Here is a 472,986-nt window from a genome sequence, read left to right as displayed (position 1 = left end):
CCCTGCATTCGTGCAGTGTGGGATGGACCCAGGATGGATTTTCCCCAGTGCTGCACATATCCCTTCCCTGGAGAGAAGTTCTTCCTTTTTGGTTCCTCAAGCTATTATAGATCCCTCTTTTTATTCTGTCTTACTAAGGCAGCTGTTTTATGATGCCATTTGCTGTCAGACCTTCCATACTGAGATGCAGAATTAACCCCCTCTCACAGGTGCCAGAGCCCCTTTCCTTACCAGCCCCCTGCACTGCTTTGCCCAGAACAAGGGTCTGTGATGCTGTGCTGGCTGCAGACTGTCCCACAAGTCTCCAGCAAAGCCAGTTTACTAATGCTTCTGGTTTATAAATTGTTTTCCTCTCCAACACAAACCAGGTGCTCCACACACCACAGTCTATTACCTGCTCCATCCAGACCTCGTGGAATCCCAGCAGTGCATCTCCCCACCTGAACCTCATGGTATTTGCTGAGAAGCTGTAAAACAATTAATTGAATTTAATTATTGAGAGGATTTTCATGTTTCCTGCGCACTTACATACCACGTTATCTCAATCACACCAGGGCTGGTCTCTAATTCTCTTATAATGAGTTCCCAAAATATTCCCATAAGCAATATCCTCAAACCAGCTCCTCTATCTAGACACTGAGAGAGGCTGAAACTCCCCCAATGGTCCCTGGGGAGGGAGAAGGATTTCTTGCTGTGCTGGGTGCATTGTGTATTGGCACCAGGCAATTCCTGCTCTCCACAGCAGCAGGATTTAGGGGAGCCAAGATTTTCTCCTCCTCCTGGTGTGACTGCTGTGCTCCTTCAGTCTCCTGCAGGGCTATTGCAGAGCCCCAGCTGGGACCTGTGGGTCTAAAAGCAGACAAAGGAATTTCCTCATCGAAGTGAAGCTTCTACCCCTCTGACACCAAGCCAGAGTGGACTCAGCAGCCAGTTTGCCCTTTAAGAAACCAGAGCATGGAAAAATTCAGTACCTTCATTTTACTAACAGCATCTTTGAGGGAAAAGTAAAAAGATGTTGCCTCTGTGGTAAGGGCCTGGCTTATGGAGTAAGAGGTTTTCAATTAAAGACCTCTTCAGCAGAATCCAAAACACTGGGATGAGTTATGGGACAACTTTTTTGAGCTGGCAGTCTCCAGATAAGCCACAGAGAGCAGGAATCCCAGGTTTTCAAATCCCACACAGGTCTTAACAGGACAGAAAGGAATCCCACCCAGAGCCACAATGATCTCAGGAAATTACCCCCAAAGCAGCTCTGAAAGAGATATAGGCAAATGTTAAATTGTTACAAATAATTACTAAAAAAACTTTGATACTTTGAGACATTTCCCTGCTACAGTACATTTCTTAATGATGACCATGGGAAGTCACTCACAGAAAAGGAAGAGTGCCTGACTCTTCCTTGTCCCAGCAGCCAGGTCAGGCTCTCAGGACTCTGCAGCTGTGAGCTGTGCCTCTCATCACCTCAGGGCTGGTAGGAATCAACCCCATCACCTTGTGAATGACAAGCAACTCTGCTGCCTTACATAATCCTTCACCACAGCCCTTTTCTACTTGGTAAAGCTTAAAATGAGAAGCCAAGTTGGCTTTTCTCTTCCTCGAGGTCCACAAAGCCATGGACCTTTAGAAGGAGGCATCACACCTACCTCCCACCTGTGGCAGCCCCCCCTCAGCTCTCACAGGAGAACTGCAAAGCTGGCCATACCTCCATGTGTCAGCACAGCTGAGACCTTCATCCTCCTTGAAGGACAGCTGTGACTTCCCACCAGGAAAGGCACTGGAGTGGGGTTTAAAGAACAGCTTTATCCTCCTGGAAAAGGCAGGGACTGGGCTCTGGTAGATGCCTCCTCCCAGGTGTGGGGCAGGACACCTGGCTGGGCCACAGAAGGACAGGGCAAGGCTGCAATACTTGAAAGATGGCTTCAAACACTCATCCTGTTATCCCTCACTCCATGAAATCATACTGAGTGATCATCTTATATCTCCTCTAAACAGGTTTTGCCACCACTGCCAGTTGCTGTGGTGAGATGAGATGCCTTGGCTGTTCTCATGTTTGCACAGTGAGGAGTTTAGAAGTTACAAGCTATAAATTCTTCTGGACCAAAGCTCCCACATTCTCCAGGCCAGGCTGAGAAGTATCTGTGTAAATAGGTTTGTTTACAGTCAACCAAGTGTTTTCATCCCAGGGACCCAAGCAGAGTCCTGTCCTGATGATGTGACTGCCAAACAGCATCAGCAGCAGCTCCACCAGCGCTGGGCAGAGCAGCAGGTGCCCTGCTTGGATCTGTGGGATCCATGCCCCACAGGGCCCAGCCTGATGGAGAAAGATCAACCTCAAGGGACACATCACCTGTCCCAGACAGAGCAAGACCAAGCACAGGGCCAGTGTGGAACTCAGAGCCACCCCAGGAACAGCTTTGAAGGGGACGATTCCTGTCTCCTGGATTTGCACAGCAGCTCACACCCTCCTTGGAGAGCATGGACCTGCTCCCAGGGCAAATCCCTGCTCAGCCTCAGCACCAAGGCAGCTCTGCAAAGCACGGGGGATGAAACACTTCAAAACAAGCTTGGACCAGGGCCATGCCTGGCCATGAGCCAGAGAGGGGCCAAGAGCACTGTGAGCAGAAAAGGTGTTTATAAACACCTCTCCAAGCCTCCTGCACAGCAAAACAAGCTGTGGAAATGCCTTTGGCTCCTTCCTGCTCAACTCTGGCTGGGCTCCACAAGAGCTTCCAGAGCATGTTTTTGTCCATTTATCTTAGAATTGGGAGGAAGGGGAATTGGAAGAGTTTAAATTAAGTTCCAGTGTCTCTGCTCTCCTCCAGGTAGGTATTACTCTATTCCTGGGTTTATGCAGCAACCTTGAAATTACTGCTTTAGGTATCAGCTGTGCCTGCAGGGCTGCATTCACTCACACACACACATTTGCCCCCAGGAGCCAAAAGGCAGCTCCTGAGCTTCTGCAATGAGCTTAACACTGCTAGAACAAGTCCTGAATACAGCCATTAGCCTTGTGGCTGCTGCTTACCACCACAGGAGAAGAGGATTCAAAACCAGAGGCACTAAAATCGCTAGTTGGGTGCAGGGTCCAGGGGGACAATTATCTGGATGCAGCAAGAAGTTCCACCACAGGAACATCAGCTACTTGCAATCCAGAAATGGATCTGAGCCCTTCTCTGTACTGCACAGCTCGAGTTTGCTCTTCCTTGTGTGGGTTTTGGGAGAGTTTTCCTTTCAGAGTCATGTAAACCAAACATCACAGAGGATGAGGGGCTGGGATTCCATGTGCTGGTTTTGGATGGGGTAGAGTTAATTTTCTTCCCAGTAGCTGCTATGGGGCTGTGCTTTGGATTTGTGCTGAAAACATGTCTGATAACATAAGAGATGTTTTTGTTATTGCTGAGCATGGCTTACACAGAGCCAAGGCCTTTTCTGCTTCTCATATCACCCCACCAGTGAGCAGCTGGGGGTGCACAAGGAGCTGGAAGGGGACACAGCCAGGACAGCTGACCCCCACTGACCCAAGGGATATCCCAGCTCTGCAGTGCTGGGGGTGCCTGAGCACCTGCCTGTGATGGCAGGTGGGGAACAGATTGCTTGCTTTGCTTTGCTGGTGCATGTAGTTTTGCTTTCCCTAACTGTCTTTATCTCAGCTGCCAGTTTTTCTCACTTTCCTCCTTCTCATTCTCTCTCCCACCCCATCAGAGGGGAGTGAGTGAGTGGATGATGGTGCTGAGCTGCCATTTGGGGTCAAACTACAGCTCTGTGTCATGCTGGCAGCAGCCAGCTCATCTGAGAGCTGAGGATTCGATGCATCCTGTCCCAGTGGCAACAGTCAGGTCAGCATCTTCAGAGAAAAACTTCTGGGGAAAAGAAAAAGTCAAAGCATCGTTTTCTTGAGTGCAAAACTGGTAAACTGTGTTTTGTTCTAAATCTCATTTCAGAACTGATTTGTTCTGTATCTTCCTTCTCATCCTTGCAGATGTTTGGGGTTTCTTTGGCCCCACTTGGAAGCAGTCAGCCCATTTCATCCCAGCATCCTCACATATTTTTTAAGGAAAGGGGGTTTAAAGTAATCTGAGAAAGAATCACAGCCTGCAAAAAGCTGCACTGGGGAGGGGCTGGAGTATTAACCTCAAAACCAGAAGTTACAAATAGCCAGAAATCTCCCCTGGCTGGAGGAGGAGGTGTGGAGATCCGAGTCACACTCATACCTGGGAGTCTCTGGAACCAAGGCTTCTCTCTGCCTTCTCCCACCCTTTTCTTCTCTGGGACTCTGCACCAGCTGGACTGCTCCTGGACACATTAGGGACCCCACCTGGTGTGATCCAACAGCTTTAGAGGCTGCAAATTAGTGGCAGGAGGGGGACACGGCTCTATCAGGCAAAGCTGGAAAACCCAGAACACTGCAGACAATGCCAGCCAGTGCTTTCTAAAGCACACTTCCCAAAAACGTGCCTTGAGGGCATGGATTCACAACCCCCAGCATGTCCATAAGCCCATGAGAAAAAGCAAGAGCAGAGAGGGTGTCAGCTGCCTTGCTGCATGGCTGTGCAAGTCCAGAACTAGCAGTCATGGCTGGAGGAACAACGGGACCATCTGGGCACAGCTCTGGAGACAGCAGCAAGGCAGCAGAAAAACAAGAGGAATAAAACAGCAAAAACACAGGAGGTGCTGACATCTTAATAAAAGGATGAACCAACTGGTCACAGGAGCCAGAGCAGCTGTGCCCACCTTCCTGGACATCCCTGTGGACAGAGCACCTTCCCAGCCAATGCCATGGGCATGGGAAGAGGGAAGGGAAGGAGGAGGCCCACCCAGGTATCATTCCAGTTCAACTGAAGGCAAAAAAGCCACCTGGATCTTGGGAAACAGGCAGTCACATACACAGGTGACACAGCCTTTGCTAACTGCTGCACATAATGCTGGGCTCCAATCCTTACTCCTCCTTAGGAGACAAAGAGCAGAGAGCCCTGGGTTTATAAATTATTCTCACTGAAACGAGCAAGATGGGAATTTGGTGGCCATTCATTGCTAGCTTTCAACAGAAGAGCAGCCAGCACTTCCTGGATTATGTGGGGAGCTGGAGAACCATGCTTCCCTCTTAGGGGCTCTGAGAACCAAGAATGGGGGAGGCTCCTCACCTTCTGCAGGTGATGGCACCTCCATGGTCAGAAAGAGAAAATGAGGGGGAAACCAGCTGAGAAAAAGGCAGTGTCAGACTTGCAGGCCAGTGAAAGAAGAGAAAGCACACTGGAGTTGGAGCAAGCCATCATGAAAACAATCCCAAACTTAATTCACTTGGATAGGACATCACAGAGTGCTTAGAAGAATTAGCCCTTTATCTTTGCAGACACAAGAAACAAGAACTTGTTCTGCCATTGTGCAGTCATTGATTCCTTATTTCTTTCTTTCTTTTTTGTTTGTTTTTTGCTTCTGAAGAGTGAGCAGAAGAGGCGTCGTTAGAGTTCACCATGGAAACTGCCACTGTGGACAAGGAATGGCTGGCATGTCCTTGGGATGTCACCCTCTAGCAGGTGGCCAAAAAGACACAAACCCTGTACCCAGGGCCAGTCTGGATCCAGCTGTGCCCCGCTCTGGAACAGCTGGAAGCCAGGCTCCTTGGCAGGGTTACCCCTGGGACAGTGACCCTCCAGTACCCCCATGGAGGAATCCTTGCCTCGGTGCTCCCCAAAACAGCATCAAAGGAAGTGGAGCTGCTTTCTTGGAGAGAAGCGGTTCCAACTGGAGGGCTGCAGTTGGCCGTGGCCAAGCTTTCCCATTGTTATTTTACAGTCGCTTGATGTTCTGAAAGATATTTAGAAAAATGACTTTAACTGTCCTGTGCCAAACTTGGTGAGGGTGAAAAAAAAATGAAATTTGGCAGGGATGTTATTCATTCAGCATGCAGCTTGGATGATGTCCAGTGACTAACACAGGAGTTTTAACTGATCTGGGAGACTAAAAACCATTCACAAATACTTTGATTTAGGGTCACTGTGATTTCTTTTTATAAATAATTTTCATTGAGAAGTATTTTTTTAATTAGGATCGACAGATCCTAATAGCAACGCTATTGTGTGCACCGCTCATCATTCCCATCTTCCTAAATGACTTTCATATGTTGTGTGCTGGTTTCTTGTTTGCTGCACACGATGGGGCTTGTTCACAGGGTAACCAACGCCTCTCAGCAGTGGACGAGCCACGCTGAACTCCTCTCTCCAAAGGCACGCTCCAAGGAGGATCCAGATGGAGAGCAAAGGGAGCTTTCACCATCCTGTTACACCTTCCTGTTCAGGGGCTGGTCTGAGCCTTCAGCCAGCCTCAGAGATCCCCCCGTGGCTGTAAAAGTCTTCTGAGTGCTCTGCATCTGAGAGATGGCAACAGCTTCGGTTGCTTCAGTGCTCCAACTCCCATCATGGCACAGGAAGTTCTCTGAACTTCCCTTTTCCCCTTTTCCACGGTAGGAGTGCTGGACAAGAACGGGACCAACCTGGAAAAAAGTCTAAACTCAGCCACCTCCTAACCCAGCAGCCTGAGTAGGTCTGGGAAGACTGCAGGAGAATTCAGACAGCGGATGAGAGAAGAATGACTCGGCGGCTCAAATGAATCTTGCTTGGCAATATCCTCCATGTGTGACAGCCTTTTCTTTGACTTGCACAATAACAATTGCAGCCCAGCCACTTCAGCTACTAATCTTATCTCTTGTTTGAATGGCTCTTAGCTTGCCTCCTGTTGATTATAAATGTTTGTACAAGTTCTTGGAGTCAGCAGCGTTGTTTTGTAGCTGGGGCTCCAAACTTTGCGATGCTCACAGTCATGATCAGATATGTTCTTAAAAGCCCACTGAATTGGATTTCAAAACAAAAGGTCCATTGATCTTAAGCCTGAAATCCCAGCCACAACTCTGAAAACCTTTTCCCTTGTCTTTCCAAGGAACTGAAACTGGTGTGAAAAATGACTACAACAGTCAAAGAAAGGAGGATTATCTTATGAGAGGAAGCTACCTAAATTTGGTCTCATTTAAGCTATCAGAACAGGGCTGAAGGGGGTATAATTGCTACTAAGAGACACATGGAAGGAGAGAAGCCGTTAGAAAATCTTGTGAAATCTCTAAACTGAGAGTTGTGGGGCTGGAGATGAAAAGATTTCTGATTTTCAGAGCAAAGAGGTCTGGGATGGGTTTCAGCAGAAGCCACAGAGGCAGTGCAGTGTGCAGCCTGATAACCATATGGGAGCCACTGATAGCACTGCAACAGCCAGGACGGGCAGCATGGGACCAGGAGCTCCCTGCAAGATCCCAATCCACTCTTTGGCCTGGACAAGGCCAAACTTGGACAATGTGTGGGGAGACTCCCCTGGCTCCTGCACTTATCCATCACCCTGGTCCATCCTACTTTGCATCTTGCCTCATTCAGCAGCCATCCCAAGCTTGCCTCGGCCACATGATCTTGTTTTAGCATTGGGCAGACCAATTTAAGTTCCTGTGGGTCCCCAGGATGGGCTGCTGTGGTAGAGCTCCCATTTGAAAATGTTATCTTTTGGGAAGAAAAGATAACTTTTGGGAAAAGATAACTATCTTTGGGAAGAAAAGACTTTTTTTTCCTTTGTTTTGTTTACTTCAATAAGAAAGTGCCTTATTCAAGCCAAATTCAGGCACAAAATCAGAGCATTAGGTAATGGCTGTGATTTCCAACACTGAAAGGTGCTGGGCAAGCAGAACCCCACAAAACATCATCCCACCAAAGCACCGACACTGGCAGGTTGTTCACAGGATTGTTGGCGTGCACTTGGAGTGCACCCACTCCTGAAAAGGTACCACTGGCATGTGCTGGGAGGGAAAAATAACCTCTGCTTCTGGCCAGCATCCTCAGCACCAGCAATTTTCACTGCACCCCAGTCAGAGGCAGAGGGCCACGGGCCTCCAGGGCACAAACACAACTCCTCCTGCACTTCCCAGTTCTACCACGTGGATAAAGCATGGCTCATCCATCAGGACACCTGCTGGTGACAGCAACAGGCCGCAGGTTAGGTTGTTTCATGTCATTTGACTTGAGCATAAAGAGAGAAATCAAGAGAGAGGGGTTGCCAAAGCAGCAGCCTGCCATGGGGCAGCGTGGTGATGCCAACCTGGACACACAGCTCCCATGCCAGGAAACACCCAGGGCAGTTCAGGTAGGCTGAAAATCAAACCCAGCAGCCACGGAGAGCGCTGCACATCCTCAGCGCTCAGGGCTTTCTGACAGCCAGTGCTGAAATATTGTTTCTGTGGTGAAAGGAAACTGTTTCTCTGTGTATTTTTTTTTATTACCCACGGAGTCACCATCACCACAGCCATGGGGCAGGCTGAGGGCTCCTCCTGGGATATCTGAGCATCCTCTAACTCAACAAGATGTCTCAGCAGTTCCCTCCCTGTCTCATCGAGAAAGCCATTCGTGTGCCAAGCACATTCCACAGGCCACCCCAAAATTCACCTCATAGCACCACTCTTTGCGCAACACTTGCAGGGGTTTTGGGATGCTAGAGGTACATCCATGCCTTCCACAGAAGTCAGCAGTCCTGGAAGCAGCAGGCAGGGAAGCGACTTCTACCCAGAGCAATCCTACCGGTTTGCTTCCTGACCTGCAGCATCAGGAGAAAACATTCTTACTTGGGCTGGAGATGGCTTCAAATTGAGGGTTCAGAAACAAGGACTAGAAGCTAAAGCATCTCCTCCAAAACCCACCCCCAAACCTCCAAGACCCACCCCCAAACCTTTAAAATCCACCTCCAAGCCTCCAAAATCCACCTCCAAGCCCCACCTCCAAGCCCCCGCTGCGGGGGGACGCCCGATCCCCCCGGTGCCCACTCCTGCTGCGCTCCCGAGCCTCCAGGCCCGGCGCCACGCCATAGGCCCATTAATTAACTTCATCATCAACCCCGAATAAACGCATATCCCACCCCGGGCATCCCGGGCATCCCACCCGGGAGGAGGGCCCGCTGCTGAGCGTTCTCCCGTACGGTTCGCTGCGGGGAGCACGAAGCCGGCGGCTCTTGCGGGGCCGGCCAGCTGCCCCCGGGGTGCGGGAGCGCGGGTGCAGCGGGGCGGGCGGCGGGGCCGGTGCCGCCGGTGCCGCCGGGAGCGGGGCTCGGACGCGGCGCCGGTGCGCGGGGGGAGCGCGCAGCTGCAGTACCCGCGGCGGCCGCTCGGCGGCGCGGCACTGCCGCCGTGCTCGCCGGGGCGGCCGGCGGCGGGGGCCGCTCTCTGCCGCCTTCCCGCGCCCTCTCCTCGCTCCGGCAGATCTCGCGAGAGCGCGGCCGGCTGGTGGCCGCGGGGGCTGTTGCAGCAGCGGCGGCGGCGGCGGCGGCGGCGGGAGGAGGCGGCGGCGGCGGCGGCGGCCGGGGGCGGCCGAGGAGGCGGCGGCGGCGGCGGAGGAGGCGGCGGCGGCGCGGGGGCGGCCGCGCCGGGGCGAGCAGCGGCGGGCGAGGCCCGAGCGGCGGCGGCGGCGGAGCGGCGGCGGCATCATGGCGGACAGAGACAGCGGCAGCGAGCAGGGCGGCGGCGGTGGGGGCGCGGCGGGCGCCGGGGGGCCGGGCGCGGGCGGCGGCGGCCCGGGCGGCGGCGGCGGCGGCGGCGGGGGCCCAGGCGGCGGGCTGCAGCACGAGACGCAGGAGCTGGCCTCCAAGCGGGTGGACATCCAGAACAAGCGCTTCTACCTGGACGTGAAGCAGAACGCCAAGGGCCGCTTCCTCAAGATCGCCGAGGTGGGCGCGGGCGGCAACAAGAGCCGCCTGACCCTCTCCATGTCGGTGGCCGTCGAGTTCCGCGACTACCTGGGCGACTTCATCGAGCACTACGCGCAGCTGGGGCCCAGCCAGCCCCCCGAGCTGGCGCAGGCGGCCGACGAGCCCCGGCGGGCGCTGAAGAGCGAGTTCCTGGTGCGGGAGAACCGCAAGTACTACATGGATCTGAAGGAGAACCAGCGCGGGCGCTTCCTGCGCGTCCGCCAGACCGTGAACCGCGGCCCGGGGCTGGGCTCCACGCAGGGCCAGACCATCGCGCTGCCCGCACAGGGCCTCATCGAGTTCCGCGACGCCCTGGCCAAGCTCATCGACGACTACGGCGTGGAGGAGGAGCCGGCCGAGCTGCCCGAGGGCACCTCCTTGACTGTGGACAACAAGCGTTTCTTCTTCGACGTGGGTTCCAACAAGTACGGCGTGTTCATGCGGGTGAGCGAGGTGAAGCCCACCTACCGCAACTCCATCACCGTCCCCTACAAGGTCTGGGCCAAGTTCGGCCACACCTTCTGCAAGTACTCGGACGAGATGAAGAAGATCCAGGAGAAGCAGCGGGACAAGCGCGCCGCCGCCGCCGCCGCCCCCGCCGTGGGCGCCGAGCCGCCCCCCGAGGCCGAGGCGGCCGCCGCCGGGCCGCCCGGCGCGCTGCTGCAGGCCGAGGAGCCCGAGGAGGACTGACCGCCCGCCCGCCGGGACGCGGACTGGCCCCGCCGCCGGCGGGAGGGCGGGCGGGCGGCGGGGCGCGGGGGCGGCGGCCCGGAGCCCCCCCTCCGCCCGGAGCCCCCCCGGCCGCGCCGCCCGCCCGGCGCCCCCCCCGCCGCCCGGCAGCAGCAGCGCCTCAGACCCGCCACCCATCGCTGGATGTTCCTCCACTTTACCCACCGTATCAAACAGTAAGCAGCTGCTAAAACAAAAACAAAACAAAACAGAAAAAAAAAAAAAACCAAAAAAAAAAAAACCACACAAAAAAAAAGAGTCAAAAAAAAAAAAGTAATAACATTATATATGAACTGTGTTTCCTACTTGATTAAAAATATAAAGAACTGAGTGTTTATTTCCCTAATTAACCGAGAACTTTTGTACACGTTTAAGCTATTATTATTAAAAGTGTTTGCAAAAATGGTCAAGATTATAATATTGCTGAATTATATAAAAAAAAAAGTCCTTTTCATGTTGAGCTAACATTTGACTTTAGCACAAAAAAAAAAGAGATATTTTAGAACACGTAAAAATAATATTTTTAGTTTTTTCTTCTCATTTTGTTACCAAATTTCGAACCTTACATGGAGGTTACTATAGTATATTTGACACCCTATATACCTGTGATTAGAGATGTGTATATATATATGAGGGCTAGGCATGCTGTGTGTCTGAGCTTTGTCTAAATGTTATGCAGAAGTTTGTAGAGTTAAAAGGTACGTAGGTTTAATTCATGCAAGGTAAACAATAAGTGCTCTCTTTTATACAATATGCATTGCATCTGGACCTTAAACATATAAAAATGGTCAGTGAAACTTCTGTGAACATGAAGAAAAATTATTAAAAAAGGCATTTAAATGAAATTTGCTAACTTGTGATTTTTACGTTTGAACCAAAGTTATTCAAATAGTAAAAAAAAAAAAAAAAGAAAAGAGGAAAAGAAAAAAAAAAAGAGAGAGAGAGAAAAAAAAAAAACGAAAAGTAAAGAATTTCCTCCCATAATATTTTTTTTCTGCACCTGTTTGGTTTACAACTGAGTAGGCATATTGTCATTATTGTGTATATGAGATGTACTTGTATTGTTCATAATATATTTTTTTTATTCTGTGTACTTAAAGTACTTAACCTGACATGCAGCGGTTTCCAGTCCACCTGTTTTTGGACAGCAGGTAGCGAGTCTTTCCGTGTGGCCACTGGCACTAGCACTATCTCCTGAAGTCGGAGCGATGCTTTGATCCCCGTTCACTCCCGTAGGCCTGGTAGAAGCAGTGCAGCGAGGGCAGCGTGATCCCACTGAGCCATGGGGGTCGGAGTTTGGTTGGACAGTGAAAGCCAAGCCGGTGTGTGTCCGTAATGGATTTCCATGTAGCTGTGGTGCTAGTTCTCATTACTGGCTACATACCTGGCGAGCCTGGCCGTGCCCTGCCCTCCCCGTCCCAGCTCCCGCCGGGCGCGGGCTCTGCTCGAAGCCTAGGCTAGGGAAACACAGATTTGTCAGAACACTAATCTGTCCAGGTGTGTTCTCCAAATTGAAATTGTTTGTAATAATAATAAGAATAATAATAGACTTTTACAGGTTGTCTTCGTTGTTTTTCAGTTATGTTTTTCTTTTTTTCTTTTAAAAAAAAAAAAGTTGGTGTGCTTTTAATTGACTAACTTCTTGCTGCTGTATAGTAAAATATTAATATATTTTTATCATTAAACTGCTGCATGACTATCATCATTGTGAGTGAAGAGAAAATGTTATAAAAAAAAAAGATGCCTTAAACAGTGAAAACAAAACTTTATTTTTTGTTTTTTCTTTTCTTTTCTTTTCTTGGCTGGAATTCAGTAGAGAGCATTTCAGAGAAACTAGAATCTCGTTCCACTCGGAAGTTTTTTGGGAATGCAATCATTTTGCTGAATGGTCTTGGCTGAGTTAGGGGTCAGGTAGACCTGAGCTGCTCCTGTGTGAGCAGGAGCTGCCAGCACTTCTTTACCGAGGGGCAAGGATGGAGTTTCGGAAGGGTGGGGAGAAAACAAAAAAAAAGCTTGTTTTAAAGAATTTGATTTCCTGCTGTCATTTTATTCCCAGTTGAAATTATAATTCCCTTTTTCTTCTTGGGGTTTTGGGGTTTTCTTGGTGTTTTTTTGTTTGGTTTTTTTTTTTTTTTTGAGATGTACTGTAAGTGTCAAAACAAGCTGTTTCCATTGTACCATGCATTATTGCCCTTGAAAGAAGTTTGCTGTTAGTGTTCACAGAAAGTTAAACACGAGCCGTCGGTAGCGAGGTGTTTCTGTTTCTTTTTAAACAATCACTGGAAATGTTTAAAATTGCTTTAATGTGCACTTTTCCTATTTCCCAGTAGTGAAATAAGCTTTTCAGAGTGCGTAATGTGACATTTGAAATGGTTCTCAATTGCATGTAAACATGTGTCTGATAACCTGCTTCTGATTCGGAGGCTCTGGATGGGCAGTTCCAGCGATTATTGTACTTCAACTGTGATGTGTCGGGACTGCACTCTCCATGCTGCTAGACGTAGTTAGGAATTTAATTGCTTTGGTTTTGCTACTTGATTGATTGTCTCGGTCCTGCTGTTCACTGCCCTCCCCAAAGTTGTGGCGCTGCCGACGGACGCGCTCCGGCGCCCGTAGTTCCACGCCGCCGCGGTGCGTTCCCAGCAATAAGTAGCGGGGAGGCGAGGAGAGCACGGCGGAGTGTCCTTCCGTCCCTCCCGGCTCCTGGGAGCATCGCTAACGAGGCAGGCTCCTCCCGTGGTCTTCCTCGCCCGCGCCGCCCGGATCCTGCCCAGGATCCGGCTGACTCGAGGAGCGCGCACGGGTCCAGTCAAACCAGTACAGCCTGGAACAGCCCGCGGGCAGTTCTGTGAACAGTGGCCGAGAACTCGTGGTCAGTTTTTGTCTCGTTTTGGGTTTCTTCTGCGTGTTTCCTCGAGTTTTTTTTTTTTTGTTTCGTTTTGGTTTATTCTTTTAACGCACGTTCTGGATGTTCAAGGACTTGATGAATGATGATAACGAAAGACTAAAATGACTGTAAAGATTCGTGAGATTTTGCTCCTGGTTGTTTTAGTTTCCTTTGGATTTGTTTTTTTGCTTTTTTTGTTTTAATTTTTGTTTTCCCGGAGGTGCTCGGTACTTTACCAAGGCTCTAATATCTCAGTATTTAAAACAAAGTACAGAAAACCCTGTTTAATGTTAGAAGAAGAAAGGTATATTTGACCATATGTGTTGTTTTAAAAAAAGACAGTATGCTCAAATGTGCCAAGATACCTAATTCCTGAGAAGTATGCCTTATATTTTCCTTGATGATATGCTTTTAAATGTCTTGTAGAATAGGTCCAAGAGCATGATAAAAGCTACTTTATAATGACTACGTGCAAGAAAACTTGAAATTCATTGCAATACTGACATTATTTTATTTTTAAGTTAAAGGGACACTGTCAAGTAATTTACCATTGAAATACAACCACCTTTTAAGTGGTTTTATGCTAACGGGGAAATGTCCTCCGAATTAAAATTCTATTTTTTTTGTTAAAATGAAAACAAAAAAGTGAAATTGCTCTGTCTTTGAGAATTTAAATAAAAAAGAAAAAAAGAAACAGCACGAGCCGCTGTTGATTCCTGCCTCTTCTTTGCGGTCCCGCTTCCGATGCTGCGGCGGGAGGCAGCCAGCAGCTTCCCGGGAGCCGGGGGGGCCTGGCCGGACCCTCCGGGGTACCCCCGCGCCCCGGTACCGGGAGCCCCGGGTTGGGCTCGGCGGCAGAGCGGGAGCCCGGCCGCGGGTGCCGGGAGCGCGCCGAGCTCCCCGCCAGGCGCGCCCGCAGGCGGAGGGCTTTTCGCTTTTTCGAAAATTCAATTGGGAAAAAAAAACGGAGAGAAATACTTGACAGTGTCACTTTGTGCGCATCCCTCGCACGGGTTGAAATGCGCGAGGCGCAGCGCTGCCGGGAGAGCGGTTCCCGAGCTGTCCCGGGACTGGGGGAAGCGCGGAGGGGCTGCCCCGGGGGCAGCGGGCGGGCGCAGAGCCCACCCCGTGAGCCAGGCAGAGCTGCTGCCGGGGATTTAACCCCTGCTCAGAGCCGACCGGTAACTTCTTTTTTTTGTTTCGTTTTGGGTTGGGTTCTTTTTGGGAGCAATTACTTTGTTGCCTTTAAAAATAGCACTGTAACCACCTTTTTTTATGATTAGCTGTAGTGTAACCTTTGTCCCTTCAAACTATGCAAGCTATGAAATGTAAATTAGGGATCAGTTAAAGATAGTTGATTATATTCAATCAGATGACATTCATGCACTAACTGGAGTATATACAGATAAAGCTATTAGAGTGACTTGTATGCTAACAGCAAGATATAACATACCTACCTATTCTAAAAAAATGACTATTAATATTGTATAACAGGACTGTGGGGGTTGGGAGGGAATGTTATCTCTTATCTTCTTAAAAGGGGATTTAAGATTTTTATAACTGTTTTTTCCATCAAACTTTAATATTTTTGTCAAATTTTTAGGTATTTAATTTGTAAAATAGATTTTACTTTGTACTGGCGTACAGAAAATAGGGGTTGATTTAAACTTTTTTGAAGCCAAGTGATCAAGTACATTTGTAATAAAAAGTCAATGGATCTATATCAGTCGTACTCACTGTTTTCATTTCTTGTACGTTCTAATGCAGTGGCGCTCTATGTCTCCCAAGGAAAGAAAAAATTGGGGAGGGGGGTGGAAGGAGAAGGCAAAAATGTCAGCACTGATGCTGCCAATTGATGCAACTTTGCGTGCACAAGTGGCCCTGGTCAGTGGAGATTTGGTAGATATGCATTTTTCCTAAAACACGGTGCACTTTTTCCAGAAGGGTTTATGCAAACCTGACATTTTTGGCATGTCTTCACTTCACGCTTCCACCTTGGCGCCCGTAAACTCTAAAGTCGCCCTTTGGGAAGCGCCTTTCCCTGGCACTTCAGGAAAAGCAAAACCAACCAAAGCAAAACTCTGATTTCTTCTAAAGTGGTGAACTACAGCACATGATGTTTTTGCACCCTCACACGCTGTCTCCCTTCCTCCAAGGTCTGCCACTTGCTTTTCTCTAAGTTCAACAGGTCAAAGTATTTTTTGTTTCATTTTTTTAAAGTAAAATTGCCAAGTGTTTTGGATCGAAGACTTCAGCAGATCCACCGAGCTTGGATCCAGCACCTTGCAGAGCACTGACATAATTATTTTTTGGTTTCTTGTTTGCTTTAAACCTAGCCCTCCCCTTCCCTGTCCCAGGGCATATACCAAATCTGATTGACTTGTCTGTGGCAGAAGTTGTGGGAGTCAGCAAGGAGAACGACGACATTAATGTACAAGAATGCTAAAACAGGTTTACATTTCAGGGGCTCTCTTCAAGCATGAAAACCTCAGAAGTATAACTAGAACCAACCAATTTCCTCGGTTTTACTAGTCCTCCAGGTAGACATTGAGTCTGTCTTAGCTGAGTTGGAAAGAAGGCAGTAAAGGCAAATTCTTCCACAGCTGTGCAATTTGCTCCTTCAAAAACCTGCTGCTTCCTACTGGATTTGGGTGGCTTTTGGAGAGGTAGAGCTCTGCCTGAAGCACTGTGAGTTTCTCTTTTAAAAAGACACTGTCAAGAATTCTTTTTTAGAAACCCAGTTTGCAGATTTTTTTTTTCCCCTGGCGTTTTTTTACTTCTTTTTTCTTTTGATTTTTGTCAGGCTTACCCAAACTTTCCCTTTATTGTCTTACTCTCCTCCTTCGTTGGCTGCCTGCTCCTTGTTAACTCAGCTTGTGCAGCTGGAGGGTCACTGTTCCTGGTGGTGTTTGGACTATCTGGAAGAGGAGCCCAGTAGTTTGAAATTCTCATGCTGGGCTTTTTTATATCTTTTGCACAGTCATTTCTCTCCCTAAAAGTTTTACTCTTCTTGGCTTTCTCTTGTAATGTGTGAAGAAAGGTGAAGGGCTCTGAATTTTTGGTGGCAGAACAGAGAAACTGGCTGCATGCAAAGCGTTGTCACAATGTTTTGACAAAACCGACAAGGTAAACAAGCGAGTTCCATTTTTATTCCCGATTCCTTCTGCTGTTGCCATCTCCTTTGCTGCTTGCAACAATGAAAGAGTTTCTGCCCAGAGCTTTTTTTTTTTTTTATGGTTTCTTTTACTCTGCTCACTTGCACATGATTTAGCTCACTGGCACTGCAAAATGTGCGTGGGTTGTGAGCGTGGCAAGGAGATACGTATATAGAGTTTAAAGCTAGTTAAGGTTAATTTAAATGGACTTCCAAAATTATAACCTTTTTTAAAAGCTCGCATTCCCCAGAGCCTAATCTTTGGGCCTGAAGTTGATGGCATTTTTCTTCTCCTCTGAAGAGGAGTGTGTTGTGTTGGGATGGCTGAGGGTGATGGCACAGGAAGGATGCTCCTCTCTGTGGCAGCTCTCCGGAAGCTCCGCAGCTGGAGCCGGGCTGCCTGCTCTGCTCTGCTCCCAGCACAGGCTCCCGTTGGTGCCAGATGGTCCTGGGTCTGCTCTGGGAGTTTCTCTTAGCCTGCCTATCCTCCTTTGCTTGTTGTCTTTGCAAAGCATTTCAGTTCCTGATGGGCTGTGTGTGTTAGCAGCAGTCTGGGAGAAAGGCAGCTCACATCAGGGTCCGCAGCAATCCCACTTCTTGTGAATGACAAGTGGGCCACGAGGCTGTACTGGGCTGTGTGCTGCTTGTTAGTGCAGAGCAGCTGCAGATAGCAGAGAGAAGTAAAGGCCAAGTCATCCATTTGCAGGGGTTTCACAGTGTTACTTCTTCAATGGCATTCTGGATATTTTACTGCAATTTGGTTGCATAGAAGTTGCTGCTGGAGGAGTACATTGGAAGGGAAAGGATAAGCAGGTTGATGATGAGGCTGGCATGGTGTTGTCACTAACAAAGGCATTTCCTGAGCCAGCAGCCTCAGGCTGAGTGAAAAAAGTTTGTCCAGAGGAGGAGTTCCCAGCAGCCACAGCAAAGGTGTTGTCTGTCTGGAGGGTGGGAAAAGGCTTTCAGAGCAAGGTGGGAGATGGGATGTGGCAGACATGGATGGCCAAGGTACACCTGGGCTGCCATGCAAGCCCTTCAGCATCAGCACAGCTCTTAGAGAAGCCCATGAGAGCCTGATGACAGTGGCTCTTTGCCACAAGCAGCTGAGGGGTGTCAGGCAGCTGCTCCCAAGGGATCATGGAGCAGTGGACACTGAGCTCCCCAGCTGGGGTAAGCTCTGCTGGTCCCCATTGTTGCAGTTTGGTGGCTGAAGCCAGATGAGCATTTTGTATCTTGGAAGAGTCAAAGCATGCCACTCCCACCTCTATAAAAGTAGTAAAGGGTTGTGTAGCCTGTTTGAGACAAAATATCACGGGAGAGGGAGAGTTGAAGTCATACAGCAAGAAACGAGGCGTGTTTTCACTGAAAATGTCAGCTGGAGATTAAGTGAAAAAAGATAAAGATAGAGGACTTTTGGCCTCACTATCTGTCTTTTGAATGTTGACTGATTAAAATAAGACAGAGTGAATGGCTGGATATCCCCAAACAATGCTTCACTGTCCCACTGCAGATTGATACTGCTGGTGCTCCTTCACCCAGAGATGGGATCTGGTCCTGAGCTTTCTGCTCTGGAAGGCACCGTGGCCAGCCAAGATGGAGCCTGCTCAGGCTGGCCATAGATTTTGCCTGCATGTGGGTGTTGTCTTGTTTTGGGTGACCAGACATCACCTGGGCTGTGGCAGTACCTCTGCAGCTCAAGTTGGGTGTGTGGTTTGGTAGGGAAATTCTACTGTCCCTGTGTGAGGTACCTTGGAGCAGTCTAGGAGCACAAAACCTGGTACAGTTTGGGTTTAACTAAGACAAGTTTTACCAGCTAGTGGGCATTAAGTTTATCAGGCCAAGCTAGAGCTTGTAGGAGAGTAAAATATCCAAAACACAGGTAACATAGCTGTCAGATCCTGAGCAGGGTCTACTTTGCTGTTGAACTTGGTGACCCTGGCCATTTCTACACCTCCTCTTGAGTCTTGAGTTCATGAAATGTGGTGAATCTCTGCTCCTTTCTAGACCAGCCATCAGCTGGAAGGGTTTTTGGTTTGAATGGGAATCTGCTGGATCTCCCCAGCAGGAACTCAGTCTTAACTCAGACAGTTCCTTGGCTTTGTTGGTGATCAGTCGGTTTGCTGTCCATCCTGACATTAGCTTTTCAAAAATACACACACCTTAACCCTTTCTGAATCTTGGGCCATGTAGCAGACTGAAGTGCAAAGAGGATTGGCTGCAAAACTGGCAGTGGGAGTTTCTGCTGAGTCTCCCTGGCTGTGGCATAGAGGCATTTTTTTTTCTTGAAACACTATCTTGAAATATGCAGGAAGCAAGAAAAACCAGCTTCATTCTTTCTGTTCGAGACTGGAGAGGTGAGAGGTGTGGATTTACATCTGCAGCACAAAAGGATGTGCCCCTCTTGGCTGGGGAGACCTTGGAGGGAGGTGGCTGTCGGAGCCGATCCAGTGCACGCCTCTGGGACGGCAAGTGCATGACTTGGAGAGATTTAGACAGCTTTTTGGGAAAAAACCTCCTTGTGTTGAAATGTCATCCCAGTCATGATGTTGTTTTCAATGGAGAATTGCTTGTGGAAGTGGCTTGCAAGCTGTATCTGAAGCCCCGCGACCGTGCTGACCCCGGTGGGTTTGGCTCTCTTACTGAACACGGAGCAGGGACCGTGCAGCAGCCCCATGGGTGTGGCCTTGGTGCAGGAGATCCCGTCCTGCTGACACATGGCAGCGCTGTGGGCTGGGGGGTCTTACTGCCATGCTTGCAGGAAGGTCTGGGAGCCAAGCCTGGGCTCTCAGACATCATCACCACCGTGCTCTGGATTGATGGCACGGGGAGTTTTGGGGGGACTGTGGGGGCTCTGCTGCGGGGCTGACCCCCAGTGTGGTTTGTGCTGATGTGGCTGGTGTTGAGATGAGGCTGGAGGAGGCTGTGTCCATATCATGGACCTGGATAGTTTCTGGTGCTGGGAATTGAGTCAGTAAATGAGCAGTGGTCGTTTTTTCTGTTACTGGTGAACGTCTTGATGTGTGACTCGGGGCTCAAATTGCTGTGTGCCCATCGAGGTTGGACCATTGGAAGTTTGGGGGATTTTGTTCTCACTCTGGGTAGAAAGGCAGCTGTCAGAGGGCTGGACAGTGGTTGTGCATCAGGCAGGACCTGTCTGTTGGGATGTCTGGGAGCAGCATTGTCATTTGAAGGGCAGCCACCTTTGTTTGGCTGTCTCTGCCCCCCAGCTTGCACTTGCTCTAGTGTCTCCCTAGGGAATGCATTTTATTTCTTCCTGTTCCATCCTGGTTGCACAATAGTGAGCACAATGTAGGCTGCTGGCTTTGTTGCCTGCAGTCTTCTGAGGTTTGGAACTTGCCTGGGCTCACCTTTTGCCCAGGCATCTCACATGGGCAGGGGAGCTCAGACCAGCAGCTCCTGGGGAGTGAGTCTGCATCGGCACATCGATGTCAGCCGGTCCAGGCTCCTCAAAACTCACCATGGGGTCGAGAGGTGAGTGCTGGGATTTCAGGGACCAGCTCTTCTCTCTGCATCAGTCCAGCAGAAGCAGGTCCAGCTGGCTCACTTTTGGGCGAGCTGGGAAGGCTTGCCGATCTGTCAATACTTCAAGAAATGCCAGGGCTAGGAATCATGGAGAAAGGGTTTTGTGAAATCTGGTATTTAAACCTCCCACTTGAGTGATGCTGAGGAGAGCTGGCAATGTAGCATTGGCTTATCAGAAGCTGTGTGGGCAGGTCAGCTTAAAAAAATGTTGCATGAGCAGCACCAGAGGTGAAGGAAAGAAGCTGGTGTCTTGTCAGGTACAGAGTTTAAATGGGGTGAGACTTCCTTTTTATTAAAAAGATTGTTTTATTTAAATAATAAATGACAGTGTGTTCACCGTTGCCAGGGGCTGCTGAAGGGCAACCAGGCAGGTCTGAGCGAAGTAGGGACTAAAGGCTTTGAATTATTTTCTGTCATTAATAACTCTGAACTGAGCACTGCAAATTCATGTAAAAGCCATCTCTGCTTTCATGCATGCGAACAGTTTGGTTTGTGGATAGATCTGCTGTGATCAGAGGCTCATTCTATCTTAAAAAAAAAGAAGTTGGCTTCTGAGCTTCACCTCTCAATAAAAGTCCTGGAAAATGAGTCCTTGCAGGTTTCTGCAAGGCCATATGTAACTTATCTTGTCCAATGCACGTCTCTAATTGGCAGTTTAAAGTAATTTTAAAAAAAAGAATCTGTTAACGGTCAGTCTATTTTTGGTTTAAAGATGGACTTTATATGGTCATAAAGTAAAATTCCTAGCTTAATTATGGGAATCAAAGTACATTGGCTTAATTGCACAAAGAACTGCACACAAGAGTGCAGAGAGGACACGCTTTATGAGTGATTATCTGCTGATGAAATACTATATGGAGCAACAAGTGGGTGCATTCCAGGCTCCAGAAAGCATCCTGAGGCCAGAACTGCTGGAGGAGAGATGGCACCAAATCCTTGTTCAATCCAAGAGAATTGGACATTTCTCTTGTCCAGTGTGGACCAACTCTATTTCTGGAAATAAATGAGCATGGTCAGGGTTTATTCCCACCACAGCCCTGACTGTCCTGCCTTTTGGAGACTTGAAGCTGGACAGGATTGAAGGGGTGGTTTATAACCAAAGCCTTGGTTGAGGAGTTAATTTGTGTTCTGGATATGCTTCCAGAATCTGGAAAAACAGCTGTAGGAGGTTTGAATGCCAGAGGATTTGGTGATGGGAAATACAAGTTCCCAATTATTAGGAGATCTATCAAATTATCTCCCTGTTGATTGGACATGTAGACTTTGAAAGGTGTCAGCGTGCTTGGGGCAAGCCTGCATTCTTGAAGCTGAGGTACCTGGGAAGCTTCCTGGTGTCCAGGAAGGAGACAGAATTTAGGACATGGCAGTGCCTCTTCCCAAAGTCTGTGTGTGTGCCTGGGAAAAGGCTGTGACAGGGAAGTGAACTGAAGAGCTGTGACTTCACAGCATTTCCACTTCAGCCCAGGCGTCCCCAGCCTGGTGGCACGGCAGGTGGGCAGGGTTTGGGGAGGACAGAGCTGGTGGGAGGCTGAGGCTGCTGGGGCTGGAGATCGAGAGCAGAATTGTGTGCACGGGAGGGATTGGGCTGGAGTAAGGAATGGGCACATCTGCACAACAGGGTGGAAACAAGAGACAAAAATAGTTATTGTAGATTGCTCAGTGGTGAAAAAAGACTTTGGCACAGCTGCTCTGATTGAAACATGGTGGGGGTGATAGAAATCAATAAGATACTGCATTACCTGCCATTGTAGCAGGTATGTTAGGTCATAAAGGAGGAACACTACAGCTAAAAGGTTGCTGTAAAATCTGAGGAAATTGGAGTGCTGATGACCAAACAGCCACATTTATGTTGGATATAAATTCTGTATTTTAATGACATGGAGGTATTAGGAAGTTTTCTGTTCCAAACAAAAGGAAAGTTGAGGATTTCATGAGCCTTGGGAAAAAAACAGGCTTACGCATCTTCATAAACCTGTTAGAAAAAGTGAGTTCTATTATGACCATGCTATCTGGCCAGATTGTTTGGGAGGGAACTGGCTAACATTTTGGTGTGCAAACATATTGATTTACTTAAAGAATAATTCATTGTAACAGCCTGGTCTAGAGTTCGCCTTTGTTTAGGACTAAGACGTAAGACCTGATTCAAAATACAATTATTATTGAGTTGTTAAGTAACGGTGACCACCTGGGGTCACTGAATTGCATGTGCAGAGTTCTCAGGGGTAGAAGTGGACTAAAAGTGAGTCTTCTTTTTTCCAAAATATTGCAGGGGAGTCCTTAGACATACCATAGATACCTGGGAAGGTTACTGACATCCAGGTGAGGCAGAAATCTGTCACAAAAGAACGAACAACCCTAAAACTGTTGTTAAAAATAGTTCTAAAGGAAGGGACTTGTGGAGTTCAGGAAGATTCCACCCAAGGACAGCAGTCCAGCTCTTAAGGAGCAGACTGGAAGAGCCACGTAGTAGTGCAGGTAACCATGATTGGGAAATGAAGCAGTTTAGGAGGGGCTTTGCAGAGCTGGAGGCTTTGGGGAGCCAATGCTGTCTGAGGGACATGAGAGACAAGGCTGGGGAGAAAATCTGGCTGTGCAGGACTGAAGGTAGAATTCATTTCCTGCACTTCTTCATGCCACTGAAGTGACTCCCCCATGTCCTTCTGGAGCACAGGGCATGTTTGAGAGCCTGCTGTCCTTTTGGGTGGAATAAGGAGCCTTCTTCTGAAACTCAAGTGAGGCAGAGATGCTGGAGCAAAGTAGGAAATTCAAGTGGAGGAACAACAGATGCATCAAGGGGTTTTAAAAAAGCTTGGGACTGAAACTTTTAAAGGTACTAACAGAAACAGGGCTGTCAAAAAACAGCTTAGTATTCTCCATGACTAGATAACGTCCTAATGTCAGGTTATTCTTTTTTTTTTTTTTTTTTAATTAAAGTATTAATCGGGACACTGGGGATTGCAGATCGGAAACCCTGAACTCCAGTTTAAGAAGGAGAATCTGAAGTGCTGTAGCTCTTCAGTGTGTGAGACATGGAAAGCAACATATTTTCTGCAGAGAAAAGGGGTTGGATCAGGTGATCCTTTCCAGCCCAGTCCATTCTTTGATTCTATGATCAGTCTGGTTTGCTGGGGCACCTACCAGAATGACTGAAAAACAGCAGGATAAAAATAGGCTTGTTATGAGAAGAGAAGAGTCTTCTTTGGTTGCAGTTGATATTTGTCACTTGGGGAGCAAAAGGTAGACTAAAGTCTAGTTAGAGAAAGTGATTAAAGGCTTCCAAGTCTGCATCTTCAGCCTTTGAGCAAATGAGTTCCATTCAATGGTTTCATTAAACCCAAAGTTGCTGGGTGGAGAAAGGTTGATTTTCATGAAACTTTTGTGGTGGACACCACTAGATCCAGGTTGCAAAGTCTGGTCTGACAGGAGAAACAAGCCCAGAATATTGGGTAATATGGCATCTAGATGTCTCCTGCAAAGCAACACCCCCAGTTCAAATTCCTGCCTTGAGCTGGACTTGCAGGTCTGCCAGATCCCAGAGTGTGCCTCAGCAGCTGATATTGTGGGTATGTTCTGTTTTCTTCTTACTAAGAAAAAACTCAAAGGTCTTGACTTTTAAAATGGGTAGAAAGGGAAGGAGTAGGAACAGCGGTCTGGGCAGCATCTTCCAGTGTTTGCCTAGGTCTGTCCTTGAGGGAGATTATTGGTGTGTGTACATGCAGACCTGTGTTACCTCTCTTCCCAGGAGACCCAGAAGAACCCACAGGTAACTGGTGTCAGCCAGAGCAACCTTTTGCTGCTCTGGCTTAGTTTTAGGCTTCTTAAAAGTCTAGGAGTCATGGCAAATACCCTGGCTTCCCCCACCTTCCTTGTCTTCAGTAGATGATGGTACCAAAGAGTGAGTGCTTTGATAAGTCGTTGGAGTTTGCAATAGAAACAGGATAACTGCAAGCACCATGAGGCTTTCAGTCAGAGTTTATGTTTAAAGACAAAAGCAGAGTGGTTGGGTTATACCAGGGAAGTGACCCGAGCCTGGCTGTGGCTGGAAAATTGAGAAGAGCATAAGGTTTGGTGCAGTGAGCATGGGGCTGACCCTGGGACAAGTGAGGCAACAAGCAACAGGGGGGAAAAAAAAGCAATTTTTAATGCTCCGTCAGTATGCCAGGCTGTAAGTGAATTGTTCATTCAGGAGGAAGAACTTTGATTCTGGTAGCAGAGCAAATGAAGGGAAGATGTGTGCTCTGCCACAGGAATCCTGCACATTTCAGGTGTAGGTGCAGGTCTGTGAGGCTGTTGAGCAGAAGCTCCTCTGTACTACAGCTCCTTAGAGCCCCACAGTGTCCCTGTGCTGCTCTCCCTAGTGATCAGGTGGTTGTCACTGGCACAACCTTTGTCCCTACCCCTAGAAATCCATTAGATTGCTCACTTCTAGTTAAATTATACCAGCTGACTTTGAAGTTACTCAATATAAAACTGTCGTGGTATTGCTTGCATGATAGTTATTTGATGTAAGACAACAGTTTCTTGTGCTCTCTCTTTAGGAATTTGGGCTTTGAGTTTCACTGGGGTGCGTTGTACATACCCAACTGCACAGGATCAGGCCCATCTCTGTTTTAAAATGTATTTCACATCTGCAATTAGAGATGTTCTAGGTAACAAATTAGAAGATCGAGTTGTCTGTCACAGGCTCAGATGATCATAGCGACTTGTGCTAAAGGCTCTGTCCTCGTAGAGACCTGCACGGCTGCTTTGTGTAACTGCTGTCAGAGCTCTGGCGTTCTGGTAATAGTGTTTTTTAATAAGTGTACTGAGTATACTCGCCTTTAAATCCTGTTAGGTACCAATAATTATTGCTGGTATTCTGTACATTAGCTCTGTACTAGCATTCACATTGGACTAGGCTTAATAGCGTGAGTGTCAAAGATGACTTGAAAAAGGAAAATTAGTTTATACCCTTTCCATGTGGTTCTACTCCATGTAGTGAGTGGTTTGTAGAAGTACCATAAGTGCTACAACTGTCTTCCCCCTTTTACTTGCTGTGATTTTCTGCAGCAGAACATACAAATTTAAGTCTGTTGTTCCATCCTTTGGCAACACTGAGATATTATCATGGTGAGGTCCATGGAAATACCCAGAGAGCTGGACCCTCACACAGAGATAAGGCATCTTTTCCATTTGTTTGTTTTTTTTTTTTTCTTCTGCTGTCCATCCTCCAGGTTTTTGTTTGTTTTTTATTTTTCAATGTAAAAAAAGTTATACCCTCATCTGTCAGTGCAACATCCTCTAGGATATTTGTGATCTTCCAGGAAAGGTAGACAGGACTAGAATAACTAATGCCAAAAATTGCCCATGGCAAGGGAGGGAAATCCTTGTTTTCAAGGCAAACCCCATCCAAACTTTTTTCAGCACACCACAAGGGTATAAATCCCAACTTTTTCTTTTCCAGGTGATCTTTAAGGCCAAGTAGCAGAGGGCAGTGTTTGCCCTCCAGTGGGGTTCGGTGCCACGTGGCGTCCGCGCTGTCCCGCAGGTCTGAGCCCCTGGCACCCCGGCATTTAGGGAGCTCCGTGGGGTTGGCTTTCACCGTGTCCTCAATTTGGATCCCCAGGGCGGAAAAATTAGGACTCTGTCAGTTAAAGAAAAAAACCAAAAGTGAAGGAAAATCTCTGGAGAGTTGTGTTTCCCCACAGCAGTGACAGCCCCTCAGCACCCACTTCTGTTCAGCCAGGACGCCCGGGTCAGTCCTGCTGGGTTTTTAGCCATCTTGACCTCATGTTTGCAAATATTATTGGTAATATAATGCTCTATGTACAAATGTCTGTGTGGCTCATGTGTATGTTTCTGTGGTTCCAGTCAGCCACAGAGTTCTGGAATTTCATTGTACTTTGGTTAAATGTTGGACTTTTAACTCTTCTACTGTATGGCTTCTTGATTTCTCTTGTCCAATGTGGACCAACTCTATTTTTGGAAATAAATAAGCATGTAAATAAAATGAATGGGTTTATGCCACTTACAAGAAAATGCTTTATTTAAAATATACACTCAGCCTTGTATATTTTATGGTATCTCAGGGAGCAGCCTAGGCTCAGGCCCCAGCAGCCTTGTGCTGAGATACCATATTATGTACAAACTCATTTCCCAGTGCTTTTGGAAGCAGACTTCCCATCTCCTGAGCCAAACCCCCGTAGGACCAGCCTTGCAGAGGAGGGAGGGGGGAATCCAGAAACACATAGTTTAAGGGGAGTAAAGGAAACAAACACGACTTTCCTCTCAACACAAGGCTTCTGGTTTGAGGTGTCCAGGTGCCAGAGACACTACTGGGTGCAGGGATGCCATGGGTCGGTTCTCAGCTCCCACTTGGGAGCACATGGAGATCAGGAGCACAATGACATCTCTTTTTTTTTTTTTCTTTTTTTTTTTTAAATTCTCCATATAAACCAATATTTACCAGTAATCCTGTGTTTCTGTTTTTGTTTTTTGGCAGACTTTTACCAGTAAATATCGGTTTATTCCTGAAACCAGAAGCCCTAAACATACCTTTGTTTATAAGGTCAGTTGGCATTTTGTCTCTCTCATTCCCCACTCCCTCCCAGTACAACCCAGCAGGTGGTTGAAAGGTACCGAGTTCTCTTTCTAGTTTTCCTGCTCTGCATCTCTGGGAACTGGAGCCCGCAGGACCTAGAGCCTTCTGTTGGTAATGTAGATCCGAGTTTACAAATTATTCTTTTGCCATTTTAAATCCTGCTTTTAAGGACAGAGGTGTTCCCACCTGCCCACCATGGGAACTGGTAGAAACCCCTAAATTTCTCCTTCTCTCTGAAGCCTGCGGGTAGGTCTCTCACTAGCATCTTCAGGCTTGGGACTGAGAAAATAATTTATCCCAAAATATACACTAAAAACTGCCATTTCTGGTTTGCTGTGAGCAGGACCGGGGGAGGGAAGGGCGGGAAAGGAATTTGTAACTTACTTTTCTCCCCCTTTTTTCCTAGAAAGCAAATGTGACATGGGGAGGAGGGAGAGAACATGAACGTGGCCCTTCCTAAACTCATTGTAAACTCATCCTCCGAGGCTGGGAAAAAGGGCAGGTGAAAGATCTGATCCTTAAAAGGACATCACTGGGTGTCTGAGACCCCAAAAGCAGCTGGCAATTTCTAAGGACTCAAATTGCTTTTGGTTTATCCCAAGACAAATTGACTTGGGAATGTTGAAGCCTCCTTTTTCCTCATAAGTATTTGCCACCCAAACACTTCACGTTTTGGTAATACCCCAGAAGCAGAGAACCTGATGAGGGATAGAAAATGAGTTTACTGCATGGTCCCGGCCAATTTTTTTTTCCCAAGCAAACAAAACACAAAAAAAATAATTAAAAAAAAAAAATCCCAAACCAAAACCCATCCCTGTACCTCCCCAGAAAAAACATCCTAAAAAAGCAAGTCCAAGAGGATCTCAAATGGCCAGATGCCCAGTCTGGTTTTGTTCTGCAGGGTTGACAAGGGTGTTTTTGGCATAGCTGGAGCCCAACCATGTCCCTTTAAGGAGCACCGTGGCTCGTTTCCTCCTCAGGAACCCTGAGCTGAGGGCTTTGCTGTTCCTGAGAGCTGATCCAAGCTCCTGCAGCCTTAGTTGGAGTCCAGAATGAGGGGAGCCCTTCCAGCTGTGCACTTTGAGCTGAAAACTACCTTTCCTCCCCTTTTGCAGCCTGGGTGGTTCTGATTGCTGGCAGTTCTGTAATACAACCTTAATCTGAGCAGTTGAGGCTGGTCCTACCTTATCTTCAGACGTCTTGCGGAGGACTCCTGTTACCAGTTTGGTACTCAAAAGCTACACCCCACCACCAGAAGTCACTTTTTGTTTTTTCCAAAGGCAGTGATAGCTCACCCTCTCTAGCTCTAATGGAAAACCTGATAATTGCAATGCAACTTTCTAATAAATTGTTCATATATTCATAATTCCGTTGCAATCCCAAATTGAAGAAGAGATCTGTTAAAGGTATATATTAGTCTAGATTTTTCTTATTGTAAATACTGTAATTTTATAATACTGTCAATATTTTATTAACTTAGAAATATTTAACAGAGTTTAATCTATGGTAGTTGATTCATTTATAGGTTTATGTTGCAGCCAATTACATTCTAATGTAAGATTAACTTTCAGCATGTAAACTTTGAGTGAATATATCTTTGGAAGGATTAAGAGAGAAAACTCTCACTCTTAATCTGTAGTATTTATCCCCGATTCCCAGTTGGGAATTATTTAATGAAATATTAGGAGATTTTGAGAGCTCATGAGTCTGATAACTGCAATGGGATTTGAAAACTTGAATTTTGAGATGTACCTGTCTCTTTGACCCTGTGAAAAAGTTTGAAAAAGTTTGTTTCATTATCTGACCTCTCTAGCACGGAAGTCTTTATTTTGAGCAAAGGGACACTGTCAGATCAATTTTAGTTTCTTGCTTTTGGGGGGAAAAAGAAACCACAAACTGCAGCCCTGTGGCATGCGTGTTAATTCTTTTTGGATCGCAGGGGGAACAGCTCCTCTGCCGGGGCTCTGTGTCCCTGGCCAGAGCAGCTCAGCCCTCCGGGGGTCTGGGCAGCACCGCTGCTCCGCAGCCGAGCTCGGGGCCGCGGCCAAACGCTCACCAAATCCCAAACGTGACGATTTTTGACCAAAGTGTTTGCTTTTTACAAATTGAAATCTCTCTCTCTCTTTTCACCTGATGGTGTCCCTTTAGCATCATAAAGATGTTCATGTTCTGTGAGAACCACGAGAAGTGATTTTCTTTTCCAAGCAGGGGAGAATTGGTCTGTCATGTGTTTGCAACGCAACTTGCATAAAAAAATACCAAAAATATTTTGTGGGTTTTCACAGGCGTTGGTATTTTTTGAGTGTAAAAGTTAATCTTGATTAGAGATGTTAATCTTGATTAGAGATGTGCCAATCTTTACTGCTTTCCTGTAGTGTTGTTACACTTAGGCATTTCAGTTCACTTACAAATATATACTGTAACAGTATACTTTGTACAGATTTATTTAAAATTTATTTGAAAACTGAAATAAAGTAGGCAGAAAATAAAGATATTTATTTTTCATTTGACTATGTAAGAAGGTATCATTCTTTTGGTTTTAGTGCACTGGTGTACCAAGCCTCAGAACCACTGCTTTCTCCAGCTCATAGGATGCTTTTCCAGACTGTGGATACGTGTATGTGTACTGCTGTGTTGATAAGTAAATGCCAACGATGGAGTTCGTTGCTTTTATACATCCCAAAGAGAAGTTCTCCACCGTTCACTGTCTGTTTTCTGACCGAAAAGGCGTGTGTTTGTGAACAGTGCTCACGCCAGCTCTGCCATCCCACCCTCACATCAGCTCACACCAATGCCAGGATGGGAGGAGTTGCCTGCGTACCTTCCCCAAAACACCCCGGGCCGCAGTGGCATCGTCAGGGAGCAGTTCAAACCTGTGTCCTTTGGGCTTTGTGTAAAGCAAATGCAGAGCAAGAAAAATTGAGATGTTAAATCCATTAGAAAACCAATTCCTTATTGTACAGTAGTATGGAGATCTCTAGTCAACCTGCCATTAATAATAGATTCTTATTTTTTGAATGATCTATTTAAAAGAACAGCAAGCATTGTATTTGCTAGTAAATCTGAAGTGTTTACATGGAATTACTAAATAAATTATTTGATCTAATATGGCTCTTATCAGTGCTGATTTTTAATAATAGAAATTCAGTTTGGCAGCTGCTTTTTTAGTTCGTGCTGTTCTTTAAAAATCTTCCAAAGCTTTTTTTTTTTTTTTTTCCACTGCATCCTTGTGGTTCAAATTAGGTTCTGAGGAAGAGGCAAACCACGCCTCTCCCTGCAAGGCCTGACAGGAATGCTAGCTCACGTTTTCCAATGTTTTCCAGCCATGAGGCTTTCCCTTCACATCCCAAGCAGCTGAGATGAGCAGGATGCTCTGAGCCCAAAGCCCTGCAGCATTCACTGCTGCTCACCGGGCTGAGGCCTGGGGCCTGGAGACACAGGATGGGTTTTTTACAGCAGAAGGCTTTGGGATAGAAGTAGAACATCCTCCTGTGAGGGAATGAGTTGTCCCACTCAGTGCCAGCAGTGGTCCTGTTCCTGCTGTTCCAAGGCTGCTGGAACACCCTGTGCTCCCAGCTCTGCCCCTGCCGTGGGTCTGTGGGCAGTCCCCAGAAACAGATGAAGGCTTTGGATCATCAGCAAAGCCAAAGGCAAATTCAGGGGCTCTCACCCCTTCCAAGCCCCAGAGGAGCCGGCTGTGAGCCCCCAAAGCTCCCCGGAGCTCCGGGGCTGGAGGATGGGGCAGGCGCTGCCCCGCCTTGGGTGGAGGGGCTGCAGGTGGAGAGCGGCGGAGGGAGAGGCTGGATGCAGGAATCCCTGCTCCAGGAGCAGCAGAGGAGCCGGCAGGCGTTGCAAATGCCGACTCTGGCCACAGCGTGTCCCCCTCCAAGCGCCGCAGACGCTGCTTCTCTCCCGGGCGCTCAAACCTGGGGAGAAGGAACCCATCAATAATGCACCCGCCTGAGCGCTGCGTCACCCCGTGCTTCATTCAGCGCCCCAGCGCCTCAGCCCTGCCTACAAACCCATCCGGTGCTTGCGTTAGGCACGGCCTGAAATTCTTGTTGGACATGGATTTCACGCCTCATGTTCAGGGCAGCATTCCTGCCCCACCCCACACTCGCTCTGGTGCTGCGGAGGGACGAGCCCGGACCCTGCTCCGTGTACACGGACAGTGTCTCTCCCAGCCTTCCCCTGCCCCTTCCCTCTCCTCTCTCCCTCGCTGGCTTGGAAAGGTTTGAGATATCCATTTCTTTGGCCTTGCAGCACCGCCCCAGCTCTCCCTGGGCTTTGCACTGCAGCAGCTCACCCATCAGGCCACACTGTTTCCATCAGAAATTAATCTGCTGTCTCTTACTCCTCTGAATAGCATATTTACACACATCTCTGTCTCCTTTGTGAGCTAGCCCATGGTTATGAGCAGTATATTCCTAGAAATTTGCTTTCTAGTTTGGGGGAAATAGAGCACACTGATGAAATGGCTCCATTTGTCTGAGTAACATCAGGAAACTTACCTGGGCCAGATGCTCCTCCAAGCTGGTACCCATTGGCCAGTGGTGGGTGCTTGAGAAGAAGCAGGAAACAGCTCCCCTACACCTTGCCAAGCCATGAAAGGCCCTTATTTTGGAAGAAAATACTTCCTCTTTAGCTTAATTTCCCACTCCAAACCCAACTCTCTCTTTACAGCACATGGGAACAACCCTCAGCATTGATCCTGCTGCCTCTCATGTCTCCACTGCTCATTTTAATGTGTAAAGCAAAAACCAAACTGAAATGTCAGACAAAAACTTCAGTCACAAAGTTTTGGGGTTAGTAATTGCTCAAATTTGTTTTCAGTGGATGGGGAAATGCTCCAGTAACTCAGATATGGAGCATCCTGAGCTGGTCTTGCCTCACAGGATGGCTCCCAACCAAAGCAATTCCTTCCATGCCGGTTTGGTTGGCATTGCAGAGAACCTGTGACTTTTCTGGGAATTGGCTGAAGTAGGTTATTCAAGATAAAAAGAAATGCCCCAGGGTGGCATTCCTGACCTAGGGAAGCAGAGAAGGTATTTTTGCTGTTTCCACCACTGCTGCTCACATGGAGAAGTGACTCAAAAGCCAACTGGTAGCTCCCAATTCTTCCCAGTCCTGCCATGCAGGTTTTGGGAATAGAGACTGCCCTGAATTTCCAGGAATGCATATTTGCAATCAAGAGGCACAGACATGAACTTGATCCACCTCCTATGAGTTTCCCTTTCAACCCAGCAGAGCATGGGAACTGCGAAAGGAATACTTGAATTATTTTGTCCTGGATTTGTTTCTCCAAGTCCAAAATACAGAGATGCTGAAAGTGGGGAATTTTATAAAATACCCAATATTCAAGTTGGCCTGGGAATCAAAAGCCAGGGCAAGGGCAGAGGGTGATTTCTGCTGCCAGGCAAGGAGGAAGGCAGTGTGACTCTTGGGGAGCCATTGTTCTGCACCCCCTGGGCAAGCTGGGACACAGATGGGGCCAGCTGCTCCAGAGCCTTTGGGGGCAGCTGCCTGTCCCAGGCTGCCATCAGGCAGGGACTGCTGGGGAAACTGTGTCCATGAGGCAGCCAAAGCTCAGTGCCAAGGGATGCCTGGAAGAGCCTGACCTGACAAGGATGCCCTGGGAGAGCCACAAACACGGGGGGAAAGAGGAGGGGACTGGTTTTGAGCAGCAGAACCCAGCTCAGCCTGACTGACCCTACAACAGACATTGCTCCTCTGCTCTTCCTCCCAGAAGGGTCTCCCTGAGCCAGGCTGCATCCATCACAGCCAGAGCAAACTTTGCCAGGACTGACCAGAAGGACTGAACTGTGCTAAAACTGGAAGCAGGAGATGCCCAAAGTGCCTCTCCCTGCCGTGTGAGACAGTAACAACAGCTGTAGTGTCCAGCACAGCTCACAGCCCACAAGGATTCCCAGCTGAGGCTGCTACTCTTGGTCATGGATTGAACCTGCAGTGTGTCTGCCAGGAATGTAATGGAAAAGCACCTTGCCACACCCTGCATGCTGCACTGGCTGAGGGCTGGAATGACATCCCGGCCATCCCAAGGGCAGTCCAGTGTAGTGCTGGGCTCCCCTAAGCACAGGAGGAGCTGCTCCACCCCACAGCAGGCAATTCCTGCTCTTAGAGGGTCCCTAAAGCTTTTCTCAGTGAGGGAAGTCAGATTTGCCCCCACCAGCTGGTAATGCTCCCTCTCACTTTGCCAGTCAGGGAATCTATCCCAAGATAATCCAATGCAGCTGAAGGATCCTGTTACTCCTCCAAAAAAAATGATCTCTAGCAGCAATAGAGCAGTTGGGCTGCCCCACACCTGCTGGGAGTGTTCCAGGCCAGGTTGGATGGGGCTTGGAGCAGCCTGGGCTAGAGGAAGATGTTCCTGCCCATGGCAGGGAGGAGGAGCAAGATGAGTTAAGGTCTTTTCCAAACCCAAACCATCTCATGAACAGCAACAGCTTTCCCTCCAGTTGGTGTTTCCCCTTGACCTGTGAGGGTTTGCCCTGGCTCACAGCAAACACTGAGGTCCTCACAGACTTTGTGACCAGCACAGTGCTTTGACCAGAGGCTGCAAGAAAGGAGTGTGCACCCAAAAGCCCAGCCCAGACCTGTGGTGGAGGCACAGCACAAAGGGGCTGCAGGCAGCTCTCCACTGTGCCAAGCACTCTGAAGTAACATCATGTGCAGGATGAGCTGAGTCCCCTGTGGGGAGCAGCAGGGATGAAGGCAATCTCTGTGCCCAGCTTTGATGTCCCCTGGCCCTGCTTCTCCTTCCAATAGCCCATGGCACTAAGTGCTCCTAATCTTGCATTTTCTGTGTTGAATTTCCCTTCATTTTCAGCCTGCAGCTCAAGGATTTCTCAGCAAGCTGCTGCTTCTCTGTGATGGAATTAGTGACAGTGGGGACAGCAATAGTAATTATTCAGTGACCTAGAAATGACCTTTCGCTTTTAAAAATCCATGGCTCTACTAAGGGCTAAACATTCATGAACCTAAAGAAGCTCCTGAAACCCCAATATTTGGGCAACAGCAAAACACCTGGGAATGGTGATCAAGGAGGGAGAAGCCCCAGGAAGTGTCAGAGTGAGTGAAGGATCCTGTTTGGAACCAGGACACGTACCCTTGAGCCCTGCTGGTGTCACAGCCTGTGTGCCTCGGTGGGCTGTGGTGGCCCTATCCCAGTGCTGGGACACAAGGATCCCTGACTGCAGGAGCAGCCCTTCCAAAGCTTTTTGGGAAGCAGGAGGGATTACCCAGCCCATCCCCCAGAACAGCTGTGGGCACGTGTCCACTGGATGTGGAACTGCTGGTGGCACCCACTGCCCCATTTGTCAGTCCTACAGCCCCCAGGCCTTCCTGCCCGTGTGCTGGCACAAAGCTGGCACCAGCCTTGGCCCTGGGAGGAGATGCCATGGGGAGCAGGCAGGAAAGAGACCTTCTCACCTCCCATGGTCTCCTGGCCTGCTTCCAGACCACCAGCTCCCCGTGCCACTGAGCTGGGCACATGCTGGGCAGGGTGTCCCCAGCTCTGCTGGCTTCACGCAGACTCACTCCCTACAACGTGGGCTTCTGCCCTGGTTTTGGCCATGATGGGTAGTGGGATGCCTGATGAGCTTCTTAGGAGATCTCACCTGCTACCTGAGCCCTCTGGGGAGGTGGAGATGAGCCTTGGATTAGGGAACTGGTGTCCTGTGTGTCTCCCAGCTGCTCAGCCCCTGCTCAAAGGGAAATCTCAGTCTCCCAGGGATGAGTCAAGAAGCCAGATGAAGGATAAATTTTTAGCATTCTTTTTCACTTCATACCACAATAGTGCCCACTGAGGCTTCTTGTGGGCTCCTGGGCCAGCACCCCAGCTCACCTGTAAGCCTCAGCCCAGTCCTGCCAGGAACATGTGCAGGTCAGGTCCTGCCACGTGAGCAGAGCTCCCAAACTCCCTCGCAGGTGGTTGGAAAGGTGCAGCCTGAGCCCGTGGGCAGACACACAGACACACAGGGACTGCTGGACCTGAGTGAGGGCACCCAGATCAGCACTGCTGGGTGAAGCTGGATGCACTCTCAGCCTCTCCAGAAAGTTGTGCCTGAGGAAGAGGAGGATGAGGAAGGTACTGGACTGCTGGACCCCTCTGGTGTAAAGCCCCACTTCAGTCAGCACAAAACTGGCTTTTTTCACCTTCCAGTTGTGCCCCTTGAGGTCTTTCTGCCTAGACAGATCCTTGACACAAAATGGGAATCAGTGATTCAGAAAAATACAAACCATCTGTGGAGCAACGTCACGGCAGCAACCACTTCACACGTGTGAGCCCTTAACAGACCTGCTCCCTGGGGAAAAGCAGAGTTAGCTGCAATTTTTTTAATGCCACTGCTATTTTGAAAGGAATAACTCATATAATAATAATAATAATTGCTTCCTGTGCATGCTCAGCACGTGTGCTTTGAGCTCAAGTAGAATATTAATAGTAATTAATTACAGCCCCTCTGACAGCAGCCAGTGTCAGGAGGGGACACCCACTGGTGTCAGCTCAGGGACAGGCTCTGCCACTGCCTTGTCTCTCCATGCCTGTATTTCACCAGCCAAGCCTTTGCTCGGCACCTTTCCTTCACCTCAGAGGTCTCCAGGGCGATCCTGGGGCTCAGGGATCCCCAGGATCCCTCCACAAGGCTGCAGGAAGCAGCCCAGGGTGGAGCCAAGTCCCAGTGTCTGATAAAGCAGCTTGGCTACAAAATGCTTTTCTGTCTATTCTAGAAAAGCTGATTTCCTGCTCAAAAAAATGTGGTGGTTCTCACCTAATGTCCCCACAGGAACACTTGGCTTAAACAGCTTTGAAATTAGTTTAAAAGCTGGTTTTCCACTCACTTTAGCAGGCAATCCTGAGCAAACCCAACACTCCTAAGCTCAGCTCAGGGTGCCCCAGGAAGATGTGGAAACAAAAGGCAAGGTTTGGGTTGGGGGGTAAGAGGAGATGGAGGCCACCCAGGGCTTTGGCTCCCCCAAAGATCAGAGACCAGCAGGTATTGCCCTCCAACCCCTGACAGCCTGCAGGGCTCCCTGCCTTCACCTCCTGACCTTTGGCAGCTGGATCTGACTCTCCTAAGGTGCCTGTGTCTTTTCTGACTCTGCCTCCTTTCAGCTTTTTTTAAATCCTTTTCTTTTTTCTGCCTTTTAAATCTTTTTCTCCAGTTTCAGCATCTCTAAAGGATGAGTGAAGCCAACTGCTGTGAGTTCTGCTGTCAAACAGCTATTTACTAAGCACCAAACCACACTGTTGTGAGTATTGAAAAAAATACATATCAAAGCTTTCCAGGTCTCTAATCCAGCCAAGCACAAAGGATTTGGGGATTTCAGGAGTTCCTGGGCAGTCCTGAGCTCTTCTTCCAACCAGAAATACAAAAACACGAGCACAAAGATCCACCAAGGTTGTGTCCAAACCCAACAACACCCAAATAAAACCATCACCTGTGCCTGGTTTCCCAACACCTCCTGACAGGAATGGGGCTTTCCTTTTGTTTCCCAACTGATTTTAGCTGGCACAGAGGTTTCTCATCAGTGCACAAAGACCACACATGCTGCCATCAAAATGACCCCAGCCCAAATGCAATGCACTTTAATTCTGTCCAGAGCTTCCACCTCTCCCTGACACATTGAACTGTTGTGAAATTAAATAAAATGCTCATTTTTAAAATTAAATCCCAGAGAAAAGTACAAATCCATTTACAAGATTTATGTTTGATTCAATCAGGCTCCAAGCCTGGGGAGGTGATAACACTTCCCTGTGCAGCCTATTTGATTAATCAGCTATAAAATATTGTGGGTTTAGTGGACATTTCTCTAGGGTTTGCACTGGCATTCACAAAACCCAGGTTCTTCTCCCAGAGGGTGGTGGGCACTGAACAGGCTCCCCAGGGCAGTGGTCACAACCCCAAGCCTGACAGAGCTCCAGGAGCTCTGGGATAATGCTCGAGGCACAGGGTGGCATTGTTGGTGTGTCCTGTGCAAGGCCAGGAGTTGGATTTGATGATCCTTGTGGGTCCCTTCCAGCTCAGCATGTTCTCTGATTCTATGATCCTTTGATGTATGATTTTCTCAATGTTTTTTACATCCTTCCTGGCTGAGGGTTCCTCTGTCTCTCCTGAGCTTGCTTCCAGGGAAGCAGGCATCTCCCTGTCCCTCTCACTGCCACCCCAGCTCGCTCCTCCACGGGGTGGGACAGCTGTAAATGTTTCTGTCTGCTGAGACCTCTCTTGTACCAATTCCCAGCAGGGTTTAACACCCTGAGGACCAGCAGGGGCAGGCAGTGCCAGCCACTCTGTGCCCACCAGCCTCAGCCCCCTGACATGGTTTGGGATGGCTCTGGGGGGCTGGGAAGGGCCCAGCAGTGCCCCCACAGTCTCATTCTGTCAGCAGTGGTCAAAGACACCCCATAATATCACTCTCAGCGTCTGGTTCTGGGGAACAACCACAACAGCCTGGGCAGCACACCTGGAGCAAAGCAGGGAGCCCCCAGGACAGCACCAGACACCTCCTACATGAAGCTCCTACGGGCAGGTCCTCCAGGACAGCAGCTTGGGCCCCAAATTCAGCCCCTGACTTCTCTGCCCAGACCAGTGCCAGGAGGTGCCTCAGCAGGAAATGGGCCCAGCAGGCAGCATGCTGGGGCAGGGACAAGGCAGGGGAAAGCAGAGACAAGGCACTGTCAAAAGAGACACTAATTAGTGCTAATTGCAAATAATCAGCTGAACCTAAGAGTGTGAGGGAACCCAGTCCTGGCAAAGGCAGTAGCCCTGGCTGGAGTGAGGAGGGCACATGCCAGGCAGGTCACGATGGGAGAATCCCATGGATGGGGACCCCATTGCCTCCCACACCATCACTGCTCTTCCCTACCCAACCCAGGCAGAAGTTCCCACGTGCTGCAGCACACAGGGCTCCTCTAACTGGCAGCAATTCCCAAGGACAGAGCCTTCATGTTACTCATCCTGGGAGACCCTGCTCAAAGCCCAGGATGGGCCTCTGGCTGCTCCAAGGGCAGGAGAATTAGTGGGAAGATGATCCCAGGAGATGCTGGGAGATGCCACATCATAAAGCAAGCCTTGTCCCTCTCCTCCCACCACCCTGGGCTCACCCAGGTGAGATTCTCAAGGTACAGGGATCCTCCTGTGAGGCTTTGGGGCCCCTTTTCTCCCTGCAGGGTTAAACCCATTTCCTCTGGGTATGTGCAGGTGTCACTAACATTACCAACACAGCACAAGCTTTCTGTCATCTGCAGTCAATTTTTCCTCCCTAGAGGCCATCCTCCTTCAGTCCTCCATCACCTACACCTGCAGCACTCCCAGCTCTCATTGCTTTGGCCCAGGATCCTCATGAAGCTCTGTGCCCAGAGCAGATTTCCAAGCAGGGCATCAAGACCTGCAGCTGCACCGTGGCCCTGGATCAGCCCCCACCTCCCACCCCCTCTGAGACATCCTGGGCCGTGCACAGAGTGCTGTGGCTCGCTCTCAGCACCAGGATGGAAGTTGTTCTCCTTCATCCTCGTCAAGTGGCTCTCCATCTTCATTACCTGGCTGTCCTCACCCCTGCAGTCCATGGCTGTCTTCACTCCTTCAGGCTTTATTTGGCACCCACCCAAATCCTACTCGCTTCCTTCCTTACCCATTCCCTGTGAATTTTCCCAGAAGACAAGTAATATTTCCATCTCTGCCCAGCTCTGGAATACAAAGCAGGGCACAGATGCTCCAGGTGAGCAGCACAGCAGGGGCTGAGCCCAGGTCCTGCCAGGGCTGTAAGTCTTGTCTCAGCACTTGCACTGAGCAGCAGCCAGGACACTCCTGCAGCGAGCAGGGCAGAGTGAGCAGTGTCCACTGCCCGGTGCCAGGCCCTGCGGGTACCACACGGGTCAGGCTCTGGTGATGCACTGCTCACCTCGCTGGACCCAGCAGGGTGGAGACCCCTTGGCAGACCCCTCTGAAAAGTGTCTGAAAGAAAAGTTCAATCCTCTGTGCCCTGCTAGTAAACTCCCATTCATGCATGACTTCTCAAATGCCTTTTGAGAGCTTTCCTTTGCTTTCTGTGCCAGCAATGACTCAGGCTTAGATGTGCATTGTCAGGCAATCCGGAGCTGGCTTCTAGCTAGGAAACACCATTTGCTCAGCAAGAGCAATATTTAAGTGCCCTCTGGTGGTAACTCCCTGTGCCGATGTTGGGATTTCCTCCTCTCCCTCCTGCCCGACTTCCCCCTGGGATCTTCCCTGGGGCATCCGTGCGGGTGGCAGGACAGTCGGCGCTCGCTCAGGGTTTCCCATCCCGCTTCAGCGGCACGTTGTGCGGCGTGTCCCCGCTTCCATCCCTGCGGCACGCCCGGAGCGCAGCGCCTGGCCCACTTCTCTGCCCACGCGTCAGCTCATCCTGCGGGCCCGCAGCCGCCTGCCGAGGATGCTCTGCGCATACAGCCCCCTCCCCGGCAGCGTTTGTATTTCGGCCAAGCCGAGTAAAAATGTGTGTGTGTGAGATCTCAGCGAGGTTCAGCTCCCCTGAGCTGCAGGAGAAGGAGCCCTAAAGCTGCTCCCCCAGCACGGGAAGGCTGCAGTGACAGTTCAGCCGAGGTACGAGCCCCAGAGGCGCTGCAGAAAAATGGTTTTGTAACACTGCTTTTCCTGAAACTCCTTCTGCAACTCACTGCTCTATTTAATTGCTACAAAATACCTTACAGTGCCATTATATTTTCCTTTTAAAAAAAGCATCTTAGAGATTCCTGTAGCTTCAGCTGCTGGGGGCGGGGAGAAGGGGAATATGACAGAAAATATCTGCCATGTCCACAGCTGGATCAAAATCCAGGCTGGACATTTCTTTAAGCATGAAACAGTCATTTTAATGATGAGGTCGTGCTACTCAGCTCCCCTGGCACATCTACAGTGACTCTTCCTGCTCTGCTCCACAAGAGGAAATGCAAAGCAAAAGCGAGGCTAAGGGGGAACATGCCCCGGTCTGGGATCCTGCAGACCCTGGGCAGATGTGGGAGGTGTGCTGGTGGGATGGAGCATCCTGGGAGCTCCTGCTGCCCCAGGGCAGAGGGGCACAGAGGGGCTGCAGCCAGGCACACTGACCCACCAGCCTCTTCATCCACCCCCACGCGTGGGCTGCACAGTCCAAGCCCCTGTGCACATCCCTCCTGTCTCACACCCATCCCTACGGGAATGTTCTCACCTCCCCAGCTCAGCCCCCCAGCTGGCAGTGGCCACCACTCAGGAAGGTGCAGAGCTGTCACCTGTGGGTCACACATGACTGTGGGTTGGTTTGACAGCAAAAGGAGGAGTGACCCTTCCTATCCACCTTTGCTCTGCCAGGAAGGAATTGGCTGCTGAAAGCCTCATAAACTAGGGGCAAGGCTGGCAATGTTCCATTTCTGTGTGTGCTGCTGCTGGCACTCAGATGCTCACATGAAATATGTGTGTGTGTGAAGCACCAGCCCAGGACTGCGAAATAAAGTTGCCTGAAGCTGACCTCTAATTTGTCTTTCAGCCAGCTCAACAAACTCCCTGGGTCCCACAGGAGTAGCTCATCTCACAGCAGTTCTGAAAATTCAAAGGAGCTGTGTAGCTGTTTAAATATAGGCTAAAGCAGTTATTTAAATACTTAGCATTTCTTCTGGCCCATACCATAAATCAGCTTATTCTGCAAACTGTGCTGTTCTTACCTTGCTCTTCACTGGCTGGGCTCAGTCCTGGTGTTCACTGTCCAAGTGTCAGGCAGGAGACAGGACACCCTTGGTGCCCACATGCTCATAGTGTGACAGGAGAAATGCACATGTGTGTCCTGGCTCAACACCAAAACCAGCAAATTGAGCAGCTCTGTGACTGTGCCACCTCCAGGGACAGCTGGGAACCTCTGTAGGTTTTCTGTCCTTTACATGGACACCCAGCAGCACCTGCTCCAGCCCACCTTGTCCCACCTGCCCCAAAGCTCACCCTGGCATTTCTGTGCCCTGAGACAGCATCACACACCTGCAGACTGGCTGGGTTGGCAGGGACCCTTTGAGGCCACCTGCTCTGACCCCACTCAACCATGGGAGCCCCCTGACCATGACCTTGTCCAGGTGGCTTTGAATACCTCCAAGGATGGAGACTCCATAACTCCCGGGCACTTAGAGGGATCCTCCAGTGTTTCCATTTGTGCCATTGTCCCTTCTCCTGTCACTGGGCACCACTGATAACAGCTGGATCCTTCCTCTTTCCACTCTTCAGGTATTTATACACACAGGTAAGGTTCCCCTAAGCCTTCCCTTCTCCAAGCTGGACAGTTCCAGCTCTCTCATGAGACGTGATGCAGTCCCTCCACCCACTCTGTGGGTCTCTCCACTGGACTTTCTCCAATCTCCGAGAAGACCAGCACTGGACACACACTCTAGGCATGCCATTCCACATGGGGAATCAAACAGTGATGATTTTCTTGTTCTTCATATGCCTGGAAATGATATTCAGGGTTAGCTGCTCCTATTCCAGGAATGGGGTGAGGCAGACCAGCCTGTAGTTCCCTGAACCCTCCTTCTTGCCCTTATCAAAAACAGGAGTGACGTTTGCTTTCCTGTGGGCTTTGGGTACTTCTCTACCTTATCCAATGGGATTTTTACAAGCAGACCTATGAAGAGGCTGAAGTCTACTCTCACAAAATTCAGGGCTGTGCTCTTGCTTTTCACCCTCCTTCCCTACAGGATTCTGAAGTCTACAGTCCCTGTCTCACTCATGACCTTCAGGATGAGGCACTTGACACTCTCAGACAGGGGTTTCTAGCCCAAACCTGTCTAACCACCTGTGGACCCTCCATGTTTTCACCTCCCAAATCCAAAACTGGCAGCTGTTTCCCGAATGTCACCCCGTGCTGACCAGGACTGAGTCTTCCCTCGTGTCAGTGAAGCTGAGGAGACCAAGCATCTCTGCCTTGCTCCCCAAGAACCCGGCTGCCACAAGGGATCAGGTCCTGCACTCCTGGGAGTCCTGGGACAGACAGGACTGAGGACATCTTGGACTGACCGTATGGCTGCTCAGGAGCATTGGGCACAGTAAAGTGGCACATGCGCTCTTGGCTCCCTCTCGGTGTTGTGTCCTGTGACTTTGGGGACAGTGACAGGGCAGGAGAGTGTCACAGCGAGCAGGCAGGGTTCTGCTTCCCAACAGCAGCAGCAGTATCTGTCTGGTGTCCACCTTGGAACACCTCTGTGTTTAATTAAAAGCATTAAAAACATGGCAATCCAAGCAGATGAGGGCTGTTCAGAGCCCACCGGTGAGAGCAGGCTGATGCCTGCTGCTGGCCTGGAGGGGCTGAGAGCAGCTCTCCTCTGCCCTGCTCCTGGGCTGGGTGGCACAGCTGTGTCTGCACGGGGCTGGAGGTGATGGTCAGGATCCTCAAGGCCCTGGTTTTGCAGAGTTTCTTGTGCAGCTGCTGACCTTGGAGTGGAGCCAAGGCCGATGGATGCACACGGAGTCCCTGTGCCCGAGCCAGGCTGAGCCCCTGGGAGCTGCTGCCTCTGCTGGAGCTGGGGTGCCCGGAAAAGAGGGAACAGAAGTCAGAAATGCTGCTGGCACCATGTGGACTGGAGGGCTGTGGTCAGCCTCTCCCCAGGACTTGCTGACACCTGATGCTGGTGCAAGGCCACAAAGATTATATCTGTGCCCATTCCCAATGGAGCTTCTGTGCTCAGTGCTTTGCCCTCCTGCTCACTGCAAAGCAGTCTGTACCTTTCAGACAAAAGACTAAATAAAGCTCTTGGGAGACAAACAAAAGATTGACTTTTGCTTTCCGTGACTCCAGCAATCCAAGGGTGATGCATCTTCCTTGTTTGCTGCACTCTGCTGAGAGGTTCTCTCCAGCAAGGGTCTGCAAGCTGAGGAGGGGACACCTGTGGGACCCCTGTCACTCCCAGGGCCTCCTTCCCCGTGTGCCCTTTCTGCCCAGACTACTGCATCACCTTGGGCTCCATGTGGGCACAACTCCATTGTCCCACATCCCTGGGGTTTGCTGTGGTTTCCTCTGCTCACCCCACAGCCCCTCCCAAAGCACCTATGCTGTCACTGTAAAAATGAATGCTATTTTTCCTCCCTCCCTTCACTGTTAAACTGTTTTACATCAGCTACCACTTCCTCCAGTTCCATGTATTTTTTTGGTGTGGAGCAGTGTCTCATAAACCACTCTAAGGGGCCATTGTCATTCCAGAGAAATGCAATGCTCCTGGAAAGGAGCTTGTAAACCCACTGTTATTTTCTTTCCTAATTGCAATTTCAGTGACTCATCCCTGGTGCCACACTGCAGTGCACAGCCATTGTGTGGATTTTTACCCAATCTTGAGTAGTCACAATTCACTGCTCAAGTTTTCAGGCCACCCAAGCCATTAGGAAAATAAATGTAAAATAAAAACCTGCTGGTACAGTTGGCTGGCAGAGCAGCACAGCCCCTTGGGACAGCAGCAGAAGAGAAAGGCATTCAGTGCTCTCCAAAGCTGCTGTGGCCAATGTGGCTGAGCTGGTGTGAGCTGCTGCCTGAGCGTGTGCTCTCTGAACAAGAGCTGATTCTTTCTTTCCCCCTTTCCATTCCATTCTTCACCCCAGCTCCATCACAGCTCCATTCCTCAGCCCTGTCTATAAGTTCTATCTCAATCCTATTCCTTGTCTTCCTCACCTCTATCCCACCCCCTTCCCCTTTTCCTCCCCATCCTGATCCCACTCCCCATCTTTATCTCATCCCTTTCCCTACCCCATCTCACCCACCCCATTCCCATCCCACTCCCCTCTTTTCACATCCTCCTCCCTATCCCTCACCCCATCCCATACCCCTTCTGTTCCTATCTCGTCCCCATTCCCATCCCATCCTACCCCTCTGCTCCTGTTTGTAGAGTCCCCAGAGCCTCGCCCAGCCTCCCCACAACCACCCACTCTCGAGGGGGGAGGTTTCTGGGCACATCTCCTGGGAGGATGATAGCACTGGGCAGCTCCTGCAGGAGAGGAGGGATGGCCTGGCACGTGGACCAGAGCTCAGTCCTCACATCTGCCAGAGGAGACAAAGCTTCCCTGGGAGCTCTTGGCCCTGGCCCTTCCCAGCCTGTTGATTCCCTGTTCAGGATCACTTTGGCCTGTTTGTACAAGATCCACAACCCTGGTTTTGCCAGGCCTGTTCCCCACCTTTTTCCCTTTCTCCCAGCCGAGGTTGAAAGATGCTGACGTTGGCCACGAGTTTGGCAGGAGAGCACTGGGGCTGCCCTGCTGCTCCCAAAGGCCAACCTCAGTTCCAGGGCACCAAAGCCTTTTGTCAACCAACACAACCTCCAAGGAAGAGCTGGCTGTGTTTGCCCTCTCCATGCTGAGAGAGCTGCTGCCTGCCATCGTGGCAGGTCCTGCACGATGGCTGAGCATGGCCAAAGTGTCCTTGCAGAGCAAACTGAGCTGCACTGGGCTCCCAGAGTCAGGCAGCAGGGTCTAGGTGGGGCTGGGGAGGCTGGAGAGGAGCTTCCCCTCCCTTGGGCTTCCCTGCCCTGCTGTGCTGAAGCCTGAAACCCAGGCTGGACACCCAGACTGTTGGCCATGGCACGATGTCACCAAGACAATTCTGCAGCTCGGGTTCTCACCAGGTTCAGCATCATTTGGGATGAAGCTGAGCTGAGGCCTCATTGTCACCTTCCAGTACATAAGGGAGCTTCTAAAAAAGGAGAGTGATATTTTATAGAGGCACAGAGTGATGGGACATGGGGGAATGGTTTTAAACTAAGAGAGGAGAGATTTAGATTAGATATTGGGGAAAAATTCTCCCCAGTGAGGGTAGTGAGGCCCAGAGAAGCTGTGGCTGCCCCATCCCTGGAAGTGTTCAAGGTCCCATTGGACAGGGCTTGAAGCAACCTGCTCTAGTGGAAGGTGTTCTTGCCATGGCAGGAGAGTGGAACAAGATCAGCTTTAATGCTTCTTTCAATCCAAACCATTCCATGATTCTGTGATCCCATTTCAGAGACGCATTCCCTGGCTTTGCCCCAGAGTGGGCTGGAGAGATTGGAGCTTTGTGACCAAGCTGGCAAAATGTGCCTTGTCCCTGAGGCAGCACAAGTGGGAATAAAGGGGCTTCCTGAGGGAGCCTGGGCAGTGTGGCCAAATCTGGGTTTACAGGAGCCAGCCACAGGCTCACCAACCCTCCTGGTGCAGTGGTGCAGGGGCAGTCACAGCTGGCTTTGCTGCTGGGGCCAAGGGAGCGGAACAGAGAACTCACTGGCAGATCCCCTGGCAGAGCAATGCACAGCCACTGTGAGAACCCAGGCTTGGTCAGGGGTCTCGTGTGGGGGTAAAGTCTCTCCTCCAACCCGAGCTTCCAAAGAAAACTCAGCAGTCTCTGTTGTTCAGTCTCAAGGCAGTTTATTGCAAGTTATTTAAAAGATTTTCTCCTTTGGCTGCTGTGGTTTGCTCACAGCTCAGGCAGAGGCACACACACACCCTGACATCCTCTCTGACCCCGACTGCTTCTTCTCTCCCCGCCCAGGGCTGCTGCTGTCTTTTATATGGTACATTACGTGTTACATGGTTACAGTTTTTCCCCAATACCTACTACCTATGTTACAAGGTGCTTTTCTACTCTAAACCAATCCATAAGTGCCAACATCACCAAGAACATGGAGGCAAGGAAGAAGAAGGAGGAAGGACAGGATCAGCCCACTTTCCTCCATCTTAGAACTTCTGACCCCCATGTACAAAGTAAACCCCCCCCCCCCGTACAAGTGCTAAAACCCCCCTGTACAATACTAAAAAATTTTCCCCTCTACTTTGTAACTACTTCTACTATAATATCTAACCCTTTGTGACTGCTTGTTCCACCTTCAAAGTTGGTAACTCATTCCATGGTTCAAACTCAAAGTCACAGCTGTTTCCAGCTGCCTGCCAGGGTCTAAAATGCTCCTGACCAGGGCCTGGAACCTCCATAAATGTCTGAGGGATATTCTGAGTTCCAACAAGCCACAAACCCTCCCTGCTGCCTCCCGAAGTGTGCACCAAACTGCAGCACCAAAGGGGAGCTGAGCTGTGGGTTTGGAGCAGAGCAGGTGGAGAAGAGGCAGCCCTGCCCCACCAAAGGCTCCAGAAGAGCTGTGAGCAGAGCTCCGGGCAGCTCCAGCACGGCAGGATGGGCTGCAGGAGCCATCCAGCTCCCCGAATATTCATAACTGTGTCATTAGAGGGTGCCAGTGCACTGCTGCAGAACTGGCCTGTCCCCTTACCTGTCCCAGCACGGCACAGGGGCTCCTGTGGCTGTGGGATGCTGCCAGGATTGCACATCCAAATCTCTTCTTGGGAAGTTTAAATTCCAGATCCTGCCCAGCTGTGGAGCCACAGGACTGGAGCAGCAGATGCAAAGCTCAGCTGCTACTTAGAATACATCCCAGAGTGATTTCAGCCTTCACCTCCCTCCATCACCTTTCTGTGCCTGTCTTAGCAGCAGGTTTTTCCAGAGCTGTGAGACAGCAGCAATGCTGTTCCCACCAGAAAAGGGGAATTCAAGCACAGAAGCTGCTGAGTCAAATCCCTCCAGCACAGCCAAGGCTGAAATTACCTGGTTGCTGCTGCTGGGAGGAGGAAAGCCAGAGCTGGAAACAAACCTGAACACCTACAAAGACAGAGGTGGGCTTTTCCTGTGCCCTCAAGCTACTAAATTGCTGCTGAGGCATCGGGAAAAAGGTCAGTGTGCAGCAGTGGGGGGCTGGCTGGGAAAGGACTGGCACAGCCCTTGATGACACGGAGAGATGCCCACATGCTGTGCCATGGGATTTACAGCACAGGAATGGGATTCACAGGTCCAAGGGAAGGGCCCTGCCAGTGGCCAGGGTACAATTCCACAAGGGTCTGATTTCAGCAGGTCCCGTGGGGCAGGGCTGGGGCAGCAGTAGGGCTGTAGGCAGATCATGTGGGTGTCCTATGGGATTGCTTGAGTCCACATCCCTTGGCTAATGTCACAGGGAGCCTTCAACATCAGTCACAGGGCTTGAGGCAGCTCACTCATGCAGTTTAGAGCCCTTGGACAGAGGAGGATTGCTCTCCAGGTGTGGGCCATGCCCAGCTCTTTCAGGACTGAGGCCAAACCCCAGGATCATTACAGCAAAACCCTGAACAAAATTAAGGTCTGAAGAGAACTGCTGTTGAAGAGCCTCATATCCCTCCTGCAGAACTGTGGGTGTCCCAGGGAAACCCTAGCTCAGGATTTGCTCTGAGCATGTTGAGCAGTGGGGCTTCAGGTAATCCTTTCCTTTCCTTTCCTTTCCTTTCCTTTCCTTTCCTTTCCTTTCCTTTCCTTTCCTTTCCTTTCCTTTCCTTTCCTTTCCTTTCCTTTCCTTTCCTTTCCTTTCCTTTCCTTTCCTTTCCTTTCCTTTCCTTTCCTTCCCTTTCCTTCCCTTTCCTTCCCTTTCCCCTTTCCCCTTTTCCCCCCTCCCCTTTCCCTTCCCCTTCCCTTGGTTCCCAGTTGGGCCATCCCAGACAGATGAATTTGAGGTGGAAGGGAGATATTTCTGTCTTGCATGGCACTGATCTAAGGCTTAATTATTTAAGATCTTGCAAAACACTTGGCATTCCTGCGATAAAATGCTTTATAGGAGGCACAAGGCACTACTATGAGAGAATTAATGTTTTTGCCTTCTCTCCAGTTCTCTTCAATCTGCTTTGTGGGAGCCAAGGGCCCATGGGTGCAACAGGACACCTGCAGCTGTCTGCTCTAAAGGGTCATAGAATCACAGAATGGTTTGGGTTGGAAGGGGACCTTGGAGGGCATCCAGCTCCAACCCCCTGCCATGGGCAGGGACACCTTCCACTATCCCAGGTTGCTCCAAGCCCTGTCCAACCTGGCCTTGGGCACTGCCAGGGATCCAGGGGCAGTCACAGCTTCTCTGTGCCAGGGCCTCCTCACCCTCACAGCAAAGAATATTTTCCTAATATCTAATCTAAACCTAATCTCTTTGAATCTGAACCCACTCCCCCTTTTCTTGTCACTACATGCTCTTGTAAATAGTCTTGCCTCATCTTTCCTGTAAGTTCCCATAAAGCTGGTGATTTGCCTACTGGCAGCAGAAAACTGCAAACACTACTGTACAATTCCCTCTGTCTCATCTGTCCCCCTTCCCAGCCATCATGCAGGTAAAACCTCTGCTGAAGCCTCATCCTGCAGCTCTCCCCTCCCCTGACCTGCCTGTGGAGCATCCACAGGGACATGTGCCATCCTCCACACACACCCCCTCTGCAGTGGCCACTCCGAGCACAGATGCTATGGAATATCCCTTTGGTCAGCTGGGATCACCTGTCCTGCCCGTGCCTCCTCCCCAGCTCCACCACACACCCACTTCCTTGGCAGCAAGGCAGGATGAGAAACAGAAAAGGCCTTGGCTCTGTGCAAGCTCTGCTCAGCAATAACAAAAACATCTCCATGTTATCAACCCTGTGTTCAGCACAAATACAAAATACAGCACACTGGGAAGAAAATAACTCTATTCCAGCCAAACCCAGCACACTTCACCTCATATTCCATACCCTTTACACCATTCCAGGTCCCACACTATTCAGTACAACTTCAGTAGCCACCACCCCTCTTCTCATTCTTTGATATAACACACAGGTATCAGTCCCTTAGTCTATGGACCACTCTGGGAAATGTTTATATAGCATCAACAAAATGCCTGTTAATTCATTTAGTCCATGGCTTTGAGCTCCATCTGTCCTGGTGGTCACTCAGGACAGCAGAGGTGCTGGGTGAGGAGAGTTATTGGGCACCAAAGGCAGCTCTGGTCAGGACACTGCTGCTTTGCCACTGCTTCTGGGGAGGCTTCTCCTGCTTTGGGTTGAATGGTGCCTGTTTTAGTAATTCCTGAAACACACAACTCAAATTGTGGCTTACAACAATTTACAGATCCATTGCAATCTCCATCGCTGGTCCTTTTGAGACAGGTTACCTGATTTAACTTTGCACTGAACTCCTGCCTTTTTCCCCAGCCTGGCTTCACCAAGGGGCTCCTGCCAGAATCCCCCTTGGTGTGGTCACATCCCAGTCCCCCACAGGCAGCAGGACACAGCTGCCCCTGCTCCAGCTGGGGTCTGACCCACAGGAGACAGCCCTCCCTGAATTTCTCCAGCATGGGTCCTTCCCACGGGCTGCAGTTCCTCACCAGCTGCTCCAGCTTGGATCTCCCAAGGGCTCACAGGTCCTGCAGCAAACCTGCTCCAGCACAGACCCAGCAGCACTGCCCTGGCCACCTGCCAGCCCAGGACCATCGTGGCTGTTATCAGTGTTCCCAGGCATGATCCAGCGAGGTGATAAGCACCAGAGCAGCAGCAAAAGCAAAAAGCAGCCACTAACGAGCACTAGACTCTAATATACAGTCAGGGAAATGACCCCCATGGCAAGCACAGGAGTCAGCTAAACATTGTAAGTTCAATGGAGCACATCCCAATTCTACCAGCCACACTGGAGTGCAGGGAGCATCCATGGATTTGAGGTATATCCCAAGCCTCTCTCAGCCTGGTGTAGCAGGAGGAGAGCGACGGCTCCAGCTTCCCCTGCACAGGCACCTTTGTAAGGGGGTCCTTGAGCCTTGGACCTTGCCAGGTGATCTGTTCTCCTTCCACTCATGGTCAGCCTGGCTCTTGACAATGTTTTATTTTCCCATACCCAAATATAACAGCCTTCCTATCTTATCTACCAGCATAAATCTCACTTTACTGAGTGGGACAGAGAGATAAGCATGAAGCAGGCAAAGATCAAAGGACACTGAGTGTAAGGAAGAGCAGAAACCTGAGCCTTCAGAATGACCAAAGCCCTGGGACCTCTGAGCAGAAGAGCAGATCAGCTGCAGGACCGTCCTGCCCAGGGTGGGGGCACAGGGAGCTGTGTGACAGCTTTATGCACTGCTCCACTGGGAGGCACAGCAGAGCCCATCCTGAGTAAGGAGGGAAGAACAACCACCACTTCTCTCTCACAGAGCCAGTTTTCAGAGTGCAGGGCTTAGGTCCACCCAGATGAGCTTGGACAGATGTGAAGGGACATTGAATCTGTTCAACAGATCTGTGCCACAGATCACTGTGGATCTGAACTTTCAAACCATGCATTTCGATGAAGCAAGTCAGGAAAATTTCCCAATACTGAAGGTGGTGGGTAAGAAAGACCTTTGTCCCAGGCAGGGCTTGGAATTTCAGGACAGAGAGTGCAGCTCCAGGAATTTTATCCTCTGAGGCAGCATTTTCCTTTTGAGCTGTTACATTGATCCTGGATCTGCTCACAAGGTTCTAAATGTGTTTTTGTGGAGGCTCTGGCATGCAGTAGGAAGGAAGGCACAGGCTGGTGGGAGGCTGGGCATGCAGCAGGATCTCTTCAGCTGGCACTGTCACAGAGACATGGACAGGGACATTCCTCCCTGATCCCTTCTGCCCTGTAGGCACCTCCACCAAAACCAATCACCAACAAGGCCCTGCCTGCAACCTGTAGTCTCTTGCAAAGACAGTGGGGTGTTTCACAAGGCTTTTGCAACGGGCTTTACCAAATTACTGTGTGGAAAGAGGTGTGAAGCCAGCAGGAATGGGGGCAAGCAGCCCCTGCAGTGGCCTTGTACTCTGCTGCTCCTGCTCACCTGCTCTCCACAGCCTGCTCTGCTGTCCAGGTCCAGCTCCTGCCCTCGTCCTTGGCAAGGTCATCTCCTTCCCTCTGGCTGGTGTTGTTCAGGCAATCGGAAAGAAAAAAAGTAAACAATGAAGACAAAAGCTTTGATTGTGGAGCCGCTGAGTTTGCCAGGCACGGGGAGGGCTTGGGGGGAGATAAATGTTGCTAAACCAGAGTTTCCAGGCAGCACAGGCATCCCAGTAAACAGGATTCACACCTCCCTTCCCACATTTGCTAATAACCGTGGGTCATGTCAGGGAACAGGAGAAAGGAAGGGAAAAGAACACTAGTAGAAATGCAACGGGTGCAAAACCTGGTCTGTGTTCCAAAATCTCAGGCACCATTTTCAAGCCACTCCATTGCTGTGTCTGAGGAGTTCCCCGCCCTCAGCTGCAGGCACACCACAGGGAAGCCTGCCTGGGAGCTCATGTGAACCCATCACCTCGGCATGTATAACACCTCCAGGGCTGTCCAACACCTCTCAGGTGGCTTCTGGGGATGTGCTAACACACCTGATGGAAATTGGGTCAATGTGCCTTCCACATGACCTTGCTGTGTGTCCTGCCTCTTCTTTTTCCAGAGGAGAGCTGGCTTGTCTTCTCCCTGTAGGAGCTAAGTCCTAATTTGTTGTATGGCATTCCCTACCAGCCTTGTTCCCAGGGTAAAGACAGCTGCACCTAGAAATTAGTGTGTAATTTCTGCTGGAGGGGTCATAGGAGCCATAAACCTGGCCTGCACTAGTATTTAAAGTATGTGCAAACAGCTCATAAGGATATGTAAGTATGAAGTGTCCTTTGAAGATTTTAATGAAGCCAAGCAATGTTTTCCAAGCTGTTTTCCCAGTTAATGGTTAACAGGACAACAATGTGTGCCCCCTGGCACTGGAGTCAAGGACCAGGACAAGTTCAGTGCTGCTCAGCAGAACAATGTATATTGCTTCTTCTGTGAGGTCCTGGCTGGGCAGCTTCATCTCCAAAGGTGTATGGAAATGACATCATAGGGTGAGGAAGCTGAGGGCGATGGAATTGTCTGCAGCTGCAGGGCAGTGGAGCAGCAGCCCCAGCTCGTGTCCATGTGTGCAGTGCCTTCCCCTGGCCCCTCCATGCCAGCCCTCCCCTTCCTCACACCCTTCACATGGACACACTGGTGTGGCACAAAATGCTCCTGAGGATATTTTTGGCTGGTTGGTTGGGTTTTTTCCCACTCTGTGGAGCAAACTGCCTCCTGGGAGGTTCTGCTAGATGTTGGGGTGCTGCAGCATGTCCGGAGAAGGGAATGGAGCTGGAGAAGGGTCTGAAGCACAGGTCTGATGAGGAGCAGCTGAGGGAGTTTGGGGGGCTCAGCCTGAAGAAAAGGAAGCTCAGGGGGGTCCTTCCCCCACTCGAGAGCTCCCTGACAGGAGATTCTAGCAAGGTGGGAGTTGGCCTCTTCCCCCAGGCAACAAATGACAGGATGAAAGGGGAGGTTTAAGCTGGATATTGGGGAAAATATCTTCACCAGAAGGGTGATCAGGCATTGGAACAGGCTGCCCACAACAGTGGTGGGGTCACCATCCTTGGAGGGTTTAACAGGCATGTAGATGTGGCACTTGGAGGACACAGTTTACTGGTGGCCTTGACAGTGCTGGAGGAATGATTGAATTCAATGATCTCAGAGGGCTTTTCCAGCTTAAATGAGTCTGTGATTCCGTGTGAGGAGAGCAGCACACCTGGGGCAGATGAGGCTGGGGTGCTTCACTGCCTGCATCCAGGGAACTGCAGGCTCCTCTTGGTGCCCTGGCAGGGCTCTCGAATGTCTCCTACACCTCCGATCAGCCAGCAGGTTTCATTTGGGATACACTTTGGGTGCTGGCTGAGTTCTTCAGACAGAGCAGGCGTAGCTGTGTATCCTGTTTTTCTCTCGCCCAAGAATATAGCATGTCCTGTAACTAATTTAAATAATTTCTTCCTGGTTGAGCGTCATTAGGGACCCAGCATTAAGCTGGCCTGATTAGATCTACTAATCGATGGTGGGGAAAAAGAAGCTGGTTTCAGCATGCATGGTAGCACAGGAGCAGGATCATGCTGCTCCACTGCCCGGAGATCACCAGGGTCCCCAAGTCCACGGCACACCCCCTGGGCACAGAGTCCCTCCACAGGTGGCCACTGCTGTCCCCTCCCCGCTGGCCACCACGGTGAGTCACGGTCATGTGCCAGGGGCAGGGATGGTGACTGAGCACCCCAACCTGTGTCCTTGACCTGTTTTATCTGGGCAAACCCGTAACTGCGTTCCCAGGCTCTGTGCTCGGACCTTCTCCTACGCACGAGTCCCGTTATCAGCAGAAGGCGACAGCGCCCGTACAAAGGTCCCGCTCGCCAGCCAGGTGTCCCAGGGCAGGGAAGCCGGGGCGGCTGTGGGGCGGCTGTGGGGCGGCTGTGGGGCGCAGCCCAGCCCCTGCCATGCCCGGGGGTCCCTGGTGGGGCCGAGGCTCTCCGGGTGCCACTGCTGCTGGCCCCGGTCCCGAGCAGGCTGAGGCTGCTCCCCGTGCCCACCCTGCCCCGCCGTCCCTCCTCGGCTTCAGCCCGTCCAGCCCCGCTCGGCTGCGCTGCGGGACCGCCCCTGCCCACGGGCACGGCCGGAGCCGCGCGTCCTTCCCAGCGCCAGGCTCCGCTGCCCGGCCGGGCACAGTGACCGAGGCACGGACAGGGACACGGGGAGGAACAGGGACACGGGGAGGAACAGGGGCATGGGGAGGAACAGGGACATGTGGAGAAAAACAGGGCTATGGGGAGGAACAGGGACATGGGGAGGAACAGGAGCATGGGGAAAAACAGGGACATGGAGAGGAACAGGGTCATGGGGAGGAACAGGGGCAGCGGCAGCAGGTGGGGCAGGGACAGGAGCAGGAATGGAGGCACGGACAGGGATGGGGCTGGTGGCAGTAGCTGGGACAGGAGCTGGGCAGGGACGGGGCACGGACAGAGACAAGGGCAGAGACAAGGGCAGAGACAAGGGCCGTAGCTGTGACAGGGACGGGGCACGGAGAGGTGCAGGGACAGAGACAAGGGCAGTAACTGGAACAGGGACAACGAGCGGGGCAGGGACAAGAGCAGGACAGGGGAGGGACAGGGACAGAAACAAGAGCAGAAGCTGAGAGGGACAACGCCAGGGACAGGGGCAGTGACAGGGACAGGCCCGGGGGCCGCCCCGGCCACGCCTCCATATTGGCCACGCCCCTTGGGGCGGGCCCAGTGACGTGACGTGTTGGGGGCGTGGCCTGCTCCGTGACGTCACCGTGCCGCGGGGTGCGCAGCAGGTGCGGGCGGCGGCGCGAGACGCGCAGGGCGCAGGTACCGGGGCTCCGTGAGGGGCCGGGGGGGGCTCGGCTCGGCTCGGCTCGGCTCGGCTCGGCGCTGCGGCGGGTAGGGGGAGCGGGGCCGCGCAGGACTGATGAGGAGGATGAAGGCTCCCCGGGGCGAAGGGCCGAGCCGTGCCGTCCCTGGGAGCCCGCCCTGGGGGCAGCGCTCCGGGCGGTCGGGGCAGGAGGGGCCCGCTGACCCTGCCCAGCCCGGGGTCCCGCCTGCCCGCGGCGCCGGCCGTGCGGGCTCTGCCCGAAGGGGCGCCCAGCCCCTCCGGGCTGGCAGGAGCGGGGCCGCGGCTCCCAGCGCTGCCCGGTCCGCGGGGAGCGCGCTGCTGCCCGGCCGAGGCTGAGCGCGATCCCGGGCGGGTGGGCACGGGTGGCACTGATGCTGAGGCTTACTTCGTGTAGAGCAAGAGGTATGGCAGCACTCGGGGTAAAAATAATAGTGCTGCATCGCGTGTTTTAAAGCCACTGTGGTTGTCCTGGATTTGTGCTGTCTGTTCTATAGCTGAGGACGCCTCATTTGGATAATTAAATGTCATGGTGAAATAGGAGAATGAGGGAAGGAGTGCACTTCTCTCCTGTCTCTGCCGCATGGATGTGCCAGCCCTTCTGACGGCAGTGAGCAGCCCCGCTCTGTCCAGGCTACTGCCAAGACCTGTCCCACTCATCCCAGCTTCGGGTTTAGCTTTATCTGAAAGGGAAAAAAGAGGTGCTTTGTGTGCCTGTACTACGAGACGTGTGTGAACAACCTGACTGTAAATAGGGTAAGTCTGGGTAAGGTAGTGAGTGTGGGTGAGTTATAATGACTGTGCTGAGCAGCTGCCTTCTTGTGCTGTGTAAATACAGTGATAGGATACAAGGTGTGGGAAGTGCTGCTGTGCTAGCAGTGGGGTTTCTCATCAGTTGCTTAAATAATAAGTGACTCTTCCTAGAAGTTTTTGATGATGATAATAATAATATTACTATATCAGGTAGACTGAGGAGGAGGCTGAAAACACTGAGACTTCATAAATTTTTCCAATCGTATTTCAGTGCTTTTTGGGGACAGTCAGGGATTAATGTGCATGTTAGATAATAATCTTCTACTGCGCAGAATAGTGGTTTTACCAAGCACAGGAACTTCTGCAGCACAAAGTCTACTGCACTCTTCCCCTTATCCACATGTTATAAAGGCCATCTTTGTTAAATACTGATTTGTCATTCCCCAAATGGTGTGAGAGCTGTAAGTGATAATCTGCAGAGGCTGGTGGGTGTCCTTGCAGCAGAGGTCGAAGAGGAGACTGTCCTGTAAAGGAGTGGCTCTGACAAGGGTGGGGGCTCTGTGTGTCTGAGCAGACCCTGCGAGGCAGTGCCCTGGTGTCAGTCAGAACAGAGAGCTCAGCTGTTCTGCTGCCCTGTGCCCACCAGGTCCATGCTACATTTAAAACTGGGAGTGGTTTGCTGCTCAGAAAACCAGAGGTGTTCAGTGAGTGTAAGCAGAGATGCTCCTGTAGCATTGTCCTGGGATGACAGAGAAGTACCTGGAGGTCTTTGTGTGCCATAAACAGAAGAGCTGCCTGTTCTGGGGTGCTTCTGTGCAAGATCAGATTAATATGTTACCTGATTTTTTTTTTCCTACGAGGTCAGGGCAAGTTTGTATAACTGGATGTTCAAGAAACAGGTCTGCATTTCTCCTGTCCCCTCTTTGTGATCGCTCTGTGGCACAGCTGGAAGCTTGTCAGGGTTTCCTGAAAATTTCTCGTGGGAGCTGGAGCCTTGAATGGGCAGATTTACTCATTCTCTTCTGTCAGTATTGATATTTTCTACTCTCTGGGCTGCGTATCCTGCCTTTCTCAACTTCCTGCTGCTGACCTCAAACCCCATGGCTCAATGAGTAGAAAATAGCACTGTCATTTCTGGGAAGAGGGGAAGATAGGAAGGAGCACGAGTCATTCAAGCAGACGGTCAGTATTGCCAGGCCTGGCATCCAGCCTGTGAGCCTCCGAGCCTGCTCAGCCCAGCGTGGGAGAGGCTGCCTTCCCCAGAATTCCTGGTGAAGTGCTTGGCTTCACACCCCTGCTGAGGGGCAGGCAAATGCTGGGCTACCCTCACAGCTGTATCCTAGGAGCTCTTTCCAGCTGGGACCACCTTGTGTGGAATTGCCATCACCACCTTGTCCTGGGAGGGAGCAGTGCTGTGCTCCAGTGCTGCCCACAGCTGGTTGGAGTTGCAGGAGCTTTGGGAAATGGACTTCCTTGGAAGCAGCTGGTCTGCTGTATTCCTTGTGCTGAATAAAAACTGCTGTTTCTGTCAGTGAAATATCAGAGAGAGAGATTTCCACGCTAGGATTATAATGTATTCTTGAGGTATTATTTGGTTTTACCAGCTACTGAGGGCAGTCCTCTGATATGTGGAAGTTTTTCAGCTCCTGACAGGGTAAGGCAAAGGCTTCCATGGTTTAGTGACCACTGGGAGAATGTGGGAGCAGCCTGTGACAAGCAGACATTAAAGATGATTTTTGCATAGGCCCTACAGGCAAAGTAAAGCATCATGTTAGAGCCACATGAAAGATGTGGAAAAGCAGAAAAAGTGAGAAAACATTGAGGTGGGTGGAAAAATTTCAGTCTCATTCCATTTTCCAGCTTATCATGGAAATCTCTTTCTGAGTAATGAGATCTCAGCTGTAGAAAATGCATGTATTTCTTTCTGCACACAGCAACACAGCCTGCCTTGGGAGCTGTGTGCTGCTACCACTGTGCTTCTGCCTGAAGTGTTAGAAAATCATCGTGCTCTGGGTGGTATCTCCCACTTAATCCACTAGTGTTTCAGAGCTGGGGAAGTTATCCTGAAAGACTGCTGCTGTTCTATAGCTGGAATGCTGCCAGAACACCATCTGAATAACATACAAATCTGTGCTTACTAATTTTCTTGCCAAACTGTTTGTTTCACGTTCTCTTCTCAGTTAGACCAACAAAGCTGCTTGCTTTAACTGTTATTTGCAGGTCTAGTTTTACCTGGCAATCAGATGTTTTCATTGAGTTTTTTGTTGTTTTGGTATTTGTTGCACCTTAAAACAGTCAGTACACCACTTTAACAGCAAACTATAGTCGTGTATTCCAGGAATTATCTAAGGCAATGCATTATACAAAGACTTGAACAAGAGCAGTGCATGCAAAACCATTCAAAACCTGAAATCAAGATGTTGATGCTTCTCTCTGAAATTATTTATGTAAAGGACTTCACTTTTTGGTGTGTTTTGCCACAGGCACACATGCTGTACATGGGCAGTCTCGCCTGGTGTGTCAGCAACAAGTACCATGGCTGACACCACCTGAGGGGCTGCCAAGTGATGCTTTCCAGCTTTGTAATTGTTAGTTCCTGGTGTTAAAGTATATTTAATCTAAAGATTTTCTACAACCTTTCATCAGATGTCTGAAAAACTGGACAATTTCCTCCCCATAAAGTTGCAGTTCATGTAATAACAGTAGCAGGGTATTTGATATGGATTTTTTTCCCACTAATGTTTTTATTGTAGGAACAATGTCAGCTTCATACTTTCCTTCTGCCATGCAGAACATGTAGGTAGACAGTGGGTGGGCAGTAAGTGATGGGTAGCATCACATCTGAAGAGGTTTGTGTGTTGATAACAATTGATGAGACATTGAAATTTGTCTAAAGAAGGAAAATCCTAGCATGCAATCCTGTGTGGGTGTGAGGGTGCATTGGTAAGAGTTCTGTGGAGATCTATGACTGTGAAGCTTCACAAGGGATGTTGCCTCTGAGGCAAGAATTGTCAGCACAGCAGCCCTTTAGCACTGATCAAACCCTGGTTTCTGAAACCAAAGTCACCTGGAAATGTGCAAATCCATTGTGGTTTTGCCAAGAAGGCAGGGCAGACAATGGGACTGGGGAGCTGGGACAGTTTGTAGAGACACCAGCATCAGCATCAAACATAATTTGCACTTTCTATTTTCACACATGGGCAGACTTCAGCTCTCTGGAGGGCTTGGAGGACACCAGGAGGAGGGAATACCTGGCTCAGAAAGGTTAAATGCTTGTTCATCCAAACCACTGTTCAGTGCACAGAGCTGCCTGATCCAGTGCTCCAGCCACATGAGCAGCAGCAGTTGTTTTGTGCAGGAGATGTCTGACAGCCACTCAACTAAACATAAAAAAATGCCCCTCTTCCTGAGGACTGTGAATGTCCTGGAGTCCAGGACACCTCCTAAGGAAATGGGCTTGAACAGAGAAGTAGGTTTTAGCTTTTCCTTTTACAGAACAAAACTGGGCTTTCTGCTTTTGCCTAGACCTGCATTTTGGAAATTAAAGTGGTTTCAAACAGCATTTGTCAGAAAAGGTGGGGGCAGCTCTTGTTCCCCCTCACCTATTAGTCTAGGCTGATGGAGCTACCTGGTGAAGTGGGAGGGCAAACCAGGGAGGAAGCTTTTCCTGGAAGCAAACTGAGCAAGAATGGAATCTTTTACAATAGCTTTCACAATCACTAAATGGAGCTGACAAATAAGCTGGTAAGAGGGAAACATGGAGCCAATGCCATTTAAAAGCCACTTGTGCTCTTTTTCATTTGGATACTGTTCATATGAAATGTAATTTAAATGCTAGGCTGGTTGCCAGGAGCTGGATTGTTGATGTTAAATGTACTTTCCATTAGACCTCTGTATTGGAAAACTGCTTCCTGGCGCTGCAGGCACTGGAAGGGGTGGGTTATATCAGGATGCCCCAGTTGTCCTTCTCAGGCTCTGGCCTCTCACCATGCCCTCCATCTTCATCTCTGCAAGGACCAGCTGAATCAATAGCTTCCATACCCAAAACATGATTCCTCCTGACCACAGCAGCACGAAGTGCAATGTTTATTCTGCTGTCCTAAAAACAAGCAACTTCTCACCTTTAAATTCCAGAAATCTGCTAATTGCTTTTGGGCTGTTGTGGGGAGTTTTTTTTCTGTGTTCCAGACTGCTAATTTTCTTTGGTTTGTTTGTTTGTTTAATTTAATAATCCCCCATTTGTTTTCATAAGGGTGTTTCTTGCACTGTTCCCTATGCAAGAGAAGGTGTTTCACCCTGTTTCAGCACCCTGGTTAGATTGTTCTCTCACCTCACATGCACAGTTCTGTATTTAATGGATTCACCTGCACTGGAGATTGCATTTGAAGGATCTGACTTGCAGGCAGCTGTCCATAGTGACTGGTGTTTCTTTGCAGGTGGATTAGTAACTGTGAACACCTACTGTATACAAATGCAGATGGTTTTATGTGTGCTTTCCTCAGTTTTGCCAAGGCCACAAGGTGCCAACAGGTTGAAGCAGATTCCTACTGCTCTCTCATCATTTGGGCAATAATTATGGTGGCCATAATTAGTCTGACCTCAAGAGATGTCTGGGAGCGTCAGCCTTGTACATGGCCTTTTGGAGGGGGGAAAAGGATGAAACTGGGTCATCTTGGCAGGCTCTGAGGGGTCTTTGGGCACCCCTTGTGCTAACAGAAAAGCATTCTTCCAAAATGCTTCCCCTTATTCTCTTCATTCTTGGTTGTTTTCGTGCATCATGTTACCTCCTGACCAGAAGTCCTCCCTGTCCAGGCCCCCAGGCTGGGCCATAGGGCTGCACTTATGGAGTGACCTAGCCAAAAGTCATCTAAATTAGGCTTCCTGACATTTTTTTTCCTAGTTTTAGATGTGGCTATTTGTGGATGGTGAGACTTCCCCAGGTTGAAACCAAGGCTGTTTTCAGAAACTGTGTGTTGTCACTTGGGTGAGCTGTACGTGTGCAGTGACAGGCTCTACAGGAGCTATTCCCACTTGGAAGGATCTCGCAGTTGCAATTACATACAGTGCAACTTGAGCTCTGTTTTTAGCTTGATGGATGGCAAGAGCTGCCCTGGGAGTGGGCTGGGAAAGGGGTGGGAAGGAGGAGACAGCTGGGGCACAGTGCAGAGAGAGTCTGCCTGCTTCCTCCTAGACAAATGTGACGCTAAAAGGCACAGCAATGGCTGGAAAGAAAAATCAAGGAATGTTGCAGGCTCTGTTGAAACACAGTCTTCAGCTCAGAAGAGGTGCCTGAAGAAAGAAAAAGATAATAAATTCATGAGTGTGCTGGAAGAGGAGGATCAGGAGCAATGACTAGTTCTGTAGCAGCTGCCTTGGTTTGCTGGCCTTGTACAAGGCAGTAAGTGTGAAGCAATCAGTTTTTTCAAAGCCTAATGGTGAAATTTGTTTCTCTAAGGATTGGTTGCCGAAGTAGACAAGCTGAATATATATATGCATGTAGTGAATGCAAAGTATTATAGTTCTGTACTTGCACCTTTTGCTAAGCCTTAGCTAGGCTACAGCTGTAGAGGGACTGATATTCTCCCATAGGATGGTGGTTCTTGCCTGTTGGTACCTCTCTGTGTACATGCACATCTGGTGTCATGTGCATTTTCTATACAACACCCTACTTCAGTGACTTTTGAGCAATGGTGCAGCCTTCTGGATAGAGTATGATAAGCAGCTTATTTAAAAATGAAACCCTGCTGTTGGGGTAGGGAAAATAATGTTTGCTTAGCAGTGTGGAACAGAGGAGTTTGAATATAACTTAAGGCAACAATGATATACCAGTGAACTTGCACCTTAGCAAAAGAACTGGTGCTGTGGGGAGGAGGAATAGGAATGTGGTTTGCCATTCTCTTCAGATGGATTAGCAATTTCTCTGTTGTTAAGCAGCAACAGACAGGGCAAATGCTTAGTGACAGTCAAGGAAGTCTCTGTTTGCAAGGAAATCTCTTTGTGAAGCTGTCAGGGACCATTGAGCTCTGTAGTGGCTCTTCCTGCCGGATCTCCTGCAGTGCCATGGAAAGCAAAGGGCTTTACTGATGGTTGGCTTCTTTTTTTTGAGCTTTGCCTGTGAGAGGTGCTGACCAGGAAAGCCACAGATACCAGTTCTGATGCAACATCACAGGGGTTGGTCCTGGTTGTAGCTCACACAGAATTACTGGTCGGGGTGAGAACCCACAGCAAAGCTTGGTGATACGTTTGACTAAGAGCTCAGGTATGTCTCTGAAAAGTATCTGCTTCATTATTCAAAGCCCTGCCATGCAAACACATACCCATGTGAGTAAATAGGGCTAGGAAGTGTGTAAAGTCATGTATGAGGTCATGAGGCTGAAGGAAATCTCAGTGCTGTCACATAGCTCAAAAAGGGCAAGTAGGGATGTGTGTACGTGTAGCAATCTGGCAGTGAAACTGGGGGAAAGGAAAGGTTCTTTCCGAGACCTTAGGTTCCACAGCTACCACCTGGGTTTGCTGATTGCTTTGATGAATTCTTCAGGAGTTTCCTCACTCATTACAGACAAATCCCCAGTGGCTGCTGAAAGTGTTCATGCTGGACACTCTCTTTTATCTCTTGCCTAATCTCAGTTATGTTACTTTACCCTCAGTTGTGGAATATGCTCTTCTTAATCTCCATCTTTTCCTCTGTTCTGTTGTTCTGCTGTCTCTGCCCAGGCATCTGTACAGCTGTCAGTAAGCTGTGGCCAGTTTTCCCCTCAGTACCTCTCCTGTATCAGCAGATGGAATCTCAGTTACTGCCTCCACTCCAAACCTGCCTTCTCTTTAAAAACTGTTTTGACATGGCTAACAGGAGCTGGTAAACAAAGAACATGAGTTCTTTCTTGTTCCCTATGCTGCCACTTCCCTGTTTGCTCTAGCCACTGGATTTTTAACTCCTGACCATTTCACAGACATTTCTGCAGAGCTGCTGATGGTGCAGGGTTTTTTTTGTTCACCCCCCATGTCTGTAGGTTTTAACCAGGCTGTCTTATTGCCTCACTCTTTCAGGGGTTTCTGAGCTTTACCAGGTACACCTGATCCCCACCCATGTCAACCCTTTCTGCAGAGCTGCTTTGTTACCTGTGTGGTTCCACTGGCTCCAGAGGGATTCTGGCATGTTCCTGTGCTGGGTGCTTGCACAGAGGCCAGGCAGGCTCCCTGCTTGGCTACCAAAGGGAGTGAATAGCCAGTCCTGATGGAGAAATGTGGCCCCCAGTGGTCCCAGCACGAGTCCCCATGGTAGGGGAGCAGTGGAATGGCTGAGTTGGTTATTTGCTGACTGAATTTGAGTTCACAGCCAGCTGAAGAATCACAGCATCTGTTAAACCTTGCTTCAGCACTAAAATACCACTTATACTGAATGTAGATAAATTAATTTATGCATCTGAAGGGACAGAAGGGAAGACTGACCTTTGCTGGAAAGGGTGGGCTGAGTTGATCATCCTCTTGGGCACAAGGATTTTGAAAGACTGAAGAGATCCATGTGCATCTGCTGGAGCTGTACAGTGCTCATCGAAGCAAGCTAAGCCCAGGGAGTTCTTAAGGTTTATGAGCAAAACATAGTCTGTTGTTTGCTGCCTTTGAATACCGTGTGTGTGTGTATATAAAAACACATGTATTTGTACCTAGGGTGTGAAATTACACCCTTGAACAGAGAAGGGGGACATGGAGGGAGAGGTTGTCCCCTGGCCAAGGAGAGGCTGGAGCTCTTTGATCTGGAACAGGGCATTCCCACATGCCACCTCCCTGGTTTGGTGCATCCCTAAATTCAGGAGGGTGCCCTCCTGCAGTCACCCTGATGGGGCAGGAGGCAGTTTTCCACAAGGCAGGCAGCAGAGGATCCCCCTGTGCCAGGAGCAGGCATGGCAGCTGTACAGTGGGTCAGGGAGGCTGAGCAAAGCAGGGTTGGCTGGGCCATGTCTGGGCACCACATGGTTACTCTGCAACATGCAGTGGTCTCTGGGTACACACACACACTCACTCTGGCCTTGTTCTTCACTGGAAACTTGGTTTTGGATGTTATTTTGGGACGATTTTCTGGGTTAGATGAGCATTAGTGGCCTGGTATGTCCCAGTTTGCTAATTGATTGCATTGAAGTGAGTTGTAGGGATTGCTGCCTGCCTTTCCCTGCCTCCCCAAGGAAGAATTTCCTTGCTGGAGACTTGGTAGGGGCATTGCATTGCAGTGCAGTGGTTAAAGAGTCTTGAGTTAAGTTTATATGTGCTTGTCAGTTTTAAAGTGAGCAGTTAAGTGGTCTGGCTGGCCTAGCAGTGGGGGAAAAAAAATCCAATCAGTAAGTAAAATTCCTGTAATCCCTGGCATTTGGTTAAGCAGTTAAAACTCTTGACAAAGCCATTAAAACACATTGTCTGCAGGGTATAGCACTGCCTTAGAAGTTAGCTGGGACAACTTCTTTTTGAGGGGAAGAGAAGGGACAGACACTGATCTCTTCACTCTGTGACAGGACCCAAGGGAATGGCTGGAGCTGTGTCAGGGCAGGGTTAGGCTGGATATCAGGAAAAGGTTCTTCCCCCAGAAGGTAAAGAGAGCACTGAACAAGGAATGGTCACAGCCCCAAGGCTGCCAGAGCTGCAGGAGCTCTTGGACAATGCTGTCAGGCACAGGCTGGGATTGTTGGGGTGTCTGTGCAGAGCCAGGGGTTGAACTGGATGGTCCTTGTCCAACTCAGCATGTTTGTGATGCTGTGAATGTGCCTGGCACGCCAAGAGGAGCGCTAGGATGAATTCAGGTGAGTGGCAGCTGCAGCCTGTGAGCCTCAAGGGCTTCTCGGTGTCCTCCAGGGCGGGCCGGCAGCCGTGTCCCCTTGGAGCAGCCCCGGATCGCGGGCACTGGGATCGGCCGGGCTGTGCGCGGTGCCCCTTGGCACCGTCGTGCTGGCGACCTCCGGGCAGGAGCAACGTGTAAACAAGCGGGAGCCTTGGGATCCTTCCTCGGGGAGGGACAGCGGGCGCTCCCAGGCGATCAGACAGCAGGCTGTAAACAAGCAGCTCCTTCCAGGCTGCCGGGGACTGCGGCAGCTGAGCACAGCCCCCGCGGCCGGCCCGCCTGCCCGCTGCATCGGGCCGAGGTGAAACCCTGCGGCTGCGGCAGCCCGAGCTCGCTGGACGTGCCCGTGAGTCTGCTGCCCGGCCCCGAGAGTGGGAGCGCGGGGCTGAGCACGCAGCCCAGCCCGGCTTCGTGCCCATCCCAAAGCAACGCCATCCAACGGGGATCCTGGCCCTGCTGGCCAGCCTCTCCCACTGCCAGCCAGCAGCAGCAAGCCTGGCCGAGGCAAATTATGCTCCTGGTATTTGTCCCTGTGGCATGTGGGAGGAGGTGTGTAGCAAAGGGGAACTGGTGATCTGTCTGCACCCTGTAATAGGGGAAGGAAATAGCAGGGTACAGCTGCTTCAGGCAGGAAGGTTCCTGAATTTGTAGGATATTAACATACACTTCTGCTTCTCAGACAGGGAGAAGCTTCAGGAGCCTGATGTAAGAAATGGTTTGCTTAGTCATGCTGCTTAGAGGTTCATTAAAATTGCAGTATTGTGATAGTCTTGTCTTCTGATGGCTGTGCCATGAGTAATACATGACATGGGTTTTATGAGCATCAACTCTCCAAGGTGTTTTTAATGTTGCTTTTTGAATGAGGCTGAGCCCAAGGCCCTAATTTTTTGTGGGTGCTTAATGATTCGGTTTTGTATGGCTGGAAAACTACACAACGTGCTGGGGTACAGTGTTATCAGGAAATTATTCACATACAGCCTTGCTCCACAGTGGTCTGGAGGCTTTAACAATTAGCAGAACTGAAATGGACATTTGAGTTCACTCCTTCTCCTGTCAAAGCTATCAAATATGCCTGGAACAGGCAGCACTTTTCCATCGTTTTCCTTTCAGATATTGACAGAAACATGAAGTAATCACTTCTGGATTACTCTTAAAAGCATTTTAATCGTGAGTGGAAGCAGAGGTTTTTGCTTTGCGGCTGCAAGACAGGTCTTACGGTGAATAGCTGATGCAGGACTGGAAAGCAGCATGTTACTCCTGCTCAGCTAAAGCTGTGTCACTTAGAAAAATCACTTCAACTCCTTCCATGCCCCTGCCCTGTGATAGGGTTAAAATTAAATTTGCTGCTTGACTAGGTATTTTGAAGTCTGTTCCTCACACAGCATAGGGCCTTTGGAGAGCAGTCTGACATGGAACTCGTATGGTCACGGATGAGCAGACAAAAGCAAACCAGTTGTCCTGTTTGTTTCCTTCCTTTGCAGGGCAGATTCTGCATCCCACATGAGCTACGATAATCCTCCACCGTACCCCGGCCCGGGCCCGACTGCCCCGTACCCCCCCTATGCACAGCAGCCAGGGGGCCCCCCCGGCCCCTACCCCGGCTATCCCCCCGGGCCCTACCAGCCAGGCCAGCCAGGCTACCAAGGATATCCCCAGTATGGATGGCAGAACGCACCTCCACCACCGCCAGGACCGGTGTACGCAGATGGGCCGAAAAACACAGGTATGGTGGCAGCTGCAGCACCGTGTCAGGGCACTGGTTTGCCTCACGTGAGTACACACTGACCTTGAAATGAAATGTTCACCAGCACCTGGCCCTCATGACCTTGGAAAAGGCAGAGACTTGTTTGAAGTGGCCATTTTGTTTACAGCTTGTTTTCATGCTTTATTTTGCTGTAGTGTCTCTCACACTTCTCTCTCTGGTTGTTGGAGAATATTGCTGAACATCCTTAGTGCAGATTCCTCAAGGGAATCCTTATGCTGAGGTTGTTGCACAGGCTTTAGATTTGCCACAACTCTCATTCCACCTGTCTCTTGGTTGATGAGTTTCAGCCAAAGGCTGCACAGTTAAAGCTCATAATATTCAAATGTACAATTCTCAAATAATGGGCCTCGGTTTTTTGAAGCCCATCAGTATCTGTCCAAGTGATCTACTCATTCCTGGGCATTTTATTTTTTTCTGAAGTTATTATCATTCTGTGGAAAAACCCAGATTTCTGGGGAAGGGAGGAAGGATTACGTACCTTCCCTCTGGCAGCTGGCTGATCCATCTGTGTGCCACATCCCCACGGAATGGCACATTGGTATGCCCTGGCACCCACACCTCTCCTGGGGCTTGCTGCAGGCTCAGATTGACAGAGCAGAGGCAGAGAAGATGATTAAAGGACCACAGCTTCTCCTTTCTATGAGGGGAAGCTGAGAGAGGTAGGACTGTTTAGTGGGTTTGAACAGTCTGGTGTGGGTCTATCAGGAGAGCCTAAATTTTAGCAGTGAACAATTGGTGTGAGTGAATAAGAACCTGAATTGATGGCAAATCATGAGTTCAACTTCCTCTGTAACAGAGTGAGAGCCCTGCCTTTGAGGAGGAGGCAGCAGCATGGTGATGCTTCCCACCACTTCCACCACATGGACTCAAAGTGTAATCAGGGGTTTCCCTGGGGTTTTGGGGTGGCTAAGAGATGTTTCTTAATGCTAGGCAGGGGACAACTCCTTGTATCCCATGTTGAACATCTTTGGTTGATGCCACTTTTGCCTTTTTGCTATAGCCACACAAAGGGATGTGCTGGCAGAGGCTGAGGGGAGATAGGGGCTGTGGCTTTGAACAGTCTGGTTTTGAGACAGTTCTGCTGCCTTGGAAACTTGAAGGATCTCATATCGAACAGGATCAGGGAGCTGATGACACTGAGTGTCCTCTGCTCACAAACGTGGAGCAGCACAAAGAAATTGGAGGGGACAAGCAGTGACGTGTTTGAGTATCTTTCACTGAGAGCACAGGCTTGTTCTGCAGGAGGTTTGATTTTGTTAAGCCTAAGCTAACACAACTTCAGCTCTGCAGAAGCAGCACTCTAACCCATAAATCAAAAACCTTTGGTAAGTCTTGTCCTTGAACTGCTTTCTTGCAGCTACAGGTGGTCTCTGAACCCACCCTGGGAGCCTCTAATTTGTTCTGCTTTTGCAGAAGTAGATGTAAAAAAGTGATAGAATTACAGAATGGTTTGAGTTGGAAGGACTTAAAGATCAGCCTGTTCCAACCCCCTGCCATGGGCAGGAACAACTCCCACTATCCCAATTTGCTCCAAGCCCCATCCTGTCTGGCCTTGAACAATCCAGAGATGGGACAGCCCACAGCTTCTCTGGGCACCCTGTGCCAGGGCCTGCCCTCCCTCACAGGGAAGAATTTCTTCCCAATATTCATCTAACCAAGTCCTTCCCAGGGCTGCTTTCCATCCATTCTCCACCCAGCCTGTGTCTGTGCTTGGGATTGCCCCCACCCAGGTACAGGAGCTTCTGTTTGGCCCAGCTGAACTTCATGAGGCTCACATGCCCCCACCTCTTCAGCCTGTCCAGGTCCCTCTGGATGGGACATATTTATTTTAAGCATGTTTATTAATATCTGCAAAGTGAAGTCAGGGCTATAACTTTGCATTTGTCTGCAAAAGCTTTCTTTTTCTTCATTCTCCTTCTGTTAAACACCATCCACCCCGCCCCTTGCTCCTTTTTTTGCCAGTCAAAGTGGAACTTGATCTTTGTCCTCTTGCACTGTAAAGGAGCTTTCAAAGGGGCTTTGTTTAAGAGCTCCAGGAGTGTCTAGTTTAGAGTGGATGTCTCTAAAAAAGCTAATTTTTTTCTAAATCTGTTACACTAGTGCTCTGTATCTGTTGGTGTGGCTGAACTGCTAATATAAAAAATTTGCATTTAAATTTAATCAAGACACTGCAGTCAGCCTAGCTGGTCTTCATGTGGCTTGTCAGTTCCTGTGGTGTTTCCAAACAATTATCTGGGAAGAGCTACTGTGTGGATGCTTTCCTTTCAGAGTGGATGTTTTGCTCTCCTATGTGACTTTGCTTAACCTAATGAATTAAGCTACTCCAGGTAGTACCTTAGTATTTCTGAGCAAATGTGTCCACAGTGAAAGCTAGGAAATTTGCTATATTTTAAATTCTGTGCTTTACATTATTTTACTGTGTGGGCAGACTGCAAAGCGGGCTCTTATGTTGTAGATCAAAGCCAATGTGCTAATGCTAAAGTGTGGAAGTAATTATGTATCATATTTTGGTCTTGAGTGGATCACACAGATTGAAATAATTACTGTTGAGCTCTCAGAATCTGATGGTAAAGTAGCATTTTATGGTGATGGTGTTGTTTCATCTTAATTTGTAGCCTCTCAGGAGTAGCAATAGACATAGCCTGTCCACCTGGCCCTTGGAGAAGTAAAGAAACCTCATATGCCTCACGCTCTGTATTAAAGCTGCATCTGAGATGTAACAGGGAAGCAGCTTAACCTGAGTGCTGCTAAGGGTAGGGAAGAGAAAGTTCTTGCTCTTCAGTGAGCAGTGACTCTGCAACAAATAGGTGAGAAAGGGATGTCACCACCTTTTCAGTATGCCATTGAGCAGGGGGACAACTAAAGGCTTGTTGGAGAATTCTGCAGAAGCTGCAGTCCAGAACAGCTCTGAACAAGGAGGACGTGTGTGTTCCCCTCTGGACTGTCTGTGCAGGATTAGCCAACCACGAGGATGTCTGGGGTGCAGAAATCAGCTTGTGGTTATGTGTTACAACAGTGGTGGAGGCCATATGACTGCCGTGTGGCCACCCCCACAGGGCACTGTGGGACAGGGGGACTGCAGCTGATCCCAGAGTTCCATGTCCCCTTCTCCCAGGGGGGATGGAGTACAAGCTTGCACACCCCAGCCACCTCAGGGTGTGAAAGTCCTCAAAGCAAATGTTTTTTCTCCACATAAAGGAGCAGCAAGCTGGCAGAGCCACTGGTGACTGGCTGAGGTGGCACAGAAGCCCTCATGGGTTTGTTTTTTTGGATGGATGCTTTTAGGCTTCACCAGGTTACTGATATCAAAGTCTCCAAAGAAACCCGAGGTCTCACATCTTGCTAGGACTGGCAGCTGACTTGGCTGTTGTTCATTAGAAATAAACAGCTTGCCCTTTGCCTTTAGAGATGATGATGTGTATGCTGAGCCTGAGGGACATTATTCTTAATGGAGTCTGATTCAGCTTCCTAGCTCTGGGAACTGACGTGCTGATCCCTGTCTGCAGCTTCCTGCTGCAGAGGCTGAGGGCTGACTCCGTGTCTGTCCACACAAAGTCCATGTGGGTGAAAAATGAGAGTTCCAGGAACAGGGCAGATGTGCCACACAGTGCTTAGTGTGGGTAGAAGGAACCTGCCTGCCCCAGAACAAAGCTGGGAAACACACAGCTTTAACAATGTGGTTCCTGTGTGCAGCATTGTGCAGGTAGCAAGTTCTTCTTTACAGCAGGGGCTTGCTTAAGAGAAAAAAAAATACCTCATTCCCCCATAAGGTATGAGACAATATCTCATTTCCCCACCAGTATTTTCATTATTTGTTATCAGCTGGTGTAAGGAAACCACAGTAACTGCTGACTGGTCAGGTGGTACTTTCTTGTCTATGTAAATTAGAGGTGAAATGTAACACAGCTGATAAAGGTATACTTTAAAAAGAAGTAGAATGAGCCAAAGTACAAGGTGACATGCTAATTCTAAAAGCAGAAGCTGATGCTAGCAATGTGAGCAGTTTTATTTCTACCCCCCTCCCCACTGATACATGCCAAGGTAATGGATGAGGCTATGCCATGCTGTGCCAGAGGGAACCAGGCTCTGTCAGCAGGCACTGAAGGCAAACAGAGCTCAGGATTGCGTCTGAGCCGTTGTACACACAGGGTGGAAATCTTATTCTGGAAGTTGATTACTTGTAGCAAAGCCGGCTGCGATAAGAGTAATAGTCACAGTGATGCTGTCTGCCTCTTAATGTTTGTCCAGCTGCAGGATAAACAGGTCACCAGGATACAGGCACTGCCTGCTGCTGCAGGGCTGGTGGGCTTTCTTCTTTATCTGTCGCTGTGGGGAAAGGAAGGGACTGGAATCATTCTGGTGAGCCTCTCCAGTGCCTTTCAGTGGATACCCCCTTGTTTCCCAAACCGTGTAGAGCTGAGCCTTCCCCAGCAGGAGTTAATTTGGAGGGACAGGCTTTCTCTCTGTCTGTTGACCCTTTTTCTAAGTAGTCTGTCAGAGTATTTAGTTTAACTGTTCCTGTACCTTCAGGACCTGCAACTCCAGATGCTGGAGTCCTGCCAAAAAAAAAATTAAATCTTACTTGGCAGTTGTCCTCTTATCTGCTTCTTATTCTTTAGCGTGCTTTGAAACCCAGCATTCTCTCCTCCAGGACTGCTGTATCATCCCTCCCTCTGTTCCTGACTGCACAAACAGCAGGTGCTGTTGGCTGGCAAATAGTCCTGGGGCTGCTGTCTAAGCTCACCTTCACTGCTTCTCACCCCCAAGGAGATAGTAATCTGATAAAAAAACTGATGCAAAGAAAATTATTCCCAATTCAGGTCCAGTATCTGAAATCATGCTTCAGACTGGTCTCAGGAGGGCAAGGCTGGCTCCAGTGTGGGCTGATTGAAATGAGACTGCTGTTCCAGTCCTTGTCAGCTGGCACCAGGCTGGGTGAGGAGCAAATCGTGCACAGCCTTTTCCCAGCCCTGCACAGATTGTGGGACTTGGCCCTGTGGGGCTGCACAAGGAGGATCTCACTGGGGCAGTTCTCTTTTGCTTTAAACTGGGTTTTGTCCCTCCTCCTGTTAGTCACCCAGAAGTCAACTGCAAGACCCTTGTGAGATGAAGTTTCTGCTCTGTAAATCCCTCCAAGCCAGGTCTTGTTTAACTCTAGGACTGATGATGATTTTCAGTGTAAGCACTGACACAGGCTGAGGATTGTGCTGTTCTTAGCCCTACAGCTGACTAGGTTAAAAACATCTTGCCTTAACAGGAAACTAAGATTTTACTAATTTAAAAAATGTCAGAGGAAATTCTCAAAATCTGTAGTTTTGGAGATGTCTCTCATCTGTTGTAGTCTAGAAGCAGGCTGGAGGGTCTGAAGCCCTCAATTATTGTACATTTTAGTTGAGGGAGAGTTTATTTCTCGTATGACATGTCTCCTGTGCACTTTCTAACCTGTGTGCTGGGTTTTTTGTGCTTTGGATAGCTGGCTGATGCCTGCTGACATCCTGCCGAGACCCGAGTACTCTACAGAAGGTGTGCTGACTCCTGTAAGGAATGCTTGTGGTTTTTAGAGAGGTTGAACCCTTCCCAGGCACATTGATACACCATAAATGTGACTAGTATCACTTCCATTATCTCCAAGATCTCTTAATCTCATCCCTGTGTGTTCAGGTGAGGAATATCTTTTCCAGCCCTGAGCTCAGCTGCAGGAAAATCTTCTGCCTGGTTCCTGCTGAGCCCGAAGCCGTGCCTGGCTCCCAGGCTGTGTGTGAGAGGGGAACAGCTTTGCCCAGTGCAGCGTTGGCTCTGGAAAATGCTCACTTGGCTCGCCTGCCCAGTGATTTCCCTGAAATGTGTGGCCTGCTCAGCTTCCTGAAAGCTGAAACAGCTCTCTGGGGTGAGCACGAGAGCTGCTCGGAGTTACGGGAACAGAAAGGCAGGAATTTTCCAAACCTGCTGAACCAGGCATGTGGCCGTGGAAGAGGGCAGGTCTGATACCTGGTCAGAGTAGTTGTGGATCAGTTGTTTCTGCTTGAGCCCAGGCTGAAGTCTGGGCTGGATCAGCAGTGACTGACTGGTGGCAGAGGGGATTTGCAGGTGGAAGTGTCTGTACTCTGAGGTATTTTCATTCCATGACACTTGCTTTCTGCTCAGGTGGCTCTGGCAGTAGCCATTTGTGTTTGGAGCTGGGCGTTGTGATTTTTTTTCTGAGCATTTTGCAGCTTTGGAAGTGGGTTGTTGAATTTCCATCTGGCTCTGGTGTCTGTTTCAGGTATTTCCTGAAATCTGAGTGTGGTCTCGGTAGAGACTGTGCACACAGTGAAAACCTCTGGGGCAGGAAGGAGTTGGGGGGCTGGGAAATAACAGGCCTGAAGCTGTTAGGCATGAGCAAATACCCTCAGAGAGGAGAAAGAACAATTAAATGCCTTCCTTGCCAAGGGAGTTAGATCTCATCTGTGCCCAGGCAGTGCCCTGGAGGCCTCATGCAGAGAACAGCCTTGGTGGCAGCTCATATGAAAGTTTAGTCCCTGTTCCCCAGTCTTGCAATCTCTTCTTCTGCACTTGCTGCCTGTGAGGGGTTTATTTCAGAAGTGGATGTCTGGGAGGTCATGGCTGGGTGGTCCTTCCTCCTGCAGCTCAGAGTCTGCAGACCAGAGTGTGCACCTCCAAGAGGGGCTCAGGGACATTTCATTTCCTGTTGCTGTCACTTCTGCATCCCTTGGATGTACTTGTGCTGACTTTCCCTTCTCTGGCCTCCATCCTGAACAGAAAAGCTTTCCAAGGACCTGGGTAAGAATGGTTTGAAGGTAAAAGCAGATGCACAGGCTGACCTGACTTAGCAATCTGCTGCAGACAGCACAAAATCATTCTAAGTGGTGGTGAGCAAGATTTCTTGCTTGCTGAAGAAAAGAAAACAAAGCTCTTGGTGCAGAAATGGACTGTGATAAAACCCACTTAAATGACAAGTGGGAAGAGGCTTATGAGTCCCTTCTCTGCTGTGCACCCCCTCCCAGATGAGACTCTAGAATTAAGTAATACTCCTGCTCTGACCAGCTGTTCCCATGGCAAGCAGCCATTCTGATGCCACAGGAAGGATTTTGGGGCTGCAGAAGCAGTGATTGGTAAATTACCCACTGCTGCTTCCCCTCACGTGCCCCAGGCCTTGCCTCGTAGCCAGGAGTGCAGGTGAGGGGTCTGTGGTGGCACACAGCTGGGCCAAAGGAGAGTGAATGTCAGGACACTGGGATTTGAGCCCTCCCAGAGGGTGGTGGGTGCTGGGCTGTGCCCTCCACCTCCTGCTGCCCAGGCACTGAGCCTGCCCCTTGCTGCCTCTGTGCCTGGATGTCATTCCTGTCATACCTGGGATACCCAGGCAGGGGCCTGGCCCTGTGATTGCACCAGCACTCCTGGGAGAGCTTGTGGAGCTCAGGGGCTCTCAGGCACCATCACAACCCCTGTGTAGGTGAGGTGGTACCTTGGCAGTGGTGTCTGTGTCTGGATCCTGGCAGAGGATGGACTCATTCTGGCATCAAAGCCCTTGTACTGCAATCCTTGTAGACCCTGTAAAGCACTGCAGTCAGGGACATTGCAGTCTTAAGATCACGATTTTAGTTTATGCCAAACTGGGTGAAAAGTACAGCTCATTCCTTTCCTTCATGGAGCTAATGATTAACGTATTAATTAGGTGTGAGAAGAAACAAAATGTATATGCTCAAGATAAAGTAGACTGTACATGAAATAAGAAGGTATTATAGTATTTGTTTTAAAAACAAAGTGGGAGTTATTTGAACAGGTTTGTGCAGGCCACTGCTGTGTGATTACAGGGAGTGATACCATTTTCAGGGTAGGCATGATTCATTGTGCTTTACACTCTTTAAGGCTGATTAGGAGGTGGGAGGGTCTCTTAGTTTATACCTTCTCCCATCCTGTGTTAGGAAAAGCAATGAATCCATCAAAAATGGAGCCTACAACTGAGTGCTGTCTAGTGCCTCCAAGAGAAATCACCCTTGTTTCTCTTCTCTTTGGGACCATCAGGTTTCTGTTTGTAGTGACAAGGACCCTCTGTGCTTTAGGAGGTGGTTGGCATGCCCAACCTTGGCCAAAAGAGAGGCACAAAGCAGCTGATGAGGTCCCCAGTAGGGCTCACCATAGAAAACTGGATGGCTTTAGCTTGAAGGCACTCAGACACTGAAGAATCTCACAAAAGCCACAATTCTCTTCATTGGGGGATTTTAGATTGGGTTTGGATATGGTGTTTGGGGGGGGGGGGGGTGACACTGTGTTTGTACAGCACTACTGCATGGACTGGGAGGAGTGGGTGAAGCTGCTACCACGTGCTCCTGATGTCCTCAGGTACTTGTGTCACTCTGTTAGTGCCCAGAAGCCAATGGTCAGGTGTCCAAAATGAGCAGATTGGTGTAGGGTGTCTCCAGGTAGGTGAGAAGCTGGGCTGGAAGCAGTTCATCCAGCCTGTCTTTGAGCTGGCTTTCAGCTTGCATGCTTTGGTAGCTGTAACTGGACAGCTGACCTCCCTTTGGCTGTCCTGCTCTTCTCGTGTCCTCTGCAAGCCCCACGCCCAGAGCAGAAAAGGTGTTTAATGCTGTATGTCTGTGGTTAAAATCTCTCTGGCAATTTGTGTGGTGACAGCAACAAAGCTGCAACTCCTGAAGCATTGATGTGGCTTCAAAGAAAGCTTCACAAACTGTGAGGAGGGGTGGCTGTCCCTCTTCAGAGCCTTGCCCAGATGCTCTCCAAGTGTGAAAGCTCCAGTGTTGATGGTGTGCACACTCAAGAGTGGCAGAGCTGCCCTCGAGACTTGCTCTCCTAGGAGAGCTCTGCAGTGGAAGGGAGCAGCCTCTCAAATGTGTATTTCAGGTGTTGTCTTTGGGGCATTCATTGGACTTGGAAGGTGAGTGGGTTTGTTGAGGTACCACAGCTGTCTGCCATGGCAGAAAACCACAGCTTCTTTTCAGAGGGTTTCTAAAGAAAGGTGTTTTTACCACAATGTGCTGCTGGTTTAAATGGCTTCCAACTTTTAGCAGAAGAAAGGACACATGAGTGCTGTTTCACTGTTTCTAACAGAAAGGCTCACCCCAAACCCAGGGTGAGTCCTGGAAAGACCTTGACATGGCTGCTGCCCCAGCTGTTAGTGGGCAGCTGTGCGTGTCCTTTGTCCAGCCCCTTCCAGCACAAGCCATGGCAGCAGTGCCAGGGGCTGGCTGACAGGGACAGGGGTGATGCCCATGGACACTGTGACCCCTTGTGCAGAGGGCAGCGTCCAACACGAGCCAGCTGAGAGCCATGGGGAGAGCGCCCAGCTCCCTGTGCACAGGCCCAAGCTTGGGAAAGCCTTTTCCTTCAATATTTCAGCAAGTGTTTCATAACAGCACTTTTTACGTGCCTTGAACATGCTTTGTTGGCTGTCCCTGACACTTGGCTGTAGCTTAAAACTTCTAATGGATTAATCATAAATAATTCAGGCAGACACTTCTCACAGTCTTGGACAGCTGATTCTAACTGGGACAGTTAAAATCACTCCTCCTGCAGTGTGGATCTGGATGTCTCTGGGGCCCTCAGTTTTGGGTATGGCAATGCTCTGGCAGCAGCAATCCAGCTCCCCATGGCTCAGAGGTGGGACAGCTTGAACCTGACAGCTGGTGGGAAGCCAGGGCTGTGTCAGGGCTCCAGCACAGGGATGTCACCATCTTACACAGGACTCTTGGAGCATTTGATTTGTGTTTTGCCTCCACTTGGTTGTAACAGGACCTTCTTAGAGCAAACAAACACACCAAAGAGCTGCTTGTTTAGAGCTCCTGGATCCACAAGGTAAATAAAGCCCAGACCAAGCCCCTGGGTCACCTCTCCATGGAAAACAGGCAGAGGACAAGCTGCTGACACGCTGCTGTGTAAGGTCAGGGCTCCAAGCCTTCATGTTGTCTTTGCAAGTCTTCCAGGCGTAGCTTTGAGTGCAGGGAGGAGAGAGAGGCCTGACCAAAGTCCTGCCTGCCATGTGACATATTCCCCTTGGGATAGGATGGGATGGGTCTGTGGTCCACCCTTTCAGGGGGATGAAAGAGGCAGCCAGGCTCACAAGTCACGGGCCTTGTTCTGCACTCCTTGTGGCCCTGGGCACAGCCCTGCCCTGGGGACAGGAGGCTGTGCAGCCTCCCCCTGGCAGCAGCACAGGGAGCCGGGTTTCCACCAGGTCCTGCTCTGCTCCTGCTGGGAGGTGCCAGCCAGGGCTCTGCAGGGGTGGGCAGGGACAGCAGCTCCTGAGGGAGGAGAGTGCGTGGCACCTCTCCTGCTCCAGCACAGCTTGTGGCAGCACTGGCACCTCCTCCCGGGGCTGAAGGGAGAGACATTCCATCCTGACTTCCTTGAGCAAGGCCTGCAGGCGCTGTGGCTGAATGGTGAGAGGGAAGGGGGACAGCAGTGCTGTGCTGGTGCAGGGGCTCCCCTGGAGCTGGGCTGTGCCTGGGCTGAGGATACCTCTTCTCCTTTATTCCTTTGATGAGAGGGAATCTGCGTGAGGCTCCGGCACAGGCTGTCCCCAAGCACAGACATTTGAGGGGTACTGGATTCCCCCTCTCTGCCTCACTTGGTGTCAGGTTTGTAGCATCATGTGAGCTGGAGCACATCATCCTCTGCCCATGCTCTGCAGAGCTGAAGTAGTGACTGGGGAGGGGTTTCCTGGGCTCAAAGCAAGCTCGTGGGAGAGCCAGGCTGGTGCCATGAGCTGTGTCCTGCCCAGGCTTCTGCCTGCCTGGCTTGGACTCCTGTGTGAGGGCACGTTTCCCACACAGACCACAGCCATCAGAGCCAAGGAAGCTGTCAGGAAGGACAGTCACTTGCCTGCCCTCAGACTGATGCAGTTCCAGGTGTGGCAGCCTGGGCTCAGGGAGCAGGAACCAAAGATAAACTGTTCCCCTGTCCTAATGGGCCTCAGGAGCTGGCACAGAGACTGAGCAGCACGCTGGCCTCAAGTAGGAGACCCTGCCTGGAGAGCTCCACCCGAAGCTGGGGCTCCCCTGTGTGCTCAAGCAGTGTGCAGTGAATCCCAGCAGAGGGCCAGGAGCCCTGCCAGAGATGCTTTCTGTCTGTGAGGTGATATCTGGAGCGTTTGGGCCCCTGCCCCTTGGCCCAGTGGGGTGTCACTGCACTGCCACCTGCTAGCCCGTGCCTCGGGTGCTGAGCTGACAGAGCTGGGAGTCCCCTCATGTGCAGGAGGGACACAGAGCTGGAACAAGGACTGATCCCCGTCAGGACGAGTCCCTGCCCTGTCATCCCAGGGAAGGAGGCAGTTCTGTGTGTAGCTGGAGCAGTGCTGGGGAGCAGCTCCTCCTTCGAGGGGGCTGAGCAGTGCCAGTCTGGGCGGACAGGCTGCAGAGCTGCCCTGGGGCCGGGCCACCCCTGGTTCTTGTCCCAGCCCGTGCCGTGGCTGCGCTGCTCGGTGCCTCACAGCCGCTCTCTGCCCGCAGTGTACGTCGTGGAGGAGCGGCGGAGGGACGACACGGGCGAGAGCGCCTGCCTGACGGCGTGCTGGACCGCGCTCTGCTGCTGCTGCCTCTGGGACATGCTGACCTGATGCCGCCGCCGCCCCGCCGCTCACCGAGCGCTCTGCAGCCTCCCCACTCCTGTCCCGACTTCTTTCTGTTACTGTAATCAACGCTCTGCTTTGCACAGCCAAGAGTTCCCGTCTGTCCGTCCTAGCGCCTTGTCGGGGTGGGGGGTGCACTCCTTTATTTTAGTAAAGGAAAAAAAAAAATCCCTTTTTAACATTTCTAAGACTTTTGTTGTAACTTTGAAGAATGTGCTAATGGTGTATTTCAGCCAAGGGCATTCTGATGAAATGTATATTTACCAGTTGAGATTTTCCTAGCCCTAGAGACGAAGACGTACGCAATAATTAAAGCCAACAGTTGATTTTTCTTCACTAGGTCCCGGCTGTTTCAGTGAATCTGTCTGCAGGGTGGGCATCCCCTCTGGTGCTGTCTTTGGCCTCCTTGGGGCACTGACTCTTTAGGTGGGAGTTCTTGGGCACTTCCAAGCCCCTCACTGCACACAGGGCAGCACAGTTGGGTTTTTATCCTTAAGTTTTTCCCTTCTGGAACCAAGGCCCTCTCCAGCAGCTCCTGGGACAGCAGAGCTGGGAGAAGCACAGGCTGGGCTGCTGCGTGTGCCCCAGCAGCTCCTGATCCCAGGCTGTGATCCATCATCCCACACTGCAGAGCAGAGGCTTGCAGGAGGTAAATTAATGGGTGAGAAGAGAAAAGCCATGGATTAATCTAGTGCTGAGGATTTAGAGCTGAAGCTGTTCCATGGCACGCCTGGCCAGAAAAGGAATACAAAGCTTTTGTTTGCAGAAAAGTGGGGAAAACCTGCTGCTGGTTCCATGGGGGTGTGTCCCACCCTGCTGCTCCCCCAGCCTTGGAGCAAAACCCGCCTGGTGTCCTGACACACACACCAGCTCTGCCTGGCACTGCCTGGAGAGCCCCCAGGGACCTCGCCCTGCTTGCCAAGGACATTGCACTCGCTGTCCCTTGGTCGTGCAGCCTGGGGGCTCGGTGCAGCTCACTCTGGGCCCAGCAGCGCAGTCTGGGGCAGGCTGGTGTGTTTGGGGCTGATGAGAGTCGCTTGCACTTCCCTGTCCCCAGGAGCCTTCCGGGGGCTGCCCCTCTGCCGCCGTGAGCTCCGTCTGGGGCCTGGTTCCCAGAGGTCCCTGCCCTGGGAATGAGCGCTGCCACCTTCCCCGTCACCTCCGTGGCAGCTGTCAGCAATCGGGAGTCCCTGGCTCACCCTCCGTGGTGGGGGGAAGGTGGGGCGGCGATGGGCCAGCCCAGAGTGAGAGAGCGCCCGTGCGCCTGAGTGACAGCGGGGCGGCAACGGCGCCGGGAAACGCCGGGATACCGGGAGCCTCTGGAAGCGCCGGGAGAGCGGCGGGGCCGGGCCCCTGCGCTGCCCACAGCGGCCACACGGCGGCGATGTCGGACCGCGCAGCGCCGGGACAGCGGGAACGGAGCGGGAACGAGGGAATGGAGCGGGACAGCAGGAATGGAGCGGGAATGAGGGAATGGAGCGGGAACGAGGGAACGGAGCGGGAACGAGGGAATGGAGCGGGAATGAGAGAACGGAGCGGGAGTGAGGGAACGGAGCGGGAACGAGGGAATGGAGCGGGAATGAGGGAACGGAGCGGGAACGAGGGAATGGAGCGGGAACGAGGGAATGGAGCGGGAATGAGGGAACGGAGCGGGAACGAGGGAATGGAGCGGGAACGAGGGAATGGAGCGGGAATGAGGGAATGGAGCGGGAACGGAGCGGGAACGAGGGAACGGAGCGGGAATGAGGGAACGGAGCGGGACAGTGGGAACGGAGCGGGAATGAGGGAATGGAGCGGGAACGAGGGAACGGAGCGGGAATGAGGGAATGGAGCGGGAACGAGGGAACGGAGCGGGAACGGAGCGGGAATGAGGGAACGGAACAGGAATGAGGGAACGGAGCGGGAACGGAGCGGGAACGGAGCTGGAATGAGGGAACGGAGCGGGACAGCGGGAACGGAGCGGGACAGTGGGAACAGAGCGGGAATGAGGGAACGGAGCGGGAATGAGGGAACGGGAGTGGGAATGAGGGAACGGGAGTGGGAATGAGGAACGGAAGCGGGAATGAGGGAACGGAGCGGGAATGAGGGAACGGAACGGGACAGCGGGAACGGAGCGGGAATGAGGGAACGGAGCGGGAATGCGGGAATGGAGCGGGAATGAGGGAACGGAGCAGGAATGAGGGAACGGAGCGGGAATGAGGGAACGGAGCGGTCGCGCTCCCGCCCTGCTTCCCTTTTCTCTCAGCCCCGGCTAGCTCTTGTGGGGCGAGGGCGGGCGATGGAGGCACCCTCCACCGCTCCCAGCTGGGGTTTGGAGAGTGCCTTTGTGGGTTCCGGGCAGCGCTAGCACGCCTCGCGGTGGTAAATGAAGAGCGGATCCTGCTGGGGGCTAAGTCCGAGTTTATTGTAGCCCAACGGGGCCAAATATCCTAGAACGGTGCCAGCCAACAGGAACAAGCACAAGGTGCTTGCACTGGCTTATAAACTGTAAGGGAGGGGTATCCAACGACCAATGGGGATAGGGATAGGGGGTGGCTCCGGGATGGGGGGATATGGTGGGGTCCAATGGGGGAAGGATATGGGGGGAGTCCCAGGTCCTCGCCCAATCACCCGGTGCCCTGAGTAGAAGCTTCTGGATGGATGGGAAGGGGCACCGAGTGATAGACAAGGCACCCGGGGGGCGTAAAATGCCTCTTTCAGGGTGATGGATAGATACTGGGAAAGGCGGGAAGGGGGGACAAGGCGGGAAAACTGGGGATAAACCAAGTTGCACACGGGGGTACAAAGGAATAAACCAATACATAATATAGGGATAATAAAACATACAAATAACGCAACTCCACAGAGCGGGAATGAGGGAATTGACCGGGACACAGGGAACGGAGCAGGACAGCAGGAATGGACCGGGACAGCAGGAATGGAGCGGGAACGAGGGAATGGACCAGGACAGAGGGAACAGAGCGGGACAGAGGGAAAGGCCCAGGAGAGAGGAAATGGCCCATGGCAACAAGAATGAGTTGGAGCAGTGGGAATGACCTCCTGGCTCAGGCTGGCAGGGCCTGAGCCAATTCCCATGCCTGTGCCCGTGTCCATGTCTGTGTCCCTGTCCATGCCTGTGCCAGCCCTGCCCACCTCCCTCTTCCCCCACCACCCATCCCCAGCAGGACCCTCCCCAGTGCCCAGACCAGGCAGTGGATATCCACACGATGAGGGTCACCCCAGCTCCTGCCACCACCCCATTTCTCCATCACACCCATGCAGGGAGAGCAGCCACAGAGACACGAGCTGTGTTTTATTAAGGTGGGGTGGGGGTCAGGCAGTGGAGATCAGCCAGGGGTGTCACTACTGTGCCCTGCGGGCCATCAGCATCTCCCGGATATTGTCTTCTGCTTCCTTCACGCTCCGCTCCAGGTACGACTTCTTCTGCTGCAAGGCAGAAACCAGAGGTAAGTCAGGATCCCCCCAGCCCTGCCAGCACAAACCTGGGTACCAGGGCCCAAAGACACCCAGGGAGAGCTGTGGGTGCTGGCTGGGGCACCACCTCTCTGCACGTCCCACGTGGGGACGGCAGTTACGCATTCCCAGAGGCACAGGGGCAGGGCAATGTCTGCACAGACTGAATTTTGTTCCCCCCAAACCTTTTCAGAGCTGCCAGGGCTGTTGCAACAGTGGCACTGCAAAAAGTAGGAGCCATGAACCTCAGCAAGGAAGGAAATCAAATCAGATCCTGTAACTCTTGGAGCCTAGAGAGGGAGTGACATGCCAAGGCCTCCTTATGGAGACACAGCAAAACCCTCTCCTTGGGCACAAAAGGTTCTTTTTCCCAGATGAGCCATTTTCTAACTCTATATCCTCCTTTCTATCAGCAAATCCCTGGCATCATCACCAAATATGTGTTTCTTTAATCATCTGTAATTAGGCTGGGCTTGGCAGGGAAGCAGCCCCAAGCCGTGCATCCCAAGATAGGAATTCAGTGTGCAGCGTTTTTTCCTGTTAGTCTGGGTGCTCCTCTGTGGCTGGAAAAATCAGCACTTGGCTCTTTTGACTATTTTCTCTGGGTTTCCAAACAACAGACACAACAGTCTCCTCCAGCATTGCTCCCATGCTCCCATGCTGCCCATGTAAAACCCTGCCCTGGGCCATGCCAGCTGCCAATAAGGACTGGCAGGATTGGCATTAAACTCCAGGAGTCCAAAGCATCCTGCCAGAGGCTGTGCCAGTCACCAGTGCCGGGAGCCCCTACAGCAGTGCCCACCCAAACCAAGGACAGGAGAAGGGCAAGAACTGCTGCTGCCCTGAGAGCCTGTGAGCTCATGGGACTTGTAATGCTGAAAATCCATCAGCCCGTGGCACAGACCCGCTGCCACCACTGCCCCTCTGTGCCCCTGCTGTGGCACAGCTGCACATTCAGCTGGAACAGCCCTGCCATGAGAACACCTCTCCCAGCCCTGCTTCCAAAGGCTGAAGGGTTTGTATTTAAATCCAAAGGCTGCTTGTGACAGCTAGGGCAGGGTGATGGCCCAGGGTTCCTTGTCGCTCTCTGTGGTCCCCAGGCACGTGGGGTCTCTTTCGCTTACAGGAACTGCTTTTGAGGAAACCACAGGGAGAAGAGCAGCCACAGGTTCCCACTGCCAGTAACTCAGTGACACACGAGCAGGACTCTGTCACCGCCGCGCTGTCCCCACAGACAGCGAGGGATTTCACACATAGGGAACCGAGTCTGAGGGCAGCAAGAGGACACAGGCCCAAAGAACCCTTGTGGCTCCAAGCTTCACCTCGCTCTGCTGCCCAGAGGAGTGGCAGCAGAGAGAGCACAGCTGACTTCTAGGGCATCATTTTTTACTTAACCTTTTTCTTAACACCATTAAATGAGTACATGAAGTGGTCCTGCCCTCCTGTCCTCTCCCCTGCCTCCTGCTCCCACCAGGCAGGAGGAGACAGCTCCAGAGAGCAGCACTCCACAGGCACACTGTCCAGCAGGACTGGGAGAGCCCAGCAGAATTTCAGACATCCCATCAGGAAGCCTTGCTGGTGTCCATGTGGGCCCCACTTCCACGAGGACAAGGGACCCTGACGCAGCAGAGGAGCACCCACATGGCCCACAGGTGGCCCCACACTGCCCATCCCTGCACAGTGACATGCTCTGCCCCCCCCGTGGCAAAAGGCCTGGGTTTAAGGTCATTTCTGCACTTGGGCAGCACCTGCAGTCCCAAGTAGGGCAGGATTCAGGGAATCTTTCTATACCTCAATCACTGTCCTTTGTCACCTAACTTCTGAGGCACAAGAATCTGGGCTGGTCCCAGTACTTTTACTCCCTCCCAGAAGTAGTTTCCAGGGAGTCCCATCTCCGGGCTCCAGGAACATCCTTTGCGCCTCAAGGGGAGCTCTGTACCTGCAGCCAGGGGCTGCAAACGCCCCGAGCTGTCCTGCAGCCAGGCAAGGAGCTGGGGCTGGCTCCCACTCCAGCCCACAGCCCGGACCACAGGCAAGCGAGGAGCAGACGGGCGCCACATTTTCCGAGACACGTGGCGGGAGCGAGGTGTTTCTTCCCCAGGAAGGGGGAACTGCAGCCCGGCTTCTGCTTCGGTCATCACCGGAGAAGGAGCCGGAGGCTGCTGCAAGCCCCTCCTCACCGCGATTACCGGGGTCTAGACAGGAAACTCCGTCTCTCCCGGGGAGCAGCGCCGGGCGAGCGGCTGACACACGCTCTGCCTACTCACGGCAGCACAGCTCTGAAGTCATGCTGGAGGCTGTTCCGGTCCAGCCAGACCTGCCAGGCTGGTGCTATCTGTTCCCTGAACACCACCCTGCATCCCCAACCCCACCTCCAGCTCCCAGCTCACAGCTTTCATTTACACTCGCAACCCGAGTTAACCCTGTGTCCTCTGAGCCCTGGTTTGGGCCAGCCTGTGGCTGCTGGGCTTCACCTGTGCATCAGCTGATGCATTTCCCTGGGAAAATGTGTTTGCTGCTCCAGGAGATCATCCTCTGCTACCTGTGCCATGCCAAGTGCAGCCTGTGGGAATTCCCAGGGCAATGTCAAAACTGCACTGCTGGTTTTGGTCCCTTGTGAAACCAAAGGTGGCTGCTGCTCTCTGAAGCCTCTGGTTTCACTCCTACAGCTGTAGCTCCAGTGCTCACCAGTCAGGAGCCCAAGGGGCCATGGCAGCAGCCCAAGGGGCCATGGCAGCACACTGGCCCTGCACTGCTGGCTTTGGTGCCTGCATGACCTGCAAGCTGCTGACGCAGAGCTCCCACTCACTCACCACACCAGTGCCCTAAACTGCCCCCATGCTCCCCCAGCTCCTGTGGGTAAGGTGGGTGCCCAAACTGGCCCCAGGTGCCACTGCCTAAGCCACAAAGCTCCAGGGAAGAGCAGAGAAAGGAGACTGGCTTTGAGAAAGCAGCAGGGGGAAGTTGCCACATGACACTGAGCTCCCAAAAAAGCCCCAGTTTCTGGCTGCCAAGCAGGGCCAGGCTCCACAGGAGGCTGGGCAGTGACCCTGGTGTGCTGCTGTCCCCTTGAAGTCTCACCAGGAGTGTGGCAAGGCAGTGACAAGGAAACCCGGAGGGCACAACAGGAAACAGCTGGTGTGTCAGCCAAGGGCTCCAACTGCAGCAAGGGGCCGGTTCCTCCTCCTGGTTCACAACTCACACAACCACTTGCCAGAGAATTATTTTACAAAACTCTCTTGTGGGGTGTTACTGAAACTTATTTCAGAGGAACAGCCTCTGACCAACAGTGCCAGGCCCTGGCAGCCCCCCCGCTCCCAGAGAAAGGCCAGTGTGTTCCCATGACCCAGGCACAGCTCACTCACAGGGAGGGATGAGCCAGGGCTGCAGGTCCGTCAGCACTGGGGAATCTTCTCCCCCACACAGCAAGGAAGGGGAGCTGGAAGCTGCATGGGAGAGGGCATGTGGGAACGTGGCAGGATTTGCAGCTACAGGTTTCCAGGTGGAGAGCATACACTCCAAAACTGAGCCAGCTGACCTGATCCAGCCCAGGACATGCTCTTGCATCCTCATTTCTTCCTGCCATAGGCCATCCACCAGTTCTCATCCACTCTCTCCTCTGTGGTGACAGCTCCCTGATCCCCCTTCTGCCCCACACAGAAAGGGCTCTGCCACCTGCACTGGGACACGAGACCAACACACAGCTGCTGCCACAGCCCAGTGAGGTCTGGGCCTCCTGAGAGCCCTGAGAGGGTGCAAACCCACAGAGCGTGCCCCCAAGAGCCAGTGCAGTCAGTGCCTCCCAGCCTGGTTTCCTAATTCCTTTAAGCTAATACCACTCCCAACAACAGTTCCTTCCCCAGGCAGGAAGGGCTGCAGCACTTGGTAACAAGACAAACCACAACCCTGATGATCTGTCTCAAAACCAGCCCCAAAGGAAGTGTTCTCACCTAAATCTGCTTTCTGGAAACAGAACTGCCATGCTAATAGCTGTGTGGCACCAGGATGGAGGGCAAGAAGATCCCTCCTTGGGCAGCAGAACCAATCCCACCAGCTGGGCTTCCCAGCACATCCTAGGGGCTCAGAAACTGGACTTTGCACCTCTCCTACCCCTGAGTATAGATATATCACCAATCTGGCCAATATTCTCCTCTGCCAGCTCTCAGGAGCCTTCTCCACCTCCAAGGCTTCCCGCAGCCTTCCTAAAAAAGTTGTGCAGGGCAAAGGGTGCGCTTGTGTGTGGTTCAGTGCAGCTACATGGACTAAAACCACCATCTCCCACAGCCGGAGGTGCACCCAAAAATGGGACTGACCACTCACGCAGCCCCATCCAACAGGCAATGTACATCCATCTCCCATGAACCCTTCCCAGGAGGAATGGTGGCTGTCCAGCTGACAGCTCCACAGACAGAGCTGCATGCCCTGGCAGGGAAGGCACCATCAGCCCCAGCCCTGCCTGCGAGGAGGAGAGGGAGGGCAGGGCAGTGATATGCAATGGGCCTGGTGGGATGCAATGCCCACTGCCAACACATTCCCAGACACCTGTGGGGGGCTGCAGGCAATGGCTTTTGGGGCTCCATCAGCCCTGGCTGCCCCTGTGTTTGCTGGTGTAGGAAGTGCAGACTCCTGGAAGCACCAGCTCAGCTGGCCCCAGCCTGGGGCTGTGCAGGCAGCGCCACGAGCCTGCGCCTGCTGTGCACGCTCCTGACCAAGGTGTGCTGGCGTGGCCAGCCTGTGCCCTGGCACGGGTGGCTGCAGCCAAACAACATCAGAGGACTCGCCCTGCCACCACCCCATTGCTGGGCTCTCCCCTGCCCTTCATTCCCCATCCCAGCAGTGCCTGCACCCTGACCAGCTCTGTGCTGTTTGCTTTTGGCAGCAGCTGTGGAAAGACTAGATTGAATGCAAATACAATTACAGCTCACACCCCGAAGAAGAAAAGGAGCTGTGGTTAACAGAAGTGGCCCGTGGCCTTCTGACACGGTGGGAAGTCACCTCCTGCTCCAGCAGCTCCCACCTCCACTCCCATTGCATCACGCTGCTGGAGAGGCCGATGCTCCTCAAGATGACGCACCCGGACCCGGCATTCCTGGCAGATTAAAGAGACAGCATCCACAGATTCCACAGCAAGAGAAAACTATTAATCAGCTTTTCTTGGATGGGCTTTTGATGATCAAAGCACTGTCATCCCCCCAGCACTGTGATTCAGACTCCTCTGCCTTCGGGGAGAGCGGCTTGGCCGCCACCAGCCCTGCGTGTGGCAGGGCCTCGGCTGGAGCCGTGGCTCGGTGGGACAGGGCACAGCATTCTCAGCCACCCCAAGAGCCCAAAGAGCCCTGTGCCCCCAGAGGGAGCACACACAGCAGCCCTGCCCATCCATGCTGCCATACCCTCCCCCTCACAGGTGAGTTTCCTGTGTCAAGTCATGGTTTATCATTCAACAGCTTTTGCTCTTCAAATTCCACTCCTCTCACGTCACCTCTGCAAATGAAAGAAAGCTTCAACCTCTGGCCTGCAAACACAGATTTGCTTAAGCCCAAACAAAAATGTTTCCATGGAAATTTTACGATCTAGTATTGGAACATGCCTATTCCTTTCAGCCTGTTCTTTTTTTGCCCCATTTTTTTTTTCTAAAGTGTTTTTCTATTAACTTGTTTTACACCCAACTTGTGAGGACAAAACAAGCTGGCAGGTCCCTTCCTAGAGAATATCTCCTTTCCCATGGCTCTCAGCATGCTTGGCTACCAGCCACCAGATTCTGGCATCCCACTCTCACACTCAGAAGGCTTCTGTTGAGGAACACTGCAGTCTTTAGGCATGATGCAGTGCCTCAAACAGGAGCCCTGAGACAACTCATCTTGTGACATCTCAGCAAACCTGTGGCTAGCCAAGAGCTTCTGTATCCCCCAAAATTAACTCAAACCATTTCTGGCATTCCCTGAGGGCTTTGTGGGAAAGTGATCAGCAGATCCTGAGCTAGAGTTGGGAGCACATGGTTGATTGGAGAAGGAACTTCCCTGGAGGGATGGCAAACTGTTCTGCCTGTGCACTGGGGGCCAGGCAGCAGCAGCCCAAGCTGCCCTCACTCTTGAGGCCACCACTGCTGTTCAGGGGTTGGCAGTGCCCAAACTCCCTGTGGAGAGCAGCACTCCAAGCCCTGGCACACACACCCTGTGGAAGGCAAACATTTTGGTCAGACTAAGCTCATGGAAGAAGATGTGCTGAAGACATGTGATCTGTTTAATGGGATTTCACTTGGAACCCCTGAACAGGAAGGAGGTGAACCTGCTGAACAGCACCCGGCTGCTCCTGCTCCAGGAGAAGCCGAAACAGTGGGCACCAGCAAGGGGGTGGGGTAGGTCTGCAGGCAGCCCTACGCCCTGATGGGTCCACCCAGCACTGGTCCTCACCCAGTTCAACACTGTGGCACATGTACACACTGGGAATTACTACTCTACAGCAACCACCAAATATTTAGATACACTTCAAGACTTTCCAAGCAGTTATTGCCTCAGGAAGTTGCCCAGTTTGCTCAAGAATGAATGACCTGGAATAGGAAGGGAGCCCAGCTGGTTTCTGACGACAGCTGCTGACAGAAGCGTGATGCCATATACCTAAGAGGAGAAATGATGATTCAGACCCTGGTGTTTTTCCTCATCTCTTCCTTCCACAAGGTAACGGGGACCCACTGAACTATCTGGGTTAGAGTGCAGAAGAGAAAACATGTAACTACATTTGCCAACACAAGAGATTCCTTAAAAGCACCTGCCTAAAGAACTGCTGGTGCAAATCCATCATTGTGTACTGAGCCTACCACAGCACAACCAGCTGGGCTTTCCCCATCATCACTGAAGCTCCTCAAGGAACATACTCTACAAAAGCTAAGCTGGAAAAACCCCATTAACTTCCATTCTTGGTGCCTTCAAGAGAAGAAGGGGCAAGGTAAGGGGCAGAAAGCCAGGCTGCCTGCCAGCCCTTCTGCCCAACCCCAGCCTTGTGGCAGTAGCACTTCACTGTCTGAGCCACAGGACAGCGCTGCCAGCAGAGATGGAGACAGCTGCTCTTGGTGAGTGGGAAATGATGGATTATTCCAGTGAACTCCTGCACCCTTGCCTGATGTGAACTACTACAAAAGCAAGTGGATGAGAACCTTTCAGTAGGTGGCAGCAAAAATGTACTATCAACCCAAAGGATTCCTTTAGGGACACCCCTTCTTGGCACAATTCCCCATTTAGAGCAGTTTCCAGGAGTATTTTGCTCCAGGTCAAATACTGCACCCTAACCAGGTTATGACAGCAGAGAGTCAGGTCAAACAGAGAACTTGGGGAGGGAAAACTCACACAGATGCTGAAACCCCCACGTTCTGTTTCGGCGGAAGCATCCCTCACCAAACTGCCTCTTGCAAAATGTGGTAAGTTCCCTACCCCAGTGCCTCAGTTTCTGTGGTCCTGCAGAGCTGGTGTGGCTCATCGGGATCCCTCCTGGCAGTAGGACTTTTGCAAAACCATACCACACCTTTCAGCTCTCACAGTCCTGGCCAAGCAAGGCCACGTTAAAAGAAAAATAATTTCCATACATTTCAAAGACAAATCAGCAACAAAGAGATGGTGTCAACTCCCAGCTAGGCAACATCCTCCCCCCCAGATCAGACAGCCCTGAACTCGGAGCAGCCACATGCCCACCACCAAGGCATCAGGGACGGAGCAGGGGGTGACCCAGCAGCGGGGACAGCAGGAAGCGTGACGGTGAGGGCTGCCCTGCATACCTGGGAGCAAGGTGTGGCTTTGTACAGCTGACTCAGGGCTGGGTCAGGGCTCCAACAGGCAGGAGCACGCTTTCCAAATAATCGTTTCCTGTTCTCCCCAGGCGAGATGAAGGAGGAGATGGAAGCAGGATGGAGGTTTATCGGGCACAGATAATCCCCCTCCCCAGAGCTGCCTGGCACAAAGGCAGCCAGGAGGCACTGCAGGGGCCTGGTGACTAAGGCAAGGACAGCAGTGCTGGGTTTGTGACTAATTATTACTCATGCAAGGAGGAATTTGGAGAGGGACCCGCATCCAGCTCAGCTCGTTGCTTTGGATCCTTCTGTGGCCATAAGCACAAAGGAGAGCTTTGACAATGAATCAGACCCTGCTCCAAAATGAAGACTTATCAACCAACTTGGTGTTAAAATGATTGCAGTATAACAATAAAGGCAGCTTAATGCTAATCAGAGGAAACAAGCGATGTCTTGAGGCTCAGATGACTAAATGTAGGTTCCTGGATCGACAAAACCCTTTCAACACAGCAACAGAAGTGGGTTTTTATTAATGCATAATGTGTTTCACTTTCCTCCGAATTACAAAGGAATGTGAGTGGACTAGCAGGAGTTGCTTGAAAAGTTCTCTCTGTTAGGTTGTTGGGGATTTTTTAATAAAGAGTAATCCCCCCCACCCCAAAAAAACATAAAACAAGTTCTGAGAAGCCTTTATTTTGAAACCATGTCTATAACTAAAGGACTTACGAGGAAGCAAACAACCCCCACATTAATTATCCTCTTGCTTTTAAAATCTACAATTATCCACCCAAAAATAAAGGTAGGAAGAGTGAAAACAAAGTCATCAAATTCCAGTTCTTCCTTCATAAAGCCTTTGCCCTCTCAGCTGGTTTGTGTGCTTACTTTGCAGTCTGCAGTACAGGGAAGACTAACAAAGAATTACTAATTAAACAACTGCTCGCAAAAATCTGGCAGTTTGAAAACCTGTTGCAGTGAATGAATCCTCCAAATGAGAGATCCAACCTTGCCCCTGCATACCCACACATTTGTGATGATATAAATACACATCATTGCACTCAAATCAGCATTACCCACAACCATTCTTCATAAAAATGTGGTGAGACATTAGTTTTTATAAGCCATCCCAGGCCTAGGTGGCAGATGACCGGTCCAGAGAGCTGGGAATCCCCTTTCCCCTTTGAAATATGAGAATTTCTTTTCCCTGAGCCTTTAAGATTCCAACATCATGTTTTGCAACTAGTGACTTGTGCACTATTTAACACATGACAAGCTTCTTACACAATTTTCAAAGCAGAACATACTGTGATTTGATCTTTATCTAACAAATTTAACACAGGACTAAGAGCCAGCTTTTAAACAGATCCACCTCCTTCCCTGCAGATACTGAGGAGCACTTGCTGTCTTTAAAATCTTCCAGGTGCTGGCTGCACACAGCTGATTTCCATTTGTCTGCAATGAAAGGTGACAGTAACACAACAGAGAAACATCCATGAAATTCAGCTGTAAGAATACAATCCTTTTGCCACCCTCATTTTTGACAAACAAGACAGACCTTGAGGCTTTAAAATTAAAAAGCAATTGAAGTGAATGATTCCTCACATCTGTGAAGACCTGTTCTTCATGTAACCATCAGCAGAGTCAGTTTAGGGAACAGAAAGAATTAGAGAAGCATTAGCAATGCTCCAATTCCTCCAGTATTTACCTTAAATTGTGTGGCCCCAGTCCAATGTCAGAGGGCCTCTCCACAAAGCAGGATTTTGTGCTAGTAGCATTAGCTCTGTGTCCATTACAACTCTCAACCTCCTCAATGTTTTGTCATTTTGAAGCCTATTTTTCTCATTGCTTACAGTATCTTTCATTTTGAAAATCAGGAATGAGAACACAGATTCTCCTCCCTGTAAGACAGCCAGACCTATAGGGGGAAAAAATGAGCTTTGGATACTGCCTTCTCCAAAACAAGGCTCTCATGGAGGGCAGAGCACTGGTAACAGCTCTGCCCATGCAGGCTGCACTCTGCTCTCCTATGGGAGTGCCTGTGGATGCTCCACAGCTGACAGGCAGGCAGTTGGACCACCCATGTCCTCAAAAAGCAAGTTAAGCCTGCAGCTTTGCAGCCTGAAACACAGGAGCAACCCTCAGTGAGGGCACAGACTCAGACATGGGATGACAGCAGCCGAGAGAGTCAAGATGAAACACATTTCCCAGGAACGTCACCAAGTCCAAATGTCTGAGTCCAGAAGGACCTGCCCAGACACCCAAAGCCATGCAAGATGCTGCATTTGGCCTGGCCTGGTCCCCAACAAGGGGCTCTGCAGCTCATCTTCACCCTAACATCCATCATTTGTAGAGATCCCAGAGCTTCCTCCTAAATGTCCATGCAAGCCCAAATACTAATCCTACACGGTAAACTCGCTTCCATACTCCACCTGTCCCCACCTTAAGTGTCCTGCCTCTCTCTACAGCAAGCAGAGTGACTGACCTTGCCTATGTACAGACAGGGAAACAAGGGGCAACTTCAGTGACAACGTGTTTCAAATCCTCCTCCCAGTACGTGCTCGCATGCCAGCAACGGAATGAGGGAACAGCACCCTCATCCAAAGTAGAATCTGCTCCAGGCTAATGCACAGAGAGTTATTCTTGAGGCTTCTCCTCTCCAAAGCAAACAGGAGCATTCCTTATTTCCCCCTGTTTAGTTAAAAAGCCCACCACACATTCCTGGGCACTGGCCTACCCCAAGCAAACTATGTGATGAGAACTTCTGTGCTGCAAATCCCTGCAAGAAATTGGTCTAACTTGGGAACAGCCTAACAATTGCTACCTTCTGGTGAGCGCCTCGTGGTCTGCAAAGAGCACCACAAATCTCAAGAGACTTGTTTTCACCTCATTAAAACCACCCACAGAAATGGCCTCCATGCTGAGGGTGGCAGTAAAAAATGAAGGAGAGTAGGAGCACGTTGGAGGCTGGGACCACACCAAGCAGGTCCATCCCAGCCATACCTGCCCCAGGCTCCAGTGCTTCTCCCCAGCCACACCTCACCTGACAAATCTTTGTTTCCACAGGGGAAGAAAACACTGCTGTGGCAACTGTCAGAGAAAACTCATCACCGGGGGGCTCCGCCACTCTGCCTCAGGGCTGCAGCAAAGCCATTTTAAAGCTCCCAGAAAAAGCAGATTAGAGAAGTGGAAGCCACAGTACAAGCAGGACTGTGCTTAGGCAATACTGGAGAAGAAGTCGGCGGTCACCTTCAGGCATTTCAGTGCAGTCACTGTGTAACTTCACCAGCTTTGCAAACATCACCTGAGGCTTTAAACATGGAGCACAGCAGTGTTTGAGAGCACAGTGCTCCTTCCTCCACCAGGAATGAGAGCAAAGATGTTTTCTGCGTGGGAAAGGGAAATTGGACATGGTGTTTTAGGGCTCGCATGAAGGATTTCTGAATTAGAAATCAAGCCTTTAGGTACAGCTTTCTTGACTATATTTTCTACTCTAGGCAAAACCAACCAACCAACCCTTTATCTCAGCAGCAGTAAACTTTCAGTCTCCCACGGGCATGTGAAAGAATTGCCTGGGAAACAAGCACACAGCTATCTTGTGGTCAGAGTTTAAAACCAAAATCCAATTCCCCCAGAAAGCTGCAGGTTGCTTTTGCCCTTTTCCCGAAGGAGCTAAATTCAGTGGCACACAGCAGACGGAGCTGCCCAGCAGAGCCTCCCCCTTATTTGTTATTTTTAGCAATTTAGTCTGACAACGCCTGACAACTAAACAAGCTGAATATAGCAGGAGAGAAGGGGACTATCAGATATTATCAGAGAAAGCACACAGTGATAATCACTTTCTCCACCCCTAATGAAGAATCCATTTTCCATGTCTTTATAACATCATAGAGTTTGTTCTTTTTAAAATGCCACATTTAAAAACAGAATCCATCTAGCCCTACAATGGAAACGGATAACATTTCCTGAAACAAAGCATTGTTCCACCCCTCACATATCATGTTTCCTTAAAAACAAGGGAAGAAAAACATTACTTGGTTTTTCTCCTAATACTGCACAAACATGGCTGAGCTAAAAAGAGTCTGTGCTCATCCCTTTAGAATGCTTTCAAAATAGATTTAACACATACCCCTCGTACCATGAAACACAACAAGAATTTGATAGTATCAGGACTGGAAAAATCCAATCCTGCTAAGCAGGACGTGTCCCATGCCGGTGTGTGAGGGAGCCAATGGCACCAAACTCTGGAGGTTTGGGTAAGCCCTGTTGGCACAGCCTGCCAGCAGGCACAGCTACTGTGCCAGCAAGCCTGGGCAGTGTGCTTGGATTCCAAAGGATTAGATACAAGTTGTGAAGTTCAGAAAGCCACACAGGTGCATGTGGAGTTGGCAGGCTGAGAACATTGGGGCTGTTCAGGCTGCAGATGAGAAGGTTGTGTGGAAACATCATAGCACCTTCCAGGACCTGAAGGGGCCTACAGGGAAGCCAGAGAGATACTCTCCATCAAGAACTGGAGTGACAGGACAAGGAACAACAGGTTCAAACTGAAAGAGAGGAAATTAGATAGAAATTCTTCACTAACTGAGGGTGGTGAAGCCCTGGCACAGGTAGCCCAGAGAAGCTGTGGTTACCCCATACCTGGAGAGACCTGGTCTAGTGGAAGGTGTCCCTGCCCATGGCAGAGGGGTAGAGTGAGATGATCTTTAAAGTCATACAAACCTTTCCAACCAAAACCATGATTTTTACATATATATATATATTTATATATATATACACTCTTAGATATATTCACATCCACATACAGCTTTAACAAGCAGGGTAAAGCTACCTTTGATTTTCTTCCAACAACTTCTGCAGAATAACCAACTGCCCCCTCATCCACACCCAGACCCCTTGGTACTTTCAGAACACAATTCCTCTCACCAAGCAAAATGTGTGTCCCAGCCAAGCCTTATTTTCTCAGCCCTTTACAAGGACAGGTCTGGCTGTCATACTGCAAGAAGGCCCAAACCAGAAGCATCCCATCAATTTTGTGATGCTGCCTTGAAAAACACAATGCACTGCTTCAACAGTGGAGAAACCCACACGAGAGAAGTGAGGGAAAGGGAATGACTGCAATCATGTACTGCAGTGGAGAGTGCCAGAGGAAGAAGAGAGACAAAACTCCTCATAGTTTTCAAAGTTCACTGGCAGCTGTGAATGTCAGCAAAACCAGCTCACACCTCTCTGAAGCAAATTAAAGACACATTTTCAGGAACAGGCAGCTGGAGATCTCCTTGCTATGCAGCTGGATGGATTTCCAGAAGAGCTCAGCAGTGAACCCAGCCCTCCTCTGCAAACTCCTCTGCAAACAGCACCAAGGTATTGGGGAGAGCATTTCTTAGATTCAGGAATGTATCAAAAAATACACATTTCACAATCCCCTGGCAATAATGTCATCATAGCAAAGCACAATTGCCTCAAGCTCAGCTATGTGAGTAATGAGATCAGCCACACCATGGGGTACTGGGGGATTACTCTGACCAGCCTGATTCAGCTGTGCAAAGTGAGAAATGTGAGTAAGTCATAAGGTAGTTAACAATGTAAAATATAAACCTAAGCTTTAAAACCCTTCCAGTTTTAATAATGAATGGAGAGATGTTTAACCTTTCTTGGCTGGATATTTATTTTACAACGATGCGGTGGAAGCACAAGGTCACAAAGTTTTACATTCTTTCCTGCTTCAGTCACAACTTGTTTTCAGGACAGCAAAATCCCCTGCTCCTGTGATAAGTGCTCTCTGAGTTGGACTCAGGTATTTCCCCTGAAATCTCAGTTTCAGCCTAAGTGTTTGTCCTCTCCAAGGAGAATCCCAGGCCTAAGGAAAACCCTCTTCACAAAACTGCCACAGCCAGCTGGAAAGAGATCAGTTAAAAGATGAACTTGAATGTTTACTTAACACAAACTTCTCAAAGTGTTGGCATTCTGAGCCCTCCTACTCATGATTAAAAAGAAAAACCAACCCATGTAGCAGCCACCTTTCCACTCCAACCACTTTTTGAGACAGTCTCAGTTTTGAGACTACTGCTGAAACTTCATCTCAACAACCATAACCAGAGACTCAGCAATGAAGCAGAAAAACACATTTGTGAAGCAGCCAGTTCTGAGGCTTTGTGTAAGAACAGCAAGGTTATAATTTGTGGGAAATTCCACCCATTTTGCTAAACTCAGTGATCGGGAAGTTCAAGAGGTAAGATAATTCCCCACCAGGAACAAGAAGAAACCCAGATGGCACAGCTGAAGGGCACAGTAGCCAAGAAGTTGACCACAACCCACTGCAGCTGGCAGCAAGGGACCCCAGGAGCAGTTTATAAACAGTCTGCCAGCCACATTCCACCTGCTCCCAAACCCAGAGGTGCTGCCAGCCACATTCCACCTGCTCCCAAATCCAGAGGTGCTGCCATGAAGTCCTCCAGCTCCAGCTGCAGGGCTGTCTTTGCACAAAGCCACTGGCATCTGGCATGGCTCCAAAGGAGCAAGGATACAGCTGTTTTTACCACATAACCATACAAATGGCTATGCCTTGCCTGCACACCCCCTTAGATACAGAACCTGTCCACAGAGCACTTGTCTTTGACCTGTGCAGAAAGAGTCCTCATGGGAAGAAACACGAACCCCCTTAGAGCTGGGCACAGGCAGCACTCCAAGCAACACAACATCTGGGGATGGGCTTGCTCCACCAGCTCCTCAGGCAGGCTGAGTTTCAAGAAGGGATTAAAAAAAGTACAGACTCAACTTCTGCTCACAGGTCTGAGTGGGTTTAAACACAGACCTCCTATTCCTGATTGTCCCTACTTTTTTGGTCTCCACTTTCTCCAAAACAATAACAGATGGGAAAAGCAGCTTGACATAAACTTGGTCTTTGCTTTCTCTGTCATTCCCCAAAGACCAAGAAACAGGGGTTTGTATTAACAATATTTTAGGAGAATTATAAAAAAACACCCACTAACAGCCTTGGAAAAGTACATTTTGCACTTCTCCTCAGAAGAGCTGTAAGCTGTAGACGCAGCCACAAGAAGATAGTCAAGATTCACTAGATAGCCTGTTTGAACACTGGAACTTGCGCAGACACTACTTTTTATTTCCTAGATATCCTTCTATGCCTTGAATACTCCAACCAGATAAACACAAGAACACAGAAGTGTTCTGACCATGCTGTCAAAACAAAGTTCCATCACCCCACAGATCTGCTCTTCAACAGCAGTCCCAAGCACATGTTTAAGGGCAGAGAGTAAGGACAGGGCAGGCCTGCATGGTGCTTCCTCCTCATACTTTCCCACCCTCCAGACATTTTTAGCTCAGGGACTTCCTGAGCAGGATGCCATTTCTACATATTTGGTTATTCTCAATGGATTTCTCTTCCATGAATTTGTGCAATTGTTCTTACTGCAATTGCAGTGTAACCTTTAAATACCCACAGCACTGCCAATATTTTACATCACTTATCTGCTGCAAATAACCACATAAACATAATTTTGCTTGTTTTAGACCTTGCTCTTAATAATATCATTTGAATGCCTCGCTCCCAGCTTTCATACCGGGGCACAGAGTGAACAATCAACCCCTTCTAGTTTGTGGATCTAGGAAAGAAACCAAGTGCCTTGAGTTACTTGTAGATTACTTGTAACAGGCTTTCTGTTTGATCTAGTTACAATCCTTCAGCATGAAAAGTAACAGATAAAAACAAGAGATGTAGCAAAGAGCATCTTGTAGACCTTAAATGTTTTACTTTCATCATCACTTGCCAAAAACTTACCTCTAATTCTTTAATTTTCTCTTCAGCTATTCTCTGTTTTTCTAAGAGTTGATTATGAATCACTCCTTTAGGCTGAAGAATAAACCTACAAGTGAAAAAGAAGACAGAAAAAGTTGGGTGTTTTTTACATCAGTGTTCACCAGTTGTGCACCAAGTCAAACTAGAGCCACCTCTGGTAAGTGTTCATCCTCCCTCCCAAGCTCTGGACAGAGACAGGAGAAATTGCTCTGACAGCTGCTAGAGCCCACCAGGCTGGCCCCAAAGGCTCACCAGCCTCACCCGTGCTCTGGGAGGATGAACCTGGACACACAGAGATCTCCCTCTATCATTCAGTGTCCTTGAATGATCTGGAAGCAGTTCTGGCACACAGCCAGCAAGAGGAGTTTGTCAGCACCTTCCCTTCAAAGGGATTTAAATCAGTTGATGGCACAGAGTCAAGAAGACTCTTGACAGGTAAGAGCTGTTTATTAAGGGTTTAGTACTCACAAGGTAAACAAACACACAATAAAACCAAAGCTTTCCACAGAGAAAGGCTGAGGGAGTTGAGGTTGAGCAACCTGGAGAAGAGCAGGCTCCAGAGAGACCTTACTGCAGCTTTTCAATGTATAAAAGGGGCTGACATGAAAGACAGAGAGAGGCTTTTTACCAGGGTCTGTCATGCCAGGCAAGGGGCAATAGTTTTAAACTGCAACAGGGCAGGGTTAGGTTGGACACAGAGGAGAAATGTTTTAGACTGACGATGGTGAGGTGCTGGCACAGGCTGCCCCATCCCTGGAAGTGTCCAACATCAGGCTGGACACAGCTTAGAGCAACCTGGGACAGTGGAAGGTGTCCTGGCCCATGGCATAAAGGTGCCTGCCTCGCTCAGAGAAGCATCTGGAGGAGCACCAACATTCAAAGCAGCTCTCCAGCACGTGGCACTGGCATCCCACAAAAAGGTAAAGGACAACTGAGTTCAAACAAATTTTAGGAACTCTTCAAGGTTGTTTTTCATCCTTCCAGACATAAAGAATGTACAAGCTGCAGATTCACCCCCTTCCCTACTTAGAAAGTCCCCCAGGGGATTTAGAAGGAGCCTCCATGGGTCATACCAATGAGGTCAAGGTCTCCTCTAGCACCAACTAGGGTCAATGTCTTCCTGCCAGGTGACAACAGCTCATGCTCCAACAGTTAAAATGAGCAGCTTTAGACAGGGCAGAATCAGAATGCATTCCCCGTCTGCTACAGAAAAACCTGAAATCAGTTTGCAGAGTCATCTCCCATGACAAATGACATTATTAAAGTGTTTGCTCAGTGCCTGGTAAACACATACACGAATCTGCCACTTGGCTGGAAACCCAGTGCCCCCTGCATCAGTAACCCAGCCAAAAGGAAAACTACCTGCCACACACATTCCTGAAATGCATGGGAGGAAAACCGTGGATAATTATAATAGGTTTCCAATTAAATCTCTCTTTGGGGTTGCTATTAACTGAACACAGAAGTGCCTCCTCCTCCTCCCACTTCTTTCCCTGTTCTGCTTCACCTCCTCTTCTCCACAGGAACTTCCGCTACATCTTTTATGTTGCAATTTACTCAAATACCTCTCATTTTTTCCCAGTCTTGCCTCCTGCTTATTGCTGGCATCATCTTTGCCCTCTTGTCTGCTCCTGTTCTCACCAACACAGCTCACTCAGACTCTCTTTGTCCCTTCAATCTCCCCTTCCCAATGGGAGGTGTCCCCACTATTCACTTGCGCACAGTGATGATGGTTTGGGGTCCTGGCATACAGCAGATTGCTGAAATAACAACACAGGTAATTTGTGAAAATCAAGTTCAAGACCACCCTTCTAGGAAAGAAGTTATTTTCATTGCTGTTAATACAGAGCCTGGATCCAGCCAGAGAAGAGGTACTTTTCAGGAACACCAGCAAACACATCATTCTGATGCTCTTACCTCAGGCATACGATACCAGAATACAAAACATCAGCCTTCACACACACCCCCTGTAAACACAAATTTTGCCTTGTTTCTGCAGTAGTTGCCATTAGTGAAAACCAAAGCTGCAAGACGCCTTCTGTACACAAAGCCATCAGTCCCTTCCCACGTCATTGTTTCCCTGAGCCTGCCCGTGTATGTGAACGTTTCCTGAATTATTTCCTTTTTTTGTGGGGGCAGCAAAGAAGAATACAATCTCTTCTCATTTGCTTCCCCAAACTGTACAGGAAGATTGATCATTTTGGTTTCCCTGACGTCCCTGGTCTAAAAAACAAAGTTCAACAGCAACACAGCTTGAGCAATTTTCCCCATGCTGCATCTGGGAATGTCCCTGCTGGGTGACAGGCACTGGGCGATCCCGGCTGGCTCACAACTGCTACAGGAACCAAAACCTCCAACAAACAACTGCCTGACTTCACTTTTATTCTGCAAATGTCAACAGCAGTCATCAGGGAAAATATCCTCCCTCCCATCCTCCTGCAATGCTCTGGCAGACATGCAACAGCAAATTAAAATTGGATGGCTGAAATTAGCACTGACGAGACTTATGTGGGCAGCTGGGCACAAATACAACCTGCCTGCTATAAAACAGTGGGCTGGAACCTGGGTCTGTTCACACACTTGCTCAGAAGCAGATCAGTTGTCCCTGACCTGGACAGCAGCATCCTGCAGATCTTCACCTGTGCTGCTTAAAGCCACCCAGTTGAGTTCCCTGATGAAGGACTGCGGAACTCTCAGCCTCAAGAGCAGAGGTGCCACCCTGGAAGATGCCAAAGGCCAGGTCTTTGAAAGCTGAATTATAAATCCACACCCACAGTTAACTGTTTAAATCTGTGGCTTCACTTTCCAACACAAGCAGGACTCAAAAAACACATCTAGTTTGGAATACACACATTATGGAGATCTTGGCCAAAGTTTTTACCTTAGAAAATAACGTGGTTTATGGCAGCACTTGGAAAAAGCAGAAGTTTGTTCTGCTCATTAGGTAAGAAGTGCTGCAGGGCACTTGTAATAAACCAGAATTTAAATTTATCTTAATTTCATTTTTCCAATTGTCCTAAGTAATACATTAACTTGATGATTCTTAGATTTTTTTCCTCACCAAACTGAAGAAATAGGGCAGTGTCATTCTGCTACCTGGTTTCAGTTAGATGTAGTTATTTTATGTACAGATTTTCAAGCTCATTAAAGAAGCACAGTACATTCTGACAATTTAATTCTTCCCTCAGTGAGTTTGTGAACAGGCCCTTCAAACCCATGAAACTAATTCTGTGTCTGGAGGTTCACCACCAGCTGAGAGCTGGCCCCATATCAGTCATCGAGCCGAGGAGCCCCTTTCTGCTCAGCGGTGTGGAGCCAGCCCAGCAGGTGACACAGCTAATACTGACCCAAGAGCTGCTTCCACAGCTCTGCTGGGGTTCATGACAGGCTCCAAGCCCCCAGAGTTTGTGTGTTGGAGTGGGATGGAGTTTAAGCACTGCTAATCCACAGAAGACAAGCAGCAAACCAAGTCTTCTCCCAGATACGAGAGTTCATCGTATCCACCCGCTCTCAGTGAAGTGTCACAGCACGCACGCATAGATCTGTCAAACATGACACCTACACTATCAACCATGAAACAGTGATTCAGAAACATGTTCAGCACCACAGTGGCAATTACAAAGCTTAGTAACAATCACCTCTTCACACAGGAACTTTTTCACCGTTGCTAAATGAACATCAGAAATATCTGGGTCAGAATGGACAAGTTCACCCCACCTCACCTGGCCACCCATTTCAAAGAGAATAGCTAATAAAAATAGAATAGGACTTGCTAATAATTTTTCCAGCGTCCATAGATTATGGTAAAAACTCAAAACAAACCAAAGAAAATTATAAATGAAAGGTGCAGAGGAGGGGGGTCCCTGAGGACAGTAGTGTTCAGCCAAACCTGGGCTGCCAACAAGAACAGCTCAATGGAGTAGAGCCAATCAACTGCACCTACATGCTTGGCCTCCCAGTGACTGCTGGTTCTCAAGTGCAATATGGGAACAGAAATAGAGCACAAGGGAACTGAAAGAGAAACCTCACTCTAAATATTCCCACTTGTTTCTATTTTCCTCCCCTTGCTAGCTCCACACCAGGAATTTTGTTTCCCTAAGGCAGAGAAAGTGGTTTATATACACTCTCTGAGGCTCACTGCTAGTTTCTTTCTGAAGAGATCCCTTACCCCTTCAAAATTCTAATTTTCTATTGTAATATTCATCTGATCAGTGTTTATATTGCACTCCCTGATGCTGTGGCCCAAATGGCTTTCAGACTCTTGTCAGGTCAGCAGTGCTGCCTGCTTCATCATCTGTCTGCTCCTTTGTGTCACACATACACACCCACAAACTGATTATGGTCCAGTGTAAGTAATTCCATAACTCAGCCTGTTTGCACCAAAATGTACTGTTTACTTGACTTTGAGACATAATATTGGATTCTGAAAGATTCGCCTCTTAATGAATGAGGTTATGGAGATGTTTGTTCAGCACATGCCACTCTTCATTATGACATAAAAGTCATTAAAGTTATTAAAGGTGGAGTCACAGTGATGCTCATAGTTCAGGTTTTCCATGAAGAATCCCTACTTTCAATAACTTGCAACTGCAACAAACTGCAGCCTTTACAGCTGGAGCTTTCAGTGGCAGGCAGCTGTCTGGGGCATGAGCAGCCTCTCCTCTGCCCTCGGAGTCAGGAAATGTGGTCCCAGTGTTTCTCCTGCCTGCCTTGCCTGTGCAAGAGGCTGTTCATGTTCAAGTATTCCAACCAGCAGGGAAGGAGCCCCACAAGAGGCCACAGGACCCCTGCACAGTCTGCAAAGAAGCTCTTCCAGCTTGGCTCCATGTAGATCAGGGTAGCAGGGGAAGCTACCCTGGATCCCTGCAGGGAAACCTCAGCTCTTCCCCTGCCAAGATGGGTATACAGCTCTCTGCCTAATTCCAGACAGACAATTTTACAGGTACGTATGTCCAGTGTTATTTTGCCAGAATAATGATGAATGGCAGATCTGTAAGTACATTCACCTGGCTCCCAGCTCACACAAAGAGCCACTGTAACTTCAGCTACATGGTTCTCATTCCATTTGGGAAACTCTCTACAAAAACTGAAAAGAAAACAAACAACTTCGTGCAAAGCTGTAACATTATTTTAACACATTTAGTGTATTTCTAAACAACCTAGCATGTTGTGGTATATCACAGCAGTGTTTACAAGGAATGTCCTGCTCCTTGAAACCAAGCACTTGCATTAGACCACTCTGTGAGAAAAGTTTGGCTAAACCTAGTCATGCATTTATCTATTTAAAGATGCTTTTTAATTCTGAACTTGCACTGCTGCTCAAGCTTTGAGCAGACTCAGCAGGGGATTACTGCATTTTAAGTACTGTGCAAAGCCAATGGAAGAAAGGCTTCCAAGGAGCTGATCCCAAGCAATCTAGCTTGATTGAACCAAAACCAGCTGTGCAGAACTGCCAGCACCCAGTAGTCCTCTTCTACTCTCCCTGGAATTGCTGGTGCTTCTGTAAATGATTCTCTGTGCAGTTCATACCAGGCACAGTTTATACCCCTCCAAATTCCAGTTTTAGTCACCACAGACAAATTACCCAGTTCCAAACAAGACAAGGAAGCAATATTAAAAAAAAAAAAAGAAAAATCATCACTAATTATAGCTTGTGCAGCCACCCTTCATGTCTAAGGGTTTCACATTTTTTCAGCCTGATTTTGAATTTCCCATCAACAGATCATATGCCTTAACTAGAGCTGGCTCAGAACAGATGGAGTTTGAGCAGATGAGTTGAAGCTTTTCCTATGTTTGCATTTATTTTAGTGGTCAGTCATTTCACTGGGTCACCTCGATATAGCTGACCCTAACTATTCCCCCCGCATACCTTAAAGCAAAACAAATCCCGCAGCTTATGTCGCGAGGATTATACACGAACGCATTCCAAGGAGCAGCAGTTTATAGTTCACATTTTACTGCTGCCCTCGGAGAGGTGGATGAGCACAGGAGCTGTTTGGGCAGGAGACCTGCCCAGTGGGCAGCACAACCTGTGCAAAGCCAGCCTGACACACCGGAGCACGCGGAGACCGGGATTAGCGGCGCTGGACATCGGCCAAACCGCGTCTTATGTAGGCCCCAAGAAGGGTAACTTTTACTCAGATGAACGTTTGTAAGCCATAAACCTATTTACTCTAAGGAGCTAAAGGATTTGAACAAAGAATTCCACGCCGTTCGCTTCCTCAAAGCTCGGCACGGGCTGGCCTGACACGCCCAGCCCCACGGAGGGGTTTGAGTTGCACTTCAGGCCATGTTTACATTGAGCTTTCACTTTTTTGGGGGGCATCTCTCAATAGCTACAGCATATTACATTACCTCAAGCCAAGATAGTAACACAGCTTGCAAACAGCAGTTTCTGCATTGCCAGACACTTAACTAGATGGTAGATTTATACCATTGTTCATGTTGGGTTCTTTAAAAAAAGACATCAGCAATATACCTCTAAGTGTGTATTAAATATAGCACAGCTCAAAATAAGAAAATAGCACTGTGGTCTGCTTTTAATGAGCATCATAAATTCTTTTGGAAGGCTCAATTGACATAAATGGAATTATAAAAAAAAAAAAAAAAAAAGCAAGCAAATGCCTCCAATGCCTCCTCTCTATCATACAGGAATTCATAACATTTGAGATTAAATCCATGTGGGAAAACACTGCAAGAACAACAGCAGTTCATGCAATTGCAATCCCCTTGAGTGGTTCTTCCTCACTATATTCCTGATTTAGTGGTTTCATCTTGTAATTTTGTTTTCATATAATTTGTTAGTATGTAGCAATGATGAGTTGTGGCTTATTTAAGCCAAGGGAACTCAGATGACTACAACATGCCAACCACACATGCACCTCAAATAGATTATTTGCAGTCTGGGTTGTACCAGAAGCAGAAAGGAGCAAAAAAACAGAAAAAAATCTCCAATAATAGAAAGTCAAGATCCATTTCTAAAATCTGCTCTATTCCCCACAAACTCCTATGGAAGAATGCTTAATAACAAAAAAGTCTACACCACATGGATATGGACCAAGGAAAACAAACAAGCAAATGCTGGTGTAAGCACCCTGGTAAATAATCCTGAAGACATTTTTATCTTAATTTTTTTCCAATTGATAAATATTCTGTGATCAAAAGGTGAACTTTGCAGTAGCAAATGAAGTGACATGAAGATACTGCTATACTCTGACAGACAAACTTACACCCTTCTCTGCAGCAGCCCCTCCCTAAAAACGTGTACAGAAAAACTGGCAAAATCAGGATCCATCTTTTTTGAAAAGCAAATCCAACCACAGTTGCAAGAGGGGAAAAGAAAAAAAGAGAAAAAATATTTCTGCCTTGTCTAGAAGGAAACCTTTGAAATGAAAAGTGAGGAGGAAGACCCAGCTTGTGGATAAATAGCACAGTCTTGGCTTCTGTACATCCCAAATCCCACTACAACAAAGCATCAAAGCGCTACAGAAAACTTCACAGCAGTGGATACAAAGATAACTGAGCCAAAAGCATTCAAGCATAACATTAATAGACAGATATTTCTGGACTCTGGAGTTAAATTAGCTAGCACTAAAACAACCACACTGCTGTTTCCTAATCAGCAAGAACAAACTTCTTTTTTTTTTTATTTTGCTAAATTGGCCAAAACACTCCGTTAATTCAGCAAATAGTTTTCAAGAAAACAAAGTAAGAATTCAAGACAGAAGTTGTCATGCATTTGGTTTAAGATTTGATGCAAGACTTTGGTTCTTGCAGCTCCAAATTAAACTTGTATAAAATGGAGTTCTCATGCCACGGGATTGGTTTCTTGATATTTAATTCAGTGTTCTAATGCAGGGGTCATGAATGAACCTGCCCTTCTTTCAGGCTTTGAACAGGTGACAAGACCAGCATGTTCATACTTAGATTTGTCATTTGTTTTAAGGCTGTTCCATCTAAAATTTCTATCTTATGCTGACATTCACATCCCAGCTCAGAGACTGACTGGGCACTTCCATCTGACAGCTGTGGGCCCTCAGTACCTTGTCACACCCTGTCCTGCTGGCTGAATATCCACTGACTCCACACCTGGAAGGGCACCTCCAAGCAAGACAGAAATACAGCAGGGACCCTTTCTTTGGGCCAGTGATGTGGCCATTCTTCTCTGCTGCAGGAAAGCCACATCCTCTGTGCTAAACCAAACAGACCTGTGTTCTGAAAGAAGTGCTCTAGAATTCAGTATTTCTCTAGACACTCTCACCCTTGATTCCAAAATTTTCTTCAGGAAATGGAGAAGAAGTTTCAAAATACAGTACTTTAAATCCACTAAATATTAAAATAAATGGAAGTTCCTTGCTGTTTCAGAATACCAGAGTGACATTTTAAGTGCTTGGAGAACTTCAGAAATCAGTCAGTCATGTTCCATAATGGTTTTGCAAAGTCATTTGGCACAGCAAGTCACAAAAGCAGGAGCAGTGTCAGCTCCACAGAATATTACTTGTCTAGCCTATATCCAAACAGAATTCTGAGCCACTGAAGCAAGAGATGGGCTGTATTTGCAAGAGAGCTCATCTTTCCTCTCTAGAGGCAGGGACAAAGCCAAGGTGCCTTACTACAGCCCTCAATGCACAGGAGCCCAACCTGCAAATGCTGCCCTGAGTCTGCAGGCTCCCTGAAGGCTCTGGCATTTCCATGACAGCACATTGCCTCAGGCTCACAGCACATCAAACTCCCTCTGCTAGCAACAAGGGCAGCCTGCAGGAGCACTCAGTCTCCCTTCTGACCCTTTTTCTTTGCAGTTAAGATATCATCTCAGGTAGCTCCTTCCTCTGTGTTGTCTAGGTAACAGGTGGAGAAAAAGTTAGGGATAAAGGAAAGAATGCAACAAACTTGTGTGAATGTCATAGTCCTAGTCCCAACATAAAAATGTTCCTAAAGAGTTAAATGTCACCAGGCAAGGGAGACAAGCAAGAGGAAAAGCTGTATTGCTAATCTCCTATCAGACACCCACGCAGTAGGTGGGGGACTATAACCAACAGATTTATTTCCAGTAGGGATAAGTAAAATACTTATTTGCATTTTAAATTTGCTATTATTTTTATTTTAAGACCCGTGTTTCTGCTGCTTATGTATTTCACAAACACTGACTTATAAGACATGTCCAAGTTCTCTGCCTAAAGCTAATTCTTTAAAGAAATGCAGCTATTTCCTAGAACGGGGCAGATAGACATCTTGCACACAAGCCATGGAAATCTTTTCTTCTCTGACGTTTTAGTATTGCATGGAGAAATTATGTAGAGCAGCAGGGCAGAAGAGCTATAACTGGACCAAGATATCCAGGAGATTACAAATGAGCAGCCCTGGGCAGCAGGAATAAGATCAAGAACTAAGCGGGGGCAGGGCAGTGGGGAAGGAATGTGTTTGGAAATGTGATGTCAGTTGGAAAAGGAGCCTGTGCCCAAGAGAACAAGCTCCCTTTCTGAGCTGGAACCAAATCCAGGAGTCCAGATTCCAGTATCTCACTATTGCTGGCAGTAACCAAGAAGTGCATGGACCAGCTCAGCTCCTCTCACCCTCCTAATTAACCAGGAAGGGGATGATAACCAACTCCTGCCCCTTACTTCAGAGACCAAGTCACAGGCAGCAGCACAGAAAACTACAGCATCACCCCTGTGTGCATCGTTCTCATTTTTGCTTTCTATGACAGCTCTCTAAAAAGATCTTGCAAACTTTTAGGCTCACTCACACCTAACAACACTGTGAAGATCATTGTTCAGGCTGCAACAAAAGTGAGTAGTTCAGAATCAGGAAAAACCTGAAATAAAAATAAACAACTGTGTGATGGAAAACCTCTTGGCTTATGACCATGTAGCCTTCACTTCCTCACGTACCAACTCCCAACAGCTTGTTCAATGTGCAGCAGCAGCAGTGGTCAAGCAGCTGGACACATATTTTGTTTTCTTCACAGCTCAGTGCCCGATTGAATTTCTCCACACGCCGGACTTACTGCGGAAACTAAATCCTCCCTTTTCCAATAGCTACATGGAGGAACTTTAGGTTTATAAACCACAAATTGGCCAGAAAGCAACACGCTGGTGCCCAGGACTGGCGTCAGCACCTGTCAGCTCCTGGGCAGCCCGGCTCCAGCACCCAGCCCGCACCGAGCCTTCCCCGCAGAGCCGGGCCACGGAGAAGCCACTCGGATTTCACACACCAGCCTATAGTTAGTAACTGAACCATCAAGGTTAAGCCTTGGGTGTCCTTCAGCTCTTCGTGAGATTTTTGACATGTGAGCAGGAAGCACAGGACAGCTGCCCGGTTCTGTGCTGGCAGGATTGAACACCTCACACACACACAAACAGTGAAAATGCAGCTCCTGCAGCTTTACCCAGTGATGCACAGCAGGGACTGCTGCCTCTGGGGGTTCAGGAAAGAGCTTACAGTGACCGATCCTGTCTCATTTTCAAACAAACCATGAATCACAGTAAAGGCAAGAATGCATTTAAATCCAAGGAATAATCAAAAACATTTAATTCTCCCTCAGGTTTCACATGCATATCGTTCAGCCAACAAAAATCTGAACCACTCTTTAAAAAAAAATTAAAAATTCAAAATCATGTTATTACAGCTGTCCCATAAAATACTGTAATGGTACAAAGTCATTTTATAGGGACAGCTGTGATAATATATTATGCTTGCAGAAAATCTTGAGCCAAAAGTTGTGCTAAGTATTTGCTTGATTTTTACTTCTATTTTCTCTTTTAAGTGTTCTCCCATTAGCTGTACAAGTAAACTGATGATAAAGCAATATCAAACCAAAACTGACTGTCTATTTTGGCACAGCATGAAAATCTGCAGCACTCTCCTCTTGTGCCCCATACCAAGTGCCAGACATTTTTCTTCTGTAAATAAGGATCTTGTCCAGGTTATGGACTAGAAGAATGTAAAGGGAAAGGTCTGAAATATTCAGACAGAATTCTGAAGCTTAAACTTTCAACATAGCTCTCAAAGCAACACGATGATATCAGTTCACAAATAGCTTAAGCAGAAGTCCAGCACAGTGGTAGCTGTCTCAGGCTACGTAACAGGCCCTTCAAAAGAGTATGAAGTAACAGAACTGAAATGTATTTGGCAAGATGCCACCACCCAGATGAGATCCCAGCCTCAAGGATATGTACAGTACACAGCAATTCATCAGCTCATACTATGTGGTACTGACATTTCTTCTGTCAAACCAAAAATAGTTTTAGAAAAGTAAATTGAGCCCCACATGTGGAGCCCAGTAAGGTCTCGGCATGTTACACAAACTGCAATATTTCCCCCCAAAAAAAAAAAATCAAACCCAAATTGAGGAACAACAAATGAAACTTTCACATTCATCAGCAATGAAGGAAAAGCTTTCTGGGAAGGAAGGAGACTCAGGATAGGGGTTCAGAAAATAAAAACCACACAACTGCTTTCCAAGTACTGCACAAGGAAGTACCAAAGCAGGCAGGCTTCCTCCCAGGATGCAGCACGTCACCACAGTTTCTCAAGCCCTCAAATTCCACGAAGACCTGGAGTATCTTGTCCTACAGAAGGGTACACGCTAGCCCTTTGCATACAGCCCATCCACTCAAGCTGGAGTAAAAACACAGAAACCCTACCAAAGGCCAGATTCTAAGTAGCAATTTAGATGGGTCTGAGGAAAAAAAAAAAGAAATTTGAAAAAAAAAAAAAAAAAAAAAAAAAAAAAAGTTAAGCACAGGAATAGAAGCACAAAACTTACTTCAATAATTTAGTTATTCTTTAAGCAGAAGAGCCCTGATAATCAGAGTTAACAGTGACTCAAACCTCCACCCTTCCTGGATAACTGAAACCCTTTACAGCTCCAGTATTTCCATGCTGGACTACGTAAATGAAATTAAGACATCACAAATATGCCTTTGGTGGCCAAACTCCTGTCCGTGCAGGACATCTGCTAGTCCACTCCACAGAACATGGCTTCTATGTCCAGAAGAGTCACAGTGACCACCTCCTTTGGTCTCCAGTGGAACACAAGATGCCAGACTGCCCTTGGATTTAAACTCCTTCTCAAGGGTTGCTTTAGTCTGTTTTGCCAAAAGCCCAAATTTCAGCAGTAAATTCTTTGCTAGGGCTGGAGTGGGTTTCAGGAAGTTCCTCATGCATTTGGTGCAAGCTCTCTTCACTAGGAAGTGACACAAATCACACCAGTGCATCACTGCCAATTGGCAGGGCAGCTTCAGTCCCACGGCCAGGACAGGTAGAGCTCACAGAAACACCCTGTCAAGCTTAGGCAGGGGAAAAAAAAAAAGGAAAAAAAGAATGAATGAATAACATTCAGAAGAAGAGCACTCCCTTAATCTGTATTTGTATAGCCACTAATACAACAAAGCCCATGAAGAGTTCAGTTTTTAAACAATATCACAATGCAAATATTTTCCAGCTGGCGCCTCTGCCATCCCCGAGGAGCCAGAGCTGCCAGCCGTGCCTCACTCCTGCCTGGTAATGGAAAGGTAAGGAAGAGAGGACTCCCCACAAGACTGGGGCTCCTGCCCACAGCACGGGTAAGTGGTTTAGCACATCAAGAAGGTGTCTTACTCCCAAGGAGGAGGCAGAAGCAGAAAGCAGGACAATGCACTTCAGACCCCGATGAAATAACATCTGCTTCTCACACCTGATTCACAGCCAGGATCATTTAAACATACAGACCAAAACATTCACAATCTTAAAGTACCTTGAGGGACTTCTCCCATCCAAAGGCACTCTGGACTTTCAAATTCTGAAAAAGCTTTAAAGAAACATGTTGACTCGAGAATTATCTTTTATTCTTCATCTGTCTGCTCTGTGAAGAGCCCAAACAGAAAAAAAAAGCCTTTTGAGACATCTCATAACTACTCCAAACACAAGTGTTTGCTGCATCTACAGCCTGCCCAGAGCCAATCAGTCACTTCTTGCATCTTTCTGATGTCATCAGCATCCTCACCAAACCAAACATTTAATGCACCTACTTGGAAAAGTTTATTTAGTGGGAACCCTGCCACTCTGAACAGCTCCATTAGCCTGGGTACAACTCCCCTGATAACCCTCAGCAAAATGCAAAGTACACACCATTCCTGGCTTCCCACTCCTGCCACCTCCCTACAACTTGGTCTGCAGATTGTGTGGGCTGAGGGATGAGGGCACTTGAAGTCTGCCCTGGCTCACTGCTTGGTCCTGTGACAGCCACTTTGATATGAAGAAGGTGGGGTAAACAGGGCGGGGAAGAGGTCGATACAATCACCCCTTTTGGCAGCAGTCTAGCAGATCCAGTATTTCACAAACCACATCCCGAGTTGGGCAGTCATCACTGTTACCCAACTCACATTAGACAAAATCCTAGTTCTTCAAATCAGAAGTGCAGAAATCTAATGTGATATTTGTCAAGCAAGCATGTGTTTCAGATTTGAAACACTTTATATGGTGAAACTTCTCTGTGTAATGACCACTTTATAGGGTCTTCTTTCAGAGGCTGCTGAAAACCCACCAAAGTGCATTGCAGAAATTAATCAGAACACCTCGGTGTGGTTTAAGGTGTTTCTTTTGACAGCCATCCAACACACAAAACCACATCTTTAAGAGTGCACTGGGACTACCCATATGAGCTTTATGTTCACTTCCAAGAGTTTAAAAAAAATCCAAACAATGACATTAGATCCATTCCCTGCCATGATACTGCAAAGGACATTTCTGTAAAACATCTGTGCCAGCAAAGTCCTGAGCACAAGAACTACACACGGGGGGTTTTCAAGGAGTTTGACATAAACTACAGTGGAAATGACTGATGCTAGACAGATCTGTAAAGGTCTTCCCACAAAGTGCCAAATTCCACAATTTGGCTTTAGAGTACTGCTCTGCTAGTTGAAATTACAAACTCCCCAGAGGTGCCAGAGGACAGCATTGAGGCCAGGAGCTGAGCCAGCAAGCTAAACCACACAAAGCCAATACAATTTGTAACAGCTCTTCATCAAGGCAGAGAGTACCTAACCCCAAGAGGTAAAGGAATAAGCCTGCTACATTCACAGGCAAATTGCTGAAATTAAAAATGAAAGACGACTGACAGAAAGCTGACAAGCTCTTTGTGAAGGGGAGAGCCTCCTGCCCAGGGTAGCAGCCTGGAGGCTTCACAGAGCCTCTGGCTGAGGGTCTCAGAATCAATCAGGTTGCAAAACACCTCTGAGGTCACTGAGTGCAACCTATGACCCAACACCACCTTGTCAACTAGATCATGGAATTAAGTGCCATGTCCAGTCTTTCCTTAAACACTTCTAGGGATGGTGACTTCACCACCTGCCTGGGCAGCTCTTCCAATGTTTAATCACCCTTTCTGCAAAGAAATTCTTCCTAATGACCTACCTAAACCTCCCCTGGTGCAGTTTAAGACTATGTCCTCTCATCACTTGTTATCTGGGAGAAAAGCCTGACAACCACTTGGCTCCACTCTCCAGTCAGGAATTTGAAGAAAGCAAGAAAGTTCCCCTCGAGTCTCTTTTTCTCCGGGCTGAGCCATCACAGCTCCTTCAGTCAGTCCTTTTGCTCCAAACCCTTCCCAGGCTGCGTTATCCTTCTCCGGACATGCTCCAGACTCTCACTGTCCTTTCTGAGTCGAGGGACCCCTCTCCCGGCGCTGAGAGCCGGGGTGTCCCCGCTCCGGCCGATACTCACATCCGCCCCACGCCCTCGTACATGCGGGTCTCGTCCACCAGCATCATCACCTCCGTGTCGGTGAGGTGCGCGTGCTTCTTGGTCTTGGTGAGCTGCTCGATCTGCAGGTCGGCCAGCTTCACCTTCTGCTGCGTGTCCATCACCTTGGCCTGCAGCTCCGTGAAGGCCTGGCCAGGGGAGAGCGCCGGGGTGAGGAGCGGCGGGGGCACAAACCGCCCCGGGCTGGGGGAACCAGCCGGCGACGCCCGGACACGGAGGGGGACACACAGTGAGCAGGACACACGGTGGAAGGGTGGGACACAAGGAAGGAGCAGACATGAAAGAGGAACACACGGGAGGGGGTCTCGTACCTTCTTGAGCTCCAGATCCACGGGCGCCGCCATCTTGTCCGCGCACTGCGCATGCGCTGAGGGGCGGGGGCGGTCAGGGCCCCACCCGCGGGGGCGCGCGCTGTGGGACCGGCACCGGCACCGGCTCCGATACCGGCACCGATACCGATACCGATACCGATACCGATACCGGGCGGGCCGGGGCTGCTGTGGCACCGGCACCGGCACCGAGCGGGCCGGGGCTGCTGTGGGACCGGCACCGATACCGGGCGGGCCGGGGCTGCCGTGAGGGCTCCTCACTCCAGGCCGCGGCTACACCGGTGGGCTGCGAGCCCGGGACCCGCTCGTCGGGCCGGCCCTGCCTCGTGTCCCGGCCCGGCCCGGGCCGAGGGCACCGCGCGGGACTGGGAGAAGGCTCGGACCAGCCAGACGGGGAGAACCATCCCTGCCTTAGCTGGGAATCATAGAATAGTTAAGGAGCTGGAAAGGACCTTGAAGATCATCTCATCCCAGGTCCCCCCTGCTCCAGGCAGGGACACCTTCCACTATCCCAGGTTGCTCCAAGCTCCATCCAGCCTTGCCTTGGACATTCCCAGGGATGGGCTGCCACAGTTTCTCTGGGCAGCCTGTTTCCATCACTCACCACCCTCACAATAAAGAACTTTTCCATATAACCTAAAATTTCCTTCCTTCGATTTGTGCCTATTACTCCTTATCCTGTCATTACAGTTCTTGGTGAGGAGTCCCTCTCTGGCTTCCTTGTCCCTTCAGACACTGAAAGGGTGCAATGAGTTTTCTACTCAATCTTTTCTTTGCCAGAGCAGCCCCAGCTCTCTCAGTCTGTCTTCATAGGGAAATCTTCCTCTTACCAACTTTGTGGCTTCCTCTGGACTTGCTCCAGCAGTTCCATATTGTTCTTATGTTGGAGACATGGTAGAGGGAAGGAATCACCTTTGACCTGCTGGCCATGCTCCTTTGGATGCATCCCAAGATCCTGTTGGTTTCTCTCTGCTTCATGGCTCTCTAGCAGAGCCAGCAACTCCCCTGCTCTCCCCTCCCTCCAGGGAAGAGGAAAGAACTGGTTTGGAGGTTATTTTTACTGCAAAGTAAGGAATAATTCCTGATCACTGTATGACTTGGTGTTTGCTGGAATTACCTCAGCACCAGGAACCTGCAGCCATCACAAGAACAGCTGAGATTCCTTTCAGGAGGGGTGTGGGTCCACCTCTGGTTTTTTGGGGTTTTTTTTGGTTTTTTTTGTTTTTTCCTAAAATATAGAACCATCATAATATTATTTAGTCAGAAGGGACCTTTAGGATAATCCAGTCCACCTTCCAGTTGACCAAGTTGCTCAAAGCCACATTCAGCCTGGCCTTAAACACCAACAGGTATGGGGCAGCCACAGCATCTCTGGGCAGCCTGTGCCAGTGTTTAAATGACAAATGCTGGCTTAAAACCAAAGACCATTCCCATTTGAATGGCTCAGTGGCCAGCAGGGCTTTATTCATACTGGAGGCAGCTTTACTTGGTGAGCAGACACACAACATCACACTCTTCCCAAAGCACCAGCTGGCAAAGATGAAGAGAATCTCCAAAATAATTCACACGGGGCCAAGCTGAGACTGATCCTGTCTCCAGTCCCTTACACCACACTGCTCCCAAGGATGGCACAAGATAATCACCAGCCCTGACCACACACTCAGGAGCTCTGCTGCTGTTGGCAGTACCCCATCAGCATAGAACTGGTGCTGAATGCAACCTTCAGAATTCTGACTCCTTTCCACCTCCATGATTCAATTAACGACCCAAGTGTTTGTTACAAAGTGTTATTTATTAGAATATTACATTGCACTTAAAAAATAAGTAAGGTCTGACCCTGTCATCTTGACGTACATGAAGGATGCAAGGCCAGACCTACAATAAATATAAATACTATGTACAGTTTATCTAAAATAAATATATAATTTAAAATGAAAAATATCTTGTTAAATAGCTGTTACCCTCCCCCCCTTTCTGCGGCGAAGGAAGCCCCGAGCTCGGTCTCCTCCCTTTCACAGCTTGTAACTCGGCACATACTGCAGCGGACCGAGAGCCGCCGGAGAGCCCCCGTGCCCCGGTCAGCACCGCTCCCGAGTCCCGGAGGTGGCCGCGGAGCTGCCGCGGAGCTGCCGCAGAGCCGCCGCTGCCCGAGCAGCCCCGCCGGTGCCGTCCTGGTGCTCCAGCGAGCCCCCGGAGCGCCGCAGCCCCGTGCCGCTGGCGCCGCGGTCTCGCCTCTTCCAGGAGGTAGAAGTGCGTTCGTGCCGACCCCTGCAAGAGAGAGGCGGGCGAGCTCACACCGCGATCCTGGGCTGCTCTGCCTCAGAGCACTCCCTGCGTGCTGGGGTAGAGGTACCGACCCCCCCAGCCCGGCGGGAGAACCCTCGTGCCCACCCAAACCCCACTGGCCGCCCCCCGGGGCTGGAGCTGGGAGGATGGGTGCCAAGGTACCCCACCATGCTTCCCTTCCGGGGATCGCAGCACTTTTTCCCTCAGGCACACCCACCCAGCAATCCCCAGGCTAAAGGGGACAGCGAGGAAAGCCTTGTGCCAAGTCGCCTTCCTGAAAATTCAACTCCTATGAACAGCTCATATTCCCACCCCCGACACTGTGATGAACATGACAGAAATTCTCCAAAGGCATTACTTCATCCTCACAAAGAACAATGACTTTTTTTTTTTTTTTTTTTTTTTAAGAAGAGTAGCTGTAATATATCTGACCACATCTAACGTCAGGATTTAGGTCAGATCAGGGAAGTTTGACAAATTTTCAACACCCAGCCCCACAGCCACCCCTGGGGCAGAGCACACACTCCAACCCAGCCAGAAGAACATGGCATGGGCTGGCAGCAAGAACCCCCTGTGCCAAGCTGATAGGCATTGCTTTGGTGCAAGTAATAAGTAGAGTGGGAATGAAAAGGAAAGGGGTTTTTTACACATGTATATAAATAGAGGCAATATCTAAGGAGGGGAAGTGACTCAGAGGGTCAGAGAGAGAGCAGAATGAGTGGGGGGGGAAATCTAAACAAAACAGAAGCAGCTTCCCTACTACCAAACATCCTCAAAACATGGAACACCAGCACAGATCAGGGACTTGGGGTTAGAAAGAAGCACATAGGAATGACAGGGGTGCCTGGGGACAGGATTTCAGCAGAAAGGGGAGTAAAGAAGACTGGGGCCCCCCAGGGCAGCCCAGACTCTCAGCCAGCTGCTTCTCCAGATTAAGGCTGCCTTCAGCTCCTGCCTAGCTCTGGCACAAGATCCACACAGCAGTCCCAGCCACCACAAACAGCAGAGCCCCCAGATGTCCACCAGCCCCACTGCTGCCCTGTGCCCAGCCAGGGGCTCACCTTGCCAGCACCCAGCATCCTCAGTGATTCACAGTGATGCCCAGCTTGATTTTCTCTTCGTTTTCTACATCGTAGCCACCCCTCTTGTGACACCTGCGAGGCCAAGCAAAGGGATGCTCAGAGCACGGAAAAGCCCCTGTCACCCTCCTCTTGCACATGATCTTCCCAGGGACACAAATCAGGGAGCTCAGTCCCATCCCACTCACCTGAGCATCAGCAGGGCTGCGATGATGACGAGACACAGGGAGGACAGGACAACAGCAACGACGGCCAGGGCTGTGGTGTGGTCGTAGGCACTGGGCGGGTGCTCCACCGGCAGCAAGAGACCGTGGCAGCGCTCTCCATGATAGCCCGGCTGGCATCTGGGCAAGAAGGAAACTCATAAAGGTCAGTGGTGAGGAAGGACAGGAGGTCTTCGTGTTCCCCACACCCCATGGGAAGGCAATGCCTCTGTGCCCAGCCTTAACCAGCACCCTGCCTGTTTCTCTCAGGCCCCACACACCTCAGCTGGGATGCCACCACCATCTCTATTGTACTGGTAAATTAAGATTCCCCTGCACCTAGTGAAGGCTCCTAGAAAGGTTGAGCTCTCCCCCAGTGGAAGGCACTGGGGTCTGTGCTCTTCCCAGTCACCCCCAGGCAGGTTGCCCAGACCACCTGTGGAAGTGGGAAGGGAGCAGTGAGGCAGCTAGGCCGGCGTTTCCCATGGAGCAAGATGTCCCTGCACACCCTGCCAGCTCAGAGGTGTCCCATCCCTGGAGACTTGGGAGGTTGCTCATGCAACAGAAATAACGCTTCACACAGGCTGGGAGGCTTCCAGCCCTCCCTGAGCCACATTGCACTGATGCAACCAGATAAATATATCCCTCTATATCCAGCACCACTGACCCTCAGGCTGATCTCCAAGCCGAACTCAGCCCAGCTCCTGGGCTCACAATGTCCCATTGCCAGCATCACCTCCCAGGCACAGCAGCAAGGCTGGGCACACGGCAAAGGTGCAGGACCCAGTCCAGCAGCATCCTCATTCCACCCTGTGCCCCAGGAATCAACACTCAGGAAACCCTGTGACAGGGGCACAGCCAACCATCAAGAGCAGCCACAACCGAGTGACACCAGTCAACACAAAACCTCTTCAGCCAAGGAGATTGGGGCAGTTGGCCACTGTTACTAAAAACTCTGATGGCTCTGAGAGATGCCACTCAGGGACAGACCAACCACGCTGAAGAGACACAGCCAGACCCCAAATCCCTGCTGCCTGTCTGTGTCCCAGTTTCTCTCCAAGCCCCAGGGATGTGGGCAGGGGACACCTGGCTGTCCCAGGCCTAGGCCAGGGTGTTACAGTCCACACTGTGCTAGGTCACCAACCCAAACTGAGCCTGCAAAGATGTCCCCTCACTGACCGCCCTGAGTCCCCTGTGCAAGGGCCCAACTTCATGACAGCTTCAACAGGGAGAAACCAGGGAGTTAGAGGAGCTCTGTGGAGCTTGATCCCTGCAGATTGCAGATCCTGTGGGCACCATAAGCCAAGGAGCTATTATCTTCCCTGGGCTCAAGGCTGGGTGGCTCAGAGGATTGATAGTGAAGAACAAAGCCTCTTACATATCTGCCAGCTCAAGTCCTGCCCACGTCAGTGGGGATCAAATATGCACCCCAGAGTATTTCCTGCAGCAGCAGTGCTGTATTCAGGTGCCCCAGCAGCAGGCAAACACTTTCTCCTTCACTTGCCTCATCTAGTCCCTGCTTGCTCTGCACCCCAGGGAGGGTGGGCAAGGAGGGTACATCAGGCCAAGGGACAGCTTGGGCATGGCTTTGGCAGCCTGTCCCCAAAGGTACTATCTCTACTTTGCTTTGCTGGTGACATGGCAGAGATGCTCCCCACACCTGCACTGATGTGCCCTGATAGATGCAGGAGCCCCGAGGTCTCAGAGTGGGGGATTTACAGTGACAGGATCAGGATGAGCTTTCCCAAATCAGACCTGCAGAAGCCCTCAGCTGCCAGACCCCAGCCCTACACACAATTCTGCAGTTCCCAGCACAGCCAGAGTTCACCATGCTGGCAGGGAACCCTGGCTCTAAGGCCATGACAGGATTTGGGGAAGGGGTGGACACTTTTCAAGAATTACAAGGAAGAGGCTAAGTCAGAGTTGTCCCTGCATGGGTGGGGAACATGCACTAAAAATATCTCTGCTTTTCCTCTGCCCAGCCTGGAGAGTTGAAAGAACCATGACTAAAGCTTCCCCAACACGAGCACATGCCAGCAACTCACATGCAAGAGGGAGCTCCCAGCTCTCGGATGTACTTGCACTCGCCGTGAATACAGAAATCCTTGTACTTCCGCAGGCACGGGTCTCTCTTCTTCCCCAGGCCTTTGCCTTTTCTTCTTTTATTGCCGTTCCCTTTTTTCTTGGGAGTAACGAGGCCTTGAGGCTTTGACAGGAAGGCAACTGAAAAACAATTTGGGAAGGAGAGAACAGCAGTCAGATCAGCTCCACGTGCCAACAGAAGGGAAGGCAAAGGCACATCCCAGGGCTGCCACAACTGCTCAGCCATGGCTCCCACAGCCCTTTGTGCTGGGAGCTGCCCCCGAGCCCGGGGTTGGGGGGAGGGCATTTTTTTCAGCTCCTCACAAATATCATGGCCTTTCCAATTCATAAGAACAATTCTCAAGGAAAGAAGGGAGTTGGGCAGGGGGAACAGAGCTTTATACATCTCAAATGCTGCTATTATATGCACCAGTTTCCACTGAATACAGAACACTGCTAATTGCCCCTTTATCTGGCCTTTATTTCCCTGACAAGCACAGGCTTTTCTAAGACCCTATTCATGGCTCTGATGCACTCTCCTTCCCGTGGGCACAAGGATGCCTTACTCACCCCAGGGCAGGATTAAAAGAGCAAGCCTGCCTTAGGTTTTGGTTTTGCAGAGCCCAAGAGATGGTGAGGGCATCATTCCCATCAATTACAACGGTATATTTTAATTGTGGTCCAGTAACCAGTGGCTTTTGGTGCCAGATCAGTCCCCTGCTGGGTTGGTGGAAACTAGAGCACCAAGCTTCTCACCCAAACATAGCTCAACACTAGCAACGGTACTGGAATGATTATTAAAGCATGCAGATGCCAAAAAAAAAAAAAAAAAAAAAAAAGAGGAAAAAAAAAAAAAGAGAAAAAAAAAAACCAACACCCCGCAGCTTGATCTCACGAGGTGCTGGAGAGCACTCACTGCTCCAAGGAGGATTTTTTAGGGCCCCCCGAGCTATGGTGCTCATTAACCCCGGTGAATTAAGCCTGGGGCTGCTCGAGGAGGAGAGTACAGCAGAGTCCAAGCTGGCAAGTTGTAACCTGCCCAGGTTACAACTCAATCACTGCTTGACGGAACCAGCGCCTCTCGTGCTGGCACACACCAGTTGCACACCTAGCAAAGCTATGTCGACATCCTCCACGCTGCGCCTGGAGAAAACCGATACTCCAGGAAACCTTGCGGCTTGGAGAAGCCCCGGATGAGGCTGACAGCAGAGGCTGCTCCGTTCCCTGCCTCTCCTGCCCTGAGGGTTATCTCCCAACCACAGCCAGCCGACACACACTGCTGCGTTTTCCGAGGGCTAAGTCCCCCCGGCGCGAGTGGCTCAGCCCGGTTTTGCCGGCTTTTTGTTACAGTCTGCTGGCACAGCCAGAAAGCAAAGAAAAACACGGAAAAATGGGAGGGTGAGCTGTACGGAGCAGAGCACGCTCCTGGTGCCAGGTACTGCCCTCGGCACGCCGCGTCTGCGAGGCACAGGTACATGTCACCCCCTCAACCCCCCGTCCAACTCCCATGAGAGACCCCAGAACACTCTCTGGTGCCAGCCCGGGGCAAGGAGCCCGGCGTGGGTGCTCGGGAGCCCCAGAGAGCGGCGGTGCCCCCACCGCCCCCGTGGCGAGGCCGCCGGCTGACGAGCCCTGCCGCGGAATGAGGAGCAGCCGCGCGTGGGCGGCGGTGACTCACGACGGTCCCCGCGCCGCCACCGGGAGGGCAGCGCGGGTCCCCGGACACGGCAACCCCGCCGCGAGGGGCTCCGTCTCCTCCTGGCCAAGCAGCTCAGACCCGGGGCCCCCTGGAACCCGCCCTGCAGGCGACTGCAAGGAACACGGACAGCCCCTGGCAGCAGCGGCACTGCTCCGTGCTGCTGCCCCACAGGCTACTCCCACTCGGGTCTGCTGCCGCCGGGGCTCGGTATCTGGGACCGCTCCCACCCACCACTGCAAGTCCCTCCGAAGCGGAGCCGGTGCTGCTGCCGGAACATCCGCGGGACTGAGCCGAGCTCAGCCCGGCACCTTCGCGACCTCTCCGGCTCCGACTGCCCCCAGCCCAGCCCGTCCCGCCCTGGGACCCCTTATCGCGTCCGTACCTCTCGGCAGCTCGCTGAAGTCGTCCCCCGAGGCCGCTCCGCCTCCGTCCTTCTCCGGGCTGCCGCCGAGCAGCGGCGCCGTGGCCGGGACCGGCACCCCGCCGCCGCCGCCGCCCTTGTGCAGCACCTCGTTGTGCAGCTCGTCCCGGCGCAGCCCGCCCGCCGCCGCCGAGCACACTGCGGAGAGAGCGGTCAGGAGTGGGGGCTGACACTGCCCTGCCCGGGACCCCCCACGCGGGACAGGGACCGATCTTCCCTTCTGCCCACACCCGGGACCAGGACGGCTTTGCCGGCGCCCAGGACCGGCCATGCCCGCCTTGCCCAAGACCATCCCCGCACATGTTCGGGACTCTCCAGTCGAGCACGGCGCTGGGATGCGCTGCCCGCACCCGGGACCGTCCCCACGCGAGCGCGTACCTGCCGCCAGCAGCGCTTGGATCAGCACCGCCCGCCCGTCCATGACCCGCGGGCACACGCGTCCAGCCAGTGCCGCGCTCCGCTCGGTCCCGCAGCGATGCCCGCTCTCCGGCACGGCGGCCCCGCGCCGTATAGAAAGCTGCGGAGGGGCGGAGGGGCGGGGTAGGGAGGGGCTGACCGACCGCCCCGCCCCCGGGAAGGGCTTCCCCACCGTCCCCGGGGGCGTCCCGCTGGCTGGGACCGGGACCTTGGCCCGGGCCCGGTGTGTTCTCCTCGCTCCGGAGGCGGGCCGGGTTGAGTGGAGAGAGCCCGGAGAGCAAAGGGTTTCTGCAGAGCGCGGAGGGCAGATGGCCAGGGGAAAGTGTGGCCCCAGCCAGGGGGAGAGGAGGGGGATCCCGGTGGTCCCCGTGGCCCCAGGCAGGTGGCCGAGGTGGCCCGAGGGTGCTGGGAGAGCGAGTGCACCTCACAAGACGAGCATCATGTGAGACAGGACGTCAGGAGTCAGGACTGCACCTCTTCCTGGCCCTGGGGATGGGATGACCCTCAGAAAGGGGAGAGACTGACACCCATGTGCCACTGCACCAGCGGCAGGTCTCACCAGGGAGGTGGTGGCAATATGAGATGGCAGCAGAGACCCTTTCTGTTCCCAAGACCCCATTTGTGCCCCTGTGCTGCCCAAGTGATTGAGTCACAGCCTTACCTCACAGGCCCCCCCAGCCAGGCACTGTCCTTGTCCCTGTCCCAGCCTGCTGTGTTTGGGCACTGCCAGAGCTTCCCCATGCTCTTCACCATGCTGGCAACCGTGTGCTGTGTTTGGCCGCATCCTCAGCACAGGTGACAATGTAGAAAATGTCACTGACATCAACGCCGGGTGAGTGCAGGGTCCAACAGAGGCCCCTGGTTGGTTCCTCGAGGTCCTGAGCCCATGGCTGGTTTGGGGTCAGCTAGGCATGAGCAAATATTCCTGCTATTGTTGTTGCTGTCTCCAAGGAATACCACCGGATCTGGCACCCCCCCGCTCACACCCTCCTTCTTGCTCAGACTTGACTTTTGCAATTGTTTGCTGGATGTTTTTCCTTCCGCCTCCTCGGGCCATCAGGAGCCCAAAGCCTTTGGTGGCACGGGTGAGGGGCTGTGTCCCTGGGCAGATCGGCACACTAGCTCCTGGGGAGGTCCCCCTGTTGGGATGGAATTTTTTTGCCCCTGCCAGTCCCCCACCATGTCCCCAAGGCTGGGCTGGGTATGTGCGGGCAGTGTAAGTGGGCAGCACTTGCCAGCTGCCCTGACACCTCTGGAGAGGGAGGTACCAGCTCACGTCAGCTGCCAGGGAGGCAGCTGGCACAGAGGACTGGCAGGGTGGGGGGGATGTGTGCAGGCTGCTGATCCTGCCTGCCTCTGTTTCCTGCCTCTGCCTCCTGCTGCCTCTTCCCCTCTGCCTCCCACAGCCTCCCAATGACCCCTTTCCACTTCCTGCAGCCCCTCACAGCCTCCCTGCCCGTGTCTGCTGCCAGTCATGCCCCACCTCATGCTGCTGAGGCAGCCCCCACAGGTGGGGGAAATGAACCCCAGGAAGATTTGGGTGCCTCAGGGCATCCCTGATGCTCCCTATTGATGGGTCCTTCTGCCAAGGATCTCCCCACGGTAAGGGCACACGTCCACATCCCATGGTACCCACTGGTATCACAGAGCAAACAGCCTGGACACCCTGGGCCAGATCTTTGGCCTCAGTTGCTGCGAGGTAGGTACCAGAACCTCAGGAACCCACGCTCCCAGCCGCCCTTCCCCAAAACGTGACTCTGCCGTGGTGGTGCCTGGCCCTGCTCCAGCTGCTCCTGGGGCTGGATCCTGTCGGGTCCAGCGGGCTCCAGCACAGCCAGCCCGTGCCGGAGCCGCGGGTGTTTGCGGTGTCCCCGCCGTGTTTGCAGTGCACACAGCCCCGTGGTTTGTCTGCGGGGAGCCGAGGGGCCAAGCGTGGTGGTGGTGGTGGTGGGCATGGCATGGGCACAGCAAGCACCGTGGCTGCTCTCTGCTGGCAGTGCTGTTCAGGCCCTGTCATGTCCCTGTCCCTGTCCCTGCAGAGTGCTGCTGTTGTGCCCACGTCCTTCCCCCTCCATCCACTCACTGCCTGCAGAAGCCTTCTGAACACCATCACTGCCCCGGAGCCCTCCCAGTCCTTTCCGTCAGCCCTGCCACTGGCAGCCCCTTATTTCCCCACTGTGGATTTGCCCAGCAGTGCCACGTCCTTCCCCAGAGCATGTCCCCATATTCTCTTTTCCCAGAAGGAGCTGCCACGGGCTGTGTCACTCCTCCTGCCATGGGCACAGCATCCTTGCACAGGCACAGATACTGCCACCAGCTCTCCAGGGTTGGCCCTGCCACCCCCTCACCAGCACCTTGCAGGCTGCAGACAGGGCTGGGAACACACGAAGTTCCCTGTCCACCCAGGTCACTTGCAGGAGGCAGGTGGGTTCCCTGGTCCCTGGCCCAGGTGGGCAGCTGGACATGGCAGGACACAACCATACTGGGACCTGTGGGGCTGACCCTGCTGTTTTGGGATGCTTGTTTTGGGCTTGGCTCTGGTGTATTGGTTTGTGGCCAGTTTAAACCTGTTCACAGCTCTTATAAGGTGTGGGATGAGTGGGATCCTGTGAGTGCTGGAGGGGAGCCCACACCTGTAGCTGCCGGTGCCGGTGGCCATGCGAGTCCATATGCCTGGGGCAGGTGACACAGCTCTCCGGGCAGCAGACAGCTGCTCACAGCCTCGACTAGAGAGCAGCAATCCTGGAGCTCCCTCCCAGACTTTCGGCTGCAGCATCTTCCCCTCCAGCATGGCCACAGCGGCTCGGAGAGCTGGTGCCACCCTGCAGTGGGAGGAGAGGGGGGATGTCACCTGCCCGCTGCTCTTCATCCAGCTCAACCAGCTCCTCAGCACCCCGGCGGGGCTGGAGTGGAGGGAGATGGCCAGGTAGGGATACCTGCGAGAGCCAGGCTGGCTGGGCCACGCTTTGGGAAGCCAGGGCATTTCCCGAGGCTGGCTGTTCCCCAGCCTCAGCCCCAAGACAGGGCTCTGCCCCACCAGTGCCCAGCTGGGCTGACTTCATTTCATGGGAGAGGGCAAGATGTCAGGCAGGCACAGCGCCCTTCCTCCTGCTCCTCTCTGGTGCCTCTCCGAGGCTCCAGCGGCTGCGCTGGGGCTGGGTTATCCCCGAGCCCCCTGGCACCCATCCGGCAGGGGCAGGGGACGTGGGCCACAGCAGTCTGGGGACAGCAGTGGGTGTTCACCCGGGGTCGGAGTGTCTGTGGGAGCTCTCCCCACCGCCAGCCCCTTGTGCCCGCACGGCTGCCCCTCGCAGGAGCCCGCAGCGCCGGGCACGCTCTGCCCGTGCAGCACGACCAGCGCCCACCCACCGCGACAAAGGGAAGCTCTGTCTGTGCCCGGCATTAAAATATTTGGCATGGCCCGAGCGTGAAAACAGCTCAAGACACTTCTGTTCTGACTCCAAGCAAGCGTTGCTAATGGCAGGGCCACCCCCAGCCCCAGCGCAGCTGGGGAAATGGATGGGCTGGGAGCAGCCCTGCAGAAAATGACTGGGGGTGCTGCTGGGTGACAGAGGGGACATCAGCCAGCGCTGTGCTCTGGCAGACCAGAAAGGCGAGTGTGTCCTGGGCTGTACCACGGGCCACACGGTGAGGAGGGGCTTCTCCCTCTGTTCTGCTTTGTGTGGGACTGCCCTGGGGCACCACATCCAGCTCCTGTTGAAGCACATCCAAAGGAAACCATGGAAATGATTCAAAGGCTGGAACAGCTCTGTTGGGACAGCTCTGCTATGGAGACAGGATGAGGGAGGTGGGGTGTTGTTTAGCCTGGAGAAGACAAGGCTCAGGGCCTTAGAGCCTCTTCCAGTGCCTAAAGGGGCTGCAAGAGAGCTGGAGAGGTACTTGAGACAAGGGACTGGAGTGACAGGACAAGCAGGAATGGCTTCCCACTGCTAGAGATCAGTGTCAGATGGGATATTGGGAAGAAATTCTTCCTTGTGAGGGTGGCAAGGCACAGATTGACCAGAGAAACTGTGGCTGCCCCATCCCTGTGAGTGTCCAAGGCCAGGCTGGAAGGGGCTTGGAGCAAACTGGGATAGTGGAAGGCACCCCACCCATGGTGGAAGGCTTGGAATAAGGTGAGTTTTAAGGTCCCTTCAAACCTGAACCATTCTTTCCCCTCATTTTGGTTGGAATTCCCCTGATCAGACCTTAGAGAGGTGTGGGTCTGCAGGAATGGGGACATGACCATTTTGTCTGCCCAGCTGCCCCTACACCATGAACCAAGTGCAGGCCCCTCTGAGCCACCCAAACCCCTCCCTGCCAGTGCCAGCCCCATGCTAAGCTCAAAGATGGACCCAGGCTCTAGCTCCCACTGCCTGGCACAGGGCCTCCTACCCTGCCACTGACCCCCACATCTCCCTGGGCAGGTGGATCAAGTTTGAGGAGAAGGTGGAGGATGGTGGGGAGCGCTGGAGCACACCCCATGTCCCAGCTCTGCCCCTGCACAGCCTGTTCCAGCTGAGGACATGCCTGCAGAAGGGGACAATGCTCCTGGATCTGGATGCCACCAGTTTCAAGGAAATAATCGGTACATGAGTAATGCAAAGGTCATCTCCTGGGATGGGCTGGTCCCCAGAGAGGGACAGGCACCAGGAGGTGCCTATAGAACAGCACTGATGAATGCCAACTGGGTACCTGGGGGGGCTCTCTGCTACTCCAGCTAAGGGAGTTTTCCCCTGGGCAACTCCCCAATGGGCAGTGAACCAGGGGCCCTCAGAGTTGCCCCTGTCCCTGATACAGACAAAGCACTTTCTGAGCAGCTCGAGGAAGCAGAGCTGCAGCCTGCACTGAGGGAGCGCCTGGCAGCCCTTCTGCTCCTCCAGCCACAGCACCAGCCTACAAAATCCCTGCTGCAGCTCCTCGCCGAGCTTGGGCTCTCTCCCTGCCGAGGTAGGAAGCCTGGCTGTCCCACCAGGCATGGTCCCGCTGCCTCCAGCCCGGGGCAGCCCATGCTGGCCATTCGCCTGCACCTAGATTTTGCTGCTTCCTCTCTTTCTTTGCAGGGAAGGCCAAAGGCAGGTCTGAACCCAGGACCCAGGTCTCCAAAACTCCTCTTAAGGAGCAGGTATGGCAGCATGGAGCTGGGCTGGGAGCAGCTACTGCACTCTGAATGCTCAGCCACGGCATCCTGAGTACCCAGCTGCTGCATCCCTTTCCTTTCAGCTGAGAAACAGATTTAAGAAGAAGGTCCCACCGGGGGCTGAAGCAGCCCACGTTGCTGTCGGGGAAGTTGAATTCCTGGAAAAGCCCTTCACTGCCTTCATTCGCCTCAGGCATGGGGTGTCCCTTGGCTCACTGGCTGAGGTTTCTCTTCCGAGCAGGTAACAGAGCATGGCTGATGTCCCTGTGCCCTCCCCCGTCCCTGTCTCCCCACTCCCCCCCACACCAGCCAAGGCTTTGCTTGTCCAGAGCAAAGGGAATGGCACCCAGTGCCACATACAGTCCCAGAATCCTGGCTCACTGCTTCCCTCCTGCTTTTCCCAGTTTCTTAGCAGCACAGCAGAATGGGCTGAGTGTGGAGTTGGGCAGGCTGGAAGGGACATCCCCTGGGTCATTCCCACTGGGCTCTGCATTCCCTGTCCCTAGCTGGTCCTGGATGCTCTCCACCTACTGCCGGGAGCTGGCCTGGCGGCGGGATGCAGGTTTTTAGGAGACTCTTGTCCTCCCGCTGTTCTGAGTGATGAGATGGGGTGGGGGGAGAGGAGGGGGGCAGGAGGTCCCCATGGTTTCTCCGTGGCTGAGGAATGCATCCCCTAAAGTGAGGGGAAACGGGCAGTGTGCCTTCAGCGAGGACTTCCTTAGGAAGTGCGCGGAGGAAGCAGGCGGGGATCAGGAGGGACATTGCCACCTCCTGGTCACTCTGCCCAGAGCAGCCGTCCCAAGGAGCCGGGAGCAGCAGGACAGACATCCACCCACCTCTGCTCTCTGCTCCGCAGGAGTTGGGTGGCGAGTCCCCGTGAATGCCCCAGGGTCTCGAGGGTTTCATGATAACCCCTTGCCCTGCATTTTCCTCCCCCAAACTGGGATGCAGACCTTGCCCCTAGCATCCCTTTGGCCAGGGTGCCATCCCCTCTGCTGGCCATGCCAGGCTGTCCCACAGGTGCAGCCACTGCCTCAGGGTTGTCTCTCATCCAGAGCCATCTCTAGGGTCTTAAGGTTTTCCCATCACCTTGGTGCAGATACCTGGCTGAAGGCAATCCCACGTGGCAGCTGTCACCTCTTGTCCCTTTGGAGCAGCTTCCAGAGGCCTCCAGCATCTGGGGGTTCTCTCAAGTCCCACTTACATGGCCAGAGGAGTTTCCCTACCCCCTCTCTGAGGGTTTGCTCAGGGTGCAGTCACTGGAACTGTTTGACTAGCTCAGGATTTCAGGAGTGTAACCATTCCTGCCAGCTTTGGAAAGCAGTGGAGGATTGTCCCTCTGGAGATTTTGCACCATCTTCTCAATTGTGGGATTTTTACCATATTTTATCAAGGGCTTTGAGCTCTCTTTCCAGTCTCCTCCCATGTCCCCAGAGCCCTGTCAAACCTGCTGCCTGTGCTGCTGGCAAGCTCTCCTTCCCTAACACACCAACATCCTGCCTGCGAGCAAAATTCCCAGGAAAATGATGCCAGACACCTCCAGCTGAGGATTTCTCTTCCTCTGTCCCAAAGACCTGTTCCCCCACACCTCCCAGTCTGTATTTCTGCAGACCCTGTGATCCAGCAGAGTTCTGGTGTCCCATGATCTCTGTGAGGTTGCCATGCAATGGCAGCAGACGTGTTTTGTCTTCTGCCCCCAACCCAATTTTTAGGGTGGCAGAAGCCCCCCAGGCCTGCCCAGGCCCCATCCCCATATCTCCATGGTCCCTCCCAGAGAGGCATCCCCTGGAGGGGAGAGGGCTGCTCTGGAGATCTGCTGTCTTGCCACAGGTTCCTCTTCATCCTGCTGGGCCCTCCCAGAGTGAAAGCCTACCACGAGGTTGGCAGGGCCATGGCCACACTGCTGACAGATGAGGTGAGCCTGGCACAGCACCCAGGGATGGGATGGGCCTGGAATGGGGACACCAGGACTCCTCTCCTCTGCAGGCTGCAGTGGAGGACAGAGGATGGGGCAAGCTGGTGGCCTCCCTTGCCCAGGATAAAAAAAGAAAAGCTTGGGTGGGTTTGCAGGATGCAGGGCACCTGTTGTCCTGAAGTGGGTGGGTTTGTTTCCTGGTGATGGCTGCAGGCTGGGAGGAAGGTTCCGAGTGGATGAATGCAGAGAAATGGTGATTAAACCACAGCATCTCTCCACAGCTCTTCCAAAGAGTTGCCCGGCAGGCTGAGCACCGAGAGGACCTCGTGGCAGGGATAGAGGCGTTCCTGGATGAGCTGATTGTGCTTCCTCCTGGGAAATGGGACCCTAGTGCCCGAATTCCTCCGCCAAGCCATCTGCCATGTCCACGCAGAAGGTGGGCTGGAGGGAGGGCACCCCAACCCCTGCCAGCCCCTCTGCAGGGTCCTGCAGGGATATCTCTGTCTGTGACACTGGAACTTCCATCTCCATGGAGATGAAGCTGTCCAGGGGCCAGGGTGTCCTCCCAACCAGGCCCCTCCACAGGTCCCTGCTTTGGTCCCCTCTGCTGTTAGTCCTGCTGTCCCACTTGGCAGTGGATGACAAGTCCCCTCCAAAGGGGAACACTGGGATGCAGCACTTACACGTGAAACTCAACCTCTGAGCAGGACACCCTAGGCTCTGCCCAGTTCCTCCACTAAAACCAGTCCTGCAAGGCCTGGCTCCAGAGCTTGCCAGAGGAAATCATGGCTGAGTTGGAAGAAACCTTAGAAGATCATCATCTGCCATGTCTCCTCTTCCTGATCTTTCTCCTCTCCATTATCAGGGGATGCACAAGCCCTGTTTGCACCTCTGTCCTCTCTCCATTCTCCCTTTCCTGTCCCAGTGTCCCCTGAATGCAGGTCCCAACCTGCAGCCTGTTGTCTCAGGGTCTGCTCTGCCACAGGGCCACTGTGGACCCACTGGACCAGCAGCCACATGGTAATGGGGACATGACAGCAGTTGGGGACAGAGCCAGCCCAGGGCACCCATGCTCTGGGGACGAGCTGGAGAGAACAGGCAGGTCAGTGTCTGGGAGGGCAGTGGGAGGTGCAGCAGGGTGCTGGATTTGGGACAGGTCACTGGTTTCTCATGGGGCCACCATGTCCAAGCCCCTCAGAGTTCCTGTATCCAGGGGAAGGGACAATCCTTGCTGTGGGGTCTGACCTGAGACCTCCCTCCCTCACCCCAGGCTTTTTGGGGGGCTGCTGCGAGACATCCAGAGGAAGGCACCGTGGTATGGCAGCGACTTCTCCGACGCCCTGCACCCTCAGTGCCTGTCAGCAGTGCTCTACATCTACCTGGCGACGGTCACCAATGCCATCACCTTCGGGGGCATGCTGGGGGACGCAACTGCCAACATGCAGGTCAGTGTGGCCATGGGGCACCTGGTACCAACCCTACTCAGCCCAGTCCAGAGGGCCCCTGTGTGCCCACCTCCTACCAGCATCCCCAGAACATCCTGAGCATTCCCTGAATTCTGCCTCCTTCCCCGGTGGTCCCCGGCACTGACCCTCTCTTCTTCCGTGCTGCTGGGGGGACAGGCCCACAACCCTCCTCCTTACCATGTGCCTGGCACCTGGAACTCCTTCCCTGCATTTCAGGGTGTGCTGGAGAGTTTCCTGGGCACAGCTTTTGCTGGCTTCTTCTTCTGCCTCTTTTCGGGCCAACCCCTGACCATCCTGAGCAGCACCGGCCCCGTGCTTGTGTTTGAGCGCCTCCTCTTCTCCTTCAGCCAGTGAGTTCAGTGCCAGGGACAGATCCTCAGCCCACTGTCCCTCGGCTGGAACTTGGGCCACCATCACTCCAGGCACGTGTCACTGGAGAGGCTTTGAGTCACCCTTTCCCCCAGGGATCACAGCCTGGACTACCTGGAGTTCCGCCTCTGGATTGGGCTCTGGGTGGGCTTTTTTGGCGTGGTGCTGGTGGCCACCGAGGCCAGTCACCTGGTGCGGTACTTCACCCGCTTCACCGAGGAAGGCTTCTGTGCACTCATCAGCCTGATATTCATCTACGACTCCCTGAAGAAGATGCTGAGCCTGGCAGATGCCTTCCCTATCAACTGGCAGTACCGGCTGGACAACGTCACCTCCTACAGCTGCACCTGCAACTTGTCCAGCCCCGGTGAGCCCAAGCAGCCGTGGGTGGGTGGGGAGCAGGAAGCTGTTGCCCCAGGATGCCACTGGAAACCTGTTTCCTGGCTGGATGGGGGAAGGCACTGGAGGAGAAGACTGTTTAATCTCATCCTCACCTGCCTGACCACATTGCAGTGTCCTCCTTTTCCCTCCATACAGTCTGTCCATCTATTCCTGCCTCCCAGAACTGCCCAGGAACCAGGCAGGGCAGTACAGGGCAGTACAAGGACAGCCTTGGCCTATCTCCTATGCCTCCAGGATGGGAGATGTCAGAGGCTGGAAACGGGCACATGGATGGGTTTGCTCTATTTCTAGCCCAGTCTGTAAATCAGGGGCTGTTTTCTGGGGTTTGAAGACATGACCCTGGAAGTTATATCACTCACACTGACCCTGGAAATGGGACCTACGCCATGTGCAAAAAACATCAGTGCTGGCCAGCCTGGGATCAATGGTGCCTCTGAGCATCCAGTGCTTTAGCCAAGCCCTGGACAGGGACATCTGACCCTTGGTGCTCCCTGGGCATCAACCAGCACCAGGGTCTCAGAGGTCACATTGGGCCCATCCAGCACCCTGAGCCCTCAGGAAGAGCTTGATGATCCAGCCTGATGGCAGCATCATCCCAGTCATCCTGATGAAAGCAGTACCAATCTGCTCCCTGTCACTTTGCAGCTCACAGCTCAGCAGGGAATGACACATCGCTGCCCTCACCCCTGACGACCTGGCAGGTACAGCCCCTGCTCCCAGGCAGGCAGGTGAGGCCCTAGGGTGAGCTCAAGGTGTCCATGTGTGACCCCTCCTCACCGCCCACCTTGTCCCTGCAGCCTCCTGCCACCCCAGCAGGGCTGAGCAGGACCCAGTGCCTGGATCGAGGTGGACATCTCCTGGGGACCAGCTGTCAGTATGTGCCTGATGTCACCCTCATGTCCTTTCTGCTCTTCGGGGGCACCTTCCTCCTCTGCATCGCACTCAAGCGCTTCAGGAGCAGCCGCTACTTCCCTGTGGGGGTGAGCATTTTTCAGCCACCCCAGTGACATGGCCACCTGTCCCACTGGTGTGGGGATGGCTCTGGGTGCTATACCTCAAGGCTTCTCCTGGAGCAGCCCCCACCCCTGCCAGCCTGGGCCAAGCCATCTCCATCTGCAGGTGCGGAAGCTGGTGAGCGACTTCGCTGTCATCCTGGCCATCCTCGCCTCCTGCGTTGTCGATGCTGTCCTGGGCCTGGAGACCCCCAAGCTCCTTGTCCCCAGCGAGCTGAAGGTGCCAGCAGGGTGGGCACAGCACTGTCAGGGTGTGGGTCTGTGCCCACCACAGTAGCCATCCCACTGTGCTGTCATTGTCCTTCTCATCACTGGCTCCAGCCTTACAAGGGTGCAGGCTGCACCCCAGCAAACAGGAAAGGGTTGAACACAGCTGATCCCATGCACTGTAAATAACCTGGCTCAGACCTGGACTGTACAGATCACGCTGGAGCAAGAGCCAAAAGCTCAGCTCCGGGCTTGGGCTACTCACCCTGGGTGTGAAGTGGGGCCAGCAGCGCACCAGAGCAGCCAGTGCTCACCCACCACCTCCTTGGGCTCACCATCACCACTGCCCAATTCCACCTCTTCCACCTGCTGTCACAGGCACATGCCCAGCTCCTGGCTTGTGGTGTCCAAGAACACCACCCTGGTTGTCCTTGTGGGGGCTGGTGGGTCAGCAGCATGCCCAGGATGAGTGAGGATGCTCTTTCACCCCTGAGGTGGGACATCCCTGGGCACCTGGGGCTGGTCCCATTACCTGACTGCACTGCACACCCCACAAGTGGGTGGCAGCTGCCAGACCCTTCTGCTCTCCACAGCCCACAAACCCAGCACGGGGTTGGATTATTTTCCCCTTTGGAGCCAACCCATGGTGGGTCTGCCTGCTGTCCGCGGTGCCTGCTGTCCTTGTCACCATCCTCATTTTCATGGACCAGCAGATCACAGCTGTCATTCTTAACCGCAGCGAGTACAAGCTGCAGGTGAGCAGGGGGACAGGGAAAAGGCAGCACCAGACAATGGGGGAGAATCCAGCTCCTGACTGGGCCCAGGGAAGCAGCCAGGAGAGAGCAGAACTCCAAACTGGCCAGGAAAGTGGGAAGATGCCCTCAGCCCTGCTGCCTTTTCCGCTGCAGAAAGGAGCAGGCTTCCACCTGGACCTCCTCTGTGTCTCCCTCCTGATGGTTGTCACCTCTGTCACTGGCCTCCCCTGGTATGTCTCGGCCACTGTTATCTCCCTGGCACACATGGAGAGCCTGAGGAAGGAGAGTGCAACCTCAGCCCCCGGCGAGCACCCCGAGTTCTTGGGCATCAGGTAAACAACAATCCTGAGCTGATCCCTTTCCCTGTGGCCATCAAAACTGCAAAGAGCAGAGATCCTGGGGTCAGGAGGACAGGTAGGGGGGTGGGCTCCCAAGGGGACCCAGGCACCTGTGACATCTGTGCTGCCACCCACAGGGAGCAGAGGCTGACAGGCCTGGCTGTCTTCATCCTGATGGGAGTCTCTGTCTTCATGGCCCCCGTGCTCAAGGTAGGAAGAATGGCTGGGGTGGCCTCTTTTCCTAGGCAGGGCTTGGCTGTACCCTGCAAGGCTGGAGGTTCCCCACCTTGACCCACCGAAGCAGCACAGGAAGCCTGTCTGGCAGGCAGGGAGCTGTGCCCTGTGTGGGTATGGACTGCACCAAGGGTTTGTGTCCAGTGCCACTGGAGGGCTGCCACACTGTGGCCCCATGTCACCTGCCCATCCTCCCCATGGTCCCTGTGCTCCCCAGACACACCCCAGCATTACCTCTCCATACTGATACATGGATGACCTGGCTGCTGCTGGCTTTCACCTGCTGCCACTGCCATGCTAGGAAAAAAACCCTCCAGTGGCCCTGGATTACCTGTGGGCAGACAGGAGGTCTCTTTTCCTCCACTTCTTTCCTCACCTCTGAGGCTGGTCTCTTATAGCCTTTGATATGGGGCCCTCCCAGCATCCTCACTCCCACCTGGATTTGATGGAAGAACTGTTAGATGGATCTGGAATTGGCTGGGTGGTCATGTCCAGAGATTTACAGTCAGTAGCCCAATGTCCAAATGGAAACAAGTAACAAGTGGTGTCTTCCAAGTGCCCCTACTGGACAAATACTATCAAAGACACAGCAGGATGGAGCACCTTTGCAGATGGCACTGAGCTGAGGTGCAGTGACACACCTGGGGGATCAGTTGCCATCCAAAGGCACCATGGAGGACGTGGGCTCATGTGAACCTCAAGCAGTACAAGGCCAGGCTGGGCTGTTGGGAATAAAGGAGGCACAGGCTGTGGACACACATGCAGGCTTTTACATGAGAGGGCACCAAGCAGGCACGGACCCCCAGGGACCAGCCCTGCTGATGCCCCACCCCACTGCCTTGCAGCACATCCCGATGCCGGTGCTCTATGGGGTGTTCCTGCACATGGGGGTGACGGCGCTGAACAGCATCCAGGTGAGGAGGGAGGGCTGCACGGGAGGGGGTGCTGGTGGGCAGGAGGGGCTTTACTCAGCAACTGCACAGCACAAGCTGGAGTTTAGCTCTCTGTGGTGTACAGCCTGGCATAGAGCTGTCTCCCACCAGGCCCAGGACAAGGAGCAGAGAGGCCCTTTCTAGGGCAAAGGAAAGGGAGAAGGAGGGCTCTGAGACGCTGAGGAACAGGAGAGACTTGTGCACTGCTGGATCAGGTGGTGTGGGAGAAGTGGGACCAGTGGATAACACAGACTTGCTCTCAAAGCCACAGGGACTTCCTCACCTGGGAGCTGCAGGCAGAGCTGGGACATGAGAATCCTTTGTTTCTGGTCTTGATGCTCATGTGCCAGTTCTCTCCTTCTCCTGAGAAACCAATGGAGAGGAAAAAAAATCCTATTCCAGAATTCTCTACACCACTTTTTCCTCAAAATAGTACAGTTTCCTTGCAATTACCCTGCTCTAGATGACAGGCTGGGAAAATCCCACCCTCCCTCTGCTCGGGAAACCCAGAGCTGTGCTCTGGAGGAGGTTGCAGCAGTTTCCTGTGAAGCTCGGGGGATCAAGGGGTGTCATCTCTCAATTAATCCTTAAGGGCAGCTGGAGTCCTTTCTAGAAGTCTGCCTGGAAAGCGCTCCCCTGTCCTGCAGACAGCCTCCCTAGCCCAGGCATCATCTGGGGGTCAGCACAGAGAACAGGAGGGCTGAAGTGCAGAAATGATGGTGAAACCCCATCCTGCCGGCCCTAACCTCAGCAGGAACGGGGGTGAGAGCTGCCCAGTAGCTGGACAGGTGTGACCCACCTGCCACCCTCTCACTGCAGCTCATGGACCGTGTGCGGCTGCTCCTGATGCCAGCCAAGCACCAGCCAGACCTTGCCTACCTGCGCCACGTGCCCCTGCGCCGGGTGCACCTCTTCACCATCATCCAGCTGCTCTGCCTGGCCCTGCTCTGGCTTCTCAAGTCCACCGTGGCCGCTATTATTTTCCCAGTGATGGTATGACACCCCTCGAATCGGCGGCACTGCTTTGGTGCCGGGCTGGGTGCTGCCCACCCCGGCCCCGAGCATCACCAGGGCCGGCACGATCCTTGGGGAGGGGACGTGAGCGGGTGGTGCATGGGGTGCTTTGCCACCAGCCTTCAGCGCTGGTCTGGCCGTGGGGCTGTCACCAGAGGCTGTGACACTGTTGGGCAAGTATGGTCCCCTAGGGCGGGAGGGGTGACAGGCCAGCACGCTGGCACCTCCGGGGGTGACAGAGGTATGTGACAAAGAGACGCTGCCGGTGCCCCGGCCCCAGCGGCGCTGACCCGTGCCCGGCCCGGCCGCAGCTGCTGGCGCTGGTGGCGATCCGGAAGGGGCTGGAGCGCATCTTCTCCCGGCACGACCTGGGCTGGCTGGACGGGCCCCTGCCCGGGCCGGGGGCGGCGGGGACACAGCGCCGGGAGCGGCCGGAGCGGGGGAGCAGAGCCGAGGAGGTCGGTGCCGTCCCGGGAGCCTCGCTCAGCCGCAGCCGCCCCGGAGCCGAACCGCTGGCCCGGGGTGGGCGCGGGGCCGGCCCCGTAACCTCTGTTCCCCCACAGTGCGAGCCGATGCAGCGCCCGGGACCGCAGATCAACCTCTCCGTGAACTAGGGGCTGGCACCGGGGCCGGGGCCGGGCCGAGACCCCCGGGGCCCCGAACCCCGGGCCACGTGGCCGCGCGGTGACGTCACACTGGGCGTGGCCGCGGCAGCGGAGAGCCAGGGCGCCCAGCCTATGGCGGCCCGCCCCCGGGAGGGGCGGGGCCATGGGGGAGGCGTGCCCTTCTCTTTGATTGACATCTCCATGACCCAATCACCGCTCGGGACAGGCGGGCGTGTGACGGTGTCTCGCGCTGACGGAGTCCTTCAGAGGGTTCGAAGGGGAGGCGGGCCCAAGGCTTGCAGGAGCCAATCGGAGGGCGCCAGACGCCGTGCGTTGTGAGCGACGTACCTTTCGACCAATCAAAACCGTGATTCCTGGATGTGTTTTGATCGACAGCTCGCTCACCCCATCGGCGCCCGCAGCTCCGCCAAGGCACATGATTGATGTCCCGGGCAACCAATCATAGCACGGAAAGTTCAGGAAGCGAGGCCGGGCGAGCGGGGCGGAGCGGCGCGCTCTTACCGCCTCGGCGTGCGCTCTCAGGGCAGCATGCTGGGAGAGCGTGACGCACCCTTGAGTGGCGGGCGCCGCGGCCAATAGCGCGCCTCCCTCGGCCGAGCGCGCCCAATAGGCGTGCGCGGAGCGGCGGGGGGGCGGCGCGGCGGCCGCGGCCGGGTAGGGTGTGAGAAGTTAGTGGCGCTGCCGCGGTGCCGTGAGGGGACGGAGACGGCCGGGCCCGGACCAGCGCGATGCTCACGGACGGCACCGCCGCCGCTGCCGCCGACGAGGAGATCGACTCGGTCGCGCCCCGCGCGCCGCCCGCCGCTGCCGAGCCGCCCGCCGCGGCCGGGCCCTCCCCGCTGGGCCTGCGGGCCGTGCGCCTCTTCGGGGAGGCCGGGCCCGGCGGGCCGGGAGGGCCCGGCGCGCCCGCGGCCGCTGAGGCCGCCCTCGACTTCAAGCTGGCGGCCGCCGTGCTGCGGAGCGGGGGCGGCGGCGGCTCCGGCAGCGACGAGGACGAGGTGTCCGAGGTGAGCGATCCCGGCCCGCCCTCCTTCCCCTCCGCCGCTTCCTGACAGGCCCGGCCGGGGCCCGCCCGCCCTCCCGCTCGCCGCGCCGGCCGCACCGCACCCGCTTGTCCCGGGCCTCCCGCCGCCATGGGCGGGTCCCGGCGGCCCCGCACGGCAGCGCGGCCCGCGGCCGGGGCGGAGGCAGCGAGCGCGGGGGTCTCGCCCCGCCGCGCCTCCCGGCGGCCCCGCGGAACGGCCGGGGGCGGCCGGGCCCTCTGCGCGCCGCGGAGCGGAGCGGGGTGAGGCTGTGTCCTGACCTCACGGAGCCGCTTCCAGCTGGCAGCAGGTTCGGAGCGGGAGGCGAGATCCTGCACCCGACGGAGAACAAAGTGAAGCCGGCAGCCCCACTATTGCTGCCCAGAGCTCGGGGTTCCCTGACACGGATAGATTTCTGTAGATATAGCTATACGCACACGCATTTATGCAATAGAAATATTTCTTACCCAACAAAATGGAAGAGGGTAGTCGAGGTGTCTTCCTTTGATCTTCCAAACCTACGGAAAGGTTTAAAGGGAGGGTGTGGAGGAGGATCGGGGGCCTTATCCCTACCCAAATGGAGCGTTGTTGGACCTGTAAACTGGCATTTAATGCTGCTTTATGTAGCCTAGGGAGAGAAGGTAAATGAGGGCTTTTATCTGTCATTGCCACACCAAAGGGTGAATCTTCTTTCCTTAGTAGTCTCTTAGCAAAAGATGGGATCCCAGCTGGATCACAGCCCTTAGAGAGTTTTAGTGGGAAGCAGGAGAAAGTGGCTACTTACTGCTTGCAGGCTTTTCACAGTTCCTTTGGGCTTCTGCAGGAGGAAGAAAATAGCCAAGGTGATACATACAATTTTTAATTTGGAGGCCGAGCTAGTGTACTTAGGATGTGTCCTTGTTCCTTCTGGAGAGATTAAAGGAGGGAAGCCTGCACTCATCCTCCTGTGGCTAAATTTTTTGCCTTGTATTGATGACCATCTTTTGTCCAGCCCTCCTGAAACCTGAGCCAGGTCTTATTTGAATAAAAAAAGCGATTAAACTGTTGCAGATCTATATTTGCATTTTGCTCATGACCACCTAAGCTACATTGGAAGTGGTGCTGGCAGCAGGACATTTAACTAAACTCAAAATCTAATGGTCAGGCAGATGAGCACTTGTATGTGAACATTCCTTGTGTGGTTGATGTCCTGGATATCCATGTTCAGTCCATATGGAATTAGTTGTTCCAGGACATACCTGTTTGGGGGAGCTGGAATACCTACCATAGATAGAGTAGGACACAGATAATCAATGAGTGTCTGCTCTCTAGGAGGTCTTTTATGTCACATTTTAAAGTATCTTTGAAGATCCAAAGCAGTAGCTGGAAAATGATGGGAAGTGGGCTATATCAGGGTGCTTGTGGCTCTTTACAAGGTGAGCAGAGTCCTACTTTGAAAGCTTATCCCTTTTGAACCCACCCCATTATTTAAGGGATGTAAAGATTGGATAGCTAGGATGTTTACTAAGCACTCTTTTGACTAATAGCAAGTATTAAGAAAGACAGCCTATTATAAATAATGTGTCTGGGAGGTTGCCATCGAGGTCAAAAAAATAAAGGTTCCCAAACAGCTCTTAAAGTTTAATGATTTGTTTGAAAAACCTGGGGAAAAGTTCATTATTTAAAATAAAGAATAGAAGAAATTAATTGGAATTGAAATATTTGAAGATTTTCAGCACACACAGAGAGGAGGTGGGCTAATCTCAAAGCTGCAATTGCCTGGGGAGTTCTCCTGTCTTGTGTTTCTGGTTGTGGAGAATTACCTTGGAAGAATGTGCCTAGGCTGGGCTGCATGGCTGGGAGGACCAAGGGGGAAATTGTTTTTTTCTTCAGGTTTTTTTGGGTTTGTTTTTTTGGGTTTTTTTTTTGAGAGCTAAGGAAGCACCTGTTGTTAGTGGTGGGTGTCTCTCTTTGTTTTGTTTTCTTTTTTGAGCAAAGAAAAGGCAGTTAAGGTGCAGGGATGGAGCAGTGCAATTCTTGAACAGTGCTGCTTTGAGAAGCCAGTCAGTCACTGTTTGGACTGTGGTCTTGTGCCATGAGTCACTGATTTGGGAGTATACCAGTGGGTGGAATTAGTGAGAACTAAAAAGGGAGAATTAAAAATGAAACAAAAATAAAAAATATTAGTTTTTGCCATGTTGCCTTGATCTGTTCTCTTCTCTCTACTTTTGAAGCCATAAAAATTATGGTACAATATTCTGTAGATTCTGTTCTGTGGCTGCAGTGGTATTTAGGTTTTATATCCATGTATTAGTCTGAGTTTAATATGCTAAAATAATTGGACTGGTCAAAATGGTAAATTGGTTAAAAAAGAAAATCATCAGGGAAGTGCAGGACAAGAAGTATAATGAAGCATTTATCTAGAGAATGAAAAGAGGAATATATTTTAACCTAACCTTTTTGAAAATAAATTGCATTTCTTAGCTCTCCAAGTACTTTACAGAGGAGAGTAGTGTTCCCATTTTACAGGTGAAGAGGGTGTGCCCCATTTATCCTGGCTCACAGAAATGGGGGAAAATCAAAGCTTTCTGGTTTCCTAGCTCAGTGACCAGGCTCTTGGTTGAGAAGCCAAGGACTAAAGTGGATCCTGTACAGATGAGTTGTATTAGGTCCACAAGGTAAAATTTGAATGCAGCTGTGAAGAATATTTTCTAGAATTACCAGTTAAAATTATCCCATGCAAATAGAAACAATTGCAAGCTGAAGCACGTCTTTGGGCATGGAGGGATGAGGCCGGGAGGTTTGTGCTACTCCTGTGTGAAGCTGCCTGCTGTGGATCTCCTGGGTGCTCAGAGAAACTTCACCGCTGGCTGCAGCCTGAGAAATGAGGTGGTTTTGACCTCAGTGCAAATAGTTGCTTAGTTGCCTTGTAAGCTTGATCAGGGTGTGAACACAGCCTGCAATTTGTTTAGAGTGAGATTTTTGGTGTGACTTTAAGTGTATTATTACCAGTCCTTGTGAATTTTGCTGGCACTTACAGTGGTGCCAAAGGCACAGGCATTAAACAGCCTCCTCCTCCACCCTGGCTGTGAGTGCTGTAGGTCAAGGTGAAGGTGTGCTGAGAGGGCACTGCTGATTAGTGCATGTCCATGGGGTCTTTGATGGCCACAGAAAGTGCAGGTCCTCATCAAAAACCCTCCCAGCAGCAAAGTGTGGCAGGCAGGAGTGGAGGCAGGTGATAAATGTGGCTGTGTTAGTGCTCGGGGACAGTTTGCTGAGCTGTTGTAAATCAAGGAGCAGAAGCTGGCGGTGCCGACAGAAGTACCAGGGGATCTGGGAGCTTGGTTCAGTAAGTGGCTTTTGGCAGTGAATGTACAAATGTAGCAAATCTGTCCTATTCTGTAATTCAGGGCTTTGGAGGCCTTCAGTGACAACTGGAGCTCACCCAGCCCTTGGCTATGGAGTCAGCTCAGCTCTCTGCTTCCCTCTCCTGAGCTGCCTCCACCAGCTTGCCTTACTTAAGCTTGTACCTATTGCATAAGCCTCTGGGGATATTTACATAAAGCATAATTAAAAATCAGACATAACATACCTCCTACAAGGAGTAGGATGAATAGTTGAATGGCATGCACTCCAGAGCAATTCAGTACCTGGAGATTTTGTCTGGGGCCCCCCCTCCCTGCAATCTGAGATCTCTTAATTTTTGAACTTGGTTTGAAATTCAGAGTAAATACCTAGTTTGTTTCAGATTAGCAATGTTGTCTATTAAAGTCATTGCTGCATTGTTGAACCCTCCTAACATGTATCTGCTTTGTAGATGGTGTGCACAATGCATCTTTTGACTTCTGAGGTTAACACAATGCTTAGACACTTTAATTCTCATTGTATTAGAAACAGTGTAAACAGCAGCATTTTCTTTACTATAAGGGCTAGAAATTCAAAAAGTGGATGCAATTCAGGTAGATAGTATTAAGTAGAAAAGCCTTTTCTCTGAAAAATGTAGATTTCAGTTTAGCAGTTGATGTTTTTCTTTTGTTAAGCTCTTTCAAAGTGGAGGAGGTAAGATATAGGGAAAAAAAAAGTAAAATTTTCTTCCAGGAATTATTCAGTAAACATTTAGGGATAACATGTTCAGGTTTCCAAAAGAGTTGAGGTGACTTTTCAGGATGCAGAGTGCTGGTTAGTAGGGTTTTCCTTTATTCCCAGTCTGATTAGGCATCTAACTTCCAGAAAAATCATGGTAGGTATCTCAGTAACTTTGCAAGTCTGGCCTGTGGTAACCAGGAACAAGCAGTGTTTCTGCATGCATGTATAATAACCATACAAGCAGTATGATTTATCCTATTCAATAACATTTTACAGTGAACTAATTTCTAAGATTTCTTGCAGAACTTGGGTCTCCCTTTAGTGCAGCTTGACCCAATTGAGTACATGACCTAAAATAAATGTCAGCAACTGTTTTCTAATGATAGGTGTAGAAAGTAAAGATGTGAAATACTACTGTATAATTACATAAATATGCAGTGCAACCCCTTGGTAAGGAGAGATTTGCCAAATTTAGCAGAACATCTATATTTAGGTACAAATTTGCACATAGGTTTCACCAGTCAACTAGTTACAGTCTGGTGGGGGGTGGGAAGGGTTTGTTTGAGCATTAATGCTGAATCATGCGTTCTTGTGTTCTGATTTAAATTGGGGCTAGCCAGCTGCTCCCCTGTTGGCTTGATATTGGGGAGGTCTTTTGTCTCCTTTCCTTGGCTTGGAGGATGCTGAAATCCAGCTGTAGGGACAGCTGGATGGTGCCATGAGGACATTGTCCTCTGCTCAGAGCTCAAGCCATCCCTGCAGCATTCACTTGACAGAAGGGTCAGTGTGGAGGGAAGGGGAATACATAGGCACTCCTTTTTCTGTGCACACATGTGGCCTGGCCTTCATAACTGGGAGCAGCTCCAGGACTGAACTGGGCTGTTTGTTGGAGTCCACAGCTGGGGCTCAGACCCTGCAGGTGAGGAGGCTGCAGAGTTTCAATCTTAGTAGGTAATTTTGAGTTCTTGTAACTTATATGAAGATTCCTCTAAGGTATTAAGCTATTATTGGAATAAAAGTGATTCTTGGATTTAAGAGGCAAGTCTTGACTTATATGGGAAAAGGAACCATAGGTTTCTTTCCCACTAAAAGCTTCATGAAGCAAGAAAAATAACTCCTGCATCTTGTTTGAGGACTCTCTGTGGCACTGTTCAAGTGAAGCTCTGAAGCCTCCCCTTCAGCAGGGTGTTTTCATTTGTCTCCTGCAGATGCTTTCTTCCTAGCAGCAGCCCATGTGCCATGCAAACCCCAACCAAAGGCTTCATGTAAACCTTATCTTCCTAGTGGGAATGGCCTTCTGCTGGAATGAGGTACTGTAAACAAACCTCAGAAATCAGTGATTTGTGCAAGTACTTAAATAATTTTAGGAGGTTTTTGAACAGTGCCTGGCCTCAGAGGTTGTCTCAAATAGAAACTTTCTTGCTGGTACCTCAAGTGACCTTGGTCGATGATAAACTGAAATGATACAAATATCTTTTTTGTAACAACAGACTGCAGTAACAAGGTTGCAACCTTTATGCTAGAAACCTATATTGCCTCTGACAAAGTGAGGTGCAGGTGAATGAATATTTGGATTTAGGGGTTAATTTAGTTAGGATGGTATGCTGTAGTTCGTAATATACACAGATATGTATTGTAATAGAATACAGATAATTTGAGGGTTTTTTCCTCAACAAGTAGTTCTCCCTTTTTATTGTGAAAGTGCAGAGGTTTTATTTTGCATATGTTTTTGAGGAATGCTGAGCAAGTGAAATTTATGGAAATGCATTTGACTCTTGCAACTCATTACTTAAGAATTTTTTTCCTTATGTAATGTTGATTGTTTAGAAATTTTATAAAATATAAGAAGATTTTCTCCTTTTTTGCGTTGTTGTTTATCTTCTGCTGAAGTGCAGATAGAAAACACTTACTATGATAAAACATAAATAAAATAATTAGTCCTGTGCTGATCCTGTTACTTCTTTCCTGGTTTTTGTGAGATGAGACCCCTTATTCACTTTGGTCCTTTGCTTTCAAGAGGAGTTGAGATTTTTTTTTTTTTTCAAAATTATTTTCATCTTTAGCTCTTCCAAAGCTCCTGGAATGTGTAAGGAAGAGTGCTGTAGACTGACAGGGGTTACTCCTGGTTGAATTCTGATGAAGTGTTTGTCCAAATGCTGGTGGTAGCCGAGAAGAGACAAGTGTGGCTGGCCCTTCTGGCCAGGAGAGCTTTCCAAAGGTACCTTCCTGCATACCCACCCTGCAGGAAGAAAATACTCCCTAATAAAAGAAAAAGAGGATGTTTTATTGCCTGCTGGACAATGGGCCAACAGAAAGTCATCTCGTGTGTTTTTAACAGTTCGTGTATTAGCATTAGGTTTTAGCTAGGTCCCTAAGTTATTCTCCCTTGCATTCAGTAAAACATAGGGATTACTAATTAACTAAGATTTTCTTTTAGGAAAATCCCTAAACCTGTTGAACTCTCCCCTTCCCAAAATCATGAATTAAACCAATAGTGTCACATGGCAGGTAGGTAGTAAGTCAGTCAAACCAAGGCAGGAGGGGAGATCAGCATTTGGGGCTGAATGATCTGCTCCCAAACTGATCCTTGGTCATGGTGACTTCTGAGCATCAACTCTTTGGAGTATGTGCTCCTGCACAGCCTGAAAAGGAGCCAGGGAGAAAGGGAGTCTCATGTGGATGTTTGGCATTTAGGATTTCTTAGGATAAACCCAACAGCTTAGATAAATGTATCTCTTTTAATTGTTTTTATAAAATAGTTACATTTTTAAGCCCTTGTACTGCTATATCTTGAATTTTCAGTGGAGCATAGCTTAGCCAGGGCTCTTTGATAGTTTCTTTGAAATGACTAAGTGATGTCTCAGGAGTTGCATTGGGGTTTCTGCTACTTTGGCAGTAGGACAGCGTGCACAGACCTGTTTATCCAGGCCTTGAAAAGAATAGCTGCCACTAACTTAGGATCCGAGAGGGTCAGAAAGCCCAGGATTATTTTCAGTTCGCTATAAGCCTCTAGATAACTTAATTAGTCGCTTTAAATGTTGAGATTCCTCTGTCCGAAATGTATAGGTTGGCCTGGAAACAGATTATTGAATTAGTATTGTATTCAAGATCCACTTCTATGATTTCTTTTCTATTTAGGCACTGTCCCCTTGGATTGAAAAGAGATCTTAAAAGGTCATTTCCAAGAAGATGGCTTAGAATGCTTCCTGTCTTGGTTGGGTGTGAGCTTTTACATCGGCAAACAAATGCATCTATTCATCTTCTGCCTTAAAAGTTGCCTTCACTTTGGTTTAATGCCTGGGATTTAATACTTGAGCAAGGAAAGTCATGGCTAAATTCATGCAACAGTTGTGTTTTATATTCTTATAGATCAAATACTGAATTACGCCAGCTGTTTCTTGGCTTGAGGTGAGGAAAGAAGAGGGGCTCTTTCTGTGGGAATATTAGATAAAAAAAACAGTTGAGGAGGGAATCCTAGAGCCCGTGGGGAAGATAGTGCACTGAAAACATGATTTAGAGTGGACTGAGATGGAATACGTGAAAATAAGGAGTGCTTAGTGCAAGTGGTGCTTATTTTAGTCAAGTTTCCTGGTCTCCTTTCAAAGGTTTTCTTTGGTATAAAGTCAAGAATTGGCACTTGATTTACTGGGATTGATGTGAATTTTGAATAAGCTTCAGTTGTCAGTTCCAGTTCTGTACGTGACAGCGCCTTGCTGCAAAAGATTGTTTTGTACATGGGGAAAATATAGTCATAATTATTTTTGTTTATTAGACATTGAATATGTCTGGTTTTAACAGTTCTTTGGATTATTTCAGTAGTTACTGAGATGAGTAAATCTTTGTTTTCTGCTATACAGAGAAACTTTGTAACGTTGCCAGTTTCTTGTACCTAGAGGAGTCAGCCTGTGTGTTCTGTGCCTTAATTCTGTGAGGGTTAAGAGGGTGCAATCATGTTGCTTATTGTTGTGAAACAGAGCTTAAATACAAATAAATTGTAATGTTCTTATTTCTGGAAGAGCCATCGATCGGACAGCTCTTTCCAGAGGCTTGTGATAGGATGTTGTTTGTAGTATTCAGAACTACTTAAATGGCATAGTGTCAGTTGTCTACTTAAGAGAGAATTCAGGTAAGTGGTTAAAGTGACATGAACCATTTGACAGCTGCTTGTCCAGGAATGTTTGCTTATGGTTCAGTGTGAGTGCAAGAAAATTGAAAACCAGGATCAGGAATCTCTGGAAAGGAAGAGTAGCAGTATAAAACATTCATTCTGATTTATTGTTTTATCTGCATGTTTCAGATAACAGTTGTAATTTTGAGAACTGACTGGTGACTTGGGGTGCCAGGCTTGAGACCCTGTGGTGAAATAGCCATAAAGATGTCAGTCCTTGCTCACTGCCTGCTGTCTCTCCCATCATTTTAGGCAGCTGGTGTGCTAACACATCAAGAACATTGCATTGTGTGTAGGGATGTTGGACTCATGGCCTACACTCTGTGTGAGGGCCTTTCATTTCCTGCAGCAGCAAATCACGGGGTTGTGTCCACCTGTATTTACACTGTATCTATAGCAGCATCTGCAACATGAACCTGTGCTCTGAAATGAGCTCGTCACAACCCAGATCCTATAGCTGCTTATTTCACTAGCTGGTAATTGCTTAATATCTATGGGAATAAAGGCTCTTCTTTAGGTAATCCTGCCTCCAGTCAGTCAGCTTCCTACTGCAATCAGAGCTAAACAGATTTGCACCCCTTCTCTCCCCACCCTCCCAATCTAATGCCCTGCCTACAGACCTGCTGCTGCAGGTGCTGAGCAGTGACAGCTCCACTTAAAGGTGGAGCCATGGTCATGTTTATGGCCTCACAGGGAGCTGACATGATCTAATGCCTTTCTGTTCCCAGAAGAATGATTTTCCAGCTTGACAGAGCCCTTTTTAAGTCCATGAAATTCATAAAGTGGTAGAAAATTATTTGTTCCTTCCCCTGAGTTTTCTCCCTTTCTGATGTGTTAAAGTGACCTATGAAAGTGTCTGACCACTGCCTGACCTGTCACAAGGTGAGCAGTGACTGGAAAGGATGCTCCAGGTTCTGTATGCTCCCCATTGAGGTGGTGATGTCCTTGAGCACCCTGTACCCCCAGGCTGGCAGGGTACTGTGTAATCACAGCATCCACAGTGCAGGGTAGTGCTCTCTTGGTGATTCACTGCTCCTGATGGCTTTGTCTTCTTGGGCTGGAACTTTTATTTTTTAATGGAAGAAACTGCCTTCAGAAATTACAGCTCTAGCCAAACAGTAGATACAGTTTTATATCATTAATTATGTCTGAATTGATGTTCCCATTGATTCTATGTTGTTTCTAGGTACTGACTCTAGAGTACTTCCCTGAAGTGTTTATTTTCTTTCTGTAGATTTAAAGTGCCAAGAAAGGACAGTGTCCTGAGACCCCACTGAAAGGTTTTGTGAAAATACCCACACACATTAGTGTGTGGTTTTTTCTCTTCTTGAAACTGAAATGGTTGTGCAGGAAGGTACCTTAAGCAGGTGCAAAAATGTTTGGCTAGGCTGGCAGGGGAAAAGTGTTGAAAAGTTCATCCTCTGGTAAATCAAAACCAGGCTTTTTGGTGTCCACACCAAGGGAGTAGTGGTTTACTTAATTGTTGCAGGGAGCATCTAAGAGTGACATGTCAGGGACAAAGTCCTTTACTTTCTCCTTGGAATTATTATTTTTGATAGTTTTAATAGTTGGCATCCTTTATATGTGGAATTTAGAGGGGTTTGGTGTTAAATTTGAAATACAAACTGATTTCCAGACTTAGTGGTATGTCCTGTCACTATTCCCCAAAAATTTTATGGCAGGATTGCAAGTATTAATCCAATATTGGCATTCAGTTTAATAAAGGACAAGACAACATAAACTGTTAGAGGTTGTTTTTTTTTCTGAAAAATCCACAAGAACTTTCTCTGTTGCATTTCTCCTAATGCAGCATTGCACATGCTACTAATTATGGAGTGAAAATGTCCAAATGGAATTATAGAAGTAATTAGGAATGGCTTCCTAACACAAAAGAGAAATTCAGGCAGTCATTTATTTGAATAAAAAATAGGAGTTTAGGAGTCTCAGTGAAGAGCTTGGGTTCTTATTATTTATAAATACTTCACCAACAGAGCAATGAGTGTTGTTATCCCCAAAGAAGAGCTCATAGCTTAAGGGGTTCCTGGAAAATACAAGTTCAAGGAAATAATTTAACAGCACCTTTCTCTTTCCTATCAGTACTTTTTGTAAAGACAGTCTTTCCAAGAGCACTAGTGTGGCAGAAGTGGAAGGAGAAGGTAGAAGGAGTTGTCTCTGCTGCTGCCCTTGCCTGCCAGGAGGAGATCAGTGCTACCTAGAGCTACCCAGGAAGCTTTTCCATCCTCTGTAGCCTGTGAGGAGCAGGCTATTTGTGAGCAGGTCCAGGCTATTCTGGGAAAAGTACTTTGCAGTAGTGCAACATAAGGAAGATCAGTTTAGATTTAATATTAGAAATGTGTTGTAACCCTGCACATCATGTCCATCTCACCAGGACGACCAGTGTTAGTGGGGACTTTGGTGCCTGCAAAGCCCCTCTGCATCCCCCTGAGCTGCAGTAAGCTCAGTCCTGGTGCTACCACATAAACATTGATGGAGTTAAGGCCACATGGCTGCAATGTAGCTGCTCTGGAGGGAGGCAGCAGGGGTGTAACTGGATCTGCAGAGCTGCAAGGCTGCTGCAGTCCTTGGCAGGACTTCAGGCGAGGTCCATGGTTGCTGTGGAGGAGCAGGGGACGCAGGTGTGGTGCCGCCCTGCCCTCGAGTCCTGTGCAGCTTCTTGGGTTTTGACTGGGAAGGTGAAATTGTTCTGGCAGTTAGAATAATATCTGGAATCCATGTGTTCCTAATGAGCCTTCCCAAGTAAGATGCTTATTAACTGCCCAAAGCAGCTCGCAAAATAATCCAAAAATAGCACAGTGACTGGTTACTCTATCACTTTTGCTGCAGATCTGATTAGGATAGAGCAGAGTGCCTAAATTTTGCCACATGAGCAGTGAATTATGTTTTCCAGGAATGCTAATATGAAATATGCTTGGATTTTTTTACTTGCTTGTTTTGATTTTTAATGGAGTTTATTTTTGTTTAAAAAGCCAGATTTGATATATTTGCAGTAGTTTGTTTTTTCAAAAAAAATTATTATGATATGTGATTATTGTGGGTCACTTCCATTCGCAAGAGACAGCTGATCAATTAGGTAATTTCTCACTCTGCTATTAGAGATAAGATATCTAAGTGTTCGTTCTCTCTAGCTTTGTCTTAGTGTGTGAGAACCTGCATTGATTTACAGAAATGTCAGACATTCTGACTTGAAAATATATTGAAGTTTATTCTGGGAGACTGGCAGTAGTGCAGCTATTTTAAAATTCTGCATATGTATTTTCAGTATTTTCACACTCAAGTTATATTTGTATTGTAGGTATGTTATTAAGCTCTTACTAAAAAGCAAAATAAAACCTAAAAATTAATGCTCAACTTTTGCAGTAATAATGAAAGCATCTGCCTTCCTATGATATAAAATTATGATGAAAGTATTGTATATGATGCAAGAACTTTTGAGAGATTTTAATTGAGCAAGGTCTCTGGAAGTACATTTTTGCTGGTGTAAAGGAGAGCTGAAAGGCAAGAAGAGTTAATAAGAGTGGTGAAAAGAGCAGACGGCACCAGTACTACCGAACTTGTATTCTTAAGTAAAAACTGTGTGTGTAATTTACTCCAATTAGTAGTGTTTGCACAATCATTATTGAAAAGACAGACTTATTTAGAGGATCCTGTAAGCAAAATGCATTCCCTGTTGGGGGGACAGAGGTTCCTTGCAAGCTGAATATTTGTGAATGGTGAATTAACACTGATTTAGGCTTGAGAGGTGGATTGTTGCTTGTAAAATCCAGTAAATATATCCCAGTGAGCTTGTGCTGGCAGCAGTCAGGAAGAAAATGGTCCATATCTTTCCCAAAATGTCAAAACCATGAAGGTTTAGAATTTGCAGCAGGACAGCTTCTGGCAGGTTGCTGCAAGGCTGCTGTGCTTCCCTTGGCTGAGGATTGCCTGGCTCTTCCCAAGGCTGAACCCTAAGGCTTGCCAGGAGCCACTGAGTGTTTCTGCAGTGTTTGTTGTTCTCAAGTGCAGTTGCTTCAGTGGGAGGTAACATTTTTACTCCTTTTGGTATGTCCTCAAAAGGGAGGACTGCTGTTAAATCTAGTGGTATAGTTGACAAAGAAAAATGTCCATAAGAATCTAATACAATTTCTTGTATCTAGTTCTCAGCTGTATATAATGAATGGTCATGTACACAGAGTGGGAATTTCTACCCTTCACCAGATCACACAGACATGTTGCAATAGGAATAATATTTTTGTCATTTTCATGTCTTGTGTAATCTTGTGGGAAAAAATTAAAAACCCTGACGTACTCGGATAGGTAAGGGTGAATCTTCCCAGAAGCCAGTTTTGCATCAGAACTCATGAAAGCCGGGAGTCCTTAAGCTGGCTGTGGACTAACCTGGAATTAGAGTTCTGCTGAGGGGGCTCTTACTGTAGGGTTGCATTTTGCTGTGAGTTGTAAATAGCTCTTCTTTGTAGTAAAAATATGTATCATTGGTTTAGGTTACTACTTTTCTGCTTGTTTAGTGTTCAACTCTTTCTTGCAATGACAGTTTCTTATTTTAGGACTGTTGCTTGGACTAACCTATAAATCTTACTTCTCTGAGCACCAAATCAGAGCCTGCTTCCTTACCTTTAATATTTGTGTCTGGCATACAAGATCTACTATCTGTTAGCTGGCTGGTATCACAGATACCCACTGAGATGTGAGCCTCATGTTTAGTGTTCCTAAAAAGTCATGTCATGCTTGCTCCCTGATTGCCATTATATTCCAATGTTAGCGTTTCCCTGGTGCACGGGGCTGGCTTGGACACCAGGGGATAGTGTTACAGCCATTTACATATCAAAAAGGGGAAGAAGTGAACGAATCCAAGTTGCTTTTGAATAGCAGTGCTCTGTGCTGCTCCCAGATCCTGTTAACGTTGTTCACACAATGGAGCACTTAATGAATCTGCAGATGGCCTGATTTGATTTTTTTAAAATATAAATTTTCCCTTTCCAGGGGAAACAAGATGGTAGTTTTCTGCTGAGGTGAGAAAAATAGGGGGAAGTATTTTGGGGAAAACTGAGAAAGGAAGATGAGACTGGGGTATGAAGTGGGAGAGGGCAGCAGCAGCTGAGTAACAGGAATGTCTCATTTCTGTGACAAATCTAAGGCACCAGTAGTGTTGGTACAGATAACAGACAATATCTAATTATGAAATAGTGTTTTTGTCTTAAAATATTACTGAAAATAGAGGGAATTATATCTGAGCTTGGGAGATTCTGAAATGTAGCTCTGCTCTCTTTAGAGTGTGAGTCAGGTATCCTCCTTGTTTACTCTGGCAAGCTGTCATAAAACTGCAGTGTGTTATGTTGAGTAATTCCATGGGCTTGTGTTTGGAGGTCATGTGGGGCACTGGTGGGACAGCATTATTGCTGCTCGGTTGGAATACCTGCCTGCTTAATCGTTCTGCAGATCTGTTCTTGTCCAGAAAGCAGAGCAGACTGGGGAAATGCCGAGTGCCAGCTTGGAAACAGATGTTTTGGTGTTGAGTTTTGCTCAACTCTTGTGTTCCTGCTCAAAACAAACAAAATCTTTGTGCTACCTCCCTTGAAATTACTTTTAAAGTAAAAATGAAAGGCATCTCAGGAAAACATTCCATCTTTCTCTGGCACTCAATAGGTCCAGATGTACCAAATTCATTACTGGTGGCTTTTATTAATAACATGATAGATGAGCTTCTGGTGACAAAGATGTTACAGCTTCTTGCTTGGGTGGTTAACTGTCTGCTTGGGTGGTTAACTGTGCAAACATGCATAACACTTACTCAGTATTTTATCTGAGTTGACCTTGCTGTATTTAAGGTGTTTTAAATTGTAAATTTTTGAATATTCTTTTTTATGCAAGGTTTTTGTCTTTTGTGATTTTAACTACCTCTTCAGTGAGTTGACCAGATGTTTTTTTGTAGTTTTGTTCTATGTTCTTGGCAGCTAAAACACAATTATGATAGTACAGTTAGATTATTTTTATGGGATTTTTTTGGGGTAATATTTAAGATTTGCTTTAAAGCTTCAAAAATGGTAAAATTGTTTTTTCTAACTTGGCAAACAGGTTGAATCATTTATTTTGGACCAAGAAGATCTTGATAACCCAGTACTTAAAACCACATCGGAGTTATTCTTATCGAGTGCTGCAGAAGGTGCGGACTTGAGAACTGTGGATCCAGAAACACAAGCAAGACTAGAAGCCTTACTGGAGGCAGCAGGTACTTTCCTTGTGTAGTTCTTTTTCTGAACCTGACTTGTACACACATCTGGCAGCAAATAAATTTTGGTGAAATGTTCAGGAGTCTGGAAATTCCCATGATGAGCAGAACATGGAAAAGAAGCTCATAACTCCTACAAGTGTTGCAGCTTGCTTAGTCCATTCTTTCTGTACATACAGAGTTAGAAAAACTAACTTGAATTAAGTGATATTTCATTGACCTGAGATTACATGACTTTTTTTTCTTGCTGCTTTGGTCAATATATAATTATTAATTCATTACTCTAGAAATTTACAGATTTTTTTCTTTGTTTTTTTCTTTGTTTTAACTTTCACAAAAGCAATTTTGCATTCTGTAGTTCTGAGGTATCACTGTTGGAAAAAACATATGAAATATTCCAGTTTCAGGAACAAGGCCTGATAAACATAGTTGCTTCTGCATTTATTAGCTTAAGAGTGAAAGCTTGACTAATTCAAATCCTCTGACAATATGTGATTGGGGTGTTTGTAATGGATTTGGAAATTATTTGTTAGTTTCAAAATTCCAAGGACAAAAAGATATAAAATCCCTGCTTTGAAACAAAGCACATTTGATCATCACAGGTGTATGCTCAGACTTGTGGTGTGCTGAAATTGGAGTTTTCAGACCTTACTTTGGAATACTTAAGGAGCTACATTAAATAACGTTTATTGAAGGTGTATAGATGCTAAGCTGTGTACAGTCTTAAAGGAGAATTTTATTCTAGGGAAGCAAAAGGGGCAGGGATTTGGGTTTTCCTTGCATTTTGGATTTGAAAAAAACCCAGCTTGGAACACAGCACAGGTTTTGTCAGCAGGAAGTTGGAGCAGTCTGTCTGCTGTAACTCTTGAAGACCAAACATCATTTTGTGAGGGAAACAGGCTGTTCCTGGGATACTACATGCACTAAGGGAATTTGAATAATTTACTCCCTTTTTGAGCACTTTTAAAAATGCAGATCAGTTCCTCTCATGTACCTGGCTGCTGTGTCCCAAAGCCTATTTCTGGCTTTATAAATTGCAGGTGGGATCTGGCTGGTGTTACGGGGCAGTGCTGGGGCTGCAGTGCTTACAGGGATCTCACAGTATTTGACATATCCAGGAGGTACCTTTGCTGCTTGTAGCACCTGTGAGAATGCTGTCTTCAGATTTCTAAGCAGTAGTTGGGTATTTGTCCCAAGGATTAGATAATTTGTTTTTTAGCTGAGGTTTCCTTGTGTTGGTTTTCCCAAGTACATGAGCAGAGCAGAAAGAATCTGGAAAGAAGAGCAAATAAAAAAAGGAGTGCCTTTGTTTAGGGATTTCATCTTCCTCTCTAAAAAGACTGGACAAAATTAATGCCACTTAATCAATGTGTGAGATCAAGAGAGTGAAAATACTCTGGGGGAAGTTCTCTAGTTAACTCTACTTGCCCTTCCCACTGTGGACTGGAATACTAAAAACATCAGGCTAACCTAAAGAGGATGCTGTGAATTTGGTAGTTCATTAATAAAAGCCATAATTTGACAGTGATTGAAAAAGAAGTTAGTGGTTTGGGGAGATGTTCAAATATCTTCACTGGACTCATCTGCCTGGTTTGTTTGGAAATACCCTTTATAACCCTAAGTGATCTTCTAGGCTTCCATCATGGTATACTAGTGTTGGGCCTTTGTATTCTTTTGCAGTTTGGGAAAAGCAAGTGATTTCTGTTGTTCTTTTAGTCTCAGTTCAGCCCTCAGCATTAAAAATAGCTTGGAGAAGTAGATGGTAGAACTATGGCTCAAACACATTTAAAGCCTTGTCTATAGTTTCCAGGCATAGCTTGGCCATGGTTGTGATGATCCCCCTGTGTAAGGTTGATTCCACCTTACAACCTGGAAGAAAATCAGTCTTGTGTTCAGTATCTTGGATTTCTTGGGGTTTCTCACGTGCCACGTTTGTGGCTGTGTCATTAGGATCTTAATGAGTATGACTTGCAAAACTAGTTTTGTTCATTCTTCTTGAATCCTTTAATGCTCAGATCTCACATGGACATGTTGTTTATTAGTTCTGGAAGGTAAGTTCTAGCAACTGCAGCCACATGGGATATTGTTCTTCAAAGTACTTGTGTATAAGTGGTTTTCAACTATTGTGTACTGTATGATTTATAAGAGTTGTTTTGTTTGTAAGTAGCTGTCTTGATTTGAGAGCTGCTGCACAGTAGAGTGTAGAAGCCGGAGGTTGTTTGAACTGCTTGAAAATGTTCTATAGGTTGTTTTTACCCACCATGAGAGTGCTGGATATTTTCTCACTTGCTTGTTTGACTTACTTATTCTGTTTCAAGGACTGTGGATGTTGAAGGTGAGAGCCTTAAGCCAAATTTCTAGCAAGAGGGTTGTGTCTCATGCCCCTTTGGCATAATAGCAATTACACACATGTACATACCCATGTGCACACAAACACAGAGGTCTTGTTTTTCTCTAAAAACCTGCCTGATTAGCTTCAGTTTAGACAACTATACTTTATTCTGTGAAAGAACAGGAATTTTATTAATGAACAACTACCTTTAAACAACTGTCAATGTTTGTATTATTTCACAAAAAATAGTTCTACAATTTTTATTCAGTAGTTCTATAGTTCTACAATAGTTCTATGATCAAGACCAGGAGACTGCTGTAAATATCAGTTATTTCCACCTTCAGAAACTAAAGATAAATTAAAACAACTGAATCATGCTGTTTGGCAAGTTTTAACCTAAACAAACCAAGTCTTGTGTATCTTCCTTCAGTTTAACTCCTATTAGCAGAGAAGGGATTTATAGGTAAAATAACCTATGGAATGAGAACCACCCTGCTTGGAGTATGTTTCTATTTTTCAAGCTGTAATTAACAGATTATTAGTATTCTGAGAGTGGAGTCCTGCACTAGAAACTCGCTCCACTGTTAATTAGGGTACTGTTGATTTCTTAAATAATACTTCAGCTCTGAAGAGTCATGATTCTTGTGTGGATCTTCAGAAGGGCAGTCTATTAAATGCCGTTTTAGGGGCAGTAGTTGATAGTGGAGATGAGAGCTCTTTGCTACTGGAAGTGAATGGTTAGAGTGTTGAGAGCTCTTGTTCTTCTTGGTGGGTTTTTTGTGGGTCCTCAATGTGTGCTGGTGAAAGGGCAAAGTGGAAAAATTCCAACAGGTTAAACCCGTTTCATTTTCTGTTCCCAACTTGTATCAGCATCAGGAAGGGGAAATAACTTGTTTGTGTTGTGCAGTCTCTTTCTGCAGGTTCTTTTTGAGGATAGAGAAAGGTGTTGGTTCAGGCACATGGCCAAATAAAAATCCTGGATGCCCATTTGGTGTATTCTGCACTGAAAACACAGATTTCTGCAGAAAGTTGTGAAATGTCAAAATGTTAATCCCTGCAGTTAAAATACCCTGTTGATAGTGTTTCAGCATGGTTTGGCTGAGTTTTCTGGGAAGTGACATAGAGTGTTACTGAACTGCTTTTTGACTTGAGGAAATAGCTTGAGTGCCTGTGTCCCTTCCAGCAGAGATTTTAAGTGTGTTCCTTCTCAGTCTGAATGTTGAAACACTGACAATGAAGCATCCAAAAAAAAAAAAAAAAAGATGCAGAAGAAAGTGGTAAAGAAACTTCAGCTGCCTTTGGAGGACATGATGTTCCTGTATCTACACAGGGAGTAATTCTGTAAGCAGTGAGTTCTTCAGGACTCCCACTATTGTTTGCAAAGAGGCTTGTGAGGAAAATATTTTGAGAGTGAGGATGTTGAGCCAAAGGTTTGTTTAATGAAACATGTGAATAGTCCATTCTTATGTTCAAACAGGGAGCGGAGTTGTCCTTTTCTGATGAAATACAGTATTAAAGCTGGCTGGAGACCCTCTCAAATGTTTTGGTGTTTTTGAGATTTTGAGGGATTAATTGTAGTGTAAATGGTGAAAGAGAAATTGAGTTCTAATAATGTGTCTGTTAATACCTGTGAATTTCAATAGTTCATTCAGGCATGAGGGCCTGATAATGCTCTTTGGAAAAGCTGGTAGGGTGGTGGTGGGGGGAATAGGTTATGTATTTTGGAACTGGGAAAGGCAAAAAGTGGAAGTGATCATCTGCATAGTGGAAATAAAGAACACAAATCATAATATGAATGAGCCCAGATAAAATCTATCTGCTTTAGGATAAACTGAAAGGTTAGAGTAGATTCAGCAATTGTGGAAGTGTGTGTTTTCCTTTGTATATGTACATTTCTATTTAGTCACTTGCCAACCTATTGACCAACCAAACCTGTTTGTTTTTTGTTTTTTTTTTCATGCTATGTGATCTAACCCATTCATTATTCACTAACAACAGGGGTTATCAGAGAGTGAGCTGTGGTCTAGAAGAACAGTGCCAGAGAGGCACAGCTTGCTTTCATCCTGCATCTGAGGGAATCCTCAGAAAGTGTCAAATACTGGGTTAGAGAAATTCTTGGATCATATTCTTTGACTCATATTTATGATGAATAAGATTCATGTGTGAACTTGAGATTTCTTTTCTTAGGGCTGTTGAGTAACTAAGCTGTGATTTAAATAAAGGTGGGCATTAGAAACTTAATGTCTGAAGGGTTGTCCAAGCTCCACTTGAAACTATAGAAGTGGGGGTCTGCAAGGTTCATGGTTGTTTTATTTATTGCCTCTGTGCTTGTGGAATACAGCAAATGCACATCTAGATCTGTATTGGTGTTATGAAATAAAGAGAAGCAGGGTCTTTTTGTGGAGGAATCAAAGAGGATTGCTGGAATTTGAGCAAAGATGTAACTTTATGGTAAAAATGTTGCAATATCAAATTTGAAGTGTGTTTAGCCTCCTTCAACATGGCCAAAATCTTACCTGAGTCAGGTTATTGTAACTAATTGTAAACCAAGAAAGGCTTTTCACCATAATTTGATCTAAAATACTTGGTGTTATATGGGCATGGTATACAGACCATAAATAAGGGAAACAGTTTTCACTAGGACAGTTTGAACAGGCTTCATTGTAGGTGTTTCTTTAGAGATCAAAGCAGCCCTGCCACTGAAATCACCACTGTCTTGTTAACTGGAAAGCTTGTGCCTTTTGAGACATTGGCATATTACAATGACTTATTCATTTTCTTTCTTCACCATCTAAAGATTCAGAGTGGGAAGGAATATATGGTATGTGAAACATACAGATTTGTTGTGCTTTTGAGTAAATTGGATAAACTCAATTGAGTGCATGTAATTGAATTATTAATAATATATGTCTCTGAGATTTTGCATGATTTAAATATTTTTTTCAATTCTAGTAGGCTTTTAGATTAGAAAAAAGTCTAGTCTAATCCTGCTCTTAGTCAAATTAACTTCCATGCTTTGATAGTGTGTTAAATGTATCAGCTTCATATTTTTTAGCTGTTTTCCAGATGGATTTTGCTGTGAAGAATGGTCTTATTGTCATAACACTCAAATTGCTGCCTTTAGGTATCGGATGGCTATGTTACCTTACCAGCTATGAAAGCTCTACTTCTGGAGCTCTTTGGCAAAGATGATTTTAACCTTCCTTCAGAGGGGATGGGGAGTGGGAAGGCTTGAGACAAAAACATACCAGTTTTCTTTTGTGAAGTATTAAAATTGGCCAGGGTTCTCCTCAATCTCTCAAGTTGACTACATATTTATATATATCTGTGTATGTATGTCAGAGGTAGTCATAGGAGTCAGTAAATTCTTCATGATTGTACCATAAACAATTTGTGCAATCCTCCTTTTAAGATTTTTTTCTTCTGGATATAGTTTTTATTGACTCAGCTTCTCCTTTCTATTTTCCTTCTGCTGTATTTTATTTTTCATGCAAGCTGGATTCTTCTGTAAGATAAAACACTCTTTGCTCACTTATTCCAATATGGGAAACATATTATTGCTGGTTAAAAACTTATTTCCATTCAATATGGATTTCAGTACTTCTTGTATTAGTACTTGGAGTAGCCTCAGCCAAAAGGAATGCAGGGAGAGTTTGGGCAGGAGAAAAGCAGCAGTGCTTTATTGCCAGTCCTGTGTAGTGCCTGAATGGAGATGGGATGTACCCGGTGCAGAGTTGCTCTCTTTGGTCTCTGTCCCTGCCTCCTCTCAGCAGAGGGCTGTGGTGTGGTTCTGTCCTTGGGATGCTGGGAGGGAGGGGAGCCGAGATGGGAGCTCTGTGTCCCACAAAGCAGCTACTGCTCTTGGAAGTTTGAGTTCACCAGGATGTGACTCTTTTCCTGAACTGTGTCAGGAGAGAGTGAGGAAGGAGTGAGGAGATAGACAGGCCTCAATCTCTTGCTTGTATCTTCTGCAAGAAGAGTCCTAGTAGTTTACTAAAAAAAACCTCAATTACACTGACTTGAAATCTATGTTGTCTGCATTTGTCAGTCATGTAGTTTCCTTAGCACATGGTGATAAAATCAGAGTTTAGACGTGTTCAAAAGAGAGTTTGAATATTGGCTGGATGCTTTGGGGTGTGCAGATGATCGGATCTGAATCCGTTTTTCAGATTTCCCTCTTTGGGATTTATTTTTTTAATGTTCTCTAGCTTAATATTCAAGTGTGGTGGCAGTAACCAGTGCCAGCCACTTACTCCATACTAGACTAACTGGTAAGTCAGGTTGGTAGTGTGGATGTGGAGCCACACCTCCTGGAGCTGAGGGAAGTGGCCTGTGAGCAGTCATTGCATTGGAGCAGGGCTGTTTGCTGCCAAAACGGTCTGGATCATGTTCTGTGTCTGGGGACACCCTCTTGGGGTGGGCTATGACACATCTGTCTACAACACTTCTGGCAGTTCTATAATCCTAGCAAATATTTGGGGTCTTCTAAAGTGTCAGAAGTAACAGATTTACTGAGTCATCAATATTTTGCAGTGTAACATGTGAATTGGTTGTTTTTTTTCAATTGTTTATTCAACTTTGACAAAATGTTATTGTTGTATATTTAGGAGGTAATTATAAGCAAGTTTCTAAGAAAACAAATGGTAATATAGTATATGCATAGCACAAATAATTAAGTTCTGCTTATTTGTAGAAAGTCAAGCTAGTTTTCACCAGAGTAATGAAAAACAAAATATGTGAAATATGCTGCCACTTATCTTTGGTTCTGCTTATGGAAACAAGTGGCTTTTTTTACAGTGGGATATAAGCATCTTAGTTTCCTGCTATAAATTATTTCATACTGTTTTACAGACCTTACTTTGAAAGCTAAAAACTTAAATCTCTAAAATGAGCTATAATACATTAAACATCCTGCACGAAAAGGCATGTTATATTCGTTGTGAATATGAATTATTTAAATACTTTAAGATTTAATACATGCTAGGATATGATAAAAAAGAATTATTGCATTGCATAAAGTTCTGGTTGTATTCATCAGGAAAGTAGTTGTGATGGGAGCAAAATGCACAGTGCAGGTCTTCAGAGACTTTTTGTCCTGTGTAATAAAACTTACTTCCAAACCAAGAATTGTTAACTTGTCATTTAGGCATCACCTTTCTCTGAAATTCTGTACAGCTTCTTAAAAATATTTCAAAAATTTGGCTGAAAAACGTCTCTAGATTCAGTTTTAGCTTCTTCCCCAGGCAAATTCAGCTGTGCTTGTGCCATTCCTGATGGGTGGCTTTAGGAACGGGTTAGACAGACAATCTCCAGTGCTGGAAGCTCCAGAGCATGCCAAGCCCACTGCAGTCCTTGGGATTAGAAGGTTTTTTGAATGCCAATTCTCAGTGTTATATACTTAAATATGTAACTCAAGGGTGAAGGGAGCACTGAGCTGCTTCCTTTGGAAGAGCTTTGTGAGGGAAGGAAGAAAAATGTAGTAGTTAGTAGTTTTTAGTGGCTTTAACTGCTTGTTTAATGCATCTGATGTTCAATGTTCCCTTCTCCAGTGCAGCTATCCTTAGAGCTGATTTGCAGACTGGTATCACCCTCAGTTTTGTTGTTTTTGTTTTTTTTTTTCCCTTAACTCATGTTCTTCAGACTTTCATCTGTTCTTGTTCTCCTCTGGAGTCTCTGTGCGTGATCTTTGTTCTTCATAACTTTATACCCCAAATGAGTTGTGTTACTGAAGCTGAGTTCTATTGATGCATGGAGAGAGGAGTGTTATTTCATCTGTCCTCCAAGCTGTGTTTTGTTTATACATCTCCATTTGTTGTCTGTCTTTTGCCTTTGGTTTGCAAGTTGAATTTGTCTTTAAATCTACCACTACTTTTCTGAAGAACTGTAACAAATTATTCCCTGTTTGTGCATTTGATTATTGCTGTGTGTGCAGTTGACTATTCTTTTGTATGTGTGTGTATATATATTATTTTTCTGACACCCATGTTTGAATGTGTCCTTTAAAAATACTTCTCAACTCAGAATCATTATAAAGGCTAAATTAGTGTCTTTGCTTTCAAAGACTTAGTTGGCTCTTGAGTAGCAAGAGGATGAACCACAGCAAGCAAGAATGTTCTAACCAACCTGGCCTGACTTCTAGCTGCCTTTGTCTAGTATTGCCAAAACCAAGTAAGCAGCATGTTTTAGAAGTCTCTGGAGGGAAAGTAGGAAGATTTGCTAATGAAAAAAGGATAAACTTGCACTGTGGCTGTGCTTTTGGCTATCAGCCTTCATTTACAGCAAGAGCATCCAGTACCTGTTCCTCCCCAGCAGTAGAGACACAGCAAGATGTAGAACTTTATTGTAGTGTTTACACAGAATAAGAGCAAAGACCTGGAAGAAATGGTGAAAGAAGTTTACTGTGGTAGAACCTTAACTGGCTGGACTTTTCCCATATTCACAATTGGAAGCAGCTCCCTCCATTGGATTTGTGCTTGTTACAGTTTCTCTCTGCACTGTGTTCTGAAGAAGCTCAGTAGAACTTGTTCTGTGTAGTGCCACATGTTGGATTCTGTGACCGCTGATGGATGAAATCTCCCATCTGAAGTACCAGAGCTTCAGAGGCGTGGAGCTGGGCAAAAATGCATCTCTTCCCTTTTGTTTTTAAAACTGCAAGAGAATGCTGCAAAAAATAAAAAGATGGGATGACCTCCCCTGGGATTTTCTTGTAGAGGGGTGTTAGCAGTAGATGGGTGTATTCTTTCTTCAAGCTGGGTCATGGTAAAATAAATTCCATATTTTCTTTCTGAAGACTGTAGTATCCTGATTTTTGGTCGTTTGATACTCTGATTTACTGCAGCATTCTCAAAGATTTTACTTTCAGGGTCTTTTATTTTGCAGCACATATGTAATGATGACATTACACTGAAAGGCTGTGGATCATTTTAGGCAGAGGAGAGGGTTTCATGAAGAGTTTCTCAAATGCTCAGTTTGAAACATGAATTTATACACTGTTCTGTGCTATGCACCATTAGTGTGGTGATTGTTTTTTTAAAAGAAGTGGTGCACTTGATCACTCTCTGAAAATACTCAGTATTTTAGCTTGCTTTGCCATACATAATTAGTATAAACTGGAGGCTAAAACTCTGTGGACTTCTGAGTTAGCTCAGTGATATTACTGGCATTCAGTTTGCTCTTAGTATTTTAAAATATCTTTTTCCCAGATAGTCACTGAGTACTGTACAGAGTCAGGCTTGCTTTGTGATTCAGGAAGGCAATTACAGCCCTTTGGGGCTCAGTTTGCCACTGACTGCCAGAAACTCTGAGAAGAGTTCAAGTGGGCTGTTTGTCTATAAATAGCACTCAAAGTTACTTGAGTTCTTGCCTTCCTGCATCTCTGTTGTGCAGAGGGGTCATATCCTGGAGTCAGTCTCCACAGGGGTGTGATACTTTCCCTTCCTTTAGGTTACTCAAAAAGCAGAAAATAATTCTGGTGTCTTCCCCTTGTCCCACTAAATAGGTGGGAGTGTCTGTAAAGTAACTTGTTTTCAAGGGACACAAGCCCTAAAGAGGATGAGACATGAAATACTAGCATTAGAATGCTAGAAGTCAAGAACAGGAATTCTGTGGACCTTTCTCAGCATGAGTAATTTTTTTTTCTACTCTTGATATTTCTCAGGGATAAGTGAGGTTTTTCTTTACTCCCTACCCTCCCACAGTGGACAGAGCCATTTCCACATTCCTCATTCCCTTGTTTCAATAGCAGTCTTAGCTCTTTGACATGTATCTTTCAGATTCTTGGGGCCAAGCAATTGTCAGACTTGAAATGAGGAAACATTTCTCTCTGATAAGCCATGAAAGGAAGAACCAGGAAATGAAGAATAATTACCAACCACTAGCTGTGATATTTTTGTGTGAAATAATTAAATAAATGGTACATTTTTCCATATTTGATGGCACAAAGTAAAAAATGTGTAGCTTTCTTTACAGAGGTCTTAATTTCTGCTTAATTGATACCTTCTTCTGGATCATTCAGCTAATTGCATCACTTGCAAGTTTGCATCACTTGCATAAATGTGTCCCATGCAAAACCAGGACACCACCTTTGTAGTTGTATGGATAAATATTGTATGCATTAAAAGCTTGAAATAAATTCCCCAAGAGTGATGTAGGGGTTTAAAACTACTTTGTATAAGCACCCAAAAGCAAATCAGATTCCATCTTCTCTTCCTTGACATAGAGGATGATGTCCAAAGCTTGGAATTTGAACAGAGCTCCTTTGATTCTGGCTGGGCACTGGGTGGGTGACAGCAGCTCCCCATGCCCTGTGCTGGGTTGTGCTGGGAAAGGCTGGAATGTACTGGGAAAAGCTGGGGTGCACTGGGATGCTGGGATGTGCTGAGGTGTACTGGATGCTCTGGTATGTGCAGGGGTGCACTGGGATGTGCTGGGGTGTGCTGGAGTGCAATGGGATATACTGGGATTCTCTGGGGTGCACTGGGATGTGCAGGGGTGCACTGGGATGTGATGTGATGTGCAGGGGTGCACTGAGATTCTCTGGGATGCTCTGGGTTGTGCTGGAATGTACTGGGGTGCACTGGAATGTGCCGGACTGTGCTGAGATGTGCAAGGGTGCACTGAGATTCTTTGGGATGTGCAGGGGTGCACTGGGATGTGCTGAGATGTGCAAGGGTGCACTGGGATGTGCAGGGGTGCACTGGGATGCCCTGGGATGTGCAGGGGTGCACTGGGATGTGTGTGCTCACACTGCTGGGCAGGCTGGGAGCAGGTGACTGCCCGGCTCGGGAGATGTGCTGACGCTGCCGTTTAACTGTGTCCAATTCAAAGCCAAACAAAGGCAGGCGAACAATTCCAGCCGTGGCTGAAGTTTTCCCTTAGCTAATCACAGCAAGGCTGGCAAGCGGGGTACAACCAGAAAGGGCATTTGTTTTAAGGCTATAAGTATAAAATGGAGTTGAATGTGCCCTGGTACTGCAGCCCTGGGGAAGGTGTGGAGGGTTTGTGGCAGGAGGAGATCACAAGGAAGGGAGGACTGGCAAGGGAAAAGGCATTGGGCACCCAAGTACTTTGCTGTGGTTTTGCTGCTATGGCAAAGGATTCTGGGTGTGTATTGCTGGCTTTTATCTGTGTTAAGGGTGGGGAAAAAAAAATCCCTGACTTGGTCATTCAGAAAAAAATTTAAAACTAAGTGCTAAACTCCTATTTAACTGTGATATCCAGTGTAACTCCCATTTAATCCCAGGAAAGCACCAAAACAAAATTCAGGTTTTTCAAAGTCACATAGATAAACCACTGTTTAATCCCATTCTTTTCCTTTATAATTTGAATTAAAGTTAGTACTGTGTTTTAAATATTTTTCTCAAATCTTATATTTTCTTGCCATCAAAAGCAAGTTAGAAAGAATGTCTTAGTTGCCAATGGGTACGAGTGCTTTTTCCATGCGAAAAAAAAAAAAAAAAAAACAGAACAAACCCCAACAATTTAGTGAAGCTGGTAGAAATAGTTATTCTCAGAAGTGGCAGTTGTTTTCACTGTAATATTGCTTCTGTCCTGATTGCAGTTGCTGTTTTCAAACACAAGGCAACCCAAGAGTTAAGAGATTGTCACCCACAGTGAGATGGGTGGAAAAGCTGTTTGCTGCTGCTGAAGTACATCTGTAATCATGACACCAGAGTAATTAATGATGCTTCCATATGAACTACATGCAATATGTGTGGGATCAAAGTGCATTTGAGTGATCAGCACAATTCTCTGCACATATGTGATGAGTTTGGCTGGAAGTCGTGGTTCCTGTAATGGATCAGCAGTGTTGAGAGTTGCATCTGGGAACTTGTTGCCTTGGTGTAAGGCAAATGTTTCTTTGATAGAGATTTAATAGGAACAAAATCTTAAAAAATTGAAAGGTTAAATTTCTTTCTAAAATCCTGGATTATGAAACAAACATTTGGAAAAAACATTGAGAATGAGTGACAGGAAGGTGTGTGAGCTGGATAAGATGTTTTAGTGGCTGTTTGCTGTCCTAGTCAGTAATCTGCTGTTCCTGCATGGTTTTCTCTCCTCTTACCAGTTATGGGGGTGCCTAGAAAGACCTTTTGCTGGTCAGACTTACCTTGTGCTGAGAGAAAACTCCCTCCCCTTTTCCCCAGTGTGAGGACAGTGGGGGAAACATGGGGAGAGGAAGAGCACAAAGTCATCCTTCTGAAAGTGGCCAAATGTTAGATTGGCACAAAAAAGCTCATGTTATTTTAGCTTTAGAAAAGGTAACTTAATGTTCATACCTGGGAGAAAATGGATTCCTAATGAAAGCTTGGGAAATATCAAACTGACAGAAAAATTGAGAGTGCTGCTGTAGCAAAGTCTGGTATGGTCAGGATTTTAAATAAGATGAGGAGTTTTGAGGAGGTAGTTATGTGGATAATTTTTCTGGTATTATTCTGTCGTATTTGATCTCTCATATGTTAACAAATCTCTGCTACAAGGTTTAAACCAATCTTTCAGTTCAGTGTTCTAAGCTAAAACATGTCTGGTATTCCATATCTGTCAAACACCTGTATTCTTTCTTGAATTCTGAAAACAAAGGAATGGGGGGGGGGGGTGGGTTGGTGGAGAGCAATTAAATGAAATTTCAGACTATTTGGGAAGATTGGGATTTTTTTCTGGAAACATCTGTAAGTCTATGTAAAGCTGTTTTTCATTGCTGAATTTGCTTACTGGCCTTTCAAGCTTTACTAAAAATGGAAGTTGGTGGCTGAGGTAGTGAATTCCCTGATTAGGTAACTCTTACTGAAGTGACGTGAGACTAAATTGAAATCTAATTTTATAAACTGAAACATAATGAATCTAATTTGTCAAAAGAAATGTTAATGAATATTGACTAGTTAATCAAGGATTTATGTTTATGGGAAATTTAAAATTAGTTTTCAGAGTGTGAGATACTTAAGCACACAAATGTAAAAAGATGTTCTCAAAAAGGAACCCTTGCCATCAAAATGTTACTGAAATAACAGTAAGAACTAACTGTAGCTGGAGAAGTACTTCCTGGCTTTTGATTCTGGAAAAGGAAAATCTCACTGCTCCAGCTGCCCTGCTGGAAAGAGGAGAGAATGTGGTGGAGATTGCTGGCTCCTGTTTCCACAAGTGCATTGAAATAGATATAAATGCAAGTGTAATATTAGGAGTTTGTAGTGTCAAGTAAGTGAAAAGTGGGAGCTAGAATTAGGAGAAGTTTTCTCCCAAGATATGTGTATGTTGAAATGGCCTTTCAGTTGTTTTGTTTGTTTGTTTTTCAGGCATTCCCTTTCACTTGTGAATATTGTGGGTGATTTTCTTTTATGTTTAAGAGAGTGGATTTGCGAAGAAGGGATATTTTGAGATAAGGACCATGAAATCCAGTCAAGGATAATAAATTTCTGCTTTTGCCAGAAATTGCTTAGCAGATGATCTGAATATGATTTTTTCAGATTGCACTGAAAATGTCATTTTTGAGCATCACAGTTTGCTGTCAGGAATATGATTTGTAGCAATTGAGAACTCAGCTGCTCTTGAAGTCTATGGGGAACTGTGATGGTGACACATGAAATATTGTAAAATGCTAATTAATAAAATCTAAAAATCCCTCAAGCTGCAGCTCTTAATTTCATGCTAAATGAATTTTATTTAGCATGTCCAAATATAGTAATTGAGAGGAAGAAAAATAAAAATTGCAGCCAGTGAGGCTGGTTTGTATCATGCACTTGGTAAGATGGGAAAATAGTTTTGTAGTGAAAATTTGTATCACCTTTATATAAAAGAATGTTTTCGTGAGCGAAGTGCAGATACACCAGGGCTGGTGGAAGTACAGGGAGTTTTCATTGCTCTGGAGCTGAGCTGAGATCAGACCATAACTGTGATTTTCAGTAGTAGTGATTCCAAAGGCATGTACTTGGATTGGAAAGACTGAAAGCCTCAATGTAGATTTTTTAGTGTTTTAGAAAACAAAACTAAAATAATTCCTACCATATCAAACTGTTCCATGCCTGGGAATAGTAGTGTTGAAATGACCTATTGAAAAATGGATAAGCATTCTGGATAATGATTTTCTCCAAAAAAACCCCAAAAAATCCCAAATGGCATTACTCAAGCTGTACTCTCATTTAAACAGTTATTTTCCTTATACTATAAGTAGACTTTCCTTGTAATTCTAATGTTATTTAGCTTAGTGTGAGTTATTTTTTTAACAGCACTTCATATGAAACTTTTTAAAAGCATATGAATTTTAGAAGATGACTAGAATGAATTATTAGTATTTTCTAATTTCTTTACCTGAAGGGCACTACTCAATATGTGGCTCTTGCCTTGAGGACTTTAGTTTGAGCAATCAGCATACAATAAGCTACATATAAATATTTAAAATATATTCCAAAAATTGTAAATATATTTATGTCCCTCATTCTGGTGCTGCAAATTAGGTATCTTAATGCAGTGAAACTTGCATATGACTGTTCCTTTGGGTTTGCTTGGCTTTGGACTGCTCTTTACAAGCAAATGGGGCATGCTTTTCTTTGGTTTACTGGCTCTGAAACTGATCTAATATGAAATTTGTGTTTGGGAAGGTATTTAGATATCATCAGAGAGAAGCCAAGTGCGCACTTTTTGTTATTTACACAGGCAGTGTGTAACTTTGCCACCTGAGAGCTTAGAGAAGAGTGTGTGTTCTGTCCTGCTTGTTGCCTTGTCTTCCTGCAGCTCTGGGATGTGCTGGGGTTGATACTGTTCTGGTAGGGTCACTGCTTGTTGGCATGAGGCTGTGGCAGTGGGCTTTGGACAGCCTAGAACTTCTCAATTCCTCTGAATGGAGATGCCAGTAAAGAACCTAAAACAAAGTTCCTCCTGCTTCCTTGAACCCTCTTTACCTTTTTTGAGGTGCTGCTTGTACACCAGGCTGATTAGAGCAGATTCCTGACATACTGGTAAAAAGATAAGCTATACATTTCTGGGCCATGATTCTCATTTTGTACTTCTTTGGGCCTTTTAAAGCTGTCCACATTTCCATCACAAGCTGTCTTTGGGCTTTGTAAGCCCTTAAGGACCCCCAGCTGATTCTGTACGGACTGAAGCTGAGTTAGACTTTGTGATGAGCATGAGGGCATAAATTGGGTGTGTTACAAGTAAATGTCCTCCAGTGTGTTAGAACATGCAGTGTGCTGGAACTGACAGGGGAAGCACACAATCACCACTGAATCTGCTGGGATATGTGAGGATTATTGGACATTATCTCTTGAATATGTTGATCTTTTTGGAGCAGTCTCCTTTGATGTTCAAAGTATATGTTGACATCAGCTGTGTGTCCTATGAGGGACTTAACTGTGTTTTCCAAAGGCACAAACCTGTTGGTGTTTCCTTTTTTTTTTTTTTTTTTTTTTGAGGCATTATATGTATCTCTGACTTGTTAAACTCACATCACACTGAGAAGTTATCAGCTCATTTCAGGTTACCTTAAAACTCTAAGCTTGGTAGTTACAAAGTGGGAATACCCCGATGAGTCTGAAAGTCAACAAGGAAATGGGAGTGTTGGTTGTAGGTGTGTATCTGATGAGCAAACTTTTCCCTTGAAAGGTGAGTTCCTTGTTCTAATACACCTTTGTAATCAACTTCAGGCTGGTTTAAATAGTTCAGTCATATGGCATTAAGGGTTGAACATCTGGCACTATCTGGCCCCAAGTTCAGTCATTGATCTCTTCCATTGTTGGATAGTGCTGCTGGCCTTGTTCCTGTGGGGTTTCTGGACAGCTGGCACGTGGCTCCAGCAGCAGCTGTTCAGATGAAGAGCTGCCCACCACAGAAGATTTGAAGATTTGTCTGCCTCTTCTCTTCTGAACATGTGTGGGATCTGTAGTGGTTCTGCTTTTCCCTGTGGGGGGTAAAGCAGGAACATCACAGTAGAGGTGAAAGTGGAGAGACTGTTCGTCCAGTTATCTATTGTTCAGGAATATCCTTAAAGAGTGACTTTCAGGGCCACTGTTCTTAGGCTGTTAGAAGGCACAGGCACAGTAATTCTGTCCAAACTTCTTTTGAGTTCACCTTTTTGGTCTTTGCATGGCAGCTTATGTTGGATGAAGGCACTTCCTTTTGGCTTGCTTAAGAACAAACTCTTCATAATTTTAGTTTTAAGCTGTAACCTTGCATTAGAAACATCGCCCTCTCCATACAATTAATGTCTGAACTATTCTCAAGAAAAAACAATGGGTTCCACATTTTCTTTTCAGATTTAAACCTGCAACAGTGATCTGTCCATGAAAAGATGGAAAGGATGGCCTGTATAGAGGCATGTGTGTAATATTCCAGGAAGACCAGAATATAAGACCTTGGTTCAGTTCAGATAGTGTCAGATCAGTAATGTATTAGAGAGACTGTAATAATGTGAGAAATTGTGATCACTCTTGTGCAAGAGTGTGTAGAATGGTCCTGAGGATGCTTTCAGTATTTGTTGGATGGGAAGAAGCAAGAAGAATTTTGGCCAAGATCCTGCACGTAAATCAGACTGCTGGAGTCCCTATGTGTATAAGAGTGACACAAGAAAAAGTGGTTTGGGCACAAAATTAAGTAAATTGGAGATTAAAAGACACATGAGCATTACAGCATTGAGATTCTGGCATAGTCATCCTAAATCATAACAAAATAAAAGCTTCAAATTGTTATTAATGTAGTAAATTGTTGAGTATAATGTGCAAAAGGAGGGTGAATGAATGTGCGTCTGCAGTGGTAATTCTTGTAGTCTGTCTCCCTTTGACTGCAGCCAGCCAAACAAATCTGTGGCTGTTGATTAGTTTTGGCATGTGCAATACAAAAATATGAAATTAAGAGCTGGGAATGGCACCTAGGTTAAACTCTAGGTGGTGAGGTAAATAAAAGGCACCTTCCACTTACCCTCTGAAAAGCTTTAGTTTGGTTATAGCTCATTTTTTGGGACAAAGTCAGAAACAGGAGTGAGCTCTAAGTGCACTTTGACTCTCCAGAAGGAAGAGCCAGTGACCCATGGTTGATGAGTCCCGCAGGAGACCACCAGGTAAAATCCATGAAAACAGATACTTGGGAATAGGAGAGCTGTAGTGGGTCATGTTTGTTTGTCTTAACCAGGCACGGAAGATCCTGTGGTGTGACTTCTGCCTTCAGAAATCCCAGGTATAAATGCCACAACAAACTTTTAAAACAGAGAAGGTATCAAGTGTGGGTCCTGCTTCTTTCGACAACTTGTCAGTGCTACTACTTTGGTGAGCTGAAATAATGGAGATATCCAGTGTAGTTGCAGATAGCCAGGTCACATGGGCTTTTGGCATCCATGGGGTTTTGATGGTGGTATTTTGGTAGTTCTTTGGATCGTTTCTTTTGGCTGGACGTTGTATTTTCCCCTTCTTTTGTCACCAGTAGAACTGTTAACAGCTCCTTCAATTAGACCTTTTTAAAGTGGAGGGAAGCTGCAGTTGTGTTGCTCCCTGTAAGCTAAATCTGTGCATTTTTAGCCTTCGCTCAGGGGTCCTGTGGATTTCTCTCGAGTACTTTTCCATGTTGTTTACCACGCTGTTCAGCTTTGGTTGCAGCAGTCCCAGATGAGGCCTCACTGCCGAGTTGTGAAGACTTAATTCTTTGTCTTTCCTTCAGCAGTGCTTTATGTACACTGCAATGCAGCGTAAGCCAGCACTGCCACCAGAAATAGCTCCTGTAAACATCTCAGCAGTTACCCCGTGAGCCATCCTGGGGAAGCAGAGCTGTGGAAAAACTGTCACTTTCTTGGTGTATTTGGAACTAAATTGATGTCCTGACCCAGTTTTGCAGTGGCTGTCCCCCACTGTCCCACCTGCTCCAGCTGCCAAGATGACAGGACTTCCAACCCCTTTACACCACCAGTAAATCCAGTTTACATAAATGCATAAGGCATGAGCTGTGGCATTTGAGGCTTGTTTATTAACTTTGCTATATTTAACAGTGATGGCCACGGGGGTGGTGGCCTCGACAGTTTGGAGGTGGAAGGGGTCATGTGGCCAGTGACCTCCATGACCCCTTCCACTTTTTGCTGTGATGCTCTGGACTAGCCAGGCTTCCAACCCACACAGATCAAGGTGTGATTTCTGATTTCATTGCAGACTGGGCTAGTAGTTATAAATTTATTTTCATAGCCACTGACAATGCTGAAGGGATCCAGATGTGGAATGTTGGAGGCAGGGAGGAGGTGCACAAGTCTCTTAAGCAGCTCACTGAACATCCATTGCTTATTTCCACCAGCCAAGTGCTGCACCCCAGGGGAGGTGTCTGTCTCAATGGCTGGAGAGGGATTCTCCATCATGTCCAGCACCACATTCCAGTGCTGCCAGCCAGCACTTGGAGCACTGCACCAGCTGTGCAGGGCAATGTCACTGGGTGCTGGGTGTGTGCTGGCATAAAGAGATTTAGGGTGGAGAAATTTGCTAAGTATTGATTCTTATGTTATCAAGAAGCAAATTCGATGCTCTCAAACTGGGGACATGCATTCTCTGAAGACAGCATTCAAACTTAAAATACTATTTATTCTGTAAGAATTACAAGCTGGGTTGTGGGAAATCAAGCATTTACATTTACATTGTCGTGTAAATCAGGCCTGCAGTGATATGCACATACCAAATAGCAAATCTTCTGAGGGATAAGGTGCCTTATTTCCAGAGGTTTCTATCTAATTTGACCCTTTTTAACAGCTAAGGAATTGAAGTTACTGATTCATGACTGGTGAAGGTGGCTGATCTGTGAACCAGTAATCATTTGCTTTTTGTAGCACATGACATTGATTAATTTTTGTTTGGGTTTTTTTGTGGGTGGCTGGGAGGTGTTTGTGCTGTTTACGAATTTGTACCTGAAGATACAAGTCCTGCCCACACTGTTTTGTTTGCTTGTGTTAAATAGGCTGTGCTTAAATATGAGGAGTAAAACCTTGTGTAGTGTAAAACTTGAGCAAAGAAAGTGGTATTAAAAAAAGAAACTTTAAAGAAAGTTCCTTGATTCTAAGCATTTTTACTGTGTTGTGTTGTGTCTGTGAAGGAGAGGCATTGATTTCAAGTATACTTAAAATATTTGAAATTTCATTCCCTATCTTTTGTTCCTGTAGCTAGAGGTGGGCAGTTTAGAGCGGTACATTACTGAAATTTAAACTAATAGACGTTTAAGTTTTTCCTACTCTTAAAAAAAATATATATATATTAGAACTCAGTCTGCTTTGTTATGGGTGGGAAAGGGGTAATAATTGTTTTAAGTTGAAAACTTCTTCCCATTCAGAAAAATATTGTATCATGTCTGTTTCCCAAACTTCTGGTTTGAATGCCTGAATTTATCCTTAATACCCCAATATGATGGTTTTTGACTTCTTTTAAGTTCTTCAAAGGTATGACTTGAGACTTCAGGACAAGTAACAAAGCTGTCAGTTGAAAGATGTAGGGTTTTACTGCGATATTGTAGTTAATTAAATATTCAGGTCTTGGGCATATGTTAGCGGATAGTTTTAAGTAGCTAATTAATTATCTGGCATGTTTGCAAATGATTTTTAACTAATAGTGCATGTGGCTGAACTCTAAAATAGTGTCTTTGCATTTCTTTTGTGTGACTTTCATACTAACCCGACTGATGAACGAACGTGCTCTGAAGGAATTGGTAAATTGTCCACTGCCGATGGCAAAGCCTTCGCAGATCCCGAGGTTCTCCGGAGACTGACGTCGTCCGTCAGCTGCGCGCTGGACGAGGCGGCCGCCGCGCTGACGCGGATGAGAGCCGAGAACAATCACAACAACGGACAGGTGGACAAGTACGTACTGGGCACCCCTGCTTCCCCAGCTATGGGGTTTTATTTCAAATTCAGTTAAATATATGTACTGAGCACCCTTGGTTCCCCAACTATGGGGTTTTATTTCAAATTCGGTTAATTGTAGGTACTGACCGCCCCTGCTTCCCCAGCTATGGGGTTTTATTTCAAATTAGGTTACTTGTAGGTACTGACCGCCCCTGCTTCCCCAACTGTGGGGTTTTATTTCAAATTCGGTTAATTGTACATACTGACTGCCCCTGTTTCCCCAGCTATGGGGCTTCATTTCAAATTTAGTTAATTGTACATACTGACCACCCCTGGTTCCCCAACTATGGGGTTTTATTTCAAATTCAGTTAATTATATGTACTGACCACCCCTGGTTCCCCAACTATGGGGTTTTATTTCAAATTCAGTTAATTGTATGTACTGACCACTCCTGGTTCTCCAACTACAGAATGGGATTTTATTTCATATTCAATTAATTGTACTACTGACCACCCCAGGTTCTCCAACTATGAAATGGGATTTTATTTCAAATTCAGTTAGTTGTATATATACTGGCCACTCTTGGTTCCCCAGCTATGGAATGGGATTTTATTTCAAATTCAATTAATTGTACATACTGACCACCCCTAGTTACCCAGCTATGGAATGGGATTTTATTTCCAATTCAGATAATTTTATAGTTAGTACTTAGTAATGGAGCTGTTCTACTGCTAGCAGAAGCAGATTGCATCTGAAGGTGTAACTACTGTCCCATCAGGTTATTGGCTTCACAGGGTAAGAGAAAATTACAAAAAAATGTTACTTTCTAACCTGCTGCTCTTGCTGTGTACCAGAGAGTTGAGTTCTTATTCAAGAAAGTTCAAGTTCTTAGCTGTAGAAGAGTAGGTGATTGCTGAAGTTTGTCTGCTAATTCATATTAGTGGTCTCTGTGATACTTGACTGCTGACTTTTTGGCTTTGTCTGCAGTAGGAATTTGCCTTGGCACATGCAGTCAGCAGTTTGTCATGGTCACAACCTCTGTGTATCTGGCATTCCCTGAAGTGGGAATAGTATTTGTGAGGTTTGCTCCTGTCTTGTGAACACCACAAAAACCAGCTTTGAGCACTCCTCTCTGCATCTGATCTGTATGAGAGCGTATTATGAGTTAGAAACTCATAATGATGAGAACAAGCTAGTTTAGACAATAAGGAAAGAGTCTATCTCCATTTCACCTGTGGAAATATTGGTAAACTGAAATATAGATAAACTTAAAAAAATATATATAAGGTGTATTTTCAAGTAAAGCTTAGCACTGAAGTCTGGAGTCTTTACTTAAAGGCTTCTTCCTTGCCTAGGAAAGCTGCCTAGCTGTTGCAGGTGTGTTTTGAGCTCACTGTGTGCTAACTGGTTTTGCAGTCGCAGTTTGGCAGAAGCATGCTCCGATGGGGATGTAAATGCTGTCCGGAAGCTGCTGGATGAAGGACGGAGCGTAAATGAACATACTGAAGAAGGGGAGAGTCTGCTTTGCTTGGCCTGCTCAGCAGGATATTATGAATTGGCACAAGTAAGTAACAAATACAGTTAGGACTAAACATTTGTGAAACATTGTCTTGAGGGGCTTCTTTGATAGGTAAACAATTTAGCTATTGTGGCTCTTATAATTTTTTATTATTTCAACAGAATATCAGTGAATACAGCTTATTGTGGGTTTTCAGTTGTTGTTTGGGTTTCTTTAATGGAAAATGCAGTCGTAGATGCCTTTAGGTTGAAGGGACTAGTCTGAGGAATGAATCCTATATTTTGTGATGTATCTGCTTTTCTGGCATTATTCTAGATGCAGTCCAGCTGTTCAACCGAGCAGGAATATCTAAAATAGTAGTAAACCCAAATACTACAACTGGTTACCTTCTAAAAGCTCATGTCTCAGTCACACAAGCATTTTTTTTAAATCACATTTTTATCGACAGTACATTAATTTCTGTTAATTTTAAGTTAGATTGTTTCTGTATCTAAGGGCAGCTGCTTTGAAATAGGTGATAGTTCTCAGAAATGCCCAACTTCACATTTTGGTGCCAAAACACAGGACAGGGAGAGAACTCACCTGTGTGCACAGAACACCACTGATCTGTGGGTGTCCTGGTCATTATTGCAGGTGACAGTTTCTGTGCTGTCATTCTGGTCAGTAAATTGCCCTGTAACTTTTGAAAACATCCATATTTCTCTGGAAGTTAGATACAAACAAATGCAGAAACTCAGGATTTTCTGCAGCAGAGCCCAGTGCAGGCAGTAACTGTGAATGGTCCTGGGGGTGGCACTGGGCTGTGAGGGGATGTGGCAGCTGGCTGGGGAACCAGTCTCACAAACCCCACTGAACTAAAAACAAAAGGTTGGTGTTACAATTTGCTCACTGTAGTGAACTTTTCCCCTAGGTGCTTCTAGCCATGCACGCCAACGTTGAAGACCGAGGGAATAAAGGCGACATCACTCCCTTGATGGCAGCTGCCAGTGGAGGCTACGTGGATATCGTTAAACTCCTCCTTGTCCATTGTGCAGATGTCAATGCACAGTCCTCCACAGGTAACTGGGGAGCACGAGCACAATTAGTAAGGCTGGCACATAAGGCACAGTTCTTCTGAACATCTGTGTTTTTGTCTAACACTTTCATTCACAAGAAAACACGACAGGAACTGTAAGGAATAGATCAGCTCTGTAGCGAATGTGTTTGGAGTCTTAACTGGCTGTTATTAAATATGGATTTTAATGTAAATTCTAATGGAAAGCATTGTTCCTGTAAAAACCACTTTGGTGTTAGAGGACAAGAAAAATATATGAAGTTCATCTTTTCTTATTGGTATAATCTCAAATTACCAGTAAGATGACCATGGGATGCATCCCATCAACACCCGTTATTTCTGTCTGTTCCTTTTTACTAAAGAGGAGTTAAAATTTTTGAGCGCATTGAATGTTCTCTGTATTGCTGGTTCTTGACCACAGCTTAACTGACCTCACTAACAGCATTAACCTGCACTTGGATTCTGTTTATTAAGATAGAATTTAAACTTTGTTCAAATTTTCAAACAAGTCATGTGTCCGAACTATATTATTTTATCTTTCTGTTTAGCCATTTGAAGTTGAGTTACCTTAAAATTGACTGTAGCATTTAAAACATGAGCCATATGCGAGTGTCTCTCACTTACAGTACCAGAGTTTTAAATTATAAATTTATTCACAGCCAGCCAGTAGAAGATTTTCAAGGAATTACAGGATACAGTCTTAGGAAAAAAAAAAGAACGACAAAACAAAAAAATCATCCCCCCAGCTCTGCAGTAACAATTACTTATTGATCTTTTTGTGCATGTTTATTTGATCTAATTTTGTGTGCTAAAGTAGGAAACATAATATTCAAACTGAAAAAATCCTGATTTGTAATACTGGTTTGGCGTTAAAACTTCCATGTTAATAGTTATTTGGGGTTTTATATCCCCCCTGGAATGATGGGCTGGAGTAACATTGCTGTGAGGTGAAAGGCTGCTGCTGGTGATGTACATGGGTTTGTTGGAGCTGTTAACACTGATCTCCTTCCCTGTGTTTGGAGTGAGTGATGGAAAGGGCTCTCATGCAGCCTCTCCTTTGCAGGCAACACAGCTCTCACGTACGCCTGTGCCGGGGGCTTTGTGGACGTGGTGAAGGTGCTACTGAAAGCTGGTGCTAACATAGAAGACCACAATGAGAATGGACATACCCCCTTGATGGAAGCAGCCAGTGCAGGGCATGTCGAGGTTGCAAGAGTATTGCTGGAATATGGTGCAGGAATCAACACTCACTCCAACGAGTTCAAAGAAAGTGCACTTACACTCGCATGCTATAAAGGTATTGTCTCTTGCCTTGTTTTGTATTTTTGTTTAAATTGGTTTGCTTGGATTTGTCTGACTAAAACTTTCAGCAATACTTTGACTATCTTCCTAAGAGTTTTGTAAATCTGGGTTTTCGTTTTAAACTCAGTGTCACAAAATGTTCCTCTGTGGTGTAGTGGTATTAAGTCTGTGTTTGTGTCCAGATGTGGTGGACACTTGACATGTTGCATATGAAAACTTGTAACTGGCTATGTCCAAACTTGTGCTTTGACACACCAGCATTCTCTCCTTCTACCCACTACCACATTCCCTGTGTCATTGCCAGTTCCTTCACCAGCTGTCTTTGAATTCTGAAAACATCTCTATTGGTTCTTCAGAAAATGAAAAGGTTGGAATGTGTGTTTCTGTAATATCTGATGGGGAGACAATGTCTCCATTATTATTGGTTTCTTTTCCTTCAGTGTAATTTAGGAGAATGCTATGAATTCTTAAGTGTGATGAACTTCTAGGGACTTTTGACCTAATTTCTTTTGCTATTTAAAGCTTCTTTGTAAAGTAACAGTGTAGTGGTAATCCACTGTGCTTCTATGGCTTGATTTCCAACCATTGCTTTTCTACAAATAGAAAATAAGGATGTGGATTGTTGTCATAGTAACTTTAGGCTTTGCCTCTGTGGTTAGGATTGAGGATGCATATTATGTATAACCTGTCTGAGGACTTGCATCTGGATTTGTTATGGATTTCCTACAACATATGTTAGTTCCTTACAGGCAAATGCCAGTAATGGTACCCCTGAATGTACTACTGGAGGGTCATTCTTGTTTCTTTTGACCCAGAACCTAATTGAGTCATAGAATGTAAAATCTTGAATGACAGAGATGTCCTGTATTATCTTTGACAAGATGGTTGTCAGTTTATGTGAGACTAAGTCTTCCCACAGAGAAGAATGCTCATCAAGAGGCTAAAAACTTAGAAGGGACAATTTCTAAAATGACAAAAACTGTAATAGAGTTTAAATCAAGTTTTGGTAAAGCTCAGTAGAAGCTTCTAAAAATAATGTCAGATACTATGATATAATGTGTGTCTCTTAGTTCTCAGAAATATGTCTGTGAGTGTTATTAAACAGCTTAAAGTTAAGTTCAGATCTACATGGACCCATCCCTAAAAGATAATCCCCCCAGTTGTATTCTGCCTTGGAAGTCTTAAATGATCTGTCACTGTACAGTTCAGTAGGGAATAAGCACAGTTATGTAGCTTGAAGTCACAAGGAAATGTTCTTGTGTTATGTTGAATTAAACAGGTCTGTCTTCATCTCATGGCTGAGCAGTATCTTTGGGAAAGGCTTTTTGAAGGCTGCTGACTTGTTTGCATTGGTATTTTTTAAAGAGCACTTTAAGAAGCCATGTTTGCCAATTGTAGCTTGTGAAGATTCTAATAGCAAACTGTTAAAATCTGAATTATTTCAGTAAGTGTATTGTCTGTACTACTAAAAGTTGATGTGGAATGCTTATTTATTTTGATCTGTTTCATTTGAAGGCCATTTAGATATGGTTCGTTTTTTGCTTGAAGCTGGAGCTGATCAAGAGCACAAAACAGATGAGATGCACACGGCGCTGATGGAGGCCTGCATGGTAAATACCTTTGTTTGTACTGCTCCCTCCTCGGGGAGAGAGGAATGCAGGAGGTGATAAAATAAGAGTGAGTCTTGGGTAACAAGCTGTTTGGGGACTGCAACTGAATTTGTGTTGTTATTGTGAAAAAGTGCTTACAGTAGCTTCCACCAGCTTCTCAGTCTAACTGCTCACAAAGAAAAAAATTCCCTAATTTTTGGGGGGTAATGCTTTGTTTTAAATGCTCCCTGTGTGAAGTTTAGGGGTGACTAATCTGCAGTGCAGTGATGTAGTACAAGTCACTAGTTTGGGGTTTTGTTTTGGTTTTTTTTAGTGTGCTTTCCACCTTTGTTTTTATAAATAAGGTCTCTCAGTGTGTCATGGAATGAGCCTTCCAAAAGTGCACTGAGCTGGATGATTCATGCATTACAATTGTCTGTTCATCACTGCCGGAAGTGTTTTGCATGGAGAGATGACTTGCTCTCTTCTAGGTTTCTGTAAATGAGGTTGTGAGGCTTTTCTTCGGACCTACCATTTTTAAAAATAATGTAGTGCTTAGTTCTCTAGCAACTGTCCACATAATTTCAATGCAGCCATTGAGGAAAAACTTCCCTATCCTAGAGCATCAACTCAATGAAGAGTGTCAAAGCATATGTAACCATTTCTGTACAGACTTTGGATGGCCTTTTTCTCTCTTCTTCAAGCTGGGGAACTTCTCTGAAGAAAGAACAGGAACCTTGTTTCCATAGGAAGCACAGCAAAAAGAGGGAAACTGATTTTTCTCACAGTAGCTTGTAATCCTTGGAAGATAGGATGCAGTGTTCCTCCAGTCTGCTGAGAGCTGGAGGATCAAATGTTCTTTCAGTGCAGTTGTGAGGTGATGATGCAAGTGACCAAGGTCAGGGTGTAACGTGGGGAGTTGTGTCCAAGTCTTCTGATAGTGAGCTGGTAATTGTATCCTTGAATAGCCTTCCCTGTAGGAGAGTCTGGTGCCAGTAAGGAATTCGGGACAGTGGGTGCATACTGTCACCTAAAGGAGATTGCACCATGACTGTAGACTAAAGGTTAATCAACCCCACTGTTCTGTTTAGGTTGGGGTTTTTTGTTTGCTTTTTCTTAGTTTCCTGGTGAAACAATCCAAGGGCTGGCTTAATCTGGAGTCTATGAAGCAGCTCATTTGGGGGAGAGAGTTGTGAGGTTTTCAACTCTTTGGTGTTTCAGACCAGGTGTTCTGACATTACAGAGTGTGTATTGACATTTGAAAGCAGCAGAAAGGAGGATGAGCCTTTGAAGTCCCAACTCTATAACAAAGAATTTGTTTTTTGTTATAATTTGGCTTCACCCTTGCACAAGGGAGCTGTTCCACCAAATTGTTGTGACTTCCCAGTCTTCATCTCTTTCCATCTAAGGAATGCAGCAGGTACAGGTTACTGAGATGTCTGGTCTCTGATCACCTATTCTTTTGTAAGTGCCTTGCAGTTTGTTTTGGTCAGGACAGTGCCACACTTTGGGTAATGCCTCTAATGAGGTGGCTGTTGGCTTTTGGATTTCTCAACCTCTGAGAACAGCAGCCTGTGTTTAATGTGCTCCCCTGATTGCTGTCCATCTCAGGTTACCTACAGCCTGCTTCATGGTCAGCTTAAGCTTTCCCCTTTTGTTGATGTCGTGGCTCTCTACCAAACTACACCTTTGGTCAAATGTGTATTTTAGATACTTAGCCTATTACAAGTAACTGATAGGTTTAACAATACTTTCTTGAGAAGCTGACAGATACATCTATGTGCTTTTGTTAAGGACTCAGACTGCTCTGGCAATCCTAATTCTCTTATTCTATGGCTTCACCCCAAGGCATTCTTCAGGCATCTTTAAGAGTTTTTCCAAATCTTCTCTCCTCCTCTTACCTGCCTTATTGTTACCTACCTCAGTTTCTCTGCAGGTATCTTTCCCAGGGTTTAGAAGTTGCCAATTGGGCTTTTTTGATTTATTGTCTGTAGAAGTAATGAATCAACTACTACTACAAAGAACAAGAAATTATTTTTTTTGTGATGCTTGTTTTGAGGTTTAGTCATGGAGTGAGTTTATTACTTATGGCACTTGTTTGCTATCTCTAGTATGTTGTGTCCCAAAGACTGTGCTGCAAATTAGGTCTTGCACCATGATTCATTTTCCTCAAGAAATGGAAACACCAACATATATCTAGCTCTTTTTTCTTCGTGCATTTAAACCTGACTGACGTGGAGGTGGAAACTTAGGTGTTGGTTAGGTCTGAGTATTACTGTAACTGTCATAATGAAACCATGATAAGTAAAAAGACAGGGATCTTTGTAGGATAATTTTCAGGCCTAGCGTGATAGTGGTTGCAACTAGATCATCGAGTGCCTTCAGTTCTGTCTGACTCCTGGTTGCCCTTTGCTTGCAGGACGGCCACGTGGAGGTGGCACGGCTGCTGTTGGACAGCGGTGCCCAGGTGAACATGCCCGCGGATTCCTTCGAATCCCCGCTCACTCTGGCAGCTTGTGGCGGGCACGTGGAGCTGGCAGCGCTTCTGATCGAGCGAGGAGCCAACCTGGAGGAGGTGAATGATGAAGGTTATACACCTCTGATGGAAGCTGCCCGGGAAGGCCACGAAGAGATGGTGGCCTTGCTGCTGGCACAAGGTGAGATCCCGTGGCGATGGAGCGCTCAGAAGGACACAGTGTGATCCTTGGCCAACAGGTGGCCTGTGTAGATTGCTCTGATGTAGCATGGAGCTGGCACTGCTCACTGCTGCACCCACAAAGCAGAGCTCAAACACCCAAACTGCTGTGGGAGTGATGAGCATTCACCTCCCCAGGCAGTGTGTGGCCAGGTCAGTAATGGCTGTTTTGTTTCCCAGGGGCAAATATTAATGCACAGACAGAAGAAACACAGGAAACAGCCCTGACCCTGGCCTGCTGTGGAGGCTTCTCTGAAGTCGCTGACTTCCTTATTAAGGCAGGAGCTGATATAGAGCTTGGTTGTTCAACACCTTTGATGGAAGCTGCTCAAGAGGGTCATCTTGAACTGGTGAAATACTTGCTGGCAGCAGGTATGTGTTCAGAGCAGGTGATTAAGCCCACAGATACTATAGACTTGATGTATTTTGTATGATTTGGAAGATGCCTGGGTTTTTGATAATGGCAGTGTTGTAACAATAAACAATATCCTCAGACTACTTAGCAAGAAAGAAAAAGCATATGTTGCACCTCAGTATTGTTTGATACTGTTAACAGAGGAAAGAGCCTCCTGGAGCAGGTGATCTTGTTCCGTATCTAGAAAGCATTCACATTCCTTAGAAACGTTGTTTCTATCTGCATCTAGGACAAAACTTTAATACAGATAATGCTTGGTTTTGCTGGCTACTCCAGCTTTGACTGAGCCTGGTTATCTGCATTCAGTCTCCCTGAATAACCAGTTCTTTAGGAATGGTGTGCTGGGAAGTAGTGTGCAAGACGCATTCTGGAATGTGCTGAATTTCTGTGATGAATGAGCTTTACTGCTACATTATACGGTAGTAAAAATTAAATTTTCCTGGAGTTTGGGGTAAAATGATGCTTCAATGTTCATCTTTAAGTTTATAAAGTTGGTAGAGTCTAAAGTGTTCTGCTTAACATAATAAAGAAAAAGGAGCTGTATTTGGGATATCTTCCTTGTTGTGCAAGGTGATTTATTTGTATGCTCTAAGAATAAGCATAAAATTGGCTGGATTTGTAATTTTAGAAAGTAAAGCTCCCTTCTCATCGAGGGACAGTAACAACTGTGCCACTTGGTGCAGTGACATCAGCATGTGACACCTGTCACCAGCTCTCTTGGAACGCTCTCTGCCTGCACTTCACTGCTGATAGTTTAGAAAGTTGATTAAGGAGCCTTGTTTTGGCATCAGGGAGTCTCTAATTATACCTCACACCTTAAAAATAAGAAAATGGCTAATCACATTGGCATTTCTTTTTTTAAGAATAATGTGCTACGTATCAAGAGTCATGTGTAGTTTTCAGAGAGCTGGTGTATATGAAGCTAGACAAATTATTTCAACAAAATGGTTTTAAAGCAAATGATTTTAAAAAGCAGGAAAGAAGGGAAATCTGTGGAAGTGTATGGGTTTGTTGTATTAATACTGATTCAGTGATGTGCATTTTGTCTGATTTCCCTTGGCATACAGCTCTGAGTAAAATGGACAGTCTGCAAAACTGTCTGGATTCCCTTTTACATGATGTAACAACTGAAATCCTTCTTGCTATAGAGGCACTATAGGAATAAGCAAGCATATAGGTTTAACTGCTTAGATTGTCAGTCATGCTTTTTTCAAGCCTTGCCTTACCTCCTCTCCTTGGAGTATTTTCACTATGAGAGCAATTTTTTCCATAAGAGCAATGCTCTTGGACTGTGGAGGCTGTTGGTCAGTAGGATATAGCTGTTGTCAGAGATTTTTATGTTTATCTGATGTGAAATACTTGATATGGACACGTCCAATATGAAAAAAATGTTGCGTTTGTAGGAGCTAATGTTCATGCCACTACAGCAACGGGAGATACAGCTTTGACCTACGCCTGTGAAAATGGACACACAGATGTGGCAGATGTGTTGCTTCAGGCTGGTGCTGATCTGGTAAGGCTTCTGCTGCATCTTGTGGGCAAAGTGCTTTGGTTTCAAACTGTAAGGCCAAGCCTTTGTGCTTAGAGAACAGAGTGATGAGCTTAGGAATAGAGATTCATATATGGCTCTGAAAAGAGGCATGAAAGAAGCTTTTATTAAAGCCTGCATATTCTGTTTGGTCTAGAAAATTAAAGTTCTTATGGGTAATCTGCTCTGAATTTAAAATATTTTAGTAGTAGGAACTCCTGCTTCTATATGTCAGTGTCGGTCTCTGAACACTTTTAGTTTCTTAACTTGTGCAAACTACTACACAAAACCCCAAACAAAGCAATGTCTTTTAAATGATCAGCATAATCTGATCTCTTTTCTTTCTTCTAACTCTTGGGTTTAGCAAATTGCTTTCCCCATGTTCATTTTCTGTAATGTCAACTAAGTTGCTGGGAGACCCAAAAGTGCCTCTTCATCAGCTACAGGGATATAACATTTGACTTATAATTAATTAAAACAATTGATACTTCCAAAGGTGTTTAGGAGCCTTATGTCAAACAAGTCTCAAGCAGGAAAAATGGCTATTTTCATTGCCTAGGAAGAGTATTCTCCTTTTTTTCCCCACTACGTACTCACTACTTTGTGTTTTATTTTGCTTGGGGGGTGTGTTGGGGTTTTGGTTGAATATTCTGAAATTTTTGATCCTTCTAAAAAACCAAGAATGCCAGAAAAATTTCTCATTGAACCTGATAAATCAGCATGCTAATGAAGTTACTTAAATTTCAGTCATTAATGAAGTTTTTGTGGGTTTTATTTAGAAATACAAATAAACTAATGCTGTAATTGGGAATATTATTTACAGTCTTCTTTGAGACTTTTTTTTTTAGGGCTTATTAATTTTTCTCCAGTAATGTCAGTAATGTTCTGCTTAATTTTTTCTTATCAGGGAGGAAAATCATGTTATTGGGGGGGTTATGGGATTTTAGCAGGGATGGGATGGTCTTGGAAAGTTCTGTCCAACCAAGATCATTCTGTGATTGTTTTATGAAAAGTGATTCTAATCCCCATAGAGTTTTGTCTGAATTGAGAGTGACCATCACCACCACATCTCAGCACAAACAGGTCTTGGTCTGGTGAGTGGCAACAGGAACTGATGCTGCTCAGGGACTGATCCTCTGGCCTAGATATCAAATATGTCATTCAGTTCAGGAACCAGTGGAGATCTTGAGAGCTCTGTCACATTTATTAAGCAATGTGGCTTTGTGAGCACTAGGAGAATTAAAAAAAAAAATTATGGCTGGGATGAACTTTCTTCGCTTAGTGGTTAATTTTTCCTTAAAGCTCTGCAGTGACAAGTAGTGCTAGAAATGAGCAGTGTTAGAGTGCTCATCTGTCTGCTGGAGAGCTGCTCAGTCCTCTGTGGATTTGTCTCCTTTCAGTGGATTTGTCTCTTTGTGACTAATTGTTCATGAAGTCTGGCATGTTAACAATTCTTCTGTGCTTTTCCGATGCCCTTCTTTGAGGGATCTTTTCCATGCCCTTACAGAGTTAGCCTGTCAAAATCTGTAGCAAAACTAGCTGGCAGGCCTGCACCTTTTCTTGTTAATGTATGCATTTTGAAATCAGCTCGCTTTTGCCAAATATATGAATGACTGAATCGAGGCACATCTGAAGCCTTCAGCCTGTGATCCCATCTGTGCCATAGTTACATTCGAGTTCCCCCATCCCTTTCAGGAGCAGGGACTTCCAGAGTCTCAGCTTGAGCTGCTACACTGGATCAAATGTAAATTTTACTTGTTTGCAACTTCTATGGGGACAGAAGACCTAGTTTAGATGTTGTGATCTATGTGAGTAAAAATTTGGAGACTGGAACTCTGAAATACAAATTGATAAAAGCATTTTTTAAAAGCAGAAATATGGTTTAGTAACTTCAGGAAAAATATCCAGCACTTCAGTAATACATCTATTTACCAGTGTGGCAAGGATTGTCTAATGTCAAAGGTGAAAGGATAATTTTTCCTAGAGGATTCTTTTTCTTTCCTATTTCTTCTTTGTGTCTTTCCCAGCAGTTACCTTTATCTCAAGGGTTGTGTAAGGTAAGACATGGGAAGTACATAAATGTTCTCATAGGAACCAGGTTAAAGACTGTAAATCTCACAATAAGTATTGGTGGTATTTAATGAGATGTGATACCCTGCTTTTAAGCCACTTACCTTTCAGTAAACTAAAAGGACCATTTTTAATGCTTGTTCCCTCTTGATGTAAAATCACACCTGGATTAAAGGAGATTCTGGTGTCCCTTTTGAAGGCAGCTCTGCTCCTGACAAGGTGGTTGCATCTTTGTCTGTTTCAGTGTAGCTGCAAACAAAAGAGAGATGTTCTTTTTTGGACAGTGAGATCATCTCAGCTTTTCTCAGCTGGGAAATACAAAAAAGATTTTTAAATTGGGATTTTTTTAACCTGGACCCTCTTGCATCTGTACATGAGGCTGTGCTACATAGGAGTTGTCTAGTGATGGAATTTACCTTTCTCCTACAAGATATATGGGAGTTTTTATGCAGAAATTAAGAAATGGAAGAGGACCCATGAAGACAGCTTCATCCTTGTATTTTTTCTCATTTTACACTGTCAGGGTATCCCCAAAACTCTTTAGTTGTTAAGATTCCACATCTTGCTTTGCTTGGAAGACTAAAAGTGGCTACCTGGTATCCACATAATTATAATTGCAAAAAAAACCCAAACATGCCTAATACCCCTTAATTCTTCTATGACACAATGCTTTTGCAGACATGTTTCTGTCATGGCAGGGATCATTGTTTTGCCTTCAGGTGATAGCATCCCTCACACTAACGTGGCTCCTAAATTAAAAACTCCCTTTCCTTGATGTGTGTGACAGACTGTGGGTTTATGCATTGTGTATGAGGCACCATTTCAACATCTACAAAAGCAGCCTGTCTTCTGGAATTTGAATTCAGGAACTCTGGAGGTTGCTCTGTTGCTGTTACAGTGAGGAATCCAAAGCGCTGTTATGTTTTTCCTTACTGATTTTTGAACCATCAGGGAAAAGTCAGGGATTTCTGGCTTTTTTAGACTTGGCCCTTAGTCCTGTGTAGATAAAGCATGGTAGGACAAGTGAATCTCATTTTTGTAGTCAACACTTCTTTGGCCATTGTTAAGTCTGGATGGTGCAGAATGCAATGAAATTCTTTGTTTTGCCAGTAGTGAACAAAAATCCATCTTGTCTGTGACAAAGATGCTGTGTCTGACCTTTGTGCTCTCTTTGTGGATCTGAATGGCTCATGGTAACACTCTGAACTCATGAGAGCTTCATTACTTGGTCTTACCATTGTTCTTGCCTGCCTCATGCCAACAAACCTGTTTTCAGCTGGTGGATCTCATCCAATTTAAGTTCATGTTCCAGGTCTTCATGACCAGAAATATATGTTTGTAGATTAGAAGCTGTGAGTTCTTCTTTCTCCTTCTGCACAACTAGCAGGAGGACTTTAAGAAGACAATTTTGGAGGGCATAGAGCCAGTCAGGCATCAGGTAAGGTTGGCCTTTGATGCTTGTAAGCTGCAGCCTCAGGATACATGCTAAGGACAAGACATCAGTCTCTTCAAAGATCTAGAGACTCACTATGCAGACTAGATGGGGCTTGTTCTTGTTCTGTATTTTCCCTTCTGTTGGGTTTTCTAAAACTGGTTTTAAAAAATAATATCCCAACCTTCCCAAATGCAGCAGGTTATCTCATTCATAGCAGCCCTCTTAAATCTCTCTCCTCTAAGGTCTTCCATTTTTTGGTGTTTACTTTAAGCTAGAGGCCTAATTGAGTTTTCAGGAAGATTATTTGGGGCAGGTAGGTTGGTGACTGCTGGAATAGGAGTTCAGTCTTGAAAATCAGCAGAGTGTTAGGGACTGTATTTTTTTTTGCATCAAAACCTTTCTCTAGATCATTTTGTTCAGAATAATATTTAGATTTCTGTTAAATATTCACTGTTGTCATGGATGAGGGAGGCTTGTTAAAGAACTGAAAAGTTGGAGCTTTACTTTGAAAATATAGATTTTCTTCCTGAATGTTTAAATAATATGCAACATTGAGGAAAAAAATCAAAATAGCTATCCTAGTGGTTAATATATTAATGTCCTAGTGATTAATATATGAATGTTTGTGAACCAAGAAGAATTGTATGTGGGGAAAGCCCTTATGTAGCTGATCTTGCCCAAACCAGAGAACTCAAAAGGAGAACTAAAAAATCCCAATGATTGTTAATAAGACGCTTCTGATGACTCTGCTCTTGGAAGTATTGATTTGTCTATAAAGGAAATTATTATTGCTGGTTGGAATCTCATCTCCTTCTTGAGTCCAAGTAGAAAAGGTGCAGACAATGTAAATAAACTCCTGCCTGAATTGGGTAATGCTCTCACCTTCCCCTCCCTTCCTGTCTTTTACCCAAAGCCACAGAAAATTCTTCTCGGGTGTTCTTTCTATCTCAGCAGAATCAGCAGGAGAGCACAGCACCCAGGGGTTTAGACAATGGCTTTCCCAATGTGGCAGAGCTGTTCTCCTTTCTTCCTCCTCCTGATTGTACTAATTGCCACATTCCTCAGGGCTGGAGCAGTGACAAGAGGGGAGCCCTACAGTGCAGAGCAGCAAGGGGATTGTGTTTGGGGACAATTTACTGGGTTTAGATATTACAAAATAAACATAGGTATGCACTTCATATAAATAAAAGGGAAAAGCTTACTGTAAACGTAATGGGATGTTTTGGGACAACTTTCATTTTCTCTGTCCTGATTTTGATCATCTAATGCAGCTGAAAAAAGAGATAGATATTGATATATATATACATAGATGGAATCTTTGAAATTTATGTTTATTGTAGATAAAAAGACAGGCTGTGAGGAGACAAAGGCACTGCAGTGTCTCAGCCTCTTATTTTGGCTTGTCCTAGATGTCTTCCCACCTGATGCTGTTTGATAGCCATTATTAGGACTATAGAGAGTGCTGAAGTCAGAATTAATTTAATCTTGAAATAAAGCATGCATTTCTATCTTCCAATGTGAAAAATACCATCAAAATGCCATAAGTTTTGAAGATCTACAGCAGGTGGGCACCCAAATGGTTTGGTTTGGCTGGACTGATGGTGTGCATGGTGCTACAAGGATTGGAAGTGTTGTAGTAGCTGAGGATCAAGTTCTGCCTGCTTGAGGAAGTGACAGTTGGTTAAACTGGGCAGAATCACTGCATTGCATTTAAATGAGGAAGCCTCCTGGCGTCCGTGTTTGAGACTTCCAACAGCAAAGTCTGTTAGGAAGGCAGAATGTTGCAAATAATTATTCTTAACTGCCAGTTATCTGCTACATCTCAGTGCAATAAGAGGATGCTTTTCACTACCTTGAATATAGCTAAGGTGACCTAGAATAAAGTTTGCATCTTGCCATCTTTGCATTCAGTAAGGGTTTTAAACTGGGTGTGAAGTAGTTCAGCAGCAGTGTCCAGGTCTGCTCAGAGCAGAGTGGTGGTCAGGAATTCTTTGCACCCACAGCTGCCTTGGGAGTGATGTGCTGGTGGAACCAGAGGTTTGCTGTACTTCAGGCACACAGCACCTTCTGGCTTTTTAGGCTCTTGGCAGTGGCTGAGGAAGGAAAAACTATGCCAAATACCAGGGTAAGCATCAGGACTTAAGGGCATGCCATTAATTCTTACAATCATATGGCCACATGTTAACATAATTAGCTTTACATGTCCTGTAAATGTTTCTGCCATGCAGACAGTCCAGAAGCAGGTATTTATTGAGATCTAAGCAGTCACTGCCCTGCAAAGAAAATCTGTGAAATTAAAAAAAAAAAAAAAAGGTGATTCAGCATTAAGTCTGTAAAGTTTTCTGTTCCTGTGTGTGTTTGTGTGTTTTACTGCTGAATATGCCATGAAATCAGAGCTCTAATGTGGCATTTAGTCATGTGTTAAAGCAGTGGTGGGCAGTAACACAGAGCTCTTGTGAAGGCTGAGGAGCAGAGCAGGAGAGGGGCAATGTAACCTCTTAGAGTGAAGGATGGGCTTGGGTTGGGGGCCAGTCTCCAACAGAAGATCCAGTCAAGAAGTTTCTTCTTCAAGTGTACGAACAGAAAGCTAACTTAACATGCAGCTTGCTGCTAAGGCAAGCCATATGTCAAAGGACATATGCAGAGTTTTCAGGAATACAGAAATTATGAAGGAAGGAATTGAGTTGTTCTGTCAAATCTCTTCTTGTCTGATTGTATTTGTAAGTAGCCATGTCAGCCTGTGTCAGTATTAAATGTTAACTTTCACTATCAGATATATATATGCAATTACAAAGTGAAGAGTGAATTTAGAGCTTTGCTTCCCAAGTGATTAAAAACCAAACATTTCTAGTATATTATTGATCAGACTGAATGTTATTTAAACAGGATAATATTGAATATAGAGAGCACGTACAAACACTCCCAGGAAGATTATGTTCTCTCCCCTTGTTCTTTGGGAGGGTTAATATCATTGCTCAGCATTCTTTGTGGTATTGATCATGTCTACATAGCAGGCACATTGTCTAGCTCTGTAACTGCTCTAATACGGTTGTATTTAACCACATCTTTCCAGTATTCAGAAACTTTTTAAATTAGAAAATTGTTCTTGATGCTCATTTCCTTTTTGTTGGATTGTATCATCCTTTTCTCAGCTTTCACCTTTATTCTCCAATCCTCTTAGAGACTTCTTGTGAGCTGCAGTGATTTGTCTCATTTTTATTTCTGATCCTCTTCAGAATGTTTTATAAACATTGTGTGCACTCAAGGCATTTTTGCAGTTTTGAGGTCTGGCAGCACATGGCCACTCTCTGAACTGTGTCACCACAGTTCGTGGTTATTGTGAACTTCCTGATGTTGGGTGATATTTGTGTTAAATCTTCCACCCTTTCTGAGGAGGAAGCAAAGTCTTGACTGTTCTCGTGTATGTTACTCATTTGAGCACTAAAAATGAAAAGGGGGTTGTAAGTTTGAAGCTTTGTGGTGTGATACTGGTATGGGTGTGTTCCTAATCCTTTGTAACAGTGTGATTTAGTATTTTAGGTTACATGAAAATGGACACCAGTCAGTTTACATTTATTACTGGCTGCTTGTGAGATCTACTCAGATGGGTAATTCTGGTCCCATCAAAACATAGTTCAGAAGCTGAAACAGTGATACAATTTTTGCCCATTTATACATCTCTTATTTCTTCTCTAGGAGCATGAATCTGAAGGTGGGAGAACCCCACTAATGAAGGCTGCACGAGCTGGTCACTTATGCACTGTGCAATTCCTTATTAGCAAAGGTAAATGCTAGTTTACATAACTAATTTAAATAATTGTGATCCATATTTAAAATTATTCTGGATATATGTATATAAGCTATTGTCAAACCCCTAAGGGTTTTTTGAGTTTCATGCAGGTCATGATAGAATTAATTACAAAATATTTTTATAGTTACTCTTCTTACTCTGTTATATAGATTAGATTTGAAGTACAGCAGATATTTCAGTTTCTTAAAGAAAGCACTTCCTCCTTCAGAAAAGCACATCAAGTACTGTCTGAAACAGTAGCAAATGCACCACATAGTGATGCTGCTCAAAGCTCAGAGAGAACATTTGGAATTGTGCTTCGTACACCATGTGTTCCCTCACTTAACACTTACAAGCCCACTGTTGCTGTTGCAACTGCCTTGTCTTTACAAGGTGAGGAGGAGGATGTGTGGAAGCCAATCAGTTAGTCAAAATCCTTTTTGCTCTTTCCCTAGAAGTGTGTAGGAAGTAATTTGACTACAAGAGCAAAGTTTGTTTCTGTTCCACAAAATACTGTACTTGTTGATACTTTCTTTTAGAAAGAATTTCTTTGTGATTAAATATAAGCTCATCTCTTACTCACAGGTGCCAATGTGAACAGGGCTACAGCCAACAATGATCACACAGTGGTGTCCCTGGCCTGTGCTGGAGGTCACCTGGCCGTGGTTGAGCTTCTCCTGGCTCACGGGGCAGATCCTACTCATCGGCTCAAGGTATTCTCTAGCAGCTGTCCTGTTTCATAGGTTCTGAAAGAAGTAGTAAATTTAAGTAAGAAAATTATTACATGGGGATGCTATACTGGGGAGCAAAACTCACCTTCTGGCTTTTTGTTTCCAAAATCTCACTTCAGGATGGCTCAACAATGCTCATTGAAGCTGCCAAGGGAGGACACACAAATGTTGTTTCCTACTTGCTGGATTACCCAAACAATGTTCTGTCAGTTCCTGCAGCAGACTTGTCCCAGCTCACACCTCCATCTCAGGATCAGTCTCAGGTAAGGAGGTTTTTTTTAAACAGTAACATCAGTGTTGAGAAGAAATAGTTGCATAGTAATCAATTTTAAAATGAACATAGGCAGTGGAAGAAATTTTTAAAAATGTGCTCACATGAGAATGATAGAGAGCAAGAGAATTGATTGGTGCTACCTGCAGAGACTTGAAGATCACATAAGCTTTGTTCCCTTTTCTGCTCCCTGGACAGGATAGTCCCAAACCTAGGATTTCAGAATGATGTTGTTTTCTTTCCTGCATTTGCTCAGTATTTTGGTTGAACAGTTCTAAGCCTAGTGGTTGTACCCCTCACATGGTGTTAGTGATTCTGTTTGTTATATAAAGGAAAATACATTGTGTAAATAGAGAATTCTGCAGTCTGAAGAGGCAGCTCCAGGGGAGTTAGCTGATTAAAAATCTAAAGGAATTAACAGTTTTCCAGCCAACACAGCCTGGCATCTTGCACAGAGTAGCACAGTTAACTTTGACAGCAAAAAAGCCATGTTCAGCTCATACCAAGAGGTAGCATAATATACACAACTGGGGAAGAGAGAACAGGAGTAGGTTGTAGTTCTGAACCTGTGCATCAACACTTGAAGAGCTGATCTGCCAGAAGGTGTTTTTTCCTGAGCATGTGTCTGTGCCTTTGTTTCAAGGTCCCCCGTGTCCCGGTGCATACGCTCGCTATGGTTGTACCTCCCCAGGAGCCTGACAGGACCCCTCAAGAGAACTCCCCACCTCTCCTGGGAGTGGTGAAAGGTCAGTATGTAACCACTCAGAGAATATATGTGGTTTGGAAATGGATAGACTGGGGACCATTTTATTAGAGCTTATGCATAGTGTAGTCCATTCCATCAGTTCTTGAACACCTCTAATTAAGTGTAACTTAAAACTATTTTGTATAGTTTGTAGTTTTTCCCTTATTTTCTTGCATTCTACAGTATAGCAACACTGGTTGTTCTAATCTTATTGTGCTTATTCTAATTTATTAGAATTATTCTTACTCAAGTTTTTTTTGTGGAAGAAAATGCCAGTGGTAACTGCCCTAGTGCAGACAGATAAAAAACTTCATGTACTTTAGGTGTGGTGTTCACTTTTGAATATTGTACATTGGTTTTCTAGAATAGTTGGAGCTATTATCCATGAACTTGATGCACCAACTTTTTTCTGTTCCATCAGTAGCAATACAAACATGTTGGCACTATAAAATACCAGTGCAGATCTATTTACAGGAGAGTTTTTCTTTTATTAGTAATAGTTCTCTTGTGAGTAATCGTAACATCAGGGTTTTTGCTTTGAACATGGTCAAACTGATTGGTTAAAACTCCTTGCAGTTATTAAATTGCAATTAGGGAGTTTTTTTTCCAGCTGTGGATTCTGTAATAAAATCTTCATATCTGCTAAGTCAGCTCAGAAGGAGAAGCAGAGTCTCAAGTGCAAAGTTACAAACTGCAGCTTCTAATGATTTACAGTTTTGGATGGGGATCTTAAGCATTACAGTATCCCAAGCTCTGTTACCTAGATCTGCTGAAATCCTTTGTTTGAGGAAGCAACGAGCACTTCCAGAGCAAACAAACAAACATAAACCCCTTAGGGGCACAAAGAAAGAGAAAAAACATTATGTACCTGCTGGTGTCTGAATGTGCAGCTGTGCCCCTCTCCATGCATATACCACGTGTGTGACCTCTCAGATGCACTTGGTGTCTCATTTCCTAGGATGTGCAACACTTGATATTTTGGATTTCAGAAAAATGAATACCAAACAAATGAAGGGAATATACAACTTCTGATTCAAATAACCCACCAAAAAGCTATATATCAGCATATGTGCCCTTCCAGTTCAATGCCTGTTAGCACTGTTGAGTGGGAGTGTTCTGGGAGCACATTTTGTGGTGCATAGGAATCAGTAAGGGATTAGTTAATGCTGAGTCAGAAGACTGAACTTAAAAGCTAAAAGTTTCATTTTATTTAATCCAATTATGAAAAGCAAATAGTTGACTGTAGTTTAGAAACAGCTCTCATTGCAAACACCTTATTGCCAATGTCAGCACATCCTTAGGTGTGTTTTTTGCAGTACTGTGATGTTGGGGCTGGCACAGGGAGATCTCATTGTTCACAGGGGCTCAGGACATGCTTCATGCGTGTCAGCAAAACTCATCTGTGCTGTGTCGTAGGAGATGCAGCAATCCCAAATGTGTCATCGGGCTGATGAAGCATTCCAAAAACTCTGTGCCAAGCTTTTGTGTCTCTCAGATCTTTAGGGGGAAAATGGTATTTTTAAACGCTGTGTGCTCCTTGCAGTGCAGAGTCAGTGTGCTGTGCTCAGCTGCCATTTGTGACTGGTTACACACATATGGATTTAATTCACCAGACTTCCATCATTAAACTTCTTGGGAGAGGAGGGGCAAAACAGAGGGTGGTTTGAGGTGTTTGTTATTTCCAAGGCAGCAGAGCAGTCAAGTTCTTGCATAACAAAATTGTTTATCTAGGGCAGAACACTTACTCGCCTGCAATTAGAAGTAGCCCCTGAGTTTTTTTATAAACTGTGAACTACTGGGAGTCAGAAGAGCAGTACCTTGTCTCCTTAAACTTAGCACAGTAAGATTTTTTTTATGGACCTGTATGAGTTTTGCAAGAAATGCAATAGTGACACTTTGTTTTCTGAAGAGTTCTTGGCAAGTCATATGTAAAACTTGAGCACATTTAAGTGTTCCTATTGCAATTCAGATATGACATGACATTTTCAAGAGGAATTTATGGTCTAATTTTTAATTTTTTTATTATTATTCTTCTTCAGTAAAGCATGGAAGCACATACGATCATTACCATTTGAATAATTACTTGGCAAATGATTTAATATCAGTGTTTAGCTACTGAAAAGAGAAACATTTCAGAGGCAATATTGAATCTAGACAGGCTTAGATAAAGGTGACACACCAAGATGATAACTTGGAAAGAACTGAAGAAAAATCAGGTGAAAAAAGGAGCAGAATTAGTCATGGGATTGACCAGACCTCAGCTCCTACTTGCTTAGGAAGGATTGTTCTCAGTGCACTACATTTAGCACACTGTGTCCATGTAAAAGAAATCCCAGTTCAGCTCTTTTTGCTTCCATGGGGAGAGGCAGGAGATCCTTTCTTGGTGGATTCTGCCCTTGCTGAACAGGGGCAGGATTGCTCAGCAGCAGCTGTGGTGCAGCAGCTCAGCACAAGGAACTTTTTGGGCATGAAACCCAAGTGTGCTGTTTTTACAGAGGGTGTATCCAGTGCAGGGCTGTGCTGCAGCTCCAGGCACAGCACCTGCTTTCCTGGGAGAGGGGCTTGGAGCCCAGCCCAGGGAACAGTCCAAAGGAATGCTGCTGGATTTCTTCAGGATACCATCTATTGATAATCCCCTCTCTTTTGTAAATGCAAGTGAATGGTTCCTGCAGAGGCTTGTGCAGTGTGCAGGGCTGGAACACAGAGCACACTCTAGATCATCATCAAAAATGCTGGGACAACAGAGGATGATCAGGGAGCCTGTGGAAAACAGAAGGGTTGTTTTCTTAGTCAAAATATTTTTATAACATCAGCTGTTTTTAAACAAGTCAAAGTTCAAAGCAGTTTGGTTTTGGAGAAGGAGGTATCAGGTTTTCAGTAAATTTTTCTCCAGATTTGTTTTACTTCATACTTTGAAATTGTGCTTACCAATGAACTAATTGGCCTAAAATGAGTACTTAAAACCTGTTAACATGCTGAGTTATATATCTCAGCAGAGATCTCATGCATTGTGCGATGTAATAAAAATAGGGGCCAGGTTAACAGTAAAACTAGGAAGTTATATGACTTTCATGGAGATAAAAACATTAGTAAGGCAAATTTATATTCCTGCTTTTCCAGCTTTTACATTCTGATTTTCACCAGATTTTTCTACTGCATAGTCCTAGCTGTCTGTTCATTGTTTAGTGTGCTTCTACATCTTCTGATCCACCTTTCCCATTTCCTCCTGGAAACTTCCTGTCTGGGTCAGCAGCTAGCCCAGGTATCTGGGATGAGTTCCCAAGGAGATTTCACCATCCATGCCTCCTGACTTCTGAACTTTACTAATACTTTCTTTGTAGACTTAAAGCCATTTTCTGGAAATCCTCAGCAGTGCAGGCAGGTGATTTGACACCCAGACACATGTAGGTCACCAGGAGCACAAATGTGTAACAATCTTTTCACAGTAGTTTGTGAAATTCTGTTCCTTTGAAGCTTCAGTCACCTGCTTGCCACCAACTAATTCAATTATATCTTAGCAATTTTCCAGTTACATACCATGAGCCCACCAGAGGAAACTTGGGAGGAAGACTTAAGGTTAGAAAGTAACTCAGATTTTTGAATGGCTGAAAATTGAGTTCAGCTTGACTTGGTTTCAGCTGCGTAGCCATTGCCTGTTGAATAGCGTTGCACCAATTCCCTGCAATTTTCCATAGAAACAGCTGCATGAGTGATAAAGACTGGCAAAATTGCTCCATGGTTCCAGGAGGGATACTGTGAACAAACTCAAACTCATCATTCAGCCTTCTACCAGTTAACCTCTTCTTTATAAAGAAGAATTCAGTATGTATGAAAAACCATGTAGCAGATTAATTTTCTTGGGAAGTGTAGGCTTATTTCTTTTTCCAAATTAGCAAGATTATGTAATATTGTACTTCGCATTTGTGTGTGTATGGAGCACCTGATTGTTCCTCCAGATCCCTAGAGATGGGTTTCTTTCTGATACAAATAATAGTTAAACACAGAATTTTCATGAAAATTCAGTATTGAGTTCATTTTATTCAAGTTGATGAGGCTGGTGAGTTTTAATTGCAGGCTGCAAATTGAACTCTCAATTTCTGAGTGAATTCAGATTTATGAAAAGAAACCTCAAGTGCAAGAAAAAGGGACAAGCAATTCTGTTACAGAGCACACAAATGGCATGGTGATTCATACAGATTTATATAATAGGGTCTCCAGCAGAGAAGATGTATTTGAATGTACAAATGTGTATCACATAGCTGACTTTTTTCTTACTGACATTTTTTTATGCTGGAGAAGATCTTTTGGACTTTACAGTTTGGATTTTAATCCACTTTTTTTTTTTCATTTGATAATGACAATAGAATATAAAATGTAATACAACTGAAAGGCATATAAGTTAGTTCTTTCCTGGGAGAAGTGACATGCTATGGATTACAAATCAGAGCTAGAAGAGCAACTTCCTTGAGAATCATAACCACTCATGAGGAAATATGGTATCAGACTTGTTTGTTGGCAGCAACTATATAAATATTGAATGTGTTCTAAGCAAATTGAAATTAGAATAATTCAGTTTCTTGAGAAAGCCACCTGAGAACTACAGAACTGAAGGGTATTTTTCCAGGTTCTTACAGTGTTTAGGGACTTTAAATGTTTATTGCAGCCAGAGGCATTAGAACATGCTCATGGTGTCCTCTGCTCAAGAGACCAGGAATGATGCCTGTGAGAGACTCATGGGGGTGAGGGGGTTCTTGCAACTCTGGTCTGTGGGAGATGATATAAATGTATGGGAGAAGTACAGGAAATTGCCATAGGAAACACCTGACACTTCCTCAGAGAAGTGGAGATCAGAGAAGCAGATGGGAAGCTGTGTTTGGGCAGAATAGGTCTTACCCTGAGTCATAAATGGTGGTCACAAACCTGGCTGAAGATCTGTGCATGCTTTGCAGGAGTTGTGGTGAAGGCTGTGTTGGGCAGGGTAGGGACCAGAAGTTGTGGGAATGTGGAAATGCAAATAAAAGAGAAATTGGTGATCCTGTTCACAAAATAATTGGGGAATCAGTCCCTTCTTTCCTCTGTGGCTTTCCTAGCATGCCCAGAACCACTCTGGGTTTGCTGATCATTTTTTTTCCTATAACCATGGTACTGGGTGGCAGGTGGTATCTGTATGGCAACATCTGGATTTCAATAACCTTCATATTAAACAAGTCTTCTAAAACTGATTGAATTAGTTGCTTCAGAGGCCAGATTGACAACTTAATGTTGCTAGATGTAATTTTGGGAGTAGATTGTGTAGATGACTGATGCTGCCCCCAACAGATAAATGTACAAAATATTTTTTTTTAAAGGTTGACATGATTATGATCTGGCCTGTGATTAGATTTTTAAGTCTTACTGAATTTATGCATTTCAAAAGTGGAAGTGTAAAGTGTGTGTTCATAATTATGTCCTAAAATGGACACAGTATTTTTCAGGATTTTGTAATATAGAGGAGATTTGGATAAACCAAGAAATGCTATTTTTTAGTACATTCAATATCTGCATATTTAAAGCTACCAATACTGTAGCTTCTCCACCTGACTGTTGTGGTGAATATGTCAGGTTTAGCAAATCTTTCTTCCTACCCTTCATCCTCTTCCAATAGCTCCAGTTACAGGTTGCAACAGTTTTCTGGCATAGAAAGGGTGATCTGAAAAGTGGCCCTGCTATCTAATTAGCAGCTGATTAATACAAATTTCTATACATTATCTGGAACTTGAGAGCCCAGCTGTTCTCCTAACACCAGTCTTCAGAAACTGTCCCACCTTTCCATGATGATTCCCAGTTAATTCAGAGCTTCTGTCAGAGCCCAGCCCTGGCTTCTCAGCCCAGCCCAGTTCCAAGGTGGGGTTGTGCTTCTGCTCTTCTTCTTGTGCACCTAGAAAAGCTTTCCCTTGACAGGCTTGTTTTCTCCCCAGCTCATACTTAATTGAGTGGGACAGCATTGATACTTTATTATTTGGAAGGCTCTCTGAACTGCAGCTTTTCTTTCCTACAGTGATAGAAGGTATCCAGAGCTGCTGGGATGTGGGAATGCCTTGTGTGGGAATGGGAATGATGAACACAGGACCCTTTGAGGTGGCATTAAGCAGAGCAGGGCAGAGGGTTCTCACCTCAGCTGAAGGCAGGGTTCATTTGCAGTTTGGTTACTGTAGCAATGGAGAACAGCTTCAAAACAGCTATATAGACAAGCCTTTCAGAGATTTTTGGTGAGTGCAAATATATTTCTCAAGAGTGGTCTCAAAAACCTGTAAATTACACTTGTTAAAATTAAAGGATAACCCCCGAGTGCAGGACAAAGCCAAAGAGGCCACGGGTTAGAGCGGGCTTCAGTTAGAGAGCCACCAGCCAGCACAGAGCCAGGGATTGCTGAACTTCCCCTGAATTCCTTATTATCTGCTAAGAAACTGGCTGGGGACTCACTCCTGGTTCAGAGGCAATGTAACAGCAGTGGTGGGGAGAGGTGCTCAGCTGGAACTACTGACCTGCCCAGAGTATGGAGATGCAGAAGGAGCATCCTGAAGGGTGGCTCCAGGGGCTGTGGGACTCTGGGCTGTTTCCTGGGATTAGTACGATTCTTGTTGTTTCTCATATAATTAGATATGGTTTGCTTTCCCAGGAGTCTGCTGAAGGTATGCAGAAGGTATGAAGAGTTGGTCCAATTCTATTTTCATATTTGTTCTTTCTTATAAGAGAAAAATCTCATGTTTGTTTGGTTTACAATTAGTTCCTCTGAAAAAGATTAATTCCAAAGTGAGGTGCATGTGACTCTTGTTTTGACAGCAATGCAAAGTGAAGTTATTTGTGAATTAGTGTATTGGTGAAGGATGGCCCAGAGAGAAATAAATCTGTTTTTCAGGAAACTTAATCCTTCCAGGGCTGGTGACTGATCCATGGCTTAATTCTTGCATCCAGACTTTCACTTAACTATGTAATGTTTAAGTAACTTTATTAAACCATGGCTCAAACTATTCATCATTTTAGTTCCCCTATCAATGATTAATTATGTGAGTCTGCTTTATAAAACTTCAAGTCTTCTTTCCTTTTTTTTTTTTTTTCTTTTTTTTTTTTTTTTTGTATCAGTGTTTGGGTAAAGCAAATGAGTATTAGTGCAGAAAATTATTTAATCAGGCTAAAACTGTTCTCATTTGTAATTAAAGTTCTGACACTGAAGTAATATTTAAAATTTCAGCACTTAATACATTCCTTTCAGTAAGATTGACTAGAGTTTCCCAGATGTGGCTTTTGGGAAAGCAGCCATGGGTTGCATGAGGGCAGTCAGTAATTGGGACAGGGCTGCCCAGGTTTGGTGGGCCTTGGTGAAAGCTATTTTTAAAGTCTTTATAATGAACAGAATTGTTCATTTGTTACTGGAAGGGGAAGTGAGCAAGTTGTTAGTTTGGTCCCAGAATTTTTAAAAAGGTACTAAAACTTCACACTCCACTTGAAAGCACTAAGTTTGCAGTGGCAGATTCTGCTTGTAATATGAAGGTGAATGATACAATGTTTGGAGAAATCCTAATTCAAAATATCATCTTACTGTCAGGTTAGTTTGCTTTCAGCCATGGAGTCTTTCTGCTCCTAACCTTGCTGTTGGAAGTCAGCCTCTGGAAAACACTCTTACTTTAAGCTCTGCACACACAGAAGAACTTTGGGAACTCAGTAGATCATGTAAATTGCCTTGCTGTTCTTTCTGATTCCCCTTCCCAAGTGCATTGTCACCTATGTCAGAAATTGTCAAGGTTCCTTGTAAGATTAAAGTAGCTGTGCTCAAATGTCCTCATATGAGGCTCAATATTGAAAATTCCATCTATCTGCTTTGTCCTTTCTTGTCTTAACATGGAGTGTAGGGTTTACCTTTCTGTGCTTTGACAGATGTGCAGTGTTAGTTGTAAAGATTTTTTTTTTTTTAATTTTTTATTATTATTATTTTTGGTGGGTGAGAGGGGAGGTTTGGGGTATCTTCAGCATGGCATTTTTTCAAACATTTTTCATGTGCTTAGGTGCATCCAAGCAGAAGTCAAGTTCCCTGCAGGTAGCAGATAAGGACCTACTGCCACCTTTTCACCCATACCAGCCTTTGGAATGCATAGTAGAAGAGACTGAAGGCAAGCTGAATGAACTTGGACAGAGAATTAGTGCTATTGAAAAAGCACAACTTAAATCATTGGAATTAATTCAAGGTGAACCTTTAAATAAAGATAAGATTGAAGAACTTAAAAAGAACAGAGAAGAACAAGTCCAGAAGAAGAAGAAAATATTGAAGGAGCTGCAGAAGGTGGAAAGGCAGTTGCAGATGAAAACACAACAGCAGTTTACCAAAGAATATTTGGAGACCAAAGGTCAGACAGACACACCACCTGCCCTGCAGCAGCAGTGCTCACTTACAGGGGTCTTCCCAGAAGTGGAAGCCGATAAGGGTCTGCCAGAGGATAACTTTTCAGGGTTACCTCAGGTTGACACAATCTTGTCTAAAGATGATGAGCAACACCAGTCTCCACCACCTGCTGAACAAATAGAGTTTGTCCCCATCCAGCCTTTGCCAGCACCGCAATGTAATTTTTCTGGTAACTTAGGTTATAATGGGACAGAGTCTCTTGAACTTCAGAAAGCATTAGGGAATCAGCAGAATGTAGGACAGCAGCAGCAAATTGCTGGGCAGGGGCTCTTAGTTCAAGAACCAGACGGATTAATGGTTGCCACTCCAGCACAGACGCTTACCGACACTCTTGATGACCTAATAGCAGGTGGGTTAAGAAATATACCTATTTTTGCATTAATTTGTGTGCTCAGTTTCCCTCTCTCTCCTTCCCTCCAAATACGTCTTGGGGTTTTCCAGTTTGGGAATACTTGCTTAAGAATAAAGTTCCTGATTAGTGCTATTAATCCTAACAGTGACTTCCAATTCTAACATGATACTTTTAAATATCTTTTTTTTCCAAAGTGCAAAACTTCCTGTACTGGACACCTGTTTTAGCCCTTTTGGCCTCATCTTTTTCTGTGCTTCTTTAAAAAGCCTCATCATGGGTAATTAGTAGTGCCCATTAGGAAACCTAAAAGCATGACAGAATTATATCTTCTGTAGAATTTTCTGTGCAGCTTATCAGTGACTTTCTTCAATGTGGTAGCAGTCTCTAGCAAGAGCCAAATTGTTGTCACTTTTATGGACAAACGCATCCCTGTCCTTGCTGCTGGAGCTTAAGCACAGCCTGGAATCCGCACACAACTGCTCTGTTCTGTGATGGCTTGTGTTTGCAGAATCCCTGCTAAACCCTGGGTGTTGTGCAGGAATATCTGCTGGTTAGATGTTCCACATGGCAAAAACGTGTCCTGTTAGCTGGATGAAAAGCAAAAACCCCAACATCCTTCATGTCTTGGTACGGTGTGAAGAATGGGAATTCCCACACATCGGGTTGTGTGAGTGCCTTTGTGCAGGAACAGGGATCACTTTGGGTGACTTCATTTCGTGGACTTGACTAGGATTGAGATTTGCTGCTGGAGGTATGTAGGATAATAGCCAGTGTTGTTTGGTCTGTAGTTTTTTTTTTTTTATTCAGTGTTTTTCAACTTTTCTTTGTACCTTGTGCCTGTACCCCTGCCCATTATTTTCCTGTCTGTCTCCCCCTGCCCCTTCCGTTTCGTAGTCACTGCCGTGTCCTCTGATGTCAAGGCTGTAGAAGTGTGCAGTGAGATCTTTGGCCAGCCATTCCTTGGAGCCTTTGGAATGGTAATTGCATCAAGCTCATGCAAGTCAAAAGTACTTGTGACTTTTCAACCTCCTGTGGAAAACCCAGAGTTGGTGGAGTAGTGGGGTGGTTGTACCAGCTCCTGTCCTCTCCTCGCTGTAATTCCAGTTGTTTTATACAGCAGCAGTTTTAGTTCCTCCTGTTCTGGCACGGTGAGCCTCCCTCCCTGCTCTGTGGTGCTCTTCAGAATACTCAGCCAACATTAAAGCATTCTCAATTTTCATTACTCAAAATTTTAGTACTGGAGTGTATAATAAGGAAAATTTTAATGGCTAACGCGAAACATAATCAACAAGGGATTAATCTTTGGAGTAGTTGCTATTGCTGAGAGTTGAACGTGTCTGGCACAAGGCCATGGAGTCTGTACCCTCTCGTGGTCAGCAGCTCATTCTGCAGCCACAAACTCAGTGTCCCCGCTGTGAAAAGTGCTGCAGTCCAGCTGAGTGTGAGAACTGTGCTGTGGGAAAAAAGGTTGCAAAAAACCAGAAAAACTGTATCTTAAAAAGAGTTTTAAAGAGTTGACTAGACAGTGGTTTGCTTTTTGAAAACAGTTACTGGTTTTGCTAAGTAGCTAAAGACATTTTTTCTAAGACATGAGATTTACTGATTTCAAAAATCACTACAAATAGGACCATCTTCTGCATTAGAAATTACATTTACAGAAATACAACTTGAGGAGTCTTTAGTTATTGAGTTACAGAAGTTTCTGCAAAAATTTATTTATTGCATTATTGAAGTATATTTTCTTCTGAAATTCATAAGTCTCTTTCACTTCCCTCCAAAAAAGATTGTCAGAAGATAGATATCTTTCTCACTTTGTAAATCCAGACTGTGTGAAAGTGATCTCCATGTAAATTATAATCCTAGTATATATCAGATGTATATCCATGTGGAAACAAACTGTAAATTTATCTACTCATACTCTGAACTATTTGATCCATATCTAAAATTCATTTTTTTTTTACAAACTTACCCATTAGTCCTTGATTTCATAAAGAAATTTTGAGCAATTAAAACTGTTACAAGATCTGTTTTTACATGCCCACTACAGATGCCAAGTAAAATGGTTCAGGGGCTTGTGCCTGGTGCATGGGAAGCCTGGGTTTTAGGGAGCTTGTGTCCCACACTTGGGGTGTCATTGAGGGCTCCCCTTGATCCCACTGCTGGAGCTGCAGTGATGTTAATGAGTGACTCTGGGTTTAGAAGAGGTATGAGCATTTACTCCTGAGTATTTCAGTTTGGGTGGGGACTGCTTCAGAAGAACAGAAATTATTTTTCCCTCTGCCCTGCAATGCCTTTTACTGTTGCTCTTAGCAGTGGTGACATCCAGAGGAGGCCACAGAGATGCTCCAAGGGCTGGAGCCCCTCTGCTCTGGACCAGGCTGGGACAGCTGCAGGTGTGCACCTGGAGAAGAGACCTCAGAGCCCCTTCCAGAGCCTAAAGGGGCTCCAGGAGAGGGATTTTGGAAAAGGGTCTGGAGGAACAGGACAAGGGGCAGGGTCAGAAGGGATATTGGGAAGAAAATCCTCCCTGTGAGGATGATGAGATTGCCCAGAGAAGCTGTGGCTGCCCCTGGATCCCTGGCAGTGCCCAAGGCCAGGCTGGATGGGGCTTGGAGGAACCTGGGATGGTGGAAGGTGTCCCTGCCCATGGCAGGGAGTGGAATTGAAATGAGCTTTAAGGACCCAAATCATTCTGAGATTCTGTGATGTGGGAGGCAAATCGTTCCAAGCCTCAGCTGGGACCAGTTGTAAAGGAGAACTTCAATTTCTGTGAAGCTACAAATTTGTATTTTGCTGACCAATTTAACAATGACAACATATGTAAATGGGGTATTTATCTTACAGTCATGCTGGCAGGCTGTGTCAGCTGTGAAGTGACTAGGGGGTGGATGTCAAGGTACAAAGTGTCAGTGAGTCATGGCACACATCCCCTCTTCCATAAAACTACACAAAAGTAACCAAGTACCTTTTGGAAAGTCAGCTAAAACCTAAAAATGAAGCAGCTCTTTCCACTCCAGAATATTTTGTTTGTAATGGAGTTTATTTTAATACGCTGCTACAAAAATCTTGCACCTAATATTACATTAAAGGTGTGACTTACTACAGTCAAAATTTTAACCAGGTTTACAAAAGAGATAGACTTGGTGCAGTTTAGAGTGGGAAATCAGTAAATTAATTTGAGCACAGCTATAATTTTCATTACTCAGTATCTATCTGGTTTCTTGAAGCCTCTTGTCTTGCACATTTGGAGTTTCATTTCAGTTCACCTTCTGCATTTTCCATTGCAAATTTCTTAGTTGTAGTATCTGAATTGAGGCTGTTTCCTGGTTTAGGGTATTAAAGATGAGGAACTTTTCTGTGTTGTTAGGGTTTGTCTCTAGTTGGAATATTTTTGTTTCTTTGTTTTGCTCAGCTGGTATTCTTAGTCAAGAGACTGTGTGTGCTTTTCTGTCCCACTCTTGTCCTGTGAGCTGATGTTTCCAATCTGAAATTTCAGGTGTGTTCTGAGAAACTTTGTAGTTTGGTTCTGACATTCTGGTTGTAGTCGGTGATACAGAATCATGATATTTCAAGGTAAGGATATGGAAGGGGACATCTGAGTTACTATGCTGAGGATTGGTGTTTGGAGTAAAACTGGTTACTGGGACAATCTGGAGTGAGGAATGGTGAGCCATGAAAGGAGACGCAGTTACCAACATGCAAAAGCATCTGCAGTAGCAGGTTACTGAGAAGCTGCCTGCACAGGCTGAAAGGCTGCTCAGGCTTGAAAAATAATTATTATCTTTGTATGAAAGTCCCAATTCCTTTGAGGAAAGAGGAACTGAACTCTTAAGTCCAGTATTCCTGGATGCCAGTGCTCGTGTCGTGACAGCAGTTGGGTAGCCACAGTTTCAGCCTACAGCTGAAATTTCATCCAGAGCTGCTTGCTGCAGGTACTGTCAATGTTCCAGAGTTGTATTTGGATAAAATACCAAGTTCTTGCTTTCTTTTGTTTTATTCATGTTTCCTTTGATATTTTTTGATTACTTTAAAGACATGGATGACTGTTTTCAAAGATCAGCATTCATTTACCAGCTCATATAAACGCAGACCTTTGGAACATTGCAAACCCTTCATAGGCCATGGGAAACGTGGATTTTGTAATGTGTAGGGTGATTTTTTTTCTATAAGGAAGTATTTTGAATACTGAAGTCTATGGACACATCTAAAACCTCTGTCACAAAATTGCTGTTTCCCTGGAGTTGAGGGAAAGCAGTGTCAGTGCTGCTTTCACTGCTAAGCTCTGGTACCACAGACATTCCCTGTTAATGCCATGTTGAAACCATTGCTGCAATGTTTCAAGTTTAAAATCTGTATTTTGCTGTGTAACTAGAGCTGGGATAAATCAGTCCCATGAAATTGGAGGCAGAAGTTCTCAGGCTTTTTTTGCTCCATGGACCACAAATTACGCTGCTGTTCCATGGGTCCAGCTTGCCAGCCACACTGAGGAAATAAAAAATAGCATTTTGAAAAATCCTGCCATTTTGTAAGCTCAGTAGTTATACAGGGGGTGATTAATTTATGGTATTGTAGGAATATTTGTTAGATTTTATTTTGGACCATATTTTAAGGTACCAATGCAGGTACTTTCTACTGCCTTTGGTTTTCTCTCTCATGTTTAATATTATTACTGTGCACATGAAGTGCATAGTGCACATTCGTATGCTTTAAACACAAGATGAAAATCTAAAGTATGCAATAAATACTTCAATATTTCCAGTCATGGTTGGGAAATACAGAGAGTTTGTGGAACCTATGACAGCTACAGTGAATATATTACTTTAAGACCCTTAAACTGGCTCCCTCTGCACACCCTGCTCTGCATGCACAACACATGTATGTGGTTTTACATGTATCTGTAGTTGCAAGAGCTGAAAAAATTGAGCAAGTGTCTTCCACAAGGAAGGACCAGCTTGATTTAACATAAATCCTTAACAGGGTGATATGGTTTTTTGGAAGGAGTAATCTGTAAAAATCCAGTTATTATCTTGCACTTCAGTGCATTGAGCAAGAAAACAATCATATTGCATTAATTAATGCTCATTTGCTGCAGTGAGTGATAATCCATAGTGAGCTTTTGTATTTGAAACTTTTAATACAAATCTGGTTTGCTCATGAAGGTTGTAACAGGAATTCAGATCTGGTACTTCATTGCCTAAACGTGGTGACCACCTGTTAATGCTGGTTTTGCCTATGCACCAAGAAGTGTTTGATTAAAAAATACAACTGAAAAATGGAACTTCCTTAAATTTCAGTGAACCCCCTGCCATGTTTCCAGAAGCCAGTGGAAGTGACCCATCTTGCCGTGCTTCAGTCTGTTTCCTTGTCAAGCACTGGCAGCTCTATAGGCTGAATTAGTGGTGCTAGTGGTCATGTTGGGGCTTTTGCTATGACTTTTCCATCTACACCATTTTCCTGTGAGTAATTGCTGGTGTGTAATCTGTCAGTGGAAGGAGGAAGATTGAGCTGGTTTACAAGTATTTTTTTCTGTAAGTCATATACAGGTTTGAGTTCATCCCTCATCTTCCCTTAGCACTTGGACAAAAGCAAAATGCTGCTGCTGCTTGTTTCTTACCTGTAGCTGATAGTGTTTTCCTTTAGTTGCTTCTTTCAGGAATGCTGGTAAATACTGTGTGTTCTGGAATTACTAAAGCTCACCGGGCTTTCCAGTTGATGAGGCTACACAATAGAGACATTTGGCAATCCAGCAGTGACAGTACTTGTCAAATCCAGCTGCTCTATCAGCAGGGATTACTGAAGCTAAAGCATAGGCAGCATGTAGGTGTGTTACACCTTCCTGGCAGGTAATCCTAGCTGAGTACAGGGATCCAGGCTCCACTTGGACTCTCATCAGGTTACAGAGGCAGGCAAGAGTTCTGGCCCTGCAGTGGGTGTCCAAGGAGATTTCTCTGATTGTTGATTTAAAACTAGATGAAAAAAATTCTGATTCTCAGTTATTAATTTTTTAAATTTTTATTTTAAAAAAATATAAAGTTGCATTCCTTGTGTCCCTGAACAATGCTGGATCTTCAGGATGACATCTTTTACAGGCTGTGCATCAATCAGAATAAATTTTAGGGAGCACAGATAGTTTTCAGCTTTCTTGTTTTTGTTGGCTGCCCCCTCCTGTCTGTTTCCCTTCCACTTTCCTGGGTTGGTTTAACTCTGAGACATGATTAATAGTATGAGTTGCTGTCAGTCATCTTGCTCTGAAAACTTTCTCTGGAGGCTAAGTGTGCACTAACCTTTATGTGAAAAAAATTGGGATTGCAGAATAAGACTATATTTTTGAACATTAAGTTTGTGTGTTAGTGATAAATAATTTGCCTGCTTAAACTGAGCATATGATTGTACTCTTCTTAACAGTGAAGGTTACAGTTACAGAAGGGTAACTAATCACCTTCATAATTCACACTTGTAATGCATACAGTCTAATTAATAAAATTATTTTCTAACTTACCACAGTTTGGAGACGATGCTTACATGGTTTAACTACCAGCAAGCTGCTTTTTGTTTTTAGGAACATTCAATTTGTTTCCCCCATTACTGCTCTGATATTAGACCATTGCAGTTTTATGGAACATATTTTTCATATGAAATGGGACATTCCTAAGAGTGGATTAATAACCTGGTGCTCATTTTCAGCTGTGAATAGCAGAGTGCCCAGTGGCTCCACCAGCTCCTCGCACACTACCGAGTCCCCGACGCCCGAGCCCTGCCCGCAGGCAGCCAGCAATGTGCCCCCGCAGTCTGTGCTCCCCATGTACCCATCAGTGGACATCGATGCACATGTGAGTAATCCAGCTCAGTTTGGACTGGATTTGCTTAGGGAAAAAAACAAACAAACAAGTGCTGTTGTAGAAATATTCAAGTTGTCGTTATTTATTTCTGAATATCTGCTTCTTTTTCTCTCCCATGCGTAAAGACTGAAAGCAATCACGACACTGCGCTGACCCTCGCGTGTGCGGGAGGGCACGAGGAGCTTGTGTCTGTGCTGATTGCCCGTGGTGCCAATATTGAACACAGGGACAAGAAGGGTAAGTGAAAGCCATAACGCAGTTTGACCATGAACTAAAGCATGAAACAGTGAATTTCAAAATGTGAACTGCATTCCTGCACTTCACGTAATAACATTGGTCATACAAAGCCAGTGAGCTTCTGTCTGCACCTGAGTGGGATCTTAAGCAGATGTGTGAAACATGAGGCACTTCTGTCCTTACGACTCACCCTCTACAAATGACCTCAGCAAGCTGGATAGAGAAGGCTGATGGGGATAACCAGCCCATCTTGGCTGTCAGAGCTGAGTGGTGGCAGTTGTCAGGTTGGGTATCATTGTTCTCAGGAGCAGAGTTCAGCAAAATCTCACATATTTTAGAGCTGAGAGAACAAAACCACCACACCACTTGTGTTGGAGCTCACATTGGCCACTGGCAGTCAGCAACACATGCAGGGCAAATATGGTCACTGATTGGAGCTTAATTTAATAGTAATTATGCAGAAAGCCATGACTTCTCCAAGGAGAGGAACTGGTCAGAAGTTAATCCAAACTGATCACTGCAAGCACTGTTTAAATTTCTTTTGAACACCCTTTGGCTGGAATCAGAGCCTCGATGTGACAGGGTCAGAAGAGGGTTGGGAAAGGCTCTGAGATTGTGGCACCCAGCAGGAAACCCCCAGTCTGAAGAAGAGATGATCAATAGAAGTCATTGTGAATCAACCCATTTGTGCATTTCTGCTCTTTAATAATACTTTTGAGATACTCAAGGTTGCTTTTTAATGCAATCTCATGTTACTAGGTTTTACACCCTTGATTCTGGCTGCAACTGCTGGACATGTTGGTGTCGTGGAAATCCTTCTGGACAAAGGTGGGGATATAGAAGCACAGTCGGAGCGCACAAAGGATACTCCGCTTTCCTTGGCATGCTCCGGTGGACGCCAGGAGGTACAGACATGTCCTCAAAGGGCTGGAGCTGTTACTTGCAGAGAGGGGCTTTTTTGTACAGTGTTTGGTTTCATCTCTTGTTGATGCATCTTACTTTTTTTCTGGAAGGTTTTTCGCCTGTTTCAGTGTAGCTAATTTAAGGCTTTTTCCTCTTCTAAGAAAGGAAGAAGAAATTTAAGACTTTTTTTCTTCTCTGCCTTGCCTATCCCAGTTTTGTTAGTTAATGGTCATGGTCACTTGTGATAATTTGTGGTCTTTCTTCAGTCAGTGTATCCTCACATGATAAGTACTTCTGTGAGGGAGGCAGGTATTTATTGAATAACTTTATTCACTGAGCACTTCCGTTATCCATCTTCCCTGTTCTCAAACCTGAAATAGCTGGTGTGAGCACACAAGGACAGAAACTGGGATTTTGTGTGGGCAGTATATGACTTTAGTGATAATGCACGGGGCTGATAAGTGCAGATGCAATGCAGGACACATTGTACCCATCTTTTAATGATATTTCAGAGTTCTGTCAGATTTGTATGTGTGTTGTTTTCCAAATAAGATTTTTGAAATCCTTCCTATTTCAGTCATGTGCATTGTACCTTAGAAGATGGCATGGAGATGGCCAAGAGCTCTGTAATAGATTAATATAAGGATTAAAATAGTTGGATGAAATTGGAAAGTTTCCATTTTACTTTTGAATTGCAGATTTTTTAACAGTAAAAGTGCTTCTCATAAAAAAAGGCAAGATCAGCATAGCCTGTAGTAGTAGCATTATATATTGAACAACTGAAGTCTTCTGTTCTTCCTCTTTATTTGTTTTCTTTATGCCAGAATCTACCTCTTAAGTTTCTGGCTCAGCAAGGATCCTTTTTTTCTGGCTTGTTTGGAAATCACCTAGCTTATGTTAATCATAAATTGAGGCCCACTGAAGTACATCACCAAATGAGTTAATTTTCTGTCATTTTATTTCTCTGAAGCAACTCCTGATAGAGGGGTCCTTCCTCATCCTCATTTCATTAAAACATCAGTCACTGATTTTTACCATTTTTTTTTTTAAAGTTCATATAATATAGATGGCCAAACTTGGCTCAAGTGTCATTTGAATTCAAGTTGTGAGATGAGTTTTTGTGAAAGAGATACTTAGACATTATGAGAGTAGGGTAGATCTATTGTTTTCAAACTTAAGATTCCCAGGAAGAGCTTCACTTTAAAGCCTTGCAGTTTTATTTAGTTAAAACAACCTTTCTAGCAGACAAGTGCTCAGCTGCTGTGGTCATGGGCTGTGGGGGCTGTACAGAGATAGGGAAAAGTCAAGCAGAAGAGGGTGGAGATTTTCCTATGGAATCTTGTCTGTTGACAAAGGAAGCTGATAGCATGTTGGAAAGTTATCCCTGGATAATAGCAAAGGCCACAATATGTTAATATTTGTGCTGTCTTTTCAGGTTGTTGATTTGCTGTTGGCCCGGGGAGCAAATAAAGAACACAGGAATGTGTCTGATTACACGCCGTTAAGCCTTGCTGCATCTGGTGGCTATGTTAATATCATCAAGATTCTTCTCAATGCTGGGGCAGAAATTAATTCCAGGTAATGTACCATGTGGCCAGCTGGAGCTTCAGTGTGACACAGGCAATTCCTGTTGGCTCCATCCTGAGGCACAGGTTGGAATCTCAGGTGTTTTCAGATCTCCTTGCAACTGTTTTTACACTGAAGACATGTCTATGTTATTGTTATCTTAGTGCTTTTAAATCCTTTAACTATCACAAACTTCATCTGACTTATACCGAAATTTTAAGGGATTATAGTTTGCAAACTTATTCTTTCCCTTTTCCACCATTCTGAGGTCTGAAAATCAAACTATTTCCAAATAGAACCACATTGAGAAGGCAGCCAAGTGCTCAGAGCAGCTCTGTGTTTGAAGATGTCTTTTTCAAGCAGGGGAACAAATTTACACAGCAGTGTGTCTTAAGTCTGCTCTCTATTAATTTAAAGAAAATTTACATATATTCTAACACTAGATACAGCAAGAGAACTCTTAACTAGGGAAAGTTAAAGATGCAGCATGTTTTTCTTTGAGAAAATCAGATATAGCTTAAGGCTGATGTCTGATTCAGCCATCAGAATGTCTAACAGCTGAAATGTATTTTCCTGGTTTATACATTGGAGTTATCTATTGCATATAATCCCTCTGGTGGTTTCTCCTAATCAATAAAAAATGCTGCTATTTTAGGTCAGTGCCTACATTTTGTGTAGGTTGTATGTTCCTTTCTGGCTTACAACAAAACATTTTGTTGCTCTTGGAGATACTTGTGTACCGTGGGCACTGCAGTTTTTTTCTTTCCCTCAGGACTGGCAGTAAACTGGGGATTTCTCCTCTGATGTTGGCTGCTATGAATGGCCATGTCCCTGCCGTGAAGCTGCTGCTTGATATGGGCTCTGATATTAACGCCCAAATCGAGACCAACCGCAACACAGCTCTCACCCTGGCCTGCTTCCAGGGCCGGGCAGAGGTGGTCAGCCTGCTGCTGGACAGGAAGGCCAATGTCGAGCACAGGGCAAAGGTAAGTGGGGGACTTGCCTTTCCTTATGATTTATTGCCTTTGAGTCTTCAAGTTTCTTCAAATTTTCCTGTAACTTTGATCTTCTCTGGGCTCAGAGGAGTTAATACATCAGAGCGCTTAAATATTCTGAAATGAGTGTGGTTTCTTTTAGAAAATACAAAAGCATCAGTGATGATGTATTTTTGTGCATTAGGGAAAAGCTGACTGGTCCTTCTGAGTTTATAATGAAACTTAGATTGAGTCTTGTCTAGACTTCTTCAGGTTTAAACTTGACGTGATACTCAGTAACAGAACAGATACAGATATTTTTACATGCAGTGAAGTGTAGGCAGGAAGAGAATAGTGTTGCTTGTGATTCTCATATAGAACAGACTTCTTGTCTACAACCAGAGTAGTGCAGTCAAACTTTGTAAAGCTTTTACGTTGCTGTAGAACCCGTGGCTTCAGTACTGTGACCTTCTGTGCCTCTGAAATGCTCCACAGGTCCCATCCTTTGGTGCTCTGGGACAGCTTTGTGTCTCCTGCCATAAAGCAAGCTTAAAGCTTGTGTAGACAGCCAGACTGATTTCCCCAGCACAAAGGAATTTTTGGTAACTCCTAAGGCTGCTGAAATAATTGCTGTGTCTGTCTACCCCGCCTGCTTCTGGAATGACTGTGGCTGGAGAAAAGGGGATATGGATAAAAGCCAGCTCTCAAATGGTCAGTTGGGCATGTTAGCAGCTGGTGTAAGTTTTTTTAACAGTCTGACCTGGCAACTAAGTTGGGCCCAGATCAGTCTCAGTGCCAAGGGAGGCTAGAGAAAAGCTATAAAGCCAGTTTCTGAGTATTTTTGTAGAAACAGTTGTGTCTTCATTTGAATCTGTTCTAACCTCTGTTGTAGAGATCTTGTTATAAACTTTGCATTTGCTGTTGAGACAGGTATCTGGTGGTGCTTAGTCAACAGTTTGCTTGGGTTTGTATAAATCAAAGCCCAAGAGTGTTTGGGTTTTGGGTTGGTTTTGTTTGGTTGGTTTGTGTGTGGGTGTTTTGTTGTTGGGTTGTTTTTTTTTTGGTTGGGTTTTTGGGGTCTTTTTTGAGGAAGAGGCTGCTTGAAGTTAGGCTTCTAAACTAAATATAAGCAGCTAAATAAAAATCTGATTTCCCTTTGTAGGAATCATTTATGTCTTATCTGAAGTATGTTGTGCAGATTTCACAGAGTAACTCGTTCTCTTTGCACAGACTGGTCTCACACCTCTGATGGAAGCAGCTTCAGGAGGCTATGCAGAGGTTGGAAGGGTTCTCCTTGATAAGGGAGCAGATGTGAATGCCCCACCTGTGCCTTCCTCAAGAGATACGGCTTTAACAATTGCAGCAGATAAGGGTCACTACAAGTTCTGTGAGCTCCTCATTAATCGGTAAATCATTTCTTCTCATTAAGTGTTTAAGGCCAGAGTGGGTGGGGCTCTGAGCAACCTGATCTTGTGGGTGGCTTCCCTGCCCATGGCAAGGGGGTTGGAGCAAGATGAGCTTTCAGGTCCCTTCCAATCCAAAGCAGTTATGACTAATGATTAGTGGCACATTTGTTCTGTATTTCTCTGGCAAGAGTGCTCTTGTTCACATTACCTCATGCACCTGCGAGCAAAGGGAATGGGAAGCTTTGAAAATAGGATGTTAAATCTCTTCCCTACTCGTCAGTATTATCCTGGAATATCTCACTACTGTAGTGTTAATGAAGCCAAGCAGGCAGCTGGGACCAGAGGCAGGCAGACAGTGTCTGGCTTGGACGGCTTGTTTGTGTATGAATACAGCAACTCCCATGTGAGCATTGCTCCCCACTGTCACTTGAGAGGCAAAGCCTGGAGGCAGCTCTTGAACTTTTCAAGCATAACCCAGTGTGCTGCTAACATCTTAAGGGGCTGTTTTGTCCTGTGGGTAGTCACCACACTGATAATTTAAAGGTTGCTGGTTGCATATCTCTGGTGCATTAGGTGACATGAAATGAGTGTTCATTTCTGTCAGGGAGGTTTAAATATTCCCCTTGTTACTACCCTGCAGGTGAAACAGCAAATTTCAGGGACAAAAAAATTTCAGAGATGGTTCTCTAAGAAATTTCAGAATTTCTCATATCTTGCCACTGTATTTTAGTTATTAAAGTTCTATATCCAGTTGTGCTCTGATGTTTTGTGATTTTGCTCCCTGACTTCCACCTTGACTCATGCCATTTCTCTGGGTTTGTGCTTTTAGAGGAGCACACATCGACGTTCGCAACAAGAAAGGAAACACCCCGCTGTGGCTGGCAGCCAACGGTGGGCACTACGACGTGGTCCAGCTGCTGGTGCAAGCAGGGGCAGATGTGGATGCTGCAGATAACAGGAAAATTACCCCTCTTATGTCAGCATTTCGCAAGGTAGGAGACCAGCTTCTTTTGTGTTTCCAAAACAATGCCTCTCGTTTGGTCTTGAGTCTGAATGCTTGGGTTTAAAAGAAACAAATATAAGATGGCAAAATTGCTACTTTGATAAAATACCTGCTTCAAAGTCATAATTACTGTACTTCACAAAGATCCAGTTTTTGACAAAGAGTTGAAAAATTTTGTCCCATAAATGATCGTAGCTTTATCATTTTCAGTTGTACACTGTGCAAAAACTTTGACTGTTTGAGATTTCCATATTTCTGCAGTCTGTACTGCTTGTTTCAGTCCTGCTTTGGAGGTGAACACAATACCAGTCTGCAATAAGCTGTCCTGATTCCCTTGTGCTTCTCGCATTTTATTCCTAATCTGTTGTGATGGGACACTATGTAGTCAGCTCTTCTGTCACCCACTGCTTTTTCTTCTTGGCAGGAAGAGCATTGCTTAGGGATTGTTTCATCAGTTGTGGTGTTGGATGCAAGGAGGATAAGCAGAGGACTTTATTAACTGTAGCTGCTTTGCATTTAACAAAATAGCAAATAAGCATGCAGCTTTTTGACAAACAGAAATGCTGAGCTTGCCCCTGTTTTGACACTGTCTTGCTTTCACATAACTTCAGAAGCAACAGTTGCATGCTCTATGTGGTTGCACAGTGTACCCTGGGAGTAGAGAAATGTGCTTGCCAGGATAACATTCAGGTGGCTCAGTGTCCTGATCTGACTTGGCCTGTAATTGAACAGTCTAAGTCAGCTCCATGGAGCGAGTGGCAAGAGAGTGGGTCGGGTAACAGGGTCTAAAGAGGGTTGTCTTGTGTCTTGGTTGTTACTAAAATCATGAAGATCTGCCTCTGGTCCTTGTATTTTAAAATAAAAAGTAACTTGTGCAGGAGCTTGTCTTTGCCACCATGAAGCAGAGCAATGACTGTGCTGTCAGCACTGAGCAAACAGGACCTGCCTTCCTTCCCAAACAGCAGGTTACCAGAAATGTTCTTACTTATTTTCAGTCTTTTGCATTGAACTGAGAGATATCAAACTTGTATTTTGTTGATGAATGTTGACAATTGTATACAAAAGATTAGAATTTTCCTTGGTGTTCTAGGGGCATGTGAAGGTTGTTCAGTTCCTGGTGAAAGAAGTGAACCAGTTTCCTTCAGACATTGAGTGCATGCGCTACATAGCGACCATCACGGACAAGGTGAGTTGAACCTGGGGAGGAGACCCTGTCCTGAATTTCCATCAAAAATATCCATAGGGAATTCTTAAGTATTCAAAAACTGAATGTACATGTTTGTTCACATACGTCTGATTTGGAGATTTGTGCATGTCTCCTTTCTAATATAGCACTTAGAAAGTAAATCAGCATTAGATCCTCGTCTGTGAAATAGTTTGTATGTTTATGAATACAGGGGAGCTAATCTCATGTTGCAGAGAAAGCCTCACTCCTCAGTTACTGTTTATTACGGTGGTAGTAAGACAAGTTTGCATTTCAGGACCTGTTGAAAAAGTGTCACCAGTGTGTGGAGACAATTGTGAAAGCTAAAGACCAGCAGGCTGCAGAAGCCAATAAAAATGCAACTATATTGCTGAAGGAGCTCGACCTGGAAAAAGTGAGTAAATAATTGCTGTTGTGTAACAGTGTTTGAACTGTGGGTGAATCTTTAGGCTGCATTTCCTTTGGTGCTTTTTGGGGCAGACAAGTCTTCATGCTCTGACTGTGTCTGTGTTCCTTCCTCTAATGTACCATACAAGTGAGGCACATACTGAGGGTGGCAAATCAGAACTGACTTCTGCTTCAGCCACTCCATTGTCCTTTTTGGGAAAGCTTGGACTTGCCAATAGTTCCTTAGGCAGTAGCTCTCTGGTACCACCTCAGCACAGAGGTGGTGTGAGTAAGGGAGGTCTCCAGTCTCATGGTGTATTTCTATAGGTGTAAATCATGTCCATAGGCATTTTATGGACTTCTGCTCAGGGGAGTTGAGCAGATAGTGGAGAAAATCCCTTCTCCCTTTGTTGAGAATACTGTAAATTGTTCTAGAGTAACACACTCTTGAGTGAGCTCTCCTAATGGAGTTTCTTACAGTTTTTGACACGTTCCACATTGGTTTATTAAATTTTCCAGGTTGTGGACTTGTTAAGCACACATCAATTGCTGTGCACAAACAGTGCAGCAGATGACTGATTCCATATACTAAAAAAAAAAAAACAGTTAAAATTAGAGTCATTGAGAACTGGCTTTTGAATCAAAGAGGTGAACATCACACAAAAAATACCACTGAGATTATTAAAAGTTTGAGAAAAGACTAAGAGGATGAGAGATTTTTCTGGTCTTCCATTAAAACTGTATTTTTGCTAATACTTCTGTTTTCGTTATTACTTTGTTTTCATTCTTTAGCTATTTTGAGACCAGCTAGTCCTGTTGTTGTATAAGTTCTGTCCAGCTTCTGTGTAAGGATTCAGTATGTGCCGAAGACATTCTAGTTCATTGTGCTCTCTCCTTTGTCCTTACGCCCAGATTTCTAGAGAAGATCTGAATTATAATTTAATCTGTGTGAAAATGTTTAAATATGGATTCTTTTCTCCTACATAGTCAAGAGAGGAGAGCAGAAAACAAGCTCTTGCAGCCAAAAGGGAGAAAAGAAAGGAAAAGAGAAAGAAGAAGAAAGAGGAACAAAAAAGAAAACAAGAGGAAGATGAAGAAAACAAGCCTAAGGAAACTCTGGAACTACAAGAAGATGATGATGAAGAAGAAAATGATGATGAAGGTAAAGAACAAGGATTTCTATGAACAGTGTAGATATGGGGGTGCCACCTTCTAACCATGAAGGTAAAGGAATCTGTTTGAAAGCCGGGCTCTCATATTTGACAGTATTGCATGGCTTCTGCCTGGCAAAACTCCTTTGTTCATTTTTCATCCCCCCCTTTGTTCACAAAAGTCTTTCACTCTTTGATGATTTATGGCTGAATTTGGTGCTAGTCTGACAGCTCAGCAAGGAACATAACTTCAGCTGGGGTGTATTGAGTGAGGACACTGAGTTTTCTATTTTGTTTGTTCTGATTGTATGCAAACTGCCTTTCTTTCAGTGGAGCAAGAAGTTCCTATAGAGCCTCCAAGTGCAACTACTACAACTACAATTGGAATTTCTGCAACTTCAACTACCTTCACAAATGCCTTTGGGAAGAAGAGAGCTAATGTGGTGACTACTCCCAGCACAAACAGAAAAAATAAGAAAAATAAAACTAAAGAGACTCCTCAGAATATGCAGATAATTTTGCCAGATCAGCATATATCTCTAGCACAGCAAAAAGCAGATAAAAATAAAATAAATGGAGAGCCAAGAGGTGGTGGTGCGAGTGGGAACAGCGATTCAGATAACTTGGATAGCACAGATTGCAACAGTGAGAGCAGCAGTGGAGGGAAAAGCCAGGAGCTGAACTTCACGATGGATACGAACTCCTCGGAGCGGCGCTATGCCTCACTGCTCATCCCCTCTCAGGAAGAAAAAAACAGCACCTCAGCTTCCAAAACACCAACGAGGTGAGACTGCTCTGCTCCTTCCCTGGTGTTTCACAAGGTTCCACCTATGCCAGTGTCAATGTTCTGTAGCTTAAGCTCTACACCAACTGTACATTCCCAGAGCCTAGAGAGATTGAGGCTGCTTTATTTGCATAGCTGTGTTAAGCTTGTTGAACACAACCTCTTTAAAATCTCGTTGGAACAAGATTTTTTTTTTGCGTTGTTGGCCAGTTTTTAATACTACTGGAGCCAAATGGCCTTTTGTCTCTGCACTTTTTAAGCATCCATGTTGCAGTGTTAGCTTTGTTAGAATGGATCTTAATGTGAATATGCTGGGAATTTAATAAGGAATTGCCAGCTTTATTTATCATCCACATACAGAAGTGGTTTTGTTATGTTTTGATTGTTTTATGGTTTCATCATTAACTCATTTGACTTGCAACCTTTTTCTTTAAAGGAGAGAAGAAGTTGATGACTCTGAGCATTTCACCTGCCAGGTTGATGGCCAGTTTGATATAACCTTGTCAAGCCAGAGGTGAGAATCAGAAGAACTCAGGGAATGCCGGGACCACATGAATGGTTCAAAAAGTCATTCAATTGCTTGGGAATTTGCTGATAACTTTTACAATACCACTTCTTGAAAAGGTCATTGGTCTGAATCAGGAAGCTTGGATCCCATGTGGGTCTGTAGTCTGTTTTTACATATAAGTAATACAAGTCTGATTCTCCATCGTTTTGTTTTTTCTTTCCATTTTCTGTGGTAAGGGAGGGAAGAGAGCAGGGATGTTGATCTGCAGGACATTGGGCTGACAGAGAGGCCAACTTCAATAAGAACACAGACATTGTGGCATCAAGAGAGGCAATGAGACAGGGCTGTTGTCAGACTGATTGAGACACTTGTCTGGGACTGGGAAGAGAGGATATTTTTCTTTTTCCTATTTTTCCCCAGATTCAGGTTAGATGCAAAATGAATGAATTCACCAACCCTTGTGGTTAGAGGGTGTGTGTTTTGGGCTCCCATTAGGATTGTTGAAAATAGGAATTTGTCTATATTCTGTTCTTCAGACAGAGATTGTTTCTGCCTTGGACCTTTCATCCAAGGTTTGCTGCAAGAACCTTGTGGTCCTGTGCAATTCACTGCAGCAGGACAAGCTAAATGCATCCTTCTGACTCCTTGTTAGAGGTGGTTCTTCTGGAAACAGTTCATGCTGCTAGTTTTAAGCTGCAGGAATGTAAGCTGTATGCTGTCATTTTATTTTGTAATTTGTAATCAGCACTTTTCTGTTCCCAGACTTGACGGGGAAGGTCATTCGAATTCTTTGTCGACTACTTATAAGTCTGTTTCCCTGCCTCTGACCTCTCCAAATGTAAAGCTGAATCTGACCAGTCCAAAAAGAGGCCAGAAAAGAGAAGAAGGCTGGAAAGAAGTGGTTAGAAGGTAAATACTTTAATACTATTTTTTAAAACTGTCTGTGAGCTTTTTAACTTGTAAATTATTTTCAAATATAGAATGTCCAGCAAGATTATATAACTTATAATCTTATAATTTTTTATAATTTATAATCTTATAATTTATAACTTATAATATTAAGGAGAACCTAGCCTACTTTGTCTTGCAGTGCTGGGAAAAGCAACTGCAGCTCTAATTTGTAGTAGCTCCTCACTAACTTAGTGTGAACATGATGTAAACATAGTATTTGGCATCAGAAAATAAAGACAACCTGTGATTTTAGTGGAGTAAAGGATGTGGGGACAAGATAAAAGAGGAAGTGAGCAGAGGGTAGTGAAAAGCCCTACAGCAGATGATTGCCCATGAACTAAAGGCAGAATGGATGTAGGTAGGGGAGAGGCAAATGATCCCTTCAAGGCCAAAATTCATTGTACTTTGGGCAGTGACCTTGATCACTAATTCAGTGGAAAATTGTGTTACCTGACAGTGAGTGCTTAGAGATACAGTGAGATTTAAAGTTTTACTGTAAAGCAATATTTTCTTTTGAAAATGTTGGGTTTTACTCTATGGCCGTTAACACCCCGGTATCTCTAACTTTTATCTTGTCTACTGCTTGGAACTAGAATGATCATCTGGCTTTGCTTTTTTTCTTTTTTTTTTTTTTTTCTTTTTTTTTTTTCTTTATCAAAAAGGAATACAGCACAAACATACCAATGTTAGATGCTTTGGGTGCACTTAGGAGACCCTCCTGCTTTTGTGTTCTGCAGTGGCAATGACTAGATGTGCTCATTTTGGAGAATTTTAGACTATGTGCAAAGAATGTAATTGTATAGAGGGCTTGGTGCGTTTGGATTAGTAGAAGCCACAGAGTGTTCTTAATAAAGGTTAAAAAGGCAGTTTCATATGAAAATTTTACACGTTTGAACTCTTAGTTTGTTCTAGTGTTTGTACTCTTGTGTGTTTGAACTCTTGGTTTGGTCTCTGCCTTTTGATGTGGTCACCAATGGGGCTCTGCACAGTGACTTGGCCTTGCTGGGTGTGTGGTGGCAGCCTGGTCCCCACTTGGGGAGTGGTGCAGGCAGGAACCCCTCAGACAGCCCTGAGCCCTTCTGACCTGAGGCTGCTCCTGCTCTCCTGGGGCTTTCAAGTCTCCTTGGCTCAGCCCAAATGTTCATGTGGGTGCTGTCCACTCCTGTGTTGGCCTTGGCAGTGTTCTAGACATGCATCCAGAACCTGCCCTATCCTCTTTCCTGAGGAATGCCATAAGGAACATCCCATTCAGGGTTCTGCACTGGTGTTTGCTGTGCCCTGACTGGTTTGAAAACATGTCCTGCCAAAAAGTGTTGGTGACTGTGGATGTGTGGGTGCAGTGCCCAGGAGCTCCTTCTGCTAAAGCCTCTCCTGATCTCAACAAGAACTCTTCTTCCCTCTCTCTGTGAGTGACCCCCAGCTAGAAGGAATGTCTATCAAAGTAACCAATGCAAATGTCCCTTCTGCCCCTGACAGGCAAGTGGGCAGAGTTTTGAAAGACCCTCCTCCCAGCAACACTCTGCAGCCAACACCAATTGAGCAATTTCAGCTGCAGAGAGGAGGGCGCTGCTGTTCTGGAGCAAAAAGGTACTTTTGGGGACACTTCTCTAGGTCAGAACCATCAGCCATGAGAGGGAGGGAGGGAAACAGCTGTGGATGATGGGTGGGAGGAGGCTGACACTGGGGTGGGCTCTCCTGGAAGAGAAATGCTTCCCTGATGGCTGTCAAGAGATCCCCAGCTCACTGTGGAAGCAGACCATGGTGCAGTCAGGAGGCCTGTGAGCAGTACAGGTGTTCTTGAAACTTAGGTGAGCATGGGGCTCTGGTTTGGGGAGGGAGTAACTGATGTCTGTCTTGACAAAGGAGCCTTGGAAGTGGAGGTGGGGAAGAAAACCCAAAGCATGAAACAGCCTTAGGATAGAGCTGGGTCCATGCACTGGGGATTCTGGAGATGGGGAGGGTTGTAGTGTGCTGTGCTGGCAGGAATTGGGGAAAGGAAAAACACCTTGGCAACATGAGGTGTAGCTTTAGAACATTTTCATGTGTTTAGATGTTTAAAATTAAACAGGTTTCCTCTAAGTCCTGTTTGGTGACAAACAATTCCCTGAGATCAATGGATTACTTACTTAAAAGGGATTACTTACTTACAAGGAGGAACTTACTTACAAGTTTCCAAGACTGGAATAGCTAGGTGAAGCTGGCAGCCTTTCCACTGGGTGGCAGGGATCTGTGAGTGCTGTGATTTCTGAAACCCCTTTGAATCCCCTCTGATTGTTCAGCATTGAGCCAGTGCAGATCACTAGCACTCCTGAAAGCAGCTTATGGGTGCAAGAGGTCCAACACACCTAAAAGTCTTGGGACAGTGGTGGCCCAGAGACGTCAGCTGAGGTCTGTGTGCAAGCAGAGCTTGTGTTCAGACACTTCCCAATACCATGTGCTTGCTCTGACCCACCAGTACCATGTGAATCAGGAAAACCCTGAACTCACTGACTTTGGTGACAGCGTTGTGGCCTGACAGTGAGCCTGCTTCTGCAAGTCCAGGCTGCCATCACATGGGCTTCCAGCAGCTCCCTAAATCACAGCTCTGCACACCTTCAACTGCTTTCACCCACTGTTGTTTATTGGTGACGCTGCACTTCCAGATCTTGAGGTCTGAAAGAGATGCTTACTAAAAGGTTGTGGATGCAGATGGTGTTACAGAGCTGATCACTAGAAAGCCATCTTCTCCTTGCTATAAACACTCCAAGTAGTTAAGCCATGGGGTTTTATACTTGAAGCAATGCTGCTTGTGTAAATTCAGGTTGATGAGCTGAGGATTTGTCTCCACTTTGGAGAGGTACCCAAGATAAGATAAAATCCAAGAGGGGTTCTGAAGTAGTATGAGGCTCATATATCATGGTAGAATAAACGCTACTGGAGAATCCTTGCCAGGTACTGAGGATGATGAGTAATTTGAGTGGGGGACTTTGAGTGAGGCTCCAAAAGGTGAAGAAAAGATCAGCAGAAAATCACATACTGCCCTTAAGAATATTACTTCAGCCACTGTCAGACAGCAGAGGGGGTTTGTCTGTCTTTGAAGTTTGAATGTGTTTCACAGATTTCTGATCTTTGTGATACAGGTCAAAGAAATTATCAGTCCCAGCTTCTGTCGTATCTAGAATAATGGGAAGAGGTGGGTGCAACATCACAGCAATTCAAGATGTCACCGGTGCCCACATTGATGTGGATAAGCAAAAAGATAAGAATGGAGAGAGAATGATCACTATAAGGTACAGTATCTCAAAATGAAAGTCTTGAGTTACTCCACAGTGTCATTTATTGAAAAGTTTGTTTGCTTTCTAAGGCAGGATCTATTTAGCTTCTTTGTTCTAGAATAGCACATACATTCCTGCTGCCAAGATATGCTGACAATCAACTTGAAAGATAATCCTTAAGATACACAGAAGTCAAGAAATAACTTATTGCAGTAAACTTACAATAGACTTAGAGATCAGTATAAGACTGAAGCTATGGAACGTTGCACAAAGTGGAGTTTCCTTTTGCAGGAGATAAATCTGTTTGTGTTTAACCTAGGGGTGGTACAGAGTCCACGCGATACGCAGTGCAGCTCATCAATGCCCTTATTCAAGATCCTGCCAAGGAACTGGAAGACTTGATTCCTAAAACTCATATAAGAACACCTGCTTCGAGTACCAAATCAATCCACGCAAACTTTTCATCTGGAGTCAGCACTGCGACTGCTTCCAACAAGAACTCCTTTCCTCTCGGAGCACCGCCCCTGGTCACATCGCAGTCATCGACACTCTCTACTTTCCAGCCTCCTAACAAATTAAACAAGAATGTCCCAGCGAACGTGCGCTCATCTTTTCCGGTGTCTCTTCCTCTCGCTTATTCTCACCCTCATTTTGCCTTGCTGGCTGCCCAAACTATGCAACAGATCCGGCACCCTCGCTTACCTATGGCCCAGTTTGGAGGAACCTTTTCACCTTCACCAAACACTTGGGGACCATTCCCAGTGAGACCAGTTAACCCTGGCAGCACGAACAGCTCTCCCAAGCATAATAGCTCGAGTCGTGTGGGTAGTCAGAATGGAAGTGTTCTGCAGACGGAGTCTCCTGGGTTACCTACGTCCAGTTGTCCCGTTACCGCCTCGTCTGTAGCTGCTTCCACCCAGCCTCTGTGTGTGACCAGTAACCGGACTCCCTCCTCGGTCAGGAAGCAGCTCTTTGCCTGCGTCCCCAAGACGAGCGCTGCAGCAACAGCCATCTCAACTGTGACGAGCACCTGTAGCACTCTGCCCTCAGCTTCCTCTGCGCCCACAAACAACGGGCAAGTGCCCACAGCGTTTCTGCCATCTACTGCTCCGCAAGCGCAGCACTCTGCCCTGAAGGCGGACTCGTTCTCGGCTGTCTCAGCACCCAAGGAGAAGGTGTCGACCCCCGAGCAGCCGCCAGCAAGCGCGTGCCCGCCAGCTTCAGTCGCAAGCAGTTGCAGCGTGTCAGCCAGCAGCAGCTCAGGGGGCACCGAAACGCGCCCGGCGAGCAGCCCCGCGCCGCCCAACAACGCGCAGGAGGAAGTTCTGCCAACCAGCATGTCTGAGATCAGCCCTTCCATGTCGATGCCTTTTTCATCCAGCTCAGAAACTGCTCCTTTAAGCTTAGCGTCGCCCAGGTCAGTTGTTGCAGATAATCAGGACAACAGTAACTTACCTCAAGTAGCTGTACCAGCACCTCGAGTTACTCACAGGATGCAGTCCAGAGGTTCTTTCTATTCAGTGGTACCAAATGCAAACCTCCATCAAGATCCTCAGTCTATTTTTGTTACGAATCAAGTTCCTTTAACACCTTCTCAAGGTCCACCTGCTGCAGTGCAGCTTTCGTCAGCCATGAACGTTATGAACGGTTCTCAGATGCACATTAACCCAGCAAACAAATCATTGCCTCCTGCCTTTGGGCCAGCAACGCTCTTCAATCACTTTAGTAGTCTTTTTGATAGCAACCAGGTGCCAGCTAACCAAGCATGGGGAGACTGTCCACTCTCTACCCGAGCAGCAGCTGACCCATCTTTCACTGTTCAGTCTACCTTTCTGAATAACTCTGTGCTAGGACATGTGGAAAACGTTCATCCCGACAACTCCAAGGCTCCTGGTTTCAGGCCACCTTCCCAGCGGGTTTCAACTAGTCCTGTAGGTAAGTCATTAAGATCGTTTTCTGGACAAAATTCATTTCTTCAGCCATTGCACTTTGATCATACTGATGGAGAAATAGTCTACAAATGACAACTGGAGAGTGCTCATGTAATGAGGATTGCCTGTTTTTTCCAAGTGCTCTTTAAAATGCTGATGATTTTTTTTCTTCAGCTCTTCCAGGCTGTTAGGAGTTGGGAAGATTTCAGATGTTGCATTGCTTGTCCTCTGTGTGAGACAGGAATGCTCCCACTTGCTTGTAGTGTAGCATCAATTTTAGGTTTTGGGTTGGAATGGAGCACAGTGTGGGATGACACCAATCCTGAGGACTCCTGGAGTTTCCAGCTGCAGCAGTGACTGCATGCAGGTGCTCAATATTGTGAGACTCCAGCTTGACTCAGTGAGGATAAACTCTCTGTACTTTTTGGTTCTTGATGTGGCTCTGGGATTTTAATAAGCTTACTTTGTGGAGCTTATTGGTGTGCTACAGCATGGGGTGTTTTATTCAGAGATTCAGTATAGCAGTACTAGCACATCTGGATTTGTTTGAAATGGGTTATGAACACTGACATTGAGCTCCCTGCGCTTGCTGTGCTCTGCCTCCAGGATTTTTCTTCTCAGTGTTCAAACTGTATTGCAGGCAGCCAACTGCACCCATTAGGTTGGAAGGGACCCTCAAGAGATCTCTTCTTGGCCACCCTTTTGCTCTTGCCATGGTGTCTGTGGGGTGCCCTGGAGCTGGGTATCTGGAGAGCCAGATAAAACAACACAGTGTATGTTGGGTATTTGGGCTAAAACTTCAGGACTTGAATGCTGGGCTGGGACAAGTCAAGTAGTTTGACTTTCAGATTAAAGGAGAAGAGAGCATTTGGAAGATGTGATGGTAAGGAAAGAAGATCTTCAGATTCCCTTTCCCCTCAGTTGCTTGACAAATGTGCAGGACTTCTGCAAACCAGAACACTTCTCTCTTACTGGCTTTAACCACAAAACTGGGGTGTTTGCTATGACTATAGTTTTCTCAGTTGTTAAATTTGGGTTGTACTGCACTGCAAAATGAGGGCACACCTAGAACTCTGTGCCACATCCAGCTTCAGTGTAGGAAGCAGAACCAGATGTATCAGATGAAGTAACTGGACCTTGTTCAACACAGACTGTTAATAAAGAGCTGCCAGATCCCCAGCAGGCTCCAAGACCACATGACAGTGGCTCAGCTTTTCCTCTGCAGTGGTCTGAACTGAGTTGGTTGTTGCTGAAATAATTCCTGGGAAAGGAAACTTATGGCAAATGGGATCTGCTGATTTCCCTGACAGTGGCATCCTGCGTGTGCAAACATGTGTGACTGGGACTTCTTACAGCAACAAACTATTTTGCTGTTCCCTTATGTTAAGATCATCTGTTTGTTATGGGAGAAAATTTCTTGTATTTCTGCTTTTATATATCCTTTTATACTTTATATATCCTTAAGTGACTGTAAGTATTTAAGAAACAGTGTAAATCTGTTTCTGTCATTAGAATGGTTAGGTAGATAGCTAAGGAAAATTCACACAGTTGACTTTGGGGAAGATATTTGTGAAGTTCTCAATGAAGCTCAAAAATATTGGGACAGAACACCCCTTCCTGAGTTAGGATTTGATTAGGATATTGCAAATTAAAGAAAACCTGCAAATAGGGAGTGTGCTGCTAAAATTGTGCTGGGCAGGAGGCAACTGATTAATCAGGTCCTTAATTGATTCATTTAATGTCATTTTACTTCATGTTGCTTCTGATCATCTTTTTTCAGAATCTAGATGTTCCAGGAGTAGGGGGGTTCAGGGAGCTTGAGGATGTTTGGAAGGTGTGATAGAGAGGAAAGGAGCGAGTACAGTAGGCTGAGGACTTCTCTTTTGCCTTCCCTCAGAGCCAAGTGTGGTCTGCCCACCCCTCTCATTTGCCAGCTGGTCCCAGGGGAGTGGACCTTGCCCTCGGCTCAGCCCCAGGGTTGGCAGAGCTGGAGAGTTCCATGGCTGTTTGCATAGGGTTGGTGACACAGTTAATGAGATTTTGAGAAGGGGGGGACAAGGGCTGGTCACTGCTCCTGCTCTGGCCAGCAGCAGCACAGTGGACAGGGAGCAGCCAGGGCCTGGCCTGGCAATTCCATGTGGTCAGAGGGGTTGGGAACAGCCTTGGAGCAGGAGGACACCCATCCTCTGATCTCAGCTGTGGGAGGGACACCTGAGGGAGCAGAGGTTTGTATTTTGTGCCTCTTTAGCACAGTTGGCCCATGGCAAATTTTTCTACAAATCAACGTTTCTAAGGGATCACCTCTAAACTGATTAGGTGAGGATTTAATATAGTTTGGGTGTGCACTAACCCAGCTTTTTCTTAACAAGTTCTCATCTCAGGGTGGAGTTCAGGTACTCTGCTTTTCTTGGAAAGTTCATGGGTGAGCTGAACTGCAGCTTGAGTTTTCTCTGATTCACCAGTTCCTTTGAGGCACAGATATCTCTGCAGATCTCAGTGCTGTGGATGCATCCTGGAAATGGCCTATTTGTCTCACATTTTTAGGTCTCTTGACCTGGGAGTTTGCAGTTGAGGGCAGGCTTAGCCCAACTATGAGAGGAGGCTGTGGAGAAGACCAAAAGTAATCTACTTTTTACTTATGTCCTCTGCATTTTAAGGTGTTTGAGACCTTGCTTCTTAAAAGGGGTCTCAAACTTGAAATATGCCAGCTTAGGAAGCAGCACCATGAGTATGAAACTGCATGAAATGGTTGGACTCTGTTTCACACAGAGTGACTGAGTGCTGTGGCCCTTTCTCTAAACGTGCAGGTAATGTTGCAGTAACTAACAGCTGCCCGGGGTCTTTGATAAACTGAATTTTGAGCAGAGTTTGTGTGAGATCAATACACTCCTCTCAAAAGCTCAGTTACGTATTCAGAGTACAGTGAGGAGTTTGAATTCTTCATAGCCCAGGTAAGTGCAGAGTATGGTATTGCAGAAGATTTTAGTATTAGAAAACCTCTGATTTTTTGGTAAGTACACAAATAGGAAGCTCATTATTAAAGTCAGGATTTGGTAAGTTAGTGTTCAGAATAACCATTTTTAATATCAAGCAAAGTTTTTCATCCACTTTTATGAAAGACAAGATAAAGTTAAAAAGTGTTCTTTGTGACCTGACTCCTGGATTTGTGCATCTCTGGCTGTCACACTCCCTTCAGCCCATGGAGCTTCTCCAGCAGTGCTGAAGTGGTCTTGACTATCCAGTCATTGCACTTTACAAGCTGTGTACCCATCAGCCTACTGAGCCATCAAAAGACATCAGGGCATCCCTCTCCTGCAGGAGAGCTGCTTTTGTCGCAGTCCCTGCCTTGTTCTCTGTCTGGGAGCCCAGCAGCACCCATGGGTGGCAGCAGCTCTGTTACCCTTCTGTCTGGGGCAGATCTTGTGTGGATTGCCAGCCAGCTGGCAGTCTGTGGTTTGGTGCGTGGTGGAATCAGTCCCCAGGGCCTTTTGGCTGCCAGGTTTGTGGCCAGAGGGGTGGCCAGAGTGTCCAGGCAGTGGCTCCACAGCAGATGCCCAGGGAGGGCCCTGAGCTGCAGGCTCAGGCCTGAGCTCTGTGCTGGAGCCAGGCTGCAATTCCAAACAAACTCAGCTCAATCACTCTGCACTCACAGGCACTGGCATCCTCCTCAGAGCCATGTGACAAACCCAGGAGGACTGTCCTCCCATGCTGGGGGTCCCTCAGCTAAACACCCCGTGTTCCAGCAGCAGGGGGATGTGTTTCTCTTTGGCTGTAAGGGAGACTTCTCAATTTAACATTTGGGCTAGTGAGGAAAAATACCTCCTTTAACTCCAGCAGATCATTTCTGTCCATGTGAGCAGGTTGGATCTGGCATATCTGCAAGAAGTAAATCAGGTGACTTGGTTGATAATACTGGGGAAAAGACCTGGCTTTCAGGAGCTATCCAGGCACTGAAAAGTGCCCCTCTAGTTTCTGATCTAAGGTACTGCCTGGCAGCACTGCTGTTTGTGGTGGGGTGTGTGTAGAGATAACCTTCAACCTCACTCTGCAGCAACATAGGCTGGTCCTGGTTGTGGTCATTTTGAAATGTTTAAATGGTTTTGAAACTAATCTTGTTTAATGGGCCCTTGAAACTAAACCCTAAACTCAGATGAACATATGGCCATGCCCATTTCTGCTTTCAGGTAATAACGTGTGATAAGACTTTTTACAACATTTTGGAAAAATACTTAAAAGCTTTGGCTTATAAAAAAAAACCTGTAATTCACCCTTGCTAGTAATTTTTGTGGGACTTTGAACTCTTTTCTCCATCTCTCTCTTCCTCTCACATGTCCCTGGAGGAAGCAGCCCCCTCCCTTGTGGTGCTGTGCCACACCATCCCTGTCTCTGTGGCCACAGCGTGCTCTGGCTGATCTCTACATGAAGGTACCTATGGGATGGCAAAGCCCATCCTGCAGAGAACTGCCTCCCTGGTGCTGGATTCCCCTGGGACTTTCACAGAGCCTAGATCCCTGTTGGATTTGGGTGGCTTTTTGTAAGCAAAGATCGTGGCCACTCCCAGCTTTCCTGCTCTGCCCTCCCTGCTAAGATCATTTTCTTTCAGCAACCAAAGGGATGGCTGTTTTTGTTAAAACTTGAGGCCAAACCAGAGAGCCTCCAGAAATGCCTCTGCGGTTTCTAAGGGAGAATCGTGCACCTGTAAATGACCTTACCATGTGCAGATGCCCCCAAGGGTGATGAGATGCTTTAATTATATTTGGAGCACTAGCTTTCTCTGGTGCTTTGAAGCAGGTTCCCAAAGAGAGATATTTAATCAAATTTATGTTTATTTCAGGCTTACCCTCTCTAGATCCATCCAACAGCTCTACAACTTCTTCTTCAGGTCCTTTGACAGGCTTTTCAGCAAACATACAAGGAGCACGGGTTTACCTTCAAGGGCCAGCGCCTGTTGGGACTCCCAGCTTTAACAGACAGCATTTTTCACCACATCCTTGGACAAGCGCAACAAATTCATGTAGGAACTTCATGGGTCTGTCTTAGTTAACTATAAATTCATAGCTATTGTCTTTAGTAGATTTCTAACTTGAGGGGGAACTTACCCAGTAATGCACAAAATGCTTTCCAATTGCTTTTAGCAGCTGTGAGGATGGTGTACAAATCCCAAGCTGTGCTATTTTATGGGGTTTTTCCCATGCCACTAGTTCTGGTAGCATTACTAAAGGCGTATTTGGGCAGAAAAATGAGTCATTGTAGGCTCTTGAGAGAGCATGAAGCAGTGGGGGAGTGGAGGTGATTATGCCAAGCTAAAGATTCCCCTCTAAGTAGTATGAGTTCAATATTAGGTGAAAATGTCATGTTTGTCATGGTTTGCAGCTACACTTGCCTTTTTTCCTGTTTCTTTCTTTCTTTTTTTTTTTTTTTTTTTAATTGGGATCTGGAATTATCATTAAAATTTTCCAAAATCTCTAAGCATCATCCAAGGTAACAGTGGGTTTTCTTCCTAATGGAAAGAACATGGAAGTAGCTTTACAGAAAATATGGGCCTTGGATTCAGAATCGTAGCTGAAGAGGTTTTTCATGTCACTGCATGCAACTTCATTGCCACTCTGAGTTTAAGAACCAAAATATTTCAATGAGTGCTCAAAGGAAGTTGGATTTCCCAAGGAGAGTCAGTGACACTTCTGAAGTTGGCGGGACTTTATGCTCTTGGGTCACACCTGTGGCTTTGGGAAGCTGTCTGATTTCTCTTCTGCTGGAAGTGGTAGATACCAAAACCAAGCTGTTTAGATATTTATGGTATTTTGGCTGATGTTTTCACCTCTTCCTGAAACTCTTCCATGTTTCTTATTCTTTCTTGTAATTAATTTAGATACACTGCTATGTCATGAGAATATCATGATTCTGATGGCTGAAAGCATTTGTGTTATAATGTGGATTTTAGAGTGGATTTTAGAATTTCTGTGAAAGACTTGAATACTTGCCATAAAAAGCCTTTAAAACATTTTATCATTTGCTTTGAGATAATATTGGGGAAATAAATGGGATGGTATTTACGCTTGCTACTTTGTGTGCAATTAAGCAAGAGAAATACTCTTTTCAGCAGGTGAATCTCCTATTCCATCAGTTTCCTCAGGATCATCTTCGCCCCTCTCAGCTGCTTCTGCACCTGCTAACTTGGGCCAGCCAAAAACGGGTAACGCCAACCCAGATCGGAAGGTGCCCCCTCCCATCGGGACAGAGCGGCTGGCCAGGATCCGCCAGGGAGGCTCCGTCACTCCCACGCCCTTGGGAACCAACTTCACCGCCCCCGTGGGCCACAGCGGCATCTGGTCCTTCGGCGTGAACAGCGTGTCTGGTAGGTGCTGCACGGACACCGCCAGGGCCTCTCGCAAGGACTGTGCTTGGAAGGAGGGTTGGAGCGGAGGAGTAAAGCTCCACAGTCTGTACTCCCATGTGGAACATCCCAAGGGGAGATGGTGGCTCTCCTGGTGGCAGTGGTGGGAGAGCACAGGTCAGTGGAAGTGATGTGGTTTGCCCTCCTGACGCTGGTGGTTCTCACCCGCCTGGATCAAGTCACCAGCCTGAAATGGTGCAGAGACCTCATACAGAGTCCTGAATGAGCCAGAGCTTAGAGTAAACAATTTCTATCTGTTAAGGGGGCTGTTTCCAGGCCTCACTGTTGGCTCCTTCTGTCCAGGTTTCTCTCTTGTTTTCCACTCACATTTTACAGTGTCATCTGAGTTGCAGCTGATGCACCCAGGGACGCAGAGCTGTGGATGCTGGTTTTTGCACTGATTTCCTCATGACTCTTGAACAGTATGGGATAACTTCTGTTTCAGGCAGCCTTGGTTTCCAAAGAATGACTTTGAAACAGCTGAAGTTTTATGTTCAGTTCCCTGGTAGTTGGATTTTGTGGAAAGGAGGAGGTGCAGCATTTGAAATGTAGAGTGTTTCCATTGGTAACTTTCAATACAAATGTTTGAGTCCTGCATTTGTTGTATGCTTCAGTAAAGCCTTCCACACTTTGGTTAGCTAATGTCTCAGCATTGCTGTGTGTTTTCAAGAAAAGCTTGTATGTTCTTACAGGTAGTGTTGGGAGCTCTGTTGGATTTTAGACGTTTTGCAGTGGGCATGTGGAACTCACAGTTTGTGGTAGTCCCCATCTTCTCCACCCTTGTCTGGATACCTGAGATCCCTCTGTGGCTGTGTTTTCAGGGTACCTTTGGGTGGCCTTAGGTGTGTGCAGCTGCTGAATTCTACTCAAGTGTCTGCAGTGAATTTCATCAGCCATTTTTAATCTCTTTGCAGAAGGCTTGTCGGGTTGGTCTCAGCCTGTCATGGGAAGTCATCCAATGCATCAGCAGCTGTCGGACCCAGGCACGTTTTCTCAGCATCAGCCCATGGAGAGAGATGACTCTGGAATAGTGGCTCCCTCAAATATTTTCCACCAACCTATGCCAAATAGTTTTGTGGATTTTTCTAAAGTAAGTTACAGAGAGTTGGATTTATGAAATGGCCAGGGCCTGCCTTTATTGCATCTCCTGTTCTGCCTGTTCACCCTGTGTGTGTGTCCTCTGCTGCCACTGCTCGTCACCCCAGTCCTGAGCCTTCTTTCATCTGACCAGAAAAGGTGCCCAAGCCTGAAGGCAGATCAAAACAAAGCCAGAGTTTGTAGGTTGCAGATATTCTCTGGTCAGTAGCTGAAGGCCTTCATCACTCTTCAGTGTTTTGTTTCTCAGTCTCCTGGAAATGTTTCACAAAGCTTGCCCAGCTCTTGAGGGTGATTACAAGTTTGCTTAATGCTTTCAGCACAAATCATGGCCACAATACCAAATACCTTCCTTTAGGGAAGTGGCAGGAGGAGAGGCTCCCAGCATGTTTCAGAAAGAGCCATAGCATGTGGTCTTGGCATCTGCATGGCAAAGCAGAGCCATTCACACATCAGAAAAGAATTCTCCTAATTGCAAAATACTGCTCCGTAACTTGCTCATAGGCAGAATTATTTTAGGTGGCCATTAGGAATTAGAGAAGATCTTCAACCCAGTCTGGGCAGCTCAGTGCAGCCCTGTGTGCACTGTGGCTGTCCTGTGCTGCAGAGAGAAGGGAACACTGAGGTCACAGTGTTCAGCTGCTGACCTGGTTTTGTGGGCTTATCTGAAAACTCTGTGTGTGCTGCAGCTCTGCTTAGGTGTAAGTTTAGAGAAATGGCTAAGCTGGCTGGAATCTCCAACTCTGAAATTCCTGTGTTCCATATTCTGCCCCAGTGTTCTCTGACAGTGCTGAGGTTCCTGCCAGCAGTGGAACATCACCTATGGAGGTGACCTGGCTCTGTCTGGCCCTACAGCCACCCTTCCCCATGCCCTTCACCAGTGCTCTCTTGTCCCCTCAGGGCCTGCCCATCTCCATGTACGGCGGCACTCTGATACCCTCGCACCCTCAGCTGGCAGATGGCCCAGGAGGGCCCCTCTTTAATGGGCTCCATACTCCAGATCCTGCCTGGAATCCCATGATCAAAGTTGTCCAGAACTCAACAGAATGTACTGATGCTCAGCAGGTAGTTTGGCTGTCTTTTCCCACCTGTGCTTTCCTGGGGCTTTATACGGTGCTGTATACCCAGTTTTGGCTGGGTGACACGTTTGGTTTTTTCAGTTCTTTGAAACTAGGATTGAGATTGTTTGCATGACTTTTCCCTACTGTGTGTGTGTGTGTGTGCATGTATTCATAAAATATCCATGGTGCTACTGATACCAAACCTTCCAGGTCAAACAAGCAGCGTGTCAAGACTGCTCAGCCAGGTAATGGACTGTTACAAGTGAGAGGGTTTATATCCATACTCAGCACCTTGCAGGTTTGTCAGTCAGAGCTGGAGAGCTTTGGACAGTCTGGTTGTATTTTGAGGGAAGCCTTATGCTTGCCCTCAGTGGTAAAACACTGTTAAAGGAACCTTTATTTGTTTTTATAATAGATTTGTCTTTTTATTTCTTGCTGTAGATATGGCCTGGCACCTGGGCACCTCACATTGGAAACATGCATCTCAAGTACGTCAACTGATTTAAGGGGGTCTGTCCTTTTTTAGCCTGGTTTGGGAATCTTTATGACCTTGAAGAACCCTGGGGATTTTTTTCATGTGCCTAACAAAGCGATTTTCTGTGGGCTGTAACAATGGAATCTCGATTGCCCATTGTATAAGAACAAATTGACTTACCTATACAAACTGATTCTGTTCTCCAGTTAGTTTAGCCACTTCAAACTTAAAAATCAGACAAAACTAGTGCTTTTGGCTAAACACTACTGAATGCTCCTTGTATGCAGCAGAGAACTAGCTGATGACATGATTTTGACCTTTTAGGGTGGGAAATACCTGTATAATTGTTTACAGACTTACAAGGAAAAGCTGAGTAAATTTCATGTCGTATAGTGGCTCTACTTTATGTAGCCTGTATTAATGTGAAATATTTACCCCTGAATACTCAATAAAAGGCAAACAGCATTTATAGGTTGTGTGTGAGAATTTTGGAAAGGGCTGTATGTTACTGTCCCCAGTAGCTGCTGCTGTGCCCAGTGATGCATCTCCCCAGGGTCATGTACTGAGCACGTGGCTGCAGTCAGGTTTGGGAGGGTTTGGAGCCACAGGTGTCTGCAGAGTCCTTGCCCCTGCCACACTTTTATTGGTGTGAACCTGCTTCTCTATTATGATTTTTTCTTTCTGGATTAATTCTGCTGCTTCTGGCAGGTGTCACCTGAGAGATCAGGTTCTGCTTAGGGCTGCAAAGAAGGGCTGACAACAGTGACAGGTGAATGCAGGGTTCTTCACTTGCCCAGAAGCAGATCTTAAAAAAGTACTTCCCATTCGAGGAAAATGTAACAGATTCAGTTCTAAGCTTCTTGTAATGCTGTAAATCTGCTAAGAGGTCCTCAGGCCCTTTCTGTGAGGAAAAGGATTTTTGCACGCTGCTTGGATGAATGTTAACTCCTGACCCAGTTCTCCACTTTCTACACTTGGACTGTGCTTTGTTCTGCTTTTCCTCCAAAGCAGTGCAGTAACTATATGGAATCCATTCCTTAAGCAGGAAACTCCAGTGCACATAGTGTTTAATCCTATGGATCAGTCTCAGACCAGGTGGAGACTTCACCTTCTTCCACCTTATCCAGACAAATCCGTATTTGCAGCAGCAGAGTTTCCCCAGCAAAAGCATAAAGAAGTACTGAAAACCCAAACTGCTCAGGCAGTATCCACATACCACAGGCAAATCAACCTTGGAAGCACTACTAGATGGTACATTCAGATATTTTTCTTGGTATTTGAGGATGAAATGCAAAAAAAAAACTGAACTGCCGCTGCCCCAGTGGTAGTGTCAACACCAAAGGAGGTAACACAGAACGAGTCACAGAAAGGTTTGTGTTGGAAGTGGCCTTCAAGTTCACCCAATGTGACACCCTGCCATGGGCAGGGGACATGTGTCAGCAGAATTGTATTGAAAACAAGCAGTGTTGTGGTGCAGTAGGTGTGTGCTCTCTGGGGCAGGGGCAGGGGAGGGGTTCCTTGGCTGCAGAAAGCAGTGCCACCTCTTCCTCCTGCCCCATTCAGGGGAGCCACTGTCTCCCCATCCTGGAGGGCTGCAGCTCCAGGGCGGGTGGCACAGTCTGCTCCATGACACCAGGGGGCAAGACCCAGGATGGCGATGGGGCTGTCCCTGGAACAGCCTGGGCCACCCCAGCCCTGCCTAACATAGGCAGCTTTTTGCTGCACGGGTCCCTGCCCTGCACAGCTCCTGCTGTGGAGGACACGGGCACTTGCTCTGGGCATCAGATCGAAGTGGCCCCAGCAGCCTCCACTAAAGTGGAAAAGGGAACCTCAAAGTATTGTAGGAAGATCCTGCTGGAAGTTTGGACCGTCACTGCCCCATGGTTACAGGGGGGCACAGGCAGAGGCAGGGCCTTGTGTTTCTGGGGAGAGAGCTGGTGGCACTGCCAGTGGGCTGGTGACTGCAATGCTGGTCTCTCAGGGCAGGCTGCCTCGATCCAGGGAAAGTGTGGGTGTAACTAATGCCAGAGTCTGTGAGTTCACCAGCCCTGGATGGCAGGGCTCCCCCAGACCTGCCCTCCTTCTCCCTTCTGACCCCCTAAACCAGCCATTGATCAGGTCCCTTTCTTTGCTGTCTGTCCTCAGGGAAGCATGTGCCTCATTCCTGAGTTGAGCCACAGGTGCCCACCCTGTGGGCACTGGCTCTGCTGTGTGCCTTCAGTTAAGGTTCTCTGGGGTGAGAGAGCTCAGCTTGGTGCTGCGGGGCCGTGGCAGGTGCGGGCTGTGTAAGATGTTTGCAGTGCCCAGCAGAAGCTCCAGGCTCACTGGCACCTCGGGCAGCAGCTCTGGGCTCCCTGGAACCCTGGGCTGCACCTGCTGCCAGAGCCTGGCAGGGAACTGGCGCTGCCAGAGCTGGGCAGGGATGGCAGATGTGGCACACAGGCTGCTGCCACCTCAGGCGTTGCTGGCAGGCAGTTGGACCATGGGGAGGAGGCAGCCCAGGGTGGACACTGCACACCCAGCAGGCTGGAAGAGATGTCCCATTGAACCCAGCTGTTGTCCCCTTGCAGGGAGCAGCAGTGGCTGGCTGAGACAATGGGAACGGGTCCCCAGGGCGCCCACGGTGGGATATCCAGCCTTGCTGCTCCACCCTGAAACAGGGTGCCACACAAAGATGTTGCTGCCTGGCCAGCAGGCTGGGGCCTCACTCTGTGCCCCAGCCAGTGCTCTGCCCTCCAGGCAGCACAGGGGTGGCCTGTATTGGCCACCATGGAGTAGCTCTTGGGAGGCTGGAGCCCCTCGTGCTGCATCCCGCAGGGCACCAGGAGCCTGAAGGGGAGGAATAATGTGGGGAATAGCTGCTGAGCAGGATGGGTGTCACAGGCTGCCTTGTGGGAAGCCAGAAGTGGTGGCTCCAGAGCCAGATGTGTCCGTGAGCCGTGGCCGAGCACTGGATCTCACCCCCTGCTCTGGGCTGTGCTCGGGGCGGGGGTGGCCAGGGCCAGCAGTGCCTGACAGCCCCCTGCTTTTGGCAGGTACCCGCATCATCTGCGACCGCAAGTTCCTGCTGGAGTGCAAGAATTCACCCGCGGCCAGGACCCCTCCCTGCTGCCTGCCCCAGACCCCCGGTGTCACATCCCTGGCCCAGTCCAGCCTCGTCAAGCTGGAGGAGCTCAAGGAGCGGAATGAGAACGAAGAGGCCATGCCAGGTGAGCAGGCCAGGGCCACGGCCCCTGCCCACGGACCACCTGCCTGGGGCACGGGACAAGGCGAGATCCCAACCTGGCCCCAGTTCCAGCTCATGCTCCCTTTGCTTGCCCATGTCTGCCAAGCCAGCCCCATCCTAACCCTGGTCCTGTATCCATCCATGCCCTTGCAGATCAAGACCAGTTTGAGATGGACATCTGAGTTTCCATCTCCTCGTCTCCAGGCCATGGCTGGGCCTGTTCCTGGGCCTCGTGGAGGTGCTGGCACCATGACCAGCTGGCTGCAGCCCTCTCTGATGCTGGGGATGGACGTGTGACACCTCAGGCTCTAGCACAAGTGGCTGGTGCAATTGCCTAGGAGCTCATGCTTGATCAATAAACACCGTGAAACCCCTGTGCTAACATGGAGTGTGTCTTTGTCAGGACTCAGCGGGGTCCTCACCCCAGGGAGGGGAGATGAGCAGCACCAGGATGGTGCAGAGGGTGACCCTGCAGGGCGGGTGGTGAGGGCCTGGGGGTCCTCAGCTGTGGTGGAAGCAGCTGGTGAGGCCATCCCGTGAATATGGGGAGAACAGCACCTTAACAGTCAGTTAACACCTCACTGGGCGTGTGTCTGTCCTGAACCTCCCCGAGGGCCCCCAGCTCTCTTGGGTTTCAGACACAGCTCTGAGCTGTGCCAGGACAGCAGGAGCCCAGATGGGAGCCAGGGCTGTGGCTGCAGCACAAACCCTGGTCATGCCAGGCTGTTGGCACATCGGCCTCTGCAGCCAGCCTAGACCCCTCCTGCCGAGCTTTGCCAGCCAGTGCAGCAGGGACACACAGTACTGTCTGCTCCAGCCAGATGCTGAATTCTTCCCTTGCCATGGCCAAGCCTGATGAAGCAGCCACAGCCTCACCCAGCAATCCCATCTCCTGCTGACCCTGTCACCTTGTCAGTGCCAGAATCCTCACGGAGACTGTGGGAGGGGGCAGGTCGGTGCTGTTTATTAAACATAATGAATCGCCACTAAAATGTCGCAATGATTAAAATCCCCTTCTCCTGGATGAGGATTGGGAGGCAGAGGGGGTGCCCAGACTCCCTCCAGCAGCAGGGGCCCTGTTCCTGCCGGCGGCCCTGGGCAGGGGCTGCCCCGCTCACAGTCCACAGCCCCGTCCCTGGTGTCAGGGCTCCTCCTGCTCCGGCTCGGTGGCGGGCTCGGTGTCAGCGCTGCCGTCCGTCTCTGCCGTGGGCAGCTCCCGCGTCTCAGCGATGAGGCGCTTGACGCCCACCATCCACTGGCTCACCTCGTTCACATGGTCCACCATAAGCGAGCGGTGGATCTCATCAGCTGCATCCCAGTGCTGCTGCTGAAGCTCTGCTGGGACAGGGGGCCCCGTCAGGGGTGCGGGATCCACCGTCCCGCGGGTGCCTCTGCCCCAGGGCGGGCTGCTGCTGCGCCTGCAGCCCCCTTCAGCCCTTACCTTGCACCAGGAGGCTCATCCTCTTCCTCACTGGTGCCGACAGCTTCCCCTGAGCCCACGCGTCCTCCAGCACTGTCAGCCGCCGCCCGATGTCATTGCACACTTGTTTCTGGAAGCAGAGGTGAGCTGGGAGTGAGGGGGATGTGCCCCCACCAGCTCTGGGGAGCCCCGGGGCAGGGGCGGCTCTCTCCCCCACTCAGGTCTCCTGTAAAGCGGCAGCCCCTGCCTGGCTGCCCCGGCCCGTCCCTTCGGCACCGCGGAGCCGCAGCCTCACCTGCACCGTGGCCCGGCAGGCGTCCAGGGCCGCCCGCAGCGGGGCGAGGACGGTGTCGGCGGACACGCTGCACTCCTCCTGCTCCGGGCACGCCGCGCCCGGCCGGGCCTCGGCCCGCGGGGCAGCGCCGGCAGAGCCCTGCGGGGGCGGCCCCAGCGCCCGGGGCGGCGGCGCCGCGGGGCCGGCGGGGGCGCCGGGCGGGCCCGGGGGAGCACCTGCGGGGCAGAGGCGCCGAGCCCGTCAGCCCGGACCCGGCTGGCACCGGGCCCCGGCTGCGCTGCCGCCAGCGCCGCGGGAGCGGGGCCGCGGCGTCCCGGCCCCCGGGGCTCCGCCGGGCCCGGGCGCGCAGGGCGAGGGGCGGCGGGGGCTCCGCGGTGCTGACCTGGGGGCGCTCCCGCGGGCGGGGCGGCGGCCCGGCGGGTGAGCGGGGTCCGGCGGGAGCCCCCGGCTTGCGCCTGCAGCCCGTACGAGAACTGGGGGGGGTCGTTCCAGCCGCGCTCCTGGTTCCCTGCAGCAGCGAAGGGCGCCGTGAGACCGGAGGAGGCCGAGGAGCCCCCCCGCCGGGCGGGACCCCCCCGGCACGTCCCACCCGGCACGGCCCCGGCGTCCCCCCACACGCGGACCCCCGCTCCCCGCGGGCGGCCCCGCGGCGTCCCGGGACCGGGACCCCCCGCACCGGAAGTGCCGCGCGCGCCCCGCGCCCCCTCACCCGGCTTCACGTAGGACTCCGCCATCCCGCCACGTCACGCCCGGGCCCGCCCCTTCCGGCCCGCGGGGCGGGGACGGGCGGGAGGGGCGGGGCCGGGCCTGACCCCGCCCCGCCGGGGGCCGCGCTCGGGGCCGGGGCCGGGGGCTCCTTCCCTTCCCGCCGGCTCCGGCCCCGGCCCCGGGCCGGCCCCGCCCGCTACGGGCTGTGCAGGAGGGCCCGCCGGAGGCGGAACACCTCCAGGAAGGAGAAGAGTCCCCGCTTGCGGGCCCCGGCCCCCGCCGCGCCGCCGCCCCCCCCCGCCTTGGCCGCCCCGCGGGCAGCGTCCCCCGCGGCCGCCGGCCCGGCCCGGCCCCGGCCCGCCGCGCTCTTCGCCTTCGCCCCCGGTGCGGCGGCCACGAGGCACTTCTGGTACTGCACCTGCGGGGACACGAGAGGCGGCGCGGGGGACACGGCACCGGGTCACTCCCGGGCTCCCCGGGCCGGGCGTGCCCAGCCGCGGTGCCGCCGTGCTCACCATGCAGGCGGCCTGCACTGCCTCCGAGATGGTGCCGGCGTCGGGCTCGCACCAGAAGGCCGCGCACTGGAAGCGTCGCCCCGTGTCCACGATGAGCGCGAAGGTGTGCGCGTCCCGGCCCACCCCCAGGAAGGTCACGTACCGCACCTGGCACTCCCAGATGTGCGCCGCCTCCTCGGGCTCCTGCGGGGACCCCGCGGGCCCATCCACCCCTGGCCGCCGCCCGGGCAGCCCTGCCGCCCCCCGGGACCGCTCTGCCGGCGGCAGCGCCGTGCCCGCTCCGGCCGCAGCCCCCTGCGCCCTCCCCACCTGCGCCGGCTGCACCCTCATGGCCGTGTCGGACACGTAGATGAGGGAGGGCGTCCAGTTCTCCCGCCCGGGGCGCCTCGTCAGCTTCTCGATGGCCTCGTTCAACACATCCATCCCTAGGGAGAGGGACACCCCAGCCCATCGGCCCCGGCTGCGGGCGTGGTGCGGGCAGAAGCCGCTCGGTGCCAGGGCACGGCTGCCCGGCCGCCCCGCGGCACGGGGGCGCTTCTTGGGCGTCCCCAGCTGCGGAGGGGCAGCGGCGCTTACCCATGGCCCTGGGCACGGGCAGGCTGCCGATGTACAGCGCCTCGTAGGTCTGCATCGACTGCCTCACGGCTTCTAGGATATCCACTGCCAGGACGGGAGAGGTGGGGCTACCCCTGTGCTCCCGGCTGTGTCGCCCCCATCCCCAAGGACCCCGGAGGAGCAGCCGGACAAGCCGGAGGGCTCTGGCTCGAAGGCGAACTGTGGGCAGGGGGAGCAGCCGGCAGCGCTGGGGGACGGTACCTTGCAGTGGCAGGTCCTCGGCAGAGATCGGCTCCAGCGTGGCGGCGTGGGGCAGCCTGCTGCTCGCTACAGCTCGCTCGGCCACGATCTGCAAGAGACGGGGATCCCGGAGCCTCCCCTCACCCCCGAGATCCCCGGCCATGCTCACACCCTCCAGGGCCCCTGCGTCCCACCTTGGAGCACATCTCATGCAGAGCCTTGGCGATGCCCTTGGCAGGCACATTGCAGTGGAAGACGTGACACTTGAGGACGCAGGTGTCCTTGTCACTGGCCACGAAGGCAAAGTCTCTGCAAGGCCGTGAGCAAGCCAGTGAGACCCCGGCAGAGGCAGCCCCCTGCCTGTACTGCCCCCCAGCCCTGTGCCCCCTTACCTGTCCCTGCAGCCGTGGTGGCAGTCGGGAGGGAGGAGAGGGGACAGGTCACTGCTGGGGTGGGCAGAGCCACCCCCCTGGCCCCTAGCTCTGCCCTCGCCCCTGGCACCTGCCGTTGTTGCAGCCAACACCCCAGACACGGATGTTGAGGATGGGCTGGCGGTGGATGAGGCTGCGGTCGAGGGGGTCCACCAGGCTCATGGTGTCCTTCTTCAGAATCATCACTAGGTCCTGGCCCTGCAGAGGGGCAGTGGTTCCCTCAGCCTGGCAGACAGCCTGGGCATCCCCAGCACCCAGCCCCTGTGTAGGCGAACCCCTTCCCCACCAGCCTGCTCTGCCCCAACTGTGGGGTCAGCTCTGTTCCTCCCTTGCCCTTCCCAGCTACCATTCCCTTGTGTGGAGACCACCCAGGCACCCTGGCACTGTTCCCAGGGAACTGCCCTGTCAGACCCACCTGCTCTACACCTGGGACCATTGGATAGATGTGCTGTGTAGAGAATTGACTCTACCAACTGCTCCCCTCCAGCCTGGTCCAGCCTCAGCAACAGCGGCCCCGAGGTGGGACCCTGCCTGGCAGCACCATCCCAGGCTCTTACCTCGCCCTGGTTCTCCGCAGAGCCCTGGCCCTTGCTGTTGGAGAGCTGCTGGATGCAGTTGTTGACGGCGATGCTGCTCTTGCCAGGTGCCAGGTCCTCCTCGGGGATCTCCACCCAGCCCAGAGAGCGCACAGCAAAGCACTGGGCAGAGACACGGGGGGCTTCAGTGCCACTGGCACAGCCACCTCCATCCCGCACGCCTCACCGTGCCAGAGTGGTCACCCCTGCTCTGGCTCCCATCCACGTCCCTGCCAGCTGCCACCCTCCTCCTCTTCTGCCAGCACAGCCCACGATGCGGCAGTGAAGCTGGCGGGTGCGGTACCTTGGAGCCGGGCTCTGCGCTGTGCTGGAACTCATCTCCATGCCAGGACAGTGAGTGCCTGCAGAGGGATGGGGTAGTGAGGGGAAGCTCCCTCTGTGTGCTCCTGGAGCACCCAGGGAAGCATCAGGATGCCCTGGAACCAGCAGACCCCCATGTCACCATCTGGGATGCATCCCATGGGGGTGCCCAGCATGGTCCTGCTGGTTTCAGCACATGGGAGCACCAGGGCCCAGCACCCAGCGCTGCTCAGGGATCAATGGCACCCCGCAAACAAGCCAGCAAAGCACAAGGATAGCCCTACCTCCGGGACAGCGAAGCCATGGGGCTGGGAATGGGCCGGTCCTTTGCCGAGTGCTTTGCTGCAGAGCCCTGACATTCCTGGGAGGGAAGAGGAAAGGGGTGACAGCTGCAAGAGAGGCAGTCAGGAGGCACCAGGTAGGAGCCCTTCCTTCCAGCACTGAAACAAGCTTGTGAGCGTGTTGGGTAGTCAAGATGAGTACAACTAGGATGAGCGCCAGGATGGAGCCTGCTGGAGCCTTTTGAAGGGCTTAACCCCACACAGACAGGGTGCTCCAAGGGAAGGCTGGACCAGTCATGCCCAGAGGGCCCTTCAGCAGGATTCTGCATAGGGTGGAATCCAGCACCAGCCCTCACAACCCTGCCCACATTCCCTACCCTTCCCTGGAGTGTCTCCTCTCCATCAGCATCCGTGTGTCCTCCTGGGCCAGTGCTGCGTGCAGGGTGCTGCCACTGTGTTGTGCCCGTTGGCACATGCCAGTAATAGGTACCCAGGGAATCACAGATTTTCCTCCAGCCTGCAGGGAGGTCAGGGTCTGTCTCCAGGCTCTGGTCGCTCCAGAGGTTGTCTGTACAGAGAGGGAGTGTGTGAGATACGGGGTGGGGAGAAAGATCCCCCCAGTTGCCCTGAGGAGCCAACAGCTTTGCCCAGCAGTAGAAGGGTCCTGCGGTGACCTCTGGGTGGGTGGCTGGGTGCATGGGCTGAGAGAGGAGCCTGGCGAGGGAACATGGCACGATGCCAGCAAGGCTGCAGCAGGGACAGACCCCAGTGCAGGGAACTGCCTCGCTGGCTCCCGGGGGCACAGTGGAACCCCGGCAGGGCACAGAGGGCAGGGGCAGCCTGGGCCTGCCAGGCCGGGAATCCTGCGGGGCACCCAGGCTCAGCCGTGGCCCGCGGCCGGCAGCCCAGTGTTCCCTGCCCTCGGCCGGGAAAGGGGCCGGGACAGACGCCGGGGGCCAGCAGGGGATTGCGCCCCGGGGGCTGCAGCCGGAGGGTGCCGTAGCCGTGGCCCCCGCACCCCCAGCCCTGCGCGGACACCGACTCGAGCCCGTGGCGCAGCACGGCCGGAGCGAGCCCGGCCCGCGGGGGCGGCGCGCTCCGACCGGCCGGGCTGCGGGGCCGGGCGCGGTCCCGGGGCTGGGAGGGAGGGGGCTCCGGGGGTGGGGACACCTGGATATGGAGGTGCCCCTGAAGCGGGGGGGCTCCCGGCGACCTTGGCGGGGCCGGGAGCGGCCGGGCCGGGCCGGACGCCGCGGGCCCCGATCAGCACCGCGGACAGTGCCGGGCGCGGCCGCCGCTCCCACCCTCGGGGCTCGGCTCCGCAACTCGACATCGGCCCCGCAACCCGACCCCGGCCCGCAACCCGACCCCGGCCCGCAACCCGGCACCGGCCCCGCAACCCGGCACCGGCTCCGCAATCCGGCACCGATCCCACTACTCATCCCCGGTCCTGCAACCCGCCCCTGACCCCGCAGGCTGTGCCCGTGCCCGCCCTGCCCGCCGCGCTGACCGTCGCAGTTGACCAGGACGATGGCCAGCATGTAGTCCTTGCCCAGCATGGCCCCGCCGCCCGCCCGGCGCGGCGCCCCCGCCGCCGCCTGCCCAGGCCCGGACCCGCGGCGGCTGCGGCGGGAGGGGCGGGCCCGGGGCGGGCCGGGGGCGGGGGCTGGAGGGAGCCGGGGGGGCGCGGGGGATCGCCCGGACGGAGCTGGGGAAGGGGCGGGGATGTCTGGGGCCCTTGCGGTGTGTCTCGGGGCAGAAGGTGGGATCCTGAGGAGGGAAGGGGCTTTGGGGACTGGAAAGGTTTCTGAGTGCGATAGACATTAGAGCCAGGTCAGCCCCTTGCGCCCTCAGGTTCGTTCCCTTTCCCTCCATCTGCTCTTAGGGTTTTTCCATTCCCTCCCCTGTCCCCACAGATCAGCATCATTCCTCTCCACCCACGCTTATCCCATGTTCACTCTCCATTCATGGCCAGGTCTGCCCATTCCCCTCCCCTTGTGTCCAGCCAGTGCTGAAGGTGCCCAAATGTCCGTGCTGGTTACCTTCCCCCTCTCACCAGGGGCCAAGAGATTTGCATCTCCAGTTTGAGACTTCTTTCCATTCTATCTTGGCTAATGATCAGGACACATGGACAGAGGCTCTGGAGACATTTGTTGTACACCTGAATTCCCCATGGAGCTCCTTGAGTACTGCTCAGGAAAAAGTCCATCCAAGCTACTGGTGCCTGATTAAATAGTCCAAGATGGGTTGCTATAGGTGGCTTGTTCAGGCAGTCCTTCATGGCCTCTCCACCTTTTCTTCTTCAGAGCAGTTTTTGGACGTGCAGAATTAACTTTCCATGCTTGGTTCCTCTGTTTCTTTGCTTGGCCTCATTCATGCATTCCATAGGATAACATGCCCCTGATTTTGTGACACCCTCCTCTCCTTTATGCATTTTGATCTTGCTCACCTGGCCTGAGAACAACACCAACTCCATAACCCAGTTTTGCAGTTGTCCACAATAATTTCTGTCTTCTGGTGGTGGCTGCTGTTTTGGATACAGCCTTTTTCTTCTGCATCTGTCCAGAGCTATCAGATATCTAACACTTGATTCAAGCACTGTGTCCTTGGGACATTATTTGCCTAAGCCAACCCAACCCCACACAGCAGAGCAGGGGAAGCTCGTGGCTCCCTGTGTTCAGATGTGTCTGAGGGGTCCCAGGTCTCAGCTTGACTTCTGCTTTCCCAGACTTCCACCTTTTCCAGTTTCCAGGATTGAGCTCCCCCTACCAGGAACAAGTTTATTATGGTGACTGGTAGTGCTCTGGTATCCTCTGCTGCACATCTCTCCTTGTCCTTACCTCAACACACATTGCACTTTCAAAAACCACACTCAGCTCATCTGAAAGAGGCAACAACCCCAACACAAACTGTGCCCACTCCTCTTCTGCTCATCCAAGCCCACCAAGGTGAAGGCAACTCTCTCCTGGCAATGTCATGAAGCTTAAGGGTGATGATGGCCCTGGTGATATCAGACTTAGAGCAAGGGAGGAGACTTTGGGGATGGCACAGAGCAGAACCTATGGATTGTATGAAACATATGGGATGTTTGATGGGAAGGGCAAAGGGAGGGACCAGGGGAGGAAAAAGCATAGGAAGGCAGAAGGAAAAGAGAGAAAATGTTCTGGTGGTGTGTAGGCAGTGGCAGATATGCTTGCCAGCCTCAGCAGCATGTTTCAGCACTGCAGGCTGTCCTAGACCCTCATTAAATCATATTTCTTCTGTGCAGTGGTGCTCCCTGTTCAGAGCTGCCTGCATGAGAGTCGGGAAGGTTTTGGTAGTTCCCAAGAGGAAAAGGACAAGGAAAGTGTAAGGAAGGATAAGGATAAGGAAAGCCTATACCCATTATACTTTCCAAGAAAAGATATGAGACATCTTGTAATTCTACAACTCATAATTGTGTTGGCCCTGAACAGTGAGAGATCTGGGTTTTGTTTGTTTTGCTTTGCTTTGGGCCTGAAGTAGAAGTACAGTGACATTCTTCTTCCCTGAATAGTGAAATCCTGGAGAAGGGGAATAAGACTTCTCCTTGAAAAGATTTAGTTTTATCTTCCTAGTACAATCATCAGCTAGATTTCTTCACAATATAAGAGGGATCTCTCAGCCCCTCTGACACTTCCCTCAAAAAGAGAAAATCCACTCACATGGTTCCTGGGTTCTCAGATCTGTCAGTTGCAGATCAAAAGTCTCCTAAAGAGGCTCGTTACATGTCATCAAAACACTCCACAGCTGCAATCAGATTCAGATCTCAGCAGGTCCAGCTCGGTTTTACCTAAGATAACAAAATAGATAACTTGACTCCCAACCAGATCTTTTGTATATGCCATATTTCCAGGGGATAAACATACAAGGTTTCTGTCTGCACTGCTCCTGAGACAAAAGACAGAATCCCCTTCAAAGAAAATATCCACTTTTCATCAGGTAATTTTTCTGGTGCATGTCTCCATTCACTCTGGAGAAGGAGGTTTCTGATGTGACAGATCAATAACTTTCAGGTTATGAAAACTCCTCATAAAAGAAATCAAGTTAAATGTTAGGTAACACTTATACTTTTCCACGACCTTCCCCCCAGCTATTGGAAAGCCAAGATCATGCTATGCAGCTCAGATTCAGTTATCTGCAGTTATCAAACATCCCTGTCCCAACACCCCACCTGGCAGAAAAAACACAGTTTGAGCTGTTTCTGTGCTTCCACCATCACTTATTTCCACCTCAGCTGTGCAAGTCAAGCAGAGACGAAAGGGAGAGGCCACAAGATGAATTAAGACAGGTCCAAGTCAACACTCTAAGTCTATGGATTCAAGGCTTTGAAAAGCAGAAAAAAATCCCAGGGTATCACATTTGAAACTGTAATTCCAATAAACCTTTTTTTTTTCTTTCCTGTTTTACTGCCTGGCTCCTGTAAACAGCACAGATTTGCAGAGCTGCTGTGAGCTATTGGCACCATGGATTTAATTGGTACATGCAGTCCCATCCCATATCCCACAGAGTTCTCCGGAGCACTGCCTCTTCTGTAAGATTTTTTAAGAAATGCTGTTAATATCCTCTGATCATTTCACACCTCTCTTAGAATACAGAGTGCAGAAGTATCCATAGTTTCGATTTCTCAAGCTGCTTCACACACACTCAGATAACACATTTAAATTTTGCTGTCACCCACTCCTAATTCATCTCAGAAAGCCTGGGGGTGGGGACTGAGGATGAGGAAATCGATTCCCTGCCAGTTTGAAGCGCACACACTCTGGAACACAAACAATTAATTCGAGGATCCAGTACTTCTCAAAGGAACTTAAAATCAGCAGGGCTGCTAAAATGTTGAGTGTTAGTAAGAGTAAATGCTGCTCTTGGCTTCATGTAGTTTCTTAGAGACAGCTCTGATGCTTCCCAGAACCAGCACCTCAGGCCACCAAACAGCTTTAGCTACATCATTAGTGGAGAAATAACTCAGAATTTTGCAGCTCTTTAGCCACTGGATCACCAGTGCCAACTGGCTGCTTTCCTTTGCTAATTCACAGGATTACTTCTAGTGATGTGAAATTATATCAAGAGGTTGTAGGTATATTTTTACTGCTTTAAACTAAAATCTAAATGACCTCCATTGCAGCAGAAGTGCTCTCTTATTAATTAGTTCCACCACCTAATAGTTATGATGAGTAAAGATTTGAGGTACATGCTAAAAAGCATCACAAGGAAACAAATAAATCTTAAGCTGTATAAATATATGGAGGGGAAATGTTGCATCAGCATCAAACTTCCATTTCAGAAATATCTTTTGTCTTCATTTAAACCAGATAAGAACTACTGCCTGGTGTTATTACTTAGCATTTTAATAAGAGCACTATTTAATTTTAATTTTCTATGTTGAAGGGTATGCAATATACTTCTATTCAGCAGTTTATGAAGAGAAAGCTCCATTTGCCTTATTGTTAAGGTAAAACAAAGATTATCACCTACATTTCTGCATGTTTAAGCACTTGCAAACAGTTAATCAGCCCACTGAGGCAATGTCTGAAATCACTGTATGGTTTCATATTTTGTATTGCACTAGGTTTGTTCTTTTTTCTTTGGTTACTATCAGAGCCATCAAACAACAACAACAAAAAAATCTGTGTTTCTTTTCATTTTAATGATGAAAGTAGATGCTTCATTTACTAAAAAGGCTCAATTTATACTTATTATCTGTGCTCCCAGTTTTAACCCTGCTGGAAACTTTTATTTCAGCAGCCCAATGCTGACATGCACAACATTTCAAAAACTGTAATTGCAAATAGAAATGAATGTCTAAAAATGTAATTAAACATTTTAAATTAAAAAGATCAGCAAAGGCAGTTTTCAATGCTCTTCTTTACTCTTTTTGTCATGCATTAAGGTTGAAAATACCTCCAAAACCATTGAGTCCAACCTGTGACCAATCACCACATTGTCAACCAGACTGGAACACTGAGGACTGGGTCCAATTGTTTTGTGCACAATTCCAGATATGATGATTTCACCCCTGCCCTGGACAGCCTGTTCCAGTGCTTATCCATCCTTTCCATGAAAAAATTCTTCCCGATGTCCAACCTGAACCTCCCCTGGTGCAGCTTGAGGCCATTTCCTCTTGTCGTGTCCCGTGTTCCCTGGGAGAAGAGTCTGATCTCCACCCTCCTTTCAGGGAGCTGAAGACAGCAAGAAGGTCCCCAGGTCTCTTTTTCTCCAATCTGAACCCCCCCAGCTCCCTCAGCTGCTCCTCAGAGGACTGACTCTGCAGACCCTTCCCCAGCTCCATTCCTTTCTCTGGACATGCAACAGCCCCCCAAAGTCTTTCTCGTGGCAGGCTCAGAACTGGACCCAGGACAGTGAGGAAGTCACTGGCCTGGTCCTGCTGGTCACTCTACAGCAGGTACAGGCCAGCTGCCCTTGGCCTCCTGACCCTCTGGGGCACACTCTGGCCACTCAGCCACTGTGAACCAGCACTCCCAGGGCCTTTTCCAACAGGGCGGCTTTCCAGCCCTCTGCCCCGAGCCTGTGCCGCTCCCGTGCTCTGCCTTGCGTCGCCTTTCAACCACCCCCTCACACTGCCTTATGTACCTTGTCCCTCCATTGATCCTGCCTCACCTGCCTTCTCCTCCCTTGCCTTGCCTTACAAAGCTCTCACTTGCCCTGTTCACCACTCCACTCCCTTCCCTTCCCCTTCCCTTCATCAATGCCTTGATTTCCTTCCCTTGCCAGCCTGCTCCGTGTCTGGTTTCTCTGACCCTTCCCGGCCTCGCCCTCCGGCCCCACCGCCCCGTCCCGATTCCGCGGCGCGCCCCACAAACTCCAAGCCCCGCCCACCCGGGCGGAGGCAGGGCCCGGCCCCGCCAATCCCGGCCCGCCTTTCTCCGCCTCGTCCAATCACAGCCGCCCTTTCAATCCGGCCTCGGTCCCGCCAAGCTCTGCCCGCTCCGGCCCCTTAGCCCGGGCCCGCCCCCCCGTTCGCCTGAGGGGCCGCCGCGGGAGCCGGCGGAACCGTGGCCTCGCCGCGGCAGCCCGCGGCAGGTGCTTCTGGAGCCCGGGAAGGGCCGGCGGGGGCTCCCCGTTCGGGCCCCGGCTGGGAATTCTCCCCGGGGAAGGAGGGGACGGCGGGGAGCAGGCGCGACCGGCTCCCGGAGCGGCGGAGGCAGGGCCTGAGGGGAGAGCTCCGGGAGATGAGCGGGGCGGGAGGCGGGCCGGGATTGGCTGGGCTGGGCATACTCTGTGACTGTGATTGGCTGGGCATGCCCTGTAGCTGTGATTGGCCGAGCCGGCATGCCCTGCAGCTGTTATTGGCCGGGCCGCCATGCCCTGCGGCTGTGATTGGCTGTGCGGGCCGCGCTGGTGCCCGTGCGGCGGCAGCCGCAGCGCCGTGCCAAAGGCGCCCTCAGAACCTCCACGGAGCTCCCATGGGCGCACGGGGCAAGGGAGGGGTTGGCAAGGTCTGACAAGGGAGGCCTTGTATATCCCTTCCTTGCCTTAATTTTCCTTCCTTCCCTCGTTCTGCCTCTGCCTCCTTGTTCTACCTTTTCCTAGCCCTTTCTTCCTTGCTTTCCCTACCACTCCCCTGTCTTGTCCTTTTATGCACAGAAAAGATGTATTGTTCTTTATTAATGTCTCACCCTTGTTTAGGGAGCCACAGGTTTAAAAACTGACCTGTTTTGGGGACATCAGGCAGAATGTGTGGCTCAGCAGGGAAGGGGTCTGGGGGGCACCCTGAGCCACCCCCAGCAGATGGGGGTTCTGTCACACCCTGACGGGGAGGTCGCTCGTGGAGCCCCACGGGGCTGTGGGGGCTTGGCTCTGCACCTGTCACAGGGCCTGGCAGCACCAGGGCTATCCAGAGGGAGGAGGAAACATTATGGCTACAGAAACATCCACAATGACCTTTAAAGAACAGCTTCGGCTTAACGAGGCAGGTGAGCAAATCCCTGCCCCGAGCAGCAAGCAGAGACAGGAGTCACAGCAGGGGACAGACAGATTTATTATGTTTCTGGGAGCAGTGCCATTACATTTTGCTGGGGATAAGGTCAGCCCCTGCAGCCAGGGCAGAGAGATGGGCCAGGATGGTTATTCAAAGTGACTGGAACAAGAAGCTGCAGCCAAAACCCCCGGGGATTTGCTCCTCCATGGGTCGCTGTGGCAGACGTGTGGCCAGCATCTGCCAGAGCCACTTCCACAACATCTTTCCCGCACCATTCTCAAGAGCCAGGGCATGGCACAGGAGTCAGTGCAGCCTCTTGGCTCCCACCGGGGAAGGAAGTGCTTAAGATAAGAATAAATACAGCTTTCAGTCACCCTGACACCCCACCCACTGCTGCATAGTCTGGTGAAGGCATTTATGGAAGGAGATCTGTCAGCTGGAATCCCGCAAAGGAGCAGATGTGTCCGAAGGGGTTAACACTGACTCGTTCGTATCCTGATCTCCTCCACCAGGCTCTCCCTGCGAACATTGACCTACACAGGGGAGAGCAAAAAGTTGTTTCAGACAACTCCAGCAGCTTGACACATCACCCCAGTCGTGGCCCTGTGTCTCAGGGGGTCACACCAAGGTGTCACCTGTCTCTCTACAGGGATTAAGTGGGCTGCAGCAGCCACAGAGCTGAACCTGTAAGAGCAGGCACATGGCAACAACCCCAATAAACCCTCTCCTGCATAATAGTTGTGAGAAAGATGTTCTTCTCACACTTTCCTACTGGTTCCTAAGTTGCTGATCTATGCAGTGATCTTAGCCAGTGACCTGTGCACTGATTCCAGTGCCTGTTTTGGGAATCTGTCCTGAGGTAACGGGCATGGAGCAGCCCTGCAGTTCAGGGTTAACCAACTTCTGTTCAGTCTCACTCATTCCAAGAGTGCCACTGAATCACCCCTCCATGCTCCAGGCTCCCGAACTGAGGAGTTCAGGGAGACCACATTATAGGAAACTCCCCAGAGCTGGAAACAACAGCACTTCATGACTCCAGGAAGCTGCACGGGGCAAGGGACTGGAATATGGGGTGTTACAGAACTTGCTGGAAACAGCAGTGGGTCTGGAGGGTTGGTTTGAGCTGGGCTGAAGGGTCACATAGCCAACCCCACCATGCCACGGGCCGTACCTCCTCCCTGGTTGCCACGATCCGCAGCTTGACAACTCCATCCTTGAGCTCCTGCTCACCCACAATGGCGACAAGAGGGATGCCTGTCTCCTCACAGTACTGCAGCTGATTCAGCAGCTTGGGGTTCTTCTTGTACAGCATCTCTGCCTGGGAGAAAGCCAGAGCACAAATCATTAAACTGGGATGTTTGACTGGACCCCTTCCACCAGGCACTGCTGGGGCAGTCTGGTGAGTGTGAGGTTGTGTGGTGGGGACAGGATGGACTCCTACAGAAGGCTGGGCACCAGGTTCAACAAGGCAGTGCAGTTATAGGGCTAACCAAGTCCTGCTGCCCAGCCCTTCCTGGAGAGCCCATGATTTGGGACACTGAGAGGAGGAAGGCTCCATTCAGGAAGGCAGTCTGCTCCCACCTGCTCCCTGTAACTCCTTCCCAAAGCAAAGCCAGATCTGGTCCATTCCCAGAGTGAACCAAGCAGCTCTTGACTTTGCCATCACCCAGTCATACCTTGATTCCAGCATCCCACAGTTCAGATATGAGCTTCAGTCGCTCTTCAAGGAGCTTCTTCTGGGCAGAGGCCACCAGCACCTGTGTCTCCGTCGTCCTGATCTTTTCCTCAGAGGCCTAGAGAGGGGACAGGACCCAGAAGATGCCACAGACATACTAAGACACCTGAGATCCTATGGGCAGGATGGGTCACACTCAGCTCCATCCATCTTTTACTGAAGAGGACTGGGCTCAGAGGGATCAACAGCCTTAACTCAAGAGTCAGAGAGATCCCACAGATCCCATCCTAGAGAAGAATCAATTGTCCATGATGCGTGCTTAACACAGCCTCCCTCCAATTTCTCCACACCCAAAGGCCTCCTAAACATCTGCTCCAAGCAGCTCAGAAGCAACACACCCAGGAGAAGGTGGACACAGGCAGCTGCCTGCTCTACAGCTGATGTTCTAACTATGGGTTAAACAGCAGAAAGCTGAATGCTCCACCAGCCCCTGTGGCAGACGTTGGATACTCCATGTGGCATTTCCCTGCTGCCTTGCTGAAGGGAGAAACCTTTAAAAGGTCACCTGCAAAGTAACAAACCTGGCCAGAACTGGAGGTGGTGGGGGAGGAATTCAGTTTCTATTTTCTATTCAGTTTCTATTAACAAAGTCCAGTTGTGTCTGGCTGCCAAGAGAGAACTAACACCAGACTTCTGGGGGAGAGGAACATGTAGACCATTTTGGGAGCTTAAAAAGACCTATATAACACCCATTGGATGAAGAACAGTACAACTCTGATGAGAGGGAAGAGGAAAAAGACATCTGGAAAAGCCTTAGAGGCACTGCAGTTCCTACCCTGTAACATGTGATAACTGCCTGGTCTCTGTAATGCCACAGGCAGGACAAAAATGTGTGAGGCTGCTGCCTCCCTTGCAGAACAATGCTGCCTCACCAAGGAGGTTGTAGGCTCATGTGGATGCCCAGTGCAGAGGGGAACACTAAGGTACCTGCCCATGCTGAGGATTAAAGTGCCCCCAGAAGCCATGTCTGAGGGCTGTGGGAAGAAGGGTCTTGTCTTCAGCCTCAGACACCATCTGCCAGGCCAGAGAATTGGAGGCTATATCCTGGTTCTGACTCGTGATGCAGAGCACAGCAGAGGCCTGGCTGGCTTCTCCAAAGGCTGGGACAAGGAACACTGCTGGAGATGGGGATTAACCATGCTGAGCTGAACACCAAAGGCACCTACCTCCAGTCTCTGCTCCAGGATGGAGAAGATGCGCTCGATGCCAATGCTGACCCCCACACAGGGCACCTTCCGGCCCTTGGGATCAAACATCCCCACCAGCCCGTCGTAGCGGCCGCCCCCGGCCACGCTGCCAACGCTGACCGGCTCCTCCACGTGCTCGTTCTCCTGCTGCAGCAGCACAGCCTCAAAGATCACCCCCGTGTAATAGTCCAGGCCCCGCGCCAGGCTCAGGTCGAAGGAGATCTGCAGGGCACAAGGGCGGCCCCGTCACCGCCTGCTCGGGGCCCGCCAGGGCAGCAGCCCCTCCTGCCCCCACGCCTCCTCACCTTCCCCATGATGCCAAATAGGGTCAGGTACTCAAACAGCAGCTTCATGTCCCCCAGCCCTTCCTTGGCCACCTTGTTCTGGGATAGCTTTGGGTCCTGCAGAAGCTGCTCGATCAGGTCCAGCCCACCTGTGGGGACCAGCCATGCCTCAGCTGTGCCAGGGCAGCAGCACCCGGCACGGTGGCCCCAGCCAGCCGGGTGTGTGCCCTGCACCTTCCAGCCCCAGCCCAGAACAAGGCCAAGGGCACGACCCCATGGTGCTCACCGTGGAGCTGGACATACTCCCCGATGCAATCCGCAGCCTCGGGAGAGAGCCCCTTCTCTGCCACCATCTCACTCCTCACTTCTTCCCAGGGCACCTGTGAGGGGAGAGAAGAGCATCTGCCACTGGACCAGGGACACAGGCCCTCCTCTGCATGGCAGAATTCCATCATCATGGTTAGAAAGTGCATGAGAGAAGTAGCAGCTCTCAGAGCACAGTCAGGTATGCATAACTCCATTTCTTGTACCACTGCACAGCCTGTTTGTATCTCAACCTTATAAAAATACCTGTAGTTAGATTTCTGGCCAGAATCAAGTATCAGCACTGTATAACCATCAAGTCTGAGACCCATCTTGCTGCTGTGGTTTCCCTGGTTAGGTACTTAGTCATAAATACTACTCAGGAAAGTGTTGCTGGTCATGGAATCACCTGGAAAGGTGTGAGCTATTGGTTGGGTAATGGAAAAAACCCAATGTAAGCATAATATGCTGCCATTTTCCCACTGACCATGAGTCAGACAACCAGAGTCTTGATCACATCCAGCTGCACTGAGATAAACCACAAGGAAACGATCCCATCAGAAAAAAGCCAAATGCATCCTGCCCATTGCTTTTCCACACATACACAGCCCCAAACCCCAAACTCTGGTCATGCCTCTGCAATGGATCTCTGCTAATAGGGCTGTGAGTGAGACCTCCTCCAGTTGTCTTCATTTGACTGTCTTGATGAGCCCCCCACAGGAAAAGACAGCTCACCCTTCAACAAAGAACCATGACCACATGTGAAGAGACACAAGCTGCTGTTCTTAACATGCCCTAGCCTAATTTGGTGCAGGTTTTCATGAGCCTGGTTCATAAGCAGCAACACCTTGAGCAGGTGAAGATTTGAGATATTGAATCTCCTCTGTGAAGAACCATTTTCCCCTCCCACCTTTCATTTTATCAGGACCTCATGGGATAGTGGCTAACAAAACAGAGGATCCACTCTTCCTATGTGAATGCTGTGCACTGCATGTATCCCTTCCAGGGAAAGGTAGGAACAACATGATGCTTATCAGCATTTTCCAGCCAATTCTCATGGACCATGGTTCATTCACTGAGACTCCAGCAGCAGCAGGTACAGCCTGGGGCCCCAGCCCATACCTTATCCAGTTTGTCAACGCTGGAGCAGATGGTTCGGAATTTGCTGTCTGGGACCCCACAAACTGCAAACATCCCATCAAGGATGCGCCGGTCGTTAACCTGGGGAAAGGGAGCAGCACATCAGGAATTACAAACTCAAGCAGATGCTTCAGTCATGTCCTGCTTCATTCCTCTGTTTTAAGCATAGAAAAGAATACAGGAGACATCTGTCAAGGGGTTTTTCTTTGCTATTTTTAATTTCTGTTTTCCATTCTTGGGGAGCTGAGCTTCCTAGAGCAGACCAAAAAGCACAACTGACATCTACCAAGCCTAGGAAGAGCCATCGCATTTCCTTCTACAGCCGTGGACACCTCCACTCAACAGAGAGGGAAAAAAAAAAAAAAATCAGGGCCTATGAGTCCCCTCATGTGGACATGTAAAAACAGCTCAGGAACAGACCAGAGCCAAGGAGATTAATTCAGAGTATTACCTTACACTACCAGCAGAAGAGAAAAGGGACATCTGATTATGTTAAATCCTCAATCAGGACTTTTTAAATTACAGTATAGTGAATTCTATAGCTTAATTATGCTCTATAAGAGTACACAATTAAGGCCAAAGACTCAGCTGGATTCAATAGTTCCATGGGTAGTGAGAATGTCTACAATTAGTCAGAAACAAATATTAACTGCACAGGACTTTGGAATCCTCCAGTATCAACGTGAACCAAAAAGTTCCTTGTGGGAGACAAGAATAATCACAGGCAGGTTATTCTGTTGCTCCCCATTGCAGGAGCATCTTCATCCTCAAAGGCAGCACTTTCACCACTGCCCAAACACCCAGTTCCTTCATCTCACCCCAGAGAGGTTCAAGGGGAAGTACCTGGCCCCTGCTCCATGGGGCTGAAACAGGAACACAACATCCAGCCTGCAGTGCCCAGGAATGGCCTAGCTCCAGGTCCATCATAGATCCCACTGCCCTCCTGCACATCCAGCACTCCTACCCACTGCTCTATTGCACCTGTGCACCCTTCCCATCCTGCCTCACCTACACATCGAGCACCACTTGCTGCCATCCCAAGGGAACAGAGGTGTCTGGAAGCAAATAGCAAGCTCAGCCTACAGTAGGGCACAACTCTTGGTCTAGAAAATGCTTCAGCTCCAAAAAGGACTTGGTGGAAAGGCAGGAGTGTGCAGGCAACACCACACACTGAGAAGATGCCCCTGCTGGGATAAGGGCAGGAATACTGGACCAGAGCCTGTTTTACTGCAGGCAGTGAATATGACAATCACCTGCCTAGACAGATATTGGGAAGAAATTTTTTTTATTATAGAAGTGGTGAGGCACTGGCACAGGTTGTCCAGAGAAGCTATGACTGCCCCACTCCTGCAAGGGTTCAGGACCAGGCTGGACAGGGCTTGGAGCAAGCTGGGATAGTGGAAGGTGATCCTGCCCATGGCAGGGTAATGGAAGTGGATTATATTTAAGGTTCCTTCCAACCCAGACCACTCTATCATTCTAGCTGGCTGCTGGAATGTTGCAAGGGACAGTGGCTAGTTCTGGGGAGAACACTGTCAGCTGCAGCCTCAGGAAAACTCCTGTCATTCTCAGCTCAAAGCAAACCCAAGTGGAGGCCCAGTCTTTAACAAGGGGAAGCACGTTTGCTTCCAGGCAGAGAGGAGGGACAAACTCTGAGCCAGGCCTTAGAGTGGGAGCAGGTGCTACTGTGTAAAACCACAGAGCAATGACCCTGCACAGTGGCACAGAGAAGCCACCCAGTCTCACCTTGATGACAAAGTCCCCGAGCTGCAGGTCACTCAGGATCTCGTGCACGATCTTCAGGCACTCGGCATCAGGAATCATCGGGTCAAACTGCCCGGCAATGTCAAAGTCCTGGGGGCAGAGGCAAAGGCAGTGAGTGATTCAGCACCACAGCACAGCTGCAGAAAACCAGCTTCAACTGCTGGAAACAGTAGTTTGTATACAAAACCCAACAGAACTGGGATGTGAGGCACCACTAACCCTTACAGATTAAACCCAAAAGGGACAGGAGGTGTCACCATGGAAGGCAGCAGTGCTCTCATGTCCACTGCATTTCAAAGAGTTTGTACACTGCATTTGCTGTATGACACTCTGAAACAAAGATCCTCAAAAAACAACAAAAAGGAGGGACAGCAATAAATAAATAGAACGAAGAAACCAGAAAGAGGAATAAAGGTTACTTCTTGTTTGCTATGACTTAAATGCCGAATGTTTCGCCTTGATTCTTAGGATGCATTTTTAATACACATGCCAATCAACTTAATGATTAGGGAAGGCAAAAGAAGCAAACCCAGAGTTTCAATTCCTAAGACAGAAAAAGCAATCAGGAACCCTGAATGGTCACCACCAGAGATCCCCAAATGAACTAGCACATAGAAGAACCAAAGCCCAACATCAAGATGCTTTAATAGGCTGGTATCCCATGATTGGAAACAATATCAGTGTTCAGAGAGAAACAAAACACAGAAGCAACAAGAGAGCCCTTATTCTTTGACTTCAGTGTGGAGAGAAGCAAACACTGCTCCAGAGAGCGGTGAGAGTCCCCAAGGCTTCTTCAGCTTCTGTTTAGGAATCCCCAAATGCAAAGTATTCAGTGAGATTGTGGGTTCAAGAATAATTTTCATTATGTGGATATATTTCAACAGGGCTTCACCAAGGTCTCAAAATAAACTGGGGCACTGGAGGAAGAGATGGGATCATATAGTTAATTCCTCATCAGCTGAGTGCAAAAAGGGCTGATGCAATCCCTGAGAAAGTTGGGTGAGGAAGTACAGGAAGTGTATAGGAAGTCAGGAAAGTGCTGATATCGCTGTAAATGGCACAGATTAAATGTCACTAAAAAAAAACAGGGGCTAGTGAATAATATTGAAGAAAGCTGCAGGAAAAGGTCTTGGCTGAGAAAAGAATGAAAATATATCCAAGGTAACAAAGGTAACAGAGCTTGATTTATATGGTCTAAGAAGGGGAAGATTTCTCTAAACATTTCCCAAATGTTTACCTGGGAAAGGGGAAGAATACATATCAAGGGATGATAGCTACTATTTTGAGAGCAGAACTCTTTAAATGAGAGTAAGGAAACAATCAGGTACAAATAAATTTAGCCTGGATATTAGAAGACCATTTCTAGCTATCCTAGGAGTGAGATCTTGGAGTAGATGAGACAGCAGGTAATGACCCCAGGTCATCTGGAAACAGGAATCACCAAGCCAAAGCTGGAAGGTATTCCCAGGGGTTGTATAATGAAGTAGGAATATTCTCAAACAAAAGGAATTGTTTGCAATATGAGTCCCTGGGGACTGTGTCAGTAGAGCTGAGCAAAGCTGCTCCTTAGGGCTACCATGAGAGAGCCACGAAGGAAATTGCTTTGTTACTTGTTCTGTAATTTGGCCTCTGGGTTTTCCCCTCCTTTGAAATTAAATTGACTAAACATGGAAGGGAAGTGCTGTATGCTACTGATTTGCCTGATTGGTATGTCCTGCTAACACACTCAGAGCTGAACTGTTGCCAGATTTGGGATCAGAAGGAAATTCTTCCCCACCACCCATCCAGCAAGCACTGTGGGACGGAGCAAGGAGCTGCCCTCCCATGCAGTGCAAAGGAGGTGATACCTGGGGGCTCTATGACAAAGCTCCAGCACCGTGTCACACCTGTCACACCCACTCTCCCACTCTCCAGTTGTTTTTCACACTCACAAGAACACACTATGGAGATTAGTGGATCTTTCAGAGCTTTCCACAGGCACAGGGAAGGGTAACACAGGTGTTACTTTGACAGTCCACAGGTGCTGCCCAGCCCACAGCCTGTCCCAGCAGGGTCCTTGCCCACAGCCAAACTCACACACTGGTAGAACTCGCGGTAGCGGCCCCTGGTCATGGCCGGGTTGTCCCTCCTGTACACCTTGGCAATGTGGTAGCGCTTGATGTTGGTGATCTTGTTCATGGCCAGATAGCGAGCAAAGGGCACCTGAGACAGAGTTAAGGATGGCAACAAGGAGGGATCATTCCCCCCAGGTATCAGTCACAGGCAGTGCTGGGTCCTCACTGTCTCCCACCAGTGCCCTGGGGGCAAAGGAACTGCTGAGAGACAGCTGGACTCATCACAGCTCCCCAAGGTCTCCACACGCTGCCTCCAAGTGTCCCTTCAGCACCACCTTAGGCTGGATCTCAGTGTCACATGGGCTGTGCACTGCAGCAGTCTGCTCTGGGAACCCTGCTTGGGAGAAACAACATTCCAACACTCCGTATCAATCTTCTGTACTTCCATACACATGGGGAGTGAAGCTGTGTCAGGGGAGGGTCAGGCTGGATGTCAGGAAAAGGTTCTTCCCACAGAGGGTTGTTGGCATGGGCACAGGCTCCCCAAGGAAGTGGTCATGGCACCAGACCTCAAAGAGCATTTGGAAAATGCTCTCAGGCACTTGGAGTGTCCTGTGCAGGGTCAGAAGCTGGACTTAATGATCCTTGGGGTCACTTCCAACTCAGGATATTCCATGATTCTTCACCAAACAGAAGCAATGCACAGTAAATAACTGAGCAAGGGTTCTGCACCCACTGAACCACACTGCCTGCTCATGCTCTCCCGGTCAGTTTGGGGTCCCTCCTCCCCCTCAGGACAGTAACTCCTCCCAAAAGGAGGACTGCAAAGGCCCCCCAGCACCAGCTGTGGCAGGATACTGTCAGGTCATAGCGTAGGGAAAGCAGCTCTCCTCCCTGATCCTTCAGATCATAGATGAGCTTCGAGTCTTCACCGTATTTCCCTGTCAGTGTCTCCTACAACAAAACAACACACGAACAAACAGCATCTTCAGTGACAGGGGATCATCCCTAGAGCACACAGAAAACAAGGAGAGAAAGGGAGAATGCCTAGGAAGGGAAGAAGGAAGCTCAACCCTCAACACTTTGAGCTGCAGGATCCTCAGCAGCTGAGCCAACCTGCTGTGTCCTCACCCACCTTCAGCTCGAACACCGGCGTGTCGATGACTTCGGCCCCGTGGCGCTTGAAGCACGAGATGATGGCTTTGAAGGCCCTCTCACGGATGGCCATTTCCTTGGGGCCAAAATCCCGCGTGCCCTGGGATGAGGGAAGAAAAAGAGCAAAGGACACTTTGGGTTAGAGGCATGACATGAGAAAGATGCCAGAGGCAATATGAAGAAGGTGCCATATTCCTAACAAAGCCAGAGAGACGGGTCCAGACACCAGATATTGGAAAACAGCACTAAAAACGTTGGAAAACATCAGGACATAGCTCAGACAGTCTGCCAGAGCAAAACCTAAGTCAGGAGTTTCACAGTACAGGAAACAAGGAGATAAAACAGATCCAGCAGTCAGAGTTCAGTGCTTTTGAGCCTGACAGTGCAACCAGGACCTGTCCTCAGCTCTGATGCAGAACTATTAGCCAGATCCCTGCCCAGTGAGCCACCCCAAAGGTGGAAACAGAGGACAGACATGCTCTGAAACTGTGCAACAACCATCAGCTCTGCAATTTCCAAACACAGAGAAAAATCATCTTTCAAAATGCAATGCTTGTGAAATGTCTGTCTACAATTCACAGGGCCATGCACCCTTTGCATTTCTTTGGTGTCAAGGACCACTGAATTATTTCAATTACCACCTTTATGCTCTCAGTAACATAAAAATCATTGTTATTAGCTAGACCTCTAACTTCCACTTTATAAAATCAGTTAGACATGAGGAAGCACTCCCACCCACAGATCACTCAGATGGCCTTCAGCTGCCATTGAGAAGCCTGAGATGGGCTGGAAACTCAACTGAGTTTCTCTGGCACTCAACAGGGCTGCGAACTCCCCTTCTCCACACTTTTAAACAGTGAAATACCCTTCCACTTTTCAGGCATTACACCACAATTACATTCAACAAAACTTATCATAAAGGAAATTAACAAAGAGACAGTTTTGAGACTTTTAAATATTGGGAATAAATTCTTCCCTGTCAAGTTGCCCAGAGAAGCTGGGAAGCCCCATCCCTGGCAGCATCCCAGACCAGGCTGGATGGGGCTTGGAGCAGCCTGGGATAGTGGAAGGTGTCTCAGCCCATGGCAGGGGGTGAAATGAGATGAGCTTTAAGGTCTTTCCAACCCAAACCACTCCATGTGTCTATATTTTTTTATGTCAGTGGCATCACCACAGCCTGGTTTGTTTATGAACAGATTCCTAACTGTCTTCACACCACAGCATGGAAGCAGGTGGTCTCCTATCAACTGCCAGTGATGAAATATTCAGGTTACAAAGTATTTCAGCAGAAATTGCATTATGGACACTATTCTTAGGGGCCTGGAGGCTGAAAAACTGCTTGTAAAGGCAGGATCCTTCCACAAGAGGACACAGAAATTCCAGCAGCTGGCCAGACCTGTTCAGTAAATGAGCCCCTCAGACTAAGGGCAGGTATGAACCCTATCACACTGGGCAGCTACAATAAAGCTTGATTAGAAGGGAAATTCCTGACCACACCAGCAGTGGTTGGAATGTCACAGAAGCACCCAGAAGCCTCTAAGGCAGTGAGTATCTGAGTTGAATGCTATCGGGAAATGTCTTCATCCCTCCCCCCGCTTGCTGCTAAAAATGAAAGTGGAAACAGAAATTTGAACAAAGGCAGGTGTGGCCATGCTGGACTTTGGCTCACAGATATGTAGGGGCTGCTGGCTGTGTGTCTGGGGGGAGGGGGGAAACATGCATACAGAGGGCACAGGAGACAGGAGTTACCTTCGGGGTCTTCAGCACAAACTTTTGTTTCCCCTCATCTGTCCCCAGCTGTGCCTTCATCTCGAGCAGCTTTGCCACTTCCTTTGCAATCTGGGGATGGAGCAAGGAGGGAGCTGGGGATAAGACCACCCAGCAGGCCCAGCCCACTGCCTTCCCCAGTACCTTCAACCACAGTATTCCCAGTGCACCTGGACTCCACAACCTCAATACACCCACTATTCCCAGTTTCTCAGCAACCAGAGGGAAGTTCTCTGCTGCTCTCCAGCCCTTCCCACTTTTCATCAAGCACCCCTATCTCAACAACGCAAACACCCCCACCATTCCCCGGCTCCCACGACCTCCATTACCATCCACAGCTATCTCCCCATTCCTATCCCCACCACCAGCAGCTGTTACACGCCCCAGCGGTTTCCAGCAGTTCCTCCCAAACATCCTCCCCTTCAGTCTAACACTGCTATCACCGGCTCCCACCAGGAGTCTCCCCTGCACCCTCAGCCCTTCCACTTCCCAGCCCTGCACTCCCATCCTTTCCAACCCCTCTTTTCCCAAAGCCGCCAGCCCCAGCCCAGTAACCTGTACACCAGTACTTTACACCAGTAACCCCAGTTCTCACCCACCGCCCGGCCCAGCCCAGCCCCGGTGCCCCCCGCTCCCCCAAGCCCCTCTTGCCCATCCCAACACAGCCGGCGCCCCAGTTCTCATTCCCCGCCGCTCCCAGCCATACTGCTGCCCCCCCCAGCACCCCACTCCCGTGAACACCGGAGCCCCAGCACCTCATTCCCGGGACCCCCGGAGCCCCCGCACCTCGTCAGCATCGGCCTTGTCCTGTTTGAGCCTCCGCACGGTCTCCGCCTGAGCCCGCACCGCCGCCTCCTCCGCCATGGCGAGGCCGCGCCTGCGCACCGCCCGCGCCCCGCCGCGCACGCGCAGCGCCGCCGCCGCGGGGAAGTGAAAGGCGGAGGGCGCGGCCTGGGTTTGTTATTGCGGGTTTTGTTTAATATATAAAAATACAGCGTTTCCGCGCGCGCCCCGGCGGCTCGCTGTGTCCCTCGGCGAGGGGACACGTCCGTGCTCCAGGGCGCTCCCGCAGCTCCGCCCCCGCCCGCGGGGCGGGACCGGCCCCGCAGCCCCAGGAGGGGCGGGGGTGCCCTCCCGCTGCCCCTCGCCCTGAGCCGGCAGGTCCCCGATACACCACGATTCCCACTCCCAAGTGTGGAGCTCCACCTGATCCTGCTTGAGCCTCACCACATCCATCTGTGCCACCACCACCTACAGTGACGGAAACGACTGTACGTACAGGGACTGCAGGATTAGGAACCCACAAACTTGGCCTTCAGAGAAGCTAACCAGAAGGTTAACCTGGTGACTGTACCGTCCATAGCTTTAAAAACTGTCTTACTCCTCAGTTCTCACTGCCTGAGTGGAGGCAATGAGCCTTAGGCCAGTGGATGTCACCAGACTGCAGCTGGCAGTGAGGGGCTGAGGGTGCTGGAGGGTCCAGTTGTGCAGCAGTTCTGCCAAGCAGCTCCAGCCAGAGGAGTCCTCAGGGCTCCAGCCTCCTCCTGATCTCATCAATAAGCTTTTCTCTGGGGATATCAACCTACAAAGCAAACAGCAGCAGTAGAGAAGAGCACTTTTAAGAACTAAGTGAGGATATCAATGCAGTTTGTGACTGGTTTTCTGGAGTCACCCAATAGATCTGAGCTATGGCCTCCCAAAGAATGCTGAGAGAAAACCCAGAACTCTTCAGTGATCTCCAGAGTCTGGAAGTACTTTAAAACCTGGTGTAAAAGGGCATTCTCACCTCCTTTCTTGTTGCAACATCTCGCAGCTTGACAACTCCGTCTGCCAGCTCCTGCTCTCCCACAATGGCAGCAAGGGGGATCCCTGTGTCTTCACAATACTGCAGCTGCTTCAGCAATTTAGGATCCTTCTTGTACAGCATCTCTGCCTAGGAGGGAACGGGAAGGGTGAATCACTAACCCAACTTCGCTCTGATGGATACTGCACTAAAGCACCAAAACCAAACCCTGCAGCAATCACTTTACTGCACTGGGCTCTTCTCTGCCTGCCTAAATCTAAAGGTTGGACTTGACGATCTTGGAGGTCTTTTTCAACCTGAATGACACTGTGATTTCAGACAGGCCCAGGTGTTGGACAGACACACAACTAATGGAGTTGGTCTTGCTGTGCTACAGCTCCCTTCAGGCTCTCCCTCCCTCACCTGTGACACTGCCAAGCCCAAGTCACTCCTTTACCTTGATCCCTGCATCCCACAGCTCGGAGATTAGCTTCATTCTAGCAGCAAGCAGGTGTTTCTGAGGTGTAGCCACCAGCACTTGGGTCTCAGTTGTTCGAAGTTTCTCCCCAGACGCCTGAAGGGACACACATGGGACATTCATGGGAATCTGCAGCTCACAACACCTCAACTCCTCTATCTCCAGATCTTAACTCAGTCAGTGACAACCCAGGCACCTTTAATGAGCCCCCCAGGGATTCTGAACTGTGTGCTGCTGTTCCTCAGGGACTCTGGCCAACCTCCTGGACAGCTTTCCAATGTGTCCTTTGATTCTTCAGGTACAAACACATTGCCTCAGCTTCACTTGCAAGGAATCACAGGCTTGGAACCAAGCACAGAATGATGAATCTCCACAGAGGCTTTCCTGGTATTTATTAGAGTGAGCTCAGAGCTATTACCAAATTCATTGCTTCAGAATCCCCAGGACAGAAGACATAAGAGGAAAGACATAAGAATAAAGTGACTGAGGCACAAAGCTCAAAGCCAGGCCCAGAGCTCAAGGCTGTTTCTAACATTTCCTTGACATCTCCTAGGATGCAGCTGCCCACACCTCCATCCTAACGGGCTGCATAAAAGGACTCTGTCTTCTGTGCATCAATATTCAGGCATGGGAAGAGCCACTCTCTGCCCCAAACTTATTTTCCCTTGAGCACTGTGGAGCTGGAGACCTCTAATAAACAATATTTTTCTTCCTAGGGCCTTTCCCAATGCACTGCCTGCATCACCTACCTCCAGTCTCTGCTCCAGGATGGAGAAGATGCGCTCGATGCCAATGCTGACCCCCACACAGGGCACCTTCCGGCCCTTGGGATCAAACATCCCCACCAGCCCGTCGTAGCGGCCGCCCCCGGCCACGCTGCCAACGCTGACCGGCTCCTCCACGTGCTCGTTCTCCTGCTGCAGCAGCACAGCCTCAAAGATCACCCCCGTGTAATAGTCCAGGCCTCGTGCCAGGCTCAGGTCGAAGGAGATCTGCAGGGCACAAGGGCGGCCCCGTCACCGTCTGCTCGGGGCTCGCCAGGCAGCCCCTCCTGCCCCCACGCCTCCTCACCTTCCCCATGATGCCAAATAGGGTCAGGTACTCAAACAGCAGCTTCATGTCCCCCAGCCCTTCCTTGGCCACCTTGTTCTGGGATAGCTTTGGGTCCTGCAGAAGCTGCTCGATCAGGTCCAGCCCACCTGTGGGGACCAGCCATGCCTCAGCTGTGCCAGGGCAGCAGCACCCGGCACGGTGGCCCCAGCCAGCCGGGTGTGTGCCCTGCACCTTCCAGCCCCAGCCCAGAACAAGGCCAAGGGCACGACCCCATGGTGCTCACCGTGGAGCTGGACATACTCCCCGATGCGATCCGCAGCCTCGGGAGAGAGCCCCTTCTCTGCCACCATCTCACTCCTCACCTCTTCCCAGGGCACCTGAATAGCAGAGAAGGGCATCAATTGGTGCAGGACATTCTCCTCACCCACTGCCTCCATCAGCCCACATGTGCACAACTTGTGTGGAACAACAGGCAGCAATCTCACTAACTGTGCCTCTCTCTCTCACAGGACTTTTTAACAAACCACCAGGCTTTGTTCTTAACCAAGCCCAAGAACTCCTCAAATCCTTTACAGACCCCATCTCAGCTGCTGTGAAACTCTTCCCAACAAGAACAGCCACAACACTCCCCAGCCTAAGACATCCATCCCAAGGCCAGAAGTGTCTCCCCATGAGCCCAATGCTGACCTTGTCCAGCTTGTCCACGGTGGAGCAGGCAGATATGAGCTTGCTCTCTGGAACACCACAGACAGCAAACACACCATTCAAAATCCGACGGTCATTGACCTGGTGGAGGGAGAGGCACACTTAACTTGGGGGCACCCTCTGATGTTATTTCTTTTTTTCCTAGTGTGTGGGAAGCTACAGTTGTTGGCATTTCCTAATGCCTTTCCCTCAGCACCCAAATTCCATGCAAAAAGAAGGTGTAAAGATATGAAAACCACCCTGTGTCTTTATGGATCTAGTCAGCTGCTGGAATTCTGCACAGCATTGTGGTTAGTCCTGGAGAGAACTCTGCTGACTGCAGCCTCAGGAAAACTCCTGGTATTCCCAGCTTGAGGCATGTCCAAGCTGAGGTCCAGCCTTTGCATATACACCATGAGGAGGGAGAGAGGAGGGATGGACTTCTGGGCCAGGCCTTAGTGAGGGAGCAGGTGCTACTGTGTAAAACCACAGAGCAATGACCCTGCACAGTGGCACAGAGAAGCCACCCAGTCTCACCTTGATGACAAAGTCCCCGAGCTGCAGGTCACTCAGGATCTCGTGCACGATCTTCAGGCACTCAGCATCAGGAATCATCGGGTCAAACTGCCCAGCAATGTCAAAGTCCTAGGGGCAGAAGAAGTGATGGGAGCTCCTGGCAGAGCCAGGGGGCCTTAGCCAGGCACACCCTGCTGCTCTGCAGCAGCTGGAGTGGGAAAACCCTGCTGGCCTTGTGGCCTTGGTGGCAGCACTGGCCACCACAACACTCACGCACTGGTAGAACTCGCGGTAGCGGCCCCGGGTGGTGGCCGGGTTGTCCCTCCTGTACACCTTGGCGACGTGGTAGCGCTTCATCTTGGTGATCTTGTTCATGGCCAGGTAGCGAGCGAAGGGCACCTGGCCCGAGGAGTTAAGGATGGGAACATGGAGATCCCCAGAGCTGTACAAGCTGAACCTCAAAGCCTCCCATCACCCCTTCCCTTTGTCAGCCACTTCCCAACTTTTTCACGATCATGGTGAGATTCTTGGGGTGTCCTGTGCAGGGTCATGAGCTGGACTTCAACAATTATTGCTGATCCCTTCCAACTTGTGATATTCTATAACTCTATGACCTCTGGGGAGATCATCCCCCAGGCTGACTATAAGTACAGTGAACCACCTGAGCTCCTTCAACGCTGATACAGCTCCATTTCCTCCTCCAGGCCCACTGTGTGACAACATCACATACACAAGGACCCTCTCTCATCATTCCACCTTCTCACAGTGGGATTTCAATGCATGACACTGCTATATGGACATTGAAGGAAAGAGATTTCATTGAGATGTGGAGGTTGAAAAGGCCTGGGATGAACACTTGCAGCAAACACCTTTCCAGGTGGAACTAGCAAGGTGGGATGGGCACAGCAGAGGTGGGGATTTTAAGCGTGAGGAGATAAAACCAGTACAGTGGAGCATACTGGTGCATGTCCACAGCAGGAAGGGACTCTCCTGGCCTGGCTGGGAGATGGTGTTGAGTAATGACAGTGACAGCCAGACCAGCTGGGATGGCCAAGGGGGCTGCCATCACCCCAGTGGGATCTGCAGGCAGGCCAGGGTAAGAACGATCCCTCAAGGCAGAGGTGGCCACTGCCTTAGTCTGCCACTATCCCCTCAGGGTGCCACCATCCCCTTGGGAGCACAGGATACAGTGAGGTCGTAGCGCAGGGCCAGCAGCTCCCCTCCCTGGTCCTGCAGCTCGTAGATGAGCTTCGATTCCTCCCCATACTTCCCCAGCAGCGTCTCCTGGGGAGGGGCAAAGGGGCTGTGACCGGGTGGCTCTGGGGTGAAGGGACCCCGAGATGGGGCACAGAGCTCGATCCCCACGAACCGGGCAGTACGGACATCCCTCCTCCAGCTCCCCCGGACCTGAGTCCACCTCCCTGTCCCCCCAAAAAGAGAACCACGCGTGAACGTCCAGCTGGCCATGCCCCACGCGGAGGGAGCTCCCAAAGCTGCCCCGGAGCCCCGGGGGCAGGGGCGCTCCCCAGTCGCACGGGAGGGAGCAGAGGGGCCCACGGCCCTCGGGGCGGGTCCGCTCCCCACGCCAAGGGCGACGAGAGCTCCCGCCGCGCCTCACCCGCAGCTCCAGCGCGGGGGTGTCGATGGCGGCCGCCCCGTGCCGCTTGAAGCAGGACACCACGGCGCCCAGGAGCCGCTCACGGAGCGCCGCCTGCGCCGGTGGGTGGTCGCGGGTGCCCTGCCCGGGATAGAGAGCGGCCGTCAGCGGCAAGGGCGCGGGTGAACCCCCGCTACCGACCGGCGCCACCCCCGCTCCCCGCCTTTACCTTGGGTGTCTTCAGCACCGGCAGCCGCTCGCCGCCCGCCGCCGCCCGCACCTGCCGGGACAGGGCTCCGCGGTCACCGGCCGGCGGCCGGGACCGGGCGAAGCTGCCGCAGTTGCCGGCGAGGCACAGCGGCCCGAGGCGGGGCCCCGCCGGTAGGCACCGGGCGGCGCCGAAGGGCGCGAGGCGCAGCATGGCCGGCACCGGGACACCGGGAGCGGGGCACGTGACCGCGGCGGCGCACGTGACCGCGCGGGCGGCCGCGCTTTACGGCGCCGCGCGACAGCTGCCGGTGCTGTGCCCTCGGCTCGCCATGGCGTCGGGCAGCGGGGTAGGTGCTGCCGCCGGGGCTGCCCTCCGACTGCGGGCCGCCGGCCGCTCCGCCGCCCCCGCTGCTCCTACCGGGCTTGGCAGGGCCCGGCCGCGCTGCGCTCGGGGCCGCTGCCAGGCCGCGGGACGAGGATGTGGCGGGGCCGGGGGTGCCGCGGTGGGCGGGTGTATGTGGGGTGGGAGGGAGCTCATCTCTGCTGATCTCTGCGCTTTACCCCTCTCCGTGTGGGCGGTGGGAGCTTGGGGTTCTCCTGATGCCTTGAGGGCTGCGAGCGGGGTGCCCCACAGTGAAGCCCTGGAGTCACCGGCCCGGAGGTGTTTGGGGCACGCAGAACGCGGCTCTCGGTGCCCTGGCCCGGTTCACACGGTGGTGTTGGGTCACGGGTTGGACTCGAGGAGCTCAGAGGACTTCGCCAATCGCAATGGTTCCGTGATCCTCCCTTCCTAAGGCCGGGCCTCCGCCTGTCCCAGCCGGGGAGCATGAGGAGATGGAGGCTGAGGCAGCTCCGGGGTGGAGGTGCCCACCCACCTCCAGCCCCCCGGGCGGGATCCCCCCTCTCCCCGGGCTGGGCCATGGCTGATGCCGGTGACTCCTTCCTTTCCCTCCCCTCCCCAGGGAAAAGGTGACTTTTTCCGTGTCCTGATGGAGAAACATCTCTGCAATTCCCTGACTGGAGCGTGCGCCCAGGTGTGGGTTGGGCTCTGCTCCCAGACAGCCAGCGACAGGATAAGAGGAAACAGCCTCTAAAGTTGCAGTAGAGAAGGTTTAGGTTGGAAATTAGGAGGAGTTTTTCCCCAGAAAGGGCTGTCCAGTGTTGGAAGGGGCTGTCCAGGGAAGTGGTGGAGTCACCATTCCTGGAGCTGTTCAAGCACTGACTGGATGTGTCACTCAGTGCTCTGGAGTGGGTGACAAGGTGGGGATCTATCACAGCTTGGATTTGATGATTTTAGAGGCTTTTTTCAATGTAAATGATTCTGTGACTGTTAAAATGGGATGGGTAAGGTATTTGCTACAGGTGTAGCCTGAGTGGAGAGCCTCCAAGACTGGAGGTGTTGGAACACCTCCAGTGACATCCCAAAGCTGTCAGCAGCACAGGAGTTCTGTTTTTGAGGGCTTTTGGCCCATCTTTCCTTCCTTGAAGCCACTTACTGAGAAGTGAGGCACTGGCACCAGAGAAGCTGTGCCTGCCCCATCCCTGGAAACGTTCAAGGCCAAGTTGAATGGAGCTTGGAGCAGCCTGGGATAGTGGAAGGTGTCCCTACCCTTGGCAGGGAGATGGGACTGGCTGATCTTCAAGGTTCCTTCCAATCCAAACCATTCCAGGATTAATTCCGTGAAGTGGGGAAGGTCAGGAGCAGGATGTCTGCCTGTGAGGGAGGTGGGGTCTGTGGCTTATTGTCAGCTGAGAATTCCTGTTGGATTGAGCCTGGCTTGAGACTCATGTGTTGTTTAACAGGCTTTGGTGCTGATACTGGGCACATCATTGGTGTCCCTCTCCAGAGGGAACAGGAGGCTGTGGGGCACTTGTGCTTATTAATCACTGTTATTAATTTGGGAAGTATTCTCTGTCATTAAAACAGCTCTGAGATAATGATTCTGGGGCCTGCAGCCCCCTTGCCTCCACCAGAGCAATTCAGAAACATCCATTCAAATATTGTCCAACCAAGATCTTGTCACGCCGTTTAGTTTAATTCCTTTCCCCACGCCTGGATGAGGCAGATTGGTAAAAGAGCTGCAAAAGACTATTTTCCTTTTATTGCAACAGGAGAGAGAAGCAGCTAATAAACCTCCCCCTCTGCAGGCTCCCACCAGCTACGATTTGTGATAATGCCTGGCATGCAGGAGAGTCTGGAAAATACCCCCAAACGTTAATTTACACTCAGTGATATTTTCTTTTCTTTTGCTCAGGGTGGTTAATAAAACCTGTTACGACATCCTTAAAGTGCTTAAGAAGCTCTGGGAATAAATGAGAATTTTTCTACGCCTCCCCAAGGCATTTTCATCCCTATCAGTAGTTGTTCGTTCCATTTGAAGGATTACCAGAGGAGAGAACTTTAAATGGCTGTGCTGCTGCTGTAGCTCCAAATGGGATTTGTGTCCTTTGGATTGTGATTGGATTCTTGATTTGGCTGAACGGAGAAGGCGGTGGGGTGTGGGCTGAGGGGGGTCCTTCTCCCCCGGAGGTGTTTTTAAATACATCTTGTCCTTTCTTTAATGTGAAACTGAGAGGCTCTCCCTGCCATGCTGAGGAAGATGCACTTCTTTCCAAAGGGGGGCTGTTGGCTCAGGAAATTCGGGAAGTGGCTGAGTGAAACCATAACTGATCCCAGGTGTAGGGGCCTGAGCTGCAAATAAGGCAAATGCTGGGAAGGACTTGAGCTGGCTTGGTCAGAGTGGATGTGAGTGGAACAGGAATTCTTGTCTGATCACTTCTGCCCTCAGCATTGGGGACTGAGTGAAATCCATCCAAAAAAGTAGTCTTTGTTTTCTTCTATGCCAGTTTCACCTGAATTCAGCCTCATCTGAATTCATCTTCATGCACATGCTGAGTCCAGCTCCAGTTCCCCAGCATAGGAAAAGCATGGAGCTGTTGGAGGGAGTCCAGAGGAGGCCATGGATATGCTCCAAGGGCTGCTGCCCCTCTGCTGTGGAGACAGAGCTGGGGATGTTCAGCCTGGGAAGCCTGAACACCAATCTCTGTCCAGGGAGACCTTGGAGCGCATTCCAGTGCCTAAAGGGGCTGCAAGAGAGCTGGAGAAGGACTTTGAAAAAGGGCTTGGAGTGACAGGATAAGGGGGAATGGCTTCCCACTGCCAGAGAACAGGGTTAGATTTAATAGCGTGAAAAAATTCTTCCCTCTGTGGGTTGTGAGGTTCTGGCACAGGTTGCCCAGAGAAGCTGTGACTGTCCCATCCCTGAAAGTGTTCAAGGCCAAGTTGGACGGGGCTTGGAGTGACCTGGGATAGTGAAAGGTGTCCCTACCTTTGGCAGGGGATGTGGAACAAGATGATTTTTAGGGTCCCTTCAACCCAAACCATTCCAAGATTCTATTAAAGTATCTGTCATTGCTAGATAGTTCTGTGGAGCTCCCAAAGGGCCAGCATGCCTTGGAGGTGTTTCTGCCCTTTCCTATGTGAAGCTGCAGGAGTAGGACTGCAAAACATGTGGATTTTGTATAGGTGCTTCCCTGGTACCTCCAAGCCCTGCATTGACAGTCAGGGTTTCAGAGCTTGCTCTGGTTTGCTTGTACCTGTGCTCACTTGGAAATCCCACACTGGTGCCTGTGATTTCATGGCAAGCTTGGCACTTTAATGCCTGCAACACGTTGGCACTGCTGAGAGCAGACAGGCCCAGCCTTCCCTGCTCCTGCAGTGTAATCAAACTCTCTGTAGCTCAGGTTATGTTTTGCAGCTTCCTTTGTCTGACGTTGCAGCTTGGATTCTTTTGACTTCTGCAAGAAGGAGGTGTAATCTGCTGCTGTGTTTGTCAGGGGCCACTTCCCAGGTCTGAGATCCATCAGTTTCAATCCCATTTGAGTCTGATTTTCAAGGCAAAAGCCTGGATGATCATCTCAGGAGCTGTTAAGATCAACTCATTTCTTCTTTTAGTGCTCTGAAATTATTCTAGTAGCAGCTAGAGGCATGCTGAGAGTGATTATCTTAAACCACATCCGTAATTCCTGGATGGAAAACAGAGGACAGGGGGGTGTAATATAATTCTTCTAATTTACTGCACTGGCCTCACAGGCCAAGTGATTCTCCCTCTTTACCCCCTCAGAGGTGATCAGACTGTGTAATAAATGTTAATAACACTGTTTCCCTCCCAGACCAAGAACCTGGACTTCCGCCGGAAGTGGGACAAGGACGAGTATGAGAAACTCGCAGAGAAGCGGCTCACGGAGGAGAGAGAAAAGAAAGATGGTGAGTGCTGTGCTGGCTCCAGGCAAGCTGTGCTGGATTGGCAGTGAGGCTCCCAAACCCTTGGGATTTGAGAGGGAGAGAGCAGTGAGAAGTTGAATCCCAAAGGGAAAGAGCTGGCTTGCTCCTTCTCTTTCTCCTTTGTTTGGCACTGAGTATATTTTTATGACAAAAGAAATTACTGAGAACCTTTCCAGGGTCTGACTCTTCTTTGGGGAAGGAGGGTGTCCTGGTTCAGGGCAAATTTGGGAAAGAACCCCCAAGAGGGTTCCTCTAGGAAGCAGATTCAATTGGCCCCTCTCCGCCCCAACTAGTTCGGGAAAGATACCTCTTTGGAGAAAAGTGGAAAAAACCTGTTTATTAAACAAGCACACTTAAACCATATTAAACAATAAAACTTCTTGCCACTCCAAGAGAGAGACAAACTCACAAAAATCCCCCAGGTTGCAGCTGGGCTCACTCAGTCTCTGATCAGCCCCTCTGGTGCTGGAAATGCCATGGCCCAGGCCCAGCCTGCTGGGCCACAAGTGTGAGCTGCTGCTGCTCTTCTGGTGTTCAGTCCAGAGCAGGTCCAGAGAAAGGGAAAAAATCACAGTCCAGGGAACTTTTTTGCCTCAGCTAGCTAAAACTAACTAGAAAAGCAAAGGTGAGCTCTGTCTCATGGTCTGTCCGTCCGCAGACAACACAGTCCAGGAGCAGGAATGTAGAGGAGGGAGTGCAGTTCTTGAAAACAAACTCTGCTCTTCTTCTCCCCACCTTCACTCTTGGAACAAGCCTTAAAGGTGTAAAACTTACTTATTATTCAACATAAACAGGGCAGATGATTGAGAATAAAAGCATCATACAGTCAACCTAGGACAGAGAGGAACAGTCAGTTGCTGGAAACAAGATGTCAGAATATGACTCAAGTGAGAGCTGGAGATACCTCAGAGATGTATGTGGTTCTAATAGGAACCAGGAAACAGTGGGGAGGAAATTATATCCTTTACTGATTTAAAAACAATTGTACATTTTCTGCACGGATCAGGTAGTCACAGATATCTAGCAGGCCCCTCTGCACCAAGGGGAACATGAAATCCAGCATGTCAGGCTTGACCTTTGGTTTATATTTTAGGCAAACCAGCTCAGCCTGTCAAAAGGGAACTTCTGCGGCACCGAGACTACAAAGTGGACCTGGAATCCAAGCTGGGGAAAACCATTGTCATCACCAAAACTACCCCTCAGTCAGAGATGGGAGGGTAGGTTGTGGCCTTATTGAGATCACAGAGTCTTGCTGGTTAGACTGGGAAGCTGTGACACAGCAGCGATCCCTCACAGGGCACCAGGAGCTGCTGTCCTTCTGTGTTTGGAGTCTGGGATGGTAGGGCTGCATTTTTCTACACCTAAACTGTGTCTCCTGGGGTAACATATGGAACAGACTCAGCAGGCTGAGCCCCTTTGGACATTATTCCTTGGTATTAATGTTGCCCTCCTGTAGGACCGACAGAGGCAGATCTCTGCTGCCTGCTTGGGTGTCTTTAACCAGCCCTTCTTGCACTGAGACCAGGACTGCTGCTGATTTAGGTATCTGTGCACTGGAAGTGGGAGAAACATCCAGATAGCTGTTCTTAGGAATGGTGTTTGGCCACTGCTTGTGTGTATCGTGTTCCACCAAAGTCTGAAAACATTCTGAGCTCACCCTAAGCCATCAAAAGCATGAGAAGATGTGTTGAGTTTGTGTCACCTCAGGAGCAAACCTGTTAGTGTCTCCCTGGGCATAGTGCCAGGGAGATGTGCAGCCCTGACCAGCACACAGGATGGCAGTTCAGCCCCTGGCTGGACTTTTGCAGCAGCTCTAAACATGGGCAGAAAGTCCAGCTGTGCTCATCAGGGATTTGCACTGTGAGTGATAGGGATGGTAGCACTTACCTTGCAGCCAGGTGAGAGGCTGTGGAATGGAACTGGGCTGCTGGCCAGCCCTGTCTTGGGGGAGGGCAGGCTGTATCACAAAGTCCATCCCACCCAGCAGGGTGTGGCTGGAAGGGGAAGATGCTGTGGCTGGTGTCTTGCAGAGCAGCTCAGAATTTGGTTTCTATCATGTCAGAGGGGTGTTGGTATCAGGGTCGGTACCTCCATGGCAGCCCTGCCCATTGAGCTTGCCCTTGCTCTTCACTGGGCCCCTCTTGTCTTGGAGAAAAGTGTCCTTCATCCCCAGTGACATGCAGATTGTCTCAAATAGCTCTTCTGTGGGTTGAGTTTTGTGTCATGCTTCGGGGTTCATTTTTTCTGTCTCTCCTGACAGGTATTACTGTAATGTATGTGACTGTGTGGTGAAAGATTCCATCAACTTCTTGGATCACATCAATGGCAAAAAACGTAAGGACCATTTCTTTGCTTCATTGGAGGGTTGCTTGAGTTGGAGAGACTATTCCTTTTGTGCATCACCCATGTCTGAGGCCTGAACACTTACCCATGGATCAGGAGCTTAGGAGATGAGGATGTAGAAGCTCATCATGAGAGCTGTGGAAGTGCTCCTCTTATCTCCTGACACCTTCCAGAGTGCTGGACCATTTTCATGGAATAAGCCCAGCAGAAGCAATGATTGGTGTACTCTGGTTGATGGACATATTTTCCCCATCCATCATGTCAGTGCTGCTAGAAACCCAGGGTGAGAAAATTCTAGAATAGTTTGGGTTGGAAGGGGCCCTCAGAGGTCATTTAGTTCACCCCCCAGATCATGATGCCTCCTCTGTAAATCTGGAGAGAGGCTTTTTACAACACTGCAACTGTAAAGAAGTACTTAGATAAGTAAAAGGTCTGGGACTGGCTTATTTTTGGATCAGAAACCTCTCATTGTAGGAGTTGAGTGTAAAGCTCAGAACTGGCTGATGCCTGAGCTCCAGAGTATGGATCAGAACTATATCCTCCTTGATCTGTCTGTAGATACTGCTTCTTCTTGACATGTTCAGAGAGGGGGAATGTAGAGAAACTAAAACAGACTGACACATGTTGTTCCTGCTCATGAAGGTATTTTTGGCTCCTAGTGGAAGTCAGAAAATCACCCCTTTACAAAAAGGCAGGGATGTGTGTGCTCCAGACCTGCACACAGGGCTGTTTGAGAGCAGGAGGTTCAGTAGAAACCTGAGGACTTTTTTTCTGTATCTCAGAAAAGAAAACACAGTGTTTTAAAAACCTGTGCTTTTATGTGGATGGGAGGAAGGTGCTGACATGCCTTGTTTGACATGTTGGGAAATGAGCAAGAAGTTCATATGAGAGAATCTGGAATCAAAAATCCTGGATTGGCATGAGTTGTAAGGTTGAGCTGGGATTGGAAAGTGGCTGGTTGCACAATACCTTAGTATATGTCTAGGAACTTTTAAACCTGTCAATAAATCTGGCTCAAACCTGCTTGTTCTTGGCAGCCCTTTTACTAATTCCTGGTGTGTAGTTTAAGCTTCCAAGTGCTGCTGCATCCCTGGGACAAATCTGTGCAGCACTGCTGGAGTGAACAGGCTGTTTGGTTCCACTTAGGATTGTGGGTTGGAGGCATTTCTAGGGGTGGCCTCATCAGCATAGGCTTACCCACAAGTGAAAAACTGTGAATCTGCTCTGAAGAGCCACTGAATCAGAGGTCTGACTTTATATTCTCTGCTTTAGCTGGGAATGTCCTGTGTAATCAGGATCTCTGAGTGCTACTCATGTCTTGTTTAGCATCGCCCACAGCTGAAAGATGCCAGCCTGTCAGTTTTATTCTGGCTCCTTTTTCAACACTCCAACCCTTTTTTATTCCACTAGTCCAAGATTAAATTTCCTGAGGCATCAGAGCAAATGACAGGGAACATCCAAATAAGGAACCTTTAAAGAATAGTCTGTGTTCTTGTTACAAGAAATGTTTGGATTGTTATAGACATTGCTTGTGTGGGTTATGGTATCCCCCTAAAGCCCACCTCCCCAGCCTAAGAAATCCTGAGTGTGGCCCTGGAAGGTGCTTTGAGAGGGATGACAGGCAGGAAGGTGGTGCTGTGCTGTTTAAATTGGGATCAGGGATGGAGACTTTGTGCAGAACACCGCTGATTCCACTCGTGTTCTCCAGACCAGAGGAATCTGGGCATGTCCATGCGGGTGGAACGTTCCACACTGGACCAGGTGAAGAAACGCTTTGAGGTGAACAAGAAGAAGATGGAGGAGAAGCAGAAGGATTATGACTTTGAGGAGAGGATGAAGGAACTCCGTGAGGAGGTGAGTCTGGGCAACAACTGAGGAAGCAAAGCTCCCCAGAAACATGTTTTGGGTGGAAATCAACCCTGGTTCCTACTCTTATTCCTCAGAAGCGTTGTTCTTGGTAGCATGGGCTTCTCATCTGTTCCTATGAGTGGGATTTGTTTTTCTGCTTTTGAAAACTTTGTATTGCTGTCCCTGGAAACCCTTTTCCCCTCTTTCTGTGTGAGAATAACTTTGATAGTTCAGATTTCCACTCAGAACAGCACAAGTCCATTTTTTGTCCCCTACTAGTTGTGTTGGAACTTGTGTAGTCTGGTAGCAGATCTTCATCTTCATTCATTATCTTCTAGCTCTTAGGATTGCTGGAATCCTCTTCCACAGGGCATTTGCTTCTGTGTGGCATCCCTGAGCATAGAAGGGCTTTGTGAACGGTGTGCTGTGGTGCAAGAATGTGTGAGGAGGTGATAAAAGGCAGCAGATTTCTCTCAAACTGGCACTTAGATGTTAGTAAACATGAAAGTCAATTATGTGAAGACCCCATGAAGTTCTGACAGCTGAGAAGCTTCTATGGGTGCTTCTCCTCTATCAGCAGCCACATAACCCAAGGTTACAAATCACGGCCTCTTTGAGTCTCCCTGCCCAAGGCCTGAGCTTTGCTTCACCACAGGGGAGCTCTTTGGGGTGCTCCCAGAGCAGCCCTGTCCTCTGCTTTTGGGCAGGCTGTGGTGCTGCTGAGCCCCGTCTGTTTGCAGGATAGGAGGAAGGTGCCCCAGCAGCAAAGGGGGTGCTGTGGGTTGGAAAGCTGCTGCCAGTCAATGGACAGCAAGAAGGAAATCAGCAGCAACTCCTCATGTAGCTTTCTCCAGGGCATGGCTGTGTTCAGGAGCACTGTGGGCAGTGATGAGAATGGTGGGAGCAGTTGCTAAGTTAGGAGCTGAAGCCATGCTTCGATGTCACCCAGTACAAACCTGGCTCTGTTCCAGGGCTCATGATCCTCACGGACCAAAACACTTTGATTAGAGCAGTGCAAACTCTTTGATGCCAAAACCCCCCTCAAAGCTGCTCAGATCTTCAGCTTCTGTTCCAGTGAGCAGCTGTCAGTCTGCCAGGCTGAGAGCCAGCAGGCATCGCAGTCACTGGCACAAAGCATCGGACAAGGGAATGGCCTCCTGCTTCCAAACCAGCTCCTTGTCTCAGCCTTGATTCCAGGCAAAACCTGTGATGTTTGCTCAGAAGAGAGAGTTTGATAATGCTTCATTTTGCCTGTTTGTGTGTCTCTGCTCTTGGCCTGGGAAATGGGGTGGTCTGGATTCACCAGTGAGCTTCCTCTTTAAGACTATAGGCCAGGATTTCTGCTGTTTATTTCCTCAGGCACAGCTTGGCTACTGTGGGCAGGATTTGTGGTAATTGTGCAGTACCTGGTGTCTCAAAACTCCTTCAGCTCAGGAGGTGCAAATTGTTTTGCTGTTGTGTCCTGTTCTGCAGGAGGAGAAGGCCAAAGCCTACAAGAAGGAGAAGCAGAGAGAGAAGAAGAGGCGGGCGGAGGAAGATTTGACCTTTGAAGAGGATGATGAAATGGCAGCTGTGATGGGTTTCTCTGGTTTTGGCTCAACCAAAAAGAACCACTGAACAGCTCCGGACTCTCCTCTTGCTCTAAACAGGTTGTTTTTACCCAGGGAACTCTGGATAATTCTTCAAAGACTTGATTGAGGACTTGTATGTAAATCTCCCAGTAGAAGTTGGCTGGAAGAGTTGAAAAGCGATTCCATACTCTACCTGTGCTGCAGATCAAGCTCTGCCTCTCATTAGCTTCCCTTCTCCTTCTGTGTCCTAGATCTGACTGCTCTGTGGCCGTATGTGTGCAGGGAAGTGCTCTGTTGGGTACATTTTTTTTGTCAATAAAGTGCACATTCTGCACAGGTGGCCTGGTTCAGGATTAATCTAGTTGTCAACCAGGCCCTACTTGTCACCCAAGCTGTGTTTGAGATGCTGGGAGGGATTCACTTGCTTTTAGGCTCATAATGAAGGAAATGTGCCACAGCAAGCAGTGTGAGAGGTGCATCTTTATGGCTTGTGCTGAGCAGAGCTGGTGGCTGCATGGAGTCTGGGTTGCTGAAACTTTCCTGTGTGTTTTATCTGCAAGGGAGACTTCCCTTCTTTTCTTTGTGTTTTAGCCCATAATTTCAGTATGTTTAAGATAGGGGAGAAATTCCTCCCCATGACTGGCCTAGGATAGAGCCAATGAATGAAAAGTGTGTACAACTTGCCAGAAATAAATGGAATGTTTTAATGGGCCCTTTGATGGGGGTTTGATGCCTTCTTTATTTTGAGAGCTTTGAAGAGTTGCTAGTGTCTCCCAGCAGCACAGACCTGGGGTGGCCTCCTGGGGACCCAATGGTGGCAGAGGTGAGGTGTGTGCCTTCCTCTCTTGGCTCAGCTCCCAGCTGCCCTAGGCAGACCATTGCCATCATTCTTGGCTTTTGTAAGTAATTCTGGAGATGGGTGTAAGAATATGGAAGGGGAAGGGAGTTCAGGGCTGGGGACCTTCATTCTCATCAGGCAATCCAAGACAGGCTGGGCTGCATTCCAGATTTTACCAGCCTTAGTGTATTAAGGGCCATTTTTTTCCTGTCTACTGGCTGTCAGTGTCTTTTCACCTCTGCCTTCCCCTAAATCCACTTCATTTCTGCTTTTATTTACCTCAGTCAAACCTTGTGTGACTCATTTCCGTCTGCAGTTAGGATTTATATTTTGCATGGCTGGGTTTTCGTAGCTCTGTCTCGCTCTCTTCTCTCTTTTTATGTATATTGATGAAATCCTTGCGCTTGCCCTTCTCCATGCTCGTATGAAATTTCCAGCCTGGGGAAGGCTGCAGTGTTTAGCCTGCTCTTTCTAATACATCTAGAACAAATCCTGTAATGTTGTGCTGCTGTTTTAATTCCTTAATCTTAGCCTGCTGACAGCTTCATTGCCTCAGGTCTTTCCGCTTCAATTCAGATTATAATCCCCGTTGAAGATGCTATTGAAATGATATATAGCCAGTCAGATACAGCTGTCCTTGGAGGTTTGACCCTTTTAACTTGGCAATCCTTTGACTTTGGCTCTCTGAGCACACGGGCTGGGAGGGCAACTTTCATTCCAGCCACGTTCCCAGCGCTGTTCAGGCTGCAGCACGTGGCTCCGGCTGAATGGGAGAGCGGAGACGCTCGCGCCTTTGTGCCCTCCGGGGTGCGAAAGGGATGCTGCCGTGGTTTCATGCACATTAAAAGTTTAGGATGTTTCAGAGAAGATTTAGCAGCAGCCATTTTATTTCAGCCACCAGCTTTGCAGACAGCCAGCCCCTCAATGCAGCCCTTCAGTTGATGCTGCTGAGAAGGGGCAGAGGCTGCCCTGCACCCCCTGTCTTTTCCAGCTTTTGACCTTGGTGCCAGTGACTGCTATCTTGGTTTTCCCACGGTGTATCCTGATCTTCTTGTCCATCCTGGCACACCCAAGGGGCAAGGTGTGAAATGAGCAGCCCCACAGAAACTCTCCTGGGGTAGTGGTGAGGTTTGCACAGCCTCCTGCCACTGGGCCCTGCCTGTCCCTGCCTGCCGCTCTCGGTCCCTGCAAGACAGGGAGGAAATCCCTCCACAGTGCAGTGCTTTCAATAACGAGATTCCTCTTTGGTGTAAAGCCTGTCATCTCCAAGCCCATCCCGAGGCCACCTGCACCCTGGGGGCCAAAGCCCCAGCCCCAGCTCCCTGTGCTGGGGCTGCTCACGCCAGGGGAGCACAGCTCTTTGTCTCGGCAGCTTGCTGGGAGCAGTGGTGTGTGCGGCAGCAGATACAAGCTCCTGCTGGATTCCCAGCAGCGGGAGCTGCCTCTAGCCAAGGATGAAAAGCTGGTTTCATGGGAGGAAATAATATTTAGAGAAGAGACAGATAACATTCCCTGTACCAGTTGTGTTAACCCTTTGCTCCCACCACTGCTTAGCGAGGTGTTAGCTCTTGGCTCTCAGCCCCCAGTCTGGAGCAGTGGTTCTCATGACTCCCTGTTAGCATTTGCCATCTCCATGTTGAATTTAAGGTGCTGGATGTGCCCATATGGATCAGGACTTGGGGTTTTACTTGGAAAGAGAGAAGACCCAGCTCTGTGGCTCCCCTTCTCACCAGTGAACAAGGCCAGGGTGCTGTGTCCCTACTGGTTCTCATTAGCTCTTCCACAAGTTAAAACTGGGATCTGGTGGAGTAAGGAGAGATGTGCTGCATGGTTTGCTCATCCAGGCTGGGATGTCCTGCCTACTCTCAGTGTGAAAGTGCTTTGAGGTGCCTGGAGCCAGCTTGGTGCTTGTTCCCAGTGCCTGGGCAGAGGTGCAAGTTCCGTGTGACCTGTGGGATGGAGGACCTGGAGGAAGGCTGGGGACTGTGCTCAGCTTGAGCCTCCCTCGTCTCCATCCTGCTAAATGTTCATGGTAGTGTTGTAGAAATACTCAGGTGTCACAGCAGACCCCAGAAACACATAAATCTGTCTTGCCACTTCCAATTCCTCTCTCCCTGACATCTTCCCTGGCCTCATCCTGGGAGGAAGGGCTGAGGCCCCATGGAGCAGCTGAGCATAAATACCCACCTGCTCTTTCTTTCCTTCCTGGACACTTCCTCAACCCTGCCCTCTTCTGCTGCTCCACCTTCCTGTCACTCTCTACGCATCCTGCTTGGGACTAGAGGAGCAGCAGCAGTATTCCCAGCATTCCAGTAAGATGACTGGGACCAGGGACTTGAAGTGATTCTGGAGAAGTGGTCCCAGCCTGGCCCTGTGTGTTACCCTGTCTGGCCTAGCTGAATCATTCCCTCTGACTTTATTAGCAGAAAGACCTGTTTTTTCAGCAATTTACACCAGTTTTACATCCTGAAAGATTTAAGTGCTTGGCAGGAGCTCCAGTCCTCCCACTGCTCAGGCCACAAGCTACTGCTGCCCCAGTTAGGCAGGCATTCCTGTCATTTGCCAGTGTTAAAGCTAAACAACATCCATAGGCAATATCCCTGGAAATCCTCCCTCCTGCCTGGCTTTGACCTGGTGCAGTGGTGCCAGGAGTCTGTGCCACCAACCCCTGCCCTGCTGAGGCTCCTGGGTGTCCCACGCTCCCATCAGTCCCATCGGTGCTGTGGCACCATCTCACACAACTCCAGAGCCAGTATTCCTGCCCTGTCCCAGCTCTGTGGAGAGCTGTGTACTGAGACCCACCTGGATCAGTCAGTGTTGGCCCAATCTGCATCCTGTCCTGCCTTCCTTGTGTGGGGGCAACAAGGGGAGAATCTGATCTGTGCAAGGGCAAAGGTTCAGCCTCTGATTAGAGCTGGGGTTGCTGCAAAAGAGAATAGGAATCACAGGATCCTGGAATGGTTTTGGTTGGAAGGGACCTTAAAGATCAGCTAGTTCCAATGCCCTGCCATGGGCAGGGACACCTTCCACCAGACCAGGTTGCTCCAGGCCCCATCCAGTCTGGCCTTGGACACTTCCAGGGATGGAACAGCCACAGCTTCTCTGGGCATTGGTTGAGGAGGGGGTGGGAGGCAGAGATAGGGCAAGGTGAAGATTTAGTGAAGGGAGAATGCCTGGGCTGGGAGGTATTTGCTTCCCATCTAGGGCCTGGATGGGAAACTTGGATGCCAGGTTTTGCAAATAGGATCAAGCTGGGAGCCAGGGACACCCACAGTGAGGTGGTGCTTGGCCTGGAGACCTCGGCAAGCTGGGCCATACTCCACACACAAAATTTCTGGAGCTGAGTCAGCTCAGGCCACAGAAGGGGCCAAGAGGGAACAAGTAGGGCTCTTGAGTGTTACAAACTGGGAGGAAGGAGACAGCCCCAATGCCTCCCCTGTCCCTGTCAGGTCTGTTGCCACATCCAGGTTGGAGGGTTGCTGCATGGATGGTTTCTGCTGGGCTCGGTGTGGGGCTCCTGAGCACAAGGGAGGTTTCGCTTTGTTGTATGTGAAGTATAAAACCATCACCAGCCAGAGAACAAACAGCTCCAGGCTGGAGAGGGAGCAGGGAGAGGGAGATGGGGAGGAGCAGGGGGAGCATGGGGACAGGCCATCCGCAGGAGGTTTTTCAGGGACTTGTGATCTCGGAGCAAATTTCTGCTGTTGGCTGCACACCAGTGGCACCATTTCACCAACTCGTGCATGCCTGCCATGGCCGGCTCCGCAGTGCTGAGCGCCTCGGGGGGGTCAGGGCACTCTGCGGAGGGCTGCGGGAATATGGTCCCTGCTCGGAGAGCGTGTGATCTGCCAGGCAGCCGGGGAGCCCCGGGGACACTGCCATGCCTTTGTTCCTCCTTCTCTTTCTTTTCCACCTTCAGATTTTTTTCCCTCTGCTTCCAGCTGCGTATGCAGCACTCCAACCCCACCCCCCCCGCCCGCCTTTCCACCCACAGTTCCTGTCTTGATATTCCTTCCCCTCTGCAAATATGTGTTCCTTAGGCTTCTTCTCATCCCCGCCCAGCTCCCCCCATCAGTGTTGCCTTCCCAAACTTCTTTTTTTCTCTTTTCTCCCTGTTTTCCCACAGGCCCACTTCATTCCTTCCCCTTCCTGCTTCTCTCCCCTTCCCTCCAGCCTCTCGGGCTCCCGTTCACTCACTCTGTCTCCCCTTCCCTGACAGTTTGGGGGAAATCTGTCTGTGTCAACACAGAAATTCCATTATTTATTGGCTGAGTGGAGCAGGGTCCTACACTCGTCTGTAATTGTCTCCAGATCAAAGCGGCTGCTGATGGCAGCTTTGCCTTCTCGAAGCAGAACACCACCCCCAGCTTCCAGCTCCCCATCCTCCCGGGGGAGTCGGGTGCGTGTGCGTTGACACCCTCGATGACTGATCTCTCAGACAGAGAGGAAAGAAGTAGGGCTGGTGGGGGAGAAAAGGGAGGCCTGGAGGATCTGCAAAGCTCCCTGGAGAAGATGGGGATGGTGGGGTGTGTCTCAGGGAGACAAAGTCCCTGGCATGGGCCAGGAGAGAGTGGGAGGGTAGAGGTGGTCCCTGTCCTGGCAATAGAGATGGAGAAATGAAGTGAAAGAAGGGACAGGGAAGCAGGAAACATCCCCATATCTGTCCAGGACTGGAAGAATTAAATTTTAGAAATGGAGATAAAGGAGAACATGCCTTTTCATGCCTTTCCCTTCTGAAACCACCAACCTATGGCAGGGATGTGGGACTTCAGCAGTAACTGCACACAGTTTTTATTTGGATGTTGATGCAAGATGTCTGTAGGGAGAGGAAACATCCTGTCTGACTTCTGCCCCTTGGCCTCCTCACTCATGTCCCAGCTTCAACATGACTGGAAGAGCTGCAGTGGTTTCTCTGCTGGAGGAGGTGAGATCAATCAGAACCACTCTTCCCAGGCCTAGTCTTCCCACTTTAGCATGATACACTGGGGAACTTGGGAATCTTTTATGCCACATGGATCTGTGGACATCAAAAGATGTAGACACCATCAAAAATCATGACAGCTTGGTCCTCTCTCTCACTGCCCAGTACATGAATCTGTCAGGCTCAATCCATGGCTCTGCATTCCTTCTGTCCAAAGCATTTCCTCCTCGTAACACCTCCCTGGCCCTACCATCATTTCTCCTCTGGTTCCTTTCTCCACAGAGTTCAGGCAGTTTCACATACACTTCTCCCTGTAAGGTATTGTTCCAAGCTTTAAATCAGTATTTTAACCTTTCAGAACTTCAGGCACAAGAGTTGTGCATATATTCCAACAGCAGTCACACTGATGCCTGACAGAGGAGAGGTGTCACCTCCTCTCTCACAAAGCTTCTGCTCTTCCCCCAGGCAATCATCACACTGTTGCCCACCTTTCTTTCCTGCTCACTGTTCCTTCATCCTTCCCAGCAGAAAGGAGACATTCCCTCAGGATATTTTAGGGACATACTCTTAAGAGGATGCCCACAGTGAGTAGTCCCAGCTCTCAGGATAATGGGGACACACCCCTTCTTTTGCTTTTGGTCCCAAGTCTATTACTTCAAATGGAACAAGATACCAGCCATGAGAGCAGCTCCTTTGGCACCTTGGGTTTGCAAGAAATTCTCCCCCTCCAGAGCAGGAGGGGAGACTTGGCTTCCTGAGCTGCCACTGAAGCCTATGTCCTACAGGGAGTCAGAACTGCCCCCTCAGAGGCTGGGCAGGACTGGGCCCATGTCCTGGAAATGCTCAAAAGGAGGTGACAGCTAGAGAGGGTCTGCTGGGAGCTGAGCCTATTTCAGTTTCCACCTGTCCCAGGCAATGAGGGAGTTGTCCCTATGTGTGTCTGGCCAGGAGAGTCAAGTGCCTTCTACCAGTAGTAAGCCTTGAGTTGGTCACCTCAGCAAGGTCTTCTCACATAAAAAACCCCTGGAACTTCATGAACATATCATGCCTGGTGCAAAAGTTCTTCCTGCATCACTGCAGAGGAAGAGGAGGGTGGTAGGCAACCCCAGCACCTTGCAGAGCAAAGCCCATGGACAAGGGCTTCCAGTGGGAATAGAGTCCTGGCATCCTTTGTTGCTCCATCCACCCCTGGGCATGGTGCCTGTGAGAAGTGGCTCCTGATAAATCTGGGACCTGTGTTCTGGAAGCCTGGGTTCCCTGGACAGCTCTTTCCCTTGCTTTGGTGAGCTACTCACCTCTGCTTGGTGACTGGGACTTCCCAGGTTCACAGGGGTTTTTTCTGTTGGGATTTCTGGAGGACCTTGGGGCATCCCTACACAGAGCTAGATTTGGCAGCTCAGGAGGACCTCCAGAATGACAATCTCTGCCCCAGTCTGGTCCCTGTGACGCCCTCACGGTGAAGACTTTTTCCTTAATAAGAATTTATTTTCTCCAGCTCATGCCCTTACTTTCTCATCCTGTCCCTGTGCACTTCTGAAAGGACATGGGCATGTATCGTATCTTGCATCCCAGCACGTGAGGGCAGGCAGAGTACCCACCAGCCCCGATAAACATGCCAAGATGGCCACCATCCCCTTCAGGACATGGGTTTTCCTCCCATGGGAAGGCAGGGAACCAAAGTTTTGAAGTGGAAGGAGCTCTGGTCAGGGCATCCTGCTGCAGAGAGCATTGTGGCTTCACAGACCGAATCCCCAGCACTTGACCCTACAGAAGCAACCCCGGAGTGAATTCTCAGCTGCAGGGCCAGGGCTGCTCTCATTCCCATGAGGAGACCCCCCCTCCTTCCACTGTGTTTCAGACGGGCGCCCTGGGGAGCTGGGGGAGGGGCTGCGTGGTCTGGCAGGGACAGCGTTTCTTGCAGCCCCTTCTGCTGCCCCAGAACGCAGCAGGCAGGAAAATGGAGCCACAGTGGTGGCTGGGCAAGGTTTAGTGCCCACAGGCAGCTGAGTGTTGGTCTCCCCCCAGTCCTTTGCTCTCTGCATGACTTTTCCAAGGCAGCTCAACCTGCGGCATCTCCTGCTACATCCCACCCTGATCTCTCCGGCTGGCCTTGCCAAGGCACATCAGTGCTGACCTGCGGCAACTGGCCACCCGCCCGCCTGTGCCAAGGCATCTCAGAGAGACAGACCCCTTCTAGCTTCCAGCATTTTCCAAAAACAAGCTCCTAGCTGCATCCTGATTCCCTACCCCGGGAGAACAGGGCTGGCAGCTGAACACTCTTCTGCACCACCAAAGGGGCCTTAAAATCTATAGGGTATGAAGTGGGGTGTTAGGAGTGCACTGTCCCCATTCCATTCCCCCCATCCTGCTGCTCACCCCCCTCTGCTATGTTCTCCCAAAAAAGGCTCTTCTTTGGATTCCTCACCCCTTTGCAGCACCCCCAGCCCCAGCCATTTCCTTCTGGAAAGGGATCCTTGGAACAAGTCTGTTCTCCCTAACCCCTCCCACCCCCCAACCTGTTTGACCTTGGTCCCCTGGAATCGTGGGGTCTGGGAGGGGAGCTGGAAGAGACTACAAGGTTTGGGGAGATGAGGAAAAGGAGCAGGATGGGGCTATCCTGTGATGTCCCTTAGGGGAGGGAAGCAAGGCAGGACATGTCATGGTCCCCCCCCCCCCCACCCCAAGGAAGCAGGGATGAAGATGTGCAGGGGTGGGGGGTGCATTACCAAGCAGAGCTGGAGAAGGGCGGGAAGGGCCGGGCAGGGAGTCGGGGGGGGGCCTCGGATCCTGCCGGCGCACCTGGGGGAGCAGGAGGTGGTGGTGAATATTTTACTCTAAATCAAACAATAGGACCAGAGCCGCTCCAATGATTTTGCAGAATGCGTTTGGTCGGAGACGGGGGAAGGACTGAAGGGAATGAAATAAGACCCCCCCGAAAATTTCTGTGTCCCGTCTCACCCCCACCCTCAATCCCCCTCTGGCCTGAGCAGCACTCGAGGGGGCTCCCGGAGGAGCGCTACCCGCTCCATCCCACCTCCGGCGTCTCAGCCCGGGAGGGCTGGGCGGTGATGGACGGAGGGAGGGGGGCGGGCGGGGGGGGCGCAAATCGGGGATTGGAGGGGGATTAGAAAGAAACAGATCGGGGCGGGGGTGACAACGCCAGGGGTGGTCTTGGCGTGGGAGATGGCGCGGGGGACGGGCTGGCAGTGACCGGCGCCGCCGATGCAGGTTGGGCTTCACTTACCGGGAGCCGTCCCGATTCCACCCGTGAGCGGCCCGAGCCCACGCGTGCCTCAGGCGCTCCGCTCCTTCCACCTGCCCGCCCCTGCCAGCCCTCCTCCCCGACCGGCGACCCCACGAGCGCGGCTCGTCCCGCGTGGGTCTCGCTGCACTCCCAGGGATCAAATCCTTTTCCCAGCCCGACAAACCCCACCAGCTCCGCCGTCTCCTGCCTCCTCCGGTCTCCCGGTCGGCTCTGGATCCTGCTTCCCACTCGGGTCCCCGTGGGGAGCAAGGTGGGGGGAGCGGTTGGGGCCGGCGGTTCCCTTCCCAACGGGGACCGGTAAGCAAAGACAAAGGCGGTGAAATATCAGTGCCCGGCTAAAGCCGCTCCGAGCCCCTTCGAGCCTTTAACTAGATCGTTAGGGGATAATCCGCACCCTGAGCAGCCGCGGGGCGGGGGCAGCGGCCGCCCCGTCCCGTTACCGAGCGCCCCCGGGGACGCCGACGGTGGGAGGCGACTCACGGAGCTGCCCGGGCGCGGCGGCGGCTGGAGACGGGTCTGCGGGGAGGACGGATCGGCCAGCGGAGGGACCGTGAGCGGTACCGGGGCGGGGAGGGGAAGGGGGGCGCAGGGGCCGCCGTCTGTCGCGCTTCGGGGGCCGGCGGGGGACCCGCGGCTCGCTCTGCTCCCGCCTGCCCCTCACCTTCCGCGGGGGGCGGAAAGTTTGTGCCCGCGGTGGGGGCACCGCTGGGGGTGTGGGGAGGCAGATCCTGGGGTATCTGGGCAGGATCGTGTGCCGAGAGCCCGAGGGGCTGACACTGGGGTGCCCGGTGGGGGAGCGGGATTTGGGTCGTGGGGCTGTGGGCAAGCGGGGTGTCAGGGGTGGGAAGGAGGCAGGGAAAGAAGGGGGGGGGTCCCTGTGCCTCCGCGCTGATGGGCTCAGCTTTATCCAGGGCTGTAATCCCCCTGCTCCTGTAATTAAAAACTCCGCATTACAAGGAAAACGGTGTGCAGGGAAATGTAATCAAGTCTGGAGGGGCTTAACCATCTGGTAAAGGTTAGGACCGGCACGGCGGGGGACGCGGCCGGGGGATTTGGCAGCAGCCGCGATCTGGGCTCTTCTTAATCTACCGCGGGGACGAAGGCAGCATCTGCGGGGTAATACCGGTGCCCCGGGCAGCGATCGGTCTTGCTGGAGCTCCCACCGCCGTTAACGGGATCTCCCCGAAGGTGGTCCCCTCCCCAGGTGCGTCTGGCTCCGGTAAACAGATTCTGCTGTGGCCCCGGGACCCGGATTGCAGCTCCTTGAGTGGGCCAGCAAATAAAGGGTTAAGCCATTGCCGGTGGCCGCGGTTCGGCCCCGCAGCTCCGGGCAAGACCCTCCTCCGCCGCCCCCGGGAGCCCTAAACTCTTTGGAAGTGCGAGAGGCAAGAGAAGGCGAGGGAGGAGGCAGAGGCGCCGGTGCGACTCCTCGTTCCCGGGACTGCTGGGGGGCCATGGGGGCCGGGACACGATCCGGGCGGGGGCAGCTCTTCCTCCGCTCCCTCCTCTTCCTCCTGTTGGCCGGGTCCCCGGCGCGCCACCCGGTGCGGGGGCAGCTGCGCTACGCCGTGCCGGAGGAGCTGGAGCACGGAGCCTTCGTGGCCAACCTGGGTGAGGACCTGGGACTGGATGTGTCCACCCTGTCGGCGCGGAGGTTCCGCATCGTGTCACGGGCCGGGGCCAGGCAGCACCTGGAGGTGAACCTGGAGAACGGGATCCTCTTTGTGAACGAGCGGATTGACCGGGAGGAGGTGTGCGAGGCCGGGGGGACCTGCCTGCTTCACCTGCAGCTCCTCGTCGAGAGCCCACTGGAGCTCTACCGCGTTGAGGTGGAGGTGCTGGATATCAACGACCATGCACCCACCTTCCCTTGGCAGGAATATGTGCTGGAAGTGGCCGAGTCTGCTGTGCTCGGTGCTCGCTTCCCACTGGAGAGCGCCCAGGATCCTGACGTGGGCACCAACTCTGTGCACACCTACCGCCTCAGCCCCAATGGCTTCTTTTCACTCGAGGTGCAGACACGCAGTGATGCCAGCAAGTTTGCAGAGCTGGTGCTGGAGCGTGCCCTCGACCATGAGCAGCAGCGTGTGCACCGGGTGCTGCTCACCGCTCTCGATGGCGGCGTCCCCGAACGCTCAGGCACGGCGCACATCCTCATCACGGTGCTGGACGCCAACGACAACGTGCCTGCCTTTGACCAGCCCTCCTACGGTGTGAGCCTTCCTGAGGACGCTCCTGCTGGCACCCTGGTCATCCAGCTCAATGCCACTGACCTGGATGAGGGCCCCAACGGGGAGATTGAGTACTCCTTCAGTGGGCACGCACCGCCGCGCGTCCGGGAGCTCTTCCACGTGGAGCCCCGGAGCGGGCAGGTGCTGCTGAAGGGCCGCCTGGACTACGAGCGGGCCAGCCTCCACGAGCTCTATGTGCAAGCCAAGGACCGCGGACCCTCGGCTGTGGCCGTGCACTGCAGGGTGCTTGTGCACCTCCTTGATGTCAATGACAATGCGCCAGAGGTGACCCTCACCTCTGTGTCCACACCCGTGCTGGAGGATGCCCCCCCAGGCACTGTGATCGCTGTCATCAGTGTTCTGGACCGGGACTCTGGGGACAACGGGCGTGTGAGCTGTGAGGTCGGCCCCAACGTGCCATTCGAGCTCCGCTCCTCCTTCCGGAACTACTACACGCTGGTCACCACGCAAGCGCTGGACCGGGAGCTTGTGCCCGAGTACAACGTAAGCATCACGGCTCGAGACATGGGCTCGCCTGCCCTGCTGACCCGCAGCACCCTCACCATCCCCGTGTCCGACGTGAACGACAACGCTCCGCGCTTCCTCCAGCCCTCCTACAGCGTCTATGTGATGGAGAACAACGCACCAGGTGCCTCCATCTGCTCTGTCAGTGCGTTAGACCCCGACTGCCAACAAAATGCCTACCTGTCCTACTCCATTGCCGACGGGCACATCCATGGCATGCCTGTGGGCACCTACGTGTCCATCAACTCAGACAGCGGGCACATGTACGCCCTGCGCTCCCTCGACTACGAGCAGATCCGCAGCTTCCAGATCCAGGTGCAAGCACAGGACGCGGGGTTTCCCCCACTCAGTGCCAACGTCACCGTCCACATCTTTGTGCTGGACCAGAATGACAATGCTCCGGTCATCGTTTCCCCCATGCCGCGCAACGGCTCCGTCGCCACGGAGCTGGTGCCGCGATCAGCCAGGCCTGGCTACCTCGTGGGCACGGTGTCGGCGGTGGATGCGGATGCGGGGCTGAACTCTCGCCTCTCCTACCAGCTCCTCCAGGCTACTGACTTCACCCTTTTCAGCGTGGCACCCGACACGGGTGAGCTGCGCACTCTCCGCTCCTTTCTGGAGCAGGATGCGAGCCGGCAGCAGCTGGTGGTGCAGGTGCGGGACGGAGGGCAGCCAGCCCTCTCTGCCACCATGTCCCTCCTGCTTTCGGTGGTGGAAACCATGCCCCAGACTCTCTCTGACTTCAGCGAGTTCAGCCTCCCTCCAGAGGTCTCTTCATCTTCCCCGCTCACCCTCTATCTCCTTGTCTCCCTGGGCTCCATCTCCTTCACCTTCCTTCTCGCCATCCTCATCCTCACAGCCATTCGCTGCCGTGGAGAGCGGCGTTCCCGCCAAGGGGACAGCTGCCCGCCACGCTGCCGCTGCTGTCCCGGCTCCAGACCCTCCTCTGATGGCCTGAAGACTTCCAACCTGACGGCACAGCCCCCTGCAGGGACCACGGCTGCCACCTGCCTTGATGTGCCTGCGGGCGGCCCCCCAGGCTACTGCTACAAGGTCTGCCTTGGTCCTGAGTCTGCTCAGAGTGACTTCATGTTCCTCAAACCCTGCAGCCCCCCCCGGAACAACGAGAAGGATCCCGGGAAGCGGTCCCGGCCAGACCAGCATCTCCAGGTCTCCAAAGAGGTAACATAATGCCCAGCAGTGCTCAGCAGCACTCCGCAGGTCCCCCCAGCCCCCTCCCTCATCCTCTGCCACGAGGGAAACCAGGCTCGGCTTCTGCCAGAGAATAACCGGAGCCTTTGATCAGTGCGGGAATCAGGAGCCGCCAGGCAGCGGGATCTCCACCGAGCTTCCCATCGGGTCTAATTACCGGGGGAGCGCCGGGCTGGGCAGAGGCGAGAGGAAATCCCTTCTCACCATCTTTTGTACCCATTAGAGGCAACAGGGATGCTCCAGTGCCCTAGGGGCGGCGGGATAGTGGGGGTGGCTTCTCCTTGGCGCGGATGAGCAATTCACACTGGGACAGCGCGAGCATCGCTGCCCTGCTTCCCCTGTGCTGGCAGGGCTCTGCAGGGTCCCGGGCCTGGCTGCTGTTCTGCACCCGGCTGTGCCAGCAGGCAGGGAGTGGGGTCTTCGGGGCAGGATTTGGATGTCAACGTTTGTTAGGTATTGAAATGAGGAATGTCTAATTTTCCCTATGAAAGACTCTCCAAAACACGATTACAAGGATGGAGAGTGATGAGGCGTCTAATCCACTTACGTTTGACTTTTAATAAACCAGCCCTTACGAGGAGAGCCCAATACTCTCTGCCAAGAGACTCTCTCTACGTGTCTCCTTGGACCCTTGGACTCTCTTCCCTAATACTTAATTAGATTTTCCTGCAGCTTTTGCAGCCCTCCTGGGACATAAAGCACGCAGCCAGTTTCTGCATCTCTCACCATTTAGTACCTCAGACCTGGCCTAAGTAAACATTGCACATGCAAAAAAGGCTTTTGAAAATTAGCAGGAATAGGAAAACCACCTGTTTCTCCACAGAATGACAGGCTTAAAACTCCCAGAGGCATAGGACAAGCCCAGAGTCACCCCAATATCTCAGAAGGCTGAGGAAGGTGCAGAAGGGAACAGGCTGATTCCATGCTGTCTCAGTTTGCCCAAAACAGGAATGTGCTGCTTGATTCTCCACAAAGAGCACAGGGAAAGTGGAAATGTGGTCCTGCATCCCTGCCTGCTGAAGCCTTGTGCTGGCAGGGCTGGGTTTTTTGACAAAGGACCCCAGGACTGATTGACAGAGGGTCCCAATAACCAGCCTTGCTCTTCCCTGTGTTTTCCAGGCCAAGCAGCCCAACACAGACTGGCTGCCTCCAAACACACAGAGACCTGCCCTGAAAAGGTACTGAATCAGCACTGGGGGAACAGAGGAAATAGGTGGAAGGGGATATGGGAATGGGGAGGTTATGTCTGACACAGCTTTGAACCAGTCTCTTCTCTTTAGCTCCCAGAGCCTGGAAGATGTGGGGGAAATCCGTAGAGCCCTCCAGAAGGAGCACGAGAGGCTGTGCACACTGGTGACCCCTGTCTCTGGTTAGTATTGGGATACTGAGGCTGGCAAGACCAGACCCTCTGGTCACTTTGGAGGTGCAGTGGGGGCATCACATCCCTGTTCCTAGCAGTGGTGAAGTTTTGTGGGTGGAAGGGGTGTCCAGGCACCAGGATGGAGGTTGGTGACACAGGACATGCATCCTGGGATGTGGATGTGACCTGAGCCAATCTTACACTCATCTTTTCTCCAGAGTTTCAGAAGGCTTCAGCAGGCCCCAACAGCATCTGGACACCCCAGTACAGCCCCTTGTACCCAGCCCTGGATTATCAGCACAACGTTTACATCCCTGGCACCCCCACTCTGCTTTCCAGCAAGGATGGGCCCCTCTTCCCAGGCCGGGAGAACAAAAACAGCTTCTCCACCTTTGGCAAGAGGAAGAAGATGACCACTTACTGTGACATGCACGACAGTGTGGTTATCAACAATGACCTGAAATAGCCTGGATGGCTCTATCCTTGGAATCCTCTGCATTATTTCAGCTGCCAGTCCACCCACAGCACACGCCTCCATGTATGGACCACTCGAGACTTTATGGAGCTGCTGGGAGAGTGGCTCAACAGAGCATGTGGGAAGGATTCAAGGAGCAACAGACTGAAAATTACAGGGATTGGGGGGTGGTGGCAAGGGAAATTTTTCCCATCTCATCTTGCAGAGCTGTATTGGCAGCAAGGTGCTGTTTGAGGTCCATATGACCAGATTTAAGCAAATCTGCCTTGAGTTTACCCATTCCCATGTCCCCTTAGGGACCATTCATCTCTATAAACGTTGTCACTTCTTTGTCTTGTCTGGCTGTGTGAATGTACTGAGCTGCATGCCTGTATCTCTGTCCCAGTAGGCATGGAAAGCGTGTGCAGACCAAGCCTGGTTCAGCCAAGCCTGACCTTACACACTGGGACAGCGACCATTGTTCTGTCCTTGAGATCCAGTGGGATGTGTTGCATGTCTAGAGCAGCAATTGGTGTCTGTTTTTTCTGGGAAGTGAGTGCAAAACCCAACCTTTGTGAGTGCTTCTCTTCCAACCCTGGCCCAACACTTTCAGGGCTGGACACAGCCCGGACCAGGGCAGAGCCAGCCTCTGTTCAGGAGCAGCATGTGCACACAGGGACTGGATGGCCAGAGGGGCTGCCAGCTTAAGCACCTGAGACCTGCACAAGGTGAGGCCCTGCTGAGTGGCTCTCTAGCCCAAGGCAACATCATCTGAATGAAAAACAGTTTCCAGCCATTGGAGTGACCCCAGCACAGGTGACAGTCTCTTCCCTCCAGCCCTGCCCTCACTCGGGTCTCTGTGTTCCCCAAGTCCTGAATGCCTGGAGGAATCCCTGCACTGCTGCACTGGGGGCCCACCCACATAGGACAAACATCTCCAAGTGTGCCCTGTTTCTCTTTTAGAACTTGTAGCTGGCAGTCAGGAGCCCTCAAGGGCAGGACTCCAGCCCCAGCACAGTCTCTCCCCTGCCTTGTGCACCCTGCACCTGTCCACCAGTCTGTCTGTCATCATTGCCAATTGCTCTGGTCATGGGACAGTTCATTTTGAATCCATCTGTGCAGAACGTGACAGCTCTTTCTAAACTGAGTTTGTTTCACTATGTCTGATTTGTACCAATAAATTGTATTTTAATAGCTCACCCTGGCTCCTGGCTGTCCCTGAGTTGCACACGGCAGCAGGGATTGCTGCACAGCCCTTGGAGCAGCACTCCCAGCTCCAGGAAATACATGTGTCCTTCTGAGTTCTGGAGCAGAGAGCTCATTTTATGCTGAGAGCTCATTTTATTCACTTCACCTGCATTCTGGGGGCTCAGGGTCCCCTTCCCTCCTTCCCTGGACTCAGGAGCACTTTGGGGTCATGTCCAGAAGGAGCTGGAGATGTCACACAGCTCCTTGCCCCATGCTCCAGCTAGGGAAAGGGGAAATTTGCACCAAGGTGTGGGCATCCACGAGCTGCTGGGGAGAGGGGCTGGATGTGGCAGCAATGGCAGAACAACTCGAGGTTGTTACGGTGCTTTCTGTGGTGAATTTCCCCTTTCCCCTGGATAGGCACCCAGAGCTTGCCTCAGGGGCACAGAGATAACTGGATCTGTGCCAGGGATAGGGGCCAGCTCCCTGAGGCTAGGCAAGCCTGAGTCTGCTGGTGGGATGTTTCTTGGTTTGTGTGGGAAGCACTTGGCCTGCAGATGAAGTCCTGAGGTTGTCCTTGGCTGGCTTGGGGAGGCTGCAGTGCAGCTTTTGGGATTAACCCAGAAAAGTCCTTGTCTGCAAGTGGGCAATGTGCTCTTCAGTGAAGCAGGGGCAGGGAGCACTCAAAGGGGCCTCGTGGGAGCCAGGGGCCCGGGAGGACAAAGCTTTGGACATGAAAGGGACCTGGCTGCTTCTGGTGACTTCAGTCCCAGCTCACATCTGCCAGCTCACTGCGGGTAGATGAAATATTCTCTGTCCCAATTAGATGGTAGGATGAAGGATTTTATGCTGCCAAGTGCATTCTTCAAGGGTCTCCAGAGAGTGTTAAGGGTAAAAAAGAACCCCAAACAGCTACCCTGAGACCTCTGCACAGTATTAGCCTGTTCCACTGCTTCAAAAGAACAAGGGATTTATGTAAAGTGATACAATAAGATTAATAACAGCCTCAAGAAGTAATAAAAGCATCAAATGGACCTGAGTCCCTGCAGGGCAGCAAGCCTCTCCCCCTCCTGGATTAACTCTGGCAGTATCTCCCCTGCATTTTTAGGTGGTGCTGGTCAGGCACTGGGAGAGGACTGCAGCCCTCTGCAGGAGAGCCCAGCTGCTCACTGTGCTCCAGCTCACACAGCAAAAGCACCCAGCACATCCTGTCCTCCATGGCATCCAAGAGCTACATGAGCACATGGAACTGGTGTTTTGTATCAGATTCACAGCTGTGGCTTCTCAAAGGAAAATTGATATCAAAGCTGGCCCCCAAAAACCATAGTTGTTTGAAAGTGACATTTTGCATCTGTCTTTGAAAAATCATGGGGTCGAGCAACCAAAGGGACAGGTTTGCCACCTCCCTTGACACTCTCCAGAGTATTTTCTTGACATTTTTAAATCCCTGTTAACAAGGCTCACTGATGCCCACTGAACTGCCCCATGTCCTCTCCGTTACTTCTGACCATGATAGACTCTCTCTCACACACACACACACACACACACACACACACACAAATCTGTACTTCTTGCTGACCCCCCAGGTTTGCATGTTCAGTTCAGGCATCTTCCAAAAAGGATTTGAGCAACACAGCCCCCAGCCCAGGCCCCAACACCCCACATTCCCCCAGAATCTGCTTTTGCTTAGTTGAAGGAAAACCTGCACTGACAAGAGCTCAGTTTCAATCTTTCATTTCAATCATCATATTGATAAAAAGGACAATAAAAAGGGACATGCTTTAGGGGAGAGAGGACTTGCATAAATCTAATTCAACCACACTACTATCCCTCTTCAAAGGGCATGTCTGGTCAGAATCGTCCATCTAATAGATGAGCTCTCCTTTGATGATGTCCCACAGGGACAGGGTCTCATTAAAAATACAAGGTCTTTGCCCTACAACTAGTTATTTTTACAACTCTCCCTGTGCTAACACTCCTGCACAGCCGATGAGCATTAGCTGGTTTCTGTAGCCTGGTAATGCACTGGGCATGAGAGCTCCTTTGGAGATCTGCTCAGCAGAACACTCTCTGGATGCCCCTCTCACATCTTCCAGCTCTCTCAGAGATCCAGAGGCAAATTTGGCTTTCAGGGACCTGCCAGCCAGCTTGAGATTTGCTTCTAGGACAGTGGGAAAGCTGCCATGTGGTGCAGTTGGCTGCAAAGTGCTTCAGGCCATGGAGGCAGGCACACAGCGTTTCTGGGCACCAGCACAAACAGGGGCTTGTGCTCTTGCTGCTGCTGAATAGACTGCTCAGATGGAAACATCACTTGTATCTCTGTAAGGACTGGAAAATGTGTCCCAGAGAGACAAAACTAACCCAGAGGTAGAGAGAAAAGAGGCCAGAGGGAAAGACCCAGAGGGGCTGATGCTCAGTTCCACTCCCATCTGCATGGCAATCAAGAATCAGCTAGCAAATTCCCCAGAGAACCTCGGCATGGACACAGCACTCTGCATGCAGCAGGGTCAGGCTGGCTGGAGCCAGGGGTACAGGAGGGTCTCAGCTCCCAGAGGGCATGGTATTGGCAGGACAGAGCCAAAACCCACTAAAATCTCTGCATGAACCTTGGATCCATCCCATTCTGTGGCACTAAGTGGTTAATTAGACCCTCCAAAGATGCTAGGAATTTCTTTTTATTTTTCTTCTCCTCTCCTCTCCTCTCCTCTCCTCTCCTCTCCTCTCCTCTCCTCTCCTCTCCTCTCCTCTCCTCTCCTCTCCTCTCCTCTCCTCTCCTCTCCTCTCCTCTCCTCTCCTCTCCTCTCCTCTCCTCTCCTCTCCTCTCCTCTCCTCTCCTCTCCTCTCCTCTCCTCTCCTCTCCTCTCCTCTCCTCTCCTCTCCTCTCCTCTCCTCTCCTCTCCTCTCCTCTCCTCTCCTCTCCTCTCCTCTCCTCTCCTCTCCTCTCCTCTCCTCTCCTCTCCTCTCCTCTCCTCTCCTCTCCTCTCCTCTCCTCTCCTCTCGATGATGCTGGAACACACCTTAATTTGTTCAAGACTGGGTCAAGATCCATTCAGATTTATTTTCAAATTGCCTCTTAAATACCTCCCTGAACTCACCAACACAGCAGCCTGCTCCCGGCTGGATCCCTTCCTCCTGTTTCCTTTTTGTTCTCGTATATGTTTTGTCAAAATAAATATCCTTTAGCTTCTGCCATAATAACTTAGCCTGTGCCACACTGGAAAACATCTGCATGATTGTCACATGCTGATTTTCTCTGCTCCTTTGCACCTTTTCCTTTTTCACTGCTCTGAAAACATCAGTTGCCAACTCCTCCACAGAGATCAGATGGAAGAACAGGCCAGGGCTGAGGGAAGCTTTTGCTTCCCTGTTAGCCTCTAATGTGTTTTCAGTTTAAGTGGTGGAAATGTCACTGGCTCTGTTTTGCAGCATTCACTCAAGTGGAATTAATGCTTCTTGTTAGTGATAATATGACTTAATCAGCTTAATTACTTTGAGACATAAGTAGACACCTTTGTGTATTGAATAACTTATGACACACTGGACCAAAAAGCACGAATGAAGGCTTTGAAAATAAATTAAATATGACCCCTAGTGCAGCCTGCACTTTGACTAATGATTCTTCTCCCATGAAATTCAATGACTTACAAATCTCACATTTGAATAAATGATACATTTTTGCATGTTTTAAACAATAGCAGTGATTTTCATTCCAGCATTCGGGATTCAGTGTGCTTCTCCAGCGCCAGGAAGCAAGGCAAACAAGCTCATGTTAAACGGATTGAAAAATAAAACACTTGTGCAGTCAACTATCAGAAATACATTCAGAGGATCTGCAGGCATTCCTGATGAGATATTTATTTTAATTCATTGCTAGGAATATCTGCAACAAGAAGTGAAAAAAAATGCAACAGAAGAAATTGAAGAGAGCGAAGATTCCCAGAAGGTTCACTAAGGTCTTCACATCCAATCCGTCCCTTTCAATAATGGCTACAAGAGATATCATTAAATACCTCCAGAAGTGTCTTATCATACATTTTGCCAGCACAGAAAATAAATCACACAAAGGAAAGAGAAGCAGGAAGAGCAACCATCTATCAAGAAAATTATTATGAACATTTCTAGGATTTTTTGATAGGCCAGGATGCAGAGAGTCTCTGATAGCAGGCTGCATGGGAAATAGAAAAATTGGGGTTAAACTGTTACATGAACCCAGAGAAAAGATGAGCTGTCTGAATTTGTTCTGTTCTATTGCAGTGAGTCACTCAATATCTGTGTCCAAATTTTCCTCTGCAAAGCACTGGAGTTCAGCATGGTGCAGACAATAATGCAGGGACTTTTTCAGCCCAAGTATATCTGAAATTCAGAGGTTAGCTTAGGCTGTAGCATCACAGGGGAGCCTCACTGGTTTGATGAGTTTACTTTTAAGTCCATGTCCATATTTCTTGGTATTTTAGCTGATAGGAATTCTTTTCATACTGCCAAGGGTGAAGGCTGGGGACTCCAGGATGAATTTATCACTGCTCTTGCTCTGCAGTAGTTCAGTCTATATTGACTAAATCTCCAAAGCTCCCCAGAGTACAGATGGAACATATCCACACAGGGATCTAAATGTAAGGAGTTTAATCTGAGGTTGAATCCCACCTGTAGGATTCCATCTTGTCCCCAGTTTCCTTCTTGATCTTCCTTTAATATCATTTAGAGGAGACATGCCCAGCACCTCTCTGACATTAGCTTTTTACCAGAGATCAGAGGAAAAGATTTGCCATTTGAGTATCCCCTAACAGACCAAACTTCAGGAATGTAATCCTGAAATTAGTTCCTAAAAGTAAAATTTATCTTTCTCTTATTTTCAAGAAATGCAATCTTATAATCCATTTGCTCACCTAAACCTCCTCTTCCTCTTAATCTCTCCCTGCAAAACAGTCTGGCAGCTGCCCCAGGATGTAAGGAGATCTCCAAAAGGATGATCATTTGGGGCTGAATCCTTTTCCTATGTTCCCCAAGAGTCCTTTTGGCTCGTTGTGCCCCATGACATGAACCATTTAACCCCCTCGGTGCCCCTCAGATATCACACCCTGGTGGTTGTGCTCGTTTGGTATCTGAGCAGGCTCCAGCAGGCTCCTCCTGTCTGCAGGGCCCACCCTCTGGCCGTTTTCTGCCTCTTTTTGGGTCCAAATGTTATATCTGCTGTAGCTCCCTAGTGCAATTAAGCCAAATCTGACCCTGCTTTGAGCAGAAGCCTGACCAGTCACTTCCAGGTATCCCTGTTTTGTTCCTCTTTTCCTCGTGTGTCCATAAAGATCCACAAAGATTCGGCTGCAAACTCCCAAATCCTGGTGAAATGGTGCCCCCTCCACTTCGCCCACATGAGCACAGCTCCATCAGCACCCAGCTGGGACAGGACCATCCCATCTGCTGTGCTTGTGCCCCCTGAGCCCCCCTGTGCCCAGCCCTGTGCTGCCCAAAATCCAGGCTGGAACCACACAGGGAATCACAGGGACCAGTAAGACATCCCCAGTCTTGCAAGGGAGGAGCTGGAAGTTAGTTCCTGCTCCTCCTCTCTTGGAGAAGGGCAGAGACAAACCACATTTTTTTTTTTTTTTAATGCTATCTCTTCTTTAAAATGATAAAAAAAAAATGAATATAAAACTTGGATGTGAGCTGCAGGGATAATCACTGCACAGAGCACAGAGCTTGGCAACACAGTGGGGACCCTCGTGTCACCCCCCCAAGCCTTCCTGCCTGGTTGCTGAAGGTATTAGGAAGGAAGACCACTCTGGGAGCCATTTCTGAAGAGCTTGATTCTGTTGGCATGGAGAATTTTTTTCATAAAGAAAAAACGACCTCTATATGCAAATGGGAAATGGAGTGGGAAATAAGCCCAGCAAAAAAAAAAAAAAAAAAAAAAATCATGGGAGTTTTTGCTGCCTGCAAGTGGAATTCAAACAAAAAGTGGGGGAGGGAGAAGAAAGGAAATTGAAACAGCCTCGTCTCTGCACAGATTGCATTGCTGGAGAAGCCCTGAGTGTTGCAAGGCATAATAGTTGTCTGCTCAGAGGTTCCTTCCCGGGGGACTTTCCCTGGGATAGTTTCATACATTTATCCCTGACTCCTGGCATCTGCATAACACGCTCACAGAGAGAGTTATTAGTTTAATTTTCTTGTGAATTACAATGGAGGCAGAGAGAATTAGAAAATACTTTTTTTTTTTTTTATTATCATTACTTTTTGTTTTCCAGTTGAGAGACTGTAAATGAGGCTATTCATCCTGCTAACATCAGTAGGGACCCAAACCCAAGTCTTTCTGGGGTAATTGGTTTCTGATGAGCAATCACTTGTAAAACCAATAGCAAAGGCAAGAATTGAAATATAAATTCTCTCTTTACATGCTGAGCTTTTCATTAGGATTGTATGTCTGGTTTCTTTCTGGGGTTCAGTGGAAAAGCCATGAAGTGGTAAACAAGGCAGTGGACTAAGCCTGAAAATAAGTTTGTATTAGCAAAAAACTGGGAAAACAGCATTTTCTGATATTCTCCAGAACAAATAAAGCAGCTGCAGAATCCCTCAAGCTGCAGCTTTCTAGTGAGCCTTTTGGAACTGCAGCCCTGGACAGAGAGAAGAGACAGCAGATCTTCCTGTGGGGCAGACCTGAGGGTGCTTTTGTCCGAAAGAGACCAAAATGTTGAAGAAAGAAAAAAAATAATTAGAGGCCCAGGACAGCTTTCCATGCTGCAAGTCTGACTAGTGTTGCTGATGGGAATTTTCAGCCCCTGACATCCTGCAGTTTGCAAAATACAGGGGAGAGTAATGCCTGGATTTGTTGCAAGGTCTGAGATTGTGAATCAGGCTCCAGGGTTTTTTTTTTTTTCCTTTCCTCCCAGTTGCTAGTGAGGAATCTGCTAATCTGCACTGGCTTTTGTTTCCCTGATGAACCTCAGGGTGCTTAAGGCTTGATTTATTTATTTATTTTGGTGGCAAATTAAGCATCAGGCTGGATGCAGCCCTCAGTGCTTTCTAGGCTGGGGCTGTGGTGCTGTCATTCATTGGCTTAACTGGATTGCTTGCTGCTTTATGGGTTTTTTCCCAGTAAAATCTTTTGGCACACATACAGCTGGTGGTTGCCTTAAAGATGAGCAGAGAGCAGCAGGCTTGACAAAGGCAGGGAACATTTTTAAGCTCATGTACACAGAAAGGCCTCTGAAACAAGAATGATGTGGACACATCTCCATCAAAACAAACCAAGCAAAACCCTTCAAATAAATCCTTTTTTTCAGCTTTCGAATGCTGGAAGCTGATCACAAAGAAACAAACAGTAAAATTACTGATTGGATTCGGTCCCGAGGAACCTGCTGTGAGCAGAGGAAGGGGACACAACATAACACACCAAGTATTGCCCAGAGATTTCTTCTAAACACAACTATTCTGGGATTCTGTAATGACAGTTTTTTCCTCTTTCATAAACCCAAAAGAGCCAAACACATTGCTGTGACCACAGCAAGAAATGAGGCAATTTGGACACTTCCGTATTTGCATCACATTTGTGTACAATTTGTACACATTTGTGTAGCTCAGGGCAATATTCTGCAGAGCTATCAAACAAACCTGTCTTGTTTTTTGTTTCTCTCTTTTGAAGCCAGGCTTCCAAGGAATCTCCCAAAGCCTGGATGTGCCCTGCACCTGTACCTCCTGTTAGCTGCACACCATCAGGCTCTGCTGACTGACCCAAATTTTTGGCCTCCACCTCAAATATAGGGCAACCTTGTAGAGGAGAGGAGAGGAGAGGAGAGGAGAGGAGAGGAGAGGAGAGGAGAGGAGAGGAGAGGAGAGGAGAGGAGAGGAGAGGAGAGGAGAGGAGAGGAGAGGAGAGGAGAGGAGAGGAGAGGAGAGGAGAGGAGAGGAGAGGAGAGGAGAGGAGAGGAGAGGAGAGGAGAGGAGAGGAGAGGAGAGGAGAGGAGAGGAGAGGAGAGGAGAGGAGAGGAGAGGAGAGGAGAGGAGAGGAGAGGAGAGGAGAGGAGAGGAGAGGAGAGGAGAGGAGAGGAGAGGAGAGGAGAGGAGAGGAGAGGAGAGGAGAGGAGAGGAGAGGAGAGGAGAGGAGAGGAGAGGAGAGGGGAGGGGAGGAGAGGAGAGGAGAGGAGAGGAGAGGAGAGGAGAGGAGAGGAGAGGAGAGGAGAGGAGAGGAGAGGAGAGGAGAGGAGAGGAGAGGAGAGGAGAGGAGAGGAGAGGAGAGGAGAGGAGAGGAGAGGAGAGGAGAGGAGAGGAGAGGAGAGGAGAGGAGAGGAGAGGAGAGGAGAGGAGAGGAGAGGAGAGGAGAGGAGAGGAGAGGAGAGGAGAGGAGAGGAGAGGAGAGGAGAGGAGAGGAGAGGAGAGGAGAGTTTTAGCTAAGATTGTAGTGTGATTTAAGACATGTGGAAGAGATCCAACTGGTCACAGCAATTTTCCAAACTGCCCAAGCCTCTGCAAACACTTATAATTCAACCATTTCTGTCTAGAATATAGACAGAGATTTGTACCAGATCTGTGCCTAAGAAAAAACTTCAATGTCTTCCTGTCAAACTGTACAAGGACAATCTGCAGAGCCTGGCCTTGCATCACTACCTGTGCCTGTTTAGAAATCTGTACAGGTAGAAGCAGTCTGCTGATAATAAACATTTTTTCCTACTTGGAATAACTGCTGCAGGAGCCCCAGTTCCCCACCTCTTTCCCTCTTCCCCAAACATTTCCACGTGCCCTTTCTCTGGTGGCAGCTGAAGTTCCCAATTGAGGTCTCTCCTGCAAGTTTATCCAGCTGATCTTTCAGAGGATGATTCCATTTGGTCTTTATGGATGTTTCTTCCCTCCAAGTGATGAATAGTACAGCTGAGCCTTTCATTCACAAGGCAATTGTGATGGGAACAAAGGGGGAAAATGTAGGAAGTAAATCCATACAATTTTAGTTTGGTTTGTTACAAGATTCTACTTTGCAACACTGTTATTTTGGTTGTGCTTCTATTTCCCTTTTCTCGTGTTTATTATTGAGGAGGTCAGGACTAGAAATAAGCAAAACAGCACCAGATCACATCATTCCCTTAAAATATGTGTGTGACTGAAGAAGATTTACTTACTGTGGTGACAATTTGTCAGTGACAGAAAGTGGTGAGTGATTGAAGAACATTGATCAATCCAGAAAATGATTGGTTGCTGTTGCAGGTTTTGCTCATTTTTTGCTTCATTCTGGGACCTAGGAAAACTCACTGAGGATGTAAGTATTTGGAAGGCCTGTGAAAGATAAAAGGGGATGGCTTTCAGGACCTGCAAAAATGGTGCAAAGGAAAAGAAAATAACTATGAATAGAGATTTGTCTAATTTAACCAACTCCAAGAATTTCTGCCATTGGATATTTGCAGTTTTTATTGTAAAAACGAGGAAGAAGGATGGACAAAGCATCAAAACCTCAATTTAAAAGCTACTATCTGACCAGGAAACCTGTACCAGTGTTGGAATTTCCCTGCACTTCCTTTCTGGTGGGCATTTCAGGGAACCTGAGGTATTAGGGGAACCTCTGGATAAGAAATGAAATTGCTGTGGGTTCTGAGTGCAAGGTATTAGAGGGATTCTGCAAAGAGCTCAGTCTCTGCCAGCCCACAACCCCCCTTTGCATCCTCTTCTCTGGCCATCTTAACAACCCCCTCAGCTTTTATACCCTGATTTCCCTTTCCATCACTTCATGCCACTCTTCCCTCTTGCTGTAGAGCAAGGATGAAGAAACTATTTTTCCTGCAACAACATCATTCTCTGACTTTATTTACAGAGGCTGAAATGAGGAGAACTCCCCCCTGCACTAAATCTGTTTGGCTTGGTGAAGGCAAGGAAGTGGAATTATATTGCAAATGTCAAGGGCTATGAAAAATGTAACAGACTTTAATATTCTTCTGCTGTTATTGCCGAGAGTGTCTCTCACCTGCATTCACAGAAAGTGAAGTGCCTTTTACCACTGAGCAGAAGTGATTGCCTATTTTTATTTTAAAGCTACACTGTGGCATGTGTCCTAATAATAAATTCATTTTCCCTCCAAACTCTCTCTTTAGCAATTAACCTTCAGCTTCAAGACCTAATTTTAGCCTTGAGCCTTTAGGGTTAACCCCTGCCTCAGGCTCCAGTGAACTCCATCCCCAAATATCCTCTTACCTATGTCTTAAAAGTGGTTCCTGCATTCCTAATTACAATCACAGCTCCTACCTTCCTTAATACCTGATGGTAGCTGGTGCTGAGCCAGACACTTAGATGTTGCTTTGAAGATGTAAAACATTAACTGTGCCTCTCTCCCTAGCTCACTTTCCCGTGGGGTTGTGTTTCAAGGTAAGTGGTTTGCATAAGATCCCTCAGAGACCTGCATTTAGTTTATTCAGTAGGATAAACAACCTGCTGCTTTTGTGCTTCTCCCTACAGAGCAAAGAAAAGCCCATTTTATACATTAAAATTGAACACAGCATTGCTGAAAGGTCTGTGATGGCTTTTTCTGGAGCTCAGAGCATTTTATCTTGCTCTGGGAGGGGTCTCACAGGACATAAACCCTGTATATCTCCTTGTACATCCCCCCCTTAAATTACAAATACTCCTCTCTTCAGACCTTGTGTTCGTGAGGGAGAAGAGGTTACCAGCCCTCAGCTCTGCCTGTCTCACTGACCGAACTGCCCAAGGCTGGGGGAGTTCGTGTCGAGCGTTTTTTCATGATGATGTTTTCATTTCACCTGGCTACAGCAATCCCCACAGCTCCGGGAGGGGGGACCTGCCTCTTCGCAGCCCAGTTAGCACAACTCTCGGAATTAAAGGGCGTAAATCCCTGATGTTTTCCTGGGAATCACGACCTGTGCCAGACACCAGCAGCACCGGAGGGTCCGTGCAGCGCCGGGGGGATGCGGGGCGGGCCCGGCAGCACAGAGCCGCGGTTCTCCCGGGCACGGGGCTGGCACGGCCGAACCAAGGCTGGCATCAGGCCTGGCTGAGTTCTCAGATACTTACACCCTGAATTAGCACGGGGGCACATACACAGGGATGTCACCCTTTCCCTCCTTGTGGGGTCGGTGCTGGTAAAGGCACAAAGAGGAACGGTGGAAGATAAACGAACAGCTCCCTCCCCCCGCCGGGATTTGAGCAATCAGGAAATATAATCTGAGCTGGAAAGTGCCCGAGCATCTGCTGGGTTATTAATAAATTGTATGCAATCTGTCCGGGATGAAGCTCGGGACGGAGGGGAACCATCTGCTCCCGAGCGGCAGCTCTAATGGTGTCTGGGGAATGAATGGAGGAAATGGGAAAAACGCAATGGGATCGGCCGGCCGGGCTCCCGGCGTGCCCGGACCCCGCACGGCTTTTCCAGGAGAGACAACGCGGAGCTTCCCTCAGCCCCGGGACAGGACCCGCATGGATCCCCAGAGAAGGGGGATTCAGGCCCAGCGTGGGTGTTCCTCATCATCTCTGCAAGCCTCGTAGGCTCGGCCAGCTCCCTGGGAAGTCAGGCTCATTCTCGAGATCCTTTCCAGGTCCTGCCCCAGAGGAACCCCGCTCCCAGGGGCTGTCTTGTGTCCCCAGCCCTGGGCGCGACCGCGACTTCGCCCGCTTTTCCTCCGGGTCAGTGCTAATTGCCGCCCATAAATATTGTTCTCCACGTTTTATCCTCCGCCTGTAAGGGTGCCTCATGAGTTTTCTCGGAGGATTTTCAGCTCAGCTCCTCCCAGCGCTGAGCAGCGAAGGAGTGAGCAAGGCAGAATCCCTCCAGCCCACGGCCAGGGCTCGGGGCCGGCTGTCTCCCGGGAAAACGGGGACTCCCTGGGCGACTGCCAATGTCCGGATGTCACTGATGTTAACTGAGCAAGGCTGGGAGAGTGGGGCGGTTATCGCACGAGAGCTCATCGCGGAATGAGCAACCAAAATGTTTCTTGCTGAAGGACATCTCCGCCTGCCCGCAGTCCGTGTGGGCAGCCGTGCCTTCTCTCAGAGGGAGAATCCAGGAGCGGCCAGCAGGCAGGCACCACTAAAACTCTCAACACGTGAGAAAATCCTGGCTTGCAAAACACAGCGGAACTCCAGCCGAAATAAAGGCTGCTTGAGGACGACACCTCGAGCGACAGGAGAGGGAGACAGCGAGGGAAGAGCCGCTGCCAGCGGGGGATGAGCGAGAGTTGGACCCGCTCGGGCGAGGGCTTCATCCCTGGCCAGCGATGCCGATCCCGGCGCCGCCGCCGCCGCCGCCGCCGTTGGAAGGAGCTGCCGGGAGCTTCCGGCGGGCGGGGCGGGCGAGGGAGGCGGAGGCAGGCGGAGGGAGGCGGGTTCCGGCCGCTCCTCGGGACCGAGGGGCTCCGTGCGCTCCCGGGAGGGACGCACTGCCTGCGGAGTGGCTTGGCAGTGGCTGATATTGTTTTATTATTATTGAATTTTATTTAATTTTTTTGGTATATTTTATTAACGCGCTTTCCGACTGGTGCCGCTCTTCTCTTCCTGCGGATTGAGGCGTGGAAATCCGGCCGAGCCGGGAGCTGGGCCTCTGCGGAGAGAATGAAGGAGCTGACAAGGCGCTGGGTCCCCCGGGAGAGCAGGACAGCTCAGGGCCCACCGCGGGTCCGGTCACCGGCATCGCCAGCAGCTTCCCGGAGGTCGGGACTTCAGCTGTGCCAGATCCCGGAGACAGAGGGCGAACGGGACGGGTTTGGTGTCCGTGCCCCGCTCTCTGAGCCTGACCCCTTGTTCTGTGACTGCTGCAGGGGATGTGCAGAAGCGAAGACTAAACGCCGCGGCGTGGGTGCTCCAGCCGCTGAGCCATCACGGCATCTCCTTCCTCGTCCCCCGCTCGCATTGTCCAGGGAGGAATGCCTCGCTGAAAGATCGATGGTGCTGTGAGCAGTCCTTGTCTCGGTGCTTAGGGTACTCTTGAATGGTAGAAGAGCTTTCGGTCTCAGGAGGCTCTGAAATCAGACCCGGCTTTTCTGTGCGGCGCTCTAACCGCTGAACTGCGCCAAAGAGGTGAGAACGACAAATGGTGAGAAAGACAAATCCCACCATGCGAGTTCGGGACTCGTCTGCCCTTCTGGAGGGAATGTTGCTTTTCTTTTCGGATCCTCGTCGGCAGAGACAGTCGCCCTGAGGCAGCCGATGTGGAGCTGCTGTGCGGTACTTTCCATCCTGGGATGCCGGGGCTGGAAGGTTTTTTCCATCCTGTGTGGCGGGAGCGATTCTGCCGAGCTGCTGTCCCTTGCCAATTCTCTGTGCCTGGTCTCCAAGTGTAACTGGAGTAATGATCTAATTTCAGCGCGGGTCTAAACAGAGCATTCCAAACGCCCTTCGAAAAGTCTTTGTGTTTCTCCACTCGCTAAAGAACAATAGGAGAAGAACCTTTTGATTTGTGTTTGCCACTGGGCTGTACTTGCTTTTCTAAGAGTGCAATGGTCAGTCCATGAGCTCTGAACTTGGGGTGTAGAAACACGTGGTTATTATTTTTCTGGACTTTAACCAGGCTCTCATCCATTCCTGCCAAATGAAGGAGGCTCAAAGTAATGCTCAGGCACTTGATGGGCTTTCAGGATGCTAAGATGAGTCGTTTATACTGATTTTTTTCTACAGATCCTCGCTGTGGATCACCACTCCTCACGTCTCGCTGCTTAGTCAGAAGCGCTGGGAATGCTCTGAGGCTGACCAAAGCTGAAATAGCTAAACCAAACCTTCCACCAACTCGTGTGCTTTTTGCAGGATCATTTCAGCTTTTTCTTAAGACCTTTGTGGGTTCCCCTTATAGGTGCAGGGGGTATAAAAGGCACTTAGTTGTGCATCTGTAGTAGTAATACAACACTGCAGCGCCTAAGGATTTTCCAATGTCATCCCCTACCCCACTGCTACTCAGGTAGTAGCTGGATTTCATCAGTGTGAGAATCCCACATGGACTGGATCCGATTAATCAAGAAACAATTCTTTCTGTAGGTGATCTTGAAGTCTTTGACTCTGTCTTCGAGTTTAGAAACATTTTTATTTCCAGATAAGCTCAGATATTTGGCTTATATGGTTGTGGAACCATTTAGTGAAGCTGCTACTTGGTGGATGTGAAAATTATACAGATAGGTGTTCAAACCAAAATAAAAAAGGACACCGTGTCCTATGTCCTCGACGTCAGTGCTTGTCACCTCATTAAGAGCTGTTTTACTGATTTAAAACATCCTGCTACATTTAACGTACAGCAATCCTAACTTAAGATACTTGTAGATCGAATTTGCTGACATCGACATTACATTTTCACTTCCATGAACACGACATGAAATACATCTCCAGAGAAGACCTACTTATTCCAGGTAAGTGAATTAATTTAGCAAACAGGTAAGTAGGAGGAAAACCTTCAATCAACCGAAACAAACTCACCACAAAAGTAAAAACAAAACCAACCGAACAAACAAAAACCCAAAACAGAACCAGACTAAAAACCCAAACAAACAAAAAAGAAACCCAAGCCAAAAGCCAAAATCTGTCCTGCTTAAACACCTCTTGTCCTGGATTCACATGGAGCAAACATGATTGATTTGTTGATAGAAGATCATCCCCAGCATCTCTTCCCATCCGTGAGTCAAGACAGTGATCTCTACCCGAACTACTCTATTTCCTTTTGCTACAGAGATTAAAACAAACTGCCAGAAAAGTCCAGGAAATTAATGAGTTTGTGAACATGTCTCCATATCAACCTGACAAAAATTATGTTGTGCAGGATTTTCTCGCCAGTCCTCTGTTATGAAAAAGATCAATTCTCTTGCCTGCACCTGGAAGAAGTTAACAAATGCTGTTCGACTTGATAGATTTGCCTGTGTCTGTTTACCTGGTGAGTGCGAATCTGCAAACCTAATCTAAGGAAGAGTAGAACAAAACTCGTGTGGATATTAGGAATGAGAAAATTATGTGCTAATGAGTTTAATAAACTCAAGTCCTCGGCGGCAGCAGTGCCTGCCCGAGGCTCCTTTTGCTGTTTACCGTGGGCTGCTCCACTCGAGAGAAGCACTGGAGAGGAGGACCACTCTTTATCTTCAAAGCCTCGTTCCACCAGGATTTGGGATATGAAATAGAAACTGTCAGAAGGCCTTCCTCGAGGAGAAAACCCTGTTGCTGGTTGTGATATGAAAATACAGGTAAGTTACAAAGACACACTAGGAAGAATTCATCTTTCCATTGATGGCATAGGCCAGACAAAAACGGCATCAGGGATGGATCTGGAATCAAGACATCATTTATGCTCACAGCCTGACTGCCCACAGCAGCAGGTTTCCATATGAACCAGCGGCGCTGCGAAGATCAATAAAGCAGGAACACGAACAGGTCAGTAGCACAATCATATTTAACAATGTTATGAGCCTTGCTTTGTGTGCAGAAGCTACAGATGTAGCAGCAGAAGTTCTTCCTGTCCTTGGTGCTCCTTAGGGAGGTGCTGTGGCCGCGGGGCCGCTGCTGCGGGGCCCGGGGCAGGTGCTGAATATGAACGAGGGCAGGCAGAGCTGTGTGGGCATGCAAACGATTTTGCCCTGAAGCTTCAAGTAGTGGTAGAAAATCTTCCCACATCTACGAAATCGGCTTTACCGGCATGGAGAAAGGGAGACTGTACATATTTTTCTTATTTTTATTTTATTTTCTTCTTCCCCCCGCCCCCCATTAATGAGGAATGTTGTGGTGGGGCAATGTCTGCGTACTGTGGCAGTGATCATTCCCTCTGAGTGGTACGGAATAGAGATTGGGGATTTGTTACAGGGAAGCTGAATTTGAGTAGGGAAAAGTCTTCCTTGATGAAAGGACATGCTTTGTAGCACGTGGGCTGTGTCACTGGTGACAAACTGCAGAACGTCTGTGAGTTGGAGATCTCTGCCCCTGCATAAAGAGGTTCTTGCTCTATCCCGGCAGAGCTTGTTTGCCAGAATGGAGAAGCAAGAGCTTGCCATTCATCATGCAGGTGGAAAAGGAGGCTGCGAGAACAGCTCTTCATCGAGCTGTATGAATAGTGTACAGGAGCTGTGGTGGTCCCGTGCTTTGTCAGCATTCTTGGAGGATTGGTGTTCTGGGCTCTGATGGGTTTGAATCTCCGAAGGAAATATTCAAACAATCTCCTGGGGTTTTAGTGTAATCAAAACCTTTTGCACAGATGTTGAAATATCTGGGTTTTGAGCTACTCTTGTCAGAGTGAGGTGGATTCTCTTCATTGAGATAAGGGGTTCAGGAATGTGTCCGACTTTCAAAAGGGGAGGGAAGTGATGGAGAAGGGACTATCTGTCTGTCTTGCATAAATTGCAGAAAAGCAGGAAGCTTGTTCCTCATCTGGAGAGATGAAAGTCGGCAGGAAAGAGGAAGGGGACTGTTGCCAAAAGACAAGTCCACACTCCATATCGAGAGTGATGTAATCATACGAAAAATTAGAGAAGAGAAGAGAAGAGAAGAGAAGAGAAGAGAAGAGAAGAGAAGAGAAGAGAAGAGAAGAGAAGAGAGAAATCGGGGAAGCAGGAGACTATGACAAAGAGGAAAAGGAAGAAATTATGCAAAAATAAACGAGAAGTGGAGAATGATGAAGAAATAAATGGAAAGAGAGCAAACTGAAGAAACCATAAACTAATTTAGTGACATGTCATTGACGGCATCACTGCACACAAAAAGAAAGGAAGATGAGAAAGTAAGAAATAAAGGAGGCAAAAAAGAATACAAAGAAAAGAAAATAGGGTGAAGCCCTAAATTACAAGAGTGCACCAAATATATAGCAGAAGAATATAGGAATGAAGGACAAAGCTAAGAAGGAATATATCTCCGTAAATTAGCAAGAAGAAAGGACGGAGAAAAACAGACGAGATGACCAACACACACCGAAATTACCTCTAGATGTGGAACGGAGCTGGTCCCTAAAAAGGTCCGGCTTCCGGAGAGCACCGCGTCCGGCGCTGATGTCTGTAATTAGTGCTGATGGCTCCTGTTTGATGATGACCACCGCGGCGCCGGAGGAAACGAACGAGCTGCCAGGAAGGGTAAGGAAGACAGAATGGTCGAAAAAGAAGGGAATGAGGAGTAAACGATAGGGCATGACAAAGCAAGGAAGAAAAACAGAACAAAGAGAAGAAAGGGGAAGAAAAAACGAGAAAAAATAGAAAAGGCAACTGAGAAATTAGAGAAGGCTAAGGAAGGAAGTCAAGGCAGAAAAGAAAGAAGGAGGAAAGGCAAAAGAGACAAAGCAAGAAAATCGAACACAGTAGGAAGAACAGCAGAGCAGACGGCCATGAGGGAGCGGAGGCAGGGGCGCGGTGTCGGAGCGTGTGAGGCGGCGGAGCAGCGCACGGTGTCGCTGCAGGCTCAGGAACGGCGTGTGGGCGGCTCCGCCCCGGTGCGGCGGAGAGCCCGGCTGTGAGCGCGGGGGGGCGGCGCGGGCCGGGCAGCAGAGCCGGTGCGAGCGGGCGGCGGCGGGGAGCCGTGCGGGGCCCGGGCCGGGGCCGGCGGCCGGAGCGGCGGCCGGAGCGGCGGCGGTAGGGATGGAGGAGCGCTGCTGCGCGGCGGTGCTGCGGGTGCTGGTGCTGCAGGCGGCCTGGGCGCTGGCGGGCGGGCAGGTGCGCTACTCGGTGCCGGAGGAAGCCAAGGCCGGCACGGTGGTGGGCCGTCTGGCGCAGGACCTGGGCCTGGAGGCGGGCGAGGCGGAGGCGCGGCGGCTGCGGCTGGTGGCGCAGGGCCGGCGGGCGAGCGTGGAGGTGAGCGGGGCGAGCGGCGCGCTGCTGGTGAGCTCGCGGCTCGACCGGGAGGAGCTGTGCGGCAAGAGCGCGCCGTGCGCGCTGCGCCTGGAGGTGCTGCTGGAGCGGCCGCTGCGCGTCTTCCATGTGGAGCTGGAGGTCACCGACATCAACGACAATGCGCCCGTCTTCCCCGCCGCCCGAAAAAACCTCAGCATCGCGGAGTTATCTACGATGCCGGGGTCTCGCTTCCCGCTGGAGGGCGCGTCGGATGCGGATATCGGAGCGAACGCGCAGATCTCGTACGCACTCAGCCCCAGCGAGCATTTCTCTCTGGATTTACAAAAAACAGAGGAGGACGGTGACTCCTTATTCCTGGTGCTCAGCAAGTCTCTGGACCGCGAGACGATTCCCGTGCACCGCTTGGTGCTGACGGCGAGTGACGGGGGCCGGCCGTCTCTGACGGGGACAATGGAGCTGGTGATCTCGGTGCTGGATGCGAACGACAACGCGCCCCAGTTCAACCAGTCGGTGTATAAAGTGCAGCTGCCAGAAAATAAAGAACACGGCACCTTAGTTATCAAACTAAATGCCACGGATTTAGATGAGGGGTCAAACAGAAATATCTCGTATTCGCTCGAGACTCTGTTCCCTCAAGACAGAAAAGATGTTTTCAGAATTGACAGACGGACTGGAGAGATTCGTCTCCTGAAAGACTTAGACTTTGAGGATGTTAGTCTATACCGCCTGCAAGTGGGTGCTACCGATCAAGGAAACCCTCCACTGTCGGGTCACTGCAAGGTGGTGCTGGAGGTGCTGGACGTGAACGACAACGCGCCGGAGGTGTGGGTGACGTCGCTGTCGGTGCCGGTGCCCGAGGACGCGTCGGTGGGGACGGTGGTGGCCCTGCTGAGCGTGTCGGACCGGGACTCGGGGGAGAACGGCCGCGTGCGGTGCTGGGTGTGGCCGGCGTCGCCGTTCGGGCTGGAGGCGACGTTCGCGGGCTCGTACTCGCTGGTGCTGCGCGAGGCGCTGGACCGGGAGCGGGTGTCGGAGTACGAGGTGGAGGTGCGTGCGGAGGACGGCGGGGCGCCGGCGCTGGGCGCCAGGCGCGGGCTGCGGGTGCCGGTGTCGGACGTGAACGACAACGCGCCCGCGTTCGCGCAGGCCGTGTACACGGTGCTGGCGCGGGAGAACAACGCGGCGGGCGCGGAGCTGGCGCGGCTGTGGGCGCGGGACCCGGACGAGGCGGGCAACGGGCGCGTCAGCTACTCGGTGTGGGAGGGCGGCGCGGGCGGCGGCGGGTGGCGGGCGGCGTCGAGCTACGTGTCGCTGGAGGCGGAGAGCGGGCGTCTGTGGGCGCTGCAGCCCCTGGACTACGAGGAGCTGCAGGTGCTGCAGTTCGAGGTGCGCGCCGTGGACGCGGGGGAGCCGCCGCTGTGGGGCAACGCCACGGTGCAGCTCTTCGTGCTGGACGAGAACGACAACGCGCCGGCGCTGCTGCCGCCCGCGGGCCCGGCACCGGAGGCGGGCGCGGCGGCGGCCGAGGCGGCGGCGGCGGCGGGGGCGGGCTCGGTGTGGGAGCCGGGCACGCTGTGGGCGTGGGCGGCGTGGGGGACGCCGGCGGGGCAGGTGGTGGCGAAGATCCGCGCCGTGGACGCGGACTCGGGCTACAACGCGTGGCTGCGCTACGAGCTGTGGGAGCCGCGGGGCAAGGGCCCGTTCCGCGTGGGGCTCTACAGCGGCGAGGTGAGCACGGCGCGGGCGCTGGACGAGGCGGACGGGCCTCGCCAGAGGCTGCTGATCGTCGTGCGCGACCACGGCGAGCCGGCGCGCTCGGCCACGGCCACGCTCAGCGTGTCGCTGCTCGAGGCCGCCGAGGCGGCGCTGGCCGCGGGATCCTCCTCGTCGTCATTGTCGTCGTCGTTGTCGGTGTCGCGCTCGGCGGCGGGCGCGGAGCCGGGGCCCGGCGGCGCGGCGAGCGCGGCGACCAACGTGTGGCTGGTGGTGGCCATCTGCGCGGTGTCGAGCCTGTTCCTGCTGGCCGTGGTGCTGTACGTGGCGTCGCGCTGGGCGCCGCGGGCGGCCGTGCTCTCGGGGCCCGGGCCCACGACGCTCGTGTGCGCCAGCGAAGTGGGCAGCTGGTCGTACTCGCAGCGCCACAGCCGCAGCCTGTGCGTGGCGGACGGCGCGGCCAAGAGCGACCTCATGGTTTTCAGCCCCAACTTCCCTCCGCCGCCGCCCGGCGCCGCGCCCAAGGACACGCAGCCGGAGCCCTCCGCTCTCCTCCACACGGTCAGTGCTGCTTCCTTCATTCCCTTCTCTGCTCCTTTCCCTCCGCCCTCTTGAGAAGCTGCTCTTTGAAGCCGGGCTCAGTTCGCACGGCTTATGGGCGTTGGGTACTTAGCGGCTCCTTAGGGATGGCAAAGGCGCATTTGTATCTGTCAGCCCTACCTTGCTGATTCTCCCATCTCTGTCTGCGTGTGTCCAGAATATAGATTCAGGAAGCATCCGTGAGCAGTTCCTGTAGACAGGTGTGGTTTGTTGCCCTAAATGTGAACTCTGCTCTTGAACTGAATTACTTTTCTGTGTTAGTAGAGGTGCCTGAAGGTTTGAGATTTGCAGACAGTAAGGGGGTTTCTATTTCTCATGTGTAGCATTTCCACACCGTTTGAGTGAAGGAGTTCAAGACAACCAGGCTGTGTTGGTGACAGAATCGCAGTCGCTGTGGACAACCTCATTGCCATTGCTGACTGATAACTGTGCTGGTATCCATTTGTCTTTTAATTGAAAACTGCCCTCCTCCTTTTTAATTATGGTCATGTGAAGGTATGTTGCATGTGTAAAGTAGATATTCAAGGAAAAAAATTCTCATTATCGTTTCTCTATAAGACTCCTTTAGAAAATAGGGTAGTAGTGGCCTAGGGTAGAGGATCTTCCTAAGTTTGCTTTGTAAGAATCATGCTGTTCTGGTTAGCAAGTATAAAGCATTCAGTGTATGACCCAAGAGTTGTGCTTCACAAGGGAAATTTTTCTGCTGTTTTCCTCTTGCTCATGTTTTTGAGGATTTGAATTTTTGAGCTGAGAGGTAGTGTACACGGTTCTATTCTGATGTTCTCTCAAAATTTGCATCAATTGTTACATCAATGATCAAGACTTAAAAGGGCCTTGAAAGTGGAAATTTTCACTTCTGTAATGAACAAAAAAACAAATAGCCCCCAAAAACAATTAATCACCTTTCCTCACCCATTTTAAAGTAACATTCTACAACACAGACAGTATCATGTATTAGTGTCCTTGCCAGAGTTTTGGTGCCTGGAGCACAAAATCAATGCCAGTGCTGTTTAGAGGTTCCAACATCATCTTTCATAATAGTATTCCAGATAAGGAAGCATTAGAAATCATGAGGTGTCAGCAGCAGAACATCTCTTATGCACTGTGTTGGTGATCCCGTCCGTGGATTTTTAAGGTGTGGTATTGCTGGGAAGGATAAGCAATGGTTGTGCTGGACCTTGTAGTAGGAAAGGAAACTCTGATCTGTTGTATAGAGTAGGGGGTGGCATTTTTCTGGTGGGAGGGGTGCCCTTGAGCAGCAGAAAGACTTGTGTGGGGAAAGTGAAAAACATTGGGGAGACCATGGATCATAAAAGAAAATATCATGAGATTATATATTTTCGTTTAGAACACATTTCAGTTTGGGGTAGCAAAGGATTTGTACAGTAAAGGGTGAGACAGGATGGGAACAGAGTGTTGTTGTTGAGGATGCTTTCCTAGGTCCTCAGGGTCTGGAGTGGGAGGCCTTGCTGATAATGAGATGAGAGTGTGATACTGAAATGACCACAATGTCCCCTTACGAGTCTCTCCACCAGGGCCTGTCACTTCTGCTGCTGCCTGCCTGGTGTAGGCCATGTGTTGGTAAGAGCTGCTGAGATGGAGAGTGCAGAATGTTGTCTGAGGAAACAACTTCTTCAGGTTCAAGGTTTCAAGGTGTTGTGGGAGGAGAACACTTCAACTTGCTATCCTTGTGTAGCTGTGGGCTTTCGCAGTTGTCTCCACAGCTATAGATTTTGTCATGATGATTCCTTGCTCTTCCTCAGGTGGGAATTACAGAGATTTATTTTATTACATGTGGTTGTTATCTTATTCAGCTCAAATTCCTTTACTCATGCACTGCTCAAGTGGGCTCCGTTATGATGTGTCCTGATGTGATATGTGGCATGTGGATTGTTCCGATATCTGCAAGGACACCCAAAAAGCTGCATGATAAGCCCAGTTTGTGTGGTGCAAGCTGTCAACAGAGATGACACCGTGAGTGCTCCTGTGCTTTGGCACTTGCTGTGTTCTCTTGAAGGAATAAATCTGTTTATTAGAGCTGTCACAGCTCTAATCACAGCACTTCTAATAACTCTAACCTGCAGGTCAGTGGTGTTTCTAAGACAGATTACTGAAAAGGATCAAAGCATTCACGTTGAAGATCATGTAGCTGGGAAGAGCTTTTAGACATCCTGTACATCCTTTGTGGTGATCATGAAGGAAGATGAGGAAGTGCAAGAGTCTGGATCAGCTGCAGATGGGGTTTACAGGCAGGGCTTGTTGCTGAGGTTGAGCAATGTTTGATATTTTGGCAGTGATCCTGTGTGTGGCAATAAATAAGGTGTGGGCCTGTGTGATGGGGAGGGTGAATTAGAGTGGGGATGAGTGTTGCCCCAGGGAAGTACAAATGCGGAGTAGAACACGGCCTGCATTGCTGTGGAGGAACTGGAGAATGTCTGGATAGCTGTGGAGATCTCATTTCCCATGCCTTGTGACAGAGGATGCCAACAGAAAGCCTTGAGAAAATGCCCACGGTGTGGTGCTGCTCTTCTGGGAGCTTCTCAGAACCTCCAGCAGCTCTCTGTGTTCTTGCTTTCTGTTGTTCCCTGTGATATTACAGCTTATGAAGTGACTTTCGATCCCTGTCTTTAATCATTTGTCTTTGATGTGGAATTTTCCTGGTAAAACAGAAGACTTTTTGAACTGTGTGTCATTTGGCCAGCCTTTCTTGGGCCATGGCATCAGTCATCTCCCTGGTCTTGGTCTTCTAGCTGGCATTAAGGGGCACTGTCCCTTGAAAGAAGTGTTCTGGGGGCTGGAGTTTCTTTTTCTGAAGCAGCAAGCAGTGATGCTACAGGTGAGTTACTCCTTCCAGAAGAGGCTGTGTGTGAGAGACAGGTGTACTTTGGTTCCTGTGATGCCTTAAGTTTTAGCTTTACTGACATATTTTCCATATTTTCCATATTCTGTACTACATTTTTCATATTTTGCAGATTCTGTACTGCATTATTATATAACTCTGAACTTCATGTAAAATGTTAGCAAGTTCTCCTCACAGTTCAGTCACAGAAAACATTCCTTTTCCAGCCTGAGAACCAAGGACACCATTGCAGCTTCAGGCCCAAAAAGTGTAACCAGCAGTGAATTGAAGAGAGCAGTCTGGGAAGATGGGACTGCATACCCTGGAGCTGTAATTGGACAATAAACCCCAAAATGTGGATGGACCAAAACTTATAAATTGTGAAAACTTGTGACCATTTGGGTGTAGGCTCAGCCAGGCTCGTGTACTGCCCAAGGTGTATCCTGTGAAGGCCTTTCAATAAATCCCTCCTTTATTCCTTTAACTCCAGCCAGTCTGTGTTCCAGGCAGCCTCTCAAGGCATGCCCTGTTTAGCTGTGCTATCTTCACGTTGGATTGACTAAATATTGCCTGCACTGAAATTCCTGTAGGTTTGGACACATTTTGTGCTGTCATTTGATTCTGCTGCTTCCTGGCACAGGTGAGAAGAGGGAAGCAAAGGCAGATGGAGAAGTGACTTAAAGCTTTTCTAGGAGCAGATGTGTTGGGCATACAGAGGATGCTTTCAGTGTCAGTGACATGGTGAATTTCGTAATAGGTCTGCAGGTGAAAAATGAGTCAGGCAGAATTGCTATTCACCCAGGTAAATGAGGAATGTGGTGTCATCATGCTTTTTTTTGCAGTGTTCTTGGAGAATTATCATTCTGGATTCTGATGGGTTTGATTTTGTAAAGGAGAGACTTCCTTGGGTCACTTAGACTCTGCAGCTTTTTTTGTATTAGATGTCTGCATGGGTGGACTCTTCTGTGATGTAACAAAGCTGTTCTCTACTCCGATTGCTTTGTGGATTTATTTCTGGGTCCTTGAGATGACTGAAGGCTCCAAACCTATATTGGTCCTGAATGGGAAGGAAGCTGCAGGTGCATGGCAGTGGAGGAGAACATGGAGCCTCTTTCCTGTCATGAGGAATGAGATGTGGAAGAGGAGAGGCCTTTTGCTAAAGGGAATGTCTGTTCTTCATGACGTGGTGCTGTAGCTGTTTGAAAAACATTTCCTTAAATGGAAAAAAAAAACCCAATAGTTGATACAAGTAAGGAAGCAACTGACAAGTGGAGGGAAATGACTGCACAACGTGAAAAGAAAAAGCAAAGGGAAAAAAAAAATAAAACAAAAAGTACAAAGAAGAAATGGAATAAAAGAAGCAATGGAGGCAATTGTTGCAAGGAAGAGGAACGAGAACCTTTTCCGAAGGATATGTTCATGGAGAATGTTTTCTGAACATTTGGAAGGAATATTAGTAAAGGAAATAGAAGCACGTAAGAGATAAGGAAAGAAAATGAGAAGGAGGGTGTAAAAAATATAACAGTGAGGAGCATGAAGAAGATATAAAGAAAAAAGAATTACGAAATAGAAGGGAAATAAAGAAAAAAAGATAAATAATAGCAAAAGATAATGAAGGAGAAAAGGATCTATCAAGGAAGGTGACTATACAAGTAAAAAGTAAGAGAGAAAGGGAACAAGGAAGTAAAGAAGGAAGAGAACGGCACAAAATAGAAGGAAGATAAAGCAACAACCGACCTTATGTTTAGAGCAGAGATGGCTCCGTTCCCCCGGTTGCTTCACCGCGCCCCTACGCTGATATACTAAAATTACTGCAGATATAACATAATTAGCGCTGATAACTCCAACAATGATGGCCTGACGCGTCGCAGGAGGGAACGGGCGAATTGCCAGGGGGGTGAAGAAGAGCGAAGATTAGAATTAAGTGAAGATGGCTTAAAGATTAGGGCAGGCCAATAAATGAAAAGGATAGCGAAGAGGAGACATAAGAATAGAAAAGAATAGGAAGACTATAATGGAAAGAGTAGGAAAGAGAAGGGAAATGCAAAACAATGAAAACGAGAGAAATAATGGAAGAAGAAAGGACGGAAAGTCTATGCAAGCAAATAGCAAGAGATAAAGAAAAGGAAATATGAAAAATAAGAAGCGGACAGAGGAAGAGATGGCACAGGAGACGGCCATGAGGGAGCGGAGGCAGAGGCGCGGTGTCGGAGCGTGTGAGGCGGCGGAGCAGCGCACGGTGTCGCTGCAGGCTCAGGAACGGCGTGTGGGCGGCTCCGCCCCGGTGCGGCGGAGAGCCCGGCTGTGAGCGCGGGGGGGCGGCGCGGGCCGGGCAGCAGAGCCGGTGCGAGCGGGCGGCGGCGGGGAGCCGTGCGGGGCCCGGGCCGGGGCCGGCGGCCGGAGCGGCGGCCGGAGCGGCGGCGGTAGGGATGGAGGAGCGCTGCTGCGCGGCGGTGCTGCGGGTGCTGGTGCTGCAGGCGGCCTGGGCGCTGGCGGGCGGGCAGGTGCGCTACTCGGTGCCGGAGGAAGCCAAGGCCGGCACGGTGGTGGGCCGTCTGGCGCAGGACCTGGGCCTGGAGGCGGGCGAGGCGGAGGCGCGGCGGCTGCGGCTGGTGGCGCAGGGCCGGCGGGCGAGCGTGGAGGTGAGCGGGGCGAGCGGCGCGCTGCTGGTGAGCTCGCGGCTCGACCGGGAGGAGCTGTGCGGCAAGAGCGCGCCGTGCGCGCTGCGCCTGGAGGTGCTGCTGGAGCGGCCGCTGCGCGTCTTCCATGTGGAGCTGGAGGTCACCGACATCAACGACAATGCGCCCGTCTTCCCCGCCGCCCGAAAAAACCTCAGCATCGCGGAATTGTCTGTGCCGGGGTCTCGTTTCCCGCTGGAGGGCGCGTCGGATGCGGATATTGGAGCGAATGCGCAGCTCTCCTACACACTGAGCCCCAGCGAGCATTTTAGAATAGAAGAAGAAAACAGTAACTCTCGCAGTAAATCCCTTTTTCTGATACTCACGAAACCTCTGGACCGCGAGACGATTCCCGTTCACCGGTTGGTGCTGACGGCGAGTGACGGGGGCCAGCCGTCTCTGACGGGGACAGTGGAGCTGGTGATCTCGGTGCTGGATGCAAACGACAACGCGCCCCAATTCAACCAGTCGGTGTATAATGTATATTTGTCCGAGAATGCCATACAAGGTACGATAGTGGCACGGATGAACGCCACGGACCTGGACGAAGGAAATAATAGAGAAGTGACATATGAAATCGACACAATTGTTCCCTCCCGTGCCTCAGATTTATTCAGCATTGATGCGAACACAGGGGAGATCAGACTGATGGGCGTACTGGACTTTGAGGATGTTAATTTATACGACCTAAATGTTAGGGCAACAGATAAAGGCACACCTCCGCTGTCGGGTCACTGCAAGGTGGTGCTGGAGGTGCTGGACGTGAACGACAACGCGCCGGAGGTGTGGGTGACGTCGCTGTCGGTGCCGGTGCCCGAGGACGCGTCGGTGGGGACGGTGGTGGCCCTGCTGAGCGTGTCGGACCGGGACTCGGGGGAGAACGGCCGCGTGCGGTGCTGGGTGTGGCCGGCGTCGCCGTTCGGGCTGGAGGCGACGTTCGCGGGCTCGTACTCGCTGGTGCTGCGCGAGGCGCTGGACCGGGAGCGGGTGTCGGAGTACGAGGTGGAGGTGCGTGCGGAGGACGGCGGGGCGCCGGCGCTGGGCGCCAGGCGCGGGCTGCGGGTGCCGGTGTCGGACGTGAACGACAACGCGCCCGCGTTCGCGCAGGCCGTGTACACGGTGCTGGCGCGGGAGAACAACGCGGCGGGCGCGGAGCTGGCGCGGCTGTGGGCGCGGGACCCGGACGAGGCGGGCAACGGGCGCGTCAGCTACTCGGTGTGGGAGGGCGGCGCGGGCGGCGGCGGGTGGCGGGCGGCGTCGAGCTACGTGTCGCTGGAGGCGGAGAGCGGGCGTCTGTGGGCGCTGCAGCCCCTGGACTACGAGGAGCTGCAGGTGCTGCAGTTCGAGGTGCGCGCCGTGGACGCGGGGGAGCCGCCGCTGTGGGGCAACGCCACGGTGCAGCTCTTCGTGCTGGACGAGAACGACAACGCGCCGGCGCTGCTGCCGCCCGCGGGCCCGGCACCGGAGGCGGGCGCGGCGGCGGCCGAGGCGGCGGCGGCGGCGGGGGCGGGCTCGGTGTGGGAGCCGGGCACGCTGTGGGCGTGGGCGGCGTGGGGGGCGCCGGCGGGGCAGGTGGTGGCGAAGATCCGCGCCGTGGACGCGGACTCGGGCTACAACGCGTGGCTGCGCTACGAGCTGTGGGAGCCGCGGGGCAAGGGCCCGTTCCGCGTGGGGCTCTACAGCGGCGAGGTGAGCACGGCGCGGGCGCTGGACGAGGCGGACGGGCCTCGCCAGAGGCTGCTGATCGTCGTGCGCGACCACGGCGAGCCGGCGCGCTCGGCCACGGCCACGCTCAGCGTGTCGCTGCTCGAGGCCGCCGAGGCGGCGCTGGCCGCGGGATCCTCCTCGTCGTTGTCGTCGTCGTTGTCGGTGTCGCGCTCGGCGGCGGGCGCGGAGCCGGGGCCCGGCGGCGCGGCGAGCGCGGCGACCAACGTGTGGCTGGTGGTGGCCATCTGCGCGGTGTCGAGCCTGTTCCTGCTGGCCGTGGTGCTGTACGTGGCGTCGCGCTGGGCGCCGCGGGCGGCCGTGCTCTCGGGGCCCGGGCCCACGACGCTCGTGTGCGCCAGCGAAGTGGGCAGCTGGTCGTACTCGCAGCGCCACAGCCGCAGCCTGTGCGTGGCGGACGGCGCGGCCAAGAGCGACCTCATGGTTTTCAGCCCCAACTTCCCTCCGCCGCCGCCCGGCGCCGCGCCCAAGGACACGCAGCCGGAGCCCTCCGCTCTCCTCCACACGGTCAGTGCTCCTTCCTTCATTCCCTTCTCTGCTCCTTTCCCTCCGCCCTCTTGAGAAGCTGCTCTTTGAAGCTGGGCTCAGTTCGCACGGTTTATGGGCGTTGGATACTTAGCGGCTCCTTAGGGATGGCAAAGGCGCATTTGCATCTGTCAGCCCTACCTTGCTGGATCTCCCAGCTCTGTCTGAGTGTGTCCAGAATATAGATTCAGGCAGCATCCGTGAGCAGTTCCTGTAGTTAGCTGTGGTTTGTTGCCCTAAATGTGAACTCTGCACTTGAACTGAATTACTTTCCTGTGCGACTAGAGGTGCCTGGAGGTTTGAGATTTGCAGACAGTAAGGGGGATTCTATTTCTCATGTGTAGCATTTCCACCCCATTTGGGTGAAGGAGTTCAACACAGCCAGGCTGTGTTGGTGACAGAGTCGCTGGTGCTGTGGACAACCTCATTGCCATTGCTGACTGATAACCGTGCTGGTATCCATTTGTCTTTTAATTGAAAACTGCCCTCCTCCTTTTTAATTATGGTCATATGAAGGTATGATGCAAGGTGTGAAGTGGATATTCAAGGAAAAAAATTCTCATTATCGTTTCTCTATAAGACTCATTTAGAAAATAGGGTAGTAGTGGCCTAGGGTAGTGGATCTTCCTAAGTTTGCTTTGTAAGAATCATGCTGTTCTGGTTAGCAAGTATAAAGCGTTCAGTGTATGACCCAAGAGATGTGCTTCACAAGGGAAATTTTTCTGCTGTTTTCCTCTTGCTCATGTTTTTGAGGATTTGAATTTTTGAGCTTAGAGGTAGTGTACACGGTTCTTTTCTGATGTTCTCTCAAAATTTGCATCAATTGTTACATCAATGATCAAGACTTAAAAGGGCCTTGAAAGTGGAAATTTTCACTTCTGTAATGAACAAAAAAACAAATAGCCTCCAAAAACAATGAATCACCTTTCCTCACCCATTTTTAAGTAACATTCTACAACACAGACAGTATCATGTATTAGTGTCCTTGCCAGAGTTTTGGTGCCTGGAGCACAAAATCAATGCCAGTGCTGTTTAGAGGTTCCAACATCACCTTTGATAATAGTATTCCAGATAAGGAAGCATTAGAAATCATGAGGTGTCAGCAGCAGAACATCTCTTATGCACTGTGTTGGTGATCCCGTCCGTGGATTTTTATGGTGTTGAAATGCTGGGAAGGATAAGCAATGGTTGTGCTGGACCTTGTAGTAGGAAAGGAAACTCTGATCTGTTGTATAGAGTAGGGGGTGGCATTTTTCTGGTGGGAGGGGTGCCCTTGAGCAGCAGAAAGACTTGTGTGGGGAAAGTGGAAAGCCTTGGGGAGGCTATGGATCATAAAAGAAAATATCATGAGATTATATATTTTCGTTTAGAACACATTTCAGTTTGGGGGAGCGAAGGATTTGTGCAGTAAAGGGTGAGACAGGATGGGAACAGAGTGCTGTTGTTGAGGATGCTTTCCTAGGTCCTCAGGGTCTGGAGTGGGAGGCCTTGCTGATAATGAGATGAGAGTGTGATACTGAAATGGCCACAATGTCCCCTTACGAGTCTCTCCACCAGGGCCTGTCACTTGTGCTGCTGCCTGCCTGGTGTAGGCCATGTGTTGGTAAGAGCTGCTGAGATGGAGAGTGCAGAATGTTGTCTGAGGAAACAACTTCTTCAGGTTCAAGGTATCAAGGTGTTGTGGGAGGGAAACACTTCAACTTGCTATCCTTGTGTAGCTGTGGGCTTCCAGAGTTGTCTCCACAGCTATAGATTTTGTCATGATGATTCCTTGCTCTTCCTCAGGTGGGAATTACAGAGATTTATTTTATTACATGTGGTTGTTATTTTATTGTGCTCAAATTCCTTTACTCGTGCACTGCTCAAGTGGGGTCCGTTATGATGTGTCCTGATGTGACATGTGGCATGTGGATTGTTCTGATATCTGCAAGAACACCCAAAAAGCTGCATGATAAGCCCAGTTTGTGTGGTGCAATCTGTCAACAGAGATTACATTCTGAGTGCTCCTGTGCTTTGGCACTTGCTGTGCTCTCTTGAAGGAATATATCTGTTTATTAGAGCTGTCACAGCTCTAATCACAGAACTTTTAATAACTCTAACCTGCAGGTCAGTGGTGTTTCTAAGCGAGATTACTGAAAAGGATCAAAGCATTCACGTTGAAGATCATGTAGCTGGGAAGAGCTTTTAGACATCCTGTACATCCTTTGTGGTGATCATGAAGGAAGATGAGGAAGTACAAGGTTCTGGATCAGCTGCAGATGGGGTTTACAGGCAGGGCTTGTTGCTGAGGTTGAGCAATGTTTGATATTTTGGCAGTGATCCTGTGTGTGGCAATAAATAAGGCGTGGGCCTGTGTGATGGGGAGGGTGAATTAGAGTGGGGATGAGTGTTGCCCCAGGGAAGTACAAATGCTGAGTAGAACATGGCCTGCATCACTGTGGAGGAACTGGAGAATGTCTGGATAGCTGTGGAGATCTTATTTCCCATGCCTTGTGACAGAGGATGCCAACAGAAAGCCTTGAGAAAATGCCCACGGTGTGGTGCTGCTCTTCTGGGAGCTTCTCAGGCCCTCCAGCAGCTCTCTGTGTTCTTGCTTTCTGTTGTTCCCTGTGATATTACAGCTTATCAAGTGACTTGCCATCCCTGTCTTTAGTCATTTGTCTTTGATGTGGAATTTTCCTGGTAAAACAGAAGACTTTTTGAACTGTGTGTCATTTTGCCAGCCTTTCTTGGGCCATGGCATCAGTCATCTCCCTGGTCTTGGTCTTCTAGCTGGCATTAAGGGGCACTGTCCCTTGAAAGAAGTGTTCTGGGGGCTGGAGTTTCTTTTTCTGAAGCAGCAAGCAGTGATGCTACAGGTGAGTTACTCCTTCCAGAAGAGCCCGTGTGTGAGAGACAGGTGTACTTTGGTTCCTGTGATGCCTTAATTTTTAGCTTTACTGACATATTTTCCATATTTTCCATATTCTGTACTGCATTTTTCATATTTTGCTGATTCTGTACTGCATTAGTATATAACTCTGAACTTCATGTAAAATGTTAGCAAGTTTTCCTCACAATTCAGTCACAGAAAACATTCCTTTTCCAGCCTGAGAACCAAGGACACCTTTGCAGCTTCAGGCCCAAAAAGTGTAATCAGCAGTGAATTGAGGAGAACAGTCTCGGGAGATGGGACTGCATACCCTGGAGCTGTAATTGGACAATTAACCCCAAAGTGTGGATGGGCCAAAACTTATTATAAAAGTGTGAGAACTCGTGACCATTTGGGTGTAGGCTCAGCCAGGCTCCTGTACTGCCCAAGGTGTATCCTGTGAAGGCCTTTAAATAACTCCCTCCTTTATTCCTTTAACTCCAGCCAGTCTGTGTTCCAGGCAGCCTCTCAAGGCATGCCCTGTTTAGCTGTGCTATCTTCACGTTGGATTGACTAAATATTGCCTGCACTGAAATTCCTGTAGGTTTGGAGCACATTTGTGCTGTCATTTGATTTTGCTGCTTCCTGGCACAGGTGAGAAGAGGGAAGCAAAGGCAGATGGAGAAGTGACCTTAAAGCTTTTCTAGGAGCAGATGTGTTGGGCATGCAGAGGATGCTTTCAGTGTCAGTGACATGGTGAATTTTGTAATAGCTCTGCAGGTGAAAAATGAGTCAGGCAGAATTGCTCTTCACCCAGGTAAATGAGGAATGTGGTGTCATCGTGCTTTTTTTGCAGTGTTCTTGGAGGATTATCATGCTGGACTCATGGATTTGATTTTGTATAGGAGAGACTTCCTTGGGTCACTTAGACTCTGCAGGTTTTTTTGTATTAGATGTCTGCATGGGTGGACTCTTCTGTGATGTAACAAAGCTGTTCTCTACTCCGATTGCTTTGTGGATTTATTTCTGGGTCCTTGGGATGCCTGAAGGATCCAAACGTGGATTGGTCCTGAATGGAGAGGAAGCTGCAGGTGCATGGCAGTGGAAGAAAACAAGAAGGCTCTTTCCTGTCATGAGGAATGAGAGGTGGAAGAGGAGAGGCCTTTTGCTAAAGGCAATGTCTGTGCTTCATGACTTTGTGGTGTAGCTGTTTGAAAAACATTTCCTTAAATGGATTAAAAAACCCTAATAGTTGATACAAGTAAGGAAGCACCAGATAAGTGGAGGGAAATGACTGCACAACGAGGAGAGAAAGAAAAAGCAAAGGGAAAAAAATATAAAACAAGAAAAGAAAAAGTACAAAGAAGAAATGGAATAAAAGAAGCAATGGAGGCAATGGTTGCAAGGAAGAGGAATGAGAACGTTTTCCAAAGGACATGTTCATGGAGAATATTATCTGAACATTTGGAAGGAATATTAGTAAAGGAAATAGAAGCACATAAGAGATAAGGAAAGAAAATGAGAAGGAGGATGTAAAAAATATGCAGTGAGGAGCATGAAGAAGATATAAAGAAAAAGAACTATGAAATAGAAGGGAAATAAAGACAAAAGATAAATAATAGCCAAAGATAATGAAGGAGAAATGGATCCATCGAGGAAGGTGACTGTACAAGTTAAAAGGAAGACAGAAAGGGTGCAAGGAAGTAAAGAAGAGAATGGAAGTAATAGAATGAAGATAAAGCAAAAACTGACCTTATGTTTAGAGCAGAGATGGCTCCTTTCCCCTGGATGCTGCCCCGCGCCCCGCGGCTGATATACCATAATTAGTGAAGATATAACATAATTAGCGTTGATAACTCCATCAATGATGGCCTGACGCGTCGCAGGAGGAAATGGGAGAATTGCCGGGGCGGTAAAGAAGAGCGAAGATTGGAATGGAAGTGAAGATGGCTTAAAGATTAGGGCAGGGCAATAATGAAAAGGACAGCGAAGAGGAGACATAACAATAGAAAAGAATAGGAAGACTAAAAAGGAAAGAGTAGGAAAGAAATGAAATGCAAACCAATGAAAACGAGAGAAATTATGGAAGAAGAAAGGACGGCAAGGCTATGCAAGCAAATAGCAAGAGATAAAGAAAAGGAAATATGAAAAATAAGAAGCGGACAGAGGAAAAGTCGGAGCAGGAGACGGCCATGAGGGAGCGGAGTCAGAGGCGCGGTGTCGGAGCGTGTGAGGCGGCGGAGCAGCGCACGGTGTCGCTGCAGGCTCAGGAACGGCGTGTGGGCGGCTCCGCCCCGGTGCGGCGGAGAGCCCGGCTGTGAGCGCGGGGGGGCGGCGCGGGCCGGGCAGCAGAGCCGGTGCGAGCGGGCGGCGGCGGGGAGCCGTGCGGGGCCCGGGCCGGGGCCGGCGGCCGGAGCGGCGGCCGGAGCGGCGGCGGTAGGGATGGAGGAGCGCTGCTGCGCGGCGGTGCTGCGGGTGCTGGTGCTGCAGGCGGCCTGGGCGCTGGCGGGCGGGCAGGTGCGCTACTCGGTGCCGGAGGAAGCCAAGGCCGGCACGGTGGTGGGCCGTCTGGCGCAGGACCTGGGCCTGGAGGCGGGCGAGGCGGAGGCGCGGCGGCTGCGGCTGGTGGCGCAGGGCCGGCGGGCGAGCGTGGAGGTGAGCGGGGCGAGCGGCGCGCTGCTGGTGAGCTCGCGGCTCGACCGGGAGGAGCTGTGCGGCAAGAGCGCGCCGTGCGCGCTGCGCCTGGAGGTGCTGCTGGAGCGGCCGCTGCGCGTCTTCCATGTGGAGCTGGAGGTCACCGACATCAACGACAATGCGCCCGTCTTCCCCGCCGCCCGAAAAAAACTCAGCATCGCGGAACTGACCACTCTGCCGGGGTCTCGTTTCCCTCTGGAGGGCGCGTCGGATGCGGATATCGGAGCGAATGCGCAGCTCACGTACACACTGAGCCCCAGCGAGCATTTTAGAATAGAGGAAGAAAACAGTAACTCGCGTAGTAAGTCCTTGTTTCTTATACTCACGAAACATCTGGACCGCGAGACGATTCCCGTTCACCGGTTGGTGCTGACGGCGAGTGACGGGGGCCGGCCGTCTCTGACGGGGACAATGGAAGTGGTGATCTCCGTTCTGGACGTGAACGACAACGCACCCCAATTCAACCAGTCGGTGTATAATGTAGTTTTGCCTGAAAACGCTTTAGAAGGGACACATGTTGTTCGGGTGAATGCCACAGATTCCGACACAGGAATATATGGTGAAATCATATATGAGATTGATACTATTGTTCCCACCTCAGCAGGAGAGTTATTTAGCATCGATGCAAAGAGTGGAGAGATCAGACTGAAGGGATCCCTGGACTTCGAGACAGTTAGTTTGTACGAATTACACATTAAAGGGATAGATAAGGGTACGCCCCCGCTGTCGGGTCACTGCAAGGTGGTGCTGGAGGTGCTGGACGTGAACGACAACGCGCCGGAGGTGTGGGTGACGTCGCTGTCGGTGCCGGTGCCCGAGGACGCGTCGGTGGGGACGGTGGTGGCCCTGCTGAGCGTGTCGGACCGGGACTCGGGGGAGAACGGCCGCGTGCGGTGCTGGGTGTGGCCGGCGTCGCCGTTCGGGCTGGAGGCGACGTTCGCGGGCTCGTACTCGCTGGTGCTGCGCGAGGCGCTGGACCGGGAGCGGGTGTCGGAGTACGAGGTGGAGGTGCGTGCGGAGGACGGCGGGGCGCCGGCGCTGGGCGCTAGGCGCGGGCTGCGGGTGCCGGTGTCGGACGTGAACGACAACGCGCCCGCGTTCGCGCAGGCCGTGTACACGGTGCTGGCGCGGGAGAACAACGCGGCGGGCGCGGAGCTGGCGCGGCTGTGGGCGCGGGACCCGGACGAGGCGGGCAACGGGCGCGTCAGCTACTCGGTGTGGGAGGGCGGCGCGGGCGGCGGCGGGTGGCGGGCGGCGTCGAGCTACGTGTCGCTGGAGGCGGAGAGCGGGCGTCTGTGGGCGCTGCAGCCCCTGGACTACGAGGAGCTGCAGGTGCTGCAGTTCGAGGTGCGCGCCGTGGACGCGGGGGAGCCGCCGCTGTGGGGCAACGCCACGGTGCAGCTCTTCGTGCTGGACGAGAACGACAACGCGCCGGCGCTGCTGCCGCCCGCGGGCCCGGCACCGGAGGCGGGCGCGGCGGCGGCCGAGGCGGCGGCGGCGGCGGGCTCGGCGTGGGAGCCGGGCACGCTGTGGGCGTGGGCGGCGTGGGGGGCGCCGGCGGGGCAGGTGGTGGCGAAGATCCGCGCCGTGGACGCGGACTCGGGCTACAACGCGTGGCTGCGCTACGAGCTGTGGGAGCCGCGGGGCAAGGGCCCGTTCCGCGTGGGGCTCTACAGCGGCGAGGTGAGCACGGCGCGGGCGCTGGACGAGGCGGACGGGCCTCGCCAGAGGCTGCTGATCGTCGTGCGCGACCACGGCGAGCCGGCGCGCTCGGCCACGGCCACGCTCAGCGTGTCGCTGCTCGAGGCCGCCGAGGCGGCGCTGGCCGCGGGATCCTCCTCGTCGTCGTCGTCGTCGTTGTCGGTGTCGCGCTCGGCGGCGGGCGCGGAGCCGGGGCCCGGCGGCGCGGCGAGCGCGGCGACCAACGTGTGGCTGGTGGTGGCCATCTGCGCGGTGTCGAGCCTGTTCCTGCTGGCCGTGGTGCTGTACGTGGCGTCGCGCTGGGCGCCGCGGGCGGCCGTGCTCTCGGGGCCCGGGCCCACGACGCTCGTGTGCGCCAGCGAAGTGGGCAGCTGGTCGTACTCGCAGCGCCACAGCCGCAGCCTGTGCGTGGCGGACGGCGCGGCCAAGAGCGACCTCATGGTTTTCAGCCCCAACTTCCCTCCGCCGCCGCCCGGCGCCGCGCCCAAGGACACGCAGCCGGAGCCCTCCGCTCTCCTCCACACGGTCAGTGCTCCTTCCTTCATTCCCTTCTCTGCTCCTTTCCCTCCGCCCTCTTGAGAAGCTGCTCTTTGAAGCCGGGCTCAGTTCGCAAGGCTTATGGGCGTTGGGTACTTAGCGGCTCTTTAGGGATGGCAAAGGCGCATTTGCATCTGTGAGCCGTACCTTGCTGGATCCCCCAGCTCTGTCTGAGTTTGTCCAGAATATAGATTCAGGCAGCATCCGTGAGCAGTTCCTGTAGTTAGCTGTGGTTTGTTGCCCTAAATGTGAACTCTGCACTTGAACTGAATTACTTTTCTGTGCGACTAGAGGTGCCTGGAGGTTTGAGATTTGCAGACAGTAAGGGGATTCTATTTCTCATGTGTAGCATTTCCACCCCATTTGGGTGAAGGAGTTCAAGACAGCCAGGCTGTGTTGGTGACAGAGTCGCAGGTGCTGTGGACAACCTCATTGCCATTGCTGACTGATAACCGTGCTGGTATCCATTTGTCTTTTAATTGAAAACTGCCCTCCTCCTTTTTAATTATGGTCATATGAAGGTATGATGCAAGGTGTGAAGTGGATATTCAAGGACGAAAGTTCTCTATTATTGTTCTGCTATGAGACTCATTTAGAAAATAGGGTAGTTGTCGCCTAGGGTAGTTGATCTTCCTATGTTTGTTTTGCAAATATCATGCTGTTCTGTTTAGCAGTATAAAGCGTTCAGTGTATGACCCAAGATATGTGTTTCACAAGGCAAATTTTTCTGTTGTTTTCCTCCTGCTCATGTTCCTGAGGATTTTAATTTTATGGCTGAGAGGTAGCATGAAGTACACTGTTCTTTTTTGACGTTCTCTCAAAATTTGCATCAATTGTTACATCAATGATCAAGACTTAAAATGGCTTTGAAAGTGGAAATTTTCACTTCTGTAAAGAACAAACAAACAAATAACGCCCAAAATCAATGAATCACCTTTCCCCACCAATTTTTAGGTAGCATTCTACAAAAGAGGAAGTATCACATATTAGTGTCCTTGCCAGAGTTTTGGTGCCTGGAGCACAAAATCAATGCCAGTGCTGTTTAGAGGTTCCAACATCACCTTTGATAATAGTATTCCCCATAAGGAAGCATTAGAAATCATGAGGTGTCAGCAGCAGAGCATCTCCTATGCACTGTGTTGGTGATACTGTCCGTAGATTTTACGGTGTGGCATTGCTGGGAAGGATAAGCAATGGTCATGCTGGACCTTGTGTTAGGAAAGGAAACTCTGATCTGTTGTATAGAGAGTAGGGAGTGGCCCTTTTCTGGTGGGAGGGGTGCCCTTGAGCAGCAGAAAGACTTGTGTGGTGAAAATGAAAATCCTTTGGGAGACCATGGATCATAAAAGAAAATATCATGACGTTATATATTTGCCTTTAGAACGCATCTCAGAATGGGCTAGCGAAGGATTTGTGCAATAAAGGGTGAGACAGGATGGGAACTGAGTGTTGTTGTTGAGGATGCTTTCCTAGGTCCTCGGGGTCTGGAGTGGGAGGCCTTGCTGATAATGAGATGAGAGTGTGATACTGAAATGGCCACAATGTCCCCTTACGAGTCTCTCCACCAGGGCCTGTCACTTGTGCTGCTGCCTGCCTGGTGTAGGCCATGTGTTGGTAAGAGCTACTGAGATGGAGAGTGCAGAATGTTGTCTGAGGAAACAATTTCTTCAGGTTCCAGGTTTCAAGGTGTTGTGGGAGGAGAACACTTCAACTTGCTATCCTTGTGTAGCTGTGGGCTTTCACAGTTGTCTCCACAGCTATAGATTTTTTCATGATGATTCCTTGCTCTTCCTCAGGTGGGAATTACAGAGATTTATTTTATTACATGTGGTTGTTATTTTATTGTGCTCAGATTCCTTTACTTGTGTACTGAACATGTGGGCTCTGTTATGATGTGTCCTGATGTGATATGTGGCATGTGGATTGTTCTGATATCTGCAAGAACACCCAAAAAGCTGCATGATAAGCCCAGTTTGTGTGGTGCAATCTGTCAACAGAGATGACATTGTGAGTGCTCCTGTGCTTTGGCACTTGCTGTGTTCTCTTGAAGGAATAAATCTGTTTATTAGAGCTGTCACAGCTCTAATCACAGAATTTTTAATAACTCTAACCTGCAGGTCAGTGGTGTTTCTAAGTCAGATTACTGAAAAGGAGCAAAGCATTCATGTTGAAGATCATGTAGCTGGGAAGAGCTTTTAGACATCCTGTACATCCTTTGTGGTGATCATGAAGGAAGATGAGGAAGTACAAGGTTCTGGATCAGCTGCAGATGGGGTTTACAGGCAGGGCATGTTGCTGAGGTTGAGCACTGTTTGATATTTTGGCAGTGATCCTGTGTGTGGCAATAAATAAGGCGTGGGCCTGTGTGATGGGGAGGGTGAATTAGAGTGGGGATGAGTGTTGCCCCAGGGAAGTACAAATGCTGAGTAGAACATGGCCTGCATCACTGTGGAGGAACTGGAGAATGTCTGGATAGCTGTGGAGATCTCATTTCCCATGCCTTGTGACAGAGGATGCCAACAGAAAGCCTTGAGAAAATGCCCACGGTGTGGTGCTGCTCTTCTGGGAGCTTCTCAGGCCCTCCAGCAGCTCTCTGTGTTCTTGCTTTCTGTTGTTCCCTGTGATATTACAGCTTATCAAGTGACTTGCCATCCCTGTCTTTAGTCATTTGTCTTTGATGTGGAATTTTCCTGGTAAAACAGAAGACTTTTTGAACTGTGTGTCATTTTGCCAGCCTTTCTTGGGCCATGGCATCAGTAATCTCCCATGTCTTGGCCTTCTAACTGGCATTAAGGGGCACTGTCCCTTGAAAGAAGTGTTCTGGGGGCTGGAGTTTCTTTTTCTGAAGCAGCAAGCAGTGATGCTACAGGTGAGTTACTCCTTCCAGAAGAGCCCGTGTGTGAGAGACAGGTGTACTTTGGTTCCTGTGATGCCTTAATTTTTAGCTTTACTGACATATGTTCCATATTTTCCATATTCTGTACTGCATTTTTCATATTTTGCTGATTCTGTACTGCATTATTATATAACTCTGAACTTCATGTAAAATGTTAGCAAATTTTCCTCACAATTCAGTCACAGAAAACATTCCTTTTCCAGCTGAGAACCAAGGACAGCATTGCAGCTTCAGGCCCAAAAAGTATAACCAGCAGTGAATTGAAGAGAGCAGTCTGGGAAGATGGAACTGCATACCCTGGAGCTGTAATTGGACAATAAACCCCAAAATGTGGATATACCAAAACTTATAAAAATGTGAGAACTCGTGACCATTTGGGTGTAGGCTCAGCCAGGCTCGTGTACTGCCCAAGGTGTATCCTGTGAAGGCCTTTCAATAAATCCCTCCTTTATTCCTTTAACTCCAGCCAGTCTGTGTTCCAGGCAGCCTCTCAAGGCATGCCCTGTTTAGCTGTGCTATCTTCACGTTGGATTGACTAAATATTGCCTGCACTGAAATTCCTGTAGGTTTGGAGCACATTTTGTGCTGTCATATGATTCTGCTGCTTCCTGGCACAGGTGAGAAGAGGGAAGCAAAGGCAGATGGAGAAGTGACCTTAAAGCTTTTCTAGGAGCAGATGTGCTGGGCATGCAGAGGATGCTTTCAGTGTCAGTGACATGGTGAATTTTGTAATAGCTCTGCAGGTGAAAAATGAGTCAGGCAGAATTGCTCTTCACCCAGGTAAATGAGGAATGTGGTGTCATCATGCTTTTTTTTGCAGTGTTCTTGGAGAATTATCATTCTGGATTCTGATGGGTTTGATTTTGTAAAGGAGAGACTTCCTTGGGTCACTTAGACTCTGCAGCTTTTTTTGTATTAGATGTCTGCATGGGTGGACTCTTCTGTGATGTAACAAAGCTGTTCTCTACTCTGATTGCTTTGTGGGTTTATTTCTGGGTCCTTGAGATGACTGAAGGCTCCAAACGTGGATGGGTCATGAATGGAGAGGAAGCTGCAGGTGCATGGCAGTGGAAGAGAACAAGAAGGCTCTTTCCTGTCATGAGGAATGAGAGGTGGAAGAGGAGAGGCCTTTTGCTAAAGGGAATGTCTGTGCTTCATGACTTTGTGGTGTAGCTGTTTGAAAAATATTTCCTTAAATGGGAAAAAAAACCCCCAATAGTTGATACAAGTAAGGAAGCAACTGACAAGTGGAGGGAAATGACTGCACAACGTGAAAAGAAAAAGCAAAGGGAAAAAAAAATAAAACAAGAAAAGAAAAAGTACAAAGAAGAAATGGAATAAAAGAAGCAATGGAGGCAATGGTGGCAAGGAAGAGGAACGAGAACCTTTTCTGAAGGAGATGTTCATGGAGAATGTTTTCTGAACATTTGGAAGGAATATTAGTAAAGGAAATAGAAGCACGTAAGAGATAAGGAAAGAAAATGAGAAGGAAGATGTAAAAAATATGACAGTGAGGAGCATGAAGAAGATATAAAGAAAAAAGAATTACGAAATAGAAGGGAAATAGAGAAAAAAGATAAATAATAGCAAAAGATAATGAAGGAGAAAAGTATCTATCAAGGAAGGTGACTACAAGTAAGAAGTAAGAGAGAAAGGGAACAAGGAAGTAAAGAAAGAAGAGAACGGCACAAAAAAGAAGGAAGATAAAGCAACAACCGACCTTATGTTTAGAGCAGAGATGGCTCCTTTCCCCCGGTTGCTTCACCGCGCCCCTACGCTGATATACTATAATTACTGCAGATATAACATAATTAGCGCTGATAACTCCAACAATGATGGCCTGACGCGTCGCAGGAGGGAACGGGCGAATTGCCAGGGGGGTGAAGAAGAGCGAAGATTAGAAAGGAAGTGAAGATGGCTTAAAGATTAGGGCAGGGCAAAAAATGAAAAGGATAGCGAAGAGGAGACATAAGAATAGAAAAGAATAGGAAGACTATAATGGAAAGAGTAGGAAAGAGAAGGGAAATTCAAACCAATGAAAACGAGAGAAATAATGTAAGAAGAAAGGACGGAAAGTCTATGCAAGCAAATAGCAAGAGATAAAGAAAAGGAAATATGAAAAATAAGAAGCGGACAGAGGAAGAGATGGCACAGGAGACGGCCATGAGGGAGCGGAGTCAGAGGCGCGGTGTCGGAGCGTGTGAGGCGGCGGAGCAGCGCACGGTGTCGCTGCAGGCTCAGGAACGGCGTGTGGGCGGCTCCGCCCCGGTGCGGCGGAGAGCCCGGCTGTGAGCGCGGGGGGGCGGCGCGGGCCGGGCAGCAGAGCCGGTGCGAGCGGGCGGCGGCGGGGAGCCGTGCGGGGCCCGGGCCGGGGCCGGCGGCCGGAGCGGCGGCCGGAGCGGCGGCGGTAGGGATGGAGGAGCGCTGCTGCGCGGCGGTGCTGCGGGTGCTGGTGCTGCAGGCGGCCTGGGCGCTGGCGGGCGGGCAGGTGCGCTACTCGGTGCCGGAGGAAGCCAAGGCCGGCACGGTGGTGGGCCGTCTGGCGCAGGACCTGGGCCTGGAGGCGGGCGAGGCGGAGGCGCGGCGGCTGCGGCTGGTGGCGCAGGGCCGGCGGGCGAGCGTGGAGGTGAGCGGGGCGAGCGGCGCGCTGCTGGTGAGCTCGCGGCTCGACCGGGAGGAGCTGTGCGGCAAGAGCGCGCCGTGCGCGCTGCGCCTGGAGGTGCTGCTGGAGCGGCCGCTGCGCGTCTTCCATGTGGAGCTGGAGGTCACCGACATCAACGACAATGCGCCCGTCTTCCCCGCCGCCCGAAAAAACCTCAGCATCGCGGAATCGTCTGTGCCGGGGTCTCGTTTTCCGCTGGAGGGCGCGTCGGATGCGGATATCGGAGCGAACGCGCAGCTCTCCTACACACTAAGTCCCAGCGAACATTTCGGTCTTGAAGTGAAACCCAAAGACGAAAACAAAATCTCCGTACTGCTCGTATTAACGAAACATCTGGACCGGGAGACGATTCCCGTTCACCGGTTGGTGCTGACGGCGAGTGACGGGGGCCAGCCGTCTCTGACGGGGACAATGGAGCTCGTGATCTCCGTGGTGGATGCAAACGACAACGCGCCCCAGTTCAACCAGTCGGTGTATAAAGTGCAGCTGCAGGAAAATGCGGCCCCAGGAACTTTGTTTTTCCAGGTAACAGCGACAGACAAAGATGAGGGAATTAATCGAGAGATATATTATTCTTTTAGCGACACAATTTCTGCCAAAATACAGGACCTTTTCAAAATTGACGAAAACTCCGGGGAAGTCCGAACTGCAGGGGAGCTGGATTTCGAGGACACTCAGTCATATGACCTGGAGATCGTGGCGAAAGATAAAGGGACACCCTCGCTGTCGGGTCACTGCAGTGTAGAACTGAAGGTAGTGGACGTGAACGACAACGCGCCGGAGGTGTGGGTGACGTCGCTGTCGGTGCCGGTGCCCGAGGACGCGTCGGTGGGGACGGTGGTGGCCCTGCTGAGCGTGTCGGACCGGGACTCGGGGGAGAACGGCCGCGTGCGGTGCTGGGTGTGGCCGGCGTCGCCGTTCGGGCTGGAGGCGACGTTCGCGGGCTCGTACTCGCTGGTGCTGCGCGAGGCGCTGGACCGGGAGCGGGTGTCGGAGTACGAGGTGGAGGTGCGTGCGGAGGACGGCGGGGCGCCGGCGCTGGGCGCCAGGCGCGGGCTGCGGGTGCCGGTGTCGGACGTGAACGACAACGCGCCCGCGTTCGCGCAGGCCGTGTACACGGTGCTGGCGCGGGAGAACAACGCGGCGGGCGCGGAGCTGGCGCGGCTGTGGGCGCGGGACCCGGACGAGGCGGGCAACGGGCGCGTCAGCTACTCGGTGTGGGAGGGCGGCGCGGGCGGCGGCGGGTGGCGGGCGGCGTCGAGCTACGTGTCGCTGGAGGCGGAGAGCGGGCGTCTGTGGGCGCTGCAGCCCCTGGACTACGAGGAGCTGCAGGTGCTGCAGTTCGAGGTGCGCGCCGTGGACGCGGGGGAGCCGCCGCTGTGGGGCAACGCCACGGTGCAGCTCTTCGTGCTGGACGAGAACGACAACGCGCCGGCGCTGCTGCCGCCCGCGGGCCCGGCACCGGAGGCGGGCGCGGCGGCGGCCGAGGCGGCGGCGGCGGCGGGCTCGGTGTGGGAGCCGGGCACGCTGTGGGCGTGGGCGGCGTGGGGGGCGCCGGCGGGGCAGGTGGTGGCGAAGATCCGCGCCGTGGACGCGGACTCGGGCTACAACGCGTGGCTGCGCTACGAGCTGTGGGAGCCGCGGGGCAAGGGCCCGTTCCGCGTGGGGCTCTACAGCGGCGAGGTGAGCACGGCGCGGGCGCTGGACGAGGCGGACGGGCCTCGCCAGAGGCTGCTGATCGTCGTGCGCGACCACGGCGAGCCGGCGCGCTCGGCCACGGCCACGCTCAGCGTGTCGCTGCTCGAGGCCGCCGAGGCGGCGCTGGCCGCGGGATCCTCCTCGTCGTTGTCGTCGTCGTTGTCGGTGTCGCGCTCGGCGGCGGGCGCGGAGCCGGGGCCCGGCGGCGCGGCGAGCGCGGCGACCAACGTGTGGCTGGTGGTGGCCATCTGCGCGGTGTCGAGCCTGTTCCTGCTGGCCGTGGTGCTGTACGTGGCGTCGCGCTGGGCGCCGCGGGCGGCCGTGCTCTCGGGGCCCGGGCCCACGACGCTCGTGTGCGCCAGCGAAGTGGGCAGCTGGTCGTACTCGCAGCGCCACAGCCGCAGCCTGTGCGTGGCGGACGGCGCGGCCAAGAGCGACCTCATGGTTTTCAGCCCCAACTTCCCTCCGCCGCCGCCCGGCGCCGCGCCCAAGGACACGCAGCCGGAGCCCTCCGCTCTCCTCCACACGGTCAGTGGCTCTGCTTTCCTCGCCTTTACTCTTTCGTTCCCCCCTCTGCCACATCCCACCCGACCCCTGGGTAGTTCCTGCTTGTAGAGCGGCTCCGCCCCCCGCGGCCTGAGGGCTCTGCGATGTTGTCTGATTTTTCAAAATCTTAAGGGCGCCTTTGTATCTGCCCCTGCGTCCCTGCCGGAGCCCCTCAGCTCTTCCTGAGGTGGGGAAATGTCTTCGGGTATTCCGCAGCAGTTCACGGACCGTAGCTGAGGTTTCATATTCTGAGCTCGAGTTGTTATCTCCTCTATTTGCTCTCCTGTAGAAAGAAATCTGTGTTGATTGTGGTAATAGGGGCGCCGAGGTGTGAGCTCTGCAGACAAAGCTTTTGCTCGCTGGTGTGTAGCGTTTTAACCCTCTCTGGCTGAAGGAGGTGAAGACACGCGGGCTGTAGTGATGACCATCCCCCAGGCACCATGTGCCACTTAACTGCCTTTAGTGATCGCTGATTTTGCAGGTATCAGCATTGTCAGAAACTGTGCCCTCGTCCTCCCCAGTGCAAGCGACGTGCTGAAAGGCTACAGCTGAGGGCTCAAGGTTTTCTCTCTCTGTGGTGTAAGTTTCCCCCACTGATTCTCCCAGCAGATTGGTTATAGTACCTGGCAAGGCCTTCTTGGGCTTTTCCATTTTGCTTTTCCCAGTGTGTTGGTTTTCTGGAGAGCATTATAAACTGTTTAAACAGAGGTTAGAGATTCAGAGTTGGTGTAAGAAAAGGGATTTTTTTTTTTTTCTAGAACCCCCTTCCCCTTCAAAATCATTCCATGTACTTTGTTCATGGCTGGAGATTGACATTTGCCTCTCTCGATGTTCTTTTAATATTTGTATAATCACTGGTAGAGTTGTGAATTATCTGGAAACATTCTCCTAAAAAACACACAAACACACCTGTATGGATATTATGGCTTACACTGCAGTTGTCATCAGCATTTGGTTTTTTTCCATCAGATAATCACATCAATGCTCTTTGTCGTTAGAGATCTACTGATACCATGTCTACAAATAAATGTCCAACATTTCAGGAGAGGAATTAGCAGGTGATTAGGATTTCCATCCAGAAAAGCTGAAGCATTAGAAGACACAAAGGGTCAGTTACAGGGAGTCTGTTGAGCACAGCATATATAATATGAGGTGTATGGAAGTTTTGTGCTGTCATTGATGGAACGGTTGTAGACTTGCATTCCTGGCCAGAGAATTGGCACAAAGAGCAGTTGTTATGATATTCTTGGAATATTTGTATCAGAAGCCACGTCCTTTCAAAAGCCCTGGAAACTTACCAACAAAGAAGAAACTCAACGAACGAAACAAGCACCAAAATCCCTAATAACAAAACCTGAAGCATGAATTTTCCTACAGAAACAATGTAATCCTTTATGTTGGGGTGCTTGTCAATGACTCAGTTATTCTATCGCAGCATGAAGCCAATGCCATTTCCATGTAGAGTTATTCTGGCATCACCTTTAGGAAGAGTAGAGGACTGGGTGTGGTCTATATGACACCATGTGTATGTTATTTATGGTGCTCTCATTGCTGGTGATTGCTGCAGTGAGCCCTGTGGAGGTAAAGGAGGCAGTGAGAGGTTGCAGAGGCATTGTGGCATTGTGGAGGCCCTGGCCATTTCCTGGTACCAAGGTTGAGCTTGAGAAGTGAGATTTCTCTGATGGAATTGAAAGTCCTTGGGAAGCCCATGGACCATATCCTGAGACAGCCCTAGGTACTATTTACTGTGCTGACTGCGGATCATGCTGGTATTTAATGTGGTTTCTTATGAAGAAATCTGTACTGGTATTTAATGTGGTTTCTTATGAAGAACTCTGTACTCTGACTCTCCTCCATAAGAGGGGTGATGCAAGGTGACAATTGTGACTTCACTCTTCTCTCTCCTCATGGTGTAAATTCTCCCATTTGCTTGGCTCACCTGAGTCAATGTAAAAGCAGGGACAGACTTAAACACTTTTCTTTCTCCAAGTATGTTTTTATTCTTGTTACCAGTAGAAAGTGAGCAGGCTGAGGAGCGTGACCTAAAGTGTATGTTTTCTTTTTTTTGTCTTGCCTTTCTGAAGTGGATTTCAGGTGGGTTGTCCCATGAGGTGGCATGACCATACACTGTTCTGTTTTCATGTTATTTTAATATTTGCATCAACAGCCACACCCTTAAAAAAGCCCTGGAAACCTCAAAAATTCAGCCCATACTCAACACCACATTTTCCTGTGCAGTAGGTATCACTGTTGGCACTGATGTATTTTTCAGCATTTGGGTTGGTCTTTCACAGCATGCTGTCAATGGCCATCGCCTTTAGAGTTGTCCTGCCATCCCCTCTATAAATAGCATTCCCAAAGTGGGTAATGTTTCCATCTGAGACTGGAGAAGCCACAGGAGATGAGGTGAGCATGGCAGTGGTGCTGAGTAGGCCCTGACCATGTCACAGTATGAGGTGTGACCTCCCAGTCTGTGGGAAGAGGAAATCCCTGGGAAGAACATTGGGTTTTGTCATACGAAGACAGGAATGTGAGATGATGTTCTTGTCTCTAGAACACTTCCCAGAAGAGGGAATGGAGGATGCCTAGAGAAAATGATGAGGCAAGATGGGTACAGATTTCCTTCCCAAGATACATTCCTAACGGTATGGAGCTGAAGGCCTTCAGGGTATTGAGTTAATTCTGTGGTAGTTTACTGCCCATCATGTCCCTTGAGGTTATGAATATTTCCCACCAGGAACAGTCCCTTGTGCTGCTGTCTGCCCGAGGCAGACAAGGCATTGGGAAAGAGGATGTGCTGTGCAGACTGCTGACTAATTCCCAATGAAGTTTTTGATTCCTGTTTTGGACAACCTTTTCTAGGAGGGGAGCACTTCAACCTCCTGTCCTTTTGTAGTGGTGGGCATCTATAGTAGCTTCCACAGCCACAGAACTTTCCATCATGGTTCCTTGGTCCTCCCCAGGCTAATTATTAAAGGCACGTGATAATGTAGCTGCCCTTTTTGTGAATTCAACTTCCCATACTTCTGGACATGAAAATTTGCCCTGGGTTGAAGTTACGTGTCCCTTTGTCACAGGTGGCTCATTCTATGTCTGACGTACACACAAAACTCTTCTCAAAAACCCAGCTGTGGTTCTCTGTGGTACAAATTCTCCCACCCAGCTGATATTGTAAGGTGCACTTGTGCTTTGGCATTTGCTCTCATTCTCTCAAAGTGCAAAATCCATGTGGACTGGGGTGAGAACTGACATGCTATTATGTCATAAAGTTCTTATGGAATCAGTTCTTATGTTCTGTGGTGTTTCCACCAGAGATTGCTGGAAATGCATAAACCATGAAGTATATGCAGATGAGAAGACAGTGGGGGCCTTCATATCCCTCCACGTGTTCTTTGTGCCAATTGTAAGGGAAGGTGAGGTTATGCAAAGGACATTCTTGTGGCAGGATTTGTGGTACTGTGAAAGAGATTCTGCAAGTGGCACCAGGTACGGCCTGGGTGTGTGTTGTGATGGGGGTGACCTTCAGCAGGGAAGGGTCTTGCCTGGGGGAGATGATCTGTAGAACACAGTCTGTGTCTTTGGCGAGGGAGTGGAGAATGTGTGCTTAGGGGGAGTTGCCATTTCCCAGGGTGTGAGACAGAGGATTCTAGTAGAAAATGTCAAGAAAATGCTCCACAGACATTACCAGTACCTGGGATTTCTTCAGCTCCCCATACGTTCTTCATATCCTTATGCCCAATTGTTCCCTTCATGCATTTCAATACAGTAGAACTGGATTAATTGTCTTCCTTCTCCTTTCTTGCCAAAGCCTCACTGTCTTGTTTTTCTGTCTCTCATGTCAGCAGTGAGTTGGTAATACCAGGTAATGTGAGATCCTGAGCATTGGCAGCTGTCTGGGTTCAAACATTTGGGTAATTTCCTGTCGGTCTGTAGGATGACTTTTCTATGCTCCTGAGCTGAGGCTGATGAGACAATTTCCTTCCTTAGCTTTGTGGTGCCTCTTTGCCATGATAGAAATGCACTTGGGAGCACTGTGCTCTGCCCAATGATATCAAGGCTTTTCTAGAATGCCGGTAATTATTTTCTGTCCATCATTGCCAGTTGTCTCTGTTAGTGTTAGAACCAGTTTCCTGCTCTGAAAATATTTCTTTTCTGAAGAAGCAAGTAGTGATGCCACAGGTAAGTCCCTTCTTGCTGAAGAAGATGAGTCTGAGAGACAGCTGTGCCTATTTGCCCATTATGCCTATTTAGTTATCATTATTCCTATTTAGTTGTGGTATCTTGGATTGACTGAGCGTGTGTAGATTGGGAGCTGGACTCAACACTCTTTGTGGCTTCCTTCCAAACATGAAATACTTTATAATTGCTGGGTTGGACCAACAAAGCCCCACAGTCTGCTCTCATTTCTTTCTTGCTTCTTCCAGCACGGCTTGGGCAGTTGGCAGCCAGCAGAGATGGAGGAGGGCCTCTAATGTGTTTCTCAGAACAGATGTGTTGGGAGTAGAGAGCATGTTCTCAGGGAAAGTGCCGTGGGTTAAGGTTCACAGGTAGTTCTGGGTGGATCATGGCATTGAGTGAGAGGTATTCCTTGGTGGCTAATGCCCCTGAGTATGGACGTTCTTGCTGTGTTTTTCTGGCAGAGCTTATCTGCTGAGAGGAGAGGCAAGAGTTTCTCATTCATCAAGCAGGTGGAAAATGAGGCAGGGAGAAGAGCTCTTCACTGAAATACGTGGAGAATTCTTAGGAACTGTGGTTGCACTGTGCTTTTTCAGTGTTTGTGGCAGAATGGTGCGCTGCGCTGTGGAGCATTTGAGTTGCAAAGCGAGAGGATTTCATGGGTTGTTTGTGCTTCTTGGAGCCTCTTTGCACTGATGTCAAAGTACCTGGAGATTGGTCTTCTGATTCCAAGACAGGTGTATGCATTTTCTGGTGTAGTGCAGCCGTTCTTTGTCATGTTATTGCCTTGCTGTGTTATTGCTAGTGCAGGAGGTGACTGGAGTCTGAGGAGTGTGGGTTTCTTCCAAACGGGGAGGGAAGGGGAGAGGAGGTGTAGGGACAATATTTTCTTGACTTTTTCTGGAGATCGGGACACTTGTTCCTGAACAGGAGGCATGCAAGGTCCCCATGAGCACTCTCATTAAAGGGCAGGTCTCTGATGCATGAAGAGGATGATGCAGAAATGTAGAAATCATTTTCTTCAGGAAACATTTTGGTAAAAGTGGAAAAGTATGAGCACAGAGAAGAAGAGAAATCGAAGAGGGGAGTGGGAAGCATGAAAGGAAAAGGAAGAGAAAAAAAATCAAGGTAAGTAAAGGAATAAAGAAAGGAAGAGGAAGGAAAAGGAATATTTACAAGTAAAAGATCAAGCAAGGAAGAAACAGAGAAATGAGGAAAGAAGGGATGATAGAGGAGATTATAAGCATACACCAGCATTTTATCTACAAGCTCTCTGCAGTCGAGGACCTCTGTATCCTCGGTACTGAGGAAGCCTGTGCAAGCCTCGATGAGGACTAATGAGCAACAAGAACAAGAGATTTTGTGTAATTGTATATCTGCACTAGTAATGAGAATGTAGCAAATACTGCATTAAAAGAAAAAGAGAATAAGCAAAGGGGGAAGAAGAGAAAGAGTGAGGGAAGGACAAGGAAAAGAAGAGGAAAAGAGAAAGAAAATGAAAGAATGAAAAAGCAATGGAGAGAAAAAGATTAAAGGAAAGATTAAACATTAAATAAATTTGCTGGCATACAGCAATGTTATCTCTGTACACAAAAAGGTGGGATGAGATGAAGCCGAGAGAGAAACAAAGGAAAAAAAAAAAGAAAGAAAGAAGAAAGGAAATAAAGGAAGGAAGGTGACAAGGAGGAGAAATCAATGAGGGTGTATGTCAAAGAGATTACCAGGATGCACAGATGTTCTCTTCTAACACTGAGTGAAGTTGGTACCTGTGCTCACCAGTTTGGCTCCTGTCCCGTGCGAAGGAGATGATGCCCTGTAATTAGAGCTCATGGCTCCTACACTGATTACCGCGATCACTCCATGGGAGAGCATCAGCAACTTGGGACAGTTTCATAAAAGATGGATGGAAATAAAAGATAAAGGGCAATAAAAGTTGTACCTGCAGGGCAAGAAGAATATGGAGAAAGAAGAGAAGAAAGAAGTAAAACAGAAGAAAAACCAAATAGATTAAGGAAAAAAACCAAACCAAAACAAAAAAAAACCCACCAAAAACCTAACAACAACAACAACAAAAAAAAGGTGTAGGAAAAAAATGTATAAAAAGATAAAATAAACAAAAATATTTAAAATACAGAATTAGAACATAAAAAGAGAGATGAAAAAAGTGGAGTAAAGAAGAAAGGAAATATGATGAACAGCGAAGAAAAAAAACCCCAAAAATAACCCAAAACGAACAAAAAAACCCGGACAACCAAAGGAGAGAAAGACACCGAGGAAGAGGACCAAGACACGGAAGAGAGATTACCGTGACGGAGCGGAGGCAGGGGCGCGGTGTCGGAGCGTGTGAGGCGGCGGAGCAGCGCACGGTGTCGCTGCAGGCTCAGGAACGGCGTGTGGGCGGCTCCGCCCCGGTGCGGCGGAGAGCCCGGCTGTGAGCGCGGGGGGGCGGCGCGGGCCGGGCAGCAGAGCCGGTGCGAGCGGGCGGCGGCGGGGAGCCGTGCGGGGCCCGGGCCGGGGCCGGCGGCCGGAGCGGCGGCCGGAGCGGCGGCGGTAGGGATGGAGGAGCGCTGCTGCGCGGCGGTGCTGCGGGTGCTGGTGCTGCAGGCGGCCTGGGCGCTGGCGGGCGGGCAGGTGCGCTACTCGGTGCCGGAGGAAGCCAAGGCCGGCACGGTGGTGGGCCGTCTGGCGCAGGACCTGGGCCTGGAGGCGGGCGAGGCGGAGGCGCGGCGGCTGCGGCTGGTGGCGCAGGGCCGGCGGGCGAGCGTGGAGGTGAGCGGGGCGAGCGGCGCGCTGCTGGTGAGCTCGCGGCTCGACCGGGAGGAGCTGTGCGGCAAGAGCGCGCCGTGCGCGCTGCGCCTGGAGGTGCTGCTGGAGCGGCCGCTGCGCGTCTTCCATGTGGAGCTGGAGGTCACCGACATCAACGACAATGCGCCCGTCTTCCCCGCCGCCCGCAAAAACCTCAGCATCGCGGAATCGTCTGTGCCGGGGTCTCGTTTCCCGCTGGAGGGCGCGTCGGACGCGGATATCGGAGCAAACGCGCAGCTCTCCTACACACTCAGCCCCAGCGAGCATTTCTCTCTGGATTTGCACCGCAGTGAGGAATACCGAGAATCCCTCTTTCTGGTACTCACGAAATCTCTGGACCGCGAGACGATTCCCGTGCACCGGCTGGTGCTGACGGCGAGTGACGGGGGCCGGCCGTCTCTGACGGGGACAATGGAGCTGGTGGTCTCGGTGCTAGACGCAAACGACAACGCGCCCCAGTTCAACCAGTCGGTGTATAAAGTGAAGCTGCCGGAGAGTGCTGCCGAGGGAACGCTTGTGGCGAGGGTGAATGTGACAGATCCGGATTTGGGAAGTAATGGAGAAGTGACATTTAGTGTGAGTAATACTTTTCCTGAAAAGGGGATGAACATTTTCCTTTTAAATGGGAAGACTGGAGAAATTTATCTGGCGGGTACCATAGACTATGAAGACATTCGGACATATGAGATAGAAGTTGAAGCAGCAGATAAGGGAACACCTCCGCTGTCGGGTCACTGCAAGGTGGTGCTGGAGGTGCTGGACGTGAACGACAACGCGCCGGAGGTGTGGGTGACGTCGCTGTCGGTTCCGGTGCCCGAGGACGCGTCGGTGGGGACGGTGGTGGCCCTGCTGAGCGTGTCGGACCGGGACTCGGGGGAGAACGGCCGCGTGCGGTGCTGGGTGTGGCCGGCGTCGCCGTTCGGGCTGGAGGCGACGTTCGCGGGCTCGTACTCGCTGGTGCTGCGCGAGGCGCTGGACCGGGAGCGGGTGTCGGAGTACGAGGTGGAGGTGCGTGCGGAGGACGGCGGGGCGCCGGCGCTGGGCGCCAGGCGCGGGCTGCGGGTGCCGGTGTCGGACGTGAACGACAACGCGCCCGCGTTCGCGCAGGCCGTGTACACGGTGCTGGCGCGGGAGAACAACGCGGCGGGCGCGGAGCTGGCGCGGCTGTGGGCGCGGGACCCGGACGAGGCGGGCAACGGGCGCGTCAGCTACTCGGTGTGGGAGGGCGGCGCGGGCGGCGGCGGGTGGCGGGCGGCGTCGAGCTACGTGTCGCTGGAGGCGGAGAGCGGGCGTCTGTGGGCGCTGCAGCCCCTGGACTACGAGGAGCTGCAGGTGCTGCAGTTCGAGGTGCGCGCCGTGGACGCGGGGGAGCCGCCGCTGTGGGGCAACGCCACGGTGCAGCTCTTCGTGCTGGACGAGAACGACAACGCGCCGGCGCTGCTGCCGCCCGCGGGCCCGGCACCGGAGGCGGGCGCGGCGGCGGCCGAGGCGGCGGCGGCGGCGGGGGCGGGCTCGGCGTGGGAGCCGGGCACGCTGTGGGCGTGGGCGGCGTGGGGGACGCCGGCGGGGCAGGTGGTGGCGAAGATCCGCGCCGTGGACGCGGACTCGGGCTACAACGCGTGGCTGCGCTACGAGCTGTGGGAGCCGCGGGGCAAGGGCCCGTTCCGCGTGGGGCTCTACAGCGGCGAGGTGAGCACGGCGCGGGCGCTGGACGAGGCGGACGGGCCTCGCCAGAGGCTGCTGATCGTCGTGCGCGACCACGGCGAGCCGGCGCGCTCGGCCACGGCCACGCTCAGCGTGTCGCTGCTCGAGGCCGCCGAGGCGGCGCTGGCCGCGGGATCCTCCTCGTCATTGTCGTCGTCGTTGTCGGTGTCGCGCTCGGCGGCGGGCGCGGAGCCGGGGCCCGGCGGCGCGGCGAGCGCGGCGACCAACGTGTGGCTGGTGGTGGCCATCTGCGCGGTGTCGAGCCTGTTCCTGCTGGCCGTGGTGCTGTACGTGGCGTCGCGCTGGGCGCCGCGGGCGGCCGTGCTCTCGGGGCCCGGGCCCACGACGCTCGTGTGCGCCAGCGAAGTGGGCAGCTGGTCGTACTCGCAGCGCCACAGCCGCAGCCTGTGCGTGGCGGACGGCGCGGCCAAGAGCGACCTCATGGTTTTCAGCCCCAACTTCCCTCCGCCGCCGCCCGGCGCCGCGCCCAAGGACACGCAGCCGGAGCCCTCCGCTCTCCTCCACACGGTCAGTGCTCCTTCCTTCATTCCCTTCTCTGCTCCTTTCCCTCCGCCCTCTTGAGAAGCTGCTCTTTGAAGCCGGGCTCAGTTCGCACGGTTTATGGGCGTTGGGTACTTAGCGGCTCCTTAGGGATGGCAAAGGTGCATTTGCATCTGTCAGCCCTACCTTGCTGGATCTCCCAGCTCTGTCTGAGTGTGTCCAGAATATAGATTCAGGCAGCATCCGTGAGCACGTCGTGTAGACGGTGAGGTTTCTTGCTCTAGAATTGAATTAATTTACTGTGCGACTAGAGGTGCCTGGAGGTTTGAGATTTGCAGACAGTAATGGGGTTTCTATTTCTCATGTGTAGCATTTCCACCCCATTTGGGTGAAGGAGTTCAAGACAGCCAGGCTGTGTTGGTGACAGACGCGCAGGCGCTGTGGACAACCTCATTGCCATTGCTGACTGACAACCGTGCTGGTATCCATTTGTCTTTTTATTGAAAACTGCCCTCCTCCTTTTTCATTATGGTCATATGAAGGTATGATGCAGGGTGTGAAGTGGATATTCAAGGACGAAAGTTCTCTATTACTGTTCTGCTATGAGACTCATTTAGAAAATAGGGTAGTTGTGTCCAAGATTTCCTATGATCTCCCTATGTTTGTTTTGCAAGTATCATGCTGTTCTGGTTAGCAGTATAAAGGGTTCAGGGAGGATAGTGTGACCCAAGGTGTGTGTTTTACAAGGCAAATTTTTCTGTTGTTTTCCTCCTGCTCACCTTTCTGAAGATTTGCATTTTTGAGCTGAGAGGTAGCGTGAAGTACACTGTTCTTTTTTAACATTCTCTCAATATTTGCAACAATTTCACATCGATGAGCAAGTCTTAAATGGGCATTAAAAGTGGCAATGTTCACTACTGTAATTAACAAACAAACAAATAACCCCCAAAATCAATGAATCACCTTTCCCCACCAATTTTTAGGTAGCATTCTACAACAGAGGAAGTATCAAATATTAGTGTCCTTGCCAGAGTTTTGATGCTTGGAGCACAAAATCAATGCCAGTGCTGTTTAAAAGTTCCAACATCACCTTCGATAATAGAATTCCCCATAAGGAAGCATTAGAAATCATGAGGTGTCGGCAGCAGAGCATCTCCTATGTACTGTGTTGGTGATACCATTCGTGGATTTCTACAGTGTGGCATTGCTGGGAAGGATAAGCAATGGTTGTGCTGGACCTTGTGTTAGGAAAGGAAACTCTGATCTGTTGTATAGAGTAGGGAGTGGCATTTTTCTGGTGGGAGAGGTGCCCTTGAGCAGCAGAAAGACTTGTGTGGGGAAAGTGAAAACCCTTGGGGAGACCATGGATCATAAAAGAAAATATCATGAGATTATATATTTGCCTTTAGAACACATCTCAGAATGGGGGAGCGAAGGATTTGTGCAGTAAAGGGTGAGACAGGATGGGAACTGAGTGTTGTTGTTGAGGATGCTTTCCTAGGTCCTCAGGGACTGGAGTGGGAGGCCTTGCTGATAATGAGATGAGAGTGTGATACTGAAATGGCCACAATGTCCCCTTACGAGTCTCTCCACCAGGGCCTGTCACTTGTGCTGCTGCCTGCCTGGTGTAGGCCATGTGTTGGTAAGAGCTGCTGAGATGGAGAGTGCAGAATGTTGTCTGAGGAAACAACTTCTTCAGGTTCAAGGTTTCAAGGTGTCGTGGGAGGGAAACACTTCAGCTTCCTGTACTTGTGTAGCTATGGGCTTTCACAGTTGTCTCCACAGCTGTAGATTTTGTCATGATGATTCTTTCTCCTCCTCAGGTGGGATTTACAGGGATTTATTTTATTACATGTGGTTGTTATCTTATTGTGCTCAAATTCCTTTACTTGTGCACTGCTTGAGTGGGCTCAGTAGAGATGGTCCTGATGTCACATGTGGATTGTTCTGATATCTGCAAGAACACCCAAAAAGCTGTATGATAAGCCCAGTTTGTGTGGTGCAATCTGTCAACAGAGATGACATTGTGAGTGCTCCTGTGCTTTGGCACTTGCTGTGTTTGCTTGAAGGAATAAATCTGTTTATGAGAGCTGTCCCAGCTCTAATCACAGCACTTCTGATAACTCTAACCTGCAGGTCTGTGGTGTTTCAAAACCAGGTTACTGAAAAGGAGCAAAGCATTCACGTTGAAGATCATGTAGCTGGGAAGAGCTTTTAGACATCCTGTACATCCTTTGTGGTGATCATGAAGGAAGATGAGGAAGTACAAGGTTCTGGATCAGCTGCAGATGGGGTTTACAGGCAGGGCTTGTTGCTGAGGTTGAGCAATGTTTGATATTTTGGCAGTGATCCTGTGTGTGGCAATAAATAAGGCGTGGGCCTGTGTGATGGGGAGGGTGAATTAGAGTGAGGATGAGTGTTGCCCCAGGGAAGTACAAATGCTGAGTAGAACACAGCCTGCATCGCTGTGGAGGAACTGGAGAATGTCTGGATAGCTGTGGAGATCTCATTTCCCATGCCTTGTGACAGAGGATGCCAACAGAAAGCCTTGAGAAAATGCCCACGGTGTGGTGCTGCTCTTCTGGGAGCTTCTCAGGCCCTCCAGCAGCTCTCTGTGTTCTTGCTTTCTGTTGTTCCCTGTGATATTACAGCTTATGAAAGGACTTGTCATCCCTGTCTTTAATCATTTGTCTTTGATGTGGAATTTTCCCGGTAAAACAGAAGACTTTTTGAAATTTGTGTCATTCTGCCAGCCTTTCTTGGGCCATGGCACCAGTCATCTCCCTGTTCTTGGTCTTCTAGCTGGCACTAAAGGAGAGTGTCCCTTGAAACAAATACTTCTGGTGCTGGAGTTTCTTTTTCTGAAGCAGCAAGCAGTGATGCTACAGGTGAGTTACTCTTTCCAGAAGAGGCTGTGTGAAAGACAAGTGTACTTTGGTTCCTGTGATGCCTTAATTTTTAGCTTTACTGACATATTTTCCATATTTTCCATATTTTCCTGATTCTGTACTGCATTTTTCATATTTTGCAGATTCTGTACTGCATTAGTATATAACTCTGAACTTTATGTAAAATGTTAGCAAGTTCTCCTCACAGTTCTGTCTCTGAAAACATTCCTTTTCCAGCCTGAGAACCAAGGACACCATTTCAGCTTCAGGCCCAAAAAGTATAACCAGCAGTGAATTGAGGAGAGCAGTCTCGGGAGATGGGACTGCATAACCTGGAGATGTAATTGGACAATTAACCCCAAAATGTGAATGGGCCAAAACTTATAAAAATGTGAAAACTTGTGACCATCTTGGGTGTAGGCTCAGCCAGGCTCGTGTACTGCCCAAGGTGTATCCTGTGAAGGCCTTTCAATAAATCCCTCCTTTATTCCTTTAACTCCAGCCAGTCTGTGTTCCAGGCAGCCTCTCAAGGCGTGCCCTGTTGAGCTGTGCTATCTTCACGTTGGATTGACTAAATATTGCCTGCACTGAAATTCCTGTAGGTTTGGAGCACATTTTGTGCTGTCATTTGATTCTGCTGCTTCCTGGCACAGGTGAGAAGAGGGAAGCAAAGGCAGATGGAGAAGTGACCTTAAAGCTTTTCTAGGAGCAGATGTGTTGGGCATACAGAGGATGCTTTCAGTGTCAGTGACATGGTGAATTTTGTAATAGCTCTGCAGGTGAAAAATGAGTCAGGCAGAGTTGCTCTTCACCCAGGTAAATGAGGAATGTGGTGTCATCATGCTTTTTTTTGCAGTGTTCTTGGAGAATTATCATGCTGGATTCTGAAGGGTTTGATTTTGTAAAGGAGAGACTTCCTTGGGTTACTTAGACTCTTGAGAATTTTTTGTATTAGATGTCTGCATAGGTGGACTCTTCTCTGATGTAACAAAGCTGTTCTCTATGATTGCTTTGTGGATTTATTTCTGGGTCCTTGAGATGACTGAAGGCTCCAAACGTGGATTGTATTCTGAAGGGAGAGGAATCTGCAGGTGCATGGCAGTGGAGGAAAACAAGAAGGTTCTTTCCTGTCATGAGGAATGAGAGGTGGAAGAGGAGAGGCCTTTTGCTAATGGGAATGTCTGTGCTTCATGACGTGGTGCTGTAGCTTTGAAAAACATTTCCTTAAATGAAAAAAAAAAAAAAACCAATAATTGATATAAGTAAGAAAGCAACAGACAAGTGGAGGGAAATGACTGCACAACGAGGAAAGAAAAAGCAAAGGGAAAAAAATATAAAACAATAAAAGAAAAAGTACAAAGAAGAAATGGAATAAAAGAAGCAATGGAGGCAATAGTTGCAAGGAAGAGGAATGAGAACGTTTTCGAAGGATATGTTCATGGAGAATATTATCTGAACATTTGGAAGGAATATTAGTAAAGGAAATAGAAGCACGTAAGAGATAAGGAAAGAAAATGAGAAGGAGGATGTAAAAAATATGACAGTGACGAGCATGAAGAAGATATAAGGAAAAATAACTACGAAATAGAAGGGAAATAAAGACAAAAGATAAATAGTAGCAAAAGATAATGAAGGAGAAATGGATCCATCATGGAAGGTGACTGTACAAGTTAAAAGGAAGACAGAAAGGGTGCAAGGAAGTAAAGAAGAGAATGGAAGTAATAGAATGAAGATAAAGCAAAAACCGACCTTATGTTTAGAGTAGAGATGGCTCCTTTCCCCCGATGCTGCCCCGCGCCCCGACGCTGATATACCATAATTAGTGAAGATATAACATAATTAGCGCTAATAACTCCAACAATGATGGCCTGACGCGTCGCAGGAGGGAACGGGAGAATTGCCGGGGGGGTAAAGAAGATCGAAGATTGGAATGGAAGTGAAGATGGCTTAAAGATTAGGGCAGGGCAATAAGTGAAAAGGACAGCGAACAGGAGATGCAACAATAGAAAATAATAGGAAGACTATAAAGGAAAAAGTAGGAAAGAGAAATGAAATGTAAAACAATGAAATCCAGAGAAATTATGGAAGAAGAAAGGACGGCAAGGCTATGCAAGCAAATAGCAAGTGATAAAGAAAAGGAAATATGAAAAATAAGAAGCAGATAGAGGAAGAGTCGGAGCAGGAGACGGCCATGAGGGAGCGGAGGCAGAGGCGCGGTGTCGGAGCGTGTGAGGCGGCGGAGCAGCGCACGGTGTCGCTGCAGGCTCAGGAACGGCGTGTGGGCGGCTCCGCCCCGGTGCGGCGGAGAGCCCGGCTGTGAGCGCGGGGGGGCGGCGCGGGCCGGGCAGCAGAGCCGGTGCGAGCGGGCGGCGGCGGGGAGCCGTGCGGGGCCCGGGCCGGGGCCGGCGGCCGGAGCGGCGGCCGGAGCGGCGGCGGTAGGGATGGAGGAGCGCTGCTGCGCGGCGGTGCTGCGGGTGCTGGTGCTGCAGGCGGCCTGGGCGCTGGCGGGCGGGCAGGTGCGCTACTCGGTGCCGGAGGAAGCCAAGGCCGGCACGGTGGTGGGCCGTCTGGCGCAGGACCTGGGCCTGGAGGCGGGCGAGGCGGAGGCGCGGCGGCTGCGGCTGGTGGCGCAGGGCCGGCGGGCGAGCGTGGAGGTGAGCGGGGCGAGCGGCGCGCTGCTGGTGAGCTCGCGGCTCGACCGGGAGGAGCTGTGCGGCAAGAGCGCGCCGTGCGCGCTGCGCCTGGAGGTGCTGCTGGAGCGGCCGCTGCGCGTCTTCCATGTGGAGCTGGAGGTCACCGACATCAACGACAATGCGCCCGTCTTCCCCGCCGCCCGAAAAAACCTCAGCATCGCGGAATTCACCACTCTGCCGGGGTCTCGTTTTCCGCTGGAGGGCGCGTCGGATGCGGATATCGGAGCGAATGCGCAGCTCACCTACACACTCAGCCCCAGCGAGCATTTCTCTCTGGATTTACAAAAAACGGAGGAGGACGGTGAGTCCTTATTCCTGGTGCTCAGGAAATCCCTGGACCGCGAGACGATTCCCGTTCACCGGTTGGTGCTGACGGCGAGTGACGGGGGCCGGCCGTCTCTGACGGGGACAATGGAGCTGGTGATCTCGGTGCTGGATGTGAACGACAACATGCCCCAATTCAACCAGTCGGTGTATAAAGTGCAGCTGCCCGAAAACACAGAACGCGGCGCATTGGTGATCAGACTAAATGCCACGGATCTGGATGAAGGGGCGAACAGTAATATTTCCTATTCGCTACAGACTCTGTCCCCGCAGAATGGAAGAGACATTTTCCAAATTGACAAAAATAGTGGAGAGGTCCACCTTACGGGTGACTTAGACTTCGAGGATGTTAATCTGTACCGCCTGCAAGTGGATGCAGCAGATAAGGGTACACCCTCGCTTTCCGGCCACTGCAAGGTGGTGCTGGAGGTGCTGGACGTGAACGACAACGCGCCAGAGGTGTGGGTGACGTCGCTGTCGGTGCCGGTGCCCGAGGACGCGTCGGTGGGGACGGTGGTAGCCCTGCTGAGCGTGTCGGACCGGGACTCGGGGGAGAACGGCCGCGTGCGGTGCTGGGTGTGGCCGGCGTCGCCGTTCGGGCTGGAGGCGACGTTCGCGGGCTCGTACTCGCTGGTGCTGCGCGAGGCGCTGGACCGGGAGCGGGTGTCGGAGTACGAGGTGGAGGTGCGTGCGGAGGACGGCGGGGCGCCGGCGCTGGGCGCCAGGCGCGGGCTGCGGGTGCCGGTGTCGGACGTGAACGACAACGCGCCCGCGTTCGCGCAGGCCGTGTACACGGTGCTGGCGCGGGAGAACAACGCGGCGGGCGCGGAGCTGGCGCGGCTGTGGGCGCGGGACCCGGACGAGGCGGGCAACGGGCGCGTCAGCTACTCGGTGTGGGAGGGCGGCGCGGGCGGCGGCGGGTGGCGGGCGGCGTCGAGCTACGTGTCGCTGGAGGCGGAGAGCGGGCGTCTGTGGGCGCTGCAGCCCCTGGACTACGAGGAGCTGCAGGTGCTGCAGTTCGAGGTGCGCGCCGTGGACGCGGGGGAGCCGCCGCTGTGGGGCAACGCCACGGTGCAGCTCTTCGTGCTGGACGAGAACGACAACGCGCCGGCGCTGCTGCCGCCCGCGGGCCCGGCACCGGAGGCGGGCGCGGCGGCGGCCGAGGCGGCGGCGGCGGCGGGGGCGGGCTCGGTGTGGGAGCCGGGCACGCTGTGGGCGTGGGCGGCGTGGGGGGCGCCGGCGGGGCAGGTGGTGGCGAAGATCCGCGCCGTGGACGCGGACTCGGGCTACAACGCGTGGCTGCGCTACGAGCTGTGGGAGCCGCGGGGCAAGGGCCCGTTCCGCGTGGGGCTCTACAGCGGCGAGGTGAGCACGGCGCGGGCGCTGGACGAGGCGGACGGGCCTCGCCAGAGGCTGCTGATCGTCGTGCGCGACCACGGCGAGCCGGCGCGCTCGGCCACGGCCACGCTCAGCGTGTCGCTGCTCGAGGCCGCCGAGGCGGCGCTGGCCGCGGGATCCTCCTCGTCGTTGTCGTCGTCGTTGTCGGTGTCGCGCTCGGCGGCGGGCGCGGAGCCGGGGCCCGGCGGCGCGGCGAGCGCGGCGACCAACGTGTGGCTGGTGGTGGCCATCTGCGCGGTGTCGAGCCTGTTCCTGCTGGCCGTGGTGCTGTACGTGGCGTCGCGCTGGGCGCCGCGGGCGGCCGTGCTCTCGGGGCCCGGGCCCACGACGCTCGTGTGCGCCAGCGAAGTGGGCAGCTGGTCGTACTCGCAGCGCCACAGCCGCAGCCTGTGCGTGGCGGACGGCGCGGCCAAGAGCGACCTCATGGTTTTCAGCCCCAACTTCCCTCCGCCGCCGCCCGGCGCCGCGCCCAAGGACACGCAGCCGGAGCCCTCCGCTCTCCTCCACACGGTCAGTGGCTCTGCTTTCCTCGCCTTTACTCTTTCGTTCCCCCCTCTGCCACATCCCACCCGACCCCTGGGTAGTTCCTGCTTGTAGAGCGGCTCCGCCCCGCGCGGCCTGAGGGCTCTGCGATGTTGTCTGATTCTTCAAAATCTTAAGGGCGCCTTTGTATCTGCCCCTGCGTCCCTGCCGGAGCCCCTCAGCTCTTCCTGAGTTGGGGAAATGTCTTCGGGGTATTCCGCAGCAGTTCACGGACCGTAGCTGAGGTTTCTTACTCTGAGCTCGAGTTGTTATCTCCTCTATTTGCTCTCCTGTCGAAAGAAATCTGTGTTGATTGTGGTAATAGGGGCGCCGAGGTGTGAGCTCTGCAGACAAAGCTTTTGCTCGCTGGTGTGTAGCGTTTTAACCCTCTCTGGCTGAAGGAGGTGAAGACACGCGGGCTGTAGTGATGAGCATCCCCCAGGCACCATGTGCCACTTAACTGCCTTTAGTGATCGCTGATTTTGCAGGTATCAGCATTGTCAGAAACTGTGCCCTCGTCCTCCCCAGTGCAAGCGACGTGCTGAAAGGCTACAGCTGAGGGCTCAAGGTTTTCTCTCTCTGTGGTGTAAGTTTCCCCCACTGATTCTCCCAGCAGATTGGTTATAGTACCTGGCAAGGCCTTCTTGGGCTTTTCCTTTTTGCTTTTCCCAGTGTGTTGGTTTTCTGGAGAGCATTATAAACTGTTTAAACAGAGGTTAGAGATTCAGACTTGGTGTAAGAAAAGGGATTTTTTTTTTTCTAGAACCCCCTTCCCCTTCAAAATCATTCCATGTACTTTGTTCATGGCTGGAGATTGACATTTGCCTCTCTCGATGTTCTTTTAATATTTGTATAATCACTGGTAGAGTTGTGAATTATCTGGAAACATTATCCTAAAAAACACACAAACACACCTGTATGGATATTATGGCTTACATTGCAGTTGTCATCAGCATTTTGTTTTTTTCCATCAGATAATCACATCAATGCTCTTTGTCGTTAGAGATCTACTGATACCATGTCTACAAATAAATGTCCAACATTTCAGGAGAGGAATTAGCAGGTGATTAGGATTTCCATCCAGAAAAGCTGAAGCATTAGAAGACACAAAGGGTCAGTTACAGGGAGTCTGTTGAGCACAGCATATATAATATGAGGTGTATGGAAGTTTTGTGCTGTCATTGATGGAACGGTTGTAGACTTGCATTCCTGGCCAGAGAATTGGCACAAAGAGCAGTTGTTATGATATTCTTGGAATATTTGTATCAGAAGCCACGTCCTTTCAAAAGCCCTGGAAACTTACTAACAGAGAAGAAACTCAAACAACGAAACAAGCACCAAAATCCCTAATAACAAAACCTGAAACATGAATTTTCCTACAGAAACAATGTAATCCTTTATGTTGGGGTGCTTGTCAATGACTCAGTTATTCTATCGCAGCATGAAGCCAATGCCATTTCCATGTGGAGTTATTCTGGCATCACCTTTAGGAAGAGTAGAGGACTGGGTGTGGTCTATATGACACCATGTGTATGTTATTTATGGTGCTCTCATTGCTGGTGATTGCTGCAGAGAGCCCTGTGGAGGTAAAGGAGGCAGTGAGAGGTTGCAGAGGCATTGTGGCATTGTGGAGGCCCTGGCCATTTCCTGGTACCAAGGTTGAGCTTGAGAAGTGAGATTTGTCTGATGGAATTGAAAGTCCTTGGGAAGCCCATGGACCATATCCTGAGACAGCCCTAGGTACTATTTACTGTGCTGACTGCTGATCATGCTGGTATTTAATGTGGTTTCTTATGAAGAACTCTGTACTCTGACTCTCCTCCATAAGAGGGGTGATGCAAGGTGACAATTGTGACTTCACTCTTCTCTCTCCTCATGGTGTAAATTCTCCCATTTGCTTGGCTCACCCGAGTCAATGTGAAAGCAGGGACAGACTTAAACACTTTTCTTTCTCCAAGTATGTTTTTATTCTTGTTACCAGTAGAAAGTGAGCAGGCTGAGGAGCGTGACCTAAAGTGTATGTTTTCTTTTTTTTGTCTTGCCTTTCTGAAGTGGATTTCAGGTGGGTTGTCCCATGAGGTGGCATGAGCATACACTGTTGTGTTTTCATGTTATTTTAATATTTGCATCAACAGCCACACCCTTAAAAAAACCCTGGAAACCTCAAAAATTCAGCCCATACTCAACACCACATTTTCCTGTGCAGTAGGTATCACTGTTGGCACTGATGTATTTTTCAGCATTTGGGTTGGTCTTTCACAGCATGCTGTCAATGGCCATCGCCTTTAGAGTTGTCTTGCCATCCCCTCTATAAATAGCATTCCCAAAGTGGGTAATGTTTCCATCTGAGACTGGGGAAGCCACAGGAGTTGAGGTGAGCATGGCAGTGGTGCTGAGTAGGCCCTGACCATGTCACAGTATGAGGTGTGACCTCCCAGTCTGTGGGAAGAGGAAATCCCTGGGAAGAACATTGGGTTTTGTCATACGAAGACAGGAATGTGAGATGATGTTCTTGTCTCTAGAACACTTCCCAGAAGAGGGAATGGAGGGAATGCCTGGAGAAAATGATGAGGCAAGATGGGTACAGATTTCCTTCCCAAGATCCATTCCTAAGGGTATGGAGCTGAAGGCCTTCAGGGTATTGAGTTAATTCTGTGGTAGTTTACTGCCCATCATGTCCCTTGAGGTTATGAATATTTCCCACCAGAAACAGTCCCTTGTGCTGCTGTCTGCCCGAGGCAGACAAGGCATTGGGAAAGAGGATGTGCTGTGCAGACTGCTGACTAATTCCCAATGAAGTTTTTGATTCCTGTTTTGGACAACCTTTTCTAGGAGGGGAGCACTTCAACCTCCTGTCCTTTTGTAGTGGTGGGCATCTATAGTAGCTTCCACAGCCACAGAACTTTCCATCATGGTTCCTTGGTCCTCCCCAGGCTAATTATTAAAGGCACGTGATAATGTAGCTGCCCTTTTTGTGAATTCAACTTCCCATACTTCTGGACATGAAAATTTGCCCTGGGTTGAAGTTACGTGTCCCTTTGTCACAGGTGGCTCATTCTATGTCTGACGTACACACAAAACTCTTCTCAAAAACCCAGCTGTGGTTCTCTGTGGTACAAATTCTCCCACCCAGCTGATATTGTAAGGTGCACTTGTGCTTTGGCATTTGCTCTCATTCTCTCAAAGTGCAAAATCCATGTGGACTGGGGTGAGAACTGACATGCTATTATGTCATAAAGTTCTTATGGAATCAGTTCTTATGTTCTGTGGTGTTTCCACCAGAGATTGCTGGAAATGCATAAACCATGAAGTATATGCAGATGAGAAGACAGTGGGGGCCTTCATATCCCTCCACGTGTTCTTTGTGCCAATTGTAAGGGAAGGTGAGGTTATGCAAAGGACATTCTTGTGGCAGGATTTGTGGTACTGTGAAAGAGATTCTGCAAGTGGCACCAGGTACGGCCTGGGTGTGTGTTGTGATGGGGGTGACCTTCAGCAGGGAAGGGTCTTGCCTGGGGGAGATGATCTGTAGAACACAGTCTGTGTCTTTGGTGAGGGAGTGGAGAATGTGTGCTTAGGGGGAGTTTCCATTTCCCAGGGTGTGAGACAGAGGATTCTAGTAGAAAATGTCAAGAAAATGCTCCACAGACATTACCAATACCTGGGATTTCTTCAGCTCCCCATACGTTCTTCATATCCTTATGCCCAATTGTTCCCTTCATGCATTTCAATACAGTAGAACTGGATTGTCTTTCTTCTCCTTTCTTGCCAAAGCCTCACTGTCTTGTTTTTCTGTCTCTCATGTCAGCAGTGAGTTGGTAATACCAGGTAATGTGAGATCCTGAGCATTGGCAGCTGTCCGGGTTCAAACATTTGGGTAATTTCCTGTCGGTCTGTAGGATGACTTTTCTGTGCTCCTGAGCTGAGGCTGATGAGACAATTTCCTTCCTTAGCTTTGTGGTGCCTCTTTGCCATGATAGAAATGCACTTGGGAGCAATGTGCTCTGCCCAATGATATCAAGGCTTTTCTAGAATGCCGGTAATTATTTTCTGTCCATCATTCCCAGTTGTCTCTGTTAGTGTTAGAACAAGTTTCCTGCTCTGAAAATATTTCTTTTCTGAAGAAGCAAGTAGTGATGCCACAGGTAAGTCACTTCTTGCTGAAGAAGATGAGTCTGAGAGACAGCTGTGCCTATTTGCCCATTATGCCTATTTAGTTATCATTATTCCTATTTAGTTGTGGTATCTTGGATTGACTGAGCATGTGTAGATTGGGAGGTGGACTCAACACTCTTTGTGGCTTCCTTCCAAACATGAAATACTTTATAATTGCTGGGTTGGACCAACAAAGCCCCACAGTCTGCTCTCATTTCTTTCTTGCTTCTTCTAGCATGGTTTGGGCAGTTGGCAGCCAGCAGAGATGGAGGAGGGCCTCTAATGTGTTTCTCAGAACAGATGTGTTGGGAGTAGAGAGCATGTTCTCAGGGAAAGTGCCGTGGGTTAAGGTTCACAGGTAGTTCTGGGTGGATCATGGCATTGAGTGAGAGGTATTCCTTGGTGGCTAATGCCCCTGAGTATGGACGTTCTTGCTGTGTTTTTCTGGCAGAGCTTATCTGCTGAGAGGAGAGGCAAGAGTTTCTCATTCATCAAGCAGGTGGAAAATGAGGCAGGAAGAAGAGCTCTTCACTCTTCACTGAAATACGTGGAGAATTCTTAGGAACTGTGGTTGCACTGTGCTTTTTCAGTGTTTGTGGCAGAATGGTGCGCTGGGCTGTGATGCATTTGAGTTGCAAAGCGAGAGGATTTCATGGGTTGTTTGTGCTTCTTGGAGCCTGTTTGCACTGATGTCAAAGTACCTGGGGATTGGTCTTCTGATTCCAAGGCAGGTGTATGCATTTTCTGGTGTAGTGCAGCCGTTCTTTGTCATGTTATTGCCTTGCTGTGTTATTGCTGGTGCAGGAGGGGACTGGAGTCTGAGGAGTGTGGGTTTCTTCCAAACGGGGAGGGAAGGGGAGAGGAGGTGTAGGGACAATATTTGCTTGACTTTTTCTGGAGATCGGGACACTTGTTCCTGAACAGGAGGCATGCAAGGTCCCCATGAGCACTGTCATTAAAGGGCAGGTCTCTGATGCATGAAGAGGATGATGCAGAAATGTAGAAATCATTTTCTTCAGGAAACATTTTGGTAAAAGTGGAAAAGTATGAGCACAGAGAAGAAGAGAAATCGAAGAGGGGAGTGGGAAGCATGAAAGGAAAAGGAAGAGAAAAAAAATCAAGGTAAGTAAAGGAATAAAGAAAGGAAGAGGAAGGAAAAGGAATATTTACAAGTAAAAGATCAAGCAAGGAAGAAAGAGAGAAATGAGGAAAGAAGGGATGATAGAGGAGGTTATAAGCATACACCAGAATTTTATCTACAAGCTCTCTGCAGTCGAGGACCTCTGTATCCTCGGTACTGAGGAAGCCTGTGCAAGCCTCGATGAGGACTAATGAGCAACACATACAAGAGATTTTGTGTAATTGTATATCTGCACTAGTAATGAGAATGTAGCAAATACTGCATTAAAAGAAAAAGAGAATAGGCAAAGGGGGAAGAAGAGAAAGAGTGAGGGAAGGACAAGGAAAAGAAGAGGAAAAGAGAAAGAAAATGAAAGAATGAAAAAGCAATGGAGAGAAAAAGATTAAAGGAAAGATAAAACATTAAATAAATTTCCTGGCATACAGCAATGTTATCTCTGTACACAAAAAGCTGGGATGAGATGAAGCCGAGAGAGAAACAAAGAAAAAAAAAAAGAAAGAAGAAAGGAATAAAGGAAGGAAGGTGACGAGGAGAAATCAATGGGGGTGTATGTCAAAGAGATTACCAGGATGCACAGATGTTCTCTTCTAACACTGAGTGAAGTTGGTACCTGTGCTCACCAGTTTGGCTCCTGTCCCGTGCGAAGGAGATGATGCCCTGTAATTAGAGCTCATGGCTCCTACACTGGTAACCGCGATCACTCCATGGGAGAGCATCAGCAACTTGGGACAGTTTCATAAGAGATGGATGGAAATAAAAGATAAAGGGCAGTAAAAAATGCACCTGCAGGGCAAGAAGAATATGGAGAAATAAGAAAGAAGTAAAACAGAAGAAAGAACAAAGATATGAAGGAAAAAAAAACCAAAAAACCACCAAAAACCTAACAGCAACAACAACAACAAAACAAAACACGTAGGAAAAAATGTATAAAAAGATAAAATAAACAAAAAGATTAAAAATACAGAATTAGAACATTAAAAGAGAGATGAAAAAAGTGGAATAAAGAAGAAAGGAAATATAATGAACAGAGATGCAAAAACCCCAAAAAAACCCCTAAAACCAACAAAAAAACCCGGACAAACAAAGGAGAGAAAGACACCGAGGAAGAGGAGCAAGACACGGAAGAGAGATTACCATGAGGGAGCGGAGTCAGAGGCGCGGTGTCGGAGCGTGTGAGGCGGCGGAGCAGCGCACGGTGTCGCTGCAGGCTCAGGAACGGCGTGTGGGCGGCTCCGCCCCGGTGCGGCGGAGAGCCCGGCTGTGAGCGCGGGGGGGCGGCGCGGGCCGGGCAGCAGAGCCGGTGCGAGCGGGCGGCGGCGGGGAGCCGTGCGGGGCCCGGGCCGGGGCCGGCGGCCGGAGCGGCGGCCGGAGCGGCGGCGGTAGGGATGGAGGAGCGCTGCTGCGCGGCGGTGCTGCGGGTGCTGGTGCTGCAGGCGGCCTGGGCGCTGGCGGGCGGGCAGGTGCGCTACTCGGTGCCGGAGGAAGCCAAGGCCGGCACGGTGGTGGGCCGTCTGGCGCAGGACCTGGGCCTGGAGGCGGGCGAGGCGGAGGCGCGGCGGCTGCGGCTGGTGGCGCAGGGCCGGCGGGCGAGCGTGGAGGTGAGCGGGGCGAGCGGCGCGCTGCTGGTGAGCTCGCGGCTCGACCGGGAGGAGCTGTGCGGCAAGAGCGCGCCGTGCGCGCTGCGCCTGGAGGTGCTGCTGGAGCGGCCGCTGCGCGTCTTCCATGTGGAGCTGGAGGTCACCGACATCAACGACAATGCGCCCGTCTTCCCCGCCGCCCGAAAAAACCTCAGCATCGCGGAGTTATCTACGATGCCGGGGTCTCGCTTCCCGCTGGAGGGCGCGTCGGATGCGGATGTCGGAGCGAATGCGCAGCTGTCCTACACACTCAGCCCCAGCGAGCATTTCTCTCTGGATTTACAAAAATCGAATGAGCGAAATCTTCTACCCGAACTTGTATTAACGAAATCTCTGGACCGCGAGACGATTCCCGTTCACAGGTTGGTGCTGACAGCGAGTGACGGGGGCCGGCCGTCTCTGACAGGGACAATGGAACTGGTGGTCTCGGTGCTGGATGCGAACGACAATGCGCCCCAGTTCAACCAGTCGGTATATAAAGTGCAGCTGCCGGAGAGTGCTGGTGTGGGGACGCTTGTGGCGAGGGTGAATGCCACGGATCCGGATTTGGGAAGTAATAGCGAAGTGACCTTTACAGCGACTGGCTTCATTCCTCCAAGTGGAAGGCATGTTATTTCCATCAATCCGAAGTCTGGGGAGATTCACCTCACAGCAGCCCTGGACTTTGAAGAAGTCAGTATATTTGATTTTCGTATTGAGGCGAGAGACCAGGGTACACCTCCACTCTCCAGTCACTGTAGAGTGGAGCTGGAGGTGCTGGACGTGAACGACAACGCGCCGGAGGTGTGGGTGACGTCGCTGTCGGTGCCGGTGCCCGAGGACGCGTCGGTGGGGACGGTGGTGGCCCTGCTGAGCGTGTCGGACCGGGACTCGGGGGAGAACGGCCGCGTGCGGTGCTGGGTGTGGCCGGCGTCGCCGTTCGGGCTGGAGGCGACGTTCGCGGGCTCGTACTCGCTGGTGCTGCGCGAGGCGCTGGACCGGGAGCGGGTGTCGGAGTACGAGGTGGAGGTGCGTGCGGAGGACGGCGGGGCGCCGGCGCTGGGCGCCAGGCGCGGGCTGCGGGTGCCGGTGTCGGACGTGAACGACAACGCGCCCGCGTTCGCGCAGGCCGTGTACACGGTGCTGGCGCGGGAGAACAACGCGGCGGGCGCGGAGCTGGCGCGGCTGTGGGCGCGGGACCCGGACGAGGCGGGCAACGGGCGCGTCAGCTACTCGGTGTGGGAGGGCGGCGCGGGCGGCGGCGGGTGGCGGGCGGCGTCGAGCTACGTGTCGCTGGAGGCGGAGAGCGGGCGTCTGTGGGCGCTGCAGCCCCTGGACTACGAGGAGCTGCAGGTGCTGCAGTTCGAGGTGCGCGCCGTGGACGCGGGGGAGCCGCCGCTGTGGGGCAACGCCACGGTGCAGCTCTTCGTGCTGGACGAGAACGACAACGCGCCGGCGCTGCTGCCGCCCGCGGGCCCGGCACCGGAGGCGGGCGCGGCGGCGGCCGAGGCGGCGGCGGCGGCGGCGGCGGGGGCGGGCTCGGTGTGGGAGCCGGGCACGCTGTGGGCGTGGGCGGCGTGGGGGACGCCGGCGGGGCAGGTGGTGGCGAAGATCCGCGCCGTGGACGCGGACTCGGGCTACAACGCGTGGCTGCGCTACGAGCTGTGGGAGCCGCGGGGCAAGGGCCCGTTCCGCGTGGGGCTCTACAGCGGCGAGGTGAGCACGGCGCGGGCGCTGGACGAGGCGGACGGGCCTCGCCAGAGGCTGCTGATCGTCGTGCGCGACCACGGCGAGCCGGCGCGCTCGGCCACGGCCACGCTCAGCGTGTCGCTGCTCGAGGCCGCCGAGGCGGCGCTGGCCGCGGGATCCTCCTCGTCGTCATTGTCGTCGTCGTTGTCGGTGTCGCGCTCGGCGGCGGGCGCGGAGCCGGGGCCCGGCGGCGCGGCGAGCGCGGCGACCAACGTGTGGCTGGTGGTGGCCATCTGCGCGGTGTCGAGCCTGTTCCTGCTGGCCGTGGTGCTGTACGTGGCGTCGCGCTGGGCGCCGCGGGCGGCCGTGCTCTCGGGGCCCGGGCCCACGACGCTCGTGTGCGCCAGCGAAGTGGGCAGCTGGTCGTACTCGCAGCGCCACAGCCGCAGCCTGTGCGTGGCGGACGGCGCGGCCAAGAGCGACCTCATGGTTTTCAGCCCCAACTTCCCTCCGCCGCCGCCCGGCGCCGCGCCCAAGGACACGCAGCCGGAGCCCTCCGCTCTCCTCCACACGGTCAGTGGCTCTGCTTTCCTCGCCTTTACTCTTTCGTTCCCCCCTCTGCCACATCCCACCCGACCCCTGGGTAGTTCCTGCTTGTAGAGCGGCTCCGCCCCGCGCGGCCTGAGGGCTCTGCGATGTTGTCTGATTTTTCAAAATCTTAAGGGCGCCTTTGTATCTGCCCCTGCGTCCCTGCCGGAGCCCCTCAGCTCTTCCTGAGCTGAGGAAATGCCTTCGGGTATTCCGCAGCAGTTCACGGACCGTAGCTGAGGTTTCTTATTCTGAGCTCGAGTTGTTATCTCCTCTATTTGCTCTCCTGTAGAAAGAAATCTGTGTTGATTGTGGTAATAGGGGCGCCGAGGTGTGAGCTCTGCCGACAAAGCTTTTGCTCGCTGGTGTGTAGCGTTTTAACCCTCTCTGGCTGAAGGAGGTGAAGACACGCGGGCTGTAGTGATGAGCATCCCCCAGGCACCATGTGCCACTTAACTGCCTTTAGTGATCGCTGATTTTGCAGGTATCAGCATTGTCAGAAACTGTGCCCTCGTCCTCCCCAGTGCAAGCGACGTGCTGAAAGGCTACAGCTGAGGGCTCAAGGTTTTCTCTCTCTGTGGTGTAAGTTTCCCCCACTGATTCTCCCAGCAAATTGCTTATAGTACCTGGCAAGGCCTTCTTGGGCTTTTCCTTTTTGCTTTTCCCAGTGTGTTGGTTTTCTGGAGAGCATTATAAACTGTTTAAACAGAGGTTAGAGATTCAGACTTGGTGTAAGAAAAGGGATTTGTTTTTTTTTTCCAGAACCCCCTTCACCTTCAAAATCATTCCATGTACTTTGTTCATGGCTGGAGATTGACATTTGCCTCTCTTCATGTTTTTTTAATATTTGTATAATCACTGGTAGAGTTGTGAATTATCTGGAAACATTCTCCTAAAAAACACACAAACACACCTGTATGGATATTATGGCTTACACTGCAGTTGTCATCAGCATTTGGTTTTTTTCCATCAGATAATCACATCAATGCTCTTTGTCGTTAGAGATCTACTGATACCATGTCTACAAATAAATGTCCAACATTTCAGGAGAGGAATTAGCAGGTGATTAGGATTTCCATCCAGAAAAGCTGAAGCATTAGAAGACACAAAGGGTCAGTTACAGGGAGTCTGTTGAGCACAGCATATATAATATGAGGTGTATGGAAGTTTTGTGCTGTCATTGATGGAACGGTTGTAGACTTGCATTCCTGGCCAGAGAATTGGCACAAAGAGCAGTTGTTATGATATTCTTGGAATATTTGTATCAGAAGCCACGTCCTTTCAAAGGCCCTGGAAACTTACCAACAGAGAAGAAACTCAAACAACGAAACAAGCACCAAAATCCCTAATAACAAAACCTGAAACATGAATTTTCCTACAGAAACAATGTAATCCTTTATGTTGGGGTGCTTGTCAATGACTCAGTTATTCTATCGCAGCATGAAGCCAATGCCATTTCCATGTGGAGTTATTCTGGCATCACCTTTAGGAAGAGTAGAGGACTGGGTGTGGTCTATATGACACCATGTGTATGTTATTTATGGTGCTCTCATTGCTGGTGATTGCTGCAGTGAGCCCTGTGGAGGTAAAGGAGGCAGTGAGAGGTTGCAGAGGCATTGTGGCATTGTGGAGGCCCTGGCCATTTCCTGGTACCAAGGTTGAGCTTGAGAAGTGAGATTTGTCTGATGGAATTGAAAGTCCTTGGGAAGCCCATGGACCATATCCTGAGACAGCCCTAGGTACTATTTACTGTGCTGACTGCTGATCATGCTGGTATTTAATGTGGTTTCTTATGAAGAACTCTGTACTCTGACTCTCCTCCATAAGAGGGGTGATGCAAGGTGACAATTGTGACTTCACTCTTCTCTCTCCTCATGGTGTAAATTCTCCCATTTGCTTGGCTCACCCGAGTCAATGTAAAAGCAGGGACAGACTTAAACACTTTTCTTTCTCCAAGTATGTTTTTATTCTTGTTACCAGTAGAAAGTGAGCAGGCTGAGGAGCGTGACCTAAAGTGTATGTTTTCTTTTTTTTGTCTTGCCTTTCTGAAGTGGATTTCAGGTGGGTTGTCCCATGAGGTGGCATGAGCATACACTGTTGTGTTTTCATGTTATTTTAATATTTGCATCAACAGCCACACCCTTAAAAAAACCCTGGAAACCTCAAAAATTCAGCCCATACTCAACACCACATTTTCCTGTGCAGTAGGTATCACTGTTGGCACTGATGTATTTTTCAGCATTTGGGTTGGTCTTTCACAGCATGCTGTCAATGGCCATCGCCTTTAGAGTTGTCCTGCCATCCCCTCTATAAATAGCATTCCCAAAGTGGGTAATGTTTCCATCTGAGACTGGGGAAGCCACAGGAGATGAGGTGAGCATGGCAGTGGTGCTGAGTAGGCCCTGACCATGTCACAGTATGAGGTGTGACCTCCCAGTCTGTGGGAAGAGGAAATCCCTGGGAAGAACATTGGGTTTTGTCATACGAAGACAGGAATGTGAGATGATGTTCTTGTCTCTAGAACACTTCCCAGAAGAGGGAATGGAGGATGCCTAGAGAAAATGATGAGGCAAGATGGGCACAGATTTCCTTCCCAAGATACATTCCTAAGGGTATGGAGCTGAAGGCCTTCAGGGTATTGAGTTAATTCTGTGGTAGTTTACTGCCCATCATGTCCCTTGAGGTTATGAATATTTCCCACCAGAAACAGTCCCTTGTGCTGCTGTCTGCCCGAGGCAGACAAGGCATTGGGAAAGAGGATGTGCTGTGCAGACTGCTGACTAATTCCCAATGAAGTTTTTGATTCCTGTTTTGGACAACCTTTTCTAGGAGGGGAGCACTTCAGCCTCCTGTCCTTTTGTAGTGGTGGGCATCTATAGTAGCTTCCACAGCCACAGAACTTTCCATCATGGTTCCTTGGTCCTCCCCAGGCTAATTATTAAAGGCATGTGATAATGTAGTTGTCATTTTTGTGTATTCAACTTTCCATACTTCTGGACATGAAAATTTGCCCTTGGTTGAAGTCACAGGTGGCTCATTCTATGTCTGATGTACACACAAAACTCTTCTAAAAAACCCAGCTGTGGTTCTCTGTGGTACAAATTCTCCCACCCAGCTGATATTGTAAGGTGCACTCGTGCTTTGGCATTTGCTCTCATTCTCTCAAAGTGCAAAATCCATGTGGACTGGGGTGAGAACTGACATGCTATTATGTCATAAAGTTCTTATGGAATCAGTTCTTATGTTCTGTGGTGTTTCCACCAGAGATTGCTGGAAATGCATAAACCATGAAGTATATGCAGATGAGAAGACAGTGGGGGCCTTCATATCCCTCCACGTGTTCTTTGTGCCAATTGTAAGGGAAGGTGAGGTTATGCAAAGGACATTCTTGTGGCAGGATTTGTGGTACTGTGAAAGAGATTCTGCAAGTGGCACCAGGTACGGCCTGGGTGTGTGTTGTGATGGGGGTGACCTTCAGCAGGGAAGGGTCTTGCCTGGGGGAGATGATCTGTAGAACACAGTCTGTGTCTTTGGTGAGGGAGTGGAGAATGTGTGCTTAGGGGGAGTTGCCATTTCCCAGGGTGTGAGACAGAGGATTCTAGTAGAAAATGTCAAGAAAATGCTCCACAGACATTACCAATACCTGGGATTTCTTCAGCTCCCCATACGTTCTTCATATCCTTATGCCCAATTGTTCCCTTCATGCATTTCAATACAGTAGAACTGGATTAATTGTGTTTCTTCTCCTTTCTTGCCAAAGCCTCACTGTCTTGTTTTTCTGTCTCTCATGTCAGCAGTGAGTTGGTAATACCAGGTAATGTGAGATCCTGAGCATTGGCAGCTGTCCAGGTTCAAACATTTGGGTAATTTCCTGTCGGTCTGTAGGATGACTTTTCTATGCTCCTGAGCTGAGGCTGATGAGACAATTTCCTTCCTTAGCTTTGTGGTGCCTCTTTGCCATGATAGAAATGCACTTGGGAGCACTGTGCTCTGCCCAATGATATCAAGGCTTTTCTAGAATGCCGGTAATTATTTTCTGTCCATCATTCCCAGTTGTCTCTGTTAGTGTTAGAACCAGTTTCCTGCTCTGAAAATATTTCTTTTCTGAAGAAGCAAGTAGTGATGCCACAGGTAAGTCACTTCTTGCTGAAGAAGATGAGTCTGAGAGACAGCTGTGCCTATTTGCCCATTATGCCTATTTAGTTATCATTATTCCTATTTAGTTGTGGTATCTTGGATTGACTGAGCGTGTGTAGATTGGGAGCTGGACTCAACACTCTTTGTGGCTTCCTTCCAAACATGAAATACTTTATAATTGCTGGGTTGGACCAACAGAGCCCCACAGTCTGCTCGCATTTCTTCCTTGCTTTTTCCAGCACGGTTTGGGCAGTTGGCAGCCAGCAGAGATGGAGGAGGGCCTCTAATGTGTTTCTCAGAACAGATGTGTTGGGAGTGGAGAGCATGTTCTCAGGGAAAGTGCCGTGGGTTAAGGTTCACAGGTAGTTCTGGGTGGATCATGGCATTGAGTGAGAGGTATTCCTTGGTGGCTAATGCCCCTGAGTATGGACGTTCTTGCTGTGTTTTTCTGGCAGAGCTTATCTGCTGAGAGGAGAGGCAAGAGTTTCTCATTCATCAAGCAGGTGGGAAATGAGGCAGGGAGAAGAGCTCTTCACTGAAATACGTGGAGAATTCTTAGGAACTGTGGTTGCACTGTGCTTTTTCAGTGTTCATGGCAGAATGGTGCGCTGCGCTGTGGAGCATTTGAGTTGGAAAGGGAGAGGATTTCATGGGTTGTTTGTGCTTCTTGGAGCCTGTTTTCACTGATGTCAAAGTACCTGGGGATTGGTCCTCTGATTCCAAGGCAGGTGTATGCATTTTCTGGTGTAGTGCAGCCGTTCTTTGTCATGTTATTGCCTTGCTGTGTTATTGCTAGTGCAGGAGGGGACTGGAGTCTGAGGAGTGTGGGTTTCTTCCAAACGGGGAGGGAAGGGGAGAGGAGGTGTAGGGACAATCTATTTGCTTGACTTTTTCTGGAGATCGGGACACTTGTTCCTCAACAGGAGACATGCAAGGTCCCCATGAGCACTCTCATTAAAGGGCAGGTCTCTGATGCATGAAGAGGATGATGCAGAAATGTAGAAATAATTTTTTTCAGGAAACATTTTGGTAAAAGTGGAAAAGTATGAGCACAGAGAAGAAGAGAAATCAAAGAGGGGAGTGGGAAGCATGAAAGGAAAAGGAAGAGAAAAAAAATCAAGGTAAGTAAAGGAATAAAGAAAGGAAGAGGAAGGAAAAGGAATATTTACAAGTAAAAGATCAAGCAAGGAAGAAAGAGAGAAATGAGGAAAGAAGGGATGACAGAGGAGATTATAAGCATGCACCAGAATTTTCTCTACAAGCTCTCTGCAGTCGAGGACCTCTGTATCCTCGGTAGTGAGGAAGCCTGTGCAAGCCTCGATGAGGAGTAATGAGCAACAGGAACAAGAGATTTTGTGTAATTGTATATCTGCACTAGTAATGAGAATGTAGCAAATACTGCATTAAAAGAAAAAGAGAATAGGCAAAGGGGGAAGAAGAAAAAGAGTGAGGGAAAGACAAGGAAAAGAAGAGGAAAAGAGAAAGAAAATGAAAGAATGAAAAAGCAATGGAGAGAAAAAGATTAAAGGAAAGATTAAACATTAAATAAATTTGCTAGCATACAGCAATGTTATCTCTGTACACAAAAAGCTGGGATGAGATGAAGCAGAAAGAGAAACAAAGAAAAAAAAAAGAAAGAAGAAAGGAAATAAAGGAAGGAAGGTGACAAGGAGGAGAAATCAATGGGGATGTATGTCAAAGAGATTACCAGGATGCACAGATGTTCTCTTCTAACACTGCGTGAAGTTGGTACCTGTGCTCTCCACTTTGGCTCCTGTCCCGTGCGAAGGAGATGATGCCCTGTAATTAGAGCTCATGGCTCCTACACTGATTACCGCGATCACTCCATGGGAGAGCATCAGCAACTTGGGACAGTTTCATAAGAGATGGATGGATTCAAAAGATAAAGGGCAGTAAAAAATGCACCTGCAGGACAAGAAGAATATGGAGAAATAAGAGAAGAAAGAAGTAAAACAGAAGAAAGAACAATGATATGAAGGAGAAAAAAAACCCAAAAAACCATCAAAAAACTAACAGCAACAACAAAAAAAAAAAAAAAACCACGAAGGAAAAAATGTATAAGAAGATAAAATAAACAAAAAGATTAAAAATACAGAATTAGAACACAAAAAGAGAGATGAAAAAAGTGGAATAAAGAAGAAAGGAAATATAATGAACAGAGATGCAAAAAAACTAAAAAAAACCCAAAACGAACAAAAAAACCCGGACAAGCAAAGGAGAGAAAGACACCGAGGAAGAGGAGCAAGACACGGAAGAGAGATTACCATGAGGGAGCGGAGTCAGAGGCGCGGTGTCGGAGCGTGTGAGGCGGCGGAGCAGCGCACGGTGTCGCTGCAGGCTCAGGAACGGCGTGTGGGCGGCTCCGCCCCGGTGCGGCGGAGAGCCCGGCTGTGAGCGCGGGGGGGCGGCGCGGGCCGGGCAGCAGAGCCGGTGCGAGCGGGCGGCGGCGGGGAGCCGTGCGGGGCCCGGGCCGGGGCCGGCGGCCGGAGCGGCGGCCGGAGCGGCGGCGGTAGGGATGGAGGAGCGCTGCTGCGCGGCGGTGCTGCGGGTGCTGGTGCTGCAGGCGGCCTGGGCGCTGGCGGGCGGGCAGGTGCGCTACTCGGTGCCGGAGGAAGCCAAGGCCGGCACGGTGGTGGGCCGTCTGGCGCAGGACCTGGGCCTGGAGGCGGGCGAGGCGGAGGCGCGGCGGCTGCGGCTGGTGGCGCAGGGCCGGCGGGCGAGCGTGGAGGTGAGCGGGGCGAGCGGCGCGCTGCTGGTGAGCTCGCGGCTCGACCGGGAGGAGCTGTGCGGCAAGAGCGCGCCGTGCGCGCTGCGCCTGGAGGTGCTGCTGGAGCGGCCGCTGCGCGTCTTCCATGTGGAGCTGGAGGTCACCGACATCAACGACAATGCGCCCGTCTTCCCCGCCGCCCGAAAAAACCTCAGCATCGCGGAATCGTCTGTGCCGGAGTCTCGTTTCCCGCTGGAGGGCGCGTCGGATGCGGATATCGGAGCGAACGCGCAGCTCTCCTACACACTCAGCCCCAGCGAGCACTTCTCTCTGGATTTGCACCGCAGTGAGGAATACCGAGAATCCCTCTTTCTGGTACTCACGAAATCTCTGGACCGCGAGACGATTCCCGTTCACCGGTTGGTGCTGACGGCGAGTGACGGGGGCCGGCCGTCTCTGACGGGGACAATGGAACTGGTGATCTCTGTGGAGGATGCGAACGACAACGCGCCCCAGTTCAACCAGTCGGTGTATAAAGTGCAGCTGCTGGAGAACTCTACAGAGGGGACGCTTGTGGCGAGGGTGAATGCGACAGATCCGGATTTGGGAAGTAATGGTGAAGTGACATTTAGTGTGAGCAATACTTTTCCTGAAAAGGGGATGAACATTTTCCTTTTAAATGGGAAGACGGGTGAAATTCATCTGGCGGGTAGCGTAGATTATGAAGAGGTTCCTTTATATGAGATACAAATCGAAGCAAGAGATAAGGGTACGCCCTCGCTGTCGGGCCACTGCAAGGTGGTGCTGGAGGTGCTGGACGTGAACGACAACGCGCCGGAGGTGTGGGTGACGTCGCTGTCGGTGCCGGTGCCCGAGGACGCGTCGGTGGGGACGGTGGTGGCCCTGCTGAGCGTGTCGGACCGGGACTCGGGGGAGAACGGCCGCGTGCGGTGCTGGGTGTGGCCGGCGTCGCCGTTCGGGCTGGAGGCGACGTTCGCGGGCTCGTACTCGCTGGTGCTGCGCGAGGCGCTGGACCGGGAGCGGGTGTCGGAGTACGAGGTGGAGGTGCGTGCGGAGGACGGCGGGGCGCCGGCGCTGGGCGCCAGGCGCGGGCTGCGGGTGCCGGTGTCGGACGTGAACGACAACGCGCCCGCGTTCGCGCAGGCCGTGTACACGGTGCTGGCGCGGGAGAACAACGCGGCGGGCGCGGAGCTGGCGCGGCTGTGGGCGCGGGACCCGGACGAGGCGGGCAACGGGCGCGTCAGCTACTCGGTGTGGGAGGGCGGCGCGGGCGGCGGCGGGTGGCGGGCGGCGTCGAGCTACGTGTCGCTGGAGGCGGAGAGCGGGCGTCTGTGGGCGCTGCAGCCCCTGGACTACGAGGAGCTGCAGGTGCTGCAGTTCGAGGTGCGCGCCGTGGACGCGGGGGAGCCGCCGCTGTGGGGCAACGCCACGGTGCAGCTCTTCGTGCTGGACGAGAACGACAACGCGCCGGCGCTGCTGCCGCCCGCGGGCCCGGCACCGGAGGCGGGCGCGGCGGCGGCCGAGGCGGCGGCGGCGGCGGGGGCGGGCTCGGTGTGGGAGCCGGGCACGCTGTGGGCGTGGGCGGCGTGGGGGGCGCCGGCGGGGCAGGTGGTGGCGAAGATCCGCGCCGTGGACGCGGACTCGGGCTACAACGCGTGGCTGCGCTACGAGCTGTGGGAGCCGCGGGGCAAGGGCCCGTTCCGCGTGGGGCTCTACAGCGGCGAGGTGAGCACGGCGCGGGCGCTGGACGAGGCGGACGGGCCTCGCCAGAGGCTGCTGATCGTCGTGCGCGACCACGGCGAGCCGGCGCGCTCGGCCACGGCCACGCTCAGCGTGTCGCTGCTCGAGGCCGCCGAGGCGGCGCTGGCCGCGGGATCCTCCTCGTCGTCATTGTCGTCGTCGTTGTCGGTGTCGCGCTCGGCGGCGGGCGCGGAGCCGGGGCCCGGCGGCGCGGCGAGCGCGGCGACCAACGTGTGGCTGGTGGTGGCCATCTGCGCGGTGTCGAGCCTGTTCCTGCTGGCCGTGGTGCTGTACGTGGCGTCGCGCTGGGCGCCGCGGGCGGCCGTGCTCTCGGGGCCCGGGCCCACGACGCTCGTGTGCGCCAGCGAAGTGGGCAGCTGGTCGTACTCGCAGCGCCACAGCCGCAGCCTGTGCGTGGCGGACGGCGCGGCCAAGAGCGACCTCATGGTTTTCAGCCCCAACTTCCCTCCGCCGCCGCCCGGCGCCGCGCCCAAGGACACGCAGCCGGAGCCCTCCGCTCTCCTCCACACGGTCAGTGCCAATACCCTTCTCGTCTCTCTTCTATCCCCTTTCGCACCTTATCTCTCCATCCATAAGCTGCTCTGTTATCCGGGCTCCGCCCCCGCAGCCTGAAGTCGATGGCTGCTGCGGTGCGTTAATTGCTCCATTGTATCTGCTGCGTCGTCCTTGAAGAGGGAGGGTGTCTCTGTAACCCCTTGTGGTACGCACCTGAAATTCACTGCTGTGGGCATTGCTGTGGAATTGTTCTGCCCTAGAATGAATTCTTTGCTGATTGCAATGAGAGCTGTCCTGTGATTCCTCGATGTTTCCGTTTTGGAGACAACGTTCCTTCTGGCTGGTTGTGTGGGTTTCCACGAGCTTGCTGAATGTGTGCAGGACAGGCTGTGGTGCTGACAGTCCCTCAGGTGCTGTGTATCTCCTCACTGCTTCTGCTGGCTGCTGGATGTGGTGCTATCACGTGTGGTTTCCTCCCTGGCCTGATGTTCTGTCATTTCTTCTCTACAAGAGATGCAAGGCAAGGTGATAATGTGGACTTCTGTCCCCATTTTTTTATGGAAGCTGGGAAGGTTTTGTGGCCTTTTCATATTTTGTTTCCCACCCAGCTGTTGTTACAATTTGCTATCCTGGCTGGAGAGGTAGTTGGATGGTCACTGACCTCTTTTTGGTATGTTTTTTTCAATATTTACATTTGGAACACATTAAAAAGTTCCCCGTAAATCCTCTTCTAAGTAAAAATGGCCACAAAAAATCTTAAAATAAATTTCTTGTACACGGTGGATGGCCTCTGTCAGTGTCCTTTTCCACGAGAGCTGTCCCAACATGACTGCTACAGGAAATATTGGTCTCAGATCTCACAACAAGATGCACCTGCAGAATCTCCCAGACCACCTATGTGATTCCATCTGTGGGGATTTCACCAGTGGGGATTTCTCTCATTCCTGGGAAGGTGAGCAAAAGTCTAATTGACCCCTGAGGTAGGAAAGGAAATTTTGCTTTGTCACGGAGGTGAATGTGGCAGTGACACTGAGCAGGTCCTGGCCATGTCCTGGCTTTGAGCACTGGGAAGCCTCCTCTGAGGGAACCTGAAATCATTTGTAACACAATAGGTCATATCATAGGAGGTCTGGAATGGGAATGATACCCTTTTCTGGAGAATAATTGTTACAGACTGGGGATGGAGGATGCTTAGAGGAAAGCAGGAGGCAGGATGGGCCCAGAGTGTTTCTACCCAGGATCGTTTCTATGTTCCAAGAGTCTGGTGTTGCAAACCCTCTGCATCATGAGACAAAATCTGGTATTGAAATGGCCACAGAGTCCTTTGGGTTTATGAATATCTCCCGTCAGAGACAGTCCCTCGTGCTGCCTCTGGCCTGACATGTGGAATGCGTTGGGTGACAATTCATGGAGACTGATGAACATTTTTACTGCTGTTTTGGGAGTGTTGTTGTGGGAGGGTGGCAATACAAATTGCTTTCCATGTGTACTGTAGAGCATTTATAGCAGCTTCCACAGCTCTTGGCATGGTGGACCTTTGCTTCATCTCATCAGAGATAATTTTTAAGGTCAGTTGAAGAGATGGGTTTAATCTGGTGCTTTTCTTCCCCTTCCTGTGCTCCTGCATGGTCAATCTGGGTAGAGATGGTGTGTCCTGTTATCACACATGGCTTATTCTGGTGTCTGGATGTGCACACCAGTCCTCCACATCTACAGAGCTGCCCAGCTCTGGCTTTCTTATCTTGAAATTGTCTCACATATTTAACATTTTGAGTGCACTTGTGCTTTTGGTGTGATCTCTTGAAGAAGATCTGTGGGGATTTGGATCAGTATTGTTCACGTGTCTAATCACAGGACATTTAATAACTCGTTTTCTATCTGCTATTGCTGAAAAGGTACAAAGCATCCGGGCATGAGGGAAAAGTCAAAGAGTCACAGAATGGATTTGCAGCACTCTGTGTATTTGTGCCAGCCATGGGAGAGAATTTGAGTACGTCTTTGGGGTTTGGGGTGGGAATAGAGACTTGCTGCTTAACTGTGGAGATCCCAGTTCCCAAGGTGCAAGATACAGGATCACAATAGAATATCGGGAGGGAGATCTCACTATACATTGCTGCTCTTCTGGAATCCTACCAGGGCATCCAGAAGTTCTGCATATCTTAGGGTACTGTTGTTCTTTCTGGTATTGCTGCTTGTGAAGACATCTGCCGCGCATGCTTTTAACTACATGGTTTTGATGTGGAATATGGCTTTTCCTGTAAGAAACTGTTTGAAATCTGGGTCATGCTGCCGAGGCTTTTCTGAACACTTCTTTGAAGTCAGAAGGGAAGAGGAATGAGAGCTTTTTCTAAAGAATATATTGCTACTCGATATCAAAGATTTTGAAGAGATGGTAAGACAATTCCCTTCCTGGTAAGGGAAAAGTGAACAGAGGGTGGAAATGAAGGTAAATTGAGAGCTAGAAGAGTGCAGAGAAGGAAGCAGGATGCATATAGAAAAAGAGAAGGAAAGAAGAAAGTAATAGTATAAGAGAGAGAGAAAGGGACAATCTATACATGGATTTACTGGCATGTCACCGGTACTACTAGTACACAGAAGAACCGAAGAAGGCAACAAAGGAGAGAAAAAAAGAAGGAAAGGAAGACGAGAAAGAAAATAATACAAAACATTATACGAAATAATGGCACAATGAGGTAATTAAGAATGGGGGATGACAAAGAGAAGAAATTTAAAACAGGATTACGCACGGACGTTGCCTCAAAGTGCTGGTCGGAGCTGGTTGTCAACAGGCTCCAGCTCGGTTTAGAATACTGCGTTCCAGCGCTGATACCACGGAATTAGAATTGGTGGATCCGAATAATTTTGTTTGGAGCGCGGCGCCGGAGGCGGCTGGCGAGATACCAGAAGGGATGAGAAGAGAGCATCGGAAAATTCCAAAGGATAAAGTATAAAGGAGCGCTGTAAGAAGAAGCAGAGCGGACAGCCATGAGGGAGCGGAGGCAGGGGCGCGGTGTCGGAGCGTGTGAGGCGGCGGAGCAGCGCACGGTGTCGCTGCAGGCTCAGGAACGGCGTGTGGGCGGCTCCGCCCCGGTGCGGCGGAGAGCCCGGCTGTGAGCGCGGGGGGGCGGCGCGGGCCGGGCAGCAGAGCCGGTGCGAGCGGGCGGCGGCGGGGAGCCGTGCGGGGCCCGGGCCGGGGCCGGCGGCCGGAGCGGCGGCCGGAGCGGCGGCGGTAGGGATGGAGGAGCGCTGCTGCGCGGCGGTGCTGCGGGTGCTGGTGCTGCAGGCGGCCTGGGCGCTGGCGGGCGGGCAGGTGCGCTACTCGGTGCCGGAGGAAGCCAAGGCCGGCACGGTGGTGGGCCGTCTGGCGCAGGACCTGGGCCTGGAGGCGGGCGAGGCGGAGGCGCGGCGGCTGCGGCTGGTGGCGCAGGGCCGGCGGGCGAGCGTGGAGGTGAGCGGGGCGAGCGGCGCGCTGCTGGTGAGCTCGCGGCTCGACCGGGAGGAGCTGTGCGGCAAGAGCGCGCCGTGCGCGCTGCGCCTGGAGGTGCTGCTGGAGCGGCCGCTGCGCGTCTTCCATGTGGAGCTGGAGGTCACCGACATCAACGACAATGCGCCCGTCTTCCCCGCCGCCCGAAAAAACCTCAGCATCGCGGAATCGTCTGTGCCGGGGTCTCGTTTCCCGCTGGAGGGCGCGTCGGATGCGGACATCGGAACGAACGCGCAGCTCTCCTACACACTCAGTCCCAGCGAGCATTTTTCACTCGATGTTAAATCTTCTGATGAAAGCAGGAAGTCTCTGTTTCTGGTACTCGCAAAATCTTTAGACCGCGAGACGATTCCCGTTCACCGGTTGGTGCTGACGGCGACTGACGGGGGCCGGCCGTCTCTGACGGGGACAATGGAACTGGTGATCTCGGTGCTGGATGCGAACGACAACGCGCCCCAGTTCAACCAGTCGGTGTATAAAGTGCAGCTACCGGAGAACTCTACAGAGGGGACGCTTGTAACACGTGTGAATGCCACGGATCCGGACGAAGGGAGCAATAAGGAGTTTTCCTACAGCATCTTGAGTTCGACTCCTATCGCTAACAAAGAATTCTTTACTATTGATTCCAAGACGGGTGAGATCAGATTGAAGGGTACTTTGGATTTTGAAGACGTTCGTTTACACGAATTGCAAATCGAAGCGACAGATAAAGGGACTCCCCCGCTGTCGGGTCACTGCAGCGTGGAGCTGGAGGTGCTGGATGTGAACGACAACGCGCCGGAGGTGTGGGTGACGTCGCTGTCGGTGCCGGTGCCCGAGGACGCGTCGGTGGGGACGGTGGTGGCCCTGCTGAGCGTGTCGGACCGGGACTCGGGGGAGAACGGCCGCGTGCGGTGCTGGGTGTGGCCGGCGTCGCCGTTCGGGCTGGAGGCGACGTTCGCGGGCTCGTACTCGCTGGTGCTGCGCGAGGCGCTGGACCGGGAGCGGGTGTCGGAGTACGAGGTGGAGGTGCGTGCGGAGGACGGCGGGGCGCCGGCGCTGGGCGCCAGGCGCGGGCTGCGGGTGCCGGTGTCGGACGTGAACGACAACGCGCCCGCGTTCGCGCAGGCCGTGTACACGGTGCTGGCGCGGGAGAACAACGCGGCGGGCGCGGAGCTGGCGCGGCTGTGGGCGCGGGACCCGGACGAGGCGGGCAACGGGCGCGTCAGCTACTCGGTGTGGGAGGGCGGCGCGGGCGGCGGCGGGTGGCGGGCGGCGTCGAGCTACGTGTCGCTGGAGGCGGAGAGCGGGCGTCTGTGGGCGCTGCAGCCCCTGGACTACGAGGAGCTGCAGGTGCTGCAGTTCGAGGTGCGCGCCGTGGACGCGGGGGAGCCGCCGCTGTGGGGCAACGCCACGGTGCAGCTCTTCGTGCTGGACGAGAACGACAACGCGCCGGCGCTGCTGCCGCCCGCGGGCCCGGCACCGGAGGCGGGCGCGGCGGCGGCCGAGGCGGCGGCGGCGGCGGCGGCGGGGGCGGGCTCGGTGTGGGAGCCGGGCACGCTGTGGGCGTGGGCGGCGTGGGGGACGCCGGCGGGGCAGGTGGTGGCGAAGATCCGCGCCGTGGACGCGGACTCGGGCTACAACGCGTGGCTGCGCTACGAGCTGTGGGAGCCGCGGGGCAAGGGCCCGTTCCGCGTGGGGCTCTACAGCGGCGAGGTGAGCACGGCGCGGGCGCTGGACGAGGCGGACGGGCCTCGCCAGAGGCTGCTGATCGTCGTGCGCGACCACGGCGAGCCGGCGCGCTCGGCCACGGCCACGCTCAGCGTGTCGCTGCTCGAGGCCGCCGAGGCGGCGCTGGCCGCGGGATCCTCCTCGTCGTCATTGTCGTCGTCGTTGTCGGTGTCGCGCTCGGCGGCGGGCGCGGAGCCGGGGCCCGGCGGCGCGGCGAGCGCGGCGACCAACGTGTGGCTGGTGGTGGCCATCTGCGCGGTGTCGAGCCTGTTCCTGCTGGCCGTGGTGCTGTACGTGGCGTCGCGCTGGGCGCCGCGGGCGGCCGTGCTCTCGGGGCCCGGGCCCACGACGCTCGTGTGCGCCAGCGAAGTGGGCAGCTGGTCGTACTCGCAGCGACACAGCCGCAGCCTGTGCGTGGCGGACGGCGCGGCCAAGAGCGACCTCATGGTTTTCAGCCCCAACTTCCCTCCGCCGCCGCCCGGCGCCGCGCCCAAGGACACGCAGCCGGAGCCCTCCGCTCTCCTCCACACGGTCAGTGCCAATACCCTGCTCACCTCTATTCTGTCCCCTTTTGCACCTTGTCTCTCCATCTATAAGCTGCTCTCTTATCCGGGCTCCGCCCCCGCAACCTGGAGGCGATGGCTGCTTCGGTGCGTTAATTGCTCCATTGTATCTGCTGCGTCGTCCTTGAAGAGGGAGGGTGTCTCTGTAACCCCTTGTGGTATGCACCTGAAATTCACTGCTATGGGCATTGCTGTGGAATTGTTCTGCCCTAGAATGAATTCTTTGCTGATTGCAATGAGAGCTGTCCTGTGATTCCTCGATGTTTCCGTTTTGGAGCCAGCGTTCCTTCTGGCTGGTTGTGTGGGTTTCCACGAGCTTGCTGAACGTGTGCAGGATAGGCTGTGGTGGTGACAGTCCGTCAGGTGCTTTGTATCTCCTCACTGCTTCTGCTGGCTGCTGGATGTGGTGCTATCACGTGTGGTTTCTTCCCTGGCCTGATGTTCTGTCATTTGTTCTCTACAAGAGATGCAAGGCAAGGTGATAATGTGGACTTCTGTCCCCATTTTATTACGGAAGCTGGGAAGGCTTTGTGGCCTTTTCATATTTTGTTTCCCACCCAGCTGTTGTTACAATTTGCTATCCTGGCTGGAGAGGTAGTTTGATGGTCACTGACCTCTTTTTGGTATGTTTTTTTCAATATTTACATTTGGAACACATTAAAAAGTTCCCCGTAAATCCTCTTCTAAATAACAATGGCCACAAAAAATCTTAAAATAAATTTCTTGTACACGGTGGATGGCCTCTGTCAGTGTCCTTTTGCACGAGAGCTGTCCCAACATGACTGCTACAGGAAATAGTGATCTCAGATCTCAGAACAAGATGCACCTGCAGAATCTTCCAGACCATGTATATGTTGCCATCTGTGGGGATTTCACCGGTGGGGATTTCTTTCTTTCCTGGGAAGGTGAGGAAAAGTCTAGTTGTCCCTTGAAGTAGGGAAAGGAAATTTTGCCTTGCCACGGAGGTGAATGTGGCAGTGACACTGAGGAGGTCCTGGCCATGTCCTGGTTTGAAAGGTGACCTTGAGCACTGGGAAGCCTCCTCTGAGGGAACCTGAAATCATTTGTAACACAATAGGTCATATCATAGGAGGACTGGAATGGGAATGAGACCCTTTTCTGGAGAATAATTGTTACAGACTGGGGATGGAGGATGCTTAGAGGAAAGCAGGAGGCAGGATGGGCCCAGAGTGTTTCTGCCCAGGATCGTTTATATGTTCCAAGAGTCTGGTGTTGCAAACCCTCTGCATCATGAGACAAAATCTGGTATTGAAATGGCCACAGAGTCTTTTGGGTTTATGAATTTCTTCCGTCAGAGACAGTCCCTTGTGCTGCCTCTGGCCTGACGTGGAATGCGTTGGGTGACAATTCATGGAGACTGATGAACATTTTTGCTGCTGTTTTGGGAAGTGTTGTTGTGGGAGGGTGGCAATACAAATTGCTTTCCATGTGTACTATAGAGCATTTATAGCAGCTTCCACAGCTCTTGGCATGGTGGACCTTTGCTTTATCTCATCAGAGATAATTTTTAAGGTCAGTTGAAGAGATGGGTTTAATCTGGTGCTTTTCTTCCTCTTCTTGTGCTCCTGCATGGTCAATCTGGGTAGAGAAGGTGTCTCCTGTTATCACACATGGCTAATTCTGGCGTCTGGATGTGCACACCAATCCTCCACATCTACAGAGCTGCCCAGCTCTGGCTTTCTCATCTTGAAATTGTCGATAGTTAACATTTTGTGTGCACTTCTGCTTTTGGTGTGATCTCTTGAAGAAGATATGTGGGGATTTGGATCATTATTGTTCACGAGTCTAATCACAGAACATTTAATAACTCATTCTGTAGCTGCTATTGCTGAAAAGGCACGAAGCATCCTGGCATGAGGGAAAAGTCAGAGTCACAGAAGGGATTTTCAGCACTCTGTGTATTTGTGCCAGCCATGGGAGAGAATTTGAGTACGTCTTTGGGGTTTGGGGAGGGAATAGAGACTTTCTGCTTAACTGCGGAGAATCCAGTTCCAGGGTGTAAGATACAGGATCACAATAGTATCTCGTGTGGGGGATCTCACTATACATTGCTGCTCTTCTGGAATCCTACCAGGGCGTCCAGAAGTTCTGCATATCTTAGGGTACTGTTGTTCTTTCTGGTATTGCTGCTTGTGAAGACATCTGCCTTGTGTGCCTTGTGGTTTTGATGTGGAATATTTTGATGTGGAATAATTATTTGTTTTTAAGGTGGAATATTGTTTGTTAATGGGAAGGTTTTTGAAATTTGGGTCATGCTGCCGAGGCTTCTCTGAACACTTCCTTGAAGTCAGAAGAGAAGAGGAATACGAGCTTTTTCTAAAGAATATGTTCCTACACCATATCAAGAATGTTGAAGACATGGTAAGATAAGTCCCTTCTTGGTAAAGGAAAAGTGAACAGAGAGTGGAAATGGAATTAAATTGAAAGCAAGAAGAGTGCAATGGAGGAAGGAAAGGTGGATATAATGAGAGGGAAAGAAGAAAGAAGTAGAAAAACAGAGAGAGAAAGGAACTAATTATAAATGAGTTCACTGGCACGTCACCAACAGTACCCCTAGACACAACAATGGAAGAATGCAACAAAGGAAAGAAAAAAGGAGGAAAGGAAGAAGAGAAAGATAACTGGAAAGAATATGCTACTAAATAATGGCACAATGAGGTAATTAAGAATGGAAGATTACAAAGAGAAGAAATTTAAAACAGGATTACGCACGGATGTTGCCTCAAAGTGCTGGTCGGAGCTGGTTGTCAACAGGATCCGGCTCGGTTTAGAATACTGCGTTCCAGCGCTGATACCAGGAAATTAGAGTTGGTGGATCCGAATAATTTTGTTTGGAGCGCGGCGCCGGAGACGACAGGCAAGATACCAGAAGAGATAAAAAGAGAGTATCGGAAACAGTCCAAAGGATAAAGTATAAAGGCGCGCTGTAAGAAGAAGCAGCAGAGCAGACGGCCATGAGGGAGCGGAGTCAGAGGCGCGGTGTCGGAGCGTGTGAGGCGGCGGAGCAGCGCACGGTGTCGCTGCAGGCTCAGGAACGGCGTGTGGGCGGCTCCGCCCCGGTGCGGCGGAGAGCCCGGCTGTGAGCGCGGGGGGGCGGCGCGGGCCGGGCAGCAGAGCCGGTGCGAGCGGGCGGCGGCGGGGAGCCGTGCGGGGCCCGGGCCGGGGCCGGCGGCCGGAGCGGCGGCCGGAGCGGCGGCGGTAGGGATGGAGGAGCGCTGCTGCGCGGCGGTGCTGCGGGTGCTGGTGCTGCAGGCGGCCTGGGCGCTGGCGGGCGGGCAGGTGCGCTACTCGGTGCCGGAGGAAGCCAAGGCCGGCACGGTGGTGGGCCGTCTGGCGCAGGACCTGGGCCTGGAGGCGGGCGAGGCGGAGGCGCGGCGGCTGCGGCTGGTGGCGCAGGGCCGGCGGGCGAGCGTGGAGGTGAGCGGGGCGAGCGGCGCGCTGCTGGTGAGCTCGCGGCTCGACCGGGAGGAGCTGTGCGGCAAGAGCGCGCCGTGCGCGCTGCGCCTGGAGGTGCTGCTGGAGCGGCCGCTGCGCGTCTTCCATGTGGAGCTGGAGGTCACCGACATCAACGACAATGCGCCCGTCTTCCCCGCCGCCCGAAAAAACCTCAGCATCGCGGAACTGACAACTCTGCCGGGGTCTCGTTTCCCGCTGGAGGGCGCGACGGATGCGGATATCGGAGCGAACGCGCAGCTCTCGTACACACTCAGCCCCAGCGAGCATTTTTCACTCGATGTTAAATCGTCTGATGAAAGTAGGAAATCCCTGTTTCTGGTACTCGCAAAGTCTTTAGACCGTGAGACGATTCCCGTTCACAGGTTGGTGCTGACAGCGAGTGACGGGGGCCGGCCGTCTCTGACGGGGACAATGGAGCTGGTGATCTCGGTGCTGGATGTTAACGACAACGCGCCCCAGTTCAACCAGTCGGTGTATAAAGTGCAGCTACCGGAGAACTCTACAGAGGGGACGCTTGTAACACGTGTGAATGCCACGGATCCCGACGAAGGGAGCAATAAGGAGTTTTTCTACAGCATCTCGGGTTCGACTCCTATAGCTAACAAAGAAGTGTTTACTATTGACTCCAAGACGGGTGAGATCAAATTGAAGGGTACTTTGGATTTCGAAGACGTTCGTTTACATGAATTGCAAATCGAAGCGACAGATAAAGGGACTCCCCCGCTGTCGGGTCACTGCAGCGTGGAGCTGGAGGTGCTGGACGTGAACGACAACGCGCCGGAGGTGTGGGTGACGTCGCTGTCGGTGCCGGTGCCCGAGGACGCGTCGGTGGGGACGGTGGTGGCCCTGCTGAGCGTGTCGGACCGGGACTCGGGGGAGAACGGCCGCGTGCGGTGCTGGGTGTGGCCGGCGTCGCCGTTCGGGCTGGAGGCGACGTTCGCGGGCTCGTACTCGCTGGTGCTGCGCGAGGCGCTGGACCGGGAGCGGGTGTCGGAGTACGAGGTGGAGGTGCGTGCGGAGGACGGCGGGGCGCCGGCGCTGGGCGCCAGGCGCGGGCTGCGGGTGCCGGTGTCGGACGTGAACGACAACGCGCCCGCGTTCGCGCAGGCCGTGTACACGGTGCTGGCGCGGGAGAACAACGCGGCGGGCGCGGAGCTGGCGCGGCTGTGGGCGCGGGACCCGGACGAGGCGGGCAACGGGCGCGTCAGCTACTCGGTGTGGGAGGGCGGCGCGGGCGGCGGCGGGTGGCGGGCGGCGTCGAGCTACGTGTCGCTGGAGGCGGAGAGCGGGCGTCTGTGGGCGCTGCAGCCCCTGGACTACGAGGAGCTGCAGGTGCTGCAGTTCGAGGTGCGCGCCGTGGACGCGGGGGAGCCGCCGCTGTGGGGCAACGCCACGGTGCAGCTCTTCGTGCTGGACGAGAACGACAACGCGCCGGCGCTGCTGCCGCCCGCGGGCCCGGCACCGGAGGCGGGCGCGGCGGCGGCCGAGGCGGCGGCGGCGGCGGCGGGGGCGGGCTCGGTGTGGGAGCCGGGCACGCTGTGGGCGTGGGCGGCGTGGGGGACGCCGGCGGGGCAGGTGGTGGCGAAGATCCGCGCCGTGGACGCGGACTCGGGCTACAACGCGTGGCTGCGCTACGAGCTGTGGGAGCCGCGGGGCAAGGGCCCGTTCCGCGTGGGGCTCTACAGCGGCGAGGTGAGCACGGCGCGGGCGCTGGACGAGGCGGACGGGCCTCGCCAGAGGCTGCTGATCGTCGTGCGCGACCACGGCGAGCCGGCGCGCTCGGCCACGGCCACGCTCAGCGTGTCGCTGCTCGAGGCCGCCGAGGCGGCGCTGGCCGCGGGATCCTCCTCGTCGTTGTCGTCGTCGTTGTCGGTGTCGCGCTCGGCGGCGGGCGCGGAGCCGGGGCCCGGCGGCGCGGCGAGCGCGGCGACCAACGTGTGGCTGGTGGTGGCCATCTGCGCGGTGTCGAGCCTGTTCCTGCTGGCCGTGGTGCTGTACGTGGCGTCGCGCTGGGCGCCGCGGGCGGCCGTGCTCTCGGGGCCCGGGCCCACGACGCTCGTGTGCGCCAGCGAAGTGGGCAGCTGGTCGTACTCGCAGCGCCACAGCCGCAGCCTGTGCGTGGCGGACGGCGCGGCCAAGAGCGACCTCATGGTTTTCAGCCCCAACTTCCCTCCGCCGCCGCCCGGCGCCGCGCCCAAGGACACGCAGCCGGAGCCCTCCGCTCTCCTCCACACGGTCAGTGGTCCTCCTTTTCTCGCTCAGTCCGCTCCCTCCGTCCCCCTCTGCATTTGCTGTCTTTTAGCAGGGCTCTGTTCCCTCCCCCGGGGGCGGTCCGTGTTTCATTTTCTTTTACCCTTTGAGTGCTGGTTTCATTATCCCTTTTCTTCGTGGTCCGTAATGTGTTGCATCGCAGCAGGTTTTTTGTTCCAGTGTGATCTCCTCCTTCACTTATCTTGTTCATGATTGCAGCTCTGCAATATACTTAAATGTTGCTGCCCTCATTGCAAAGTTGAATGTAATACTTCTCTTGCAGTGTCTCGTGAGTCTTACATTTTTGATGACTCTGAGAATGGAATTCATCTATATGTCACTTTCTTCTCTATTTTGTAATCTTAGAACCTTCAGTGGCTGTTTCAGGGAACAGTCACAGTCTGTCTTGAAATCACATCTCTTTCTTTTCTGGGTCTACTCAGATTTGTAGTCTCTTGCACTGAAAATATTTTGCCGTTTTCCTACCCAGGTCTTCAGAGTAATCTGGCCTTTCTGCAGTTCTTTTCAGCAGACCTGTATTTGAACTCTGCTCCGTAGGGTGAATCTCTTGTAGTCTTTGATACTTTACTGTTCATGACTTTCTGAGATCCCCTCATGAGTTATTAAATGGAACAATCGTTGAAAAGATTTCTGCCTGACTGCAATGTTTACCTTATCTTGCTGGTGTTATCAGGTCTGGTTTTCTTCCCTCTGTGGTGTTGATAAGAAGTCCGAGTGCCTCTTTCAGTCTTTCATTTAGAATGGAGTATCTTCACTTGCTATCATTTCCCTGTCTTACAGGTGGGGCAGTTCTAATGAATTTCTCGACTGCTGTGAATTGCTGGTTTCCAGTCTTTTCTTACTCAGAAGTCTGTCCTCCTTTTTGATTCGGTTCTGAAATAGAAATCTATATCTGAAAGTCCTGCCTCTTCACAGTGCATGGCATATATTAGTTTGTGAAGTACTACAGAATTACTATAGGCATGAAAAAGAAGTATTTCACATTTGCCCTTCTAAGTATGATTGAAATGCACTTTCTAAGGTAAGGTGCTTAACTGCAGAAGAACACAAACCAAAGTAGATGTCAAAATGTGCAGCTGTAGTGGTAGACTGAGCAAGACCTGTTGGTATAGGACTTGTTTTTGTTGGATTAATGTATTTGTAGAAGCACCTCAGTTTTGTTTCTGACTTGGGTACTCCCATATACCCAGCAGTCATAGGCATTGTATTTCTAGGATGTTGTGGGGTTTTGACATTATCTTATTTGTGTTTGCTTAATTTTGTTTTTTCCTTCCCCGAGAATACTTTTTAAAATAAAATGAATTTTTTTTGTCTCATTGTGTGCTTTGCTTATGATAAACATGTGAATACGAAGATGGATGTTGCTTGAAACTCCCGATTTCCAGAGAGCGATTTAGCTTGACTTTATCAGAAGATGTGTTGGCAATTCTGAATGAAAGCCATGCTGCCAAAGAATGCTCTTTTATTTCAGAGTCTGTGCCCCTTGCCATCGCTGTGGTTCACTGTCTTGTAGTCTCTTAAGGTCAATTTTACTTCGAGAGAATGCTCTGAGGCTTCAGGTTTCATTTATTTCTGCCTTCATAGAAACGGATACAGAAATGCTGGCAATACAGCAGGGATTTGAAAGAATGGAAAAAAACCTGTTTGATTTTTCAGCCCTGCTTCCTGAAATTTGGAACAGTGATCCTTGAATATAGGCCTGACAATAGACACTTAGAAATAAATCAAGACAACAGTGAGAATAGTAACAGATGTAATTAAAAATATCTATCGAGGGACCTACATGGATTTTTTTAGTGTTTTGTATATTCATTTTTTTGTTGTTTTTTACCTCATCGTTGATTCTTCCTGTGGTAGAGCCAGCAACTCACTAATCTGTGAAATTCCCTGGTTTATATTATTGCCTGGATTACAGGGCAGGGCAGCAGAAAGTTCTGTAGCTGTGTAGAGAAGAGGCTCTGATGCATTTATGTCAGTAGATGAAGTAGAACCCTGGGAACTTTTCATGAGATGAACTGTGCCTTGCCAGAACAGTGGTGCAACCCTTTTATCTCATCTTCAGTTGAGTCATGGTTGAATGATTCTGCTGTGTCCTGCAGCAGCTCATCTCCATCAGTAACGGGCACATTGTTTTGCTGTACTGTGAGTTTCTACCTGCCTAAAAATGAAAACCAAGACCTTGATCGCCATTGTGCAGCTACACTTTGGGGATAAAACTTAGAGAAAATACTTTACTGACACATAAAGATGAGAGACTTCATGTTCCCTGAGATATTTCACCCTTCTGAGAGGATTTCTGCTCTGTGAGAATGTTTAGAGCATAGGGTTGGGGTGTTGCTGATGGAGTTGGATGTCTTTGGAACTTGTATTTGCTGATGCTTTACTCGGTTGGAAATATACTTTGGAAGGCAAAACAATTCTGCTATGGATAGGTACTCTTTGTAGTATGATGGGTGTAGTGTATTATTTACTCTGCAAAAAACCAAGGAGACTGTGTGGAATTGCTCAGCAACGTCCCTGTCACAAAGCCATTAAAAGGTAAGCAATTTATATTCATTTCTAGCATTTCTAAACTAGACCAAGTACATTACATATGAATCTATGTCTTCTGAAGACCTGAGTACTTTCTATAAATGGAAGATCGAGGATACAGTCTTATTCTGTAGAGAAAACAGCTGAAGTATCTTCCAGAAGAAAACATACATGAGAAAATTGAGTTATGCCTCCTCAGGCATAGGAGAAAATAAAGTCCGGAGATCAGAAGTGAGGTAGGCTTTATACAGTGAAGATGGCTCCTGGGTCAATATGGGTATTCAATTATACGTACATTTTGGCAAGTGTACTTTGCAACTAAAATGCCTGAAGGAAGGAGAAGAGGAAGAGGAGAAGGAGAAGGGGAGGAGACAAAAGGACCAACTATTACCGCTGCGGAGGAAGACAGTGTTCGGAAGGGAAATCTGGAAGCTCGTCGGTCCGAGCGGGCGGAGCCACGGCCGGTCCATCCCCGCCCGGAGCCGCAGCGGGAGGAGGGCGGCGGGCGGCTGCTCACGGAACGAGCCGCGGTCGGACACCAGGTGCCGCTGTTGGCCGCGAAAGCGCCGTCAGACACGGAAGGGCGGCAGCTCCTCCCCGAGCCTCAGTCACGGCGCTGTCAGCGGGAGGAAGGATGCGGCGGACCGGCCCGGGAGGGGCGCCCAGAAAGCAGAGCGGGGTGCCGCTCCTCCCAGGGAGACCCTAAGGCGATCGGCGGGGGAGTGACGGAGAGCCGGTCAGGGCCAGGGAAGGGATCGGAGGTGACAGTGGCAGCGATGCGTTGGGAAGCCGTGCTGCGGGTGCTGGTGCTGCAGGCGGCCTGGGCGCTGGCGGGCGGGCAGGTGCGCTACTCGGTGCCGGAGGAAGCCAAGGCCGGCACGGTGGTGGGCCGTCTGGCGCAGGACCTGGGCCTGGAGGCGGGCGAGGCGGAGGCGCGGCGGCTGCGGCTGGTGGCGCAGGGCCGGCGGGCGAGCGTGGAGGTGAGCGGGGCGAGCGGCGCGCTGCTGGTGAGCTCGCGGCTCGACCGGGAGGAGCTGTGCGGCAAGAGCGCGCCGTGCGCGCTGCGCCTGGAGGTGCTGCTGGAGCGGCCGCTGCGCGTCTTCCATGTGGAGCTGGAGGTCACCGACATCAACGACAATGCGCCCGTCTTCCGTGTGGACGAAGAAGCCTTAAACATCGCGGAATCGTCTGCGCCCGGGTCTCGTTTCCCGCTGGAGGGCGCGTCGGATGCGGATATCGGAACGAACGCGCAGCTCTCGTACACACTCAGCCCCAGCGAGTATTTCAGTCTGGATCATCAGGGAAATAATGACCAGAGTGCATCTTTGGGTTTTATTTTAACGAAATCTCTGGACCGCGAGACGATTCCCGTACACCGGTTGGTGCTGACGGCGAGTGACGGGGGCCGGCCGTCTCTGACGGGGACAATGGAGCTGGTGATCTCTGTGGAGGATGCAAACGACAACGCGCCCCAATTCAACCAGTCGGTGTATAAAGTTAAGGCTCTAGAAGGTTCAGAGCTCGGGACTCTGTTAGTCACGCTTAGTGCCACGGATCCTGACGAAGGGATTAATAGTGATATTGTATATCTATTTAATAGACGGGTTAGTACAAAAGTTAAAGAAATGTTCACAATCGACGAAAACAAAGGAGAAATCAGACTTCAAGGCAAATTAGACTATGAAGAAATGGACAGTTACGAGATCCCTGTAGAAGCAAGGGACAAAGGCTCCCCCTCGCTGTCGGGTCACTGCAAGGTGGTGCTGGAGGTGCTGGACGTGAACGACAACGCGCCAGAGGTGTGGGTGACGTCGCTGTCGGTGCCGGTGCCCGAGGACGCGTCGGTGGGGACGGTGGTGGCCCTGCTGAGCGTGTCGGACCGGGACTCGGGGGAGAACGGCCGCGTGCGGTGCTGGGTGTGGCCGGCGTCGCCGTTCGGGCTGGAGGCGACGTTCGCGGGCTCGTACTCGCTGGTGCTGCGCGAGGCGCTGGACCGGGAGCGGGTGTCGGAGTACGAGGTGGAGGTGCGTGCGGAGGACGGCGGGGCGCCGGCGCTGGGCGCCAGGCGCGGGCTGCGGGTGCCGGTGTCGGACGTGAACGACAACGCGCCCGCGTTCGCGCAGGCCGTGTACACGGTGCTGGCGCGGGAGAACAACGCGGCGGGCGCGGAGCTGGCGCGGCTGTGGGCGCGGGACCCGGACGAGGCGGGCAACGGGCGCGTCAGCTACTCGGTGTGGGAGGGCGGCGCGGGCGGCGGCGGGTGGCGGGCGGCGTCGAGCTACGTGTCGCTGGAGGCGGAGAGCGGGCGTCTGTGGGCGCTGCAGCCCCTGGACTACGAGGAGCTGCAGGTGCTGCAGTTCGAGGTGCGCGCCGTGGACGCGGGGGAGCCGCCGCTGTGGGGCAACGCCACGGTGCAGCTCTTCGTGCTGGACGAGAACGACAACGCGCCGGCGCTGCTGCCGCCCGCGGGCCCGGCACCGGAGGCGGGCGCGGCGGCGGCCGAGGCGGCGGCGGCGGCGGCGGGGGCGGGCTCGGTGTGGGAGCCGGGCACGCTGTGGGCGTGGGCGGCGTGGGGGGCGCCGGCGGGGCAGGTGGTGGCGAAGATCCGCGCCGTGGACGCGGACTCGGGCTACAACGCGTGGCTGCGCTACGAGCTGTGGGAGCCGCGGGGCAAGGGCCCGTTCCGCGTGGGGCTCTACAGCGGCGAGGTGAGCACGGCGCGGGCGCTGGACGAGGCGGACGGGCCTCGCCAGAGGCTGCTGATCGTCGTGCGCGACCACGGCGAGCCGGCGCGCTCGGCCACGGCCACGCTCAGCGTGTCGCTGCTCGAGGCCGCCGAGGCGGCGCTGGCCGCGGGATCCTCCTCGTCGTCGTCGTCGTCGTTGTCGGTGTCGCGCTCGGCGGCGGGCGCGGAGCCGGGGCCCGGCGGCGCGGCGAGCGCGGCGACCAACGTGTGGCTGGTGGTGGCCATCTGCGCGGTGTCGAGCCTGTTCCTGCTGGCCGTGGTGCTGTACGTGGCGTCGCGCTGGGCGCCGCGGGCGGCCGTGCTCTCGGGGCCCGGGCCCACGACGCTCGTGTGCGCCAGCGAAGTGGGCAGCTGGTCGTACTCGCAGCGCCACAGCCGCAGCCTGTGCGTGGCGGACGGCGCGGCCAAGAGCGACCTCATGGTTTTCAGCCCCAACTTCCCTCCGCCGCCGCCCGGTCCTGCTGTAGAGAACGGTTCTGCTGGGAAGGGGCCGTCTCTCTCCCCTCTTGCTTCCAGCATGGTAAGAGTCTTCGAAAATTTGCGAGTTTTTTTCTCTCTCTTTTTTAGTGTGATTTACTTAATACATGAATCTTCGATGTATCAAATCAACTTTTCTGTGATAAGAGTTTTAGAACGACCTACTAGCTTTGCAGTGTGCTGCATTTAGACTTGATGATCTGCCTTATTTTGAAATTTCATTTTCTCTATGCTGGCTATGCCTCTAAATTTCTGTATTTTCTTCTTTCACTTTTAAAAAAATGTATCTTGCATCGGACGTTATTTTTTAAATGGGGTTTGTAATATTTTAGTTTTTAATTCCTCTTTGTAGTAAAATTGCTGCAGTAGATATTAGGGGACAACTTATTTTCCTGTTTTAAGTGCCTTTCAACTTGTGAATTGTTCAGTAGTTTGCTATCTCCCTCAAGGTGAATGTAATTGCATCTTTGAACCAGGTGCCTTTACGCTTATTTGATGTCTTATCTCTCAAGCGCCAAGACGCGCTCATGAGTTTTTAGATTTAGAAGTTTTCTGATTGTCGCGATTCGCCACTCTTGAGAAACTGAAATACATGATGTGATAATATTGGGGCTAAAAGAGCGGATGAAATGTTGGTGGACGTTGTGAGCATTGTTCTGTCTCTGGAAGTCCATCGAAAATATGTGCGTGTGTGAGGGTGGAGTGAAGGAAAATCAAGGCTGCTCTGGAGAAAAATGGAGAACTTTTTGAGAGAGGGGGTGGTAATTTACCGTTCCACACGGCTTGATCTCACTCTTCATAATGATGGGGAGTCTTTTTTATTCCATCCATACAGAAATGTGCTGCGGAAGGAAGAGTCCAGATTTGGTAGGAGTTGAGAGAGGTGGGAAATTTGTTAAGGGAAAATTTTAACGGCAAACTCTGTGGTATTCAGTGGTTCAGTGAGGGTAGGTTGAAAGTTTTTGGCTCTTTCAGCAGCAGAACAGGAAATACCAAGAGAACAGTTTCAGTACTTTTTTCCTCAGAGATTTCCCGACGCAGGGAGCGATTGTTTAATTACCGTGTTTTTTTCAATACCATCATTTTACAGCTGATCTTGTCCGTGCCCTGATGGCACTGAATTGATTCGGTTCTCATCTCGGCCGGATTCCAAGCAATCTTTCAGATAAGATTTCAGGGTCATGTTTAGCGCTTCTTGTCCAGTGTCAGAAAATTAAAGCAAATTTTAAAGGGAAAAGTGAAGATCTCTTCGACCTCATTTAATTTTCTCTATAGCTTAAAAGCGAAATGTGTAAAGCTGCCGGGGTAATAAAAACAAGCCATACGTACATAATTTCTTGTTATACATTCAATTCGTTTGGTTAACCCCCATAATTTTAAGACACAGTGATATCTGTAAACGCGATATTTTTATTTTGACAAAGTACACTTGGTTGGATTTTGAGCTAATAGAACTCTTTAGAGGAAGGACGTGGTGCTTTCTACAGACTATAGAATTTAAATGATGGATCGTTGCTTCCAAAATTACTAGAATGGTGCTTATGGATGTACAGAAAACAGCAACGAATTTTGAAAACTTCATGACCTTTTTGAAAAGTATCCTAGAAGTGGGTTATCTCTCGTCGATCCGTAGAAAAGCATTTGAATGTATCCCACGATTTTATCTTTTCTTCTCTTAGATCACTTAGTACCGGCTTTGAGGTCTTCGTGTATTTGCTGGGGATTGTTTATTTATTCTCTTTTGATCGTGAACGGGAGTCGTGTGCTGAAGGGAAGTGGTTCATCATCACTTAACTATGCGTGAACTACTTTGTTGGAACTCAAAATGTCCCTCAGACATTTTTGGAGGTTCCAGGCCTGGTCAGAAGCATTTTAGACCCTGGCAGGCAGCTGGAAACAGCTGTGACTTTGAGTTTGAGCCATGGAATGAGTTACCAACTTTGAAGGTGGAACAAGCAGTCACAAAAGTTTAGATATTATAGTAGAAGTAGTTACAAAAGTAGAGAGGAAAAGTTTTTAGTATTGTACAGGGGGGTTTTAACACCTGTACAGGGGGGGTTTTACTTTGTACATGGGGGTCAGAAGTTTTAAGATGGAGGAATGTAGGCCGGTCCTGTTCCTCCTCTTTCTTCTTCCTCACCTCCATGTTCTTGGTGATGTTGGCACTCACGGATTGGTTTAGAGTAGAAAAGCACCATTTAATATAGGTAATAGGCATTGGGGAAAACTGTAACCATGTAACACGTAATGTACCATATAAAAGATAGAAAATCACCATTTAATATAGGTAATAGGCACTGGGGAAAAACTGTAAACATGTAACACGTAATGTACCATATAAAACACAGCAGCAGCCCTGGGCGGGGAGAGAAGAAGCAGTCGGGAGTCAGAGAGGATGTCAGGGTGTGTGTGTGCCTCTGCCTGAGCTCTGAGCAAACCACAGCAGCCCAAGGAGAAAATCTTTTAGATAACTTGCAATAAACTGCCTTGAGACCGAACAACAGAGACTGCTGAGCCTTTCTTTGGAAGCACGGGTGGAAGGAGAGACTTCACCCCCACACAGAACCCCTGAACCAGACCGGGGTTCTGACACTACTTCACTTGTGAGTAGCAAGGCTTACCCCAGCCCTGCAGAACTGTTACATCTGTCCTTTATTCACATGAGTGTGATGGAACTACTGTTTTCTAAAGGAAAAACGTCTGTTTTAAGCTTATAAACATATTTAACTACCTATGTAGGAGATGGAGAAACAGCATTTGCGCTCAGGTGTGGGAAGTGACTCCTTTCTTTATGTTATGATCAAGGGTGATGCAGGGATCTCAGTGCCGATCGTTTGAGGCAGGGAAGGCTTTGTCTGCTGTTCGGTTTCCCCTTGGTTTCTTTGACTGTAGTAATGAGTTGAAGAATTTGTCGGGGTGTGTTATAGATGTACAGTATCAAGAAAATATTTCAATATTTCTGTTAGAAACATAAAGCAGTCTTAACTTTGGAAACAGCTCGTGGATGCTTTTACTTCGTGGAACAGCCTGGGCAGGAGTGGTTGACAGAAGGCTCTGGAATATCCCTCAGTGCCCTGAATAAACGATGCCAATTGCGCGCGGAGCTGTCAGTCGCCGCAAGCGCAGGCTGTTCCTACCGCCGCCCGTCGTTCCGGAGGGCGGTGCTGATTAGGGCGGTGCTATCAGGCTGTCATGGTTTTTCCATGTCAAACCACGACGCTGGCACAGCGCAGTCCCGGCAGCCGAGGCGGGGCTGGCCGCGGGAGCGCTGCCGAGCGCTTCTGCGGCGGCTCCGGGGGCGGGAGAAGCGGACGGGGAGCGGCAGCAGCGCCCGCTCCGCCGTGGTGGCCCAGGGATGTTTTGCAGCTTCCAAGCGAGATTTCACAGGCAGGGAAATGCTCGGCACGGCTGCCTCGGAGTTGTCAGAGACTCCGGGTGCTCGGCTCGGAGCCGCTGCTGCCGCCCGAGCGGGACTGAGCCCCCGTAGCCGCTGTCGCGGGTGTCCTCCCCGGCAGCTTCCGTCAAGTGCGGTGGTCTCTGACTGGGGGTCACCAGACCAATCTGTGTCCTCGTGTTAAAGAGACGAGATCTTGCCTGCGATGTACTGAATAGCATGGAGTGGGTCCCTGTTTCTGTGCCTCGATGAGAATAATGAGGATTTTCGTGGGAATCTAGACATCCTTTGCATATAATATCGTTATTCCGCTCTGCTGGTACCTAAAAGTCATCTCCACTCCCGCGTCCCAAGGAGCAGCTGTGAGCTTTTTAAAGGGCATCCTGACAGCACTGCTCGCTCTGCCAGCAGGCACAGCCTGCCTTGGCAAAGAAGAGGGGCTCAGATCAGCGCGGCGCTGCTGCCGAAGTCCTTTCCGTCCCATCCACCGGGAGAAGCGTGGGGCTGGGAGCGAGCCTGGGCTGGGGGGGTTCAGCGCGGGCTGCCTGCCACACCTCCCGAGCAGGAGGAGCCGGGGCACCACCGTCCTTCCTCTCGTGTGAAAGGGAATAGCGGGGTGCTTGCACCTCCATCGGCGGCTCCGCGGTGGCGATCTGGGCTCGGTCCGAGTTCTGGTCGTCCTTGGTTAGCAGGCAGACCCTATGTACTGCCGGGTTCCCATTATTGTGGGAGCTTTTAATCTGCTCTTTTTGGGTGGCGGTGAGGGCTGGAGCTGCCCTCCGGATTCCCCTGCACTGCGCAGAGCTAATCGGTTTCCTTGGGAGGAGAAACAGCAGAGCTGTTGTTCCGTCCGTTCTCCTTCACAGATTCCCCTGCTGTCTCCCGCTGACGTTCAGTGCCCTAATTTAGCACAATGGGCGCCCCTCAGTTCTGGTGAGCACCCCTGGGATTGTCCCAAACTCCAGCACCGCGCAGGACGTGTCCTGCAAACCTCCATCGAAGGCACCACGTCTGATGCATTATCCACGGAACCGGCACTTTTAAATCATCACTGACGTAATGATGATGTTCAAACACCGGTGTCCCTTCCTGTGTTGCTCCACAGCCATAACACAGACCGGATTTGCTCTTAGCCTTTCGTTTTTGCCTTTGCTGGTTTAACAGTTTCTTCTGGCAGTCACCATTGCTCTGACACAAAGTGCGTGGCTGGACTAGTGATGTCTAACCGCAGGAAAAGGGGAGGATTGGCTGAAAATGTGAATGAGAGAGGGAGAATGAGGGAGAATGAGTGCGCTCCGAGGCGGTATAAGGACAAGCCCCTGGCAGGCAGAGGAACGTGGAGGAAGAGCTCTCTGAACACGTCAGGGAGTGAGACGTGATGAAGGGTCGTGTAGAAGTGAATGGTACCTCAGAAAGATCACAAAGATGAATTTCTCTGTGAGTTGGGTCAAACGGACTCTGAGAAATGGGTCCAGTGGAGAGAAGGGAATAGGGAATGTTTTGGATATGGCAAACTGAAGGCAAACGTAAAATGAGGGGGTTTAAAGAGACGTTAATTGTCTGCTGTGATACCAAGGGAAGTGTCTGTGTTAAAAGGTGTTTAATACAACTTAATTCTTTACTACAGCATAATAATGTAATTAGGGTCAGCGAATTGAAATGGAGGGGAGACCTTTGATACTGCAGACCCTGAAAAGAAAGATTAGGTGGAAGGGTGGCCCAAAAAGTGAGTAGGGACACTGTATAAAGGCACAGTTGAGACTGCCTTGAGCTGGATGTGGAAGGGAAAACACAAACAGGCAGGGAGGAACATGCCTGGGACTCAGCCAAGCAGAGCGGTGGCTTCACACACGGGCAAGGTTGGATTCTGTCCCCGTGGCATAATCGTGTTATTCCTTCATGACAGCAGTGTCTGCATTGTAACTGACCCTTGGCATTTAATATTACTGAGCACTGGATCTCGGCTGTGACCCAGAGCTGTTTACCTGAGTGGTGTGGGGATCAGACACTCGTGTGCTGGATTGGGAAGGCAGCATGGTAGGATCTGGGTGCTGAGATGGTGCTGGCTACGTGCACGTTCTGGTGAGCAAAGCTGCCTGACACATCACTGTCTAGAGTGGAAAATTATAAGAGGACAAGCTATGCCAAACCACAAAAGTGGGGTGGTGAGGTTTAAAAATAATGTTTAAAAAAAAAGTGAAGACAAATTCATTTAGACTCCTGTGAACAAGCAGTGGGCGATGCTGCAAAATTAGAGATGTAGCAGAAAGATAAAGCACTTATTTCATGGTTAATGAGTAGTAAACAACTGGAATAAAGACTAATATCATTGTAGGCTGCGGACACTTCTCAAAAGGTGACTACATCTGAGAGGCAAATGTGCAATTACTTTGATTTTGGCCATTCACTAATCAGTTTCTGCTAGCACTGCTAGTATTTCAGGCACTACAGTGAATAACTACAGCTTGTCATTCCAATATTATATTTGAGGAAAATCTGCCTTTGAGGGGGTTTTTCTGCTCAACAGGATGATGCTGAGCCCAAAATTCTTACATATCTTCATTGTAAACTGAGTCACAGATGGGCAGGTAGAGGCTGTGTGTTTTACTTGTGTGTGTACCTGAGGGATCAACATGTGGCTTTTCAGCTCTTCCCGGACAGATGGATTTATCCTTGCTGCAGGTTAATGTTAAGGAAATACATCAGTCTTTCCTGTGACTTCAATTGATGTTATTGCACTGGTTCAGAGTGTTCAGAATGACTGTGCATCACTACAGAGCAGAAACCCAGCAGCTTCTCAGGTATTGTAGATGATGTTGCAGAAGAGGAATCTGGGGCAGACTGGGAGTGGGGGGAGTCTGGATGACAATTCTGTAGTGATTGGATAGGAAGTGGGCATTTCTGCACTTAACAATCACAAAAAGAAAAAGGGATAAGCAGCAAACCATGAATACTTGCATTGTATCCGGTGTGCAATGGGTTATTGACAGATTTATGTTCTCTGTGACTTGAGGTGGAAGCACAGCAGCAGCTCTGTAGCTTTCTTTCAGCTTTCTGCTGCCACCCCTGCTACCCCTGAGCTGTAAGAGATTCGGTAGCATCAATGAGCAGAAGTAAAATGCAACATTCAGGTACAGCCAGGACCTCCTGGAGTTAAAAAATAACATCTGTAGCCAGCTGTGCTGGAGCAGACCAAGAGCTGTTCCAGTATGCCAGGATGAGAACCTCACCGTGAGGCTTTGCTGAGTTGTGAAGATGCAAACAGATGTATTGATTTATTTTTTTTTAATTTAATGTATAACTTTTGGCTGTACTCCAGATTTTCTCCCTTTTTGAAAGGCCCTATGTATACTATATATAATTGAAGTGTTCTGTTTCACTTACCTAGAAATTCTCTGCTGCAGAAAGAAACAAAATGAATATGAGAAGGTTTAAGATCTGTCCTTGTTACACATTTATAGCCTCTTGCTTTTGATCGGTCAGGATCTCATCCTAACAAGCTCTCACAGAAGGGAAGTGGAAACAAAAGAGATGGAGGTGCTGCCAAGGCCCCTCTGTATAAATTGCTGCTGAAGATCATTCCAGGAAGGTTTTCCAGGAGGATATTTTCAAATGCTTTTCTGCCCTCTCGTACCTGCTTTGAGGTGTGTTTGGTAACTGTTCCCTCTGTGTGGAAATCTGGGGGACCAGAGAGCTTTGATGTTATTTTTTCTTCACTCATGATTTGCAGTCTCTGTGTGGTATCAGCTCATCTCTCCCCACAATTCCTGGGCATGTCCTAAATGTAAAACCTCTTTGGTGCCGATATTTATTTCTATGCAAGTAAGTGAACTTCTGCAGCCTCCCATTTCCCCCTGCCACCCGAGCCACCAATATCCTGCTTCGGGAGGCTGGATGGGAGCTCATCTGTGGCTGGGGGTGATCTGACTGCCAGAGCAGAGACCCTTCTCTCCAATAACTGGTGTTAATTTCCATTGATGAAGGTGAAGCAGTGAAGCAGGAAAGAGCCCTTTTCTTTTTCCTTTTTTCATATTCTCTTTTTCTCCCTATTTTTTTTCCCCTTTATTTTTTTGCAAAGTTTACCAGGAGTAGAGTCGACTGCCTCCTTTAATTGTACTCTTAAAACCCCTCTGGGAAATGTTGTGCTCAGCCGGAGCGTGTCTGGGCTGTGCTGACCCATGTTTAGCCGATGCCTGTCACTTCTCATCCACCTTTCCCTTCCGCCGCGGCTCTCTGACAGCGCTCGGCAGCGCATCCTCTCGCTGCCTCTCCCGCAAGGAGCGGAGGGAGGAGGGGGCTCCGCTCGGCAGCTCTGTTTCACGGAAACACATCCATGACGCGCACTCGGCTGCGCGCAGCCCCCCGCTCCATCTCCGTCGGGGCGTTAGAGAGAGAGGGGAAGAGGAGAAGGGAGGAGAAGGGAGGAGAAGGGAGGAGAAGCAGCCGCCGGCCGGCGGGACAGCGGCGGCGGGGGGAGCGCGGCCCCCTCCCCCGGCGGCGCGGGTGTCTCCGCGGCCTCTGGGTGGCGCCGCCGCCGCCGCCCGCCTAAGAGCCGCGCGGGGCCGGCGCTCCGGTCACAGCGAGCGGCGGCGGCGGGCGCAGCGCTGCGGAGCTGCCGCCGAGCCCCGCACGGCAGCCGGCGGCGCGGCCGCGGGGGGAGCGGAGCCGCCGCGGAGCCTCCCGCGCCTGCACCGAACTCGCCGCCGGTGCGCCCCGGTGCCCGATCGCTTCGCGCCGGGAACTTGCGGGGTGTTTGCTGAAATTCTGGATTATGTTCCTGCTGAGCCGGTCTGCGGGGAGCTGAGCCAGGGGAGGAAGCATGCGGGGCTATTTAATGGTTTTCTGCCTTATTTGCTGCACCGCGGACGGGCAAATAGTGTATTCCATCGCCGAGGAAACAGAGCGTGGAGCGTCTGTTGGGAACATAGCAAAGGATTTAGGAATAGATGCAGCTACACTTTCAGCCCGGAAATTTCGCATGATCACCGGTTCAAGTAAGCAATATTTTAATATAAATGCCAGCACAGGGGCTTTGTCTGTTAACGAGCCCATAGACAGAGAGCAGCTTTGTGAGTTAAAGTCTGTCTGTCTTCTGAATTACGAGCTCGTGTTAGAAAACCCTCTAGAGCTTTATAGGATGGAATTCAAAGTCTTGGACATAAATGACAACTCCCCCAGCTTTCCCTTAAGTGAATATCATATAAACATGCCAGAGTTCCTGTCACCTGGGGCACGGTTTACACTCCCCAGCGCCCAAGATCTTGATGAAGGTGCTAACAGTGTCCAGAATTATACTCTGAGCCTTGATGAACATTTCTATTTGGAAATGCAGATACGTGGGGATGGGAGTAAATATCCTGAATTGGTGCTGAAGAAAGCCTTAGACAGGGAGCAGCAAGCCACTCACAGACTTCTGCTTACAGCCAAAGATGGTGGGAACCCTCCAAAGTCTGGTGATGTCCCGGTCATTGTGACTGTGCTGGATACCAATGACAATGCACCAGAATTTGAGCATTCCGTCTACAGGGCGAGTATCTTGGAGAACTCCCCCAGTGGCACTTTGGTAGTCCAAGTGCACGCCACGGACTTGGATGAAGGTCCAAATGGAGAGGTCAGGTATTCCTTTAGCAATACAACTTCTGCTGACTTACAGCGAATGTTCTCAATTCACCCACACACTGGGGAGGTGACAGTCAATGGCGTTTTAGCTGTTCAGAGACCCCTTCTCGAGATGCTGATTGAGGCAAGGGATAATGGGGCATTTGGCATGTCCAGCACAGCTAAGCTGCTGGTGGAAATCACAGATGTGAACAATCATGGCCCAGAGATTACAGTTACATCCCTTTCCAGTCCCATTCCTGAAGATGCTATTCCTGGCACAGTGATAGCTCTGCTGAGTATTTTGGATAAGGACCCTGGGGAGAATGGGAAAGTAACATGCCAGATATCTGAAAACCTTCCCTTCCAGTTAAAGCCTTCCCTTCAAAACTACTACAGCCTTGTCACCAGTGAGCTTCTGGACCGAGAGCTGATCAGTGAGTACAACATCACCATTACTGCCACGGACTTGGGTTCTCCTCCTCTCAGCACTCAGAAGACTGTTTGGGTGCAGATTTCTGATGTGAATGATAACCCCCCTGTCTTCAGTGCTGGTGCATTTGATGTGTTTGTGGAGGAGAACAATCCACTTGGTGCTTTTCTCTACCAGGTCTCGGCATCTGACCCTGATATAGGGGAGAATGGACGGGTCTCTTACGTGCTCAGGAATTCCACAGTTGCAGGCAGTGCCCTGACCAGCTTTTTGTCTATGAACTTGGCCAATGGGAGCATCTATGCAAAACGTGCCTTTGATTTTGAGCAGCTGAGGAGCTTCCATTTCCAAGTGGAAGCCAAGGACAATGGGTCACCAGCCTTGAGTGCTGCCATAACAGTGAATGTTTACATCTCAGACCAGAATGACAATGCCCCAGCCATCCTCTACCCCACCAGCCAGAACGGCTCTGTAGCTGTGGAAGTTGTGCCCCGCCTGGCTGACGAGGACTACCTGGTGACCAAAGTGGTGGCAGATGACGAGGACAATGCGCAGAATGCCTGGCTTTCCTATCACCTCGCCCATTCCTCTGACTCCACCCTATTCCAGCTGTCGCCGCACACTGGCGAGCTGCGCACCACACGCTCCATGCGCTCCACCGACTTCCTCAAGCACAAGGTGGTTGTGGTGGTGCGGGACCACGGGGACCCGCCGCTCTCCTCCACTGTGACGGTGGGCATCCTGCTGGCTGACACCCTGCCCCAGGCACTGCCGGATTTCGATGACAGCGGGGAGCCACCACCGCTGCTCAACACCACAAACATCTACTTGATCGTTTCCCTCTCCTGTGTCTCGTTCATCTTCGCGGCGTTCATCTTCTTCCTCGCCATCATCCGGCTCTGCCGGTGCCGGACTTGCTGCTGCAGTGGCTGCTGCTGCCCAGCTGAGGACTACCAAAAGTATTGCTACAGTGTGCACATGCTTCCCAGCTCCCACCTGCCTCCAGACATGCTGGAGGTCACTGGTGTGGGTAAACTCACTCACACCTACTTGTACAGGGCATCTGTAGGTCTTGGGCCTAGCAACAGCAGCATCCCAAATGGAGATGCTGGGAATGTTCCTAGTGGCTCAAGGTTACAAGTGCCAGGACCCTGCATCCAAGTGCAGCAGGTCCAAAGTGACCGGTTGAGTGCTGTCCTCGTGGTAAGTGCTTCTACCTTTCACTTGTTTTCTCCCAGGCACGTGGCCTTGTGTCTGCACTAGGCTGCTCAGTGCAGAACATGCTGAGGGCATTTGCAGGAAAACATCTGTCAATTCATGGCACCAGGAGGAAATTTCAGTTTCTTTGATGTATTTCCTAAAGCCAAGAATCTCTTTGGCTGAAATACTATCATGGGATGACAAAAGAGATTTTTTTTTTTCTGCTGTGAACATTAAGGACCTTCAGACACAACTGAAGGTAAAGGTGTAAGTGAAGACAAAATACCTTGCAAGCCAAGCCATTGTCTTCAGAGAGCTAGGAAGGGGCATGTTAAGAGTCCATGCAAGTTTCTAATCAATGGATGGTTCTAAGATACACTGTGTAGAGTCTGTGATTTTTTAAAATATTTTTTTATCCCCACCTTGACATTCCTGAGAATTTTTTTTAATTGAGGGGGAGTGCTTTGTTGAACCAAGATGCTGGTTTGCAATGCCTAAGGTAACTCTGTGGTGGAATAGCTGTAATTCCATAACCACACCTCTTTAAGGAAATGTGACTTGGAGTGCTCATCTCACTTTCTAAGCAACCCATAGGTTTTGTGAATCTAAAATCATTCTCTTCCAGGCCTCTGACCAAGCTGGCTTCTTCTCAGTAGTATGATGAGTGACTTTGCAGGAGAAAATATCCTCCTGTGATCACAGCGTAGGGTTGCACGGTGGGCTGTGTCTGCAGGCCTAATCTCCTGGGTGTTGCTGCATTACTTGTCCAATATTCAGTTGTCTTATATCTATTTTTAATAGGTTATGTGAGTCATCCTTATATTTTTATGAAGTTTTGAGAGGTTTTGCCTCCAGACTGTCAAATTCCTTGGTGTGCAGAACAGTAACTGACCACCACTGGGTCTTTCCAGGCCAGTACTCTATGTGTGGTAGGAGCTGCTCCAGATGTTTCCAAGAGAAATTTAAGAACTCAGGTTAGACAGACATGGTGCAATCTGATTTCTGCTGTTGTTCTTTATTCTAGATTACAACTATTACAGGCTGTCCTAAATCTGTAGCCATTATATTTATTTTCACCTTTGAAGTCTTTATTGTATCTTTAAATATATGTAAATGCCCAGCTCCTTTTTGAACCTTGATGTAAGGGTAGCTTCAATAACTTCTTGGGACAATCAAATATACATTCAACTATATAACATTTTGGTTTATAACTCTTGAATTTCCAAGTAGTGAATTTTGGTAAGCTTTCCCTCCTAGGTAAGTTCCAAATTTGCTCTTCATAATGCAATTAGTTCATCACGCCTTCCCTTATTTATGTGTTGGCCAGATTTGATTTACACACGATGGTTTTCCGAGTGTTTAATCATTCATGATTAGATTTAAATTCTGTTCCTGCAGCAGCAGAGGGTTGCAGATGTTTTAGGTTTCTCACTGTTCAAAGAGGGGTGTGTGGAGGTCTTGCAAAAGCAGAAGAGTTGATGTCCTTCCTTAAGAAACTGTAGAGTCTAGGAAAATAGCAGTGGGCAGTATGTAAAGAAGAATCTGTACCTAATGTATTGGATACTTTGGGAATATAATTGAATATTTGAGGATCTGAAAAACAAACAAAAGTTGAGTTAGAACCTTTGTAATGGGGAGGTGAAAAGTGTTTTGGCAATATCTTGACTCAGAAGGTGTCTGCAAGAGCCCTGACAGTATCTGGGGGGTGTAACTTTGACTGGAGAGTAAAGTTCATAATTGCAAAACAAATAATAGTGATGACATATATATAACAACAACAACAAAAAAACCCAAACAAAACCTCTCAAAAAACTGTCACAACCCATTTCATTTGTTCCAGTTGAGCAAGATCTGGAAACTCAGGTTACCAACACATTAAAGAACCAAATAATAATAAAAATGCCCAAATATCCCTAATCTCCATAATCAGAACAACTGTAATGTGTCTCATTGCATCTTGCTGTATTTCAGTAATTCAGGTGAATTTTTAAACTTGTAACATGAAACACCTTTTTGCAGCTTTTGATAGTGGGCAAAATAAATCCTAGATGTCATCTTTGGCAATTTTATTTCCTTGGCTTCTAATACTCAGAGATGGGCAACCATGGATATGGCTTATGTGGAAAGTCCAAAGGCTTTACATTAATTGAGCTGAGTAGGGGAGAAGAGGCAGACACTGCAAAAATCCATCTACCTTTGAAACTAAAGTCATGCTGGGTATTATTAATTTGGTGCTGATCATTCCAGTGATTTGAGCTGTAGAATTATATATACATATATATGTATGTATGTACGTATCTGCCATTAGAAATTTTGGTTTAAAAATTTAAAATTTAATTTTGGATGTTGGCTAAATTCAGTCTTTAAGTGTTTTCAGACTGATTCATTTGGAATTAAAAACATAAACCTACATGACCCTTTGAGCTTTTGAGGTGGGGTGATTGTATTGCTCCTGAAGAATATAAATGCAACAAAAAGAAAGCAACAAAAATTTAAATGGCGTTAGGAGCAACTTCATAGTTATCACTCAAAGCACTGAAAAGTATTTAAAAATTACAAGTTTGGCAGAACTTAAATAGACCTGATTTTTATTTATTTTTTTTTTTAATTGAGAAGGTGATTGCAATTTTCACTACATACAGGATAGAAGAAGGGCTGTATATATGAAAATTTAATTGAATTTCTAGAAATACGGTGTATTTTCAAAATTCAGGTCGATTTCTTTATTCCTGTTCTGCTTTTGCTACTGAATTAAACAATAGGTTTGAATGATTTTACACATGCAGACGCATGCGACCCATTTGCGCTTTCATATTTTCTCTTTTAGAGATATGAATAGCTCTGTATATGGCCATAAGAGCAGTAGAGTAAACTGTAATTGTATCTTTTTCAGTATTTTGTTGTGTCTTTCTGCAGCATGGCATAAGTGAAAAGCTGAGTACGCTGCTGTGCTGTGCAGGAGACAAAGGCACAAGTGATTACTAAAGTAAGCAGTGGTTCCCTGACTGATTTCTGGGATTGTCATGTAGCCATGGATTGCTCCACTTCTTTTGTTTGCTTGTGTTGGCCATTGTACTGCACAAAAGGCCTGTGAGATATTTCTACATTCAGAGCATAGTGACCTCTCTGTGACTTGGCATTCCATATTTAGGTTACACCCAAAAATAGATGCAAACCTTACAAAGGAGATTTTTTCTCATTCAACTGTAATGGGAGTGGAATAATTTTGCACAACGTGGCATGCATTTCCTGTGACAAAAATGGATCCACTTCCATTGAGACAGGCTGGCAATTGAGGCTGAAGTGCTGCAGGCTAAGCATCAGTGGCAGATGAGTGTGCAAGCCTCTCTGTGGCTCATTCTGATGGGAATAACACAGCAAATGTAAGAGTGAAGCACCTTCCCAATTCCTCCTGTCAGTGCTAATAACACCCTGTCCAGAACCAGCATCTCGTGTCCACATTACAAGAATTGAGTTTTTCGGGAGATTCTTGATTATGAAATTTACTCTTGGGGTCAGGCCCAGAAAATCCTGGAAGGAGCAGTGATCAAAGAAAATTCAGTGAGGGAAATGTCTCCTTCTGACCACTCCAGTTACCCTTCACACAGAAGGATGTGTTCAGCAAAACAATGCTGAGGTTGGAAACTCCACAAATGTCTGGGCTGAAATTGTCTTGTCTTGTCTTGCCTGCCTTGGAATGTTAATTTTAGAGGTAGGGGAAGGGAGAGTGACAGGAGGAGCTGGTTGAGACAAAGGGCTTGAGGGGATGTGGAGAGTAATATGATTGATTTGGAGATGGATAAGGGGAAGGGAAGGATGGGGTTGAATCAACACATGGGCCAAGAAGGGGCAGTCCTTGAATGAAAGCATAACACAAGAAAACTTAATTTAGGTCAAGTCCAGTCCTTTCCTTTATCACTCACAATTTAATCTTAAATATTGAAATTCAAATATTTAAATTTTAATTGTAAAAATAATAATTTTAATTTATAAATTCAATATGCTGTGCCCATTATTCCTCTTGGAAAGTAATTCCTCTAAGGTTTTGAAGTGCTCCTCTGACATCCTGCCAACTGTTCTTTGCTATGGGTTTGTAGACTTTTGATTTTGTGCCAGCAATTCCCTTTTAGTATGAGTAGTTCTTTCCCTCTTTGCATCTTGCTTTATCCAGGGCTTAGAAAGCAACCACATCCTTTCTTAGCCTTTGTTTTACCAAGCTAAACAAGTTGATCTCTTTCAGTCTTTCTTCCTATAGTCACCTCTGCACTTATCTGATTATGCTGATATCCCTTCTCATCATCAGTTTTTCATTTTTGGATATATATTTATTGTGTTTCTTGCAAATATGCGACCAGACTTACATATGTTTCAGAGAAAGGACTTCCTATGGAGATATGAATACTTCCTTGCCCAGGTCATAGGGAATACATCACCTGATTCTTCTTGGGAGGCCAATTACCTCCTCCAAAATTTTAATAAGTTGATTAATCAGTCACATAGATATTATTGCAGAACTTCTTTGTGGGTACAGGTGCATGAATAAAGGTTAATTCCCAAGATGGTTCTTCTGCCTAAATTCATCCATCTAAATGCTGGATGTTTGAGCCTTAAATGTTAAAAAGTCTTAGTCACCTGCTCAGAACAAATTGTCCATCTTTGTTATGCATACATATATATATATATACATATATATATACAGATATACACATACACATACACATACATATATATATATATATATATATATATATATATATATATATATATACACATATATACATGTGTCTATGTTTAAACAAAGCCTACAAATACAGACAGCACTGAGAGTAAATGAATGATCTTTATCTTGACAGATATCCAGATTTTGAAGTGAATGATTCCATATGATTGTCCTCTGGGACTGTTGTTAGAACAGCCCAACTTCTTGTGTCTTAAACTTTTCAATGCTGCAATGTATTCAATGTTTTACTAAAACCAGAATATATGAGATGAATTTCAGTTTGTTTTTATTGAAGAGAGTTGAAAACCAGTCTAGCAAATTGTTGTCTTTGATAAATCTGTGACTGTTTTCCTTCCTTTTCTGTGTACCTTCATTTCTGTTTTAGTCTTTCCTCCAAATTTGTATCCAAACAAGCAGGGTAATGGGCTTGTGGTTTCACAGGCTGGATTTCACCATTTTAAATTAATATCTGCAGCTGTTTTTCTTCAGTGGGATTATTCTACTTCAGACTTGACATGTTTATATTTAAAAAAAACACCAAAAAAACAAAAACTAAACTAAGACCAAATAAATTCTCTTCACTCCTATGCTTTTATTTATCAGTTCTTTCAGAAATCTAGATTGGAAATCAGGTAGTGGGGAATTGAGGATTTTTAACTCAACTTTTTTGTTCTTCCTTGGTGACAGCAATTTCTGTTCCCTTCAGTAATTTGTCCCATATTCAATGTCACACTCAAAATACTGAAAATGGAGGAAAAAAAAAAAATGTGATAAAATGGGATGGTGGCTCTAGAGGATCATTGGTCCATGTGTGCCATATCTTTGTACCAATGCCCTGTGCATCCTCAGCTTCCCATTGGAGACAAGCTGCTGGATTTTAGTGTGGCTCAAGAGAACTGTGATAATGCTCTGTATTTCTGGGGTTACAGCTTGCTTGTTTCAAAATAACAAAAGGAGCTGCGGCTTGCTAAAGATTTCTTAAAATTGCAATTAGTCAGAAGAATGGTGACAAAATCCCACACCCAAACTAAAAAGGGGGCAAGCAGGTACATGGGAATTAAGGTATTTAGTTGAGAATTTGTAAGGCAAAGAAACAGGTGGGCAATAGCTCAAAGATTTGATGCTATCAGAGGGGTTTGGAGAATAAAAGCAAATTTGACCAATAAGGCAAATGGAAGTTAAATATCATAGAAAGAAAGTACATTAGGAAAAAAAAATAAAAAAGGAGGTTTGAAACTTCTAGTCTTTGAGCAGTTTCTCTAAGGAAAATGAACATATTTTTGTTCTTTGGATTCTTTCTTCTCCAAAGGAATGATTTTAATATTTTGATCTGTTAGTTCTTGTATCTCCCCCATGACTGGTCCCAGTCTGATGGGTATTGACACTGTTTTTAGTGGCTTTTTACTTCTTTCTTACTCTGCAAAAGTCAAACATCTTTGCACCATCAGCCTGCAAAATCAAAGTTTATGATGTTCCCTCACAAAACCCAAAGGAACTGATTCCAAAGGTTCTGTGGTGTTACTTCTCACCCTTTCCCAATTCCTTTGTTGGGGTCAGAAGCAAGGGAGCAGGGAAGTCTTACAGCTGAGTGAGTTCTTCATCTTTTGAACTACACAGCTTCGTGCTCTGTGTCTTGGGAATGTGTTTTAGACAGCTTTTGTGTTCTGCTTTGTAGCCAAAAGTTATATGGAGATTGGTGCTATGTCCTTATGGTTAAAGCAGTTTTCATTATATGATACTAAATTCACAGGATTGGGATCATACCTGTAGTATGAAGACATTTCAATAAAAGCTTGAATTCAGTCTTTGAGCTTTGTGATCTCAATAAAAGACAGATGTGGAGCTACTGGAACAGGCCAGTGGTGAGCCTCTAAGATAACAAAGGGACTGAAGCATTTCTCATGTGTGAGAACACAGAGAGCTTGGACTTTTTAGCCAAGGTAAGAGAAGACTGTGGGGCAGGGGGATCTCATTACTGTATGAAAATAGAGCCAGACCCATTTCAAGGGTGCCCAGTGAGAAGAAAAGAGGAGGATGCTCTAAGCTTAAATAATTTATTTTGTTGGGTTTTTTTCTGCTGTGGGGATGCTGAGCATTGGCACAGGTTGCCCAGGGAGATTGTGAAGCCTTTGTCCTTGCAGATATTCAAAAGCCATCTGCACGTGGTCCCAGACCACCTGCTTTGCTTGGTCCTGCTTAGGAAGTGGGCTGGACAAGCCAATCTCCAGAGGTCCCTTCCAACCTCAGCCAGTCTGTGATTCTGTGTTGTCATGAATGGAGAAGTTGACTGAGTTTTCTTCTTTGTAGAATTCTAATGTTTTGGAATATAGTCTATGTTGATTCTATTATTTATATGTAATGCAAATATCACTTCTCCAAGTGAATCCTTCACTTGGATTTTATTGTTGTGTGTGTGTTTGGTTTACTTTTTTATTGTACAATCATGAATACCCCAAAGATAATCAACCTCTAAAGCTATTTGTTTTCAATATCATATTGGTTGGAAGGAGATTTGGTGGAAAAAGGAAGTGATTCTTTCCCTGCAGTCAGAGGAGATATAGCTGCTACCTTATCTCACCTTTTTGGGGATGGTGAAGTAAAATTGCCCCAGCAAATGACTTGTGCAGTCAAAGTTGCCAGCTGGAATAGCTTCAAAGGATCTGGGGTTGTTGGTTTAGGATTGCAATTTGCACTTTCATCTTTGTTTTAATCTTATTATATATTTGTCTAGGGATTAGAATTAGCAAGTTCCTGTCTTCTCTTTTACAGCACTGTGCTTCTCTACCAGGTATTTCACCTCTTTAATGCCTTTCACCTTATTTAAAATAACTAGAGGAAAAATTAACCCAAGCTAATACAGAACATGGAAAGATGCCAGTTTGATCGTGGTCAGAATAGAGCTGCAGAATACAAATGTGCACTGAAAAATATTGTCACTTTTGAGATCCTAGTCTGGTGGGGCCCTTTACCACTGTCATGTCATGCTTTATGAAAAAAGGTTTTCTTCCCTCAACCTGCTCAAAGAGGATCCAGATGCTTTTGAATAAAATCCAAACCCATTGAGCTGTCAACATTCTATGAAATAATAATTAATCACCAAGTGTTTCTCTTCTGTTTTGTTTGTATTCTCATGTAGGAGAGGAGGGAAATGTGGGTAATGTAGGTAACTGAGGTTCCTGGAAAGCTTGTAAAACTGACAGTATTGGATTAAACTTGATTGAGTGGGGAAAAAATGAAACATAGTGGCTGGCTATGTCATTTAAAAAGCCAAAGATGAGTTGAAATGTCCCTACTCCCTCCTAAGAGTTTTTGTAGAACAGAGATCATGTTAGGAAAGAAGTAGAACAAGGATAGAGTTACAATAGCTACAATTTTGTTGTAAGCTTTTTTTCACCTCTGAAAACACTGACACTTTTTCTCTTTTGTAAAAAAATATATTGGCTCTAAATTTATCAGAGTCTTGGTGTAAGTGTTTTATGTGTGCAGTCTGGAAAATCTCCATAATTTGTGGCCATTCCAAACACATTAACAATCTCAAACAGATGTATATTGCATTATCTCATCACTTATTGCATCTCTGTGACCAGGGTTTCCAGTCACCTCTAAGGTAGCAGAATTATTCTATTTATCAACCTTAATGCTGTATATATAGACTGTTCCAAGTCTATATTTGGCTACTGCTAATGCTCAAGCCAGGTTTGCTTCCAATAAAGGTGGTGAAATTTTATATATAAAAGTGTTCTGCCTGAAAACCACTTTTTAGTTACTATTATAAATAGTGATGAGTCACTTAATATCATGCATTTTTAATGTAGCAATAATTCTTCTGAAAGGATTGTTTTTCAAAATACTTTAACAGAGGAAAAGCAGACCACCAGCAGCAATTGCTGTCAGCAGTAGCACCAATCTAAATTTGCTTCTAGGATCAAATCTATATTGTTTGTAGAAGGATATTTTGCTTAAACTAAAGGATAGGTTAATGTGCCATCTCCCACCTCAGTAGCAGATTAAAGGAAGTTCAACAGGATCAGCAACTTTTATTTAATGAAAACAATTGGTGGTCTTGGAACCACAGACTTGTGTATTTTCAGCTCTGTCCAATAATGAATGAACAAAACCTTTTCAGCATTTTAGGCTGTGTTCATACCGTTACTTCCTACAAAAATGGTCTGATGCATAGAAGCCCTGCCACCACAGGAGCCCTCAGGTGTCCCAGGGTGGTGATGGGTGGGAACTGGGCATTACCATGACAGGTTTGACAGTGTGGTCATTTCTCAGACTGGTTGCTCCAAGCCCCATCCAGCCTGGCCTTGGGCACTGCCAGGGATCCAGGGGCAGCCACAGCTGCTCTGGGCACCTGTGCCAGGGCCTGCCCACCCTGCCAGGGAGGAATTCCTAATTCCCAATATCCCATCCAGCCCTGCCCTCTGGCACTGGGAAGCCATTCCTTGTGTTCTGTAACTCTGCTTTTGCACACAGTCTCTCTCCATCTTCCTTTTAGCCTCCCTTAGGTACTGGAAGGCTGCAATGAGGTCACCCTGAAGCTTCTCTTCTCCAGGCTGAGCAATCCAAATTCTCTCAGCCTTTCCTTATAGGAGAGGTGCTCCATCCAGTAGCAGGGAGCTCATCCTTCCCCTGCACTTGGCACAGGTGAGGGCACCCCTCAAGTGCTGTGCCCAGCTCTGGCCCCACAGTTTGGGAAGGACTTGGAGACACTCGAGCACATCCAGAGGAGGCAACAAGGCTGGACAGGGAGGTTTGGAACACAAACCCTGTGAGGAACAGCTGAGGGAGCTGGGGGTGCTCAGCCTGGAGAAAAGGAGACTCAGGGGTGACCTCAGCACTCCCCACAGCTCCTGGAAGGTGCCTGTGCTCAGCTGGGGCTGGGCTCTGTCTCCAGGAACTGACAGAACCAGAGCACACAGCCTCGAGCTGCACCAGGGGAAATTCAGGTTGGAAATTAGGAAAAAGTTTTTTGCAGAAAGGTGATAAAGCTCTGGAATGGCTGCCCAGGCAGGTGGTGGAGTCCCCATCCCTGGGTGTGTTTAACAAAGCCTGGATGTGGCACTGGGTGCCAGGGTTTGGTTGAGGTGTTGGGGCTGGGTTGGACTCCATCTTTAAGGTCTCTTCCAACCCAGTGAGTGTCTGAATTCTGTGAATTCTCTGAACCCCTCTGATCAGCTTGGTGGCCTCCTCTGGGCTCACTCCAACAGGTCCTTGACCTTCCTGTGCTGGGGACCTGAGGGCTGGGGGCACCTCTGCAGGTGGGGTCTTACCAGAGCCAAGCAGAGAGGCACAATCCCTTCCTTTGACCTGTTGCCCACACTGCTTGTGGTGTGCAATATGTCTGATCTTTCTTTTCCATGTATTGCTGAAGTATGTTTTGGAAAAAGGACTTGGTATTTGTTGTGAAGTGGTCTTTGTGTCATGCTTGATAGCCATTAAGAGCTGCTAAGGTTGGCTGAGTTACAAACTTTTGAGAAATTATTGTTCACTCCACTTGGTAGAGCTGGAAAGTCTGAGTCCTGCCAGCAGAGAGCCCTGATCCAGCCAAGGGCTGGCAGGACCTTCTGGTAATTGCAGTTGTATGACTGTGGCCCAGACCAAAATTGAGCCTGGGACTGGAATTGAGCACAGGGAATTGGGAGGAAAAAAAAAAACCAAAAAGGAACACACTGCCCAGCCCAGGACCAGAGTGCAGGGAAGAGGAGGGTCCCTAATTTTAGCACAAATGTTTAGAAATGTGAGTCCTTTACATGGATGCTGTTGAAGGCAGCACCTTGTATGTGGCAGCCTGTTTCACAGTGTCCCTAAGAAAATATTCAAGGAATATAAGAAACTAAGAGAAGTAAACAAATAAGTATCACAGATGAGCATAAATGGACAGCTTAAATAATTGCACGATGCAACAGGATAGTAATTAAAGAGCTGTATCACAATGGAAGATAATAGACAAAATATTTGATACCTCAGAAATCTAATAGCTATTTTCTTCTGCTACTTCTACCTGAAGATGGTTTGTTTCAGAGAGATTCTAGCAAGGCTGAAGATTGAACAGGCTTTTGTATTTCAGCACAATAAAAAGACCAGAAAATAACTCATCAGTGTTGAAATTTGGCAGAGTTCCCATTGTGGGTGAATTTAAGTGCCAGAACTCTTGAATGAAAGATTAAAGGAGAACTGAAAGTCTTTGTGAAAATACAATGTCAAGATTGCTCCCAGTGTGTGTACAGCAGAAAGATACCTATGGTGTTTATGGTAAAAAGATCAAGTAGCCAGATGATAGCAATATGGATTTGTTGTACCTCCCTGTCTTTCAAAACCTTTTTTTTTTCCTCTCTGTTTTTATTTTGTCCTCCCCTATGCTTGTCCCTTTTTCTTTACCTTCTCCTGAGGTCTAGTTCCTACCCTCAGAAATGTCTTCACATTTCATTCTGATTTAAAATCCATAAACCCCTGAGAAAGGGACCAGACCCAGGTCCTGTTGTCACTGAACCAGCAGACAGAACCACACTGCTTTTTGTGCTCCTGTAAACCCTGACTTTGAATGCCTCTGTTTCCACAGAAATGCTCCCCTGACCACCATGGTAATGGCTTGGGGGGATATATCCTTCTCCATGAACTGGATTTGAAAACCTCTAAACTCTGTCTTTAACCACTATTCAGAGTGATAAAGAAACACAGGAGGTAGCTGGTGTAGCTGGACATTATTTTAGTTTTTTCCTAACCATGTGTCTAGTGGTAATTGGTATTCCAAATGCACAATCCTAAAATCTGTCTGCAAAGAGCACAGTTTGCAAGGAATATCAAATGCAAGGAGTCATGCTGAGACACTGCAGCTCTATCTGCTTGAGGAGGACAATGTTTTGATTAGTACAAGGATAGGGGATTGATTTCAGAGGATACATTTGATATCATCATCCTTGCTTATCACTCAGAGTCTCACATGTCCTGCTGTGGTTTCTCTGTTACCGATGGAAGGAATGCGCTGAGCTCAGCTGAGTTATTAAAATCTGGAAGCCTGGTGTCATTTGAGGTGTTCCGGGGCTAGCAGATGTATTCTGTAAGGTTGGGAGATCTGTGCCCTTCTGGAAGGAGCAGCTGGGGGCCAGGCAGGATACCCTGTCCTCTGCATCCACAGCCTCTGCACAAACAATGTGGGTTTCCCTCAGTACACAAAAATGTGTGGCTTTGCCACGTGTATGACCCATGAAAAATGCAAAGGTAATTCTGCATGAATACTACAGCGCTAATTCATGCTAAACACCAGATGTAGTCCAGCTTTTAAAGGAATATTTCTTTAGGTCAATCACTCTGATCTATTCAGTAAGAACTCTCGTGCTCAAGGAAATAAATATTGAAGTCTTACTAAATTCAAACCATAAATAGCTTGTGTCACTGAGGTTTTAAGAATTCTAAATGGAAGTTTGAAAACATATTTGCTTAATGTTTACTTAAAAGTCCCCAAACACTTATCTCCCTTTAGCACCTAGTGCAAATAATAAATGATACCTGTGCATATGTACCTTATTGCTTGAGAATGCCCAAGTATCCTTTGCAGTAGTGCTTTAAATCTTGCTGTGGCCATTTGAGCCCAGATATTGCTGACATCCTAGGAACCAATTAAGACACTTGCCAAAAATCATGAAGCCCCTGATGTAACAGTGAACAGAACCCAGCTCCCCTGACTTCCTGTTTTTATGGTGTGTGATCAATTGCCTCTTCCTCCACCTCGCTTTTGTCTTCTCTTGATTTCTGAAGTCCCAGTTTAGCTCCAGGGTAGTTTTTTTTTTCTTCTTGTTACTGCGTGAGTGTCACTGCTTCTCAAGCCTTCCTCTGAGCTTCATCATCTGCCCCACCTCATATGTTGCATCTCCCTTATTTTTCCTTCTCTTTCCAAGAACTCTCAGATGCCATAAAGCAGGGCTGGATTTGTTGCACTGGTGAATCTGCCAGAGCTATCACAGCATGTTGTGTTGAAGCTGGGCATGCAGGTCCTGAACTGAACAGCTGTGATCAGTGGCTTTCCACCATCATCTTAATACCCTGGCCACTGTTTCACCCTGAGGTGTGCCTGTCAGCCTGCACAACACAGGATGTTTTTCATGCCATGCAGCCAAATCCTTTTTTAATACAGTGTTTGATATTACAGTCCTTGTATTTCCTACAATCTGTTCACTGCTGCCTCATTGTCTGTCGCTGTGCCCATCCAGGGGACGAGTTGAGAGAAGCTGCTGACTGCTCCCATCCCATCTCCCTTCTACTCTGCTCCTTGCAACCCCTGGAGCTGCCTGGAGCTGGTCCTGCTCTCCAGCAGCAGTGAGTGCTGGAGACAGGAATGGTGAGGAAGGATGCAGAAGCTGGTGTCTGTGTGTAGGTAGGGAAGTGGACTTGGATCAGAGACCTCACAGAGTTGTGCCTCATCCCTTTCCTAAAGTCTCTCTGGGTTGTAAAAACCATTATTGTTTTTCCTTCTCTGGGTCCCTCCACACAGTGTTGTCTGTGTTCTGCTTTTAACTTGGTTGCTCACAGCATCTTCTGGCATCAGTCTCATCCTTTCAGACTGAACTCTTATCCCTCTTGGGTTGTCTGCAAATTGAGTCTTGCACAGAAGAATCTGGAATTATTATGTAGAAAATCAAGATTACAGAAGTGAGTGTAAGATCTTGTGGCAGGAAAAAGTGATTTTATTCTGCCAGTCCCTGAAGTTTCTCACTCTCACTCATTTTCTTACTAGATTTTGCACACTCACACCCACATAGTCCCAGGCATCAGTGCCTGATGGGCACAGGTGACCAGGATCACTTGTGTGTAATGCTTTGGGACAGGGGACATTGGCTGTCATGGCTCACAGCCTCGTTCAGGTGTGACAAGAGACTGATCTGGGACTTGTCATTGATGTCCATTAGCAATGGGTTCTGTCTGGGATCTTTTGCATCATTGTTTTGTTTCACCTTTTAAAGTAAAATTCTTTAATTTCAGTTCTCTTGTATTCCCCACTGTTCATCTTAAATCTTCCGTTCTCCATCTTTGCACTTTATTTTACGTAACTTTCTTCCTCTTCATTCATTTGGATTAAAACTTCATATAGGGTCCTCTGTAGCAATTAATGCATTATTTTCCTGTTATTCCTTGTTTTGTATTTTGTGTGCTTGAACATTTGCACACACTTAGAGTCATATTGCCTTTATACTAATCCTAAATATATATATATTTTTGCAAATCTCTGCATGCAAAAGAAAAGAAAGTAAATGGGTGCAAGTCATGGATTAAAGACAGGAAAAATTCAGATTAGTTACACATAATGAACTCAAACTACTGATAAAGTGTTCACAAGAAATGAGGAAGCTAAATTGTTGCTGGGGCTTTTTTTTTTTGCATAGAATTATTATCAGATTATTTTGTTACATTATTAGGTACTACTTGGAAGTGCACAGCTGGAATTACATCCTCTCTGCTCTTCTGATAACCTTATTAAATATGACTGAGATAGAAAAGTGCAGTAAAGGGCATAAAATGGCTGGAATAAAAAATAAAACCAAACCCAAAAGCAAGCTTGGGCGTGTCTATTTAAGAGAGAGTTGGGAGCAAGGAGGGTGTGGAATCCCACTATGTGCCAGCACCCTGCAGAGAAACACAAATATAAACCAAAATCATTTAGCAGAGAGTGTAAGTCAGGGTCAAATGCTGCTCCTGCTTTTGCTGAGTAAGGAAATCAATGGGATGTGTCCTGAGGTCAGATAATATTAGCAGAATCTGCAGTATTAACATTTTGTCCATCATATACGTGGCTATAGGTTATAAATAGTCCAAGAACAGCACAGTTTGGGCAGAAGGATTTTTTGTAATAGGATTTGAAGTAAAAATCTTCTAAGCTCAGAAATGCCTGCTGAGAATTAGCAAACAAAATGAAATATTTTTCTGCCCTACTTTCCTTGCTTAGCCATTCCCGTGCAGACACATGAAATACAGAAAGCTGTGGAGCAGAATACTGGTCTTATTAAAAAATCCTCACATATTCAGTGTGTTTTATGGAGTCTGTACTCTAAAACCCTCCTGCCTCCTTTATAGCTCTCAGCTGCTCTTTAAAATAGTTGAAGGGGTTTAATTTTCTGTCTGGCTGCATGAGATGTGGCACGTGTATGTGAGCTGCAGGAGAAGACCTGCAGCTGAAAGTGCAGCTGCAAGGGGGGTAAGAGTAGAGGGTTCTTGGGTGTTTGCCCTGTTGCTCAGCAAAGCCTTTCCCTTTTGTGCTAAAAGCTGAGTGGATTCTGTGATGGAGATTTTCCTCAAGAGGAGAAAAGAGGGGAAAAGGAGACTGAGGGCAGACTTCATAGCAGCCCACAATTTCTTTATGGGGGGCAGGCACTGATCTCTGCTCTCTGGTGACCAGGGACAGGAGGGCAGGTTTAGGAACATTTTCTTCACCCAGGGGGTGGTTGGGCTCTGGAATTGGCTCCCAGGACACTGGTTGAGGCACCAAACCTGCCAGAGTTCAAGGAGTGTTTGGACAACACAGGGTGGGATTGTTGGGGTGTCCTGTGCAGGGCCAGGAGGTGAACTTCAATGAACCTTGTGGGTCAGCTCAGGATATTCTGTGATTCTCTTTGTCCTTGGGGTTAAGTTTCTTCCTTCCCACCACAGAGAGAATTGCAAATTTAAACAATGATTAATCCTGAGCCCATGAAAGGCTGGAACCAGACGTGCAGAGTTTCACTCCACACCGTGTCTGGCTGGTCTGTGGTGGCAGGTGTGGTGAAACACCCTGTACCCAGCCTGTGTTTGTGCTGGTGATCTCTGGATCCCAGAGCACCACCTTCATCATTCCTTTGGCTGCTCATCCATTCCAGAGTAAAGAATGTCCATGATGTATCAACAGCTCTGCCTTCTCTGGCTTGGTGATGGCTGAGCCTCTGGCTGCAGAAAGCTCGGGACTTCTGTCTTGTGGGAATCCAGGGCTTCCCTCTGGCTGCCCTGGCAGGTCTGGGACCGTGGCAGGGGTCAGGAACCCCCCTGGACAGAGCCCCCAGAGACACTGGCTGTGATCTCTGTCCATGGAAAAGAGTTTTCAATCTTACAGGATGAATTACAAGCTCTGAGTGTTTGATATAAGTAATAATTAAGTGTGTCACGGGTACAAAAGTAAAATTTTAGGATTCTAGATGAGGGGTTCAAAGGGGACAAGATGGAAGAAATTGTGTGTGTCTTGTCCTTTTTCTCCTTCTTCATGCCCTCCATGTTTCACTGTGGTGTTGGCATTTTTCTGTTGGTTCAGGCTGGGGACACACTGTCCAACGTAGGTGACAGATATTGGCATGTTCTTGTAAATCCAGCCCAGGGAGTTTCTGGTATTTAATGTTTGTAACATCCCACTGAGGGCAGAGCCCCACACGCTGCCCTGCAGGACAGAGCTGGGCAGGGCAGCAGAACATGTGAGAGATAAACAGAATAAACAACCTGGAAACCAGCACAGACCAATTATGGCTTCTGCTTTGGCAGGGGGCTGACAGACAGAGACTTTCTACAATCTCAGAATCATCAATACCTCAGATTCTGACACTGTCTGACTGTACCAGCCACAGGTAGAGGTCATGATCTGCTTCACTTCTGTGTTTCAAAAAGCATAGCTGTAATGATTGAATTTCCTGGCAAAGTTGACATTCACTTTGTCCAACATCAAGAAAAGAGCAGTCAAGCAGTTAATTCTAAAATATAACCTTGAAAGGGAAAGTCATTGCTACACTTTTGAGTGTGATTAAGTAGAACTTATTCTATTAATTTGAGAAATTTAGGGCAGCTCTGTACAACTCAGTATAAGAGCATTTTGGGTCTGATTTTAGATTGAGGAAATCTGGCCATGACTTCTGTGCAGCTTTACATATTTAACTTCAGGAGCAAGTTGTAGCTTGGTGCTGTGTAAGAATATCCTGGTGGTTTGAAACAGACCCTGGGAGTTCAGAGCTAACCTCCCATACAGCTTTGGAGTAGAGATGTGCAGAGAGTAGGAAGTAATTCTTCCCTGTGAGGGTGGTGAGGCCATGGCACAGGGTGCCCAGAGAAGCTGTGGCTGCCTCATCCCTGGAAATGTCCAAGACCAGTCTGGACAGGGCTTGGAGCAACCTCAGATAGTGGAAGGTATCCCAGCCATAGCAGGGGCTGGAATTAGATGAGCTTAAAGCTCATTTTCTAATCAAAACATTCTGTTTCACAGAGAAAGAAAGGACTAGGAAAAAAATGTCAGTAACATGAACACAGCTCCATTGCATGATCCAACCATCTTCCACTTGTGCATGTGAGCTTTCTGCTTGTGTCCTGGACTGCCTGGGGTGGCTGCAGTGAATGTATATTGGAAGCATTCCTGTCTAGGGAGTAAGCACAGAGCACTTAAGTCACATTTAAATTTTCACAAGGGACTTAAGTTGAATGTGGGTGTGCTTTGGTGAGAGGATACACCTGATATTCCAGCCCAGTTATAGGTTAATAGGTTAATGACTGCTTCAGCTCGTGTTTTGAAAATACCAGGAGGCAGAATGGCAGCAGGTGTGAGACTGGTGGGTCTGGGTTGGGCTCTCTCCCTCTCTCAGAGAAATGTCTGCAACATTTTAGAAGTGTTAAGGATGGATTAGGCAGGCTTGTAAAAGAAATTTGCAGCGAAAGTACCTGTGAATAACAAAAGCATGAGTTAGCTGTTCAGTACAAGGGGTAGTCCTGTTCATACCTTAGCTGGGCAGCTGCTGAGGAAAGGAGAATTTCACATTGTTGTTTTGTGGCTCTGAACTGAGTATGATTGCCCAAATACGGGTCTCAACAAATTAGGTATTGAAATCAAAACTTAAAATATGCTTTTATGACTTAAATTTACCATTCTGTTGCTTGATGTACTTTCATGAACTAAGAGAATTCATGGAGATGTTATTAGGAAATGGAACAAACCTGGAAAAGTCATTAGTGAGCAGGAGAGCAAGAAAGAAAAGTGCAAATGAAGGTGGAGAAAACTCCAAACTCGCAAAAAGCAAAATCTGATCCAGCACAAGGTGTGCAGGTTACAATAAGGGCATTGACAGTCAATACTTCCAACAGACTCAAAGACAAACTCAGGTCATCATTAAAACAGTGTGGTTTCAAACCTGCCAAATTGCCAGTTCCTTGTTAGTTCCAAACCAGGCAGATTCAGGTTTAGGTTGTTAACCTCTAAGAGACACTTTAGGAGTAAGCAGGGAGTAAAAACAAAGCTAATAGATGTAACTCAGCATGTGCTTTCAAGAGAGGGAATCCACAGTAGTTGGGCACTCGTATTTAATAACACAAACCTGATCTCCTTTCCCTATCAAAGAGAGGAACTGCCAGGCTCTAAAGAAAATACCTTTGGCCTTTCTCAGCAGTGAAGAAGGTGACTGTTCCTCATATTACTCTTTGCCTGTACTTTTGATTCTTGCCCTCTATTTTTATGTCTAGGTCTCCATTTCCATTGGTTCTGTGCCACTGTTTGGTGCTTAGGTTCCCATTTATCTGAATTGTGTAGACAAAAATGGGGGGAAAAGGAGATCTCAGCATAGCTTATCAGCATCAATTTGGAACACAGTGTCTTTCTTGTATAGCCACAAGAACAAATGTAAAGCTCCTAGGACATCGAGGGGAAAAAATACGGAAAATTAACACAAAAGGACAAAGTGAGTGAACATCCTGTGGCCTATGATGAAAGCACTTCTTAGGGAATTGAGCAGAGAATTGGTCTTTAAAACAAAAAACTAAACTGAGTCTTCAGTTTCCAGGCAAGTGCTTACTCATTTATGAATTCATATGTACATATTCAATTAAACATTCAGAGACAGTTTCAGGAGGGTCAGAACTGCCTCGTAACCTTATCCCAGTTCTCAAACTCTAGAGAGGGATGTGCAGCACATGTGAATATAAGTATGGAGCAAAACAGAGAAATGTATGTAGCCAGAGCTGAGAAAAAAATTAAATTATAATCACCTGGAAAAAACTTGTTTGACTCCACTGTGTCTCATGACAAATTCACTGAGGTGAAATTTAGTGGTGACTGCTTGAGCTGCAGAATCTCAGCCTGCATGGACCAGTGGTAAAGACTCTGTCTCCAAAGAGAGACAAGGGTGATAAAGGAAAAAACCAACCAAAACCTTCAAGAAAATATTTGGCAGTAGAAGTAACACTTACAGGCTTGGTGGTGACTTTAGAAAGGTGAAAGTTGTTTCGTTGGTGTCCATGTTGAAGTCCTTCAATTTAGAATGGCACAGTGTGTGACATTATGTGCAATAAATTACAAAAGCAGTTTTAAGTCATCAGAAAAATACAGCAGAAGACAAGCAGAATGAGTCAGACATCTCCATCCTCAAAATTTAGAAGTGAGAAATGATTGAACGTACCCTGGCAAGCAGGAGAAGAACAGGAATTCTATTCTATGTATCTTTGTGGTTTATCTCGATTGAAATTTATAACATCAACCCCCCTCCATACCCCAACCCAATTTCTTTATGTGACATTTTCTAGAACAAGCAAGTTACATTATTGCAAAGAAATTGTGACCTAAATTCAAACAGGATTTTTCTGGCTGTTTAGCAGCCTCGGTTCCCATAACAGCAATGTTTTAAATAGCCTGGCTTCAGATGCTTGTGATACAAAAAGAAATTCTCACCAGTTAGATTGCTACCAATGGGAAAGTGGCTTTAAGGAAAGCCATGAAAGAACAGAGCAAATCCAACTGAGCAATTTGGCACAGGAACTGTCTATTTCAAACATGGGAGAGGCAGGTTCCAAATGAGAAGATGACTTGTCAACAAGTAATTCAAGTGTGGAAGATGACTAGGGCATAGAAGGAAAGAAATTGAGTGTAGAAATAAGTAGTTCACATTCCCTCAGGGAGGCATTTTGCAGCATTTTTAGGAAAAGTGGGAATCCCACATCCCCAGGGAATTCCATACAGAATTCATACCTTTATGTTGCCATATCTCTAGGGAGTATCTTCCTGCTCAGATAGTCCTTGAGGCATGGGGAGGCACCAGAAAAAGCCCTGTACAGCTGAGGGGGTCCTCACTGAAGTGAGTAGGGCTGCAGAAGATTCCAGAAATCCTAAGAACATGAAGAGAAAGATGGGGCTGAACTGAAGGAGTAGTGTGAGTCCCCCTTAAAATACCAAAATTGTTTTTCCCATAGACTTCATAAATACCCATGGACTAGAAGATGGTGCTCACAGGAAAAAAACTGTTTATAAGAAACTCATAATTCCCTTACAATTTATTGGCAACGTTTTCCACTTTGGCTGATGTAATCTGGCCTATGACTGATGGATGTTCCTTTCTCTGGACTTGATTTAATTCTAAGTAAGGCAGACAAATTGCAGGCACCAAGTACAAGCAAGCACATAGAGGAAATCGAGTTTTTTCTCTGCAGAATGACACAAATTACCTGTTTGTTAATGGCTAAACTATGGATTTTGTGGACTTGTCTCCATATTTTTTTGCACAGTTATATCAGTAGGATGAAACCATGTCTGTTTTATACATGGTTTAAAACAGTATAAACCACATATATGGTTTATACTGTTTTAAACCGTGTTTAAAACAGTAACTCAAGATGTTTGAGTTACTTGAGTTACTCGAGCAATCTCATTGCTCCTAAAAATCTATGTGCTGTGAAGTACATGCAGAAATCTGGAGCCCAGTGCTTGGAGCTGGTGTCTTCCCAGTAGTTTAGAAAGAACACTGAGTCACTGAATCAAATGTTTAAGGTATATGAGTTACTGAAAGTGAAATTATTTACAAAGAAGTGATATGTCTTTTTGGATGTCAAAACACCTTGGAGTTGTTCAGTTTACATGTTGTACATTCACATTTGCCTGGTCTCTAGTATGTGTTTCTCTCTCCTTTTGCTACATGAGGCTCAGAATCAGCCGGAGGAGGGACTTTGCCTAGTGTTCTGCAGTGAAACAAATTCAACAGAAATTTATTGCTGTCCAAGCAAGTTTATGAGATCCTTGTTACAACTTTATAGGAAAAAAAATTCCTCATATAAGTGTGATTGAAATGGATGAACTTTTCGAGGGCCTACATACCTACAGAAGTGTATCTGTATATAATTGTCATTTCCAAGAGAAAAATCTGCACAGACATATTTCTGTGGCACTGCATCAGGCTGCTACTAATTCAGGAATATATATATGTAGAACAGTTTCAGGGAAGACTTGCAGAGAAATATGAGGATTTTCCATACTAAAATAGTTGTATTACAATGCCTGCTGGGGTATATACGTATCAATGTATAACTGTCTTGAGATATACTTGATTTTCTTGTGCAGGATGTGATAAAATCAGTATTCTTTGCTCCACCTGTATGTTTGTACTTGTGCTATTTAATTTAGCCAAGCTAATTAAAGCAGTGCAGTTTCTGTATGTCAGCAAATAGCAGAGGCCTGTGTATATAGATACTGCAGACAGGCAGTACCCAATCACTCCAGAGGCTATCAGGTTTATCAGCTGCTTTTGCTGCAGAGATGAATTCTGATTCTCTTGCTCATGTGCATTGTTCTGAACTCAATGGGCACATTTTTCTTCAGTGAGGTTTGAAGATGTTTCAAAATTTTAATTTTAGATAAAATTTCAAGAAATTACTGAAAAGGAAAACTCTGGGGAAAAAAAGAAAACCAGGTAGCCTCTAAACCTTGATTCAATTGAAACTGAAATTACATTTTTTTTGTGTTTCAATTTTTGTCTGTTATTAGAAAAATCAATATTACTACAGACAGATCCTAAAGTGTTTTCTCAATTGAAGTTTTTCCTGAATTAAAGTCACAACCTGCAGGACTGACTCAGCATTAACACTGAAGCTGATAGAAATATCTAAAATTATTATGACCATTGATTAATTTTATAGAGATTTGAAAGGACCTGGGGAACATTTAATCAGAACAGCACACATTTTGGTATATCACTTATTCACTCTGTAGTCAGCATTAACTCCATAAAGCAAGATTTTAAGAAAGACTGTGACATTTGTGCAGTGCTACTCCAAATAAGCCAAGCTATCGTATCAATTTATACAATGATTATCAGAGTAATATTTTATTGGTTCTATAAAACTTACAAAAAAGGCAAGAGGCCAGGCAATCCTAGATTTTACAATCCTAAAAGTAGGAGAAAATTTTTCTAAGAACCTGAGGTTAGAGACAAGTTTGATGGGAATGAAAATATTATGGAATATTATGTATTATGTCCGTTCAGTTTTACGTTCTATGGTGTTTTACAAACCTTTGGCTCTGCACAGTCTTAGCTGCCCACTGAGACAAAGGGTGTGAGAAAAGATGAAGCAAGGTAATGTGTGAGCAGTGAGGTGGGCCAGGATTTGGGGGTGCATCAGCCCTTCCTTGTTGAAATACAATAGAGCAGAGCCTGGGTGTCTATCACAGGTATTTCACCGAGGCCCAGAGACACTGTGAAAGATTAACCCCCCTGGTATTAACCCCCCTGCATGTGTGATCGATGTGTTTCATTCACAAAGAGTAAAATCAGCTTGTGGTAGAAAGCTGTTGCCTACAGAGATGAGATTTATCTTCCTCCACCTCCCAGACATGGGCATTCCCATTTCCTGGAGGGTTTTCATTACCATATTCTTTAAGGCAGGGCCTTCCATGTTGCCAGTGCTGCTGGGGCTTTTGGCCTTTTATTGTTGTTCTGTATATCGGTTAGAGGACTCTGTGGGTGAACACCTGGAGGCGTGGGGCAGAGATGATCTCTGGACTGTCTGGAGAAGTCACTGTGTGATTTTTGGAAAACTGAGGGTGTCTCTCTTCAAGCTTCTGTCTTACATGATGGCTGCAAGTTGGTTTGAAACATGGCTGTATAGTCCATGCATGTTAGTACAGCTCTAATTTTTATTTTTATTGTACGCAGCAGGGTATTGGGTTCTTTGACAGGTGGGGGGTTCTTCTATTTTGGTTGGTGGGGCTTTTGTTGTTTGGCACTTTTTTCTTTTTTTTTTGTGGTGAGACTGTCAAGGTATTTTGTTCTGAATCTGTGGATATTGTGATCTTGAAGGTGGATACTTAGCCAAAAACTTGAAGTTAATTTTTTCCTAAGTATTTGGCTCCTGGCAACTGGTTGAAATGGGCAATTTTCCAGTTGTTCTAGGCACTTGGCATCTCTAGCTGCTCTTATTGGTCTGTACAGGCCAATATAAACAGGGTTCAGTGGTGTCCTGGGGTGACTGGACACCTTCTTCAGAGTTTCTCTCCGAAATTTGCCCTAAATCAGGACAGGTGGTTTGGCAGCAGTAATTGCAGATACTGGGATACTAGGCACATCAGAATAAATGTGAGGGCAAATATTTGAGTCACAAAGATGGGCTGAGAATAAAGGAACCATCAGCCAAAATGGGGTAAATGTTGTCTCTTCTGGTAGAGGTGGCCACAGATAGAAGCTGATAGATTGGTAGCAGTTCTTAGTGGTGCTGAGTCAGTGAGGGCAGTTTGCTCTGAGGTTTGTGCATCAGATATGTTTGAGTAAAAACATTAGAGATTTGTAATGTTCTCATGGTGAGGGGTGCCCAGGCCAACAAAGGACAATGAAAGAGGTTTTAGCTGAATGTTGATAGACCAGCCCAACCTAGAGAAGGTTTTTTGGATGTTCCAAAAGACTTTGTGGGGAAAAAGGGAAAAAAACCCCAACAACTCAATAAGGAAAGAAATAGTCGTAGAGAAACAGTTTCTGCATTGGGTAGTAGGTGCAACATAGCTGCACCTACCTGGAGGACTGTAGCCTATGGTTTGTCTCATTATATCTCTCACTTTAGTGACTTAGGCGGTTTAAGTTTATTGTCTTTGCTGGGACTTTTGACATTGGGGTAAAACTCATTGCAGGTGCAGCATCTCCACCCCCACTGCTGAGTTTGTTCAATTTCATGACTGTTTTTTGTCAGTCCTCTGTCACAAGGGGAGAAGAGGAAAAAGCTGTAACTGGAAAACAGATCAAGTTCCACCTTCTCTGCAGCTGCACCTGATCACCTTGAACCTGTGTATTGCATTGGGTGAGAAACTGAGGCTCACCTTAAATGCTCATAACTCATGGGTGTGACTTGCAGAATTCTCTCAGTCGAGCGGAGGTGGGAAGCAGCTCAGGGGTGCCCATAGAGGTTGGGCAGGGGGATGGTGCTGCAGCAAGGATGAATCTCCGAGGGAGCAGAGGGGCAGGTCTCCAAGAAAGAGGTCGTCAAACCCACTGCAGCAGTACACAAACGGCACCAGACCTGGCTGGAAGCCCATTTTTTTTCGGAGCTCTGCGCTGATTTAACCCTCTCAAGCGGATGTTCTTCAGCGCTGCAGCAGCAGCAGCAGGTCCACAAGCGAATGCAGTTGTCAGCTCCCCCAGCCGCCTCCCCGCGCCCCCAAAGCTTCAGCAGCGAAGCCGGGGCGGGGACGAGGAGCGGCGGGGACGGCACGGGAGCCGCGCCCCTCCGGGCTCGGCGGCCACCGGCGCCGGGGTCCCGGAGCTCCGCGGGGCCGCAACACGTGGGCGCGGGCGGGGCGGGGGCGGCGCCCGCCGTGCCGCTGTTCCCGGCCCAGGTGCTGAACCGGCGCCAGCCGCGGCTTAGCGTCCACCCCCGCCTCCTCCCGCGCAGCAGCTGGAGCACGAGAAAGCGGATCCGGCAAGTCCCGGTCCCTCCTCCTTCCTCCTCCTCATCCTCCTGAGAGCCGCCGGAGGGAGAGAGGTCGGAGCCGCCGCTTCGCGCAGCCGGCGAGCATGGACCGGGCGGCGGCGGGGCCGGAGGCGGCCGGCGGCTGCTGCTCGCCGCTTGCATGAGGCGGCCGGGCGGCGGCGGGGAGTGAGGCCGGGCCGGGGCCGGGCTCGGCGGCTCCGGGCTCCGGCTGCTGCCGTAGCCACCCCCCGCCCCGGCCATGGCGGCGGCCGCTCGGCGGAGCCGCGGCGGGGCGGCGGTGCTGGGCCCGCTGCTGCTGCTGGGGCTGTGCGCCGGGCGGGCGGCGGGCGCGCCGCTCCGCTACTCGGTGCGGGAGGAGCTGCCGCACGGCGCCTTCGTGGGCAGCGTGGCGAGCGACCTGGGCGTGGATCCGCGGCGGCTGGCGGCCAGGGGAGCGCGGATCACCTCGGGCAGCGGCCGGCAGTACCTGGAGTTGGAGCTGGGCCGCGGGGCGCTGCTGGTGCGGGAGCGCATGGACCGCGAGGCGCTCTGCGAGCTGAGCCCCTCCTGCTTCCTCAGCCTGGAGCTGGTCATCGAGCAGCCCATCGAGGTGCACAACGTGGAGGTGGAGGTGCTGGACATCAATGACAACGCGCCGCGGTTCCCCCGCCAGGATTACCGGCTGGAGATCAGTGAGTCTGCCGTGCCCGGGGCCCGTTTCCACATCGAGAGTGCCCAGGACCCCGATGTGGGCACCAACTCTGTGCAGAACTATCTGCTCAGCCCCAATCGCCACTTTGCCCTGGATCTTAAAGGCTTCCAGAGCGGCAGCAAACTCCTGGAACTGGTGCTGCAGCAGCCACTGGACCGGGAGCAGAGTGCCCTGCAGCAGCTGGTGCTGACTGCTGTGGATGGTGGGGATCCCCCCAAATCCGGCACAGCCCAGATCTCTGTGCGAGTTGTGGATACCAATGACAACCCTCCTGCCTTTGACCGCTCCACCTACACCGTGAGCCTTCTGGAGAACTCCCTGCCTGGCACGCTAGTGGTCAAACTCAATGCCTCAGACCCGGATGAGGGCTCTAACGGGGATGTGATCTACTCCTTCGGCAGCTACACTCCCCAGAAGGTGAGACAGCTCTTTAGCGTGGACCCACATTCAGGGGAGGTGCGGGTTAATGGCACTTTGGACTATGAGGAGGCATCCTCCTATGAGATCTATGTACAAGCCACTGATCAGGGCCCCGTCTCTATGGCTGGGCACTGCAAGGTGCTGGTCAACATTGTGGATGTCAATGATAATGCTCCTGAAGTGCAGCTGACCTCCCTGTACAGCCCAGTACCAGAGGATGCAAGGTCAGGAACTGTGGTGGCCCTGATGAGTGTCACTGACCAGGACTCAGGGCTGAACAAGCAGGTGAGCCTGCGCATTCCCCCCGGCCTCCCCTTCACTCTCAACTCCTTCAAGAACTCCTACACCTTGGTCACCCAGGGCAAACTGGACCACGAGAAAGCAGCAGCCTACAACATCACAGTCACTGCTACCGATTCTGGGAGCCCCCCTCTGTCCTCCCAGAAGGTGATCCATGTGGAGATTTCTGACATTAATGACAATCCTCCACGCTTCGAGGAGCCTGTGTACTCAGTTTACATCCCTGAGAACAACCCCCTTGGAGCCTTCCTGTGCACTATAAAAGCCACTGACCCAGATGTCGCCAAAAATGCCTATGTGTCCTATTCTCTACTCGATGGAGAGATTGAAGGGCTACCAGTTGCTTCCTATGTCTCCATTAAATCTGACAGTGGCAACATGTATGCTGTCAGGTCCTTTGACTATGAGACACTGAGGGAGTTCCAGGTGATTGTCCAGGCTCAGGATGCTGGGATCCCACCACTGAGCAGCACTGTCACTGTCTACATCTACGTGGTGGATGAGAATGACCACGCTCCACAGATTCTGTATCCTACCTCAACCAACACTTCTGCAGCCCTGGAGATGATCCCACGCTCGGCATATGCTGGATATTTGGTTACCAAAATTATAGCCATTGATGGGGACTCAGGACAAAATGCCTGGTTGTTCTTCTACCTGGTGCAAACCTCAGATCCGGGTTTGTTCAGGATAGAGCTCCATACTGGGGAGATTAGGACTACTCGCAAGCTGGGGGAGGACAGCACACCTACTTTCAACCTGACGGTGGAGGTGAGAGACAATGGAGAGCCGTCGATGTCCTCTTCAGTAGCCATCACTATTGCTGTGGTGGACAGAGTTTCCAAAATCATCCCTGATAGAAGAAGACACTTTAAAAGCCCAAGCAATTACTCAGAGGTCACTCTTTATCTCATTATCGCTTTGAGCGCCGTCTCCTTCGTTTTCCTTTTCACAATCATTGGGCTTTCTATCATCAAGTGCTACAGATACAGTCTGTATGGGAGCTCCTGCTGTGCAGGGTGCTGTACGGTCAGAGAACGGAGCCCTGCTGAATTGTACAAGCAGGCCAACAACAACATTGATGCTAGATTGCCCCAAGGTTTAAAAGTCCAGCCCCATTTCATTGAAGTGAGGGGCAATGGGTCTCTCACTAAGACCTACTGCTATAAAGCCTGCCTGACTGCAGGCTCAGGAAGTGACACTTTCATGTTTTACAATACCTGTGGCCCAACAGGAACTACTGGTCCCTCTGCAGTGGTGACTGAGAGGCATCTGACAGGACAAAGTGGGCAGAGTGCACAAAACCTGATCATACTTAGAAATGACTCCATTACTCCTAATGAGGTGAGGCTACCTTGGTAAATGGTCTGAGCAAATCTGTACTCAGGCAGAGGTTCCAGCTGGAAAACTCAGATGAAGCATATTCCCTTAGGGGCTTGCTGACACTCAGCTCTGAAATTTGGTTATAATGAATCTAATCTATGCCATGCATTTTATTTCTAGGTAAATACTGAGACTTTCAGGGTGCAGTTGGTAAGTTCAGTATATGCGTCTGTTGTTCGAGATTCACCTCATTTTTGCAGCAAATGCTGCACTAAGTATTGCATCCTTCCCTGTCTAAAATTGCCTGCTGCTACAGAGTGCAAAGGAATGACATATCTATCTTACAGTTTTGATGGAAAAACTCATATTGCAGGAGAAAAAATAATCAGTGATGAGCCTTGAAATCAAAAGGTTACCTTATGGCAGTTATGGGTGTTTGCTGCTTTGCCATCTTCCTACCTCAGTAAAACTGTTGAATTTAGAAAAGTGTATTATTGCAAGGATCTTGCTAATGTGAGCACATTTTAGTTGTCTAAAAACTGCAATCCCTCCTCTGATAATGTTTGTTCTACCCACTGCTTCATTTTATGCTTTTTAGCCTCTGACAACTCAGTGACATCTTGCAGACAATTACAGCAAGTCACCATCATTAAGTTACAGAGTGACAACTTCGAGCCTGCTGGGTTGCTATTGAAAATTATTTAATACCTATGGTTTGACCAGCCATGTATTAACCTTTGCAATGTTTTCCCACAGTGGAGAATTAATGGTTGCTTTATTCTGGCGTGCAGGAAGCCTGCAGTTGGTGTGTGGTTTGCATGATCTGTGCAGTTTCCTTTTTACACATGTTGGGACTAAACTCAGCAGCACTCACAGGAGAGACTAATTCTGGTGCACAAAAGGAAAATATTGCCATTACTGTGTGTTGTTTGTATCCCATAACTGTGGCAGGTGTAAGATCAGTTTGTGCATTAATGAATGCCATGCCCCAGACAGGGGAAAGTCAGGGAAAGGAGCCTGTCTTGTATATTCTTGCCAGAGAAATAGCACTCATTTATTTATTTATTTCTACTTTTTCACATATGAAAATGTTAGCATCTTTAGCAACTGTTTTTTGTTGAACAAAGATGCCCATATCTTAAGGGCCAGCAAGTCTTCCATAAAAATGCTTTTAGTGAGTAATCATCATCCATTCAACATTAATCCATTTAAAATTAATGCAAATCTGTAAATCACAGTGGCAGGGTACAGGGGAAGTACATTTTCTGTTTCTCTGCAGTTTTTGTATCTTAACATTTTTCTGAGTAATAAAATGCCTGGAATGTGTTTGCTATAGGAGGGAATATGAGATATACTCTGTAAGGATGTATGCTGAGGAATCAAAGAGTGAAACACACACTTCATAGCTGATTTTTGGGGTGGGAGGTATGCAAGAAGAAAAGCACTAACTGAAAAGCACTTCACTTTGGATGCAAGACAAGTAGGAAATCAGTTTAACAAAGAGATTCCTATCACATTTTGAGACTCACTCCATTGAATGCAAGGAATTGGCAAGTTTTGATTACCAGCAGAGATCAGGCAGTGGCAGCAAAGCCAGCCCAAACATGGAGTACAAAAGCAGAGAAATGTATAGAACCAACAGATGAGTGCTGCCTGTGTGGAGCTGTCCTCCAAAAGGGGAATCAATTATTCAACTTGTTCTGTATGATTTAAACAGAGGTGAAGTTCTGACAAGTTTTACTCATCACAGGTTCTTTTCTTTCTGCTTCTTTACCTGTCCTGTGGTAGGACATTCTGTGAAGATGTATCAAGGCCATGTGCACATGAGGAAATGGCTGAATGTAATGGCACTCACTAATTACTGGTTCCTAGCTAATTACACACTGAAAGTCACATCTTTCTCCTGTTTCAAGCTCAGCATTTGCACTGAAGATGCCATCAATTGCTTAGCAACACGGAATTCTACATTTTAAGGATAATGATCTTTGTATTATTAGATTTTCAGAGAACTGTGTTTCTCTTTTTAGTTAAAATGAACTTTGAATCAGCCTTTAAGAGCCTGTGCCTTCACTTTTGAGGCATAGCAAGGCAGTGTTGTCCTTGCACCAATTTACAAAGTCAGTCTCTGATCTGTGTGTTACTTTTAGATAATGTGAACAAGTACTTTCTTTTTTTTTTCTTCCACACAGTTTTTGGAGATTGGCTTTCTACTGGTTGTTCATTGATGAGGATGGGACCAGGTGAATGGGTTTGCTATGCACAGATAATCATACCTAAGGTTTTACAGTGGCAAATATTTAAAAAATGTTGTTTATACAGTAAGAGGAAAAATATTTCCAATTTATTTGGGATTAATCTCAGTAACATTTAGGGCAATAAGTCTTAGTTCCTTTCATATTTACTGGTAAGGTCAAAGATGCTAATAATTACACTAAGTTGTGACTGACTTTATTGGGCCTTTAGAAGGATACAGTAGAAGTGCAAACAAGTACAATAAGGTTAAATAGGGGCTTTTTTGTACCTGGTGAAGTTCTGACTCCTGCGTGGCTATTCCTTTTTTACTGCCAGTGTTGTGCTGGTGGAATGGAGGCTTGTTTCTGCAAGATATCTGCTGCTTCTGTGCTCATCCTGCTTACCTGCTCAGTCCTTTATGGCTTGATAAGTGTGACTCAGAGCAAGGGTGTTTTGTAAAAGAGGGAATGTACTAATGCAGCTGCACAGCAAGTCTTGGACATGGTTATTGCTGCCAGGAGGCTGCTGATAAGGGCAGCAGTGCGGGGTTAATGGATATTGCTCTCTAATCAGATAACTACTGCAGAGGGACCAGGCAGGCAGTGTAGGCAAAATAAAGGGATAAAAAAATAGTGTGGCTTCATTTCTGGTGCTGTCTGTGTTATGGGCAGCCTGGACTCCTGTCTTTTGAAAGAGGGGTGCACACCCCATGAAGAAATGTAAGAAGTTGTGATTTTGTTACTGGGCACTGCTGCAGTGATGATCTGTCATTTTCAGGAAGGGTTTCAGTGCTTTAATCTGGAGTCTGTTTCCTCAAATTCCTGTGAAGATGCTGAACAATGTCTGGGTAGTGTCTGGTCCTTGGTTTTTCTTTTCATCTTTCCTGTTTTGTTCTTACATCCTGTGCAGTTAAGCTCATTTCTTGTGTCTTGCATCTCATGACAGCCTTTTCCTTCATTGCAGGAAGTAACAATCAAACCAAAATGTTTTAACAGGAGTTTTCTGTCCCAAAAGGTAGCATGGCACATTCTTAATGAGGAGTGGGCAGTTGGGATACTTGATAGAGCTAAACTCTTTTGTATTATACATTTCCTTGTGCCCTTTTTTGTGTGGTGACACATGTGGATGAAAAAATATGGTGTTTCATGTGTTGGTCAGAAATAAAGTGTGTTACTCTATGGACACTTTTAAAGAAAGTGAAAAGAACTGCACTCTGATGGTGGTAAGACCCAGGAGATCCATTGGAGTTTTACAGCTGTTTGCTCTGCTTCTGTCTCTTTATCTGTATTTTTCACTTCAGAACCACTTTGCTAAACACATGGAAAAAAGAAAGCAACACTTGAATTGAACACATTTTGATACAGCTTTAAATGCAAGCATGTTTTGAAGTGTCTAAACCTAGTAACCCCACAGCACTGTTTGTAGCAGTCTGTCCAGGAGATTTCTCTCAGAGGATTTAAAGGTATTAATGGTGGAATGTCTTACAATCCCAGTTCAAGAACTTAAGCCTTTAAGAAATTCTCCAGCCCTGCTGACATTGAAAAGGTTAACTATAAATGTTTGCTCTTTTGTTTAATGGCAGTGTCTGAGGCTGCTCAGCTCAGCAGGGACTGTGCTCAAAGCACATTTCAGGCCAGCCAGGCCCTGGGTTTGAGGCTTCTGCTGTGCCAGCAGAAATCTGCATCCAACATTAAGCAGAGGTGTTTTCCTCCTCTTGGAATTCATTAAATGTACTGTACAGAAGCACTTGTCTGTTCCCTCACCTCAGTTTGCTCAGAGTTAGGAATGCAAATGAACATTCCCAGACTTTGGGCTTTTCAATTACACCTTTTTCCAGTTTCCTTTTTGATTTCTTGAATGATAAACACATTTTTAAATAGTTTCTTCTCCACATCAAGTTAATTCTAAACATTTACAGAAGGAAAGCAGGAATAGAAGCCTCTGTTTCCTCATACCTGTCAGCATTGTCTGACTGGAAAATAAGCAGACCTTTATGTGGTTAAGGGTTCTAAAAGGCTTTTATTAATGCTTCAAAGCAGATCCATTTGATAAATATACCTTATGTCATTCTGTTGTGCATTTGTGTGGAAATCAGAGTGAAGCAGGATGTTTTTATGGGTCTCAGCATCTGGTAACTGTTTGTAAATATTTGATTCATGCTTCTCTACCTCAAGCAGGTTTTGTTCTAGCAAGCACTGATGTGAAAGGTAGTGTTTGCATTCATCCATTGAATATGGGATTAGGGCAATATTCTAAAAAAAACAGGGAGAAATTCTTACTGTATTAGGTAAAAAAGAGAGCTGAGGAAAATGTTTGTAACAATACATTTTCAACTACATTTATTCTCCACAAACCAATTAAACAATTCTTCAGTTAACACAGCTGAAAACAACTGTGGGACATTTTGCAGGAGCTTTATTGCTCCTCAGATGGCTCTGGTGTACATTGTACATTCACATTTTCAGACTTCCCAGTGGGGTTGGTTGTTTATGACCAGCATCACTGATGTCTGTGGTTATGTGGCTGGCAGGATGTGAGCCTGGTGCCTGGAAGAAGCAGCAGGAGCAAATTGGTGGCATGAGGTGCAGTGGCAACCCCTTCCACAGACACCTGGATAGATTTTGACTTGTCTCACACTCTAATGGTGATGTGCTGTAGCTGAATCAGAAAAATCAACTGACAGGGAAAATGGGAATGGGTGATTCCTTCTGTGCTGGATCGTGGGATTTCTTTCACCTACTGACAGGGCTGCTGGACTTGCTATGAGGCTTTCCAAAATCTCTGAGGGAAGTGGCAAGCTAAAATTAACTTCAATCTAGTAGAATGTGCTGGATTGTGATAAACAGAGTCTTGTAATGAGCTGAGGAGGCAAAAGGAGCAATATTGTCTTCATCAGCATTGTGTGACATAGTGAGAATGTGGGGATTTACAACTGGGAAGCACCCGGGCCCCTTCAGAGCCTGTGTTCCTCTCTGTGCTCCCTCTCTGCACTCAAAGCTGTGCCTTGTCCTGGTGGGGCTGGTTTGGGACACACTGCACATCTCCCACCCAAATCTGGGACAGGGCTTTGCAGAGCAGCCCACTGAGAGCTGCTGTGCAGCCCTGGGGCTGCCTGGGGAGCCAGCTCTGCTCTGAGATGCTGTCCTGGCAGCTTTTGGGGACAGATCTGGTGAAGGTGGACTGTTCTTAACCAGAGATATAAACCAAGCCAAGCCTGTGGACTGTGGATTCCTCATGGATTTCTGAGAAGCAGCACTGCAGCTGAGCTGGGGAGAGATATTAGTGAATATGTTTGCTGCTTCTGCTGTGCTCAACTTCTGTTACTGGTCATACTTTATTGCTTTTCTAGTCCAGTCTCATTTAGAGATGTATTGAAACAACTTTTCTCTTATGGCCAGGGAAACTGAAAGAATTACAGTCTGTAGCAGAACAAAAGGAGAAGCCAGTAATGCTGACAAAATAGAAATTCCACTGATTTTGTCAGTTGCTGGACGCTGACCTGTGGTAACACAAGTGTGGGATAAATGTTCCTCTTGCTGAGCTCTGAAAATACCCAGTCAAGCAGCAAGCACATGGTAAAAGTGGGTGAAAATAGGTCTGCACAAAGGCAGGCTGCTGCCCAACTGCCTTGTGCTCTGGTTCTTCCTCCAATGACTTCAAAAAGAAGTCACAGATATTGATTTTTTTTTTTCATATTTAAAAATACCCCCAGCCTCTGACGGTCAACTGTGGTAATAGTTCCACCTCTAGAGTACATTTTGCTCATCCTGTTCCCTCCTTCCTTCTTCTGCTCCCCTGGGAACAGCAGTGCAGCCCTACCCAAGGAGTCATAGCAAGGAGAGAACTGTTTGGGAATAGCCACAAGATGCCAGAGCTTCTGGACAGTAACCCTTGAAAAAACCAGTCTCTTAATTTCTCTTTTATTGACATGAGGAGTCTTGGTCCGGGCATGTGAAGAGAAAAAATGTTTAATTTCTAACTAATGAGTTTCTTCTGTCACCATCACCTATTTAAGATCTGATGTCCCACTGCAAACAGAACATAGATTTTTGTCTTCTACTCAAGAGTTGGAAAGCTCTCATCTAAAACCCAAAAATCTATGTACTGTGAGTGAGTGGTCATTTTCCTCTTTTCTCACTCCTACCCAACTAATGTCAAACTCTTTCAGTGCTTTCCTGTAATCCCACTTCTTCTGTGTTTTGCCTGGGACTGTGGTAAGATTCCTCCACCTCACATTGCCTACAAGCCTGTACAAGTTAATAACCTCCAGCTGTCAAATTGCAAAATAGAACAAAAGTCCAGCAGTTTCCCTGCTATTAAAAAAAACCAAAAACAACAAGCCCCAGCAGAAGAAAAGACAAATCTTCTGGTGTCAGCACCCTTCATACTCAAGAAAGGCAAACTCGGGAGAGGAAGTGATCAGTGTGTGTTGTTCTCTATCCTCTTCCATTGATTGTTACTATGTGGTTGACTTTAGAGTTGCTTTGACATCCCTGGGACTGGGCCAAAATGGAATTAATCAGAAAAGACTAGAACCATGCATAATGGGCTTCTTGTCAAACCCCTTTCTGCTAAACTCAGCAGAACCTGAGCATGACAGAGAACAGGGGGCTAAATGGGAAGGAAATTGCTAGCACAAATGTTTAATGTGTGGCTGCAAACAGCCTCCTCCTCCCTTTTGTGTAACTCAGACCATAAAGAATACTTGCATGTGCATCATCCAGGAGCATCTCAGCCTTGAGTGATGCTGGACTTGGGAAGTGTGGTGATAGAGCAATACTGTAAGTTGTAATTGCTCCATTTTTGTTTGAATAAAACCTATTGATCCAGGGAAAAGCATATGCCAAACCTCAAGAGGAAAGACGGAGTTGGCTTTAAATAATTCAGAACATTCAACACTTTCTTTTTCTCTTTCAAGTAATGGGGTCAAATTCATTCCTGATCTGCCTCCAATAATTTGAAGAGAATTAAACCATTACTGTCATTTATTATTTGTGTGATTGGCACTGTGCAAGACACATCAGGAATGAATGTAGTCCATTATGTTTTTGGATATAAGTTCTGTCTTTGGATTCCAGTGCCTGAACTTAAGCACTCACTACACTATCACCTACAGAATAATGTTTTAGTATCCTGAGAAATAACCTTGGTATGTCCTCAGGGCTTAATTTTAAGGGACCTGAGCTTGCACTCGTAGGATGTAGATGAAAATTACAGTGACAGTCCCCTGACATTGTGAAAACTATTTTCTGGAGCAATTTTTGATCAACAGAGGATTTCTTAATTATCTTCTTCTTTAGCAAGTCATGCTGCAGCACATCAGCATATGCTGAGGTTGGTTGGTCAAAGGGTATTGCTGGCTATTTTCCCTTTCTACCTTTTATGCCCTCTCATGAATATGGAGAATCTAATAGGTTTTGGTATTATGGACATGTCTGTCCTTAATAAAAGACTTGCTGCAGTCTGCAAATCTGATACCATCCATTGCAGTCCTCTGCAGTACATTGAATCCCAGCAGAAACCTCACTGCCCCATGTCCCCTCACATTTCTACACCCTCAGGCAGATAATATTCAGTGCAGGAGTTTGAGTTTCCTCACCTTATCAGGTAAACAAACAATGTATTTTCTGGATTTTTGATGTTGGTTTTTTTTTATCCTATGCCCAAAATGTTGATGAATGTATGAAATAACTTTCCATCAGTTTGCAGCATTAAAAGTTGTTCCACAGAGATCATCTCTAGCCACAGGTTTTGGCGTGCAGACAAGTTTATTGCACAGACACTCCCTGTGTGCCCATTTCAAAGTTTCTTTCGATTTATAGGAAGAATTGGCAATTCACAAAAACTGACTATATCCATATAGGTTTTTCTGACAAAATTAGCCAGATGCAGATGCTTTTGAGAATGTTTTACTGCCACTAACAGCATTGTCCTGGGCTTTTGTTTCTACAGCCAAAACACCCCAATCCGGACTGGCGCTACTCTGCATCCCTGAGGGCAGGAATGCAAAGGTATGTGTGGTGTTTCTCCAGAGAGGGGAAATTTATCCTTTCCTCTGTGAAAAGGATGGAGTTTCCTCTGATGCCACAGACTGATGATATCTGTGCTGAGATGGAAAGCACCTGAGTTCTGCTGCTGTCACTTCCAATCTCCACGTGCTACAGATTCCGTCTGACTTGCATCTTATGCTGCTGTTGCACTGCTGTGGAGCTGTGCTGTTCTTTCTTTTTACCTTCTGCTTTTGTATCCATCGACTGTCAAGGCATAATTGTTCCAATTATTGAATCATTTAATTGTCATTATATGTTTTTTGTTTATTTTAAAGCTCCCTGTAATCATCAGTGCTGATGTTTCAATAGTCAGTCTGCATTTCCATCTTCTTGTTTCTCATTACCATAAAAGTAGCTGCTCCTGCAGCAGGTTTATTAACCACATGGTGCAATCAAGAAGATTAATACAGTTGAAAGGACTTTTTGAAGATATAAGATGGATTTTCAAAGAAGGAAAAGTGAGGCTTTTGTCCAAATCTCTTTAGACATCTTTGAAAATCTGCTGCCTAATACTGCAAGCAGTCTCTGCTATAATTTTCTACTCAGTACGCTTGGATAAAGAGAATTATACTAAAATTGCATCTATAGAGCCTAAATCAAACAGTATTTTTACTCTCCCTGAGCAGCCTAGAAAATTGGTTCTATGTTCAGGTGTAATCTGATGTGATTAATAAGATTCTTGTACAGGTGTAGAGGCAGTTCTGAGGTTGCAGTCATTCCTAGTGGCATCACAAAGTGCAGGATTGTAGGGGTTTCTCAGAATTGTTGGTGCAGTGGTGCTGTACCTTTATCCAAGAGTTTTTATGAGGCTGAAGTCCTAAATTCAGAGTCACACTGTGCTTCATGTGAGTGAGGACACAATGACTCCCAACTGACTTTGAGATGCTGTGTAAAAAGGAATCTAAACCTCAAGGACTAAAAGCAACGGAAGACAGAGGAAGCTCAACTTTGTGGCCTCCTGGGCAAGCTGTTTTCTCTCTTTTATATTCCTACTGTGACTTTCAATTATTTTGTAATCCATAACTGCAAAATCAGTGAACACTCTGGGGAGCAGGATCCTGAAGAAGGAATTCTGCCTACCTGAGCACTTTATCTGCTGGTCCTGAGTCAGGCATGCTCTTTTGGATCCACATTCTTTTCTATACAAAGTACAAGTTGTTATCTGAAGCTACTTGAACAATTAATGAAAAGTAAGAGCTTTTTTTAATCCCACAAGACTAATGGGGCCCTTCTGGGAAATTGTACACGTTCCTCTGCTCAGCCCCTGTCCTTACCTGAAATCTCAGGTTCTGAGCCTGTGTGCCCTGCCCAGTTGCTGGTTTTCATTAAATGCTGATTTTTCATAAAACTTGTAGAAATTTGGTACCCTTAATATCTGCCACATTTGGATGAAACTGGCCCTTAAGTTCAGCTGGAAGTGTGAAAGGGTGTGTGAAGCCAGTGAGCAGAGGCAGGGACACAGTCACAATCCTGTTTCTCTTAAGGAACAGCATATAAACATCATGCTTGGTTTTGTATTAAAACTAGAAGGTTTTTTCTTTTCCTTCCATGTAAGGTGCAAATTGGTGCTTTTGATGCCCAGTGCTCATGATGTGACACTGTAAAATTTTCTGTATTAGTTTTTGCATTTGAGAAAATGCATTTCTCTTCTGGAATTGCTCATGAGAAATGTGCAGTAACCCAGGAAGGTGGGATTTGTTAAAATGGCATGATGACAGAAGCTCAGAACTAAATCCAACTTTTTAATTATTTGCCTAATGTTCCTACATCCTAATAGCAAAGATGTGTCACTTCCTTGTTAGTGACTCCCAGTCAATGAGAGCGAAGTGTCCTGCAGGTGTGTTTGTTTTGTGAGTTGTTCCACGACTGGGTTTTAGTAAATAATCAAAGGTATTTTTTGCAAGTCAAAACAGCTGCTTCTCATGCTGCCAACATCCTGCAATGCTGTAGGAGTAGCTGCACAGTGAGAAATAGCTGTGAATTTTAAAAAGTAGCAGGGAAGGGAAATGCTGTGAAGTGCAGGGCAGAAAGGAGCTGTATAACCCAACTGTGATATTTGCTTACCCAGTGCTGTGCATATGGAGGAGGCAGGAGTCCTGCGTGGAGGAGCTGCAGGGCCTGATCAGCAGTGGCCAACAGTCTCCAGTGCTACAGCAGGTAAGGATGTGAGAATCCAGAGTATCTGTGATGATCTGATGCTAACTGCAGTAGACCTCCTAATGCTGCTATTTACATTTTCCTCTGTTTTATACCCCTGAGGGAAGACCCTCAGATGAGCTCAGAGCATGGTGCTAAGAACCCCAAAGTTGTGGGTTCAGTCCCTGTATGAGAAATGAGCCATTCCCTTTGGAGTAGTACTTGATGATCCTTGTGGGTCCCTTCCAACTCAGAATATTCTGTGATCTGGATATAAAGTTCTTGTAAATTATTCTGTGGAATCGAAATAGAGTGGAACAATAGAGCATAAAATACATCTTTTTCTTTGCTCAGTCTCAGATGAGCGCTGGAGATAAGAGTCCCTGATCCCAGCTTTCACCCTGCTTTTGGAGGTTACTGGTTTGTGTAATGGGATAATGGAATAATGCTTCAGTTCTGATGTGTGCATTCAGGTGTATGTATTCAGGGCTGGTGTGCCCTCCATTTCAAAAGAACTGTAAAACTGGGCTAGGAGCTTATCAGTTTTCCCTTTGTTATTTTTACAAAGCCAGTAAGTCTCTTTGAATGTCTCTTCTCATTTTAGTTTTCTATGGTGAAATCAGACCTAAATTTTTTCTAGCTATTTTCATTCACTAATACATGATGATGGAAACTGTTATTTGTCAAAATAAAATTACAAAAAGCATGGTTTAGAACGTAGCTTCATTTTCCCTGTCACTGACTGATGACTTCACAGCAGTGAAGAAGAACTGGCAGAAGGTTCTCATGGAGTTTAGGAAAAAAACCCATCTGGATGTTTCGCAGTGCAGACAAAAAAATATATTCTTACTTTTGATTTTGGAGCAGGAATAATATAGTGACACAGAGGAGCAGTCAGTCACTGTTTTCAGCCAGTACAAACTAAAGTGCAAACTCAGTGGATGCCCTGTGTAGGGTGGTGAGCCCTGCATGGCAACTCTGTGAGCACTCAGTCAGGAATGGACTTGAGGAGTGATGTCCATATCACAGAGGCAGCTCAAATGCTGGGCAGTGGGGACTCCAGCAGCAAAAATTATAATTACTTAATTTAACCTTTTTGATGCAAACCTTTCTTTCTATTTAAATGTGAATTTCACCTGGATAAAGGGCTGAGGAACAACCTGAGGGTTTGCAATCAAGTTACAACATCCACAAATTAATGGTGCCCTGCAAAACCTGCACTGGTCTTGCAGAAGAGCTGTTTGCAGAAACAGATTTGGGAATTAATTTGATATATCAAATTAATTCCCAAATCTGTTTCTGCAAACATGAGTGATCAGCTGGGGTTTGTGTGCCCTTCCTTCTGCTGCAGGCTTTGCAGGAGCACACAGCCTTTGCAGAATATGAAGGGGGTGTGACTGTTGAGCTTGCATTTGAAAATGTCACCACAAGAACACTCCAACCTTTGCAAAGGCTTCCCTCAGGCTTTTGGCTGCACTGATCATCCTTGACTGAGCACTCAGTGCTTTGCCAACATGGATATAAACATTCTCCCAGATGTTTTCATGCTGGTGCTGCCAATTTCCAAGCACCAGAATTTTAAGTGCAAAGGTACGATGGTTCTGTCATCTGAGGAGGTCCAGTGGCATTTGGGTCCCAGAGCCCTGTTCCCCTGTCTGGAGTCCTGCTTGCTGTTCTATTTTGGGTCTTCTCCTTTTAGACTTGCTTTGAGAACCTGAAGATCTCTTTTTCTGAGCAGCAGCAATCCTTGGCTCTTATTGCTGCTTCCTTCCATGACTTGTGAGGCACTTGTGTGATGAACGCATCCCAGCACAAAAAAGATTATTTTGTTTTGTCTTTGTCCTCTCCCAAGGGATTAGTGATGCTTATATTACATTCTTAGACTTTTTCTTTTTTTGTAGCAGGATTCAGATAATATTCTTCTCCTTTCTTTGTCACCAAAAGCTTTAGATGTCCCTGATCCTTATTAGCAAACAGGTGTTTCATGGAGCAATCTCAGGATTAAAGGTTGTGTCAGCTTTTGTAGCATCACTACACCACATATTTAGCAAATTACTACCACAGCTTTAGAATCCTGCCTAGTTTCCCACAGATATCTCTTTCTGTGCTTCTTTCCTTTTTTGGTTTAGGTTCAAGACCTGTAATAACAAGTCAAGTGTTAAATCAGTAAATCCTTAATTCCTAATATATAGCTGAACTCCAACATCTTCACATGTTTTTCAGCAAATATGTGTTACCCAAGCAAAATCTGATTTTTATTTGACTGACAGCTTGCCTGTTGACTTCACTGAATATTTCATCCATGCAAAGAATGGTGAATCTGGATGTGGCATTTTTTAAATTGTGTTTGCATCTTCTTAGGCACAAGTCCAAACAGTTGTAGGTTTGCAGCTGAGAGATTTGTGGGTGAGGTGGGACAAGAAGGTTCAAACTCCCTCTGGCTTTGAGTTTAGCTCTCTGGGGCATCTTTTTACTCCCCCACATGCTAGATAGTGAGATCAGGGAATGAAGACACATTGCTGGTTTCTGCTCTATGTCCTTTGGCAGGTTTGGCAATTCTTTCAGACTTTAGATGACCACTAATGTAAGTGAATTCTGGTTTTTTGATAACTAACTCAGAATAAATGGAGCTTGATAGGCAAAAATGGTGAGAGCTCATAACAGAAACTAAGATGAACAGAAATTTTGCTCTAGACATAAAACACTGAAGATCTCTGAATAAATCAGACTTATGAATAATTCAGAGCTTAGAGTTAGTAGGCATTAGACAAATCTGTGTGTATCTCTCTGTGCTGCTGGTTCAAATCTACAAAACAGAAGTGGTGTAATGCAAATGCTTCAAAATGCATTTTTGCTAGACAAAAACAGTCTAAAGGTGCTTTCACAGAACATGTAAGATTCAGGATTAAAATTTGGATTTATGATGAAAAAGAGTAATGAGAAATTTCAAATCCCATGCCGTAAATAAGGCACTGGGCCACACATCATATGTAGAGAAGGGAAAAGAAAATACTTGTATTCAGACAGCTCTGTAAAAGAGGAAAGGATCTCATAATAAAATCTGCATCTGAAATATGTAAGAGTGTAGGTGAAGCTGTGGGTGAAATACTGGCATCTCTGAAGTCCATGTCAAATAGCCCATGGACTTTCAGGAAATTAGGATTTCAGTGTCTACCTTTATAAATATGCACAAGAGACAGAATTAGGATTGCCTAGGCAAATGCCATTCTAAAATACACTCATTTTGTACTTCTGATTTTGCTGTGGCAACATTCTTCTAAATACTTCTACTATTTCTTTTCCTTTTCTCAGGGAATTAGCCAGGGAGGAGAGGTGGTAATGCTGTTTTTTAAAGCTCCAATAGGTCAATGCCCTTCCTGCTCTGAGGCCCCAGATTTGGATGCAATGCAATTATTTTAACCTGTCTGCACTGCCTGGGCTCTCCCAAGGAGAGCAGACAGAGCATCATGGAGTGACTGGGAGCACTGCAGGAAGAAATTCCTCCCTGGCAGGGTGGGCAGGCCCTGGCACAGGTGCCCAGAGCAGCTGGGGCTGCCCCTGGGTCCCTGGCAGTGCCCAAGGCCAGGTTGGACAGGGCTTGGAGCAACCTGGGACAGTGAAAGGTGTCCCATGGCAGGCAGGTGGAACAAGAAGATAAATAAAGTCCCTTTATACAAAGCTTCTTGCATCTCATCACCTCAAATCTGAATCTTTCAGCACTTGTCCTCTGAGATTTGTGTGTCTCACAGCTTTCCTGGTTTTTATTCTGTTTTTCCTGATGTTTCTTAATTCCTGCCTGTGGCCTTCTCACATGTGCCATGCTAGCTAGGGATATTCCTTGTCCACATACCCCTAGACTGTCCTGGGCTTACACTGGGAACTACAGCTCCTCTGGGATCAGTTTGTGTTGCTCTCAGAGGAAGGTTCAATCACCTGGAATGCAGACAAGGTCCGTTGATGGGGCATGATATGCAGAATAAGTTATGAATTCAGAAAATTAAATGTGAACAGACTGTAAATATGTTGAATAAGCAAAATTTCCTGAAAAGTGAAGTCAGTCCTCCTAGTGAATTTTGTCCTGTTGGTTTGGGGTAGGGTGTTGTGAACAGAATGACTATGGGAAAACTGTGAAAAAAGGACAGGGGTTCTTGTGTGGATTTTAAGAAAAATGTCCAAGAATGCCTTGGTAGGGAAAGAAATCATTATAATTATCCACTGTTAGTTGTGGCATTCCCAATTCTCTGTTTCACAGACTAATTTGAATGTCAAGCAAGTAAATCCAACCTCAATATGAACATTATATCTGAAAGAGATACTTCATTCCAATGCAACTGTGAGAAGGGCCCAGATGAGATTTGGGATGATAGTGCAAGAGAAGAGATCTGAGCAGAGAAACCTAAGGGCATGAGAGGGAACACTATTGTTTAATGGGACCACAGTTGGTCTAAAACCAATTTCTTGCTCAGATAAACATCAGCCTCAGAGGTTGTGAGATTTAAGAGAGGAAGCAGTTGGCCATAGCTCAAAGTAGTCACAAGTTCTTCATTACAAGACAATATAGAACTTTCTAATCCAATGGACAGTTGCCATAAAGTTTATTTTGCTTTTCTAACCTATCACCTTTACTTAATTTTGCTGCACTGTGGATACTTTTATTCAATAGGCTGCTATCTATGCTTCTGTTACAACATCTAAACTCTTAGCTTACTCTACAGAACCACACCCCTACATTAGAAACCCTTCACCATCTTATTAATTTCTTAAGGCACATTCTTACTTACAACTATAGGAACATAAGTTTATGATTTTTCTGCTTAATATCTGTGTATTTTATTTTTTACATCAATCCAAGTTTCTCCCAAGGCTGCAGATCAAACCCTTCAGTGTCTGTGGGAGTTTCTATCTTTCCATTTCTCACATCACAGCAATAAAAATCTGGTATAGAAAGATGAGCACAGGGGATCTGGTAGAGTTGGAAGAGATGCTAGAAGGTCTGCAGGAGGCAGATAGCCTTGGGAATGGCAGTGTTGGTTTTGAATACTGAGCACAGGTACTGGAAAGAAGATTGGCACCCTGGGCTTGGGTGAGAGGTTGTGATGAGTGGGGCAGAGAGCTGCACTGCAGTTGTTCTGTTCATGGAATAACCATTTGACATTGATCTTTGAGTCCATGTAACAGCAGCACAGAAGGAATGGAAAGTGTTTTTGGGGGGATTGAGTTAGGAGAGACACTGGTCTTGAAATCAGGCAGGCTTTTAAGAGCCCTGCAGTACTGTCACAAAGCTCTCGGCCACTGAATTATTCTTCTAAAATCCAGTTTAAAGAGAAAGAGCCTCAGAAAATAACTCAGAGAGTGATGAGACCTAAGTTTTAACATATTTCATGTAATGCAGCTTTACACTGTGGCTGTAAGTAGAGGACAGTTTCTTCCTGAAATGTCAGTGAATTTCTATTCTCCTTCAAATTACTTTCCTCACCTACAGAAAAAGGGTGTGATTAAAACTCATCAAGCAGTCACTGCAAAGAATGTGCAGAACTGAAAGTGCTGTTTCTTTGAGACTGTTAAAGGTTAATTTACAAATAACAGCACTGCTCTGGCTTGGCTTTAGCAGTTCATTGATTAAAGCTATAAAAGATAATAGCTAATTAGCAACCCTGAATACAGAACCAGGTTCTGTTCTCAGAAACAGAATGCTGCAGCTGTTCAAAATGCAAGGAGTTAGAAAATGCAGCTGTGCATATCTACAGACTATCTCTATTTTTAAAATTAATAACCAATTTTCTATGGAATTTCAGAATTCCAACCTTCAAAACCAGAAATATATAGAAAGCCAAATATCAGCCCTAAAATTCACATCTTTAGTGGTCTAAGGAACACTGTGATAAAATATGTAATATTTTAAAGAACAGAAGAGGGGGAATACCGTACAGCCTAATTATTTATGTTTCTCATTAAAATTAGTCTTCAAAACAGTGATTTAATAAATTCCCAAAATGAAGGTCCTATGCACTCCTAAGAATTTCTAGGAAAGTATCACAGAGATTTGGTTCACAGCCTCTGGAATCATGGAAAAAATCATGCCCTTAAAGCACACTAAAGTAATTATTTGAAGCTGCAGTATCTATCAGCTCAGTGGGCTCTGAGGAAGGAAATCATGCCAGCTTGCTTTTGTGGCTGCAGTGCACTGCTGAAACTGAAATAGAAATAATCTGCCAGGGCTACATAAGGCTAAATCCCTTTCTTTTATTTTCTGTTTAGATTTTGGTCATTGAATTCCCAAGTCAATTCCAGCCAGTTGCTGAGACCTTCTTCATGATGTAAAGTCTTCAGTTTTGCCCCTGCTCCCAGAACATTTTATTCCCAGGGCATTCTCTGCACCCTCCCTGCTTTTTGGCTTTCCGCTTCTGTTTATTCCATTTTCACTCCTTTCTTCTTACCTATCTGGTTTACCAAGTATGTACCTCTTTCCCTCTATTTTTTTTGTTTTTTTCCTTTCATCTAATGACTTTGGTTTCTTCCTGCTCATCTCTCCACTGTCTCCCCTCTGTATTATTATTTCAGGAATGTTGAAATATAGGTCACCAGCTTGGCCCCACATCACCTTTTCAATATTTCATACTGAACTAAGAATTTTCAGGGATAAATGCTTCTCATTTTGACAGTCTGATGGAAGCTGGAGAGGACTGAGAATTTCAAATGCTACTTGGACTGAAGAAAAGCATTTTGAAATCAAAAGGACTTCTTCAAAAGAACATGTTCAAAATACATAGTTTTATGACAGCTTGACATACAGATCATTATTTTTTAAAAGCTGATTACTGTTATGGCCAGGAATTCATCTGCCTCACCCCATCCAAACTGTGGCTGAACAGCACTTTGGACTTTCAATATTTGGAGACAGGACTGGGTAAATTAATAGGTTAAATTAATAGGTTAGTTTAGATTTCTGCTCAGCTGAGTGAGCAAAGAGAGGAGGGGATGATAGATGATATTATACAGAAACTGCAGTGATGACTTGGCTAAAGTTAAATTTACTTTCTGTTAATTTATTTTCCTCTTAGCTGCAAAACCCTCATGACTGACCTGAAATAGTGTTTGTAATCTTTATCAAGGGGTCCATTATTTTTCAGCAGGGTGTACCACGTAAATGAGATGACATGGATGAGAGATTTAATACCTTAGTCCTTGAAGGCTCAGTGTAAGGAAAAAAGGATAGGATCATCAGAATTTGGAAAAGGCTAATGCTGGAAACTTCTAAATTGTGTGGTCTCTTTGACTTCATATACATGAATAAGACTTTGTGTTAATTTTGGCTGTCAAAGAGAATGGCCTTGGAAGAGTTTATGTCTTCATCTACTATAGCAAATTCTTGATTTCACCTGCTGCAAATATTTGTGAGAAGAATTTCCCTTTCTCATTAGGCCCAGAATGCATCTGTGCATCTCATCATTTAGTCCTGCCCCTGTGTGTGTGCTCCCTTCCTTTTGGATTAGGACTGGAGCCAGTTGTTGAATTTTCCTAAGGGGAGATCAAGTCCAATTTCTGATCCCACATGGGGTGGTTGTTTCAGTGCAGGTTTCCTAAAGGCAGGACTGATAGCTCCAGCTGAGATGTAAATAACTCAGGGGACCTGCAAAATTCCTAAAACCAGCAATGAAACAAGAGTAAAGGGGGCAAAAGGCTAGAGGTTTTCTGTGACTGAACAATATGAAGAAAGTCTTCTGAAACTGTGAGCAAAAGCTGCTGCAGCTCCAGACTTCATCATTTTAAGAAGTGATCAAGAGATTTTACGTAAGCAGTTTATCTGGCTATAATGTCTATATTTAAGCACTGGGAGAAAGTTTAATAGCAATAAGTCCTTGTCTCTTTTTCATCTTTTTCTGTAATAATCTTTTTCCTTCCTCAAAATGGAGGCTAAATTTGCACTTAAAAAATAAAAATATTTCTCATAACTGAGCCAAAAAATAAAAGCGGGGTGGAGGCAAATATAACATTTGCCAGAACATGGGATTAGTTCTTAGACATCTGATAGGAAATTATTTTATAAAGATAATAAAGTTGGAATTTCAAATCTAAACAACTTTTTCACTGTCTATTGCTTTAGGCATATTGGTCTTTGTGATCTTCATAACAATACCAGTGAGTTTGCCTTGTCTGCCTACTGGTAATATTTTGTAGCTACACAGAAGACATGGATTTTGATTCCTGTCTTTATTATTTTCTCAGCAGTTTCAATAAATAAATAGAAAAATCACTCCCTTGCCGCTGAACTACCTTGGGTTGTGATCTTGTCAGAACTTATAAAGTAAATGAGTGTTTATCTGTTCAGTACTTCAGGGAATTGATGGTAATCAAATTGTTTCCACTTGAGCTTATAGCTGCTTTATTTTTTCCCTGTTGTGCCTCACTTCTGTGTGCATGGTTTGGGGATTTAGATTTTTTTAAAAGAAAATATACTCAAGTAAATGTTAAAACAACCTATGATATTTATCATCTTAGATGAAGTTTAACCCTGTTATCTCTTGCAATATACAATTCACTATCTGATAGAAAATAGATGGATAAAATAAGGATGTTTCTAAGTAATCCTAAGAAATTCTGGTCTGGAATGTATTTATATTGCAAGTGGTGGAAGAAGACAAGAGGTTCAGGGAATCCAGACCACTCTGTGATATTGAATCTTCTCTTAATGGATGTCTGCCTGTGTGCAGCACTTTGCTGTACACAAGGGTCATAAATGTATTTTTCATGTGTTTATTTTTGTAATCAGGCATTGCTTCAGCGTCTGTTGTTCATGCTGGAGTGTGGCAGTGCCTCTCAGGTCAGATGCTGCTGCACCAAGCCCACACAAACAGCAAAAGACAAGCCTTGCCTCAAGGAACTTGCCACTGACATGAGCAGGGCAGACAAAGTCTGGGAACACAAGGGAAAGGACATGTTCATTATCCTGGCTTAAAAAGAGGAAAACCAGGAAAATTAAAATTATCTCATCACAGAGTGCTCTGTGGGGATGGTGAGCAGCATCCACCTGGCCCAAAATGCTCTGACTGCAGGAGGGAATGAATAACAGCACTGTGAGTCTGCTCTGGGCTCTCCTTCCCTGCTCCCTCCCCACTGCTGAGCCGTGCAGAGCCCAGGACCTCCCGAGCACTGCAGTTATTCCTCTTTCACTGCAGTGCTCACAGGCCCTTTGCCTGTGAGGTCTGACCTTTAGCAGCTCCCAAGCCCTGCTTTTAAAGAGGCAGCAGAGGCTGCTGCCTGTTCTCTGGGCCACTGGAGAGAGACTTTCTGCCAGAGTGACAAGGGGGAATGGCTTCACAATGACAGAACAGGTTTAGATTACATATTAGGAAGAAATTCTTTCCTTTGAGGGTGGTGAGTCCTGGCACAAGTTGCCCAGGGAAATTGGGAATCCCCATCCTTGGAAGTGTTCAAGGGCAGGTTGAATGGAGCTTGGAGCAACCTGGGAGAGTGGAAGGTGTCCCTTCCCATGGCAGAGGGGTTGGAATGAGATGGTCTTTAAGGCCCCTTCCAAGCCAAGCCATTCCCTGATTCTATAATGATGTTTCTCTCTTGTGAACCTCTCTGATCTATTGGCTGTGCCCTGGTTTTGCTGAGACTCCAGAACAGGGCTGCACAAGGCAGAAAAAGCAATATGTGCATGCTTTACCAGCACACATTCTGTCTATTTATGTAACATTGACCTGGAGATGCTGATTTTACTCCAAGAGCTAAACCCTGAAATCATTCAGTCATTACTTGTGTGCACTCACAGGGTGCAATGAGAGATGTAAAACAGCAATAGCAGCACACAAAGGCTTCCCCTTCATTATGAGGATTTAATTCTCAGAAAATCAAGGCTCTGGCTGTGGAGGAAATGAGTCTGAATGCAGCTTCTCTGCTCTTGTCTTATATAATTACAGTCAGCCATCCCTAAAAGCATCCCCTCTTAGCATGCACGCAACTAGCAAAATAAATGGGTTGATTAGGAAGGGAAAAAAGCCACACCAGAAACCCTTTGTGGTCTTGTGGAAATTGTTCCTATGTGTTTATGCTGAGAAAAAGAGTGTGCTGCTTGTGTCTGCACAGGTGGATAAAAGAGGTTCAGAGAACACAGGAGACTCGGTGCAGGCTGGGTGTCCCCACTCAGCATGCAGGGCTGGGGTCAGAAACCACAAGGTGACCAGAACAAACCAGTGAACAGCAGCAGGTCATCCCACAAAAAAGCTCTGGAGGCTGGAGCTAGAACAGAACTGACTGAGAGTGGTTTTAATATGATGAAATTATTTTTTTAAATCTTTTTCTTGAGTTGGTTACTAGGAAGAGGACAAGTGCTTCAAAAGGATGAGTGTGGAGTGACAGGACAAGGGGGGATTGGCTTCAAACTTAGAGAATAGGTTTAGGTTGGATGTTAAGAAGAAATTCTTCCCTGAGAGGGTGCTGAGGCCCTGGCACAGGGTGCCCAGAGCAGCTGTGGCTGCCCCTGGATCCCTGGCAGTGTCCCAGGCCAGGCTGGATGGGGCTTGGAGCAGCCTGGGATGGTGGAAGGTGTCCCTGCCCATGGCAGGGGGTGGCACTGGATGAGCTTTAAGGTCTGTTCCACTCCAAGCCCTTCTACAATTTGCTGTTTGTATCCCAGTTCTAGCTCATGCCTGTCTTGCATGACTTCTTTTTGGGATGTACTGAAAAGGAGTTTTAAAAAAATCAAGATTTGTTTGCTGCCAAGCAAATGCTGTGCCCGTGGATTCCCAGACTCTGTGGTGGTGTGGGTGCTGTCCTGTAGCACGGAGTGAGGTGGGGTTTGAGGGGCTGCACAGGGAGTTCAAACTCCATTTATAGGTCACTGAAGCACATGGAAAACAGGCTGCTGTCCTGGCTGGGAGTGGCACTAATTAGATCCTAATTGTGCAGCTAATCTCCTTAGGCTCACTTAGACAATTAAGGGCAAGAGAAGTCCTCTGCCCTTCCCTCTCTGCATTTGTCCCTATGGTTACTTGAGCTGGCCAAGGGATTTTCCTGAAGTTATGCCTTCTTATCCTGTAACCACACCTCCTTGGCCTAGTGCCTGAGCCTTTGCATAGCTTATTCTGGTGAAATTATTCAAACTTTGAAAAAATAAACAGTTATTTCCAAGATGCAAGCTCTGATCTTCAAGTCATTTCAGCATTTTTTTCATATGCAGATTTTTAATGCATTGAGAGACACTTGAAAATCCAGAACACAGACTATGCTTATAAATAATCAGGAAAGCCATGAGCCTTCTTTAGTCCCTTTGATTAAATTTTCTGATATTTTTGAATTTTCTGATATCATTTGAATGTGGTAGCTGAGTTTAAAGGAAGAATGTTGTAAGACAGAATAAAATTAAATGCTTTGACCAAAGTCTGTGAGTGAAAAGTGGCAAAATAAATAATAAACATATTATCATAATACTGAAAAATTAAGAACATACTATATCTCCCCAAACTTTCCTTCAAACTCTGCCTGTAGACCTTACAACTTTGCTTTTAAGAACCATAATCCAAACTGGGATTTTCTTTACCAAGGAACACTACACGTTAAACACATCTCAGGATTTGCAAATTACATTTTCCTCCCTCCTGCTCTCTGATTTTCACTCCCTTGTGCTGCATTTGTGATTTATGCTCCCAGGAGCAAGGGACTGTCATTTTAGTGGTAAATCAACTTACCCACCCATAGTGGGGGTGAAGTGGTCATAACTAATACCTACAGCAGCTGAATTGTCCAGGCTGCACCATTTCAGACCTCTCCTGTTGTCATCTCTGACAATATAAGCAGACAGACTCTCATGGTAACAGTGTCCCTGCCAAATGCCTGGAGTCAAATGTCTTCAGTCACATGTAGAGGATAAATTCTCTAAAACCCTGTGACTGCAGCATGCACAGACTATCAGCAAGAGGAGTGGGCCAGCAGCACCCTGCTGATTCGGTTTCCAGGTGATTTGCTCTCTCTAGTTGCCATGAATAATGCCATCTCTTCACTGGGAAAATTACCTGTTCTCAGTAGATTATTATCTTGCTGCAAATTTATGCTAAGTAGGTAGCAGAGTCTCCCACATGTGTAGCTGCAAAGCAAAGAATTAAAATAAATTAATAACATTAGTGTCAGATTATCTGCTTCATTTATTCCCAGACCTCAGTTAGAAGAAATAAAGCACCGTGAGGAGCATCACCTTTTGCTTTTAATTGAACTGATTTTCTGTGGGGCAAGAAAGGTGACAGAGTTTCTCAAGGAGCACACATGCTGGTGACTGCTCTGGGTCCCTGCCTTTTCCCCTCTGAAGAGAGCAGGTGCAGTTAGGCAGTAAAACTATTTTCAGCAGAGAAGTCTGGAGGAGAACAAAGCACATTTCTGTTGGTCCATGCTGTAAATCAGTGCATCCATCCTGCTGCACAGGCTTTCAAACTGCAGCTGAACCTACCCAGAAGCAAATGGAAAAGAGAACTGCTTTACTTCTGGGCTGACAGGCAAAGTAATCTGGTGATCTTAATCCAGTTCCCCAGTGGCAACTTGCCACATCGCAGAAAACACTCTCACAGCTGAAACTAATTGGCAGCCCCAGCAGGGAGGCCAGTGGGCTGTGCAGGCTGAATCCATGCAGGTCAGCTCCCCATCTTCTCCGAGGCATCTTGGCCAGACAGCGTGATGGAAAGCTTGGAGCATTTCTGCCAGCTTTGGAGCTGTTCTCAGTGGAAAACACAATCCCAGCCATAAATACTGATGCTCCCAGTGTTTATTCTTGATGCATTTTTATGAATTTTGCAATTATATGCCAGATATAGTTTTAAAAGCTTAGTGCTCATCAAGGTCTAGAATTTATCCCATTCTTCTTCCCTGGCTTTTCTCCCATTCAAAGATGGCAAGTTTTTGTAACAGACATTGCAGAAACTGCATCTGGGTCCTCCATAGCTGTGATGTGAAGTCAGCTCTGGCTTTGATCTTCTTTGATGATAGCTTCATTTTAATCTGCAGATTCTCCTTTCCATTTGTTCATTTCCCTTGACCAATTTGATTTAACACTAGCTTAAGAGCTCTTAATTATATTTTTCATGTGGAATAAAAGATCATCAGAGGATGGAATGTAGGTAAAAGTAAAAGGTAGGTGTTACTAATCCACCAGTCACCTACAATTGCACTTTACCTGTGCATTAAAGGAGAGAAGGAGGCAGTTAAAGATTCTGAAGTGTCTCTGTGAGAAGAGCTGAAGCAAACCTGTAACTGGTGCTCAGTATAAAATCACTGCTGAATTGGCCTTCAGAGTTGCTAGGAAACCAAAATACAAATCCCTAGTCTGTAATGCACAGATATCATGAGCATGACAGATTTTTACTGCTTTTCTTCTTCTTTTTTTTCCTTCCTCAGTGGAAGCTGCACAAACCAGTTTGAAGAAAGCATTAGGAAGCTGATTTCTGTCCTGATGTCTGTAGTCCTATCTGCAAGTAATTTTAATTTTTAGAAAGAGCTGTGTTTCAACTTTAGGAAGAGCTTGCATGCATCTCAGGGAGATTATGTGTACTAAATGAGTGGCTTTATGTAGTTCCCTATCAGCTTTGACATGTGTAGGTCTCTTCCTGGAAGTGTTGATGGGGCTCAGAGCAGCCCGGTGTAGTGGAGATGTCCCTGCCCATGGCACAGGTTTGGAATGAGATGAGATTTAAGGTCCCTGCTAATCCAGGCTATTGCATGAAATTTGGGAGGGTTTTTTTTGTTTTGCTTTTTCTGTTAGTTCTTGCCATATATTCCAGTGCTCTATCAAATCTCCTCTGATACAGAATTAGCTGGTTCAGGGAACCACTCTGCCTGAAGAGGCTTGTGGAGGGAGGCTCGATTTTCAACTCAATTAGCTGCTGCTGAGAGCTCAAACTGGCACAAAAGGGATTTCGGCATACCACAGACTAAATGGGTGGGACTGCATGTTCAGAACAAAGGATTGTTGTGATTGTAGAGAATCAGACTTGTGAAAACAAGGCAGAAAGAGAAAAGAACAACTGATCCTGTTGTAGAGTTGATCAGAACAGATGATGAAAAGCAAAGAAAGATAAGGACTTTCATTATCTGAGTAAGTAAAACACAAACAATGAAAGAGCTACTATGTCTAAGAATAATGAAGTAACTGATAAGGGGTTTGAGAAGTATAATAACCCCCTGAAAATATTATTTCTTCTAAAATTTGTTGGGTCTGAAGTGTCTTTATGAACTAGAATGTTGACTAGAAATCTGCTTGAAGAATATAGAACTGTAGTACTCAAGACATCAAATTTAGAAATTACAGATGAAATACAGATTAGTTACAGCTATGCTGTAACAAGTTAAACAAGTAAGAAACTAAAAATCAGGAAAAAAAAAGATGAGTTTTTGGTTGACCTTTAGTCTCCTTTAGTGACAATGATAGCATCCCAGTTGTTCACATGAACTTGTGAGCTCAAGCAAATTCTTGTGGAGAGAAGTGATGTGTTACATTTAATTTGTCATTTCCTTGAGCAGGTAATTAAAGAGATCAGCTAAAATATGTTCACCAAGTTCCTTTTTCACTGTTATTTGAGTAGTTTGATCATCACTACTGGAAATGCTGTTTTGCAGCTGGAAGTGAAAATACCCAGACTCATGACTATACCCTTTGTTCTTTGCTGGGAAAGACCAGCAGTGATCTGGGTATGGAAAAAAATATTTACTCCAAGTCTGGATACAGCAGCCATCCAGTCTTAAGCCAGGTACGAGAATCCACGTGGTGACGTGGAAATGTAGGATGAAGATGACACCCATGGCATGATTTTGCAGACCCAGAGAGCCTCAGCAGATCCTCACCACAAAGAGCTGCCGGGCACTCAGCTGCCATCTGGGCAGCCTGATCAGTGACCAGCTCCACTGCAGATGGGCCGTGCTGCCAGCTGCAATGTGATCAGCAATGCTGATGGGCAGCAGTGCCAGATTGGAGAACCAATGCTGGATTAATGTTTAATGGCTGCTGGGCAATTGCAGGCTGAGGGGAAGAAGCCCAGCACCAGGAGACTCTGTTATTTGGATTTTATCCCAGTAGGCAGAGTCACTCTTGCATGTGGCTGCAGTGTTGCCTGAGCATATTCACAAGAGAGAAGGGAGAACTCATTTGTGTTCTTCTCCCCTTCCCACACCCTCTAAGGATGTTTCTAAGAGCAAGTTGAAGTCGAAACAGAGCCCACTGTTCATGAAACTACTGAAATGCAATGGCCATCATGCAGTAATAGCACTGTAGAAAGAACAGAGTGTGAGAAGAAAGGGAAGTGTTATCTTCATTACAGTAGAAAGCAAATCCACAACTAAATAATTATTGTAAAATTTGTGGGTAAGCTGGGAATCATCACTGGCAGCCCACTGATAATAATGTCAGCTATTTCCACCATCTGAGAGCATAGTGACCTGCCCAGGGCAGGATTTCCTGACTGTGGTGGCAGGACTCTGTTCTGCCAGACAGAACTGTCTGTCTGTCTCTGCCTCAGCCTTTAGGAGGCATTTCTGGGAGTAAGTGCTTAAGGGCATTAGGGCTTGAAAAAAAATGTGTTGATACATGCAGACAATAGAGGAACTAGACATCTAAATAGCACCAATGTCACTGAACTACCTTTTATTTGGAAAGATAGCAAGTCCAGAGAAAAATCCTCATCTCATACCCTAGAAGTGGGAGTAGGGGGTTTGTAGCCAGCTGGAGTCCTGGAAATGAGGGAAAATCTTCCATGAATGTTTATCCAGTGCTTTCCATGGAAAGTTAAGTGATTGTCCTCTCCTTGCATGGGCTGACCAGTCATCCTCTGACCTGCACCTGCTCCTGTTAAAAAACTAGAATGCTGAGGTTGTGGTGAGGAGAAGACTTTTAATTGAAGACCCTGATTATCTGTATCTTTAAATCTTTTTAAATCTCAATCACCCAACTTAGTTGATGTCTTTCCAAAATGATATGCAGTGCCTAGAAAGCCAAATAATCTTTTTTTCCCAAACATTTTCTCAGTCTTTGATACTACTATTTGGGATTTAGGTAATATGCTAATGGATTCTGGCTAAAGGGAGCAAGATTGCATTGGACTCTACTGTTTAGGTGCAGCCTGGGAGTTGAATTAAACAGTAATTAAATATTTGCTCTACCATTTTGAGTTCATGGCAATAACCTTTCCTTTGAGCTGTGCAGAGCATTATACTTGAGAAGATTCTTGAAAAGTAATTATTACCAATCCCATGTACAGAGCTCAGTAGTTAAACATCATCCAATTTTTTAAAAAATTCAACTGATTTTTTATACATCATTAGAGTTGTGATTATTTTTTTCTTACTTCCCCCCCTTGCCCAGCTTTTTCTAAAGCCATGGAGATTATAGATTTGATTTTGTTTAATTCTGTGATTATGTAATGCTGGAACAGCTTTTGAGCCTTCAAAAACTCTAGCAGCCAGCATGTAGCATGCACAAAATGAGAGAATGGCCATTTTGCACTTCAGAGTAATTCCTGGTAAAAAGTGGAGCTGTGTTAAATGTGTGGTATTAATTTCTCTGAACATTTTGTGACTTTTGGAAACACAACTACTCACATCCTGTGTTAGATCAATACTTAAGGTCAGCTCAGATACTCTTGGAACTGGCAAATAATTGTTCTTGTGGGGCAGAGCTTGCTTTCTGCCCTGCCATATGCTGAGTTTTTGGCTTTCTGGTATGTATACAAAGTCCTATTTTCCCTGGGAAACTGAGGAGACAGGAGATGATTTTGGTTTGAATGGCCTTTATTTGATCTGCAAAGTGGCAGCTGTTGCAGGGTTTTTTTTTCCATACAGAAGATGTGATCTGAGGCTGTGCAATTCTCATAGCAAATATGACAAATATACAACATGGATTAAGGTAAGTGGGATTTTTGGGTGTTGAGGTCAATTTAGTATTTGTGAAAGGGAACAAATTGTTGCACCTTGCAGTGAGGTCTCCTGTTAGCTGCACAGAAGAAGTGCTGGGCAGAAATTCTAGCTCCTTTGCAGACCTACTTCATCTGTGATCTGGAAGAATCCAGGCTAGTAGCCACTGGCTAATTCTTATTTAGGTGTTAATAAGTCTTTTTTTCTCAGCTGACAGAGACTCATCACTTCATAACACGTGTGCTGGGAGAAATAAGGTGCAGCTGATTCTGGAATCTGGGAGTGAAAGCTTCCAAATCATGCTAATAACTACAGTTTTTGAAATACAGACAGTGTCACACATCTGGGTTTTCAGAATAACTCCAGCACACCTTTATGCTGAGACAACAATTTGAATGTACAAACAGAGTTTCCAGATGAGAATGTCACTGCCTAATCGGGAGAAACATATTCAGGTCAAGTGCCAGATAGAGTTATGCAGGATAACAGTGTTGGTCCACACAGCCTTTGGGAAGCTGCATAATCCTGAAATACTGAAAAAGAATCCAGAATCTGGTGCACAGCTTTGGAGGAAGCCATCAGAAGATATTTTTTTGCTGTCTTGCAGACCATGATTATTGATTATGCAGTTCTGTGATTCTCAGACACGAGCTCTTCATTGACTGGAATTAGATTTATGAGGACAGTTGCTTTCTCTGCAGCATGTTCTGTTTGTCACAGATGCCTGGGTAAGGGAAAGCACCTGTTATAAAATGCATGATGGTGTAGAGAACAGCATGGATAAACAGACCATGAAATTGCATTGGGTCAGTCCCATGCTGCCAATCCAAACATTCAAAACTTAAGCCTCAAGTGACTTTGTTTGTTTTCTGGTGTGTTAACAGCCAAAATTCACATTTTAAGGTTTGGGGTTTCTTTATTCCCATGTGAAACCTGAGCTTCTCACAAAACTACTGATATTTAAATAAAGTGACCTGTCAAAGTTGGATGGCTATGACATGATTTCACATGGAAAAGACTGGAGACACTAAAACCTCACATGGAGTTTTCTGCCCCATATGGGGAGAAAAAAACTATGTGAGAAAATCCAGGCTGTAATTTATGCTCCTTCATTATTTAATTGTGTTTAAAATACAACAACCATGAGGGAACAAGCTTGATTCCTTTCTCTGTGTGTTAGACTACGGTAGTGCTACCTGCTCAGCATTTTTCTAGCCTAATGTAACTTTTCTTACTGAGCCCAAAGCAGAAATACCTGGAGGAGCAGCAGAAAACCTGCAGAGCTTTGTGATAGAGTGAGGATTAGGAGGCAGGAAATGGGTGATTCACTCTGGCTTCTGAAGAGAAGCATGAAATCAAAGCTGCAGGCAGGAGTGGGAAGGAAATTTGGGAGGAGTATGAACTGATTCCTGACTTATTTATAGAGGGGTAGGAGTGGGCTTTGCCTTAAAGCTCTGCAGGTTTGGGTGCAGTTGCAGATGTATTTGTACAGAGGAGATTTTGGCTGGAAGGAGAAACAGAATTTTCCTGCTATGTCCATGGATTAATGAGTTTATCTGAGCTTCCACAGTAAGGGAGAAGCCACCCCCCTTACACCACTTGGTATATTTTGGTGGAAGTCTGAGGCCCTGAAGAGAGCAGCTGAGCAATTAACACAATATTTTCAGTAGCTGCAAACAGTTGTTTTGTTGACATATTGTTGGCTTTCCCTCTCACTTCTTTTTTAAAGTTGTTTTTGTATCTCTAAAAAGCATGTGCCAAGGGAAAGCCTTGCAAAAAAAAAAAAGAAAAAAAAAAAGAAAAAAAGGAACAGTAAAGCCATCATCATAATTATTTTTTGTTAATTGATTCTCTCAGATACTAAAAGGTGTATGGCCCATATCAGCAGAAGCCTAGAAACACAGAATGGTTTGGGTTAGAAGGGACCTTAAAGATAATTTTGTTTCACCCCCCTGCCATGGCAGGGACACCTCCCACTGTCCCAGGCTGCTCCAAACCCTGTCCAGCCTGGCCTTGGGCACTGTCAGGGATCCAGGGGCAGCCACAGCTTCTTACCCTGTGCCAGGGCATGCCCAACCTCACAGGGAAGATTTTCTCCTATAACCTAAGTTTCCCCTATTTCAGCTTGAATCCATTCCCCCTTGCCCTGTCACTACAGTTCCTGATGAAGAGTCTCTCTCCCGTATTTGCTCTTGAGCCTAAATATTTGTCCTCTCTCCAGGTATTGTCCCTGCCTGAAGACTGACACTTTAAGCTTTAAGCAATTGGCAGATCTGCTCAAGCACAGAAATAAAAATCTCTTTGCCTGTTCACTGAGTTGTTTCTCTAGAGATGCAAATTGGATGATTGCTGAGGCAAAAATGGTCCATAGCTGCTTGTGGAAGATCTGCAGGCATGATTATCTTGTTTTTGCAAGAAGAGGTATTAAATATTCGTGCTAGTTTCAGGAAATGCGCACACATGTTTTTGAATATCAAATTGTGTGCCTCCCTGGTGAGTAGAATGAGCTAGATCAGCCAGAGCATTTCAAAGCATCCTTTTGCTGTCTTTCCTCCTCGGTACAGAGAATATCTGCTTTGACTGCACTTCCTCGAGCCTCAGAGCTGCTGCAGAAATTCCAGCCACTGAGCAGCTGTGTGTGTGCTTGAATGAAGTGTGTGCTGCTCCATGTGTCAGCAGGAAGAGATAAAAATAGAGCTTTTTTCTCCTTGTTGTCGTGGTCTGTGTTTCCTCTGGCCACCCCAAGCTATTTCTTCTTCAAGCCTGGTGTCAAGGGAATACATTTAAGTGATGTTTGGTGCTGCAGTTGTGGATCATCGAGAGCATATGAAGCAATTTAAGGTTGCAGCCACTCACACCTAGTGCTTAGGGGGGCAAGGCACATCAGGATTAATGAATGGCAGGTCTTGCTGCTGTCCACACAACTGGCATTTGGCTGCAGGAGTTGCCCGGTTTGGTTTTTTTTTTTCCATTTCCAGTAAGGAGTATATTGAAATTGCTGAAAAAAATCCCCTTTCATGGAACAGTCTGAGGATGAAGCATTTTTCACTTTGTGCTCCCCTTCTGACACATGCTGGTCTCACACCTTTGCAGTGAGCAGTTACCAACTCACACACCAAAGCTGAGTCCAGGAAAGGCAGGGAGCCACTGGAGAGGGTCCAGTGGAGGCCACAAAGATGATGAGGGGTCTGGAGCATCACTTTTATAAGGGGAGACCACAGAAGTTGGGCCTGTTTAGTCTGGAGAAGAGAAGACTGAGAGGGGATCTCATTCATGCACATAAATATCTCCAGGGGGTGTCAGAGGATGGTGCCAGGCTCTTTTCGGAGCTGTCCAGTGACAGGACAAGGAGCAATGGCCACAAGCTAAAACACAAAAAGTTCCAGCTCAATGTGAGAAAGAACTGCATCACACTGAGGTGGCAGAACAGTGGAACAGGCTGCCCGTGGAGGTCAGGGAATCTCCTTCTCTGGAGATGTTCCTGGACACGTTCCTGTGTCACTGCACCAGGTGCCCCTGCCTTGGCAGGGGGGTTGGACTGGATGGTCTCCAGAGCTCCCTTTCACTCCTCAAAATTCTGTGACAGCACCTGCTCAGCTACTTCCCCATACAGAATTGATAATTTAAGAAGATTTTTTCTCCATTATTTGACCTGGTAGTGGTGGGACTGAAAAAGACACCAGGAAAGTGGACTCTGATGTGTAAAATCTAGAAGGCAGTCACCACCTCAAGAATTGCAGAAACTCAAAACAAATGACCCAGTTTTATATTAACATGGACATGTATAATACACACAATTACAGCAGGAAAATGAAAGTGTAAAGTTTAATTCAGTGTTTAAATAATTTTATAATATTCTACATGTGGATTCCGCCAGATGGCAAATTAAAATTCCCTTTGAAGTGAAGGATTCAAGAAGCAATAACATCACCTTTTAGCCTTTATGAACACTAAGATCTTTTAAATGTTTCTATTCTTTGACAACTTGTCCTAGTTACCTGAGCATATGACACATTTCCTGGAAGGAGAATAACTATGCTATCAATCCAGATACAGGCTGTCCTTGATTTTTTCCCCTGCCTATTCATTTAAAGGGATCACAAGTAAAAAAATTCTCCAATTTAACTAGGGTAGGATTTTTTCCAGAGTCAGCCTCCATTAAGCAATAATGTGGAAACAAAGTTAATTTCCCCTTCTTTGCTCTCAGATACACGTTTTACATCCATTACAATTTATGTGTAATAATTAATTTCCCAGATTTGATCTTCCTGTTCGTTTCAAGCCAGTTCTTCAATTTTTAATATTTCCTTCAGAAAAGTGAAATGGCAGGAATATGAAAAAAGTTTTGTATGTTTTACTACAACTATTTGAGCCTTTCTTGAAAGAGAGTTCATTAACAAATGAGCAGTTCCTGAGTGTCAGGTAAAGCATCATTTTATGTGGAAGGACAAGTCTGAGCCATTTCTCCAACTGTTCCAATGAGGGAACAATTCTTGGCCTAAACATGACTGGGGCTATAAAACTAAAATCAAAACATTGAAATACAAAGCATATAATTTACCAACTCATACACTGGGGTTATGAGTGGTCTGTTCTGAAGTGGTTAAAGTGATCAAGTGAGATAGCTCTACCCACTTTTTGTGTGTTAGACTTCAAAGAGCCTCCCAGAATTAAGACTCACCATCTGATGAATATTTAAGGAAGTGCAGTCTGAGAGAAATCACAAAGGCAGCTGCAACTCTTAAAGTGCCTTTTGCAATGTGCTGCCATCCATTTCGAGCAGCTGCCAAATTTGATCTTAGCTTTACTTAGGTAAACACACCTTAATATTCCCTAGCTGTGTATAATCCCCCCTCCAAGTTATCTTTTTGTAAAGTTTATTTTGTTTCAGCATTATGTGGCCTTTACAACATGTCACCTAGCAGTTTGTGATTTCAGTTTGTGGGACCAAGCAGAATAACTGACCAAGTTAGGAGGTTCATTAACACTTTTAAATGGGGTTTTAACAACCATCCAGGGCTGGGGTTTGATATTTGATAGATCTGCATGCAGAATTATACCTATAAAAATCCTTTGAAAACCTAATTCATCTTTTGGCTCAGTTTTGAGAGGACACCTTTAGCTGCAGCAGAAGACAAACAGAAGTTTTGGCTCCATGATCCAGGAGGTCCAGCCTTCCAGAGCAGATTTATCTCACCAGCACCAAAAAATCTGCTTTAAAGAGTTAGAGGCCCAGGTGACTCTCAGTGATCATAACAGCTGAATTTATCTACTACCTGGGAAAAAACCCTCCAAATGTGGGCCTTGCAAGCAGTTGAGAGACCAAAACTATTGCTGCAGTAGGAGAAGGGATGTGGGGAGCCTTTGCAAGGTCACCTCCATTTTCTTCTCAAAGAATGTTTAAAAGAGTCTGGAAAAGAGAGAAATTATGTAGCATGCTTATCCAGAGGGCTTATCATATTGTATTAGCACTTACTCATCTCATTTAATTAAGATTCCTTTTTAACTGATGTGGAATATTATTAGCTCCATTCATCCCATATCAGTAAAAAGGAATAATAATGGGATGTGATCCTAACAGGAGATGATAGGAAGCTGCTGATGTGACATATTTATTGTGGAAGGGAAAGAGGGCTGTGACTGCCAGAGTCTGTTCTGAGGTTTTTGATGTCTTGAGTTTTACAGCCCCATTTTGTGGAGGGTATTACAGTGACAGATGTCTTTTAGGGCAGGTTGCTGGCCAACAGCCACGTTGGAGAGATTCAAAATAGGCATTGGTTAGTATTTGGTTAATTGGCTTTCAGAGGAGAAGTTTGCAGAGGTTTAGTGATAAACTAAGCAAAGTAGGTCAGCTAAAGGATTTGTAGGTCTAAATTAATTTTATGTACCTGTGTGGCATAGTTTACTTTTAATATTATGAAATCAGTTGGGGATAACAAAACCAAACTAAATTAAACATTAATAGTACCCTTTCTTCCCCTTCATAGACAGAGAAAAGGCCAGTTTCAGGTTTCATCCCTAAAGTACTGGTAAAATTATCCCTTTATTTGAGATCAGAGCCAGAGGGAGCCAGGGAACAGTGTCAACTCTGAGGTTCAGAGCCATCTCCAGCCTTTGAGAGACAAGAAGATGCATTTCCCACTGTCTGAAGCTTTGTGTGTCTGGGAGTTTTTTAAAGAATATCCAAACAGAAAGCTTTACCCTATAATCATCTGGCCTGGAGATTGGAATGCTTTGGGATACTGGGGTGAGAGCCTAAGAGGAATGGTTGAAGTCTGTAAGCTAAAGATGATGAAGAAAGTAAGAAAAAATTACCTCTAAGACCATTTCTCATGTGTCCCTGCTCCATTACTATCCTGTCCTCTGTAAGTGGTGAAGCTCACACATTCATTCATGTTTAAAATAGATGCCTCTAAGAGCACTGACAAAAATGTGTCCCTTTTTCTTTCACTACCACTTCAAGCACCCAATTAGTTGGTTAAAATTAGATTCTGCCTTGAAAGGCTAAAATTGATGCTTCAAGTTTCCATAGTTACTGTCTTTCTATTAATTGTGCTCAGTTAAATAGAGGGGATTCTCTCTTGCCTGCCCCACTTGGTTTTGGGAGCTGTGCTGGGCTCTGCTGTTTATGCACCTGCAGTAATGTGGGCTGTGCTCAGGTAAGGGTACCTGTGGAAGCTTTTCAGAGCTGTAAAGGTTGGTAATTGATAAAGTTTTCTTGAGGGGAAGCAGGAGGGAGGGACAGAATTGAAGTCAATTCTCTTAGCAGTGTTCACTCTCCAAGATGGACACAAAAAAACCCAAAACAATCAAAGCCTGTCCAGGAAAACATAGAATCACAAAATCATGGAATGGCCTGGGTTGGAAAGGACCTTAAAGATCTTGTTTCCAACCCCCTGCCCTGGGCAGGGCCACCTTCCAGTATCCCAGGCTGTCCAGGGCTCCATCCAGCCTGGCCCTGGGCACTGCCAGGGATCCAGGGGCAGCCACAGCTGCTCTGGGCACCTGTGCCAGGGCCTGCCCACCCTCCCAGTAAAGGATTTTTATCTTATATCTAATCTAAACCTATTATCTGTCAGTTTGAAGCCATTCCCCTTTGTCCTGCCACTCAGTGCCCTTGAAAATAGAAATCCAATACTAGAACATTCAATCCTGTCTTCCCTTTAGGAAAATTTTCCTTCTTTGGGGATCAGTCCCAGCCAGGCTTTGAGACAGGCACTGAGGCAGAAGGTGGCTGTGGACAGGAGCCCAGGTGGATCCTGTATCACCCCACAGAGGCAGAGTGGCCTCCAGTGGCAGGAGATGCCTGGAAATGCAGTCTGTGCTTTGGCTGCAGTTCAGCAGCTCGGAGAGGAGGGGAGGAGGGGGCTGGCTGCCTGCAGGGCACTGTCACAGGCTCCAGCAGCAGCCAGGAAATGCTTCCTCCTTTTCACCTCCACAGCAGGATTTATGATGCTCCGTGAGCCTGTTGTCTCTCACATAAAAGGGCTTGTATGTTAGAATAAAACATTTTTTTTAATTTAAATTTGACAGAAGATAGTAAGCCGAATTGGCTTTCTATAATGTAGATTAAGCAGTGCACATGTTCTGTCCTCCTGACATTCAGGGCTTTGTCTTCTGCAGTGACTTTTGCTCTCTTTACAATATTTCATGTCCTTATATAACAAAGGCAAACCCCACCCACAGCAGCAGCCTCCTGAAAATGGTTAGAGTGCCATCCCCACTCCTGGTCACATATAAAATATGTGAGCCACAAAGCTCAAACATTTTTAAAGATCTGACTCAAAGTCCACCTTTTCGGGATGTGTTGCCAAGCACTCCTAAAATCAGCCTTCAGCAGAGGTCTGGGTAGCTGCTTGCTGCTCTAGTCTTTCAGTTTAGGGCATGTAAGGACATTTAATTAGGACATTCAGGCTACATAGCACCTGCTTTGTCTTGAAAGCAAAGAAAAGCCTTTCCTTGTGGTATCGAGACCAACACACCACAGATCTTCAGGGGCACATTGTCCTCAGCCAATGCCACACCCTGCCCAGGTACTGAAGGGCAGAGCTGCCCCCCAGCTCCAATTTCAATTTTCCTGCACTATTCACTGCTCTTTACCTCACTGTTTGCGTTAAAACAAGGCAGAATGGCTGGTGCTGTAACTGCCCACACTGTACTAAAACCACATTTATAAGATGAAAATAATTTGGGGTTTTTTTGGTTGGTTGGTTTGAGTTTGGATTTTTTTTTCTGCGGGGTGGGGGGGGGTCTGTTTTCAGCTGTGAACTCTTAAAAACAGACACTGTGAGCCTGCAGACATGGGGGAATACACTCCCAAAATACTTTTTCTTATATTGCAAGAGTAATATCTTTCTAATCACCTCTTTGTGCCACACAGACATTCAATGCTGCATCCCCCAGGTCCAACATTTGATTAGAGCTCAAAAGATGATAAGGAGCATCCTGGATGTGTGCACATGCAGTGCCAGGGGTGCAGCACATTAACCCTCAGTTTGAGGAGGAAAGAGGTAAAATTCTACCTGTGGGAACAGGACTGGGCACAAGTACAGCAGTAGAAGGATATTACTTGAAAAAGTCAATATTTTTATGGGAAGAAAAGCATCTTTAAGCCAAAGAAGACTGAGAGGGGCTGCAAATCCTGTGCTCTGTTTGCTCCTTCAGCAGCTGCAGGAAGCAATTTACCCTGAGCTGTGCTCTGGCCACAGCAGGCTGTGGTAGCCAGCAAATCAAATTATGCTTTTACATATCTCAGAGTATGCTGGCAGAGCTATTTGATAGCTGAGACAATTCCTTTAATACACAGCCATGTAAGATTGGTTTTTATAATGAGGTAAATAATCTCTATTTAAATTAATTGTCAGTGTCATCATGGGCAGTAACCTGAGAGTGAGGTGGAAGTGACCTCCGTGCCCACCCCTGCTTCATGCCTGGATGTTGGAGCAGTGGGGGGGTTACAAATCTCCCAAAATGGATGCTGGGATTACCCTGTCTATGATACTGACTTTGAACCCAAGTGCTGGATTAAAGCTCCAGGCTCCTGGTGGGGAGGAGTTTCCATTTTGTTCATTCCTCCAGATTCATTAATGCAGAACAGGTCAGAGATGAGAGGGCAGACAGAATAATTTGGGTTTTTGTTTAATACTCCAGTTTGACAAACTCATTCATGATGTCTGGGATTGTTTGGCGGAGTGTTAGTTAAACTGGTTCAGTTTTGTTCTGATTGAAGAGGTTTTCTGTCTTTCAGTTCTATTTCTGTCATTTTATCATGCTGATGATTGGTTTTTATTCGCTTTCTTTTTTTGTGGGTTTGAGTTCTTGGTTTGTTTTGTTTTTCAGAAAAAAAGAGAAAGATTAAATGGACTTTTTAATCCCAAAAAGGCTTAGGGATGATCAGAAAAGCCAGAATGTCCGCAGAGAGCCTCCAAATGACACAGAGAGGGTTTTTCAGTGCATGCTGTTTGCATTGGATGTGCTGTTTCAGACTCTTTATCATGGTGAATATTCATTAAGCCTGCCAGAGGCAGAAGCTGCAGTTCAGTACAGCATCAGTGGAGGAGGCAGGGAAGAGGGAAATCAGGTTAATGACTAGCTTTCCCTGCAATTTGCTTCCTGCTTATTGCCTGATCTCAGTTTTAAACAAATTCATTTAATTAATGTGTTTTGCTACTTTGACCTGCGGACAGAAAGGGCTGTGATTAATGATGGGGTATTCCAAGTCCTACAGTGGCTTCAGCCCCCATGTCGTGCTGGTTAGAAAAAGAACATTGGAAAATATCTCCTTTAAATTTAATATTAATAGAACTTTTGATTGAAAGCTTTTCTATTTTCTGATTTCATGAGCTACCAAATTTTTAAAGACAGGGACAAAGTGGGGAGGGGTGGAACAGAGTGAAAACAAGCTGCTGTCTTGGCTGAGCATGTCACACAGACAAAGATGTCTCTGCAGGGAGACAGAGCTGCACAGAAATGCTTTCCTCTTCTCCCCCTTGAGCAGGGGCACATCTGTTCTAACATGAGTTAGCCCTCTTCTGACAAAGGTTCTTTAAGAAAGCAGCAGAGGCATAGGAGGTGGAGAGGATGTTCATGACACTCAGGATACATGGGCAGCTCACATTATGGGAAGTGAGCATCACCTGTTCTCAGTAAACACCAGATTGGAGCTGTGGGGCTATGCAGGGTCAGGGGAAAACCATGTGGCCTCCCCAAAAGTGAGAAAAATGTCAGTGAGATAGAAACTGCAGGCCTGATGGGATAGCCCAAACCTGATGGGATATTGATTCCTGGGCTGAGTGATGATATGTTCTGTGAGCAGACATTTTGCCCCAAATGGATGAGACATCTCAATTTCAGACTGTTTGTACCCATCACTCAGCATTACCTTTCAGCTTGGATGGTTTTACAGGCTGGTGAAAGCCAGCCCTTCAACTGAGTGAATTTGCAAATCCCACATGTGAAAAGACAGCACCTTAAATCTCAGTGACAGACCTGTGCTTCAGAGTTCTGCACCAGAGGTTCTGAGCTGTACTGGTGGCATTGCTGTCATAACTAAAATGTGGCTTTTGAAGGGGGAAATGGGGCAGCCTTAAGAACATGACTGTGCTCTCTCAGGCATTTTTGGACAGAAGATGCCACTGCCTACCTAAGTGAAAATCCCATGAAAGGATTAGGGCTGAGGAAGTTGCAAACAGTTGCACAGGATTTTTTTTGTGGCTGCCACCATCAAAGAGATTAGTTCCAAACTTCTTTTTTCTTAAATGCTCTGGCATGGTCATTAGTACAACACCCGCTGAGCCATGGTGCTGCTTACCTGGCTCCTGAGGGTAGAATTCAGCTCCTTTTTCACTAGCTACCCAAAGTTAGCTGTCTCCAGCAGAGCGAGGAGAGGAACAAAGAAAATTTGGATTTTTTTCAACAGAATCATTTAAGTTGGAAAACACCTGCAAGATCATCACATCCAACCTTTGACTGATCACACCGTGTCAACCAGACCAGAGCACTGAGTGCCATGTTCAGTCATTTCTTGAATACCACCAGGAATGGTGACTCCACACCTTTCTGAGCAGCTCCTCCCAATGCTTGACAACCTTTTTTGTGGAGAAATTCTTCCTAATGTCCAACCCGAATCTCTCCTGGTGCAGCTTGGGGCCATGTCCTCTTGTGTTGCCACTGGTTGCCAGAGAGAAGAGGCTGATCCCGACCTGGCTACAACCTCCTGTCAGGGAGCTGTAGAAAGCAAGAAAGGCTCCAAGGAGAGGGATACAGTCACCAATTCAATACCTCTTAAAACAAGCATTTAAAGCAGGTGGTTTGAATTTCGGTGCCTGTCTGTTTATAGACTATAGCATGAATTCAATTAGACATGGTTGATTGGATGCCTACAATTCTGGTGTCTGAATTTAGGAAAGGGGTGTCTAACTCTCTAAGAAAAAGAAATGTAGGTACCTACAGGTTAAATTTTAGGAACCTGGTTACTTGTCATTGTCCAGGCCTCCTTCAGAGTGCATGGGTACCTCTGAAAAGCCTGTGTGCTGAGAGCAGGACTGCCTGGAGCCTGCAAGTGAGCATCAGTGAGGGGACACAGCTCACCTGCAGCCTGCTCCCTTTCTGGAATCCTGGAGACTGTGACATCCACATAGAATCCTGAAATGGTTTGGATTGGAAGGGGCCTCAAAGCTCATCCAGTGCCAACCCCTGCCATGGGCAGGGACACCTGCCACTGTCCCAGCTGCTCCAAGCCCTGTCCAGCCTGACCTTGGGCACTGCCACAGCTGCTCTGGGCAGACATGACCCTCTATATCTGACACTGTGTAGGAAATAAGGGGTTTCAGAGCAATTAGAACTTGTTGAACCAGTGCCTGTTGACCAGGGTTTTTGTGTTTTTCAAGTCCTGTGAGAGGTAGAGGGCTACAATACATGACCATTAAATGCCTCTGGAAGAGAAAAAGCATTAGCTCTGCACCATATCCAATTCCCTCCAGCTTTCACATGGGTGATTTGAGGATATGGAGGTTCTTTTTTCTGTGTAAGTCTGCCTGCGCACTTCAGACAGCAGTCACGGGATGGAAAAAAGAAGTATTTGGAAAGACAGCCTAGAAGTCCTTTCATGCCAGCTAAATATGTGACCTACTCAACTGCAGAGTCTCTGCTGCTCTGGGTTCCATTTAAAGTCTTCTGAGACATTTGTATTTCGGTGAGAGTAGGAAAGGGATGGGGTGAAAAGTTCATCTCCTGTTTTAGCTTGCAGACACACAGGCAAAGAAACATCAGGACCTGCAGGTGCAGCCTAGATTTTGGGTTCTGCTGCATGCAAGCATTTAAAAATTTAATTATTTGGTCATTGAATGTGAAGTCTAAAGTATTCCTTGAAAATAAAGGAAAAGGTCCAAAGTAATCCCAAAAATTACCCCAGGAAATGACCAGATTCTGGGCTTTAATGTATGAACTCTGGCAACTCCCCTCTCTAGCTGTAGGAAGAAAAGAAGTATAATGTTTTAAATTAAGTGCTATAAATATAACCAGGGGTTTTGTTTTACTTAGATTTTCCTCTAAGTTTAATAAACAAATTTGAAGCAGAAAATATGCAAGAGAAGTACAACTAATCCCATTAAATGTAAAATGACATATAAGTAGAAATCTTTTGTTGTTGAATTCCTGCTGATAAGAAACAGAAGAGATGTTTAAGGAAGCCTTGGAAAGTAGGTAGTAAATGACATTTATCTTTGATCTGAAATGCCTAAAAATATGACTTTGTCTGTACAGCTGAACTGTGACCTTCCAGCCTGCCAATACAGATAAACACACATGTTCTCAGGTAAATCATGCAGAAGAGACATTTCCTGAGGACTGGAGAAGCCCCACTTGTAGGAAATTATGGTTATTAACTCATTAGATTCTCTGTGTCTCTGTGTTTTTGTATGCAAGTCTCCACACAGCTGTAAGGATAATTAGTTTTCTTTGGCTTGGTGAGTATTAAGGAGTATTAAAATGCTTAGTTGGTATGGACAACATATTCATGGGCTGGGACAAAACCAGACATAAATGCAGGCAAACCCCCAAAGTCTGACAGAATCCTGATTCCAGGGTAGATGGGATGGGTTTGTTGTGTTTGGATGCATGAAGTCAGATTTTTTTGTGACAAATGTTACTGCCTTCTGGTGAGTTGATTTGCTAAATCAGAAGCAGATTAAAGGGTCATTTTCCTGCTCTGAATTAGATTTCGGTAGTGCAGGTGTGGATGTGCACCCCATTAGTCTGGCAGGAGATTTCACACAGGAGATTCTTTACCTCAGGGATACCCTGGATTCCTGCATGTTACTGTATTTGGGTGGTCAAATGGATAACAAGTCACTGTCATTGTCCCATGTCCTGTGTTCAGCCTAATAAATTGATCAGAGGCCTGGAGCACCTGTCCAGGAAAGGCTGAGAGAATTGGGATTACTCAGCCTGAAGAAAAGAAGCTTCAGGGTGACCTGACAGCCTCTTCCAGCCCCTGAAGGGAGTGCACAAGATGGAGAGAGACTGTTTAGAAGGGTCTGGAGTGACAGGACAAGGGAAATGGTTTCAGACCCACAGAGAGCAGGTTGAGATCAGTTATGAGGAAGAATGTAAGGTAAGTAGTGAGGCCCTGGCACAGGCTGCCCAGAGAAGCTGTGCCTGCCCCATCCCTGGAAGTGTTTAAAGCCAGGTTGGATGGGGCTTGGAGCCTCCTGGTCTAGAGGAAGGTATCCCTGCCCATAGCAGGGGGTTGGAACTGGGTGAAATTTTGTGTGAATCCAGAGCTTCCCTCTGGCTGTTCTGGCAGGTCTGGGACCCTGGCAGGAGTCAGGAACCCCCCTGGACAGAGCCCCCAGAGACACTGGCTGTGATCTCTGTCCATGCAAAAGAGTTTTCAATCTTACAGGATCAATTACCAGCTCTGAGTGTTTGATATGAGTAATAATTAAGTGTGGCATGGGTGCAAAAGTAAAATTTTAGGATTCTAGATGAGGGGTCCAAAGGGGACAAGATGGAGGAAATTGGGTGTGCCTTGTCCTTTTTCTCCTTCTTCATGCCCTCCATGTCTCACTGTGGTGTTGACATTTTTCTGTTGGTTCAGGCTGGGGACACACTGTCCAACGTAGGTGACAGATATTGGCACGTTCTTGTAAATCCAGCCCAGGGAGTTTCTGGTATTTAATGTTTGTCACATCCCACTGAGGGCAGAGCCCCACACGCTGCCCTGCAGGACAGAGCTGGGCAGGGCAGCAGAACATGTGGGAGATAAACAGAATAAACAACCTTGAAACCAGCACAGACCAATTATGGCTTCTTCTTTGGCAGAGGGGCAGAAAGACAGAGACTTTCTACAATCTCAGAATCATCAATACCACAGATTCCGACAAAATTTGGGGTCCCTTCCAACACAGGCCATTCTATGATTTTATGTTTCTATGATCACATCAAAGTGGCCCAGCCATGCACTGAAGCTCCAGCTGTGCTGTGGTGGCCCTGCAGCCCACAGAGTTCTCACCCTCTACTCTTCAAAGTAATGTTTCTGCTATTCTTTGCTACAGGGTTCTCCCCAGCCAGAGCAAGGCTGGGTCAAACATGATTTGAGGTAACCTTCAGCTGTCTTTTTCCTACCAGGAACAGAAAAAGAGCATTGGGTCTGGGCCAGTGTTTGGAATGCATATTGTCCAGGTTTGTTGGGAGAAAGAGAGGATTTATTTGTCAAATGGGGCTTAATTTATTATGTGCAATGTGAAAGCTCACATTTTCTATTGCAGCAGAAAGACAATTGATTAATAATTTGGAAAAAGGCCAAGACACACATTTTCCACCTTTGTAGTTTATCACCTCAGAGAAACAAAAGTGGTATAAAAGATACCTGAACAAAACAATTTATTAAGCAGAAATGAAAGCTGGTTCATATTAATGCATTTATTACGAAAGAGCTGTCTAGGATATAGTTGTTACTTACAGGAAACATGTAAAAAGTCAAAAGCTGATACTTAGGACCATAGGAAATGTACAGAAAAGCTACAACTGATAAAACAGAGGGATTTTTACATTAATAATAACTTCAGAAGAACTATTTGAGACTCAAGAGGTTGAAGTCACTAAAACAATGTCAGCAGCTCCTGGAAAGAACAGAAAGTCAAAGCTTCTTCATCATTAAATACAAACTTAGGGTGAAAAGATGTGCACAGTGTCTTCTAGTTCTTGATTAAATATCACATTGTAAAAGCAGCCCTGTCATGTCCGTGTGCCATGGAGGTTGAGAGATGCCAAAGATTTCATGTGCCAAACCTCTCACACAGATGGCTTCAGAGATGGTTCTGATGTGTTTTGCACACACATTTCTTGGGCTTTGTACATGGACCTGCTGCATCACTACAGAAAAGCTTAAAACAGGAATCCTACTTCCCAGCCTTGTTTTGCTGCCAGGCAGGAGAAAGTTTATCAGGCAGCAAAATGTGTCTTTTCAGCTTTTGAACCTAAAAGCAGAGCCTTATGTCTGCATGCACCACACACTATTTGTTTCATAAAATAGAAAATTGTACAAGCAACCTAAGAGAAGATGAAGAATCATTAAAGACTAAGAAATACAGGAGCTGCTGAAGTTAATACAGCATTCTTCATTACAGCTGCAGGGATACAGAGCAGCCAGTACCAGGGGTTTGCTGGCAAAACATTGGGGATCTCCCTCTAGAATGTCTGCTTTGTTTTCTCTTTAACCAGCAGGAAACCTTGGACTTCTCCTTTTCTTCTCCCCCATCCAGTGTCCTTGTCTCTTCTTCCAAGGGACATGGAATCCCTCTGAAATGCTTTTCCAGCACAGTTCCCCCTCCTTCTTTACCCTAAACATCTTTGCCTCTTCAGGTGGACATCTCTCATGATGCTGAGATTTAATCAGATCAGTGGTATTGGAATTGTTTGTGTGCTATTGTGAGGACTTGTGTGTGGCTAAGAGTCTTACAAGGGTGAGAGTCCCATGTTTTGTTACTGCACTTATAGGGTGTAGATATGAAAATTTTCATCTGATTTGAGGGCTTTAGCATCAGTGAGCTATCCCCTGATCACAGTTGTTAAAATACTTACCATGATACATTAAAATAGATATGCTGTTCCTATTCAAAATTGGCAGTATGTAAATTACAACAAATGTTCAAAGTATAAAAGGAAAGAAAACAACAAAGTCTTAAGTCTTTCTCTCACAGGAAAACCTAATTCTGTAGCATTTTATTTTGCTAGAAATTTGTCCTTGTCAGAGCAACATAGGCAGACATTTCAATCTGATTAACTCAATCTAATCAAAATAATGGAAACAAAGTTAAAACTTACTTCATCCTGCAAGCCTAAAACTGGGGCTAGGACTCCACTTTATATTTGCTTGTATAAAACACTGTGATCTGGAGAGAATATCAGGGTATTCTATGATTCTGTGAAGACCATGAATATTTCTGAGTCCAGACTGTGCTCCCTGATGAAAGCAGCCCTGCAGTGTCTCTGCCCAGGCAATTTAGTTCTTTCTGGTTTTGCTCTGGGGCTGTGTCTGCTGCTCAGCCACAGTGCATCCATACCTACACACAAACACACATGCTGGTTGGCCTCAGGCTCCTCTCTGGGATGCACCAGCTCAGAGTCACATAATGGGTCAGCTTGGAAGGGACCACAGTGGCTCATCTGGCCCAACCTCCCTGTTCAAGCAGAGCACACAGCATCCAGATGGTTCTGGAATATCTCCAGTGAGGGGAACCCCACAGCCTCTCTGGGCAATCTGTTCAGTGCTCAGTCACTGCACAGGAAAGAAGTTCTTCCCTGTGTTCAGGTGGAACTTCCTGAGCATCCATTCCTGGATTCCCCTCTTGTCCTGTTGCTCGGCACCACTGAGCAGAGCCTCACTCCATTCCACCCTCTTGACACTGTCCCTTCTTTCCCTGCACAAGGATTCCTGGACACATCCATCACAGGATGGTTTGCTAAAATACCCACCTGGATGTGCATAATGCCAAGGCTGTCACCCCCTGCTCTGGCCACTCTTCTAACCCTGTCCCAAAAGGCTCAACACCCTCAAACATTCCCTTTTGCCATGCAATGCACGTGCTTGCGTTTCTTGCTATAAAACACTACAATGGGCTGCATCCCAGTGATCTCTTACTCCAAACACTTCAAATCCAAAAGAACAAAATGGGATCCAGAGCCTGTTGCACCCAACAGCACGAGGAGGGGGTCAGTGCATGCAAACACTGAGCAGACTGGACAGGAACCAGTGGATAACCCCCAGAAGAGCAGCCAGGCAAGCGAGAGTCACTGTAGGCTGAAGCCTTTCAAACAGAAAGCTGCTGCTCACTGAGTGCCTGTGTTTAAAGATGCTTTAAGCTTTTCTTGCTGTTTTGACTTTTTCAGAACCTGAGGCGGGAGAGGTGTCCCCCCCAGTGGGAGCTGGTGTGAACAGCAACAGCTGGACCTTTAAATTTGGACCGGGCAATTCCAAACAAGGTGGTCCTGGTGAGTTGCCAGACAAATTCATTATCCCAGGATCTCCTGCAATCATCTCCATCCGGCAGGAGCCACCAAACAGCCAAATTGACAAAAGTGACTTCATAACCTTTGGCAAGAAAGAAGAAACCAAGAAAAAGAAGAAAAAGAAGAAGGGAAACAAGACTCAGGAGAAAAAAGAAAAGGGCAACAGCACCACTGAGAACAGTGACCAGTGAGGGAGTTATACTGAAAAAAACCCTCTTAGCCAGTTTTTGTAATAATGGCAGATTTCTCCTATGTAGCAAATCCCAACTTCTTCCTACTGTTAACAAATTTCCTGTATGTACAGACTTGAGAAAATCAGCAGGAAATTCAGTGTCTGTCTAAATTGCTTAACAGGTTTTGTCTTAAAAGCTTTATTAAGTCTGGTGTTAACTCTTTTTCTCCACTCTGGCTTGTTTTCAGAATCTAAAAAGCAGACACAAGTTTCCTTTCTCCTACGCCGAAAAGGAGAATCTTCACAGTACAGCCAGTGAGAGGTTGGACTCTGCACTGTGGTTCCTGTGCTCCTGTCTTGATGACACTTACAGGATAGGTTTAAAAGTTTTAATGTTTTGCACCCTCTATCTGATTGGAAATATTTGTGTGCAGATGTCAGCTAGGTGATATGAGATCAGATTATAAAATGCAAGAAGAGCTGGTAAATATGCAACAGAGGAAACACCTAATGAACACAAATGTTCAAAGATGTTCAGGCTGGGGAGAAAATGTCTTAAAGGAGATGAGCAGACTTGTCAAATCCTGAGAAGTCACTGTGTGGAAATACTGACTCCTATACATGACGTATTGTACACACTGCTTCAAATGAAACCTCACATTTACAGCTCTTTAAGACACCATAAATTCTATCTCTTTACCAAGCAAGCCATTGGAAAAATTGTCTCTTAAAGCCCTGCATTACCCTGGTAAGGCTAGCCCTCAGAGAGTAAGAAGGGCTGAGCTGACATCCCAGGAATGTAACTGTGATGCTGTGTGTCCCTATTTCCACATTATTTTGCACATAATGTCTCTGAAAAGGTCAGAGTTTTTCCACGACACTTATGCAAAAGAGAGAAAAAAGTAACATTAACTATGCTATTTGTTATTTGAGATATTTATTTATAAAGAAATATAGCTGTAAATGTTAAAGAAATATGATGCCCTTTAACCCAAACAGAAGTCAAATCTAGAGCCATTATAAATTACAATTGCTGCTATTAAAGTGCTTTAGAAAAATTGCCTGAAACATCTGTATTATATCGGCCACTTGCCAATAACAGCTTTATTCTGTCGGGTGACTTGGGGGCTGCCTCTTGCATGTATTAATAAATACAAGAATATCTTCTCTTTTTTTTTTTTTTTTTTTTGCATTATTCTGCACTTTGAATACACTTTTGCAAACAAACTGTTCTAATATGAAGAAGCAGAAGCAAACTCCTCACACAGATGGATTTATTAACCTGCTAGCTCTGTGCAGTACCTTGGTGTTACCTCCCACATGACCTTTTCTGATTTTAGTTTTACTTTTCTATGAGATTATGAATTTCTGACCCTACTAACACTCCTTATGTAAAATTAAAGTACTGTATGTATGCTGTATGCTCTTATAAGAATCCTGAAATATTTATTCTGTGCTTGTGTATGTGAATGTCAATGCAACTATTATTAGAGTGGACTTTAAGCTTTACCGTTGAATGTAAATTCATTATTTCTTTTTTGTACACTTGTGGAAAAGTGGAGTAGTGTTAATTTTTTAAGCCACTGTTGATTATCAGTTTTTTTGTGTATGAAACACAAGTAAAATATCTTTCTTAAACCAAGCCATGCATGCATTTTGGGATTTATTGGTAAGAATCTGTGAAGCTGAAGTTCTGTGAATTACTAAACTTAAGGGTATAAATGGAGTATTGAATGTGGTTGAGGATGTTGAATAAAACCAATACATGTATTTTTAAATAGAATATAGCTGATGAGGGAATTCCAAGGAGTTTTCTACATTATTGTACATTCACAGAATAAAGCTCAAGTGTCGTGTTAATTGGAACTGTGTAAGAAACTACATAGCTCTGAAATTTCCAAAGGCCCTTTAATCTAGGATCAAAGAGAACAACTGGATTTCTTGAGACATGTCCTGGATGTTTTAAGTTTCCAAACTGCTGACAGTTCAGAGTAGAACAATCCCTATTCATTTTTAAGAACCTGCAGCAAATCTTAAAACATCACAGCAAAGCTCTAATAAAAGAATCCATATCTCAAAGCATGAACCACCAATGGCCTCATGTGGTCTATTTAGAGTCTTCTTTTGTTACCAGTCTTGTCTTACTGGCAATAAAAAGGTGCTACTTAAGAAAGAGAATCCTTGATTCACTTTTAAAGGCTAGACAAGAGAAAAAAAAAAACTTAAGCTTTGGAGACGGAACTGTTCTTTTATGCAAATGTGCTATGCAAGTACATTTAGGTGTTTATTTTTATTTGGTGACTAATCCAACAGCTCCCAAAACGTTCATCAGGTGTAGTTACAGTGGTAGTTTAAACACTCAGAGAATACTCTTGTTATGTATTCATCATAAAATAGTTCTCTCAATGCCTCTGGCAAAAATTCAGCAAGAAGATTTAATTCTTACAGGAATCTTTTACACTTGATTATTTTTAGATTTTAATTGAATATTGGTTTTTCTTTTGAGTGCTTGCATTTTCCCCTATGCAAGCCAGTCTGACTCATTCATTTTTCATCAGTGGCCATACACAACTGGTTTTCCAAGGCTTGCATCTATTAGAATGAACCAAAAGCTGCAGTATGTCTCCAATTTGTTGGTCTTAACACAAAATTACATTTACCAATGCTGCCTTTGTTGCAGGTACTTTCTATGTGCTTGCATGCCTGGGGAGACAAAACAATCTGAAGATAATCATTCCAGCATGATTATCAATGATGATAATCATTCCAGTCTGGAAAGCTGACAGAACAGAGAAAGAACTCTCAGAGGAGAGGAGGAGCTCTTGCTGGAATTGTTTGAAAAGAGGCTGGGTTGCACTAGGAGGGTATACATCCCACACACTCACTGTGTTTTCTGAATACTGAATCATGCACCTCACCAGATTTTATAAAGATTTTTCTGTACTTGGACCCGCTGGGACAACTGCAATGCTGAGATGTCTACAGTGAAATTTGGCTATTTCATAACTAATATACAAATTATACCATTGACATCCTTGATTTTGGGTGTCCAGGAGGAGAAACCCTTGGCAAGAGTTTGGAGGACCAGGGGTAGGTGGGGGCAGGATTCCACCACAGTTTTGGGGTTACTGTTTTAGCCACACAACAATAGAAATTGAGAACTAGAGGTGGCCAATAACAGCACAAATTAAGAAAAAAATTCTTTAATCCTCCTGCTGACAATGAAATGAGCACGACAAAATACACTGCAGACTTTGCTAACAAGGAAATTACAGTTTTGGGGCTTTTTACCACTTGAACAATTTATGTCTTTCAGAATCCATATATATTCTCCGTGAGCATTTTGTCTTTGGAAGTCTGGTTTCTATGCATACAAGATCAGTGATGAAAACTATTGGGCTTTTATAACAATAAACCTGAGCTATGTTGTATATTTATTACATCCTGTCATTAAAAATAATCTCATTTTACATTAGGCTTCTAAGACTTAGTCTTGTGCAGTTTCTTTCTGCTCAGTCCATGGCTCATTGCACATCATACAAGGGGATCTGATTAAAAGTTTTCCAGTCTTCTCACATCAGAGGAAGAACACAGAACCTAAAATGCCTTTCCCAAATATCATATAAGAAGATCAGTCACTAAATTAATTGCAGGTAGTTTTGATACCTTTTAGAATCTCCTGTCATTTCTGCTTCTACTTCACTCATTCAAGATCTGCTTTACAACTGGGTAAAATAAACCAGGTACAATTTTCCTTCCAAATCCAATTCTCTCCTAGCAGCAGTTTTGTGGATCCTGTGTAAGACAAATATTAAGGAAGGAGCTGAGCCATTTTCCTCATTTGAGTCCTAAAGAAGGAGCAGGTTCCTCAGTTTTGTTGTTATTTGATTGCTTGGAAACTACTGACTGTTCTTCCACACCTTTTCAAGACAGTGCCAAGAGCCCTGTGTTCTGTTAAGGCTCCTGTAAACATGCAGAAGCATCACTTTAATCAAAAGTCTGGTTTTGGGAAGTGAGTGTACCCTGAAATCCTTTGGTTTCTTCCTTTACAAGTCTCTGAAGGAGAAAAGAATGTACAGCTGACAATGCTTTGGTATCACCCACAGCTGAATCTGCATGAAGCAAATAGCTGCTCAGAAAAGCAGAGCTGAGGGCTCCAAGCACAGCAGTAATAAATCCTGGATGTGAAGGGCTTCATGTGGTGGCTGGAATCAGAATTAGGCTCACACATGCCTGAGTGCCTGGCTTGGCTGCACCAAAACTGAGCAGACAGAGAATGCAGAGCACAGCTCTAACAGAATAAATGCTTTATCACACTGAACTGACCTTGTGCAGCTTTAACTAGCATGCTATGGAATCAATATTGATAGCATATACATTAATTTTCCATTAGCTCTGCACACAGAGATGCTGTGCTCTCTACTCTCCTGGGTTCATTCTCCTCTCTCTGAGTCCCCAGAGGGATCCCTGGAGGATCCAGTGTCACTGCTCTGCATTTGCAGGGTGGGGGTGTGTTTATCCAAGCATTTCCAGACAGCCCTGTCCTGGGCTCATCCCAGGGCGTGGCCTTCAAGGGAGGGGATTGTGCCCCTGTGCTCAGGTGAGCCCCCAGCTGCAGAGCTGCCCCAGCCCTGTCCCAGCACAGGAGGAGCTGGAGCTGCTGGAGCCAGGCCAGAGGAGGCTCCAGGATGAGCAGAGGATGGAGCAGCTCTGCTGGCAGGAAAGGCTGGCACAGCTGGCATTGTTCACCTGGAGAGGAGAAGCTTTGGGCTGAGCTCAGGGTGCCCTGCAGGGCCTGAAGGGAGCTGGCAAGAAAGATGGAGAGAAAGAATTTCCAAGGGTCTGGAGTGACAGGACAAGGGAAATAGCTTCAAACTAAGAGATTGTCAGTTTAGATTATATGTTAAAGAAAAAACCTTCCCTGTGAGGGTGGGGAGGCCCTGGCATAGGCTGGGTGGGGTTTGGAGCAATCTGGTCTAGTGGAATGTGTCCTTGCCCATAACAGAGGGGTGGAACTAGATCATACTTAAGG

General features: G+C 48.6%; 21 protein-coding genes, 1 long non-coding RNA gene and 2 pseudogenes across 69 annotated transcripts; 17 read left to right on the top strand and 7 right to left on the bottom strand.

Moving 5' to 3' along the window:
- Window positions 1-9,276: 9,276 nt before the first annotated feature.
- Window positions 9,277-29,761, top strand: PURA (purine rich element binding protein A). 14 transcript variants are annotated; one of them, XM_085590994.1, is made up of 4 exons: window positions 9,277-10,667; window positions 26,557-26,622; window positions 26,710-26,766; window positions 29,199-29,761. In XM_085590994.1, exon 1 carries the CDS (start codon window positions 9,502-9,504, stop codon window positions 10,450-10,452), a length of 951 nt encoding a protein of 316 aa, XP_085447120.1. In that variant the 5' UTR covers window positions 9,277-9,501; the 3' UTR covers window positions 10,453-10,667; window positions 26,557-26,622; window positions 26,710-26,766; window positions 29,199-29,761. The 14 variants fall into 14 exon arrangements, with proteins under 14 accessions (XP_085447120.1, XP_085447117.1, XP_085447119.1 ...); XM_085590991.1 differs by having other exon boundaries at window positions 27,771-29,761; XM_085590993.1 differs by lacking the exon at window positions 26,710-26,766.
- Window positions 25,251-34,128, bottom strand: LOC146766154 (uncharacterized). The gene is made up of 2 exons (XR_014958234.1): window positions 31,167-34,128; window positions 25,251-30,581 (listed from the first exon to the last, which is right to left on the bottom strand). It is a non-coding gene; the product is annotated as an uncharacterized LOC146766154 (long non-coding RNA).
- A 19,796-nt stretch (window positions 34,129-53,924) lies between these two features.
- CYSTM1 (cysteine rich transmembrane module containing 1) lies at window positions 53,925-76,923 on the top strand. 3 transcript variants are annotated; one of them, XM_085590998.1, is made up of 3 exons: window positions 53,925-54,057; window positions 64,714-64,955; window positions 76,466-76,923. In XM_085590998.1, the coding sequence occupies exons 2-3, from the start codon at window positions 64,733-64,735 to the stop codon at window positions 76,570-76,572; spliced, it is 330 nt and encodes a 109-aa protein (XP_085447124.1). In that variant the 5' UTR covers window positions 53,925-54,057; window positions 64,714-64,732; the 3' UTR covers window positions 76,573-76,923. The 3 variants fall into 3 exon arrangements, with proteins under 3 accessions (XP_085447124.1, XP_085447123.1, XP_085447122.1); XM_085590997.1 differs by lacking the exon at window positions 53,925-54,057 and adding an exon at window positions 54,090-54,408; XM_085590996.1 differs by lacking the exon at window positions 53,925-54,057 and adding an exon at window positions 63,729-63,781.
- A 2,932-nt stretch (window positions 76,924-79,855) lies between these two features.
- On the bottom strand, window positions 79,856-110,727 carry PFDN1 (prefoldin subunit 1). Its single transcript, XM_021531876.3, has 4 exons — window positions 110,675-110,727; window positions 110,325-110,491; window positions 95,604-95,688; window positions 79,856-80,010 (listed from the first exon to the last, which is right to left on the bottom strand). The coding sequence occupies exons 1-4, from the start codon at window positions 110,705-110,707 to the stop codon at window positions 79,927-79,929; spliced, it is 369 nt and encodes a 122-aa protein (XP_021387551.1). The 5' UTR covers window positions 110,708-110,727; the 3' UTR covers window positions 79,856-79,926.
- A 2,088-nt stretch (window positions 110,728-112,815) lies between these two features.
- On the bottom strand, window positions 112,816-118,999 carry HBEGF (heparin binding EGF like growth factor). Of its 3 annotated transcripts, XM_031506019.3 has the most exons (6): window positions 118,841-118,999; window positions 118,424-118,600; window positions 116,306-116,483; window positions 114,246-114,401; window positions 114,040-114,132; window positions 112,816-112,960 (listed from the first exon to the last, which is right to left on the bottom strand). In XM_031506019.3, exons 1-5 carry the CDS (start codon window positions 118,881-118,883, stop codon window positions 114,060-114,062), a joined length of 627 nt encoding a protein of 208 aa, XP_031361879.1. In that variant the 5' UTR covers window positions 118,884-118,999; the 3' UTR covers window positions 112,816-112,960; window positions 114,040-114,059. The 3 variants fall into 3 exon arrangements, with proteins under 3 accessions (XP_031361879.1, XP_085447092.1, XP_085447093.1); XM_085590966.1 differs by having other exon boundaries at window positions 118,424-118,972; XM_085590967.1 differs by lacking the exon at window positions 112,816-112,960 and having other exon boundaries at window positions 112,998-114,132; window positions 118,424-118,973.
- A 64-nt stretch (window positions 119,000-119,063) lies between these two features.
- SLC4A9 (solute carrier family 4 member 9) lies at window positions 119,064-133,911 on the top strand. The gene is made up of 19 exons (XM_085590970.1): window positions 119,064-121,805; window positions 123,307-123,467; window positions 123,680-123,829; window positions 123,943-124,004; window positions 124,103-124,260; window positions 125,850-125,934; window positions 126,216-126,370; window positions 126,920-127,036; window positions 127,205-127,379; window positions 127,617-127,750; window positions 127,865-128,136; window positions 128,817-128,872; window positions 128,969-129,151; window positions 129,291-129,404; window positions 129,985-130,478; window positions 130,622-130,694; window positions 131,564-131,632; window positions 132,470-132,643; window positions 132,976-133,911. The coding sequence occupies exons 1-19, from the start codon at window positions 121,537-121,539 to the stop codon at window positions 133,276-133,278; spliced, it is 3,204 nt and encodes a 1,067-aa protein (XP_085447096.1). The 5' UTR covers window positions 119,064-121,536; the 3' UTR covers window positions 133,279-133,911.
- A 92-nt stretch (window positions 133,912-134,003) lies between these two features.
- ANKHD1 (ankyrin repeat and KH domain containing 1) lies at window positions 134,004-232,563 on the top strand. Of its 22 annotated transcripts, none has more exons than XM_085590947.1 (38): window positions 134,004-134,297; window positions 148,636-148,789; window positions 168,765-168,921; window positions 170,324-170,471; window positions 171,337-171,484; window positions 172,544-172,777; window positions 174,298-174,392; window positions 176,791-177,028; window positions 177,247-177,438; window positions 178,885-178,994; window positions 186,211-186,298; window positions 186,890-187,017; window positions 187,155-187,298; window positions 187,950-188,052; window positions 196,094-196,837; window positions 203,525-203,670; window positions 203,805-203,916; window positions 204,676-204,821; window positions 206,255-206,397; window positions 207,158-207,371; window positions 208,590-208,765; window positions 209,595-209,757; window positions 210,859-210,954; window positions 211,250-211,366; window positions 212,347-212,521; window positions 212,841-213,294; window positions 213,731-213,808; window positions 214,565-214,711; window positions 216,230-216,340; window positions 217,873-218,022; window positions 218,327-219,942; window positions 224,821-224,952; window positions 226,039-226,293; window positions 227,247-227,422; window positions 228,328-228,492; window positions 228,930-228,976; window positions 231,999-232,172; window positions 232,343-232,563. In XM_085590947.1, the coding sequence occupies exons 1-37, from the start codon at window positions 134,019-134,021 to the stop codon at window positions 232,150-232,152; spliced, it is 7,935 nt and encodes a 2,644-aa protein (XP_085447073.1). In that variant the 5' UTR covers window positions 134,004-134,018; the 3' UTR covers window positions 232,153-232,172; window positions 232,343-232,563. The 22 variants fall into 22 exon arrangements, with proteins under 22 accessions (XP_085447073.1, XP_085447072.1, XP_085447071.1 ...); XM_085590946.1 differs by having other exon boundaries at window positions 224,773-224,952; window positions 226,042-226,293; XM_085590945.1 differs by having other exon boundaries at window positions 224,773-224,952.
- Window positions 232,564-233,131: 568 nt separating this feature from the next.
- SRA1 (steroid receptor RNA activator 1) lies at window positions 233,132-234,753 on the bottom strand. The gene is made up of 5 exons (XM_085590969.1): window positions 234,614-234,753; window positions 234,287-234,412; window positions 233,905-234,119; window positions 233,631-233,739; window positions 233,132-233,524 (listed from the first exon to the last, which is right to left on the bottom strand). The coding sequence occupies exons 1-5, from the start codon at window positions 234,636-234,638 to the stop codon at window positions 233,331-233,333; spliced, it is 669 nt and encodes a 222-aa protein (XP_085447095.1). The 5' UTR covers window positions 234,639-234,753; the 3' UTR covers window positions 233,132-233,330.
- A 32-nt stretch (window positions 234,754-234,785) lies between these two features.
- On the bottom strand, window positions 234,786-239,198 carry APBB3 (amyloid beta precursor protein binding family B member 3). Of its 2 annotated transcripts, none has more exons than XM_085590972.1 (12): window positions 239,041-239,198; window positions 237,908-238,098; window positions 237,534-237,610; window positions 237,233-237,290; window positions 236,911-237,051; window positions 236,424-236,551; window positions 236,315-236,320; window positions 236,117-236,231; window positions 235,944-236,031; window positions 235,704-235,787; window positions 235,128-235,552; window positions 234,786-235,030 (listed from the first exon to the last, which is right to left on the bottom strand). In XM_085590972.1, the coding sequence occupies exons 1-12, from the start codon at window positions 239,087-239,089 to the stop codon at window positions 234,809-234,811; spliced, it is 1,584 nt and encodes a 527-aa protein (XP_085447098.1). In that variant the 5' UTR covers window positions 239,090-239,198; the 3' UTR covers window positions 234,786-234,808. The 2 variants fall into 2 exon arrangements, with proteins under 2 accessions (XP_085447098.1, XP_085447097.1); XM_085590971.1 differs by lacking the exon at window positions 236,315-236,320 and having other exon boundaries at window positions 235,128-235,310; window positions 235,437-235,552.
- A 6,331-nt stretch (window positions 239,199-245,529) lies between these two features.
- LOC146766151 (histidine--tRNA ligase, cytoplasmic) lies at window positions 245,530-257,755 on the bottom strand. Its single transcript, XM_085590965.1, has 13 exons — window positions 257,663-257,755; window positions 256,859-256,948; window positions 255,090-255,209; window positions 254,813-254,908; window positions 253,977-254,102; window positions 251,883-251,990; window positions 250,119-250,217; window positions 248,980-249,073; window positions 248,715-248,842; window positions 248,389-248,631; window positions 247,164-247,280; window positions 246,659-246,805; window positions 245,530-246,020 (listed from the first exon to the last, which is right to left on the bottom strand). The coding sequence occupies exons 1-13, from the start codon at window positions 257,738-257,740 to the stop codon at window positions 245,961-245,963; spliced, it is 1,506 nt and encodes a 501-aa protein (XP_085447091.1). The 5' UTR covers window positions 257,741-257,755; the 3' UTR covers window positions 245,530-245,960.
- A 73-nt stretch (window positions 257,756-257,828) lies between these two features.
- On the bottom strand, window positions 257,829-263,423 carry LOC146766150 (histidine--tRNA ligase, cytoplasmic-like). 2 transcript variants are annotated; one of them, XM_085590962.1, is made up of 12 exons: window positions 263,217-263,423; window positions 263,009-263,128; window positions 262,579-262,674; window positions 261,664-261,789; window positions 261,412-261,519; window positions 260,878-260,976; window positions 260,474-260,567; window positions 260,209-260,336; window positions 259,887-260,129; window positions 259,117-259,233; window positions 258,663-258,809; window positions 257,829-258,458 (listed from the first exon to the last, which is right to left on the bottom strand). In XM_085590962.1, exons 1-12 carry the CDS (start codon window positions 263,406-263,408, stop codon window positions 258,402-258,404), a joined length of 1,527 nt encoding a protein of 508 aa, XP_085447088.1. In that variant the 5' UTR covers window positions 263,409-263,423; the 3' UTR covers window positions 257,829-258,401. The 2 variants fall into 2 exon arrangements, with proteins under 2 accessions (XP_085447088.1, XP_085447090.1); XM_085590964.1 differs by lacking the exon at window positions 263,009-263,128.
- A 59-nt stretch (window positions 263,424-263,482) lies between these two features.
- On the top strand, window positions 263,483-273,956 carry ZMAT2 (zinc finger matrin-type 2). The gene is made up of 6 exons (XM_085590968.1): window positions 263,483-263,544; window positions 267,371-267,464; window positions 268,576-268,699; window positions 269,743-269,816; window positions 271,534-271,679; window positions 273,147-273,956. Exons 1-6 carry the CDS (start codon window positions 263,527-263,529, stop codon window positions 273,288-273,290), a joined length of 600 nt encoding a protein of 199 aa, XP_085447094.1. The 5' UTR covers window positions 263,483-263,526; the 3' UTR covers window positions 273,291-273,956.
- A 615-nt stretch (window positions 273,957-274,571) lies between these two features.
- LOC146766148 (protocadherin-10-like) lies at window positions 274,572-289,249 on the top strand. The gene is made up of 4 exons (XM_085590961.1): window positions 274,572-286,206; window positions 287,356-287,414; window positions 287,517-287,605; window positions 287,815-289,249. Exons 1-4 carry the CDS (start codon window positions 283,723-283,725, stop codon window positions 288,060-288,062), a joined length of 2,880 nt encoding a protein of 959 aa, XP_085447087.1. The 5' UTR covers window positions 274,572-283,722; the 3' UTR covers window positions 288,063-289,249.
- A 12,272-nt stretch (window positions 289,250-301,521) lies between these two features.
- Window positions 301,522-310,945, top strand: LOC146766147 (protocadherin alpha-6-like). Of its 2 annotated transcripts, none has more exons than XM_085591155.1 (2): window positions 301,522-301,867; window positions 301,976-310,945. In XM_085591155.1, exon 2 carries the CDS (start codon window positions 306,740-306,742, stop codon window positions 309,278-309,280), a length of 2,541 nt encoding a protein of 846 aa, XP_085447281.1. In that variant the 5' UTR covers window positions 301,522-301,867; window positions 301,976-306,739; the 3' UTR covers window positions 309,281-310,945. The 2 variants fall into 2 exon arrangements, with proteins under 2 accessions (XP_085447281.1, XP_085447282.1); XM_085591156.1 differs by having other exon boundaries at window positions 301,522-302,234; window positions 302,832-310,945.
- A 189-nt stretch (window positions 310,946-311,134) lies between these two features.
- LOC146766146 (protocadherin alpha-6-like) lies at window positions 311,135-317,068 on the top strand. Its single transcript, XM_085591157.1, has one exon. It carries the CDS (start codon window positions 314,534-314,536, stop codon window positions 317,066-317,068), a length of 2,535 nt encoding a protein of 844 aa, XP_085447283.1. The 5' UTR covers window positions 311,135-314,533.
- A 5,257-nt stretch (window positions 317,069-322,325) lies between these two features.
- LOC146766145 (protocadherin alpha-13-like) lies at window positions 322,326-325,320 on the top strand. The gene has a single exon (XM_085591160.1). The coding sequence runs from the start codon at window positions 322,326-322,328 to the stop codon at window positions 324,855-324,857; it is 2,532 nt and encodes an 843-aa protein (XP_085447286.1). The 3' UTR covers window positions 324,858-325,320.
- Window positions 325,321-328,977: 3,657 nt separating this feature from the next.
- LOC146766144 (protocadherin alpha-2-like) lies at window positions 328,978-338,836 on the top strand. The gene has a single exon (XM_085591154.1). It carries the CDS (start codon window positions 330,125-330,127, stop codon window positions 332,684-332,686), a length of 2,562 nt encoding a protein of 853 aa, XP_085447280.1. The 5' UTR covers window positions 328,978-330,124; the 3' UTR covers window positions 332,687-338,836.
- Window positions 338,837-338,989: 153 nt separating this feature from the next.
- LOC146766143 (protocadherin alpha-2-like) lies at window positions 338,990-344,517 on the top strand. The gene has a single exon (XM_085591158.1). It carries the CDS (start codon window positions 339,350-339,352, stop codon window positions 341,882-341,884), a length of 2,535 nt encoding a protein of 844 aa, XP_085447284.1. The 5' UTR covers window positions 338,990-339,349; the 3' UTR covers window positions 341,885-344,517.
- A 392-nt stretch (window positions 344,518-344,909) lies between these two features.
- On the top strand, window positions 344,910-350,519 carry LOC146766142 (protocadherin alpha-6 pseudogene; annotated as a pseudogene). The gene has a single exon (XR_014958276.1). The product of XR_014958276.1 is annotated as a protocadherin alpha-6 pseudogene (transcript).
- A 5,651-nt stretch (window positions 350,520-356,170) lies between these two features.
- LOC146766141 (protocadherin alpha-8 pseudogene) lies at window positions 356,171-360,726 on the top strand (annotated as a pseudogene). Its single transcript, XR_014958275.1, has one exon. The product of XR_014958275.1 is annotated as a protocadherin alpha-8 pseudogene (transcript).
- Window positions 360,727-365,346: 4,620 nt separating this feature from the next.
- Window positions 365,347-368,774, top strand: LOC146766140 (protocadherin alpha-2-like). The gene has a single exon (XM_085591152.1). The coding sequence runs from the start codon at window positions 365,491-365,493 to the stop codon at window positions 368,074-368,076; it is 2,586 nt and encodes an 861-aa protein (XP_085447278.1). The 5' UTR covers window positions 365,347-365,490; the 3' UTR covers window positions 368,077-368,774.
- A 224-nt stretch (window positions 368,775-368,998) lies between these two features.
- Window positions 368,999-374,015, top strand: LOC146766139 (protocadherin alpha-3-like). The gene has a single exon (XM_085591151.1). The coding sequence runs from the start codon at window positions 371,195-371,197 to the stop codon at window positions 373,967-373,969; it is 2,775 nt and encodes a 924-aa protein (XP_085447277.1). The 5' UTR covers window positions 368,999-371,194; the 3' UTR covers window positions 373,970-374,015.
- A 2,926-nt stretch (window positions 374,016-376,941) lies between these two features.
- LOC146766138 (protocadherin alpha-3-like) lies at window positions 376,942-380,259 on the top strand. The gene is made up of 3 exons (XM_085591668.1): window positions 376,942-378,681; window positions 378,769-379,428; window positions 380,245-380,259. The coding sequence occupies exons 1-3, from the start codon at window positions 376,942-376,944 to the stop codon at window positions 380,257-380,259; spliced, it is 2,415 nt and encodes an 804-aa protein (XP_085447794.1).
- Window positions 379,435-470,047, top strand: LOC110471349 (protocadherin alpha-C2). 5 transcript variants are annotated; one of them, XM_085591146.1, is made up of 5 exons: window positions 393,243-395,847; window positions 431,151-431,209; window positions 433,317-433,405; window positions 467,663-467,764; window positions 468,203-470,047. In XM_085591146.1, exons 1-5 carry the CDS (start codon window positions 393,433-393,435, stop codon window positions 468,271-468,273), a joined length of 2,736 nt encoding a protein of 911 aa, XP_085447272.1. In that variant the 5' UTR covers window positions 393,243-393,432; the 3' UTR covers window positions 468,274-470,047. The 5 variants fall into 5 exon arrangements, with proteins under 5 accessions (XP_085447274.1, XP_085447273.1, XP_085447272.1 ...); XM_085591147.1 differs by lacking the exon at window positions 393,243-395,847 and adding an exon at window positions 381,090-385,262 and having other exon boundaries at window positions 467,663-470,047; XM_085591150.1 differs by having other exon boundaries at window positions 393,270-395,847; window positions 467,663-470,047.
- The last annotated feature ends 2,939 nt before the right edge of the window (window positions 470,048-472,986 follow it).

The sequence above is a fragment of the Lonchura striata genome, chromosome 13 (genome assembly GCF_050655825.1).
Source record: "Lonchura striata isolate lonStrDom1 chromosome 13, ASM5065582v1, whole genome shotgun sequence".
Lineage (NCBI taxonomy): Eukaryota > Metazoa > Chordata > Aves > Passeriformes > Estrildidae > Lonchura > Lonchura striata.
The sequence above is the reverse complement of the archived record's forward strand: the minus strand, read 5'-3'. Positions and strand labels throughout refer to the sequence as shown.

Bases quoted from the DNA above. Each gene is read 5' to 3' on its own strand.
- APBB3 (XM_085590972.1), bottom strand. From the start codon at position 239,089: ATGCTGGGCAAGGACTACATGCTGGCCATCGTCCTGGTCAACTGCGAC. The intron at 237,611-237,907 runs GTAGGGAATGTG...CTTCCCTCCCAG, and splicing joins AGGAGACACTCCAGGGAAGG to GAATGTCAGGGCTCTGCAGC. The intron at 236,032-236,116 runs GTGGGACGCAGG...CGTCTCTTGCAG, and splicing joins TGCATGAGATGTGCTCCAAG to ATCGTGGCCGAGCGAGCTGT.
- PURA (XM_085590993.1), top strand. From the start codon at position 9,502: ATGGCGGACAGAGACAGCGGCAGCGAGCAGGGCGGCGGCGGTGGGGGC.
- LOC146766140 (XM_085591152.1), top strand. From the start codon at position 365,491: ATGGAGGAGCGCTGCTGCGCGGCGGTGCTGCGGGTGCTGGTGCTGCAG.
- LOC146766138 (XM_085591668.1), top strand. From the start codon at position 376,942: ATGGAGGAGCGCTGCTGCGCGGCGGTGCTGCGGGTGCTGGTGCTGCAG. The intron at 378,682-378,768 runs GCGGCGGCGGCG...CCGGCGGGGCAG, and splicing joins CGGGCGCGGCGGCGGCCGAG to GTGGTGGCGAAGATCCGCGC.
- ANKHD1 (XM_085590938.1), top strand. From the start codon at position 134,019: ATGCTCACGGACGGCACCGCCGCCGCTGCCGCCGACGAGGAGATCGAC. The intron at 177,439-178,884 runs GTATGTGTTCAG...TTGCGTTTGTAG, and splicing joins GAAATACTTGCTGGCAGCAG to GAGCTAATGTTCATGCCACT. The intron at 208,766-209,594 runs GTAAATCATTTC...TTGTGCTTTTAG, and splicing joins TGTGAGCTCCTCATTAATCG to AGGAGCACACATCGACGTTC.
- CYSTM1 (XM_085590996.1), top strand. From the start codon at position 63,744: ATGCTCCTGGTATTTGTCCCTGTGGCATGTGGGAGGAG. The intron at 63,782-64,713 runs GTGTGTAGCAAA...CTTCCTTTGCAG, and splicing joins CCTGTGGCATGTGGGAGGAG to GGCAGATTCTGCATCCCACA. The intron at 64,956-76,465 runs GTATGGTGGCAG...CTCTGCCCGCAG, and splicing joins AGATGGGCCGAAAAACACAG to TGTACGTCGTGGAGGAGCGG.
- HBEGF (XM_085590967.1), bottom strand. From the start codon at position 118,883: ATGGACGGGCGGGCGGTGCTGATCCAAGCGCTGCTGGCGGCAGGTACG. The intron at 114,402-116,305 runs GTGAGTTGCTGG...CTTCTTGCCCAG, and splicing joins CTGGGAGCTCCCTCTTGCAT to ATGCCAGCCGGGCTATCATG. The intron at 114,133-114,245 runs GTGAGTGGGATG...TTGGCCTCGCAG, and splicing joins GCAGCCCTGCTGATGCTCAG to GTGTCACAAGAGGGGTGGCT.
- LOC146766148 (XM_085590961.1), top strand. From the start codon at position 283,723: ATGGGGGCCGGGACACGATCCGGGCGGGGGCAGCTCTTCCTCCGCTCC. The intron at 286,207-287,355 runs GTAACATAATGC...TGTGTTTTCCAG, and splicing joins ATCTCCAGGTCTCCAAAGAG to GCCAAGCAGCCCAACACAGA. The intron at 287,606-287,814 runs GTTAGTATTGGG...TCTTTTCTCCAG, and splicing joins ACTGGTGACCCCTGTCTCTG to AGTTTCAGAAGGCTTCAGCA.
- LOC146766145 (XM_085591160.1), top strand. From the start codon at position 322,326: ATGGAGGAGCGCTGCTGCGCGGCGGTGCTGCGGGTGCTGGTGCTGCAG.
- LOC146766144 (XM_085591154.1), top strand. From the start codon at position 330,125: ATGGAGGAGCGCTGCTGCGCGGCGGTGCTGCGGGTGCTGGTGCTGCAG.
- LOC146766151 (XM_085590965.1), bottom strand. From the start codon at position 257,740: ATGGCGGAGGAGGCGGCGGTGCGGGCTCAGGCGGAGACCGTGCGGAGG. The intron at 256,949-257,662 runs GTGCGGGGGCTC...CTCCATCCCCAG, and splicing joins ACAAGGCCGATGCTGACGAG to ATTGCAAAGGAAGTGGCAAA. The intron at 254,909-255,089 runs GTGGGTGAGGAC...GTTTTGTTGTAG, and splicing joins CGCCGGTGTTCGAGCTGAAG to GAGACACTGACAGGGAAATA.
- LOC146766150 (XM_085590962.1), bottom strand. From the start codon at position 263,408: ATGCTGCGCCTCGCGCCCTTCGGCGCCGCCCGGTGCCTACCGGCGGGG. The intron at 260,337-260,473 runs GTGAGCACCATG...TGGTCCCCACAG, and splicing joins GGAGTATGTCCAGCTCCACG to GTGGGCTGGACCTGATCGAG. The intron at 259,234-259,886 runs GTAGGTGATGCA...GTGTCCCTTCAG, and splicing joins TCCTGGAGCAGAGACTGGAG to GCGTCTGGGGAGAAACTTCG.
- PFDN1 (XM_021531876.3), bottom strand. From the start codon at position 110,707: ATGGCGGCGCCCGTGGATCTGGAGCTCAAGAAG. The intron at 95,689-110,324 runs GTGAGTATCGGC...TTTCACTTGTAG, and splicing joins TACGAGGGCGTGGGGCGGAT to GTTTATTCTTCAGCCTAAAG. The intron at 80,011-95,603 runs GTAAGTTTTTGG...TCTGCCTTGCAG, and splicing joins AGAAAATTAAAGAATTAGAG to CAGAAGAAGTCGTACCTGGA.
- ZMAT2 (XM_085590968.1), top strand. The intron at 268,700-269,742 runs GTAGGTTGTGGC...CTCTCCTGACAG, and splicing joins CCTCAGTCAGAGATGGGAGG to GTATTACTGTAATGTATGTG. The intron at 271,680-273,146 runs GTGAGTCTGGGC...CCTGTTCTGCAG, and splicing joins TGAAGGAACTCCGTGAGGAG to GAGGAGAAGGCCAAAGCCTA.
- LOC146766146 (XM_085591157.1), top strand. From the start codon at position 314,534: ATGGAGGAGCGCTGCTGCGCGGCGGTGCTGCGGGTGCTGGTGCTGCAG.
- SLC4A9 (XM_085590970.1), top strand. From the start codon at position 121,537: ATGCGAGTCCATATGCCTGGGGCAGGTGACACAGCTCTCCGGGCAGCA. The intron at 123,830-123,942 runs GTAGGAAGCCTG...CTTTCTTTGCAG, and splicing joins TGGGCTCTCTCCCTGCCGAG to GGAAGGCCAAAGGCAGGTCT. The intron at 127,380-127,616 runs GTCAGTGTGGCC...CCTGCATTTCAG, and splicing joins ACGCAACTGCCAACATGCAG to GGTGTGCTGGAGAGTTTCCT.
- SRA1 (XM_085590969.1), bottom strand. From the start codon at position 234,638: ATGGCGGAGTCCTACGTGAAGCCGG. The intron at 234,413-234,613 runs GTGAGGGGGCGC...TCGCTGCTGCAG, and splicing joins GGAGTCCTACGTGAAGCCGG to GGAACCAGGAGCGCGGCTGG. The intron at 233,740-233,904 runs GTGAGGCTGCGG...CTCTGCTTCCAG, and splicing joins CCTGCCGGGCCACGGTGCAG to AAACAAGTGTGCAATGACAT.
- LOC146766139 (XM_085591151.1), top strand. From the start codon at position 371,195: ATGGAGGAGCGCTGCTGCGCGGCGGTGCTGCGGGTGCTGGTGCTGCAG.
- LOC146766147 (XM_085591155.1), top strand. From the start codon at position 306,740: ATGGAGGAGCGCTGCTGCGCGGCGGTGCTGCGGGTGCTGGTGCTGCAG.
- LOC146766143 (XM_085591158.1), top strand. From the start codon at position 339,350: ATGGAGGAGCGCTGCTGCGCGGCGGTGCTGCGGGTGCTGGTGCTGCAG.
- LOC110471349 (XM_085591147.1), top strand. From the start codon at position 382,320: ATGCCTGAAGGAAGGAGAAGAGGAAGAGGAGAAGGAGAAGGGGAGGAG. The intron at 431,210-433,316 runs GTATGTGTGGTG...TTGCTTACCCAG, and splicing joins CTGAGGGCAGGAATGCAAAG to TGCTGTGCATATGGAGGAGG. The intron at 433,406-467,662 runs GTAAGGATGTGA...TGACTTTTTCAG, and splicing joins AGTCTCCAGTGCTACAGCAG to AACCTGAGGCGGGAGAGGTG.